General features: G+C 40.0%; 4 protein-coding genes, 1 long non-coding RNA gene and 1 pseudogene across 13 annotated transcripts in view; 5 read left to right on the top strand and 1 right to left on the bottom strand.

Moving 5' to 3' along the window:
* Positions 1 to 10290, top strand: part of LOC138753978 (uncharacterized) — a 21626-nt gene extending 11336 nt beyond the window's left edge. The window contains exons 6-7 of the mRNA XM_069917643.1: positions 9059 to 9168; positions 9672 to 10290. Of these exons, the coding sequence (XP_069773744.1) occupies positions 9059 to 9168; positions 9672 to 9892 (331 nt within the window). The 3' untranslated portion in view covers positions 9893 to 10290. The remainder of the gene's footprint in view (positions 1 to 9058; positions 9169 to 9671) is intronic.
* Positions 10291 to 37941: 27651 nt separating this feature from the next.
* On the top strand, positions 37942 to 38041 carry LOC138752135 (U6 spliceosomal RNA; annotated as a pseudogene).
* A 47572-nt stretch (positions 38042 to 85613) lies between these two features.
* dcp2 (decapping mRNA 2) lies at positions 85614 to 115385 on the top strand. The gene is made up of 11 exons (XM_069930917.1): positions 85614 to 85750; positions 99868 to 100019; positions 100463 to 100590; positions 103985 to 104083; positions 104923 to 105075; positions 106164 to 106276; positions 106597 to 106707; positions 108543 to 108681; positions 110401 to 110508; positions 111278 to 111329; positions 113696 to 115385. The coding sequence occupies exons 1-11, from the start codon at positions 85698 to 85700 to the stop codon at positions 113869 to 113871; spliced, it is 1284 nt and encodes a 427-aa protein (XP_069787018.1). The 5' UTR covers positions 85614 to 85697; the 3' UTR covers positions 113872 to 115385.
* Positions 115386 to 124081: 8696 nt separating this feature from the next.
* mcc (MCC regulator of WNT signaling pathway) lies at positions 124082 to 342536 on the top strand. Of its 6 annotated transcripts, XM_069930960.1 has the most exons (20): positions 124082 to 124261; positions 125857 to 125910; positions 154386 to 154633; positions 157676 to 157887; positions 232635 to 232748; positions 236083 to 236225; positions 271145 to 271287; positions 280929 to 281092; positions 283688 to 283894; positions 294918 to 295064; positions 299494 to 299583; positions 306473 to 306621; positions 317736 to 317876; positions 319443 to 319543; positions 321230 to 321413; positions 322895 to 323129; positions 327087 to 327287; positions 330407 to 330504; positions 335716 to 335838; positions 337920 to 342536. In XM_069930960.1, exons 1-20 carry the CDS (start codon positions 124143 to 124145, stop codon positions 338098 to 338100), a joined length of 3054 nt encoding a protein of 1017 aa, XP_069787061.1. In that variant the 5' UTR covers positions 124082 to 124142; the 3' UTR covers positions 338101 to 342536. The 6 variants fall into 6 exon arrangements, with proteins under 6 accessions (XP_069787061.1, XP_069787077.1, XP_069787082.1 ...); XM_069930976.1 differs by lacking the exon at positions 299494 to 299583; XM_069930981.1 differs by lacking the exon at positions 232635 to 232748.
* On the bottom strand, positions 170158 to 347551 carry LOC138760425 (uncharacterized). Its single transcript, XR_011355595.1, has 3 exons — positions 347392 to 347551; positions 174710 to 174789; positions 170158 to 170236 (listed from the first exon to the last, which is right to left on the bottom strand). It is a non-coding gene; the product is annotated as an uncharacterized lncRNA (long non-coding RNA).
* ythdc2 (YTH domain containing 2) lies at positions 347198 to 430304 on the top strand. 4 transcript variants are annotated; one of them, XM_069930932.1, is made up of 31 exons: positions 347198 to 347304; positions 351830 to 351993; positions 352885 to 352975; positions 353260 to 353456; positions 355545 to 355747; positions 356553 to 356719; positions 356798 to 356900; positions 363342 to 363498; positions 367931 to 368038; positions 369113 to 369267; positions 370054 to 370189; positions 371944 to 372070; positions 374015 to 374080; positions 374535 to 374713; positions 381204 to 381300; positions 385927 to 386014; positions 386101 to 386181; positions 386267 to 386349; positions 387145 to 387250; positions 388104 to 388223; positions 388309 to 388581; positions 390865 to 390991; positions 398172 to 398377; positions 398650 to 398857; positions 404470 to 404579; positions 406622 to 406920; positions 412796 to 412958; positions 419501 to 419704; positions 421399 to 421581; positions 426265 to 426369; positions 428105 to 430304. In XM_069930932.1, exons 2-31 carry the CDS (start codon positions 351837 to 351839, stop codon positions 428108 to 428110), a joined length of 4305 nt encoding a protein of 1434 aa, XP_069787033.1. In that variant the 5' UTR covers positions 347198 to 347304; positions 351830 to 351836; the 3' UTR covers positions 428111 to 430304. The 4 variants fall into 4 exon arrangements, with proteins under 4 accessions (XP_069787033.1, XP_069787043.1, XP_069787051.1 ...); XM_069930942.1 differs by having other exon boundaries at positions 398650 to 398845; XM_069930937.1 differs by having other exon boundaries at positions 347242 to 347394.
* Positions 430305 to 576716: the final 146412 nt, after the last annotated feature.

The raw sequence follows: 576716 nt of genomic DNA on the forward strand, positions 1-576716 counted from the left end.
AAGTGCAGAAAAGAAATGCACTTAAGCCAACTCGCTATCCCATGCTCCCAGAAAATGCACAATCCAGCAAGCTGAAGAAGAGAACACTTTTGATATGATGATACTTTTTAATGCAGATATCCTCCTCCCGGTTGGATGAACTGAGACAGCACACGGCTGAAGATGCAACTTCGAGGGCCCTGGGCACTTTTATCAAGGGCGGCTGGCCAGACAAGCAGTGCAGTCTACCACTTGAAGTCCAACCCTACTTCCCATTCCGGGACAAATGACTCATCGGTGATGGAATCATAATTAAAGGCCTGAGAGCAGTAGTTTCAAGTTCACTGCAAAACCTCGATGTCAGCAATCCTGCACAGAGGATGCCCGGGGGCAGAAGCAACTAAATGCAGGGCTAGGGAAATAGGTTTTTGGACAGGTACGACCGAAGACATAGGCCAGGAAGTACAAGTTTAAAACAGCACCAGGCCACACCAGCAGAAAGAGTCGCTGCAGCTCCACCTGGTGCCAGACCTCCCCCGGTCAACCATGGCAACAGACATCTACGAATTGGCACAGTCAGCAGTATTTGTACTTATCGATTAATTCTCTGGATGGTTTCAGATAGACCTTTTATGTGACGTGAGCCCTTCGGCAATCATTACTAAGTTGAAGAGGCACTTTTCAGTGCATAGGGCCCCCTACACTCTACTATCGGACATGGGATTTCAACCACATCACCAGCAGCCCGGAGTACCCACAGTCAAACGGTTTGGCTGAAAGAGCCATGAGGAGCATGAAACAGCTCATGGAGAAGTCTCACAGGGAGAAGACGGATGTGTTCCTCAACCTGCTGAACCTAAGGAACGTCCCTCGCAATGCCACATTAGGCTCTCCGGTGAAAAGACTCATGTCCAGGCAGATGCTGATGACCCTGCCGGTGGTAAGGAGGCTCCTGGACAAGAAATAAAGTCCCAGCTACTAAACAGGAGACCAACACAGAAAAGGTGCTATGACAGAAACAGCCGACCGCTCAAACCATTACCAGAAGGGCAAGTCATAAGGATGCAGACTCCACATGGTTTCGACCACAGGGGCATAGTCAAAAGGAGCTGCCAAGAGCTTAGGTCATACCTGGTAAAATCAGAATGAAGGGTGCATCGGAGAAACCATCAACATATCCTACTTTGTAAGGGAGTCACGCCCATCCCAAACCATTCCTGATGAGACTATATCGGAGGATCTGGTATGAGAACCTGGGGTAGGTGGAGGACTCTCAGGAACAACCCATGAAATAAATGGCCGCACCCCTGAGACTACGTATGGTGCATCCTCTCAGGCTGAAGCACCCCAAGCATCCACTTGCACCAGTAGCCACTACGTAACATGCACTGGGCGCATTTGTAAGCCCAACTCAAAATATCGGGACTAAACTGGTCTGGCTGTTCATTGCTGAACTGTAACTATTGTGATGGCAGCAACAACGTGGATTGTGGTATGTCGGGGGGGGGGTTGCTCAATAAAGGGGATGTCGCTCCCATCAGCTGCTCTGCACCCGCTGCAATTGCATTGCAGCCACTGTACTTGCCACAGCGCTTCTGCACATACGCGTGTCCCCACGAGGCGCAGCTGTTGAGAGCGGAGCTTGGCTGATACCAGACGCCATTACACAAAGCTCCTATTGTAGATAGTGTTGTTTGAGTTTAACAGTGAAGTGATGACTAAAGTTACCACTTGTGTAGTCTGCTTATTTGGTGCAATAACAAACACCTACCATGTGGGACCAGATCAAAAGCCTTACTAAAGTCCACGTAGAAAATATCCACATTGATTTTCTTCATCAACCTCCTCGAAAAACTATAAAATTGGTTAAAAATGACCTAGCATGCACAATGCTGAGTTGACTATCCCTAATCAGCCCCCTGACTATCGAAATACTTGTACATCCTTATTCTTGGAGTCTTTTTTTAAACAACAGAACAATATGAGCTACCCTCCAATTCTCCAGCACCTCACCCATAGCAAAGGAAATTTTAAATGTATCTGCCAGGGCTGCTTCAATTTCTGATCTAGCCTCCCTCAAAGTCCAAAGGAATACCTTTATTTATCCATCCTTATTTGCTTTAAGATAGCAAGCACTCCACCTCTTTCATCTGTAGTTTCCATGACCTCACTGCTTATTTACCCTACTTCCCTAGGCATTGTGCCAGTTTCCAGAGTAGAGATGCAAAAAAAAAACTCTTGAGATCTCCACCATCTATTCTGGATCCACTCTGATCTTCAAGAGGACCACTTTTGTCCCTTACTGTCCTTTTGCTCTTACTATACCCATAGAAGGCCTGAGTATTTTCTTTACCTAGTCTGCCAAAGAAACCTCATGTCTTTGTTTAGCTTACCTGATTTCCTTACTAAATTTTTCTTGCATTTTTTATACTTCTCATTTACCTATTTGCTCTGTTGCCTATACTTGCTATACACCTCTCTTCTTCTTAACCAGATCCCCAATATCTCTCAAAAAACAAGGTTTGTTGGCTTTAATCCTTACTCAAATATTGAAACACTGTACGCTCAAAATTTCACCTTTGAAGACATTCCACTTACTAAGCACATATGACCATTTACGGAGCGGAAACAGGCCATGTCGGCCTTTCGAGTCCGCACCAGTTCACTAGAACAGCTCCACTAGCTCAAACCCTCCATCACCTCCAGGTATACATCCAACTTTCTCTTAAATGACAGAAGGGACCCTACCGCAACTATTTCATTCAGAAGTTCATTCCATTCTGCCACCACTCGCTGAGTGAAAGAGCCACCTCTAATATTTTTCCTAAAGTGTTGCCCCCTTACCCTTAACTCATGGCTTCTTGTTCCAACCTCCCCTTCCCTCAGGGGAAAGAGTCTGTTTATGTCTAGTCTATCTATTTCTTTCATAATTTTAAATATCTCTATCAAGTCCCCTCTCAGTCATATATGTTCCAATGAATAAAGTCCCAGTCTCCTTAATCTCTCCCTGTAATCCAGATGCTGTAAGCCAGGCAACATCCTTGAAAAGCTTCTCTGCACCCTCTCCACCGTATCTATATCCTTTCTATAATTTGGAGACCAGAACTGAGCTCAGTACTCCAAACCTGGCCTCACCAATGCCTTAAACAGCTGTAGCATCACCTCCCAGCTCCTATACTCTATACTCTGATTTATGAAGGCCAGCATACCATATGCCTTCTTAACTACCCTGTCTACATGGGAATCCACCTTCAGTGAACTCTGTGCTCCTCCGCGTGCCTCAATGCCCTCCCCTTAACTCATTGCCAGAAAACAACCAGCCCCAATCCACACTTTCTAGATCCTTTCTCATTCCCTCAAAATAGGTCTTTCTCCAATTCAGAATCTCAACCCAAGAACCAGACCTATCTTTATTCATAGTTATAGTGAAGCCAATGATGTTATGATCAGTTGACCCAAAGTGTTCGACTGCAAATACTTGTCCTGACTCATTCACTAACAGGAGATCCAGTATTGCACTCTCTTTAGTTGGTGCCTCAATATATTGAATTAGATTTTTAAAATTTAAATTTAGGCATCCAGCACAGTAACAAACCTGTTCGGCCCATGAGTCTGTGCTGCCCGATTAACCCACACCCTTGGCACATTTTGAAGGGTGGGAGGAAAACAGAGCACCTGGAGGAAACCCACACAGACATGGAGAGAACATACAAACTCCTTACAGACAGCACTGGATTCAAACACCAGTCAATGGCCCTGTAACACTGTTGTACTAACTGCTATGCTAACTGTGCTGTCCTCAAAAACTTTCCTTGGCACATTTGACAAACTCTAAGTGATCAATCCCTTTTAAAGTTTGGGAGTCCCCATTAATATGTTGAAAGTTAAAATCACTTACTATCACAATTTTATGTATCCTGCAGGTGTCTACTGTTGTTCCTCCAATTCTTGCTGACTATTGGCTGGTTTATAATATAACCCCTTGAGTGTGGTCATACCTTTCTCATCAGTCAGTTCCACCCATAAAGCCTCAGTAGACAAGCCCTCTGTTCTGACCTGTCTGAGCACAGCTGTGATATTTTCCCTGACTAACAATATCACTCTTCCACCTTTCACCCTCCCGCTCGAATGTGTCTGAAACAACGGAACAATGAGCTGACAGTCCTGCATCCCCACAACCAAGTTTCACGAATGGCCAGAATGTCATAACATTCCCCTCTCTGAGACAAAGTGCTCGGTCCTCAACAGAGGCCTTACATTCGTCCCCCTTCATCCACAACTTAATGAGTTCTGCACACGCCACGAAGCTGAACTCTTCTTCAGTCACCTCCATCTCTGGGCCTACTTCCATGACCATGATTCTCCACCCCCCAACCCAGGACCCCTTCACCCACTTTAAGCCTTCTTCCTCCACCTCATCCTGGCCAGCTGCCCATTCTGGATCTTTTTCCAACTATCTCTGAGGATTCAACCGTCTCAACTTTACCACTCCCCTCTCATATTCTAATCTTACTTCCTCCAAACGCTCTGGCCTCCACTCTCACCGCTGCAATCCCAACCTCACCAAAAAAACCCGCAGACAAGAGTGATGCTGTTGTGGTTTGGCGCACTGATCTCTACGTTGCTGAGGCCAGATGACAGATCTCAGACATTTCCTCCTACCCACCCCTCCCATAGGACCCCACCATGGCTCATCAAGCCACTGTCTCCAACACTATCTCCAACTTCATCACCTCTGGTCACCTCCCTCCCATGGCCACCATTTCTCTCCCACCCCCACACTGCCTGTTTCTACCTTCTACCCAACATATACAAACCCAGCCATCCAGTAGACCCATTATTTCTGCCTGCTACTGCCCCACCAAACTAGTTTCATCTTACATTGACTCTATATTTTCTCCCCAGTCCAATTGCTCCCCACCTACATCCATGATATCTCATCTCCATCTCTTCAATTACTTCAGATTCCATGAACTGGACCACTTCATCTTCACAATGGATGTCCAATCCCTTTATACCTTTATCCCCCACACAGAAGGTCTGAAAGCACTTTGCTTCTTTCTGGATCAGAGACCCGATCAGTCACCTTCTACCACCACCCTCCTCTGCCTGGCAGAACTTGTCCTCACCCTCAATAACTTCTCCTTCAACTCATCCCACTTTCTCCAAATTAAAGCAGTAGCCATGGGTACCCGCATGGATCCCAGGCACACCTGGCAGGTTGTGGGATTTGTGGAGAAATCCATGCTGTAAACCTACACAAGCAAGGCCCTTCAACTCTTCTTCCAGTATATTGATGACTACATCGGGACTGCCTTATGCACCCATGATGAGCTCGTCAACTTTATTCACTTCGCAGCCAACCCAATCTCAAACTCACCTAGTCCATCTCCGACAATACTCACCCCTTCCTGGATCTCTCTGTCTCCATCTCAGGATACAGGCTTTCCACTGACATATATTACAAACCCACTAACTCTCTCAACTACCTTGACTATACTTCCTCAACCCTGTCCCCTTCAAGGATTCTATCCCCTTCTCTCAATTTTTCCATCTCTGCTGCATCTGTTCCCAAGATGAGTTCTTCCAGTCCAGATCTTCCAAAATGCCTGCCTTCTTCCACAAACGTGGCTTTCCCTCCACCATCATCAACTCAGCCCTCACCCACATCTCCTTCATTTCTCTACCTTCCATAGGGGCCGCTCCTTCTGTGACTCCTCATGTATTCATCCCTCCCTACCAACTTCCTCCACCCCCAGCATTTTCTCTGTGACCGCAGGAGGTGCCGTACATGCCCACACCTCCACCCTCACCACAGTCCAGGGCCTCAAATGGGCCTTTCAAGTGAAGCGACATTTCACTTGTGTATCCGCAGGATGGATTTACAGCATCCAGTGCTCCCTTTGTGGCCTTCTCTACAATGGAGAGACTGGGAACAAATTGGGAGATTGCTTAGCTGTGCACCTTCACTCCATCTGCAGTGACAGAGACTTCCCAGTAGCCAATCATTTCAGTTCTGTGTCACACTCTCGTGCTTGCATGTCTGTCCATGGCTTTATGTACTGTCTCACCAAGACCACCCATAAATTGAAGGAACAACACCTGATTTTCCGTCTGGGCACTCTCCAGCCAGATGGCATTAGCATCGACTTTTTCTGTTTCTGCTAACCTGCTCTCCTCTCTCCCACCACCCCCTTCCCCATTCTCTTCCAGCTCTCCTCCCCTTTCCCTCTCTATACACCGAGCCATCCCTCCACCCCTTAATCACTGCTGACCCCTCCCTCCCTTCCCCACCAATAATCTCCTGCCTTTGTGACCACCCCTCCCCCCTATTCTTTTGTTCAGATGCCTACTGACATTTTTCTACACTTTGATGAAGGGCTCAAGGCCGAAACATCAGTTATGTAGTTTTTACCTTTACTATATAAAAGACACTGTTTGACCAACTAAGTTTCTCCAGCAGTGTGCGTTTTTACTTCAACCATGGTGTCTACAGATTTTAATGTTTTACAAATGCCATCAATAGTGGCTTTTCAAATTGCACTGCAATTAATGCTGATGCAACCATTAAAGAGATTCAACACCTACATTTAACCTTGCAATAGCAGTCAAGGTACAAGACGTAGTTAAATTTGAGGCAACCCATCTCTAACACATTGATACTGAAACTATTGCGGGGTGTTGCCACAAATCAAGTCATCAAGTTTATTGTCATCTGATTGTACAAGTACAACCGAACAAAACAGCGTTCTCTGGCATCGGTTAAAAACTTGCGGACACACGACCAAATGTAACACACATACAGACAAATAATACATATACAGGCCAAGTATTTTATCTATAAGAATAAATAAATAAATATTGTTTTGTACAAATTGAGTGTCTCGAATGGTTAGTGAGAGCAGTACCTTTGGTTGTTCAGCATTCTCACTGCCTATGGGAAGAAGCTATTTTGTTAGTCTGGTGGTGATGGCTCTGTTACTCTTGTATATCTTCCCTAACGGGATCAGGTGAAAGATGCTGTGTGCAGGGTGCGTTCCCAGCACACAGCAATGATTTTGTGCATCCTCTTCAGACAATAATCCCAGTAGATCATGTCAATGGGGAGGGGGGGGGAAGAAATTCCAGTGATCCTCTCTGCCACTCTTATGATCCTCTGGACTGACGTCTGATCCATTTCTCTGCAGCACCCGTACTACACTGTGATGCAGTCAGGGTGCTCTCAATAGAGGTCCAATAGAAGGTTGACATAATGGTTGCTGGTAGCCTTGCCCGCTTCAGTCTTCTCAGGAGGAGTGGTCACTGTTGCACCTTCCTGACAAGTGAGGAGATGTTGAATGTCCATCAGTTAAGTGAACTCCAAGAAACCTGGTGCTCTCCACTCTTCACTGCAGAGTTTTTGATGTATAGTGAAGGGTGGCCATCATGGTCCTCTTGAAGTCCACAATCATCTCCTTTGTCTTGTCCACATTGAGACTCAGGTTATTACTCTCGCACCATTTAACGAGTTTTTCCACTTCTTTTCTGTAGTGCGACTCATCATTGTTGGTGATGAGACCAACTATTGTGGTGTCATTTGCAAACTTGATGACATTGTTGGAGGTGGATCTGGCGATGCATTCGTGGGTCAGTAGCGTTAACAGGAGCGAGCTGAGTACATAGCCCTGAGGTGCACCAGTGCTTAGTGTGATGGTGTTTACTATTCTACTACCAACCCGGACAAACTGTGGTCTTTCTGTTAGGAAGTTCAGGATCCAATTACAGAGAAGGGTGTTGAGTCCCAGCAAGGTCAGCTTTCCAGTCCTCATGGAAGCAGAAAGATGGTGGAATGATAAGTGAAATAACAATAATATGGCCTCAGCCCATTGAGTAAATGTCCACTGTGCTTTACACAGCATTGGATATTAGGGTGTCTATGTATGTGGCTGAAGAAACAGTGATTTAACATATTTAAATCATTCACCCATCTCCATGACAGTCATCGCCAATCTCCTGATCATGAATAGCTATTCCCAAGGACCCCCATCTGATGCCTCCAGATGCTGTGCACAAAACCTCTGCCACTTCCACTCGCAAGTCCTGCTGAGATAAATACAAGGTAAACAAGGCCTTGCTATTAAGATTGGTCATTTCTGAATGTTAATACACCTAACTATTCTTTTCTTAAGTCTTCAGCTCAAAATAGATTCAATGTCATTCCCCAAATCTGAAGACCTCTTTCTTGGGACAAATCTGACCAGGATCATCCTCCCCCACTGTTATCCTTGTAGCGTGAATTTCTTGTACATCTGAGCCCAAGGAAGATCCAATGACATTTGAATACATAAAATAGTCTTGAGGCAAATACATCTAACTAGGGCCAAATCCAATCTTCTCACTGAGAACACCCTCCATCATGTTTCTGCAGCAATACTAATGTGCTAAATGAATAAACTCAGAACAGGCCTGTCAGCTCAAAATTCAGTATCAATGAAGTACTGTGGGCCAACAGCAGAAACATGCACCACAACATCTATAACCTAATGGCCTGGCACACCCTTCACCCTCTCCTTACTATCAGGGAGGGGGAGTCAAGCCTGCTACAATGAGGAATGGAATAGGACATGCTGCATCAGACGGGCTGCACCTATTCTCACACTGTACCCCAGCCTTCATGTTGTTTTATTTTAATCCGGTGTTCAATCACAGATGATGTTGTAGGCCCATGATCTTTGTATATGAACCTCATGAACATTTGTTCTTGGAAGAGTAAACATTTTAATGGTCAGAAGGTTACAGGTTGGAGAGAGAGATAGAAATTTAGGGTTTCAAATCATCCCGTACACCATTTCTGTTGAGAAGTTAGGGAGGGAAGAAAGTGAATAGTGATCAGAGACATGGCAATTTGCTTCAAAGGCCTGCAAAACTTACAAGTAGTTGCAAAATACTAGTGTAACATTATTGTGGTTTGCCCAATTTCTTTTACCTACAAAACTAATTGTTCAATTGATTGCAAAATGTTGCTTTGTGGCATTAGGTTGTAATTTAGAATTCATTTTCACCTATTTGTCAGGTTTCAAATTCCAAAATATTTTTACAGATGTCTGGAAGAAGCACAGACTGAACTTTGGGAAGCAGAAATTATAGTGAAAGCACTTGGCAGCATTAGGTCCGGATTTATTAATGAACAATTGGACTCTATTATGGCAGGTGAGACCCTAAATTTCTAAGCTGTAAAATTAAGTTTAAGTTTATTTGCCACAAGGTACCTAGTACAGTGTGAAAGGTTCTTCTGCATACAGATCAAGTGTTTGTTATTGTGTACTTAATAATGAATCGAATCGGCAGGTGAGGTAAACCAAATAAAAGACTTTACTGAACCAAACATGATAAACAGGGTAGGGAGAGAGAGAGCCCACAGCATGGCATCTGCTCCCTGCTCGTTCTCAATTCAACTAACGCACCCTCGCGGTGTATGATGTGCTGTTGTGAGTATGGTGACTGCAATGCAATTGCAACCAATGGCAGCAGCTGTCTACAAACAGCTTATCTTGCTGCCAAATATATATATAGTATTACAATACAAAGGGAAGATCGATTAGCTCCAAGCAAGGTCAGCAGGTGAGCACTGTTAAAGGGTTAAATATCCTGAGTAGTTCATTTCACTCAAGTCTAATTTTAACTTATCCAGTTGTGAATTGTTTGTGACATAGGAGACGAGTGTGGACTTCAGGAGGGCAAAGGTCGAGCATCCTCCACTGCACATCATGGAAAGTGTGAAGAGCGCACCGTTTCTTGGTTTGCATATAAGGGACAAACTATCCTAGGCTCACAACATGTCCTCATTAGTCAGGAAGGCACATTTCCCAAGGAGACTGAGGAGGGCAAGGCTACTGGCCCCCATCTTGACAACCTTTTACAGGGATACAATTGAGAGAGTCTTATCTGGCTCATCATTAGGTGATATGGTGACTGCAAAGCACCAGACCAGAAGTCTATGCACCAAATCATTAAAACAGCCTAAACTAGAGGATCACTGGAGTCTTGCTTTCATTTATAAACAACATTAACTGTAAGTGTTCTCAAAAAGGGTTCAAGAAAATATAAAAGACTCTTTCCATCCAGCACACAGTATCTTCAACCCACTACCATCAAGAAAATAGAGAAGCATTAAAATCAGGACTGTTGCACTGGGAAGTAGTGTCTTCCCACAGGCTGTGAGACAGATGAACAGTTATATATATTTATTTTGATTTTTAATGTGATTGTGTGTACTGTGTATTGTGTTTTTGTCCATGCATCACGGTCTGAAGAGACGATGTTTTATCAAGTTGCTCATGTACAAACAAAAGACAATAAACTTGAACTTGATTTATCACCTTTTCTGCCTTAGAATGGACAGTCAAGATCTTATGTTAACTCTCCAGGAAGATCCAACTGCTCTTCTAAATCACATGTCCAACTCTCTCTCAATTATTCCACTGTTTTTCCTTCATGTACCTCACTCACAAATCTATTAAATTTGCTAAATACAGAATGTACACAGAAATTCTGGACTACAAGGAAGATTACTGCTAAAGACACAGGTTTCTTTATTCCTCTTCTTACCCATACACATACAAAAAGTACATCTGCAATAACAGATAGTCTTCTTCCCATTAAATTGTCATCTCTGTAATTACAAAAATTTATAATCTCTTTTAGTTTACTTCCCTCCCTCAACAACATAATCTGCAATCAAGGATTCAAATTCCATACTTAAGTTGATACCATTCATGACTAACCATCCATCAATATCCCATGACCCTCCATTGTCAGCTTTCTTGTTAAGCATCAAATTCTAGTTGGGGTGCACTGAAGATTGGGGTGCATCATTCTCTCCTTTGGATTGCAATGCTTCAAACTTAGTATAATATTCATGGTTTGGAATGAAGTAAACCTGCTGTTTAACCTGTGGTGCGCTGTTAGACAGAACCAGACACACACAGGTAAAGACTGTACAACAGGCTTTAATCCACAAAGACTTCCACAGAGCCAGGCTGGCTGTTGCTGCAGTAACTCTGAGTGAGACTTCGGAGGCCGGCGCAGGCTTATATCCCGGAGGGTGATTGACACCCGACCGGGTGGGGCTTGATCCATTCAAGTCGACTGATTGACAGCTGGCTAGATATTGTCCTGTCCCTCTTACACTCCTGCAGGTACAGAGGTTACCCCCTGCAGTAGGCCGGTGGTGTACCACCACATTCACCCCCTTCTTTAAAATTGTCCCAGGGGTGGGGGGAGGGGGGGAGGCAGTAACAAAGAATCGTACCAACTATAGAAAAATACAGTATTTACAAATTGAGACGATCCAGCGGCCGCCAGAGTCTCTGTGACCATCGTAGGACTTGCTCCTGGTCACTGGTCAGAAGGGGAAGTGGGGGGACTGGCAGCAGGGGTCCGAGTAACTGGTGTGGTGCCATGCAGAGGGGTGGCCGAGGGGGCCAGGGTCGATGTGTGAGAGTTGTATTGGATGGGTGGGGGGGCAGGTTCGTCCCCCATGGCTGAAGTGGGCCCCTGTTGGTCAAGGAGGTCCTGCATGCCCCATAGCTGCCTGGGGATGGGGATGTATGCCCGGTTGGTGTCATCCTGAGCTGAAGGATGCTGTGGAATGGTGGGTGCTCCTGCTGGTGCCAGGTCCCTTGTTGAGATGGTGTCCTCCCTGCCACTGCCGAACCTAACGTAGGCGTAGTTGTGGTTCGCGTGTCAGAGGAAAACCTGCTCGACCAGGGGTTCAGCCTTGTGTGCCCATACGTGCTTACACAGGAGCACCGGTCCTGGGGACACGAGCCATGCTGGAAGGGACATTCCAGTCGCCGACTTCCTGGGGAATGAGAACAGACGTTCATGAGGGGTCTCGTTGGTAGCCATACACAGAAGTGACCTAATGGCATGGAGCACCTCAGGCAGGTTGTCCTGCCAGTATTCAACGGCCCACCCTTTTGACTTGAGGGCCAGGAGAACCACCTTCCAGTCCACCCCATTTTTGTGTCCCACTTACCCATTGTCTCTCGGGTTGTAACTAGTCGTGCAACTAGTCGCGATGCCCCTCGCCATCACTCATAAAGCTAGACCCCCCAGTCTCTGTGGATGAAAGTGGGGTAGCCAAACATGGTGAAGATCTGCTCCAGGGCCCTGATGACGATGGCCATGGAGGTGTCCAGGCCAGGGATAGCGAAAGGGAAGTGGGGGTACTCATCCACTAGCATGAGTAAGTAGGCGTTTTGGTTCGTGGAAGACAGGGGCCCTTTAAAATACACGCCGAGGCCCTCGAAGCGCCGAGTGGCTTTTACAACATGTGCCTGGGGCGGACGGAAGAAGCAGGGTTTACACTCGGCAGGCCTCAGTCATGTTCCTGACGTCCCTGATGGTATACGGCAGGTTCTGGGACTTAATGAAATGATACAACCTGGTGACGCCCGGATGGCAGAGGGACTCATACAGTGCATGCAGCTTGTCGTCATGTATAGACGCACAGGTCTGAGAGAGGGCATCGGAGGAGTCATTAAACTTTCCCGGGTGGTACTGGTTGTCATAGCTGTAGGTTGCCAGCTCAACTCTCCTGCACAAGATCTTGTCGTTCTTGATCTTGCTCTTGTGGGCGGTGTTAAACATGAATGCAACGGCCTGCTGGTCAGTGAGGAGGGTGAATCGCTTCCACAATCGCCTTGGCCTCATTTTCAATGGCGGAATGCCCTAGCTCGGAACCGTGGAGGGTCCTAGAGAAGAAGGCGATGGGGTTGAGAGTAGCAGCGAGGGCTACATGGGAGGCATCACTCTCCACCTGGAAGGGGGAGTCCTCATCCATGGCCTGCATCGTGACATCTGTGATGTCCTGCCTGATGCGTATGAAGGCTGCCTGTGCCTCGGGTGGGAAGGGAAAAGTTGTAGCTTGGGCCAGTGGGCGGACCTTGTCCGAGAAGTGAGGGACCCACTGCGAGTAATAAGAGAATAAGTCAAGGCACCTGCAGAGGGCCTTTAGCATGGGGGGAAGAGGTAGCTCCATTAATGGGTACATCCACTCTGGATCTAGGCCAATGACCCCATGGGCCACGATGTACCTCAGGATGGTGAGGCGGGCGGTGCTAAACACACACTTCTCCTTGTTATAAGTGAGATTCAGCTCCCCGGCCGTCTGGAGGAATTTCTCCAGATTGGCATCGTGGTCCTGCTGGTTACAGCCGCAGATAGTGACGTTATCCAGACACGGGAATGTCGCCTTCAGCTTGTGCGATCCATCTCCCGCTGGAAGACGGAGACCCCATTCGTAACCCCAAAGGGAACTTGGCGGAACTGGTACAGGCGCCCGTCTGCCTCGAAGATGGTGTATGGCTCGTCCCTCGGGTGGATGGGGATTTGGTGTTAAGCTGACTTCAGGTCAATCGTGGAGAAAATCTGGTAGCGGCCTATCTCATTGACCATGTTGTCTATCCTCGGCAGGGTGTAGGCATCCAGTTGGGTATACCGGTTTATGGTCTGGCTGTAATCCGCGACCATCCTTGGCTTTCTCCCCCCTTTTGACCACCAGGACTTGGGATCTCCAAGGGCTGTTACTGGGCTCTTATGACGCCTTCCGCCAGGAGCCGCCACACCTCCGCCTTGATAAAGTCTCTGTCTGCGGCACAATAGTGCCTACTTCTGGTGGCGATCGGCTTGCAGCCTGGCGTAAGGTGTGCGAAGAGCGCTAGGAGGGTGATGCATAGTGTGGAGAGTCCACAGGTTGGCCGGGGTTGGTAGGTCAGCGTGCTGTGTAGCATGAGTGGAGGTTGGGGCTCCCTCGAAGGCAAGGGTGATGCTCTGCAGGTGGCACTGGAAATTCAGGCCCAGGAGGACTGGGGCGCAGAGTTTGGACATGAACCCCGTGTATGTCTCTCCTCCCACAGTTATATCGGCTGAGCAGCGCCTGAGGGTTCCAACAGTCTTGTCCTTGGTAGCGAGGGCGATCAAGAAGGTGGTGGGATGGACTTTTAGTTTCAGAGAGTGGGTCACGCTCGGGTGAATGAAACTCGCTGCTGCCACTGTCGAACAGACACTTTGTTCCTGTTGCATGTTGGACTTGCACGCCCATCATAGAGTGCTCGAGGTCGTGGGGGATGTTCCTGGTCAGAGTGGTGGCAGCCAGGACCATCTCGGGGTTGGAGTCGTCGCTCTCTGGTTGTGTGCGGTGATTTATGGTGTCCAGAGGCGTGAGGAGTGTCGGTAAGGCGGCTTGGTCATCACCCGTGTTGACCATGTTGTCGTTGGTCGTCGGGAGTGGTGTGCTGCAATTGATGGCATCCGGAGGCATGGGGAGCATTGGTGGGGCAATCTGGTCATGGCCCATGTTGACCACATAGTTCCCGTCGTCGTTGTAGGGCCTCTGTGTCGGCCACTGTCCGGCCCAAGAAGGCGGAACCATGTGGGGGCCCGCGGCATGGCTGGCCTCCTTCCCCAGCTGTGTTCGTCGCGCCGGGGAAAGTGATGTCATTGCAGCCGGCGGAAGTGACGTCGCCCTGTTAGCCGGATGTGACATCACACCATGAGCCGGAAGTGACGTCATTGTAGTTTTCAGCGAGCAGCTGGTCCGGGTGCACGGGGAACACGCTGCGATTGTCGCTGGCAGGGCCGGATGCTGCACCGTCGGAGTCAGGGAAGGCGGAAGTAGTAGCGGGGACAATGGCGTCGCCCGGCACGCGCACGTGGAGAGGGGAGGCCATAGAGGGCCGCTGAGCTGCCGGATGGCTTTGAAAGGCACACTTTAGTAAAGTGGCCTTTCTTGGCACATTGGGAACAGTACCGATTCCTAGGCGGGCATTTTTGGTGCAATTGTCGGTCTGACCCACACCAGGACCTATTTCCTTTCTGAACCACCTATACTAAATGACCACTTATCAATAGAAGGTCAAAGGCCTAATCTGTAACAGGAGAAACTGCATGATTCCTGCTCAGTGTTTGTTCACAGAACACAGTCCTCCATTTTAATGCATTGTTTCAGATACTTTTTGGAAATAACAGGTCAAAAGACCTGAAAACAAAGCATCTGGTGATGTCTTTGGCGTGCAAATCTAACTTGCACTTAATCTAATGTGCAACATTCAAATACTTGAGGTACTTATCTTTTGCTCTATGCACAAAGTTGTTTTGATGGTGAAATTTTAATCAAGCTGTCAGTGCAGAATTAAAGTGTGTCCATTCAACCTCTTTCAATTTAAAATGATGGCTACTGCTCATAATATTGAAGAGTTAGTTCCACTTTTCTGTATTTTGATTGGGTGGAAGTTCTTGAGCTTCATTAATGTTATTTATTAAATGGCAATCATAAAGCTATAAAAATCTTATCACTGATAATGAAAATAAAGGATGTATTTTGGAAGGTTGCAAGAGAACTCATGAGGCAGATCTGTGGCTTAATCTGGGACAGAAGGAAATGAAGGATCTATTTTCTGCTGAGAGCAATATAAGTCAACTGTAAGTTATTTGTATTCATTTTAAACTCCCACCCAATTTTAGATGATATGTGTACATATCCAATGGCATAAAAATCTAAGAATCATTGCACAGGAAACAACCATTCTGTCCATCAATTCTACATGTTTTATATATAAGAATAATGGAACTGGGCCCTTTCTCCAACCTCCTGATAATTCCCAACAAAGCTTTTCCTTCCAAATACTTACCTGGCTCTCTCTGTCTGTCCATCTGTCTCTCTCTCTCCTTGCACAAAACACTGACTCTCGAGCAGGGCTTCAGTTATTCATCATAGTGTAGTGGAAGTGTAGCGGGCCGAGTGGGCGCATAGCACAGTATTGTGAACCGTCGCCAGTGTGGCTCACCAGCAAACGCATGGAGCCGTGGACCAAGCTGCTATGTACTCATCTGGGCAATGGACTGCGTACACGCAATACTGCATGCTGAGTAACGGCACACTGGATTGCTATGCCTTTTTCTAGAGGGCGCAGGGCTCCCACCGTGTTTGGATTGGCGGCAAACACATAGTAATGTTACGCCCCCCGCCCCCATCCCGTGGAGCCTGGGATGGGAGGGATATAAAAGAAATATAGCAAACTCAAATAAAGAGTCTTTGGATGACTAACCCTGTGTGTGTGTGCATTGATTTAGTAGCCCTACTGGAGTAGTGTAAGGTAAAACATCATGAGATGGGAATGTGTAGGGAGTTACCCTGTACAGGGCAGTAACAAGAAGGGGAGGTGTCCTTGTACTCCTGTTAGGTAAAACATCATGAGATGGGACCGGAGAAGGAGTCACCCAGTACTAAGGAGTAACAGAATGCATCCTTGTACTTACAAGATAAGAGAGACATTGATGGATTGAGAGGCAGGAAGCTAGCAGGGAAAGGATAGCAACAGTTTTAGTCATTGGACAAGTAATGATATGATGATGTTCTAAGCATGTATCCAAGGGTATAAAAAAATCACCATTTTGCTGATAACGGCAGAATGCATTCTCCGACTAACTTTGTTAGTCGCAAGTATTACAATCCGGTAATAAAGAACAAAGAACCCTGATTTCGACTCAGTCTGGTGTTTGTCTCACTCATTCATGAACAAAGCAGACCTAACAGTAGTCCCTACAATAGTTCCCTTTTCAGCCTTCCATGACCCAGAATCCTTCCACTCACCCTCAGAAATTGCACTCTCAACTCTTCCCCTCCACAGAACTGCTCTGACAGATGATTTTACATGGAGAAGAATATCTCCATGCAAATTCGCTGGAACTAAATCCTAAATATTCCCAACAGCATGTGAGGGGTGCTTTCAGTGCTTGGACTGCACTGGTTTGAGAATGGGCAATATATGCTGGTTTTGCCAGCAATGTCCACATCCTGTAAGTTTAATACCAAAAAGAAAATGGAGGCAACACCAAATGTGCAAAGCAAATTTCCATGAGCATCAATGAAGTTTGTTGTGAGGTAAATATTGACAAAGAAACAAGGAACAACCTTCCCTTCTCCATGAAGTGGTCCAAAAGCAATTTTTTCAGACCTATCAGTAAGGTCCTGACATAAATTCAAAATAGCAGTCATTATTATTTTCCATATCATAATCATGTTCTCTGTTTGCCATGATAGTCACCAGGTTTAGTGGTAAGGCAACAACGATTAACAAAGGTGTCAACAATAAATAACATACTGTGGTTAGAGTGGAATCAGCAAATACATTTAATTCAGCCTTGGCACTCAAAACTTAACAAATATTGATGGTATTATAATGATGACAACAATTGTTGTAGCTGTTCTCAGATATTTGAAAATAATTTTTGTTCAAGCTCACAGTAGGGAGCAGGTTGTTCCATCAACAGCTCAACTGTTGTTTATCACTTTGCTCAACCATGAGTTGAAATCTAAATTCTTTCCATTAAGGCCACTTACTGTTTGTTAGATGTTGGACTTCATTTACTTATTTTTTCATAGATATAAAGTATTGTTTTTGATCTAGTAACACTTCCCTTTTGTGTTTAATTATCTCCTGTTTGTTCAATTAACCAGTCTTTGTGTTTCCTGACAATTAAAAGCCAAGTATCTCTATATAGGTACTAATTATGGAGGACAGCAGGAAGACGTAATGATTCTCAACAAGCTCTGTGTATCTCCTGTTGATTGGGAGTGGTTCTGGTTAAATAGAGCATTCTTTGTTGAGTCCTTGAAAACGTTATCTTTGGTTTTACTGCAGCAAGGTTATTGTTGCAAATGTTAAAGTTTCCATTGATTTCTTATTAAAAGATCACATTTCAATACTTTAGTTGCATGTTTTTGTTGTAAACCCTACAAAGACGAATACTACAGATTCATGGCTGCAGAGAGGATTGGAGGAAGAGGAGGATTTTGGACACTAATGAAGGCCAGGTAAATTAAGGAGACAAAGCACTTACGAGATATTTCCCATTATTAACCACAGAATTGAATATGATACTAGGGCGGAGATGCTGGAACTATATATAAAATATATGAAGTCTTTGGCCTGAAAGATTAACTATTTTTCTTACTGCAGCTGCTGCCTGACCAGTAAGTTCTATTTTTATATACTGTATATTAAACACTTGCATGGATACAGTCAGAGTACAGTGTTTAATTCTGGTCACGACATTATAGGAGGAAGGACATAAAGTTTTATAGCATGGAAACAGGCCTTTTGACCTACTGAATCTGCAATGATCATCAAACTCCAATTTATATTAATCCAACACATTATACTGAGATGGCATTGGTTATTATTCCTATACATAAGTATGATCTAGAAATGCATTGAAATACCTGCTTGTTGCAGCTACGCAGGTGCGTAAAACACGCTAACAAACAAGTATAAATTAAATTAACATATTGCACCACAAGAAGAAATCCCATCCTACTTTCTGATAAATTCCTCTTTAACTCGCATCTACACACAATTAACTGTGGCAATTAGCCATCTTGCATATATTTGATAGAAAAGGATATGGGCAGGGCTGGAGAATTTTAGCTATGAATGAAGAGAGGAGAATCAGCAATTGTTATCCTTGAAATAAAATAAAGTAAGTGGCGCTTATAAACTGAATAGGATGGACATTTTCCTGAGCAATGAATTTACTAATCAGGAAGCAAAGATTTAAGGTATTTGGTGGGAAAATTGCAAGGAAATTGAGGGAAAAAATTATTGCAACCAGGAGATGGTGGGAGCCTGGAACTCATTGTCTGGCTTCTAAGCTTCTACATGGAGTCATAAAAATGGAGAGAATAGAAAGGCATGAGTCACATGGAAGAAGCAGAGTTTTAGTGTAATTTGGGTATCATGTTAGATGAAAACATAGTGGGTTGATGGGTATATTCCTGAGCTGCTCTGTTCTATGTTTTATGTGGAGAAGAGAGAAATGCTCATGACATTCGAAAAGTACGTGGATATGACGTTGAAGTCAAACAAATGTGGGATAAATGTTGTAAAATGATCTTAGTCTCAAAGGTCCTCCAATTCTATGACATTGGAAGCAGAAGTTGTGACAATCAGAGGTCAAAGATCATGGCAGAATATGGAATTCAGAAATTATCTCTTCTCCTCTGGCAATTTCTCAGGATCAAGGATGATTTACTTTCACTTTGTTTTGTTTAGTGATCTGAGGAGGGTGATGAGGGCTATTTGGATATGGGAACTACAGACCCTTCAATGAATAGGACAGGTGATACCATACTGGATGAGTTGGTAGTTTGTGAGGTGGTCCACACATTCTGCCGCTTATGGCTGGCTTCTGTGCATTTCCAACAATGAACCTGATGTTTACAATGCCATTTCAAATGCTCCACATCCTCACTGAGTGTTTACAAACCCAGGAATATCATTGTGTGTTAATTCTTCATTACAGCAAGCCAAGTATCACAAGGCATTTATTAATTCTGCAGGGCCAGTCACTGACAAGCCAGACGAACATATTTTTGAACTCAAAGGTTTCTCCACAAGGATGATGTACCTCTTCAGGTTTCCCATGCATTAAAAAGGTGATGCCCATTGGCTTGTTCTTTAAAGCAGTGATATTGATATCAAAGTGTCTGATATTCTGAGCTAGAGCATCAATTATCCATCAGTCCTAATATTCCAAGTGTCAAATTTCAAATTGTGGATTAAAACTTGGCTGATCATGGGATTGTTTAACATAAGATAACCATTTCACACCAGACAAACTTCACAGGACAAGATCTGGATCCAATGGCAAGAGGAACCAAGACCAGATATATTGAGCTCCAGCCACCTAAAAAGGGGTAACCTAAAATAGATGAACAGAAGTAAATGATAGAAGTAAATTGAATGAGAAATAACCATTTTGGGGGATTAGCTCGTTCAACAAAAATTCATCTCTCTTTCCATTCTTAGGAACCTTTCCCTCACTGTTATTGCTATGGCTTTGGGCCATCAAATAAGGGAGGTAAAAATAGTATTAAAAGGCTTCAGGTCTGGCAGACAATCAGGACATTTGGGAAATTAACAGTGAAAAGGCCAAAAGAGTGTGGTGTTTTCTTAAATGAAAACTGTGTTATCTAATTCTAGGATGGCTATCCTCTAGAATAAACTCATCTTTGATAGATACTTCTACAATTAGATCGAGATTTACATGCTGTTTATTGTTATGTACTCAAAAATACACAAAAAGGGTTTTTTTCCCCCTGTTTGTCTTGTAAAGGAACACAAAGAGAGGCCACTAAAACAGTGCCACTATCAAGACAAGACTCCCTTCAGAAACATCGAGTACTGCCAATTCCTGAGCTCATGTAATCATCCTGTCCTGTCCAGCGGTGAACCTGAACTCCAGGCATGTAAGTCACCCTCCTCGGTCCCTAATTCCAAATCCTCAAAATGATTAGGAAGCTGTCCACACACAAAATCTTCAGGAGCCCTGCTTATCATTGACAATCTCACAAATCCCAGTCACCAAGCCTAGTTCCAACAACCTGGCAATAGAATGAAAAGGAAATCGAGGCCGATGTATGAAAATACCCTCTCCTGTGAGAACAAAAAAAATTCTTTAGGATAATGTTCTTTTTTGAATAGCTGCATCAATATTTCAAGAAGATGAACAAAAACACTTTCCCCATATTATCTTTTCTGTATAGACAAAAAGTTGAAGTTGGTAAACAAACATCAGGTCAAGAGCTTTAATTCTGAGAGATCTCTGAGAAAAATGTACTATAATATTGTGCAGGACCTGAAAGGTAGGCACGAACATTATGTGCATGATGAACTGCATGCCAGATCTTACAACACTCATCAGGCAAACATACTACAAGCTTTGTTCAGCATTAAGCATTAACAGTGGTCGCAGAAGCTCCTGCGCATAAGTAATTCGTGAGAAGAATCCAAATATTTAACCTAATCAACTCAAGGCCATTTCAGTTGTGAGCTCATTTTTAAGCTACATGGTGCAAATAATTATACATTTTAAAAGTATATCTTTCCTTCAACTCTTATTTCATAATGCGAACATGGGTCACAGCTGTGAACCCTCCATGTTACCTTTAGTAATAATAGCTTTTTTAAACAATAAGGATACTAATTTTTTTAAATGAAAGATACTAAAAGCTTTTTTAAGCATATTAAGAGTAAAAAAGGGGAGAGAGTACATATAGGACCAATAGAAAATTATGATTTTGGGAGACCTATGAGTGGAACTGAATGAGTATTTTGCATTAGTCTTCACCGTCGAAGACATGAGCAGTGTACCTGACTTTCAAGCTTATCAAGGAAGAGAGATGAAGGCAGTCATAATCATCAGAAAGTAGGTTCTTAGGAAGCTGGATGGTCTGAGGGTAGAAGATAAGTCTCCCAGACCAAATGGAATGCACTCGCGAGTTCTGAAAGAAGTGCCTGAGGAGATCGTGAAGCCATTAGTAATAATCTTCTAAGAATCAATAGATTCTAACATTTTTCTGGAGGACTAGAAAATTGTGAAGGTCACTTCGCTATTTAAAAAGGGGGATAGACAGCAGAAAGGAAATTATAGATGAGTTCACCTTATCATAGATGGTCAGGAAGTTGTTGGTGTTGATTGTCAAGGATGAGATTACAAAAGTATGAAAAGTGTAAATGTAAGATATAGGCTGCTACAATATAACTTTATTTGTCAGTTATATTTAACTCCACAAAAAAATTAAATAGACTGAATCATTCTTTATCAGATTTGTATTTTAGATGTGGACAGGAAGTGGGTACATTTTTGTATTCTATTTGGCAGTGTCCTTTTTGGATGAAAGTGGGCAATTTATTGGAACAAATAACAGTTGTATTCCAACAGGATCCAATGCTATTTCTAGTAGGTAATTTTAAAGGAATCAGGCCTAAATTAAAATTGACTATGTATCAAATGGTATTTGTTAAAATTGCTTTAGGAATATCTAGGAAATGCATTGCTATAAATTGGAAATCAGACACAGATTTAGGAATGGAGAGATAGCACGTGGAAGTTTGGAGTTGCATACCACTTGAGAAAATTACATACAATTTAAGGAATAAGGATCACATATTTTGGAAAATATGGTGCCTATATTCACAAAGTGTGAGTATGAATGTTTAATTAAAACCCGACATGGTTCTCTCTTTTGGTGGTCTCTCTTATTGGATGGTATTAAATACTGGAAGTTACTCTACTGACAATCTCTAGCCCTATCTTTCTTTTTCCCTTTCTTTCCTTTCCTTATGGGGTTTAGTGGGGAGAGGGGGTGGGTAAGTGATTTTCTTTTCCTTTTTTCTTACTTTTTTATAAGTGTATTTGAAATTCACTTAAAATTTGTAATGTTTTATTTAAATTTATAAATAAAATATTCAAAAAAGGACGAAGTTACAAAGTATATAGAGGTTTCTGGCAAGATAGGCAAAAGTCAGCATGGTTTCCTCAAGGGAAAATGTGGCCTGACAAACCCACTGCAGTTTTTTGAGGTTGGACAAAGGAGATGCAGTTATATATTTGGATCTTAAAAAGGCCTTTGACAAGGTCCTGCACTTGAAGCTACTTCGCAAGATGAGAACCCATGGAATTACAGGAAAATATACTAGCATTGGCTGATCAGCAGAAATAAAGAGTATGAGAATAAAGGGTTCCTAATTCTGACTGACTACCAATCACTAGTGGTGTTCTGCAGGGATCAGCGTTGGGGGCCACTTCTTTTTATATTGTATATGAATGATCTGGATTGTGGAATAAATGGCTTTGTGACTAAATTTGCAGATGATACCAAGATAGGTGGGTGGGCAGGTAGAGAAGAACAAACAGAGTGGCTGCAGGGAGATTCGGATGGATTAGGAAGATGGGAAAAGAGGTGGCAAATGAAATACAATGTTGGAAAGTGGACAATCATGCACTTTGGGAGAAGGAATAAAAGGACAGACTATTATTTCGATGGGGATAAAATTCAAAATTCAGAGCTGCAGAGGGTCTTGGGAGTCCTCATGCAAGATACCCCAAAGATAACCTTCCAGGTTGAGTTGGTGGTGAAGAAGGCGAATACAATGGTGCCATACATATCTAGAGGAATAGGATAGAAGTTAGGATAGATATTGTGGAATAGGGATGTGATGTTGAGGCTTTGTAAGGCATTGGTAAGGCCTCACTTAGAGTTCGGGGTATGTTTTGAGCTCTTACTTTAAGAAAGCATGTTTTGGCATTGGAGAGGCTTCAGAGAGGATTCATATAATGATACCTGGAATGCAGGGATTAGCATATGGAGAACATATGACAGTTCTTGGACCGCACTTCTTGGAGTTCAAAAGAATGAGGGGGACCTCATAGAAGCATTTTGAATGTTGAAATGTCTAGACAGAGTAGATGTAACAAAGTGTTTATTCCCACGGTAGGGCAGTTTAGGACAAGAGGGCACAATTTCAGGAAGGAAGGGCACCCATTTAAAACAAAGATGCAAAGGAATTTCTTTCAACAGAAAGTGGTGAACCTCTGGAATTTGCTACCATGGGCAGCTGTGGAGGCTAAGTCATTGGGTATATTTAAAGCAGAGATTGATAGGTATCTGAATAGTCAGGGTAACAAGGGTTATGGGAGAAGGCTAAGGGGGAGAATGGATCAGATCATGATGGAATGACAGAGCAGACTTGATGGGCTGAATGACCTACTTTGCTCCTATATCTTATGGTCTTATGTGTTTCTAAAACATAATGGCATTGCACAGAGAGTAGCAGTCATTAGCTGAACTAATTGAGGTCAAATAAAACCAGTGGGCAGTGATAAGTAAAATTTTGAGTTTCGGAAATAATGGTTTGTAGTTTACTCCTACAACATACACATTCTTTGAACATTGATTAAACATATTGTGAGAATTTATATTTTATTCTAACAAGTGTGCAGGGTATATTTTTTCATGACCTGTATTCTGTCAAGTAACTGGGATTGTAGCATGTCCTTTAAATAAAATACTTTCCAGAATCAGAATCAGGTTTATTGTCATGAACACGGATAATGAAATTTGTTGTATGGTGGCAGCAATATTGTTCTTTATAGGTTCAAAAATTACTATAAATATTTCCATAAATACACAATTCTAATTAATTAATTAATTGATGCAAAAGAAAAAAAAGTGAAGTAATGTCTATGGTTCATTGGCCATTCAAAAATATGATGGCAGAGGGGAAGAAGCTGTTTTTGTACTGTTGGGTATTTGTCTTCAGGTTCCTGCACCTCCTTCCTGATAACAGTGAGAAGAAGACATAGCCTTGGTGGATAGGGCTCTCAGAGGCTGCTTTCTTGAGACCTGCCTCTCATAGATGTTCTTAATGGAGTGAAAACTGATGCCCATGTTGTCATTGGCTGAGTTCACAACTGTCGGTATCTTTTTCTGTCCTGTGCATTGGGTCCTCCATACCAGACAGTGATATAACCAGTCAGAATGCTCACATGACACAATGGCTAAGATGGCTACTTAGAACAATGCTCTACACCAATGGTGTATAATTATCCTTTAAAAATTCACTGCTACAGTCTATATTGTTGCAGTAGCAGCTCTAAAGTGTTATCATTTGTGTAAGATGTCAAAACAACTTAAATTGATAGCTTCCAGAGAGTTCAAGAGACATTTTAGGTTGCAGTGCTCTAGGCAGGAGACCTTGGATCAAGATTTTGGAGACCTGTCATCTGAGGGTGTACAGCAGGAGGCAAATCATGACTTGGCTGGTATATACGTGGTTTTGAAAAAAATCTCAGATGATCTGGTAGGCCTTGAAGATATACACTGCTCTATAAAGTGAATGGAGTCAAAGCTGACTTTGCTAATTAATAGGCTTTCAGAGGTCAAAAACAGATCAACAATCTAGAAGTGGCAGAAAGGGAACGAGAAGTTAACCCGTTGGTTACCAAAGTGAATAGTGACCAACTAATAGATAAATTGGAGGACTTGGAGAACCGTAATCAGAGCAACAATCTCCAATTCTTCAGTATTCCAGAGGGAAAGGAGGAGCAGGATGTCATCGCCTGCATAGATAAACTAGTCTCGGAGCTTGAAGGCCATCAGAAGAGAAATTTGGAAATAGAACACACACATAGAGCGCTGGGACCTAGATCCACAACTAGAAATAGACTTCAGCCTATCCTGATAAGATTTCTCAGGTCAACTGATTGAGATTTGATGCTGTGAGTGGTAAGGGTCAACGGCAAGTTTTCCTGGGGCTATAATCGCATTATGATTTTCCTGGACTTCTTCAGACACACAAAAGTAAAATGAAGACAATTTAAAGAATGCAAGAAGATGCTTTAGGGGAGGAATGTGAACTTTGTGCTGTTTTACCCTACCAAGCTAAGAATAGAGAATAAGGATGGTTTTAATTTTTTTGACTGTCCATATAAAGTAAGAAAATTTGTTGAGGAGATGAGGAAGTCTAACGACACTAGTTAATCCAAGCAAGATGTGAGTCAGCTTATGCTTGTATTTTTAAATTTTGTCGAACTGTACTGAAGCTACTTTATCCTCATTAGGGCTGACATGGTCTAAAGCAGGGGTGTCAAACTCAAATTCACGGAGGGCCAAAATTAAAAACTTGGACTAAGTCGTGGGCCAAACTAAATATTTATTGAAAATTTTCAACCACATCTGCATGTTTTCTCTTCTTTCAACATATGTAAATGTTAAACTTTTTCTTATTAAAATAAATGTTTAATAATAGTTTTGGTTAAACTCTTTCCAGAAGAAGCATTAACAAATGAGAAATAAAATATTCAATAAATAATATTTCTCTTTAGCCTTTAAGATCCTTTTAAATGTATTTTTTTTCACAAGCCAACAAGTCAAAAAAAATAACAACTTGCTTCAACGAAAATCCAATCTTTCAACTATGAACAGTCCAAAGTGAACCAAAGAAAATATTAATCCAAGTTTAGCTTGCTACACTTTGATTTACTCTGATGCACCTGGGTCTAAACCAGATACTTAGCATCTCTTCTTAGATGCAAGTTCATCAAACTCTGGGGTCAGAGTTTTCCTCCCACCTGTCTTGAAAGGTCTTGTTTTCTGTCTTTCGTTTGGCCATTTTTCATAAGGGGTTTATTACGTGTGAGTTGGGCGACAGGTCACAGATGCTAATGAAAGTAGAGAGGAGGTGGGGACGATTAGGGGGCTGACGGGCCGGTGCCAATGCATTTGCAAAGCATTCTGGGATTTGTAGTATTAGCTGTCCATGCGCTATACTGGCGCGGCGGCCAGCAGGCCAGCTCTAATACATATTTGATATGATCTTGCGGGCCAAATATAATTATATCACTGGCCAAATTTGGCCCGCGGGCCTGAGTTTGACATGTGTGGTCTTAAGTGTGACATATTGACTTTAAAAATGCACCGGCATCGTTTCTGAGCATTTAACTGGTTGGGGCATTTCATGGACCATAATCATTTGTGGAAGGGATGTTTGGCTGTGTTTTGTGGCCACTGTGGCACATGGAAGAGTTTTATGCGTTATTTTGTTACTTTTCATTTTAAACGAGAATTGATGAGTCAGTGTCAAAATATTGTGATGTATTTGTTTGTCTTAATTATGACTTCTCTTAATTTAGACCAGATATGATTCACCACATGGAATGTTAACGGACTGGGGAATCTTATAAAAAGGAAAAAAAGTAATGAATAAGCTTAAGAAACAAAAATGTGTTTCTACAGGAAACACATTTATCAGCAAAGGAATCAGCAAAGGAATCAGTAAAGATACTGCGTGGTTTTACTGGTCATATTTTTTACAGCGCAGGGTCAACTAAGAGCAGGGGCATTATAACACTTATCAATAGACAGCTGCAGTTTAGAGGTGAGAAACAGATCAAAGATGAAGCAGGAAGAATTCTTATTATTTTGGCAGAAATATAGAAGGAACATTTCTTCTTTGGCTTGGCTTTGCGGACGAAGATTTATGGAGGGGTAAATGTCCACGTCAGCTGCAGGCTCGTTTGTGGCTGACAAGTCCGATGCGGGACAGGCAGACACGGTTGCAGCGGTTGCAGGGGAAAATTGGTTGGTTGGGGTTGGGTGTTGGGTTTTTCCTCTTTTGTCTTTTGTCAGTGAGGTGGGCTCGGCGGTCTTCTTCAAAGGAGGTTGCTGCCCGCCAAACTGTGAGGCGCCAAGATGCACGGTTTGAGGTGATATCAGCCAACTGGCGGTGGTCAATGTGGCAGGCACCAAGAGATTTCTTTAGGCAGTCCTTGTACCTTTTCTTTGGTGCACCTCTGTCACGGTGGCCAGTGGAGAGCTCGCTATATAACACGATCTTGGGAAGGCGATGGTCCTCCATTCTGGAGATGTGACCCACCCAGCGCAGCTGGATCTTCAGCAGTGTGGATTCGATGCTGTCAACCTCTGCCATCTCGAGTACTTCGACATTAGGGATGAAAGCGCTCCAATGAATGTTGAGGATGGAGCGGAGACAACGCTGGTGGAAGCGTTCTAGGAGCCGTAGGTGATGCCGGTAGAGGACCCATGATTCGGAGCCGAACAGGAGTGTGGGTATGACAACGGCTCTGTATACGCTTATCTTTGTGAGGTTTTTCAGTTGGTTGTTTTTCCAGACTCTTTTGTGTAGTCTTCCAAAGGCGCTATTTGCCTTGGCGAGTCTGTTGTCTATCTCATTGTCGATCTTTGCATCTGATGAAATGGTGCAGCCGAGATAGGTAAACTGGTTGACCGTTTTGAGTTTTGTGTGCCCGATGGAGATGTGGGGGGTCTGGTAGTCATGGTGGGGAGCTGGCTGATGGAGGACCTCAGTTTTCTTCAGGCTGACTTCCAGGCCAAACATTTTGGCAGTTTCCGCAAAACAGGACGTCAAGCGCTGAAGAGCTGGCTCTGAATGGGCAACTAAAGCGGCATCGTCTGCAAAGAGTAGTTCACGGACAAGTTGCTCTTGTGTCTTGGTGTGAGCTTGCAGGCGCCTCAGATTGAAGAGACTGCCATCCGTGTGGTACCGGATGTAAACAGCGTCTTCATTGTTGAGGTCTTTCATGGCTTGGTTCAGCATCATGCTGAAGAAGATTGAAAAGAGGGTTGGTGCGAGAACACAGCCTTGCTTCACGCCATTGTTAATGGAGAAGGGTTCAGAGAGCTCATTGCTGTATCTGACCCGACCTTGTTGGTTTTCGTGCAGTTGGATAACCATGTTGAGGAACTTTGGGGGGCATCCGATGCGCTCTAGTATTTGCCAAAGCCCTTTCCTGCTCACGGTGTCGAATGCTTTGGTGAGGTCAACAAAGGTGATGTAGAGTCCTTTGTTTTGTTCTCTGCACTTTTCTTGGAGCTGTCTGAGGGCAAAGACCATGTCAGTAGTTCCTCTGTTTGCGCGAAAGCCGCACTGTGATTCTGGGAGAATATTCTCGGCGACACTAGGTATCATTCTATTTAGGAGAATCCTAGCGAAGATTTTGCCTGCAATGGAGAGCAGCGTGATTCCCCTGTAGTTTGAGCAGTCTGATTTCTCGCCTTTGTTTTTGTACAGGTTGATGATGGTGGCATCATGAAGGTCCTGAGGCAGTTTTATTTTTTATTATTATTTTATTATTTTAGGAAACATATATATTCTACCTAATATAGAAGATGCAGGATTTTTTGTGGATCTTGGAAAAAAAAACACTCTATTGGATCTTATAACATCATGCTTGGGGGAGATTTTAATTTGGTAATATATCCCATGATTGACCATAGTAAGATATTAATGAGAACCTCAAAGCTCACTGCGATGGTACAAAAAATGTGTAAGGCCCTTGGGCTTGTAAATATTTGGCGCCCAGTGGCGGATTACACTTTTTCTCTGCAGTTCGTAAAACATACAAAGATTGATTTCTTTCTAATATCTCAGTCACTTACTCAATATATGTCTCAATGCACAATTGGTTATGTTATAATAACAGATCATGCTTAGCTTTGTCTGGAGAAAATACCTCAGTATAAGATAATGCAGTCACATAGATGTAGATTTAATTCATCCTTGTTACAACATTCAATGTTTAGGCAAACTATGAGACAACAAATCAAGGAGTATTTAGAGTAAAATACACCTACGGCTTCTTTGGCCGGGATTAATTGGGAAGCCCTGAGGGTATTTCTGAGGTATTCAACATACTTCTTAAATATATATATCTATAGATATATATAAACAGAATAATCAGAAAATTACAAATTTAGGAAATAAAATCAAAGACATTGAAACAAAATTGAAGTAGCAGATATCATCCAAAGTCTTGAGAGAATTAACACAGATGAAATATTAATACAATCTAATATTATCCTAGAACGAAGAATTTTGTCTATTTAGGGCAAGACAAAGGCAATTTGTTACAGAAGAGAAAGCCAGCAAGCTTCTGACAAGGTGTATAAAACAGAGAGGATCGATGTCTATCGTCCCAGCTATTAGATCAGTGACTGGCGATATTAATGATGCATTTCAAGAGTTTTATAAGGACCTATATACGTCTACCTCCAACTCTAATGAGAAAGAAATTGATAGTTTTCTGAGACCATTAGGTTTACCTAAGCTGACAAACGAACAATACCTGGATTCTGTTACAATATTGGAATAAATTATATCAGTGATTAAGATGTTACCTACTGGGAAAGCTCCTGGTCTAGATTGATTTACTGCAGAATTTTTTAAATGGCATGCAGAGGAGCTGGCCCCACTACTGTTGAATATGTATAATGAGTTTATAGAACAGGGTAATTTACCCCCTACTCTAACATAAGCACTAATTACATTGATTCTGAAAGAGGGTAAAGACCCATGTGAATGTAAGAATTATAGACTAATTTCTCTAATTCCAATAGATATGAAAATCTTATCAAAGATTCTTACAAAACATTTAGATACAGTAATAATTTGATACATAATGATCAGGTTAGATTTATTAGGGGCCACAGCTCATCTGATAATATCAGATGTGTTATGAATATTATGTGGTCGGAGACCAATAAACAATCACCGATAGCAGCTATTTCACTTGATGCTGAAAAAAAAATTTGATGGGGTGGAATGGAGATATTTGTTTAAGATTCTTCAGTTTTTTTGGATTTGGATCTATCTTTTTTTAAAATGGATTAGATTGTTATATAATAACCCTTAGACACCAGTTCAAACTAGTGGTTACATTTCTCTCTTAGGAGGGGTACCTGACAGGGTTCCCCACTTTCCCCAATATTGTTCTGTCTAGATTTGGAGCCCTTGGCACCAGCTATTAGAGAGAATGTCTGTGGTAGGACAGATTCATAAACTGATGCTTTATGCAAATGATATTTTATTATTTGTGTCGGACCCTGGTCGGTCAATGCCATGTCTTTTGAATATTATAAAGTTTTTTTTCTAGATTCTTAGGTTAGAAGGTTAATTGGGCAAAGCAGAAAGGATACCATTGAGTGCATATTGCCCTGCATCTGCTTCTTACCCTGGGCAATTTCTTTGGCCAAAGAAAGGTATACAATATTTAGCTATTAATTTTTCCCCTCTTGGAGGATTTAGTAAAGGTAAATTTTGATCCATTATTACAGAAAATTTCATGTGATGTAAATAGATGGGGTTATCATTGCACTTGTCAATGTCAGGAAAAATAAATGACCTGAAGGTATTCCAAAGGTATTCCAAAGGTTAATTATCTGCTTCAATCATAACCAGTGCAAATCCAATTAATATATTTTAAGCAATTTGATAAAATAATTAAGGCTTTTATTTGGAATGGTGAACGCCCACTTGATAAATTACAATTGCCAGTTGAAAGGTGGGGCTTAGTTTTGCCAAAGTTAATATACTATTATTATGCTTTTACTCTTAAGCATTTAGCACATTGGTCTCTCCCTCCAGAGAGAGCACCTCCTGGTATCATATTGAGTGTTCGGCTCTTCCGCCTATCCCTCCATTACAATGTTTGTCTATCAAGTTACCTCCTGAGGCAAGATTTTACCCAATTATATCACATATGCATTTGTTCTGGAATAAGTTAGCCAGATTATTTAAATTTAATTCATATTTGAATGAAGCCTTGAGTATTTGGATGAATCCAATATTGTGTATTGGTAAGTCCCCTTTTGTTCTGGTTGGAATGGCAAAGGAAAAGTATATAATTAAATTGGGAGATTTTTACAATGGTGGCAGTTTAAAATCTTTTAATCAATTAATCCAACAGGATGATAACTCTAGGTCATAATTTTGGAGATATATTCAACTACGCCATATAACCATATAACAATTACAGTTCAGAAAAAGGCCCACTCAGCCCCTCTAGTCCGTACCGATCTAAATGAACTCCTCCAGTCCCACCTACCTGCAGTTTGTCCATAACCTTCCAATCCCATCCCATCCATATACCTTTCTTCTTTTTCTTTTTCTTTGGCTTGGCTTCGCGGACGAAGATTTATGGAGGGGGTAAAAAGTCCACGTCAGCTGCAGGCTCGTTTGTGGCTGACCAGTCTGATGCGGGACAGGCAGACACGATTGCAGCGGTTGCAAGGGAAAATTGGTTGGTTGGGGTTGGGTGTTGGGTTTTTCCTCCTTTGCCTTTTGTCAGTGAGGTGGGCTCTGCGGTCTTCTTCAAAGGAGGCTGCTGCCCGCCAAACTGTGAGGCGCCAAGATGCACGGTTTGAGGCGTTATCAGCCCACTGGCGGTGGTCAATGTGGCAGGCACCAAGAGATTTCTTTAGGCAGTCCTTGTACCTTTTCTTTGGTGCACCTCTGTCACGGTGGCCAGTGGAGAGCTCGCCATATAATACGATCTTGGGAAGGCGATGGTCCTCCATTCTGGAGACGTGACCCATCCAGCGCAGCTGGATCTTCAGCAGCGTGGACTCGATGCTGTCGACCTCTGCCATCTCGAGTACCTCGACGTTAGGGGTGTGAGCGCTCCAATGGATGTTGAGGATGGAGCGGAGACAACGCTGGTGGAAGCGTTCTAGGAGCCGTAGGTGGTGCCGGTAGAGGACCCATGATTCGGAGCCGAACAGGAGTGTGGGTATGACAACGGCTCTGTATACGCTTATCTTTGTGAGGTTTTTCAGTTGGTTGTTTTTCCAGACTCTTTTGTGTAGTCTTCCAAAGGCGCTATTTGCCTTGGCGAGTCTGTTGTCTATCTCATTGTCGATCCTTGCATCTGATGAAATGGTGCAGCCGAGATAGGTAAACTGGTTGACCGTTTTGAGTTTTGTGTGCCCGATGGAGATGTGGGGGGGCTGGTAGTCATGGTAGGGAGCTGGCTGATGGAGGACCTCAGTTTTCTTCAGGCTGACTTCCAGGCCAAACATTTTGGCAGTTTCCGCAAAGCAGGACGTCAAGCGCTGAAGAGCTGGCTCTGAATGGGCAACTAAAGCGGCATCATCTGCAAAGAGTAGTTCACGGACAAGTTTCCTTAAATGACAAAATTGACTTTGCTGCGACCACCTCTTCCAGAAGGTCATTCCACTCAGCCACCACTCTCTGAGTGAAGAAATTACTTCTAAACTTTTGCTTCCTGACTCTTAACTCATGACCTCTTGCTTGAATCTCACCTACCCTCAAGGGAAAGAGCTTATTCACATCTACTCTATCCTTCCCTCTCATAATTTTAAATACCTCTATCAAACCCCCCCCCCCAACCTTCTATGTTCTAATGAATAAAGAACTAATCTACTCAACCTTTTTTTGTAATCTAGATTCTGAAATCCAGGCAACATTTTAGTAAATCTCCTCTGCACCCTCTCCAGCTTAATGATATCCTTCCTATAATTTGATGACCAGAACTACACACAGTATTCTAAATTTGGCCTCACCAATGTCTTGAATAGTCTCAACATCACTTCCCAACTCCTATATTCTATGCTTTGATTTATAAAGGCCAGCATACCAAAAGCCTTCTTTACCACTCTATCCACATGAGATTTCACCTTCAAAGAACGATGAACCATTATTGCTAGATCTCTCTGTCCCTCTGCATTCCTCAATGCCCTCCCCTTCACTGCATATGTCCTGTGTTGATTATTCTTCCCAAAATGAAGCACTTCACACTTTTCAGGATTAAACTCCAACTGCCATCTTTCAGCCCACTCTTCTAAGAACCCCAAATCCTTCTGCAATCTCTGAAAATCTTATTCACTATCCACAACTCCACCTATCTTTGTATCATCCACATATTTACTAATCCAGTTTACCACTCCATCATCCAAATCATTAACGTAAATGACAAATAACAAGGGATGCAATACCGATCCCTGAGGCATACTGCTTGTTACCAGCCTTCATCCTGACAAACAGTTATCCATCATGTCACGCACAACTTTTGGTTCTACACAGCAACCCCCACAAGTTGCTATAATACTGTCTACTGTACTGGCTGCATATGGTAAAGGTCACAAAGTCTCATATTGTTATTCAACCTTAAAAGAAATCTCAGGGGATTAACTTTTATTCGATCTTAAAAGAGCATGGGAAATAGTCCTGAGTGTGGTTTTGAGATGAAAGAATGACACAAACTGATAAAAATATCAAAATAATATCAAGAGATCTGAGAGTGCACTTAATTCAGTTTAAGATTCTGCACTGTTTTTAATTGGACTCCAGCAAGGTTATATAGATTAGGTTTAAAAATCCCCAGAATGCTGGTACTGTGAGGCAGATAAAGGGGACTTAATGCATGCGCTTTGGTCTTGTCCAAGAATTCAAGAATGTTGGATTATGGTACATGATTATAATATATTGGTGAAGTTTCAGGAATTCAAATTCCTTTTTGCTTCAGACTCTTTGTCTTGGGAGACACACTCGGTTTATTTGGGAATAAATACTCTCAAAATTTAATTCATAAAAGTATAATGATAGGAAGACAAATTTTGGGGGGGGGGAGACCATCATTTCATGAATGGGCCTCAGAAATAGGTAAAGTGGCAGTGTGTGAATGCATGTTTTACAAACAGTTTGATAAATTGGACATCTATACACAAAAATGGGGCAAATATCTAGGTTTCTGGGGGGGAATAGTGGTAGATGTAGCGGTTATTAGAGGTCTGAATAAACATATGGTTATTATATTGAGATTTTTTCTGCCATGTTTGTTTCTATTTTATGGATAAGTTCATGTTTTTGTAATTTATGGTTTACATAACTTTAAAATGGACTCAAGAGTTTGGGGCAACATTAAAAAAAAATTAAATTTATTTTTTTAAATAACTCAATAAAATCTAAATCTTGAAATGATGACACAAAAAATAAATTTGCGTAAAACTTAAAAAAAATGTTCACCATGATGCATCTGCAAAAATTTGCAAGAATCTTTAGTGACATACCAAATCCCCTCAAACTCCTAACAATATATATCCACTAGCGAGCCTTCGACCTGATTGCATCGACATGAAGGCCCCAGAATAGATCTTCAGAGATATTGACACCCAGTTTGACATTGTTTACCCTTTCCACTGCAGACCCCTTGATAAGAACTGGTTTGTGTTCTCCTGGTCTCCCCTCTTGACGTCTACTATTAGATCCTTGGTTTATCTAACATTAAGTGCAAGGTGGTTGTTGTGCCAGTACTTAACTTGCTGATCTATCTCACTCCTGTACACTTCCTTGTTACCATCTGTGATTCTGCCATCTGTCGTGGTGTCATCAGAAAATTTGTAACTCTTTGCAGGAATAGGATTCCCTCTCCCTATAAATTCTTGCTATTTGAACATCTGAAAAAAAAATTAGGATGAACCACGCTTATTGATTGTCCTCTGTTGACCGGAGAAATCCATGTTTTTCTGTTGAATACAGCCTTTAAGCAAAGCCGCGTTAGCTTGTGGGAGCCAGTGCATCAATACATTTTTATGATCAAAAGTAATCGTGGTGCTAAGGAATAACAGTTTCATAAAGTTTTAAAGAGTTTGACATCTTCAGAGACACAAGCAGGTTCAAACTGCATCAAAAAGTCTAGCCTTTAAATTTTGTTTTTGATTTATATTTCAAGTGATGTTATGTCCCTCTGACAGTTAATTAATGACTGAATGCTGAGTTAATGAAACATGGAGTTGACGAAATGTAGTTCTCTTTTTCATCTGGCCTCCATAATCAATGAAGACTCCTACCACCCCACATGTAGCATCTTCCAGCAATACCTATTGGGACAGATATGCAGAAATATCAGTGTCAGAACCACAAGGCCGAGAAACAGCAGAGAGGTAATGAGACTGCTGAATGTCTGATGAACTGCTCATACAAACCATCAGTGACTCTACTATTTATTTAACAATAAAATTTATTTACTTTAATATTTGTGTGTACGTACTGGGTATGTGTCTGTATATGTGTTATGTCTGTATGTGTGGTTGCAGTGCACACTGTTTTGTCAGGTTGTACTTGTACAATTGGATAATAAAAGAACTTGAAAGACATCACCACACAAAACCAGATTTGAATAATCTGTTTAAAAAATGTTAGTGGTATCTAATGGACTGTTTTCAAATGATTAAATTCTTTTCTCACAGGTACTTAAGGAGTAGATTATTTGACTTGTTCTGAAAAAAATAACTATCAACATTCAATGATGCAAACAGTATGTAGAGACAAATAAGTACTTAAGAATTAGGTTGTTGCCAAAGAGTTTTGAGAAAGGAATAAATAGATCAGTTCCACTACATTAACTTCTGAAGTTCTAATTATCGAAAATATAATCTACAGAGGTTTCTGAAGGTGGCTTATTGCTACCTTCTCTCCAAATCCAGGATTGTCTACCAGATTCCACGTAGCATGTTGGGGTAAGCTTACAGTTGGGTTAAACTCGTAACTTGTGAAAGATAAAGAAAAGGATTATCATCTGTTTCCATTCCTGACAGTCATGCAAGATAAACTGTGACAATCACTGCATGAAGAATAACCGAATGGAAGCTAACCAACATATTAGAAATAGAAACATGGTGGCATGATGTGCCTTCCTTTTGTATGATTTGGGAACTTGCAAATATTTACTTTAGTAACATTATCTTCAAATTCTTTAGTGATTATGCTTTGCACCATAAATTCAGATAAATAAATAAGATAATTGACAGTTTATATTTTCCATCTCGTGCAAAATATGCTTGAAGTATTTATTTACCTGTAATATATTGAATATGTGAAGAACAGGACAAATCAAATTTAGAAAAAGCCTATTGTGATGAGACCAAAATCCTTACGAAGTGCATGGCATCCAAGTACTAATCAGCATCCTTAAATGGGAAGAAGCATCAAATTAGAAAACATTTCTCTTTCTCCGTGTCTTTAGCATCTCACCTATTAGCCTGAATATGCTCAGGATTGTCTGATCTCAGAAGCTAAGCAGACACAGGACTGGAGGGGAGACTGCCTAGGAACATCAAGTGCTGTAGGTTTCTGGAAGGGGCTTGGACAAAGTGGTGACTCGCTGCCTGCCTTATGGTAGACAAAGGTAAAAGAATTTCATGTATGTTACCTTCTAAATGTAGTATTACATGACAATAATGGAACCTTTACCATTACCTTTTATTACACCCTTTCATTATTTAAATGAGTGATCAGTTTACATTTCCTTTGTACACCTGCCTTCCCCACTTTGCCTGGTTTTATTTAAATCACACTTCAGAGTTTTGAAAAATGACGGGAGATTCTTAGTGCAACATATAATATGCTAAGGAGGTATGAAAAGGTATATTTTAGCATGGCGTATAGTCAGACATCTGGAAAAAACATTCACAATGATTGGAGAGAAAGAAAAATAAAACACTCAAACAGTATTCAGTGTTCAAGAGAATAGTAGATTGTGCTAAACCATTTGAGAGTTGTTCTCTATGCAATATTAGTTCCCTTTTCAAGCACTCTTCAGTCATTACTGTAAATAAAAACTTTAACAACCATAGGGTAATTCAATGAGCTCTAGATGACTACAATGTGTGCATCTTTGCATTTGGTCAGATCTGTTCTAGAATGTCTTTTACAATGATTGGAGAGAAGGAAAAATCAAATCCTGGAATAATACACAGAGCAATCAAAAGATTATTTCAAATAGTAGATGAAAACCAAACTAAATTTACATTCAAGATAAGTTTTAAGAAAATAGAATTTCACTTTAAATTATGAGTGCATCCTGTATAGTGTACTGGAATATTTTACCCTTGATATTGATATTTTAAACATGCCTCAATGACAGGTAAGCCATATAATTACATTCTGAATGCTAATGGTACCATGTAACCCAGTACTACCTGTCGCATGGTGGGTGGTCAGCAACTAAACCGGCTCCCCCACCAGGCTTGCCTGGTGCAGAGGGTGGTTAGACACCCTGCAGGATGAAAAACAAGACCTGTCAAAGGGGCGGATGAACCCTCTGGTAGGGTCAACAGCCATCTAGCAAACACATGCCGTGAAGTGCGGAAAGGGCACCCCTTGCATCAAAGCTTGGCCTGGCCATTCACTGCAACTGTACTTCCCCCAGCTGTCTTGGACCTCACTGTGCCGCTGAATCCATGATGGGATGTTGAGAGGGTGGGTCTAGACCTGTGCAACCACTGAGGATTGGGGTACCCTCATATCAAACCCCACAATCTGACTGAAAGGAATCATGATCATTCTTTGGGCTGGATAGCCAGAAGCACAATCTAGAATGCCCATGTCTTTTGTCATGCTAGACTAGCAGATTTTCCAAAATATCAAATGTTCTATTAGCAATACTCCAACACACTTTTAATTCACGTATTTTGAGATATTACATAGTGGAATAGTACATCTTCCATGAACTAAGTAAGTATACAGGAACCCTGAGAACCAGTGTCCCAGACATGGAACAGGGACAGTGGGATGAGAGTGGGCAGGGATTGCAAGAACTTGTGCCCAGATGAGTGGAGGAGGAGGGCAGGAATCAGAGAGATGTTTAACAGAGGGGAGTGCCTAAAATGGGACTCCAGTAACTGACAGGGAGCATGACAAATATCACCTTGGGTCAATGTCTTCTTGATTACTAATAAGCAACCTCTTTGTTATACTCGCTCACTTCTGCTCATGAGTCGCAGCACATATACTAAAATCGCTTTGGCAGCACATATACCAAAATTGGAATGATACAGAGATTAGCATGGCCCCTGTGTAAGGATAACATGCAAATTTTTGAGGCATTCCATATTTTTGATGTGGCACGGTTGGCATAACAATGAGTGCAACATCTTTACAGCGCCAGCGATTGGGACCAGGATTTGAATCTCCCATTATCTGTAAGGAGTTTGTACGTTCTCCCTGTGTCTGGATAGGTTTTCCATAGGGGCTCCAGTTTCCTCCCAATGTTTGAAATGTACCGGGGTATAGGTTAATTGGGTATAAATCGGGCAGCACGGACCCATGGGCTGAATTCTCCAATTATTCCCTGGAAACCGGTTCTCCTTCACTCAATCAATCCCTATGTCTTTGGTCCACCAGGTTGAAACATACCAGATTCATGACAAAAAAAATCTCCTAATTTGTGAAATTCAAGTGAGGTACCCAATTTGCAATTGCTTTTAGTTTTAGTAAAATGAAAACACTGAGCATAGAAAAAGATGACAGATTTATCCATTTTCGTGGCAAATTATATCTAATATGGAGTAAATAGTACATCAGCCAAATGAAGTCCTACAATTGAAAGTCACCTGCGTAGTGCAAATGTTTTGATGGGGATATATGAAAATGTCTAGGGCAAAGCTGGGATTTATTGCCCTCATGACAATTTCCACTATTTTTGTGTTTTTGTTTTAATTTCCTTTCTCTAATTATTCTTCACTTTCTGCTTAATCAAGGGCAGTAAAACCACTAATACTCTTCTCTCCTGGAAATTCAATGCCTTTTATTGTGTTCTGGTTAGAGTAAGCTGATGTGAAAATCAGCACAAATAAGGCTTGTGATCCAAGAATTTTAAAATTATTTAGTTTTTGAATTTCCCAAAAGTAGAGCCAACAGCAGCATGTTAATTGGTAAAAATATTAGTTATAGCACGAGTACTTATTTAATCAAATATATTTACTCATTATTTTTCTCTAATGGGTTAATATGTTCTTCCTCCTTGTTAGCCTACCCTAATGCATCTAATTTTCAAATGAAGTAATGTTTCTCTGAGACAGTATTTCAGCACTTAATATCTGTTCACTATTTACTACAGGTTTTGGCCTACATGTTGGAGTTATATGACTACCAACTTTTGGATATTTTGATAAGCTCTTGTGATAGTTTCACCACAAATGTTGACACAAGGAGGACAAAAAAGTATTCTCTACAACCAGGGACCACAAATAAAGGGGGTCAGCAGTGCATTATACAGAGACACATCCATTCCCACCAGTACTGTACCCCAGTGTTTACAGTGATAGACCTGTCCCCACCAGTATTGAACCCCAGTGTTATGGAGTGACACATCCATTCCGACCAGTACTGTACCCCAGTGTTTACAGTGATAGACCTGTCCCCACCAGAATTGAACCCCTGTGTTATGGAGTGACACATCCATTCCCACCAGTACTGTACCCCAGTGTTTACAGTGATAGACCTGCCCCACCAGTATTGAACCCCAGTGTTATGGAGTGACACATCCATTCCGACCAGTACTGTACCCCAGTGTTTACAGTGATAGACCTGTCCCCACCAGAATTGAACCCCTGTGTTATGGAGTGACACATCCATTCCCACCAGTACTGTACCCCAGTGTTTACAGTGATAGACCTGCCCCACCAGTATTGAACCCCAGGGTTATGGAGTGACACATCCATTCCCAGCAGTACTGTACCCCAGTGTTTACAGTGATAGACCTGTCCCCACCAGTATTGAACCCCAGTGTTATGGAATGACACATCCATTCCCACCAGTACTGTACCCCAGTGTTTACAGTGATAGACCTGTCCTCACCAGTATTGAACCCCAGTGTTATGGAGAGACACATCCATTCCCATCATTACTGTACCCCAGTGTTATACAGCATTATTTGAGCAGGGCTACATAAATCATCACATAGCAGCCACAAGTAAGACTATCATATTCTTCATGAAAAGCTGCTTGTCACACACATATACCAAAACAGACCTGGTTTTGTTTGCTCTATTAAATTTATATTGTATGGCACCAGTATATGTCCAGTTGACCCTAGCCTACACTCCATCCCTCCTGCCTATCCTTGAGCAAAAATGGTCAATGCCACCTAAATTGTGACTGAGTTGACCATATTAAATGAAAGTGTAGGAGGCTGCTTTTTTTTTTAATGACTTTTTGCAATTCCATGAGGTAAATTCTTAAAAGCTGACAGTTTTTTTCCCTTGTCTCTGCGAATAATGTTACTTTTGACTCTGCAATCCTTAGTGCGAGATGCCGTTTATTAGTATTCATTGTTAAAATGCAAATTATGGGAATTGAATATTTTGAATTCATCCAATGCTAAGGAGAAGTGTTGAATGTTGCTCTTCCACTTTCAATAGAAATGTCCAAAAATTGCATCAGCTGACAAAAAATCCAGAAAACAGCTTCCCATTTTATTTTCCTACCCTGTGAATCCAGGCTACATCAGAAAAAAAGAGTAAAATATACCTCTTATTTTTGAACTAATGCTGTGCCATTCTACAACTATGAAAGAGGCAAATACAGTACAGTTGATCAAGAGTACTGACAGTCAGTGACAAAATAAATTTGAAGTGGATCCCAGCTGGGAAGTGCACAATTGTTCAATTCAATTTAGGAGACAATACAAAATAAGTGTAGGGCTTTGGCAATTCCTTCTGTGCTTGGTCTGATTTCAATTTCTATGTGCTGAATAGAGGTATATTTTTTTATCTACAAAGGACAGGCATTAAGAATTTGGTGGAATCTCCCCTCCCTTGACTTGTCTGCAATTCCTGCTGCCTCAGGAATGCAGCCAACATATTAAAGACCCTGACCAACTAGTTCACACTCTCTTCTGCTCCCATGAAGCCAAAGATACAAGGACAGTTTCTTCCCCATTGTTATCAAACTATTATATGGACTTCACTTTAATAAAATTATGCTGCCTTTCATCATTGAACTGAACTTTTCTGTTACAGTATATTCTGCATTTTTCTTTTATCTTCCACTATCTGTTGTAGTCAAGGATAAAAATGACTTGCCCAGATGGCAAATAAACAAAGTTTTTCAATGCATCTCGGTACCTGTGACAATAAAAATGTCGAAGTGGATGTGTGCAGAACTTGTACTGTAAAAATTATTGTTGGATTACTGCAATCCAAGCTGCCTTATAGTTAGAATTCAGCCCAAGCTTTGCAAAGCCAGAACAAGGCTGTTGGAATGCTAGAAGCATGAATTCAATCTTTCTGTTTGTCCAAAGAAATAGAACTCTGTAAAGTACATGGCAGAGATATATATCGATATTAAGGTGAAAGATGAAAGATCTGGTAGGATTTCAAAGCTAAGAGCAGAGAGAAGCTGAAAATCACAAAACAACACATGCTCAAAATCTCAAGTAAAAATAGAAATTGCTGGAAACACTCAGCAGCATCAGTGGAAAGAGAAACAGCATTATTGTTTCAGGTCTCAGATCTAACATCAGAATTGGGAAAGAAGGAACAGAAAGGGCAATTTTAAGATGCAGAGTGGGTAAGAATAAGAATGGTAAGATGCACCATGGCTAAAAAAAGCAGGAGGTGAGTGTATATGGGGGGAGGGGGTTGGAGAGCCTGATTGTCCATTCTTGTTATGTTGTGATGTCACTTCAAGGTGATTCAAAAGGAATGAGTGCTCCAGAGCATAGGAATTTGCCTTCATAGCAAAAATGGGGCAGAAACCTGATCTAAATGGGTTCTATTCCCAATTCTTACTCTATCACTCTCGCTGTTCCAGATTTCTATCTCTTATGTGATATAAATTAACTTTTGTAGAGATGATGGGTTGACAAGGAGTTGCTTTACATTGCAGTCATACGCAGCACATTCAATATCAATTCCCCACTTTGAGGTTATCACTTTCTCTTTCAGAAGTGAACGCTGAAAGCTCACAATCCCATTGCATGGTGGAATAACTGGAAAGCACAAATCTCATCAAAGTACCCATAACTTAAAGAAAGTTCAGTGTGGTTGATTTAGCAGGAATTTTAAGAGCATCAAAAACTGAACAATTGGCAATTAGTAGTGAGTGGTGAGCAGTGTGTCTCAGGGATTGGTGCTGGGCATGTAATTGTTCATGGGGTAAAACATGGAAATCTGCAGACACTGTGATTGTTGTAAAATGCTGGAGGAACTCAGCTGGTCTTATTCCTTGAAGAAGGGCTCATGCCCAAAATTTTGGCAATTCAATATACCTTTGCTTTTTATGGATGCTAAAAAGACCAGCTGAGGTCCTCCAGCATTTTGGTGCGTTTTTACTGCCACTGTTCTCGATATACATTAACAATATGAAAGAGTGGACAGAGTGAAGTGCATCTAAGTTTGTTGATGACAATAAATTGAGTCAAAAAGCAAATTGTGTACAGGATATGGAGAGTCTGCAGAGAGATTTGATAGGTTATGTGAATGGTCAAGGGTCTGGCAGATAAAGTATAATGTTGGCAAATGTGAGGTTATCCACTTTGAAAGTAAAAATGGAAGATCAGGTTATTATTTAAATGGTAAGTGATTGCAGCAAGCTGCTGTGCCGAAGGACAGGGAGTGCTTGTGCATGAATTGCAAGAGATTGGTTTGCAGGTGCAGCAGGCTATCAAGAAGGCAAATTAAACTTTGGCCTTCATTGCTAGAGGAATTGAATTTAGAAGCAGGAAGGTTATGCTGCAATTTTAGAGATTGCATCTGGAGTACTAAATGCAATTCTGGTCTCCCTATGAGAATGGATGTACAGGCTTTGGAGGCAGTGAAGAGGAGGTTCACCAGGTTGATTCCAGAGATGAATGGATTAGCCTATGAGGAGAGATTGAGCCAACTGGGACTGTTTTCATTGGAATTCAGAAGAATAAGTGGAGATCTTATAGAAACATATAAAATTCTGAAAGACATCAATGAGAGAGATAGGTCATTTATTTCCTCTGGCAGATGTGACTACAACTAGGGGACATAGCCTCAAGATTCAAGATGGTAAATTTGAAACAGAGATGAGGAGGAACTGTTTTGCCCATAGGGTGGTGAATCTATGGAATTCTCTGCCCATTGAAACAGTGGAGGCTACCTCAGTAGATATATTTAAGACAAGGTTGGATAGATTTTTTTTTATGTAGTGGGGAATTAAGGGTTGAGGGTAAAAAGGCAGGAAGGTGGAGATGAGCTTATCATCAGATCAGCCATGATCATATCGAATGGCAGAGCTGGCTTTCCAAGCCAGATGGCCAACTCCTGCTCCTATTTCTTAACTGCATTCTTGTTAATTTTCTCTTCCTGATTAGTAATTTTTTATATAATGTAATTCACTCAATAGTGTCAATGATGACCTGCAGGACATTAGATTCCTTGGCTCTTCCTTGGCTACTATTTAAACTAGTCCAGGACCAAGGTTTTGCTGCAAGAAATTATTTATAATAATATTTTTCAACTTGGTTCTGCAAATTAAGCTCCTTGCCGCCATTTTTTAAATTCCAAACTGAAATAAATAACAAGTTTTTTTTTCTTGAGGCCAAGTCAATGGGTGTATTTAAGGCAGAGATTGATAGGTTCTTGATTAGTCAGGACATCAAAGGTTATGAGGAGAAGGTAAAGGAATAGGGTTGAATGGGAGAATGAATCAGCTCATGATTGAATGGTGGGATAGACTCAATGGGCTATTTCTGTTCTTATGTCTTATGGTCAATTGGGGTCATTTTTGAACATGTTGAATGTCTGATCACATATTGTTCCATCATTAATGCCTATTTCAGTCTCTGAAATTTTACCTTTCCCTCACACATCTGATGCTAATAATATCTCCAAGGTTTTGTTACCATTTTATTCTGTCAACCTTCTCTCTATCTTTCATGAACTTAGTATCATTCAAAACCAGCTTCTCTTTCCTCGCCCACATTATACCACTTACTGATCACCCATCTTCTTCATAGCAGGTAATGGATCCCAGTTTGAAACACCTTAATTTTAAATTTTCACATTTTCAGACCCTCCTTGGTTTGACTCTTCAACATCCAGTATCAACTTCACTCTTCTTCTATAAAAAAAAATGAAGCAAATGGAAATGGGAATAAACTTGTACAAGCCACTTAAAAGTTACTAATGAAATAAAAAGATTATATATCCTATTAGCAGAAGGCAATGATCAGAAGCCCTTTCCCAACTAACCATTTGAAGAACCTTGAAGACTTTGTGTCTTAATGCAAGGAGTATTCGTAATAAGGTGGATGATTTGAATGTGCAGATAGCTGTAAATGACTATGATATAGTTGGGATCACAGAGACATGGCTTCAAGGGAACCAAGGTTGGGAGCTTAACATTCATGGATTTTCAATATTCAGGTGGGACAGAAGGAAAGGAAAAGGAGGTGGGGTAGCATTGTTGGTTAGAGAGGAGTTAAAAGCAATAGAAAGGAAGGATGTTAGCTTGAATGATGTGGAATCAATGTGGGTAGAGCTGTAAAATGCAAGGGGGCAGAAGACGATAGTGGGAGTTGTATATAGACCACCTAACAGTAGTAGAGAGGTTGGGGATGGCATTAAACAGGAAATTGGAAATGCGTGCAACAAAGGCAAGGCAGGTATAATGGGTGACTTTAATCTCCATATAGACTGGATGAATCAAATTGGTAAGGGTACTGATGAGGACGATTTCTTAGAAGGTATAAGGGATAATTTTCTAACCCAGTATGTTGAAGAACCAACGAGGGAACAGGCCATTCTAGACTGGGTTCTGAGTAATGAGGAAGGGTTAGTTAACAATCTTGTTGAGCGAAGCCCTTTGGGCAAGAGTGACCACAATATGGTGGAATTTTACATTAGGATGGAAAGTGACAGGGGTAATTCTGTAACTCAGGTTCTGAACTGAAAGAAAGGTGACTTTGAGAGTATGAGGCGCAAATTAATTAAGTTAGATTGGCAAATGTTACTTAAAGGATTAACTGTAGAAAGGCAATGGCAAGCATTTAAGGATCACCTGGATGAAATACAACGTTTGTTCATCCTGGTTTGGAAAAAGAATTCTTCTTGAAATGAATGCCACATAGCATTCGCTTTCTCTACTGCCAATCCAAACTGTTGGTTAACCTTTAGGTTTTGGTGCATGAGGACCCCCAAGTCCCTTTGCACTTCTGAATTTTGAATTTTCTCCCCATCCAAATAATAATCTGCCTGTTTACTTCCTATTCCAAAATGTAGAACTGTACATTTCACAACATTATATTTCATTTGTAATTACTTTGCCAACTCTCCCAAACTCTCCAAGTCTCTCTGTAACCTTTTAGTTTCTTCAATACATCCTACTCTACCACCTATCTTGCTGTTATCTGCAAACTTAGCCACAAAACCATAATCTAAATTATTAATATACATTTTAAAAAGAAGCAAAACACCACTAGTAAATGGAAACCAACCAGAACAGAACATTTTATTCCCACCCTTTGCTTCCTGCCTATCAGCCAATGTTCCACCCAATCTAATATATTTCCTGTAATTCCATGGGCTCTCTCTCATTTTTAGGGGACCACCTCCAGGTCTGTGGCCAAAGATTAACTTGTTGAAGTAGTTTGATGAGTAAACACAAAATAAAGAAAAGACGAGGCATAGAACATAGAACATTAGACCACAGTATAGGCCCTTCATCCCCCAATGTTGTGCCAACCCATATATACCTGCCACACAAAAATGCTAAGCCCTCCCTACCTCATAATTGCTCTATTTTTCTTTCATCCATATGCCTGAGTCTTTAAAATGCCCTTTTTGTTCTAAACTCAATCACTGCCTTTCCTCCCTTCACTTTGTACATATGTCCTCTGGTGTTTGGTATTCCTGCCCTAGGAGAAAGGTGCTGTCTTATCCATGCCTTTCATAATCTTGTATATCTCTATTAAGTCAACTCTCATCCTTCTTTGCTCCAAAGACAAAAGCCCAAGCTTTGATAATGTTACCTCGTAAGACACATTTTCCAAACCAGGCAAAATACTGTTAAATCTCCTCTGCACCCTCTCCATAGCTTCCACAGCTTTCCTTTAATAAGGTGACCAAATAATCTAAATGTGCTCTAACCAGAGGTTTGTAGACCAATAACATCACCTCATGACTCCTGAACTCCATCTCCCGATTAATGAAGCCCAGCAAAGCATAAGCCTTTTTTCAACCTGAAATTGGTCACTGTACTCTTTCATGATAGACTGTTTCACCTTTGCTTTCCACAACAAGGATTAGTTTCTCACAGGCTGTTAAACCTAGTATGGCCTGTACATCCTTTGGTACCATGATGAATGCTAGCAAATTTCTCTGTCCTTTGACCATTGGTCTATCAGTACCTGAATATCCTGTCACTTTCACTTTTGTTCCATACATCTTTGGTCTAGGTCTGATTTTCTTAAAATCAGTCTCTGATATTACATTAATCTGTGATCCAGTATCCAATTGAACTGAAATGATTTTGTCATTCGCTTTTAATCTCAACATCCAGTCTCTTTTTTTCTTTCTTATTTTCAGTCATAATGTCTGCATAGAATTCCTCTATCTCCCTTTCATCCACTCCCTGAACCTTGCTTTGTTGCACTTGGTTCCTACAGCAAAAGCATAATGGTTACTTTTGTTGCACATAGAGCATGTTTTACCATATGTTGGACTATTTTTGGTAGGTGTTGTGTACCGGATCAACAACATGGCTTTTGAATGTCCCTTTCATTTTTGTTCTCTGACCATGCCTTTCTTTCCACTTTGGCACTTTTTGTTAAATGGTTTATGTCTGTTCTTGCTCATTGCATCCACGTTGTAGCTAGTTTCACTGAACAGCTCTTTTGCCTGTGTTTTTACAGTTTCTGTAGCTCTACAGAGTGCTATGGCTTTTTCCAGGTCTAGATTTTGTTCTCTTAGCAGTCTTTTCCTTATACTCTTCTCTGGATTACCACACAGAAGTCTGTCTTTTATCAGCAAGTCTGTCAGTCCACCAAATTCACATGTTTTGCTTCTGTTTTTCAATTCAATCACATACTGATCAATACTTTCTTCCATTTTCTGTACACATGAAAAATCTGTGCCTCTCAAATGTCATGTTACATATGTATTTATGTATTCAGTATGCCTCAAACTGATCCATTATTTTTTCCAGTTTCATTTTGTATCCTTCAGCATGACATATAAGAAAATTGGTGCTTTCACTTTATCACTTTTCCTGTCAGTTCTGACTGCTGATAAATACAATCCAAAATGCTGTTTAAATCTGTTCCAATTTTCAGCTTAAAGTATTCAACTGAAGTTTCACTGGTGGGAGTAATCCTTCCATTTTTCACTATGTTATCTTCTCTTCACTGATCAGTTGCTACCTTTAGATTTTTCCTTTTAAAGTATTTATTTTTAATTTACTTCATCCCACTTCTGACACCACGTTTCATCTTGTATTTGTATGTGTGAGTTCTTAGACCGCACATGGATGAAGGAAAAGGTTCTTTACTTTAAAGTTGTTGTAAGCAGCCCATGAAGCTTGCAAGACTCCCTTACAGATCTTTCATACAGCAGTGTCTCCCTCTGTGTCAGCCCCCTGCTGGCAGCCAAGTACAATCAAACAGGAACTATTATCTTTAAGACATTGCTAGTAGCAATGCGAACATGATCACTATCATTACAGAGCACATGTGGCAGTTCGGCAGCATTTAAAAGGATGTTCTTCAGCCAACATTGGCAGTTTGGAACCAGAAGGAGGGTGAGTTAGGGGTCTATAATTTCTATTGAGCATGTTGAGTATCATTTAATTATCAGTTGAAATATATTTTAGGCCTCATTAAATGTGTTATTATTAAGAATAAAGGATTTAAGGGGGGGGCGTGACAAGATGGCGTAAGGATCAGACGTGCCTTCCAGTCCTCTCCTGACTCTATCTTATTGTTTTGTCTAGAAATGCCCGTTAAAATTCTTTAAAAGTTTAGATAATTTCAGTGCTGTTAATTTAACTTATGATGGTACAATTGGTGGAAAAGAGCAAACAAAAACGACAACAGATCATCAAAAAACTACATTTTCCAAAAGTTCAAGTTTTGGAGCCTACCTACAGGAAAGACACCGGGACTCAGCGTGAAATGGATCCCAGGAGAGAGGTACAGTGTTCGGATGTAGAGCTCTATGTTACATCGGTAGAGCCCCCTAAAGAGGGCGCCAAACCACCTTTAGAACAAAGAGTTACTCAAAGGCATTTGTCAACTGTAGAGGTGGCGCTGCAAACTGCATCTCTTGAGATAGAAAAACCTATACAACTTGATGTACTGGGAGAACTTAATACATTATGGACTGGAGAAAACCCCGGCCAGCGTCCTCCAGTCATTGCTGGAGAGGCTGTGGCTGGGGTTTCCACATGCAGTCATACTACAAGAAAAGCAACCAGAATGAAGGAAGGAACAGAAGATTCTTTGGTTATGCAGAAGAAGCAGGAATCTGTTGAGCCAAAATCTCTTCCAATTGAAAAGATTTTTGTGAATGTTGAATCTAAATTATCTTATACAATGCAGGGATTATCCAAGATTATGACTGAACTTGGTACTAGGTTTAATACTCTGGTGAAAATACATTCTCAACAGATGGCTGAGTTTGGAGCTTTTAAGCTTGAAGTGAGAGATAAATTTAATTCGTGTGAAGAAGATATAGACGAAATACGGGATCAAGTTTTTGATGTGACCAAAATGGTCGAAGACTTACAAACTCAAAATAAAAATTTGGTGAAAAAGATTGATTATTTGGAAAACCAATCCAGACGGAACAATATAAATATTATTGGTTTGCTGGAAGGTATGGAGGGACCAGACCCAAGAAAATTTTTTACTGAATGGATTCCGCAGGTGCTGGGTCAAGAACATTTCCTGGAAGGTATAATACTGGAACGTGCTCACAGAGCCTTGTGTAGAAGACCTATTTCAGGTCAAAGTCCAAGACCTGTTTTGGTTCGTTGCTTGAATTATTACAACAGAGAAATAATTTTACGAGTGGCTATTAGAAATGCACAACAGAGAAAATCACCCTTTATGATTCAAAATAATCGAGTTTTCTTCTATGCGGATTTGAGTCAAGAAGTTATGTTCCAACGACGGGAATTCAATCCTGCTAAAGAGTTGTTGTGGAAGAAAGGTTACAAGGCAACCTTTAGATATCCAGCTGTTTTGAAGGTTTTCCAAGATGGTTACCAACCAAAGTTCTTTGATTCTCCAAAGGAAGCTATAGCATTTGCTCAAGAGCTGCCAATTACTCAGTTTCAACAGAGACATAGTCTGCCGCGATCTCTAAGGAAACAAGAGATGGAAGAAAAGAGCCGTGCTCCAAGAAGGAATGGTTGTAATGGTGACTCGGCAGTTGGAGCTGATTAAAAGAAGAGTTGTCCTTTTTTTTCTAATGTTTTTTTTAAAAAAGGGATATTAAATAATGATGATGTTAGTTTAAGATGAAGTGAGTGTTGGGGGAGAGAACTGGATAGGCACTATTTCCTGAAAGTCATCTGCTACGTGTGAGTTATCTCACACCCATTTTTTTTTTGGGAGTTACCGCATTGCGCGGTTTAGACGGGAGGGGGTATTTTTAACCTCCTACCGTTTTTTTTTCCTTTTTTTGTATTATTAGATTAAAGAGTGGAGGGTTTTTTTTGTTTAAATATTAAAAAAAGCATAAGAAAGTATTTGATTGTTTAAAAATCTAAAAATTGATGTGGTTTTTTTTGTAAAGTTTATTCAGTAGATAAGGAATATCTGAAATTTAAATGTGAAATTTTTTTTAATAATTTTTCTTTAACTTTAAGGTGAAGGAGTGGTAATTCTGGTGTATATTATTTTGCTATTTTAGTTATAGAACGAAGGGAATAATGGTGAAAGTTATAAATTGAATTGTACAATTCTTAATGAGGTTTGAATTTTGTTTGTGGTTTATGTTCCATTTGTTGAAGATATAGATTTCGTTGTAGATGTGTTTTTATTATTTGGATATCTGAATTTTAACGTAATGATTGGGGATATTTAAATGTGGTATTGGAGCTTTTATTGGATAACTATTCAAGAGTAAAAGGGAAAAATGGTGGAAGAGTACTAAAATTGAATTGTACAATGCTTAATGAGGTTTGAATTTTGTTTTAAGATGGTGGTTTATGTGACTAATATGATGATAGATGTGAAGTTAGTTGATAATTGGTGAAGGTTTTTCTCTATAGAGAAAGTTTTTTTTTCATCCTTTTTTTTCATGCTACAATTTTTTTTTAAGAATTGATTATTGTTTAAGAATTTTTGATAGATAATGTTACTAACTTTACTAATTTTTTATATTAAGTTTGAGTTAAATATATGTTTCATCTTAACTCCATTTGTTAAATATATGCATTTAAGTTTGATTTAAATATGTTTTTAAGTCTGATATCTTAGTATTAATTACTTTTCTTTTTGTTAGTATTTTAATCGGTTATGTTTTTGGTTTTTTTTTGTAAGTGGGTTTTTTTCTCACATATATTATTAATTATTAACTTTATTAATTCTTCACTCTTTATTTTGGGGGGGAAAGGGGGGGTTGGACTAATTTGAGTTGGGTTATTAATGTGTAATAATTATTGAGGAGAGTATAGTTTATTTAGATTACTGATATTTATTGTAATTTTATTATTTTATTCTTAATTTTTTTTAATGTAATCCTATATGTTATTCATGTTATAACATCTTAAATAAAGTTTTAAAAAAAAGAATAAAGGATTTAAAATACAATTGAATTTGTGTTAGAAATTATTGGAAATGCATCATGGATAAATGCCTAATTTAGCCTCCAAGAAACTTCAATAAAGTCCCTACTATCTATATCTTCTTGTAACATATGACAATCTTCAACACTATCCACATCATCTCCAAATTTGCATCATCTGCAAACTTACTGACCCAGCCTTCTACTTCTTTGTCCAAGAAATTTATAAAAATCCCAAGGAGCAGGGGTCCCAGAACAGATCCCTGCAAAACTCCACTAGTCATTGACCTCCAGGCAAAATACTTCCCGTCCACTACTACTCTCCGCTTTCTACAGGCAAGTCAATTCTGAATCCATGTATATATGCCTCACTTAAAATGTTTTGTCATTGAAAAAATCTCTATTGAGAGAATATCTGAGTCAGAGTAGAGATTTTAAAATGTAATTGCACTCCACAGAAGATGAGTGTGTTTTGATGTAGCGCTGAGTGTATGTAATTAGGGTGCTGCCCGTTTTCTCTAATGAATCCAAAGTTGCTGTTTCAAGGAACTGAAGGAAAGTCATCACCTGTACCCTAGTGAATCTTTAACCCTGAATTAATATAGATAGGTATTGCTATAAAAAAAGGGTCTGATATTCAGCAGATCCTTATGATCTTGTGTGGCTGTTCGAAAATAGCAACCAAGTTTTGTACATTACAACGCTGAAGGCATTTTAAAAGTACTCAGGTACTTTGCACTTTGAGATACCCTGAGGTAATGAGAAGCACTTTGTAGATCTTGATCATAGAAACAAATCATTTAATTGTTTCTCTTTATGTAATATAATGCAGAAAATCGTAACACGTATCCCTTTAATCATCTGATGATCACAGGAAGCCATTCCATCAACAATTCTGTTCATTGGGTGACTTCTCCTGACATCTAAAATTAGAATATGACCAAGGCAATATCGTTATTAATGAACAATCTCCCAGAGCCCTGCAATGATAGGGATGGAATAATTTATTATTCAACAATGTTGAGTGAGGGACTAGCATTTGGCTAACTCTGCTTGTCTTCAGAATAACGGCATGGAATCTTTTCTATCTACTGGAGACAGCAAAATAGCTGTAGGGTTAAAATCCTATCTGAAGGACAAGACCTCACATTGTTCTGAGCTCCCTCTCTTTTGTACTCAGTCATCTTCCTCGATCAGGGTGCCACAGTTAGCATAATTGCACAATGCTATCAGAGTGCCAGGTGACCAGGGTTCAAATCCAGCTTTGTCTGTAAGCAGTTTTTACGTTCACCCTGTGTCTGTGTGGGTCTCTGGATGCTCTTATTTCTTCCAACCCTCCACAAATGTAAAGGTTTTTAGGTTAATTAGTGTATTTGGGGCTCATGGGCCTGAAGAGCCTGTTAACATGCTGTATCTTTAAATTTAAACAAATTTAATAATAGTCTGTATGCAAAAATCTCTAGATTTAAACTTAAGCTGATTCAGATACAAGAATATGAGCCACTCAGCTATTGGCTGTTAAATTAGGTTCAGTTTGTCAATTTTCTTAAAACTCAATTTAAATAACTCAAATGATAACACTCCTGCAGATGTTCTGATGCTCAAGATGTGACTCAATATTACACCATTATATTATCATAATTCTTTGATAATTTTTTTCCCCTGTGATTGAGAAATGAAACAACTAAGTTCAAAACAAACATTAAACATGCATTGTTATTTGTTTTTAAATCACTGAAGAAGGATGGCAATTAACTTTGTTTAAAGTATTTGAACAAAATGATATCATTTTCACTGAGGTGGATTCAGAAAACCTCTAGCAAACAATAATTCGCTGGAGGAATGCGATAGATCAGACCGCATCCATGGGTTGAAATGATTAGTCAATTTCACAGATCGGGATCTTTTAGCAAGACTTGAGGAAAGGGAGTTATATTACATACATATAGTGGGAAAGAAGTGGGTGAAGAGCCCTGAGACGAGAGGACAGATGTGGAGACACAGATTGAGGGAGAGACCATTGTGAAGAGGTGGTTTCAAAAATTAAAGTGGGGGAAGCAAGTACAGAAGTAGGTGAAGAAAAGATAAAATCTGTGGAATCAGATGGGTGTGGGAACAACCTAAAATTAGAAAAAAAAAATCAGTGTTCATACTATGAGATTTAAAGCTGTCCAGGAGGATTATGACGTGCGGCTTCCCCTCTACCACAACCAACTCTGTGCTCACTCACATATCCTCCATTACCCACACATCTGTCCTGATCCTCTCCCTCCCTTTGTGCTACAAGGACAGGATTCCCCTTGTCTTCACCTACCATCCCACCTCCAACATTTCCACTACCTACTACATGATGCTACCACTAGATACATCTTCTCTGCTCCTGCTCTCCACCTTCCACAAGGACTGCTCCTTTCGTGTCTCCCTTGTCCACTCCTCCAATTTCACCAATCACCCCCTTGGCACCTACCCCTGTGACTGCAGGAAATGCTCCACTTGTGACAACACTTCCTCCCTCAGCACCATTCGGGGCTCCATATAGTCCTTCCATATGAAGAACCCCTTTTTTGTGAATGTGCAGGTGTCATCAACTGCATCCGTCACTCTCATTGTGGTCTCCTCTACATCGGAAAGACTGCACGGAGATTGGGGGATTGCTTCATTGAGCACCTCAGCTCTGTCCACCACAATAGTCAGGATCTCCCAGTGTACAGTGTGAGACCTGTTAAGTTCCTCCAGCATTTCTATATTTTACTAGAATCACAGCATCTGCAGGCTTCCATGTTTCCCATGATGCATTGTTCCTCATGTTTATGTTTGGCCTCCCCCTTACAATGGATGAGGACAAGAACAGCCCTATCAGAGTCAGAATGGTTGGGTGAGTTAAAATAGTTGGCTTTGGGAAGCTCAAATGTAGAACCACAAACAGAGTGCAAGTGTTTGGCACTCCACCAGCTTCTTTCCCCCATTATATACATAGTAATATCAGTTCTAATCTATAGAGTATAGACTCAATTTGGCAGTTTCCGCAAAACAGGACGTCATGCGCTGGAGAGCTGGCTCTGAATGGGCAACTAAAGCGGCATCGTCTGCAAAGAGTAGTTCACGGACAAGTTGCTCTTGTGTCTTAGTGTGAGCTTGCAGGCGCCTCAGATTGAAGAGACTGCCATCCGTGCGGTACTGGATGTAAACAGCATCTTCATTGTTGAGGTCTTTCATGCCGGCATCAACTCCTAGAACGCTTCCATCAGTGCTGTCTCCGCTCCATCCTCAACATCCATTGGAGCGCTTTCATCCCTAACGTCGAAGTACTCAAGATGGAAGAGGTCGACAGCATCGAGTCCACGCTGCTGAAGATCCAACTGCACTGGGTAGGTCACGTCTCCAGAATGGAGGACCATCGCCTTTCCAAGATCATGTTATATGGCGAGCTCTCCACTGGCCACCGAGACAGAAGTGCAAGGACTGCTTAAAGAAATCTCTTGCTGCCTGCCATATTCACCACCGCCAGTGGGCTATCGCCTCCAACCGTGCATCTTGGGGCCTCACAGTTCGGTGGGCTGCAACCTCCTTTGAAGAAGACCGCAGAGCCCACCTCACTAACAAAAGACAAAGGAGGAAAAACTCAACATCCAACCCCAACCAACCAATTTTCCCTTGCAACCGCTGCAACCGTGCCTGCCTGTCCCACATCGGACTTGTCAGTCACCAACGAGCCTGCAGCAGATGTGGACATACCCCTCCATAAATCTTCGTCCACGAAGCCAAGCCAAAGAAGAAGAAGAGACTCAATGCATTGACTGACTATTTCTATCCATGGAAGCTGTCTGACCTGCTGAGCTCCTGCAGCAATTCTTTGTTTCAGTATCTGCAATCTTTGTGTTTCTCAGGAAACCTCCACACTGCAGTACCCTCTGGGGGAAGAGAAATAAATGAAACTGAAATTCATCTATTTGGATATTATTAAGCATTATGTTATAAACAACATTTTGAAAGTGTTGGATTAAGAAAAGCATGCTAAACTTAAACTATATATATTTTGTATTTCAATGAATAGTTAGGCATCTCGTGTAAAGTCAGTAACAAGTGAGACAGAGAAAAATTCTGAAACCAAAGAAACAGCTTGAATGAAACAGGTAATGAGACTTTACAAAAAAAAAGCTCCATCCTTAACCCAGAAAATTAATGGGTTGCATTGGTTGGGAACCCAAAATGTAGATCCCAATCTATCACAAATTCACCTACTTCCGTGCTTAAGAGGGGCATTTGGTGGTGGATGATGCATCTGTATTTCAAGATTAAAGCTCGCAGGGTGCATTTCCCAGGCACCCTGATGCTGGCTGTTAATAAGCAATGAGAACGGTTGTTTGGAACCTTTAAAAGCTGTTCCAACTCTACATACTTGAGAGCAAAAAGGAATAGCTATTCAAGATAAATCCAGTGTAAGCTAACATGGGATCCCCACTTCATCAAAAAGCAAACTATTATTTTCACAGTCTCCACCATCCCATTAATTGAAGACTCTCTGTGAGGCACTGCATCAATAAGGCAGCCAGCATCCTACTTACAAACTGGCTGTTCCCCAATTTGTGCATGCACATAAATACACATAATGTTACCTCATGGACACTAAATAAGAACCATAAGTACCTGTTCTGCCTTTTATGTACAAATGTGCCTTATGGCCAGTCCCAGGCAACAGAACTTGTTCGTAACCAGGCGACTGCCTGTATTTAATATTTTTTATATTTATAATCTCATTCCATTTGATAATTTAATGTTTACTATTGAAGTTTTTCCACAAGGTACCAGTTTGATTGCAGCAAGAAAGATTTTCAGGAATATTCACATTTTACCTATGTCTTTGTCAGTAAAATCTTTCTCACTATCAGCAAAAAATCATCTTAAACTCAGTCAAGCCACTCGATGGGATGTCTAATTTGAGGGAAAAACCAGAGAGGAGAAGCTAATTTTTCATATAATTGATTCAAAATATTGCTCCAGTTTGGGAGAATCACTTGCCTGTGAACGTGACTGAATTATATATATATATATATATATATATATATATATATATAAATATTGTGCAAATTGCTTCCTTATGCAATATGTCAAATGCTAAATTTAGTTAACATAAAAGCATTACAGGTGCACCTACTTTTCAATCATGACATTCATTATCAATTTTTAGAGTATATCTCACTGGTGCACCAATCCATCGCCCTGAGGGGAGGAAGGAAGGAGAGTGAGAAGAGGGTGAGAAGTAAGCCTTAAGTTATTATGATAACCAAGGGTCAAACTGCAGCAACAACTCTTTTGCTACATTTACCAAAACATGTTGAGGACAGTTGTATGGGATCTTTAAAGTACTGTAGTTATTTGGATGTCATAGTCAAAAAGCCTTTGAGTTTATGTAATATCTCAAGGTGTAAAATACGTGGCTAATATTTGTGGGACAGTGACAATATATTTTAAAGCTGCTTGTCTAAAAGGTATACTGTTTAATTTCCAGATTATTGCAAAGATGAGATCTGGAGAATCTGTGGAAGAGGTGTCCTTCAGATTGGTGCTACAGCCTTGAAATTAAGAGTTTGTGATTCAGAGGAAATTCGGTGAAGAACCAAGCTCTGATTCTAAAATCACAGGAGACATACTGATGAAAATTGTAGAGGACATACTTTTGTTAATCAAAGCAGTAATGATCTTTAATCTTTGTCAAACAGCTACTAAACTAGTTAAATGATATAAAATAAGCACAACTCTATTCTCGACCTCCATTCTATTTCACCAAGCACACATACATTTTGCAGGTCCAGTCAACCTCCAGGCCTCATTCTGTTGTCCATAAGCATTAAAGAGGCCCCTCATGGCTCTTACCATCCCATCTTTGAATTGTTCTGATGGAAGTTTAACATCTTGTGCCATCAAAGGCATTTAAACAGTTTCTAAACATCACTGGTGACATTTAAAAATAGCAGAATTACTATCCAAATAATGTTAAAAAGATGATTTTAATGAACAAAATAAAATTACTGAATGTAAATTAATTAAAATTGTTCATTAGGGAAAAACAGACTGCTCAACCTTACTTACCTTTTCCATCCTAGCCAGTGATCCCATTCAAATAAAATTGCTAATGTAAATGTATTGGGCCAGATATGAAGATGTGTCCAGTAGTGAAAAAAATCTCATAGCAGAGGGGCAAGCCTTAGAATAAAAGAATGCTCCTTTAGAACAGAGAGGGGCAGAAATTTCTTCAGGCAGAGGGTGGGCAAGTGTGTGGAATTCATTGTTAGACAGCTATGGAGGCCAAGGCACTGGGTCTATTTCAAGCAGGGGTTGCTAGGTTCTTGACTAGAAAGGGCTTCCAAGGTTATATGGATCTGCTACTTCTTCCAAAGGAATTGTTCTGTTAGTGGGACTGAATGTACTAGGGATTGTGTTGAGGAGTGTTCAACAGCTAATAGATTTGATTCAGTGAGTACAGCTTCCTCCTAGTAAAAACACACCGAAATGCTGGAGGAACTCAGCTGGTCTTTTCAGCATCGAAGGGAGACAAAGATATAATATATTGCCGATATTTCAGGCCTGGGCCTTTCTTCAAGGAATATGCCAAAAGCAGGAAATCTCAAAAGTCTTAGAATTCAGACAATGCTGACTTGGGGAGGAATCCAGACCAACAAAAGGTGTTAATTGGATATAATAAGGGATGAGGTAAGAAATTATCATGCTTGTGCAAAAGGAGATGGAATGGAGACAGAGATAGGGAAAGGTGACGGGGGAAGGGGGTGCTTAAAGAAAGTCAGAAATGTTGATATTAATACTATCTGGTTGGAGGGTGCCCATTTGAAAGATGAGGTGTTGTTCTGGCTCCCACAGCTACCTCGACTAAACCTCTTCCCACCCTGTCCCCCGGTAAAAATTCTGTAAGGATCATCAGAGATGTACTCCTTCTTCAAACAACTCAGCGTACACCCGCATATCCTCCATTACCCAAACATCTGCCCTGGCCCCTCCACCCCCACACACAACAAAGACAGGATTCCTCTTGACTTCAGCTACCACCCCACCAGCCTCTGCATCCAACCCATCCTCCTCCACCATTTCCTCCACTCTCTAAGTGATCCAACCACTAGACACATATTCCCTTTTCCTCCTCTCTCTGCCTTCAGCAGGGACTACTCCCTCAGTGACTCCCTTGTCCACTCCTCCCTCCCCACCCATCATCCTCTTGGGACCCACCACCTGTGACCACAGGAAATGTTCCACTTGCACCCACACCTCTTCCGTCAGCACTATTTGGGGCTCCAAACAGACCTTCCAAGTGAAGCAATATTTCACTTGTGAATCTGCAGGGGTCATCTATTGCATCTGGTGCTCCCGTTGTGGTCTTTTCTTCTTTTGAGAGACTGGACACAAACTGGGAGATCATTTTGTTGAACACCTCAGCTCTGTCCGCTACAATAGCATAGATCTCCCAGTGGCCACCCATTTTAATTCTCCATCCCATTCCCTTGCTGATATGTCTGCACATGGTCTCATGCACTGCCAGAATGAGACCACCCGCAAGCAGGATCAACAGTCCATCTTCTGACTGGGTACCCTCCAACCAGATAGCAGTAATGTGGACTTCTCTGGCTTTCGTTAACTCCCCAACCCATTCTCCCCCATCGCCTTTCCCTATCTCTGTCTCTCCATTCTGTCTTCTTTCGCACAAACATGATAAATTCTTAATTCATCCCTTATCATATCCAATTAATACCTTTTGTTGGTCTGGATAGCTCCCCCAGCCAGCAATTTCTGAATTCGGAGACTTACTGAGATTTCCTGCTTCTGGATTATTCCTTGAAGAAGGGCTCAGGCCCAAAACATCAACAATATATCTTTGTCTCTTATCGACACTGAAAAGACTGGTTGAGTTCCTCTAACGTTTCAGTGTGCTATTACTACAATCACTCCATCTGCAGATTTTTGTGTTTCACACAGTTTCTTCCTGCTGCATTCAAGCCTGCCATTATGTAATATCCACAACATGTGCTCCAGTAAACTAGGATACATTCCATCTGGACCAGTTAGCTAATTTACTGAAAGTGTAGCCAGCTATCTCCTTATCAAACTTTACCTGAGCCATTATCGTTACCAACACAACCACAACTGAGATATTGGAAGTATCATTATGTGATGATTAATACAAAGGACTCGAGACATTCCAGTCTCGTTTTCCGCCTTTATGCACAAAATATATTTTTTAATCAGCCTTTCCTGACTCGGACAAACCACTGGCTAGACATGACAGGTTTTCTGGTTGCATATTAGGATAGCATTCTTTCGATGTTCATGCAATTCATTTCCCTGTCTTATTTTAGTTCCATCTCTCCTCTTGGTTTACTTATTTTCATGTTAATTGAATGTCTGAACTACTGATGAACCATCAATTACTCAAAGACTGAGTGTGAGAAACCAATAGGCTTTTGTTCACTGAAGATCAAAGGCACATCCATACTGTCCTGCACTGAGGAAGGAGCTGTGGAACAGTCAGATTTATACCTTTATACCTGTGGGAGGGACCACAGGTACAGCCAGCTAATGGATGTGCTTGACCAGACAAATACATACGTCAGTGGTTTACCACACCTACATTACACAGCAATCTTCCCCCTCCAAAGAAAAAAATAAAGATCCAAGGACTTTCAAAAGAATTTAATATTTCTTCATTGAAGAATTCAATATGTTTAGTGGTTGAGAATTTGTGCAATTGGGTGTTTGGATGGCAGAAATGCAAAGTATGCTCTTTCATCCTGGGGGCCATATCTGAATCTATCCAAACCAATAGCGATGTTGTCATTGTTTTGCAGCTTCGTTGTTACTCAATAGAGTCATAAACCATGGAAGCAGGCCCTTTGGCCCATCAAATCTGTGCCATCCTGCAGCCACCTATTTACACTAATCTTATATTAATATATTAATATATGCTTTCTGTGTTCTCATCAGCTTTCCACAGATTCTAAGTGGCCAAGATGAGGAGGTAATTTTTTTTTCACAGCGGTGGATTAAACTATCAATCCATGTGTCTTTATGATGTGGTGATCCCAGGGAGTACATGAAAACTCCATGAAAACAATCAAATCAGAACTGATTGTCACGAATATGTGTCATGAAATTTGTTGTTTTGCAGTAGCATATAACATAGCTATAAATTACATTAAAATAAATAAATTAGTCAAAAGAAGAAAAGAAATGAGGTAGTGTCTGTGGTTCATTGACCATACAGAAATCTGATGTTAGAGGGGAAAAAGCAGTTTTTGTACCATTGGGTGCTTGCCTTCAGGTTCCTGTACCTTCTTCCTGATGGTAGTAGTAAGAAGAAGGCATGGCCTGATGGTGAGGGTTGTTGATAATATGGACAGCTTACTTGAGACACTGCCTCTAGTAGATGTCCTTTATGTAATGAAGACTAATGTCCATGATGGTGCTGGCCAAGTTTACAACTCAATATAGCCTTTTCCTGTCTTGTGCATTGGCACTTCCAAACCAGATACAACCTGACAGAATGCTGCCCACAGTACACCTGGAAAATTTGCAAAAATCTTTAGTGACGTACGAAATCTCCTCAAACTCCTAATGAAGTATAGCCACCAGGGAGTCTTCTTAAAGATTGCATTAACATGGAGGCCCCAGGATAGATCTTCAGAAATGTTGACACCCAGGAATTTGAAGTTCCTTACACATTCCACTGCTGACCCCTTATTGAGGACTGGTTTGCGTTCTCCTGATTGCCCTTTCCTGAAGACTGCAATCAGTTCCTTAGTTTTGATAATGTTCAGTGTAAGGTTATTATTGTGGCACCACTCAACTAACTGATCTATCTCACTCCTGTTCTCTTCCTCATTGTTGTCTGTGATTCTGCTGACAACTGTAGTGTCATCGGCAAATTTGTAGATGGCATTGGGATTCTGCCTAGCCACATAGTCATGGGTGCAGAGAGAGCAGAGCAGTGGACTAAGCATGCAACTTTGAAGTGCGCCTATGTTGATTGTCGGTGAGGAAAAGATGTTACTGATTCACATTGACTTTGGTTTTCAATGAAGTCAAGGATCCATTTACAGAGGGAGGTGCAGAGCCCAGGTTTGATGTGTTGTCAGCTGAGATGCAATCATTGAAAAGCAGCGTGATGTACATGTTGCTGCTGTCTCGTGATGCAGGGATGAGTGGAGGGCCAGTGAGATTGTGGTGATAGGGGAATTACACTAGGTCCAGATCTTTACTTCTGTGTGTTAATTCTACCCATGACCAAATTCTCAAAGCATTTCATCACAGTGGATGTGAGTGCTATTTGGCGATAGTCATTGAGGCCGCCTTATGCTATTCTTCTTAAACACTAATGTAGGTGGGAACCTCCGACTACAACAATGAGAGACTGAAAGTGCCCACTTCTGCTAGTTGGTTGGCACAGATTTTCAGTACCCTGTCAGGTACGCCATCAAGGCCTGATGCCTTGCAAGGGTTTGTCCTCTTAAAAGATGTTTTGATGTTGGCTTCAGAAACAGCGATCACAGATTTTCCAGCTTCTGTAGGGATTCTCTTTGGTAGCATTGAATTTTATTTGTAAAAAAGAAGCATCTTAGTCATTTATGGTGTTCAGCTTCACCTTGTAGGATGTAATGTAATGCATGCAATCCCTGCCATAGCTGGCAAGCATCTGACTCAATTTCTAACTTCCTTCGGAATTGACTCTGCTGCTAAAATAGCCTTCCGTAGTTTGTACCTTGGACTTCCTGTAGAAGTGTGGATCGCCGGTCATAAATGCCATCAACCTAGCCTTCCACAGGTTGTGAATCCTTTGATTCATCCATGGCTTTTGGTTGGGGTACTCACAATATGTATGCTTTGGCCTGCACTCATCCACACAGGACTTGATGAAGTCAGTGACAGCTCTGGCCTATCCATTCAAGTTTGAAGATGAGTCCTTGAATATGAGCTGCAGGTGCTTCTCCGCCTCCCTCAACCATTTTTTCACCATCTTCACCTCTAGTGTGCAGTCCTCAGTTTCTGCTTGTACACTAGGAGTAGTACAGCCAGGTGATCAGACTTGCCAAAGTGCGGGTGCGGGTAGGCATTTTTGATGGTGGTTTAGCAGTGGTTTAGCAGTAGTCAAGTATGTTGGCTCCTCTGGTTGCGTAGGTAATATGTTGGTGATAGTTTGTCAGAGAACTCCCCTACAATGATTGAGAAGGCATCAGGGTGGGCTGTCTTGTGGATGCTGATTACAATGTCAGTCTGATGTTAGCCTGGGGCTGAAAGTGCAGCGACCAGGATGATGGCAGAGAATTCCCTCAGCAGGTAAAATTGATGACACTTGATCGCCAGATGTTTCAGATTGGGGGAGCAGGATTGGGTCAAAACCGTCACGTCTGTGCACCACAATGAATCAAATATGAAGCAAATGCAGCCGCCTCTGCTTTTATGTTACATCGGTGTTCAGTCCGCACGGTGTAAGGTGAAGCCCTTGGGCTGTAGTGCAGAATCCACTCATTCAATCACATCTCAGTGAAGCACATCACACAATGATCTCATCTGGTTCTGAGTTCATCCAGTTTATTTTCTAAAGATTGTATGTTGACCTGGAAGATAGTAAGGAGCTGAGGATCTCAGGGCCCGGCATCTTAGTTTAACCCGTAGCACCCCCACCCCCCCTGCCCTCCCCACCCCTGCATCCGCAAGGTTGGGTTTTCCTTAAAGGGCTCATGCAATGGCTGCTTAATCGCCCTGGAAGTCAGGATTGAACTCAAGTCTCTGGTGTTATTAGGCAGTGGTGAGACTAGCTGTCCCACTGTGCCATCCATAAAGACAAATCTCAGGTTAAATGTGGTCAGTGAAACTTTAGTGCTTTAACCAGGTCAGTTTTCCATTCACTATCTTGCCCTCTGCCTTTTACATCCCTTTCATGATATTTTCCTTTAAATTATCGCTGTATCTTAAGCACTCATATTGTTGGCAGATTATTTTGATTTATCATGCAAGGATTATCAACATCAAATTCTATATTACCTAATTTCGAGATTGCTTTTTATTGCAATTCTGTTAAGAAACCTCCCAGTCAGTCAGTGGAGAAAAATCTGCATTATATTTAGTTTTCTTTCAGATCTATGCAGACACAACATTAACTCTGCATAATTAATTTTAAATGTGGATATTTTCTACAAACTTCTGTTCTAAAATATTTTCACAACCTTCTGATAAATGTGACAATTGCAAATGCTTAACATTCCATGAGATTACACATTCATGCAGGAACTATGTGTCTTCACTGATCATCTTCCATCTTGGCAAAAAAATACCATAGGCATAATCACAGAATTGCTCTTGAAATAGTCAAAACATTGTCATGGTAACTCTACAACCAATAACCCTGAAACAAATGTTTCATTATAGAAACATGAAATTCCCTTTCTAACATTAAAAAAACAGGCAATTATATTCCAAGAGTATTTCGATTGTTTCAAATTTCACTTTGCTTTGAAGACAATTACAACTCAGACAATGTGCTATTGAAATAATGGAAAAATACTCATTAAATTTATTACAAATACAGATATTGAATACCATATAATACTTATAAATATAAGTAATATTGGAGTGGAATTGTCAGATACTTTTGATATGAGTGTGGTGGTCTGCTGCGATAAAGGCACCAATGTCAAGATTGAGTCTTGCCAGTATCACTCATCTCCAGATCTATCACAACATTGATCCAAAAGTAGACCAAAGACCTCTACCTTTGGATCGATGTTGTGATTGGATTCTGGACGTGAGGTGAGAATGATTGCCCTGGATATTGAGGTAGCATTCCACCAAGAGCGGCATCAAGAAACCCTGGTAAATGTGAAGTCAGTCAAAGGGAAACCATTCCAGTGACAGGAACCATACCTCACATAGGGGAAGATACAGGCAAATGGTTTTCGGAAGCAATCATTCCAGCCTCAGGACATCACTGCAGGTGTTCCTCAGGCTAGTGTCCGACCATGTAGATCTTCATCTACTTCATCAATAAGACTTCATTGATCAAAAATTCATTCATGCTTATCACTCATTATATGAGCTTGGAATTGGAGTGTAATATGAGTAAAATATCTTGATTTAAGGCCATTATTGTGACATGCCTGATGGAATTTGTGAAGATACCCTGGGAAAATTGCATATCTTGGAATATCAAACTATCTGTGCACAGATGGTTCGTTCCTGTTAATATATGCAGCTCAGAGTGCCATCTTGTGACAGTTCTGCAAATGACATGACTTAATTTTGGATTATTTTTCTTCAAAAGTGTAGTCGTAGGGTGACTGTGATGTCCTCTGATGTCCTCTGATGTCCTGTGATGTCCTGTGATGTCCTCTGATGTCCTCTGATGTCCTGTGATGTCTCTGATGTCCTCGTTGAATCAGAAAGGAGAACAAAACAGAAAGGAAAACTCTAAATTAGGAAAGAGGGTGGAATTAGGAGATAGGAACTGGAAAATACATTGAGTTAGAAATGGGGTGATCTATGATAAATAATGTTGTTGTGGTGCTACCACTATGTGTGTATACTGTATGTGCTGGCCCATCCCCTGAACCTGTGACTCCTCCTTCCCAGATATCCCCATAAAGGCTGTTACACCCAAACCCCTCCCTCATTACCTGCCTTGGAATTGGGCCAGCAACATGCAAGCTGTGCTGACACCTTAAGGTGATTACAGCCTTAAAGAGAATCACAATTCTCTGTCTGATTGTGCTTGATTGGCAGTACAAATGTTTATGATGGGGCTGTATGAGTCGGTGTAGAATTGTAATTATTATTCTGCTATTAAGAATAATTGCAGTATTGTACTTCCTTATTCTTATATTTCTTTTGTAAAATATATTGGTACAATTTTCCCTGTGATATTAGTTTACTATTTGAATGTGCACCCAACATTAAATGGCCTGTTAGAGGAGCTGATGGTGTTTTTAAACTAAAATCCTGCAACCACGGGTCTGTACTTAAGATGGTAATGCCTGTGCTCAGCAGCGGCTACAAGGGGTTTCAGACTCCAGGGAACAGCAGACTGGCACATAGCACAGGAAATGGGAAGAACAACACCCCTACCCCCACTGAGAAGGGAAGACAGAGGAGATGACCCTACAGGGCGGTAATCTTGGCAGTGGACCAGTGAGGGACCCAAGTAAGCTGTGGGCAACTTGTGGTGGGGGAACATGTACAGGCTGAGATCTGCTAAAGACTAGTTCATGGGGACCAGGTATCGATGCCAAGATTCGAGAGGGTGCTGAGGGCAAGAAGGTCTCTGGCGCTGATGGCTTTCTGATCATATCAGAGGTGTGGATCTGGAGCTTGGGTTGCTAATGGATCAAACAGGAATCTGTGCAACTGAAGTGGCTGTAGGAGCACTGGAGATGAAACCATGGACCCTCAGTGACTCTGAAGGAACTACCTTTTACCTCTCTTTCTCTTGTACTCTAAGGAGCATGTGACTGAACAGCCTTACGGGTAGACAGAAGGCAATTTCGTGAAATATTATATTCTGTTCGTAACATTTTTGCAAATGAATTAAAGATTGTTCTGGATGTGTTAAATATATCAAAACATCATCTGCAAACAAATTGATCTTATATTCATCGTCTAATATCCTTAATCCTCTAATATTCTTGTTCTGCTTTATTGCTTGAGCTAAAGGTGCAATGATCAATGCAAATAGAGCAGGTGGCAAAGTACAACCTTGACAAGTTGAACGCGTTAATTTAAATAATGAAGAGGTTTGACTATTTGTTGCCACCTTAGCAACTGGATGCCTTAACCCAAACAATAAAGAAAGGTCCAAACTTAAACTTCTCAATACTTTAAATAAAAAATTCTACTCTACCCTATCAAATGTTTTTCCACATCAAGTGCAACTACCATTGGTAGGTTGGATTGGTGACGAGATGCATTGATCAATGAAATCACTCTAAGAATATTGTCAGAAGCATACCTATTCTTAATAAAACCCAAATTTAAACCAGACAAGAAAGATTCAATAGAACCATCATCTCAAACCCCCTCAAAAGTATATAATTTCTGATAAAATGATAAAAATTGGTCATTAATTTCCTGAGGTTTATAAGTAACTGAAGTACTTTTTCTCACAGCGTTAATAGTTCTCAAAGCTTGTTCTGCTTTCAATTACCAAGCTGAAACTTTATGGGCTCTATCACCTAGCTCATAATAACGTTGTTTGGATCTTTGAATCAAATGCTCATATTGATACATTTGTAATTTTAATTTAGTTAAAGCTGCTTTATTATCTTCCGTACAATTCTTCTGAAACTCTTTTTTCCAAATAATTCTTTATTTGTGTATTATCAAGTTTGAGCATTAGTAAAAGATAATGTTGGAAGAGAAATGAAAATTCCTAAGTTAACAAAATTTGAATTCTTGATTTCTTATTCATTAAATAAGGGTTTTATTTCAGATATGTATACATTGGGGGGGCGTGGCAAGATGGCGTAAGGAACAGACATGCCTTCCAGTCCTCTCCTGACTCTGAGTTATTGTTTTGTTTATAAGTGCCCGTTAAAATTCTTTAAAAAGTTTATAAATAGTAAGAGGTGCTGAATTAATATCTAATGGTACATTTGCTAAAAAAAAAGTAAAAGAAAACACCAACAGATGGTTAAAAAATTAGATTTCCCGAAATTATCTGAGCCTACCTGTTTACAAGAAGCCAGGACTCAGTGTGGAATGGATCCAGGAGAAGAAGTGCAGGATTCGGCATTGGAACTTCGTTCTGTACCGGTAGAGCTCTTTAAAGATGACGCCCTTTGGAACAAAGGGCTGGCCAGGCGCGTGTATTTCAAACAACACCCGCTGTGAGCGCTGTTGCTGAGAGTTTGACAGCTGAATCAGCTGGGACGCCACCAGCTGGAGAGTTAAAGAGCCGACCTCTGATTGATATAGCGGTGGTGCTGCGAAATGCACCACCAGTTATGACGGTTTCCCCAGGTTTAGATATAATGAAGGCTTTTGATGAGATATGGCTTAAAGATAACCCTGACTATCAGCCTCCTGATATTGCTGAGGGAGCTGGGGCAGGGGTTTCTACACGGAGCCATACTGCAAGAAAGGCTGCTAAACCAAGGGAAGGGACAGAAGATCCTTTGGTCTCTCAGAAACAGCAGGATCTTACTATGTCTGAATCTACCTTTGCTGATATGCTTATCAAGACTCTTGAATTTAAGTTATATTCTTCAATGAAACAGCTAGGTAATTCTATGACCCAGGTCTATTCCAAGCTTAATACATTGGTGGATATTAACACTCAACAGATGGCTGACTATGGAGTTTTTAAACTTGAAACTAATGAAAGACTTGATATGTGTGATCAAGGTTTAGTTGAGGTACAAGATCAATTGCAAGATGTAAACAAAACAGTTGAAACATTGCAGATTCAGAATAAAAATTTAGCAAAAAAAGTTGATTATTTGGAGAATCAATCTAGATGGAACAACGTAAAAATTGTTGGTTTGCCAGAAGACATAGAAGGGCCAGATCCAAGAAAATTTTTTACTGAATGGATTCCACGAGTGTTAGGACAAGACAAGTTCCCCGAAGCTTTAATATTGGAATGTGCTCATAGAGCTTTGAGAAGGAAACCTTTTTCAGGACAGAATCCAAGACCTGTTCTGGACCGTTGCTTAAACTACTGTGATAGAGAGACAATTTTACATGTGGCTATTAGAAACGCACAGCAAAATAGATCTCCTTTGATGGTTCAGAATAAGCGTGTCTTTTTTAATCCGGATCTGAGTCAAGAAATTATGTTTCAATGACGTGAATTTTATTCCGTGAAAGAGCTGTTGTGGAAAAAAGGATATAAGGCAACATTTAGGTATCCTGCGGTATTGAAGATTTTTCAGGATGGATATCAACCAAAGTTTTTTGATAATCCTAAAGAAGCTATGGACTTTGCTCAATCTTTGCCGATTACGCAATTTCAGGAACGGCATAGTCCTCCACGGTCTCCAGAGAGAGTGGAGATACAAGATGGAAATCAGATTTCAAGAAGAAATGGAAGCAATGGTGGTCGAAGTGGCAAAGTTGATTAAAAAAAACAAATCTTTTACTTTTTTTTTGAGAAGATTTCAGATAATGATGATAGTTTAATATGAAATGGGAGTTGGGAGAGGGAACTGGGTGGGCATTATTTTCCAGAAGTCATCAGCCATGTGTGAGTTATCTCACACCCAGTATTTTGTGGGAGTTACCACATTGTGTGGTTTAAACAGGAGGAGGTAGTTGACCTCTTGCTTGTTTTTTTTTCTTAATTTTTGGGTTAAGGAGTGAAGTTTTTTTTATTACTTTTTTTTAAATAAATATTTTTTTCTCTTTTCTTTTTTTTGTTTTTGATTGTAGTTTTAAGAGGGAATAGGGGAGGGGTTTTTCCTTTATTTTCTCTTTCTTTTTGGGGGGTTTCTTTTTTTCTCCTTCTCTTTTTCTTTTTTTTCTTTCTTCTTTTTTTTGTTGTTGAGTTGTTGTAAGGAATGTCTAAATTGAAGTTTGCTTCTTTTAATGTCCAGGGTTTAAATAATCCTATTAATTGTAAGAAAGTACTTGCTTACTTAAAAAAATTAAAAGTTGATGTGGCTTTTTTGCAGGAAACTCATTTAACAGATAAGGAACATTTGAAACTCAAACGTGAATGGGTTGGACAAGTTTTTTATTCTTCATTTAATTCAAAGGCAAAAGAAGTGGCAATTTTAGTGCACAAGAATTTACCATTTCAGTTACAGAATGAAGAGAAAAATGGTGGAAGATTATTAAAATTGAACTGTACAATTTTTAATGAAGCTTGGACTTTGCTTGATGTTTATGCTCCGAATGTTGAGGATACAGCTTTTGTTGTGTATATGTCTTTATTACTTGGACAATCAAATTCTAATGTGATGATTGGGGGAGATTTAAACGTGGTATTGGAGCCTTTATTGGACAAGTATCCAAGAGTAATTAAGAAATCTAAGATGGCAGTTCAAGTAACTAATATGATGTCAGATTTGAATTTAGTTGATATTTGGCGAAGATTTAATCCTACAGAAAAAGATTTTTCTTTTTATTCTTCGCACCATAATTCTTTTTCTAGAATTGATTATTTTTTAATTTCAACACATTTGCAGGATAGGGTTGTATCAGTGGGTTATAAGGCAAGATTGGTTTTGGACCATTCTTTATTATTATTAGAATATTAGAGTTCACAAGATGTTCAGAGAGCTCCAAGATAGAGATTTAATACTATGTTATTACAAAAAACAGAATTTATTAGTTATTTAAAACAACAAGTTGAAGTTTTTATTAGTAATAATACTAATTCTGTTTCTAGTCATTTTGTTTTATGGGATGCAATGAAAGCTTTTTTATGAGGTCAAATTATCAGTTATGCTTCTAAAGTAAAGAGAGAGAGACATAAAGAGATTGAAGATTTAGAGAAAAAGATAACTGCTACTGAAAAAGAATTTCAAAAAAGTGCTACTGAAATGCAAAAGAATCTGTTAACTAATTTAAAATTTAAATATAATGAATTAAAAACTTATCGGTTTGAATGTTTAATGAACCGAACTAAACATAAGTTTTATGAATGGGGTGAGAAAGCTCATAAAGTTTTGTCATGGGAGTTAAAAAAGGAACAATTATCTGGGATTATACCAGCAATTAGAAAGAAATCGGGTATTACTTTTAGCCAAAAGGAATTTAATGAGGAATTTTTTAATTTCTATAAAAAATTATATACTTCGGAATGTAAAGATGTAACTGAAGATGTTATAGATTCTTTTTTGAAAAATATTAAATTGCCACAATTGAATCAAGAAGACAGACAAGAGTTAGATAAATCCTTTACAGAAAATGAAATAGAAATGGCGATAAGAGATATGCCAAATGGAAAGGCACCTGGTGAAGATGGGTTTTCTATAGAGTTTTATAAAACTTTTTATGCTGATATATCTCCTATTTATAAGGATGTATTACAACAAATTTATAATACTTTTCAATTATCTGAGTCTTGCTCTAATGCAATAATTACAGTTATACCAAAAAAAGATAAAGATCCTTTACAGGTTTCTTCTTATAGACCAATATCGCTGTTAAATGTGGATTATAAAATTGTAGCTAAATTTATGGCTAATCGATTAGCTCAATATTTGCCTAAAATAATACATAGTGACCAAATGGGATTTATAAAAAATAGATATGCGTCAGATAACATTTTGCGTTTAATAACTTTGATAAACAAATCTAAATCTCAGATGAATTATCCAATAGTGGTTTCACTGGATGCAGAGAAGGCTTTTGATAGAGTTGAATGGAAGTTTTTGTTTAAAGTACTTGAGAAATTTGGTTTTGGTTCTTTATTTATTGGATTGATAAAGGCTTTATATAATAGTCCGAAGGCTAGAATTGCTGTCAATGGGCGGATTTCAGAATCTTTTAATTTAACAAGGTCTACTAGACAAGGATGCCCATTGTCGCCTGCTTTATTTGCTATAGTTATTGAACCTTTGGCACAATTAATACGCCAAAATGAAAATGTTAAAGGTATGAGAGTTTTGAATGAGGAATATAAGATTAATTTATTTGCTGATGATGTTTTATTATATTTGCTGGATCCGGGTATTTCTTTACCAGCAATTCAAAAATGTTTAGAAAACTATGGTCAATTATCTGGTTATAAAATAAATTCAGCTAAAAGTGAAATTCTATCAATTTGTAAAGATGATTATTCAATATATAAAAGTATTACCAATTTGAAGTGGACTACACAAATTAAATATTTAGGAATTAATGTTAATACGGAGTTTCAAGACTTATATTAAATTAATTATCTTCCTTTAATAAAAAGGATTAAATTAGATTTGATTAGGTGGAAGGATTTACCTTTGGGCTTATTAGGGAGGATTAATACTATAAAAATGAATATCTTTCCTCGAATACAATATTTGTTTCAATCAATTCCCTATTTTTTAAACAAAAGTTTTTTTAAGGATTTATATAAAACAATTAGAGACTTCTTATGGAAGGGAAAATTTCCGAGCGTGGCGATGAGAAAGTTGATGTGGGATTTCCAATTTGGAGGTTTAAGATTACCGAATTTTCAGCATTATTATGAAGCAGTTCAATTGAAATTTCTTAGTGCATTAATGAATATGGATGATCCACCCAGTTGGGCAAAGGTAGAAATGGCGGTTATTTTAGAAAAATCTCCTCATGAGTTTTTGTTTCAGTGGAATAAAAATTTATTACAAACTTATGATGTACCAATATTGAAGCATTTATAGAATTTATGGACAAGTAAACTTAACAAATTGGGGCTCAAAAATAAATGGTCTGGACGATTGCCATTATATAATAATCAACTTGTTCCTTTTACAGTCTCCAATATCACCTTGAAACAATGGGAAAGGAAGGGAATAAAACACTTATCTGATTGTTTTTCTGAGGGATGTTTTTGTTCCTTTGATGAATTACAAAGAAAATTTGGTATTAGTGGAAATTCTGTATTTGTGTATTATCAATTAAGATCTTTGGTAAAACAGATATGTGGTCGTCATATGATCTTACTGCCTGATTCTAATTTTGAGGAATATGTACTTTCAATACCAAAAAAGCGATATATATCTGATTTGTATTGTATTTTACAAGAAACTGAAAGTAAAAAAGATTGGGATAAAGATAAATTGAAATGGGAAAAAGATTTAGGTTTTACAATAGCTGAAGAGCCTGGATGAAAATTTGCCAGAATAGTATTCAGAAATTAATTAATGCTAGATTAGCGATGATTAATTATAATTTTATACATCAGTTATATTTAACACTGGAGAAACTAAAAAAGTTTGGCCTTAGTAAGTAGGATTGCTGTTTTCATTGTGACCAGACGGCTAATACTTTTTTGCACACTGTCTGGCTTTGTGATCGATTGCAACAGTTTTGGAAAGGTATTCAGTCTATACTTAATACTTTATATAATATCTGTCTTAGACAATAGACAATAGACAATAGGAGCTAGAGTAGGCCCTTCGGCCCGTCGAGCCAGCACCGCCATTTTACAGATCATGGCTGATCTCTACCATCAGTACCCCTTTCCAGCCTTATCCCCATAACCCTTAACTCCTTTGCCCACTAGAGTCTTATCTAACTCTCTTTTGAACATAATCAGCGAATCTGCCTCTACCACCCTCTGTGGCAGAGCATTCCACAGATTCACACTTCTCTGGGTAAAAAAATGTTTTCTCATCTCCGTCCTAAAGGGCCTACCCTGTATTCTTAAACTATGCCCTCTAGTCCTCGTCTCCCCCATCATTGTGAACAAGTAATCCGACTTCACCCTGTCTATCCCCCTGATAATTTTGTATACCTCAATCATGTCCCCCCTCATCCTTCTAAACTCCATTGGATACAAGTCCAGTTTTTCTAGCCTTTCAGCATATGTCAACCCCGCCATCCCTGGAACTAACCTTGTAAATCTGCGCTGCACACCCTCTATAGCTAGTATGTCCTTCCTCAAAATTGGAGACCAGAACTGGATGCAATACTCCAGGTGGGGTCTCACCAGGGCCCGGTACAACTGCAGAAGGGCGTCTCTGTTCCTATACTCCAATCCCCTCTTGTATTAGATCCTAATATATTTTTATTAGGGAATATGCAATCACTAATTGATTTAGGTTTAAAGGATTATCAGATTTCCTTTATCTATTTAGCTTTAGCTGTGGCCAAGAAATGTATAGCACTTACTTGGAAAGATAGAAATATATTAACTTTATATAGGTGGCATTTGGAGATGAAATCCTGTTTGACCATGGAAAGGATATCTTTTTCAATTCAGGATAGGATGTTTTTTTATAGGTCAAAGTGGACTCCGTTTGTTAAATATATGCATTTAAGTTTGCTTTAAATATGCTTTTAAGTGTGATATTTTAGTATTGATAACTTTTTTTTGTTAGTATCTTTACTTGTTATGTTTTATCTTTTTTTTGTAAGTGGGCTTTTTTTTCTTATATATAATATTGTTCATTTTATTAACTCTTCACTCTATTTTGGGGGGATGTTAGACTAATTTTAAGTTAGGTTATTAATGTTGTGTAATAATCATTGGGGGGGTTAGTTTATTTAGTTTACCGATGTGGTACTGTAATTTTATCATCTTATTTTTATTTTTTTTAAAATGTAATCTTCTATTTTATTCATGTTATAAAATCTTAAATAAAGTTTTTTTAAAAAGATATCCATAGTGTCTTGTGACAATGTATACATAAAGTAAATTTGGATAAATCTAGGATTAAATGGGAAGGAGATTTAATTTGGGACATTGATCAGGATGATTGGGAGATTATGTGTCATGATGGAGTGACTAAATTGCTTAATGAAAGATATAGTATGGTTAATTATAATTTTTTACATCAGTTGTGTCTGACCCCTGATAAATTGAAGAAATGTTGATTTAGTAATTCGGAGTTGTGTTTTAGATGTGGATGTTGTATAGGAACATTTTTACACTCAGTTTGGCTTTGTGATAGGGTTCAATCATTTTGGCGAAAATTGAGAATTTCTTCAAAAACTGTTTAAGATTAAATTTTTATTTGATCAGAAATTTTTTTGTTGGGTTATACTGTTCTATTTAATGATTTGGGGTTGGATAAGTTTCAAATCGCTTTTCTTCATCTAGCATTGGCTGTAGCGCGTAAATGTGTCACAATTTCTTGGAAGGATGACGTAGAAGTGAATATAGCTCATTGGCATAATGAGTTCAGATCTTGTATTTATATGGAAAAAAATAACATATAATTTACATAATAATTATAATTTTTTTTTCAGATGTGGTCACCTTATTTGAAATGTATGGGTTTAGTAATATCTTAAATCCTTACATATTTTTTAACTGTTTTTTTTTATGCTCACCTTGCAGGGTTTATTGAGGGTGGGGGATGAGTGGGTTGGGGTTATTTGTAGTTCTTTTTTTATTTTTATTCTATGTATTTTTTTGATAAGTATTTTGAAAATGTTTAAATAAAATTTGAAAAAAATATATTCATGACAATGAAGGAATCTTAAATCTTGAATTATTTGAAGTACCAAACCTAATTTACTTTACATACAGAGAGCAGGTATGCAGCCAGAAAATAGTGGAGGGCTGACAGGGAAAGTTGAATCTAAAGTTAATTTGTTTCTGGCCTCTCTTTCCAAGCTCATCTATTCAAAGTAATCTGAAGTGCTTTCATTAACTTTCTCAAGAGCTTAGAATTAAGGAAGAATTATTTAAATAAACAAATATTTAAATACTTTGGGAATAGACAGAGAAAATGCAAATAAGCTTTTTCAACTGAGGTTAGCTGAGATACAAATTAGAAGATCAGCATCTTTTGGTGAAAATTCCAATATATTTCTGATTTTAATTAATAACTTGATATGACTGATTTAAAAAAAAAACCCACACAGTGATTAGCAGGTTTGTTTACTCCCATCTTATATCTTTTGATTTCAATAAATTATCAATAACTATATGATGGAGATGGAGATAGAGATGATGGAGAAGGGAGATGGAGACGATGGAGATGACAGAGATGGAGATGATGGAGATGAAGTTCATGGAATGATAGAGATGATGGCGGATAATGGGAATGAAGATTATAGAGATGCAGTTGATAGAGATGATGGAAATGATGGAGATAGAGTTGATGGAGATGATGGAGATAGAGTTGAGGGAGATGGAGATGAGGTAGAGGATGGAGAGAGATGGAGATGATAAAAGTTATGGAGATGATGAAGTTGGAGATGATGGAAATTATAGAGATGATGGAGGATGATGGGAATGGAGATGATGGAGATGATAGAGGTGGAGGTAGAGAATGTTAATGATGCAGATGGAGATGGGCATGGTGGAGATGATGGAGAAGAAAGATGGAGATGAGATGGAGGAGGTGAAGATGACTGAGATGAAGATGGAAATGATAGAGATGATGGATTCTCTCTCTCTTTCTCTTTCTTACTTTCTCACTCTATCTTTTCATTCTCTCACTCTCTTTCATTCCCTCATTGTTTCTCTATGTTTTTTTCTCTTTGTCACTGTTTCTTCCTCTCTTTCTTTCTTTCTCTCTTTATATCTCTCTTTTGTTTTCTCTCTCTATATTTCTCTGTCTTTCTCAATCTCTCACCCTTTCTCTCTTTCTCTCATTCTCTCTCTATCTCTTTCTTTCTCCATCTATCTTTTTCTTTCTCTCCCTCTTTCTTTCTCACTCTCTCATTTTCTCTCTCAACCCTCTCTCTCATTCTCTCTTTCCTTCTCTCTTGCTCCTTCTGCATTTCTCTTTCACTCTTTATTTCTTTTTTCTCTATTTCTTTCTCTCTCTTTCTGTTTGTTTCTTTCTCTCTCTTTCCCAATCTCTTTCTCTCTCTCTTTTCTATTTCTCTCCCTCTCCTTCACTCTTTCTTTCTTGCTCTTCATTTTTCTCCTTCTCTCTTTCCACTTTTTCTCTCTTCTTCTCTATTTCTTTCCCTCTCTCTTTCTTTCTAACTTTCTTGCTTTACTTAACTCTCCTTTTGTTTTCTCTTTCTTTCCTTATCTCTCTCTTTTTATTTTTCTTTCTTTCCTTATCTCTCTTTTCATTTCTCTTTTTTTCTCTTTCATTCTCCCTCTCTTTCTGACTCCCTTTTTTGTCTGTCCCTTCCTCTTTTTCTTTCATCCACTTTCTATTTATCTCTCTCTTTCTTTCTTTCCCTCACTTTTGTTACTGTTTCTCTCACTCTCTTTATCTCTCTCTCTCTCTTTCCCTCTTTCTTTCTGTCTCTACCACTTTTTTCTCTTTTTCTCTCTATTTTTCTCTTTTTCTTTCTTTCATTCTCTTTCACTTTCTTTCTCTCACTTTCTCACACATTTTCTCTCTCTTCCTCTTTTTCCTCTCTCTCTCTTCCTCGTTTCTCTATTACTTTTACTCTCTATCTTTTTTCTTTTTCTCCTTTTCTCTTTTCTTTCTCTTTTCATGATTGGTTTATGATGATTGGATAAAATAGAGCTTCAAGGAGAAAAACCATGGTCCAAAATGTTTTGTAAACTGAACTAAAACTCCAACAACATACCTGACAATAGAATTATCAATTGATTGATATAAAGAGAAGTGAGGATCCAAGAAGAACTGGAATGGAAACGTTTTTAGCAGAAATCAACTCCATTGCTACCCATGCTGGACTGTCCACTCCATTATGAAAATGTATCCAGAACATTAAGTTTAGAATATTGACCGCCCACTAGTAAAATCTGAAATTAGGTTAACCCTTGCCTCCATTCCTTTTAGGTTTTTGAAGATGAACCTTGCTTACCCTTCCATATATAAGAAGATATAATCCAATCAAGTGAATTAAAAAAACAATTATATTTAACTCTGGAGAAATTAAGGAAATATAAATTTATTTCTTCTGATTTATGTTTTAGATGCCATAAGGAAGTGGTGTAGCAGTGCACTTTCTCATGGCGAACCGGCCCCGTGTGTAATGCCACGTGGCGCGGCAGCCATGGGAAGATGGCGGTGTCAGGGTTTTTCCCTGCCTCAGGTTTCCTGTCCAGCACACGCCTGGGGCAGAGATTATGATGTCACAATGCACGAGGTGACTGAGCTCATGTTGCCCTTAAAGGAGCACCCGCTGAATTTGAATAAAAACAGTCATTAACGACTTTCAATGTGGTGGATGAGTCTTTCTTGTCTGTGTCCAGCACCACATTGGTGACCCCCATTGAGTGCAGATGCCTCGCTGGTCTCAAGAACATGCATCCAGCAGAGATCAATGTCGTTGCCATCAAACTGCCTCCCTTCTGGACCCATCGCTCGCGTACACGGTTCGGGTAGGTGGAGGTGCAATTTCAACTGAGAAATACTTCATCAGACGCCACGATGTTCTACTACGTTGTGAGAGTGCTGGACGAAGAAACGGCTGCCAGGGTGGACGATCAACCCACTGGCTGAGGGTAAACATCCTGCCCTCAAGAACCTGCTCCTTGGCACTTTCGGGCTCTCCCCTCAGCAGTGGGTCTCCAGGCTCCTACCTTGATGGGCTTGGGGACCGCACACCATTGGCCCTCATGGATGAGATGCTAGCGCTGGTGGAGGATCACAAACCTTGTTTCCTATTCCGTCAGATCTTCCTCGAGCAGATGCTCGGGGACATCCAACTACTCCTGCCGAATGAGGACTTCACAGATCCACATCGAGTCACAGCCCGAACAGACACCCTCTGGCGTACCAAGAAAGAGAATGAAGCAGCCCTTAGTCAAGTTGCGCGACCAAGAGCCAGCCGGCTGCAACACTTCCCCAACCACAAGCCGGAGGAGCACCATCCCACCTGGTGTTTTATCGTCAGCGCTGGGAAATGTAAGTGCTGACCACCATGTGACTACCGGGGAAATGACCCAGCTAGCCTCCGTTGATGGCTGCGATGGCTGGCCATATATACAGCCTCCTTCACGTTACCGTCAAGTCCACTGCTGGCATTTCCTGGTGGACACAGGAGCGGAGCTGAGTGTCCTGCCCCCCAATGCCCTCGAGACACGCACCTGCTCTTGTGGTTCCACCCTGCGGGCAGCCAACGGTTCCTCCAGAAGTTCGTGTTAGCCTCAGTGGGTACTGCGTTGTTGGGGGGTGACTTCTTGAGGGCACATGGACTGTTTGTTGACATGAAGGGCAAGAGGCTGGTCAATGCTCGCACCTTCTATTTGGTGCACCTGGACACCATGGACGCCTGCAAGCCTGAGATTGCCACCATCGCCACTTCCAGGAACCAGTATACGAGCGTATTCCATGAATTCACCGCCATCCTATAACCACGATTCAGTGCCACCTTACCCCAGCATGGGGTATACCACCATATCTCCATGCAGGGCCCCCCGCTGCACGCCAAGCCCAGACAACTTCCACCCAAGAAGCTGCAGCTGGCAGTGGAGGAGTTTTCCCGACTGCAGGAGTTGGGGATTGTCCGTCGCTCAGACAGCGCCTGGACATCCCCTCTCCGCATGGTCCCTAAATCCTCCAGGGGCTGGAGACCCTGTGGTGATTACCGGCATTTGAACGATGCGACCACACCGGACAGGTACCCGGTTCCCCACATTCAGGACTTCTCGGCCAATCTCCATGGAGCGCAAGTCTTCTCCAAGGTCGATCTGGTGCGGGGGTATCATCAGATCCCAGTCCAACCCGAGGACGGTGGTCATCACCCCCTTTGGCCTCTTTGAATTCCTGCGTATGCCTTTTGGCCTCAAGAATGCGGCCCAGACTTTTCAGCACCTCATGGACTCAGTGGGTAGGGTCTTGGACTTTGTGTTTACCTACCTGGATGATACCCTTATCGCCAGCCACAACCGCGAAGAGAACAAGGCCCACCTCCGTACCCTGTTTGCCCGACTGGCAGAGTTTAGCCTCACGGTCAACGTGACTGAGTGCCAGTTTGGCAAACAGACACTGCAGTTCCTGGGGCTCACCATCTCGGCAGCAGGTGCTGCCCCGATGCCAGAGAAGGTCACGGCCGTCCAGCAGTTCCCCAAGCCAACCACCCTCAAGAGCCTGCAGGAGTTCGTGGGGATGGTGAAATTTTATCATCGGTTCTTCCCCAGCACCGCCCACACCATGCAATCGCTGTTCGCATTGATCTCCACTAAGGAGAATGTCCTGACCTGGACGGAGGAGGCAGAGACCACTTTTGTCGCAACAAAGGAGGCCCTCGCCAACGTAACTCTATTGGTGCACGCAGGCCTGGAGGCACACAAGGCACTCTTAGTGGATGCCTCAGCCACGGCAATAGGGGGCATACTCAAGCAGTGGCACAACGGACAGTGGCACCCGCTGGCCTTCTTTAGCAAACAGCTGCGCCCGCTGGAGCTCAAGAACAGTGCTTTTGACCAGGAGCTCCTGGTGCTGTACCTGGCCATCCGGCACTTTTGATACTTTCTGGAGGGCAGGCCCTTCACGGGTGTTCATGAACCACAAGCCCCTCATACGGGTACTCGCAAGGGCCAAAGATCCGTGGTCGGCTTGCCAGCAACACCACTTCTCCTATGTGTCAGAGTTCACCACCAACATCTGTCACAGGGCGGGCAAAGACAATGTCGTGGCGGATGTGCTCTCTCATCCGGCGATCAACACTCTCGCCCCCAGCCTTGACTACACACAGTTGGCACAGGCCTTGACTACACACAGTTGCCCAGCAGCCCAGACACGCTGCTCTGTGATGTCTCCACTGGCTCACCGCGCCCAGTAGTCCCACCACAGTGGAGGTTGAGGGGTTTCAGCTTAGTCCACGACCTAGCCCATCCCTCAGTGAAGACTTCAGTGCAAATGGTGGCAGAGAGGTTTGTGTGGCACGGGCTGAAAAAGGAGGTGGCCGAGATGGCGAGGCACTGCACCAGGTGCTAGGCCTCCAAGGTCCACCGGCATACGCAGGTCCCAAACCAGCAATTCAACCCGGCGGTGCGGAGATTTCAGCACATCCACGTTGACGTCGTAAGCCTCCTGCCAGTGTCCAGAGAAGCGCCATACCTTCTCACAATAGTCGATCGGAACATGAGATGGCTGGAGGCCGTTTCCATCAAAGAGGCTTCCACAGAGACATGCGCCAGGAATCTAGTCAGTCATTGGATCATTAGGTTTGGAGTCCCGGCGCACATCACCAGAGACAGGGGCACCCAGTTCACCTCCATGCTCTGGGCTCAGCTGGTGAACCTCCTGGAGGTTAAACTCCACCACACCACAGCCTATCGCCTGCAAGCAAATGGTTTGGTGCAGAGGTTTCATTGTCATATGAAATCTGCCCTCATGGCTTGTCTCACCAGCCCAGGCTGGGCAAACGAATTGCCCTGGGTTCTCCTCAGCATCAGAACAGCACCAAAAGAGGACCTAGAGGCATCTTCTGCGGAAATGGTCTATGCCGTGCAGCCCAATGTCACGTCCAAGCACGCGAACCTTTTGGCAGATCTCCATGAGAAATTATTGTCGCTAGACCCCCCCCCCCCTCCTCCTTAGCATCATGGCATCCGGCCGACACATCGTCTCAAAGAACTAAAGTCAGCAGAATTCGTATTTGTTCGGCGCAGCCCACATACGGCTCCTTTACGAAGGTCCATGCAAAGTCCTCCAGCGGTCCAGCAGGACTTTCACTTTAGACATGGGAGTAAAGATGAACTTTTCACCGTGGACCATTTGAAGGCAGCGCACTTAGACCTATCACAGCCGGTGCAGATGGCCATGCCAAAACACCAGGGCCACTCGCCCAAGCGGCGGGACGTGGGGAGCGGTTGTGTGGCAGCCCATTCTCTCATGGCGAACTGGCCCCACGTGTAAAGCCATGTGGTGGGGCAGCCATGAGAAGATGGCGCTGTCGGAGTTTCTCCCTGCTTCAAGTCTCCTGCCCAGCGCACACCTGGGGCAGCGATTATGATGTCACAATGCACGCGGTGACTGAACTCATGCTGCCCTTAATAGGGCGCATGCTGAATTTAAATAAAAAGTCATTAACGACTTTCATTGTGGTGGCTGAGTCTTTCTTGTCTGTGTCCAGCACTACAGTGGATTCTTTTTAACACTGGTTATGTGAGATGGTTAAACCTTTTTGGAATAAAATTAGGGGATTTTTAGAAGTTATGTTTAAATTTTAAATTTCACTTGATCCTATGGTAATTTTATTGGGTTATAGTAAGAAATTGAGCTTAGAATTAAAAGTAGATAAATTTCAAATTGCTTTTCTGAGACTGGTCTTAGCTGTGGCTAGAAAATATCTGGAAATTACTTGGTAAAATGAGACCAATTTGAGCATTCAACTATGGCATTTGGAAATGAGATCTTGTATTCTGTTGGAATACATATAACTGACGTAATAATTATACTTTTTTTGTTAAAACTTGGGGCCTGTTTTCTCCCACACACTGATGGTGGTGTCCCAAACCTTGGCAAATAATTGAAGGGTGCTCTCTTATTTGATCTCCTCTTTTTCTCTCTTCATTCTTTCTTTTGGGAGGGATGGTGGGTTAGGGTTGGAGGGGTAGGGGTTGTGTGGGGTAAAATATCATGTATTTGAGTGTACTTTTATTGCATAATTTATTATGGCTAATTAATAAAATTTACCAAAAAAAAGTGAATTAAAAAAACGATTTAGGAATGAAAATTGGTATAGACCAGGGGTGGCCAAACCAAGGCTCACGAGCCACATGCGGCTCTTTGATCTTTAATATGCAGCTCGTGGAAAATTCGAATGTTCTATAAATTTCAACCCCCCCCCCTCGCCCACCCGACTCACGCTGCCGGTCTCTCACCCGCCTGACTCGCCCTGCCATTCTCTCGCCCGCCTGCCTAATAAAACTAATTTTGTAAGGTGGAAATCTGATTAAAATATCTCTAATATTTTGGTTTACCTTTTTTTTTACATATTTGTGTCTTTGTGATAACTGAAACTAATACAAATTAACAGTTTAAAAACTGCATGCATCAATAAATATTATTGCATTTCTTAAAATTTATATAAAATTTTGGTAACAAAATGTGTATGTAACAATAAAAATGTATGTGTGAATTTTGTTCATGTCCTGCGGCTCTCAAGCATCTGAGCTTTATCATTTGTGGCTCTTACCTTAAGCAAGTTTGGCCACCCCCGGTATAGACTGAAAAAGGTATAACAATTTAGGTAAGATATTAATTTTAATAGAATTAATTTGACCAACCAGGGATTAAGAGAGGGGTGACCATCGTGTTTAAGACCGTTTCACTTGTTTTAATAATGCAAGAAATTTTTCTTTAAAAATTATTTATAATTCTTAGTAACTATAATATAGAGATATTTAAGATGATTTTCCACAATTTTAAAGGGGAAATTGGTATACACTGATGCAGGAATGTTCAAAGGGAAAAAGTCACTTTTAAGCAGATTTAATCTATATCCTGAAAATTTACTAAATTGGGAAAGAATTGACAATGTGGATGGTAAAGAAGTGTCAGGGTTTGATAAGTAGAGCAGAAGATCATTTGCATAAAGGGAAACTTTATGTTCCATTCCCTTTTTACAAATCCCTGAAATGTCACCACACTCTTGCAATGCAATTGCTGATGGCTCTAAGACCGAATCAAACAATAATGGACTTAGAGGACACCCTTGACAGATTCCCCATTGAAGATTGAAAGGTTGTGAATATTGAAAATTAGTGAGAATTGAAGCTATTGGGCATGAATACATTAATCCATGAAATAAAACCTGATCCAACCTTGAAGTTTTATAAAGTCATGAATAACCATTTCCATTCAACTTGTTTGAATGTTTTCTCTGCTTCAAGGGAAAGAACACATTCGGGAATGGCACTCCAAAGTAAATACAAAATAATCAATAAGCGATGTATGTTAAAATATGTGTAAGTGTTTTTAATAAAACTGGTCTGGTCTTCAGAGATGATAGATGTAAAATATTTGTCAATCTACAGGGCAGAAATTTTAGCCAGAATTTTTACATCAACATTTAATAAAGAAATTGGCTTGTGAGAGGAGCACTCTGTTGGATCTTTACCTTTCTTAGCAATCAAAGATATACACGCTTCATTAAATGTTGCCAGAAGATTACACTACCTAAACGAGTTTGATAAAACCAAACTTAATTGAGATTAAAGTAGTTGATAAAAAGATTTGAAAAACTCCACAGGAAATCTATCAGGTCACACAGAGCTCTTCCTGAATGCAACTATTTCCTCATATGAAATAGGCCCATCCAAATAAAGTGTGGGAATATTTAAACAAACCAAGAAATTTTCCATAGAATTACTATCATTTGTAAACTCAGAGGTATAGAGTTGAGGAAAAAAATTCCTGAATGCTTAATTTATCTCATTTATCTCAGAAGGGACTGTAGTGAATCTTTTTAATTTGCCACTTGGCTGCAAAATCTCTCAGCTCATTAGCAAAGAGCTTTCCCAATTTATCACCATGGAACTAAACTGACTTCTACTCCTTAACAATTGGTTTTCAATCGGATACGTTGAAAGAAGATCGAATTTTGTTTGAGGACCAACTCGCTTTTTATATCACTCAGTATTTTTAGTTTGAACATATTGTTGGTCAATTTGTTTCATTTGATTGGCTAATTCGAATCTTTCTTTATTGGTCTTCCTTTTTATATTCACTGTGTAAGAAATAATTTTCCACCTCAGATAAGCTTTCATTCCATCCCAAACAATCTGACAGGGAGTTTTTGATGAACTGTTTATATAAAAGAAAAAGATTATCTCCTTCTCCATAAATTTCACAAAGTCATTATCTTATAGTAGACTGAATTGAAACGCCAATGTCTTTTTATTTGAGGAAAGCCAGGAAAAGACATAGAAAACACAACAGGGGCATGATCTGATATTGCTATAGTTTGATAACTACAGGACCAAGTTCAAGGGATGAGTTGATTATCAATAAGGAAACAATTTTCAAATAAGTTCAATGAACATGTAATAAAAGGAATACTCTCTAATACAGTGGTTCTCAACCTTTTTCTTTCCACTCACATACCACTTTAAGTATTCCCTATGCTATAGGTGTCCCTATGCCTCCGTGATTAGTAAGGGATTGCTTAAGGTGGTATGTGGGTGGAAAGAAAAAGGTTGAAATCCACTGTTTTAATTGTACCTAATTGGTTCATTATGTGCACGGTTTTGTAACTTCTAAAGGAAATGGGCCAATGACAATTTTTCCTCAAGCAAAATATTTCAGTTACATTTGGGTTTAGAGCAGTGATTCTCAACCTTTCCTTCCCACTCACACACCACCTTAAGCAATCACTTACTAATCACAGAGGCATAGGGATCACTTAAAGTGGTATGTGAGTGGAAAGAAAAAGGTTGAGAACCACTGATGTGCTATTTGGATAAAGAAATTGCCAAACATCAGAATGCCATAATCTGATTTTTTTTTTAAAAAGAATAAATTAATGAGGCAGATTTGCTCATTATGGCAGATTAAGGTGAATAACGATTCAAAGCAGGGTCTAATCAACAATTAAAATCCCCACCAAGAACGAGAGAATATAAACTAAAATCCAGTAAGGAAGAAGAGAAACATTTAAAAAACCCATATCATCTCCATTAAGAGCATAGATAATAGCTAAAATTATCATTTTATTATTCAATTTACCTGAAACATGACTTTGTGGTAGACAAAAGGAATATTTTGATCAGTAAGAATTGAAACCCCCAGCTTTAGCCTGGAAGGAGGAATGTCCTCTTCACTTAATCATAAGATGGGAATTATTTCTCCATCTCTCTCTTATTCTCTCTCACACTCACCTTTTCTCCCTCTTTCCTTCTATCTCTCTCCCATTCTTTCTCTCAACTTATTTATTTTTCTTTCTTCCTCTCTTCCACTTTCTCTTTCGTTTTTCCTCTCTATTACTCTCTCACTCTCTCTGCAGAATTAGAATCAAAATTTGTCATGAAAAAATCACAAAATGTATTGTTTTGCAGCAACATATTCAAATAAACCACCTTAAAACAATAAATAAAAACAGTGCACAAAAAAGTCAATGTAAGGCAGTGTTTTTGGTTCATTGATTATTCAGGAATCTGATGGCAGTGGGGAAGAAGCTGCTGAGTGCACGTCTTTAGGCTCCCTGATGGTAAGACAAAGGAGGAAAAACCCAACACTCAACCCCAACCAACCAATTTTCCCTTGCAACCGCTGCAACTGTGTCTGCCTGTCCCGCATCGGACTTGTCAGCCACAAACGAGCCTGCAGCTGACGTGGGCATTACCCCTCCATAAATCTTCGTCCGTGAAGCCAAGCCAAAGAAAAAGAAGTAGATTGAAAAGGGCATGGCCTGGGTGGTAGGATTCCTTAAGGATAGAGGCTGCTTTCTCAAGACATCAGCTCTGCAGGTGTCCTCGATGGAGTGGCATCTGGTGTCCAAGATGCCACAGGGCAAGTTAACAACCCTCTGGAGTTTTTTTCTTGACCTCAGCATTGGCACCTTCATACCAGACAGTGATGCAACCAGCCAGGATGCTTTCCACAGTTCACCTGTAGTAGTTTTCAAGAGTCTTCTGTGACAAACTGAATCTCCACAAAGTATAGCCTTTGGAGAGCCTTCTTCATGATTGCATCAACAACATCACAGTATTCGAACAAATTTGGGAACCGTACATGGAACACAACAGAGAAGACCTCTACCGCCTAAAATGACAGAAGGAGAAGATGACGAAATGAACTGACCCAGTATGTAAAAGTAGAAGACACAAATTTCTTGTTTATTTTCATTGTGTGATGACATTGTTTAATGGGTTTAATGTATCATATAGGTTGAGTGGGTGGGGAGGGGGGGGGTGAAGGAGGGAGGGAAGGGGGGGAAAGGGGAGAAAATGACACTGTGTATATTCAAGAGGGAAATGTTTGTGTGTATTTTGGTCAGTATGGTTCATAGTGTGAAAAATTTTAAAAAATTAAACAAAGAGGCTCCAGGACAAATTCTCGGGACTCTTTCTCTCTCTCTCTCCTTTTCTCTCTCATTCTTTCTCGCTCTCTTTTATCTCTCTCTCCTTTTCTCTCTCTTTCTTTCTCGCTCTCTTTTATCTCTTCCTTTCTCTCATTCTTTCTTTCTCCCTCCTTTCCCTTTCCTTTTGCCCTTTTCACTTTATCTTCCTTTCACTTTTTATTTTTCTCTAACTTTCCTTTTTCTCTCTTTTCCTTCCCTTCTTTCTCTCTCTCTCTCTCTCTCTCAGGACTATCTAACACTTTGGTTCACATGCATCGTAAAATGCGATTCACTTTCTGAAGTGCCACCATGATCAACTTCATTTTATTCTCAGTCAAGGCTCTCCTTCGCTTTGTCCACGTTCTATTTTGGCTCCATGCAGCTGTCAATCAATACTGACGTCACAAACGCGGGGCCGAGCGAAGCTGGAGGCTCTCCTTGAGTTCCCGGAAGAGGAGGTGTGCGTGGAGCAGGGCTGTGTCTGCGTTATGTTTACGGTATGGAGGGTAAGAGAGTGGAGATTCCAACCGGAGTACTGGACGATCTGTGCAGGTAAACGTTAGAAGTAGCAACGTTTATACACTGTGGCCGAGATTCCCGCCCCCCGCCCGGCCGGCGATGTGTGAGGAGGAAGGAAGTGAGGGCCTGGGAAGAGGAAATGCACTCGGATAGAGAGCCCGCCTAATGAGGGCCAAAGTTAGAAATGCTGCCAATTGAATTTGAAGAGTTGGGCACCTTTATTTTGCATAAGATAGAACGCCTTCTTCCTATTGTTGCAAAATGAGAAAACATACTTTAATTGGCTTTCAAATAAATTCATAAATTATTGGATTTCATGTTTAGACCATATTTTTAAAAGACACCACAAGTGATTTTTTTTGGGGGGGTGGGGGAAAGTCCTGAAGAATGAATAATTTTTAGTCTTCATTAGAGAGCGGAGTGGAACTGGGTGACTGCTATCTTTTATCACCTTTTGTGCAGATGTGACAATCTGTTTGCAGTGAAGAGTTTTACTGCACAAAGTAAAACCACCTTATTTAGTAAATAACATTTGAATCAGGATGACTGTGTTACCTTCCATGCATCTATGTATAACTTTACCAGTCTTCAGCTTCTATCTATTCAACTATCTGTGGCATTATCAGAATCAGGAACTACTTGTCATGAAATTCGGTGTTTTCCAGCAGTATCAAACCTACCTATTATAATAATTAAATAACATAATAGGGCATGAAAGGTAAGGCAGTGTCTTTGGTTCATTGATTATTCAGGAATCTGATGGCAGTGGGGAAGAAGCTGTCCTTGTGCAGCTGAGTGCTCGATGTCAGGAGCACTGTATATTTTCCCCAATGGTAGGAGAGTGAGTTGAGGGTCTTTAAAGTTAGAGGCTGCTATTTTTAAGACACCACTTCATGTAGATGTCCTCGATGGAGTGAAGTCTGGTGCCTAAGATTTTGCAGGCTGAGTTAACAATCCTCTGAAGTTTATTCTTGTCCTGAGAGTGATGCAACCAGCCAGAACGCTCTCCATGCTACACCTGTAGAAGTTTATGAGAGTTTTCGGTGACCTACTGAACCACTTCAGACACCTCTCAAAGTATAGTCGCTGGTGAGGCTTCTTTGTGATGGCATCAACGTGAAGACTCCAGGACAGATTCTCGGAGAAGTTGACATCCAGAAATTTGAAGTTCTTGACCCTCTCCACTATTGAGCCCTCAATGAGGACTGGATTGTGTTCCCCTGACTTCCTTCTGAAGTCCACATCATCTTGGCTTTGCTGACATTGAGTGCAATGTTGTTGTTACACCATTCAAGCTGATCTATTTCCCTCCTGGACGCTTCCTCATTGCTGTTTGTGATTCTGCCGACAACTGTTGTGTCATCAACAAACTTGTTGATGACATTGGAATTGTGCTTGGCCACACAGTTGTGGGTATATAACAAGTAGAGCAGTGGGCTATCCTTGGGGTCTGCCTGTATTGATTATCAGTGAGGAGGAGATGTTGTTTCCATTGTATGAATTGTTTCCAATTCATACTGACTATGGTCTTCCAATGAGAAAGTCAAGGATCCAGTTGCAGATGGGGTTCAGAGGTCTAGAGTTTGTAGCTTCTTGACTAGCATTGGGGCAATAATGGTATTGAAGGCTAAGGTCTAGTCGATGAAGAGCAGCCTTGTGCATGAATTGCTGTTTTCGAGGTGATCCAGAGCTGATTGGGGAGCCAGGAATATTGCATCTGCTGTGGAGCGATTGTGACGATAGGTAAATTACAGTGGGACCAGATCTTTACTTAGGTATGTGTTAATTTGGACCATGAACAATCTCTAAAAGCATTTTATCACAATAGAGGTTCATGCTACTGGGCAGTAGTCATTAAGGCAGCCTACTTTACTTTTTGAAGCAGGTGGGAACCTCTGACTGCCACAATGAGAGGTTGAAATGTCCGTGAATACTCTGGCTAGTTGGTTGGCGCAGATTTTCTGCCAGGTAAGCTGTCAGGGCCAGATGCCTTGTGAGGGTTCACCCTCTTGAATGATGTTCTGATGTCACCCTCAGAAACCGATATCACAGGGTCCTCAGCCTTTTCAGGGATTCTAGTAGGCACTGTTTGGTTCTTCTCGAAGCAGAAATAGGTGTTCAGCTCATCAGGTAGTGAAGCATCGCAGCCATCTATAGTGTTTGCCATCGCTTGTAGGCTGTAATGGCCTGCACTCCGTGCCATAGCTGGCCTGTATAGGTCTCTAGTTTCCTCTGGAATTGTCACTTTGCTTCAGAGATGGCCTTCCTCAGGTCGTACCTGGACATCTTGTAAACCTCTCGATCCCCAGCCTTAAATGCCCTTGTTCTTGGCCTCAGCAGGTTGCGGATTCTCTGATTCATCCAGGGCTTCTGGTTGGGGAACACCTGTTATTTGCGTGTGGTCACACACTCATCTACGCAGGCCCTGTTGCATTTTCATTCAAGTCTATGGATGAGTTCTTGACTATGTTCCAGTCCACCCATTCAAAGCAGTCCTGTAGACATTCCTCTGCCTCCCTCGACCATACCTTCACTGTCTTCACCACTGACGCTGTGGTCCTTGGTCTCTGTTTATATGCCAGGTGTAGAGTACAGCCTGGTGATCAGACTTGCTGAAGTGCAGTCGTGGTATAGCTTGGTATGCATTTTTCATGGTGGTGTAGCAGTGGGTCGAGTATGTTGGTTTCCCTTGTCTCACATGTGACGTGTTGGTGGTATTTTGTTAAAATGGCCTGATTAAAGTCTCCCTCAATGACCAGAAAGGCATCCGGATATGCTGTCTCATAGCTGTTTATCACAGTCTCCCCCCACCCCCCCGGTGCGCGGCAGTGCTCTTCCTCTCCTCCACTCAGTCCGCGCAGCGCTCTTCCTCCCGCCCCCGGCAGCACTCTGCCCCTGGTAGCGCTCTCCTCCCTGCTCCCCGAACCGCAGCAGTGCGCTCTCCTCCCCTTCCCCCGGTCCGCTAGCACTCTTCCTTCCCCCCCCAGTCCGCAGCAGCGTGCTCCCCCCCACCCACCCCCATGTGCATCAGCGCGCTCCCCCCAACCACCCTGGTTCGCGTCAGTGCTCAAACCCCCATCCTCCCCCTGGTTACGGCAGCACTCACTTTCCACCACCCCCTGGTTCACGGCAGCGTTTGCTCTCACTCCCCTCAATATATTAATTAAGGAAATTTTCCTGAAAACATTTGACAAACTCCAACCCATCCAGCAATTTTACAGTACAAGATTCCCAAACAATATGTGAAAAGTTAAAAATCCCCTACCATCACACCTTTTGTTTCTTGCAACTATCAACCATCTCAACAAATTTGATTTTACAATTCCTGCTGACTATTGGATAGTCTATAATTCCATTAATATGGTCATCCCTTTCTCATTCCTCAGTTCTATTCCATTGGCCCCAGTTGATGAATCCTCCAATCTGTCCTGTCTTAGCACTGCCATGATATTTTCTCTAACTTGTAAAGTCACCATTCCTCCTTTCATCCCTCCCTCTCTGTCATGTCGAAACTAATGAAACCTCAGAACATTGAGCTGCCAGTCCTTCCCCTCCTGCAACCAAGTCTCTCCAATGGCTACAATGTCATAAAAACACCCAGGAACCCATGCTCTAAGTTTATCCATCTTTTCAACAATAATCCTTGCATTGAAGTAGATGTTACTGAGAACATTATTCTCACCACGCAACCTTTTGATTTCTACTTTTGTCTGCAGACTTAAAAACTTATTTTTCCATATTCAATCCACTATCTGCCCTGTTGCTCTGCTTTCTGACCTCACTAACGCATGGCATGGGTAGCAATCCTGATCATAAACCTGGAGATCCTTTCCATTAACTTGATAATTAACCCCCTGAACTCACTTTGCAGGACCTTGTCGCCCTTCCTTCCCACATCATTGGTCTCTACAACAATCTGGCATCTCACCCTCCTGCATGAGAATGCTGTGGACTCAATCCAGGATGACCCTGGCACCAGGAATCTGTCTCATCCAGAGAAACTCTTAGCTGTTCCACTAGCTTTTGAATCTCTTATTACAAATCTTGCCTGTTCTCCTCCCTTCGATGAATCAAAGGACCAGACTCTGTGTCAGAGGCCTGGACTGCTTTGGCTCTCCCCTGATGGGTTGTCTCCCTCATTGGCTTTCCAGGATGGAAAGCCAGCACCTTTTTCCTGGGGTGAGAGTAGAAAACGCCAAAGGACATCTGCACAAAACAGGGGAGGAAAGTTTAAGGGAGATGTCAGGGGTAAGCTTTTTGCTAACACAGAGTGTAAGGTGTCTAGAATTTGTTTCCGGAGTGTTGTTGGAGGCTTGTCCAATAAGGACATTGAAAGATACATGGATGAAAGAAATCTAGAAAGGGTTATGAGATAGGGAAGGTTTAGTTTTTTTTGAGTAGGTTTACATTTGATTGGCACAACATTGTAGGCCGAAGGGTCTTTACTATGCTGTAACGTTCTGTGTTGAATGGTATCCAGAACAGTTATTGAGGGGAATGGCTATCGGGGGTCGTACTGCACTGACTGTCTATTCCCATTTCGTCTCCTGTTAACTCTCCTAACTACATGGCCTCCTTGGTGGGATTGGTTCCTTGTAGTTCCTGACAGTCAATCCTGAATGATCTGGAGTTCAACCAGCTCCAAATCCTTCGGAGGTCTGAAAGGAGACGCAATTGCAGGCACTTCTTGCATGTGAATTGGTCAGGGACATCCTTATAGGATGTTGGAAACCCCATTTTTCCACATCCTACAAGAGGAGCATCTCATTGCCCCACTGCCATTCCCACTTCTCACTTTTTGCACTAAGAAAAAGGTCTTGCCTTCCCTCACCTGCTCTTATTTGTCCCTTCTTATTGAACGCTTGAAATAACATTTCATCTTTCCACCACTTCTGATGAAGGGTACTTAATCTGAAGTGCAATTCTGGTTCTCTTTCCACAGATGCTGCCAGTTTGGATTAAGTTTCTGGCACTGTTTTTATTTCATATTTCTAATACCTACAGTTTATTTTTCTTCATTTCATGAGTGTTCTTCTGGCCGATGGGATCAGGGAAGTTATTTCAGAAGATTACAAATCCAAATGGATGGATTCTCTTATGGTTCTCTGCTGTACATTTCAGAAGGAAGTGTGGTCAGTGCAGAGCTCACTGATGGAACTTTCTCCAACCAGTTTAGTCCCACTTGGAGTTCACTATCAATATTGTAGAGGATGTTTTCTCCAGATAAGCAAGCTGGTTCTTTGCAGTCCTTCACACACTCAGACTTGCTGTACACGTATGTGTACACCAGATGCCACTCCATCGAGGACACCTGTCTTCCTTGGAGATTAAGGCTTAGACAGTACCTTCTTATCTGATACAATTCTTACAAAACAAAGTTTGTATAAAATCCTGTGTTAACTGACTGAGAGTGCAGAAACAATTTGATCGTGGACCACTTCATTGAGAACAGAGGGAGAAATGAAAGACGTATGCATGAGTAGATTTTTTTTGGTGGGGGGAGGTGGGGGGGAAGGAGATAGGAGTGTAGAAGGACAGGAGAAGATCAGGATAGGAGGGATTTGCACACTGGGAAATGTGTCGATGAGTTTCACCAATGAAGGAGCTCTGAAGCATCAAATTGAAAGGAGATGTAATCCCAGGATGTGCCAAGTACATAAGCCACTGTAGAATGTTTTGAAATGATTGTATCAATTGTGTCGCATTAGACATTAGCTTTTATTCAAAAAGTAAATATTGGTTCGTATGCATTCATCAAAATTCTCGTTTATATTTCAGATTTCCTATGCCTTTTATTGATTGTGTGGCACACAATTGAATTTGGCAACAGATTAGATCAATCTGAGTAATTTGTATAGTTCCTTTAACATAATGAGAGGGCTTTATGCAAAATTTCTCACAGAGTCTTAAAATATTGGGACAAGTAACCGAAAGCTATTTCCAGAAGAGTATCTTTGAAGGAAGGCTAAACAAAGAAAGAGAGCGATTTAGTTATTGGGTTGGGTCCACGGGACCCAGTGCACTGGGAAATGGAATCTAAAATTGATATGGCAATGGTAGTCAAAGGGTAAATGTGCAGAGTTGTTTTTTGTGTTTTGATGCCTGTAATTGCTGTTTTCTTATGGGGATTGGTGCTGCAAACTTAGCTGTTTGTAATGTATGTAAATGATGTGGATGTAGGAGGCATGATCAGTAAATTTTCAGAGGATGTGAATATTTGTGAAGTGTTGTACTTGGGAGTAAAACAAAACACAAACTGTTGAAGGTCTGTTTGGTTGATGTTTTTGGGTTGAGACATTCCACAGGTTGTGCATAAACTTGTCATAAAAGGTTATGGGCCAATTGCTGGAAGATGGAATTAGTCCAGATGGGTCTCCGCTGGTTGGCATGGACATGTTGGATTTGATGAAAGGTCCTGACCCCGCCATGTAAACCAACCCTTTTCCTCCACAAGTGCCTGACCTATTGAGTTCTGTTTTGCTCGTTTATTTTAGCCTTTTTTTTTGTCACTAAACCGTGATGGATTAGTGAGAGTGATTAATGATTTTATGGTCATGTACAGTGTACATATGCAGCAAAATTCTTGCTTGCTGTGGCAGAACATGTACTTCATGGGGGGGGGGGTTAACTAAAATAGGATAATACATTAAATTTAAAAATAGATAATAAATATTCACAGTTACTGCAGGAAAAAAGGTGGCATTACAATAGTGGTGACAGAGCAGTCTGTGATTCGTGTATCAAAGACCGTGATGGTTGTTGGAAAGAAACTATTCTTGAACCTTGAGGTGCTGGTTTTTGTCTTTCTGTACCTTCCACCTGAAGGTAGGAGTGATAAGAAGTGGTGTCTAGGATGATGGGGGTCCTTTATGATGGCTTGGGTTACAGAGTGACATCAACATATTGGTGAAATAGACAGAGAAATGGCAGATGGAGTTTTTTCAGGTGGGGTGATGTGTTTTGGGAGTACTAATGAGGTCACAACATCACCTTAAATAGTTAGGTCCTTCGGGGTATTGACAAACAGAAGGATGCAAGTCAAAAGATCCTTGAAGATGAGAGTTCAGGTAGATAATGAAAAGGTGCATGGGATATTGGTCTTCATTGGTTGGGACAATGAATACAAGAGCAAGGAGGTAGCTTCAACTTTACAAAACATGGGTTAGACCTCAGCTGGAGTACTACATGCAACTCGGATCACCACACTATGGGAAAGATGTGACAACACTGGATGTGTAACCCTGGCCACTCATCTGCCCAGCAATTTTAATTTTACAACCATAAATTCCAGTTTGTAGTATCTGCTTGTAAAAAAAAACATCCACCATCTGCAATCCATGGTTTCACGTGACCGATTGGGAGGCTAAACTACACCTTGCCCAAGGATGACCTGTAGGCTTTTGGATGGAAGGAGTGGCTTTACACCTCCTTTTGCTGAGCAATGCACCTACCCAAAAACCTAAAATGTTGTCGTTGTATCTACCTCTAGCATTTGATCTGGCAGCTCGGTCTGTATTCCCACCACTCCTGATCACTGACAGTTTCTGGCAATTGAACAAAGTTGGTAAAAGCCCTTCAAACTTGTATAACACTTTGGAAATATTGTTACAATCACATTTGGAATTGTTTCTTTTTAGTGGTGAAATCCTCAGGAGATGGGCTTTATTTTCAATCGTATCGTTGCAGAACATGTAGCCGCCTGGCCACATATAGCTAAGAAGATAGTTCTGTCAGATCTGTTCGGAGAACAGCAAGCTGTCCAAGGCCAAACTTGCAGAAGCAACTGCTTGGCCCCTTGTGTGCAAGAGTCTTCCCAGAAATGCTTTGAAACTGTTTAAATAGTACCCTTGACTTGCAAATTGTAAAATTCAAGAAACTTGGAGTGTGTCCAGGCATGAGTAGGGTGCCTGTGACAATCACAAACATTGAGAAATATCAAAAACCTATCAAGACACAAATCTTGAACACACTTAACAATGACAAAATATTTAAATTATCTTAATTTAGTTAAACCAAATAACTCTCTAAATCAGTGGTTCTCAACCTTTTTCTTTCCATTCGCATACCACTTTAAGTATTCCCTATGCCATGGGTGCTCTGTGATTAGTAAAGGATTGCTTAAGGTGGCATGTGGGTGGAAAGAAAAAGTTTGAAAACCACTGTTTTAATCGTACCTCATTGACTCATTATGTGCACGGTTTCGTAACTCCAAAGGAAATGGGCCAATGACAATTTTTCTCAAACCAAATATTTCAATAGCAATTGGGTCTAGAGCAGTGATTCTCATCTTTCCCTCCCCATTCACACACCACCTTAAGCAATCACTTACTAATCACAGAGGCATAGGGATTATTTAAATTGGTATGTGAGTGGAAAGAAAAAGGTTGAAAACCACTACTCTAAATTATTCATCTTCCTTGAAGCTTTTCTCTCCCTTGAAACAAATAGTTGCTCACTTTCTGCCAAACCTAATCTGCGATTCCACTACTCGGATATCCCACGGAAGATGCTGGAACTGAAAGACATTAGTGCTTTGCGAATCCAATGTCAGAGCACATTCTGAATAACAGGCCCAAAGGTGCAGAATGAGTTTGAGAATAAAGGGCAGAAGGTTATCCAGACAGTCATGTGGGTTTAAATCAGGAAACTAAAAGTGACTTTAATTTGATTTTCCTCGTTTACATAAAGATTAACCATAATAGGGTGAAGGATAAGTTCACAGGTTATATAAGATGGTTTTCTCAGTCAATCTGTGGAAGAATCAACAATGGATCGCATTATTTTATATTTTAAATTGTAAAGAGCAATGGTTAATACATAATCTGGTGGTTGATAACCACCAGATAAGTTTTATATAAAAACGGAAAAGCTATGGAATCTAAACCATCAATAAGGAAGGTACAAAGCATAAGTTAGCTATGATAAATTGAGAAACATTTAAAATGTATGATAATAAACAAGCAATGACCAGAATGCAAAGAATTAATGAATAGTCTATACAGGGTATGCCTGCTTATACTTGATATAAGACGGTTAATATGTTCTAAACAAGTTAAGTGTTATAAAAACCGCACTGCTCAAAACATTTATTACAATGTACTTTAAGGTAATACATTCCAATCCTCGGGTAAGGGTTTGCATCAAATCACCCAGTTAGATCGGAACCACCACCAAAACACATCTCTGACAATGTTAAATTGCTGTTTTAATTAAACAACCATGCTTGTCTCAAATTTTCAGGAAATTGCTCCATGATTATTGTTCTGATGGTTGACTAGAAGGGCCTAATGGCCTGTTTCTGTGCTGTAATTGTTATGTTATGTTATATCCAAACTGTTGCCTTGCAACTCTCCCTGAACCTTGTGTTTCACACCAGGTCAGGAGAGGAGGGTGAATCGGTATTTTTAAAAAAATTATCAAAAGGTTCCCCATAAAATTTTGTAAGCCGCTTTTGATCCTCGGCTCGCCATGAAGTCAGCAGCAAACTGTGGACCGGGACTCAATCCTGCCACATCAGAGCAGAAACGAGAAAAAAAATAGATCAGTGTAAGGCAGTGTGCTTCAGGATAGTGCAGGGAGCCCAATCACAGCGGGGACAGCAGGTACTTACAATACAGCCACTAAACTCTCTCCATTCCACAGGTCAGTGCCTATATTTCAAATATTTTAAACTAGCCTTGCAAAGTATTATGAGGTGATTTATATTACAACAACAATGAAACTTTAATTTTTTTAAAACTTTATTTATTTGTTCAAAAATTAAATAGTACATAACATATACAACAATTAACCATAAACATGAACGTTTTTTTTATATATAGAAAAAAAAAGAAAAGACCCCCCCCACCTTCAGCCAACTCTCCTATGGAGAGCCATAAAGAAAGAAAAAAGAAAAAATATGAAAGAAAAATTAAATATACATATTAAGATCTAATCAATGTAAATTGAAATGTAAATATTCTGAATATAACAACCACTTATTAATAAAAAATTATAATTATGCAAAACATATGTAATTTTTTCCATTATTAAACAATATCTCATCTCATTATGCCATCTATTAATATCAATCATATTTGTATCTTTCCACGTACTAGCAATAGATTTTTTCGCTACAGATAAAGCTAAATATACAAAAGCAAGCTGAAACTTATCTAATCCCAAGCCTTTCAGAGGTTGCAAACTACCCAATAAAAATACTGTCGGATCTAAAGGTATTTTAATCTTATACAGGTATTCTAAAAACAATTTAATTTTCTTCCAAAAAAGATTGTCTATGTATACATGACCAAACAGCATGAAAAAAAGTTTCAACCGTATCACCACATCTAAAACACAAATCTGATTCATGAAAACCATACTTTTTAAATTTTTCAGGTGTTAAGTATAATTGATGTAAAAAATTATAGTTAATCATTGCATAACGTGCATTTATCAATCTAGTTACACTATCATAAAAGATATCTAACCAATCATCTTCGGAAAAAATAAAACCAGTATCCGCTTCCCATTTACTTTTAGATCTATCCCAACCCTTTTTTATCCATACTATCCTGTAATATTTGATACATAGATGAAATATAACCCTTCTCTGGTACCTTCATAAGAAAAATCTAACAATGAAACTTTAATGTTGCAAATTTCAAACTGCAGGTCAGAAATTTCAAAGTGTTATATCAAAACCTGTGTTGCTTGAAACCTTGTTGTCCAGGCATAGGTGTATTTGGGGTATGGCACTGTCCTCACCTTACCCGCCCAATATCCGATTTCCCCAGCCCAATAATCATCCCAGGAGAGCTGTGGTGCACGGTCGGCACCTTGCTTAATGCAGGTTGAATGGTCAAAATGGTCGCCTTCATCTTCCTTACCCATAATCCCCTTCTGCCAGGCACTAGTGCCAGAGAAATCCAGAGCGATTCCAGCTGCATGGTGGATTATGGGTAAGGAAGATGAAGTCAGCCATTTTCCCCATTCATCCCACATGGAGTACAACATTTTCTTTTCCAAATAAAGTTCGACCCTCTAATTTTATCTATGCTCTATCGTCTGATTTCTGAAGAGAACCATTGCAGAAGTGGCTGGATAAATTCAAATAAAATGAGAAGTGTGAATGTTTAGGACTGGGGGAATATTAATAAAACCTCGCTCTCTCACATTCTATGACAATCAGACAGCTAGAAATGTACCACTAACCCCGTGGTTTTATAAAGTAAACAGTGAAGAGTTTAATTCGGAGGACATTTTTGTGCGTTTTTTTTAAGATGGGGTGGGGGGGGGCAATGTCAGTGGCAGCCTTAGGGTGCCACTTAACCTAGATACACCATTCTGTACAGGGTATTGTATGCCTGGTATCTCCAACAAATGCAAAACTCTAACAGGAAATGTGGTCTGAACACAGCTCAAAAGGGAAGTTAAATATGAAATGTTTGTTGCCAGAGGATTGGAGAAATTTCCAAATTCAACAGGACAATGAGAGAGAGAGAGAAAAATTAAAATACTGTATTAGTGTAATTTGGTAATCTTTAAACACATGGTAATGGATTGAATAAGTATACAAGAAGAAAAATATTATGAAAAGTTGATGTTAGTCCTCTATAGACTGACTGACACATGAGAATTATATTAAGAAATGTCAAAAAATACATACATCTTTGTGGAAGAAAACACACAAAACTTGCAAGAAATGGTGGGGAACATTAAGTCTGAGTGAAACAAGGAACTCTGAGGGAAAGAAAATGGGGAAGTACAGATCAGTCAGCCAGACAGAAATAGAAGGAAAAATTCTAAAATGTTTTAAACAGGGCATGTTTAAAATAAAATTAGGATGGTATAAGTCAGGGGTCCAAATGGTTTTATCAAAGGGAAATGATTTATGATCAATCTTTTAGTTTCTTGCAAGAGGATTGAAGTGCAAGAGTTAAGTACCTTGTTTTGATCCAGGGTGCTGGTGAAGCATCACCTGGAGTATGTGTTTTGGCCTGGTTCTCTGCATAAATGCAGGACATAATTGCTGTACACAATCTGTGGAGTGCAGCAAAGATTAATAGATTGTTTCCTGGGATGGGGGACTTTCCCTTGTGTTTTTTTGCCAATTTTGATAAAAGAAAATACCTGATTTCAGTCATTTCCTCAATTTAAAAATTCTGGATAATTCACAAAGTTATTTTGTTTTAATGAATTACTATCATAAAGGCAACCTCCCTCACCTCAAACAGTCACTCCAAGTGAAGCACACTGCAGGGGTCAGCTACTGCATCTGGTGCTCCCACTGTGACCTCCTCTAAATCAAAGAGACTGGATACAGACTGACAATGTTTCGTTCAGCACCTTCACTCTGTCGACTGCAATAACAGAGACTTTCCAGTGGCCAACCATTCCAATTCCACACCCCATTCCCATGCTGACATGTTTGTCCTTGGCCTCGTGCACTAACAAACTGAGACCACCCACAAATTGGAGGAAGAACACAATATTCCATCTGGGTATCTGCCAATCAGATGGCATTAATATCAACCTCTCTGGTTTCTGTTGGGCTGTTCTTGTCTGTCTCCTTTTCTCTAGCCCCCCCCCATTCCTGCTTTCCTCTAGTTCGCATCCCCTCTTCTTTCAGAGAGCTACCCCTACTCCCATCATCTTTTATCTCTAATGTTCTCACACCCATATCCACCTATGACCTCTTGCGTGTGCTCCTGCCCCTTCTTCACTCCTCCCACTATCTTCTCATTAAGGTTCCTGTCTACTTTTTGCTCATAGCATGATGAGGGGCTCAGGCCTGAAATGTCAGTTATATATCTTTGTTTCCTATGGATGTGGTGTAAGCTGCTGAATTTCTCCAACACTTTTGCACTGTAAAGTTCTTTTCCGTGGTGTTTGTGCTTTTTCAAAAATTTACTAACCTATAAACAAAATGGGAGCTATCTTAATGTGGTCATCTGCATTGCAATTTCTGTTTAAATTTAGAGTTGTTGATCCCTTCGTTCCTTTTAATGTTACCAGGCGTCCAAACAAAGAAAAGGTTCTAGTTAAGGAGTCAAATGAAACATGATCCATCTTAAGTTCACTAAGTTCTAATGAGTTTTCCATAAGGTCTTTAGTACCAGTTCCAACTTGTATTGCATGTAAACCAACTCAAGCTGTTGTGGTGTAACACTTTGTACAGTATGGTGGAAACTTTTACTTGAGTTGCATATAAAGGGCAGTGACATTAAAAGTTGTGTTACGAACTGTGCATAACGAGCAGAAATAGATAATGAGCCAGGTGGTGTTTAATTTTAAAAGACTAATTTTTTTTCTTACTCTTAAGGTATAGACTTAAGTCTTAAACTACCCTTAACACTAAATCTTTCCCTAGCTCTGCGCAGGTGTCTAGTGGGGGTGGGTTTGTCTAGTGTGTGTGTGTGTGTGTGTGTGTGTGAGTGTGAGTGAGAGATATCCAGGCCAAAATCTACAAAGTTCAGTCTTGTACATTCAGTGTTGAAGCCGAGGCCTTAGAAATTGGATGCCTAGAATTAATGTTTAAATGATGGGAAGACTGGGGTTGTGGGAGCTACAGACTCACGAATTCTCCTTGTGTTGCCTTTGAAGAAATGTCCATTAACAAGAGCTGTGGTCATAACACTCCAGGTCCTTTTGTGGGCAGGGCTCGAACTGGCGGTTTCCACCAAGCTTCCAAGACCCTGGCACCTGTCTCTCCAAGTAACTTCACTGCTAAACACACTCAAAATGAAGCCGTCTCTCCAAGTGACCTCCGCTGTTGGTCACAATCAAAATGAAGCACTTTGTTTCCCAAAAAGACCCTCCTGAACATGGTCAATCCACTGATAAGGCCCAGTCATTCACAGAACATGCTTTGCTCTGAATTCTACAAAATGGCTGGTCACAAGAGCTGCTTCAAAAAGCTACTTTCTCTTCAGCCCTCAGAATGGTTGTCCCCTGCAAAATCACAAGGTCTTTGTAAATGTATCAAATTCTGGAACAGACTGTTACAAGCCTTGCAATGTATTGAATTACGCTTGTGTGAAATGTTAAATGTTAACTGACCATTCAGTCCCTCCTGTCTTTACTATCCCTTACAGCAATAATCCCATTTTACTAAAACAGGATCTCATAATAGTTGACTATTGTAAACATGTCATTTATCTTTTGAACAGCCGATTTATTCTGCATATTCCAAGTGAAGAAAGAGACAATGCGATCAGAGTCTGCTTTCAGATTGAGTTGGCCCATTGGTTTTACTTGGATTTTTACTTGCAGAACACACCAGGATTGCCTCAGTGTGGGATAAGAGATTTTGCTAAATGTGATATCCTTTTCATTTTAATTGATCTTTGTTGTGTTACCATTTGGAGGAAAAAAACTCTTGGATTTTGGAGTGTTTGGAATTGTCTTTTTTCTGTGAAAATGACATTTTGTTTGCATTTTTCTATCCTGTTCATCCTAAACCATCATAACCTTGTCTAAACTTTCTCTACTACACCTCATTAACATTGAGACTGTACTAATACTTTTATTGCATTCTATCCATATTTTTCTTGGAACATCAAAATTGTGGAAATGCCCCTTTCCACATTTCATATCTTTTTGGTCCTGTTGTTAGAATCCAAGTTCGGAATCTTTCAATGTTTGGAGTTTTGCATTGCCTGGATTCAAATTCAGCATAAAAATATGCCAGAAACAAAATCATGCAGAATATGCCAGAAACAAAATCATGCAGCCAAATTTGTTTTGTCTTAACTTCTATCGCACTCTTCAGTCACTGTTCATTTTTACTTCGGAAAGGAGATGATGTGGAAAAGATTTTGGATGAATGGAAGGAGTACAAGATGGGAGTTCCGACGTATGGTGCAATTATACTAGATGAAACACTGGAAAATGTAAGTAGTGACATAGAATAACCACTGGAGTAATGAAGGTTTTGTACAGTTTAATGTTTGGGAAAGTAACATGAGGCATAACCTTTGGTCAAGTACATACAGGTTGCAGACTTCCCTTGTGTCAACCTGGCTGTGACTAGTAGTTCTAAAGTACAGTTGGCCTTTAGCCATTAGTGACAGTTACTAGTGCTGGGTTCAGTGTTGTTCGGTTTGGACAGGAGTGCAGATGATGTGATTAGCGAGTTTGGTGGTGTGGTGGGTAGTGAAAAAGATTATCTAAGGATAGAAAGGATCCAGTTCAACTGGGAAAGTGGGCCAAAGAATTTTTAGCAAAAAGGAACATGACATGCCAAGCAGAATCCATGGAGGGAAATGGAAATTTTGGGTCGAAACTTTGCTTCAGGATTCGTGCAGACGCATGTCGCAGATGGCATTTAACTTGGAAAAGTGCAAGTGATGCCTTTTGGGAAGTTAAACCAGGGCTGAAATGGAGTATTGTAGAACTGAGAGACCTAGGGGTAAAGGTAAATAGTTTCCTGAAAGTGGTGAAGAAGGCACACAGCATGCTTGCCACTGAGTACAAGAGTAGGACATCATGTTATTGCTGCACAGGAAGATGGTGAGATTGCACCTGGACTATTGTGTGCAGTTCTGGTCACCACACTAAAGAGAGTGCAGTGAAAATTCACAAGGATCTTAATGGGAGACTGGATATGCTGGGAAGGAGACTGTGGGGTTACCTTAGAAAGCTGCAAGATCATGCGAGGCATAGATCAGATGGATTGTTACAGACTTATTCCCAATTTGTCAGAGTTCAAAGCTAGAAGACATAGATTTAAGGAGAGAGACAAAAGATTTACAGGGAATATGAGGTGCAGATTCACATGGACTTTCCCGTGGCCTTGCTCTATTCAAAAATTATCAGGGACATCTAAACTGAGACCTTGGATATGTTACTTAGCCGAATCAGCATTGAAGCTTTGTTGTACCCAATTCCTGGATCAAGAGACACGGAGGATAAATTCTCCTTGTAATTCAGAGAAGTGCAGTGTTGTTCATCAGTGTTAAAAGGCTATTACACTGAAACTGCAATGTTTGGAACTTTAATGGAAGACATGCATATCTTCCAGACAGTTGGATGTTATTTGTATCAACTTTCCAATGCTCTTTAATTCACTTTTTAAACTATCTTAGTGAGCCAGGTACTGAACCATTGGTATTTGCAAATACCTGGGATTCTTGAAGGGGTTGCATTTCCAGAAAAAAAAAACATATTGCCATTTTCTCAAAAAGCTGCATTATCTGCACATGCATCAAGAATTCTGTAATGGAAAATTTCTGTTTACTTGACCAGCCATAATGAAGGGTTGCCAATAGTTGGAAAATAAGAAAATCACAGAGTTTTACTATGTCATTTTTTTTAAAAAGAGAGGCCCCACCCTCTTTTGGATTTGAAAAGAAGTGGGTAAAGCAGATTTAATATTGGCTTGTAAGAAACCACTAAGTATTGAGGAGAAAAGAAAGTTGGGCTGCAATGGAAGGAAAGGGACTAAATCGATATCCTAAAATACTAATTAAATCCAAGACCCACACTCCAGACTCCATCTCCAAATATGATGCTACCAAAATATTTGACTTCTCCCCACTCCAGTTCTTTAGATCTTGATCCTGCTAAATGTGCAGATTTGTGAATGGCAATTACAGGTCAAGTACCCCTTATCTGAAATGCTTGGGACCAAAAATATTTCAGATTTTGGATTTTTTCATATTTTGGAATAATGTGTTTAATAATGTTTTGTGCGTACCAAAAAAAAATTGATCTCTGCTTACAAAAGAAGATAAATGCAGCACCAAATACTAGAAATTCTGCTGGATGGCAATGAACACAATGAGTAATGCATGAAGTCTGGTGGTGACAATAATTGGTTAACAAACTGTAGCTCACTTGTGGCATCCTGTTGGCCCTCAAAAAAATTTGGATTTTGGATAAGGGGACTTGACCTGTAATGATGTAATGTACTTCAAATTATATGTGTGGGATGGGGGGAGTGGAGAGAAACAAAGATTACCTTGATCAATAATGCACTTCACTCTTGATGCCAAAGGAAAAATATATGAGCAGCCCTTGTCTTTTGTTCATATTTTTTATTTCATCATGCACTCCATTATAAAACTTTGATAATGGATAAAAATGTTTTTTTAATTGGAATTTCCTCTTAAAAGTTTATAGTTTATTTTATCGGTATTTGCCTTTCAATGGCTGTATATTGATCTAGAGGCCTGTGACAGAGTATATGGATTTTTTTTGGGGGGGGGGAATAAATTGGGAAAGGTAGGTTACATACAAATACTTTAAAACAGATCTTATTTGAAATACTGGAGCTCTGCTAATGCGAGACATATCAGGGCCTCACAGATTTTGCAGTCAATAGGCCACTAATGGATTGTTGTTTACAAAAGGCAACAGATGAGAGTTTGTCAGAGCCACTTCTGTCTGGAGCTGTTGTGTGTGTGTGTGTGTGTGTGAGTGAGAGACACAGAGATCATTTGTACAGTGTTTCAACCAGCAGACAGGACTGGAACAGGCCAAGCTGGCAAGCTTGTGGACAGCCCATCTGGAAGATGGCCTGGTCAAAGCCCTTGTGGTTCATGCAAGAAGAGAGGACTGGCTGCCTAATGTTTCACTTGGAATAAGTGAAACAAAAAGGAACTCTGTGGTGACCTGAAAGAAAGAGGTTATCATCTGGAGAACCCTGAAGTGGCAAGTTTCTTCGGCCAGACACTGAAGTGGCTGATGGAAGTAAATGTACAACAAAACTCTCTCTGAAAACCAACAAGATCCTTCCTGAGTGGTAACCATTTACCTTTCAAGCACCAAAGCCTGATGAACTTTATAAATGTTAAATTCTGTGCACAGTATAAGAATTGCCTGCAACCAGTGAACTTGGAGGAATGAGAAGTGAGATTGGATTGTGAATCAAAGAACTTTTCTGAACTTACACACACATTACATACACATTCATTTAGAATTAGAAGGGGGTTAAGTTAAGTAAGTCAATGGCGATAAGTTAAAAGTTTGATTCTATTTTCATGTTTAAAGATAATTAAAAGCACTTTTTGTTTAAGTAACCATTTGTCTTGGTGAATATCTATTGCTGCTGGGTTTTGGGGTCCACTGAGCTCATAACAGGCCAAAGTAATGGAGAAGTTTGAAAATCTACCTTGTCCATAGAGGACATTTTGAATGCTGTACATTAGTTTGGTTTCATCAAAATGTACATGTTAAGAGCTGAGGATATGAACTTTTTCTTGTCTTTATCTTTCCCAATGCCAGTAAAAAGCTAATAAATCATGCAATGCAGTTTAGTTTTTAATCCTATTCCCATCCACATAGGTACTTCTTGTTCAGGGTTATTTGGCAAAATCTGGATGGGGTTTTCCAAAGGGTAAAGTGAACAAAGAGGAAGCTCCACATGACTGTGCTGTGAGAGAGGTAAGCCATGATTTTTGTTGCATCCTATTTTTTGGTTTCTGCAGAATATTGGGCAGATGTACAGTATTCTGATTTAATTTTAAAATGCAATGCAAGTACAATCCTGAAAGAGGTATCGGTGCCACAAGACTCACACCACTAGGTTCAGGAATAGCTGCTACCCTTCCACCATCAGTAAAGTTATTCTAAAATATTTCTAAAATTTATTTTGGAGACGAGTTGAATGGAAAGTAAATAAATGTAGTGAATCTTTGGTTGTTCTAGCCTCTTGTGAAATATGGGAATCGTGTTTGTAGCGGCGCTATGGTGGCACTAGAACTCATAGAAGGCATCGAACCGGCCATGTGACGTCAGTGCGTGATGACGTCAGGGCGTGATTCTGGCTTTTAAAAGTTTGCGCAGGTTAGGAAGAAAATATCCGTTTGATTTACTCTAGCATCGCCTTGTGTGGTTATTTCATCGTGTCCACTGTGATTTCAGTGGCTGTAAATATTCTAAATGGATGCTTCATTGCTAACTTTCCTCACTGCACTTTGAAATGGTTGAATTGCATTTTCTCTTCTACTCAGTTTGCTGCACATTTAATTTCTGATGCAGGTTGTCGCTCCATCAATATAATTCCTGAGTGCTTTTTAATAGCTTTAAAGCTCTAAAGCTGAAATCTTTGTTTTTCAGAGAACATACTATTGGGGTAGTGAATCAGGGAAAAAAATTCTATTTATTGCTTTCTATTTGAGAGATTTAACTTCAAACTTCAGGAAAAAATGGCAGGATTAAATGTGTGCATTTAATTTCATGGCTGACAATCAGTATTATCAAGTTTTATGTGTTACTTTTAGGTTCTGGAAGAAACAGGATTTGACATAAGAGATCGCATTTGTAAAGATGACTATATTGAACAAAGAATCAATGATCAGTTGGCTCGATTATATATAATACCAGGTGTTCCAAAGGATACAAAATTTAACCCCAAAACAAGAAGAGAAATCCGGGTACTTGTAATGTGAAAATGTGATCATTTGTGTTTATAATTTAATTGCTCGTTATCGATCTTGCAATGCAAATGACAGTTGCATTGTTTGTTTCATAGAAAATAACTGCATATCTTTTGTTGTTTACATCATCTCGAATCCATGTCTTGTGCAATTAGATTATGCTGGTGTAAAATGAACATACAGACCACCTCTAGAGCTTTGAACAAGTTCCATTTTTTTTTCCAGACATCCATAAATTGATTTTGTCCTTCAGTCAGAGAATATACATAATCACTCTGTGGTAGCCATGCTTGTAGAGTATTGTAATGAATAGCGTAGAAGACCAATAAGAAAGAATTTACTAGAAATAAAAAGAGAAAGAAAACCAATTCTGGTGTTCATAAGAATGAATGCACGTGTGCAAATTGAACTTTTGAATATTCGTACATACAAGTGCTTGTAGGTTGGGTGTTCGTAACCTAGGGATGGCCTATACCACAAAGATGATATCTTCAAGAATTGTGAGGCTTGTATTTCATGCTGAGCTTTCTTTGCTACTTCTACTTGTATAGCAAAATCATTTGCTTCTATCCTTGTCCACTATCTTATTATCCAAAGGTTCCAAGCTTTCAAAGGTGTGTGTGTTGCCTTCCCTGTGTGAACCTTGCACACATTTCAATTTATAGTTAATATCCTCATTCACAAATCCCATATCCCCATAAAATCCTTTCCAGTCATGTGCCAATTGTAAATTTCTCATCTACATTTCCATATTTCTCCATATTTTTACTCCCATCCTCTACATTGATCAAACTTCCTTACAGGACTTGCATGTCTTCTCTGCTCATAATTTGGAATTTCTCTTCCTTGACTTTTGCCTTAATTAAAGGTCACCACTAGACATTTGTCATTCAGCCACACTCAATTCATCAATGTCATTAACACAGTGTTTGAAAGCATTTATAAACTATACTCATGGTTCCTATCCCTGCTTCTCTTTTCTGTGCTACCTAAATAATTCTTGTTGTGAAGCAGTAAAATGTCATTCTAAGGTGAGAAGTGCTTTGAGAGTTGAATTTTTCTTTTAAATTCTCCCTTTTTTTTAGAATATTGAATGGTTTTCCATCGAGAAGTTGCCATCCCATAGGAATGACATGACTCCCAAGTCAAAACTGGGCTTAGCACCCAATAAATTTTTCATGGCTATTCCATTTATAAGGTATGATATGTACCACCTTATTTATTCCTTTAAAAGTTAATCTTTGATTTTGTTGCAAGTTGCGGATGAATTTGTCTTTGTGCTCGAGAATGCATGTACAGAATTCAAAATCTGTTATGATCATTGAGTCTGAAATTGATTAAATCTCGCTGTTGTACCAAATTAATGCTACTTGGTTCATTTATAAATATTATTCTGTTGCTATCTGGATTTAAAAAAGATATCTGGTTCCTATAAGCCTACAATTTCCTCTTGCACAACTTTTAGAAATCACTTGTGTCCTATAAAGAATTTTTAAAGCAAACTTGTTACTTCCATAGGCCGCTAAGAGAGTGGATATCCAAAAACTATGCAGATTCATCAGATAGCGATGGACTTGTATCTAACAACACAACACCATCTAAAACTTTATTGGAAAGTATAAATGCAAGGTGAGTGTAAAAGTACTGAACCCAAGTATCTCCCTGCTAACAAGCTGCCAATCAAAAATAAAATGAATCAAGTTGGATAATATTGTGTTGGGATTGTATCAGGTTCAGTGGGTTCACAGAGGGACGTGTCCACACACCAGTTTCACCGCCAAGGATAGCTTTATTGTACACAGAGGGAATTAAACAGGGTAAACAATACTCAAGCTACTAATATAACTAGATATGCATTCACATTGGACCCGGTGGACTCCGATGCCAGTGACCACCTATTCTCTGCACAATATGGAGTTTAAACACTGTAATGATATAAGCAGGCACATAGGGTGTGATGATACCAATGGCTGCTTTATCACTCTCGCTCTCTCACATGCTCCTGACTCCATGTACCAAAGGGGTGCAGCTCACTGCCAGTATTGTTCTCACCCAATGCTACAGCCCAACTAAGTGTAGGGCACACCTTGCCCACTAATCCTCCAACAATGTCCACAGCTAGGACTTGGCGTGGAGCAGTGTTCGTGGCTAGGACCAAAAACAGAAGAGAGCAAACTGTTCCATGTGTTGGACTTTATAGTGTTGTGAGCTGGGTGTCTGGCCAGTGATGATACTGGGTTATCCAAATGAGTCAACAGTAAGGTGTGCACTAATAGGTGGGTGGAGTCCAACCTTGATTGGCAGGTGATGTGACTTCTGACCAGGTTCCAGATGAAGGTCACATGATCCTCCACAATCCACATATAATAGGAAGGAAATCACCTGAACAAAAAGCATGATGACAGCCCCTGATTTTTCTAACAGAACATTTATATTGTTCCTTGGAGTTGACTCCATTAATTTGCCCATCACTGAAATTAACTGCCCTGTAATTAGTCTATTTATTTTTTTTCTTTCTCTTTATAATGTCAGTCCTCCAATGTCCTAGCATTGCTCATGTAGATAGGAGGATTGAAATATTATCGTCAGAGCATCTGCAGTTTCATCCCTTGCTACGTTTAAAAGCCTAAGATACAGTTTATCAGAAGTTGGCAGCCTATCTATTTTCAAAAATGCTACATCTATTAATACTTCTGTTTCACTGTTTATCCAAGTAGATATTTCATATTCACCTTCAATTACAATTTTGGTATCATCCTATTTATGAAGACAGCTGCAATGAAGAATATGGTATTCTTCAGCCCCTAATAGGCATTGCTTCTTTGGATGTAAAATTCATGAGTAATAATGAGACCATGGATGTTTTCTCTTGCATTCTGCAAATCTCTCAGCTTTATTGAAGCACATTTTCTCATTTGGATCTTCTTGTGGAGCCTTCTGCTAATGAACAAATCACCAGCGGTTCCCTGCACTGCAGAACTTGGATTGAATTGTGCAGAACAAAATACAGTTTAAGGGATAAAGGATTTGTTTAATTTCTTTACAAAGTAGTTTGAATGCAGACTTAATAAATTCTCAAAAATAGCAATATCTGCTGTATAAGCAAAGAAGGAAGTAATGAATTGATGCTAAAGATGCCTTGAATCTGAAGTGGCACAGCAAAATTTAATGTTTTTGTGATAGTTGAGAGAGAAATAGTGCCTAGTACACTTTCATAGTGATATTTTTAATCCTCTTCTAAAAGGATTTCCTCTGTTTAATGATTGAAAATGAACTTGATTTTCCACTGAAATGTTAACAATGTTTTTGTGAAATTTTCGTTACGTTCTTATGATCTGTGATGAGATTTTTTATTTCAGTAGGACTTGTATGTTTAAATATATTTTGAAAAGATGCACATGGAAAAAACAATTTTGTATTTATCAAACAGATCTTCCATAAATTCATGTGAATTTGTTTGCTAGATCAAAAGTTCGACAGAATCAACAGTTAGTTGATAGATTTACAGGTGAACAATGGGCATGCACAGTTAAACACAGACTGCACCAGAAGGCATTCAGTCAGACAAATCAGTGTAACCCTTCAGAAACAATGAAGAGTAAGGTAAGGGATAAATATTATCAGAAGAATAACTTCTTGTGGCACAAGTTCACAAAAACAAAAAAAAAACTTTTGGTGAATATACGATGCAAAGTTTAATCCACATTAATCTTGTAGCTGCATTTATTACCTTGGTCTCTGTAATCATTTGCAACTATTCTTAGAACACAAGTAATTTCTTGGTAAATATGTTTTTAAATGAGTACTTTATATTAATTGAATGCAGCTTAAGCACAAAGAATAATTATGTTATTTTGTACAATGTATCCTCTTTCCTGGAATTTTGTTCCTGTTTACCCATCTCGCTGGGAAGTCTGATTTTTCAGCTGCAGCAACTCTACTCTTCCCAGTGTTGGAAATTGGGCAATACATCATGTCTAATCTTATTAGTCCCTTTTTTTTAAAAAAAAATGTGAACTCATTGTTTTAATTGCTTTTTTTTTTGTTCAGTTATATTTGAACAGGACTTGAGTTTTAATGTACATAAATTACAGATCATTAAAGATAATTAAATAATTTTTATGCCACGGAAGAAATCACATGAGGAATATGGAGGTAAAAATTGGAAAACATAATTTGAAATTGAGAGCCACAGATGTGTAAATATTTGAAAGATTAAATGGGTGACTGAATTAGTTTACAAAAGCATTGGTGATATACCATGCATTGACAAATATTTTTTATCCGGTTTCCTTTTCATGTGACAAACAATGACAATTAGGAAAAATTTCTTCTGCTTTCACCAGCATATTCCACATCATTGTAATATCTTGTACGTACATGATACGTACATTCTCCTCTCCACTTCTGATACTGAAAAACATGGATCAATTTAGGAAATTCTTGTACTAATCCAGGTAACTAAAACTAATCTGAGTGTAACAATGGTCTTCATAATTCTGTGCAGTGTTCACCTTCTTTGATGTCAAAGATAAGTTCAGCTCTCAATGGAAAGTATTGGCACCCACTTCGCGTGTTCAAGGTCCTCTTCTCTCAGACAAGAGCTATTTCCTAACATCTGACCTAATGGCCTTCCATTGCTTAATTGCTTGAAAAAAATTATCTATTCAAACCATCTCCAACTGGAATCATCTCATAAACCACAATCATATTATTAATTAAAGGAAATTTCTGAAGTGTAAAATCCCAGAACATTTGGCCCATCTTTATTAGCAATAATGTGTCAATCCATTCCTAATCCTCAATAACAGCCACCACCTGTGATCATCAAAGTTATTTAGTAGGACCAAATAGTATGATGATCAATTATTTTATAAGGCTAACCAGCCTTTCTATTTGTTCCAATTATTACTTCAAGATTACTCTTATAAATGCAAACCCAATATCTTTCTTTCATACCCTTCTAATACCCTCAAGTATTGACTTGTGTTCAACTGAAGGGGAGATTACAGAGTGCAGTGAGCTACATAAATATTATGTTCCAAGTGCTTTCACGGTAACTGTCCAATCTTGATGAAGAATTTTGGATAGATGTCAAATGGCTCAATTATTTAACTATTTCAGGTTTCTAATTCTTTCCAAGGCATCATGTTCATTCAAGTTGATCATGGTTTTACAGTTAACAATATTGTGATATACTACCCAGTGGACAAATTATTTATAGTTGAAGACTACTGTGAAGCACCTATGTTTCCAAGTATTGGGTGTAGGTATGTTGTAATTTTATTAGGTCTATGTTAACTTTCTTAATTTCTATATTAGTTACACATTGTCAGAGGTAATGGCAGAAAACTGCACCAAGATTCCTTAAACCAGAAGAAGAAGCCCAATGGAGTAAACAGTCAGCAAGTCAAGCAGTACCAAATATTGGTGAGATTTTTGATGCATATTAAGTCAAAATTTGGATTTTTTTTTTACAATGAAAATAAAAATTGATGGAAAGGGAGAAATGTGTTTGTAATTTTAATAGGCTTTGAACATAAAGGTATTTTTAGAGAACTATCCAAAACTTTTATTCATGAAATTGAAACTGATTGTTATTCTGTAGTAAATTGGTGGAATATTGCAATTTGGAAAAAAAAAAACTCATTAAATTATGCTATTCAAGATCATGTTCTTCCTGATGAAGGTTCTTTGATCTGGAATGTTAACTCTGGTTTACTTTCCTCAAGTGCTGATTGACCTGCCGACTATTTTCAGCATTTTCTATTCCTATTTCAGATTTTTAGCATCTGCATTTTTAATTTTCATTTGTTGACACTGTTTCTGAAATGGCATGATTAACCATTTCATATACCAGACAGACTGGTACCTACGTTGATATATGCTTACAGGTTGTTTTCTGAAAATATTGTTACTTATTCTGAAATCCAAAACTAGTTGGTAAACATATGTGCAAATGTTATTTGTCCAAATGTTGAAATATTGTTTAGATCATGTGTGTATGAGCTGTTCCATTACTGTAATGAAGACTTGCAGTTCTAGCTAAGTTTCTCCTAATGAGTCACAGCAGAGTTGTAGTGACTTGTAATCTTCCCCCGTCAACTTTTCTAATATATTTCATTTTGAAAAGCTTTGCCCGTAATGCCTTGATGACTATCTGCAAGGGAATTTAAGTTTTATTTTTAATCTTCTTCAGAAATCTGATAAAAAGCTTCAACCAAGACAACTGCAGGACAATTTTGGAATGGGTAAGATCATTGTGTGATTTTTTTTTTGTTGCTGTTGCAGTGTTATACATGTATATGGTAAAGCCCCTTGTATTTGGCACATATGGGGATTGGTAGATTCCTGATGAGTGTATTTTCTGGTTGTTTAAGACTTGCTCTTACAATGCCTAACATACACCTGCATTAAGAATAAACAGTTTAAAAGACAAAAATACAATACTGTACTTGGACTAAACAAACTTCACTTGCATGAATATATAAACCTTAAAACATTTTACCTTATTCTTTGAAAACATTTAACTATCACTGCATCTCCCCCTCCATGGAGGCCACCCAAAAGATGAACAATAACATTATTGAAAATTAATCCCAGTTTTTATTCCAAAATCCTATTTTGACAATATTGACTCTAAAATATCTTCTTATATTTGGAATAAATGGAATGCCAGATTGAGTAAATTCCATTTGCAGATATTAAAGAAAGATGGTGGTATGCCTTTACCTAATTTTAGACTCCATTATTGGGTAGTTAACATTCGTTATTTTCTGGAATATTTGAACGCCTTTATTGGGTAGATTTGGAATTAAATTCTATGCAGAGGTATTCAGTAGCCTCTTTGTTTGGAGCAGCTCTTTTTGCATTTTCTAAGATTACTTGACGTACCTTCAAGCCAATGCTTAAACATATTATGGATTTGGTTTAAATTTCAGAAGATCTTTGACTTGAAAAATTTTATTTTATCTAGCACCATTTCTCTTAATTAATTTTTCAACCAACGATAATGATCAAGCCTTTTCTTTTTGGAAAGTTAAAGAATTGTTTCTTTTGCAGATTTCTTTATAGATGGTAGTTTAATGTCTTTTGAACAATTATCTAATAACTAAAATATACCTAAGTCATTTTTTTTTTAGATACTTTCAAATTAGAATTTTTCTGAATACTTTACTGCCTAATTTTTAAACATCGTACCAATCAGATTTAGTTGATATATTTTTTTCATTTGAACCCTTCTCATAAGGGTTTAATAAGCAACATTTATAATAAGTTATTAAGATTGTAATCAAATTCTAATGTCAAAATTAAAATGGCCTGGGAAGAGGAAATTCAGTTACATTTTTCAGAAGAATCATGCGAAAAGATATTTGGATTGGTTAATACCTCCTCAATATGTGCTCATCATTCTTTGATTCAGTTTAAAGTGGTACATCGGGCTCGTATGTCAAAAGACAAATTGGCCTGTATTTTTTTTTAATGTTAGTCCTATTTGTGATAGATGTAAATCAGAAGTGGCTTCTCTAACTCATGCATTTTGATCATGCCCTATGTTGGAGAGGTATTGGATAGATATTTGTGAGACTTCGTCAGCTAAACTGGATATCAGTTTGAAACCTAACCCAGTGATTGTTCTTTATGGAATTATAGTTCTAGAAGTGGGATGAGTTCCCACTTCGACATGTCAGGCTGGAGCCTTTTCTACACCGTTGTCTAGAAGAGCTATCTTATTTAAATTCTAACCCACCTACTTTGACTCAATGATTCTCTCAAATTATGTCATGTTTAAGTTTAGAGAAAATTAGGAGTTGTACATTTGTTACTTCTGTTAAATTTGAAGAGACTTAGCGATCTTTTATAAATTACTTCCACATGACTTAGTTTAACTATTTTTCCTCCAGGCTCTATGTTCTTTTTGTTGGTGAAGACAAGATAATTAAATTTTATTGATAAATTCTCAGGATAGGCTACCCAGTCTTTTTGTTTTTAGATTAAGTGAGGTTTTATAAATTTTTTAAAATTGTTGAAGATTTCAGTTTGAGGAGATAAGAACATATTTGTTGTGGTGCAATACAATATGCTGTATCATATGATGTCATAAAGTGATATTTTTTTCTCTTTTTGGTTATGTACTCTTATTCTCCTCATGTATTTACCTATAATATGAGTAATAAAATGATTGAAAAAGAAAATAATCAATCCTTCCCCCCCCCCCCCCATCCCTGGGGCAACTCTTACTAAGCAGGGATAAGGAGACACTTTGAGAGTCACCCAAAAGGCAAGTGGGATCAACCAGCTCTTTATTCTTGGCGACGCCATATTATTCAAACACAACTTTATTTAAACACCTGCCTCGATCAAACCACGATCAAGGCACTGCACTAGCTGAATGTTTGCTCCCATCTTCACTGAACTTCAGAGAACCTTTACAATTTTAAACTTGCGTATTTTTTACCTATCATTTTATTCTTTTAAAATTTTTATTATTGGTGGTTGTTCGAATTTTGGATACCAGGGGTTTTACTGTACAACAAAATGCTGTAGTATAGAACTTAACGTTTGAAAGCATTTGTGTTCTAAATATCACTTTCAGTTATATTTTTTTTAAATTTAGGTGCAGTTTGTGAACTTTGCAGCTCAAACCAACTCATGGAATATTCTGGGACATGTAAATCAGGTTCTGATCTTTCTGATTCCTGCAATGGACATTCTGACTTTAATTTTTCATCCAATGCCTTTCTTGGCTTCAAGTTTGATCGAGTTGCAATAATGAAGTGCTTTGACCTATGACTGAATGTTGACCTTTGTGAAAGGATTAGAAGGTTGAATAGAACATGTTTACAAGATCATTGAAACTAGGCTTCTGTCCTTGGTGTAAAAGGGCCCCAAGGATTTTTTTCATTATATATATTAACATGTTTAAAGCAATTTGGCCTTTTTACACGATTACCTTTTCAGTATTTGGAAATGACCATTATGGGAGGTTATTTTAGTAGTGCAGAACTGAAGAACAGTTATTTATTTCATTAATATTCTTTGACCACTCACATTCTTACAACCCTGGCTTCTTTTCTCCCACCCCCTTCTTTCTCTCACCCCCTCCCCCTTCCCCTTTTCTTTTGTACAATTGAAAGATAGCTCACTTTTTCAAGTGAGGCTTCAGGAAGGTGGGATTGTTATGGATAATTTTATTTGTGTAGTTTGATGAATCCCAATTTTGGCCAGAAACACACATGATCCAGATGCTGGTATTTTTATTCCCCAGATGTTCCTATGTGGAATTTCTGTTGCTTTAGTGGACATTTGGAATGGTCTTTATTGTTGGTGCAGTTCTATGGTGTGTGTTTGTTTTCATTTTACTGACTGTTCACTTTTAGCAATTATTCTCACATTCAGTAGTCCAGTGGTATTGAATTATTTTTGTTTATTCAGCATCTATTGATGCTGTTTTAAGAAGGTTCCTAATTTTTCATACATTGAACACTATGGAGATTTGTCATGAGAATGGGACACTGCTGATCTTGAAACACTGGCAGGCCCTTTGAGAATCGAACTTCTTCCTCTCTCTCACTCTAAACTATTAAAAAGATAAACTGAGTAGTGATTTGAAAATTGCTACTTGGAAAATATTATTAGCAACTTGGTTTATTAGAATGTATTGATTCAAGTGGATGTTTAGAACAAATCCTTAGCTAGGTATGATGGTAAGAATATCGATAATATAAATAATGGACTTTTTATAGTTAAAGCCTTGTCAATCTTGATTACTGTTAGACAAGAGAATACAACACAAATTTATCTATCCAAAATTAATTTGGAAATCAGCTTAGATGAAGAATGTGCTTCTAAAAAGCAATTTTAAGTTTTTCTAGATACCACCTTGACTGTCACCAAGCAGAAAAGCGCTCCAGCTGAAAACCATCATGATTTTAACAAAGTCCAGTTGTACACTGCAAAACTAGTGTGTGTTACATAAATGAAGGTTTACTATAAAGTGATTTTGTATGTTAAGTTTTAAGTTGATTCAATTTGTCATAAAAGTAGTCTGAAAGGCATAGCACCTTGATAGTATGGAAGGAACAACCAAATTATGATGATATATTGTTTAATAAAACATGTATCCTTTTTGTTAGCATTTATAACCTGGTGAGCACAGAATTTTAAAACTGATAGTATTGTAGTAATAAAGTATACATTTGTTTATCCCACTTTGACCTTGTGGGAAACTTTCAAAGATGTAGATTTTGGGATTGAGTCTATTTTTTAGTTGTTTTAAAAAAAAATAAAATCTATTTGCATATATATTCCTTGGATTGGAATTTATTTCAAAATTGAGTTTTACATTCTGGTGATCATGTGCTCATGCTATCAGTCATTATTGGGTGCCACCTGCACTTTTATGGTAATTTTCTGTCGCCTGCATAGGACGAAAGGCAGGATGTGCTGTGAATTGTCACTTTTATAATGGTATATTTTAGTTTTAAAAGTGGTAATTTGGAAGATTAATTTTCACAATTGAAAACAGGCTTATTTATTATAAATGACAATGGTATCCAGTTGTTCATAAATCCTGATCTTTCAGCATCTGCCTCATTATTGCACACAAAATACTTGTAATCTGCAGACCTATCATCTGTGTACTTGCAGGCAAAGCCAGGTTTGGAGTTGGGTGTGGGATTGTGACCAAGATCTGGATTAGACTGCAGGCAGGGAGTGGGGGCTGAAGTCAGGGCTCGGGTTGGTTATGTGGCTGTGCCCGGGTTACAAGTTGAAACTCGCTAGGTCTGTTTACCACACTCTTTAAACTCACTGTAAGACTACGTAATAGGTTTTAAAAAAAAATGAAATGGAATCGTTATGTTGGTATAACTAGCATTCAGTAGTGTGGAAAATCTGTCAGAGTGCAAGATTATAGGCCACAAATCTGAGCCTACACTCCAACCCATATCCTCACCATGAACCCTGTTCACCAAACTGCAAAAGATCTCAAAAATTTGATCAATGTACTTTTGTGATAAAATTCTGCAATTTTTGCATCTATTTCACAAATGTTGGCAAGTAGGGGGAGTGGAAGGCAAGTATGAATTTGGGGAAGGGGTGAAAACAATGAAGAAACTCTGATTTGTTGGTTCGGTAAATTGCAACTGGGAAACCTGATTATTTAATCATTACTGATTTTGTTTTATCCTTAAAGATTAATAAATGCAAGCATTTATTTTTTTAAAGTACCTCATTATCAGCAATATCTGAAAAGTTACTCAAATGTGATGGGCAAGAATGAATCTAAAATGTTAGAATTCTGCTTCAGAACTACTGTTCAGAGAATGGGAGAAGGCATCTGTATTAAGAAAAATGATTTTATCTCACTTTTTTTGTGGTGGATATGTCCAATGGTGGACAAATGTCCAATAGCATAGGTATTTTTAGCACAATGTGGCATGATTTAAATAGAATGGATGCTCATCAGATGTGTCACACAGTAATATTTTGAGATGTTTTTGTTGGTTTCTATATTACATGTATTCATGTAATACAGAATGTTTTGGTTAAATCACAAACAACAACTTTGGATTTTGCAGGAAATGTCAAACTGCAGTGGTGCAATGTACATATGTCTTGGTAATATCAACTCTGATAATCATATACTTGGAAGATCTTAGAAATAATGCTGCTTTGGCATTGTTGTTCATAATGGCAATTAAAGTGTCAACCTAATACTGAAAAGCAAATGAAACCTCTTGCTGCAATTCCCCTTTGCTGCTAAGGGTTTACTGCATTACCATGTCTCTCAAACCTGACTGTATTTGATATGCATTTTGATGGCCTTTAAAATTTAAAACTCTATTTCAAATGTCCTTCAATTAAGGCAACACATTGAAAACAGAATGAGACTATTTGCTCTTCTGGGAATATGGAAGACAGTATTAGATGTCAGACTGTCAATCATGGCTCAGGATTTTAGCACAATTACTTAAAAAAGGACAAATATCCCTCTCCTGATCAGATGTAAACTGTCTGTAAATAGATAATGAATTTTAACAAACCATCCAGATTCCACCTTCCCTGGAAGAGAGCCCAATGATCCAGAAATCTAAAGCCAATTATACAGAAATCCATCTGGATTAAACTCCATCTGATAGTCCTCTGCCCATATCTTTAACTAATTTATATCCTGTTTTATTCTTTGTTCACCCTCTACACCATCCACAACTCTACCAATCTTTGTATCATCGGGACACTTACTAATCAACCCTCCTACTTTTCATTCATAATTTATATGTACCATAAGCATCAAGGGTCCCAACACCAATCCCTGCAGAACACCACTGGTCGTGGGGCTCCAGCCAGAATAACACCCTCGTCCACCACCCATTGCCTTCTATGACGAGCTAAAAATAACGTCCCAATGGATCCCATGTATCTGTACCTTCTGAATGAGACTACCATGAGGGAACTTTTAAAATGTCTTACTAAAATCCATACAAATAACATCCACTGTCCTACTCTCATCAACTGTGTTTGTCTCTGCTGCAATCCATGCTACAAGAATACACAGGCAAGGGTGCTCAATTCTTCCTCTGCTTCATTGACGACTACTTTGATGCTGCCTCCCACACCCATGAAGACTTGTCATCTTTATCCACTTTACTGCCAACTTGGTCCATCTCTAACAACACTCTTGCCTTTCTCGATCTCGGTGTCTTAAAAAAGTATCCTCTATCTTTAAAGACCCCCACCACCAGGCCATGCCCTCTTCACTCCGCTACCATTGGGGAAAAAAGTACAGGAGCCTAAAGATGAGCATTCAACAGCACAAGGACAGCTTCTTCCCCACTGCCATCAGATTCCTGAATAATCAATGAACCAAAGACACTGCCTTACTTTTCATGCATTATTATTGTTTATTATTTTATTTTTTATAGTAATGTTGTAAGATGGTTATAATATGAATGTTTGCACTGTGACGCTGCCACAAAACACCGAATTTCATGACTTGTTCATGACAATAAATCCTGATTCTATCTCCATCCCAAGAGACAAAATCTTGACAGACACTTTCTACAAACTCAGAATTCCCACAGTTACTTTGACTACACTTCTTCACACCATGTCCCCTGTAAGGATTCCATTCCTACCTTGCAATTTCTCGGTCTCCACCACAACTGCTTCCAGGATAAAGTCTTCCATGTGAGATCATCCGAGATATTCTCCTTCAAAAAACATGGCTTCCCCTCTATTTCCATCAACTTGGCTCTCACCCATATATCCTCCATTACCTGCACATCTGCCCTAGCCACCTCCATCCCCATGCACAACAAGGACAGGATTCCCCCTTGTCCTCACCCACTCATCCACTAGTGTCCACATTAAACATATTTTCTGCCACCTATTATGTGATCCCATCACCAGACATATCTTCTACTCTCTGCCTTCCATCTGTGAATCTCTCATCCACCCCTCCTTTCCCTCGAATCATTCACAGCACCTACCCCTGCAACCACAGACAATGCTACACTTCCATCCACACCTTCCTTCTCACCACCATTTGGGGCCTTAAACAGTCCTTCCAAGTGAAGCAAAACTTAATTGCAGGGGTCATCTTCTGCATCAGATGGTCCCATTGTAGTCTCCTCTATATCAGAGAGACTGGAGTGGATGCAGACTTGAGATCGCTTCATTCACCACCTTAGCCCTGTCTGCTGAAATAGTAGGGATGTCCCAGTGGCAACCCATTTCATTTCCCTGCCCCATTCCCATGGCAACATTTCTGTCCATTGTCTCATGTAATGGCAAACTGAAACCACTCTCAAATTGGAGGAACACAACATATTTAATCTGGGCATCCACCAACCGGATGGCATTAACATAGACTTCTCCGGTTTCTGTTAGCTCCCCACCCCCATCTCTCGCCTTCCTCTATCCCCATTTCTCCTTTCCCTTTGCTTGGTCATTCTCTTTTGCCCTTCCCCACTGTTTCCTTTCCTCCAACTCTGCATTCACTGAGCCACTCTCCTCCCAATCAATTCTCACATTTTCTCGCTGATCATCTATTGTCTGTTGGCCTGTGCTCCTCCCTCTGTCCTTTTCTTTATTCAGGCACCTGCCTGCTTTTATTGGAAGGGGCACTATGCAAAGTGTGCCACACTGAACCCCCCCCCCCCACCTCTAGCAGTGCTAGCAGATGCCATGTGGGGACCGCGATCTGCATTGCCATCTTGGGCCAACCCACTTCGGGCGTCATTTCCAGTAGCCGAGAACCGAATCGAGAACAGGAGCACAATAACACAGGATAATGTCAAATCCAGCTTCTCTTCTGGACTCCACCACATGCGATCTATGGGAGCAGCCATCTTGGTGGCAGCCATCCCAATGGCATAGCAGCAGTGAGTTGATTTTTGCCTCCATTGTGTTGGACCAGAGCAGGCCACACCAGATGGGCAATCAATGATGGACATTGAGGTAAACGGCCACACCACAGGCTGCCTGTTTGACCCAGGGAGCACAGAGAGTTTCATACACTCAGTCATGGCCCAATGTTATTTCGTGACTGCATCCCTGGCAAAGTGCAAGGTAGTGCTAGCCTCTAAATCCCTCTCTGCGGAGATCCATGGGTGTTGCACCGTGACCCTAACCGTGAGGAGCACAAAATATAAAAACTTCAAACTGCTGGTGATGACCCACCTCTGTGCACCTGTCGTACTGGGTTTGTATTTCCAGTGCCAGGTTAAGGGCGTGCTGATGCAGTTTGACAGACTCCAAACCCACCTCATGGTCAGTAATAACCAATTCCTGGAGGGCTCGTCCATCCTGAACAAGCCCAATCACACACCAGGATTCCATGTAGGGCTCTTGACCTGCGGTTTGGGTACCCTCTGGGTTCCTCTGCCACCTCTCCCCCCCAACCCTGGTTCCAAAACTTGACCCTGGACTGCAAACCAGTCACCACTAAATGCAGCCGATACAGCCCTGGGGACAGGGAATTTATAAAAACTGAAGTGGGGAAACTGCTGGGGAAAGACATCATACAACCCAGTAACAGCCCTTGGAAGGCACAAAGTGGTGGTGGTGGTGAAGAGTGGGGAGAAGCACTGGATGGTCATCGATTATAGCCAGACCATCAACAGGTTCACCTTATGAGACACCTACCCTCTTCCCCATATAGCTGACAATGGTGAATGAGATCACACATTTCAGGGTCTTCTCCATCATTGACCTCAAATCAGTGTACCAACAAATTCTGATTTGCCCGGAAGACCAGGCTTACAAGGCATTTGAGGCAAATGGCCAACTCTATCACTTCCTGTGGGTCCCAGTTGTCCTCAAACAGGGTGTCAGCATTCCAAAAGGAGATGGATCGCATGGTGGATAACAACAAACTAAAAGCTACCTATCCCCTTCTGGAACTGCCTCTGCCCCAGAACCCCAAGGTTTGATAAAGGTGCCTGGGGTTCTTCACATACTATGCCCAGTGGATCCCTAATTATGCAGACAAGGTTGGCATTGGGAACCACACTTCCAGTGTGGCTGATGACCATAGGGGTGATGGTTCTCCGTAAGCATGTTACTACCCACAAGGCAGACCCACTGGTCGAGGAAGTACACCTCCTGCATGCTAACCTACGTATGCCCTGGTACAGTACAGTACCCAGATGGATGGGAAAACATGGACGGGTCCATCCGGGACCTCCCTTGAGTAGGGGCTCCGGCACGGGAGGTACTCCCAGTAGCTCCTGCCAGCAACGTCGGACCCAGGACCACTCCAACAAGCAATGAAGGGCTCTCAGGCTGTCGCCCCCCCTCCCCACCCCGACAAACAAGTCACCCACTCCCCTTGACACACTTTAGCCCTCCAACACTCAGGCAGCCTAACAAACTACTGATGACACAACCAGTGCTGCAGTGAATGCAGTGCCAGATAAAACCACCAGGTTGGCTGAATTTATAAACTTAAGGACTACACGACCAGTGCCAATGGACAGTGCTCCACTTCACCCCGCCGGACTTCATTTATTTAAAAAAAGTGGTAAATGTGGTGGAACACTGTATTGCAGGCATGAACTCGCTGGACTGGGCAAACTGGCCCCCCTTCCATCCCTGTAGCTCCTCCCCAGTAAGATCCCTTTTAAAGACTGATAGCCCTAGTCTCCTCCCTCCATACCTGCCTTGGATGTGAGCCAGCAGCATGTGGAAGCATGTTGAGGTTTTCTGCTTAAAGCCTTTGACTACTTGCTTCATGTCTCCGGGTGGTCATTGATCATGCTACATATACCTTTATCTCCCATAGATGCTGCAAGACCTGCTGAGTTCCTCCAGCAGTTTTGTGTTTTTATTGTAATCAGAGTGCCTACAGACTTTCGTGTTTCATTCAACTTTACAGTCCACATACTTCTCTTAAGTAAACATAGATGCAAAATACCCATTTAGAATCTCTCCCACTTCCTCTCCGATTCCAAATACAAATTCCCTCCTTTGTACTTGAGTGGTTCAAGTTCAAATTTATCATCATCTGATTGTACAAGAACAACTGGACGAAGCAACATTTTCTGGTCCTCAGTGCAAAAACATGTAGACACACAACTAAACGTAATGCACATACAGACAAACCATAGAATATTACACTGTAGAAATATTTTTCAAGTGAATCCAGTGAATTTAACAGAAGCAGGATATACAGTATATGTGCACTGGCTTTGGTGCAGATCAAGCCACATTCCTAACTCCTGTTCCAGACCCTGACTACACAACCTATTTATATGATAGATTCTGGCTTACATTCTGTACTTAATATACAAAAGTGCTGGAAAAACTCAGCAGGATAATAAAACCAACATTTCGGGCCTGAGCCCTTGTCAAGAAATTAATGACTTTTCAAGATGCACCTGTGGCCTCTTGGCTTCTGCTCCTCCTTCCCTTTTTATACAGGCGCGTGCCTGCGTTTTGCTCATTCTTTGAGCAAGGGCTCAGGCCTGAAAATAAGTCTTCGCCTCGGATGGACAATGGAGCACTTGCTGAATTTCTCCATGACTTTGTGAATTTACAACCATCACAGTGTTTACAGACTTTCTTGTTTCACCACATTGTGGAATAATGATTGAGCCAAAGCTGAACCATCAGGATTTCTGAACACTGGGTAATAGAAGGTACAAGGTACCTGAAATAGGCAAGATGTTCGATAAGCAAAAGGTTGAACAGGTTTTGGCTTTGTATCTGTGAGAAACAGAAGTGCCTTCACAGAATTTGCTCGAGACAAAAATTGAGAACAAAGAACATTTATTCTACTATTATAACAATGCAAAGTTGGGTACTTCCCCTTACCCTGGGAATACACACAGATACTGAGGCTGACCCAACTTTTATACATTTCATTTCAGTACAGAGATACCTTCCCCCTAACATTCTTCTGCCTCCTGGATTGGTTTATTCTGCCCAAGTAGATTCTAACTTCTTATCAGTTTATGTGCCTTCCTGCAAACTTGTTAGCCAGGAAATATCATGTCTTTGTTCTTTACTCATTAATCAATCGACTTGCTAAAGCTATCTACTTGCTATCCTGTTTTGAAGATCCTTATTTTATTATACTTTTATAACCCTTCCTCCCATTCCAGCATCCCTTCACCCTGATTTAATCCATAATACTTCATTTCTAATGAGCATTTGCTTGACTCCTCACATTCTAGCATCCCTTACATATCCACTGGTGTTGAGAATAGCACAGGGGATTAAATTGTAACGTATAAGATGCGCTGGATGGGTCACGTCTCCAGAATGGAGGACCATCGCCTTCCCAAGATCGTATTATATGGCGAGCTCTCCACTGGCCACCGTGACAGAGGTGCACCAAAGAAAAGGTACAAGGACTGCCTAAAGAAATCTCTTGGTGCCTGCCACATTGACCACCGCCAGTGGGCTGATAACGCCTCAAACCGTGCATCTTGGCGCCTCACAGTTTGGCGGGCAGCAGCCTCCTTTGAAGAAGACCGCAGAGCCCACCTCACTGACAAAAGGCAAAGGAGGAAAAACCCAACACCAAACCCCAACCAACCAATTTTCCCTTGCAACCGCTGCAATCGTGTCTGCCTGTCCCGCATCGGACTGGTCAGCCACAAACGAGCCTGCAGCTGACGTGGACTTTTTACCCCCTCCATAAATCTTCGTCCGCGAAGCCAAGCCAAAGAGAAAAAAAAAGATAAGAGATCCTGAGGGGTATTGATACATTTGACATAAATATTAAATGCGCATCTCGCATTTATTAAAATAAAAACTGTGGGGAGTGCCTTGATTGCATTGCTAGGGGCGGTGGTGGTGGCTGGAACAATAGGGGCATTTAAGAGATTCTTGAACAGGTACATGCATGACAGAGAAAGAGAGGGTTATGAGGTAGGGAGGGTCTAGTTTTTTTGGGGGGAGGTATATTTAGGTCGGAACGAAAGCTTTTTTTAAATTCTCGCAGGATCATCGTGGGCCTTTTTAATGATCTTCCTCGGTCTTTGAAAAATGTGAACATTTTAGGACAGGGATAGATTCTTTTAAGGGTAAGCAAAATGTGCAAGATCTTGCTGAAATGCGAAGAAAATTTGAGGACCGAACGTCCTTGATCCGCGGGCCGGGGATCTCCTTTACCCAACTTGTCGGGCTCGTTTCTCGATGCAGGTTTACGAAGTTTCGTTAAGGTGTATGATTAGAATTAGGATTCACATCAAGTTGTGAAAGAGTCGCCCATTCTCGCAGAAATAGGTGGTGGGGGGGGGGGGGATACAGAGCATCAGATCTTTTATACAGAGAGGGCGAATTGTCCAAACTCTTCAGAACAGTCAGCCGTAAAAAAAAAGTACAAATATGAAAAAAAACGTTTTAGTTCATGACAGACCTCTGCTTCCAGATCCCCAGCGTCCGAGCAGAAGGGCGCATGCGCAGCCCGCCCCTCGTCCGGCCTCTGAGGGGTCGGGGTGGGCGGAGCCTGTGATGTTGTGGTGTGTGCAGAAGGCAGTTTGGAATTCCGGGCTCGCGCGGGGACGCGCTGGCTGTGACGTTGCGGGTTTCGGGGGCTGGGTGAAGAGAAGATGGCGGCTGTGATGAGCGGGAGTAGTGGAAGTAGTGATACCTCGAGCACTGGGGAGGAGGAGAGGATGAAACGTCTTTTCCGGACTTGTGATGGAGATGGCGATGGCTACATCAGTAGGTAGGGGCACGGATTTTCTCCACCTCTCACATCACCTCCGGGAGAGACCAGAGAGAAACTTTTACATTTAAAGGGACGGATACTTGATAATGGGAATCACTGTAAATAATAGTTTAAAGGCTTGTTGATGGAACCTAGTTATTTAATGGGGAGGCTTAATCATATTTGAGACAATAGTTGGGGTGGGGGGCGGTGAGGAAACTTTTCAGAAGTCGATGCTTTCTGGGAGGCACAAGTCCCCACAATATGAAATTGTAAACTTTACTGCCTTGTGTACAAGTGACAAAAACAAGTGGGTAATTTGTCCAACATTGAAGTCTGTGTATACTTTGGGCCTTTAGGCAAAAATAAGTTCTGTCTGATGTGGCTAACATCAAGCATTTTTTTTACTTGTATGCTTTTAGGCTTCACAATGAAGTATTAAAATTTACAATTTGGTTGAAAAATTCAATTTTACTTTTAATTTAAAGTAGAAATATTGTGAGTTCGAAGATGTAGTACTAAATGAAATAAGTACTCTTGCATGATATTGAACACGGAGCTTCAAGTCCAACCACACCAGAATAAAGTAAAATTTTGAACAACTGAACCACAGTCAAACCTTTACAAAAACCGCGTCAATTTGCATGAGTATAATACCACATATTAAAAAAAACCCCAACTATTTTAAAGCCTTCATTGTAAAACTTCAAAACATATTAAGGTGACTACATTCAGCACACTCGTGGTGGAAAGCAGTGTACGATGTCTTACTCAGCAATTCACCTCTAGGAAACAAAACGAGTTCCCAAAGATGTCTCGTTACTTGCTGAGTCCCTCCAGCATTTCTAGATTTTTACTACGATCAGAACGTCTGCAGACTTTCGTGTTTCACTAATTACCAAGATGTCGATTTGATAGAAAGTAGAAAATGCGTGTAACCAATTTAAATTGTATTAAACGAGAACGTCGGCAGAGGTTCGACCGAATGCATTACACAAAAGGTTGACAAAGGGCTCAGGACCGAAACGTTTACAGTACTTCCTTTAGATGCTGCGTGATCTGCTGAGTTTCTCGAGCACTATCCTCCTGCAGTGAATGTACAATATCAGTTGCATGGGTTACAAGCTGTTAATGTTTCTTTAGACTAAGCAACGACTTGTGCATTAGCAAAGGAAGAAATATGGCATTATTAGTGAAGAGACAATCACAGTTTTGGGAAAGATTATTTAATGAGGCTATCTGGATTGGAGTAAAGATCAAAAATGGAGCAGCTGCATGTGTGTGTATAAAAAGAGTAATAAAAGATGACATTTGTGGACAATTTCTCTTTTGAAAAGCGTAAAAAACGCTGTAATAGTGGGAGGTTTCAGTTACCTTAAATGTAAGTGAGATCCTGGCTATTTAAAATACATTGTCATTGAACAGCACAAAGGATCTCCTCTGCTCAACTCGTTCATGCTGACCAAGTTTGCCCATATTCCCTCTAAAAAAAATCCCAAGTGGAGGTCATGTTTTCAGGAGAAATTTATTAGCCAACATTCAGCAAGTCCTGTACATGGAGAGGAGTGAGGTGTAATTCTGGATTTAATTTTAGGAATTTCTTTTTTGGACAGCATATTGTTGAACTTAAAAGGCGATCTTGGAACTGGTCCTGTGCAACTCAACAGGTAAATTTAATTATCTCGTTAGAGATCCTCTGGGAAAGAGTGAACATGGTATGATTGAATTTCTCATACAAATGGAGGGTGCAATAGTTAGCTGTAAAACCATTGTATTATCCTTAAACAAGGGAGTTTACAGTGGGATGAATGAAGATTTGGCTAGTGTAGATGGGAACACAGGCTAAGGTAGATTGGTTGAGGAACAATGGAGGACTTTCAAAGAGATTTTTCTGTGCGCTCAACAAAAGCATATTCAAGTTCAAACAAGGAGTGAGGACAGAGAGCTAGCTTTGGATAACCAAGGAAATAAAGGAAGACAGGAAGTAAAAAGCTCATGTACAAAGTTAACAAGGACCGTTGGAAACTGGAAGGTTGAGAAAACATTAAAAAGCAACAAAAAACTGCTAAGAAAGCATTAAAAAAACAGAATAAATTATTAAACTAATGCAAAATATAAAAAAACAGTAAAAGTTTTTGTGATTTTATATAAAGTGGAAAAGGGTGGCTACATTGAAAGACGAGGAGGAGGAGGAATAAATATTGGTAACGCAGAAATGGCCGAGGTGCAAACAACTAATTTGTGTTGGTCTTCAGTGAAGGATGCATCTAATGTACCAAAGAGAGATGTTATGAATGCGATGGGACGTGAGGATTTTGATCCATTTGCTTTCAATAGAGGCAGTACTGAACAAACTAGTGGGCCTAAAGGTAGGCAAGTACCTTGATCATGATGAAACATATACTAGTTTACCAAAATAAATGATGGAAGTTATGGTAGAGGTATTTGTGATAATTCACCAAAATTCTCTGGACTGAGTAGGTCCAGTGAATTGGAAGACAACAAATGTGATGCCACTGCTCAAAAACAGATGTAGTCAAGAAGCAGGTAACTTAATGGTGAGTTAGCTTGACGTCTGTATTTGGGAAAATGCTTGAAGCTGTCATTAAGGAAGTAATGGCAAGATATCTTGATGGTTTCATTAGGCATCATGGATTCAGGACAGGCAGCCCATGTTTGACAAATTTACTGGAGTTCTTTGAGGATATATTGAGTGCAGTGGATAGAAGGGAAGAGGTGGATATAAGTACTTGAATTTCCAGAAGGTATTCGACAAGATGCTGCATAAAATGCTTATCCTCAAGATAAGGATGCATAGAGTTTGGAATCAATTCCTAGAGAACTGGTTAACCAATAGAAGGCAAAGAATTGGGATAAATAGGTATTTCATTGGTTAGCAATCAGTGGTGGGCAGAGTGCCACAAGGGTTAGTGCTGGGCCTGCAACTGGAAAAGGTGACTGAGTGTAGTGTATCAAAGTTTGCTGGCAGCACTAAATTGAGTGGAAAAGCAAATTATGTTGAGTCTGCACAAAGTAAATATACTTATGACAGTTTTTGCATAATAGGAGAATATTAGGAGAAGCAAGAGTTAATGGGAGAAAAGGCAGGTTTGGTGGTCTTGAGGCCATGGCCAGATCAAATGGAAGAGCAGGCTCGATAGGCTGGATGGCCTACTGTTATTTTTTATATTCTCGTGTTCTAAACTTGTAGTCTATTACCTAATTGGCACAACAATTTTGTCAAGAACAGACACATTACCCCCTTGTATGACAATGCAGTTTGCATGGTTAGGAAATTGGCAGATCATAGCAGAATTGGTGGTTTAGTGGATAATGAAGTGGGTTTTGTAAGATTCCATCAGAATCTATAAGAACTGGGAAAATCAGACAATGTTTCAGATGAAATTTATCTCTGTCAAGTGTGAAATGTTGAACTTTGGTAGGTTAAACCAGGACAAAATTTTGATGATCCGTGATGAGGCCCTGGCCAGTGGTGTAAAATGAAGAGATGTGTGTGGAGGAAATGTGGCCTCCCTGCCTGTCTGGAATGCATGTATTGTAGGTGATCATGTGTCCTCCCTGTCCAAAACGTATTCAGAAGTCACATCACTTGTCAATCAAGGTTGGACTCCAACCACCCATTCGTGCACAGATTAGCACTGAAAATATCAACACACAGTGTATTTTTTCTCTCTGCTTCATGGTCCAAGGCCTGGGCATTGCTCCATGCAGGTTGCTACTGTGGACATCACTGGAAATGTCACATTTAAGTTATGCACTACACTGAAGCTGAGCCATTAGTACTGTGATAGGTCGGTACTCGCAGAGAGCCGCAACACGCCCAGTTGCGTGTATGAGTCCCTGTTTGAAGTGTGAGTGGGTCAAGTATAGGTTTACCGTTGACAGTCCAACCGAATTCCGAGGTGAATATCTATATTGTTGCTTAAGTGAAATAGTGATTGAGTACCATTTAACGTTCTTCCCTGTTTGTTAAAAGTTGCATGTGATTTCCCATTTTGTCTGTTTTTATCCTTTTCCATAGCTATAGCCCCTTTCACACTTGCAAGTGATCCTAGGAATTAACTGCCAATTGGCCTTTAGTGTGCCAAGTGTGAAGGGAGATCAGCTCAATGCTGGCATCAGATGACATAATCTCAAGCCAGGGATTGACAGCCTCAACCCCTAGTACAATCCCAGGCGTCTACAGATGCTGACGTTGTAATTGCATTGTGGGATTGAAATGACCCAAGTTTTTGCATGAATGCAGGAGCGTGAAGGAAGAAAAGATAAAATGAAGGCATAAACTTTGCTGTGGGGAAACTCGCAGCAGGGGAAGAAGAAGAAATAAATAGCAATTTTTAAACAGTGTGGGAAAGTTGGTAGCGCTATAGTGCACAATTTATAAAGACAGTGTGGTGGGAAGCAATGGTGGACCTCACTTCCCAGAATGCCCTGCGACAGAGAAACCCCTTCGTTGCTGCAGCCAGTCATACAGCCCTTTCTCTGCCGTAGGGCATTCTGGGAAGTGAGGTCTGCCATTGCTTTCCCCCCACTGTCTTAAAATTGTGCACTATAGTGCAATCACTTCTCTTTCCCGCCCCCCCCACTGTATTTAATAATTGTACGTGATAGTGCTACCAACTTTCCCACGCAAGATAAATTGTGCACTATAGCGTTACAAACTTTGCCACACTAGATAAATTGGGGCTAAAGCACTACCAACTTTCCCACTCTGTTTAAAAATTGTCCACTATTGCTATTTATTGCAAGCACTTTACCACGGTCCCTTATAAAGATTTATATAGCTTGGCACAAACAGCAACAGGAGCTAATGAGCTCCAACTGTGCTTACATAAAGCTTAATTATGTTATATTTAGGCATGATTAATTTTGTTCAAATACAAGATCATAATACATTGATCAGGATTTAGGGCAGGTCACTCAATGTGTCATGATGTCACCAGTAGAAGGTAGAACAGTCCTAACCCTGGGGATGGCTCCTTGCAAGTGTGAAAGTGTTCACTGTTCCAGTTAGGAGTGGTTAAGTGTAAAAAGCCAAACCCCTATTCCCATCTCAAGACACTGAACAGCCAATTTAGTGGGATGCAAGAGTGAAAGGGGCTTATGTTAAAGCTAAAGGAGGTCTCATTAAAATGCTCCCTCACTGAGAAGTCTGCCACCTGACCAGGTTCATTACCCAGAACTCTCCTCTCGTTGGCAGTCCACATACTGTGTCAAGAATCCTTCCTGAACATACCTGACAAATTCAGCCCCATCTATCCCTTTTGCAGTCAGGAGGTGCCAGTCAATATTAGGGAAGTTCAAATCACCCATAACTACAACCCTGTATTTCCTGCACCATTCCAATATCTGTCTGCTTATCTGCTCCCTGGTGCCCTCAGGACCCCTCCCAGCACAGAATTAGCTCCCTTCCTATTTCTGACTTCCACCCACACTGACTTAGTGGACACTTCCTCTGCAGCGTCCTGCCTTTCGATAGCTGTGATACTATCCCTGACCAGTATCCCATCCTATTCTTTTTAAAACACCTAAATCCAGGTACCTTCATCAGCCAATCTTTCCCTTCTTCCAGCCAAGTTTCAGTAATGGCCACAAAATCGTAGTTCCACATACTGATCCTTGCTCTAAGTCCATCCCCTTTATTCCTCATACTCCTAGCATTGAAATAGACATTCCAACCACTGACTGGCTACCTTTACATTTTTTCCCCTGACTGTCCTTCATCACCAACTCAGAGCACATAGCATCATGCTTTTGTCCTTCTACCCTAGTCACTGCCCTTACATTCTGATTTTCACCTCTGCCAAAGTAGTTTAAACCCTCCCCAACAACTCTTGCAAACCTGCCTGCCAGGGTATTGGTCCCCTCCAGTTCAGGTGCAGCCCATCCTTTTTGTACAAGACAAACCTTCTGCAGAAGAGATCCCAATGATCTGCAAATCTCAACCCCTGCCCCAACTCTTCAGCCACACATTAATCTGCTACAACTCACTGTTCCTTGCCACTCTGGCATGTGGCACAATCACCAATTCTGAGATTACCACCATGGAGGTCCTGCTTTTTAAACTTTCCTAACTCCCTATATTCCCTCTTCAGGACCTCATCCCCACATTGTCCACAACATCCAGTTGCTCCCCCTCCCCCTCCAGAATGCTCTGAACTCAGAGACATCCCTGGCACCTGGGAGGCAACATACCATCCAGGAGCCTCAATCTTATCAGGAATCCTAACCAAAAAGCCCCCAAGCGGGCAGGTTTAATAGAGCTGTTGGGTATGATTTAAACTAATTTGGCGGGGGGTGGGGGGGGGGGGATAGGAACCTGAGTTTATGGATAGGATAGGAAAGAGAAAATAAGAAAAGCTTGGATAGGCAGTGAAATTAAAAGGGCAGAAGGAGAAGAAAGGGATCAGAGAGTATGGCCAAGTGCATCAGGTAACAAGGTCTGGGGAGTAACAGATTAAAAGGTATTCTACATGGACACACAGAATATAAGAAATAAAATGAATGAGCTTGAGTCTCAACTGCATATTGGAGAGTATGATGTTATCGGAATAACAGAGACATGGCTGCAGGAGGGCCAGGATTGGGAAATTAGTATTCCAGGGTATATGTCCTATTGAAAGGGCTGACAAGTGGGTAGAGGGGTGGGGTGGCTCTGTTGGTGAGGAATGATTTTCAGTCACTTGAAAGGAGTGACATAAAAGCAGATGGAGTAGAGTCTGTTTGGATGTAGTTGAGGAATTGCAAGGGCAAGAGGACCATTATGGGAGTCGTATACAGGCTCCCAAACAGTAGCTCAGATACAGGAGGCAGAATAAATCAGGAGTTAAGGTTGGCAAATCAGAATGATAATGTTATAGTTGTTATGGGGGATTTCAACATGCAGGTAGACTGGGAAAATCTAGCTGGTGCAGGACTACAAGAAAGTGAGTTTATAGACTGTTTCCAGGATACATTCTTAGAGCAGCTCGTGATGGATCCCACCATGTGGAAGACAATTCTGGATTTGGTGTTGTGTAATGATGTGGATTTGATAAGGGACCTTGAAGTAGGGGAGCTATTAGGTAATAGTGACCATAATATGGTGAGTTTTAATTTGCAATTTGAAAGGGAGAAGGAAAGGAAGTCAGAAGTATCAGTATTACAGTTTAATTATGCAGCCATGTTGGAGGAGCTTGCTAAAATACAACAGAAGGATACCCTGGCTGGGAGAAGTGGAATGAAAATGGCAGGTATTTCTGGGCATTTTTCAGAAGGTACAAAAGGAAAAAAAGGCTCTAAGGCGAGTAAAGGGCAACAGTGGGCGACGAAGGAAGTCAAGAACAGTACCAAGACCAAGGAGAGGAAGTATAATATAGCAAAGAGGACTGGAAAACTAGAGGATTGGGAAACCCTCAAAGTGTAACAGAAAGTAACTAAGAAAGCTGCACGGGAGGAAATAATGAGGTACGAGAGTAAACTAGCCAATAATATAAAAGGAGTTAGTAAAAGCTTCTTTAGATATGTAAAGAGGAAAAAATTAGTTAGGATCAAAATTGGGCCCTTAAAAACAGAAACGGACAAAATTATTACAGGAGGCAAAGAAATGACTGATGAGTTTAACAGATACTTTGGATCTGTCTTCACCAGAAAAATACAGGTAAAGGTCAGATAGGGGGTAGAGGTCCTGCAATGTCGAAGAAATTCCAATGGTAATGGAGGAATTGATGGAAATCCAGATTCGGTATGTAATGGATTATAAATATTTGAGAATTTAGTAAGATTGAGAGTAAGTTACATGTCACATTTGTGGCCCGAAATGTGAAGTTAATAAAACATTAAACACTAGTTTTATCAGGTAAACTTCTGAGTGTCTTTATTCTCCCGTTTCCTTTGTTCTCCTGCTTGTGTTCTTATCTCTCTCTCTCATACCACGTGACTTCTGGTACATCTCATACATATTCATTATCATGACATCCCTCCTTTAATCAGAAATAAACTTTACCTTCAATTACCAATATCCCTCGGAAACATACAAACATCGTAACTAATGGTAATACTATAACTCAACTACATAAAATTTACTTCCTACAGCACTCATATATGCACTTTATGATATAAGATTAAATACTGTCCCAAAGTTCTTATTAAAACTATGGCACAAAGTCTTCGTATCGTTTGGGCGCTTTCCGGTTTCGTTTCGGCCTGCCTGCAATATTGTCGTCGCTTCTCGGTTGTTCACTCTCGGCGTCGGAAATACTGCTCGCCACGGCTTCAGGTGTTTCTGGCGCTCTAGTCACTTCATCAGGAGTGCTGGTAACTGCCTCTGGAACATCATCAGGTCTCTCAGTTTCAGCATCTCGTATTGGCCTTTCAACCTCTTTGCTCGATGTATCTCTGGACTGGTACCTTTTTACACCTGAGACATTTCTCTTATACAGGACTCCAGTCGGAGACTTGACTGTCACCATACTGCCACTTCTGGATTCGACAGTATAAGGTTGATGGTAATAAGGTGTATCTAGCTTACCACCAGTTTCATGCCTCACTAGAACATTATCTCCTGGCATGATGTCTGAATACTTGGCTCCACGTTTCGAATCTGTGTACAGCTTTGCTGCACCTTTCTTTTCAGCATCGTGGTCCCTCATCTCCTGGTCGTCTCGGATTTCCTTTATTTCTGGCATTTTTGTGCTTCTGCAGGACTTTTTCCAGTGGTTGCATGAGGTGTTGTTCGATAGACAGCCATATAAGATAGCAATGCTTCTCGCCAATTTTGTCCTGCGTGTGCAATCCTCAATCGTTTTTCAATGGACTGATTTTGTCTCTCTACTTCTCCGTTGGCTTGCGGCCATTTCAGAGTTCATTTATGATGGTGGATACCTGTGGTCCTCATGTATTCCGCAAATGTCTCTGAAATGAATTGTGGACCATTGTCAGAGTATAATGTAACAGGTAATCCATATCTTGCGAATATCTCTGCTAACGCTTGTATTGTTTTTTCAGTGGTTGTGGACTTCAACACCACGTACTCATAGTATCTGCTGTAGTAATCTATCACTACCATAATTGATTCACCCGTCGGTAAAGGTCCAAGAAAATCAACAGCTACGTCGATCCTTGGTCCTGTCGGGAGTTGCGTACTCCGGATCGGTTCTGGCGGATTACTCCTACTTGTGATTTGACATCCGTGACAAGTTTTAACAAATTTCTCTGCGTCTTTATCACAACCTGGCCACCATACCTTGATCCTGAGGTTTTGCTTGGTACCAACAATACCTAGGTGTCCTTCATGCGCTAAGGATACGATCTTCGGTCTCAATCTTTGTGGTATCACCAATCTGCAACCTCTTAATACACACTGTCCGATGCAACAAAGTTCGTCTCTAATGGGAATGTAAGCCTTGTGAGTACACTTGTCCCATTGTCCACTCTGTATGCATTCTCTTACTTCCATGAGTTCTGGATCACGTTCGGATTCTCTCTCGACTTCCTTCGTAGCCACAGCTTTCGGAGTCGCCTGAATAGCTACGAAGCGTACAAAGCTCTCTGTTTCTGTTCCCAATTTGACTTGGATTGTGGACATCCATCCTTCACCAATCTGGACAGCGGATCTGCAATGTTTGTTTTCCCTGCAATGTGGATTACTTTATATTTGTAGGGTTGTAGTCTGAGTACCCATCTCTCTATTCTGGCACATGGTTTTGATCTAGGTGCATAGATCACCTCTAATGGCTTATGATCTGTGATGAGTTCAAATTCAATGCCGTATAAATATGCATGAAACCTCTCACAGGCCCATACAAGTCCGAGTGCTTCTTTCTCTGTCTGACAGTATCTTCTTTCCACATCTGATAACGATCTGCTGGCATAGGCAATGATTCTTGCTCCTCCATCATGCATCTGGACCAACACGGCTCCTAAACCAACCGGGCTGGCATCCGCTATGACTTTGGTTGATGCCGCCGGATCGTAATATCCAAGAGTTTTTGCATCTGTCAGCCTTTGCTTCAGCGCTGTGAACGCTTTCTTCTGCTCAGATCCAAAATGAAATGGAACACCTTTCCTGGTTAGTTTCCTTAGTGGTTCTGCCACTGTAGCGAAATTAGGAATGAACTTTGCACAAAAATTGACCAATCCCAGGAAACTCCTCACCTCTGTTACGTTCTGAGGTGCACGTGCCTCTTCAATAGCTTTCACCTTGGCCTCTGCAGGGTTTAGTCCTTCCCTTGTAAGTCTGTGTCCCATGAAGTCCATTTCTGACACACCGAACTGGCACTTGTTTCCATTCACGGTAAGGCCTGCCTTCTGTAGTCTAGATAGTACACGCCTCAACCGTTTGTCATGCTCTTCCTTCGTTGGTGCATGGACTATGATGTCGTCAGAAATGTTGGCAACTCCAGGAATGCCTTGAATCACTCGATGGATTTCATACTGGTAGATCTCCAAAGCTGCATTAATTCCAAATGATAGTCTCTTGTAACGATACAATCCACAGTGAGTCACAAATGTTGTCACATCTCGGGAACCTGGATCCAGCTCTAATTGATAATAGCCCCATTTCAGATCAATTTTTGAGAATACCTTGCTGGTAGTTAGTTCTTGAAGTATTTCCTCCACTGTTGGTATAGGGTGTCGTTCTCTAATTATAGCTTCATTGGCCATTCTCATGTCAACACATAGTCTTATGTCACCCTTTGGTTTGGGCACAATCACTACTGGGCTGACCCATTGTGTCAAATGTTCCACCGGTTCAATAATGTCTTGTTCGATCAATTCTTTAATTTTGGCTTCGTCTTTCCCACGAAGTCCAAACGGAGTTCTGCGCACTGGTTGCGCCTTGGGTTTGACTGTTTCATCTACCGCTAGCTTCAATTGTCGACCTTTCAGCTTTCCTACTCCTTGGAAGACTGCGGGGAATTCTTGCTTCATATCCTCGTATGACTGAATTGAATTGACACAAGCTCCAATATGAAGTATTGCCAGGTCTTGCGCTGTGCTTCTACTCAGCAATGGTTCTCCCCTCTCTTCTATGACCATAAACTCTGCTTCGGTGTACTTATCTCCAGCTTCAACAGTTGTAGTAAAACATCCAATGGTCTGCAATGGCTTGGTTGCTGTGTATTGATACAGTTTCTTGGAACACTTCTTTGAGGTACAGATGATCTTTTTCCTTTTCAACTTCTCCCATAAATGTCGATCAATCACATTACTGTCACTGCCTGAGTCTACAATGACCTGCACTGTCACTCCACCAATGATCACTGGGACCTTCTCATGATGTACTTCATTCAACGTAAATTGGTAACAACTCTGTTCCTCCTGGGTATCATCATCGTCACCGTCTATCTGGCGAATGGTATCTTTCTTTCCAGGATACTTTCCTTTCCCCCAGGCTTTGCCTTTGGAAGTTGTACTCTTCCTCTTCTGGTCTGCATTGGACTTGCTTTTGCACTTCTTTGCAAAGTGGTCCTTACCTCCACACTTTCTGCAAACTTTGCCTTTGGCCGGGCAATATGGGTCTTTTCCAAAGTGACCTTGGTTTCCACATCGATAACACTCCACATCATGTGTCGGCGTATATCTTGGCTGATTATGGCGATGTGAGAGCCTCTTAATTTGCTGGCTTGAGTTGTCTTTCAGGGTCATGGTATGAAATTGCCCTTCAACAGCCTCTAATGCAGCAGCAATGGTTAAAGCATCGGTGAGTTCCAACTCACTCCCTCTTTCCAGTAGACGTCTTCTGAGTTTATCTGATCTGCAGTGCTGTACAACTTGATCCAATAATTGGTTGTCCAAATCAGCTGGCATGTAATTGCATCCAACAGCTAGGTGGCGTAGTCTCGTCACGTACTGAGCAATTGTCTGGCCATCTTCTTGTCTCGTTCTCCGAAACAAATGGCGTTGAAATGTAGCATTCGGTGTCACTTCATAGTGTGCATTTAATGCATCTACCGCTTTCCGGTATTCATCCTTCCAGTATTCAAAAGTGTCTTAAATGTTTCCCGAACTGCGGGTCCAGCAGTGAAAAGAAGTAACGCCCTCCTCTGCGCTTTTTGTTCAACTGTACTGGTATCTGGAAATAGGCCACGACTGTCGGCATAGGATTCAAATTCTTCCAGCCATGCCTTCCACTTCACACTTACAGTGCTTGCATCACCAGTCGGGTCAAAATGAGCAATTCCACTATGTGTTAGAAAGTCACTGTCTGCACTAGCCATGAGGAAATATTCCAGCCCCAAAAGTACTGAGTCACAGACAAAATTCTTATCACCTTGAAGTTGTCTGTAATCCTCTGTAATCTTGTTTAGTCTTTAATTTTCTTCAAGCTTTTTTCATCCTCGTCGCCAATGTCACATTTGTGGCCCAAAATGTGAAGTTAATAAAACATTAAACACTAATTTTATCAGGTAAACTTCTGAGTGTCTTTATTCTCCCGTTTCCTTTGTTCTCCTGCTTGTGTTCTTATCTCTCTCTCATACCACGTGACTTCCGGTACATCTCATACATATTCATTATCATGACATTACACATTTTAAAACAGATCTTATTTGAAAGACTGAAGAATTCATATTCAATAACATTGCAGGATATCTAGAGAATTTGATGGACATTTCACAAGTAGGTGCTAATTGAACTGATGTCATAAAATGAATGGACTGGAAACACTCTGGCAGTTGGAAGCTCTCTTTAAGGGTTTTGACAAAGTGTACAGAAAGGTCATTCCTAGGTTTTGTTTACCTAAGGCAACATCTTGACCAAGGAGAAGAAGAACTGTTGTTTGCTGAAGAAGGTGGAGGTTTTTGCAAGTAAGAGAGTCACAAGGGCTTTCTGGCAGTTCAGTTGAAAAGAGAGGGAGAGAAAACAAGCCCTTTCAGCTAGTGTGTGTGTGACACTGAAAAGAGACTGTTCAGTCATGACTGAACCAAGCTAGGAAGAGCTGGTTGGAAACAGAAAGTTCTCCAAAGCAGTGGATGGATGGAAAAAACATCTGTCTGATGTTTTTCTTGGAATAAGAGGAACAGAACAAAACTCTGTGGTGGTAGCCTGAAGAAAGAGGTTACCATCTGGAAAACCCTGATGGGGCAAGTTTCATCAGCAAGACCTTGAGGTGACTAGTGGTGGTACCTCAGTTGTATAAATCCTGGAACAACAAATCTCTCTCTGCAAACCCTACAAGAACCTTCCTGAGCAGTAAACATTTACCTTTCGAGCACCAAAGCCTGGTGAACTTTACACATGTTAAATTCTGTGCACAGTATAAGAATTGCCTGCATCCAGAAAACCTGGAAGAAGGAGAAGTGAGATTGAACTGTGAACCAAAGAACTTTTCTTAAATTTACACACACATTACATACACATGTGCTTAGAATTAGAAGGAGGTTAATTTGGGTTAGTTAAGTATAGAGATAAATTAAAGTTTGATACTGATTTCATGTTTAAAGTTGATTAAAAATAACTTTTGTTTTAAAAACTACTTGTCTTGGTGAATGTCTATTGCTGCTGGGCTTTGGGCTCCTTTGGGCTCATAACAGGTAGCATATGGTCTTGAGAAAATTGAATGGACTGAAGACTGATAAGTCCCCAGGGCCTGATGGACTGCATTCCACGGTGCTTAAGGAGGTTGCTCTTGAAATTGTGGATGCATTGGTCTATAGATTCAGGGGGAGGGGGGTGCCTATGGATTGGAGGGTGGCTAATGTGCTGCTTTTTCAAAAAAAAAATCTTTATTTATTCGTTCAAAAAACAAATAATATATGACATATACAACAATTAACCATAAATATGAATGTTATTTTTTATATATAGAAAATAAAAGAAAAGAAAAGAATCCCCCCCACCTTCAGCCAACTCTCCTAAGGAGAGCCATAAAGAAAGAAAAAAGAAAAAATATGAAAGAAAAATTAAATATACATATTAAGATCTAATCAATGTAAATTGAAATGTAAATATTCTGAATATAACAACCACTTATTAATAAAAAAATTATAATTATCATGCAAAACATATGTAATTTTTAAAATTATTAGACAATATCTCTTCTCATTATGCCATCTATTAATATCAATCATATTTGTATCTTTCCACGTACTAGCAATAGATTTTTTCGCTACAGATAAAGCTAAATATACAAAAGCAAGCTGAAACTTATCTAATCCCAAGCCTTTCAGAGGTTGCAAACTACCCAATAAAAATACTGTCGGATCTAAAAGTATTTTAATCTTATACAGGTATTCTAAAAACGATTTAATTTTCTTCCACAAAGATTGTATATGTATACATGACCAAACAGCATGAAAAAAAGTTTCAACCGTATCACCACATCTAAAACACAAATCTGATTCATGAAAACCATACTTTTTAAATTTTTCAGGTGTTAAGTATAATTGATGTAAAAAAATTATAGTTAATCATTGCATAACGTGCATTTATCAATCTAGTTACACTATCATAACAGATATCTAACCAATCATCTTCGGAAAAAATAAAACCATTATCCGCTTCCCATTTACTTTTAGATCTATCCCAACCCTTTTTATCCATACCATCCTGTAATATTTGATACATAGTTGAAAATATAACCCTTCTCTGGTACCTTCATAAGAAGTCTCAAATTTAGTCATTTCAGGTAAAATCATATCTCTACCAAACATACATTTTACCAAAGATCGCATTTGATAATAGAGAAACAGAGTTCTTATCAATACCAAAACTTTCCCTCATCTGATTAAAAGATAAAAATTTACCCTCTTTAAAACAATCTCCCAAATTTTTCACTCCTTTAAATCTCCAATGCAATAAACTTCGATTATGTATTGAAAAAGAAATAAGTTGATTATTATACAACGGAGTCAAAGCCAATAATTTACCCCTAGAGCCTATCATTTTATTTTTATTCATCCATAACTTCATTAAATGTTTTAGTATTGGCACATTATATTGTTATAACAAATTTATATTCCATCTAAACAAAAATTGATGTTCTTCAAATTCAGAAATATTTGCCATCTCAATTTTGGCCCAACTAGTAGGCTGTACCAAATCCATCAATGAACTAATAAATTTAAGTTGGGCTGCTTCATAATAATTTTGAAAATGTGGTAAACGTAATCCCCCTAACTCATATTTCCAAGTTAATTTATTCAAAGCTACTCTCGAAAATTTATCTCTCCATAAAAACTCCCTAACCATTTTATTCAAGTCTCGAAAAAAAAGTGCTGCTTTTTAATAAGGGATGGAAAGGCTGGGCAATTAGACTGGTTAGCCTGACGTCAGTAGTGGGGAAGATATAAGAATCTATTATAAAAGAAGAAATAACAGAACACTCAGTAATAATAGTATTACAAGTCAGCATGGATTTCTGAAGGGAAAAATCATGCTTCACTAATCTTTTGAAATTGAGGATGTGTTGAGGAGGGTGGACATGGGAGAGCCAGTGGATGTGGTGTACTTGTACTTTCAGAAGGCTTTTGATAAGGTCCCACATAGGAGAGTAATAGGCAAAATCAGAGAGCATGGTATTGGGGGTAGGGTGCTGACATGGATAGAAAATTGGAAGACAGACAGGAAACAAAGAGTAAGGATTAACAGGTCACTTTTCGGATGGCAGGATGTGACAAGTGGGGTCAGGCTCAGTTGTTTATCATATATATTAATGATTTAGATAAGGGGAATTATGAATAACATTAGCAAATTTGCAGATGACACGAAACTGGATGGCAGTGTGAAGAGGATGTTAGGAAAATGCAGGGGGACTTGGATCGATTAGGTGAGTAGGGGGATGCATGGAAGATGCAGTTTAATGTGGATAAATGTGAGGATATCCACTTTGGTGGCAGGAAAAGGAAGGCAGATTATTGTTTAAATGGAGTCAAGTTGGGTAGTGGGGAAGTGCAACGTGATCTATGTGTTCTTGTACATCAGTCACAAAAAGCTAGAATGCAGGTTCAACAAGCTGTAAAAAAGGCAAAGGACATGTTCGCCTTCATAAAAAGGGGAATAGAGTATAGGAGTAAAGATGCCCTTCTCCAATTGTACAGGGCCCTGGTGAGATCATACTTGGAGTATTGTGTCCAGTTCTGCTATTGAGCGAGTGCAGTGTAAATTCACAAGGTTAGTTCCCAGGATGGCAGGATTGACATATGTCGAAAGGTTGAATAAACGGGGTTGTATACATTGGAATTTAGAAGGATGAAGGGAGATATGATTGAGGTATATCAGATTATTAAGGGATTGAACATGATAGAAACTGATTACATGTTCTCGATGTTGGAGGAGACTAGGACTAGAACCCATAGTTTAAGAATACAGGGAACACCATTAAAGACAGATGAGAAAATTTTTTTTACCCAGAGAGTTGTTGATCAGTGGAAGCTTTTGCCACAGAGGGTGGTAGAGGTGGGTTCTCTGGATAAGTTCAAGGGAGTTAGATAAGGTTCTTGTGGACAGGGGAATTAAAGGTTTATGGGGAGAAGGAGGGGGGTCAGGCTACTGATAGTGGAAGATCAGCCATGATCTAAAATGAATGGTGGTGCTGGCATGATGGGCTGAATGGCCTACTCCAGCACTATTGTCTATTAATTGCCATAGCTCTCCTCTTCTTCCCTTCCCCCCTTCCTTTCTGAGCCAGGGGGCCAGATCCTCTGTGCAAGAGATGTGACCACCTCGACATCCCTGGTAGGTCATCATTCCCCCCCCCCCCCCCAACAGAATCTAAAGCAGTATACTTGTTGAGGGGAACAGCCACAGGATGTTCTGCATTGTCTGCCTCTTCCCCTTTCTTCTCCTGACAGTCACCCAGTTACCTGTCTCCTGACTTTAAGGGGTGACTGCTTCCCTGAAGCTCCTGTCTATTTCTGCCTCCTTTAAGATTCACAGTTCACCCAACTTCAACTCCAGGCCCTTAACTTGGATTTTCAGGAGCTGGATGCATCTTTAGCAGGTGAAATCATCAGGAATAAATGTGTTTTCCCTGACTTCCCACATCCAACGACCAGAGCTCTGGACTGCCCAAACCTCCATTACTTACTTCAAATTAATTAAAATTTATTTTAAAAAAAACTTGCTGGTCTTGCCTCTCTGGAAGCAAGCTCTTCCTCAGCCCTCCAAAGCCTCAGAGCTTCACTGGCCACTCCTCTTTAGCCACACCTCCCTTTTATCTGTCCTTGTCAATTATCTCAATTTCTCCCTCCCACAAATCAGCACTCTGCTTAACCCTTCAGTTGCCCTTCCTCTGACTCACCTGTCTCCTCTCTTTGATGCTCATGTGATTTAAATGGTGCTCTACCCTGCTTCTGATCCTTTTTAACTCAAACTCTGACTCATCTCTTTCTCTCTCTATCCCATATCTGCCTCTCCTCCTCTCTCTTCGATGCTCCAACGATTTAAATGGCACTAGGCCCTGCTTCTGATCCTTTTTTATACTCAAATTCTCACTCACCTCTATCTCTCTCCGTCGTCTGTCTCCTTTCCTCGACACTCCCACGATTTAAATGGCACTAGGCCCTGGTTCTGACCCTTTTTAAACTAACTTTGGGTCAGCTCTCTCTCTCCCAGCTGTCTCTCTTCCTCTCTCCTTGATGCTCCCGCAATTCAAATGGCACTACTCTAGCTCTACCCCAGGGTCGTGTCCACAGCCCCATTCACTGCCATGAATTAGTAACCCATGATTTGAAAAATATTGCCCCCCCCCCCTTGCCGACATTGATGAAAGCCATGATATCAATGATATTCATATCCAAGGACCCACAGAGTAGACAGTAGCACAGGCAGTGGACTCCACAATCGTGGCTGGGCTATCAACCGAGAGAAGGTACAAGGTCCCAGCCAGATGGTCCTCTTCCTGGGAATCCAATGGCACTCAGGTCAAAGGGACATCCCGGAGACGGCGAGAAATAAAATTTTCAATACATCAGTGCCCACCAACAAAGCTGAAACACAAAGTTTCATTTTCCTTTTGGGCTATTGGTGGCAGCACATTCCACACTTCACCATGCTGCTGTATGCTGTTTCCAGGAAAGAGACCACCTTTCACTGGGGCCCTGAAGAGCAGCTAGCCTTTGAAATGGCAAAACAAGCTGTAAGCCTCCTGACAGACTGAAATCCTCTTCAAACTCCAGGTCTCAGCCTCCACCACAACAACCGAGTGGAGCTTATGGCTGAAAATATATGGGCAGCAGAGTTACACTCAGCTTCTAAACAAAAGCCCTACCTGAACCTGCCTCCCGTTTCACCCCCTTCGAATGCCAGCTCCTGGCATGCTATTTGGCCCTCACCACGGAGCACCAAACTGCCAGCGAAGCCGTTATCCTCCGGCCTTGCCTCCCCATCATGTGATGGATGGAGTCCTCCTTTACCACCTACAAGGAGGGATGTGCACAGCGTTTCTCCATTGTGAAGTGGTGTGGTATATTGCCGACCAGGAAGACACAGGGCCAGAAGGAGTCAGCAGGCTGCATGAACAAATTATATCCCTCCATGAGAGTCATGATCACTTGTTCAAAGTCGTCTCCGTCAGCCCCTCTCCTGTATTCTGGGGTTAGCTGTTTGACTCCCTCACTGGGGAGTAACAGCAACAAGCCTGGCTTGCAGACTGCTCTGATGGAAGAATGGGAAGCAGATATAGTGAGCAGCGGCACAGCAACCAGGCATGGGTAAGACTCTTATCAAAAGTGGGTGGGGGAATTCAGCCAGCTCGGGGAATTGGCTGCAGTAGCCCTGGCAATAAAATCAACGACCGGTCTGGTGCGTATCTATACTGATTCATGGGCTGTTGCGAACGGGATGGCAGTGTGGATGCCTCAATGCACGAGATGGAGTGGGAGATCCATAATTACCCACTATGGGATCAGCAGCACTGGAGATACATCTAGGAGCAGACTGGGCAGAGGGAGCTCATGGTCCACCATGTGGATGCCCACACCAACAGGGCTTCAGTGGAGGCCACCCACAATGCCACTGTGGACCTTGCAGCTCAAATCTGCACAGTCTCCACTTGCTCCAACGAGTTAGACTCCAGTTCCCTGGCAACATGAGACCACAGAAAAAACAGTAACCTGGGGTCTGACGGGGCGCAACAGTGGGCAGAGGACTTTGGGGTGGCCCCAACCCAGGATCATGAGCGGATGGCTAGAGATGATTGCCCCACACGCCAGGAGGTCAAACCGTGGGGCTGGCTGATGGGGTGTACTGGGGCACAGGAGTGAGCCAAGTTTGGCAAGTAGACTATGTTGACCCTCTCCCACAGCAAAAGAAAAATGCCTACATACTGACTGGTGGATACCTATTCTGGTGTTCTATTTGTGGTGCCCTGCTGGCGGGCTGACCACAACAACACCATTGTTGAAATGCCTCTCTTTCATTTATGGAACACCGTAGGGCTCAGGGCTCACAATTTACTGGGGCTAAGGTACATCCCCTACCATCCACAAGCATCAGGGCTAATAGTGCACATGAATGGTCTCCTCAAGCTGACACCTGACAACATGCTCAAAGGGTGGCTCAGCATGCTGCAAGAGGCAGCGGACCATCTCCAATTCATGCCCTGCTGCACGAGAGTGGGGGGGAGGGGGCCTTTTCTAGACATTTGGCCATATTGGCACATCAAAAATTGGAAAATGTTGACCTTCATGATGCAGAGGACTCCAATAGGGTATGGGTGTGGGTGCAGCAGCCACAAAGCCTACCCAGAAAGGGGGAGGTAATTGCTTGGGGACCGGGAAGTACACAGTAGGTTACATACCCAGAAGAAACTGTGTTAATATGCTACCATACGAACAAACTCTCCAAGAAGGAGTGAAAAAAAATTGAGCCAACCTGCAGTTAAGTGCAACATGCAGACTGATGTGATCTCATCACTGATTTCAGCCAGCACCTTTACCACAACCAGCAAGAAACAGTTTGCCACTTATTATGCAAAGTACTTACTGCATGACAGGCAAAAGCTGTTGCCATGGAAACTAAGCATTGGACATTGGACCACATTCTTTGTTATGCACTTTCCAAATACAGTCTTTGTAATGGATTTTTTTTGCACCTGAAGTGTGGGGTTTTTTTTTGCACCTGAAGTGTGGGGTTTTTTTTGCACCTGAAATGTGGGGTTTTTTTTTTGCACCTGAACTGTGGGGTTTTTTTGCACCTGAGCTGTGGGGTTTATTTTGGACCTGAGCTGTGGTATCTGTTCTGCATAAAATCTCTCAGCACACTTAGGAAATTGTAGCTTCAGCTTTTAATGACAATGTTACAGTTCAAATACTAACAGAAAATATTGTATATATTTTGTTACCATTCAGCAATGACAAGAGTCCCCTAACATGGGGTGGGTGCTTCAGGAGCTTTTATTTAAAATCATAAATTGGCTAACTTCAGCCCCTTTTTCACTGGCACCTTGTCCCAGGAATTAACGGGGACGGTTAAGGGTCCAGTGGAAAGGAAAACAATCAGCACACCGGCATCAAATGATGCCGGGGATTGTTGGCCTCTACCCTACTCGAATCCTTGGCATCAGCTGACGCCAGCATGCTGATTAAACCAGTAGAAAAAGTTCAACTTCCATACATTCCATTCCATTTGAAGATAGACTCTCCAATCTCTGGGGATGAGTTGTGTTCAGTGGAAAAGCAGTCAGTGTCCTGGTTAAAGGTGGCCCAGTGTAAAGAGCATAAACACCTTTCTATCCTGGAACACTGCATGGCCAGTTAAGTGGAATGCCAGTGAAAAAAGGGCTTTTCAGTTCAGTCGACTCCTTGCTCTCGTTAAAGAGATCCAACTCAGGCACTTGTGTCACCTGTTTAAAGAGAATGCTAGCAGAATGGCATCCTGGTGTCGAACGCATAAGGCCAAGGCATGGGATGCGCAAGCCAAGAGAGGGCTCAGGCACCTGATGGATGACCTTGCACTGCTTGCTTGCAGACGTTAGTGGTAAAAGTGCTCATATTTGCCAGTCAAGCAGGAGAAACCAGGCACGTGAGTCGATGACCAGACCAATTTCTTTTTCAAGCTTTCCCTCTGACACTTGGGAGCAGCTCCCACAGGACCCTGCTCCATCAGAAACACAGCAACCCTGTTTAGTCAGAGGTGGAGCTGGTGAGGCGTGTAATTGAATTTGATTATGTGACTTGTCCAGCATGTGGAAAGCACTTGTGTATATATTGATCCACTTGATTAATATCATTTTTTTAAACGCATCTTTTTGTTCTTTTATTTTCTTTTGTTTTTTTTTATATATAGTCATGTATATAGAGTCGTTGATAGGCATCATAGTGATTGCAGAGTGATAGTGTTATAACTTCCAAGGGATGGAATGTTTGTGGAAGAAACATGGCCTCCCTGGCTGTCTGGAATATGTTTTTTGCGGGTGGTCATGTGTCCTCCTCGTCTGAAACTTATTCAAAAGTCACATCACCTGTCAATCAGGACATTTATACATACATAGAGCAAGGTAACAGGCTCTTTTGTCCCACGATCCCATACCACCCAACCCCTGATAAGTTTTGAATGGTGGGAGGAAACTGGAGCCCTTGGGGGAAAACCCATGCAGACATGGAGAGAACGTACAAACTCCTTACAGACAGCACAGGATTCGAACTCTGGTCCTGATCGCTGGCACTATAAAGGCATTGCACTTATTGCTATGCCAACTGTGCTGTCCTAAAGGTTGGACTCCGGCCACCCATTAGTGCACACCTTGCTGTTGGCTAATTTAAATCAACCTGGGTTATTATTGTCTATAAGCACAGATTAGCACCGTTTATAACACCAACGCACAGCACATTCTTTCTCTCCACCTTGGACATAACTCCATGCCAGGTTACTACTGTGGACATCACTGGAAGTGTCGCAGTTAAGGTGTGCACTACACTGAAGCTGAGCCGTTAGTACTGTAATAGGTCAGTACCTGCAGAGAACCACAACCCCATTGATCAGGGAAATTGGTGGGTGTGTAAGAGCCCCTGTTTATAGTGTATGAGTGGGTTGAGAATAGGTTTACTGTTGTCAGAGTCCAACCGAAGTCCGAAGTTAATGTCTATATCATTGTTTAAGTGAAATAGTTATCGAGTACAGTTTAATATTCTCCCCTGTTTTCCAGGTGTTAACAAAAGTTGCGTGTGATTGTAACACTTTTGTCCAGACTCTACTCTCTGTGAACCCACCGAACCTGATACACTTCTCAACACGACAAGAGGCTTGATTTGTAGATACATAGTTTTATGAAAGTGGTGACACTGGTAGACAAATGCCTTCATCTGCAGCGTCATTGTGGATAGAAGCAGGGATGTCATGTTACAACTATACAAGACAATAATGAAATAGCACAGAATATTGAGAGCTGTTCTAGTCACCCAGCTTTTGAAGGATATCATAAAGCTGGAAAAAATGCAGAAAAGATTCACAGAATGTCACAGGGAATGATCAGCTTGAATTATGAGGAGAGGCTGGATAGACTGAGATAGGCTTCCAGGAGTGTTGGAGGTGAAGGTGGGATCTTGACAGGTTTATAAGATCAGGATGGTCATAGATAAGGTGAATTGGTAGAATATATAACTAGAAAGTGCATACTTAATTTGAGAAGGGAAAGATTTAAAAGGGATTTGAGATATTAACCCTGTATTTTGGCCAGGGAAGTGAGGGGTGTGCCAAGGATGGCAGGTCCTTTATGACTTGATCTGACTTGTGCTCTTTAGCATTTGTTACTATTTTAGATGTCAGCATCTGCATTATTTTGTTTTTTTTTCTAAGGTTGCTTTGACCAGTTTTATTTCCTATCACAGGATTTGCATTAGATAACTGCTGGTCCTCTAGCTCGATTACTTTTTTGTTGTCCAGCGTTCTGTTTCCCAAATACTTTTAATATAAGCAGTCTGTCCAGGTTACGTATTTATCTTCTCTTCTGGTATAGTTTGGTTTTGTTATTTTATTCCTTTTTGTCTTAAGGATCTTTGGATATTTTAAAATCTTTTCTAATTTGGTGGTAAGTTATGGCAAAATAATTAATCTTTAATTGTTTAAGTTTGTGCATTTTTTTTGTAGTGGGTTTATACCTTTCAATCTCTTAGATGCAATTTATCTTGATGATACCTAATTTAATGTTACAGTTTCTTTCCATTTTTTATTCTTATCATGTCATGGCATTGTCTCATCTGGTTCTCTCCTGAATCATGCAAAGATTGTAAACAAAGAGCTCTTTAAAATTCAGTGCTTTACAGAAGTCCTCAAAGTACTTTTACTAGTTAGCTGTCAGGTCTCTGTGACTAGGCCCTTTCATGCAGTGAAAAAGCCTGACTGTAAAGGTGGAGATACTCTGCCCTTGCATTGGGAGACTTACCTCTGAATGTACTGTGGCTGGCTCCAAGGCGCCGACTACAATTCCTCTCAGGGAAGAATAATCTCTGCCGCCTCACATGAATGTACGGCCACGACAAGCCATTGGTTAAGGTGGGCTAATGACATCGCAAGGACGCTGTCTGTCAGCGACCCATCTTCCCTCTCACCACCCACTCTCCCTCCATGGCCTCCTCAGAGCAGGGGGGCTGTCAGGTCAGTGGGGGCTATCAGGGGTGGCTGGTATGGCTGTGACAGCCTCACCAGCCGCTCCAGCACCTCACCAGGCTGTTCTTCTGTGGATCAAAATGTGGCAGAGCAATGAGCGTCTTCCCTACCCATAATCCCTCATGCAGCTGGAACTGTTCTGGGAAACAGAGCATTTCCAGCTGTGTGAAGGATTATAGGTGGGGAAGACGGCAATTGGTCTGCTACGTATGGAGGGTGGTTGTACGGCCCGCCTCCACCGGCTCCAGTGGGCGCTATGAGGCACCGCTCAACATGAATGCGACGCAGGAGCAGCCTTTTAGGGCTGCTTCATGAAAGGTATGTTTGTTTTTCCCTCAGTGCTTATAGCTGGCCTCCAGGTGCCTGAAATGAAAGGGAGGGAAGGGGAAGAAACATACAGTGCAGAGCACCACTGTGGCCATTCACCTCAACAACAAATATATTGTGGGGGGGGGGAACCATCTACTAGGGATCAGTTGTGGTGGTCATGTCTCTGGCATAAAAGCTGGCCCTTCAGTGCAAAAGCTAATTGGGGACTCATAGGAGGTTTGGTATAGGAGGTTTGGTGAATGAGATCAAGGCTCGCGGATGGTATGTTGCCTCCCAGGTGGCAGGGTCAGGGATGTTTCTGATTGAGTTCATAGGATTCAGGAAGGCTAGGGGGAGCAGCCAGATGTGGTCCACATGGGGACCAATGACATAGATAGGAGATGGAATATAGGGAGTTAGGAAAGAAATTTAAAAAAAAAAACAAGGGTGGTAATCTCAGGATTACTGCCTGTGCAACGTGGCAGAGAATAGGAACAGGAAGTTGTGGGAAAGTGTGGCTGAAGAGTTGGTGCCGAGGGCAGAGGTTCAGATTTGTGGATAATCAGGATCTCTTCTGCGGAAGGGTTGTCTGGTACAAAAAAAATGGGCTGCACCTGACCTGGAAAGGGACCAATATCCTGGTGGGCAGGTTTGCTAGAGTTGTTGGGGAGGGTTTAAGCTAATTTGGCAGGGGGTATGGGAATCAGAAAGCGAGAGCAGAGTTTAGGATAGAAGGACAAAAGCATGATGCTATTTTTCTTAGTTGGTGAGGAAAGACAGGCAGGGGACAAATCATAAATGTAGCTGGAGGGAGGGGTTGAAATTGTGTATTTCAATGCTCGGAGTATTAGGAATAAAGGGGACAAACTTGGAGTATGGATCAGTATGTGGAACTACAATGTTGTGACCATTACTGAAACTTGGCTGGAGGAAGGGCAGGATTGGCTGATGCAGGTGTTTTAAAAGGAATATGAGAGGAGGTAGAAAAAGTTGGGGGGGCAGAGAGGGAGTAGCATTACTGATCAGGGATAGTATCACGGCTATAGAAAGGGAGGACGCTGCAGAGGGAGTGTCTACTGAGTCAGTGTGGTTGGAAGTCAGAAATACGAAGGGAGCTATTACTGTGCTGGGAGTCGTCTATAGGCCCAAATTAGCCCTCAGGACACTGGGGAGCAGATATACAAGCAGATTTTGGAAAGGTGCAGGAAATACAGGGTTGTAGTTATGGGTGATTTCAACTTCTGTAATATTGACTGCCACCTTCTGACTGCAAGAGGGATAGATGGGGCTGAATTTGTCAGGTATGTTCAGGAAAGAATCCTGACACAGTATGTGGACCGGCCAATGAGAGGAGAGGCCAAACTGGATCTAGATCTGAGTAATGAACCTGGTCAGGTGAGGGAGGATTTTAGTGAGAGGGACAACAACTTCTTTAGCTTCAATATAGGTATGGAAAAATATAAAAACAGACCAAATAGGAAACTGGGGAAGGGATAATTATGAAGGGATGAGGCAGGAACTAGTGAGAGTAAACTGGAAACAGACGATTAACGGTGAAAGCACAGAAGTAATGTGGAGGAAGTTTGGGACCACTTGTGTTAGGTTCAGGATAGGTTTGTCCCACAGGAACAAGGAAAAGAGGGTAGGAAAAGAGAACCATGGCTGAAAAAACAGGTGAGGCAATTAGTCAAGAGGAAGAAGGAAGCGTATGTTAGATATAGGAAGCAGGAAACAGGAAGGGCTCATGAGAAGTATATGGTAGCCAGGAAGGAGCTTAAGAAAGAACTGTGGACAGTTCAAAGGGGGTATGAGAAGTCCTTGGCATGAAGAGCAAAAGGATGATGTGAATGAAGGTGGGGCTGCTAAAGGATAAAGGAGGCAACGTGCCTGGAGGTGGAGGACTAAATGAATAGTTTGCCTTAGTATTCACAAGAGAAAAGGATCTTTATCAGGGTGCAATTGAAATAAAACAGACATGCATGCTGCACCTTGTGGAAATTAAGGATGAGGAAGTGTATCTTCTTAAAAACATCAAGATTGATAAGTCCTTGGGGCTGGACATGATACACCCCAGGTTGCTGTGAGAAGAGATAGCTGGGGCAGTATCTATAATCTTTGAATCCTCTTTGGTTGCAGGGGAGGTACCAGAAGATTGGAGAATGGCAAATGTAGTCCCCTTGTTTAAAAAAAAGTAATAGGGAGAATCCTGGAAATTATAGACCAGTGAGTCTTAAGCTGCTTTCAGGTGCATCTTCTGCCTTGAGGACAGCTGCAGGAGCGGATCCCAGCCTGAAGACTCAACTTTCAGGTGGCAGCCCTAAAAGGCTGCTACAGCCCACTTGAAAGGACCTGTTTTTTCCAGAGGCATCTCGTAGCACTTCTACATTTGATGGAGGTGGGGCGACTGGTGCCACCTGTCATAAATATGTGGCATAGCAATGGCCATCTTCCGTACCCATAATCCCCCACGCAGGTGGAACCACTCTGTGTTTCCCACACCGTTTCAGCTGTGTGGGGGGTTTATGGGTAGGGAAGATCGCCATTACTATGCCGCACTTTGAGCAGCAGAGAGCAGCCCCGGTGCAGGAGTGGCCAGCGTGCTGCGACAGCCCGCGTTTGCCGCCCCCCCTGCCCGACAGGCCCCAACAGCCTCCCCCCTCCCTGCTGCCTGGAAGCCCCCCAGCCTGCTGCTTGACAGACCCTGCTTTACTCAGGAGGGGAGATCGGTGATACGTTGGGGCGGGGAAGTCGGGGCAGGGGCAGTGGGGTGGGGGGCTGTCAAGTTGTGTGGCGGGCTGTCAAGCAGCAGGGAGTTGGGTCGCCGGTTGATAGTGTCGTCATCCCTCCCCTTAGCAGCCGCTTTCAGACGGCTGCATTCAGGTGCGTTGGGGGACTTCACCGATCTGCAGATTATCCCTCCCAGAGGAGTGCGCCTCAGAGACGGATCAGGCTCTTTCAGGTAGGTACCCCAACAGCTGCATAGAGGTAGAATATGCAGCTTTACATCGGGGTATTCTGGCCACCTGAAAGAACCTTTAGTTGGTGGTGTGCAAACTATTGGAGAGAATTCTTAAGGATAGGATCTATGAGCATTTGGAGAACTACAGTCAGCTTTGTGAAGGGAAGGTCATTCCTCACGAGTCTAACTGAGTTTTTTGAGGAGATAACAAGAAATTGATGATGGTAGGGTGGTAGATGTGGTCTTCATGGATTTTAACAAGGCATTTGACAAGGTCCCCCACAAGAGACTCATCCAGAAAGTCATGAGGCATGGGTTCAGGAGAACTTTGGCTGTATGGATAAAATAATGGCTTATAGGAAGAAAGGAGAGAGTAGTAGAGAAAGGAAAGTATTCTGACTGGAGGTTGGTGACTAGTGGACTGTTGCAAGGATCTGTTCTGGACTCCTGCTCTTTGTGATTTTTATAAATGACCTGGATGAAGAAACATACAGTTGGTCAGTAGCTGGCAGATGACATGAAGTTTGGAGGAATTGTGGATGGAGCTGATGGTTGTCGAAGGTTACGAGAATATATAAACAGGATGCAGAGTTGGGCAGAAAAGTTGGAGATGGAGTTCAATCCAGATAAGTGTGAGTTGATGTATTTTGGAATGACAAACCAGAAGGCTGAGTACAGGGTTAATGGTTGGTTACTTAACAGTGTGAATGAACAGAGGGACCTTGGGATTCAAATACATACATCCCTCAATGTCGCTGCACAGATTGATAGGGTAGATAAGATGGCCTATGGAATGCTGGGTTTCATTAATAAGGAGGTTGAATTCAGGAGTAGAGAGATCATGTTGAGTATTGTGTTCAATTTTGGTCACATTATAGGAAGGATGTGGAAGCTATGGAGAGGGTGCGGAGGATATTTACAAGGATGCTGCCTGGATTGGTAGACAGATCTTATAAGGCAAGGTTAGTAGAACTGGTACTTTTCTCTTTGGAGCGCAGAAGGATGAGAGGAGACTTGATGGAGGTCTACAAGATTATGAGAGGAATAGATAGAGTGGATGCCCATAACCTGTTTCCCAGAGCAGGAATAGCAAACAGCAGAGGACGTGTACAAAGTTGAGCGATGGAAGTCTAGGGGAGACATAAGGGGTAAGGTTTTTTTTAACCTAAAGTTGTCGTTGCCTGGAATGCCTTACCATGGGTGGTGGTGGAGCCTGAAATATTAGGGGCATTTAAGAGACTCTGGCACATGAATGAAAGAAAAATAGAGGGTTATGGGGTAGGATGGGTTTAATACATTTTTTAAGGAATATATGGGTTGTCACAACATTGAAGACCAAAGGGCCTGAACTGTGTTGTGGTGTTCTATGTCTTAAGCATATAAAATTAATTCTGGGGTTGGTCCCAAACCTAAGATTTGTGAAATTATGCATCCTTAGGTAATGCAAATTGAACCTGCAGACAAAGGTGGTGCTGTTGTGGACTGGCACACTGACCTTACTGAGGCCAGATGACAGCTTTCGGACATCTCCTTTTATTTACCCCTTCGATAAGACCCTGCCAAAGAACATCAAGCCACTGTCTTGTGTACTATCTTTAACCTCGCCATTTCCGGTCATCGGCCTCCAACTTCATTGTTATAACCCCACATTGCCTCTTACCCAAGATCTACAAACCTAATTGTCGCAGTAGACCCATCGTTTCAGCATGGTCATGCTACAGTGAATGGTATCATCTTATCATTTCACCTCGACTCCATTTCCATGACCTCCACCCTCCCCACCCCGGTCCAGTCCCTCCAATCCCTCCCTACCAACATCCGCAATATTTCGCACGCTGTCTATCACTTCTATAGCTTCCAATTTCCTGAACTCGACCACTTCATTTTCACTATTGACATTCAATCTCTATATTCCTCCATTGCCCACACCGAAGGTTACAAAGCCCTTTGTTTCTTTCTCAACAACAGACCCAACCTGCCCCCACCACCACTACCTTCCTCTGCCTGGTAGAACTTGTTCTCTCCCTCAATAACCTCCTTTGACTTATCCCACTTTTTCTGAGTCAAAGGGGTAGCCATGGGTCTCTGCATAGATTCCAACTATGCCTGCCTTTTTGTTGGCTTTGTGTAGTAATCCATGTAACAAACCTAAACAGTCAAGGCTCCTCAACTCTTCTTCTGCTGCAATGACGAACGTTGCCTCCTCATGAACCCATGATGAGTTTGTCAACTTTATGCACTTTACTTCTAACTTTTATCCTGACCTCACACCTTGGTCCACTTCTGATGATACTCTCCCATTTCTTCATCTCTCTGTATCAATCTTGAGAGACAAACTTTCTGCAGATATTTTATACAAGCCCCGCAATTACCTTCATACTCTGTCCCCTGTAAAGATTCCATTCCTTTCTCTCAATTCCTCTGTTTAGTCGGATCTGCTCATAGTATGAGATGTTTCATTCAAGGTCATCCGAGATGTCCTCCTTCTTCAAAAAACATGGCTTCCTCTCCACCACCATCAACTAGGCCTTTACCTGTATTTCCACCATTTCTGCACATCTGTCCTGTCCCCCTTTGCAACTAAGCACAACAAAGAGCCCTAACCCTGGCCCCCTCTGTCCCTATCACTCCATAAACCTGTGTATCCAACATATTCTCCTGCACAATTTCCATTACCACAAGATGATCCTACCACCAGACACATCTTACCCTCTCGTCTTCCGCAGGAATTGCTCCCTCTGTGACTTCATCGTCTATTCATCCTTTCCCACTAATCCAGTAGTTCTCAAGCTTTTTCTTTCCACTGATTCTCATCCCTCTTCCCCTGTTTCCTTTCCTCCAGTTCCCCCTTCAATCTTCATTCAAAGAACTATCCCCTCCCTATCACAGCTTTTTTTTTCTCTTGTGCCCTCTTACTCATATCTACCTGACACCTCTTGTCTGTGGGAATGTGCTCCTCTCCCTGTCCCTACCCCCACCTTTCTATTCAGACACATGCCTGCTTTTTGCTCATACCTTGATGAAGGGCTCAGGCCCAAAACATTGGTTATATATCTTTATCTTTGATACTTAAAAACGGTGTGACTTGCTGAGTTTCTCCAACAATTTCTTGTCAATTATAATAGCAGCGTATGCATACTTTATTTTTTTAAATTAAAATTGAAACATTTTTGGTAAATGTTGTAATATTTGTAAACCAAAATAAAACTCAGTTGAAATTTTACACCATGGGGAAAAATAGCTTTGAAGCATTTGTTAAACATACAATCTTTAATTTTGGATTGTTTTTCCACAATTGCAATGATTATGGTGGTGATCTCTCTTCAGGAACGATTTGCTGATGGTGTGTCGACAACTAAACATGGAGGAATCAGTTGCAGAGATTATGCATCAGTTGGGAGCAGATGAGAATGGGAAGATCTCCTTTGATGATTTTGCACGTTGCCGTATGCAGTTGGTGTCTGAAATAAGAAAAGAAGAAGGGGAGCTTTCAATAAAGTCGGATGAACGATGCAAAAAAAGAAAATTACGAGATCGTATAGCTTCGTGGCCAACCAGCAGTGACAACAGTCTTGGTATGTGAATTGGACAAAAGGAAAAAAACAATTTGCTGTGGTGCAGCATTTGCTGTGATACATCTTAATATTTTGTAGTATTTTGGTAATGGTATATGGGACATGTTATTTTAACAGAATTGAACAGTGAGTTAGGCCATTTTGGATACAGTTAAAAGGCTGAATAAAAATAGAAAATGCTGGCAATACGTAGGTTAGACAGCATATTGTATATTTTGGTGTATAAGTCGAGCCTTGAAACCTTTAAAAATGGGGGGTTGACTTGTACTCCAGATAAACTTTTGAGAGCTTAACTCCAACTCAAAAAAACAGCTCAATGCCAATTTGACATATAAGCCAACCCTTGAAAAAAAACCTGACTACAACAAATTTTCATGCTATCAGTAAATTCGAACAAAATTTTTATTGAAAATGAATTTATTTAGAATCCTTTAAAGTCGCCATCACTATAATTGTCTGAGGCAAGTACATTCATAATCTTACTAATCAAATAGTTATCATACGAGTCCCAAACTGTATCCGATGAGGTGGCTTCAGCTTCGTTGTCAGTGTCTCACAATAAATCATCTTCCGCACTATCCATCGCACAAGAGATCCCACATATTTTAAACAATTTTTTCACTTTATCCCAAGCTTTGAGCACAAAGTCACACAGTGCATCAAGTGATGCAGCACGCATTGCCCCGCCTATTGTGAACGATTTTTCTGCACTCGTCATCCATGCATTTCATTTGTCATGCACATGGTCTTTGAATGGCTTGTTCAAGCAGACTTCTAGAGGTTGCAATAGTGATGTAAAACCACCTGCGATAACTGCCATATAAGAATTATGTAGTGCTAATCTACTTTTAGTGTTCAGTTAAGTGGCTTCGAAGCATATCCCAGACCAGCAAACTCGCTTCCTTACATAAACCAATGCCTGTTCCACGCACTGTCTATCCATAGTTTTACACTATTTTAATCCATCCATCCTTTTTCATGAAAATAAACAAAAAATACCTGCTGGGAATTTTATTTTAGGTTTTAGTTTGCTCTTTGTCCTGTTGGCTATGCACGATAACACCACATTAAACCTGGTCCTTTTGTGGCCTGTACTTCTGGTTTTCACACCTTTCCTTTCCACTGTTCTATTGCCTATCATGAGGGCTTTGTCTATGTTTCCAATAATTGCCAATGCAAACTGGTGCTTCTGCCGATTATGTATACCAAACTGGTGAAAACTTACAACTGTATAATCAAGATTGTTCTGAACAATTTTTGTCTTTTGTCATAATACCAGATTTTACCTGTTCATGAAATGGTTGCACCACCCGACTGTAGCTTCAAAATATTTACTGCGTCCTGGGTACGACTTTGCCCACTTTAGTGCAAATGCTCTTATTTTATTTTGCAATACTATGTAGCAATCACATACCCATTCTACGATATGATTTTTTTTCAACTCTGGCCAATGAAGGAGTCCTCTTCTCATTGAACATTGCCTTTTTGGCATTTTTCTTAAAGTCCCTTCTTTCTCCAATCTCTTACCAACTTCTATATCTCAAATTTTCTTGTAGCAGCACCTTTGCTGGATTTCTTGGCCATTTCTATTACTTTTAAATTAAAACTCGTTTCATGCTTGTGTCACGATAACAACCATCCTCAGCCAATGCCCAACAACCAGTCATCACTATTTTTGGGGTGGGGGGGTCGACTTATACACCCGATATAATAAAACCAAGAAAGTAGGAACCTGACTTACCTGCCGGTTGACTTGTATGCCAAAATATATGGTATGTGGAAAGAGAAACAATTAATGCTTCAGATAGAGGACCTTATTGGAACACAAAAAAGAGATTTAATAAACAAGTTGACTCTGTCTAATGAGTTTGACGCCTCTTATTCAATTTCTTCTCCTTTCCGGAAATCTGGGGTTTTATTTGAAACACTTCAGTCCATGGAATTGATTATAGAATTGGGGAATTTTTTTTAAATTGAAAGGTATTTCTTCAGCTACTGTCTTTTAGACCTCTTCTGTGTAAGACTTGAAATAGAGGGATTTGTCTACTTTTAGTCTTAATTTCTCAATACTGTTTCTTTATTGATGAGAACTACTTTGTTCCTCACTGTCATTGAATCACAAGACTCTCGAAATTATGCTATTCCTTGTGAAATTCATTGTGGTTAAGTGTCACTCTATTCTGAATAGATCTCTGAATAGCAAAGGAACTACTCAGACTAACCATCCAAGACTCTCATTTGTACAAAACTATCTATTTATTGTTCATAGGTATAATACATGTCCTGCATATGTATTATTTGTATGTGTGTTGTGTCTTGTGTGTCTGCATGTTTTTGCACCGAGGACTGGAGAATGCTGTTTCGTTGGGTTGTCCTTATACAATCAGATGACAATAAACTTGACCAAATACCTTGAATTCCTGTTTTGATCGTTGAACCAAAATATGATATTATTGCAAGTACTGGTGTAAATAACTACTTGGATGATCTTGTATGCCTTATGTGGAAGAACTTGTGAAAGTTGAAATGTTTAACCTTCACAAAGAAGTGTCTATGATGCTTGTGCTTCTCTCTGTTTTGTAAGTAATTTTATTTTTAAAACTATCTTTACCTACACAGTGCTTCAATTTTGTTGGTTCCTTAAATGTCCTTGGTAAATTTCAGTCAATTCCTGCCATCCTACTTCTCCCCTCAATTCATGTGAATCCTATTCAAACACTCCAGTGTAATAGATTTGTACCTCTCTTGAGCATTCACTGCCCTTCTATACATATGATCACTTGTACATCAAATCTTTATTATTTTCCTTAATTGCTAATTTTCAAATACAAATCCAGTCCTCAAAGGCTAACCGTCCAGTTTTTTCTCAATTATGAATCCTTTTCTAAATCCTTATAACTGTAACCTGCATTTGTCTGTCTCTTGCAAGTAACTGTTTTTGAACAAAATTCTGAACTTGACAAATACAATAAACTCGACAATGTTGTTAAAGACCTCAGATGCACTTTTAACTCCTAAGTTGCTTTTTTTTCTCCTCTCTAGGTGCAATGTCAGGAGCCAGAGAGAGCTGGGAGTATGATTCTGGAGCTCGAGATCTTCAGAGCCCAGAACTACAAACGCATCCAGCCATTCAGAAGCTATTAGAATATGGAGCTGTTAACCTAGACCAGCAGGTCGTTGTGCAGAAACTCTTGGCGCAGGCTTCAAACTTGAGCCATCCAATGCGTGGCAATTACTTGGAGCTAGCCAACACAGTGAGTGCTCTTGTCTTTATTGTGCCTTTCTCCTTCCTTCTACAAAATAACTTATCCAGATAAATAAAGAGGTTATTTTAGTGAATACCTGTGGATTAAGGTTTGTTCATTAAATAAAACTGGTGATAATTTAGATTATTATAGGGTTTTTTCCTGAATCTTACCACAATGCGAACATTTGCAACTGTGAACATTTCCTGGTGAAAGTTGATGCTTGTTTGGTTGCGCAAGAAATGTTTAATTAATGTTTGTTTTTACCAACAAAAATCACTGACGTTCTTCTCAGTGCTATGATATGTAGTAAACATAGTTTGTATTAAATCAAGGCTTGGAATGGAGAAATTCTGATAATGATTGGAGCTTGGTCTCACTTCGAAATGCTTGTTTGTAACATGTTGTTTGAATTTAAGCTGTGATGTCTACAAAACACAAACTCCACTTGTCATTTGCCTAAAATGAACATAGTAAATATATCCAGAGTGTGGAACCATTTTAAGTCAAAGTTCAGGCTATATGCATGACATCACATACAATCTTGAGATTCTTTTTCCTGCAGGCCAGGCAGAATTTCTACTTATCAGCAGTACAAAGAAACTGTACTCAAAAGGATATATACACAAAAGAGAGAAATATAAACCAAGAAAGAAATGCAAATGAACTGTGCAATACAGAAACAAAATAAATATTCAATAATAATAATCATAATGAGTCTCTGAATTTGTTGTCTAGTTGAAGTGAAGTTTAAGAATGTAAGAGGAGGAATTGGCCAGATGATCCATCAAGCTTACTCTGTGATTCAATGAGATTGTGAATGATTTGATTTTGGTCTTTACTCCACCCTCTTACTCTACTCTAGCTCTTGATTTACCTGCTTCAACTACAACCTCTTCAGTGCTCTTTTTGGTGTTCATGTGGTCCCCTTGATGTCATGAGCTGCTCTTTAAGCTGGGGTTGTGGAGAATCCAAGGGACTGTCGGAAAGTCAATGCTAAGGCTTTCAGACTATAGACCAATGGGGCTGGTGGGTATGGGATGGGCTTGTACATTGTGTGCCATGGGATTATCGTCACTGTTGTTTTCAGTTGTCAAGTTTTTTTATTAATGAAGCCAGTGCCAGTCTTTGATTGTTTTAATGTTGACATTTTTGTTTGGATAATGTATTTTTTTCGCCAAACTTTATTTATTTGAAAAATTATTAGTAATCATACAAAATACAGATAATAACAACATTTTTGTATATATAAAAAAAATAATTAAAAATAAAAAGAAAGAAAATAAAAAAGGAGAGAAAAAGAGGAAAAAAAACCCAACCCCCTCCCACCTTTTCAGCCAGCTCTCTTAAGGAGAGCCAAAAAAATATATCAAGAAAAACTAAAAATAAAATAAATCAAGGTACATCTAAATGCATATAATCCAAATATGGTAACCACTTTTTAAACAAAAAAGAGTAATTATCATGCAAAACATATGTAATTTTTTCCATAAGAATATAAGCTTTCATTTCATTATGCCGCGCATATTATCTTTCCATGTATTTGCTATAGATTTTCGAGCTACGGACAATGCTAAATGTACAAATGTAATTTGAAATTTATCGAACCCCAATCCCTTTAAAGGAATTATATAACCCAATAAAAAAAATGGATGGATCTAATGGTAATTTGTACAATTTTTCCAAAATTAACTTAATTTCTTCCCAAAATGGTTATGCATACATACAGGACCAAACAGCATGTAAAAAAGTTCCAACACATGTACTGCATCTAAAATGGGAATCTGAATTACTAAAGCCACATTTTTTCAATTTCTCAGGAGTTAAATATAACTGATGCAAAAAATTATAATCAATCATTCCATTTTGTGCATTCGTCAATCTAGTAACACTATCGTAACACATACCCGTCCAATATTCTTCAGGGAAAACAAAAGTTAAGTCATTTTCCCATTTAAGCTTCGATTTCTCCCATTCTGGTTTATCCATATTATCTTGTAATACTTGATACATAACAGAAATATAGCCCTTTTTTGGTATAGAAGAACTCTAAGACTCGAATTCCGACAATAAAGGTAAAATCATCTCTCTACCATACATATGTTCTACCAGTGATCAAAGTTGATGGTAAACAAACAAAGAATATTTAGCGATATCAAAACGTTCTTTCAATTGATTAAAAGAAATTGTCTTTCTACAAAGCAATCCTGTAATGTTTTTATACCGTTATAATCCCAATTCTTTAAATTACTATTAAATAATGAAAAAGGAATAAGCTGATTATTATATAATGGTGTTAAAATAGATAATTTACTTTTTGATCCTATAATCTTATTCTTTTTTGTCCATAACATCAATAAATGTTTTAATATTGGCATATTATACTCCCATAATAAATTTATATTCCACTGAAATATAAATTGATGTATTGCAGTTTCAGAAATACATGCCACCTCAACTTCAGCCCAACTTGGAGGCCGATCCAAATCCATCAAACCACTAATAAATTTAAATTGGGCTGTTTCATAATAGTTCTGAAAGTGAGGTAATTGTAATCCACCTAATGCATACTTCCAGGTAAGTTTATTTAATGCTACCCTTGGTAATTTACCTTTCCATAAAAATTCCCTAGTGATTTTATTTAAGTCCTGAAAAAAGTTCTTTGTAAGAAAACATGGTATTGATTGAAACAAATATTGAATACGTGGAAAAATATTAATTTTAATAAAATTAACCCGGCCAATTAAAGTTAACGGAAGGTCCTTCCACTTAATTAAATCTGGTTTAATCTTTTTCAATAATGGAACATAATTTAATTTATATAAAGATTGATACTCATTATTCACAAGTATTCCTAAATATTTAATTTTTTCCGACCATTTCAAATTAGTAACATTTTTATAAACTGAATAATCTTCAACAACTAGTAAAATTTCACTTTTATTCCAATTAACTTTATATCCAGATAATGATCCGTACTGTAATAAACATTCCTATAAGTATGGCAAGGATTGTCCTGGGTTTGTTAAATATATCAAAACATCATCTGCAAATAAATTATTCTTATACTCTTCATCCACAACTCTCATCCTTTGTATCTGTTCATTTTGCCTTATTAATTGAGCTAACAGTTCAATGGCCAATGCAAACAGGGCTGGTGACAATGGACAACCTTGTCGGGTAGAACGTGTCAATTTAAACGACGACGAAACTTGTCCATTTGTCACCACCCTAGCAGTCGGGTTTGTATATAAAGCTTTAACCCAATCAATAAAATAGGGCCAAATTTAAACTTTTCCAAAACCTTAAATAAAAAATCCCATTCGACTCTATAAAAGCTTTTTCCGCATCAAGTGCAACCACCATTGGATGGTTGGGTTGTTGCCGGTATGCATTGACCAAGCTAATTAATCAAAGAATATTATCTGAAATATTATTATTTTTAATAAAACCCATTTGGTTTACATGTATCAATTTAGGGAAATATTTAGCAAGTCAATTTGCTAACATTTTAGCTATTATTTTATAGTCCACATTCAATAAAGAAATAGGTCTATACGATGACACCTTTTAACGGATCTCTATCTTTCTTTGGAATTTCAGTAATTAAAGCACTAGAACAAGATTCTGGTAACTCAGTGTTCAGTCACTTGTAGTACCTCCCCAAACACCGAGGATAAATTCTCATAAAAAACTTCATAAAATTCCACCGAAAACCCATCATCACCTGGTGACTTACCATTTGGCATTTCCAACATAGCAGTGTTAATTTCTAGATCTGTAAATGGAGCTTCCAAATCTATAATATCCTCTTCTTCTAATGCTGATAATGTTAATGTAGATAAAAAAGAATCAATAGAACCATGATCCCGTCTCCCCTCAGAAGTATATAATTTTTTATAAAATGAATAAAACTGGTCATTGATTTCCTGAGGTTTATAGGTAACTGTTGAATTCTTTTTAACAGCATTAATAACCCTTGAGGTCTGTTCCTTCTGTAACTGCCATGCAAGTACTTTGTGCGCCTTCTGATCTTCTGTCACTCTCTTCTGAAATTCCTTCTTCAGTTCATCAATTTGCTTTTCTAATTTAAGATTTTCAGCCATATATCCTTTCCTAACTTTATTTGCAGATGATGTTTTGATATATTTAACAAACCCAGAACAATCCTTGCCATACTTATAGGAATGTTTATTACTAAATATTTGCCCTCTTAAATAAGCTTTTAACGCATCCCATAATACAAAATGACTTTTAACTGAATTAGCATTTTCAATTAAGAAAAAAATCAATCTGTTCTTTAACAAAAGTGACAAACTCAGGTTTTTTCAACAACATTGTATTAAATCTTCATCTATAGGATGAACGTTCTACCTCTGAACTTTCATAAGAAAAAAATAATAAAGAATGATCTGATATAACTCTTATATTCTGCCTGCAATACCTTTCCTTGTAAATGTGTCGATATTAAAAAAAATCTAGTCTAGAAAAGGAATCATGTCGGGAAGAGTGAAAAGAAAAATCTTTCTCTGTAGGATTAATCCTTCTCCAAATATCTACCAAATTTAAATCTTTCATTAAAGCCCCAATTTGTATTGCCATGTTTGATTTTCTAATACATTTTGGGGATTTATCCATCAAAGGATCCAAAACACAATTAAAATCCACCCTCCAACTAAAAGATTTTCATGAGCTTGACTTAACAAAAAAATTGTCTGAAATAAAACATTCATCGTCTACATTAGGTGCATAGATATTAAGTAAAGTCCAAAGTTCATTAAAGATTTTACAGTCCACTTTTAAAACCCTCCCAGCATTCCCCTCTACAGTATGCAACTCAAAAGATAAATTCTTATGAACTAAAATGGTTTTTCCTTTGAGTTAAATGAAGAAGAAAGCACATGACCAACCCAATCTCTTTTTAATTTCAAATGTTCTTTTTCAGTCAATTGTGTTTCTTGTAAAAAAAAAGCAATATCAATTTTCATTTTCTTGATATAAGCTAAAACTCGCTTTCGCTTAGTAGGATTATTTAATTCCTGAACATTAAAAGTTGCAAATTTCAACTAGACATTTTAAGAAACTAACAATATAATCACTTAATTAAAAAAATCGCTCTCCTACTAATAAATTAAATCCACTCTCCCTCCCCTAATATTATAGAAAAAGTTTATATAAAAAGGAATTTCAATTAGTTCCCCAAAAAAAAACACCCAAAGTTAGTAACTCCCTAAAAAACTGGGTGTGGCAAACCCCACCAGTGGCAGATGATTATCAAAGATATCAGTGCCATCCACCTCCCCCCAGCCAGAAATACAAGATATATATAATGTAATTCAACGTCATAGAAATATTCAGCAAAGCGACCCCAGTCTCAATGACTGGTTCGAATCTTCAACATCAATAAGACTGTGTGTCAAAACCTCCTTCTTTCCATCTTTCCCATTCTTTCCATTTCCATTGGCCCTTCTTTTAGGCGATGATGGCGAGTCTCTTCCCTGACCACGTAAATCTGGTAACGAATTAGCAAAAACCAATGCATCGTGATCATTCTCAAAAAATTGAGATTGATAATTGCCTAAAAAAACCTTCAACACAGCAGGGTATCGAAAAGCAAATTTATATCCTTTCCGCCACAACACATCTTTACCCGAATTGAACTCCCGTCGACGTCTAATAATTTCATGACTCAAATCTGCGTTGAAAAAAACTCTGTTGTTCTGACTCATCATTGGAGCTTGACTTTGTCTTGCCTTCTGTACCACCAATCGTAGAATCATTTCTCTATCCTGATAATTCAGGCACCGAATTAAAACTGCTCGTGATGGCTGTCCCGGTAACGGTTTCTTCCTTAGTGCTCTCTGTGCTCTCTCCAATACTAAACCACCCAGAAAGAACTCTTTACCCAACATCTCGGGGATTCAGTCCTTAAAATTTTTTTTTATTGGATCTGCTCCTTCAATATCTTCTGGAAGGCCCACAATTTTTACATTATTTCTCCGACTTTGATTTTCCAATGAATCAATCTTTTTCAATAAATCTCTCTTCTGAATTCCCCAATCCACGAACAAATCTTTCACTTTCTCTATTTTATCCTTATTACATATGACTTGCTTTTTACATTCAGAGAAAGCTGTCTCAAGTTTTTAAAAATTTTCCTGTACTGCATCCTCTGAAGTAAGCCATTTATTAACATCTCTCTTAAGTGTGGATATATCTTCAGACACATTAAACATTGTAGTTTGCATTTGGATCGTTTGGTGAGACATATTATCCATATGGTAGGCAATCCCTTCCAAAACAGTAAAATTAGAGTTCAGTCCAGATTCCAGTACCACATCTTGGGACCCACCTTCTATAATCTCCTCCTCCAGTTGTTTCTGAGAACTGGCCATTAAAGGTAAGTCTTCTTGTTCCACCATTGTCCATCCTTTTCCCGTTTGACTGCGGGTCTGCACACCTGACGACGGCATTCCAACCACATCGGGGCACCGCCGCTTGGCCCCCCCCCCCGCAGACCACACATGTTCCAGTAAGTCACGGACCATGGAGGCACCACCCAGCCCGGCAGGGCCACGGGCCATGCAGGGGCGATCTCCAAAGCCCTGCTGCGTGTCCCCGCCTCTCCCTATGGCAGCGCGGACTCAAGGGCTCCTTGTTCAGTTGGGTTGCCTGCGCGCCTGACATTACAAACGTGCGGGTCAATGTCGGCCGATTTCATCAACAAGCTGGTGCCATCTTGTGGAGATAAGACCGGCGCCATCTTGTGGAGACAAGACCAGCGGCGGCGTAATACTTAACCTAGCCAGAGTTCTCTGTGGTTTGGAGGCAACTCCGTGGTTCCAGCTGGACAGGTAGGCCTCAGTTCTTCAACACTTTTAAAGAGTATTTTTTTCTTCAGTTGAGTTTTAGGTTTTATAATATTTGCCGCCATTATAGACAAATAATGTACTTAGAAGTAGAAATAAAGCATTGATATACTTGGATTAAATTTTTAAAACGGGTGTTTAAAAAAAAAAAAACTGCCTGGGGAGGAGTAGGACCGCACGTCTGTCCTCGAAGCCATCTTGCCATGCCCCCCAGATAACGTATTAATCTTTGGTTTGCTCAGCAGTTTACTTGAAGATGTGTCCCTAAAATGAATTTCCCACTTCTTCTCTATCTTTTCACTCTTTATGATCAGGAAACATGGGGTTTGATTTATTTTCTCTATTGTATATGAAAAGAAAATCAAATTGTCCTTTGGCATGTAATCACATTTGGTTCTTGACTTGGACCATAAAGTTGCCTGCAGTGTAATGATCCTTGAGTAATCACCCTACACTTGTCTCTTGCTGTCAGTTGAAATGGATCCTGTTGATGGTAAATCACACTGAATTCTTGGACTTCAAACCAAGAAAGAAATGTTAATTAGGTAATAATGGAATCATCATGTTTTGTTTCAAGGGGTGTGGAATGTAAAAAGGAACTCTTGTATCATTGTGACAGGGTGAGATGACATCTGGAATATTATGTGGTTTTGGTCTCCATAATTAAGGAATTATATACTTACTGAGGGCATCGGTGTGGGCTCAAGTGAAGCATTTCTTGTGGTTACATGGGGTAGGTGCTGAGGGGCCGATTAGAGGGAAGAGATGAGTAGATGATGGGGTCCCTGCGCAAAGAGAAGGGAGAAGAGGGGAAGATGGTGGTGGGATCACATTATGGGTGGCAGAATTGTGGAAGATAATGTTGTGGTGGATTGCACCTTATGTCTCACTAAGTGCAAAAAAGTCTTTCTGGGTTGGTTCCCTGGATGAAGGGGTCAACATATGACTGGGGAGTGTAATTTAACAGCAGGATCTTGGAGTACAAGTGCGGAGATCCCTGAAAGTGGTGACTCATGTAAACAGTGGTGAAGGTTTATGGTATGCTTGTCTTCATCAACTGAGGCATTGAATATAGGAGTTGAGATGTCATGTTGCAATGGACAAAAGTGCAGGGGTAACTTAGCAGGTCACACAGCATCTATGGGAAATAAAAAGTAATCAACATTTTAGGCCTGAGCCCTTCATCAAGGTATGACCAAAAAGCAGGCAGGTGTTTTAATGAAAAGTTGTTGGGAGGGGGTAGGAGTTCAGGCTAACAGGTAATAGGTTATAGGGGGATATGGTTGGAGGGTAGAAGAGAAAAAAAGCTGAGGTGATGGGGAGGGGGTATCTCTTTGAATGGAGAGGTAAGGGGGTGGGGAGCTTGAGGAAAGGAGAGAGGCATAAGGAAAGAGGGAGACTCAGGGGAGGGGGTGGAAACTGAAGAAGTTGATGTTAATTTTGTCTGGTTGGAGAGTGCCCAGAGGGAATATTGGGTGTTGTTTCACCAAATTGCAGGTGGCCTCTTTTTTTCAGTGCATAAAGCTATGGATATACATGTTGGTGAAGGAATAGGGTGTGGAAATGAAATAGTTGACCATTGAGAGGTCCCTGTTATTGCAGTGGATAATACAGCTGCTCAAGAGAGTGATCTCCCAGTCGGTGTCCAGTCTCTCCAATGTATAGGAGGCCACAATGGGAGCACTGGGTGCAGTAGATGACCCCTGTAGATTCACAAATGAAGGACTGTTACACTTGGAGGGATTTTGCTGAGGGCATCGGTGTGGGCTCAAGTGAAGCATTTCTTGTGGTTACATGGGGTAGGTGCTGAGGAGCTGATTAGAGGGAAGGGATGAGTAGATGATGGGGTCCCTGCACAAAGAGAAGGGAGAAGAGGGGAAGATGGTGGTGGGATCACATTATGGGTGGCAGAATTGTGGAGGATAATGTTGTGGTGGATTGCACCTTATGTCTCACCAAATGACTTAGTTCTTGAACCTCCACCACCCAGGCCATGCCCTCTTTGCTTTGCTACGATTGGGTAAAAGGTACAGGAGCCTAAAGGCATTCAGTGGCACAAGGACAGCTTCATCCCTCCTGCCATCAGATTCTTGAATGATCAATGAACCAAAGGCACTGGCTTACTTTAACCTTTTGTGCTCTATTTTTATTTAGCTTCTGTAAGATGGTTAAATGAATGTTTTCACTGTGATGCTGCTGCAAAACAACAAATTTAGTGACTTCTTCATGAAATCAATTGATTCTGATGTTGGTTGCTGTCTTGAGGAAGTACCTCACATACATTTCAATGGATAGGAGGTCAGAGCCTGAAATGGTCTTGGTTATGTTTGTGGCCTTCTCTGTTCTTGGATATCTGAGTGACCAAACCAGACAGTATAATTTCCACAATGCACCTTTAGAAGTTTGCTGGTGTATTTGATAGGATGCCAAATCTCCTCAGACTTCTTGGAAAGTAGAGGTGTTCACAGTTCTTTACAATTGCTTTGATGTGCTGGCTCCAAGAGAGGTTCTTTGATATGTAAGGAACCTGAAGATAATAATCCTCTTCACCTCCATTAGATTGATGTGGATGGGTGTGGGCCCTTGACCTCACTTTCCCAAAATCTACAATAACTTCCTTGGTCTTGTTGACGATGAGAGCAAGCTTGTTGTTTTGACACCACCGAAGAAGATTCTTGATCTCTATTCTGTATTCTGATTCATAATTTCCAATTACTCATCCAACAATGGGGGTTGGGTGGGGGGGGTGGGGGGGAGACATTTGTAAGGCCTAAGTTGCATTTACAATTTTCTGAAATTTCTTGTGGTCTAGAGAGAATAGTAATATATCCTGGCTGGATACCTTCAGTGGTGCATTTATACAAGTTAAGAGATGCCGGAGACATGAGAAAATTCTACTGCTGAGCAAGAAAAGGCTCTTGTGCGTTTTCATGGCCATTGTGTCAACATGACTGGACCAATGAGAATTGGAAGAATTTGGGGAAGGATGTGAAAATGCATCGATGAGGTGTGCAGAAGGGCCATATCTGATTCACAAGACCTAGATTAGTGAAGTTGTGATTGGGTGTGTGCTAAAATTGGAAGAAGTGCAACAAGATCGGACAAATGGTGTTTTGAAACAGGAGGTTTGAATGATTAAAGAGGCAAGGACATGAATGTATAAAAAGAATGATGAGCAATTTTCACTGAGGGATTAGAGGATTGGATGTCAGCATTAAAAAATGAGTTAATTGTGTAAATTTGAAGTTCTTTCTTCCAATGGGCTATAGATAGATGCTCCAAGAACAAGAATTTTCAAAACTGAGGCAAATCATTTATTAGCATTGTTCAAATCTGGCTGAATGGTTTGCGGTATGGATTGGCTTTGATCTAATGAATGGTTAAATTGGCACAAGGAATTACATTTTTGAAAGGTAAACAAGAGACTGCAGATGTTGGAGAACTGGAGGAACACAAAATGCTGGAGGAACTCAGCGAGTTTTATTGTGATAATCATGCAGTGTTTTTTAAAAAAAAAAGCTTGTCTGCATGCATACTTGGATGGTAAATTGCCAGAATACTGTTTTTGGTTCCTGTTGATGTCAAAGCTATTGTTTAGAATATTCTTTCTCCTTTCAATTTTGGGTGTTTGCAATCAGGAATGTTTCCAAACTTAATAGTGAAGATGAAGGTTCAGCATCCTGGGTTCGGAGATCTATCTAAACTTGCATTTTCATTGAGGACATTTTCTTCCAGGCATGAAATGAATTTTAGATGACAATATAGTGGTTTCTATGTTACTGTTATGGAGACTAACATTTTAAATTCCTGGTTTTACTTGATCTATTTGAGTTCTTCACACATATGGTAGAATTGGAACTCTTGCCCTGGGATCACTTGTTCAGAGGTCTAGCTGCTAATCTAGTCATTTTACTTCTTCTTTACTAGAACTCTTTATGCTGTCTTTTTTCAATTGCCTGTGCCTTCTCTAATGTGAATATTTCTCCAAATCATGCTTTATATTTCTTTGAAAATTATGTGGCATGGATAAATGGAAAATCGTGGATGAATGTACTAAGATTTCCAAATCATATTTGGTTGGAGAAATTCAAGGAGTTTTCAAAGCATTTTAACTTTCTGCCTGAAGGAGAACAATTGCATCTCCACAAAATGTTCCCTGGAGAGAAGCACAGTATCAAGAACAATTTGATCAATTATTTTTCTCAATAAAACCTTTGCATGATTCCTAAGGTGCAGTCAGCAGATCTGGGCACAAAATTCCAGTTGTGGTCATGTACCAAGGTGATGTTTTAGAAAGATGTGGGGAAGTGTTTGGAACAAATCATAAAAATATGTTTTCCATTAACACCTGAACTATTTCTTTTGGGAAATGTATATGATTTGGAACCCCAACTGAAGTTGTCAAAATATCAATTAAAATGTTTCAAAGTCATGTTGGTGGTATAGCAATTACATGGAAATCTGAATCCTGTCTTAAAATTGATTTTTGGAAGAGAGAGATGCAAAATTGTATCCCCTTAGAAAAGGTGACTTAAAATATTAGAAATGGGTATGATACATAAAAATATGGAAACCATATTTGGATATTATGTAATGTTTTCTTTTCTACACCCCACCACCACTTAAAAAAAAATTCTTAATGGTTGAACCTTATCATGTTGGTTTAATTCTATTTTATTAATATCTTGTTTTTCTTTTTTTGGAGGGTGGGGGGTAATTATCACAGTAGCTTTGCACATATATCTACTCTTTTTTTCTTTTATACTTCTTTCTCTCCTCATACTTATGTACTGTACAACTATTATTTTGTTCTATTTTGATTATTGTAAGTATCATTTGGATATGATTTTATATTGTACTGTATATAAAACTCTTGATACATTTTTTAAAATTCCAGTTGTGGCTGAGCTATTCTATTTTCAATGTTTATTGCAACTTTCTTTTGTATTTTTTCTTCTGGACTAAATATACCCAGAATTTTAGGCTGCATGTTCACCATAGCTTCTCTACTTTGAGTGTAATAGCCCTAGAATTATCCCCAGTGCTTTGTTAGTGATGGTTTGTTCAACTGCAGTTGCTTTTAATTGTAGAACCCAGAACTTTAATTCCTTTCATTCTTAGTCAATTTAGTTATTTTCTAAGATGTGATTTTTGAAAGCTTTAGTTTTTTTTGCGTTTCTCAGTTAATATAAACTATTAGACTAAAATCTGGACATGGAAAATATACAAGTTGATATGGAACAAAGTAGCCATTTTGTAATTATAATATTTAGTAGTGCATTGGATTGCTTGTGATCGCTTTGTGAATCTGGGTAACTTAATTTTTATCCATGTTTCCTAACTGCAATCTGAAATGGGCACAGGCCTCATTTATGTTTTAACATTATCCTGTGCTTGTTACAGGGCCTGTTGTACCTCCTTGAGCCTGTGCTGGCCTTCCTTTCACTCTTCAGACTTGCTTGCAGGCTATTGCCAATAAGTCAGTTGGCCTGCATCAAAACAAAATAAAGTGCTGGGCTCATTTTGCAGACTTGACATTCAATGGTATCTATTAAAATAATTCTTGATGAGAATTCGTATTGAAACATAGAAGATAGGAGCAGGAGTAGGTCATTCGACCCTTCGAGCCTGCTCTGCCATTGAACGAGATCATGGCTGATCTTAAAGTTCAGTACCCAGCCCCGCCTTCTCTCCGTAACCTTTAATGCCCTTATACTGAAGAAATATATCTAATTCCCTCTTAAATATATTTAATGAACCTGCCTCTACTGCCTTCTGTGGCAATGAATTCCACAGATTCACCACCCTCTGGGTAAAGAAATTTCTCCTCATCTCGGTACTAAATGGTTTGCCTATTATCCTCAAACCATGGCCCTGGGTTCTGGATTTTCCCATCATTGGAAACATCCCATCTGCATCCATTCTGTCCAGTCCTGCCAGAATTTTATATGTCTCCATGAGATCCCCTCTCAATCTTCTAAACTCCAGCAAGTACAATCCCGATTTGCGCAATCTTTCCTCATAAGTTATTCCTGCCATTCCAGGTATCAGCCTGGTGAATCGCCTCTGCACTCCCTCCATTGCAAGAACATCCTTCCTTAGATAAGGTGACCAAAACTGCACACAGTACTCCAGGTGGGGTCTCACCAAGGCCCTGTACAGCAGCAGTAAGGTATCCTTGTTCCTATACTCAAACCCTCTTGATATGAAGGCCAACATACCATTTGCCTTTTTAACCGCCTGCTGTACCTGCATGCTCGCCTTCAGAGACTGGTGTACAAGTACCCCTAGGTCTCTCTGCACTTCCCCATCTCTTAATTTATTGCCATTCAAATAGTAATCTGCCCTCCGGTTTGTATTACCAAAGTGGATAACCTCACATTTATCCACATTGTAGTGCATTTCCCATGTATCTGCCCAGTCCCTCAATTTATCCAAATCACACTGGAGCTTCCTGACCCCCTCTTCCATGCACACAACCCCTCCTAGCTTAGTGTCATCTGCAAATTCGGAGATATTACATCCAATCCCCTCATCCAGATCATTAATGTAAATTGTGAACAGCTGGGGTCCCAGTACAGATCCCTTTGGCACCCCACTGGTCACCGCCTGCCTCTCAGAAAATGAGCCATTTATCCCAACTCTCAGTCTTCAACCTGCCAGCCAGTTCTCAATCCACATCAATACTTTGCCCCCAATCCCATGAGCCTTGATTTTGTAAGCCAGTCGTTTATGCGGGACCTTATCGAAGGCCTTTTGGAAGTCCAGGTACACCACATCCACTGGCTCTCCCCATCTATTTTATCTGTCACCATCTCAAAGAATTCAATAGATTTGTCAAGCGCGATTTACCTTTTGTAAATCCATGTTGACTCCGTCCGATCACTTCTCTGCTAGTCATATGCTCCGCTATTACATCCTTAATAATGGATTCCATCATTTTGCCCACTACTGATGTAAGGCTCACTGGCCTATAATTCCCCGCTTTTTCTCTACCCCCGTTTTTAAATAGTGGGTAACATTAGCTACCCTCAAATCCATGGGTACTGATCCTGAGTCTATCGAGTTCTGGAAAATAATTCTTAAAGCATCTGCTATCTGAATGGCCACTTCCTTAAGTACCCTAGGATGTAGATTATCAGGCCCTTGGGATTTATCTGCCTTCAATCCCATCAATTTCCCCAAGACCATGTCCTTAGAGATACTGATTTCTTTCAGTTCCTCCCTTGCATTAGTCTCTATGTTTCCCAACATCCTTGGGAGGTTATTTGTATCCTCTCTTGTAAAAACAGAACTAAAGTAAGAATTTAATTGGTCTACCATTTCCTTATTCCCCATTATATATTCCCCTGATTCCGACTGCAAAGGACCTACTCTGGATTTCACCAATCTTTTCCTCTTGACATATTTATAAAAGCTTTTGCAGTCGGTTTTTATATTTGCTGCAAGCTTACTTTCGTAATTTATTTTTATTCTCTTGATTAATCCCTTTGTCCTCCTTTGGTGCATCTTGAGTCTTCGGTCAGTTTTTGGCCAATTGATATGCTCTCTCTTTGGACCTAATGCTGTCTCTAATTTCCCTTGTTATCCACGGTTGAGTCACCTTTTTTGGTTTAAACGATTTTTGCAATTTCTCCATTAGATCTGTGAATGCTTTCCATTGTCTATCCACAGTCAACTCCCCCATAAACACCACCCAATCAATCTTACTCAACTCCCGTCTCATACCATCATAATTCCCTTTATTTAAATTCAGGACCTTAGTCTCAGTTTTAATTTCATCACTCTCCATGTCGAGTGAGAATTCGATCATATTGTGATCGCTCCTACCCAAAGGGCCTCGTACAACAAGATTGTTGATTAGCCCCTTATCATTGCATAGAACCCAATCTAAAATGGCCTGCTCCCGAGTTGGTTCCTCGACATATTGGCCTAGATAACCGTCCCGTAAACATTCAAGGAATTCCTCCTCCTCAGTATTTTTACTAATTTGGCTAGTCCAATCTATATGCAACTTAAAGTCTCCCATGATGACAGCTGTTCCCTTATTGCACGCTTTTCTAATTTCTCTTTTAATGCCTTCCCTCACCTCTACACTACTATTTGGAGGCCTATATACCACCCCCACTAACATTTTCCACCCCTTGCTATTCCTCAGTTCTACCCATATAGATTCCGCATCTTCCGAGTTGATATCCGTTCTGTCAATCATGTCGGTCCCTTCTCTCACCATCAATACTACCTCACCCCCTTTTCTTTCTTGCCGATCCCTCCTAAATATCCTATACCCCGGGATGTTAAGTTCCCAGGCTTGCCCACCCTGCAGCCATGTTTCTGTAATCCCAATCAAATCATATTTGTTTATCTCAACTTCCACAGCTAATTCATCTACCTTGTTCCGAATGCTTCTTGCATTAAGATATAAAGCCTTCAGATTTGCTTTTTTCACCCTCCTTGCTCTTTCTGATTTTTTACTTTCACTGCCTAATCTAACTTTTCCTGTTTTATCTTTTCTGACCTTTGCCCTATCATACAGGTTCCCACCCTCCTGCCAAATTAGTTTAAACCGCACCCGACGGCTGTACCAAACCTAGCTGCCAATATATTTTCTCCTTTTGGGTTTAGGTGTAACCCATCCTTCTTGCCTTCCCCAAAAGAGATCCCAATGATCCAAGAAGCCAAAAACCCTGTCCTTTACACCAGCCCCTCAGCCTCACATTCATTTTTCTTAACCTTCCATTTTTGTCCTCAGTTGCACTTGGCACAGGTAGCAAACCAGAGATCACCACCCTGGCTGTCCTATTTCTTAGTTTCTGTCCTAGCTCTCTGTAATCCTTTTCCAGTACTTCCTCCTTTTTATCTATGTCATTGGTACCCACATGTACCAAGACATCAGGCTGTTCGCCTTCCCCTTTTAGAATGCCCTGGACCCGATTTGAGATATCTCGCACCCTTGCACCAGGGAGGCAGCACACCATGCGGGCATACCTATCTGGCTCACAGAATCTCCTGTCTGTATTTCTGACAATGGAGTCCCCAATGACCACTGCATTCTTCTTTACCTTTTGGTCCACCATGCCAGGCTCAGTCCCAGTGACCTGGTCACTGCTGCCAGCTTCTGTCAGGTCATCTCCCTCAACAGCATCCAACAAAATATACCTGTTACTGAGAGGGATATTCACAGGTGTGCTCTCCATTTTCCTGGTATTTTTCTTCCCTCCCCTGACAGTTACCCACTTACCTGACACATCTGGTCTTGGGGTAACTATGTCCCTGAAAGCTGAATCTATCAACTCCTCACTCTCCCTTACCAGCCGTAGGTCCTCAAGTTGAGAATTTGGCCTCCTGATTTGGAGCACATGTGGCAACCTGCTGTTACACAATTTAGTATCACAGTTTCTTATTTCAATCAATGTGATTGAGCAACCTCTGATTTCTTGATCAAATGCACTTTTCTCTTGAATTCAGATTTTTTTCTGACACTTGTCCAAATCACAGTTCTACTGAAGACTTGGAGACAGTATAGTATTTTTATCTCCTTCATGCTTTAGCTTTGTGATTTTCCACGTGTTTAAATTTTCTTCATTATCAACAATTTTTTTTTCATTTTTATATTTGTCACCTCATCAAATGGCAAGACAGAATCAATGGGCTGAATAGCCTGTTTTTGCTCCTGTGTCATGATGATGGTCTATTTCAGTCCCCTTTACTGATTATTTTGGCCAAAACATTTTTCTTATCACTTTTCACAAAAAAATTAATATAGGAAAAAAAAACATGTACAATATCCCAGTCACCCTAAATTTAGATTCAGAATTGCAATGTCTATGACAAGAAAAAAAATTGAGTGAATAATACAGATCCATAAACTTTCAGCAACATGTATTGCAGTGAAGGTTAGCAAACTGCAGTTGGTGAATTTGGTAATTGCTTCTAACAAAGAATGTACCACTTGTACTCACAATTTGCATGAACATGGTTTAAGAGCACTGATGTTTAAGTATTCTTGGCTGATCAATAAGAACCAAGGCAGCAGCGGAACCTTGAATAAAGTAACAAAGAAGGATGTCAGACAAGCACCAGCCACAAAACTTTCAAGAAAACCTTATGTGGGCTGAAAACATCAGCCATTTGGGCTTGGTATATCAAAGTGTCAGACTTCTGGGGGGATTCCATCCATACCTGCTGCTTTGCCACTTTTCAGTTGTTCGATTGCCTTATATGTCTCATCCAGGGTGGGAACCTCATCCAGCTCTAGCCTTAGGGGCTGTTGAGGGAGCTGGAGCAGGGCGGAATCTTGGACTGAGCGGTTGGTACTGAAAAGAGATTGGAAGTGTTCTGACCATCGGTTGAGGATGGAGATCTTGTCGCTGAGGAGGACTTTGCCGTCTGAGCTGCGCAGCGGGCTTTGGACTTGGGGTGAGGGGCCGTACACAGCCTTTAGAGCCTCGTAGAAACCCCTGAAGTCGCCAATGTCCGCGCTGAGCTGTGTTCGTTTGGCGAGGCTAGTCCACCACTCATTTTGGATCTCCCGGAGTTTGCGCTGAAGATGGCTGCATGCGCGATGGAAGGCTTGTTTCTTCTCTGGACAGGACGGCTTTGTAAGGTGAGCCTGGTGGGCAGCTCGCTTCTTTGCCAGCAGCTCCTGGATTTCCTGGCTGTTTTCGTCAAACCAGTCCTTGTTTTTCCTGGAGGAGAAGCCCAGTACCTCTTCAGTGGATTGCAGTATGGTAGCCTTCAACTGATCCCAGAGGGTTTCAGGGGACGGGTCCGTGAGGCGGGTTGCAACGTCGAGCTTTGCTTTGAGGTTTGCCTGGAAGTTTCCTCTCGCTTCGTCTGACTGCAGTTTTCCAACATTGAACCTCTTTCTGGGGGCTTTATTGTTCCTGGGCTTTGGCTTGAAGTGAAGTTGCCCATTCAGAGCCAGCTCTTCAGCGCTTGACGTCCTGCTTTGCGGAAACTGCCAAAATGTTTGGCCTGGAAGTCAGCCTGAAGAAAACTGAGGTCCTCCATCAGCCAGCTCCCCACCATGACTACCAGCCCCCCCACATCTCCATCGGGCACACAAAACTCAAAACGGTCAACCAGTTTACCTATCTCGGCTGCACCATTTCATCAGATGCAAGGATCGACAATGAGATAGACAACAGACTCGCCAAGGCAAATAGCGCCTTTGGAAGACTACACAAAAGAGTCTGGAAAAACAACCAACTGAAAAACCTCACAAAGATAAGCGTATACAGAGCCGTTGTCATACCCACACTCCTGTTCGGCTCCGAATCATGGGTCCTCTACCGGCACCACCTACGGCTCCTAGAACGCTTCCACCAGCGTTGTCTCCGCTCCATCCTCAACATCCATTGGAGCGCTCACACCCCTAACGTCGAGGTACTCGAGATGGCAGAGGTCGACAGCATCGAGTCCACGCTGCTGAAGATCCAGCTGCGCTGGATGGGTGACGTCTCCAGAATGGAGGACCATCGCCTTCCCAAGATCGTATTATATGGCGAGCTCTCCACTGGCCACCGTGACAGAGGTGCACCAAAGAAAAGGTACAAGGACTGCCTAAAGAAATCTCTTGGTGCCTGCCACATTGACCACCGCCAGTGGGCTGATAACGCCTCAAACCGTGCATCTTGGCGCCTCACAGTTTGGCGGGCAGCAGCCTCCTTTGAAGAAGACCGCAGAGCCCACCTCACTGACAAAAGGCAAAGGAGGAAAAACCCAACACCCAACCCCAACCAACCAATTTTCCCTTGCAACCGCTGCAATCGTGTCTGCCTGTCCCGCATCGGACTGGTCAGCCACAAACGAGCCTGCAGCTGACGTGGACTTTTTACCCCCTCCATAAATCTTCGTCCGCGAAGCCAAGCCAAAGATCAAAGTGTCAACATTTTTGTCATTTTTATATATAAAAATGGTTTTAGATGATATTTTAAAAATCAAACAAGATTACATGCAACTACATAATTAAAATGTGAAATTTAAGAATATCTCTTTTTATTTTATAATTTTTTATTTTTCACACTATGAACCATATCAACCAAAATATGTACAAATGTATCTCATTAAATTTACACAGTGGTCTTTTCTCCCCTCCCCCCCTCCTTTCCCTCCCTCCCCTCTACCCACCCCCCTCCAAAACCTATAAATATTCAACATATACAATAAAACCATAAAACAATACTTTCACACAAAGGAAAATAAACAAGAAAATGCGTCATCTATTTATTACACACTGAATCGAGTCATTTTGTCTTCTTATCATTTTCATTCTCATTTTTGGGGCTGGAGGTCGTAGGAAAGCTCTATGATATGTTCCATGTATGGTTCCCAAATTTGTTCAAACATTGTGACTTTATTTTTTAAATTGTATGTTATTTTTTCCAGTGGAATACATTTATTCATTTCCATGTACCATTGCAGTATACTCATGCTCTCTTCCATTTTCCAAGTTGACATGATACATTTTTTTGCTTTCGCTAAGGCTATCATAATGAATTTTTTTTGCACTTTATCCAATTTCAGGCCTAATTCTCTACTTCTTGTGTTACTTAAAATAAATATCTCTGGTTTTTTTGGTATGTTATTTTTTTGTAATTTTATTTATTATCTGATGTAATTCTTCCCAAAATGTATTTACTTTCATACATGCCCAAGTTGCATGTGATGTTCCCATTTCCTTCTTCTGATAATGTTGAATCCCATTTTTAAAATTTTTGAGGAGTAATATATGCCCTGTGTAACCAATTATACTGTATCATGCATAACCTTGTGTTTATTGTATTCTTCATAGTTCCAGCACATAACTTTTCCCATACTTCATTTTTTATCTTTATGTTTAGATCCTTTTACCACTTCTGCTTAGGTTTATAGTTTATTTCATTTTCCTTATCTTGCAGCTTAATGTACATGTTCGTTATAAATCTTTTAATTATCATTGTGTCTGTAATCACATATTCAAAGCTGCTTCCTTCTGGTCATCTCAATCTGTTTCTCAATTTATCCTTTAAATAAGCTTTCAATTGACGATATGCAAACATTGTACCATGAGTTATTCCATATTTGTACTTCAACTGTTCAAATGTTAATAAATTATTTCCCAAAAAACAATTTTCTATTCTTTTGATTCCTTTTCTCTCCCATTCTCTAAAGGAAAGGTTGTCTATTGTAAAAGGGATTAGCAATTTTGCGTGAATAATAATTTTGGTATTTGATCATTCGTTTTTTTCCTTTCTAAGTGGATCTTCTTCCATGTATTAAGTAAATGATGCAGTACTGGTGAGTTTTTATATTGCACCAGCTTTTCATCCCACTTATAAACTATATGTCCCGGTACCTTTTCCCCTATTTTATCTAGTTCTATCTTAGTCCGGTCTGGTTTTTCCCTTGTCTGGTAAAAATCTGGTAAATACCTTAATTGTCTGGCTCTAATAATTTCTAAAATTTGGTAACTGTAAACCATCTTGATTATACCTCTCTGCTAATTTATCTAATGCTACCCTTGGATTCCTCCCTTTCCACAAGAATTTTCTTATTATTCTCTTTAGTTCCTTAAAGAATTTTTCTGTTAAGGGAATTGGTAATGTTTGAAATAAGTATTGTATCCTTGGGATACAATACTTATCCTGATAAACTTGTGTTTAATGTTTTATTAACTTCACATTTCGGGCCACAAATGTGACACATTATACGATGCTTTAATAGAGTTTACCCTCCCTATCAACATTAGTGGTAATTCTTTCCAATGTTCTAAGTCTTCCTGCAATTTCTTTATTAGTGGCTAATGATTTAATTTGTACAGGTGGCTTAAGTTATTATCTAACCTGATCCCTAGGTATCAGATTGCTTGTGCTTGCCATTTAAATGGTGATTCTTTTTTAAATTCTGTAACGTCTGTGTTACTCATTGGCATTAGTTCACTTTTACTTGCGTTGATCTTGTATCCTGATATTTCTCCATATTCCTTCAATTTTTTATGTAATTTTTTTACTGATACCTCTGGTTCTGTTAGGTATACAAATAAGCTGATTTTATACTCCTTCTCCTTTATTTTTATCCGTTTTATTTTATTTTCTATTCTTATCAGTTCTGCCAAAAGTTCTATTGCTAAGGCGAACAATAAGGGGGATAGTGGACATCCCTGTCTAGTTGACCTACTTAATTTAAAGTGACTCGATACATATCCATTTACTGCTACTTTCGCCAACGGTCCATTATGTCATGATAATGAATATGTATGAGATATACCGGAAGTCACGTGGTATGAGAGAGAGATAAGAACACAAGCAGGAGAACAAAGGAAACGGGAGAATAAAGACACTCAGAAGTTTACCTGATAAACTTGTGTTTAATGTTTTATTAACTTCACATTTCGGGCCACAAATGTGACACATTATACGATGCTTTAATCCAATTTATATATTTTTCTGGTAGATTGAACTTCTGTAATACTTTAAATATGTAATTCCACTTTACTCTGTCAAGGGCTTTTTCTGCATCTAGAGCAACAGCCACTGTTGGTTTCTTATTTCCTTGAACTGCGTGGATTAGATTAATAAGTTTGCAGACATTTCTTAATAAATCCAGTTTGATCTTATTTTACTATTTTAGGTACACAATCGGCCAATCTGTTTGCTAATAATTTTGCTATTATCTTATAGTCTGAGTTAAGTAGAGATATTGGTCTATATCTTTGGCTTGGCTTCGCGGACGAAGATTTATGGAGGGGGTAAAAGTCCACGTCAGCTGCAGGCTCGTTTGTGGCTGACAAGTCCGATGCGGGACAGGCAGACACGGTTGCAGCGGCTGCAGGGGAAAATTGGTTGGTTGGGGTTGGGTGTTGGGTTTTTCCTCCTTTGCCTTTTGTCAGTGAGGTGGGCTCTGCGGACTTCTTCAAAGGAGGTTGCTGCCCGCCAAACTGTGAGGCGCCAAGATGCACGGTTTAAGGCGATATCAGCCCACTGGCGGTGGTCAATGTGGCAGGCACCAAGAGATTTCTTTAGGCAGTCCTTGTACCTTTTCTTTGGTGCACCTCTGTCACGGTGGCCAGTGGAGAGCTCGCCATATAACACGATCTTGGGAAGGCGATGGTCCTCCATTCTGGAGACGTCACCCATCCAGCGCAGCTGGATCTTCAGCAGCGTGGACTCGATGCTGTCGACCTCTGCCATCTCGAGTACTTCGACGTTAGGGATGAAAGCGCTCCAATGGATGTTGAGGATGGAGCGGAGACAACGCTGGTGGAAGCGTTCTAGGAGCCGTAGGTGATGCCGGTAGAGGACCCATGATTCGGAGCCGAACAGGAGTGTGGGTATGACAACGGCTCTGTATACGCTTATCTTTGTGAGGTTTTTCAGTTGGTTGTTTTTCCAGACTCTTTTGTGTAGTCTTCCAAAGGCGCTATTTGCCTTGGCGAGTCTGTTGTCTATCTCATTGTCGATCCTTGCATCTGATGAAATGGTGCAGCCGAGATAGGTAAACTGGTTGACCGTTTTGAGTTTTGTGTGCCCGATGGAGATGTGGGGGGGCTGGTAGTCATGGTGGGGAGCTGGCTGATGGAGGACCTTAGTTTTCTTCAGGCTGACTTCCAGGCCAAACATTTTGGCAGTTTCCGCAAAGCAGGATGTCAAGCGCTGAAGAGCTGGCTCTGAATGGGCAACTAAAGCGGCATCGTCTGCAAAGAGTAGTTCACGGACAAGTTTCTCTTGTGTCTTGGTGTGAGCTTGCAGGCGCCTCAGATTGAAGAGACTGCCATCCGTGCGGTACCGGATGTAAACAGCGTCTTCATTGTTGGGGTCTTTCATGGCTTGGTTCAGCATCATGCTGGTGTTAATGGATCCTTCCCCGTCTTTGGTATTACTGTAATTATTGCTTTCTTACATGAATCTGGCAAGTTTTGTGTTTCTTCTATCTAGTTCATTACTTCCAGGAGAGGAGGAATTAATAACTCTTTAAATGTTTTATAAAATTCTATTGGAAATTCCTCCTCTCCTGGTGTTTTATTGTTCGACAGCTTTTTTAATATATCCTGTACTTCCTCTATTTCAAATAGTTTTATTATTTTGTTTTGTTCCACTTCTTGCAATTTCGGCAGTTCAATTTTAGCTAAAAATTCCTCTACGTTATCATCTTTCCCCTCGTACTCAGTTTGATACATTTGTTCATAAAATTCCTTAAAATTTTCATTAATCTCTGTTGGATTATATGTCATTTGGTTGTCCTTTTTCCTTGATGCCATTATCATTCTTTTAGCTTGTTCTGTTTTAAGTTGCCAGGCTAATATTTTATGTGTTTTTTTTTCCTAGTTCGTAATACTTTTGCTTTGTTTTCATTATGTTCTTTTCCACCTTGAACGTTTGTAATGTTTTGTATTTAATTGTTTTGTCTGCCAATTCTCTCCTTTTTGTTATATCATCCCTTTTTACTAATTCCTTTTCTGTATTTACTATCTCCCTTTCTAACTGCTCTATTTCCCGATTGTAATCCTTTTTCATCTTAGCCACATAACTTATTATCTGCCCTCTAATGAAGGCTTTCATTGCATCCCATAATATAAATTTGTCTTTCATTGATCCTGTGTTTATTTCAAAATATGTTTTAATTTGGTGTTCAATAAACTCCCTAAATTCCTGTATTTCAAGTAGCATGGAGTTTAACCTCCATCTATATGTTCTTGGTGGGATGTCCTCCAGTTCTATTGCTAATAATGGGGGTGAATGATCTGATAGTAGTCTAGCTTTATACTCAGTTTTCCTAACTCTGCCTTGAATGTGGGCTGGCAACAAAAACATATCAATCCTTGAGTAAGTTTTGTGCGTACTCGAATAATATGAAAATTCTTTCTCTCTTGGGTGTTGCCTCCTTCATATATCCATAATTTTCATTTCCTGCATTGATTTAACCATAAATTTGGCTACTTTATCCTTTTTTCTTGTCTTTTGTCAAGTTTTCTCTAATAATAGGACCAAATTAAGGTTAAAATCCCCTCCTATCAATATATTTCCTTGTATGTCTGCAATCTTCAAAAAAATATCCTGTATAAACTTTTGATCCTCCTCATTAGGTGCATATATATTGAGCAAATTCCAAAATTTTGAGTATATCTGACAATTTATCATTGCATACCTCCCTGCCGGATCTATTATTCCCTCCTCTATTTTGATTGGTACATTTTTGTTGACTAGTATGGCTATACCTCTAGCTTTTGAATTATAGGATGCTGCCATTACATGTCCTATCCAGTCTCTCTTTAGTTTATGTTCCACCAGTTAGATGCATTTCCTGCACAAATGTTATATCTATTTTTTTACCTTCTTCAATAAATTTAGTAGCCTCTTCCTTTTAATTTGGTTATATATTCCATTAATGTTCATAGTCATATAGTTCAACATGGCCATCTTAAATCTTGCATGCACCTCTTTTCTACCTTTTTCCCACCTCCATCCCCCTTTTCCCCATTTTGATCTCTTAGTTTTCTCGTATTACACTTTATGTACAACAGTACATTTAAGACATAAAGTACCCCCACAGTTCCCACATCGACTAATACCCAAAAGTCCCCCCCCCTCTCTGAGTTGCCCTATACCCCTTGCCAGGCAACCACAACTCCCCTTTTCATTTGGATTGTGATCTTGTTCGCAGCATCATCTGATTTTGCAGTGGTGGTTATTCCCCCTCTACCCAGCCCTCTCCAGAAAACTTTTTTTAAAAAACATAACAAAGCTCTCTCTCTTTTTTTCCCCCCTTACTCCCTTCCTTCCCCTTTCCTTTAGTTCTTTACATATACATGGTTTTTACATCTTTATATATACTTTATCGCTGTTCTTCATTCTTGTTACATTTCTTCATCTCTTCTCCTGTCCTGCAAATGCTCTGTGAATTCTTGCACTTTCTCTGGATCCGAGAACAGTCCGTTTTGCTCCCTGGGTATAAATATTTTAAGCACGGCTGGATGTCTTAATATGAATTTGTAACCTTTTTTCCATAAAGTTGATTTCGCTGTATTAACTTCCTTCCTCCTCTTTAACAGTTCAAAACTTATGTCTGGGTAAAAAAATATTTTTTGACCCTTGTATTCCAATGGTTTATTATATTCTCTAATTTTATTCCTTTCCCGTTCCAGTATATTTTCTCTTGTCGTGTATCTCAAAAATTTTACTAAGATGGATCTTGGTTTTTGATGTGCCTGTGATTTTGGAGCTAATGCCCTGTGTGCCCTTTCTATTTCCATTTCTTCTGCATTTCTGTCATCCCCAGGACCTTTGGGATCCAACCTTTTATAAATTCCTTCATGTCTGTGCCTTCTTCACCCTCCTTCAGGCCCACTGTTTTTAAGTCGTTTTGCCTACTATAATTTTCCAACATATCAATTTTCTGAGATAATTCTTGTATCTCTTTAATTTTTAAAATAATTTTCTTCCAATTTTTCTCTTAAGTCATTCACTTCCATTTCTACAGCCGTTTCCCACTCTTCCACACTCTCTACTCTTTTCCCTATTTCTGTCATTACCAGTCCTAACCTTTATATTTTATCTTCTGTTCTTTTCATTTTCCTTTTAATTCCATTAAACTCTAATGACAACCATTCTTTTAGTGATCTCATTTGTTCTTCAAAAAAGACTTTATCTCTATTCTGTTAATCAGTTTTACCTCTTTGTCGATCAGTTTTACCCTCTATTTCTCTGTGAAGATCTTGGTCTTCTTCCTCTTCTTCTGTGTCTGTATCTGTGTTTGTGTCTTCTTCTTTGTGTCTGTGTCTCTTTTGTTTTTCCTGATGAGCTGCTTGTATCTCTTTGTCGGGCCTCTTCTTGCTGGGCCTCTTGTTCCTGTTCCTCCCCTCCTGGGCTGCTCGTCTGTTGTGCTTCCTTTTTTTTTTTTTTTAAATTTTTTTTATTTTTCACACCATAAATCACATTAGCCATGATATACACAATTTCGTTTTCACACATATACAGTGACTTTTTCTCCCCCCCCCTTTCCTCCCAAACCACACCCCCACCCCCCCTCTCATCCATTTTAGGTATACAATCTAGGTTGCATTAATCCAGTCAGACAATGTTGTCATTGAACAAAATTACACCAGAAATTCTACTGAGTCCATTCTTTTCTTTCCTTCTCCTTCCATCAACTTAGGTAATGTTTGTCCCCGGTAGGTTTTCGCTATTGTATTTAATGTAAGGCTCCTATACTTGTTCGAATATTTCAATATTATTTCTTAACCAATATGTTATTTTTTCTAATGGAATACATTTATTCATTTAAATTTGGTAGTTTATTCCTTTTAATTTGGTTATGTATTCCATTAATATTTAAAGACATATAGTTCAGCGTAGCCCTTTTATATTTTGTTTATCTTCTCTTTCCGTTTTTCCATCATTACCTTTCCTCCTTTTCCATTTCTGTTTTCTTATTTTCAACTCTTTATAAGACAACATTCCTACAACATCCAACATTTTCCTTATTCTCCTATTTCTATCTTATTTATCCCCAATCTCCCATTCACCTCCTGAGTTGTCCTTTATCCCTTGTCGGACAACCACATCTCCCCTCTCCATTTGGATTTGCGAATCCACTCGCAAGCGTCAACTGATTTTGCAGTGACCGCTATTTCCCCCCACCCCGCCTCCCCCAGAAAAGATTTCACTTTTCATATGTCACAAAGGTCACTCTTTTAATTCCCTCCTTATTCTCTCTATTCCATTACCTTCCCTTATTAATTCTTGTCTATACTATCTATATTTTCCTCTAAGTACAGATACATTCACGTATGCTCCTTGTCTCTATTCACTCTTATACCTCTTTACCTGCATACATATCAATCGTGATCATTTTTACTCTCATTACCCGTCTTCATCCCTCAGTCTATTTTTGTCTTTACCCACATACATATCAATTGTGATCATTTTAACTCTCATTACCCGTCTTCCTCCCTCAGTCTATTTTTGTAATTGTTCTGCAAATTTTCGTGCTTCTTCTGGATCCGAGAATAGTCTGTTTTGTTGTCCTGGAATAAATATTTTCAATACCGCTGGATGCTTTAGTATAAATTTATACCCTTTCTTCCATAAAATCGCCTTTGCTGTATTGAACTCTTTTCTCTTCTTTAGGAGTTCAAAACTTATATCTGGATAAATGAAGATTTTTTGCCCTTTATACTCCAGTGGTTTGTTGCCCTCTCTTACTTTTTCCATTGTCTTCTCCAGTACCTTTTCTCTTGTAGTATATCTTAGGAATTTTACTACAATAGATCTTGGTTTTTGTTGTGGTTGTGGTTTAGAGGCCAATACTCTATGTGCCCTTTCTATTTCCAATTCTTGCTGTAGTTCTGGACATCCTAGGGTCTTAGGGATCCACTCTTTTATAAACTCCCTCATATTCTTGCCTTCTTCATCTTCCTTAAGGCCCACTATCTTTATGTTATTTCTTCTGTTATGGTTTTCCATTGTATCTATTTTTTGAGCTAGTAGTTCTTGTGTCTCTTTAGTTTTTTTATTAGATTTCTCCAATTTCTTTTTTAAGTCTTCTACCTCCATTTCTGCTGCTACTGCCCGCTCTTCCATCTTGTCCATTTTCTTTCCCATTTCTGTTAAGGTCATCTCCATTTTATTTATTTTCTCTTCTGTGTTGTTTATTCTTTTTCTTAAATCCTTAAATTCCTGTGTTTGCCATTCTTTAAATGATTCCATGTATCCTCTAATAAGAGCAAGTATATCCTTTACCTTGCCTTTCTTTTCTTCTTCTATTTCACCATACTCTTCCTCTTCTTCTTCCTCTGGGTTGGCCATCTGTTGTTTCTTTGTTGCCCTTTCCTCCTCTTCTTTCTTGTTTCTATTGTCTTCTGTGGTCTCTTCTTGCTGCAGGTGTTCTGCAGCTGTCGTTGCCGGCTGTGGAGATCGACTCCCCAGCTGGTCCCCCCTCCCATCGGTGTGTTTTTTTTCATTCGCATCGCGCATGCGCGAAACTTCGCGCATGCGCGGTTGCGCACTTTTACTCGGCTCTGCGAGCCATTTTTGTAGTCCATTATTTACCGACCTGAGGGAGCGGGTTTCTCTCTCCGCAGCGGGCCTCTTCGGACAGGTAAGGCCTTCACCTTTTTCCTCCTTTGTCTTCTCTTCCTCTCTTCTTACCGTTGCTTTCGACTTTTCTTTTTTTGTCGCCATCTTCTTTCCACCTTTATACTCACTTTTCTGTAACTTTTATTTCTGTGCCTTTGTGTTTTCTCTTGTTTTTCCCGACTTTTCTGGAGAGGGCTGGAGTTCACCGTCCGGCCACTACTCCATCGCGTGACTCCTCCCCGTCTGTTGTGCTTCCTGATGTTGGTCTTCTTGTTGATCTTCCCTCCGTCTGTCTTCCACGTCTGTTTCGTCGCACCCTCTTCTGCTGTCTTCTTTATCCTCCAGCTGAAAGCCCTGGTATCGGGCATCCCTCAGCTGCTCGCTCTGTGACAGCCCACTCCTCTGCTGAGCCCCCCTCCCACTGGTGTCCTTTGATTGCGCACTGGGCACTTTTGTTTGGCTCCGAGAGCTATTTTTGTAGTGCACCGGCTGGTGGGTCACGACTCTGTAGGGCAGGCACTGACCTCGAGGGTTGGGTGCCCCTCCTCACCACAGCGTCCTGTTCTTTCCTGCAGGTAAGGCCTTCTTCTTTCTTCTCCGGCGACTTTTTAACTTCTTTTCCAGTTGCTCTTACTTTCTCCTTCTTGGAAGCCATCTTCTTTCTCTTCTTTGTATCTTTGTCTTCTATTTCTTGTACTCTATTTTTGTTATGCTTTGCTTTTTCCTAACTTTTTTTCCTATTTTTCTGGAGAGGGCTGGTTTTCCCGACCAGCCACTACACCATCATGTGACTCCTCTAGGATATCTCTTCTTTCCTGATGGTCATACAATCATCATTGACACTTAAGTGTTGGATCCATAAAACAAACTCCTCAACAAAAATGCTGAATGCACTGAGAAACCAATAGGGCAAGTTTTAAATAACTACCATCCTTACATGCAAGTTCTTCTTCCCCCAAACCAAAATCCTCATGATCCAGCATCTAAACACAGATGCTCAGAGTTCAGGACATTAGTCGACCCCTCAGTCTGCTCTGCTATTAATAAAATCATGCCTGATCCCACTGTAAGCTCCATGCTACTTTCCTACTGATCCCTGGTAATTTTTTTCATGCCCTTGCTGATCAATTTAAATTTAAAGTTACAGCCTTCTGCCGTGAACTTGCACTGTCCACATCTTTAGAATGTGGGAGGAAATTGGAGCACCTGAAGGAAACCCACATGGACACAGGGAGAATGTACAAACTCCTTTCAGACAATGGAAGGTTCTAACCTGGGTTGCTGGCACTGTGATAATTTTGTGGTAACGGTTATGCTCATCATGCCTCCTTCTGAGATAAAAATGTTCAAAAACTGGTTTTGCTCCCCTTCAAGGAAGTGAGATCAAATGAATCCAGCCTTTGGGACCTAAGTGGCAACTGCTTATACAGTGACTCTTAATTCAGGATTCATCCATAAGAGGAAACGTCTCCACATACACCCTGACAAGATCCTCAGGTTCTTAGTTTTTCTGAAAAGTCACTTCTCATTCTTCTGCCCACCTGTTGCACTGCCCACCTCGAGTAGCATGAGTAAATTGTACTGCAAGGATATTGATTCCCTTTCAGTTTTGATTCAACCAGTTCTCCTTGTTGGGGTCCCGCCTATCCAGAAGTTATCACAATGATTTTGAGGGAGGGTAACTACTGCACATCCGTAATTCAGTCGTAGATGTAATGATGGCTTAAATCTGTGAGAAGAGAACAGACTACTTGGGTAAAAGCACTGAACTGTTGGAGGAACTCAGCTGGTCTTTTCTTTATCTAAAAGAGACAAAGATCTATTGTCGATGTTTCAGGTCTGAGTCCTTCTTCAAGGAAAAAAATCTGAAAAGGTAGAAGAAGGATATATCAGAAAGCCTCAGAATTCAAACAATGGGGGAGGAATCCAGACCAACAAAAGGTGTTAATTGGACGTGATAAGGGACTGGGTAGAATTGATCATGTTTGTGCAAAAGGAGACGGATTGGAGAAATAATGGGGGAAGCGGGTGGGGGGGGGGGGTTTAAACGAAAGCCAGAGAAGTCAATATTAATGCTATCTGGGTGAGGGTGCCCAGTTAGAAGATGAGGTGTCCTGGGTGGGGGGGGGGAAAACAACTTCACTTTTGAAGTGAGAAAGGTGGAGGTAGGTTTTGTGGGTGTCACATATAAAAATGCTGTACTTGGGCTCAGTCAGCTCTGGGGAATGAAAGGCAGGCTTTTTAGCAGCATCCACTGTTCCTAACAATGACATGGGTGATAATTCTTAGTACCTCTATCTGCAATGTAGTTGTGTGATTTGAAAAGTAAATCAACAAACGTCTAAGCTCCAGATTGCATTGCAAAAGATTGCAAAGTTGTGTAGTGTCTTCTGCAACCCTGTAGATGGAGTGTTATGACAACACAACTGGTTTAAACAGATGGGCTCGTCCAACCAAAATAGATTTTTGACTTGAGTACAGAAAACAAATCTCACGATTAAATCCACCTAAATCATGCAGTGCTCTTCTCTTGCCTCTACCTTCTGCATGTAGACTGTTTCTTGCAAAAAGTCCAGAATATTGGAAGAAGAATATGGAAACAGAACAGAAAGCATCAATGTACTCATTGATTACATTGGGGAACTGTGAAGCCCTTCTTTGATTCTTTATGAAGGTAATGATGGTAAACATCATGAAGCTTTCATCCTTAAAGTATTCAGGAAGTTCAGAAAGAGTGAGAGGGTGACACCACCATCTTCAGGAAAGAAAGTGGCATCTCCTCCTGAGGTCAATAGGAGTAGATGTTGAGTTCCAAGACGTAAAGAGCCAGAAAACCTTCATGATCTTTTTCAGATCTAGAACACATGATATGGAACAAAATAAACTGTTTCTTTGAAAAGATTCACTAAAAGAGCTTTATGACGGCTGGCAGAAGGAAAAGGGTGGATCAATAATGTACTGAAGTGTGACATATTATGTAAATCCTTTAATGTCATACAATGTGCTGTAAATGCCACAGGCAGCAGAGCCTACTGGAAATATTTTCTTCTCTCTTGAAGGTATAAATGACAGCAAGTGTATGAGTCTTGACCAACTGATGACCCTAGAAGAGCTGATAAGGTTAGTCCTTTCCATGAATTTAAGAACAATGACTGAAAACTAATTGAGCTTCACTTTGCTCTTTAAGCTCATTCTGGGTCTGCCATGACATTGAGTTCTTGTTATGTTGTCTCCAGGCCTGCCATGCTGCTGAGCTCTTCTTCAACTGTCTCCAGGTCTGCCTTAATATTGAGTTCTTCTTTCATCATCTCTAGGCCTCCCATGACATTCAGCGTTTCTTCTACCACCATTGAGCACTTCTTTCTTTCAGCCTGCCTGGAGATTGAATTCTTCTTTCGCCATCTCCAGACCCACCTTGATGTTGAGCTCTTTTTCCACTGTCTTTAGGCCCGCTATCGTATTGAACTCTTCCACCATTGTTTCCATGATTTTTTTTTGGTTAAGGAATTCCCACACCCCACTGTTTTTCTTGTCTAACACTTTCCTTCCTCTTAGACTCTCCCTTTCGTCTTTTTACCCTCTCTTGACCACCAACTCCCAACTTGATCAACCTGCAGATAAAGTGGGTGCTGTTGTGGTCTAGTGAACTGGCCTATACTCTGCAAAGGCCAGACTCCAACTCACACATGCTTCCTCATACTTAACCCAGACCACAACCTCACCAATGATTACCAGGCCACTGGTATAGATCCCTCATTGTATTAGATTTCATTTCATCAGGAAGTCTCACCTCCACAGCCTCCAACCTCCCACTTCCTGCTTCTACCTCTTACGCAAGATCTACAAATAGAACTTTCCTGATAGGCTTATTGTTTCTATCTGCTCATGCCCCATCAAACTCTCTTGTATTTTGATTACATCCTCTCTCTCCTTGTCTGCTCCCTTCTCATCTACATCTGGGATATCTTCCAGGCCTGTCACCACTGGCAATTTTTGATTCTCTGGATCCCACTGTCATATCTTCACCATGGATGTTCTGTTCCTTTACACCTCCATTCCCTATCAAGAAGGTCTCAAAGACCTCCGCATCTTCCTGGAATAATGTTCAGACCAGTTTCCCTCCACCCACATTCTTAACTCTCTGGCAGAATTTATTCTCACCATTAAAAATTTCTCTTTCGACACCTCTCATTTCCTTCAAATGGAAGATGCCATCAACATTCATCTTGGTCCAAGCTATGCCTACCATTTTGCTAGCTCCTTTGTCAGCTTTCTGTGATTCCTTTCCCTGTCCATCCTTGCCGACCTATCTCTCTATTACCCCTGGTAATACCCCTCACCACCATCGAGGCACTTAAATTATCCCTCCACAAGGTAAAGATTCACATGCACCTCCTGGTGTAGCCTCCTCTGCATCGGCGAGACCAAACTCAGACTTAGGTACCTTTTTGCAGAGCATCTGCACACTGTCTACAATAGCCATCTGAGCCTCTGGCAGTGTGCCATTCACCACCCCCTTTTCATACCCACACTGACCTCTCTGTTCTGGTGTTCTCCACTGCCAGATTGAGACTCAATGCAAACTTGGGGAACAACACTTTTTAACCATTCTTTTTCTCTTGCTGATGCCACTGAACCTGCTGAGTTCTTCCAGCAGGTTGTGTTTGGGTTCTATCTGACAGCAAGTTGGAAAGTTGAGAATTAAGGCAGCATTACCATCCTAAAACCAGCAATAATTGAGAATGAGGAATCCTTAGACATCCAATATTCTGTACAAAATTTTCACTGAGTCAAATCTGTTCTGGGTCTGATTTCTGTGCTGCTACATGATGCAATCCCCCATGCATAGTAGTTCTGTGGGGTGAACATTTACCAAGACAGCTTAGACCTCTTATTGTCTTGTATTTGTCGATGATTTCGCAGAGTTGAATGTTTTGAACCAGTTATTTGCTCATTAGAGATCTGGTTTAGTGTCTGGTGGAAAAGAAATAGATTCCTCCTGTTAATTAATGGTTGTAACTAAATTTTATGTCCTTGTGGAGAACCAGATATTAGCTCTAAAGTATTTCATAAAATATAAATTTACATGGATACCAATGGGAGACAGATAGTTCACTTTAATCTTTGGAACAATGACAGGAAAGGATGTAGACTGTTAATTAATCCACCCAACTAAATTTTATAAACATTTAGGAGTAATCTAGAAACCCTCATAACTAAGTGTATTGAATACATCATGAAGCTCAGTCAATTTCCATTCTGTCATGTGAACACCAATTCAGGTAATATCTGAGGTTCAACGATTTTTACATTTCATGCAAATTCTCACTGGGGTCAAATAAACATCTTAACAATTTCAGAATTAGCAATTTCAGAACTTGAGAACTTGGTTAAAAAGTCTCTTTTGTTTTATTAGCATTACCCTGATGCTTTATAATTGAAAGCAAGAAATGTAATGATTTGTACTGAGTTTGTAGGAATCCATCCATGTGTGTTTTCCTCATATTTCAAAGGCGATGAAGTTGTCTTATGTGAATTTATCTCTAATTCTTGTTAGAACAGTAAACAATATCTAGCTCACTTGCACCTCTCCAATCTACATTAGTCTACTGAGACAACTTAGTCATGAAAGCTAGCTTTTGATTACAGCTGGCAATGCAACTTATCCAAGGTTTGCAGGTTATGCATTTAGCCCGACATTCAGGATGGAATATATTCCGAGCTATTGATAATCATAAAAATTTGAATCAAAACATTAGAAAACATGTTACTATATATACAATACATATAAATTAACTCCATGCCCCCTCCCATGTAAATTGCTGTAAATCCCATTTCTGTTCATTGAAATTAATAGTCACTGCACTTCCTTCAGGTCAATGAGCAGATTTCCAAGCAAATTCACTGAGAAAGCACGAGGAATACATTGTCAGAACAAAGTTGAAAAGGCAGCAGCAAAGTGCTCTCGATGTTTAATACATTATTTGTCTGAGTGATTCTTGTGTGCACTGGGTTTTCATTTGATCTTTTTGAATCTTCGTTGATGTCATATAAGATCCAGGGAGTTTGTTTCATAAAAAAACTTCATGAATGTTGTCAAACCACTATTCAAGAAAAGTTCTGAACTAATGTGTTGATTAAAATATTGCAGGAAAAGAATTTCCTTGAATATTTACCCTAAATTGGATTATGGTCTTTAATTAGCTTGCAGGGTGACCACCTATCCTTGTTTGTTCAGAGAAAACAGATCTATTGATTATTCCTGTTCTCAGCTGAATGAGCCAAATAAGTTCTCACCTAAACAAGGTAATGTTACTTGGTTTTCATATTAACTGAAAACATCAATACTTTATTGTAAAAAAAATTATTAAGCTTTTATTACATTTTAAAGATATTTTTGGTGCCAATGTTTGATATTTTGGCCTAATTATTAATGTTTCATAATTTGTGACATTCATTGCTGTTACTAGCATTCTATGTGATATTTATTAAGTAATTTTGGTATATTTAATCCAGACTTTTGCTTGTCCTGTTTAATTTTGTTTTGAAACAGGAAGTGCCCTCAGCTTATCCAATGTTCTTCATTGAGTTTTCTTGCCAATTTACCTATGTATGCTGCTGGATCATTATTAAAATACACATTTATTAAGAAAATAGTCATAGAAATTTAAATAACTGTTGACATGAATAGCTAGAATAACCATTCAAAATCAGACATTACAATGATGTTTGGCATTCAGGACAACTGAATGAAATAGCCCTTTTGATGGGATTGTTTAATTTTAACAGTGGAAGAACTGCAGATATGAAAAACTTTTATTAGACACAATTTTCATTTTCAAATGATTGAATTGTTAATTCTTCATAATCGGAAAATCAGGTTTGGAATTAACAATTCAATGAGGACTGCAAATCATTTTATGTTGGGTTTGATACTGGAACGAGACATCAGTATGAGGGAAAACAGCTTGTATTTATACTGGATTAGAATTAATAAATTTGAGGTTCTCTGATGAAGTAACTAAAATATTTATTATAAATAAATAAATAAACAAGATTGTTATAAATTAACAAGATTATGCTTACAAATTACAGTATTATTCAAATAATTTCAAGGTTGAACAAACATTTTCTTATTTCATTGAGATTTTTTTCATAATTTAGCATGGTGATATAACATTTTAATGTTAGTCAAGATAAGTTTTGGAATGGATTGTATCATGAATGGAAAATACTCATACAGTACTCCAAAATTTGCTCCTGTTAGCCCTAGTTCAAAGTTTCTAGTTTTGTTTTCCCTTCACACTCCCAATGCACTACTAAAACCTGTACAGAAAGCTATCTCCTGCTCCCTTGACCCTGAACCACCAACCACCCACCTTCCCTTCTGTTATTAAATTAAAAATGGATTCAATCTTTTCAGCCTCACAAAATGCAAGATATCATCTCTGATCACTTACAAGTTCCAGAGAATGCTACTTCCCAAATTTGTTACTGTCACATGCAACTTAGTTTGATCCCTTTTGATCAGTTTTCTACTTTTGTGATCAAATTCAGTAGTAAAAATATGTGAATGTAACTAATATAATTGAGTCCTTCTTGTCATTCTTGACCTTTGTGTCAGCTGAATGGAATAGCACTTGGTTTAATTCTTATTGATTTGAACAGCTATAGCATCACCAGTAATGGATTACCTTGTATTCATAGTTATTTCTTAATAAATCCCCAGCCCTCAACTACATGGTCTCTGCAGATGGGGGAAAAAAATCATGCCAGAATGCTGATATCACTCAGCTTTACCTCCCTTAACTCCTTCACTGATGCTAAATGGTTATATTGCCTGACATGCAAAAGTGGATAAATTTAATTTTACTCTATTTGGCCCTCAATGAAAACTCTGTCATTCTTTATTGCAGCTCTTTGACTAAATTATACTGTTTGCCATGTTGAGACAAGGTTTGTCTGATTTCATACTTGAGCTGTTTCAAAGGTGAGGGTTTTGGTGATTGATAAATGGCCTTTGTTACCAGATTTGACAGCCAGAAGTGCCTTGCAATAGAAGAAAACAGAAAATGCTGAGAACAGCAGACCCGGAGTCAACTGTAATAGGAAAAACTTTTTTTTAGGTTGCAGATTGTCAGAAATGGGAAAGCGAAGACATTAGCTTAAAGTTGTAGAGTGGTTGTGGGCAAAGTTGAACAGGATAAAGAGAATATCTGTGATGGCTTGAGGCCAGGGCTGTGAGAATACTTTTGTTGATTAGAGCACCATAAAAGTTAAAATGCATCTGAAGGGCGGCAAAAGATGTAATGTGTTGTGGGAAATGCTCTGCATATTGGGGTTTGGTCATGAAAATGAAGCCATTTTTCACACATGGATTGGATCATTTGGAGTAGCAATCATCTGTTCTAATATAGGCAAATGAAGGAAGTTAATTGAAAGTTATAGAATTTGATGAGAATTCAAAGATCCAACATAGTCAAAATGAAATATGACATGCTGTTGCACGAGCTTGTATTTGACCTCCGAATATTCTAGGAGCCATAAATGGATAGGTCAGAGCGGGGCTAAATGGATAGGTCAGAGCAGGGCTAAATGGATAGGTCAGAGTGGGGCTGATGTGTAGAATTGAAATGTTAGGAAACTTGGAATGGCAAACTGAACACAGTGACTCCACAAAGCAGCTACTCAGTATATTTGCTTTCTGATGCAAGAGAGACGATGTGTGGGTACTGAATGCTGTATATTGGAAAAACTATTCAGGAATTTGGATGGTGAAAAGAAATGAAAGAAGAAATGTAACATCTGAGCTCATGCATTTCAAGGGGTGGATGAGTGGAGCAGGAAATTGAAAGAAATAGTCCCTTTAAAATGTTGAGAGGGTAGGGGAAGAGTAACGTGTCTGGTGAAATCTCTTGGAAACTGGTGGAAATTGAGAAGGATGATCAATTGACTAAAATTCGGTAAAGAGGCTCAAAGTCACATTATCAGAGTATATGTAATGAATATGGAGGACCTGGGAGAATGGAAAGGAATGTTTGGAGGGATAATATTCAAGATATCTGTATGGGTTTGGAAGTTTGAGGTAAACATTTTTTTGTTGTAGGAAAATCCAGAAAGGGGCATGAAGTAAAAAGTCACAGTTGAGCCATGTGAAAATGGGGATGGCAGAAAAAATAATGAATATTTTGAGATTTATATTAATGTAGGAAGCAGCACCAAAGCAGTTGTCAGTATACAAGTGCCTTAGAATATAGCTTCAAGTTCAAGTTTATTATCTGACTGTACAAGTACAACCCGACAAAATAGCAGTCTCTGGTCCTTGGTGCAAAAACATGCAAACACAGACACATATGCAGTTTGCATATTCGTATATAAAAATATTTAAATATTGTTAATTAAATAGAGTATATTGTAGGATTTGAATGAGAGGTTTATCAGTCACTCGGCAGACTCAGAGCCCTTGAAGAACCTGTTTCTCAGCCTAGAGGTTCTGGCTCTACTCCTATATCTCTTTCCCAATGGGAAAGGTGCTGCATGCAAGGTTATAGAGGTTCTCAGTGATCTTGTGATACTTCTTGAAACAATGATCCTAATAGAGCACATTGATTGGGCGAGAGTGAAACCCCAGTGATCCTCTCTCCCGCTATTTTGGTCCTGTGGATTGACCTCCAATCCAATGCTCAGCAATAACCATATCATACTGATGCAGACTACCAGAACGCTCTCTATGGAACTCCAGTAGGAAGGTCACAGGATGTTGGCCAGTAGTCTTGCCTGCCTCAGTCTTCTCAGGAAGTGGATTAGCTGTTGCGTCTTCCTGACAAGTGAGTAGATGTGTGTCCAGGATTAAAGGTTTTTTATTATGTAATAAATCAGATGTAATGACATTGCCTTTAGTCTGCCATAAGGCAAAGATTGCTATCAGTGGAAATTGCCTGGCACCCCTTTCAGTCAGCGAAAGAAACGCAAAAGTCCTTTCAGAGATGCTGAGTATGCATGGATTTGCTTTCAATGCTCACACACTTCTGCAGTACAAACCATTGGCAACCTGAGCTCCAGATCCAAACCTCTGACATGATCAGGAAACCTTCAGTGCCCCTGCATCCTCTCTGCACCATCTCATCCATTCAAAACCCTTCCTATAAATGACAGTTCTTCTATTCTCCCATTAGCATTACTTTCCCTGATACTGGCATTCTGGTGCCTTGGGTCTCTCTGTATTTAATTGCTCTATTGGCTGTGATTTATTCTGGCAAGACCCAAGAATTTAGAAATTCTCTCCACGTTTAGACCTTTCTTTTGTCATTTAAGACACTGTACACAGCCTACCTCTCAGATTGGGTATTATAAATCTGTCTCAGTATCCTAAATTATGGTGGAAAGGGTGAAGTTGCCCTCTGCAGTACTGTGGAACAGTTTTGCCATATTTAGGCTGCTATATGAAGTCTGCAGTTGCAGAGGATGCGGAAAAGCTGGTGGTGAATCCATGAACACTCAATGTCTCAGAAGGGACTCTCTTTTGCTTCTCATTTTCCTATTGTAAGGGGCGCCGAACAGTGTTCAAAGCGATTCTTTGTTTGCCTTATGGCAAAACAAAAGTTGAAGTACATTATGTATATTACATTTTTAATTTTTTATTAAATGACAATAAAAGTATCTTTGAGAGAGGCTTAGACTTGCGACCAGTTGCGATATGATGTAGATGCAACTATCAGGTGCTCCTGTCTGTTTTTATCTTTTTCTCTTTTAACCTTTCCATCTTTTAAAACAAGGTTGTACATTTTGCAGCTTCCTTTTTTTTAACTCTTTTTCCTGGTTAGAAGTCAAAATCGATCAAATCTGGTCATTAGTGGAGGAGCACGGCCAGTATTTGTCATCTCTGGAACACGCTTCTGAAAACCTAAGCCAACGTGTTATTGAATTAGAAGATGTCTTCTCCAGCTTACGTGAAAGTAACTCAAAGTTGACGACTAAAGTTGTTGATCTGGATTGCCGGAGCAGATGACATAATCAATGTATCTGGGGCTTGGCAGAATCTACTGAAGAATGGCAATTTACAAAATTCTTCGCTGATTTCTGCTTTGTAATATACTTAAAACAAAATTGACTAAGAAATTCTAAAATAGGTTTTTTTAAATTATATAATGGTTGTATTCCTATCCAACTTGTATGTTGTTTTTGGAGTGCAGAGAGTTGTTTTAATAACCACATTGGAGCCAAGATCTTATTGCATAGGACAGGAAGGTTTTTTTCTGGGTGAGAAATGTTTAATTTGATGAGCTTGCTGCTGGAGTCTTTGGCAGCTGTCTAGTTTTTGGGTGGGGAAGGTGTGTGTGGGTCTTTTCTAGATTGTTGTGTTAGGAGACTACATAAGCTTTGTCCTTGTCCGTTGTTTTTATTTTAATATCTGCTATATGCTCTGTTCTTGCTCCAAGGCCACCACCTGGAGTTCTGTTAACATGTGTGTTTTTCAACCCAATTCTCTAACCATTGACAATGGATAACATTTCAACTAATAAAATTTAATAAGTTAAAGGTTTAAACCATCCTGTTAAGAGAAGGATAATTCTTTCTTATCTTAAACAACTTAAAACAGCAATTGTTTTTTTAAACAAGAAACACCTATTTGTAGCTCTAATAGTTCACGTCTCATGGCATGGTGGAGGGGGCAACATTTTCACTCCACCTTTCAGGCAAATCAGATTTTTATTAATTAAGGTATTCCTATTGTCCATCACAATGTAATATCAGATACTAACAGTCATTTATATTGTTACAGGGAAACTGTATAATGAATTGGTGGTTCTTGCTAACATTTATGCCCCTAATGTCTAATGTGGGTGATGTGGGTTTTTTTAAAAACTATTTTTTTTCCCCCTTACCCAATCTGGACTCGGACTCTCTTGTGCTTGGTTGAGATTTCAATTGTTGGTTTGATCCTGTGATAGATTGATCTTCTCCCAACCCAGCAATAGTGAACAAGTCCACCTCATTTATTCAATCCTTCCTATCAGATGATATTTCTGATGTATGCTGTTTTCTTTATCTAAATAAGAGAGTATTCTTTCTTTTCACATGTTCATACTTTTTCTAGGATTGTTTTTTTCCTTATTGATAATCAGTTAATTCTATTGACTCACTCTTGTGATTACAAGAGTATCTGATATCTGATCTTGCTCCTGTTGTACTATCTATGAACCCTCCTGATCTTCCTGAAATAAATACGCTGGCATTTCAATTCGACTTTACTGTTTGATAGTGATTTTTGTGAGATTTATGGAGGAGTAGACAACTTTTTACTTTAATACAAATACTTTTACAGAAACCTCTGGTATGCATTGAAAGCCTACTTTAGGGCCAAATTATCTTATATACCGTGAATATGAAAAGGGCTATTAAAGAATGTTTGAAATGAGTTAGTCAATCCAATATATTTTGCAAATTAGGGCAAGTCCAAAATGTGTAACAAAGAGGCATTAGATATTTTACATTTGTCACATAGGGAACTAATATTAGACTAAATTTGAGCATGTTTGACTTTGGAGAAATGTACACGATGTAGGACTTGAATTGAATAATACTATGGCTAGCACACAAGGATGAATCATAGATCAGGCCCAAAATTGAAGTCCATTCTTCTGAGAAAGAGATAGTCAGATCATTCTCCCATTCAGTTTTAATTCCACTTAAAGAAATTGTTTCAATAGTTTATAATATAAAACAGATATCATGCCTTTTATGAGTAAATTGTAACTCTAAGAGTTATCAATAAAATTTCGATCAGGAAGAATAGGAAATGAGCGAACAAAATGTCGAATTTGATAGTATCTGAAATAATGTTTATTTGATAGGTTAAATATCATTCCCAATTGTTGAAAAGACACAATGTTGTTGTATAAAAAGTTCTTTAAAATTATTAATATCTAAAAAATATTCCATTCTTGAAAACCAATCTAAAATAGCAGGTTGAAATAAATGATTATATATTATAGGACTTAAACCCCGCAAGTCCAAAAAAAATTCTGAATTGATTCCAGATCTTCGATATGTTTCATTATTAAGTTTAACCTTGATTGCTGTGGGTTTGAGTTTTTTCTTTTCATTTTTTTCTTACCTCTTAGAATATTGGGAGGCATGATAATTTATTTGATTTAGAATTAAATAGTACTGCTACTGTACTATATGCAAAGGTTTCATTGCAATTGATTTACTGCTTTTTTGTTTTTCTAATAAAATTCAATAATAATATTTCTTTGATTGTGTTTGTTTTGTAACTTCATGTTGATTGAAAATTAAATAAATAAAGTGAAAAATTAATTTTAAAAGAAAGGAATTCGTTAATTAAAGAATCAGTACACTCAACTTAGAAATCCAGTTCTAAATAAAAATGGAGTGGAACTTCAAATTAATTTTGATCTCCTTTCAACACATACAATTGAATGACAACTTTTAAAGAATAAGAGTCTGCTTTATATCCACGGTGATAAATCTGGTTAATTGGGCTGTAAGATGAGATCGGAGTGATCGGCGTGGTTTAGCTATATCTGTAGGTTTTTTTTAAAAGTTTTTTTTAAAGTTTTTTTTAATTCAGATTTGTTTTTTCTTCTTTTTTGGGTTTTTTTTCTCTTTTTTCATATATTGTTATTAATTATATCTTTTTTTTAGAGATAGTTCACACCCTAAACTGATCAAAATTTTTTTTTATGATATATTTTTATTCTGTAATATTATTGTTTAATATCTCTGTATTAATTCATTACTTACTATGTATTTTTTTATATCTCTTTGAACTGTATGTGTTTATAAATTATAATAATAATAAAAAGATTGAAAAAGAAAGAAAGATAAATCTGGTAATTTGTTAGTTCATCAGTTGAGAGGATTAGAAGCAAGACAGCAAATTACACAAATTAAAATGGAGGATGGTTATGTTATTTCAGATCACCCCAACATTAATGACGCGTTCAGGTATTTTTATTCCTGACTTTACACTTCTGAATTTCAAAATTATAATACAGTAGTTTGATGGGAATATTTAAACAATTTAAAAAAATTCTCCACACTTTCTCCAGATAACAAAATGAGATTAGATGAACCTATATACAAATAGATATAACTGCAGCAATCTCTTTTGCAATCTAGAAAATCACTGGGTCACAATGTGTTTCCTGTGGATTTTTAAAAATAATTTTCTTCTTTGCTCTCATCTTATTTAAATTTTGTGTCGTCTAATTCGTTTAAGGAAAGTAAGCTTCCAGCATCATTCAATGAAGGTGGTATTGCTCTTATTGCAAAGAAAGGTAAAGATCTTATAGAGTGCTCCTCCTATAGGCCAATTTCTTTATTAAATGGCAATAGTAAAATTTTGGCTGAAGTTTTAGACCGTAGATAAGAGAATATTTTTCCATCAATTATATCCGAGGACCAAACCAGCTTTATTTAAAAACCAGTACTCCTATTTCAATATCGTTCACTTATTTGACATTTTATATTCACCCTCAGTGAGGTTCCTGAATGTGTCCTCTCTTTAGATGGGGAGAAAGCATTAGACCGTGTGGAGTGGAGGCATTTATTTACGAATTAGAAAAAAATAATTTTGGTCCAAGTTTTATTGCATGTACTTTTGGCCTACTACTTCAATTCCCACTAATGTTAAACAGTCAACCTTTTAATCTCCAATGGGGAACCTGTCAAGGGTGTATTCCAAGTTCATTACTTTTCGATTTAGCTATAGAGGCATTAGCAATTGCATTTTGAAGCTGCAAGGACATCTTGGGAATTGGAGGAAAGGAATGCAGCATAAAGTTAGTGAATCGCTCCGGTGATTACAAGAGTATAATGATCATGCCCCTATTTTTCTAAGACCCTTTGTGACCTTCCAAAAATAAAGACATTTAGACTTTACCTTCTGATAGTGGATTTTGTGAATTTTATGGAGGGGAAAATTACCTTTTTGTTTAGTATAAATAATTTCAGAAACCTCTGGGATGACAGGGATGCTCTGTAAATGGTTATATGGTTATATCATGAATATGAAAAGAAATACTAATAAAGAACATTTGTAATTAGTTAATCAAATTTTTTTTTTAAATCATTAATACGCTCAGGTTAGAAATACAGTACCATATAAGTGAGTGGAACTTCCAATTGAATTTGCTCTGCTTTCAGCACACATTTGAATGACAACTTTTAAAGAATAAGAGTCTGCTTTATATCCACGGTGATAAATCTGGTAATTTGTTAGTTCATCAGTTGAGAGGATTTGAAGCAAGACAGCAAATTACACAAATTAAAATGGAGGATGGTTATGTTATTTCAGATCACTCCAACATTAATGACGTGTTCAGGAATTTTTATTCGCGACTTTATACTTCTGAATTTCAAACAGCTAATACAGTAGTTCGATGGGAATATTTAAACAATTTAAAAAGATTTCTCCACACTTTCTATAGATAACAAAATGAGATTAGATGTTCGTACATCACAAATAGATGTAACTGTGGCTATCTCTTTTTTTGCAATCTAGAAAATCATTGGGCACAATGAGTTTACTGTGGAATTTTTTAAATAATTTTCTTCTTTGCTCTCACCTTATTTAAATTTTGTGTTGTCTGATTCGATTAAGGAAAGTAAGCTTCCAGCATCATTCAATGAAGCTAGTATTACTCTTATTGCAAAGAAAGGTAAAGATCCTATAGAGTGCTCCACCTACAGGCCAATTTCTTTATTAAATGGCGATGGTAAAATTTTGGCTGAAGTTTTAGACCACAGATTAGAGAATATTTTACCATCAATTATATCCGAGGACCAAACCAGCTTTATTAAAAACCAGTACTCCTACGTCAATGTAGGTCACTTATTTGACAATTTATATTCACCCTCAGTGAGGTTCCTGAATGTGTCCTTTCTTTAGATGTGGAGAAAGCATTTGACCGTGTGGAGATATTTATTTACAAATTTAGAAAAAAATAAGTTTGGTCCAAGTTTTATTGCATGTACTTTTTTCCTACTGCTTCAATTCCCACTAACGTTCAACAGTCAACCTTTTAATCTCCAATGGGGAACCTGTCAAGGGTGTCCTCCAAGTCCATTACTTTTCGATTTGGCGAGAGACATCAGCAATTGCATTTCAAAGCTGCAAGGACATCTTGGGAATTGGAGGAAGGGAATGCAGCATAAAGTTTCCCTTTATGCAGGTCTTTTGCTTTTCATATCAAGTCCTGAAACCTCCACACCTTCTATGTTGTTGCTACTTACTCAATTTAGTCAGTTTTCAGGGTACAAACTAAATTTGAATAAAAACGAACTGTTTCCTGTGATCACAATTACATCAGTGTATACTAACTTTCCTTTTAAGGTTGTGAAAGATCCATTTACTTACTTAGGTATTACATTTACAAGAAAACACAAGGGTCTTTCTAAAGAAAATTTACTTACCCTGTTAAAACATGAAACAGCATTTATCCACCTCTTTGGTGGGCCACATTAACTCTATCAAAATGAATATTTTGTCTGAATTTTTTATCTTTTTCACACTATACCATCTTTTATTCTTATATGTTTTTTTACCTATTGGACTCTATTATACGTCCTATATCTGGAAGAGTAAACGACCTCGATTAAGTAAAGTTCACCTTCAGAAATCTAAAAGAAATGGGAGGTATGGCACTGCCTAATTTCTGATTTTATTACTGGGTGGCTAATATACACAACCTTATGTTTTGGAATCACTTGCATAAACAACTTGACTGTCCATTGTTGGTAGCAATAGAGTTGCTTATAGTTAAAAATCTCTTCTTTCCACCTTTTCTTGGATTCTCACTTCCTTTTTCATGAGAGAAATCTATTAATAATCCAGTTGTTAGGCACACTATAAAGATATGGGCCCACTTCAGAAAACATTTGGGATTTTATGGTTTTTCTCTTTCAAACCCTATTATATCCAATTATTTTTTCCAACCTTCCTTGCACGATTCTGCATTTCAAAAATGGTATAGACTGGATATTACGTGCTTTAAAGATCTTTTCATTGATAATTGCTTTGTATCATTTGAACAACTTTCTGAAAATACCCATATTTTATAGATACTTGCAAATCCAACATTTTCTCTACTCTCAGATTCATAACTTTCCTGGTGTACCTGATCCAAATATTGTTGATTTTTAAAAAAATTTACAACCCACTCTTAAAGGTTTCACATGCATTATTTATGATAGGATGGCAGGTTTAAGATCTGCCCCTCTTGATAAAATTAAATCTGGATAGGAACAGGTTTTAAGCCTTTCATTGTTGGATGCGGTTTGGGTTATTATCCTTAATTTGGTTAATTCTACATCCCTTTGTTCCTGCTATTGTTAGACAATTCTGTTAATTTCTTTATATTTGACATTTTTTTCAAATTTTCTCTATATATGTTTAGCTATGTGAAATTTAAAATTTTGAATCAAAATTACATTATTGTCATGCATAAGTCATGAAATTCGATGACAATATTTAGAAATAAAAAAAGAGGCACAAAAGCTGGAGATGCTGGAATCTGGAGCAGACAATGAACTGCTGAAAGATCTCGGCAGGTCAGATCCATCCATGGGTAGAAATGGTCAGTCAACATTTTAGGTCTCAATCTTTTGTCAATTCTCTTGGGAAGGGGATAATATTACATTTATAAAGAGGCTGAGAAAGTGATAGGATAATAGGTGTGAGAGGCAGAGAGACAGATTGAGGGTAAGATCAGTAGAAAGTAGGGTGGGTAAGAAAAGATAGAGGGGGGAAATCAATACAAGAATAGGCAAAGAGAACAAAATAGATGGGGCTAGGGTTTAGCTAAAATAAGGCAGTCTTGGAGAAACGTGATGTGGTGGTCCTCAAATTTACATTTGGATTCACCTTGTTAATGGATGAGGCTACGAACAGACCGCTTGTTTTGAGAATGGTTGGGGAAGTTAAATTGGTTGACTTCATAAAGCTCAAGTTCAGACCCAGATAGAGTGTGGGTGTCCACTGAAATGGTTATCCAATCTGTGATTGATCTTACCAATGTAGACGAGGCTCCACAGCGTTCACTGTGAATTAATTTGGATGATGTGCATATAAAACTCTGCCTCAGATGGAATATTAGTTTGTCACCCTGGATGGAGGTGAGGGAGGTAGGGATATTTCCACTTTCTGTGGTAATGGTGGGAAGTGTTTAAGGGGCTGGAAGGATGAATGAGGAGGGAAGAGCAGATGAGTGACTCTTGGAGAGACTTAATCCTGTGGAGAGAGGATGACGTAGCTTAGTGGTTTTCAACCTTTTACTTTTCACTCTCATATCACTTTAAGTATTCCCTATGCCATTGGTGCTCTGTGAGTAGTAAGGGATTGCTTAAGGTGGTATGTGAGTGGGAAGGGAAGGTGAGAATCACTGCTCTAGATCCAATTGTTACTGAACTATTTTGCTTGAGAAAAATTGTCATTGGCCCATTTCCTTTGGATTATGAAACCGTGCACATAATGAGTCAATGAGGTACGTTTAAAAGTGGTTTACAACCTTTTTCTTTCCACCAACCTACCACCTTAAGCAATCCCTTACTAATCATAGAACACATATGGCATAGGGAATACTTAAAGTAGTAGGTGAGTGGAAAGAAAAAAGTTGAGAACCACTGATGCAGCTGTATGTAAGATTATGCTGAACTCAGCAGAAAGGTTGGAGGGTAATGTGCCCAATGGGGAGGCTAGTGGGTGGAAAGTGAAGATTTGAGGGACTCTTTCTTTTTTCTGTCTTGGGGTGGTGAGCTAATGGCAGAAGTACATGAAGCAGAGGGAATGAATGGTGGTGTGGCCTTTATAAATGACAGTAAAGGTTGTGACCCCCTTGCTGTTACTAGTCTTGATAAAGGGTCCAGACGTGAAATGTTGTTTGAGCATTACTACCCATGGATGCTGTCTGGCCTGCTGAGTTTCTTGAGCAATTCTTTGTCTGGAAGTCATTGTAGTTTGATTTATGCACATTTCAGAGAAGGCGCTAAGTCATTTTAGAAATGTTTACCTTTGGCACCCACTATAATGTTGCTTTTAACATGGAATGATGTTCTGTGAACAAAACAAGACTTGTAATGAATGATTTATAAATCTTACTTAAAAAAAATTACTCTCTTGTGAATTTAATAAAGAATGTTTAGATTTGTAGTTTATTGGTTATTTTTAAAGAAAGCTGCATCCATTACTGATGAAGATTCTGCCACACTGTCTGTCTTGTGTGCTCCATAGCTAGATTTAATTTATAAGGCACCTTTATTTGGAATGCTTTCAGTCCTGGATTAAATGCAGCAGAAATCTAATTTCTGAAAATAAACCTTTCCTTCGATAAAGGAGATGGATGGCTTTCTGTTGTACTGCTGAATGCATGACAAACCCACCGGAAAGGCAGTACTTTCATTCCTCTGGGAGGTGCCTTCAATCTAGCTGCTAAAGAGCAGCATAAACTGTGGGGGAGGTACTATTGCACTGACTTGCCTTCTAAGAGAGCATAACAGCAGGGCTGGGCAACTTCTTGTCAAATTTTTAACCAACATAATTAATTGTTCAGCCTATATTAATACATGCTGAGAATGTGCTACTTTACATGAAATTATTTGTTTTAAGTGGAAGATGTTTGGCTTGCAGAGAATGTCAGCAGGCTTACATCATTAATTCAGGCAGCGAGTCCGTTTTGGGCTGAAAATGGCTGGCTTTGCTGGAATGTGGCAGACAGAAGAAGCTGGAAGCATTTGTACTATATATGTGACTTAAATTCCGGGAAATTGCAATTCTGCATGCCAAAAGTCAGCACTATGGACTCCAGAACTGAAGTTAAATGTGGAACAAATTTAACGGCAGAGAAAAATGAGGTGAGAGCTGGATAACTGTGGAAGAGGATTGTGGGGCAGATGAAACTTTAATGGACACTGTGTTTTTGGACTTTTAAGCTTGCAGCATTCATCAGGAAATGATTTGAATACTTTTGTATTGGCACAGTATTTGTTTTAATTTGTCAGGAATATAAATTATTCAGAGAAATGCTCAGATTTAACAGTATTTTGAAAGAAATTTCTTTTGCATAGAATACTTACAGTGGTTAAAGTAAAAATGTATGTCAGTATACAGGATACAAAACTTGCAATTAAAATCTGCAATAAATTACAAATACTGACAACAGTTTTGGTCTTCCTTCTCTCTTCCGTTTGGCAGACAGTGATATTCCAGATGTCAGGATGGATTTGATTGTTTTCTTAACTGGGGGAAGGGTCAGGAAGTAAACTGTAGAAGAGTTTAATATTTTAATGAAAGGCTAACTGGAAGTAATTTTCCTTTTGTTTCAAGCAACCCTCCTCCAAATTCTTGAATTTTGCTGAAGTATGGTATCATATCAAAAACATACCAGGGGAATAGGTTAATTGGGGGTAAATTGGGTGGCACGGAGTCATGGGCCGAAATGGCCTGTTACCGTGCCATATGTATGTCTAAATAAGAACAAAAAAAATGTTTTTTTTGTGTGAATTTAATTTCTATTTTGTTAATTTTTTTCCCAACATGAGGTTTAACCATGCCTTTGTGTGTGTTCCATTTGGGGAACATGATGACTTAATTGCCTCCATATTTTGGTCTAAATGAGTTAAGTTTGATACTAAAAGTATGATATGGTTTCCAATAGGTACCCAATGTAACCTACTGAAGTAAAACACAAAAATCTGCAGACACCGTGGTTGAAGTAAAAACACAAAGCTGGAGAAACTCAGTACATCAGGCAGTCTCCTTTATATAGCAACGATAAAATACATATAACCAATATTTCGTGCTTCACAGTATGGAAAAATGTTGGCAGATATCTGAACAAAGAGTAGGAAGGAGGTGTGGTTGCAAAGACTGGAGGTGATGGACCTTCTAACACACTTGTCTCCTGAATTTTGCAAGAAAAATGCCAGGGTTTCCACATGTGTTTCTTGCTGTTTGCCTGTGCAAGTGTCTCTAATTTTGGGGTTAAGGCACATGCATATGTTAAAGTCCTAAATTTGCTATTAACTGGACAGCAGGTCACTGGTGTTTTTCATCTATGATCTGACTTTTGATTCTCAGAGCATGTCGGTTGCATTGGTGTTATCAATTATGAATGGGCTTATACGCAAAGAAAAGCACTTCTGTAGACTTGTGCAATACACAAAAGTGCTGGAGAAACTCAGAAGGAGTTAGCTCTGTGGCTCCTTCCATGAATGCTGTTTAATCTGAGTTTTTCAAAAAAATTTTGAACAAAAATACAGGGTTAAGCGCACTTAATATTTGCTTCTGATACACCCATCGCAGTTTATGACATCTAAATGTTTCTCTTGTAATCTTTTCTCTAGACACATCAACTGTCCCAGTCACCCAACACAAGCTCTTCCAGGCAGCCACTGCACATCACCTCACTTGTTCACTTCACTCATTACAAACAATGATCAGATCACCATTTTATTTCTGTGGAAGCATCAGCAGAATGCGATGCCCTTACTCAGGTTCCCAGCACGATGTTTCCAAGACTTGCCTTCCTCCTGTTCTCCTTTGGTGAAATAGCACTGCATCAATATTTCAATCCACTTTTACTCATTTTGTCCAAATTCATCTTTTGCAGCTGGATGATTGACAGTACACTACCACCTCCAACTTCCACTTCACCAATTGTGTAGAATCCTACTTAATGGTACTGAGCCAATTTCGGGTGCAGAAGAGCATGGAATTGATTGTTCCTTAGTTTTCACGCAGCTGTTGTGAACAAGCTCACAACATAGATACTTCACTTTCGTAGCCTGTGCCTCTATCTTATGGAAAAACAACTAACTCTTCCTCCTGAAATTGAAGCCTTGATGCTGTGCATGATGTTTCATTGTTTCTCATCTTACTACATCTACATGACCACTGAACTATCAATTTAGTAGACCTCAAGGACCTCGAGTGCCAGCAAAACAAGGCAATTCCCCAAGGAGAAGATGAATAATGAGGATGTGTTATTTGGCATCATTTCTCCTTTATCTCATTAAAGCCTGGCTTAGTCTTTAGTTTTGCCCATTCATAGAGGGCTTCTCAATTCATAATTCTGCGATCAGTTAATACAAGGAGATTCATACTTCTCTCAGCTTTCTCAAATTTTCAGATTATTAACTGAAAATGACATATTGCTTAGGTCATCTCCATAAGTTTGATCAAACTGAAAATGATGCACATCTTCTCTCCTGTGATCTTTTTAAATCCTTTGATCTACCAGTGTTCATTCAATGTATTGATTAAAACAAAATTGTAATACATTGCGGCTCTGCTGTAGAAAAAAAGAGAGATTTATTTCTGCCTACTGTTTTAGCCAACCAATCTTCTATCCATGCCAGCATATTATCTCCCACACCTTTCATTTGACGGAGTACCTTTTAACTTGCCTTCTAGAAATCCAACTTTAGCATACCCACTGGTTTCCTTTATCCAAGCACAATTTTCCTTTCACAAAACCTTACTGACTTTGCCTGATTATCTTGAATTTTTCGCTGTTATTAAAATGTCTTTAATAATAGCTTCTAACATTTCTCCTTGCATCAGATATTAAGCTAACTCGCTTATTGTTTCTTGCTTCATGTCTCCCTCCACTTTAAAAATAAAAAAAATTGCATCCGCAATTTTCTGAGCTAATGAAACCTCCCCAAAGTTTGGAAATTTTTGAAAATTAAAATGAATGCATCAACTTAGTATTGATTTGTTTTAAGACCATAAGATGAAGTCCATCAGAGATTTGGCTGCACAAAGCTAAAATAATTTACTATTACTTCTGTGGTGATTCGAATTTTCCTTGGATCTTCCCTTTTAATTTCCTTATTTAAGCTCTTTCTGTGTTGTTACTTGTAATCTTTATAACTAAGTCCAATGCATCTGCCATCTTCTTGTTATAACTTAAGAAATAGGAGGACTGCTGAACCTGGTCCACCATTCAATAAGATCATAGTTGATCTGATTGTGGTTTCAGCTCCATTTACCTACCTTGTGTTCTACTATTAATTCACCAAATTTGCTTTGTTTTGGACCAATTGTATTTTTAAACTTTTACTGTTTTCACACTTTGGTGTGACTCTATTTTACAGAGAAAGGGTCTTTAGCCTATCAAGTCTGGGGACCATCAAATACTATTTCCTGTCATTCTAACACACTAACAAATCCATTATATTTCTAACAATACTCCCATCAACTCTCCCCAGATTCTATCAGTCATCTATAGAATAGTGGCAATTTACAGTGACCAATTAATCTATCGACCTGCATAATTGGAGCACCCAGAGGAAGCCATACACAGTCATGGAGAATGTACAAACTCCATTGAAGCTTTGGGGCAAATATGTTGCTGGCTCACTGTACCACTTTTTTTTTCTGATTTCTTTGACCCTCCCTTTTAAGTTCTTCAGTTAAGTTTTCCAGTTAGTTAAAATTCAAAATTTTCTTTCTTAAAATTCTGTAGTTTCTCCTTCCATTCTAATCTTTTAGTTAATTTTTGTTTTTATATATAATCTGTCCGACCGTCCACCTATCTTTGCACAATTGTATGTTTTTTTAATGCAAGTTTGATAGTGTCTTTAACTTTTAGTTAACCAAAGACAGTCCACCCTTTGGTATTTTTCTTTCTTGTTGGAATGTAGATACCCTTAGATGCCTCTGACAGTTTCTAAATTGACCAGTCTCTTAACCTAATTTCCCAGCTGACTCTGCAAGCTATGCTTTTTACTCTTATAACTGCCTTTAAGTTTAAAATATAAGTTTACTGGCTAATTGTGCCATCAAATTATTGTGCCCTTATTTACCAATCTAGTAACATTAATTGAAAGCCAATGTAACCAAGTGCACCTTGTTCAAATAGATTTGATTCCTCATGCATTTTCAATTGATGTCCAAGTACCAATATTGATTTGTAGTTTGGATATCAGATATAAATTAAACATCAATCACTCCCAACACTAATATTAATCAAAAGCATTTGCTAAATACCTCATACAAGTCAAAAAATCCAGATGCCAGAAATCTGGACCAACTAAGAATCTGGATTTCACAAACTTTTAAAATTTAGCAGGATTTTGTGTGCGTGCGTGCATGTGTAAGTGTCACAGATGCACAGAAGTCGTGGAAATGAGCAAATAAATATTTATTTGTTTCTTAGTTTATTAACAAAACATTTTTTTCCATATATACCATCAGAATTTACCTGTTCATCTTTCCTTAAATTTGAATTTTAAAATGATCAAGAATCTGGAAAATATAAAAATCCTGACCAACCCAATCTCCGAGCAGTTTGCATTTTTGGACTTTTACTGAATTAATCTCATTACTTCAGTATATCGAGGAGATTAGAATTTATCTGCTCAAACTCATTATCTGAACTGAGATGCAATCCAATATTAATGTTATTTCATCCTGTGGAAAATAAATAAACTATATATTCTGGTAAAATTATATAAGTACTCAGATCAGATAGCATTGTTCATATGAACAATGAATCAGTGTAGACTTTATTGCCAAGAACATGTAACAAAATTATACAATTAAGCCATTGCAAATGCTTGCAAGGAGGGTGTTGCTATAAAACCTTTTATTTTTTTTGTGATGAAACAGGGATCATCCAGATCTTGTGGGTAAAATTTCTTTATACATAAATGGCAAGCAAAATTAAATTTTCATAAAGTATAAAAATATTCTTCAAATATAAAAGCTGGATACAAAAAGACAAAACTACACCCCTATTCCAAACAAGGATGGAACCAAAGGAAAAAGGAAAGAAAATGAGAACATATTACTTTCCCAAAATCTTATGCAATGGCTAGTATGTCATTCTTTCCACTCCCCTGAGTTCAGTTGATTCTTTTTCATCTCCCCTTAAGCAGCCAACTTTCCTTCAGTGGTTCTGCTCGGCTCAAAAGCAGATGGAAATGTTTTCATATCTCACAGAGAAAGAATGTCATTGCAAAATCTTAATTGGAGATCAACTTTCACCAATATTTACTCAGAAATTATGGACAATATTTATTCAAATACCTTGGAGTTCTCTCTTCATACAGTATCAATTTCATGCAGCAGAAACACAAAATACAACATATTTTAGAATTGTTATACTCCACTGAGAATATAAGGTATTAGAGATATAGTCCGAGATATCAAGTTGCATTTACTTGTCAATAATCTGTTCATCAATGTCAGTTTATAATTCTTAATTTTTTGCAATCTTGACCTATATTTATTGCCTAACCTAATTGCCAATTTGGAATTCGACAAAAAATAAAACTGTCCATACTTGCATGCAGCAAGACCTAGACAACACTTGGGCATGGGTGGACACAAGTACCAGACATCTCCAAAAAAAAAAATATTTTAAGCTATCTCTGACATTCAAATTTACTATCAATACTGAGCCACCATAAACTCATCTGGACTAGTAAGATAAGTATTGTCACAAGAGCAAGTTCGAAGCTAACTATGCTCGGTAAGTGATTCACCTCACCTAAAGTTCTGATTTATTGTCAGAGTGCATACATGTTATCACATAAAACCCTGAGATTCTTTTTCCTCTGAGCCAGGCAGAATTTCTACTTATTTGTGGTGCAACAACCTGTATTCAAGAGAAGATATGTAAACAAAAGAAAGAAATGTAAACAAACTGTGCAATATAGAATAAATAATTTGCAAAGTAAGAGTCCAAAAACAAATCTCTGAGTTTGTTGTTTCGGAGTCTGATTGTAGAAACTGTTCCTCAACCTGGTGGTGCGAGTCTTGTGGCACTTGTACCTCTTTCTTGATGGCAGCAGCAAAAACAGAGAAAGTCCTGGGTGGTGTGTATCCTTTCTAAATATTTTATTAAAATTTAGATTTTACGTAAGTGAACAGGTATATACAGAAAATTTGTAAAATACCCAACATAGATGTCAAATTTGAAGAAATTAACAAAATTATCTAATTTATAGAGTACATATGTAAAGTAACAAAACATTTTACAATTTTATTCTAAATATTTTAATTTTCTCCCCCATCGCTTGAGCCCATTACCAAGTTGAAGTTTTATAATTAAAGTTTGCCTTGTGCCTGGAGTAATATAAAGTTTTGGAAGACCAGATTTATAATAAAACTAGAGGTTCTTAAAGTAGCTCAGGAAAGGTCCCCACAGGTTTTAAAACTCGATGTTCAAGTTACAAATAGAGGAATGAATCTTTTCGAGATTTAAACAGGACATAATATCCCTCAACCACTGAGCATGAGTGGTGGGGCAGCATCCCACCAATGTACTAATATCGGATATCTGACCAAAAGAGAGGCAAAAGACAGAACTCAAGATTTAATTAGGGTCAAAAGGACATCATTCTCTCCAGGATAGGAAAGAGGGCAACCAAAGGGTTAGGTTCGATGTTTACATTAAGGATAGGGTTTGAAAAAGACCCCTCCAGTATTTTGAAGGCTAAGGCATTTCCAAAACATGTGAATAAGAGAAGCCTCATTGCTCTTACATTCATCGCAAGGAGGATTTGAATTTGGATAAATAAGAGATAATTTAGCTTTGCTAAACTTCCTATTGCAACAAACAATAACAGGCACAAAGGGATGTGAAATTAACTAATTTAAGGATTAAAACCCAAGCCACATATAACAATGAAAGGCTAAAAACCTGCTCCTATGCAGATTTAATTTAATCAAGAAGGGCAGATCTTAAACCTGCCATTTTATTATAAATAACAGATAAACCTTTAAGAGTGGGTTGTAAATTTAAAAAAAACACATCAATAATATTTGTATCAGGTACACCAGGAAAGTTATGTATCTGAGATGAGATAAAATGTCGGATTTGCCAGTATCCATAAAAAATGGATATTAGGTAGATTGAACTTTTCAGGAAGTTGTTCAAATAATACAAAGCAATTATCAATGAAAAGATCTTTAAAGCATAAATTGATACCATTCTTGAAATGCAGAATCGTGCAAGGAAAGTTGGAAAAAATAATTGGATATAATAGGGTTTGAAAGAGAAAAACCATAAAATCCCAAATGTTTTCTGAAGTGGGCCCATATCTTTATAGTGTGCCTAACAACTGGATTATTAATAGATTTCTCTCATGAAAAAGGAAGTGAGAATCCAAGAAAAGGTGGAAAGAAGAGATTTTTAACTATAAGCAACTCTATTGCTACCAACAATGGACAGTCAAGTTGTTTATGCAAGTGATTCCAAAACATAAGGTTGTGTATATTAGCCACCCAGTAATAAAATCTGAAATTAGGCAGTGCCATACCTCCCATTTCTTTTAGATTTCTGAAGGTGAACTTTACTTAATCGAGGTCGTTTACTCTTCCAGATATAGGACGTATAATAGAGTCCAATAGGTAAAAAAACATATAAGAATAAAAGATGGTATAGTGTGAAAAAGATAAAAAATTCAGACAAAATATTCATTTTGATAGAGTTAATGTGGCCCACCAAAGAGGTGGATAAATGCTGTTTCATGTTTTAACAGGGTAAGTAAATTTTCTTTAGAAAGACCCTTGTGTTTTCTTGTAAATGTAATACCTAAGTAAGTAAATGGATCTTTCACAACCTTAAAAGGAAAGTTAGTATACACTGATGTAATTGTGTTCACAGGAAACAGTTCGTTTTTATTCAAATTTAGTTTGTACCCTGAAAACTGACTAAATTGAGTAAGTAGCAACAACATAGAAGGTATGGAGGTTTCAGGACTTGATATGAAAAGCAAAAGACCTGCATAAAGGGAAACTTTATGCTCCATTCCCTTCCTCCAATTCCCAAGATGTCCTTGCAGCTTTGAAATGCAATTGCTGATGTCTCTCGCCAAATCGAAAAGTAATGGACTTGGAGGACACCCTTGACAGGTTCCCCATTGGAGATTAAAAGGTTGACTGTTGAACGTTAGTGGGAATTGAAGCAGTAGGAAACAAGTACATGCAATAAAACTTGGACCAAACTTATTTTTTTCTAAATTTGTAAATAAATATCTCCACACGGTCAAATGCTTTCTCCACATCTAAAGAAAGGACACATTCAGGAACCTCACTGAGGGTGAATATAAATTGTCAAATAAGTGACCTACATTGAAGTAGGAGTACTGGTTTTTAATAAAGCTGGTTTGGTCCTCGGATATAATTGATGGTAAAATTTTCTCTAATCTGCGGTCTAAAACTTCAGCCAAAATTTTACCATCGCCATTTAATAAAGAAATTGGCCTGTAGGTGGAGCACTCTATAGGATCTTTACCTTTCTTTGCAATAAGAGTAATACTAGCTTCATTGAATGATGCTGGAAGCTTACTTTCCTTAATCGAATCAGACAACACAAAATTTAAATAAGGTGAGAGCAAAGAAGAAAATGATTTAAAAAATTCCACAGTAAACTCATTTTGCCCAATGATTTTCTAGATTGCAAAAAAAGAGATAGCCACAGTTACATCTATTTGTGATGTACGATCATCTAATCTCATTTTGTTATCTATAGAAAGTGTGGAGAAATCTTTTTAAATTGTTTAAATATTCCCATCGAACTACTGTATTAGCTTTTTGAAATTCAGAAGTATAAAGTCGCGAATAAAAATTCCTGAACACGTCATTAATAACCATCCTCCATTTTAATTTGTGTAATTTGCTGTCTTGCTTCAAATCTTCTCAACTGATGAATTAACAAATTACCAGATTTATCACCGTGGATATAAAGCAGACTCTTATTCTTTAAAAGTTGTCATTCAAATGTGTGTTGAAAGCAGAGCAAATTTAATTGGAAGTTCCACTCACTTATATGGTACTGGATTTCTAACTTGAGCATATTAATGATTTAAAAAAAAATTTGATTAACTAATTACAAATGTTCTTTATTAGCACTTGTTTTCATATTCTTTGGCTTGGCTTCGCGGACGAAGATTTATGGAGAGGGTAAAAAGTCCACGTCAGCTGCAGGCTCGTTTGTGGCTGACAAGTCCGATGCGGGACAGGCAGACACGGTTGCAGGGGAAAATTGGTTGGTTGGGGTTGGGTGTTGGGTTTTTCCTCCTTTGCCTTTTGTCAGTGAGGTGGGCTCTGCGGTCTTCTTCAAAGGAGGTTGCTGCCCGCCAAACTGTGAATATTTCATATTCATGATATAACCATATAACCATTTACAGAGCATCCCAATCATCCCAGAGATTTCTGAAATTATTTGTACTAAACAAAAAGGTAATTTTCCCCTCCATAAAACTCACAAAATCCACTATCAGAAGGTAAAGTCTAAATGTCTTTATTTTAGGAAGGTCACGAAGGGTCTAGGATAGTAAAATAAGGGCACGATCATTATACTCTTGTAATCACCGGAGCGATTCAAGAAAATAATCAATTCCATAAAAAGAATGCTTTATATATTAGATATCGTGTATTTGATTCATCGGTGAAATTTGAGGATACCTGGCAATCTTTTGTCTTACTTTCATTTGATGTAAATGTTATTAATGTGCTTACATGTGCTCTCTCTTCCAGATGAGATATAGTCTTAGTTTAGTTTTTTGATTCACAGTATGAATCAAATGCTACAAAATATATGTAACCCTCAGGGTAAGATTCTCAGGTGTTTTTTTTCTTTCAGTTCATTTTTTTTGTTAATAGGTTAGGTCGTGTTTTTATTTTAAAACAGTACAACTCTGATTATCCAAAATGGTCTGGGCCGAGTCCATTTCAGATAAATGATTTTTTTCAGAGAACCGGTTTTTGTTAAAAAACAATCCAGAAGCAACAGCAAATCATTTGTAACAGTGTTTAAACAACAATAAGGTAAGGTTTAAAAGGCATTAAAATAATATTTATTTCTCACCAAAAAAATGCCACTGCCAATCACCAACACCTCCCCATTGAGGCCCCGCTCTTGCCAAGGGTCTCACTCCTGATCGCGAACCTAAGTCCTCTGCTGCTGCTGCCGGGAGCCAGAGGTCCCTGGTCAGTTTGGCTCTGAAAACATTTCAGATAACTGAGGATTTTGGAGAATCTGATTTTGGATAATTGGAGTTGTATTGTGTGTGTGTATGTTTTGTTACGAGCCCAGAGGACCACAAAACCTAGCAGCAATAGATATTCACCAAGACAAATGGTTACTTAAAGAAAAGTTGCTTTTAATTACCTTTAAACATGAAAACAGGATCAAACTTTATCTTATCATTATCAACTTAACTAACCTAAATTAACCCCCTTCTAAATCTAAGCATACATGTATGAAATGTGTGTGTAAGTTTAGAAAAGTTATTTGATTCACAGTCCAATCAAACTTCTCATTCCTCTAAGTTTACTGGTTGCAGGCAATTCTTATACTGTGCCAGAATTTAACATTTATGAATTCACCAGGCTTTGGTGCTCAGGAAGGTTCTTATCGGTTTTCAGAGAGAGATTTGTTGTTCTTGGACACAAACTGATTGCTTTTAATCAGCCACGTCAGTGTCTTGCCGAAGAAAGTTACCCCATCAAGATTTTCCAGACAATGACCTTTCTTTCAGGTCACCACAGAGTTCCTCTTTGTTTCCCTTATTTCAATTGAAACATTATCCAGCCAATCCTCTCCTCTTGTATGGACCACAATGGCTTAGACCAGGCTGAACTAAACACTCACAACCCGTCTTCCAAATGGGTTTTTTCCACAAGCTTTCCAGCTTATCCTCTTCCAATTCCTGCTGCTGCTGACTGTAGCCCTGCAGAACTGATCTCTCTCTCTCTCTCTCTCTCTCTCTCCTCTCTCCTCTCTCCTCTCTCTTTCTTTCTCTCAGAGAAAAGCCTGGTTGTTTTCCTCTCTGCTTGCAAAAAAAAAACATGTCCCTCTTTGAACAGCAAACTGCGCTCCAGTCAGCCTGTGGCTCCAGACCTAATCCTCCGACCTCTGTTCATCTGTTGCTTTTCAAAACAACAATCCATTAGTAAAGTCCCTTGGGAACTCCCTTAAGCTTTTGCAAAAAGGCCTTCGGAGCCAGCCTGTCTAGCTTGAGCAAAGCTCCAGCATTTTAAATGAGAGCTGTATTGAAGTGTTTGTATGTGACCTACACTACAAACATAATCTGTCACAGTGAGTGTGTGTATAAAATCTTTGATGTCTTTTGTTTTCAAGCAGTACAGAAGAGGAGGGACCAAGTTTATGCTGTTTGAAGTTTTATCTTGAGACAGACAGACAGACAGACACACACACACACACACACACACACACACACACACACACACACACACACACACACACACACAATTGTATTTTCAGTTTCATTCACTTTTGTTCATTGTACTGTATTTATAAAATCCAATTAAAAAGATAGCAAAAGAAAGAAAAAGTATGTTGGACATGTCAAAAGAAAGAATACCTTCTACTATTTGAATAAAGAAAATACCATTCTTCAAAAATACCATAATCTGATAGGAAGGATTGAATAAATGAAGCAGACTTATGATTGCAGGGTTGGGAGAGAATCGATCCAACACAGGATTAAACCAACAATTGAAATCTCCACCAACCACAAGAGAGTATGAATCCTGATTAGGTAAGGAAGAAAAAGTTTAAAAAATAATTGTAAAAAAAATCCACATTTTGGGCATAAACATTAGCAAGAACCTCAAATGTATTATAAAATTTCCATTAAACAATAATGTAACGACCATTAGTATCTGATATTATATTGTGATGAACAATAAGAATATCTTGGTTAATAAGAATCGAGTCCCTTCCCCCCACCTCCCCCCCCCCGGGTTTTGCCTGAAAAGTGGAGTGAAAATGCTGCTCCCTCCACCATGTCATGAGACATGAACTAACGGAGCTATTAACGTGTTTCTTGTTTGAAAAAAAATTGCTGTTTTAAGTTGTTTAAGATGAGAAAGAATTATCCTTTTCTTAACCTGACAGTTCAAACCTTTCACATTCGAACTAACAAAATTTAATAAGTTATCCATTGTTGATGGTTAGTTGATAAAACCATGTTACCAGAACTCTAGGTTTTGGCCTTGTAGCAAGAATGGAGCATATAGCAGATATTAAAATAAAAATAATGCACCAAGACAAAGTTTATATAGTCTCCTTACACAATAACAACCTTGAAAAGACCCACTCCCACCTGAAAACCGGACAGCCGCCAAAGACCCCAGCAGCAAGCTCATCAAATTGAACATTTTTTTCCCCCAAAAAAACTTCCTGACCTACGTAATAACATCTTGGCTCCAATATTGTTATCAAAACAAAACTCTGCACTCTGAAAATAACATGCAAGTTGGATAGGAATACAACCATTATATAAAAAAACAACTACTTTTAGAATTTCTTATCAATTTTAAAAAGTATATTACAAAGTCGAAATAAAAGCTGCTTCCAAAAATTCTAAGTATAACTTTCCCCAATATTCTTCCCACAAAGACTCAATAAATCTCACAATTTAATGCAAAAAATATTCTCAAAATAACAGCTCAAATGGGTATATTACCCCATAAAATGTTATCAAAATGGAGAGAACCAGATAATCCTTGGCACTAAATACTGTATGACAAAAGCTAGAAAGCTTAAAAATAATAATAGTCAAATAGCCTCAGTCACCAAGCAGATATGGGTGCAATGTGGAAGGGAGACCATCCAGGCCTCAACAACTGATTGCAACCACTTGTGTCCGCTGTAGTGAGTGATATGGAGTCATGCAGAATACAGCAGGGAAGGGTTAAATCCTCAGTTGTATAATTTTGACATTACTTCTCTGTACTCAGTTCACTGATTCATAACTTAGGGTGTATAATCTTCCACCACTCTAATCTGTTGACCACGATATTCCAGTTTCCCTCTCCACCTGGCCTCTCTGATCACAGTGCCCTTTATCTAATAGCAATGTAAACGAATGGTGATCGAGCACAGTCTCTGACCTGGACCCAGTTTAGGTACTAAAGAGCGGTGTGCTCTATCGATCTCTGGCAGGGATGGGAGCATCTCCTTCCTGAATACCTCAAATAATATATCAGAGAAGAATTTTGTAAGTTACCTTTCTTCAGTAGATTCTGCCAAGCCCAAGATGAGCAGAATCTGTCATCTGCTCCAGCTCTCCAGATCAACAACTTTAGTTGTTAACTCAGAATTACTTTCACGCAAGCTGGAGCAGACATCTTCTAATTCAGTAACATGTTGGCTTAGGTATTCAGAAGCATGATCCAGAAATGATGAACATTGGCCATGCTCCTCCACTAATGACCAAATTTGATTGATTTTGACTTCTAACTGGCAAAAAGAAGCTTTGTAGTCAGTAGGGTAAAAATAACCTATATTGTTAGGTTAGCAGTCACTTTTTTTTTCTGGATATTTCACTTCTTGTAGTCATTTTGAGGCAAAAAAGAGTATTTTAAAAAAAGGGAAAGCTACTAAATATATAACATTTTGGTTGAAGAATAGAAAGGTAGAAAGTGAATAAGATAGAGAGCAGACAGGAGTGCTTGCTAGTTGCGTCTACCCCATATTGCAGCTGGCTGGAAATCCAGTGTGGATCCTTGATGATTGACGCTACTCTCTGACAGAAGTGTTCCCTATAGATTTTCTCGATGGCAGGGAGAGTTTTGCCTGTGATGTACTGGGTGGTGTCCACAACCTTTTACAGGGCTTTCTGCTCAGAGGAATTGATGGCCCCATACCAGACTGTGATGCAATCGGTCAGCACACTTTCCACCCCACATCTGTTGAATTTTGCCTATTTTTTCGATGGCGTACTAAACCTCCGCAAACTCCTGAGGAAGTTGAGGTGCTGATGTACTTTTTTCACAATGATAGAAGTATGTTGGGTCCAGCAAAGGTCGTCCGAGATGGTGACTCCCAGGAATTTAAATTTGCTCATCCTCTCCATCTCTGATTTCCCCCAGTGATCACTGGATCATACACTTCTGGTTTTCCCTTCTTAAAGTCTGCATTCAGCTCATTGGTTTTGGAGTACGAGATTGTTTATACACCATTCAGCCAAGTTTTCAATCTCCCTCCTATATGCTGACTCATTCCCCATTTTTGTACAACCCACTACCCTGGTATTATCAGCAAATTTGTAGATGGCAGTGTTGTTGAACTGAGCCACACAGTCCTGGGTCTAAAGCAAATAGAGCAGGGAACTAAGAATGCAGCTTTGTGGTGCTCCAGTACTGATCGAGATTGTGGAGTCCTCACTGATTGGGGTCTGGAGGTAGACAATGGGGTATTGAGATCCAGATCCAAGAGTTTGCTGATCTGTTTTGAGGATATGATGGTGCTGAATGCCAAACAGTAACTGGTAAAGGGCATCATGATGTCCAGGTGTTCCAGGTCCTTGTGTAGAGCCAATGAAATGGAATCTGCCACCGACCTGTTGCTTCAGTATGTAAATTGGAACAGATCCATGTGACCCTTCAGATAGAAGCTGATAAAGCATATCAGCCTCTCAAAACACGTCATCACTATGGATGTGAGTGCCACTGGTTGGTAGTCATTCAGGCACCAGTACGATTGAGGCCTGTTTGAAACAGGTGAGTACCATGCCCTGCTGGAGTGAGATGTTGAAGATATCCATGAATACATTGGCAAATTGGTCATCACAGATTTTCAGTACTTGGCTGGGTAGTCAGTCTGGAAGACAGTTTTTCTAACATCAGCACAAAAGTCAAAAGCATGATAGAATAATTTCTATTTATCTAAACATCAAGATGCTCAATATCCAGTGCAAAATTTCAACATGCTAATAGACCCATCCATCATCCTAAACATTTATTTGTTCTATCACTGGGGCACTGAAATGACTGTTTATGCCACATACACTGATGTTTCTCATCTTAGCTGATGTATTTGCGAAACACTCAACCTCTGAAGAGGTCAATGGCAGCAATTGAATGGGATCATTGCCAACTGGAAGTTGGACAGCATCCTGACTTGAAAATGTTTTGCTGTTTCTTCATAAATGGGAGTAATCCTGGAACTCTCGACAAAACAACACTGGCTGTACCTTCTCAAGAACTCCATGGTTCAAGACGGTTGCTCAATAAATACTGCCCATCTTGGCAACACCAACAGCTCCTCCACTCCCCCCAAAAAATTAAAAATTACAATACAAAAATTTTTAATCAATTTTTAGGACCAATTTCCTCTTGCAATCATTTAAATTTACTCCATAAAATCTTAAAAGTGGGAATTTGACATTCTATTCTGATAGAATCCTGTGATGATTAGCATTATGAATAAGAACAGAACATGCATTTAATTCTACCAATCAAACTTTAACCTCAGAGTCACTTTCCAGTAATAACCTGATAACTCTTAATTGTCAAAAAACTTAACCATCATTATTTTGGAAATGCTCCACAATGCTCTGGGTACTGAATTCCAAATACTCCCTACCCATTGGTTGAAGAAATTTATTCTCATCTCAGTAATACTGACTGCGGGTCAACATGTACAAAGTCAGCTTTGTAAGATCTCCACGCCTACAGGACATTTCGGGAATAAATACTGTGGCCATTTTTGTAGCCAAATCCCATTTATGAAACAGTTTTAAAAAAACTGACGTTTATCGAAGCATGCCACTGGTTTAATTTTTGAATTCAAGTCCATTTTTGAATGTTTCAAACACTGTGAATGACGGGGTCTTGGGGAGTGTTCTGAACAGACAAGTAGGTACTTCCCTGGAAATGTGACTATAAGATGTTGAGATGACACAGAGGGGAAGTGATGGAAAAATCTCGATCCTCCTCATTAACAAGACTCATTAGGGATTACAAAGGTGAACAAAGGGAAAGAGAGCATGGGTGGACAAACCAAATGTGGTCTGGTTGCCACACAATTGAAATTATGTAATTGTGCAAGAGAGGTTGCAGAAAAGATTCCCAAAGATGTTGCTGGAATTGGAAGGCTTGAGTTACAAGGAGAGATTGAATAAGTTAGGTCTGTTTTCACAGAGGTGAAGGAAACTGTCCTTACTGAGGTTCATAAAATTATGGGGAGAATAGAGAAGATACATTTAAGGTGAGAAGGGAAGACTTAGAGCGGATTTGAGGGCAAGGATTTCACGCAGAGGGTAGTGAGTATATGAAATGAGCTGAAAGAGGTGGTGGAGGCAGGTAAAATTAGTGTTTTTAAAAATCTCATTTTGACACATACATGTATAGGAGGAAATTATGCCAAACACAAGCAAATGGGAGTGGATGAGATAGGCATCTTGGTTGGCATAATTTGAGCTACAAGGCCTGGTTCTGTGCTGTATAATGCAATGAATCTAATCTCAGTGGGTCAAGCAGCATCTGTGCAGGCAAAACTTAGTTAAAGTTTTGGTTCAAGTCCCTGCATTAGGACAATATAGAGTGAAGATGACCAGTTTATGGAAGAGGGAGGAGAGATGAGACAGACTTGATAGGTGAAAACAGGTAAGGGAGGGATGATGGCTGGTGGAAGAGGGAAAAAGAAAGATGACCCAAGGAAGAAGAGAACAAGGTGGTTATTTATGTGCATGATGGGACCAAGTGCAGGAAGATGATGAGTGTTGGTAACGAGAGGGAGAGGAAAGGAAAAAGTGAACAAGGGAAGAACGAATCTGGATGGACTGTTGAGAGTTGGAAAGGAGAACAAGGTGCGAGTGGCCTGAAACTGGAACTTTTAATGTTAATATCATTATATTGTAGGCTACTCAAGTAGAATACGAGGTGGTGTTCTCGGCTCACCTTGGCAGTGGAGAAAGCCAAGGACAGACAGGATGGTGTGGGAATGCAAAGGGGAGTTGAAATAGCATGCAACCCGAATTTTAAGATGGCCTTTGCAGACGGAGCACAAGTCCTTTGCCAAATAGTGGTATGATTTTTTTGGACCAGGATCCCACCTGGTCCTTCCCTTCTTCCCCCTCCCACCCACCCCCCTCCCCCATTTTATGCTTTCCGCTGAGATCATTCTCTCAGATGCTCCCTGGTCCACTCATCCATTCCCTTTCACGACTCCTGGCACTTTACACTGCAAACACAGGACTTGGAGCAGTTGTCCCTTCACCTTAATCAACCCCATCTGGTGATTTGAATAGTCTTTACTGGTGAGACAGAGATTTATGTGTATTTCTTTCAACCTGGTTATTTGTGTACTGTGCTTACAGTGTGTCATCCTCTCTATCGGCGAACCAAAAGTAGACTAGAACATCTGTTTGGTTTGTCCACCCATACTCTCTTTCCCTTTGTTCACCTTTGTAATCCCTAGTGAGTCTTGTTAATGAGGAGGATAGAGATTTTTCCATCACTTTCCCCTCCCCGCTACCAAGACTCCTAATTCATCCCCACCTCATTCCATTTGCCCAAAACCAAAGTACTGATCCATTTGGGATTGTCATCTTGTTTACTTTTCCTATTCCCTTTCAGCCCCTACCTGCCCATGATTCTCCCACCTCCCTCCCTCATCTAGTTCTCCTTTTCACTATTTCGTCTCTGTCTCATCCTGTTCTCTCACTTCTGTCTTCCCTCTACACCCTTGAAACAGGGTCTTGACCCAAAATATTAACCATCCCTTCCCTCCACAGATATAGGTGTTCTGCAGGGTTGATGTTGGGTCCACTACTTTTCATATCATATGCTAATGGTTTAGACAATAGAATTGATAGCTCTGTAGCCAAGTTCACAAATGATACAAAGAAAGATGGAGAGGTGGGTGGTGCTTCAAGGACTTGAAAACAAAGGAAAATATGTAATACTGAGGCTATATAAGGTGTTGTATAGTGCAATACACAAAAATGCTGAAAAAACTCAGCTGGTCATGTAGCATCCATAGAAAGTATTGTGAACAGTTTTGAACCCCATATCCAAGAAGGGTTGTGCTGGCATTGAAGAGGGTCCAGAGGAGATGTATGAAAATTATTTCGGAGGAGAGGATTAATTTGTGAGGAGTGTTCAATGGCTCTGGACCTGAACTTGCGAAAGTTTGGAAGGAGGATCTCATTGAAACATATTGAATATTGAAAGGGTGAGATAGAGTTGGTGTAGAGAAGACGTTTCCAGTAGTGGAAGAATCTACAACCAGAGGACACAGAATAAAAGGATGTTCCTTACAAACAGATGAGGAGAAATTTCTTCAGCCAGAGGGTGGTGAATCTGTGGAATTCATTGTCATAGACGACTATGGAGGCCAAAACAGAATCAGAATTTATTGGCACGATCATGTCACGAAATTCATTGTTTTGCAGCAACAACAGTGCAAACATTTATATAAACAATATTTCAAAATGAATAAAATAGTAGAAGAAAAAGACAAAATGAGATAGTGTCTGAAGTTTATTGTTTATTCAGAAAGGTGATAGCAGAGGGGGCAAAAATGTCTTTTTTGTGCTGTTGAGTGCTTGCCTTTAGGCTCCTGTACCTTTTCCCTGATGGCAGCAAAGTGAAGTGGGTGGTGGGGATCCTTGAAGATAGAAACTGCTTTCTTAAGATACTGTCTCTTCTAGATGTCCTTGATGGATTGAAGACTGGTGCCTGCGATGTCACAGGCCAAGTTAACAATCCTCTGGAGTTTTTTCACGTTCTGAGTGCTGGCACCTCCATACCAGACAGAGATGCAACCAGATACAATGCTCTCCACATTACACATGTAAAGGTTTTCGCTCCTCACGAAGTATAGCTGCTGGCGAGCCTTCTTTTTGATTGCATCAACATGAAGGCTCCAAGAGAGACCCTCAGAGATGTTGATTCCCAGGGTTTTGAAGTTCCTGACCCTCTCCATTGCTGACTGATTTGTGTCCTCCTGACATCTTCCTGTTCACAATCATCTCCTTGGTTTTGCTAATGTTGAGTGCAATGTTGTTGTGCCACCACTCAATTAGCTGATCTATCTCCCTCCTCTTTGCTTCCTCATTTTCGCTTGTGATTCTGCTGAGAATCGTCATGTCACCGCCAAATTTGTAGATAGTATTTGAATTTTGCCTAGCCACACAGTCATGGGCATAGAATGAGTAGAGCAGTGGGCCAAGCACGCATCTTTGAGGCACGCTTGTGTTGATCATCTTTGAGTATATTTAAAGCAGAGGTTGATAGGTGTTTGACAAGTAAGGGGACAAGGCAGGATAATGGGGTTGAAAGGAAAAGTACATCAGCCATGATTTGAATGATGGAGCAAACTTAATGGGCTGAATGGCCCAATTCTACTCCTAAGTCTAATGAACAAGTTAGACCGAAGGGCCTGTTCCATGTTGCATGACTTTAAATTCCACACTTCATGGATACATGTTTCTAATCTTTTGGAGAATGCTTCAATTTTATTTAACAAATCAAATTTCAATTTTTTCTTGAACATTTTTGTTAAAGAAGTATACATTTTCTAAAGTAGTTAGTTTCATTCATGACTAACATTTCATTGGAACTAAGTTTGATCTTTTAAATTTGTGGTTCATAATTTGGTATATATAATTGCCAGTTATGCTTGTAATCAATGCAGTGTGAAAGATGTATTTCCTTACCAAAGCCTGTGTGCTATTGCCAATATTTAACAGAATGGTTGTTAAACTTGGCTACCTGATTTACACACACTGCTCAGTTCTTTATGTAAATGATTTTGTTGTAATTCTATAATTGAAATTTAAAGAGTTTGACTTTTTCATGAATTCAAAATTGCACATGCTATAGCGATTCAACACTATTTACTAATGAATTATCTTTAGGGATTTGTCATACCTTAACTTTGACTGTTTCAACTTTTCCCAGATTCTTGGTCTTGACCTGACTTTTTGACGAATTTTTGTCTGAATTTAGTTTGTAAACTCTTGAGAGATAATGTGCCAAGATGCACAAGTATCATTTAATAAAATGTGTTGATAAAATAAACTGGCAGTTTTAATTATTTGAGAAGAGCTATAGTACTGGAGGTTTTTAAAATAAATTGGCTGCAAGAATACAGTATATAGAGAAAAGACAGATTAGTGACTTCTAATTGGTGCTTGATAAATTTTAAAAGTACATTTTGTTTAGTGATTTTTTTCCCTTACTAGTAAACATTTAAATACTTCTTTCAAAGTTCTTAGTTATTTGTTCAAAATAATAATAATAATAATAAAAATAATAATAAAGTTCTTAGTTATTTGTTCAAAATAATAATAATAATAATAATAATAAAAATAATAATAATAAAAAAAGTTAATTTGGATTTTGGAATTTCCAGTTAAGTGGTTAATGATTATATTTTCACAGCAATGTGAGAAGGAGGGAGAAATAGATACCAGTGACCCATGATAAACAGGAAATATCAAATTATACCCAAGTAAGTTACAAATGCTGATAGGCATGAGGTGGACCTATCCACCAATGTGGTACTGAGCCAAGATTGGCTTTGAACATTTCTGCCAAATTTATGGATGATCCTCCAAGATGATCGTGGATCAGAGAATTTCTGTTCTGTCACCTCTTCTGCTACTCTTCTCTCTGTAATCCACTAAGTGCTTTGCTGTTGAAGTCCCTGAGTTTTACGAATGCTGTAAAAGCCCAGCATTGCTTCCCTTTTTAGGGCTGTCCTCAGAGTAGCCAATACTTTCAAGAATTACTCTGTTCCAGTTTTTTGCTTGGTGGTTGTATCATTTAGGTAACACCCAACTGAGAGTCCATGTAGTAATTTGTCCATTGTTGCTTAGAAAATCGCAGGTGCTGTTGAAATTCTGTAAGACGTGTGTAAAGGTGAATAATCCCAGATGGGTATTGATTGTCACATATTCCCCTGATATTTTTTTTTTGTCCAATTCTCTCTCTTGATATCCTTGGTACAAATCTAGTTTTGTGAATTTTTGCCCTCTGTTTAGTGCTTGGAACAATTCTTCTGCCTTGGGCATTGGGTGTTTGGGTATTTTGAGTGATGGATTGATGGTGACTTTGTAATCGCTGCAAATGTGAATCTCACAGATTGCTTTTCATATGGGTACGATGGATGCTGCCCAATCGCTGTATTGTATTGGTTATAATATGCCTTCTGTTTAATTTAATTTCCCCTTTCATAACAAATAGGACTTCTGTCTTTGAAGAATTTTGGTTCTGGATTATTTTTTAATTGGTTGAACCAATTCTTGTTGGAAAACCACTGTGTGGTTGTTGAAGATTTGGTTAAGTTCTGGCTGGGAGGTGTCCGTGTGGATTACTTTTAGTATTGAATTGATTTCCAGCCAGTCTAGGGGACTGTATTGTCGCCATTTTCTTCTGAAAAATGCTAGACCCTGAGTATCTACGATAGAGAGAGAGTGTTTTTGGTTGCTGTTGTTTGTATTGTACTTGGACCATACATTTTCCAAACACTTTGATTCTGTCTTCTGTAACAGATCTTGGAGTTATTTCAGTTGTTTTTACCATGAGGCGTGGTAGCAAGCGTTCATTTATATGTAACTGCATTAGGGACACTTCTGCCCCTTTGTTTAACTCCATCTTCAGGGAGTGTCCGTTTATTTTTAGCTGTATAAAGATTGCTATGTTTCCTCCATTAATCCTCGGATGTGTAACATCTCAGGAGCTGAAATTTCAGGAGCTTGAAGGTCAGCCGTTGGGCTGATATCATCATCGTTGCTAGGTTGCCCCTCCCTCTTTCTGCAATTGTTTTGACTTTAGCTGCCTGCTTATTTGCAGGCCACTTGTGTATTAGAAGCAGATATTTAGCTTTGATATGTCCTGTTTGCAATGTTTTTTTGATGAAACAGTTTTCTGGTTGGTGGTTGTATTTCCCACAAGTTGGCGGGAAGACCTCCTATCCAGTAGCTCTGGTTGATCCACATCCAAGTTTTTATCGACCATTTCAGAGCTGCAGGCAGTTTTGTATGCAATTTGTAACGTAACATCTTGATCCATTCCTAATAATTTTTGTCTTACTTGGCGATTTGCCAGCTCCATCACTAATCTGTCGTACAGTGCCTGATTTAGAAACTGCTCAGAAATAACAGTGCACCCCCAGTTTCCACAACGATGCCAGGTATTCACTTACTGTTTCTCCTGGTCCTTGTCTTCTTTCATAGAATTGTTGCCTTTCTGCCATAACTGCTGGTTTGGGGCTTAAATTATTCCTTAGAACTGTGCATAATTCATTGAATGTCTTTGTCCCTGGATCCTCCGCAGCCAGGAAGGTCTTAAGGAGGTCGAATGTGGTGCTGCCCATTATACTGAGAAAGAGGGCACGGCTGCGGTTTACTGGACCTTTCACAATATTGTGGGCTACACAGTAGCGGTTAAACTGTTCTACATAGTTATCCCAACTCTCTTCTACTTCTTTGAATTCCCTACACTTTCCCTCCACCACCTTGGCGCACTTTCGCCTTGATCTTTGGGCCGAAACTTTTTGGGTTTGTTAGGTAGTTGTTTTCTACCTTTCTTCTGTTGTTTTCCTTCTCACGGTTGATACATGGAGCATGTGTAGGGTTAGTTTAATTCTTCTTTGCCACTGTTGTGTATGCACTCACACAATTAAGACGTGGTGCTTTCTCATCCTATACTTATATTACTAACATGGCTACTGATACACAGGGTTTATATATATGGAAGGATGACATCATGACATGGGCATCATAATGTCCTGCAGAGGGCGGGCTTACTGTTACTGGTAGAAGTTGACAATGCAAATTACACTATGAAAATAAAATTATTAGTAGTGGGTCAAATATCTCAAAATTCTAACATACTATATTCTGTCCTGGCTCTATGTGTAACTGTGTAGGTGATTCATATTCAAGACACTTTCTGTCCAAAACCAAACAGCATTACTCAAAAAAAATTGGCAGTTACATCAATATTTTTGGACAATCAGTGTTTATATTGATAGTTCTACTTGTCAATATGCTCTGAATGTTAGATATTTCAGTACAGGTAGGTTAATGTGTTGTTGCAGTGTAGCACAACTATAGATAGACTAGAACTCCTAGAAGTCTAGCGAACCGGTACGGGATGTCATAACGTCATGATGTGGTCCGCGTGGTTCAGTGTTTTAAAAGAATATTTGTGTGACTTAAGTAAACGAGTTCTGATTTAACTGCAACTGTGTGTGTCATTATTTTGCGTTCATCAGCCACTATTGTGTTTTCAGTGGCTACAATTTGTGACCTAATGGGTTCAAAACGAGCTTTTGGACCATATGGATTCTGCAGCTGTTGCTGTTAAGCTTCCGCCCTTCTGGATGGGGTTGTGGTTTCGACAGGCTGAGGCACAATTTTACCTCATGAAGATTGAGGTGGATGTGACTCAGTATCATCACCTTATCAGTGCCAGTGGAATCAGACAACATCCCAAAAACAGCAAGAATTTTTATGTATGCCTTTTAGGTTAAAAAATGCAGCTCAGACCTTTCAATGGGTTATGGACGCAGTAGGGTATGGCATGGCCAACGTCTTCATTTATCTCGACGGCATGTTAGTTGCCAGCAAAACTAAAGAAGAGCACATGGAACATGTGTGCATATTCTTTAAACGTCTGCGAGAATTTCGACTGACAACAATCCAGATAAATTTGTTTTCAGACAACAGTCCAAAGAATTCCTGGGGCATACAATCACCGACAAGGGTGTGGTTCCGCTGCCTTCCAAGATCAATCCCATTACTGAATATCCCAGACCAACCACTGTCAAAGGCCTGCAAGAGCTCTAGGGGATGGTTAATTTTTATCGTCGATTCCTTCCAGCAGCAGCTCACGTTATGAAGCCTCTGTTCAATCTGCTGTCTGGTGATGCCACATCTATTCAGCGGACAGATGAAAGTCAAAACGCTTTCATAAAGATAAAGAAACTATTAGCTCAAGCAACCATGCTCAATTATTCAGTCCTAAATGCAGCCTCTGCCCTTTCAAAATATGCATCTGATGTTGCCATAGGAGGCACTCTGCAGCAGTATGTTGACGGACAATGGAAGCCATTGGCATTCTTTAACTGCCACCTCCGTGAGGCCGAGAAAAAATACAGCACCTTTAATAAAGAGCTCCTAACATATATTTGTCCATCTGTCACTTGTTACTTTTTGGAAGGCAGACACTTCACCATGTTCACAGACTATAAACCCCTGACCTTCATGTTTTCAAAGGTGTCGGAACCCTGGTCAGCTCGACAACAGCGGTAGTTGTCCTTCATTTTAGAATTCTCTACCAGAATAATGCATATTTCTGGAAAAGGCAGTGTAGTGGCTGATGCACTTTCCCGCTCAGTTGCGCTCGAGGTATCAGCTGTGGACCATGGTATTGACCACGTGGCTCTCGCTGCCGTCCAATCGCAAGACAGTGAGATGGAGTCGCATCGCACATCGATAATCAACCTGCAATGGAAGGGTGTGCAAATCGATGCCGATGGCAAGCCGCTCTTTTGCAACATGTCAACAGGACATTCACGACCAGTGGTTTGAGCTTTGTGGAGACATTGCATTTTTGATTCTGTCCATGGTCTTTCCCATTCATCCATCAGATTGACCGTTCATCTGATTTCAGACAGATTTGTTTGGCACGGTCTGAAGGAAGATATCACACAAATAGCTAGGTCTTGTGTAGCTTGTCAAAAACTCAAAATACATCAACATAGCACCGCTATGACACTTCCTACTGATAACTCACTTTTTCGACCATGTCTATGTGGACATTATGGGTTCAATTCCAGTTTCATGAGGCTACTGCTATCTCTTCAAGTGATTGATAGATTTATAAGATGGCCTGAGGGAGTCCCCATGTCAGAAGCTTCTACGGACTCTTGTGCACGAGCATTCCTTTATTCCTGGGTGGCTTGCTTTGGCCTACAAGTGCACATCATTTCTGACAGAGGACCTCAATTTTCATCTTCATTATGGATGGCCTTATCTCAGCTGCTCAGCTCTATGTTTCATCATACAAGCGTTTATCACCCGCAGTCCAACGGGATGGTTGAACGATTCCATCATTACCTTAAATCAGCCTTAATGGGCGAACCCAACTTAGCAGACGAATTACCATGGGTGTTGCTTGGCATTAGGACAACTCCAAAAGAAGATCTTCACACTTCGTCTGTGGAGCTTGTAAATAGGGCACCTTTGGTGGTCCCATAGAAATTCGTTCCACACGGATCCAGTAAAGATGAAGATCCGAAAGAGCTGCTGAAAAGTCAAAGGGATACTGTAGGCAATTTATTCCCTGTACCACCATCATTACGTGCTTCTTTTGTACCACATGAACTGGAAGACATGTTCGTATGTAGAGAAATACATGGACAGCCCTTGAAGGTGCCATACGAGGGGAAAACTGCTCCAATTCAACAGCCAACAGTCTGATGTAGGGGTCGACCTCCCAAAATAAATACCAAGCGCCAGTTCTTGGGCGGGGGCAGATGTCTTGCGGTGCTGTAGATAGACTACAACTCCCAGAAGTCTAGTGAACCAGCGTCGAACATTATACCGTCATGACGTGGCGCACATGGTTCAGTGTTTTAAAAGAATAAAAGAATACATGCGTTGACTCGAGTAAATGAGTTACCTGCAACTGTGTGTGTCGTTATTTCTCGTTCATCAGCCACCACTAAGTTTTCAGTGGCTACACCAGCTTTATTAATCATGTTCCATGGTGATTTAAAAAAAAATGAAGCATCCAGACAATGCTATCAGGACAACACCTTCAGTAGTTAAAGGAGAATACCTCAGCAGCTTTGAAGGGCATCTGAGAGAAATTAGTGCAAATATAAAAAAGTAAAGCTCTTTCATTTCACAACGTGAACTATGAAATTATAAATGTGCCTTGGTATTAAAACTGTTTATTTAGTCAATTAAAAATAGAATTTTTCTTTCATTCTCTGACAAAATCCAGTTATGCATGAGTGAGTTTAGAGCAAGTGGAGTCAGCCAAAGTCAAATTTTGTTGGCTAAGATTGCTGAAGATACAAGGCATGAAATTCAGAGCAAAGAATTTTTTCACTCATTGCTGGGCTGTATTCTCGAACATGCTGCCTGAAAGGATGGCAGAGAAGGCAGCGATTCATAACATTTGAAAAGTATCAAGATGAGTGCCTAAATTCCAAGAAATTAAACTACAGGTCCATGGAATTATTGTGGATAGGTATATGAAGATCATCATGGATATGGTAGAATAAAGGGCTGTTTCTCCACTGCTCTGACTCTTGAATCCACCATTTGACAAAATATTAATCATTCATATGTTAAGTGAAGCCTGTAACATCTGTAGATCCATGTTTGTTATTGATTGTGAGCCATGAACAATTGAAAAATGAAAAAGTATTTTTAAAAATTTGATATTACAAACAGTATAAAGCCTTTACAAGAAAGGATGTTAAAGGGAACAATCCATTTGCCAGCAAATAGAATTCTCTGATTTGCAGATTTGACAGTAAAAGCCATTTTGAACAGAATTCTGTTCCCTTTAAATGAAGTTCTTGTTATTGCTGAAATTAAACTAGAAGATGCTGGAAACATTTAGCAGGTCCAGCACCAAATGTGGACAAAGAAACCGTTCATGTTCCTGTTAACTCTTTCTCTTTTTATACACCTTGCCTGGTCTGTTAAGTGTTTACTGCAATTTCTGTTCTTGTCAGATTCCCAGCATCTCAGCTGGTAAAAGAGAAACATTTACTCCTTGTCAAAAGTTGGCTTATTTAAGGATGCATGGTTAATGTAGTGGTTATAGCAATGTTGCAGTAGGACCAGCGGACCAGGTTAAAATCTGTTGCTGTCTGGAAGGGGACTGTACATTTTTCCTGTGTTCACATGGGTTTCTTTCGGGTTTCCAATCACATTCCAAAAACATGGATTAGTAGGTTTGTTTATTGGTCACGTGGTGTACTTGGGCGGCGCAGGCTTGTGGGCCAGAAGGGCCTGTCACTGTGCTGTGTCTCTAAATTAAATTAAAATTAAAATCTTTCACCAGCTACACTTGGCAGCTCTGGCATCATTAAAGACTGATATAGTTGATCTCAATAAAAGACTCCAGCATACAGAACGGGAGAGAGACTTGTTAGAAAAGAAGCTGGCTAAATCCCAGGTAAGCTCAGAGCAATGTTATTGGTTGTATACTGTAATATTGGTCATTAAAAACAGCACATATTATTCAGTAATTTATACAGACAACAGTATAAACATTATATAGTTGTTTGCATAGATGCAAAGATTAATGATAAATGATTTTGAGATGAACATAGCTAATTATAGAATTTCACAGAAATCGTATTTCATCATGGAATAATTTGCACATTTTTAATTTCAAATGCTTTTCTCTTGTCATGAAGGGTATCTCATGAAACTGGACATAATGGTGCATAGTAGTTTATTTTGGGTCCTGCATAAGATAATATTGGTGGGAAATGACACCTGACTTATACATTCAAAGGAAGCAGTGTAAGATACCATGTGTTAGACATTTGTGAATACTTAATAACTGATGGAAATATGCAGAGAAAATAGATGAAGATTCAAAGTAAAATGAGTTGCATTATATTGTACTTTTGTGATTTCATAATTTCCATATACACATGATATAGGAAACCATTTCAGCCCATTTAGTCTATACTTGTTCAGAAAGGAATCTCATTCTCACCCCCTTATTTTCTTTGTAATCTATTTTCCCATATTCCCAATAATTTCCTCCATACACTGGAGGTCATTTACAAAAATTAGGGAGCTGAGGGTGAGATTGATGGACTTTATCCTGATACACTTATCCTCCTGTTATTGCCTGGTATTATGTAGCAAATATCCAGGCCTGGATATTTAATAGTATTACTATTACTAAATTCCACACCCCCCACCCCTGTCAAAATACTAGAGGTTACATTGACCAGAAACTATATCAGAGTAGCCATGTGCATCATGTGGCAACAAGAGCAAGCCTGTGGCTAGTAATCCTACATTGAGTAACTCTCTTTCAAACTCTCCAGAGCATACTACTATCCACAAGGATCATGTCAGGAATATGACGGAATACTCTCCATTTTCCTGGATAAATAGAATTTTAACAACACAAGAACCTTGAAGCTATACAGGACATAGAATCCCACTTGATAGGCACCCCATTCACAATAATTAATTCACTCACCATAGGAGCAGCATTTTGTACCAGCAAAATATACACAATATATCATAATGAACTGTGACAGTATCTAACTGTCCACTGAGGCAGAGGCAGTTGACCAACCCACAATCATTGCCATCTCGAAGAACAGCAAATGAATGGAAATGGCACTGCCTGAAAGTTTCCCCTTAAGCCACATATCATCCTGATTTTGAAATGTACTGCTGTTCTTTTACTTTTACTGGGTCAAAATCCTGAAAAGTATACTTGCATCTCAAAGAATGCAGCAGTTCAAGAAAACAGCTCTCCATAACCTTCTGAAGAGCACTTTGGGATGGGCATTTAAATGCCACCTCAGGCTTGAATAAAAAATAATCATTGGTTCTGTGGAATACCTTTGCACAGATTTAGTGTTCAGATGACTTCCTATTGGTAGAATTTACTTCATTTATCAACACTATAGTCTGGTTTTATGCTTGATATTCATTTTATTAGGCTTCTTGCTTTCAGTAATATTAAAAGCATCAATTATGCTGAGCGACAGGCATTGCTCATTTTACATTCCATGTGCAGTGTTGTTCACAGGTATAGGTTATGTGTACTGCAACCTTTCATGTTATTGGCAATTTTTACCCCATAACATTACAGACAAAGCTTTATTGAAACTTTCTTTGCCAAATGTATCTTGCTTATTGACATGGGCATTGTATAACATCTATGACAATGAATTATGTACACACACCCAAAGGTCTTTCTTGGATGCAGCTAAGCAGGTACTTGTAAAGAAAAACTATAATAGTAAACTTATCAATCAAAAGAGACAAATACACATGAGAGTTAATATTCACAGTACTCCTAGTGTAAAAAAAGTGACGGTGCATGATTAGTGTTCTAAGGGAAGGTTCAAGAGTATGATAGTTTGTTACTGGTAGTTTTCTTCAATTGTCTCTGCTATCTATGCAGAATTTGCAAACTTCATTTTCTTCTATACTTGCTGATAATTTTTTTCAGAAACCAACTGTCTTTTCAACTAAATGTTTTATTGTTTATTGAAGGTTAGCATTTTATAGGCTTTTCTTCACTTGCCAATAATTCACTTATTATAAAGATGTTTAACACCGCACAATTGCCACTAATTGGTAGTACAAAAAAAATCCTGTATGCAGCATAAACATGTCAACAAAGAACTGTAAACAGATAACGAATGAAAGCTGCAATACAGAGAGAACAAAAGAAAATCAATAAAGTGCACAAGTAAGAGTCCTTAAATGAGATTATAGCCCCTTTTCCACAGGCACCTTGACCCAGGAATTAAAAGAAAATTAACCAGTTAAGGGTCCAGTGGAAAAGGAAATCAATCAGCACATGGGTGTCAAATGACGTCAAATCGCACCGGCGATTGTCAGCCTCTATCTCTACTCATATCCTCGGCATCAGCTGATGCCGACATGCTGATCAAATCAGTGAAAAAAGGACATCTTCCATCCATTCCATTCCATTCAAAGGTAGACTTTCTGATCCTCGGGGATGAATTGTGTTAGTGGAAAAGTAGTCAGTGTCCTGGTTAAAGGTTGCCCTGTGGAAACAGCACAAGTAGCTTCCTATCTCAAGACTCTACACAGCCAATTAACTGGGATGCCAGTGAAAAAAGGGCTTCTGATTGAGTTTGTTGTTAAAGAGTCTGATTGTGGAGGGGTAGCAGCTGTTTCTGAACCACATGATTTGAGTCTTGTGGCACCTATACCTCTTTCCTGATGGCAGCAGTGAGAACAAAACATGTGCTGGGTAGCGTGGGTCTTTGATGATTGCTGCTGCTCTCTGACGGCAGCGTTCCCTGTAAATGTACTCAATACTGTGGAGGGTTTTGCCTGTGCTGTCCTGGGCTGTGCCCACTACATTTTGCAGGGCTTTATGCGCAGTGGTATTAGTGTCCCCATGCTAGACCATGATGCAGCCGGTCAGCACACTTTCCACCACACCTCTAGAAATTTGCCAGGGTTTCTGGTGTCATACCAAACCTCCACAAACTCCTCAAGAGGTAGAGGTGCTGATGTGCTTTCTTCACATTACCATTGGTGTATTGGGTCCAGGAAAGATCCTCCGAGATAGTGACTCCCAAGAACTTAAATTTGCTCATCCTCTCCACCTCTGATCCCCCAATGAACAATGAACACTGAATTTGTGGGTTGAAGTAGCTATGATTCAATTAATCAATCTGAAAGTTGGCCTTAAAGGTTTTTTTTATTTAGCATATTAGTAAAGAGCAGCCTTAATACATTTTTTTTCTACATGGTAATTGTCTTTTCAGTGTGAACAATCTCATCTGTTGAGGGAGCATGAAGATTCTCAGGAAAGGACAACACTACGCTATGAAGAACGCATCACTGAACTTCACAGTATAATTGCAGAGCTAAATAAGAAGATTGACATGCTGCAGGGAACAACAATACGGTGAGCTGTACGAGAATATCATATTAATATTACATTTTTAATTTTCAATAGTTTTGTGTGATATTGGTAAGATGATGTTTATTGCTCTTTGATTTTGCTGAGTAGGTGCTGTGGTATTGCTATTATTAAAGAATAATGATGCTTTGCATAACTGCTGTTATATCTGAAATATGTAATGTCGCCCTATTTTGTTTGCATTCCATTGGCTAATTAGGGTGCAGGCACTTTTATGAAATTTACATTGACATAAACAACGTCGTTACTCATTGGAAGCTATGCTCCCTGAGGTGGGAATATCATTACTGTCATTGGCATTTATTCTGAGCTGCCATGCTGCTGAGAGCATTGTCTATTTATGAGTTGTTTTCACATGAAATAAGAACATAAAATGAACAGAAACCCAAGTGGAACCTTAAATCAGCTGCATTATTCATTGTTACGGCTCATTCTTTGACCTTGGGTTCAATTTCCTACTTGATCTCAATAATCTACTGTTGTCCTAAGTTTGTGCATCTCGTCCTTGACTACACCTAATGAGTCAACACCTTGTAGACTTTTCATGAGAAATAGAGCAGGATGTGAGCTCAGTATCACAGGACTGACAAATGCAATAATTTCCAATGTTTATTGGTCATTGCATCTTGTATTTCAAGTATTAGATTAACTGAGTAGTCTTTTAATTTTGCCTCTATTAGTAAATCTGATAATCGGAAGAGCTTTAGAAATGTGACCAAAGAATTGGTAGGGAAAGAAGATGTGATTTGCAAATAAACTAACTTTCTACAACTATGGCAAAAAAAAGGAAAATGGGGTACCAAAAGTAGATGCAGATTCCTTCCAGATACACAAGTGAAATTATAATGGGGAATAAGACAATGGCTGTGATATTAAGTAAACATTGTGTATTGGTCTTCTCTGTAGAAGCTTCAATAAATGTATTAGATCAAGGAACATCTGAGGGAGCAATGGACTGGTTCAGGTCACAAGAAATGGGGAGAACAACCCCTGTTGAATGTGAGAAGCATAGGAGATTAACCTACAAGATGGTGTCCATGGAAGCAAAGCAGCAAAGAACTTGGGATCCTAAAAGGAAGGTGACCACAGCAGCAGACCAGCGAGGGGCTACGCTGATGAGGGACCCACACAGGTTCGGGTGACTTATGATTGGGGGACCTGGATAAGCTGCAGGCTGTTGTAGAATTGCACTTGAGGGACCCATACTGACTGCAGGGTGCTGGACACTGGGTGATGGGAACCAGCCATCAGAACTGGGATTCATGAGCTATGGGTAATGTTACGAGCTCCTGTTTAAGTAAAATGGGATTATCATTATTAACATTTAACATTTCACACAAGGCCCTTTCAGGTGGCCTGAACACTCTCTTGTAAAGCTGCATAATCTCCCCCCTTGTGGCTAAGGACATACTCACTTGAATGTGGCAGAAGCGCCTCCGAGGCACCAACACCAACCCTCAGGGAGAGATAATTGGCGGAGGTCCGTGCTTCGCTGGCGCACCAGCCCATGACCCAACTCCCCACTGCCTGACAACCCCCCGCCATACTACCTGACAGCTCCTGCCCCAATGGGGAGGGGAGGTCAGTAGGGATCGTTGGGGCAGGGGCAGCCATTGTGCAAGGGCAGCTGGCGGGGCCTGTCAGGGCAGGGGCAGCCCGGCTGGCCACTCCTGCACTGGGGCTGCTCTCAAAACACAGCATAGCAATGGCGGACTTCCCTACCCATAATCCCCCTCTCAACTGGAACTGTTGTGGGAAACAGAGCAGTTCTACCTGCTTGGGGGATTATGGGTAGGGAAGATGCCCATTGCTATGCCGCATATTTATGATGGGTGCTGCTATGGCACCCGTTACCCTGCCTCCATCAGATGCAGAGGTATCTCTGGATTTGAATAGGCCCTTTCAGGTGGACCAGGTAATGTTGCAAGCAGCCTTTTAGGGCTGCCACCTGAAAGGTGTGTTTGCAGTTTTAAATCCGCTCCCATTGCCGGCCTCAAGGCGGAGGGTCCACCTGAAAGGGACTACAAGCACCATCACAACACGTCACAGCCCAGTTACAATTCGATACATTGGAAGAACTGAGGGAAGGCTTGTCTCAGTCTGTTCCAGATTCGATACATTTGCAAAGACATTGTGATTTTGCAAGGGAGAACCATCCTGACGACTGAAGAGAAAACAGATTTCTGAAGCAGCTCTTGTGGCCAGCCATTTTTTGTGGAATTCAGAGCAAACCATGTTCTTTTAATGACTGGACCTTTTCAGTGGATTGACCTGTGCCAACAGTGTCTTTTGGGAAGCAGAGCGCTTCATTTTGAGTGTGACTAACAGTGAAGGTCACTTGGAGAGACTGGTGCCAGGGTCTTGGAAGATTTGTGGAGGTCGCCATGTTCGAGTTTTACCTACAAAAGGAACAGGAGTGTTTTGACCACAGCTCATCTGGATGGACATTTCTGCAAGGAGAGTTTGTGAGTCTGTGGCAGCCACAACTCCAGTCTTCCCATCAGTTCATCATTAATTCTGGGCATCAAATTTCAAAGGCCTATGCTTCAACACTGAATGTACAAGACTGAACTTGGAAGTAACTTTCTAGATTTTGACCTGGACTGTAATGGTTTGGGTATATCATGCACACACGTATACTTTTGCATAGTTGAGAATAGATTTAGTGTTAAGGATAGTTTAAAAGTTAAGACTATAGTTTAAGAGTTAGAAGTAAAATTAGTGTTTTAAAATTAAACACTATCTGGTTCATTGCCTATTTCTGCTTGTTATGCATGGTTCGTTACTGCAAGAAGGTCTCCCGAAGAGTCTTGGGTGGTGGAGGGTTCCTCATTGTCTCAGAGGTTTGGATCTTGAGCTCAGGTTGTAGTAGATGGATCAAGCAAGCTGCAGAGGCTGCGGAAGTGTTAAGAAGTGGAATCCACAGACACTGTGTTGCTGAAAGGACTTTCTTTTGCTTCTCTTTCTCTTGTATTGTAAAAGTGGGGGCAATGAAGACAATACTAATGGCGACTCTTTGTCTGGCAAAGGTTAAAATATATGTATGTTTCATTTTTAATGTATTATTAATTATATTGCAACCATTTCCATTTATAATCACTTGAGAATATTTAGTTGGTTGTTTTGACTTATAAATGAATAAATCCATCCAATAGCATTGAGTTTTTCACTGTTTATTTGTAAACTTTACTTAAACAATTAATAAACGAATCTTCTCCTTTCTTCGTTCTTTGGCTTGGCTTCGTGGACGAAGATTTATGGAGGGGTATGTCCATGTCTGCTGCAGGCTCGTTGGTGACTGACAAGTCCAATGCGGGACAGGCAGGCACGGTTGCAGTGGTTGCAAGGGAAAACTGGTTGGTTGGGGTTGGGTGTTGGGTTTTTCCTCCTTTGTCTTTTGTCAGTGAGGTGGGTTCTATGGTCTTCTTCAAAGGAGGTTGCTGCCTGCCGAACTGTGAGGCGCCAAGATGCACGGTTGGAGGCAATATCAGCCCACTGGTGGTGGTCAATGTGGCAGGCACCAAGAGCTTTCTTTAAGCAGACCTTGTACCTCTTCTTTGGTGCACCTCTGTGTCAGTGGCCAGTGGAGAGCTCGCCATATAACACTATCTTGGGAAGGTGATGGTTCTCCATTCTGGAGACGTGACCCACCCAGCGCAGTTGGGTCTTCAGCAGCATGGATTCGATGCTTGCGGACTCTGCCAGCTCGAGTACTTCGATGTTGGTGATGAAGTCATTCCAATGAATGTTGAGGATGGAGCGGAGACAGCGCTGATGGAAACGTTCTAGGAGCCGTAGGTGATGCTGGTAGAGGACCCATGATTCGGAGCCGAACAGGAGTGTGGGTATGACAATGGCTCTGTACACGCTGATCTTTGTATGTTTCTTCAGGTGGTTGTTTTTCCAGACTCTTTTGTGTAGTCTTCCAAAGGCGCTATTTGCCTTGGCGAGTCTGTTGTCTATCTCGTTGTCAATCCTTGCATCAGATGAAATGGTGCAGCCGAGGTAGGTAAACCATTTGACCGTTTTGCGGTTTGTGTGCCCGATGGAGATGTGGGGGGGCTGGTGGTCATGGTGGGGAGCTGGCTGATGGAGGACCTCAGTTTTCTTCAGGCTGACTTCCAGGCCAAACATCTTGGCAGTTTCCGCAGAACAGGACGTCATGGGGAGCTGGCTCTGAATGGGCAACTAAAGCGACATTGTCTGCAAAGAGTAGTTCACGGACAAGTTGCTCTTTTGTCGGTGTGAGCTTGCAGGCACCTCAGATTGAAGAGACTGCCATCCGTACGGTACCGGATGTAAACACCGTCTTCATTGTTGAGGTCTTTATTGGCTTGTTTCAGCATCATGCAGAAGAAGATAGTAAAGAGGGTTGGTGCGAGGACGCAGCCATGCTTCATGCCGTTGTCAATGGAGAAGGGTTCGGAGAGCTCATTGCTGTATCTGACCCGACCTTGTTGGTTTTCGTGCAGTTGAATAACCATGTTGAGGAACTTGGGAGGGCATCCGAGGTGCTCTAGTATTTGCCAAAGCCCTTTCCTGGTCATGGTGTCAAAGGCTTTGGTGAGGTCAACAAAGGTGATGTAGAGTCCTTTGTTTTGTTTTCTGCACTTTTCTTGGAGCTGTCTGAGGGCAAAGACCATGTCAGTAGTTCCTCTGTTTGCACGAAAGCCACACTGTGATTCTGGGAGGACATTTTCAATACACTCAAAATTACATAGTCCGAAAATTGTCTAGACCGGCTTTATATTTTGATTCTAGCAGCACAAAGGCAAATTTAAAACTAACTACAGTGCAACTTCGATTATCCAAAATGGTTGGCACCAGACCTATTTTGGATGACTGAATTTTTCGGATAACTGGTCATTTTTCAAAAACAGCCCAGAAGTAACAGAAAATCACATATCAATTTTTAAACAACAACAAACAACAAGGGAAGGTTTTTTAATCATTAAAATAATGTTTAATTCTCACCCAAAAAAAATGCTGGCTGCTGCCAATCCCCAACATGTTCCCAATGCTGCCGCCATCACTCAGACCTCCCAGCCGCCGATCCCTAGAGAGGCTTCCCGGGCCAGTGCAACGCTCACTGGTGAGTTGCCTGGCTCCTGTCTTCCCGTGAGCTTATTCCGGCAGAGGCTGTTCTGCATTCGAGACCTGGTTCTCGATGTTGGAGCCTGATGCAGACCCAGTCTTCGCCTGCGCACACTCCCCCCTCCTAACTGCCGCTGATCATCACTGACACCTTCCCACTGAGGTCCTGCTCCTGTCGGGAGCCCGAGGTCCCCACTCCTGCATGGGAGACTGCTCTCCTTGATGCCTGGATAAGGGATACTTCCAACCACTTGTGGCTGGGAGACAGTGACATGCAGTTTGAGAGGGAGAATGGGAGAGAAAAGTCGATAGGGGTAGATACAGAAGAAATGGAAAGAGAGAGTGAAGGGAGTTACCTGAAACGAGGACAATCATCATTCTAATTTCGTGTCAGGTGAATTTTTATTTTCAACCTGAGGTCAGTTCAGCTCCCAAAGAAATTTGGATAACTGAGGATTTCTGATTGTTTTGGATATCCTCAGTTATCCAAAATTTTTTGGAGGTAACAGACATCATTTCGAGGTCCAAAATATTTTGGATAAAAGAGAATTTCAGATAATCCAATTTCGGATAATCAGAGTTGTAATTGTACTTTGTTTATCTGGTCAAAAACATAGCTTTTAACTTTTACTGTAAGCTGTTATTATAGAAACACTCAAAGTAACGTCAACAATCTTTTGTAGACTGCTAGAAACTGGCAAAAACATGTTTACAAGTCATTTTAACCATTACAATATCAGCCTTTAATTATTATATCTAAAAATAATAATTACCACTACAAAGAAAATCAAATATAATACAATGCAAGACCCTAACCTTTTATCTGGGATTCTGAACATCGGCAACTTCAAAAACTGCACTTTTTTCGGTAGATGACAACTTCCCATCAAATGTGCTTTTCACACTCCCACTACATAATTTGAATTAATTCCACAACGCTGGCTGTGTGAAAAATTCAGGCGGGAATTGGAAACTAATTTCCATCCAGAATTTTTCCTGCTGCAGCCCTAGACATTTTTGCAGCCAGCTTGCAATCTAAACTGAACTGCAGGCTGTTCACTACAACATGCTAATGAATATGGCCAACCGCCTCACTCCTAACCCTGGCAGTCCTTCGACCCCATCCCTGGCCGTCTGTTCTCCCTCCCACCTACCCCACCCCGAGCCGTCTGTCGCCCCCCCCCCCCCCCCACCCACCTATCTAAGTCCCGCCACGCCTCCAGTGCTGCCAAGCCCAAAATTCATTGAGGCGCCAAACCGACTCGCAGCGATGGCTCAAACCATTACAGCTGGAACCACTCTGCCAGTGCCAGCAATACGCAGAACGGTTCCAGCTGCATGGGGGATTATGGGTAAGGAAGATGGCCATTGATCCCGCATTGAGCCAGCCTTCAGCCGCCACCTGCTTCTCTCCCACCAGGTACTTGGGGCCAAGAGCCACCTTTCCACCGAAGGTAAGGGAGTGTGCTGACGCGGCTGGAGGACTTGGTGGGGGGGGGGGGGAGGAGGGGACTCTCCCTCTGAAAACGGAAAATATTTGCACAACTTTTTAAAAACTCAGTTATATACCCCCACCTCAAATGTCCAGTCTCCGAAATCACTGCAACTCAACCTTATTTAGTGTAAATGCCCTGCCTGGAAGTAAGTATGCCAATTTATTCCGGGAAATAATATTACTTGTGTGTAAAAATCATAAAAGATGGAGTTTGGTGCCAAATATAACCTGACGCAATGTCTGAGCCAGTGTTATTTTAAAATTTTACTTTAAAATAAAAAAACTTTCTAGTGATATGGTCTTTTATGGTCTTTAGCTAAATTCATTTAACACTCTGTGCCCCCTGTTTTGTGCAATTTTGCACGATTTTGAAATATCACATTGCTTAAAGGGTCCGCCATTTTAAAATGATTTTGAAATCTGGAAGATTCTGAATAATGGCAGGTGTCCAGTCACGACAATCCCAGATTAAAGGTTAGGCACCTGTAATACATCGGGTAAATAGTCAAAAGAAAGTGAAAGTCATTCATTAAAGCTTTCTTCTTCTTGTGAAAGACAGATTTTGTTAATCGCTATGTTTAAAAAGCCATCTTTAGTTTCCAAGGTATTCACTTTTTGATGGTCTTCTTTTTCCTTTTCTTTTTCTTCTGTAGTTGGTTAGAGAAAAGGTAGGAATCCAATAACATTGGTTCCTCAAATTCATCAACAACCACTCTGATTTTTCTTGTCCTGTAATTCAGATCAAATTTTGCAACTTTCAATTCAATCTCATTTTCTGATGATTTATCCTGAAGTTTTTCATTTGATTCTCTTCTATTTATTTATTGGGTTTTCAAGAATGTAATTTTACCTTCTTTCTTTCAAGGTATATTCTTGATTGTTTTCCATAGTCAGTTGTCTTGTGTCATTAAACAATGACTTGTTCTCTTATAAAAATGAATCTCCTCTTCCAACCCTTTGCATCTTGATAATTATGAATCCCTTTCTCTTTAAAAAAAAATGGTTTTCAAGCTTATATCAGGCTTACAGCCTTTACATAAATATAGCAAAATAGCCTATATACTATTTGCATATGAAATATAAATCCTCTTTTTAATAAAAATACAACATTCACACATGTTGATAACAAAAGCAAAATAAAATCTCAAAGCAAAAACATTTCAGCCCCCCCATTTTCCCCTTCCCCTTAAATAAGATAAACGCATACAGTCTTTCCTTCCACTCCCGGAGCTCACAGTCTATTTTACTAATAAAATTATAATATAAAATCAAGGGCAGGTCATGAATTTACAGCAGCAATATTATACTTGTGCACCAATATAATTCAAATACAGTTGCCAGGTCTTCAGGAGGTAATAATGTTTATTTCTTAAATTATCTTTTCTATGGGAATACAACTATCCATTTCTGCTTTCCATCTTTTCAAAGAAACTGGCATGTTTGACTTCCTTGTGACTGCGACACATTTCTTGGCTATGGTCAGTGCAATCTTATTAAACGATGTTTGAAACTCATTTAAGTGGTTACTGATATCTATGAACTTCCCCAATAGATATAGTTCTGGATTACTGGGAATGTTGCTTTCAGTAATCTTAGTTAACACTTTCGATACCTCTTGCCAGAAAACATTAACTTTCACGCACACCCTTTACAGTGTGGAAAAATGTTCCTTCTTCTATTCCACATCGGAAGCATCTGTCTGATATCTCTGGCTTTGATTTGTGCAATCTTTGCGGAGTCAAATATAATTGATGGAGAAAATTGTATTGCACCAAACCGTACCTTGCATTATTGATCGAAGTTACCCCGTCCTTACACCATTCGGTCCAAGTTTGTTCTGATACGTTCACTGCTTGATCCGCTTCCCCTCTTTTCCTGGACCTATGAATTCCAAACTTTTCCCATCCATTTGCAGGGCACAATATATTTGGGTAATAAATTTCGGTATATTACCCATCCATAATGTGTGTTCCGGTTGACTCGTCCCTGATGGAGTCATATTATTCCTTCAGCTTTCTCTTTCAGAGGCCCTTAATTGCAGATAGCAAAGAAAGGTGCTATTTGGAACAGCATAATTTTATTTTATTTTGTTTGTAAGGACTCCATCCTTATAACAGCCCACAATGAATCCGATTCCTTTTTGAGACCACATATTTAAAATCCTATTCCCCATTATCATGGGCAACATTGGATTTTTATGTAATGGAGACCTTAAAGAAATTCTAATTTTCCTTCCTATACTATCATTGATATCTTTCCTAATTCTTATCTAATGAATCAGTATAGGTAATACTTCGTCTATCTCAGGTAATGCCATAAGTACCCATTTTGGTATGTATTTTTCAAGAACCTCAACTATGAGGCCAGATAAAATCTGATAGCCTCAGACCTCCTGATTTGTAGTCTTACGTCAATTTATCCAGTGCTATTCTCGGTACTTACATAAAAATCGGTAAATAGATTGGTATTGATTGGAACAAATATTGAATATTCAATATAATTTTCATTTTAACACAATTGACCCTTCCTATTAACATCAGGGACAGGTCTTTCCATTTCTGCAAATCTTTTTCTATTTTTGCCAGCAGAGGAGAATGATTCAGATTGTACAAATTATTCAAATTATTATCAAACATGATTCCCAAGAATTTAATCCCTTCACTTTTCCATTTGAGCAAACTATTTACTTTAAAGTGCTCATAGTCCTGATTTGTTGTTGGTAAAATTTCACTTCTTTTACATGTTTATTTTGTATCCTGATACTCTCCCATATTTTATTAAAATTTCCTGTAAATTTTCCATGGACCCTTCGGGATCAGACATATACAACTGTATATCATTGGAAAAAAGACTAATCTTGTGCTCAATCTACCTGATCTCGAAGCCTTTGATTTCAGGATCACCCCATTTCATTTCTGCTAGAGGTACTATTGCCATAACAAATAATGCTGGAGAGAGGGGGCAGCCCTGCCTACTCGATCAACTCAATGGAAACATTTTTGATATCTGATTATTAGTTATTATTTTTGCCTGTGGATTTTGGTGTTATGCCCTAATCCAGTTTATAAATACTCTTCCTATCCCCAATTCTTCCATTCAAGTCTATCGAATGTCTTTTCTGCATCCAAAGATGCTACTACATTGGGGTCCTTCCATGATTGAGTTAAATGTATTATGTTAAATAATTCCACCAGGTTATTTGATGTTTGTCGTCCCTTAACAAATCCTACTTGATTTGCATGTATTAATTTGGGTAAATACTGTTGTTACGAACCCAAAGAACCCCAAAACCCAGCAGCAATAGACATTCATCAAGACAAGTGGTTTTTAAAACAAAAGTTATTTTTAATCAACTTTAAACATGAAAACAGAATCAAACTTTAACTTAACTCTTCTTAACTAACCCAAATTAACCCCCTTCTAATTCTAAGTGCACGTGTATGATGTGTGTAAATTTAAGAAAAGCTATTTGGTTCATATAGAAATAGCTATTGGCTATTTGAGGCGGCGGCCCCAGTCCAGGCACAGGGTGAGCTGCGGCGGCCTCGGCCCCGGTCCAGGCAGTATGGACCGACCTAGGAGGAGAGGCAGGCCCCTCCAGCCCGGGTAAGAAACCTGCATAGGAGAAGGCCACTCCGATATAAAACCTACGACCCAAGGACCTCGCTGCCACGTCCCAGCTTGCTTGGCCACGGCACACGAACCATGGGTGTAAAGGGTGGGGCCAGTACTGCGCGCACTGCACTCCACCTAAAAGCTCCTTTGCGCAGGCCCGAGGACAGGTCCACGTCCTCCCCCTCCACGTCCTCCCCCTCCACGTCCTCCCCCTCCACGTCCTCCCCCTCCACGTCCTCCCCCTCCACGTCCTCCCCCTCCACGTCCTCCCCCTCCACGTCCTCCCCCTCCACGTCCTCCCCCTCCACGTCCTCCCCCTCCACGTCCTCCCCCTCCACGTCCTCCCCCTCCACGTCCTCTCCCTCCACGCCTTCCCCCTCAAAAGATGCTCACAAACTCAAGCTAGCATGCTGGAACATCAGAACCATGCTAGACAAGGCTGACAGCCACCGACCTGAACGTCGGTCTGCCCTCATTGCACATGAACTCCTCAGACTTGACATCGACATAGCCGCTCTCAGTGAAGTCCGCCTGGCAGATGTAGGCAGCCTCCAAGAACGCGGCGCGGGCTACACACTCTACTGGTCTGGCAAGCCTTCGGATGAACGACGCCTATCTGGTGTAGGCTTCATGGTCAAGAGCTTCATTGCCTCCAAACTCGAAAACCTTCCGACAGGCCTCTCGGACCGAATCATGTCCATGCGACTCCCCCTTCAGAACAAGCGTCACATCACCCTCATCAGTCTATGCTCCAACCCTCCAGGCGGAACCAGCAGAAAAGGACAAGTTCTACACCGACCTGCGCAACCTCATCCAACGCACCCCTACAGCCGACAAGGTTGTCATCCTGGGCGACTTCAACGCTCGTGTCGGCAAAGACTCAGAAACCTGGCCAGGAATCCTGGGCAAGCATGGCGTCGGCAAGTGCAACGACAATGGGCGCCTCCTGTTGGAGCTCTGCGCAGAACAGCGGCTTGTCATTACAAACACCCTTTTTCAGCAGAGGGACAGCCTTAAGACCACCTGGATGCATCCCCGATCCAAACACTGGCACCTCCTGGACTACATCCTGGTGCGAGAAAGTGACAAACGAGATGTGCTCCACACCAGGGTCATGCCTAGCGCGGAATGCCACACTGACCACCGGCTGGTTCGCTGCAAGCTCAACCTTCACCTCAAACCAAAGCCCAGGAACAATAAAGCCCCCAGAAAGAGGTTCAATGTTGGAAACCTGCAGTCAGACGAAGCGAGAAGAAACTTCCAGGCAAACCTCAAAGCAAAGCTCGACGATGCAATCCGCCTCACGGACCCGTCCCCTGAAACCCTCTGGGATCAGTTGAAGACTACCATACTGCAATCCACTGAAGAGGTACTGGGCTTCTCCTCCAGGAAAAACAAGGACTGGTTTGACGAAAACAGCCAGGAAATCCAGGAGCTGCTGGCAAAGAAGCGAGCTGCCCACCAGGCTCACCTTACAAAGCCGTCCTGTCCAGAGAAGAAACAAGCCTTCCGTCGCGCATGCAGCCATCTTCAGCGCAAACTCCGGGAGATCCAAAATGAGTGGTGGACTAGCCTCGCCAAACGAACCCAGCTCAGCGCGGACATTGGCGACTTCAGGGGTTTCTACGAGGCTCTAAAGGCTGTGTACGGCCCCTCACCCCAAGTCCAAAGCCCGCTGCACAGCTCAGACGGCAAAGTCCTCCTCAGCGACAAGATCTCCATCCTCAACCGATGGTCAGAACACTTCCAAGCTCTTTTCAGTGCCAACCGCTCAGTCCAAGATTCCGCCCTGCTCCAGCTCCCTCAACAGCCCCTAAGGCTAGAGCTGGATGAGGTTCCCACCCTGGATGAGACATATAAGGCAATCGAACAACTGAAAAGTGGCAAAGCAGCAGGTATGGATGGAATCCCCCCAGAAGTCTGGAAGGCTGGCGGCAAAACTCTGCATGCCAAACTGCATGAGTTTTTCAAGCTTTGTTGGGACCAAGGTAAACTGCCTCAGGATCTTCGTGATGCCACCATCATCACCCTGTACAAAAACAAAGGCGAGAAATCAGACTGCTCAAACTACAGGGGAATCACGTTGCTCTCCATTGCAGGCAAAATCTTCGCTAGGATTCTACTAAATAGAATAATACCTAGTGTCGCCGAGAATATTCTCCCAGAATCACAGTGCGGCTTTCGCGCAAACAGAGGAACTACTGACATGGTCTTTGCCCTCAGACAGCTCCAAGAAAAATGCAGAGAACAAAACAAAGGACTCTACATCACCTTTGTTGACCTCACCAAAGCCTTCGACACCGTGAGCAGGAAAGGGCTTTGGCAAATACTAGAGCGCATCGGATGTCCCCCAAAGTTCCTCAACATGATTATCCAACTGCACGAAAACCAACAAGGTCGGGTCAGATACAGCAATGAGCTCTCTGAACCCTTCTCCATTAACAATGGCGTGAAGCAAGGCTGTGTTCTGGCACCAACCCTCTTTTCAATCTTCTTCAGCATGATGCTGAACCAAGCCATGAAAGACCCCAACAATGAAGACGCTGTTTACATCCGGTACCGCACGGATGGCAGTCTCTTCAATCTGAGGCGCCTGCAAGCTCACACCAAGACACAAGAGAAACTTGTCCGTGAACTACTCTTTGCAGACGATGCCGCTTTAGTTGCCCATTCAGAGCTAGCTCTTCAGCGCTTGACGTCCTGCTTTGCGGAAACTGCCAAAATGTTTGGCCTGGAAGTCAGCCTGAAGAAAACTGAGGTCCTCCATCAGCCAGCTCCCCACCATGATTACCAGCCCCCCCACATCTCCATCGGGCACACAAAACTCAAAACGGTCAACCAGTTTACCTATCTCGGCTGCACCATTTCATCAGATGCAAGGATCGACAATGAGATAGACAACAGACTCGCCAAGGCAAATAGCGCCTTTGGAAGACTACACAAAAGAGTCTGGAAAAACAACCAACTGAAAAACCTCACAAAGATAAGCGTATACAGAGCCGTTGTCATACCCACACTCCTGTTCGGCTCCGAATCATGGGTCCTCTACCGGCACCACCTACGGCTCCTAGAACGCTTCCACCAGCGTTGTCTCCGCTCCATCCTCAACATCCATTGGAGCGCTTACATCCCTAACGTCGAAGTACTCGAGATGGCAGAGGTCGACAGCATCGAGTCCACGCTGCTGAAGATCCAGCTGCGCTGGATGGGTCACGTCTCCAGAATGGAGGACCATCGCCTTCCCAAGATCGTGTTATATGGCGAGCTCTCCACTGGCCACCGTGACAGAGGTGCACCAAAGAAAAGGTACAAGGACTGCCTAAAGAAATCTCTTGGTGCCTGCCACATTGACCACCGCCAGTGGGCTGATATCGCCTCAAACCGTGCATCTTGGCGCCTCACAGTTTGGCGGGCAGCAACCTCCTTTGAAGAAGACCGCAGAGCCTACCTCACTGACAAAAGGCAAAGGAGGAAAAACCCAACACCCAACCCCAACCCACCAATTTTCCCCTGCAACCGCTGCAATCGTGTCTGCCTGTCCCGCATCGGACTTGTCAGCCACAAACGAGCCTGCAGCTGACGTGGACTTTTTACCCCCTCCATAAATCTTCGTCCGCGAAGCCAAGCCAAAGAAAAGAAAGAAAGAAAGAAAGAAAGAAATTTGGTTCACAGTTCAATCTCACATCTCCTTCTTCCAAGTTCTCTGGATGGAGGCAACTCTTATACTGTGCACAGAATTTAACATGTATAAAGTTCACCAGGCTTTGGTACTCGAAAGGAAAATGTTTAACACTCAGGAAGGTTCGTGTAGGGTTTGCACAGAGAGATTTGTTGTTTCAGGATTTCCACAACTGAGGTACCACCATTAGTCGCCTCAATGTCTCACTGATGAAACTTGCTCCATCAGGATTTTCCAGATGGTAACCTCTTTCTTTCAGGCCATCACAGAGTTCCATTCTGTTCCACTTATTCCAAGAGAAACATTAGACAGATAGAACTTCCAGCCATCTACTTCTCTGGAGCTTTTCATCAGTTCCTGGCTTCCACTGTTCAGCTGCTTTTTAGTGTCTCACACACTAGCTGGGGGAGCTTGTTAACTTCTCTCTCTCTCTCTCTCTCTCTCTCTCTCTCTCTCTCTCTCTCTCTCTCTCTCTCTCTCTCTTTCTCTCTCTCTCCAACTGAGACTGCCAGAAAGCCCATGTGACTCTCTCACTTGTAAAACCCCCACTTTCTTCAGCAAACAACAGGAGTTCTTCTCCTTGGTCAAGATGCTGTCTTAGATAAAAAAAACCCAGGAGTGACCTTTCTGTGAGCACACTGTAAGTACTTTTTAACAGCCAGTTTGTCTCCTACAAACAATGGTCTTTCATTTCATGATGTAATTTGAATTAGCACCTACTTGTGAAATGTGCATCACATTCTCCAGAGATCCTGCAATGTTATTGAATATGAATTCTTCAGTCTTTCAAATAAGATCTGTTCTAAAATGTATGTATGTATGTAACCTACTGTAATCTTACCAAAATCCTCTCAATATTTATCCATTACACTGTCCCAGCCTATTTGCCAGTGCTTTCGCTATTATTTTATAATCTACATTTAAAAGAGATATCTGTTGATAAGATGAGGTCTTCAGAGGATCTCTTTTTTTTTGTCAACACAGTGATTATTGCCATTGAGAAGGAGATCAGTAATGTCTGAATTTTCACTGCTTGCTCTATTACATCTATAAACAAAGGCAATAACAGCACTTTAAATTCTTTATAAAACTCAACTGGAAATCCATCCTCACCTGGGGCTTCATTATTAGCCTGAAGAGTTCCCAGTGTTTTTTTTTCCAGTTTCTTCCCTAATGTATATCTAATTCCAGCCTGTCCTCATCCAACTTTGGGAGTTCCACTCCATCCAAAAATTTCTTTATTTCAACCTCCTCTCTCGGCGAGTCAGATTTATAGAATTTTTTATAATATTGTTGAAATGTTTCATTTATCTCCTTTGATTTTATGTAATTGTATCATTTTCCTTCTCTATAACACTTATGACTTTTGCTGATTCTTCAGCCTTCACTAGCCATAATAGTACTTTATGTGCTCTTTCTCCTAATTTTGTAATTCTGTTTTGTATTTAATTCTTTTGTACTTTGTGTTCATAAAGTATTGCATTGGATCTATTTATTTTCCATTGTTCTATATTTATCCTGGTCTCCCATTCTCTTTTTTAAAAAAAATTATAAAATATTACAAAGAAAGAAAATACAAAGATACAAAAATACAGATATATAAAAAGAAAAAAATACAAAATATGAAAAATAATGGTAATATCCCCCCACCCCACCCCCCATCTCTACTAGCTACAATATCTTAACTCTCTCCCACACCCTTCGGAGCCTTACAAAAAATTATACATTTAAAATTAATTAATCAACGTGCCAACTCTTTACACAGCTTTTACTTAAGATCAATAGCCATGCAATCCAAATATACACTCCACATTTTAACAAAAAAAAGAATAATTATTTCGCAAATTATAAGTTATTTTTTTCCAGATATAAACATGATTGCAGTTCATTATGCCATCTTTGTATATTCAATTCCACATAATTTTTCCAAGTTATTGCTATACATTTTCTTGCAACTGCTAACCCTAACCACAAAAATGCCAATTGTGGCTTATCAGCCAATCCCAAAGTAATAGCATTCATAGAACCCAATAAACTCACCATTAGATCCATTTGCAAATCGATTGTAAATAAATCTCTCAAAAATTTAATATCTTTTTCCCAAAAGGATTTAACTTTCTTACATGCCTATACACAGTGCATAAAAGTACCTGTCTTTTCTCCACATCTAACACACAAATCCATTAAACTAAATCCATATTTCTTCAACTTCTCAGGAGTCAAATATAATTGATGAATAAAATTATAATTAATCATACTATATCTCACATTAATTAATTTTGTAACACTATCAGTGCACATATTTGACCATTCCTCCCAAGACAATTCAACATCTAAATCTTTCTCCCATTTCTCTTTTGTCCTATATAACCCAACTTTATCCATCTTTTCTTGCAATAACCTATACATATCCAATATAAATCAAGCATTAAAATCTCAAACTTGGATTGACTTGGTAAAATTAAATCCTTATCAAATTGTGTTCGCAAAAAATCTTGAACTTGATAATAAGAAAAAATAGAATTTGTAGAAATACCAAATTTCTTTTGTAACCTATTAAATGTAGAAAATTTACCCACCTCAAAACAATCTTGTATAATACTAATTCCTTTCAGTTTCCAATTTTTCAAATAAGGATTATTTAAAGAAAATGAAATTAATTTATTCTGATATAACGGTGATTTAATCAAAATTTTTGCTTTAGAGCCTATAAATTGATCCTGCTTATACCAAATATTCAATATATGTCTTAATACTGGTAATTTATATTTTTGTAACAATAATGGATTCCATTTATAAATAAATTGACTCATTTCTTTTTCAGAAATTAGATCTAATTCAACTTTGTCCCAGACAGGTGGTTGCTGATCATCAAACAACCTATTAATGAATTTCAACTGTGCCGCTTCATATAGTTTTGAAAATGTGGTAATTGAAGTCCTCCCCATTCGTATCACCATGTTAATTTATGCATAGAAACCCTAGACAATTTACCTTAACATAAAAATAACCAAATTACTTTATTTAATTCTTTAAAAAATTTAAGGTCTCCCATTCTCTGATATTCTTTTTCTAATTTCCCTATTTCTGTCTTCAGTTTATTTATTTCTGCATTAAATTCTATTTTAATCTTTTTTGTGTATGAAATAATTTTTCCCCTTAAGTATGCCTTTAATGTGTCCCATATTAAAAAAAAACTATTATCAGTTGAACCCAAGTTAGTTTCGCAGAAAAATTCGATCTGCTGTTTTAAATTGTCTCAAATCCTCCTTTTTCAGTAACATCGTATTTAATCACCATCGGTATTTATTTTCCTGTTACTCCGATATTTGTATTACCAAGGTTAGTGCAAGTGATTCAAGTGCAGTCGAGGTAAATATTTCGTTTTTGCTACTTGGTCTTTCAGACTTGATGATAATAAAAATAAATTTAATCTAGTATGCAAGTCATTTTTTTGAATAAAATGAGTAGTCTCTCTCCTTAGGGATGGACTGCCTCCACATGTCCATCAAATTTAAATCTTTCATATATGAAAGAGTTAACTTAGCTGGTTTCGCTCTTGTTACCATTTTTGCCGATTTATCAAGGATTGGATCCAGACAAATATTAAAGTCTCCTCCAATCAATATATTTTGCCTTCCCTCTGCTGCTTTTAAAAATACATCCTTAATAAAGACTTTATCATCATAATCCAGGGCATAAATATTCATTATCGTCCAAGATTCTGAGTAAAGTATGCCATTTATCATAACATATCCACCTGCTTGGTCCATTGAAATACTTTCCAAGGCAATCAGGACATTTTTATTCATCAGGATTGCCACTCCTGCTGATTTTCAATTCAATGATGAAGAAAAGTCCTGCACCCCCCCTCCCCCCCCACACCACCGCAGTTTATCATATTCCACTTTAGTAAGTTGTGTTTCTTGTAGAAATACCACAACGGCTTTTATCTTTTTAAAATATATGAGTATTCTTTTGCTTCTGACACCCCCATTCAAACCATTAGCATTAAAACATAAACTTCAATGACTTATCCATACCAGCATATTTAAAAATTCTGTGCAAATAAATAGTAGTTATGTGGTTTGTACCCCCACCCTAAGTTACATGCAACCTCCGCTTCAGCAGTGACGTAGTCAAGAAGCTCCCAAGGCCTGCGAAAAAAAATCCTGTGAAAGCCTCCAGGGATAAAGAAGAACTCCACTCTAAAGTGCCATCTTGAAAAGTATACTCCCCTGTTGATGCCATTATCCCCCTTAAACCAAAGTTGTACCATGCTGTACCTTCAGTACCTCTTTCCACTCTCTGAGCTCCCTGAGAACCGTAGATAGGATAAAAATTTGAGTCCACCTTAAAGCAAAAAAAAACTTTGTCCTTAAATATCTTTTTTACACCAGTCTTTTCACAGTCGACTTTCTTGTTCTTCATAACTGTCAAATAAACTCTTCCACCTCCTCCTTAGATTTAAAGTATCTTATGTTACCCTCAGAGACTTCCACTCTCAACATTGCTGAGTACAACATCGTATATTTAAAGTTTTTTTCGCGGAGTTGCCTCTTGACCACGTTGAATTCTCTTCTGAATGACCACATTGCTGAAATCCTGGAAGAAAATAATTGCTGCATTGTCCCATTTATGGGAGAACGAGAGTCCCATGTATTCTCATAAGCAGCTCTCAGGATCATCTCTGTTCTTGTGAAGCGCAGCAGACTCACCAAAACAGGTCGAGGGCAGGCTTCACCCATTTTCCTTGGTCCCAGCATTCGATGAGCACGTTCAATATGCACTCGATCACTGAGTTCCTCAGTGCGAAGGACTTGAGGATCCAAGTCTCAAAGAATTTCACGACATCTCTGCCTTCTGCACCTTCTCTCAGGCCAACTATTCGTACATTGTTCTTCCGACTGAAATTCTCCATGTGATCCAGTTTATCTAGAAGAAGCTGCTTATCTATGACCCATTGTTCAGCCTGTTTTTTAATTCCTCGATTTGCTTATCATGTTTACTGAGATCTCTCTCGGTGCCATCCATTCTTTCAGTTAAGTCATTAATGGCTTCACCCACCTCTCTTACTGAAGTGGTAACCACTTTAATGGTCATCTCCACATTTGTCAATCGTTATCCCAGACCTCCAAATTCTTGCAACAGAGTTTCCACGTCCACTGTACATTGGGAGTAGGAGGTATCTCCACCTGTATTGTCCGTCGAAGCGACTGGTGAAACTGGAGTTTTTTCCATTGCAGATTTTTTTTTTTATCCGTGTGTTCTTTTAGTCATCCTTCAGTTGTTTTACCACTTTTTGGTTATTTTTTAGAGAATTTTCTCGGTGACTTTAGAAAAGCACATCTGCTCGGACACCCAGCATGGCCACACCCACCCTGAATCCCTTTCTCAATAACTGGATTAATTTCCTCAGCAGTTATTCTTTTTTTCTTGTTGGTCTTACCAATTCTTGTCAACTCCTCCTTGAGCTTTTATTTTGGTTACCTTTAAAAATGAAGCATCATCAGATTCAGTTTTGTTTCTAAGTATAAAGTTAAAATCCTTTAAATCACTGTTTTCTGGAATTTCCAATATTTCTTTGTTCCTTTTCAACGTTTTGTGCTCTGATGGCATTTGCACTATATTGTCAGATTTGTTTCCAGACATTTGTTTTATTCCTGCCCCTTATTTAGTTTTGGAGGAATAACCACCAGCAGGATTTGCAGCATTTTCTAATGCATTATTTTCATCCATTTTTGATGAAAACACTTTCTTCTTTACTGATTTATTTTTGTCAGTAAGATTTTCTTAAAAAAAACTTTTTTTTATTCTTTTGAAGGTTCCTTGAGGTTGACAACAGATATATTGAAACATTGTTGACTGTTTCTGAGCAATATCATTCTTTCTTTCTCATGGTTCATTGATTGACCATCCAAGCACAGTTTTAATAGCATAAGCTCTATCCCTCATGCAAGGTATTACTTTTATTGGTTCCAGAACTTTTTGTACATCTAAACTGATTAGCATCTCAGAGCTATCTTCTGGTATACAAACCTTCCTCAGATATGACCACTGATTCACATCACTTTGATAGAGGATGTTTCCTTTATGCACAGTGTATATACGCCTGGAAAATCACAAAAATCATTGCTGTGTTTTGCAGCAACCTCTAAACCTGAAACCATGTTAGTTTCAACTATCATTCTTTATCCCATGGTTTTCAGTCGAATCGGCTTTTTTTCCTTCAAGATTAAGCCTTTTCATAAGCCCCACAGTGCAAAATGACTCAGTGCTTTCTGGGTCAAGAAATACATAAGTACGTACTGTTGCATTCACGTCTTTGGCCTTAATTTGTAGAGGTACAAATCCAAGAATTTGCAGTTATTTGCACTGGCTCCAGAAAGACCAACCCTGAAGCTTCAGCACTGTTTTCAATTGCTTCTTTCCTCTTCTTTTGTTCCTTTTCCGTATCTTTCTTTTCCTTGAAGACTTGTATTCCTGGGTCAAGAAATACGTAAGTACGTACTGTTGCATTCACGTCTTTGGCCTTAATTTGTAGAGGTACAAATGCAAGAATTTGCAGTTATTTGCACCAGCTCCAGAAAGACCAACCCTGAAGCTTCAACACTGTTTTCAATTGATTCTTTCCTCTTCTTTTGTTCCTTTTCCATATCTTTCTTTTCCTTGAAGACTTGTATTCCTGGGTCAAGAAATACATAAGTACGTACTGTTGCATTCACGTCTTTGGCCTTAATTTGTAGAGGTACAAATGCAAGAATTTGCAGTTATTTGCACTGGCTCCAGAAAGACCAACCCTGAAGCTTCAGCACTGTTTTCAATTGCTTCTTTCCTCTTCTTTTGTTCCTTTTCCGTATCTTTCTTCTCCTTGAAGACTTGTAGCATTTTGGGATGCTTTTGATTACATATGTTGCAGCTGAGTCACCTTTTGCAGCCTTGGCTGATGTGTCCTTTACCCAGACAGCCAAAACATACTCCATTTTCTTTCAAAAAAGTGATTTTCTCACTATGCTTCTTCTTATCCATCTGTGCACACTTTCCCATATCATGCTTATTATTGCATAACAGGCATTTTTTTCCTTAACTTCACTGTCCGAGAGGTGGCAAATGTACTCTTCCTCATTTTGGGTTGAGGATACAATTTGAACTTTTCAACTTCTTTACTCATGATTTTCTTCTTTGGCTTGGCTTCGCGGACGAAGATTTATGGAGGGGGTAAAAAGTCCACGTCAGCTGCAGGCTCGTTTGTGGCTGACCAGTCCGATGCGGGACAGGCAGACACGATTGCAGCGGTTGCAAGGGAAAATTGGTTGGTTGGGGTTGGGTGTTGGGTTTTTCCTCCTTTGCCTTTTGTCAGTGAGGTGGGCTCTGCGGTCTTCTTCAAAGGAGGCTGCTGCCCGCCAAACTGTGAGGCGCCAAGATGCACGGTTTGAGGCGTTATCAGCCCACTGGCGGTGGTCAATGTGGCAGGCACCAAGAGATTTCTTTAGGCAGTCCTTGTACCTTTTCTTTGGTGCACCTCTGTCACGGTGGCCAGTGGAGAGCTCGCCATATAATACGATCTTGGGAAGGCGATGGTCCTCCATTCTGGAGACGTGACCCATCCAGCGCAGCTGGATCTTCAGCAGCGTGGACTCGATGCTGTCGACCTCTGCCATATCGAGTACCTCGACGTTAGGGGTGATTCCACGTCCCTCAATAAGCTCCACCAAATCCTTAAAAGTAACGGTTACATTGTATCTTTGATATTCAACAACTTGTCTTCTCCATAATTCTCACATCTGGTTTGGTAATTTATCTTTTAATTTCATAAAAGCTTGAAATTGAAGTGGGTCACCATCAAAAATTGGAATTTTTTATCTTGGGCAGAGAAGAGAGTTAACAATGCAGCCATTTAATCCTGTCTTGTCATGTCTAGGTTTACGTTACTTTGTTCATCCAGATTTCTGATCCTTGCTGGGAGCACCTGGTATGACCCTGTAAGGGACAATATTTGGCTCCTATCGTGGTCCAATGCAGCCATCATTGGGGTTTGATCTCTGACTCCTTGAAACAACCTCGTTAATTCAGAGTCTCTTACATCTCGCCTTCATGGTGCTGGCTCAACCTCTCCTCTGCCTGTTTCAAGATCAAGTCCATATTGTGCTATAGCACTGGCTCAGCACCAAGTTTTAATCTGCTTAGTCCTTGACCAATCGGTTCTTATTGTTCTGGCACTGGCTCAGCTTTTCCAAGTCTAGGCCCATATTATGGTTCAATGCTGGCTCAGCTTTAATATCTAATAGTTTCTTTTCCTGAAGTCCTTCATCAATAATTTACTTTGAGCACTAGATACCACTGAACTTTCTAGTGCCTGTGACCTGGCTTCATTAACTGCAATTTTTTTTGTCCAGTTCCATTCGCTCTTTTTGTTTATTTTTTAAGCTCTGCCTCCTTATTTTCTAAGTCCATTTCAAGTTGAAGTGTTTTCTATGTTAAGAACTGTCGCGTCTGTTTGAATTCTATGCAAAGATTCAGTACTTGAAACTCTGGACCATGCTCTCGAGCTCCTCTTGGAAATATTTTTGAATTTTTAAAAAATTTTTCACACTATGAACCATATTGACCAAAATACACATAAACCTTTCCCTTACACAGTGTCATTTTCTCCCCTTTTTCCCCCTTCCCTTCCCTCCCTCCTTCCCACCCCCCTCCCCACCCACTCAATGTTCAACATAAATGATATATTAAATCCATTAAAACAATCTCATCACACAACGAAAATAAACAAGAAAATTGTGTCATCCACTTTTACACACTGGGTCAGTTCATTTCGTCTTCTTCTCATTCTGTCATTTTAGGTGGTGGAGGTCCGTGGTAGGACTTCTCTTTTGTGTTCCATGTATGGTTCCCAAATTTGTTCGAGTACTGTGATGTTATTTCTTTAATTATATGTAATTTTTTCCAGTGGAATACATTTATTCATTTCTATGTACCGTTGCTGTATTCTCAGGCTATCTTCTGATTTCCAGGTTGACATAATACATTATTTTGCTACAGCTAAGGCTATCATAATAAATCTTTTTTGTGCTCCATCCAAATCGAGTCCAAGTTCTTTACTTCTTATATTACTTAGAAGAAAGATCTCTGGATTTTTTGGTATGTTGCTTTTTGTGATTTTATTTAATACCTGATTTAGATCTTCCCAAAACTTTTCCACTTTCTCACATGCCCAAATTGCATGTACTGTTGTTCCCATTTCCTTCTTACAGCGAAAACATCTATCTGATATTGTTGGGTCCCATTTATTTAACTTTTGGGGCGTGGTGTATAGCCTGTGTAACCAATTATATTGTATCATGCGTAACCTCGTATTGATTGTATTTCTCATAGTTCCAGAGCATAACTTTTCCCATGTTTCATTCTTTATGTTTAGATCTTGTTCCCACTTTTGTTTGGGTTTACAGCTTATTTCCTCGTTCTCTTTCTCGTGCAGTTTGATGTACATGTTTGTTATAAATCTTTTAATTATCATTGTGTCTGTAATTACATATGCAAAATTGCTTCCTTCTGGTAACCTCAGCCTGCTTCCCAATTTGTCCTTCAAATAGGTTTACAGTTGGTGGTATGCAAACATTGTACCGTGAGTTATACCATATTTGCACTTCATTTGTTCAAAAGATAATAATTTATTTCCTGAAAAACAATTTTCTATTCTTTTGATCCCTTTTCTCTCCCATTCTCTGAAGGAAAGGTTATCTATTGTGAAAGGGATTAGTTGATTTTGCGTCAATATTAATTTTGGTAGTTGATAATTTGTTTTTTTCCTTTCTACGTGAATCTTTTTCCAAATGTTGAGCAGATGGTGCAGTACTGGTGAATTCCCATGTTGCATCAGCTTTTCATCCCACTTATATAGTATATGTTCAGGTACCTTCTCCCCTATTTTATCTAGCTCTAATCTGTTTTTTTCCCTTGTTTGATAAAAATCTGATAGGTATCTTGGAAATATTTGACGCACTATTGTGCAATCTTATTTGGTCCTGTAAGTCTGTAAGACAATACTTTAATCTCTAACAATTGCTCCATTTTAGATTGTTCATCCTTCACACCATCACCTTGTGGTAATACTTCAGCCAATACCTTGTGATTAATCTTTGTTCCTATTAATGTGTTTGGCAGTAATTCTGTGTGATCCATATTCCCAGCAGCTGAAACCTTATTCAGATCCTCCCTCAGTCTTGCTTGAAGAGCTGCCTTGTTTCCCTTTGCATCTAATTGCCGTTTTTGTAATTCATCTATAAATTCTGGCTTCTTCGTCTTCTCGACACATAGCTCCCTAGCAGCCATAGCTGCTGTTTCCTCCATAGTGTTGTTCGTCGTAGTCAGATATCAAATATGCATAACACTCTCTCCAAAACCAAAACACTCCACATAGGACAAACAGATTCAATCCCCCAAAGTGTTCTAATCTGTAATAAATGCATCTTACCTCCTTACTCCTTCAAACAATGGTTTTGATTGTTGTTTGTTTCTCCTTATTGAGCTGCTGCAAACAGGACCCAATTGGTCCATTCTTCTTCCAAATTCGATTTCCAATTTTCTATTTCTTCCAATCCGTCCAGGTTTCTTTCACTTAATTGTCTTGCTTGAAGATCTGTCTTCTATTGACTATCAAGTCAATAGTCCAAATTTTCTTTTGACTAGTCTTTTTTATTAATTAATGAGGCAATAATCCATCTTTTTTTAACTTAATTATTGTGACCATTTTCCTTTATAATCGCTTGAGAATATTTAGCTCAGTGTTCTGACTCATTAACGAAGTCCGTTCCACTGTTTATTTGCACTCTAAACAGTAAACTATACCTAAACAATTAATAAATGAATAAGAAGATATTAATACATTAAAAATTACACGGTCAAAAAAAATTGTCTAGCCTGGCTTGATTCTAACAGCACAAAAGGAAATTCAAAATTAACTTCTTTGTTTATCTAAGATGGCTGAAAATGCAGTTTTTAACCTTGACTGTAAGCTGGTATGATAGAAACAACCAAAGGAATGTCAACAATCTTTTGCAGACTGTTAGAAACTGGGAAAACTATGTTTATAAGTCATTTAAACCCTTGTAACTTGAGGATCAGGTCAAAATTTTAAATTCTTTTCCATTTAAACCGCATTAAATTAGCTACACAAACAGTTCAACTGATCTTATTTTAAAAGTATATTTAAACTATTTAAAATTTTATTTTGAAAGACAACCTAGTTCACTTTTCAGAAGGGCTACTGTGTGGAGACTTGCAGTACAATGGTTTACTGCAATACCAAGAGTATCTTCGGAACTGGTGTTGGGATGTGGGCCAGGTTTACCAGTCCATTTTATTCAAGCTTGCTGATAACACAAAATGTATGCGCACATGGTATACTGATTCATGCCATCCCAAGCTTGTGGAAATGCATTAGTTTAATGAAGTTCAAGGTTGTTGAGCAATCATGTCTCCTTTCTCCTCCTACTCAATTTCTTGGCGCTTTTCTTGAATGCCTATCCAGTTTCCTTTTGAAGTCATTAATCATCCACTTCAACTGCACCTGTTGGCAGCTAAATAGTGCCACTGTTTATTGGTATATTGTGTATATTTTTTTAAAAAGGTTCTCACATCTTTCTTTTGTCCATTACTCAAAAACCTTAAATTTTAGTTACCAACGGCTGAAGAATATTTTTTTAAATCTTGGCAAAAATGTGTTATAATTGTGCACCTTTATAAAATTTCTCCTCAATCTCTACTGACAGAGATTTGCCACCTCTCTGACAGTGGTAGATAAATAAATTAAGGAAATTAATTTATACCCAAGTAAAGATCTGAACACACTGTGATTAGCCTACCACCACAATTACTCGACAGCAGACGCAATCTCACTGGCTCTCCATTCGGCCCTGCATCACTCAGGCAACAGCAACATGTACAACAGGCTACTTTTCAGCAAATGCAGATCTGCTTTCAACATCATCATACCCTCAGTACTGGCCAACAAGCTTCAAAACCTGGGCCTCTGCAACTGGATCCTTGACCCTCATTGGAAGACCAAAGTCACTATGAATTGGAAACGACTCCTTACTGACAATTAGCACAGGATGCATACTTAGCCCACTGCTCTACGTGCTCTACACCCATCTGCAAATTTGCTGATGATACCACGGTCATCAGGAAGCAGACAGTAGAGGTAAATCAGCTGGTTGAGTGCTGTCACAACAACAGCCTTGCATTCAATGTTAGCAAAACTAAGGAATTGATTGTGGAATTCAAGAGTACACAAACTAGTCCTCTTCGAAGGGTCGGCAGTGAAAAGGGTTAAGAACTTAAAATTCCTAGATGTCAGCATCTTTGAAGATCTTTTCTGAGGCCTCCGTGTTGATGCAATCACGAAGAAGGCTCACCAGCGGCCCTACTTCGTGAGGAGTTTGAGAGATTTGGTGTGTTACCAAAGACTCTTGTAAATTTCTACAGGTGTACCATGGAGAGCACCCTGTCTGGTTGCATCACTGTAGTATGGACATACTACAGATAGGAAAAAGACTACAAAGAGGTGTGAACTTGGCTAGCACCATCATGGGCAAAAGTCTTCACTCCATTAAGGACATCTATAGGATGCTATTTACATTTAAGGGCCTCAACATCCTCCCCCCTCTCCTCCCCAACCACCACCCATATCTCCAATCTGCTTTCGCCATACTCCGCTCCCAAGCAGCTCATGTTACCTACAACAGGATGCCTGGCTGTTCCACATACTAAATGCTCACAACGTGGATACTGGGCCTTTGCAGTTGTGGCCCACGAGTAACAGCATTCTCCCGACCATTAAACTAGCCACCTCCCTCAACTGCTTTAAATCCAGGTTAAAAACGTACCTTCTGTGTTAGTGTTTAATGGTCTGAAACTCTTTGTACATTCTTAACCTCCAACCGCATTGGACTATTCACTGCAATTGTGGTCTATTTATAACATCTTAATCTATTCTGTAAATAGTTGTACTATTTTCAATTGATTGCCTTGGTTTATACAGCACTTTGGTCAATGCAAGTTGAAAAAATGTGCTGTGTAAATAAAGAACTTGAACATTGTCTCAAGAAAGCAGCCCTCTAACCTACATGATCATCACCACCAAGGCCATGACCTCTTCACATGGCTACCATCAGGAAGGAGGTACGAGAGCCTGAGGATGAACACCCAATGTCACAAAAATAGCTTCTTCCCCTCTGCCATCAGATTTCTGAATGGACAATGAACCACGTATGCTACCTCATTTTTCTCTTCCTTTAGCACTAATGTATTTATTTAAAAATAGGTAATATACAGCAATATTTGCATCTATGAGGCTGTTGCAAAAACAACAAATTTTGTTACATGTTCATGATGATGAATTCTGGTGCTGATTCTATTGCAAAAGCAGAGCTGAAGTCCCATGTATTTGATTTTTTTTTTCTTTGGCTTGGCTTCGCGGACGAAGATTTATGGAGGGGGTAAAAAGTCCACGTCAGCTGCAGGCTCGTTTGTGGCTGACAAGTCCGATGCGGGACAGGCAGACACGATTGCAGCGGTTGCAAGGGAAAATTGGTTGGTTGGGGTTGGGTGTTGGGTTTTTCCTCCTTTGCCTTTTGTCAGTGAGGTGGGCTCTGCGGTCTTCTTCAAAGGAGGTTGCTGCCCGCCAAACTGTGAGGCGCCAAGATGCACGGTTTGAGGCGTTATCAGCCCACTGGTGGTGGTCAATGTGGCAGGCACCAAGAGATTTCTTTAGGCAGTCCTTGTACCTTTTCTTTGGTGCACCTCTGTCACGGTGGCCAGTGGAGAGCTCGCCATATAACACGATCTTGGGAAGGCGATGGTCCTCCATTCTGGAGACGTGACCCATCCAGCGCAGCGTGGACTCGATGCTGTTGACCTTTGCCATCTCGAGTACTTCGACGTTAGGGGTGTAAGCGCTCCAATGGATGTTGAGGATGGAGCGGAGACAACGCTGGTGGAAGCGTTCTAGGAGCCGTAGGTGGTGCCGGTAGAGGACCCATGATTCGGAGCCGAACAGGAGTGTGGGTATGACAACGGCTCTGTATACGCTTATCTTTGTGAGGTTTTTCAGTTGGTTGTTTTTCCAGACTCTTTTGTGTAGTCTTCCAAAGGCGCTATTTGCCTTGGCGAGTCTGTTGTCTATCTCATTGTCGATCCTTGCATCTGATGAAATGGTGCAGCCGAGATAGGTAAACTGGTTGACCGTTTTGAGTTTTGTGTATTTGATAGCTCTGTGGTAAACCACCTGAAAATCCTCAGTAAGAACTCGGTGAAGTAGCTGAAGTCCCTTGTCTTTGATAACTTTGTGGTAAACCACCTGAAAATCCTCAGTAAGAACTTGGTGAAGTAGCTGAAGTTCCTTGATTTGATAGCTCTTTGGTAAACCACCTGAAAATCCTTAGTAAGAACTTGGTAAAGTAGCTGAAGTCCCTTGTCTTTGATAGTTCTGTGGTAAACCACCTGAAAATATTCAGTAAGAACTTGGTGTCCTTTTGAAGATGTGATGATCTTTATTTTAGCTTTATAAACATTCAGTGTTAAGTTGGTACCAGTCATCTTTTATTTACGAAGCCATGTGCATGAACTAACACATCCCTCTGTTCTGGAATACATTCTAATTCTGTGCTTTTAAGTCTTCATCACTTCTCCCCATCTGCCCTTTTTTGGCAACATGCACAAGTCCTGTTGCACTTGATTTAGATTATTTTAAGTGTAATATCAAAGCAGATTTTGACATCTTCCTTGAACAATTTTTTTTATTCCAAGTTGACACTCTCCTTCCTATTCCACAAGCATCAATATTCACAAGCCTTTTATTATGTGATAGTTCAGCAAATTTCTTTAAATCCCTCCATCTTTTAAAAGCATTATATCAACAGCAAATATTGACATATTCAGGACAAAAAAAATCTGATTCTGTAGTAGTTGTCCTCATTGGCAACAATGATTAATCAGTGTACTGACAGAAGGTTGGGATGTTTGTCAAATGGTGCAAGAACAATCTGAGTCTCATTGTGGACAGACAAGCGAGATGATTGAGGACTTGTAGAGGATCAAGGTCAGTGACTCTCCACTACACATCAATGGCTCTGGGTGAGTGTCAAGGGAACAAAGTTCTCTGGTGTGCCATATTAATCAGAAAGGTGCAGCAGTGCCTACACTTTTTCAGGAATTTGAGGAGGACAGAGTTACTGACCTCCATCTTGATGAGTGCAGTTGAGATAATCCTGTCTTACTGCATCATTGTGTGCTATGGTAGCTACAAAGCATTGGACCAGATGTCAATCCAGAGGATTGTGAAAATGGCCGAGAAGATCCCTGGGGGGCTCCCTTTCCTCCATTGATAACATTCATCAGAAGCATTGCTTAAATAGGGTTCAAAGAATTATTGAAGATCCCTACCATCCATTGCACAGTAACTTTGACTTACTACAATTAGGCAGGAACATCAAAATCAGGAGTGACTGGCTTTTATTATTGATGAAAGGTATCCCATAAATTTAAGAATCTTATAAATGAAACTGAATAATTTATTAAGAATTTATTAAGAATTTTTTAAATTTAGAACTACAGCACGGTAACAGGCTCTTCTGGCCCATGAGTCTGTGCCACTCAAATACCCCAATTAAACTACAAACCCCAAATGCTTTGAAAGATGTGAGGAAACCCATGCAGACACAGAGGGAACATATGAACTTCTTATAGACCACACCAGATTCAAGCCCAGGTTGCTGGCATTGTAATAGTGTTATGCCGCTATAAATTTACCGCTATAAATTTACCTATATACTATTTAAATGCTAAAATATATAGTAAATAAGTTAAGTTGCATTGTTGAGACCTTAAACTCAGCTCAAAATCCAATCTATGCTGATCAGGAATACAAGTCGTCCATTGAAAAACCAATTAGGTGTCCAAGTCGGCCCTTACAAAACCCAACTGCGACAGATTTTCATTGAAATTTTTATTGAAAACAACAACACAATTAACACCTTTCAAAATCGCTCTCATTGTCTAAAAACAACACATTTAGAACCCTTCAAAATCACTCTCCCTATCATCATCTGAAGCAAAAATGGCAGCAAGCACTTCCACACTTTCACTGTTTAAACAGTCATTATTTGGGTTCCAGTCTGTATCTGATAAGGTGGTTTCAGCTTCATTGTCAGTGTCCCACAACAAATCATCTTCCATGGCATCAATTGATTCATTAAATGATTAAATCATTTTATCACAGTCTCTACTTTAACTTTGTCCCATACCTTGAGTATGAAATTACACAGCATATCAAGTGATGCAACGTTCATTGCCCCGCCTCTTGTAAACAACTTTCCTGCATTCAACATCTATGTATTCCATTCCTCACTCACATGATCTTTGATGGCTTGTTCAAGCAGACATGGAGAGGTTGCAATATAGATGTCAAACCACCTGGGATAACAGCCTGTAAGTATTATGTAGCACTAATCTACTGTTAGTGTTCTCAGTTAAGTGGCTATGAAATCTATCCAAGACAAGCAAACTCCATTTTTTGCGTAAACTGTCTGTCCCACACATTGTCTATACATAGTTTTATGCCATTTTCATCCATCCATCCTTTTTCATGAAAATGTACAAAAAAATACCTGTAGGGAATTTCATTTTTGGTTTAATTTTGCGTTTGAAGATTACCATGGGTCTTAACTTTGTCCCGCCAGCCATGCACGATAACACCACGGTAAACCTGGTCCTTTTGTTGCCTGTACTTCTGGTTTACACAGTTTTAACATCTTTCCATTCCACTGTTCTATTACCTATCATTGTCAAAATTCATGGGGGTTTCGTCCATGTTTTTGATATTTGCCGGTTCCATATAATAAACTGGTGAAAACTTACAACTGTATGATCAAAATCTTTTGGTAGTTTCCGTGCAATTTTTGTTTTTTTGTGTAATACCAGATTTTTCCTGTTCATGAAATGATTGCAACAGCCTTCTGTTCCCTCAAAATCATTACTGAGTTCTGGGTGTGACTTGACCAACTGCAGTTCAAATGTTCTTATTTTATTTGGGGTGACTGTAGCAATCTTGCCTCTGTTCGCATATCCATTCTGCAATGTGATTTTCCAACTCTGGCCACTGATTGATTCCTTTTCTCAAAGAGCATTGACTTTTTGTTTTTTTTCTTAAAGTTTCTTCTTTCTTACTCTAATCTCTGACTAACTTTTGTGCACATCAAATTTTCTTGCAGCAGTGCAGTTATTAGTTTTCTTGGCCATTTCTATCACTTTCAACTTAAAGCTCGCTTCATATTTTTGTCATGTATTGCATTGTGTCGATGGAGCCTCCATGATAGCCATCACCTCCAGCCAGCACCCAGTAGATCTATGGCAGGACGACGTATATGCCGGTCAAAGGCCTATCTCAGGCATCGTGAACTGTTGAGGTCGACATGTACGCCAGTCAGCGGGGCACCTCAGGCAACCAGAAAAATTGGGTCAACTTCAATGCCAGATATACCATAAAACTCATAAAATGAGGCTGAAAAAGGCGGTTGAACTGTATGCCGAAATATACAGCTATTTGTATTTCTTTGTAGATACAGAATGTGATTATTATGTGCTGTATGAAAAGTGTCTATACACTGTAGTCTGGAGAAATGATATTTCATCTGGCCTTATATGTAATGCCAGATAACCTTGAAATTGATCTCCATTAGCTAATATTGATTGTTAGTCACTGGTAATATTGTAGGTAAGTTCATCTAACATATACGGGATAATATGAATTTTCTTACTAAGCTGGAATTGTGTCGCTGTGAGTGAAGAGTCAGTAGTATAGTATAAAATGAAGATATTCATTTTAGTGAAATTATGTTGGTGCTTTTGAAGATATCCATTTTATCCTACTCCTTGCTCTTACCCAATCAGTTTGTAGTTTTCTGTCTCCTTCATTGTTTATTCATTTTCTTTTAGAAGCCAACAACAGAATCCTTCTCTCACATGAAATCAAAACTAAACATTTGCACAAGATATTTAGGTTATGTAGGACTTTATCTAACTGTTGGAATTGGCCATGCCCAGCCAGGTCTGGCCAAATCAAGAGCATTATTGTAGCAGGAATGAAAAGATGTGAAATTTTACTGTCTTGGAGAAATTCCTGACCTAACACCCAGGCTTCTGGAAGGCACAGAGCATTTCTGATCTCTCTGGTGGCTGATGGAATTGAACCATCCAGTAGAAGTATCTGAAACATCCAAATCATTCATCCCTGTTGTTGTCTAAATTGAATTATTTACTATCATGTGTAATGCAGATAAACCACATTTTTACTCTTGGGTAACTTGCCATGTTGAGGCTGATTTACATGGAAAAGAGTGTGTCAATAAAATAAAAGTATTGTAATAATGTCTCATAATATTAAAGTGCATAATATAATGTCTCATAATATAAAGTGCAATGTATAATGTTAAAGAGAAAAGTACAGTTAAACAGTGCAAGACATCATCATGGACCAATAGGTGGTCCATTCAAGCATCTGATAGAAGAGGGAAAGAAACTGTCCTTGAATCTGGAGGTCCGTGCTTTCAACACGCACATGGAAAGGAGAGAGAAATGAGTGTGTGACCAGGGTGGGATGTGTCCTTTTATATGTTGACTGCTTTGCTGAGGCAATAACAATGTTCAAGTTAATGTTGGGGAGATTGGTCTGCGTGATGGTTGGCGTTACAGTTAGCACAATGCTTTTACAGCGCCAGAGATCGGGACCAGGGTTCGAATCCCGCGCTTGTCTATAAGGAGTTTGTACATTCTCCCCATGTCTGCGTGGCTTTGGATTCCTCCCACTGTTCGAAATGTACCGGGCGTGTTTGTTAATTGGGTGCAATTCGGTGGCATGGACTCATGGGCTGAAATGGCCTGTTATTGTGCTCTTTCTAAATTCAAAATTTAAAGATATGTTCACAACTCTAGTTTCCTGTGGTCTTTGGCAAAGCAGTTCCTTAACCAAGCTGAGAAACATCCAGATAGGATACTTCTTATGCTGCATCTATAAATATTAGTAAGAGACATTGGGTTAAATTTCCTTAGGCTTCTGAGGATGTAGAAGCTTTGGTGTGATTTTTTTTGGCCATTACTTTGAGTGGTTCAAGATTCAAAATTCAATTTATTATTATAGTAATAAAACAGTGTTATATTACATTAAATTTCTCTTTGCCTGCTGCAAGGCAGACAGATTTGCCACCAGCAGGAATTGCCTAAGTGCTTCTTACAGTTAAAGAGAGAAACAAAAGAGAGTCCTTCCAGAGTCATGGAGTATCCGTAGATGCCCTTCCACAGCCCCCGCAGCCGCACATTGTGAAGTCCAAACCATTGGCAACCCAAGCTCTAGATCTGAACCTTCAAGGTCAGGAATCCTTCAGTGCTCTCGGCACCACATTGCGTCCCAGTTCTGATACCTGGTAGCCCTCCAGCCAGTTCAAGCCCGGCTTGAGTCTCCCAACAGCATTCTCCAGCTTCCATGGGTTCTTCGCCTTGAGTCACCAGCAGCTTACCACATGCATTGATCCCTCAGCCGGAGAGCCCCCTCACTGATCTGCAGCTGTGGTCACTGGCCCTGCAGGTGGTCTCCTCTGCTTCTCCTTCCCAGATGTGACATGATCTTCTCATCCTCTGGTGCCTTGATCCAGTCCTCCAGTTCCCTGGAGTCTATAGCCCCTCGTTAATAGGCACTGCCATATTGGGTGCCGACCTGCGGACACGATATTTCAACTAAAACCACCGTTGGCTCCTTCAGCGGGCTGTTCAAAGCCCATGCAGAGTCAACAGGGTGGCTAAACCCTGCAGGAGTGCTTCATCTCTGCTCCCCACGGGTCTGCTCCAGCACCAACGCTGCCACTACAGTGGCTCCGGCATCACAGATTACAGGACATATTGGGGATATTTATTCAGAGCCATACAGTATAGAAACATCTTGTCCTTTTGGCCTATTTGTCCAGACAACTAAGCTAGTCTCATTTCCCTGCATGTCTCACCTTCCTATTCATATACCTGTTTATTTTTGCAATAAATGTCCCCTCTTCTCCCATTTGCACTGGTGCCTCATTCCATGTACCCATCACCTTCTATGTGTAGACTGCCCCTTGTGTTCCTCTTAGATACAGTTCCTCACACCTTAAATCTATGCCCACTAGTTTTAGATTCTGAAAAAAGGCTATAACCATTTATTTTGTCTACGCTCCTTGTGATTGCTCTGTTCAAAAACTTGGCATTCAGAAATATATTAAAACTATTAACAATAACATTTAAAAATTGCAGTCAAAATTAACAAAAACATGAAAAACAAAAAGCACATTTTAAAAAAAGGTATCACTTCTCGAGAAATGGTGTGAGTAACAACTTGAGCCTCATCATGGACAAAGTGAAGGAGATGATCGTGGACTTCAGGAGAACCAGGAACAACCACGCTCCATTACACATCAACAACTATGCAGTAGAGGGAGGGAGAGCACCAACTTCCTTGGTGTTCACTCAACTAGTGATTTATCGTGGACACTCAATATCTCCTCATTTGTCAGGAAGGCGCAACAGCGTCTGCTCTTCCTGAGGAGACTGAAACAGGAAGGCTACCAGCCACCATCGTGTCATATTTCCACAGGAGCACTATCGAGAGCATCCTGCCTGGCTGGCTGCATCACAGTGTGGTAAGGTTGCTGCAGAGAAATGGGTCAGAGGTTAATCCACAGGACCATAAGATAGGCAGAGAGGAACACTGGAGAGCTTTGTAAAAGTAGTTTTTTAAAATTCATGGAAATTAATTGTTGCATAAATTCAACTTCTACAACTACTGAAATTGTACATTGTTTCCATTTACGAACTATATGTAGAAAAATTCTCTTACCTGTTGCATTTTGAATTTTAATTTCAGTATTTCAAGTTTATGTCCAGGGACTAAATTTAACTATTTGCATATTAGTAAGGCTAAATATTTTGTGTTTTTCACAGAGAAGAAGATGAATGTTCGGATATACGATCAGACCTTAGCCATAGCCAACCCGAGGCAAATGAAGATTCTAGAAGTATGGATCAGGATCAGACTTCTGTCTCTGGGCCTGAAAACCAGTCAATGATGGTCTCTGCAGATATAGGTAAGATGATCTCAATACCAAAAAATATTTCATAACAATATGCTCTGTTATGTTAGAATGTTTTAATTACAGATCATATCACAGAACAACATGATCACATCAGAGAAGTTTAAAATATCTTGTATAAGGGAATTTAACATGTAGTTTTTGTATCAATATTATTTTTGGTCATAGTATGAGTTCTGATTTAATTGTTATTGTAATTATAGAATTTGATGTCCTGAACAAAATGTTATGTAACAATTATGGTTATGTTTCTAATTTACAATTGATGTGTGATATATATTTATGTATGATATGATTTGATTTATGTTATCATTAGTATGCCTTGTGTAAAGGGTTTTTGTTAAACTCAATAAAAATATTTTAAAAAGAAAAGAATGTTTTATAATACTGGATGTTGGTAATATAAAATAAAAACAAAATACTTCAAATACTTACTAAGTTAGGCAATTAAACATCATCGAAATGACATAGATATTGTTTGCTTTTTGTGGATGCAGTGTGATCTGCATGGATGCATAACTTCAATTCTCTTTTGTACTGTTAAATTGTATTTTTGTCCTTCTCAACATGATGGCCTATAAACTGAATATTTATATTAAATGTGAAGCTATAAATTCGTAGAGTGAGCTGAAGTACAATTTTGACAGATGCCGGGGGAAGGAGGAGGTAGGATCATGACAAAAACAAAAATAAGTAGCAAGAGTAGGCCATCAGCACGCCTCCCCAAGCATGTCTCACTATTCTCTCAATCGCTATATAATGTTTTTACCCTGCTATTCAGTAGGTTCAAGGCTGATCTCTGCTGTCCTTAACTTCTTTTCTGTCCCCATTCCCTGTAATCCTGGATTCCTCAATATTTCAAATATCTATGTAAAATCAAACTTCAGATTGTCAGAATACATACATGACATCACATACAAACCTGAGATTCTTTTTTCTTGCGAGCCAGGCAGAATTTCTACCTATCGATAATAATAGCTGTCCCTTGCGGGCAGAGAATTCCAAAGATTCACTATCCTCCAAGAGAAGACATTTATACACAACTCATTTTAAAATGACTGGCCCCTTATTTTATAGCAATGTCCCATTGTTTCCGATTATTCCATTATTGAAAACATCTCAACATTATTCTTGCAAGTCCCCTTAGTTTCTTGACCTTGTAAGCAATGTGGTAAACCACCTGAAAATCCTCTTTCGGACCTTAGCATCCTTTTGAAGTTCAGTATTTAAGCTTTGTAAACATTCACTGTTAAGTTTGTACTAGTCATCTTTTATTTAAGACGTCAATTGTCCAGGTCCATGATCTGCCACGTCCCTCTGATCTGGAATACTTTTTAATTCTGTGCTGGTAAGTCTTCAGAACTTCTCTCCATCTCCCCATTTCTGGGAGCATGCCTAAGTCCCGTTGCACTTGTTTTGATCATTTTGTGTAATATCATTGCAGATTTTGACGTATTTCATGAAGAATTTTTTAAAATCCAAGTTGATACTCTCCATGAGCATCAATTTGTTAACAAGTCTTTTTAATGGGGAGACCAAAATTGTCCACACATTCTAGCAACTCTCTTTGACTGCCTCCAATGCTACTTTTTTTTGGGTCAGGGGTCCAAAACTATACATGGTATTTGAAGTGTGACCTCACCAGCACCCTATACAGGGTGTAACTGTAGCAAAATCCCCCTTTCTTAAATTCCTACCCCTTCACAACAAATGTTAACATGCTGCTTGTTGCCTTAACCAGTTGTTGAACTTGCTAGCTAACTTTTTTTGTGATTCAAGCATGACGACACCAGATCCCTCTGAACTTCAGTCATTTGCAGTCTCCATTGAATACATGATCTCACTGTTTCTCTCATTAAATATCTCTCTGCTGTTTCAGAATCAGTGTCCTCATCACAACGTGACCTTCTGTCTATTTTTATATCAATGGCAAACTTGGAGATCTTATTATATTCACTGTCCCATGTTATTATAAACTGTAATCAATTGAGGTCAAAGAATCAATCCCAAGGGTACTCAAGGTTATGTATACCAGGTACTCCCCGACTTACGATCTACGTGACTTATGTCCATCTGCACATGCTATCGAATTTTTTTAAAATTAAGAAATAAATATAAAATTTACTTCTTTTATGTTGTATTTGATAAACTGTTACAGGGATGTAGGGCAAGTAAGAGCCCAAAATGTGCGTACTTACCTTGTTAGTTGATGTTCTGGGATCCATAGGCTGGGCATGGCCTTCTTGAATCCTATATGCATGCATGAGTCTTCGGTTGGCGCATGCGTTGTGGGTTACTGTATTGAAGTTCGGTTGGCACATGAGCAGTGGATTTGCATATTAGAGTTAGGTTGGCGCATGCCTTGACAATTTTGAATTTGCCCCCTTAACTCTTGCGCATGCACCAACCAAACTTCAAAACGCAAACCTACTGCACATGTGCCAACCAAATTCTAATACAGGAACCATTCGTGCATGTGCCAACTGAAGACTCATGCATGCGCACAGGAATCAAGATGTTCACCCCCAGCCTATGGACTCTGGAATGCCAACTAACAAGGTAAATACATACATTTTGGCTTTTATATGCCCTGTATCCCTGTTTGTCAAATATAACAAAAATCTATGTTGAATTAAAAATTTGATTACAAAGTTTGCTTTAAAACCTCGGTACTCCATTCCGAGATATGACTGATCCTTTGGTCCCAATTATGACTGTAAATCGGAGACGACTTGTATGCCTAAATATATTTTCAAACTCTTTGTTTTCTCTGAGATACCCAGTTTTCAATTCTTGCTGACACACTTTGTCCAATACTTTGTATACCAGTACCATGCCAATCTAAAAACACTACATCCTGCATTTCCCCTCTAGCAGCTCCTTAAAGTATTTAAGCAAATTTGTCCAACATGATTAACCTTTCATAAAATTTTGTTGATTGAGTTTAATTACATTTAGCTCTCCAAAGTGAATAGCTATTTCCTATTTGATTATTAACTCTTAACACCTTGCCAACAGTAGATATTAAACTAGTCAATCCATAGTTCTGCATCTTCTGTCTTTCTCCCACTCCTGGTACCTACACAAAATTTTAACAAGTTTTGAAAATTTTGGGTACAGGCCATTGGGTCCTGGCAATTTATCTGCCTCTAGCCATATGAGTTTCTCTGTTATATTATACCTTTTGTGTTATTTGTTCTTCTGTGTTATTTGAAATTAGCCCATCAGTTATCTGAGCAATATTTGCTATGTCCTCCTCAGATGGAAAAAAAATGTTTTACATATCTACCATTTTTTCCCCCTGCTATTACCTCATCTGCCTCATTCTCCAGAGGTCCCACTACTATCTAGTCACTGCCTTCCTATTCATTTAGCCACAGTAGCTCTTATTACTTGTTTTAATATTAGATGCATGTTTTCTATCAAAATCAATTTTATCCTTTCTTAATGTTTTTTAGTTTTTTGTACACCAAAATCTTCAGTTCTTTGAGTTTGCACCAGCTGATATCACTTTCCAAACCTTTTCAAGATAATATTTTTCTTGATCTTTTTTTGTTAACCACAGATTGTGCCTCATGCCCAAGACTTGATAACAGATAAATTTCTGTTGTGTGTCATGGAGAAACTACTTGAATATCTGCCATTATTAATCCACAAACCTATCTCTTATTTTTCCAATTCATCTTGGATAATACCTCGTTATGTACAATTACAATTGACCTTTCAGACTTTTGTTCTTCTGCTGTTCAACTGCAAGCTGCATGTGGAATGCTATCATATTGTGCAAATGGATATGAGTATGTGTGGGGTCTACTCTGTCTTACCTAAAATAATAATTATTTCAGGAAACAGAAGTAGTCAAGTCAAATTTATTGCCATCTGATTTTACAAGTACAACCTGAGTGTTCTTCAGTCCTCGCTGCAAAACATGTAGAGACACAACCAGACAAAATACAGATACAGACAAACAATACATATGAAGGACAAGTACCAGAATTCAAATATACAAATAAACAAACAAATATTGTTTCATGAATGAGTCTCAGATGATGAGTGTGAGCAGTTCCTTCGGTTGTTCAGCATTTTCACTGCATGTGGGAAGAAGCTGTTCCTCAGCCTGGTGGTTCTGGCTCTGATTCTCCTGTATCTCTCCTGACGGGAGTGGCCAAAAGATGCTGTATGCAGGTTGGAAGGGGTTTTGCACACCATCTTCAGACAATGATACCAGTAGATGGTGTCGATTGAGGGGTGGGGGGAGGGGAGGGAGACTCCAGTGTTCCTCTCTGCCACTCTTATGGTCCTGTTAATTCACCTCTGATCCATTTTTTTGCAGTAACTGTACCACACTGTGATGCAGCCAGTCAGGACACTCTCAACAGAACTCCTATAGAAGGCTGATATTATGCTGTTGCACCTTCCTGAGAAGTGAAGAGATGTGTGTCCATGATAGGTCATTAGTTAAGTGAACTCCAAGGAAATTGGTGCTCTCTCCACTACAGAGTTGTTGATATGTGGTGGAGGGTGGTCATTCCTGGTCCTCCTGAAGTCCATGATCATCTCCTTCATCTTGTCCACATTGAGACAGGTTGTTGCTCTTACATGAGATTTTCCACCTCTTTTCTGTAATGCTGATGAGGCAAATTACTGTTGTGTCATCTACAAACCTAATGAGACTGTTGAATGAAGTTGTAGGCCAGTAGTGTCAATAGGAATGGGCTGAGCACACAGACTGAGGTGCTCCACTGCTTAGCGTGATGGTGCTTGAATTCTGCTACCAACCTGTACAGACTGTGGTCTTTCCATTACAAAGTCCAAAATCCACTTGCAGTGAGGACAACTTCTCCACCAGCCTCTGGGTAATGATTGTATTAAACGCCGAGCTAAAGTCAATGTACAGCAGCTTGGCATATGAGGTATTTTTCTCAGGGTGTGTCAGGGCTTAATGGAGGGAGAAGGCTGCAGCATAGTCTGTGGAACTGTTTCTTCCATCGGCGAATTGAAATAGGTCCAGTGTCTTTGGGAGGTGTGCTTTGATACATTCTATCACCAGACTCTCAAAGCATTTCATAATGGTGGAGGTCAGTGCCACAGGACAGTAGTCATTAAGGCCTGTTAATGTTGCCTTCTTGAGTTCTGGAATGATGATGGCTATCTTGAACATGTGGGAATGATGGGATAACTGCAGTGAATTGTTGAAGATGTTCACGAAGATCCCCATCATATGTTGTCTGGTCCCACCACCTTGTTTGGGTTCACCTTGGATAGGGTTCTTTTCAGCTTGGCCGCTGCTATGTGGGGGCCCATTCATCGGAGGACACGATGCTTTCTTCAGCATCGTCCTTTTCTTCTCATCAAACCATGCCTAGAAGATGTTCAGTCTGTCCGGAAGTGAGTTGTCATTGTCCTTAATTCGCACGGTTGACTTCTGATCTGTTATAGTCTTGATCCCTTGCCACATGTGCCTCATGTTGCCAATGTTGCACAGCTGTCTGTGGATCTTCTGTGCGTAGCCCCACCTTGCCTTCTTGGTTGCACGCGAGAGTTCAGCTCTGACTGATCTTAGTGCCATCTTGTCACCTGTCCTGTAGGTATCTTCACGAGCTCTGAGAAGGGCCCGGGCCCCTGCATCTAACCTTGCTTTCTGGTTAGCCCTGTTTGTGAAGCATTTGATCTTGATGACATCTTCAGTGCACTTGCTGATGTAGCCAGTCACTGAGCTTATGTACTTCTCTGTATATACATAACCGTTGTAGGTGGCTGCCTCCCTGAAACCACTGCAGTCTGTGGTCTTAAAACAGACCTGTAGTGGTGCTGTGGCCCACCCCAGGCACACCTTCATCTCCCTGCGAACTGAACCTAGTTTTCAACTTGGAGAGGATTGCTCACCTAAGAATGTACCAGCTTGGATACAAATTTAGCCAAACTTTGAAAGCATATATTCTTTCCCTTCTATTGCTCACAAATATCAGTATCCAAGCACGATGACCTGAGAAAGATTTGAGCTATTTGATTATGGCAATATAGCTTTCTGTCAGTAGTGGTTTGTGCTTGCAGGAGAATTGAAGCATCATTTAGGGGTACCCCGATAAAGTAGAGCATTAGTAGTATGGCAAATCTTAATTACAAAAAATTTTTTGAACTCCTTATGAACAAACGGACTCGGAGTTGTCTTTCAAGCTCTTCACTTGTGATTTGTAGCCGGTCAAAAGACCAGTCATCATACAGGACTTTTGACCTGGTCTGAATCAGTTTTTCTACTTGTCTTGGCCCAGTTCTGGGATTGTTGTTAAAGTAGAACTGAACCATGAAAACATATGCTATCACTTGTATCTCATCTTGGAGAGGATTGCTCACCAAGCATGCATGTTTGTATGTTTATTTTTGTGACAGAAGGATTTGAATACAAGAGCAAGGATGCTTTACTGCAGCTGTACAAGCTCGTGATGAGACCAATGTGTAGTCTTGTGTACAAGCTTGAGGAAGGATGTTCTTGGTGTGGAGGGTCAAAGATTCCTGGGGTACCAGAATTAACTGGGGAGGTATCAAGTCAGCTAAATCTATTGAATTATGGATATGAGTACAGTGAGTGACTGCTTTATCCATACCTATTTATTTCTGTGGCCAAATATGAATTGGCTAAAAAACAGCTGAAACTAAAGCACAGAAAACAGGCCATTTGGCCCTTCTAGTCTGCCCAATCATCATTCCATAACCCTTCTGACCACTCCCATCCAGGTATGTATCCAATTTATATAAGAGTGAGCCCACATTTACAACATCAGATGGTAGCTCATTCCAAACTCTCACCACTCCTGAGTGAAGAAGTTTCCCCAAAACCTTTTACCCTAAAGCCATGTCCTCTAATATTTATCTCTCCCAATCTAAGTGGAAATAGCCTACTAGCATTTACTCTGTCTATACCCCCTCATAATTTTGTAAACCTCTATCAAATCTCCCCTCATTCTTCTACGCTTCATGGAATAAAGTCCCAACCTGTTTAATCTTTCCCTGTAATTTAACTCCTGAAAACCCAGCAACATCCTAATAAATCTTCTCTGCACTCTTTCGATCTTACTGGTATCCTTCCTGTAGTTTGGCAACCAGAACTGCACACAATACTCCATATTTGGTTTCATCAATGTCTTATACAACCTCACCACAACATCCCACTCCTGTACTCAGTACTTTGATTAATGAAAGCCAAGATCCATATCTACATGTGACACCACTTTGAAGGAATTTTGTATCTGTATTTTCAGATCCCTTTGTTTCTCCGCACTCCTCAGTGCTCTATCATTTACTGTGTATGTCCTACCTTGATTCGTCCTTCCAAAATGTTACACCTCTCACTTGTCTGTGTTAAATTCCATCTGCCATTTTCATGCCCATTTTACTATTTGGTCCAGATGCCTCTACAAGCTTCTAAAACCTTCCTCACTGTCCACAACGCCCCCAATCTTAGTGTCATCAGCAAACTTGCTGATCCAATTTACCATATTATCATCTAGATCATTGCGATAGACAACAAACAACAATGGTCCAAACACCAATCCCTGAGGCACACCTCTAATCACAGGCCTTCAGTCTGAGAAGCAATCATCCAATACCACTCTGTCTTCTCCCATTCAGCCAATTTCAAATCCATTGTACAATCTCTCCATGGATACCTAGTGCCTGAACCTTCTGAACTAACCTCCCATGTGGGACCTTGTCAAAGGCCTTACTAAAGTCAATGTAGACAACATCTATAGCCTTTATTTCATCTACTTTCTTGGTAACCTCCTCAAGAAATTCTATAAGATTTGTTTAACATGACCTACCATGTACAAAGCCATGGTGACTATCCTTAATCAGCTCTTGGCTGTCCAAATACTTGTTTATCCTATCTCTCAGAACACCATCCAATAATTTACTCACCTCTGATATAAGGCTCACTGGCCTGTAATTTCTTGATTTGCTTTTGGAGCCTTTTTTAAACAACGGAACAACATGAGCTACCCTCTAATCCTCACCTCACCCGTGGCTTAGAACATTTTAAATATTTTTGCCAGGGTCTGACGTAATATCATGTCAGGCCTGGAGGGATTTATCTACCTTTATTTGCTGTAAGGCAATTAGCACCTCCTCTTCTCTAATCTCTATATGTTCCATACCACTACTGCTTGTTTCCCTTCCTTCCTTATACACCATGCCAGTTTCCTGAATAAATACTGATAGAAAAAAAAACTGTTTAAGATTTCCCACATTTTGTTGGGTCCTATACATAGATGACTAGTCTGATCTTTTAGGAGCCAATTTTGTCCCTTACTATCCTTTTACTCTTAACAGACTTGTAGATACCCATCTGGTTTACCTTCACATTATCTGCCAAAGCAACCTCATGTCTTCTTTTTGTCTTCTTGATTTCCTTCTTAAATATTTTCTTACATTTTCTATACTCTTCTAGCACCTAATTTTCTCCTTGTTGCCTCTACCTCCTATGCTCTTCTCTTCCTCTTTACCATATTGCTAATATCCCTTGAAAACCAAGGTTCCCTATGCCTGTTAACTTCGCCTTTAGTCCTGACAGTAAAATGCAAACTCTACACTTTCAAAATTTTGCCTTTGGGCCTTCCACTTACTGAACACATCCTTGCCAGACAACAACTTGTCCCAATCCATTCTTCCTAGATCCTTTCTAATTCTGCCCCTCCTGCATCCAAGTCTCACTAATAACAATTAAATCCACATCCTAAGCTCGTCTGCATTTCTGACAATACTCCTTGCATTGAAATAAATACACCTGAGAACATTTCATCACATACAAACCTTTGATTTGCTTCTATACATGCTTACGTGACTTTTATCCTTCTCCACCTCACTATCTACTCCAACACACTGGTTCCCACCCCCCGCAAATATTGTTTAAACCTCCTGGAGCAGCACTAGCAAACCTATCCACAAGCCTGTTAGTCCCACTCCAGTTCAGGTGCAAACCGTCCCGTTGGAACAGGTCCCAATTTCCCTGGAGCAGAGCCAATTGTCTAGAAGCATGAAGCCCTCCCTCCTGCACCAACTCTTTAATCACATATTTAGCTGCATTAACTTTCTATTTCTAGCCTCACTTGCACTCCTGAGATTATAACCCTGGAGGTCTTGTCCTTCAACTTTGCACCTAACTCCCTAAACTCTCTTTGCAGGAATTCCTCATCCTTCCTATCTACATCATTGGTCCCTATATGGACCACAGTATCTGACTGCTTTCCTTCTCTCCTGAGAATAACTGAGAACTTGATTGGAGATATCGCAGATCCTGGCACCGAGTTTGTGACTGTTGTTTCTCATTTCCTTATGTTTTTGAAATGATTTAACAATTTGTGCTTATTTTGTAGTTGTTCTCCTTTTCACTTCCAGTAACTGGTAAAAATATTCATTTAACTGCTTTACACATCTGAATTTTTACATCGAATTTCAGTCCATCTTTTGAGTTGATGTTCCACCCAAAATGTTGTATTTGAAAAGGAAATGAATCTGTTATGAATTTTCAATATTTTTAAATGAAATATTGTTTGCATATATTTTGCATCATATTGAATTAATGATATTGCAGCTGGAAGCAATAATGATGAATGAATATAGTTTTTCTTTTGTTTTAGATACTTGTAGTGACCTCAATTCAGAACTCCAGAGGGTGTTGACTGGGCTGGAAAATGTAGTTTGTGGAAGGAAGAAGAGCAGCTGTAATCTGTCAGTTGCTGAAATAGACAGACATTTTGAGCAACTTACTACTGCCAGTGAACACTGTGACCTTGCTATAAAGGTATTCATTCATTTTGAGTTCACAAATCTTTTGACTTTCAGGTTCATCTGTCTCCATTCCAATAATGCACCTCAAAACAAAACTTAGTTGAAGTGCTTTTTGATTTTTTTTTAAAGAAAAACGTTGATAGCAATACCAGAAAATTGTCTGCTTTCTCTCTACTCCTATAACTTAATTTCCAATGAAATTCTCCAACAGCATTTTTAAGTACATGCTGAGCTTTGCCTTATCTTCTCTCTGCATTGTCCTTTGTTGTTCATGGTTCATGTATCAGACCTCTGTGCAAAATATTGGGTGATTGGAATTAGGCTAGGCTATTATTATTACAGCTGTTATCGTGCCAGTGACCAGGATTCGAATCTGGAGCTGTTTGTATGTTCTTCCCATGACCTACTTGGGTTTTTACTGGTGCCTCCGTATCCTCTCGCCCTCCAAAACGTACAGGGTGGGTGAATTAAGTGTAATTGGCCAGAATTGCCTTCTGCTGTGCTGTGCCGTCAAATTTTTAAAAAGTTCAAATATATCAACATCAAAATGGAATGAATCAAAAGTTGTGAAAATTAGTCGTAGAATAATGACGAAGAACAATTAGCTAAGATTATCGCGACAAAATATTCAATTGATGAATAATAGGAGTGGTCGAAGTAAAACTGCTTTGACAATTTAAGCCTGTTCAATTGTGCAAATTCCATTTTTGACCAGCGTGAACATGGCATTCTGCTCTGGGACATCATACAAGTTGTGTTTAGTATTTCCATTCTTATTGTGGATAGACGATGGCATGTAAGTTGATGAAATGTAACTTACTGACAACATCAAGAATGAGACAGCACTGACTTATTCTTGAGCAAAAAATGCCAAGCATCTGCATTCTGTCTACAATAGCCATCTTAAGTGCCCAGTTGCATGCCATTTCAACTATACTTCCCATTCCCACACCTACCTGTCAGTCTTTGACCTTCTGTACTGCCAAGGTAAGGTCAAACACAAATTCATATTCTGCTTGGGCAGTCTCCAATCCAGTGGTATGGATGTTAAATTTTTCAATTCTGGTAATCTGCATTCCTGTATTCCTTTCTATTTCCTTCAAATTCACATCCACCCAGTTTCTCTCATCCCTCACTTCTTTCTAATCCCTTTCTTTCCAAACCTTGTTCCAGCCACACCTCTCCCCGGCACTCCCATTACCTAGTTTCTTTCCCCTCCTCTAATTTGTTTCATCTGTCCATCTGTACTCCAGAATCTGGAGTCCTTTGTTATCTCCACTTTTCAGCTTCCAGCTTCTTTGCACATTCATCCTCCCTTATGTCACCTGACCCCATCTATCTATCATCCTCCCTCCTCAACTGATTTTTCAGTAACCTGCCAGCTTCTGACTCCTCCCTCCCCTCCCCTCTTTATACTGGCTATCTCTCCATGATGCAGGGTCTTGACTTGAAATGTCAAACAGCTTGCTGCCTCCTGACAGATGTTACCTGACCAGCTGAGTTCCTCCAGTAGCATGCTTTTTTTTTTGCTTCAGATTCCAGCACCCATGGTACCTTGTGCCATCACACCCGATTTTTGGTGATTTTCCACCTGTCTTCAGAAAAGTTGTTTCTCCTTTCCAATTTCATATTTTCTTTTGATAGAAGTCTTTTTTTTATTTAACTTATCCAGTACATATCCCTTTTGCAACCCAATTCCAAAGAGTAATAAGCAAGGCATTCTTTACAATTCTAGTAAACATTTATTTTTCAACTCATGCGAGAGAAAGCTTATTAACCAGTGTATCATCCCATTTATTTTTGTGGGTTCCTTCTTACAAAATGGTTTTACATTTGATGTTGCATTTAAACTGAATTCAAATTTTGAAGATTTTGGCATATTAAATGGAAAATAGATTCTTAAACATTTTTTTTTTCCAAAATTGTACCTGTGGGCTTTGTTGATAATAGGGATTTTTCTTCTTAATTTGTTCATGTGTTTATATTGAAATTGGTCACCAACTTAATGACAACTGACTTGCTGGGGTCATCTTTGCTTCAGAATTGGTAGTCAATGAGTTGAGTTTCCTTCCAAGCCTTGAGCATGTAATCCAATCTAATGCATATGTTAATAAGTCAGTGAAACCTTGTCAGAAATCCTGTCATTCAGAACTAAGTAAAATTGACCAAGGATTCCATCTGATTTTTTTTTTGAGGAGAGAGTAAGAATTTTTCTTGGTTGTTTAATTTCCAATCAACCAGAACACATTGCTTGATTTTTTTAACTTGAGATGGAGCTGGGCGATACAGTTGGCATAGCGGTTAGCGCAGCGCCTTTACAACACCAGTGATCAGGTCCAGGATTCCAACCCCACGCTGTCTGTGAGGAGTTTGTACATTCTCCCTGTATCTGTTTGGGTTTTCCCCGGGGACTCTGGTTTCCTTTCACCGTTCGAAACATACCGGGGCTGTAGCTTAATTAGGTGGCACGGGGCCATGGACTGAAATTACCTGTTACAGTCCTGCATGTCTAAATTTTTTTTTAAAATCTGTCTTTTTCCAGTAACTGAAGCTAATTTACTACAACTTGCAATAATTTTGTTTGTACTTCGATGAACATTTTTAATAGACTGTAGAAGAGATTGAAGGAGTGCTGGGGCGTGATTTCTGTCCAACTCTTGCTGAAGAGAGATCTCGATGGGAAAAGGAGCTGTCAACTCTACGAGAAGAAAATGAAAGCCTCACAGCTATGCTGTGTAGCAAAGAAGAAGATCTGAATAGAACAAAGGCCACCATGAATGCTATTCGTGAGGAAAGAGATCGGTTGCGACGGAGGGCAAGTATATGCTCCTCTTAAAATTGTATGTTAGGGAAAAAAGGCCATTTATATACTTGGAGAAGTTGAAATATTTATAATTTGCCAGAAACATTGAACTAGGAACACAGCACTAGACAAGCCCAGTCAGGTTTGCTGGAGCTGTTTAAACTAGTTGGCAGGGGGATGGGAACAGAATGAGAGGGCAGTAAATTGGGCAGAAGATGCACTGTGTTGCGAGATTTTGAGGAAGGATTGACAGTCAATGGGGAAAAAAATTGCAAGCATAAGATGAAGGACTGAATTTGAGGTACTTTGGAAACAAAATTATAAAGGGTAATGAATACAGCACTGAAGGTCTTGCATTTGAATGCCCGCAGCATAAAAAATAAGGTTGATGATCTCATAGTGCAGCTGAACGTTAGCAGGTGTGATGTGGCCTTCACTGAGTCATGGCTAAAGGAAGACCACAGATGGGAACTGTGGTATCCATGGATACACAGTGTTTTGGAAGGACAGGAAAGTGGATAGAGGGGTTGGGTGGTTCTGCTGATTTTAAAAAAACCCTGATAGGAGTTGTATACACGCCTCCAAATGGGCAAACTATCGAGGGAAATAGAGAAGACAGGCAATGTTACAATAGTTATGGGGATTTCAATATAATTGGGAATACCAATTTGGTGCTGATTCCAAAGAGGAACAATTTATCAAATACCTTCAAGTCATCTTCTTTTACTTGCAAGAGACCCATTCAAGAGTCTGATAATAGCAGTAAAAAATTCAATTTTAATCTGGAGGTGCATGCTTTCAAATTTGTGCATCTTCTGCCTGATGGGAGGTGGGAGAAGAGAGTGTGACCAGGGTGACATGTGTCCTTTAATGCAGCCATTCTCAATGAGTGCTGTTTAACCCAGTTTGGGGCCACAGCACCTTTAAGGAAAGGTGGGCATATACTAAAATCATAAAATCTTTTCATGTTTTTTTATGTAGTCAGTTGGAGAGAAGTACAGAAGAAACCAACTAAAAGACTGTTTCACAGAGAAGGGAGCCATAAACTTTGAGTAGAGTCTGAAGGAGGCCATAACCAAAAAAAAAGATTGAGAACGACTGTAATATGTTGGCTGCATACTAAGGTGAAAGTAGAGTTGAGGGATAAGAGGTTGATTTTGTATGGCAGCCTGAGCTTCTTTCACAGGTCGATTCAGTTTCTTGCAGGCTTTGGCAGGTATTACAAGCTCATGTTTCATTTAGCGGCTGTCACTTTAGTGGTTAATACAGGCTGAATGGCACCATTAAGTAGAGACATTACCCAGGGTTGATGCTATGGAAGCAGGCAAAAGAACAATGATTGTTTATCCAGGAAAACAGATGGGACACTTATAGAGAATCATGTGTTGGTACATTTAAAGAAACATGATTCATTAATTGACCACCAGGCACCTAATGAACACAGAGGTGGAGTGAATTTGTGTGAAATGGACAATTCAGATGATTCTCCCTGTGAGGGGGAATTAGTGAACCACCACGACCAAAGGAATGGTCACTTTGATTGGCCCATATCTGGGAAAAGAAAGCAGACAAGTTCCTGCTTTGGATCATGACTATTGTGATGGCCATTGGGATTAACCCATGCCTGGATTTTGGAAGCATTATGTAAGTCACACATTTCATTTCCCCTATGCATGAAAAAAGAGAGTTGTGACAACCATTCGTATGAAAGGACATTTCTGTGGAAGAAACTTGACAAGCATTTGTGAGTTTTCAGCAGTTCAGTCACTCACTCTTTCCCACCACCTTCATAATTACTTATGTTCATCGGTTGTGCCGACTCTCTCTCTCTCTCTCTCTCTCTCTCTCACACACACATATTCATGTATCATTGGGGTTAAGTTTAGCCAAGATCTGAGGCGCCTGCAAGCTCACACCAAGACACAAGAGCAACTTGTCCGTGAACTACTCTTTGCAGACGATGCCGCTTTAGTTGCCCATTCAGAGCCAGCTCTCCAGCACATGACGTCCTGTTTTGCAGAAACTGCCAAAATGTTTGGCCTGGAAGTCAGCCTGAAGAAAACTGAGGTCCTCCATCAGCCAGCCCCCCACCATGACTACCAGCCCCCCCACATCTCCATCGGGCACACAAAACTCAAAACGGTCAACCAGTTTACCTATCTCGGATGCACCATTTCATCCGATGCAAGGATCGACAACGAGATAGACAACAGACTCGCCAAGGCAAATAGCGCCTTTGGAAGACTACACAAAAGAGTCTGGAAAAACAACCAACTGAAAAACCTCACAAAGATAAGCGTATACAGAGCCGTTGTCATACCCACACTCCTGTTCGGCTTCGAATCATGGGTCCTCTACCGGCATCACCTACGGCTCCTAGAACCCTTCCACCAGCATTGTCTCTGCTCCATCCTCAACATTCATTGGAGCAACTTCATCCCTAACATCGAAGTACTTGAGATGGCAGAGGCCAACAGCATCGAGTCCACGCTGCTGAAGATCCAGCTGCGCTGGGTGGGTCACGTCTCCAGAATGGAGGACCATCGCCTTCCCAAGATCGTGTTATATGACGAGCTCGCCACTGGCCACCGTGACAGAGGTGCACCAAAGAAGAGGTACAAGGACTGCCTAAAGAAATCTCTTCGTGCCTGCCACATTGACCATCGCCAGTGGGCTGATATCGCCTCAAACCGTACATCTTGGCGCCTCACAGTTCGGTGGGCAGCAACCTCCTTTGAAGAAGACCGCAGAGCCCACCTCACTGACAAAAGACAAAGGAGGAAAAACCCAACACCCAACCCCAACCAACCAGTTTTCCCCTGCAACCGCTGCAACCGTGTCTGCCTGTCCCGCATCGGACTTGTCAGCCACAAACGAGCCTGCAGCTGACGTGGACATTTACCCCCTCCATAAATCTTCGTCCGCGAAGCCAAACCAAAGAAAAAGAAAATTTGTAAATATTAATAAATATATTGTTTTAAAAGAAAAACTAAAACAGTATTTTGGTGAATTTCTATTGTTGCTAGTCTGTGATGTAACACGGCATTTCCCAGACTAAGCTGTAATGTATCTGGACATTTTACCTTCTGTAGTGCATCTATAGGAATTGGTAAGAGACGATTGGGAAATGCCAAATTTAATTCAGCTTCTGTGGAAGTAGAGGCATGGTGCATATTCTTAATAGTAGACATGCTTCATTTTTTTTTAAAGTATAATAGATCATTTATGATACTATGTTAGTTTATCCTTAATTTCTTATATTTCTACTAATCTTTGACTAATATTTTCTGTTTCCCCATCTGTCAGTAGATCACATACCAGGCATACACCGCCCCAGAACTAATGTTTGAACACAAGATATCTGACACATTCGCTATTTCTGTAGCTATGAAACTTTGAAAAGCAAAACCTATTTTTTTTCCTTTGAAATGCTTAAACCACTAATCATGGTAAATAAAATTTGAGAATTCACTCTGTATATTCAACAAAAAACTAATAACTGATAGCAGGATCCCGCACATTTAACAGGAGTCACACGAGAGACTGCAGATGCTAGGATCTGGAACAAAATTCAAAAAGCAATCTGCTGGAAGAATTCGGCAAGCCGAGCAACAGCTGTGAGAGAAAATAAATGGTTGACATTTTAGATTCAAATCTATCTTTATGAAAGATTTCGACAAAGCATTGACCATTCTTTTTTCTTCCACTGGTGCTGCTCAACTGGTGCTACTGAATTTCTCCAGTAGGTTGTTCTTGCCCCATATTTAACAGCCCATTGCTTCCAATAAATAATCTCACCTAGTTTTTTTTTTGCATTTGTCTGTGCCTGACAATATCAATTCTTGTGTGAACTGCCAAGTTATGCTGGTTATTGCTTCAGACAATATAATTGTGAGCAGGACACAGAATGCTAAGTGATAATTGGGATTGTGAGGTTGTCCACTTTTGTAGAAGATACTAAAATCAGAATACATAAATTGTGTGAAACCAATGAATGGTGATGTTCAGAGAGAGACTGTTTTCTTATTCATGAAATATAACATTTACATGCATATGCAGCAAGTAATTAGGAATAGAATATAAAACTTTACTGTAAGGGCTTCAAATTTCAGATTAATTGTCAGAATACATGACATCACATGCAACCCTAAGATTCCTTTTACCTGTGGATGTGGCACAATTACCGTTAATTGGTAGTGCAAAAATTAAACTGTATTCAGTGTAAACATGTAAACAAATAAAAACTAAACAGTAAATGAAGGTAAACAAACTGTGCAATGCAGAGAAAACAAAAGAAAACCAATAAACTGCACGTCAGAGTCCTTATATGAGTTTCTGATTGAGTTTGTTGTTGAGGAGTCTGATGGTGGAGGGGTAGCAGCTATATCTCTTTCCTGATGGCAGCAGCGAGAACAGAGCATGTGCGGGGTGGTGTGCGTCTTTGATGATTGCTGCTGCCCTCTGACGGCAGCACTCCCTTGTTAAAACTTTTACAAGTGAGCACAATTCTGGTTTCTAGCATTCAGTTTTGACCTCGTTCAGGGAAGAAATACTTGCTTTGGTGGCAGTGTGGGGAAGAGCCACTAGATTTATTTCCATGATAAAAGGCTTGGCAATTAATTAGGTCTACACTGTGAGGATTTTGGAAGAGGCAAAACAATGTTTTGAGGAAGCTTGCTATGAGAATGTTGACTGGTATGTGAATCTAGAGTAGGATAAAGGATCATCCATGAAGTTGAGGCTAGTAATTAGATGAGCCATGGGGGCGTGGCAAGATGGCGTAAGGAACAGACGTGCCTTCCAGTCCTCTCCTGACTCTTTGTTATTGTTTTGTCTATAAGTGCCCATTAAAACTTTTTAAAAGCTTAGAAATAGTTAGAGGTGTTGAATCCGTTTCTAATGGTACAACTGCTGAAAAGAAGTAAAAAAAAACGGCAACAGATCGTTAAGAAACTGCATTTCCCGAGGTTATCTGAGCCTACCTGTTTACAAGAAGCCAGGACTCAGCGTGGAATGGATTCAGCAAGAGAGGTACAAGATTCGGCAACGGAGCTCCGCTCTTTATCGGTAGGTCTCTTTAAAGATGGCGCCCGGCAGCCCTTGGAACAAAGGGCTAGCCAGGCATGTGCGCGTGAATCAACGCCCGCTGTGAGCGCTGTCAGTGAATCTTTGACAGCTAGAACAGCTGGGATGCTGCCAGCTGAAGACACAACTGAAAAGACACTTACCAATTGATGTAGCGGTGGCACTGCGAAATGCACCACCAGTAATGAAGACTTCAACAGACATCGATGTAGTGAAGGCATTTGACATAAGATGGGTTAAGGATAACCCTGGCCATCAGCCTCCAGATACTGCTGAGGAGGTTGTGGCAGGGGTTTCCACACACAGTCATACTGTAAGAAAAGCATTTAAACCAAGGGAAGGAATAGAAGACCCTTTGGCTATACAGGAACAGCAAGATCCTACTGTGCCTGAATCTATTCCAGTAGATATGCTTATTAAGAATCTTGAATCTAAGTTATCCTCTACAATAAAAGAAATAGGTAAGGCTTTAGTTCAAGTTAATACAAAGCTTAATACTTTGGTGGACATTAATACCCAACAGATGGTTGATTATGGAGCTTTTAAGCTTGAAACGAGCGAAAGACTTGATGGTTGTGATCAAGGTATAGTCGAGGTATGAGATCAAATACAAGATGTAAATAAAACAATTGAAATTTTACAAATTCAGAATAAAAATTTAGCGAAAAAGGTTGATTATTTGGAGAATCAATCTAGACGGAATAATATAAAAATTGTTGGTTTGCCAGAAGATATGGAAGGATCAGATCAAAGAAAATTCTTCACTGAATGGATTCCACAAGTGTTAGGACAAGATAAGTTTCCGGAAGGCTTAATATTGGAATGTGCCCATAGAGCTTTGAGAAGAAAGCCTTTTCCAGGACAAAATCCAAGACCTGTTCTGGTTCGTTGTTTAAATTATTATGATAGAGAGACAATTTTGCATGTGGCTATAAGAAATGCACAACAAAGAAGATCTCCCTTGATGATTCAGAACAATCGTGTTTTTTTTTTATCCGGATTTGAGTCAAGAAGTTATGTCTCAACGACGTGAATTTAATCCTGTGAAAGAAGTGTTGTGGAAAAAAGGATATAAAGCAACATTTAGATACCCTGCAGTATTGAAGATTTTTCAAGATGGCTATCAACCAAAATTTTTTCATAATCCTAAGGAAGCTATGGACTTTGCTCAATTATTGCCAATTATGCAATTTCAGGAAAGACGTAGTCCACCACGGTCTCCAAGGAGAGTGGAGATGCAAGATGGGAACCGAATTCCAAGAAGAAATGGAAACAATGGTGGTCGGAGTAATAAAGTTGATTAAAAAAAAAAAAAATTCTCAGAAGATTTCAGATAATGATGATAGTTTAATGTGAAACGGGAGTTGGGAGAGGGAGCTGGGCGGGCATCATTTTCCAGAAATCATCTGCTACGTGTGAGTTATCTCACACCCAATACCTTGTGGGAGTTACCACATTGAGCGATTGAGACAGGAGGAGGTGGTTGCAGCCTCCTACCTTTTTTTTTTCATCAATTTTTGGATTAAGGAGTGAAGTTTTTTTAAATTATTATCTTAAAAAATTTTTTTTCTCTCATTTTGTAGTTTTAGGAGGGGATAAGGGAAGGGGGTGTTTTTCTTTTTTTTTTCTTTTTTTTTTCTTTTTTTTCTCCTCTTTTTCTTTGTGTTATTGTAAGTAATGTCTAAACTTAAGTTTGCCTCTCTTAGTGTTCAGGGTTTAAATAATCCTATTAAGCGTAAGAAAATACTTGCTTAATTAAAAAAAATTAAAAGTTGATGTGCCTTTTTTCAGGAAACTCATTTAACAGATAAGGAACATTTGAAACTTAAACGTGAATGGGTTGGACAAGTTTTTTTATTCTTCATTTAATTCAAAGGCGAAAGGAGTGGCAATTCTGGTGCATAAGAATTTACCATTTCAGTTACAGAATGAAGAGAAAAATGGAGGAAGATTATTAAAACTGAATTGTACAATTCTTAATGAGGCTTGGACTCTGCTTGATGTTTATGCTCCAAATGTTGAAGATACAGCTTTTATTGTAGATGTGTCTTTATTACTTGGACAAACAAATTCTAATGTGATGATTGGGGGAGATTTAAATGTGGTATTGGAGCTTTTATTGGACAAGTATTCAAGAGTAATTAAGAAATCTAAGATGGCAGTACAAATGACTAATATGATGAAAGATTTGAATTTAGTTGATATCTGGCGAAGACTTAATCCTTCAGAGAAAGATTTTTCTTTTTATTCTTCACGTCATAATTCCTTTTCAAGAATTGATTATTTTTAAATTTCAACACATTTGCAGGATAAGGTTATATCTGTGGATTATAAGGCAAGGTTGGTCTCAGATCATTCATTATTATTATTAGAATATCAGAGTTCACAAGATGTTCAGAGAACCCCAAGATGGAGATTTAACACTATGTTATTACACAAACCAGAATTTATTAGTTATTTAAAAAAACAAATTGAGGATTTTATTACTAATAATGTTAACTCTGTTTCTAGTCATTTTGTTTTATGGGACTCAATGAAAGCTTTTTTACGAGGTCAAATTATTAGCTATGCATCTAAAGTAAAGAAAGAGAGAATTAGAGAGATTGAAGATTTAGAGAAAAAGATAACTGTTAGTGAAAAATAATTTCAAAAAAATGCTACTGAAATGCAAAAGAACCAGTTAACTAATTTAAAATTAAAGTATAATGAATTACAAGCATATCGATTTGAATGTTTAATGAATCGAACTAAACATAAGTTTTATGAATGGGGTGAGAAAGCTCATAAAGTTTTATCATGGCAGTTAAAAAAAGAACAATTATCCAGGACTATACCAGTAATTAGAAAAAACTCGGGTATTACTTTTAGACAAAAAGAAATTAATGAGGAATTTTGCAATTTTTATAAAAAATTATATACGTCTGAGTGTAAAGATGTAAGTGAAGATGCAATAGATTCTTTTTTGAAAAATATTAATTTGACACAGTTGAATCAAGAAGATAGACAAGAGTTGGATAAATCTTTTACAGAGAATGAAATTGAAATGGCTATAAGAGATATGCCAAATGGAAAGGCACCCGGTGAAGATGGGTTCTCTATAGAATTTTATAAAACATTTTATGTTGATATATATAAGAATGTAATACAGCAAATTTATAAAACTTTTCAATTACCTGAATCTTGTTCTAATGCAATAATTACGGTTATACCAAAAAAAGATAAAGATCCTTTACAGGTTTCTTCTTATCGACCAATATCATTGTTAAACGTAGATTATAAAATTGTAGCTAAAGTTATGGCTAATAGATTGGCTCAATATTTACCTAAAATAATACATAAAGACCAAACAGGATTTATAAAAAACAGATATGCGTCTGATAATATTTTGCGACTAATTACTTTGATAAATAAATTTAAATTTCAAATGAATTATCCAATAGTGGTTACATTAGATGCAGAAAAGGCTTTTGATAGAGTGGAATGGAAGTTTTTATTTAAAGTACTTGAGAAATTTTGTTTTGGTTCTTCGTTTATTGGATTGATAAAGGCTTTATATAATAGTCCGAAGGCTAGAGTTGCTACTAATGGACAGATCTCAGAATCTTTTGATTTGACAAGGTCTACTAGACAAGGATGTCCATTGTCACCTGCTTTATTTGCTATAGTTATTGAACCTTTGGCACAGTTAATACATCAAAATGAAAATGTTAAGGGTATGAGAGTTTTGAATGAGGAATACAAGATTAATTTATTTGCAGATGATGTTTTATTAAACCTGGTGAACCCTGATATTTCTTTACCAGCAATTCAAGAATCTTTAGAAAATTATGGTCAATTATCTGGCTATAAGGTAAATTGGGCTAAAAGTGAAATTTTGTCAATTTGTAAAGATGATTATTCGATTTATAAAAATATTACGAAATTGAAGTGGACAAAACAAATTAAATATTTGGGAATTAATGTCAATACAGAATATCAAGCTTTATATTCAATTAATTACCTTCCCTTAATAAAAAAAAGATTAAACTAGACTTGATTAGGTGGAATGACTTACCTTTAGGTTTATTGGGAGGATTAATACTATAAAAATGAATATTTTTCCTTGGATGCCATATTTATTTCAATCAATTCCTTATTTAAAAAAAAAAGTTTTTTTAAGGATTTATACAAAGCAGTTAGAGAATTTTTATGGAAGGGAAACTTTCCGAGGGTAGCAATGAAAAAAATTGATGTGGGACTTTCAATTTGGAGGTTTGAGATTACCCAATTTTCAATATTGTTATGAGGCAGCTCAATTTAAATTTCTTAGTGCATTAATGAATATGGAGGATCCGCCCGGTTGGGCAAAGATAGAACTGGCAGTTATTTTAGAAAAATTTCCACATGAATTTTTGTTTCGATGGAATAAAAATTTGTTACGAACTTATGATGTACCAATATTGAAACATTTATTGAATCTATGGATGAGTAAACTTGATAAAATGGGACTTAAAAATAAATGGTCTGGGCGATTGCCATTATATAATAATCAACTTGTTCCTTTTACGGTCTCTAATATCACCTTGAAACAATGGGAAAGGAAAGGAATAAAAAACTTAACTGATTGTTTTTTTTTGAAGGACATTTTTGTTCTTTTGAGGAATTACAAAGGAAATTTGGTATTAGTGGAAATTCTGTGTTTGTGTACTATCAGTTAAGATCATTTGTAAAACAGATATGTAGTCGGCAAATGACTTTATTGCCCAAAACTAGCTTTGAGAAATATGTACTTTCAATACCAGAAAAAGGGTATATATCTAATTTGTATTGTATTTTACAAGAAAATGAAAGTAAGAAAGTTTGGGATAAAGATAAGTTGAAATGGGAAAAAGATTTAGGTTCTACAATAGCTGAAGAAGCTTGGATGGAAATTTGTCAAAACAGTATTCGGAAATTGATTAATGCTAGATTAGCGATGATTAATTATAATTTTATACATCAATTATATTTAACACTAGAAAACTTAAAAAAATTTGGTCTTAGTAAGTCAGATTGTTGTTTTCGTTGTGACCAGACAGCTAGTAGTTTTTTACATACTGTCTGGTCTTGTGACCAATTGCAACAGTTTTGGAAAGGTATTCAATCTATATTTAATAGATTATATAATATTTGTGTTGTATTAGATGCTGATATATTTTTATTAGGGAATATGCAATCATTAATTGATTCAGGATTAAATGATTATCAGATTTCTTTTATCTATTTAGCTTTAGCAGTGGCCAAGAAATGTATAGCGTCTACTTGGAAAGATAGAAATATACTAACTTTGGACAGGTGGTATTTAGAGATGAAGTCATGTTTAATTATAGAAAGGATATCTTTTTCAATTCAAGATAAGGTGTCTTTTTATAAGTTGAAGTGGACTCCATTTGTTAAGTATATGCAATTAAGTTTGATTTAAGTATGTTCTTAGATGTGATATTTTAGATCTGATAAATCTTTTTTATTATTATTTTTATTTGTCATATTTTTCTTTTTTTGTGTGTGTGTTTTTTTAATACATAGTATTATTAATTTTACTAATTCTTCCCTCTTTATTTTGGGGGAGGGGAAGGGTGGGTTTTTTTTATATATAGATTTTTAGTTCTTGTATATGTAGGGGGGTTAGGTTGAATTAAGTTAGGTTATTAATGTTGTATTGTAATTATATTATTTTATTTTATATCTTTTCTTTAAATGTAATTTTTCTTTTTATTCCTGTGATAAAATCTTTAAATAAAGTTTAAAAAAAAGATGAGCCATGATCTCAAATGGGAGAACAGGTTTGAGGGGCCATATAGTATACCTAACACTTAATTCTAATGTGAATTATTTGTATGCTCAAAAACAAAGAATCAAAGTTGCAGATCTGTCTTTATTGCTATTGTGAAATTAATATCACAAATTTATATAGGGTTTGCTTTTAATTCAGGTTCGAGAGCTGCAGACACGTTTACAAAGCTTGCAAGCATCTGGCCCAGCTAGTCCAAGCAGACTGGTTGTTACCAATCGACCAATCAACCCCAGTACTGGTGAACTCAGCACCTGTAGTAGCAGTAATGATATCCCGATAGCAAAGGTGAGCTTTTATGGCCTGTTCTCCTTCACAATATGTCCAACCGCAATTGTTAGTCAGCTACTGTTACATGTGTATAGCATTTAGCTTCTGAAAGGTGAATTGTTTTATCTTGCAAAAGTCTCATATTAACCTTGGAGGATACAAATATTTCTGCTGGAGAAAGGAAATACCGCTGATGTGTTAATTATTGGATAGAATTGAAGGATATAAGTTTTGTTTCTCTGTGAGAGTGGGACTTGGAACAAGAGGAGGAGCATTGAAAAACCAGCAGGAAAGGTAGGTGCTTGTTTGTTTCCCATTGGGAACTGTGAGAGTGGGGACTTGGAATGAGAAGAGGAGCATTTAAAAAGCACCAGGAAAGGTAAATGCTTCTTTGTTTCTAGTCGTAAACTGCGAGAGCGGAACTTGTAATGAGAAGAGTAGCATTTATAAAGCACTGGGAAAGGTAGGTGATTGTTTAAATTTCTCCATTGGCTAATCAGCTATAGCCAATAAATGGAAAGGAAGGTCAAGTGGAGCGGCCATCATATGAGTAGCCCAGAAGTGGAGAGTTGAGGCTTTCACTTAAGAGGATTTGGCAAGAAGAGGCTGAAGCCAAAGAGGCAGGTAAGAAGGGTAAGCGTTTTACTTTCATTATTGCTAATTTGCTCTTGGTTCCCCATACTGCAGTGTATGAGTGACAGCAGATATTGCACTGGAATGCTCCTCCTGTATGATGTGGGAATTTATGGATTCTGAGTTTCCCTGATGACTATAGGTGTGGGAAGTAAAACCAACTTCACTCCTTTAACCGTATTAAAGAGCTGGATGAACTAAGGATCATCTTGAAGGCTGAGAAAGTCATAGATAAAACTTTTGAGCAGGTGGTTACACCCAGATTACAGGATTCAGCTAGTAGATGAGTGAACACTGGGAGGGATGACATATTTGGGCAAGGGATCTGCCAGACCAATAGCACTGTGGTCAGCTGTGAGTTTCAGAAGGGAATGGTGGTCAGTTAGAGCAATAGTCAAGAAAACATATAAGGAGATTCTGCAGATGCAGAAGAGACACCAGGATAGTATGTTGCCTCCTGGGTGATCAGGTCCAGGACGTCTCTGAGCAACTGCAGAATATTCTGAAAGGGGAGCAGAGATAGCCATGGTTGTGGTATATATTAATACCAATAACATAAGCAGGAGTGTTTTGAGATCCTGCAAAGCAAATTTAGGGAGTTCGAGAAGAAGCTGAAAAGCAGGATCTCCAAGGTGGTAATCTCAGGATTACTGCTGGTGCCATGACTTACAGAATGTCGAACACGAAGATAGCGCAGGAAAATGAGTGGCTGAGGAAATGGTGCAGGGAGCAAGGATTCAAGTTCTTGAATCATTGGAACCTTTTCTGGGAAATGGGCGACCTGTACAACCGAGACAGGTCGCATCCAATATCTTGGCATGGAGGTTTGCTCACGGTGTTAGGGGTGGGGGGGGGGGGGGGGGAGGGGGGAAGGTTTTAAAATAGATTTGAAGGGAGGTGGAAGCCAAAGTGAAGAGGCGGTTGGCGCACAAGTAGAGACAGCTGAAAGGGTGTGTGTGTGGAAGGACAAGCAGATAAAGCAAAATTGCAGCCAGTGAGATGTTGCAATGTAACAGGGACACAGTTAAAAAAAAGTTACAAATGCAGGGCTAAATGTTTTATGTTTAAATGCACGCAGCATGAGAAAAATGTGGATGACTGTAGTACAGCTACAGATTGGTAGATATGATGTTGTGGCCATCGCAGAGTTGTAGCTAAAGGATGAATGTCATTGGGAACTGAATAACCAATGATACACAATGTATTGAAAGGATAGGCAGGTAAACAGAGGGGGTGGTGAGGCTCTGTTTGTAAGAAATAACACTAAATCATTAAAAAGTGGTGACATAGGATCAGAAGATATAGAATCACTGTAGGTTGATTGAATAAATGGCAAGGGTAAAAGGACACAGTTGTCAGTTATATATAGACCTCGAAACAGTAACTGGACATGGATTATTACAGCATTTAGAAAAATAGTGTCAATAGAGCAATGTTATGGTAGTCATGGGGGTTTAACAAGCAAGTAGATTGGAAAAGCCAGGTTGGGACTGGATCTCAAGAGAGAGAGTTTGTGGAATGTCCACAAGATGGCTTTTTAGAGCAGCTTGTTGATGAGCCCACTGCGGGATCAGATACAGGAATGGGTGGTGTGTAATGCACCAGAGGTGATTAGAGATCTTAGGGTAAAGGGAGAATTAGGGGACAGTGATCACAATATGATTAAGTTCAATTTAAAATTTAATAAGGAAAAACTAAAGTAAGATTTGTCGGTATTCCAGTGGAATAAAGGGAATTTCAGTGACGTGAGAGAGGAACTAACCATTGGAAGAGGGCACTGGTAAGGAGGAAGGCAGAGCAGCAATGGAAGGAGTTTCTGCGAGAAATGAGGAAGGTACTGGATAGATACATACCAAAAATAGGAAATATTCAAATGGAAAAATATTGTAACAGTAGCTGACAGGGAAGTCAAAGCCAATGCAAAGAGAGTATACAATGAAGCTAAAATTAATGGGAAGATAGAGGATTGAGAATTTTTTTAAAACTCACAGAAAGCAAAAGAAAAAAATGAGCAAATAACATCAGAGGATACAAACTGCTTTATGTATATAGAGTAAAAGAGAGGTGAGAGCAGATATAGGACCACAAGAAAATGACAATGGAGAAATAATGGACTCAAGGAGATGGCAGAGGAGCTAAAAGAGTATTTTAGTTTACTCTTCACTGTGGAAGTTATTATCAATGTGCCAGATGTCCAAAATATCAGGGAGGGAAAGGGAATGCAGTTACTATTTCAAGGGAGAAGGTGGTCAAAAAACTGAATGGTCTAAGGGTAGATAAGTCTTTTGTACAAGTTGGATTGCACCCTCGTATTCTGAAAGAAGTAGTTGAAGGAGGCATTGGGAATGATTTTTCAAGAATCAACAGATTCTGGCATCGTCCCAAGGAAGTGGAAAATTGCAAGTGTTGCCCCCACTATTCAAGAAAGGAGGCAGCAGAAAGCAAATTATTGACTGGTAGGCCTTACCTCAATGGTTGGAAAGATGTTGGAGTCGATTGTCAAGGATGATATTACAGAGCACTTGGAGGCACATGACAATGTAGCCGAAACCAACATGGCTTCCTTAATGAAAAATCTTTGTTGACCAGCCTGTTGGAATTCTTTGAAGAAGTGACAAGCAGGTAGATAAAGGAGAGTAGTGGATGTTATGTATTTGGCTTTCAGAAGGTCTTTGACAAGGTGCTGTACACGAGGCTACTTAACAAGATAAAAACAGGAAACATACGAGCTTGGTTGGAGCATTGGCTGATTGGAAGCAAGCATGTAGTCAGAATATAGAGATCATATTCAGGTAAGCTGCCAGTTGTTAGTGATTTTCCACAGGGCTCAGTGTTGGGGCTATTTCTTTTTATGTTGATTATCATTGATTTAGATTATGGAATGAATGGTTTTGTGGCCACATTTGCAGATGATACAAAGGTAGGTGGAGGAGCAGGTAGTGTTGAAGAAAGAGAGAGGCAGCAGGTGGTGTTGAACAGATTAGGAGAATGGACAGATCAGTGGAAAATGAAATATAATGTCAGAAAGTGTACAATATGCACTTTGGTGGAAAAAAATATAATCTAAATGGGGTGAAAATTGAAAATTTCCAGATGCAAAGGGTCCTGGGAGTCATCGTGCAGGATACCCTGAAGAAGCAAAATGTAATGCTGGCATTCATTTCAAGAGGAATAGAATATAAGAGTAGGGATGTGATGTTGAGATTTTATCAGGTATTGCTGAGACATCACTTGGAGTATTGTGAGCAGTTTTGGGCTCCAAGGGTTCTCATATGAGGAACGTTTGACACCTATTGGCCTGTACTCGTTGGAATTTTGGAGAATGGGGGAGAGAAATCTCATTGAAACATTGTGAATGTTGAAAGGCATGGATGGAGTAGGTGTAAAAAGATTGTTTTCCATGATGAGAGAATCTAAGACAAGAAGGCACAACTTCAGGGTTGAAGGGCATGCACTTGGAACAGAGATGTGGAGGAATTTCCTAAGCCAGAGGGTGGTGAACCTGTGACATTTGTTGCCCCAGGAGGTTGTGGAGGCAAAGTCATGAGGTGTATTTAAGGCAGAGTTTGATAGGTTCTTGATTAGCTGGTGCTTTGAAGGTTATGGGGAGGCTGGGCATTGGGGCTGAATGGGAAAATGGATCAGCTCACGATCGAATGGAAGACAGACCCAATGGGCTGAATAGCCTATTTCTGCTCCTATCTCTTAAGGTCTTAATTTCATGTGTATCGGAGAACTGATTTTGTAATCTGTTCAGTCTTTGCCATATTTAAAGGGCAATTACTAACTCTGACAGTCCTTCCCTAATTGATAGGTTGCTGAACGAGTAAAGTTGTCTAAGACTAGGTCTGAATCATCATCTTCCGATCGACCAGTTCTGGGATCAGAAATCAGTAGTGTTGGAGTAAGTATTTAAAACTTGAGAAATCTAATACTAAATTTTACCTTTTAAATGCAACCATCAGTAAGCTACTAATCAACTGCACATCTTTCTGGCTGCCAGACAATAAAATAAATGCATCTTATACCTTGCTGTGTTCATGATTTGGCATGGCTTGCAGTTGCTAACTTATTGAAGGTACAGATTTGAATATAAATAAAGCTTTAATATAGGCCATCTGTGGATTACCAGTATGTACGAACAAACTTCCGTAATATAATTACATTCAGCAAATATGGTAGAACAGGTTTCCTCTAACTCTCCATTTGTAGTAATTGTTTTTTTCTCATTAGTCTAAATGTGCTTCTGATGTCACTCATTCCCATATTGTGGAGGTACGGTTAGGAGCATTTTTTGTGTATTTTATAACTTATGGACAGTGGGCCAGTACTTTTGAAAATGTGCAAATTTTGAGTTGGATGAAGATAGGTTTGTCAAAACCCGTAAGTCAGTGTAATAAACAAGAAAGGTAAGAAAGAAAAATTTACAAAAGATATCTTGAACTCAGAAGGAAATACATTGGATGATTGCTGATCACAAAATGGTTATTATTAATTGAATGCCTCCCAAACTTATTTTAATAGTTTTGCTATAAATGGCAATATAATAGTATCAGTTTCCTCTTTTATTCATATAAAATGGTTAAAACATTAGTTATATGGGCCAATGCCCACAGTAATTTATATTGTTTAATTATAATCATGAACTTTTAAGTTTATTTCTGAGCTATATTCTGGCAGAAATAAATGTATATTCCTCCAATTTTCTAATGAAGGTGCTGATTACTGTTTATAATTACATAAGATGTAGGAACAGGATTAGACCATTTAGCTTATTGAGTCTGCTCCACCAAATCAAGGCTGATGTATTTTTCTCCTCAACCCTGTTATCTTGCCTTCTTCCCATAACCTTTCTCACTTTTATTAATCAAGAACCAGTCTCTGCTTTAAATATACCCAATGACTTGACCTCCATAAACATTTGTGGCAACTAATTTCACAGTTTCATCACCTTCTGACTGAAGACATTTCTTATATCTGTTACAAATGGATAATCTTTTATCCTGAGGCTGTAACTCATGGCCCTAGGCTCTCCCATTTCTGGAAACCTCTTCTCCACATCAACTCTATCTTACCTTTTAAATATTCAGGTGCTTTAAATGAGATTCTATCCCCCCCCATTCTTCTAAAATCCAGTGAGTACAGGCCCAGAGTCATGAAATGCTCCACATACATTAACTCTCTCATCCCCTTGATCATTCTTGTAAACCTCCTCTGGACCCTCACCAATACCAGCACATTCTTTCTTAGATCTGAACCCAAAACTGTTCAGAATACTCCATATATAGCACAATAGATGAACAAATACATTTTTATTTCAAATGTTGGAAAATTGTTTAAATTGCAAGTAAATAAGTTAGATTTGATGGAATTTTAAAGGTAAGCGTCTGGTGGACACTTTTACAAGATATTCAAAGGATGCTTTTATTCTGCCCCAAACTGCTTTGTTCATCTTCCTTTAAGTTGGATGCAAAGGTTATTAGTGTTGAGATTGACTGTGCAGATTAAGGTTTTATCTGAAATTTACCTTCAGCCTTTAAATACCAGGAAGGAAGGTTGTGGTAGTGTGAAGTTAACTGCAGAGATTCCTCAGAGGGCAGCAGATTATGATGAAATTCCATCACCCCAGTGGTCCAATTCTGACCTTTTTTTTTTGCTTTTTTTGGAGTGTTCACATTCTTCCTCTGATCACATGGGTTTTTCATGATGCTTTCCTACTGAAAATTGTCTCTGGTGTAAGTTGGTGGCAGGACAATCAGAGGGAGTTGATGAGCATAGAGTTGTAAAGCAAGGAAAAAAGCCCTTTGGCCCAGCTCATCCACCCTAACCAAATTGCCTACCTAAGATAGAATGACTTGCCTGTGATTGGCCCATATCCCTCAAACCTGCCTGTTTAGTACTTGTCCAAATGTCTTTAAAATGTTGTAATTGTACCAGCCTCCACTATTTCCTCTGGCAAATCATTCCACATGCTTACCACCGTCAGTGTAGAAAAACCTATTCCTCAGCACCTCTTTCAGCTTAAATCTATTGTCTCTACCTTTAGACTTCCCTTCTGAGAAAAAACTGAACATCTACCTTATCTATACCTTTCATGACTAAATATACCTCAATATCTTGGACTGAGCGGTTGGCACTGAAAAGAGATTGGAAGTGTTCTGACCATCGGTTGAGGATGGAGATCTTGTCGCTGAGGAGGACTTTGCCGTCTGAGCTGCGCAGCGGGCTTTGGACTTGGGGTGAGGGGCCGTACACAGCCTTTAAAGCCTCGTAAAAACCCCTGAAGTCGTCAATGTCCACGCTGAGCTGGGTTCGCTTGGCGAGGCTAGTCCACCACTCATTTTGGATCTCACGGAGTTTGCGCTGAAGATGGCTGCATGCGCGACGGAAGGCTTGTTTCTTCTCTGGTCAGGACGGCTTTGTAAGGTAAGCCTGGTGGGCAGCTCGCTTCTTTGCCAGCAGCTCCTTGATTTCCTGGCTGTTTTCATCGAACCAGTCCTTGTTTTTCCTGGAGGAGAAGCCCAGTACCTCTTCAGTGGATTGCAGTATGGTAGTCTTCAGCTGATCCCAGAGGGTTTCAGGGGACGAGTCCGTGAGGCGGATTGCATCCTCGAGCTTTGCTTTGAGGTTTGCCTGGAAGTCCAAGATTCTGCCTTGCTCCAGCTCCCTCAACAGCCCCTAAGGCTAGAGCTGGATGAGGTCCTCACCCAGGAAGAGACATATAAGGCAATTGAACAACTGAAAAGTGGCAAAGCTGCAGGTATGGATGGAATCCCCCCCAGAGGTCTGGAAGGCTGGCGGCAAAACTCTGCATGTCAAACTGCATGAGTTTTTCAAGCTTTGTTGGGACCAAGGAAAACTGCCTCAGGACTTTCGTGATGCCATCATCATCACCATGTACAAAAACAAAGGCGAGAAATCAGACTGCTCAAACTACAGGGGAATCACGCTGCTCTCCATTGAAGGCAAAATCTTCGCTAGGATTCTCCTAAATAGAATAATACCTAGTGTCGCCGAGAATGTTCTCCCAGAATCACAGTGCGGCTTTCGCGCAAACAGAGGAACTACTGACATGGTCTTTGCCCTCAGACAGCTCCAAGAAAAGTGCAGAGAACAAAACAAATGACTCTTCATCACCTTTGTTGACCTCACCAAAGCCTTCGACACCGTGAGCAGGAACGGGCTTTGGCAAATACTAGAGCGCATCGGATTCCCCCCAAAGTTCCTCAACATGGTTATCCAACTGCACGAAAATCAACAAGGTCGGGTCAGATACGGCAACGAGCTCTCTGAACCCTTCTCCATTAACAATGGCGTGAAGCAAGGCTGCATTCTCGCACCAATCCTCTTTTCAATCTTCTTCAGCATGATGCTGAACCAAGCCATGAAAGACCTCAACAATGAAGACGCTGTTTACATCCGGTACCGCACGGATGGCAATCTCTTCAATCTGAGGCGCCTGCAAGCTCACACCAAGACACAAGAGCAACTTGTCCGTGAACTACTCTTTGCAGACGATGCCGCTTTAGTTGCCCATTCAGAGCCAGCTCTTCAGCGCTTGACGTCCTGTTTTGCGGAAACTGCCAAAATGTTTGGCCTGGAAGTCAGCCTGAAGAAAACTGAGGTCCTCCATCAGCCAGCTCCCCACCATGACTACCAGCCCCCCCCCCCCCCCCCCCCCCACATCTCCATCGGGCACACAAAACTCAAAACGGTCAACCAGTTTACCTATCTCGGCTGCACCATTTCATCAGATGCAAGGATCGACAACGAGATAGACAACTGACTCGCCAAGGCAAATAGCGCCTTTGGAAGACTACACAAAAGAGTCTGGAAAAACAACCAACTGAAAAACCTCACAAAGATAAGCGTATACAGAGCTGTTGTCATACCCACACTCCTGTTCGGCTCCGAATCATGGGTCCTCTACTGACATCACCTACGGCTCCTAGAACGCTTCCACCAGCTTTGTCTCTGCTCCATCCTCAACATTCATTGGAGCGACTTCATCCCTAACATCGAAGTACTCGAGATGGCAGAGGCCGACAGCATCAAATCCACGCTGCTGAAGATCCAACTGCGCTGGGTAGGTCACGTCTCCAGAATGGAGGACCATCGCCTTCCCAAGATCGTGTTATATGGCGAGCTCTCCACTGGCCACCGTGACAGAGGTGCACCAAAGAAGAGGTACAAGGACTGCCTAAGGAAATCTCTTGGTGCCTGCCACATTGACCACCTCCGGTGGGCTGATATCGCCTCAAACCATGCATCTTGGCACCTCACAGTTTGGCGGGCAGCAGCCTCCTTTGAAGAAGACCGCAGAGCCCACCTAACTGACAAAAGACAAAGGAGGAAAAACCCAACACCCAACCCCAACCAACCAATTTTCCCCTGCAACCGCTGCATCCGTGTCTGCCTGTCTCGCATCGGACTTGTCAGCCACAAACGAGCCTGCAGCTGACGTGTACATTTACCCCCTCCATAAATCTTCATCCGTGAAGCCAAGCCAAAGAGATACCTCAATAAGATTCTATACCTCTCAGCCTCTAAAAAATGAGCCTACCATATCTTGTAAATAAAAGCCTCCAGTCCTGGTAATATCCTTGAGAATCTTTTCTGCACCCCATCCAGCTTAATGGAATTATTCCTATAGCAGGGTGAATAGATCTGTACACAATAATCAAGTGTGGTCTTGCCCACATCTTCTACATTTGTAACATAATATTCCAGCTCTGAAACTCAGTGCCCTGATTGACAAAGGCCAACATACCAAATGCTTTGTTTACCAGTGGTGCCATTTTTTGAGGAATATGTACCAGTACAACACTGCCATTTACTGTTTAACTTCACAAAATGCAATGCCATGCACTTTTCCAAGTTAAATTCCATCTGCTGTTCTTGGCCCATTTTCACAATTGATTTAGATCCTGTCATAATCTTAGATAATTACCATCTACTAGACTACCAATTTTGGTGTCATCTTATTGGCCATGCTAACTGCATCCTAATCCAAATAGAGGTGACAAATAGTGGACTCAGCCCTTATCCTTGTGGCGCTCCACTTGTCACAGGTCTCCAGTCTGAAAAACAACCCTCCACTACCAATCTCTGACTCCTTTCAGGCCAATTTTGTATCCAATTCATTAGCTTATCCTGGATTCCAAGTTAGCTAACCTTCCTGGCCAGCCTTCTATGTGATACCATGTTAAAAGTCTGTCTGGAATCCATGCAGACAATATCTACTCCCTTACTTTGAGCAATCATCGTAGTCTCTTTGAATCAACTTCATGCGACACCATTTTCCACACATGAAGCCATGCTGACTATTCCAAATTAGTCCTTTTCCAAATACAGGTAGATCCTGTTACTCAGAATACCCTCCAATAGCTTATTGTCCTGGAGATCCCTGGCTTGTCCTTGTTTCCCTTCTTAAATATAGGCACAACATTATCCACCTTGCAGTCTTCTCATACTTGCAGTGATTTAATATCTGTGCCAGAGCCTCATCAATTTTCCTTGGCTTCCCACAAGGTCTGAAATATGTTTGGTCAGGTGCTGGGGATTCATCCATCTTTATACATATTATAACTGCCAACACTCCTCTTTTGGTATGTGAATATGAATCAGAATTTGTCATGAACATATCTTGAAATTCATTGTTTTGCGACAGCATTACAGTGCAAACACTTCAATAAACCACCTTATAAAATATATATGAGCCACTTTCAAAAATAAATAAAAATACTGCAAGAAAAGTCAAAGTCAGACAGTGTCTTTCTCCCCCCCTCCCTCCAGTTCTGCGCCTCTTTCCCTCTCCATTCAGAGAGCTACCGATAAACTCCTATGACCTCTTGCTGGTTGCACTGTGCTCCTCCCCCTGCCCCTTCTTCCCTCTTTTCTCCACCTTTTTATTCAGGTACCTGCTTGATTTTTGCTCATCCCTTGATGAAAAGCTCAGGCCAAACATTGGTTACGTATATTTGCTTCCTATGGACATGGCGTGACCTGCTGAGTTTCTTCAACATATTTGTGTATTGTACCCAGCCAAGATCACTATGGGAACACCTTCAACAGGTTAAGAGCAGTCGGCTTACTCTCAAAAGAGCTTCACAGTCTCAAATTCTTTTAGAACTTCACAATCAGCCATACTAGACAGGGATGAGGTTTTTTTTTTTGCCTTGATGATAATGCATCTTGGCATTCTTTACCTATAGGACTCTGTAAACTTGGTTGCTGAGTCTATTCAGGACAAGGATCCGGTAGAGTTTTCCCCCAATAGGGAATCAAGGAACGTGGGGCTTAGTATCGGAAAGTAGTACTGAGTTGAAGACCTTATTGAATTGTAGATCTGACTTGGGACCAGAAAGCTTTTGTAATAATGCTGTTAACTCCTCTGCCTTCACATCATTCAATTTCTCTTTTGAGTTCTATCATTGCTCTTGCACTCCTAAATCCATGAGATCAGCCAACAAGACTACAAACACGTAATAAAACATTGTGGACTCATGTTACTGTTTACAGATGTTCAATCTTTTGCAAAGAAGGGATTGAAGCCAGGTTGCTTTCACAATGCAAATGTGTATTTTTTAATCTTCTTTTGTCATATTACAGTCATTGCTATTGCTAAATATTCTATTGGAAGTTAGAATATTGCTGTGAATCTTTTTTTCTGTCTGCTAAATTGTTCTTTAATCAAATTGCTATGCATATAATCTTATATGGAAATATTGTTCATCAGCACATTTTGACACACCACAAATGCCATATAACCTTCATCTCTTTCAACTAAACAGGTGTCCAGTAGTGTGGCAGAGCATCTCGCCCATTCTTTACAAGACTGCTCCAATATTCAAGAAATCTTTCAAACTCTGTATTCTCACGGATCAGCTATTTCTGAAAGCAAGATCCGTGAATTTGAGGTGGAAACAGAAAGGCTAAACAGGTAAAATGCTCATTACAGTATAAATTTTAGGAGGAACAGGGATCTATAAATATATCTGAGTTGTACTAGTAATATGATACGTTATCACTTTGCCACAGCACAAAGAAACAGCATTGACCAAGCCAACCAAAATGTCATAATAATATGGGCAGACTTTCACGATTTCTCCTCAGTGAAGAGAAGAAAGGTTAACTGCTTTTAGCAGATGTTTTAATTTACCATCAGCAAAGTTTGTGACTAGTTAATTCCTGCTACTGTCCTGAGAAGGAGTAGAAGCCAAATGTGTATTGATTTTACACATTGCGTATTGAAATTGAGCATCCTGAAGGTTATCTTTATCATTTAGCATACATATGACAGTTGTAGTTTGATGTGAATAAATGTCATGTTCATAGCAACTATATTTATGAGTAAATTGACAAGAAATAAACTAGTGTGATGCCAAGCTAAATTCCCCTTATGGAGCAAGAGGACAGGTTTGTTCTACCTGAAACTTTTTTAATTTGTTGAAAAAGTGACTGAACTGGAGATAGAAAAATGTCTTTGTGTGTTAATAAAATGTATTTGAAGAAGGCATTTGAAAACAATCCTGAAGTTAAAACTTGTGGAATTGAAGGTAAATTATTGACCTGATCAGAAGTTGGCTTTGTGTCAAGAGACCAAACATGAGAGGAGTGTGGAGGTACAAAATAGTGACTAGCCTTGAGCATACATATGACAGTTGTAGTTTGATGTGAATAAATGTCATGTTCATAGCAACTATATTTATGAGTAAATTGACAAGAAAGAAACTAGTGTGATGCCAAGATTCTTGAGGGTCCGTATAGATCATTAAAATATTATGGACAGAGACAGAAAATAACAAAAAAAAAATGATTAGTTGGTGAGTTTTTAAATAACTTAGAGGATCAAAACAAAATGAGTGATATTTTGTGAGAAGCCTTTATTGGCCCATACCTTAAAGAATTGAGAGTTGTTTTTGGCACTTCACAGGGCAATCATATTGGCCTTTCAGGAAAAGTAGAATAAATTTACCAGAATAATATCCAAACTCCATGGTGAAATTATAAGAATTCACCCAAACTAATGGTTCTCAACTTTTTCTTTCCCTATGCCATAGGTGCTCTGTGATTAGTAAGGGATTGCATAAGGTGGTATGTGGGTGGAAAGTAAAAGTTTGAAAAATCACTGTTTTAATCATACCTAATTTATTTGTTATGTACACGGTTTCATAACTCCAAAGGAAATGGGCCAATGACAATTTTTTCTCAACTAAAATATTTCAGTAACAATTGGGTCTAGGGCAGTGATTCTCAACCTTCCCTTCCCACTCACATACCACCTTAAGCAATCTCTTACTAATCACAGAGCACCAATGGCATAGGGATCACTTAAAGTGGTATGTGAGTGGAAAGAAAGAGGTTGAGAACCACTGACCCAAACTATGATAGTTTTTCCTGAAACTTAGAAAATAGGGGAAAATTTGATCACCATTCTTAAGATGCTAAAGAAAACTCTTGCAAATAAACTATTTGTTGTTGGTTAAAAACCTTCAGTGTCATATTCTTAAAATTAGAACGAACCCTTTCAGGAATGAAGTTAGAAAAACACATCTGTATGCAAGTAAATGTTATGAATTTGGTATTAGAACCATAGAACACTGCAGCAGAGAAATAAGCCCTTTGGCCTTTAGTCTGTGCTGAACTCTTTATTCTACCTTGTCCAGTTGACCTAAACCAAAAACCAAAGCCCTCCATACCCCATCCATACCATTCATATCCAAGTACCTATCCAATATTCTCAAATGTCAAAATCAAACCTGTATCTACCACCACTGCTGTCAGCTCATTCCACACTCTGAATGAAGAAGTTTTCCCCGATGTTTTCCTCAAGCATTTCACCTTTCATGCTAAATCCATGTTCTCCAGTTCTCGTCTCACCCAACCTTTGTGGAAAATACCTGCTTGCATTTACGCCATCTCTACCCCTCATAATTTTGAAAACTTCTATGAAATCTCTCCTCATTCTTTGACACTCCAAGGAATCAAGTCCTAACTTATTTAATTTTTCCCTTAACTTAGCTGTTCAACCCCTGGCAACATCCTTGCAAATTTCCTAGCACACTTTGAATCTTATTGATATCTTTCATGCAGGTAGGTGACCAAAAGTACTCACAATGCTCCAAATCTTATACAGCTTCAACATTCCATCCCAACTCATGCATTCAATACTTTGATTTATGAAGACCAATGTGCCAAAAGCTTGCTTTTTGACTCTATTGACCTGTGATACCACTTTCAAGGAATTATGTATCTGTATTCTAAGATCCTTCTGTTCTGCCTCACTCTGAAATTCCCTACCATTTACTATACAAGTCCTACCCTGGTTCATCCTCATAATATGCAACAACTTACATTTGTCTGCATTAAGTTCCATCTGGCATTTATGGAGCCCATTTCTTCAACTGGTCCAGATCTCGCTGCAATTTTTGAAAGCCTTCCTTGTTGTCCATTACACCCCAATCTTGGTGTCATCAGCAATTTAATGATCCATATTATAATCCAGATTACAGTAATGGAACCAGCACTGATCCCTGAGGCACACCACTAGACACAGGCCTCCAGTCAGAGAAGTAAAAACACAGAAATGCTGGAGAAACTCAACAGGTTTCCAGGATTCATAGGAGGTAAAATTATATAACCAATGTTTCAGGCCTGAGCCCTTCTTTAAAGTATGAATAAAAAGGAAGTAGGTGCCTGAATTAAAAGGATGGGGAGAAGGTAAAAATGGGCAGGGGAGCAGTACAAGGCTGGAGAGAAGGGCTCAGGCCTGAAATGTTGGTCATATATCTTTACCTACATTGGACGCTGCGAGACCTGTTGAGTTTCTCCTGTATTTTTACTAAAATCACAATGTCTGCATACTTTTGTGTTTCACTCCAGTCAAAGATGTACTCGTCCATACCACTCTCTGGCTTCTCACACAAAGCCAATGTTTAATCCAATTAGCTCATCCTGCATGCTAAGCAACTGGACCTTTTTAACTAACCTCCCATGTGGGACCTTGTCAAAGGCCTCCAGTCCATGTCGACAATTCCACTGCCTTTCCTTCATCAACTTTTTGGTAAACTCTTTGAAAATCTCTAAGATTGGTTAGACATGACCTATCACACACAAAGCTATGTTGACTATCTCGAATCAGTTCTTGACTTTTCAAAAACTTGAATATCTGATCTCTTAGAACACTGTCCAATAACTTAGCTACTACTGATGTCAGGCTCACTGGGTTATTCTTGGATCCTTTCTTAAACAACAAAACAACATGAGCTATTCAGCAATCCTTTGACACCTCATTCATGATTAAGGTTGTTTCAGTACCCTGCTAGAACCCTGCAATTTTTGCACTAGATTCCTTTAAGGTTCAAGGAAATGTCTTATCATGTTCTGGGGATTTATCCATTCTTACTTCCCTTAAGACAGCAAGTTTCTCCTCTGTCATCTATGAGGTCCATGACTTCACTATGGTTTTTCTTCACTTCTGTAGACTCTGTGTCCATCTTCCAAGTAAATATAGATGCAAACAAAAAAAAATCATTTTTGATTACCCCATCTCTTTTAGCTCCATAAATAGATGACCACTCTAATCTTCAAGAGGACCAGTTTTGTTTCCTGCTATTCTTTGCCCTTAATATTTCTGTTGAAGCCTTTTAAGAGTTTTCTTCACTTTGTCTACCAGAGCCACCTTTATCCCTCCTGATATCCCTCTTGAGTGTTTTCTTGCCTTTTTTGTACTCCTCAAGTACCTCATTTGTTTCTTTCTTTGTGCCTCATTTTTCTTATTAACCAGTGTTAATATCTCTCGAAAACCAAGGTTCCTTACACCTGTTAGTTTTGCCAATCATTCTGATAAGAACAACATACTAGTTACCAAACACACCTTTGCCAGAGAACAACTTGTCCCTGTCCACACTTGTCAGATCCTTTCTGATTCCATCAAAATTAGCCTTTCATCAATTAATATCCCACCTGAGGTCCAGAACTATCTCTTTCCATAATTATCTTGAACTAATGGCCTAATGAACACTCTGGCTGTACGTTTAGTTCAGTGGTTAGACAACGCTATTGCAGCATTTGCAAACTGAGATCAAACCCAGCATGGTCTGTCAGGAGTTAGTATCTTCTCCCCAAATCTGCATGGGTTTCCTATGGGTGCTCTGGTTTCCTCCCTCATTCCAAAGGCATACCAGGTTAGTAGGTTAATTGATTAAGAAACTTTCCTGAACACTTTTAACAAACCTTACCCATTCAGCTCTTTTATGGGAGTTCCACTTAATGTTTGGAAAGGTAAAATCATCTACATCATACTTTATTTCTTACAACTGTCTGTTTATCTCTCTACAGATCTGCTCCTCCAATTCCCGCTGACAGTTAATATATAATATAATTGAATGTGGTCATTCCTTTGTCATTCCTCAATTTCACCCATAAAGCCTCAGTGGATGAGCCTGATGAAGGATGATCCATCCTGTCTGAACACTGCCATGATATTATCCTTGACATCCCTCCCTTCATCACTCTTTTTATCACGTCCGAAACATACTTCCCTGGAACATTGAAGTGCCAGTCCTGACCCTCACTAATGGCCATAATTTTATACATAACTCCACGTGGTGATCGATATTAGCCTTTCTTACAATACTCTTTGCATTGAAATAGATGCAACTCAGAACAACCTATCTATTTCTGCATTTGCAGGCTAAACAACATTTTTTTCCATGAATAGTCCACCATCTGGCACATTGGTTTGCATCCCCCTGCATCACTAGTTTAAACAGTCTGGAGCAGCACTACCAAATCTTCCTGCAAGGATATTAATTCCCCTCTAATTTAGATGCACACTGTCCTGCATGCCCCACCTTCCCTGGAAGAGAGGCTAATGATCCAAAAATCTAATTCCCCACCCCCTTGCACCGTCTCATTAACCACATATCAAACTGTATTATCCTCCTCTCTCTAGCATCACTAGCACATGGCATGAGTAGTAATCCAGTGATGAAAACCCCAGAAGTCTAATCCATTAACCTAGTACCTAACTCCCAGAACTCATTTTGCAGGACCTTGTCATCCTTCCTACCCATATCATGACCACTGTGGCTTGTCTTTGGTTAGTCATCCTCTTCAGCAGTATCCAAAATAGTATACTTATTATTCATGTGAACTACCACTGTGGTACCCTGCACTGACTGCCACTTCCATTTCCCTCTCCTAATGGTCACCCAGCAACCTGTCTCCTGCTCCTTGGGTGTGACTGCCTCCTGGTAACCCCTATCGATAACCCTCACTGGCTTCCGAATGATCGAGTGTTCATCCAGCTAGAACTCCAGTTCTTTAATGCGGTCTGTACAGAGCTGGAGCTGATTTCCCACATTCTATAAGTGGAGCATACCATTGCCAATCCGTGTTTCTCGCTACTCGCTGGGCAATTAGAAAAATACCTTGATGACCTCATGACCTTACCTGTACTGTCTTACTTAAGCCTTTTTTGCTTATCAGCCTGCTGTCACTGCCAGCACTTGCACCATTTCCTCAGCCTTTGTTGGCCGAATCCTCTGGAGCCAAATAATCTTGGGTCTCCACACTTAACACTGGGAACTCACACAATGACCACTCCACTTGATCGTCGCTTATTTTTATTGGCTGCTAGCTCGACCTCTCTCAGTAATCTGAGTCCTGGCTCCTGTGTTCTGTTTACATTAAAGAGAACTCAACCAAAGCTCCTGGCTCTCACCTTTCTTGAATGTTTTATCTTCATACTTTTATCCTTCTTTTGGAATTGGGAAAATAAGTTATTATGAGAAGTGGAGGAGGCCATATAAAGATGTAAAGAGGTGAATTGAGTTGCAAAGATCTAACGGATGGATAAAAATTGGAAAGATGTGAGATTATCCATTCTGGCAGGAAAAATAGTTTGTTATGTAAGTATTGAGCGCATCGGATGTCCCCCAAAGTTCCTCAACATGATTATCCAACTGCACGAAAACCAACAAGGTCGGGTCAGATACAGCAATGAGCTCTCTGAACCCTTCTCCATTAACAATGGCGTGAAGCAAGGCTGTGTTCTCGCACCAACCCTCTTTTCAATCTTCTTCAGCATGATGCTGAACCAAGCCATGAAAGACCCCAACAATGAAGACGCTGTTTACATCCGGTACCGCACGGATGGCAGTCTCTTCAATCTGAGGCGCCTGCAAGCTCACACCAAGACACAAGAGAAACTTGTCCGTGAACTACTCTTTGCAGATGATGCCGCTTTAGTTGCCCATTCAGAGCCAGCTCTTCAGCGCTTGACGTCCTGCTTTGCGGAAACTGCCAAAATGTTTGGCCTGGAAGTCAGCCTGAAGAAAACTGAGGTCCTCCATCAGCCAGCTCCCCACCATGACTACCAGCCCCCCCACATCTCCATCGGGCACACAAAACTCAAAACGGTCAACCAGTTTACCTATCTCGGCTGCACCATTTCATCAGATGCAAGGATCGACAATGAGATAGACAACAGACTCGCCAAGGCAAATAGCGCCTTTGGAAGACTACACAAAAGAGTCTGGAAAAACAACCAACTGAAAAACCTCACAAAGATAAGCGTATACAGAGCCGTTGTCATACCCACACTCCTGTTCGGCTCCGAATCATGGGTCATCAACCGGCACCACCTACGGCTCCTAGAACGCTTCCACCAGCGTTGTCTCCGCTCCATCCTCAACATCCATTGGAGCGCTTACACCCCTAACGTTGAAGTACTCGAGATGGCAGAGGTCGACAGCATCGAGTCCACGCTGCTGAAGATCCAGCTGCGCTGGATGGGTCACGTCTCCAGAATGGAGGACCATCGCCTTCCCAAGATCCTGTTATATGGCGAGCTCTCCACTGGCCACCGTGACAGAGGTGCACCAAAGAAAAGGTACAAGGACTGCCTAAAGAAATCTCTTGGTGCCTGCCACATTGACCACCGCCAGTGGGCTGATAACGCCTCAAACCGTGCATCTTGGCGCCTCACAGTTTGGCGGGCAGCAACCTCCTTTGAAGAAGACCGCAGAGCCCACCTCACTGACAAAAGGCAAAGGAGGAAAAACCCAACACCCAACCCCAACCAACCAATTTTCCCTTGCAACCGCTGCAATCGTGTCTGCCTGTCCCGCATCGGACTTGTCAGCCACAAACGAGCCTGCAGCTGACGTGGACTTTTTACCCCCTCCATAAATCTTCGTCCACGAAGCCAAGCCAAAGAGAAGATTGAGTGAATGCATTTCTCTGGGTGTCCTGAATAATAAATTGCAGAAGGCTTGTATGCAGTTACATAAGTAATTCTGTAGTGGGCTGTATAAAGGAATGGTCACCATACATCAGTGGTTCTCAACCTTTTGCACTCATACCATTTTAAGTAATCCCTATGCCATTGGTTCTCTATGATTAGTAAGGGATTGTTTAAGTGGTATGTGACTGGGAAGGAAAGGTTGAGAATCTTTGCTCTAGACCCAAATGAAATATTTTGCTAGAGAAAAGTTGTCATTGGCCCATTTCCTTTGGAGTTATGAAACCATGCACATAACCAGAGATGTTGGGTACGATTAAAATAGTGGTTTTCAAACTTTTTCTTTCCACCCACATACCACCTTAAGCAGTCCCTTACTAATCACAGAGCACCTATGGCATAGGGAATACTTAAAGTGGTATGTAAGTGGAAAGAAAAAGTTTGAGAACCACTGCCATACAGGATGGAGATTGAAAACTTGGCTGAACGGTGCACCAACAATAACCTTGCACTCAATGTCACCAAAACTAAGGAGCTGATTGTTGACTTCAGGAAAGAAAGGCTAAAGGTATACAATCCAGTGATCATTGCGGGATCAGAGGTGGAGAGGGTGCGCAAGTTTAAATTCTTGGGAGTCATTATCTTGGAGGATCTTTCCTGGACCCAATACACCAATGGCATTGAGAAGAAAGCTCGTCAGTGCCTCTAATTCTTAAGGAGTTTGCGGAGGTTTGGAATGACACCAGAAACCCTGAAAAATTTCTCCAGACGTATGGTGGAAACTGAGCTGACAGGCTGCATCACGGTCTGGTATAGAAACACCAATACCCCTGAGATTAAAGCCCTCTAAAAGGTAGTGGACACAACCCAGGACATCACAGACAAAACCCTCCCCACTATTGAATATATCTACAGGGAATGTTGCTGTCAGAGAGCAGCAGCAATCATCAATGGTATAAGTTCCATTATTTTCAGATAATACTACATTTAGAATGTAGCATAATGACATTCTTTAACTTTGTCTACCGTAAGGAATACAGAGTCACCACCATGTCAAGCACCCCTCACAGAAATGAGGCCCCAGCAAGGAATGAACTTGCAACCCTGGTTTACAAAACCACTGCTCTAACCACTGAGCTATTGGAGCCTCCCACACCACCCAGCACATGCTGTGTTCTCACTGCTGCCATCAGGAAAAGGGCATAAGTGTCACAAGACTGGCACCACCAGGTTCAGGAACAGTTGCTACCCCTCCACCATTAGACCCCTCAATGACAAACTCAGAGACTCGTTTAAGGACTCTTACTTGTGCACTTTATTGATTTTCTTTTTGTTTTCTCTGTATTGCACAATCACATTGATTATGTTTGTTATCTGTTTACAGTTTTTATTTCTTTACATGTTTACACTGCATACAGTTTAAATTTTGCACTACCAATTAGTGGTAATTGTGTCATGCCTGCAGGAAAAAAAGAATCTCAGGGTTTTATGTGATGTAATTTATGCACTCTGACAATAAATCTGAAAAATTAACAGTTATGTACAATATATATAAAAGAAACAGAGAAAAAAGGAGATTGGGTACTATATTGAATGTAAAAAGAATCTTAAGAAAAAAATTAGAAAAGCTAAAAGAAAGGATGAGGTAGCTATAGCAAGCAGGGTGAAAATAAATCCAAAGGGTTTCTTCAAATATGTAAATAGCAAAAGGAAAGTAAGAGACAAAACTGGTCCAATAGAGAATCAGAAAGGACAAATGTGTGTGGAGCCAAAAGAGATGTAGGAGGTCTTGAACAATTTCTTTTCCTCAGTATTTACTGGGGAGAAAGATATTGAACTGTGCAGGGTAAAGGAAGCAAAGGGGGTAAATATGGAGACTATTTTGATAATGAAAGAGGTAGTACTGGAGCTTTTAAAACATATAAAGGTGGATAAGTCTCCAGGTCCTGACAGAATGTTCCCCAGGACCTTGAAAGAAGTTAGTGAGGAAATAGCAGAGGCTCTGGCAGTGATTTTTCAAATGTCATTAGAGATGGGTATAGTGCCAGAGAATTGGTATGTTCCTTTGTTTTAAAAGGGTTCGAGGAGAAAGCCTAGCAATTATCGGCCTGTAAGTTTGACATCTGTGGTGGGTAAATAGATGGAAAGTGTTCTTAGAGATAGTATATATAAGTATATGGAGGGACAGGGTCTGATCAGGGACACTCCACACGTATTTGTGTGTGGAAGGTCGTTGAATTTTTTGAAGAGGTGACTAGGAATGTTGATGAGGGTAGAGCAGTGGATGTTGTCTATATGGACTTCAGTAAGGCCTTCTATAAGGTTCCACATGGGAGGTTAGTTAGGAAGGCTAAGTCCTTGGGTATTAATTTGGAGATAGTCAAATGGATTCATCAGTGGCTGGAAGGAAGGTGCCAGAGAGTAGTAGCAGATAATTGTTTGTCAGGATGGAGGCCGGTGACAAGCAATGTACCTCAGGGTTCGGTATTGGGTCCGTTGCTGTTTGTCATATATATCAATGATCTGGAGGATGGGGCGGTAAATTGGATTAGTAAATATGCAGATGATACTAAAATAGGGGGAATTGTGGATGATGAAAAGGGTTTTCAAAGATTGCAGAGGGATTTAAACTGCTTAGAGGAGTGGGCAGAAAGATGGCAGATGGAGTTTAATGCTGATAAGTGTGAGGTGCTTCATTTTGGAAAGAATAATCAAAGCAAGACATATGTGGTAAATGGGAGGGCATTGAAGAATGCAGTGGAGCAGAAAGATCTAGGAATAATGGTGCATTGTTCCCTGAAGGTAGGAGCGCATGTGGATAGCGTGGTGAAGAAGGCCTTTAGTATGCTTGCCTATATAAATCAGTGCATAGAATATAGGAGTTGGGAAGTAATGATGAAACTGTACAAGGCATTGGTGAGGCCAAATTTAGAGGACTGTGTGCAGTTCTGGTCACCAATTTATAGGAAGGATATTATCAAGATAGAGAGAGTGCAGAGAAAATTTACAAAATTGTTGCCTGGGTTTCAGCATCTGGAATACAAGGAGAGATTGAGCAAATTAGGTCTTTATTCCTTGGATCGTAGAAGGCTGAGAGGGGATTTGATAGAGATGTTTAAGATAATGAGAAGGATAGATAGAGTTGATGTGGAAAGGCTTTCCCATTGAAAGTAGGAGAGATGGGTATAAGAGATCATGGGTTGGGAGTTGATGGGCAAAGGTTTAGGAGTAAAATGAAGGGGAACTTCTTTACTCAGAGAGTGGTTACTGTGGAATGGGCTTCTGGGAAAGGTGGTGGAGACAGGGTCAATTTTGTCATTTAAGAAAGAGTTAGAAAAGTATATGGATGGGAAGGGGATGGAGGGATATGGGCAGAGTGCTGGTAGTGGGATTAGAGGAGGATACTTGAATCAGTGCGGACTAGAAGGGCCAAATTGGCCTGTTTCCATGCTGTAATTGTTATATGGTTATATGGTTATTTATTGCAAGGGTGTTGAATAGAAAAGAGGTAAAGCTTCAATTATATAGTGCATTACTGCAAAGCCTTTTCAACTTAAAGCTGAATTTGACATTTTTATTTACAAGGTTTGATCTATTATTGGTGTTCACGGGAATGTGGAGTTAAATTTACAGTCAGATTAGCCAGGACTTTGTAAAATGACAAAGCAGGTAGGAAGGGCTATGATCTACTCCTATTCCAAATTCTTAAGATTTATTTAGAGCAACAACCTCAATTTAATTGTTTTGTAACAGATTCTATTAATATTTATTAATTGATACAGTTCATAATGTATTTCTATTTTCAGTCGTATTGAACATTTAAAATCACAAAATGACCTTTTAACCATTACTTTGGAAGAATGCAAGAGCAATGCTGAAAGGATGAGTATGCTGGTTGGTAAATATGAATCGAATAGTACAGCATTAAGACTTGCACTGCAATACAGGTAAATATAACAAAAACAAATAATTTTTTTACCCAATTCTTTTAATTATTTAAAAGTCATAGTGATTTCCTTCCATCCCTTTTCCTGATTTTGTAATGAATATCATGAGACAATATAAACAATATCACAAGTTAATATAAAGAACCAGAAGGACCCCTGCTGCATGCATTCTGACAATTCTTAATTGACCCAGAAAAATGTATATATTTCACTGCTAAAACTATCCAGACTCCAGTCAATAAACTTAAAATAAAAACCCAGCATAATTTAAATAGAGCTGTGAAGAAATTATTATGCAACCACAAGAATGCTACAGGAACATACTATAATATTGAGATCATTCCCCCTTTTCTCTCTCCTTAACCATCCTCACCCAAACTTTGCTTGTTCCTAAGGCCTTGAGTGCAACCTCGCTTCTCAAATTCGGAAATATGCTCGCTCATGGATAATTTAAGGGTTGGACTTGATGTGTCATCTAATTGAATGGCAGAGCAGGCTCGATGGGCCAGATGGCCGACTCTTGCTCCTATTTCTTATCAAGTCTGGTAGTCATATGGCAATATTGTGACAGGCTAAAACTTTGTGGATGAAGCCAGGTCTATTTTCAGCCTCTTACAAAATGATGGCAGGAGGACCAACATTTGCAAGCCTTGAGCACAAAACATTCACAGTAGGCTGAGTCAGGCTGCATGTCCAAATAATCTATCAAAATACTAATATCTATGTCAGAGGACTCCAGTGGGAGATCACCATATTTTATTTAGATTATTCAGTGTAAATGTTGGGGAGTTGCTGAAAATCTCTGTGCTGTTGCTAGAGCTGAAGAGTTTATACACAAAATTAAATGAACAGGTTGTTGGAAGTTTGTGGGTTTTTTAATTCAAGCACATATGCAACAGAACTCTAGATTTTCTGTCATTTACTATAGCTGCATTATTTTGGAACATCGAATAGTGCAACATATTATAGGGCCTTCAGCCTACTCTTCATCAATCTAATCCTTCCCAACTTCCCAGCATAATTTCTTGCATCATCTATTGTACCAACCTCTACTACCACTCCCCAGCAGTGCATTCCAGGCACCCACCATTGATGTCTCCCTAAATGTTCCTCTGCTCATCTTAAACAGGTGACCTCTGATATTTGCTATTGTTGCCCAGCAAAAAGAACGGTGTTGGCTGTCCATCCTATCTATGCCTCTCATTATCTAATTTAATTAAATAAATATTATTTCTTGTATTTAGAAATAAATTTCTGATCATTGAAATTCTGCAGACGCCATGGAGTGATTTTCACTGCACCTCTGAATGTTATATAACATTACGTTAATATATTTTTATTAACAATATATTAACTTATTTCAATATGTTTTGTTAGGCAGACAGGTGTGACAAACATTGCATGACTTATCTTTATCAAATGAAAATAACAGGTGCATGGTTATGAAAACAATTCTGCTTTAATTTATGTATTTATGTTGCAAGTTATTTTGATTTTCAAAATAGAAAATGTTCACATTTCAAGTTAATAAATATAATTTTATTTGTACCAAATTTTCATTCCAAGTGAACAGTGCATAGAAGCCTATGAGTTACTATTGGCACTAGCTGAGAGTGAACAGGGACTTATTCTGGGCCAGTTCAAAGCTGCAGGTGTTGGATCAGTTAGTGAGTATTAAAAATGTATTCATTATTTTCCATTGCATCTTTCATATATAAAAAGTATATCTATAATGCTCACTTTTTGTACTACATACACTATGGACCTAAACAGTATGCCAGCTGCTAAACTGAAAACTGCATTGCAGATGAGACAGTCTTGCTAACCAATCTATTCTGAAATGCTTGCAACATTAAACGATGAAGTGATGGGTTTCTCAGGTATATGATACAAAGGAAACCTGGCTAACGTCTGCTCATCAGTCTATGTAATCATCAGTCTAGTGATGAATTGTATCAATTGGCACTTTCTGACTACTGATACCCAGTTTGTTTTTCACTTGGCTGTACAACTAATTGTCTTGTTTCAAAAATGAACAAAATAAGTGAATTCTAGAAATTTAAAAATGGAGATGCTCGATATCAAGGCAACATTTACTTGAATGTGGTATTGGGACTCCAGTTAAAACTGAGGGTGATGTGTATCAAGAGTAACACATCGTTTGAAGTCATGCACAAAGAAAGATAGTTGTCGTAGTTGGAGGTCAAAGATCTCAGCTCTATGATATAACTGAAGCAGTTCCTTGGAACAGGCCTAACTGTTTTCAGCTGCTTCATTACAGGTCAGCCCTTGGATCAAAGTTTCCAAGCAGAGATCCTTGCTGATAGTATTATGTTCAATTGCATTAGCATCATGCCAGCAATTAAATTTGAAATGCTCTTTAAACACAGATTAAATCAGTGACATTCCAAAAAATGAATAATGGATGTTTGGGGTAGTTGATGAGAGAGAAAATAAAAGGTAAGAAGGTTAAGTGAGCCAAATATCCCATCAAAAATATTGCTAAAGTACAAAGTAGGATTCTCATTTGGCAATTTTTTACTGAACCAAAGGTTCAAAATGATTTTGATCTTTGGGATCAATTGGAATATAGACGTGTTCAAGCAAATGGTCGAAATTTTTTACTCAGTTCTCGACCAACGCAGCAAATATTATGAGTTGGGGTAAGACCCAGACTTTAGCACAACTTAAGTTTTTGAAGTATAGAGTGCTTGATAGGAAGACACAATAAAAGTTATGTGTAAAGGGAAAAAGATGCGAGAAGTAAATAGTGAAGTGATGTGGAAATTAGTGGTCTAATCGTGTCCATCTGGTTCAAGGTTCAAATGGAGCAGATATGATTGCAAGATTGTAAATCCTTTCATTCCTTTTCAAACATTCACTATGAAGAAGATGGGTTTATTACTTAAGGAGTAGAGTTTATTGCAAAGATTGAACATTTTTGCTTTTATTTTCTCTAAGTTTAATCCAAGCATTTTAGTCTTAGGTCTTTATCACAATTATTTGAAATTTTGATGCAGTTCATGAACAGTCAGGATTGATTTTCCCTCTCAAACCACCACACTTTGGGAACTGGTTTGTCTCCACCAACAGCCTGCTAATTTGTGAAATGAAGCTACTGTTCTAAAATATAATACCTGCAGCAAAACATTAAAAGTGGCTGAATTTGTTGTGTTTGTCCAATTATCCTACAATTGGGTATATATATTTTCCTGCAGTATGGTTGGACATAAATGATCATTTAGGTCAGACTATTATTGAATTGATAAAACTGGGAAAATGTCAGTGATTCTGCATAGTAGAACTGCTTTGCCTTGTATAATTATTGTAAGGTAAAAATTATCTCATCACAGGTGATCAAAAAGGTGAAGAAAACAAAACAATGATGTTAAAGAGAGCACATGATTGCAGGAAGACAGCTGAGAATGCTGCAAAAGCACTACTGATGAAACTTGATGGAAGCTGCGGTGGCGCATGCACTGTAGCTGGATGTAATATACAGCCCTGGGAAAGTCTGTCTTCTCACAGTCACACCAGGTGAATAGTTCAATTTTCATACAAGAAAAAAGACGGCAACACTGCCACTGATGTGGACCCAGGAGAGCAGGGAGTGCTGCTCCATAGTCTAGGTTGGATGCTGATGGCTCCATACAGGCTTTAAACAGCCTGTTAAAGGAGCTGACTGTAACCATGGTGGTCTATGCCTGTGCTGAGCAGCATACTATGAGGGAGGAGCAACAGATGGGGGTGGGGCGGTGAGCAACAGATGGGCGGAGAGCACCAGAAACAGGAAGAATATGTCCTGTTGAGAAGGAAAAAGCCTGCGAGCCAACCCTACGGAGAAGGTGACCATGACAGGAGGCCAGCGGGATGCTCAGTGGCTTGCGGTTGTAGGACCCACATTGGCTCATGAAATCCATGTATGGGAACTGAGAATCGAGAGTGCTGAGAGGAAGAAGTGCTCCCGAAGGGCCTCTCGGGCACTGAAGCTTCCTGATTGTATCGGAAGTTTGGACCTGGAGCTTAGGCTGCCAATGGTTTGAAGGAGTCTGTATGACTTCAGAGGCTGCAGGAGCGCTGGAGGTGAATCCACAGATACTCAATGTCTTAAAGAATTCTCTTACTTTTCTTTCTCATAATTTTAGGGCTGCTGGGTAATGCTTATGGCGGACAAAATTTTAAGTATATCATGTAGATTACATTTTTATGTATTATTACGTGACTATAAAAAATGAACCTTAAAAAAGACCTAAAACATTTGCAAAAAAAGACACAACATTGTGGAACAATTTAGATTTAAAAATTCACAGAGAACCATATAATTACAAACCAAGTAACAGGATTAATTATGGCAGTGGTCAATTGGTGTCAGGCATTGTAGCACCACGGGTAGATCAGATTCATTCAAAGTTGTTTCCTGCCATTCCCTTTAGAGTCTCGTGATCAAATGTGGTTGGGAATCTGGTACAAACAATTCCATGTCATAGTTCTCTATAATTCTGTCCTTGTGATGTATGATTTTCCTTGGGTGCTCAGGTTTCTTCCCACCTACCAATGATGTGCTGTTTGCTAGCTTGATTGGCTATTGTAAATTGTCTTTAGTGTAGGCAGCATCATGACAGAAGGGAAGAGAAAAGTGGATGGGGTTATGAGAGGAAAAAAATGGGACTAGTGCAGAACAGTTCTTGGTTGATGAGGACCAAGCATTGCTGAATGACCTGAAGGTAAAGTGATTTTATTCATAGTCGGTGTGGATATGTATTTGAAATTATAAACTTAAAATGTTTAATGCTGAATAGCCAAGCAAGTGGAAAAACTGTTAGAATTGGGGAAAGAACTCGCATTTTAAACAGCACATCTATATTTTTTGTGCACAAAATATTATTTGATTTTGAAGGATAAAATGTTCCCTGTTGTGCAATAATATAGATTTTAATGTTGGTTGAATTATGAAGTCTAAAATATTTTAATTTTAAAATGTTATTGATACATTCCTAATTGTTTTTTTTTCTCTTCAGTACTACAAGTTCAACTGCCAGTAGTTGTGATACAGAGTTTACAAAAGAAGATGAACAGAGATTGAAGGATTATGTCCAGCAGCTTAAGAATGACAAAGCAGCTGTCAAGCTGACCATGTTAGAGCTGGAAAGTGTTCATATTGATCCACTTAGTTATGATGTTAAAACACGGGGTGATGGCCAACGACTTGATTTAGAGAATGCAGTTCTCATGCAAGAACTCATGGCCATGAAGGTGAATAAAAATCACACATTTTTATGAGTTTAGTTTCATTGCCATATAAAGCTGTTGTTGAAATAGAAGTTAGCAAGCTCATATTTCAATGGCCCACATTTTGCTGATTGATGTTTGCCACCGGCACATTGCTTGGATAACCATTTATCCCGTACTTAAATGAATTGGCTCAAACTGCTGGTCAGAAACATGCCGAACATGATTAGCAAAGCCCTCAGTCCCTGTTTGTCACCAGGAACTAATGTAATGCATGTGGGTCATATGGATGAGCCAGGAAACTGCTGAGAAGCCTTCAAAAGAAGGCAAAGGCACTCTCTAAATCTTGTCTGAGAAAGCTATCAAGCTTTTGGAATTCTCTTGAATACTCTGACATGCAACAGCTTTCCTATGATAGTTTACCTTTCTATAGTAAGAACACAAGATTTAAATACTTCACAACAACAACAAAATATTGCCGTGTTTGACATTTTTCTTAGCACTGTAGAAGCTCCATTGAATTGAATGGGTTATCAGGTTCTGTGCTAGTTCTTTTTCATGAACAGATTCTCACTGTAACTGTCTGGGAATCATAATGCTACCATTGGACTCACGCATTGCCCATTTGAAAGGACTAATAGATTTCCCAGTTTAAATTATATTTTTTTCTCCAAAATTTAGATAGGTTCTTCCAACCCACGAGCCTGTGCCACCCAATTAACCTACAACCCCATATGTTTTTGAAGGGTGGGGAGAAACTAGGAGGAAAGCCATGCAGACATGGAAAGTACAATTCAAAATCACTGGTGCTGTAACAGCGTTGTGCTAATCGCTATGATAGGGGTCTCCAAAGTGGTCGATATTAACTCCCAGGGGTCGATGGGACCATCTAGGGAGTCGGCCCTGCTGGGGGAGGGAGGATCGATTTAAAATAGCACCACCACACCACACCCCCACCCCTCTGTCCAGCAAGTGGGGGGTGGGGGGAGAACACCCTTGACTGGTTGTGCATGGCCTGCAAATCCTGAGACCCTACATTTCACAGGTAATTGCCCTTTCTGCCCCTTAATTTATCTGCCATTTGGGGGTGTTGGCCCTACACTCCCTGTTACAAGATCAAACCAGCAACCACAAAGAAGGCATATCACACAGGGGTAAAGATGAACAATTACTTTATTAACAACAAATTCACCTTCAAACTTTAATTCAAAATCCCCCCCTTTTATAACAATGCCCACTGGTTACTATGCAAATTTCTATAACAGTGTAAAACTAATAAATTCCCCAGCCTAAATATAACATATGTAATTAAAGTCTAAGTTGTATTTCCAACCATACCACAGAAAAACTTAGACACAAAACACACAAGACTCTCAAAACTTCGATCTCAGCCGAAGCAAAGATCATCAACAAAATTCAGTTTGTTTGGTAAACTGAAGCCAAAAGATCTTTTGGAGAGAAAGAGAGAGCACAAAATTCGAAGTTGTCTTGTGTTGCTTGCAGAGAGAGGAACTACTGGCTTGGTCCAGATCCTTCTGGCTGCCTTTGGAATATTCGTCTCTTGTTGAAATCCCAACATTCTAAACTGTCCTCCAGACCATGGCTCCTGCTCTGGGCCTTCTTCCACTCCACAGCTCCACCCAGTGGTGGTTTATTGTCCAAGTCCAGAAATTTTTAGATCATTTTCTGCACATGCTCAGTCCGTCTCCCACTCTCTCAGCAGTCCACCTTCACCTTGGCTCTCTAAGGCAAGCTGTCACTTTTTAACATAAAACCACACAACACTTTGGCCAATACACAACACAGAATTCTGTAACACCCCAAATGGAAGACAAATTAACGTTCGGCTCAAGTTGCTGCCGGATGGAGAACAGAGGCTCAAAAGCCAGACTGTCTGGTCTAAACAGACATCTGACCCCTCAACCCCTCCCTGTCCAGCTCTTCCACCACCCTCCACCCCCCCCCCCCCCCCGCCCCATACAGCCACCCACCCACAGTGCTGGGATTCCATGTCTGGGGGTCTCGAAGGGACCACAAAGTCCCTGAATGGGCCGACGGTCTAAAATGTTTGGGGACCCCTGCGTCACACTAACTCTTCCACCAACTTTTGTTCGTAGTTGTTAATAACTATATTAACAAGTTTGGGGCTTTGGTGCTTAGAACATTGCTGGGAAAATTTCTTGACAGACCAGTACCAGCATAGGAGCAACAACTCCATTCATCTCAACCAGGTAAGAGGGAGCAAGTTAAGTGTTAGATAATTAAATCTTTTGAAATAACTTTTTAATTTTGTTTTTATATTTTTAACTGGCTGAGATTTTAACATGTAATCATTTTTAAGTTTTGATTTTTTTAAATAGTTTTGAATGTTTCTGCACATCACAGATATTTAGAAACCGCTTCAGTTGATGTTGGGGTGAGCTTGAGAGAATGGTGTAACCATATGTTGATTTTGATTAGCATTTCATGTATGGGTCTTGTCTAGAAAATCCATATGTCAGTATTGACACCCAGGCTGGCCATTGAGGAGGGAGATGCACAAAAATAAGTTTGTATTTTCCATGTAGAGCTCAGTGAGCTTGTGGTAGCAAGTTTTGTCCCATAGTTTCAATAGAAGAAAAACAAACAAATAGAAAGCTGCACTGTCAGGAACTTTTTTTAGTAAGGCAAAAATGATTGTCTTTCAGAATTTGGCTTCCTCGATGTAGTGGTAATTGTTATATTCTTAATTGGAAGAATATCCAAAATGTTCACAGGCTCGAAACGTAAGAGCCAAATACAATAAACTTAAGATGTTTGAGAGCTGCAAGACATGAAAAAATATTACATACCTGTTTTTATTTAACATGCATATTTTGTTACAAAAGTTTTATGTAAATATTAAGAAATACATATACGTGATAATATTTATTCATGTATGTATTTTTTAAGCTGCGAATTTGTATTAGTTTCAATAATTAAAATATTCATGTATGCATACCAAATGTTTTTAAAATCCTGACTGATTTTCTGTGGAAACCTCTGCCCAAGGAAGCAGTAGATGCTGCCTCATTAAATATATTTAAGATACAGGAAGAGATTTTTGCATCGTAGCAAAGTTGAAGGTTATTGGGAAGGCAGTTGGCCAAATGGTATCATTCTGTGCTGCAAATCTCTGATTCTGGGCAGCCTCAAGTTAGAGCCACAGATTATTTAAATACTTTGATATTGAGTCATTTTATTTATGTACAAATTGCCACTTGGTTCAATTATAGTCTAGGTCTTGGTGTTAAATCCAGATTTCTGTACTTATTTTATCAAATGCAAAATTACCAAATGCCATGACTGATTTGATGCATCAAATCTTTTCTATCTGCAACTAGACCCATCAGTGGCAGGTTCATCATGCTGACAGTCCCCAGCATTCTTGCTGGGAGTTGGCTCTTAGATTCCTTGTAAAGATAGAGTGGATATAGGATCAGAAATCAAATTGAATTCAAGGTGGATTGTAACCTGTGGATGATGTACAGGGGAGAAAAAAAGGTTTAGTTTAATGTCTTGCATGTTTATGTAATTTTATTTTTCTAAGAAATTTACATTTTTAATGTTAATGATTTTTAAAAGAATTTTATGTCAGAAATTCATAGATTATTAGAAATGCTTTATGCTTGGCAAAGATGAGCAAAAGCTTTGGAAGGTGTCAACTTTCACAGGCAGGGTTTCTTTAGTTGGATGCTGCAAGCTAGCAAGGTAGACCTCCATGTTCAGATTAGGCAAGCTTTGGCGTGGAGAGGTCCAGGGTGAAAAGAGTGAACAATAAGATTCAACTCTATCAGTTAGATTGCATTATTTTTATGAACTTCATCATTGATCAAATGGGGTGGAAAAACTCTTGTATTTGAAATAATTGGATTTAAGGTTTGTGAATTTTAACAAATGTATTTTACTACAGCTTATACATTCTTGGATATTTTTGAAACTTAGTATCTCTGTCATTTGAAGGAGGAAATGGCAGAACTCAAGGCCCAGCTTTATTTGATGGAGAAGGAGAAGAAAGCACTTGAATTGAAGCTTAGCACTCGAGAAGCTCAAGAACAAGCTTATTTGGTGCACATTGAACACCTGAAGTCGGAGGTGGAAGAGCAAAAGGAGCAACGGATGCGATCTCTCAGCTCAACTAGCAGTGGAGGAAAGGATAAACAAGTAAAAATACATTTCACCAATACCCGTTAAATTCAGTGCAATTAGCATGATATAACAGACACCATATAAAAATGACGATTTCAATCAATTTAAATTGTATGTACGGAAACAGGGCCTTCTGACCCACAACCCCTTGCTGTCCAAATAGACTAATCAGCCCACAAACCCCATGCATATTTTGAAGAATAGGAAGAAACCGGGGAAAACCTGGAAATAAATCATACTGAGAGCTCAATCTGAATTACTGATGCTAACTTCAATATTTTCCTCAATTATCACCTCTCCTTGTTTCTTAATTATTAATCATAACTCTAAAGTACATTCACTTTCTCTCCTACATGGGCATTAAATTTTCTCATTTGACTTCATTCATTCCTTATCACATAAATAAACACATTAGTGCACAAACTACAGAAAAAAAATGCACAAGGAAGTGATTGATGTTTTAATTGGTGGTCTTTAAATGATTGCAGGTCAAAAGACAATCGCGTTACTCCGTGCTCTCAGATTTTTAATTTATTAAGGATTTCAATGCACTTCAAACTCAAGTGCCTCATACATTGTTCCATTAGTCTCAGTTTTGAGTTTAAGCCTTGCAAAATTTATTTTTTGCTTGCTCAAATTGTTTATCAATCTTTCTGTCCTCTGTTCTTCATAGTAAATTGAACCATTGGATTGTCTCGCATTCTTAGATCCAGTAAAGCTGCTTTATTTACATTATATATATTTACAATACCTTAGTTGAGAATGAAGATACAATGTGCATGAGGCTCCAGGGGTTAAAAGATCTCATCTGTGTATGGCTTAAGTAGCCTGTTTCTTTAACCTCTGCTATGCTATTCATGATCTTATTGTGGATATAAGAAACTAAGTAAGCAGCATCAGTTTCACAAAATTGGTATGGAATAGAAATTGAAATGTTTAGATTTTTTGGGGGATTGGAGGTTGATACATATTGGTATTTCACAAGTGCAGCACCTGGGTCATTGGGGTTTTAGCACCACGTTAAAGCATTAACAATGATTTTGTTGCCCTCATTGACTAAACGCATTCCATTTATCCTGAACTTGCTTGATATAGACCCTCGTTGGCAATCTTGCTGTTGAAAACGATCCTGGATCTGAGTGGCATATACATCTCTATGAAACTGACACACATTGATGGCTAGAACACATGGATCATGGCTGTCAATTGTGAAGCCTGTCATTCAATTGCATAATATTAACATCCAGCATTTTATAACTAAATAACAATTTTTTTTAAAAGATAAAATTGCTCAATATGTGTAGAAACACTTCCAAATAATTAACATATTACTGGAAACATGAAGTTTAAAGGAAAAGGTAATTTTATTGGAGTTTAGAATCAGAATTGGGTTTATTGTCATTAACAAGGGTCATGAATTTGGTTGTATTGCTATAACAGTATTGCGCAAAATTATGATAAATTGCAATTCTGTAAATACAAGATTTGAAATAAAATAACTAGTGCAATAAATAAAGAATAATGAGATAGTGTCCAGAGGTTCATTGTAAGTTGAAAAATCTGATGGTGGAGGGGAAGAAGTTATTTTTGTAATATTGAGTAGCAGTGAGAAAAGGACATGGCCTGGGATGTGAGGCACCACCTCTTAAAGATATCTTTCATGGAGTGAATAATCAATGAACAAAGGGACTGCCTTACTGTTCCTGCCTTGGGCACCTCTATACGAGACAGAGATGCAACAATTCAAAATTTTCTCATCGACAGTAGAAATTTGCAAGTCTTTGGTGACATACCAATTCTTCTCAAACTCCTAACGAAATCAGAATTTATTCTCATGAACAGGTCATGAAAATTCGGTGTTTTGCAGCAGAATCATAGAGCAAACATTCATATAATAACTATCTTAAAACATTACTATAAAAAAAAATTAAGTAATACTGCACAAAAAGTAAGGCAGTGTCTCTAGTTCATTGATTATTCAGGAATCTAATGGCAGTGGGGAAGAAGCTGTCCTTGTGCTGCTGAGCCTGTACCTTTCCCCCAATGGTAGCAGAGTGAAGAGGGTATGACCTTGGTGGTGGGGGTCTTTGAGGATTGAGGATGCTTTTGTAAGACACTGCCTCATACAAATGTCCTTGATAGAGTGAAGTCTGGTGCCTGTGATGTCGCAGGCTGAGTTAACAACCCTCTGGAATTTATTCTTGTTCTGAGAGTTAGCGCCTTCATATCAGACAGTAAGAAACCAGCCAGAATGCTCTTCACGGTGCACCTGAAGAACCTTATGAGAGTCTTCAATGACATACTGAATCTCCTTAGACACCTCACAAAGTAAAGCCACTGGCAAGCCTTTTTTTGTGATTGCATTAACGTGGAGGCTGTAGGACAGAATTAGAAGTTCTTGACCCTGTCTACTACTGAACCCTCAATGAGGACTGGGTAATGTACCCCTGGATTACTCCTGAATTTCACAATCATCTCCTTGTTTTGCTTATGTTGAGTGCAAGGTTGTTGTTGTTACATCATTCAATGAGCTGATCTTTCTCTCTCCTGTGTACTTCCTCATTGCCCTTTGTGATTGACATATAGCTGCTTGTGTGCCTTCTTCATGATCAGCAGGATGGTCCCAGGATAGGACTTCAGAGATGTTGACACCCATAAATTTTCCTACTCTCTCCACTGCTGAACCCTCAATGAAGACTGGTTTGCATCCCCCTGGCTTCCCCTTCCTGAAGTCCACGATCAATTCCTTAGTTTTACTGACATTGAGTGCAAGGTTCTTGAGAAACCACTATCTCACTCCTATATGCTTCCTCATTGCCACCTGTGTTTCTGATGACAACTGTGGTGTCATTGGCTTATTTGTAGATGGCATTTGAATTGTGCCTGGCCACTCAGTCACAGGCGTAGAGAGAGTGGAGCAGTGGACTAAGCATGCATCCTTCAGGTGTGCCTGTTCTTCCTGGAGTCCTTCTCTTTATTATCTGTTAATCTTTTCATGTGGAACAGTTGTTTTCCTTGTTTGTGGATTTGTTACAACAAACTAAAAACATGAATTTGATTCAATAAATGCACAATTTATACTCCAAAGAATGCATGATTTGCGGTTAACTTTTTGTATCTCTTTAATACTTCAGGATTGTGGTGATGAAGTAACACATACTTTATCATTAGTTGAACTAAGAACGTGCAATGATACTGAGCTTGCAGTTGAGATAACAAATGGATTGAGGCGGTGAGTGGTGTTTTCACGTCTTATTTCTAAACAATACGCATTTCATAGCATCAACAAATGAGCCGCATTCCACTTTTATTATGATTTAATTCTGTCACCAAATTTCTTTGCAATATTTGCATTGTAATTTGCATACAACTATTTTAGATGATGTTTAATTTTCTTTTTTTAAATTTGATGCAATAACGTTTGAAAAGGGGAAGATAGTGGTGAAATAATTGAAGTCAAGATTTTGGTCAAAGGTGAAATCCACACTAGATTTTATAATAGCTGAAATTTATTCATGAGCAACATTTTCACGATAGAAAGGTCCTTTTTATTGATATCCATGCCATTATTTTTAAAGCCAAAGATAATGTATTATCATCTTGTGTCACATTAAAAGATGTGTATAAGCACTTCACCGCATTTTCATGTTCCTGCACCCTTTTTTAAAATGATGCTTCTTGTTGATATTGGTAATTCCCATTCATCTACCAAAGTAAATCACTTTATAATTTTATTATTTCATTTTTAACATCTTTTTCGATTTTCACTAATTATGTCCATGCTCTCTTAAACCTTTGTTTCCATTCTCCTCATACTACATTACATTTGTGGGTGTGTTTTATCTATATACATGAAATTATTTATAACCAAGAATAAATATCCAAGTATATACCAAAAAGAGTAGGGACTCATAAATTGACCTCTGTGAAGTTTGGAACAAAGAGATAGTAATTTCAGTACAAAGAATTTGAAGAAACAGAGATCAAGTAGTAAAGGTGTATAAAATGTTTGAAATTTTATGAAGGCAAGATCCTGGAGCATTTGTTAAATCAGATCAAGAGTACAAAGCAGAGGATAAAAAATTTGTGTAAGGCAATTTGAAGTATCATGTCTTGGCTGATTTTTCTTATCCCCAGATAAGGGGCAGCATTTGGAATTGAAAAACCAATGTTAATCTCCTGATGCTAACTGGGACTTGAAGCACTGCATCTAAGAAAAGACCCAAGGTGCCAGCACTGAAGCAAAGTCCAGTTAAATTTAATAGATTTTAAATTAAGTGATTTATTTGGATGAACAGAATAAAATTATTTTCTCTAAGTGAACAGTAGAAATAGTTTTAACATTTTGAAATGTGGAATAGTTTACACAAATAATCTTTGAAAGGATGGATAATTATTTGAAGTAGGAACAGACTTCCAAACAGTAGATTCAAGTTTTTTTTTTGTCTAGAGTACATACATGGCATCATATTCACCCTGACATTCTTTTCCTGCGGGTAAAGTAGTTGGGATATTGACAATAAATTGCAACAACAGGTAAAAAAGGCGTGTTAGAAGAGCAGTGTTATGGTAATCATGGGTATTTTCATTTTCGAAAAACCAGGTTGGGAATGGATCTCAAGAGAGAAATTTTGTAGAAAGCCAACAAAATGGCTTTTTAGATCAGATTGTTGATGAGCCCATGAGGGGATCAGCTGTACTGGATTGGGTGTTGTGTAATGCATCCAAGGAGATTAGAAAGCTTAGAGTAAAGGAACCATGGTTTGGTGGTGGGGAGGGGGGGGTGGGGGGTGAAGTGATCACAATATCATTGAGTTCAATTTGGGATTTAACAAGGAGAAACTGAAATGAGATATAAAAGGAATTACAGTGGCATGAGAGAGGAACAAGCCAAAATAAATTGAAATGGGGCACTAGTAGGGAAGATGGCAGAGCAGCAATGGATGGAGTTTCTGCAAGAAATGGAGAAGGTGTAATATAAATACAGACCAAATAAGAGGCAATATTTGAATGGAAAAATGTCACAACTGTGGCAGACTAGGTAAGTCAAAGCCAACGTGAAAACAAAAGAGGCATACAAAGAATCAAAAATTAGTGGGAAGTTAGAAGATTGGAACATTTTAAAAACTTAAAGAAGGTAACTAAAAGACTCATAACAAGGGAAAAGATGAAAGTAAACTAGCAGTTAATATCAAAGAGGAAACAAAAAGCTTCTTCAAGAATATAAAGAGTAAAAGAGAGGCAAGAGTAGATATAGGACCATTGGAAAATGATGCCAGAGAAATAATAATGGGAGACAATGAAATGGCAGAGGAACTATATGAAAATTTTGCATCACTCTTCACTGTGGAGGACACTAGCAGTATGCCATTTATTGAAGGGTATTGAAGGAAGGGAGAAGAAGCTCAGAAAGCTGAATGGTCTAAGGGTGGATAAGTCTCTGAGACCAGATGGATTGCGTCCTTGGGTCCTGAAAGAGGTAGCAGTGGATATTGTGGAGGCATTGGTAATTATTTTCAGGAATCAATAGACTGGTATAGTCAAGTTTATTGTCATCTGATTGTGCAAGTACAACCTGATGAAACAGCATTGTCTGGTCCTCAGTGCAAAGCACGTAGACATGCAATCTGACATAATTCACTTACAGACAAAACAACACCTATACAGGACAAGTATTTCATCTATACAAATAAATATTGTTTTATGAATGTGAGAGACTTGAATGGTTAGTGTCGGCAGTTCCTTTGGTCCTTCAGCATTCTCACTGCTTTTGGGAAGAAGCTGTTCCTCAGCCTGGTGGTGTTGGCTCTGATACATCTGTATCTCTTCTCCAACAGGAGCAGCTGAAAGATGCTGTGTGTAGGGTAGAAGGGGTCCTCAATGATTTTTGTGTGCCCTCTTCACTCAATGGTCCCAGTAGATCCTGTAGATTGCTGGGTTGGGGATGGGGGAGACTCCAATGATCCTCTCTGCCATGCTTATGGTCCTGTGGATTGACCTCCAATCCATTTCTATGAAGGAGTCGTACCACACTGTGATGTAGCCAGCCAGGAAGCTCTTGATAGAGCTCCTATAGAAGGTTGACATAATGGTGGCTGGTAGCCTTGCCTGCTTAAGTATTCTCAGGAAGTGCATTTGCAGTTGTGCCTTCCTGACAAGTGAGCAATGTTGAGTGTCCATGATAGGCCATTATTTAAGTGAACTCCAAGGAACTTGGAGCTCTCTACACTCTACTACAAAATTATTGATGTGTCGTGGAGGTCCTGGTCATTCCTGGTCCTCCTGAAGTTCATTATCATCTTCTTCATCATGTCCACATTGAGACTTAGGTTGTTACTCTCGCATCATTTCACGAGATTTTCTGCCTCTTCTCGATAGTATAGAGGGCTGGAAAATTGCAAATGCCACTGCACTATTGAAGAAGGGTGTGAGGCAGCAGAAAAGAAATTATAGGCCGGTTAGCCTGACGTCAGTGGTTGGTATATTATTGGAGTTGATTGTAGAGGATGAGGCTACAGCGTACTTGGAGGCACATGACAAGATTGACCTGAGCCATCATGGTTTCCTTAAGGGAAAATTTTGCTTGACAAACCTATTGGAATTTTTTGAGGAAGTGACAAGCAGGCTACATAAGGGAGATGCCGTGGATGTTGTGCATTTGGATGTTAAAGAGGCCTTTGACAAGGTGCCGTACATAAGGCTACTTAACAAGATATGAGCCCATGGTTTACCAGGAAACACACTATCGTGGGTGAAACTTCGGCTGATTGGCAGGAAGCAGAGAGTTGGAATGCAAGGATCATTTTCTGATTAGCTGCCAGTTCCTTGTGATGATCCACAGGGGTCGATGTTGGGGCCATTTCTTATGTTTTATATTAATGATTTGGACGATGAAATGATGACTTTGTGGTCAAGTTTGCAGATGATATGAAACATGGAGGCTACAGAAAGACCTGGACAAATTAGGAGAATGGGCAGAGAAGTGGCAAATGGAATATAAAGTGGAAAGTAGACTTTGGTAGAAAAAGTAAATGAGCAGACATTTTTTAAATGGTTAGAAAATCGAAAATACCCAGATGCAAATGGACCTGGGAGACCTTATGCAGGATAGCCTGAAGGCAAATACAATGCTGATATTCATATCAAGAATATAAGAACAGGGATATGATGTTGAGGCTTTATAAGGCACTAGTGAGACCTCACTTGCGATATTGTAAGCAGATTTGGGCTCCTCATTTGAGAAAAGATGTTCTGACATTGGAGAGGGTTCAAAGGAGGTTCACTTGGATGATTCCAAGACTGAAAGGGTTATCATGATAGGTTGACAGCTTTAGCCTGAATTCGTTCTAATTTCAGAAAATGAGGGGGGGATCTCATTGAAACATCTTGATTGTTAAAAGGTATGGACAGAGTAGATGTAGAAAAGTTTTTTCCTGTGATGGGAGAGTCTAGGACAGTGGTTTTCAAACTGCCCCCTAAACTCGCATTCCACCTTAAGTAATCCCAATGCCATGTGCTCAATAAGGGATTGCTGAGGGATTGCTTAAGCTAGTATATGAGTGGGAAGGGAAAGTTGAGACTCACTGCACTCGACCTAATTGTTACTGAAATATTTTGGTTAAGAAAATTTGGCCTATTTCCTTTGGATTTGTGAAACCATGCACATAACGAGTCAATTAAGTATGATTAAAACAGTGGTTTTCAAACTTTTTTCTTTCCCCTCATATACCACCGTAACCAATCCCTTAGTAATCACAGAGGATTTATGGCATAGGGATTGCTTAAGGTGGAATCTGAGTTTAGGGAGTCAGTTTGAAAGCCATTGATCTAGGACAAGAGGGCACAAATTTCAGGATTGAAGGGTGTCCACTTAGAATAGAAATGAGTAGGAATTTCTTCAGCTAGAGACTGGTAAATCAGTGGAATTTTTTTTGCACAGGTGGTTGTGGAGGCCAGGCCATTGGGTGTATTTAAGGCAGAAATTGATAGATTCTTGATTAGCCAGGGCATCAAAGGTTATGGGGAGAAGGCTGAGCATGTGGATGAATGGGAAAATGATCAGCTCATGATTAAATGGCAGGGCAGACTCAATGTTCTGAATAGCCTATTACTGCTCCTATGTCTTATGGTCTTTGAATATAATATTATACAGAGAAAAAATAGATTCATTTTGGATTGTAATAAAAAATAAACATGCATTTTAACTGCCAGACTGAAAATCTGTAGAATCCTTCACCATCTGTTCTTGAAAATTATACCAGGAGACAGTCTTTAAGAGCATTGTAGATTGGTGTGAGCCAATCTTCAAGAGTTAGAAAAAATAATAGGTATAAGAGGGCATCCTGTTCGGGTATGAGTAATATAGGTATGTTGGATTGAATTTTATTTTTTTCTATTCCAAAATCTCTGCTATTTTATTCTGCTTTGTCTTTGGCAAATACAGAGAGAAAAAATTGAAATCACGTGTGCAGGACCTGGTATCTGCGTTAGAGAGAATGACAAAAAGTAGTGAAGTGCGACATCAACAATCTGCAGAGTTTGTTAATGACCTCAAACGAGCAAACAGGTAAGTAATTTGAAATTACAATATAAAAAATGTAATTTTGCTTTAAGCTACATTGATCAAATCATTGATTTTAAATAATAACCATCTAAATAGGCATATTGCTACTTTCCCCTTATTGGATTTTGATTAGCTTCCTAACAAATGAAAATTAAAGATGATCTTAAATGGCTTAAGGAAGATGTGAAGATGTGAGTAAACAAATTGAGCCAATTTTTTAATATTCTTCATCTCTTTTTGATTTTGGAGGAATCTATTCTACAAACTGATTCTGAAAACTCGTAGTGCTGATTTAGTTGTCATTATTTTTTTAATCATAATTATAGAAATAATAAGGTGGAACAGGGGGTTTTTCTGTCACAGCTGTCCCATTGCAGAGTAGTATACAAGCCCAACTGAACTTCAGACAATAATATTCCGTCTGTGCACTTTCTAGCCAGATAGAATTAACATTAACTAATCCAGTTTCTGCTACACCACTTTCGCTCTCCTCTCTGTCCCTCTGTCTCCTTTCCTCTAGCTCTCCAACCCCTTCTCTATTCACAGCTATTACCCCTCCCACCCCGGCTTTATCTTGTGCCCTCCCTCCCTTATCCAGCTATTACCTTGGGTCTGTGCACTTCCCCCTCATTTTATTAAGGCACCTGACTACATTTTGCTTGTAGCTCGACAGAGGGCTCAAGCATGAAATGTATCTTCAATTTTTGCTGTATAAAGTTCGCTGATTGACCTGCTGAGTTTCTCCCACATTGTACTTTTACTTCAGACAGGATGTCTTGAGGCAGATCATTAGAACCAAAGACCACTACAACAGAGAAACAGGCCACTCAGCCCATCTAGTCCATGCCAAATTATTTTTCCATTGATCTGTATCCAGACCCTAGCCTTCTATACCCCTCCCATCCATGTGCCTATCCAAATTTATCTTAATTATTGAAATCAAGCCTGCATCCAACATTCACACTGGCAGCTTGTTCCACACTCTCACCACCCTCTGAGTGAAGAAGTTCCCTCTCATGTTCCCCTTGAATATTTTACCTTTCACCATTAACCCATGTTCTTATCTTCCCAACCTAAGTGGAAGTAGCATTTACCTATCCATACTCCGTAATCTGTCAAATCTCTCTTCATTATCCAATGTTCCAAGGAATATAGTCCTAACTTATTCAACCTTTCTCTATAACTTGGTTCCTCATGTTCCAGCAGCATCCTTGTAATTCTATTTCTGCACTCTGTCAGTCTTTCTGCTTCTTTTCTGTTGGTAGGTGGCCTAAAACTGCACATAACACTTCAAATCTGACCTCACCAATGACTTGTACAACTTCTACATATCATCACTGCTTCTCTACTTAATACTTTTGCAAAAAAAAACTCTCTTTATAACCCTATGTACACCATTTTCAAGGAATTCTCTATCTATTTCCGGATCGCTCTGTTCTAACACATTCCACAGTGCTCTACTGACCTTGGTTTATCCTGCCAAAGTGCAAAACCTCATAAATTTCATCTGCTACTTTGTACCCCATTTTTCTAGCTGATCCAGATTCTTTTGGTCCAGTTTATATCTGGACTCTGAGCTGAGCTTAATGGCACAGCAGGACATTTGACAGACAGAAATGTCAGGAAAGCTAACTTAACCAGTTGTAACATTTATTTCAGCATTTTTATGGATAGGGCTGCTGCTGTAACTTTTCTCCTTCTCCCCCCCACCATCCCCAAAACCCCTGTAGCTCATGGCCCAGGACCCTCATGAATAAGCTAACACTGAATCATGTATTTATGCTGGGTGAGCTGCATGAAGCAAATAGAAATATTTATTGCAAATTGTGGGCCAATTACAGAGTTTCCCTTGGAGAGGTAGCTTGAGTTTTTTTTCCCTAATAATTTGCTTTTCTACGTACAATATACAGAGAAAAATGTATTGAAAACCATTAGCTACATTTTAAAAAACTAATTACAATAAATATTAATATTTATATCCTAACAATGTGCAAATGCACTGTTGTGAAATCTATGCATAAATCTAAATTTTACAAAGTGATCTAACAACGTTTTGGTCATGTTTGTTCATTGTTGACCTATAGTAATTTAGTAGCAGCATATGAGAAAGCAAAGAAGAAACATCAAAATAAACTTAAGAAACTGGAAGCACAAATGATGGCCATGGTGGAGAGACATGAGACACAAGTGAGAATGCTAAAGCAAAGAATAGCACTGTTGGAGGAAGAAAACTCTAGACCTCAAACAAATGAAACATCGCTTTAAGTCATGGAATCAGTTGGCTGTAAATTATTCAGAGGACTATTTGAAGATGGAAGTAATTTTGGCACCTTTCACATCAATGTGAATTTATCCAGTTGTCACATGTGAAGCACCAGCATAATATTATGGAGAAACCAGATTTTCTATAAAATGTCAGACATGGTACCTGTCACCCACCAATCACTTCTTAGCTGTGCTGGAAACACTTTTTAACCTCATTTGCACCGAAGGAAAACAGGCATATTTTAATAATGCCTGAAATATGGCAAATGGATATTCATAGTTTTATTTGAAAATGTCTTGGTTTATCACTATTTTGTACCAAATAGGCAATTTATTGTATGGTGAGAATTTGAGCATTTAATTGATGCTGTGTCCTCTTTATCTTTTCAGTTATCAAAGTTGCATTCATATTTATGAAAATTGCATGCTGTATTCAAAAATAATTAGCCATCCTTATTAAACTGTAAGGCTTGTGTTGCAACTGTCAAAATTGACATCCTTCCAAATAATTCCTCTCCTGCAGACCTGAATGAACTATTTCACTTGATGAAACTACAAAGCTGCATGCATGGTAAACTGGTTGGAAAAATTACTCTAATCCTTCTGAGACAAATGTATCTAATTTTCAGTGGTTTGTATGAATTTCTTGTACTGCAGTGTATCAGTGCAATATGTAATTAGGCAAATTACAGTACTTACTTAAAGAATGGATTACATTAGTGGTTAAAATGAATTATGGCAGTATCATCCTCAAACCTTTCAACTATTTTAGAGGCAATTGTATTAGTCATAACTTCTCAAATAATCCTTTTACTATATTTAATATTGTTTCAGTTCCATTAGATGACTTAAGATTTAGATATTTAAATTTTGAATCATAACCCAGAAGTGGATCAGAACTGGCCATATTGGTTTGAATGATACATGCAGAACAGATGTAATTAATGTTTTAATTTGATAACTTCATATAAGGCAAGTATGTTTAACTGTACAGATGAGAAAATGTAGTGGGCTCTTTTGCTTTCAGGAACCAGTTGGCATCCCATCAAGATCCTTCTTTCCAAGTTTACAGTATATCATGGATAACTGCAGATAGTGCTTTTTTTATTCCCCTTTACAAGTGGATTAATTGCAAGAAGTTTCTACTCAAACATAGATCATTTATTTACCGAAGATTGTATATTTAGGATTTTTTTTTAATGCAGAATAAGAAGGTACAGTTGAGGCCTGGATTGATTCATCTCCATCTTGCCCTCCTTATGGAATTTCCATTAGACAGATTATTGATTAACCAAACAATCCAGTAGATCTCTGGACTTTCTGATTATTGCACTGGACCAGATAGTCAATGTTCTTATTAATGCATATTCAACACCATGACCTAGACTACGCTTGAATTACTTTTGAATAAAATCTAATTATCTTTTAGAAGTACCTTCCAAAATATTAAAATCCATTCCATTGTATACTATCTTTCCAAATGTATACTCCTCGATGAAATTGCTTCACTTAATAGAGTAAGGAAGGACTTGCATTAAATTTATAACTTTTGACTTTCCAAAGTACATGATAGTCAAACTTATACTTTTGAAGTCTGTGGAATTTTTCAGAAAACATGTGACTCAGTGCATACTTATTAAGATACAGCAAACAGCTATGAAACAAGTAACCTAGAAGCGGTAAATATAATAAAATGTTTTCCATTTCCTTTTTGTATTCCCTTCTGGTTTGAAGATTGTGCCTTTTAATATCAAACACCCAAGATGAAAAAGACTTGTCTAAATGTGAAAATACCTTCTTGATATTTGACTTTGGGATAAGATCATTTTTTTCAGCTTCTTGATCCTGAAATCTTATTCATTCAAATACTGCATTTTTAATGCAAGTTGGGAAAAGTTATGAAATAAATGGTCACAGAATAGTGTGTTGTTCTGTTGAAAAAATATATACATGTTGCAAGTTATGCATATCTACACCCCATTACAGAGTGGTGATCTTGTTACGAGGTGCAGTTTAGAAAAAGTTATCTTTAATAATAAATGCATAAAATATAATTATAAACTCTCATTTAAGCAATAATTTTTTTTAAAGTTAAGATATACTTATGTCATATTCTCTTTGCAAATAAGGTGTTATTCCTTTTGAATGAAACAAAATTAGGTTGCATAATTTGACAAAAAAGATTAAGCGTGTATCTATTGCTAAATTTAAAGCTATCTTCGTATCATTGGTAAGGAAAGCAGAACTTTTTAGTCATATTTCAAAACAGTGTAAAAGATACTTTGTACAGATAGAATTTTTTTTTGAATGGTCCAGGTTGTGAACATGAGACCAAAGGTTTTAGTTGTTTTCCTTCCTGGCCGATCTAAATGATCAGTGTTATATGGACTAGATCAGTGGTTTTCTAACTGCTCCCTTAAGCTCTCATTCCACCTTAAGCAATCCTAATGCCATAAGTGCTCTGTGATTAGGAAGGGATTGCTTAAGGTGGTATGTGAGTGGAAAGAAAAAGTTTGAAAACCACCGTTTTAATCGTACTTAATTGACTTGTTATATGCACAATTTCATAACTCCAAAGGAAATGGGCCAATGACAATTTTTCTCAAGTAAAATATTGGGTCTAGAGCAGTGATTCTCAATCTTCCCTTCCCTCTCACAAACCACTTTAAGCAATCCCTCCCTAATCACAGAAGGGATTGCTTAAGGTGCAATGTGCGTTTAGGAAGGCAGTTTAGAAAAATAAAATCACCAGAAGGTGAGTACATTTAACAAATTTTCTTAGTTTTCACTTTAATGTAATAGTTGTCCAAAATATTTTAATATGTTTGAAAATGGTTTCTTCAGGAAATATTTTAGTTATTTATAAATTACAGCAAAATAAATTTGATTTATTTATACTAAAAATAGAACGTGAATGAACAGCACAGGAAATTATTTACCTGAACAAAATTCATATTTCTCATTTACTTTGTTCCAGTTACATGAGGGCAATTACTGCTAGTATTCAATAATGTTAGATGCATTAAAATGAGGTAGATCAAAATTAATTCCATTTTTGATTTTATCACTTGAATGTATACTATTGTCTTTGATCATGTTTCATTTGAGTGAAATTTCATAATTAACCATCTGTCCCCAGTCTACTTTTCAGACTATAAAATAGAAAAATAAAAGGTAGGGGGATTGTCTTTGATCATGTTTCATTTGAGTGAAATTTCATAATTAACCATCTGTCCCCAGTCTACTTTTCAGACTATAAAATAGAAAAATAAAAGGTAGGGGGATTGAATTTGATCATGTTTCATTTGAGTGAAATTTCATAATTAACCATCTGTTCCCAGTCTACTTTTCAGACTATAAAATAGAAAAATAAAAGGTAGGGGGATTGAGATGTGTATAGATTTGCCAGTGCATCTTCCCAAGTTTAACTTATTATGCATTTAGTATTATGTCAGTTCAGTAGATTACCATCTTTCTTTGTACAGCATTAGTTGTACAATTTGAAGAGGTACTATGTTCAGAGCTAGACACGGGCCACAGTGAAAGGAATGACACAAGTCAGGATGTCAAATATGTATAACAACTTGAATGACTTGACTATACATATTAATTTAAATATGTTTTGTAACAAAATTATTTTGACTGCATTTACATGTAAAATATCCAAATGGCTGGGACCCATTATTCCAAAATGTTTGTTCCAATTCTGATAGAATTAATTTCTGAAAATTTGAGCACCTTTAATCTTTGAAGGTGTTGTGGATTATATGACTCCAATTGTATGTTTATATCTTTAGTTTTCCTAGTCGCTGTAAAATGTAAAACAATTTGTTTTATATATAATTGTACAAACTCCATTTATTTATATGAAGAGACATTTATAATACTTGTAATTTTGCAAAAAAAAATTGTATCTAGAATAAATACTTTTAATAATATCCTTTGTGTTAATGAATTATCAATATTTTGATATTCTCTTCATCTAGATTGTCTTAATTGCCAGTGGATACACTTGCACAATGGAAGTGGCTGGTAAATTATTTGCCGACAATAACAAGTGAATTTCATGAGTTTAAGTTCCTTGAGTTTAGATTCGATTTGGGGAATTTTGTGAAATTGCTTTCACTTATAAATAAAATCTTTTTTTTAAAGTTAGTAATGTTGACCTGTACCTATTGAATTTTTATTTAAAATAAAAGCTGGTTCTGAAATGGAAGGAAATCTTGTATTGTTATCTGGTCCCTTTTCAGGCCCAGGGCAATAAGGTTAACTTCAGAAATTACTGGCAAGGTCTTCAGTCATATCTGAGCTACAAATGTGTATAACTTTTCTTAATTTTGGTCAAATCTATGAAATCCCAGAGTAACTCTGGAGGATCAACTCCAAAGGAAATGGGCCAATGACAATTTTTCTCAAATAAAATATTTCAATAACAATTTGGTCTCGAGCAGTGATTCTCAATCTTCCCTTCCCACTCACATACCACCTTAAGCAAACCCTTACTAATCACAGAACACTAATGGCATAGGGATTGCCATTGTATGTCTGGTTTTGATGGAAGTGATTTTTTTTTCGATCTTCCTTTATAGGGATGATATCAAATGATACGTATCTTTTCCTTTTTGCTTATCTTGAAGCACTCAGTGTTTTTATGTTTCTCACTAGTCTAATCTTATATTCCACACTTTGCTTATCAGTACATTGGTTCTTCTTTGTTTACGAACCCCAGACTTAGTTCTAATGCTGACATCATTATTATTATTTTCCTTTGATTTAATACTATATTTAACTTCTCTGAATTGCAATGGCTGAACCATTTTTCTTGGATTTTTGTTTTAAATGCAAAAAATTATCATAATTTTGTTACTTGATTATTTAAAAAAAATCATTTCTTTATCAGCTTATTTCGTTTGCTTTGTTCAGATTTAAAACTGGTTTCAATTTTCATTTCTTGTATAAAATTCTACAACCTCAAAAGGTTCCTTAACAGTCAGATCTTCAATTAATCTCTGTACTGACAAAAGAATCTACTGTAACTTGTGCCCTCACACTGATCCAGAATTTCATATTTTCAATGCTCTTTGAGTTAATTCTCAACACTTTTGCTGCTAATTTGGTTTCACAGTCTAGAGGTAGATTGATGAGACCTATGATTATTACATTCTTTTTATTACAGGAAGTTGAAATTGTATAAAGAAACGGCATTGCCAGAGCTGCTATAATGGTAGTGCTGATCTGGGAGAGCAGGGACCACAGAAAGAGATGTGCTGTTCCACAGGGACCTGATACCCAATCAGGATCCCAACAGCAAGGTACAGTCTTTAAATGGCCTGTTAAAGGAATCATCAGTGTTTTTTTTTAAATTCTGCAACCATAGAGATCTGCACCCAAGATGGCAGCATTTGTGCTGGGCAGCTTGCCAGTTGGTTTTGCAGACTCTGAGAGAGCTGCAGTCACAAAAATTGGGAGAACAACCTCCCCCCCCCCTCCCCCCTCGCCTGTTGAGAAGCATGGGAGACAACTCTACAGGCCGACAGGTAATGTGACCATGGCAGTGGACTAGCCAGATGCTCAGTAGCAGAAGGAGTCACACAGGCTATGGGCAGTTGGTGCTTTGTGGCTGAAGGGCCCAATCAGACTGCAGGCTGTTGGAGACTGGCTAATGGGAACCAGCAATTGGATCTGGGATTCAAGAGGGTGCTGAGGGCAAGAAGGGCCCCCGAAGGCCCTTGAGCACTGAAGGCTCCCTGATTGGGCCAGGAGCTTGGGCTGTCAATAGATTAACAGGAGTCTGCGGTTGCATAAGCTGCAGGAATGATGGAGGCGAATCCATTGACACTGTCTCTGATGGGACTCTTGCTTTTCTTTCTCTGATTGTTAGGGGCATTGGATAATGTTCATGGTGACTCTTTGCCTTGTGGCAGGCAAAAGTTGAAGTATATCATGTAAATAACATTTTTATGTATTTAACATATGCACTTACACCACAGAGCTGAACTTTCAATTCTCTAGTCTTGTTTACTATCTGGCATTTTGCACATGATTCAAGTAATATTCCAAGCATTATTACATTTGTGTTTCTGCTTTTTAATATGGATTCTTGATATGCTTAGTCCTTTATCAGATTTTGCTCTCTACTCGGAATCATTAATGGATCTTTCTCCTATTCTATTCTGTAACAGACATGAGAAAATGCCTTAAACCTTGGCATCAGGCAGGCAATTTTGTATTTGTACCTGTTATCACTGCATTACTATTCATTCCCAAAACTCAAATGGTTCCTTGTACATTCAGTTTTCTTATTAAAAACTCTGCTGTCATCCATACAGACCGCCAGGACAAGAACCTTGCAAAGCTGTTGTCTGTGTCTCCTGTCCCCCTTGACTGATCAATTCTACTGTGGTTGAGTGAAAGGGGATGTCAAAGTGTCCAAGTAACTACACTCCTTTCCTGTGATTTGCAGAATCTGAACTCCAGGTTCCAGTTGATAAGCTCTCAGCCAAAGTTACTCAAAATGCAGATACTTACAATAGATATGGTCATTGTAGATCAGGTTCAAGTTTATTTTCTTCTGATCGTACATGTACAACCCAACAAAATGTCACCTCTCCGGACCATGGTGCACACACAAAAACATGATACACAATGCGTAATAATCACATAAATAATCAAAATAAAAATATAAATATTTTGGATGATTTATATGGTTACAGGATACTGTTAATCAATACCCCAGCCAATGGAAAGAAGTTATTACTCAGCCTGCTTTTGATGCTCCTTTACCACCTCCTTGATGGTAGTGTGTTAAGGATGTCATGTGTCTAATTTTTTTTATCATTACCAAAGGTTTCCATCAACTCCCTCCTACACCTGCTGCACCATGAAAATTTGAAAATATTTATCTAATCCTGTTGCTCTTACATTTACTTGACTGAAGCCCTTTGTTCACCAAAGTCCACAGTGAGTGATCAGTGCACTCACAGGACAGTGGCTTAAGATATGTCATGGTTTTAACTGACCTGACAGATTTTTATTCGCAGACAATTGCAATGTTTAAATGGCTCCCAGTAACCATTTCCAACTGGTTACCCAATTACTTGGGAGACTTGTTTACTATTTATATGTTAAAGCAATAAAAACTACAAAATTCTACCATAGAACTAAATCACATGCAGCCAATTATTTTCTAGACTGGCTTTTGTATAAATACTGCTTTTTAAAAATTCTGTCCATTTTTCAATCAGAATGTGAACCCTGTTGCTGAGCCAACATTTCTTGTCTATCCCAGAAAGTGGTGGTGAGCTACTTGCTGGTGAAGTTAGTCCAACAAACCAAGATCCATTCTAGTAAAATTCCTGAGATATACGACAAGAGAAAATAGCCATGAGTTAAGAGTCAGGGGGTAAACACTTTAGGAGAAATATTAGAGGTGGCTTTTTCACTCAGAATGGAATGAACTTCTGAATGAGATAGTTGCGTCAGGGTCCCTTCTGTCATTTAAGAGAAGGTTGGATGTGTACATGGAGGTGAGGGGGTTGGAGGTTTATTGGCGGTGAGCGGGAGGTTTGAGCTAGTGGAGTTGTTCTAGTGAACCGGTGCGGACTTGAAAGGCCGACATGGCCTGTTTCCGCTCCGTAAATGGTTATATGCTGGATTCAATGATGATGGAGGGCCAGCAATATATTTTCAAATCAGAATTATGTGGGAAATGAAGGGAAACTTGAAGTTGGTGATTTATCGATTTATCTATTCTTGGTGGCAGAAGTCATGTGTTTGAGGGGTGCAATGGGGCAGCTTTCCTGCAAGAAAGTTAACTTGCCATTTCGGGGTTGGGTATACTTTGGAGGAATTATGATGGAAGGAGTAAATGTTTATGATTGTGAGGGGATGCTAATTGATTTGGTTTTGATATGGCCAAACTTTGTCAATGCAGTTGGAGCTTCAACCTGGAAAGCAGAGAGTAGTATTGCATTACTGTTATCTGCGCATTGTAAGTATTGGACTTTGGGAAGTCTGGAGTTAAGGCCCGCTGCAGGATACCCTGCCTCATGCAAAATCGTGTAATCTTTGTGTTTGACATTGCTCCAATTTGCCTTCTGATTAATGGCAACCGAAGGATATTGATAGAATGGGACTCAACAAAGGAAATGCTACTAAATGTGAAAAGCAGGTGGCTGAATGTGTTCTTGCAGGAGAATCTTGTAGATAATATTTGCACCTGTGTGGTGCATTTATCAGTGTGGCATTGAGCAGTTCATGTCTGAACCTTGTCTTGGATTTGGTGCATGAATGCTTCATTGTTCAGGGAGGTTTGAATAGTGTAAATATCAGCAAATATTTCCATTTCTGATGTGAAAGAGAAAGGAAATTGATTAAGCAACTGAATGTTGTATAATCTGGAGTACTTCCCTGAAGATCTTCTGCAGTGATATCTTGATGACCCGCCTCCAGAAATTACAGGGATTTTCATCTGTGTGAGTCTAGCCAGTAGAATTTCAGTTTAATGGGTTCTTTATTGCCAAACTCAGACAAAGCGACATTGATATCTTCTGTGGAATTTGTGGCTGAACTCTATGTTCAGGTTTAGATGGGCATTTATGCTGACATCTTGCTTAATTATGGTAGATAGATGGAGCATCTATCTATCTATGGGTTAGATTTGTCCTTTTTGTTGACAGGACTTTTTCCATACTCAGCTATGTTTAAGAATTGAAACTGGGGTGGAACTACTGGAACAGAATTTTCAGAGTTAGTCTGAATCTCAAGTCAGCATCACTGCAGAACTGTGATCATCTTTTTGCTGGATCTTGCGCTGTCAGCATTTTCCTGAAAACCCACAAATGAGCCTGACGTTGATGGAAGAAGTCGAGATTGGCCTGTTCCTTTGGTTCCTCTGTTCTCTTACTTTCATTCCATTATTTTGCATAAACGTCCCTTTATGAACATTATCTTTCCTATCCAGGTACCGCTCCCTCTCCATTGCTCCTTGCCCCCTGTTTTGCACAGCAACCGGGTTCGGGCTGCCTGGGGTACCACGTCATCACTCGAGGTGGGCGTTCGCCCAATCCAGAGCACGCGTGGGTGCACGTGACGTTAAGCGCCCGCCCATTTGTGACGTCTCTGGGAGCGGAGTTCACGTCATACAACCAAACATCCGTTCGGCGTCAATGAAAGCGAGAGCCGAGTGTCCGGTTACCGTCGCAGGTGAGGGCCGAGTGATTGCAGCGTAATCTGGCTGAACCCGGACCGGAGCAATGTTCTCACTAAACGGTTGATCCGCTTGCGGCCTACCTGGTAATTGCGTCGACCAATGTTGGGCGTCAATCTCCTCTGCAGGAGCACCCGAGCGGGTGATCTGTTCGCTCCCGAGTTTATTCCTCCAGTGACCTCTGACTTCAGCCCGAGCTTGGGGTATCCGAACACATTGCCTGGTCCCAGTATTAAATGTTGCACAAAGTAGGCTGGCTGGCTTTTTAAAGTGACGGCCGTTTGCTGATTGATGAACATTTGCCTGCTCTGAGAGTGGTTTATAAATCGCTTTAGACCAGGCTTGTCTCGTCCGCCTAAAAGTCCGCCCCCACCCCCCCCCTCGCCCCCCGTTGAGTTGCACAGACGAGGGCCGAAACTCCTTCCACGGTGTGGTTCTGAAATCTTGTAATCAACATAAACACAGGGAAGCAATTTCTGTATGAGCATCCAAGTTCGCATATACTTGCGTCATTCAAATTGGTGGGTTGTACATGAAAGTCCGAAGAACCCCCAGGAATTCCAAGCAGAATGCTATTTTTTTTAGTGTATCATGGTCCAACCACCAATAAATTTGACTCTTTAATTCTATAACTTCACAGCCCCTGCTCCTGCTACTCTATGTGTGAAAAAAATCTTACTCCCCCCACCAAGTAACCTAAGAGCAGCAGAGAGAATCACACAAATACAATGATGTGATCTACCAGGATCATTGAAGAAATACTTGTTCTTCATCCGTGTTGTTTGTGAGTTGTGTCTGTGTGTGTTGCACAGAGGACTGGAAAATGCTGTTTCGTAGGTTTGTACTTCTACAATCAGATGAAAATAAACTTGACTTGACCATGCCAGAAATTCCTGAAAAATTATTACAATGCTTCCACAATCTCTACCACCACCTCTTTCAGGATCCAAGGACACAATCCAGGAGACTGAGCCACCCTTTGACTATTCAATTTTCTGAGCATCTTTTCCCTTGAAATAATAACTGGACTCACTTCCCTTCCCTGATACCTTTCGACATCTGGTATACTGCTAGTGTCATTGGGTTATACTTGTACAATAAATTGTCAATAAACTTGACTTGTAAATAACAGAATTTCTCATTCCATCTTGCATCACTTTCAACCAATTTTGCAACATATCTTCAGATGTTTTTTGACCATTTAAAATGGTGCCCTCTAGCATATTCCCTTCTCATTCTTCCTACCAAAATCTAAGACAAGATTTCTCAGCATTCTTCATAGTTAAATATACCTCCACATATATGTCATCTGCAAGTTTGGAAATTTGCCTGGGATACCATTAGTCAAAGTCATTGATTTCTATTAACTGGAAGGGTAATCTTGGGGCCAACCCCTGGGAATCCATTATTCAATTTACTCTAGTCTGAAAAAAACAGACTCTATTTTGCTTCTAATTAGCTCATCTTCTTGATGGATGTCCATTCCCTCTGCACTACCATTGCTCACCAAGATGACCTTGTTTCTTCTTGGAAGAAAATTGAGGTTTAACTAGTGGTCTTCATAGGTCTGAATATATTGTTATATCTAATGTCTCCTTTAACTCCACTCGTTTTCCAAATCAGAGTATATTTCTGGGAACTTGTCAGTCCAAATTATGCCCATCTCTTGGAAGGATGTATGCAACAGCCCTTTCATCAATTTTGCCCAGGCCCTCTTCCTCAATTTTTTTTTTGTAACATTGATTGTCTTGGTGCTACGTCACGAACTGTTACAGAAATCAAATTTTATTATTTCTGCTGCCAGTTGCCACCTTTATTTTCATGTAGTCCTTCTTTGACTCTTGCCTTCTCTATTTCCATCTTGCAGAATAGACTGGTAACCATGATCCATGGCAAGTCTAGACTGCCAAAATTATGACTCCATCTACTCCCACGCTTCTTCCTGTAAAAAAAATATCCAGTTCATTTTCCTAAATTCTCAATCTTTGTTGCATCTTTCCACACTTGCGTCGAAGGTAGTTTTCTTTACCCTTACCTGTGTCTTCCTCCTAATTTAGTTGGAATGGTATTCCACTGAATCTTCTCTGTTTACTAATCCTATGCCCTCATGTCATCTCTTCACATCCAGAGCAATGTTAAGGTTTTCCTTGTTCTTGTTTTCCACACCATTCTGCCACCTTCAGTGAGATTCCACCACTGGAAGCACATTCCTCTGACTACCTCTTTAAGCTTTTAAAAGGAACCATTTCGTTCACAGCTCCCTAGTCTGCTTTTCATCATCCCCTACACCACTTCGCATGGGATTTCCCATGCAACTGCTAGTGAAGAAAATGTTATTCTTTTACCTCATTCCTCCCCACTACTGAGGGATCCAAACAGTTTGAGGTAGAGCAGCAAGTCATCACTCCTTCCAGTTCAGATTATTACATTTGAGACTCATGATGTAATGATTAGAGAAACCAAATGCAGACTGTTTTGCCAGAACAGTCTTGGCCTTCTACACTGTTCTGGTGAAGTTCAACACAAGCTCAAGGAATAACACCTCAATAGTTTGGAATTCAATCATTGATTTCAGATAACCAGCCTTTCCTGATTGTATCAGAATTAAACAGTTGTAATTTAAGTTTGCAACATTTTCTTAGCTTATCTTTCTTTAGATGCTTGCTGATTAGCTGGTATTGAGAACATTCTCTTTTGTCAGATTTCCAGTACTTCCTGGACCCCTACCATTCACATCATATGTCCTAACCTTGTTAGACCTCCCAAAATGCATTATCTCACACCTATTAGGATTAAATGTCATCTGCCTTGATCACCCTGTTCACGAACCAGTTTATGCCACTTATTTAACTTGCTAGTCCTCTCATGATTAACAAGGCACCAATTTTTAAGTGCTCTGCAAACTTACTGACCATACCTTGTATAGTAACATCAAAGACTGGATGTTCATGTGGTTAATATATAGAGAGGTCCCAGCACTTATCCCTGTGATACATCGCTGCTCCTGGACTTCCAGTGACAGATGTGACCCTCACCCTCTGTCTCCTACTCCCATGCCAATTTTAGATCCAATTTGCCAACTTGCCTTGGATCACATGAGCTCTAATGTTTTAGACTAGTCTTCCATCAATTGCCTTGAAATATTAATTGCTTCACTCTCACAGATGCTGTCTAATCTGCTGTGACTTTCCATCACTTTGTTTTTGTTTTATCTCACTACATCTGTTATCGCTATAAAACAATTTACCAACTGATCCATGATGGTATTTGTTATTAATCCACACTTATTTAAGTGACTGCAAAGTTTATGGCTTATTGTTTCCAGAACATTTCCAACCACCAAAGTTAAATTAACAGGTCTCCAGTTACTGGATTTATCTCTAATCTACACCTTTTAAATTTTTGCCTTTTATCCAGTTTATTTGGGCCAGATCTGTTCTTATTGAAATTGATCCTTTCCCAGTTGACGACTTTTGCTTTGGGTTTATCCTACTCAATTTCTTGTTCAATAACATTACAGATAAGACTGTAGGAGAAACCCCAGAAACTTGTTAAAGCTTGCAAATATATTGTGGCAATATTCACTAAAATTGAAAAGGAGAAATTAATTGTTTAAAAATTGAAATAACTAATTGCAAGAAGTAGTAAGATTTGCACCTGGATGTGTGCTAGGTGACATTGCAGCTATCAAGTCAGAGAATATGCCTGCACTTATAGCTATTACTGATTTGCTTCCCTGTTGTTCTGTTCCCTATTTTTCCTTCCATCCTTTGTCCTGTTCTTTTGGGTTGTACAGTAAAACCCCTGGTATCCAGCACCTATGGGGATTAATGAATTTTCTGGTTGCTAGAGATTGCATGTTTTGTGATTAGTGAACTAGCAGCAAGGTGGATCAATTTTAAACTTCCACATTTTTTACCCCTTTATTTTCCTGATTTTCTTGCTGGTTGCTTGAGGATGCAGGTTGCATGAATTCCGGATAACAGGGGTTTTACTATAGTTGGTGGGATGGTATTCATAATTTAGCTTACAACTGTTGAAGGCTGCATTTAGGGTAAGGCTGCAGAGAATATTTGGCTTGCTTCTTTCCAATATAATTCTCTATATATTTGGGTCTGGTCCACTTAGTAAACAGTACAGGTCATCAACTAGAAACATTAACACTTGTTTTTGTTTCAAGTTTTCAGTACTTGCAGCTTTCTTTCACTTTGATTTGCTACATTATGTATGTACTGCTGAAGATGTTTAATGTCCTAATCAGTAGAAAGCTGTTAGGTTAATTTTTAATTATTGCAATTATTAATGAAGTAAGCAGATTACTTGAATAATGATAAAGATTGCAAGATTCATGAAGTATAACTACAAATTTATGAAATATTTGCATTCACTTTGAACAATGAAACTCAGTCACATTACACTAAAGTAGGAATTTTGTTTAAACATTTTGATTATATTATGTCATATTGTGTAGAATTGATTTCAGATATTCATGAAAATATTACATTATTTTCATATCTTCAGATCAAATATGTCAAGACCTACAAGTGTATCGCCACGGCCAGGCAGTGCCCAGTCGAGCCAAACTGTCTCTAAAGCCAAAGGATTTAAAGATATCCGTATTGATGAAGAAGTTAAAATTGCAGTAAATATTGCCCTAGAGAGATTCCGTTACAGCGATCAAAAAGGTGGATGAAGTAAAAGTGCAATTGTTGCTGAAAATTTCTATGAAATGTGATGGCAAGAAATAATTATTGGTTGCTCATTTTTATATCATCTTAAAAATTAAATCCCATATTCCATTGGAATTATTACTGAAGGAATGAATGTATTCCTTCTCTTACCCTAACATATGTATCGTGGTTTAATTCCTGAGCTTTTGATCCAATCCATTGATCACCCCTTGGCAACTGGAGAAATTTAATTTTGAATAAAGAACGACTTGGCTCACTGAAGACATTCAGTGAAGGAAATTTATTCTTTCACTGTGGGGCATCCCAACATTTTATAATCAGTGGTTTAAGTATGGGACAGGTGGTTTGTGTACTCAAAGATTCCACAAATCATGCAAATGAATAGCTAGTTACTCTGTTCTTATGATGGTGATTGGAGTGAAGGGTGTAAGACAGCATCATCCCACTTGAACACTACCATGGGTTCTTAATGTCTACCAGAGTATCTTTGGTGTCTTCTGTGTTGGTCAGATTATAGGTTAAGATTTAAGTAAATACCTGATGCAGGTCATGGGATTGGAAGAAATTATAGAGAAATTGTGACCACAATTTACCATCTTGTGTATTTTGCATTTTGATATTAGAACTTTCCTTTAGTTCCATATGTTTTTTGAACAGCATATTCCCTGTCTGGAGGTCAATGAACTTAATTATTGTGGTAAGAATTAGGTGAACTACTAAACATAATTGATGAATGTTTGTTTCACCATTGTTTGTGGAGTTGCGGAGTTCTAAAGATACATCTTGAAGTCTTCTGGTAATACAGTAAAGACGCTTGATATTCTGAAAAATACTACAAATATCAGTTACATTATTTCTCTGCAACACATAATTTTTTCTTTCTAGAAATGGAATTTCCATCCTCCTTGACTAGTACAGAAAGAGCATTTATTCATCGTCTTGCCCAGTCTCTTGGCCTGATTTCTAAAAGCAAAGGGTAAGTTCCAAAGGTATTATGCCTGGTGCTGTAATATTCTTTGGTCACTAATGCTAAAAAAAATTGTGCAAAAAAAACACAGTTCACAAATAGCCAGAGGAAATAACATGTATTTGAGATGGTTTTGTATTTAAGTATGCTTAAAGATCCATATTTAATAATTTTCTTTTCCACTTAAATGTAAAAATGATTACCAAATTATTTAAAACAGTTCTTGAGAGCCATATTGTAAATATAGTAACATTCCCTCTTTGAGAGTTATTTATTTTATTTTCCCCTTTCAGGAAAGGGGCACATAGGTTTCTAACACTAAAGAAAAAAGATGGTTCTGAGATGACTCAATCTGTCATGACCTGCACACTGACTCACAGCATGAAGCATGCTATACACAATCTAATTCAGAGGTTTCCTGTGACAAATAAAGAACGCACAGACCTTTTACCCAGAACTGAACGTGGGAATGTATTAACTGTTGAAGCAGGTATGTACAACTGTTTGTTTTGAAGAAGGGAAATAATTGTATTTGGGAAAATAAATGTGTGTTAATAATTCTCTTGAAATTAGTTTGGCCTCTTTTTTAAGAATGGAAACTAGGTTATAAAGGGATTAGGCAGAAAAATGGTTCAGCACAGGAAGGGCCAAAGGGGCCTGTGTTATGTTATATGGTTCTGGAAGGTCAGCTTGTTAGCTTTTTACAAATTATTATTTATTTGAAATAAATGGGTTGTGCCTGATTTTAAAAATATTGCTAATTGAAAAATAATATGCTAAAATTTAAAATTGGACATTTGAAATTTGGAAAAAAAATCTCATGTATTTGAGCTAGTGGCATTTTTAGATTTTAAAAAAAGTAATGGGTAAAAACATCTATTCTTGTGATAAACAGTAATCATTTGAACTCTATTGAAGCACTGTTTCCCAATTACAGTAAAGCTCTTATAAACTGGCATGCTTGGGACTTTGGTGATGCCAGATAACAGAATTTTCAGACTGTTGGATATTGTTCCCAAGATATTTTTAACTTACTTTTAAGATATTGCACAGCTTTATAATTGATTTCCCAGTACACCTGATTCCTGTACCCCTCTTTAAGCTTAACAGGTTTACGGGGAAATTTAAGAAAAACCTGTGTAATATCTTAAAAGGTAACACAAAAATTCTGGAGGAATTCAGCAAGTTTCACAGTGTCCATAGGAGCTAAAGCTATATAAACAACAATTATATATCTTTATAACCAGAGGGGCCTGATCCCTTCTTCAATCAGAATCAGAATTTATTGCCATGTCATGAAATTCATTGTTTTGTGGCAGCATTACAGTGAAAATAATGCTATAAAATTACATTTAAAATGAAAATCCATGTAAAATAAGAGAAAGTGAGGTAATGTGTGTGGTTCATTGTCCATTCAGAAATTTGATGGCAGATAGAAAGAAGCTGTCCTTGTGCCACTGGGTGTTCGTCTTTAGTGTTTTGTACCGTGGTGTCATCAGCAAATTTAAAGATGGCATTTAAATTTTGCCTAGCCGCACAGTCAAGGGTGTAGAGCAGTTAGAGAAGTGGGCTAAGAACGCATCCCTGAGGTGTGCCTGTGCTGAGCATCAGTGAAAGCGAGACATTGTTTCCAATTCGTACTCACTGTGGTCTTCCAATGAGGAAGTCAAGGATCCAGTTGCAGAGGGAGATAAGGAGGCCCAGGTTTGCGAGTTTGTTGACCAGCACAGAGGGTATTATGTTTTTTTTTTGGTTCCGTATAAAATCGCAGAATTCTACGTTTCTTAACAACGATGGATTAAATCTCCATCTATAAGTAGATTCAATTTTTTCCATAGTTGAAGATGACATCAAGGTATTATGGTTTTGAAAACTGAACTGTAGTCGATGATATGCGTTTTGGTGTCCAGGTGATCCATAGCTAAATGGAGAGCCAGTGAGATTACATTAATATATATAACCAATGTTTCAGGCCTGATTCCTTCTTCAAGGTAGGCATACCTTGAAGGGTTTAGACCCAAAATATTGGTTATATGTCTTTTCCTCCTATGGATGCTGCGAGACCTGCTAAGTTCCTCCAGCAATTTTTGTGTTTTTATGACAAGCACAGTGTCTGCAGACTTTCATGTTTCACCCTAATGTTTAAAAAAAAATTAAAACTGTATATTCTCTTGTGTACAAGTTGGAGGAAGCACAACAGCTGAAGCTCTGTTGAGTGAATGGGAAGGTGAGAAATTGAACCCTGTGAAGTGGAAAGGAGATCAGGAGCCACATTCTGATGAGTGGAAGAAAGGATGGTCACTTGGGTCCCCGAGTATGGCAAATACCCAACCATCACCCGTGATGCTGCTGGATGAGTTCTGAATGATCAGCCAGCACCATCATGGTTCTGAGTGGATTATTGGAGTTTTGCTATCCTAATCTGTACTGTGTTTGTGCAAATCCAAAATGTCTGTCTATTTATTTTTACAGGTTCCCTTGTTACAGTCTGTAACTTTTGTGCATTGTATTACTTTGTGTTTTTTGCATTGATGTTCAAGCAATTACTTAGTTGATTTAATTTTCTTTGTCTCTTCAGAAAACAACCGAGAAATGAATAAGACCAGTGGTAGACTCAACAATGGCATTCCTCAAGTTCCACCAAAGCGCGGAGATTCTGATTTAGATGCCTTTAGACAGTCTTTGCCTGTTTTTGAGAAGCGAGATGAAATAGTGAAAACTATAAAAGGGAATAGAGTCATCTTAATAGTTGGAGAAACTGGATGTGGAAAGACTACTCAGGTCTGGTCTCCTTCAATATTAAAAATATAATTTTTCTTTTGCTTTTACCAAAATTCTTCAATTATTTTTCTTTTTTTTTGTGTTTGTTGTATGTGAAAAGTGACTTATTAAAACTTGATGTTTATAAGTTTGAAGTGAAATTTTGTGTAAACTTTGAAAGAATTTTCAGGAGAAACATTTTATTTTGTAGCTTATAGTTGTGTGTTTATTTTTGTTGACATCGACCTTTTATTAATTTATGTTCTCTTCAATCAATTGAGGTTTGTGTCTATTGACAGTGATAAATGCTGGAAATACGGAAAGCAGCATCTGTAGAAAGAGATACAGTTAACATTTGAGTCAAGGACCCTTCATTAGAACTGAGAAGGATTAGAAGCTGAAGAATTTAAATTTTATTCTTATGATATTCATATAATTACCAGCAATTTTTGTTTTTGGGACTTAATCTTGACAAGTATTCACACACTAGTGTAATTAAGGAATAAAATGCCAGGCAAAGATTGAAAAGTTAGATTAGCTATCTACCCCTTTCTTAAAAAAACAAGTTAATATTTGAAAGGGTTTTGAAAACTTGCCTGTTCCTGTGGTTCTGAAAAAGTATAAAAATGGTTTGTTTTTTTTGTTATCTATAATTGTTGATATACAGTGATATGCACATAAATTCTGCCAATCATAACATCAAATTTTTATCATTAATTTGTCTTTTCTAAATATTTCCAAATATATTTTGTTGTGGAGTTGAAAGTTCCTTCCAAGTCTGTGTTTTAATTTGAGTTTGGCTGAATATTCATTTATTATTTTTCAGATCCCTCAGTTCCTTCTGGATGATTGCTACAAGAATGGAATACCTTGTCGGATATTTTGTACTCAGCCCAGGCGACTTGCAGCAATTGCTGTGGCAGAAAGAGTTGCTGCAGAGAGGGGTGAGAAGATTGGGCAGACAATTGGCTACCAAATTAGACTGGAAAGCAGGTACAGTGGAAGAAGTTGTTTAACACAAAGCCATACAAAAAAAATTAAACTTGCTAATGCCAATGTTTTCTGTTACAGAGTTTCTCCAAAGACTCTGCTGACATTTTGTACTAATGGAGTTCTTCTTCGAACTCTAATGGCTGGAGATGGCACTTTGGCAGCTGTTACTCATGTAATAGTAGTAAGTTTATCAGAATTCTACTTTGTATATTTTTCTGAACTGGGGAGTTAATTAAAACAATGAAACAAATTGAGGAAAAATGCCTTAAATATATGCTTTTCAACAATATAAAGAAGTGCCTTATGATTTTGCTCTGTGGTTCGTGGTTTTTCGATATTTTCTTGATTGAAGTTTGCTATGTGCTCCCCAAATGATGTTTAAATCACATCGTAACCATGCTGGTGAGCTTATTAGTATTTGGGCAGCTAAAATCCATTGGAAGCATGCAGTGTAGTCATCTCAAAGCTTTAATTAACATGCAGTGCCAACTGTATGCCAACTTGTAGTGAGCAGAGAGCACACAAACTTATTCAGTTTCTAGAAGAGCAAGGGCGGATGGGAGATAGATTCTCAGCAGGAGCTCCTAGTGTCACACACCAATTCTCCTTGATCTTCATTGAGAATCAGTGTTTATTTGCTCTTCCTTTAGGACATACTTATTAAAGTCTGCCACATCCTGCAGCTTCTCTGGAGGTTGGGAGTAGGAGTTAAAGTTATTAATTTTCAGCGGCATTTGATATCCATTATAATGTGGGAAGCCTTTGATAGTTTGTTTTCAGTCAAAGATGATTATAGGTCAATAGCTGGTGTTGAGGTTGCCAACATTATGTTATGTGGCATATTTTGTGTGATCTGAATTTGTGATTTAATCATAAATGATAAGACCAATGTTAATGACTTGGCTAAGGACTCCAAGCCGACCTAATATAGTAAAGCCAAGTCGTGATAGGTCATGTTTAACTAATCTTATAAACATTTTCGAGGAGGTTATTGGGAAGGTTGATGAAGGAAAGGCTGTGGATATTGTCTGTATGGACTTTAATAAGGCCTTTGACATGGGATGATTAACCTTCCACATGGGAGGTTAATCAGGAAGGTTCATACACTCGGTATTCATAATGGGATAGTAAAGTGGATTCGACATTGGTTATATGGGAGAAGCCAGAGAGTGGTTGTGGATGGTTGCTTCTCAGACTGGAGGCTTGTGCCCAGTGGTGGGACCATTGTTGTCTGTCACCCACATCAATGAACTGAATGATAATGATAATTGGATCAGCAAGTTTGCTGGCGACACAAAGATTGGAGGCCTTGTGGACAGCAAAGAAGGTGTTGAAAGCTTGCAGAGGTATCTGGGCCAGCTGGAAAAATGGTAAATGGAAATTAATGCAAAAAAATGTGAGGTGTTACAATTTGGAAGGGCAAAGCAAGGTCGGATATACATGGTAAATGGTTGGGCTCTGAGGAGAGTCGCCCCAGTGGGGAGTGGTATTGACTGGCCCTTCATCCTCGTATCCTGCTCAGGTCCTTGAATCAACCTAATTCATCTCCACACCAGTGATCTGGTCAGGCCCTCGGCGCAACCCAACTCACCTGCACACCAGTGTCCTGGTCAGGCCCTCGGCTTACCTTCCTTAAATTCAAAATCTGTCACGAGCACTGTAATATCGGTGAACTAGCCACTACATTAATTGTGTCTCTATCATAATTAACCTCCCCCCCCCCCCCAACCAAAGTTTACAGATAAAGCCTTACTAATATACTTAATAATATACAAATAAAGATAAAGACTCTTACCAGGAAGGGATTGGGAGACACTGTGCGAGAGTTGCCTCAGCGATGAGAGGCATCAGCCAACTCTTCATCTTGGGGACTGCCATTTTATTCAAGCATAACTTTATTCAAACAGCTGCTGCAGGCAGGGCATGAGCAGGACACTCCGCTAGCTGATTGTTTGCTCCCATTGGGTTGTGTCTTGCTTCAGAGAACATTCACTTTTACAATTTCAAACTCTTATTTAAAATTTTTTCATTCTTATTTATTTTCTAAATGTTTACAATTTATTTCCTTTTTTTGCTGGTTGTTTGAGTGCCAGATAATGGTGATTTCACTGTATACAGTCTTTGGAGATAGAAGAGACTGCAGATGTTGAAATTTGGAGTACAAACAATCTGCTGGAAGAACTTAGTGGGTCTAGCAGGGGAGGAAAAAGAAATTTTCAACTCTTTGGGTCAGAGCCCTTCATTAGGGTGGAGAATGCAGAGGGGAGATAGCCAGTATAATAAAGAGATGGGAGGGATTAGATAAGGACAAGTTAAGATTGGTACACAAAAATGTGGTGAAGAATGATGGACAGATGAGAGGGTAAGGGGTGGTGTGGAGAGATAGAAGTAATTGTTTGGCAAATGCCATGAAGGGAGGGAGAGGCAAGACAATAAAAATGGAGTCAGGTGGAGGAAGAAAGCTACAAGAATTGAAATCAAGAGGTGAGGGATGGGTTGGACTAGATGGAACAGAAAGAGAAGAAAATTGTGTTGGTGAAAAAAGGATTGAACCCAAGGAGGATGAGAATGGTCAGGGAGGTAGAGTTGAGGATATGTCAGAAAGAGGGCAGAAATGGGGGAGGACAGCACATGCTTGTTACCTGAAATTATAAAATTCAGTGTTCAGACTACCCAGGCAGAGAATGAGATGATATTCCTCTTGACTATGTTGGGCCTATCTCTGGTTGTGAAGAAAGCCTATGATGGACATCTGTGTGGGATTGGAAAGGCCCCAGTGCAACGAAGGAACAAGACCTTTTATTTTGCCTGTACAGTCTATGACCCACTGGTATGAACTTTGGGTATTCCAATTTCAGATGAAGAGTCTCCTCTCTTTCCTCTTGATCAATTTCTTTTCTTTCCTGTTTCCACACCCATTTTCGTTCCTTTTCTGACATACCCCTACTCAACCCCAACACCTGCTCATCCTCCTCGCATTTCTAGTTCCATCCACATTTCACCAACAGGATGTTCTCCTCTTTTGGTTCCATCTGTCCTTTGTCTCTCCCTTAATAATTATGATTATCACCTTTGTGGCTCATTAAATTCTGGTCCTGGTAGCCTTTGTTTCTACTTATTGCCCTTCATCAGCTTCTTCCTCCACCTGACCCCCTTTTGTTCTGTTTCCTCCATCTCACCTTGGCATTGTCCTATCAACTGACTATCTCCCAGCTGCACACCTTACCGTCACTATTTGTTCATCATCCTTAAACATTCACCAATCCCATACTGATGGCCCCTGTCTAATCACTACCACTCTGTCCTCATTTTACTAGCTATTACACACTCCTTCCACTCCCAGTTTCGATGAAGGGTTCCAAAACATTGACAACTTTTCTCCCACTGATGCTACTTTGCCTGTTGAATTCCTCCAGCAGGATGTATTTTGGTTTCTACAGTTTCTTCTTGGGCTAAGCAATTCTCATTCTAAGCAGTGATGCACCTGGACAGAATACTTTCCATGTATTGAAACATTGGTCATTAAGAAGTGACTATTCCCTTTACATCAGTCTTCCATGTGGCTTTGCCTGTACGAGTATTTCTTTGCAGTACTCACCCGGAAATTGCAGCATAACTGATGGATCACTGTTCTATAGAGGATGACTCTGGGCAGTTCTAAGCATCAAAGGCCTGTGTTGACCTGCTCTGTGTTAACATGGGTAACAGCAGTCTGAAACCTACATGAGAATGCTGATACATGATATTCATGATAAAATGTATCATGCTTTTTATGACCTGGATTTGCAAAGTGCAAGACAGGCCACAATTGTTGGTGACAGTAAAATTCCAATAATCTAAATCTCTTGGGACCTTAGTGATGCCAAACTAGTGGATTATCTCAACTATTGGATGCTCTTCCAATGAACAACCCAAAACATTTCTCATTATTTTAAAAAAATATACATTTTATAATACATTTGCTAGTCTAAAGGGGAGCATGGGAACTAGGGCCTCAATCAGTCTAAAGGATACACAAGAAGTGGGGGGGGGGGGGGGGGTGGGGGGTGTGGTGGTGAGTGCCATACTTTTCATGGCCTGGCAGAATGCCTGTTTTGTTAATGATGGGGAAGCCCAGAATTTATTCATTTCCATAATGAAGGCTGCAGTGGAACCTGCCTCCACCACATCTGTGTTTGTAGTTGAACATCTTTTTTTTAAATGTTTTTATTTTTTACACTATGAACCATACTGACCAAAATACACACAAACATTTCCCTCTTGAATATATACAGTGTCATTTTCTCCCCTTTTCCCCCCTCCCTTCCCTCCCTCCTTCAGCCCCCCTCCCTACCCACTCAACGTTCAACATATATGATCCATTAAACCCATTAAACAATGTCATCACACAATGAAAATAAACAAGAAATTTGTGTCATCTACTTTTATATACTGGGTCAGTTCATTTCATCTTCTTCTCCTTCTGTCATTTTAGGTGGTGGAGGTCTGCAGTAGGACTTCTCTGTTGTGTTCCATGTACGGTTCCCAAATTTGTTTGAATACTGTGATGTTATTTCTTAAATTATATGTTATTTTTTCCAATGGAATACATTTATCCATTTCTATGTACCATTTCTGTATTCTCAGGCTATCTTCTAATTTAATAAATTATTATCTTTTGAACAAATGAAGTACAAATATGGTATAACTCACGGTACAGTGTAGTTGAACATCTTGAGGCACTCACCACCACCCCCCCCCCCCCCCCGCCACTTCTTGTGTATCCTTTAGACTGATTGAGGACCTGGTTCCCATGCTCCCCTTTAGACTAGCAAATGTATTATAAAATGTATATTTTTTTTAAATAATGAGAAATGTTTTGGGTTGTTCATTGGAAGAGCATCCAATAGTTGAGATAATCCACTAGTTTGGCATCACTAAGGTCCCAAGAGATTTAGATTATTGGAATTTTACTGTCACCAACAATTGTGGCCTGTCTTGCACTTTGCAAATCCAGGTCATAAAAAGCATGATACATTTTATCATGAAAATTCATTAAACTGTTTTTTGTCATTCCCTATTTACCATATTATATAATTGCAAATCAGTTAGGTACAGAGGGATCCAGCTGTTCTTGTGCATAAATCACAAAGTTAGCATGCAGGTATAGTAAGTACCAGGTATTCCCTGACTTATGACCTATGCGACTTAATGTCCATCTGCTCATTTTCCCCCCCCACCCCCAATAACGATCAACTGGATCCCATCTCTCTTCTGCCAATGGTGGACTTACAGCTTGCAGTCCATCTGTTCAAATTGCAGCTTTTTGCAAACAGCTGCCATTCTGTTCTCTGGGCAGCGATCGTTCCACGACAGTCACTTGCAGCCATGGATGTGTAGCTGAAGTTCAACGCCCGAGCATAGTTTGACCTGGTCAATTTCAACTCATTTCCCTCCACCCCCTCCCCTTCCCTTCCTTCCTCCTATCTACCTCTCTCCACTCGCTTCTGCTGCAACCGAAACTTCTGGAGGGATCCATCAGCTGGTGGGTTGGCTGGCGAGCCCACTGTTCCCCCACGCCTACTCCTGCTGCTTCAATGATGAAATTTGCAACCTCACCTCCAATGCACCACCACACTGAGAGAGTCCAGGCGCTTGGACCCCCGACTTAGAGGGGGCAAAATAAATTTTAAATAAAACACACAATTGCATTGCTGTAAGTATAATCTTTAGAACCTTACCAACATAATGTTGCTTATCATTCCAAGAAAATAAATGGTCTCATAAAGTAAAAGTTGTCCTACTTTGTTTATTGGAGAAAGATAAATAATATTTCATTTTTGCTGTTTTCTTCTTTAATTTTTGAGGACAAACACGAAATAAAAGCAAGTTTATATTGATTCTTAGGAAGATTTATTTCAAGTGTATCTACCTTAATTTCGACAGAAGTAATAGATGAGAAATTGATAATATCCATTTTTAATTTTCTTTACTGCTTGCTCAAAGACCTGACTGCCATCTAATTGCCCTCATTGGTTCATACTGAGATTCTCCAGGTTCTCAGAAATGCTGATTGTATTTTTCCATATGAAATGAAATTTAGACATAATCTGCCCACTAGTCCATGCTGCCCAATTTATACCCAATTAACTTACACCCCTGATACATTTCGAATGGTGGGAGGAAACCAGAGCCCCATGCAGACATAGGGAGAACATACCAACTCCTTACAGACACCCTGAGATTCAAACCCCTGTCCCAATCGCTGGTGCTGTAAAGGAGTTGCGCTAACTGCTACGCCAACCATGCTGCCCCATATTGAAACAAATTAAAAAGATGAAGAGTTGCATATTTAAATGATAAAGACAGGGTATGATTGTTTGAACAACTTAGCTAACAGAATGTGCTTCCTTGCAACTTAGATTAAGAGCTATACAGGAGGAAGTGAACATTTCTTAGTATCCCTCAGTTCACTTGCCCTTTGATTAAATGGATGGAATTAATCTTGTAAGAGAAGGCTGTTCACCACATGACACAAAAAAGCAGATAACTGAATAAAGGAGAAATTGTACAAATTAAAATTTGTATTTTGCTATTTTTAAGAATGAAAACTCATCCCTATTTTCCATTTTTTATATCACAGGATGAAGTACATGAGCGAGATCGATTTAGTGATTTCTTATTAACTAAACTGAGGGATCTGCTGCAAAAACATCCATCTTTAAGACTTATTCTTTCCAGTGCAGCTCTGGATGTTAATCTCTTTGTCAGATACTTTACTGGCTGTCCTGTAATTTACAGTAAGTAAAAATTGGTGTACAATATTTTGTATTCTGAAATGAAATGAACTTCTTAAGAAAAACCTTTTTGTGTTGGTTTATTGTTTTCAATAGACAATAGGTGCTGGAGTAGGCCAATTGGCCCATTGAGCCAGCACCGCCATTGATCCGATCATGGCTGATCTTTCTCTTTCAGTAACCAATCCCAGCCTTATCCCCATAACCCTTAGCTCCCTTGCCCACAAGAGCTTTATCCAACTCTCTCTTAAATCTATCCAGTGAATCCGCCCCCACTACCCTCGGTGGCAATGTATTCCACAGATCCACGACTCTAGGTAAAAAAATTTCTCCTAATTTCTGTTTTAAATGGCCTTCCCTATATTCTTAAACTATGCCCTCTAGTCCTAGTCTCTCCCATCATTGGAAACATGTGCTCTGATTTCACCCTGTCAAGCCCTTTGATAATCCTAAATACCTCAATCATGTCTCCCCTCATCCTTCTAAACTCCATCACATATAATCCAAGTCTTTCTAACCTATCCGCATATGACAATCCTGCCATCCTGGGAACTAACCTCGAAAACCTGCGATGCACTCCCTCTATAACAAGTATGTCCTTTCTTAAATATGGGGACCAGAACTGGATTCAATACTCCAGGTGAGGTCTCACCAGGGCCCTGTATAACTGCAAGAGGGCTTCTCTACTCCTATACTCCAATCTCCTCTTTATGAAAGCCAACATACCGTTTGCCTTCTTCATCGCTTGCTGAACCTGCATGCTAGCTTTCAATGACGTGAACAAGTACACCCAGATCCCTTTGCATTACCCCACTCCCTAGCTTAACTCCATTTAAATAATACTCTGCTCTTTTGTTTCTGCCTCCAAAATGGACAACCTCACATTTACTCACATTAAATTTCATCTGCCATTTCTCCACCCACTCCCCTAAACTGTCCCAAGTCCCCCTGCAATTTCTTGACATCTTCCTCGCACTTCACATTACCACTCAGTTTAGTGTCATCTGCGAATTTGCATATGTAGTTATTAATCCTCTCATCCAAATTATTTACATAAATGATAAACAATTGAGGACCCAACACCGATACCTGCGGGACCCCACTCGTCATATTCTTCCATCCAGAAAATGACCCATTTATCCCACCCTTTTGTTTCCTATTTCTCAACCAACTATCTAACCATAACAGCACCCTACCCCTGATACCATGTTCCTTGATTTTGCTAACTAGCATCCTGTGTGGGACCTTATCAAAGGCTTTCTGGAAGTCCAAAAACACCACATCCACTGGCTCTCCCGAGTCCACCCTCCTTGTTACATCCTCAAAAAATTCCAGATTAGTCAATCAAGATTTTCCTTTTAGGAACCCTTGCTGACCAGCACCGATACTATTAATCCTTCCTAAGTGTTCTTCTATTTCTCCTTTAATGATGGATTCAAATATCTTCCCCACCACCGATGTCAGGCTGACCAGTCTATAATTTCCCATATTCTTTCTCCCTCCCTTTTTAAAAAGTGGTACTACATCAGTCACTCTTCAGTCTGCAAGCACTTCCCCCGAATCTAAAGAACTTTGGAAAATGTTGGCCAGTGCTTCCACAATTTCCAGAGCAACCTCTCTAAGCTCCCTAGGATGTAGCCCATCAGGTCTCAATTCTAACAATTTGCTCACAACCACCTGCTTCTGGATTTGGATATCCATCAGTTTCTCTGTTTCCTGAGGTAATTTCACCAAGTCCCTAGATACTGCTTGACCCCTATCCCTTATCTGATCATAACCTATATCCTCCTTGGTGAAAATAGATGCAAAGTATTTGTTAAATTTCTCAGCCATCTCCATGTTCCCATTGACAATTTCACCTTTCTCCATTTTTAAGAGCCCACTTTTGGCCCTAACCAATTTCTTCCTTTTTACATAACTGATGAAGCTTTTGCTATCCCATGAGTCTACTGTCCTGTCACACACTGCTGTGGTGGGACACAAAGTGAAGGTCCATCGACTGATTCTCCCAGTGTCAGCCCTGGAGCTCAGTGATACCATCTACAAATAAGAGGTCCTCAGTGACGTTCGGTCTAGGTAGGGAGTCAGTATATGGATCTCCCAGCTGCGCGCCACTTGTGTGGCCAATTTACTGTCATACTTCATTTTCCCCTCCAGAATGACTTTCTTAGTTTCTCTCTGTTGTTTTTTTAACCTCCCACTCTGCTTTGTCATCTTATACTTATTTCTTTTGGACCTGATACTGCACTTGATTTCCTTTGTCAACCACAGCTGCCATTTGCTCGTAGAGCCTTTCCTCCTCCTTGGAATGAATACATTCTGAATCCTGTGAAATATGTTTAGAAATACTTGCCATTTTTGCCCAGCTACAATGTCCTTTAATTTTATTTTGGCTTGCTCCTCCCTCATAGCTGTATAGTCACCCTTACTCAGCTGTAGCACTAATTTTTCTGAATTCCTTTTCTTCTCCCTTTCCATTTGCAGATTAAAAGTAATCAGACTATGGTCACTATTACCTAATGGCATCCCTACCTCGAGGTCCCTTATTAACTCCACGCCATTGCACAGTATCAAATCCAGAATCGACTTACCCTGGTAGGTTCCATCACAAGCTGTTCCAAGAATGTATCGCAGAGACATTCTATAAACTCACTCTCTAGTTTTCCCACACCTAATTGATTTTCCCAGTCCACTTGCAAGTTGAAGTCACCCATAACTATTGTATCTCTACCACTCTGACATGCCATTTTTAATTCTTTATACTGATTCCCACATCTGAGCCACTGCTCGGAGGCCTTTGTAATTTCTCAACTCTATCCAAACAGACTCTACTCCACCTGATTCAATGTCTTTCCTTTCCAGCGCCTGAATTTCATTCTTCACCAACAGAGCCACCCGACCTCCTCTACCTAACTTTCTGTTTTTTTGATAGGATGTATACCCTGGAACATTAATTTCCCAGTCCTGTCCCTCTTGCAGCCATGTCTCTGTCACTCCAATAACATCATATCCTCCAATGTCCATTTGCGCCTCAAGCTCATCCATTTTATTCCTTATACTCCATGCATTCATATGCAATACCTTGAAACTGTATCACCCTGCTCTCTCCAATTTGCTGCCTGACACCTTCTCTGAAACGCCCCTATCCCTCTTTGCTCCCTCCGCTTTGAGACTTCACAGTCTTTTGGAGCTACCCCTATGTTCTCCTTCCTATCCATTTCCCTATCAGTCTGGTATGTTGCCATCCAGGAGCAAGAGTGCAGGATATCTCAGACAAGGTTCATGGTATTCTGAGAGGAATGGGTGAGCAGCCGGACATCCTGGTACATGTGGGTACCAATTACATAGATAAATTGAAGGAGGAGATCCTGAAGAGGGAGTACCGTGAGCTAGGTCGGAGATTAAAAAGCAGGACCTCCAGGATCATAATCTCAGGGTTGCTACCTGTGCTGCATGCGGGACGAGGCAAAAATGAAAAAATTAGGAAATTAAATATATGGCTGGAGGAATGGTGCAGGGTGCAAGGTTTCAGGTTTATGGACCATTGGGATCTCTTATGGGGGAGACATGATCTCTACAGGAAGGATGGGTTGCACCTGAATCCAAAGGGGGCCAATATACTTGCAATAAGGTTTAATAATACTGTTGGATATGTTTTAAACTGAAAGGGCAGCTCTCATTCCTCAGAACACCCCAAGTGATTTACAAACAGTGAACTACTTCATAAAATGTTGTTAGTGTGGCAGAAAAGTAGTGAGCAAGTTGTGTCAAGCAATAATGATGATCAGATAATCTGATTTTCAGAGATATTTAATCAGGTATTACTCAAGCCTTTCATATTAATTACCTGTTCTGGGTAGTGAATGCCATAAAGAAGTTTGGTGATATAACCATTGTAAATAAATAAGTCCTCATTAAGAGGTCAGCAATGGAAAAGGTTAAGAATTTCAAATTCTGGGTGTCACCATCTCTGAAGATCTATCCTGGGGCCTTCATGTCAATGCAATCATGAAGAAAGCTCATCAGCAGCTACTCTTTGTGAGGAGTTTGAAGAGATTTGGTACATCACCAAAGGCTCTTGCAAAATTCTGCAGGTGTAGAAATGAAAAAAACAGCCTCCATCCTCAAGGACTTCGCCATCCAGGCCATATCCTCTTCATAGTACAAACATCAGGAAGGAGGTACTGGAGCCTGAAGATGAACTCCCAATGATACAAAAATATTGTCACTTTTTGCACTAATTTATTTTGTTTTTAAATGCAGTTTATAGCAATTTTGTGCCTGTAATGCTGCCACAAAATAATGAAATTCGTGACATATTGATGACAAATTCTGATATTTAGTTAGGATTTGTGTTGGGGTATAATTATTTTGTCAAAAGAAGAGCAAGGCTGATTCACCAATGGATTTTGAAGTTTGGTGCCTTTCTTTCAAGTTCAAGGGAAACCATTTGAAGTAAAGGAACTCTTTTTAGAAGACATCTTGCGTACCACTGGCTATACAAACAAAGAAATGTTGAAATATAAAAAGGAGAAACAACGAGGTAATCTCAACTACATATATTACTTACACTGTCCATCTCTGATTCTGATAAAAATAGATTTATATTGAGCTGCCAGCCATATGTTAATGCAATTTTATAAAATTTTAACCCAACATTATTATGTTGTTATAGTTTCAGTAATATCTTGCATAAAAGGTGATTTAGGAAGGCTGGAGGTGTGGGCTGAGAAATGGCTGATGGAATTTAATACAGATAAATGTGAGGTGCTACATTTTGGAAAGGCAAATTTAAATAGGTCATATACATTGAATGGTAGACAAATGAGGAGTGCAGAGCAACAAAGGGATTTAGGAGTTATGGTAAATAGTACCCTCAAGGCTGATACTCAGGTAGATGGTGTGGTGAAGAAGGCGTTTGGAATGTTGGCCTTCATAAATCGGAGTATTGAATTCAAGAGTAGGGAGGTTATGATGAAATTGTACAAGGCATTGGTGAGGCCAAATTTGGAGTACTGTGTACAGTTTTGGTCACCAAATTATAGGAAAGATATAAACAAAATAGAGAGAGTGCAGAGAAGGTTCACAAGAATGTTGACAGGATTTCAGAGTCTGAGTTACAGGGAAATGTTGTGCAGACTGGGGCTTTTTTCTCGAGCATAGAAGATTGAGAAGGGACTTGATAGAGGTGTTTAAGATTTTAAAAGGGACAGACAGAGTAAATGTGGATAGGCTTTTTCAATTAAAGGGGGAGATTCAAACTAGAGGACATAGTTTAAGATTGAAGGGGGAAAATTATAAGGGGAACATGAGGGGAAATTTCTTTACGCAGAGGGTGGTGGGGATGTGGAATGAGCTTCCGGCAGACGTGGTCGAGGCGGGATCATTAGTTACATTTAAGGAAAGACTGGATCGTTACATGGATAGGAGGGGACTAGAGGGGTATGGACCGGGTGCTGGTCAGTGGGACTAGGAGGGTGGGGATTTGCTACGGCATGGACTAGTAGGGCCGAACTGGCCTGTTCTGTGCTGTAAGTGGTTATATGGTTATATAGAATTAATTTAAAATAATCGTATCAAATGCTAAAAATAATTTAAATAAATTTTACTTTCTCAGAAGAAAAGCAACAAACAAACTTGAGCGAATGGTATAAAGCTAAGGAGGCCATCTGTACCAGCAGATCAGAGCACCAAAGACAAAGATTTATCCCAAGTGTGACAGCAGAAAATGATTTGCTTGATGATGGTGGAGACAGTGTATTTAGTCAGTTGGTAATTTGGCTAATTTTTTAATGATTGTCTTTGATTTTCTTTATCTTCACATTCTACTGTCATGTCAAGTTAATTATGTTATCCACAAGGCCATAAAAGTCAAGTTTATTGTCAATCTTATTGTACAAGTAGAATATGACGAAAGAGCATTCTCTGGTCCTCAATGCAAAAAAAAGCAGATATACAATCAGACAAACAATACATATGAAGGACAAATATATTTACCTATACAAATAAATAAATATTGTTTCATGAATATGAGAGTTTTGGATGGTTCGTGTGAGCAGTTCCTTTGGTCATTCAGCAGTCTTATTGCCCATGGGAAGAAGCTGTTCCTCAGCCTGGTGGTGCTGGCTCTGATCCTCCTGTATCTCTTCCCTGTATCTCAGTTCAATCCATAAGTATTTCAATAGATTCTTGGTCACATATTAATGGTTGATTGCAATAGACATGACTGAAGACCCTCTGTTTTTGAGATAATATACAGTATTTAAAACCAAACGATTTGCACTATGTAGGTGAGTGCAATTCCAATAGTGTTTGTGAAACAGGATTAGATTTTTTGCCCTATTATTCTTGACTGGATCATGAAAACTCTTAAAATAGTTTTCTTTAAATTTATTCATTTGTTTTTTTTTAAATATACCAAATAGAAATTAATGAAACATTTAAAACTTGTTATCAAAGTGACTTTCTGAACCTTTTTATTTGAATTATTTTCTTATGTCGACAATAAGGGTTCCTTCCAGTAGTATCAATTTGTTCCTCATTTTCTCTGTTTTGCAGAATGAAAAAGATTTTAATTCTCTTGAGCCGTGGCTTATAAAGGAAATGGATGCCTGTCTCTCAGATATTTGGTTGCACAAAGATGTTGATGCTTTTGCTCAACTGTTTCATCTTATTTTAAGCGAGAACGTTAGTGGTGAGTTTCTTTGGGAATGTTTTCTGAGTACATTGCCAGCAAAAAGCTATCTTGCCAATCTCTGAGGCATAATAGAACCTTGAAGACTGACTGAAAGATGCATAGTATCATGTGTGAACATTTAGAATTTTGTCCTAATATTCTAGCTTGAGAGATATTCTTGTTTAAAGACTTGAATAAATATCCTCTTTCTGAAATTAAAAGTTTAGATTTAAGAAGTAAGAGATGATTTGGTGTAAGTGCCTCAATGTCATTTGAATTATAGAAACTTTAAAATAGTTAAAATAGTTTCAGTCTCACACAAGATTATCATCATTCAGCATTTGGTTATTCAAAATAGAATTAAGAATTTTCTTGATTGATCTAATCATTCTTTCCCACACACCACCATGATGAGATCCTGTCGGTGGGTTAACTAATAATTTTACTAATTGAAGATGATACATGCTATAGGTGTAAATATATAAGATGCACCTATGCACAATGTATTTCTGATTCTTGTTCTAATTTTTTTAAACTTAACCAAGTTCTGTGCAAGAAATTATTTATTGTATGATGGCAACAAAAAGAGTATCATGTAGGCGCAATTGTATATTAATAATGCACAGAATAATTTAATATATAGATCCAATGTGCACTTTATCTAAAGTAAAATTTAGGTTTGGTTGAAATGTTAGTTTATTGATTTTAAAATCAACTTTGCATAAATGAGCTTCCAATAGTTTCTTTGCATTTGGCCCTGATGGTAGATTTTATAATTTTAAATATCTATTTATTTAATTCTTCCTGTTCAATTTATGCAACCCATCATCTTAATTAAATCCTTCAGAAGTCACTATCATCTGGATAACATCAGGAGAATCTGCATGGACTTATTCCAAGGTTAAAACTAAAGAAGCTATAAAAGGAGAAACACTATAATTTTAAACCATAATATTGTCTTTCATAAATATCACCGAGAACAATATAGAAATCAAAGAATTTCTTAAAACTACTTTGACTGTTCAGTTTTATTTAGACCATTGGTCTACACTTAAATGTAGAAATAAGGAACATGCTGGAGATGTATGTCTCACCCCCTGCTCTGCTACTAGATTCTGCCTCAGGCTTTCTTTCTCTAGCTATGGCTGGCATGTGTGTTCATTTGAATGAGTTTGCCAGCCTGGATTATTGAGAATGTTTTTTTTCCTTCCTTTAACTTTATATTATTTTAAATCAATTAAATGTCTTAAAATACATTTATTCTTCACTTTATTTAATATAATTTATTCCTTTTGAACTGTTGTTAAATATCTCTGATCATAATCTTTTAAAAGGAGTTTAGTGGATGTTAACACCCGTGATATTACATGGGATGGCTGGGGCAGCAAAATCTGGAAAAAGAGGGTGGGATGTTGTGGTGAAGGAGAACAATGCAGACAGATAAGTGGCTTTCATGGCTGCATTTAGAGCAACTTTGAGTCTTTGTTCTGGGGAAATTAATGCTTTTCTTTCCTGTTATTTTGAATTATACTTCTAATAATTGCTTTCACAAGTGCTTCTTTATTTAAACAGCCATTGCCTGTGAATGTAAGATGTTGTGTGAACTGATGCACTTGTGTGTTGAGAAATAAACAACAAACACCAGTAATAGAGACATACTGATAGAAATTACAGCAGAATTTTTTTATGAAGGTATAAAGATAAAATTCAAATGTGTTACAAGTTATTTATGTTGTAATATTATTTCATAGTCATCTCTATCAAAATTTCAGTTGACTATAGGCATAGTGAAACCAGTGCTACTCCATTAATGATAGCTGCAGGCCGGGGCTTTCTCAGTCAAGTGGAACAGCTACTTAGCATGGGAGCAAACGTAAATGTTAAGGCTTCAAATGGCTGGTATGGAATTTTTTAAAAAGTCTTTTCATTGATTTTTTTTTAGTTAAAATGTGTGGTTTACTTTATTAGCTTATCACAATATTGTCTCTGTCAACATAATGTTCAATCATCTCCAATTCAAGAGGAATTTCTTTACACATTATTTTTACAGGCTAGTGAATATAATTATTTTGAACTTGAATTGAATTGAAAGCTAACAGTTCGGCAGCAGAAGTACAATCAAGAAACTGTGAGATTGGGTTTCATGCACTCCAAAATGTTAATTTGCCTAATTTATAAGGTTCATCTGCTGTTACTAGTTAAGATGTGATAAACAGATACTTGTTTTGATTAATTAAATTGTTACTTTGTAAGCAATTTTAAGATGTGATTATTTTGAGAGATTTGGATCTAGTTAGCTGAAAGCTTTGACAATGGCAATGCACTAAAGTACTGGAGAAACTTGGAAGGTCATACAGCATCTGGAGGAAGTAAAAGGAAACTAATGTTTTAGGCCTGAGCTCTTCATCAAGATATGAACAAAAACTGGAAAAAGAGGGTGAATTTTTTTTAAAAATTGGGTTGAGGAGAGATTTTAAAAAGGAAGAACAGAATTGGATAATTGTGTTTTTGGGAGGGTTGTAAGGCTGGAGGTAAGACAATGGAAGAATTGAAAAATGAGGCATTAGGTTGAGTTTTGAAACTTTGGCATTTTCAGATTGGATGTGGGGCAGGCCAATAAACACAAAAAGAAAAAGAATTAGATGAAGAAGACATGGTGTGAATTATGATGTAGGTAATGATGATTTTGAAAGATCTTGTTTGTATTGCATTATAGGTTTTTCTGTTATAAAATTGATGTTAGTACTGCTCTGTAATTTGCAAAAATGTCAGTGAAGCTATTCACTTTCATAACTGAAGGACTCAGTTATTTTGGTGTTTCCATGCATGCATATTTTAATGCAGAAATGTCAAACTAATCATACATTCAGTTTGTGTCTATAAGCTCCATTGCTTGCAGTTTTTGCCAAATCGAATAAGGGAAATTACTTGAATTTGAGCAGTTTATCTACTAATTCCAGTATAAAAGACACTGCAATGCTTATTAGGTGAGCTCTATGTCCTTAACACTTAACTAATTTTTTTGAAACTAAAACATTTGTACTATATTACAAATCTTTCACTTAAACCATTTTGCTGATTATTTCAATTTCTGGACTAGTTTTGAACATGTACAACTATACCTGGTGTCTTTATCAATGGAGTAATTTCCTTCACTGGTTTGAAAGTAGTGTTGATTAAATAGAGACCAAAAAACCACAAATAGACAATAAGCATATTCAGTCATTTAATTAGATTGTAGGTGTTGCACATCTTACCAGGGAGATGTCTTGGTCCATGATAGATAATACCCTTTCTAAGAAACATTTTTTTGTTTTCAACTTGGAAATTTTCTATTGACCAAAATCAGGAGTAGAACGTTTTAGGTTTCCAACACCCTTTGTGTTAAGAAGAGGGTATCTAACAATTTTACCCCCATCTAACTACATCAAATCCCCATCCTCATAATCTTGTACTAATTTTATTATCCCTTGCCTCACCTTTTGTTCTGCCTCAGCTCTCAGGTGAAAAAGATGTCTATTTTATCAACTCTTTTCATGGTGAACATATTGAGATCATGAAGTTAGCTTCCTATTGACTTGTTTAAGATGAAAGTAAATTCTTGTTTTAAAAATTTATGTTTCAAAAAGTTAATATTTTAGTTGGCCTTGCTGCAGGTCCAACATAGTTTGGACTATAATTTTCTGTATTAATGATGCAAAATTGATGATTAGTAATGATGCATATTGTTTATGAAATTGCGTGCAGTAATTTTCCATTTAAATGTGTCACACACTTTAAGATGCATTATGATGGTATTTCCATAGATTATCACCAATTCAGAATTTTTAAAAATATTTTTAGGTTGGCTTTGGACTGGGCGAAACGATTTGTTCAAGTTGAAATTATAGATCTTCTGGAATCTTTCAAGTAAGGACAGAGTGTAATTTAATTTGCTAAGTTTATTAATTACAGTGGGAAAACAATATATAAAAGGAAATTGCATTCAAGTTACCTTTAATCTGTTTTGGAGATTTTGTGCACATCAGATTATTGAAGATGAGGTTTTTCAGAACGTGTCTTAATCATCTGTAATTGAACTCGCTGTAAAGTGCATGGACAAGATATGTTTACTTCCTAGTTTCATTGAAGTATTTTTTTTTTAATTGTGTCGATGTGAGAACATTTTTTGTTCAACCTGAATATATTGCCTCTTATATTAAATAGTCTTGTGCTTTTTAACTTTTTACTCAGTCCTATTGTCAGTATTGAAATAAGCCATTGACCCTGAAATTATTATTGTACTGAATTTCAAATTTATATACTAGTTTAAGCAGGTTTCTAATATTGGACACCATGCTATTTTCTTATTTCTACATACAAGTTCTTCAGTAGAATTGGGGAATTTGGATGAATGTGTCCTGGTGCAATCAGACTGTGGAGCACTAAGTCAAGAAGATAAAGAAATTTTAAGTGTCTACCACCACAGCTTTGATGATGAAAAGGTTGACCTGGATCTAATTATGCACCTTCTTTACAACATTTTTCAGAGTTCTGATGATGGTAAGATATGATTTGACCATCTTGTATTTCCTTTCAAACTGAATGATCACCGGGCAAATGCTTCAATGTTATTTATTTTTACCTTGGTAGTGAATCCTGAATTCTTACTTTGTTAAAATGATATGTCCCAGGGATATCTTGTATTTTTTACTTCTGAATTTTATATTGGATTTATTTTGTTATTCTTGCATTTATTCTTTTACTTTTGGAATATATCTGTTCACCTCATTTATTTTTGAGCAATGTACATAGTTTGTCAATGTTGTATGTTGGCATAAAGAGTTTCCCTACCTTGAATGTAGTAGAATCAATTTGGATGAAGCTAATGAGGCAGAAAACATTGATGGGAACTTGCGATCCATTGGAAAATTCCCAGGCTAAGTTCAGTGGTAATATTGGGCATTGTGTAAACTGGGAAATTAGTTGTCATGTGACAAAGGTAATACAATAATAGCAAGTTCAGTGTAAGAGTGGAGACATATTGCCTGGTCCTAATGCGGGCAACTCAGTACAGGCTTTAAATAGCCTGTTGAAGAAGCCGATGGTGCTGGTAAGTAAAATCCTACAACCGTGGAGATCTGTGCACAAGATGGCAGCACCTGTGCTTAGCAGCAGCAACAGGGGTTTGCAGACTCAGAGGAGCAGTGGACCAGCACTGGGCACCAGAAATGAGAAGGGCACCCTTCATTGAGGAGAAGAAGCAGAGGAGATGTCTCTACAGGACGGTGACCATGGTAGACCAGCAAAGGGCTTAACAGCTGAGGAACACACATACACACACATACAGGCTGCAGATGACTCGGACCCACACTGGCTGCCGGCTGCTGACAATTGGCTCATGGGAACCAGAAATCAAAGCCCAATTCAAAGGGGTGCTGAGGGTAAGAAGGGCTCCTAAATGGCTTTGGGTGCTTAAGGCTTCTTGATCGTGTTGGAGGTTTGGATCTGGGGCTTGGGTTGCCAATGGGTTGAACAGGTGTTTGTGCGGCTGCAGAGTCTGCGGGAGCGCAGGAGATGATCCACAGATACTCAGTGACTGAAGGGACTTTTTTTTTGCTTCTCTTGCTCTCTTACTGTAAGGGGCACCAGATGACACTAATTGCTGCTCTTTGTCATATGGCAGGCAGAAATCAATTTCATGTTCTGTATTATTACATGCCCATGTCTACCATCATTCCTAAATCTTTGATCGCAAAGCTAAGCCATGTCTATTACATCTCAATAAAGGAACCTTGAATTTTGAATGGACTGAACAAGGCAAATTAATAATTGTGTTGAAGATTAATCCAAAGAGAGTTGAGAGATGATTTTCTGGGTCAGTGGATTGACAGGGTAGTCTATATTACATTGAAAGGAATATTACACAGCACTCCCCCTGGGTCCAATTGGTGTCAGCTCTTTACAGGCTTTAAACAGCCCTTTAAAGGAGCCAGCAGTACCGCATTTTCAATCCTGTGACTGCTGGGTATGGGTGCAAGATGGTGGTGCCATGATTGACAGTGGCCATGAAGGGTCACAGACTTTAGGGAAGCAAAGGACTGGAAGACGGCATCAGAAAAAATGGTGACCACCTCCCATTTGTAAAGTAGAAGCAGAGAAGATGACTCATGGGACGGTGACCACAGTGGGAGGGCTCGTGATGGGCTATGAGGCTGAAGAACACAGGCGGCAGGCTGTGGGACGCAAGGCAAGGAACCCATGCATGTGGCTTGCTGCTGGTGACTGCGTTTAAGGGATTCACACCAGGCTGTGGACTGTTGGAGAAGGGCTTGAGACTGAATGAAGGGGTACCAGGAATTGGAACCAGGGTGTGAGAGGGTATTGAGGTTGCTGGAGGCTTCCTGAGTGCGTCAGAGGTTTGCATCGGGTGCTTGGGTCGCTGATGGTTTGGACTAAAGGTTGTGTGACTCCCGAGGCTACGTTAGCATTGGAGGTGAATCTACAGACGCTCAATGACTCTGGGGGCACTGTCTTTTCCTTCTTTCTCTGACTGTAAGGGGCATTGGCTAATTTCTTCTGATAGCAGATTAAAATCATTTTTGTGCAATATCATATTTTCTGTTTTATTACATGACAATAAAATAATCTCAAAAATTTAGTACTATGCATTTAGAAAGAGTTAATTAATACTGTAACAATGTACCCCAACAATGAAGACGCTGTTTACATCCGGTACCGCACGGATGGCAGTCTCTTCAATCTGAGGCGCCTGCAAGCTCACACCAAGACACAAGAGAAACTTGTCCGTGAACTACTCTTTGCAGATGATGCCGCTTTAGTTGCCCATTCAGAGCCAGCTCTTCAGCGCTTGACGTCCTGCTTTGCGGAAACTGCCAAAATGTTTGGCCTGGAAGTCAGCCTGAAGAAAACTGAGGTCCTCCATCAGCCAGCTCCCCACCATGACTACCAGCCCCCCCACATCTCCATCGGGCACACAAAACTCAAAACGGTCAACCAGTTTACCTATCTCGGCTGCACCATTTCATCAGATGCAAGGATCGACAATGAGATAGACAACAGACTCGCCAAGGCAAATAGCGCCTTTGGAAGACTACACAAAAGAGTCTGGAAAAACAACCAACTGAAAAACCTCACAAAGATAAGCGTATACAGAGCCGTTGTCATACCCACACTCCTGTTCGGCTCCGAATCATGGGTCCTCTACCGGCACCACCTACGGCTCCTAGAACGCTTCCACCAGCGTTGTCTCCGCTCCATCCTCAACATCCATTGGAGCGCTCACACCCCTAACGTCGAGGTACTCGAGATGGCAGAGGTCGACAGCATCGAGTCCACGCTGCTGAAGATCCAGCTGTGCTGGATGGGTCACGTCTCCAGAATGGAGGACCATCGCCTTCCCAAGATCGTATTATATGGCGAGCTCTCCACTGGCCACCGTGACAGAGGTGCACCAAAGAAAAGGTACAAGGACTGCCTAAAGAAATCTCTTGGTGCCTGCCACATTGACCACCGCCAGTGGGCTGATAACGCCTCAAACCGTGCATCTTGGCGCCTCACAGTTTGGCGGGCAGCAGCCTCCTTTGAAGAAGACCGCAGAGCCTACCTCACTGACAAAAGGCAAAGGAGGAAAAACCCAACACCCAACCCCAACCAACCAATTTTCCCTTGCAACCGCTGCAATCGTGTCTGCCTGTCCCGCATCGGACTGGTCAGCCACAAACGAGCCTGCAGCTGACGTGGACTTTTTACCCCCTCCATAAATCTTCGTCCGCGAAGCCAAGCCAAAGAAGAAATATTTTGGCGTACAGGTCGAGTCTCGAAACCCTCAAAAATCAAGGGTCGACTTGTACGGCAGATGCAAAAATAAGACCAACTTAAAAAATAAAACACTCGACATAGATTCGGCATATAAAGTGATCCCAGAAGCACCTCCCCACTGCTTGTTCTGCTGAGCCCTGATACCTCCCTACTTCCGGGTGCCACCATAGCCCACCCAGACAATGAGGTTGTCGCTCCTGCTCAGGAACCTGAGGTTGCAGCTCCTGTCCGCAACAACAAGTAATCATGGTTCCTGCGCCGAGCACACTTGGGCAGTGAGGCAACTTCTTCGATGTGGATGGCACCGCACTTGATGTTGAGAATGGAGTCGCCGTCGCCAACTCCAGCTGCAGACAATTCTGAAGATTGGACCCAGCACCATTTGGCATCTTCCTAGCCAGAAGCAAAAGTTTTTTTTTACTTGCTTAATTATAGATTTGTTACTTGGTGATTAGGGTGTTGTAACTAACACTGTTTAGGTTGTTGCTGGGAGGTCTGAACACCAGTTTCCAGCATGTTCCTTGCAGAAAATTGGGGGGGTGGTAGACTTGTATGCCCGATTATATGATAAAACCATGCAAATGAGGCTGAAAATAGGGACCCAGTTTATCTGAAGGTCGTCTTATATGCTGAAATATATAGTAGTCTTGTAGTTAAATGTTTTTTAAAGAGGACTAATGATAATGTTGAATTTTATGTAAATAATACAAGTGATTTAATTCAATCTGAAACCATGGTTTTAAATTGGGAAAAAAAAACTATAAAAATGAAGTGTGAATTGGCTATGGTAGATTGGAAAACAATATTAAACGGATTGATGGTAAATGTAGAATAATTAACATTTGAAAAATTAACTCAAACTTTGCAAGAAACTCACATTTTCTTATGGTACATAAACCTAACAGGAAATATACTCTAGATCTGGCCTAATGAGAGTTAAAGATAAGATTCAATGTCAAAAAAGCATAGTAAATCTGATGATTGGGAAAATATCAATATTTTACATCGGATAGTTAACATTTTGTGGAAAAGGAAAGTAGAATGTGATGATAATTTAACAAGAAATCGACAAATAAAAATGTTTTTAAAAAAAAAAGTCATTTGTGCATTATAAACTGAAACATCAGGAATCCTGAAGGATCTTGACAGACAAAATGTGGAAATGATGTTTTCTCCGATGGGAGAATGTCGAATTAGTGGGATATTTACCCATTCTTATGCCATTGGTAATAATGTCTACGAGCCAATTTAGTTAAAATCAAGTAGATTTTAAATTGTTTTCATTCAATGAATAAATATTTTATTGGTGTTTTACTGATCACCCTGAACTGTGGAGATATTAAGGTATTGAGGGATCTGTAATCATGCAGGCTGATCATTTAGTAACCCAGATTGTTTTTAGAACCATCCTGAAGCTTTATAGTTACTTATGCTGGTAGCAGCTCTTATATTTAAACTTCTGACTTATTTAGCAATTTGAGTTTAAATTCTCCAGCTTCCATGTTTCGGCTTCAGGATGTTACGTGATTGCATTGCTCTTGAACTTTTTATGACGTCATTTCAGACGGCATTTGTAGGCCAGGCATTCTGTTGAGGGAATTGCATATCAGTTGTGAAAGGATAACAGAATTCATTGTGGTAGCCTCATTGTTTTTAATATTGATAATAGCTTATTATTTCCAGTTAATTCATTTTATTACAGAAATACATTCCCCAGGTGCAGTGGTGAGGTTCTAACTAGACTTTGGTTACACTATACATTATGGTGAACAGAACAAATTTGACGATATAATAACAGATACATTTGTTGTTAAGAAATTTATTACTAATATGTATATAAAATTACAAGAGACTGTAAAGAAAAAAGATTTGTATAAATCAAAAATCTGATGGGAGAAAGATTTAAATATACAAATTCAGGAGGAAATTTGGTCAAAATTATGTTATGAATGTGTTATGAATACAGTAAATGTTAGATATCAAATGGTTCAATATAATTTTCTTCATCAATTGTATTATACTCTACATAAGTTAAATGGACTTAATCCTAATTATTCAAGTAAGTGTTTTCAACGTGTGAAAGAAATAGGGACTTTTTTGCATTCAATGTGGTCTTGTGAAAAAGTGGAAAGGTTTTGGAATGAACTGAGTTTATTATTACGGCAAATTATGAAGATAACGGTACCAAGGGATCCAAGAATATTTTTGCTTGGAGATATTTATGAAAAGGATATAAAAATGAAATTGGACAGATATCAAGAAAATTTTAAGTACTGCAATAGCAACTGCAAAGAAATGTCCAGTGATATCATGGAAAGATGATAGAGAAATGTTATTAAGTAGATGGTACAATGAGATGCAAAATTGTCTACCTTTGGGGAAAAATAAAATAGTTTAAGGAATCGAGATGAAAATTTTTATAGTATTTGGAAACCATATATGGATTTTATGGATAATTTTCTGTCCACCTCTTCTATCTTATCCACTCCTCTTAATTAGTAATTTTTAATAACAATTAATGATTGTCTATCCTAATATTATTGTATATTAAATGGTAGGTGTTTCTTTATTTTCTTTTCTTACTTTTGGGTGGGGGGGGGAGTGGGGAGAAAAATTAAAATGTTTTTTTTTGTATCATTGACTATGGATATTTGATGTTTTATTCATTTTTTTTCCTGTAATGATGCAAACAATTAGATATATATTTTTTTTAATGAACAGAGCTCTGAATTACTCATTCAGCAGCTTAATAAATAATAGTTTTATACCCACTAGGAATCCACTTTCACAATATTGTGGGTTTTTTATCCAATCACACAATAAGAAGATGGAGAAATCTGGCTTTTTTTTTAAATTAAAATCAGTTTACCTTGCAAATACATTACAAATAATGAGTTAAACTATGGTGTTTTGTAGGGATTCTGCCAAATGGAACTTGTATTTTTTTGAATGGCTTTTATATTGTGGCTGAAAGAATTGGTACTCTGAGATGTGTACATTGTTTTAAAGGCTAAAGGTGTAATTGTGAGTGATTGGTGATAATTGGAATTGGGGGAAAACCGTGTCAGAAATGGCAATGAAGACTATGTATTGAAGTTTCAAGAATGTGACATATCATCACTCAATCAGGTTTAGTAGTACAGAAATATTTTATCCAGTGCTTTATGAAATACCATAATAAAAGTTGTTATTTTAAATATTATATTTTCAGGTGCAATTTTGATCTTTTTACCAGGATATGATGAAATTGTAGGGCTAAGAGATCGCATTCTCTATGATGATAAAAGGTTTGCAGATAATTCTCACAGGTAAGTTTTCAAGATATTTATTCCAAGTTCATTTGTCATCTGATTGTTTCAGAACAACCCAATGAAACCTCATTCTCTGGTCCTCAGTGCAGAACAGTGCAAAATACACGAACAGACATATCACACAGACAAATGATACATGTACATAGTACATATCTAATATATATTTGTGCATGTATGTCTGTTTGTCTGTCTGTCTGTTTGTTCTCCATGCAAATCAATATGGAGCACTCTAGTAATGTCCACATTGAATTTAACTTTTATGGTCATATGAAGTTTAAAAATGTTTTTTGACCAGCTTGCACTGACTTGCATTACTGTTTATTATAATTGTGGTAAAATTTGATGTTGAATGTCATGACCACAGTGAATTTAACATTTAAGGTCATATGAAGTTCAAAAGAAAAAAAATTAACTTGCATCAGGGTCACCTCAATTAGTTACAATGCTGTGCATCGATATTTCTTTGGCTTGGCTTCGCGGACGAAGATTTATGGAGGGGGTAAAAGTCCACGTCAGCGGCAGGCTCGTTTGTGGCTGACAAGTCCGATGCGGGACAGGCAGACACGGTTGCAGCGGCTGCAGGGGAAAATTGGTTGGTTGGGGTTGGGTGTTGGGGTTTTTCCTCCTTTGCCTTTTGTCAGTGAGGTGGGCTCTGCGGTCTTCTTCAAAGGAGGTTGCTGCCCGCCAAACTGTGAGGTGCCAAGATGCACGGTTTGAGGCGATATCAGCCCACTGGCGGTGGTCAATGTGGCAGGCACCAAGAGATTTCTTTAGGCAGTCCTTGTACCTTTTCTTTGGTGCACCTCTGTCACGGTGGCCAGTGGAGAGCTCGCCATATAACACGATCTTGGGAAGGCGATGGTCCTCCATTCTGGAGACGTGACCCATCCAGCGCAGCTGGATCTTCAGCAGCATGGACTCGATGCTGTCGACCTCTGCCATCTCGAGTACTTCGACGTTAGGGATGAAAGCGCTCCAATGGATGTTGAGGATGGAGCGGAGACAACGCTTTCTAGGAGCTGTAGGTGATGCCGGTAGAGGACCCATGATTCGGAGCCGAACAGGAGTGTGGGTATACTCTGTATACTCTTATCTTTGTGAAGTTTTTCAGTTGGTTGTTTTTCCAGACTCTTTTGTGTAGTCTTCCAAAGGCGCTATTTGCCTTGGCGAGTCTGTTGTCTATCTCATTGTCGATCCTGATGAAATGGTGAAATGAAATGGTGCAGCCGAGATAGGTAAACTGGTTGACCGTTTTGAGTTTTGTGTGCCCGATGGAGATGTGGGGGGGCTGGTAGTCATGGTGGGGAGCTGGCTGATGGAGGACCTCAGTTTTCTTCAGGCTGACTTCCAGGCCAAACATTTTGGCAGTTTCCGCAAAGCAGGACGTCAAGCGCTAAAGAGCTGGCTCTGAATGGGCAACATTCAGAATAAAAGGAAGTGGCCAAAGCCAACACCAGGCCTGGCTCAGTGCTCAGACCTCCAGACAAGCAAGGAGCAGGCAGAAGGAAACTGAGGAACAATGCCAAGCCCGCCTCAGAGCTGATGCCACCAGCCATTCCATGAGCAGACATCAAGAGTCTGCTGAGGAAGAGCAAGCAAGACTCCAAGCAATGCGAGCAAAAGCCACCAGCTAACCTGCTAAATGCTGCATTCAATTAATCAGTTGACATTGAGTATTCTTCAGTTAATGCAGTTGTAATTGGCTTCATGTTAGAGGTATGCCAACATTGTGTAGCAAAGTAATGGAAAGGTGAAAAGCCATCAATATGTTGTTCCAATGGAAAATTTAGCATACCTCGACTGGCTGAGCCTCCACAGCCATTGAAAATTCTACTGCCAGCCACCACAACAGAGTCCATGCATTTCCTAAAGATGAGCAGAACCTACAGCTCAGCACTTCAGATGACATTTTTTTGGAGCCAACAACAACTGAGTGTTTTACTTCCTGTGCAACGCTGGGTGTCCTGCTGGGATTAAAATAAATATTCTAACTAAATAGCAGTCATGGAGAGTTGTTTTAGCAGTCATTCAGCATTCTCACTGCCCTTGGGAAGAAGGTGAGCCTCAGCCTTGTGGTTCTGGCTCAGATACTTCTTTATCGAGAAGATGCTGCGTGGGGGTTGGTAAGGGTCCTCCCTGATTTTTCAAGCTCTCTTTAAACGATGATCGCTGTAAATCCAATCAATGAGGAGAAGGTAGATTCCAGTTATCCTCTCTGCTGTCTTGTGGTACTGTAGATTGACCTCCAATCCATTTCTCTGCAGCAACCATACAACACTGAGATGCAACTGGCCAGGACGCTCTCGATAAGAGCACCTGTAGAAGGTTGACATAATGGTGAATGGTTGCTTGCTTTACTCTTCTCAGGAAGTGCAATCGCTATTGCTCCTTCCTGACAAGTAAGGAGATGTTAAGTGTCCAGGATGGATCGTTTTTTGAGTGGACTCTGAGGAACTTCCTGCTCTTCGCTTTCTTCACTATTTATTAATAATTCCTTATGATTCCATGTGATTTCTAAAAAGAAACTTTTCTCTGTAACCCCAAATTGTTTACATTTACATACTGTATAGAAATTGAACTTGTCATAGAATAGATAGTATTCAGTCGATAGTAGGACAATACATGTAAAAAACGTATTTTATCTTAACAAAAGCTTTTACCTGATAATATGACACTGAGTCTGCTCCACTGGAGGAGGCAGCATGATTCTTGACCACTCAATATCTATTTTTAAAATATTTTTAATAAATTTAACATAATAATCCATATACAAGTTGTTAATACAGTGAAACAATATGATAACGTACACAGCATATAATTAATACGACAAATTTCATTTTGTTAAATGTAATTGTCAAAATGATTATTCATAAATATCAATTAAATAGTCGTAACAAACACCATTATTCCTTAATATATCTTAAAAAAAAATATAATCGGATAATCAGAATTATACCCCATAAATCCTTATCAAAAAGAAAAACTAAAAAAACCTAATATTGATTTAACTCCTCCATCTAATCAAGGTAACAAGAAATATATAAAGATGGATCAAATTGTAACCTCCAGAAGAGAGACAGATCAGCACTAGAACACCCATATCATCAAAAACTGCCATTTATGATAGTATCCTATAAATGGGCCACAAACCTTTTCAAACTGAAACTTTATCTTTAATATTATACCTAATTTTCTCTAAACTTAAATATGTCATTACATCCTGTAGCCATTGTGCATGAGTCATTGAGAGTTCATCTTTCCGTTTCATTAAAACTCCTCATCTGGCTATCAATGTTCTAAAAGCTAAAACTTTCTCTTGAGGTGCAGATAAAAGATTATCCGGTTCACACGATAAGCCAAACAGGACAATTCAAGGGCATGGATCTAATTTAATCTTAAATATATGGGCTAAATTTAGGAAATTTTTTGATTATAATAACCTTTCTCTGGCTAGTTGTATTATAAGATAATCATCTATTCCCGTCTTCAGTATTAGATGAAGGCTTTAAGGAATAGTACAGATCTGGTAGTAAAAATTTTAAAGATTTACTTATTCAGAATAACTGCTTCTTTTGAACAATTGTCAGTTAAATTTAAGCTCTCTCTATAGACTTTTTTAGAGTTAAGGGAAGGTAAAATAATTACTCCATTTAAAAAAAAAGTTTTGTTCAGACTAAATTGAACACTTTCTCGAATCGCACTTGTATTCTTGATATACTTTTTGATCTACAATTTGTTCACAGTGGATTGATATGATGTATTTATATTGATTTATTGGATTTAAGACTAGCTCCAGTGGCTAAGAATAAAAACGATTGGGAGTGTGATCTTAATATAACTTTTTCAGATGAGGATTGGTGTCCACTCTTACTTTGATCAATGAATCTTCATTTTGTGCAAGGCACTGATTATTACAATTTAAGGAGGTACACATGTCTAAAATCAAATTATCCCGTTTATATGCGGATGCTGATCCATTTTGTGAAAAGTAACATTTTTGAAGCCTTGCTTCTTCATGTGTTTTGGGAATGTCCTAAATGAGGAGGATATTAGCAGCATACTTTTCATTCTTTATCACTCAATATCTCTTAAGGGACTTTTTTTTTCCTTTTTTTTTAAGAAGATGGCACTGGAGTGTGGTGATTCTTTGCTCAGCCTTTGAATGGCATGCAAAAGAGAGCTTTGCACTTTATCTCGGTACCTCTGAAAGTCATGTTTTTGTTGATGATTCATCAGCAGAAACAGCTTTTTCTGGTCTCTGGAAAAGAGCTAAAAGTAATTGCCATGTTTCTGCTGCCACCTTCTGGTATATTGGGCTTTCTTCTTTCTTCCATTTGACTCAGATCCACCTTTCTGTGAGAATTAACTAACAGCCCAATCCTTAACGCATTACTCAGTAATGTCAGAGTGCATCATTACTGCTATAAGTGACAAATGTAACACACTGAACCTTAAGGGGTGGCCCCATGCTGGAAGGCCATTTCTGGTACGGAGTATTGTTTTGCTTTAGGCTTTAATTAATGGTAAAATATGTATTGTTTGATCATGTTCTTTTGGTGCAATCTGGAAATTTTCTCATGAATGTAAATGATATACAAGTATAAAGTAAACTTGCCCTCTTAGATTACAGGTTTTCATGCTTCATTCAAACATGCAGACATCTGACCAAAAGAAAGTTTTAAAGAACCTACCTAGTGGCATTCGTAAAATTGTAAGTCCAAACTTATTTAAAACAAAATCGCTAATTTAATATTTCCAATTTTTTCAACTGTGGACAATTGACCTATCCTATTTCAGATTCTTTCGACAAATATCGCAGAGACAAGTATTACTGTTAATGATGTGGTATATGTCATCGATTCTGGGAAAGTAAAAGAGGTAAGTTTTAGACAACACGTCAGCATTTTTATACAATATAAGAACTTCAAATATCTTCATTGTTTCAATTTCACTTTTGTTCCAGAAATCATATGATGCACTCAACTCTGTCACAATGTTAAAAATGGTATGGATTTCCAAGGCCAGTGCTGTCCAGAGAAAGGGAAGGTAAAATAATTACTCCATTTAAAAAAAAAAAAAAAATTCTGATAAGGTTTTCAAAAAAAGATTCAAGCTAATGAGAGACACACTGATATCTAAACAGCAATATGACTAGTTGTCTCGGTTTGTCTTTGTCCTCAAAAAATAGTCCAATTTTAAGCCACCCAATTATTGCCCTTTCAAATTTTCTCTCATCCATAAACAATGTTTGGAAGAAGTGCCATCAACAAAGCCAATTTGCCAGACTATTAATTCTGGATTTTTGACCCTCAAGAACCACTCGTCACCAATGTTACTGGTGCCTTGATCCATTTATGGATGTAGGAACTGATATGGGAACAGCAAGACATTGATGTTAAGGTTGCATTGAAATACATATTGGAAGGTGCCCCAGCAAACTAAAGTTTGAACATCAGGAAGAAACTGATCAGTGGCAGAAGTTTTAGCTGGCATTGGGAGGTGGTGGTTTTCATCAACTAAGTTTGATGGAATCGTTCAACATGGGAGCAGGCCTTTTGGCCCATGCTGACCAAAATGTCCCATCCACAAACCCACACTGCCCAAATATTCCCATGTGACAATTAACCTTCTAACCTATACATCTTTGGAATATGGGAGAAAACTGGAGCACCCTGAGGAAATTGATATTTGGGGATAAAAAATCAATTATTTACAGATAGTGGTAAATTCAAACCAGCATTGTGCTAACTGCCACCCTAATTTAACTTAATAATGTTAAGTTGTTCAAAACATTTCATTGATATTTATTTAACCATACAACATTACTGTGCATTTTTGTAGAGCAGGTCGCTGCCAACCAGGAATTTGTTTTCATCTGTTTAGTCGACTACGATTTCAAAATCTGCTGGAGTTCCAGATTCCTGAGTTACTTCGGATGCCATTGCAGGTGCTAATTCTGATGTATAATGTTCAATTAACCCATGGTGAATTTTTCAATAAGTAATTTACCTCATTTATGTACAGAAGTATCCTTATGCTAGAATAATGCAGATGGGAGTAGATGGGCATTACATAATGCATTTCTTTTCTTTTTAATATATTTTTATTGTTTTACAAAATAGGTGTACATCATAAATGACAATTACATAATGAATCAATTGTATACCAGCAAATACATACTAAAGGGAGAGGAAAAATTGAGAAAGTAATAAAATATGCAGATCTACATTAATAGTTACTTGTAATAACTCCAACTAGTAATAAACATAATGAATGAAAGCATGTCTGATTCATTATTAGTCTGTTATATTAAAATAATAAATATTAAAAAAACAACCTGAACGACTAAACTAATCTAATTGCCTCCCTCTAATCAAGGTTACCTTTTGTTTGAGAAGAAAAAGAAATCAATAATGATGTGGAATCACTGGTGATCCCCAGAGAACAGTCAAAGAATTACTGCAATGTTTTATAGTTATTCTAATTATAAAAAAAATTCTAAGAATATACCCATATCTTCATAAATTAAAACTTTTTATCTTTAATATTATATCTGATTTTATATAAACTTAAATAGGACATTACATCATATAACCACTGCATGTGAGTAGGGGATGCACCTCCTTTCTATTTCAATAAAGCAGCTCATCCAGCTAATAATGCATTTCATATGTGATGAGATTATGTATACAATGAAGTATCAATCTGCCTCAGAAAAGCTTACTCTATGTAAAAGGACATCATAAAATGGACAATTTTAGATTATAATTATGTAATTCAATTAATTTGTTTCTCCACAGGAACTTTGCTTACACACCAAACTGCTAGCTCCAATCAACTGTCCCATTGCTGACTTCCTTGCAAAAGCACCAGAATCCCCACCTTCACTTATTGTTAGAAATGCTGTTCAGATGCTTACGGTATGAAACAATTATCAGAATTAAGATTAAGAAAAAGTAACACACAATATCAGTAACATATTTGTTGAACTGCTTTTTATTCTAGAATATAGATGCTATGGACAGCTGGGAAGATCTAACAGAACTCGGTTACCACTTAGCCGATCTTCCTGTGGAACCTCATCTGGGAAAGATGGTTCTTTGTGCTGTAGTTTTAAAGTGTCTTGATCCTATCCTCACTATTGCCTGTACTTTAGCCTATCGAGATCCATTTGTCCTGCCAGTGCAACCTTCACTGAAGCGTGCTTCAATGTTGTGTAGAAAGCGATTTGCTGCAGGAACATTCAGTGATCACATGGCTCTTTTAAGAGCTTTTCAGGTGAGATTTTCCATTTTATTCTATGGTACCTCTAAAAATTGCAACCTGCTGTTCAAAACTTCATAATAATGCCTATTTTCTGAATAGCAATGATAATTATTTATATGATGTCCTTTTGAAATTGCTATCGTGAACAGTTAAGCTCTGATGATTAGCCATTCCAATTTCTTGAAATCCTGATAGTTTGGTACCTAGATAACCGGGGCCTGTCTCATGCTCTCTGTTAAGCCACTGGGGCCTTGTCTGCTGCACTCCTTGTAAAGCCATTGAGGCCCCATCTGCTGTACTCCTTCCAAAGCTGTGGGGAACCACATCAGCCGCACTTCCTTTAAAGTTACTATATTTGAGACAAGTACTAGTGAATCTTGATAAACTTAGGGGAAGGGATTTAAAGCTATAAAGGTATTTAGAGATTGGGGTTTTGCTCATTGCAACATTGGCTAGCAGCTTGATTTCAAGTTTATCAACATCCGATTGTACAAGTAAAACCTGACTAAACAGCGTTTTCTGGTCCTCAGTGCAAAAAAACATTCAAACACATGACTAGACATGGCATACATACAGACAAAGGATACATTTGCAGAACATATATACATATACAAACATAAATAAAAATTGTTTAATAAATAGTAGAATCACTGAGGGTTAGTTAGAGCAATTCATTCAGTTGTTCAGCAGTCTCACTACCCATGGAAAGAAGCTGTTTCTCAGTCTGGTGATTCTGGCTCTGATACTCCTGTATCTCTTTTCCAGCAGACTTGTTTCCCAATCCTGGTAAATCTCCTCTGCACCCTCTCCATAGCATCCACATCCTTCCTATAATGAAGTGACCAGAACTGAACACAATAATCTAAGTGTGATCTTACCAAAGATTTGTAGAGTTGTAACATGACCTCTCTACCCCTGAATTCAACCCTCCTATAAATGAATCCCAGCATCCCAAAGGCCTTCTTATCTATCTTATCAACCTTTGCGGTGAGATTGAAGGATGTATGGATTTGGACTCCAAGGTCCCTCTTTAGTGGAGGATGGTCGTTCCTGGTCTTCCTGAAGTCCACAATCATCTCCTTCATCTTGTCAACATTGTGACTCGGGTTATTCTTATTCCATAACTCGAAATTTTCCACTTCTTCTTGATAATGTGACTCGTCATTGTTGCTGATGAGGCCGACTGCTGTTGTGTCATCTGCAAACTTGATGACACTGTTGGATCTGGTGAGGCAGTCATGGGTCAGTGGTGTGAACAGGAGTGGGCTAGGCACACAGCCTGAGGTGCTCCAGTGCTGAGCATGAGGGTGCGTAATGTTCTGCTGCTGACCCGGACAAAATGTTGTCTTTCCTTTAGGAAGTCCAGAATCCAGTTACAGAGAGTGGTGTTGAGTCCTAACTCAGGGGAATGGTCATATTAAATGATGAGCTCAAGTCAATGAACAGCAGCCTAGTGTATGAGAGGTCATTCTCCAGATGGGACAGGATAGAGTGGAGGGACAGGGTTATAGTATTTTCAGTGGAACGGATTCATCTATAGGTGAATTGAAATGGGTCCAGAGTCTCTGGGAGGTGTGCTTTGATGCAACCCATCACTAGATGCTTGAATCATTTCATAATGGTGGCGGTTAGTGCCACAGGACTGTAGTTATTGAGGCCTGTTACTGTCACTCTCTTTGGTACTAGGATCATGCTGGCTGTCTTGAAACCTGCAGGGACAGTGGATTGCTTCAGTGATGTGTTAAAGACCTCTGTCAGTTGGTCTGCGCACTAGTTGCTAGGCCATTTCATATAAAAGTTGGTTAAACCGTATCAGTGTGGAAATGCAATATAATTCAGACTGAAGAACCCCAATTATTTACTTGGATTTTGAAATTAGCTAATAACTCTGCGTACAGTTTTTGTTTTTGGTTGCTATTTTTAAAAAAAAATTCAAAATTAATTTTGGGCACTGAATTACAGATCAGTGATATCCACCACACCCTTGTATGCACAATTGCTTCAGTTTCTGTAAAGAACATTGTTAAGCTTCCTGTTATACCAAATATGATAACAATAACATAGTTCATTTTTTTCTGCTTTTGGCTATTTCAGTTGGAAGTTAATGGCAATTGAATTATTTAAGCTTCAAATATTTCACTCCTACAGTGATATTCAGAAAATCCATTAAAAAAAAAAGGTTGCTGAATTGGGAAATAAAAAATGTAAATTAGATTCAGTGTTATAAAAGTTTTGTTATTTTATTTGTGTGCCTGGAAATCCGTTTTGAATTCAAATATAACTTTGTTCTGCTAGGCTTGGCAAAAGGCTCGCAGTGATGGATGGGAGAGAGCTTTCTGTGAAAAGAATTTCCTTTCTCAGGCCACAATGGAAATCATTATTGGCATGAGGACACAATTGTTGGGACAGCTCAGAGCTTCAGGTAAACCCATCTCAGATGGGAGATTAAAGCAAGTTTTATTTTATTAACCAATGGTCTACAACCAGGTGAACAAAGAGCATTTAGGAATACTTTTGTAGCTGTTTGTTGAGTAACGTTGTAGTTTTTAGCTTTTTGGAAGATATTAGTTCTACTCTCTGTTCTAATGGTTCTTCTTTTGCTGCATTTTTATTCCTAAGATCATAAAAAGCAATGTTCCAAAAAAAATAAAAGCAGGTAAATCCAGTGCCCTTCATAATGCTTGGGACAAAAATACATATTTTTTCCTTTTTTCCACAGTTAAAAATTTGTAATCCAGTAATTCACATGCAATTAAAGTGCATATTCCAGATTTTATTCAAGGTTATTTGTATACATTTGGGTTTGATCATGTAGAAATTACAATACTTTTTGTACCTACCTGTAATTCCCTTATTTCAGGGCAACATAATGTTTGGGATATTGGGCTTCACAGGCATTTGTGATTACTCAGGTATGTTGAATTGCTTAATTGGTTCAGGTGTAAGAGAGCAGGGCTTGCTTCAAAACCTTTAATCATCTTTGGAGTCTGTAGTTGCCATTTTTCAACACAAAGACCAGAGCTGTCCCAATGAAAGTCAAAGCCATTATGAGGCTGAAAAACAAGAACAAAACAGTAAGGGACATTGCCCAAATATTAGGATTACAAAAACCAACTGTTTGGAACATCATTAAGTAAAAAGAGCATATGGTGAGCTCAGTCATCTCAAAGGGACTGGTATTCCAAGGAAGACCTTCCACTGCTGATGAGAAAAGAATTCTCATCATAAATGAAAACAAATCACCAAACTTATGTCCAACAGATCAGAAACACTCTTCAGGAGGCAGGTGTGGATATGTCAATAACTATTCACAAACAGAAATACAGATGCTGCACTGCAAGATGCAAACCACTAGTTAGCCACAGAAAGGATGGCCAGATTACAGTATTTAAAAGAGCCTGCAGAATTCTGGAAAAAGGTCTTATGGATAGAAGAGACCAAGATTAACCTCTATCTGAGTGATAGTTGCCCAAGATCCAAAGCATACCACTTTGCCATCTACACTGCATCTTGCAGTGTAGCCTCTAGTTCTTTTCATGAAGCCTCCTGCAGTCGGTCATCATTGCCATACCGTAGCTACTTCCTGAAAAGTGTCTTTGATCTGTTGGTCATATGTTTGGGGATTTTTCTTCATTATGATGAGAATTCTTCTGTCATCTGCAGTGGAGGGTCTTCCTCGCAATATTAGTCCTTTTGCAATTACTGAGCTCACCAGTATGCTTTCTAATGATGTTCCAAACAATTGGTTTTGGTAATCCTAAACTTTGGGTGATTTCTCTTACTGTTTTAATCTTGTTTTTAAACCTCATAATGGCTTCTTTGACTTTCATTGGCACAACTCCAGTCTTTGTGTTGAAAAATGGCAACTAAAGATTCAAAAGGTGATCAAAAGCTTAGAAGCGAGTCTAGTTCTCTTACACCTGCACCAATGAAGCAATTTTACATACATGAGTACTTAAAAGTACTTGTGAAACTAAATGATCCAAACATGGTGCCCTGAAATGAGGGGACTATATATATTTTTTTTTAAAAGTGCTATAATTTCTACATGGTCAAACCAAAATATATACAAGATGACCTTGAATAAACTCTGGGATGTGCACTTTAATTATATGTGAATTGTTTGATTACAAATTTATAACTGTGGAGCAGAGGAGCAAATAAAGGAAAAAAGTGTCTTTGTCCCAAACATTATGGAGAGCACTATAAATGTTGTACCATGAGAGCTACGTGAAGTGTGGAATAAGAGCGACACATGCGCATGCACTCACACATACACACTCTTGAGGTCGAAGACTGCCAGCTCGATGGCGGGAAGGGAGAGTGCATTGACCATAGTGTTGCTCTGCCAGCTCTGTTTATATTCACTCCAAGCCTATGATGACAGGAGTGATGTCATCGCAGCGCCTGCCTCCAACTGGCCGATGTTCCCGCCAGTGCCTCCTGATTCCCATCCTGTGGGAGGTCACGCAGGTCGACGCCCGTTGTCCCTGCGGGGCTGTCGTGTTCACTGGCCATTTTGTGAGCCGGGATGTGACTCGGTTCACAGGCCACTACACAACCCCCCACCCCTGCCCCCAGAGCTGGCGATCGGAGTGTCTGTTGCTTCTTTGGACGGCCTACCTCCGCATTGCGGGGCTGAGTCTTGTCTGGCTGGCTAATGTCTACATGGGCCAGTTTCATTCAACGAGGATGAAGATTTCCTCTTTGCTGGCAATGTCCATTACAAATGTCGACCCATTACGCCTGACAACTCTGTGTGGCCATGCCCAGTGCACTCCCTTTCGCACAAAAACATTTGCAGCTGTGCAAGTCTTTGGGGACAATAGATTTGGCTGGCTGTGAGGCAGGGGCTGTGGAGGGGCTAGGGTACCCAGTCTTTTCCTCAGCTGTTTCAATGTCACCGTGGGGGTTTCCAGATCCTTTGCAGCACCCAAGAACTCCCCTGGGATTAACAAAAGTGCACCATAGACCATTTCTGCTGCAGAACCGTTCAAGTCCTTTCTCGGCGTAGTGCGTATCCCCAGAAGGATGTAAGGCAGTTCATCCGCCCAGTTGGGTCCCTTGGGCCAGGCCATCAGGGCTGCTTTTAAGTGTCTGTGGAACCGCTCCACCAACCTGTTGGCCTGCGGGAGATATGCCGTGATATGGTGGAGTTGGGTTCCCAACAGTTTGGGTAGCACTGCCCAGAGACTCGAGGTAAACTGTGCTCCAAGGACAGAGGTGGGATGTTTCAGGACTCTGAACCTGGACTCCCTGGCGCAGGTCTCTGCAGTCATGTTGGCCATCAGGACTGCCTCCGGCCACCTCATGGAGCGGTCAACCATAGTGAGAAGTTATCTTGCCCCAGGGGAGACCGGTAGTGGCTGAACCAATGCTGTGCTGGCTCAAAAGTCTGGGGAGATGCTTGCACCTTGAGCACCTGGCATTGCGTGCAGTTCTTGCCCATTGACTGAGTGCTTGCGGAGCCCGTGCCAGATGAAACTGCTAGCCACCATCTTTACAGTAGTTCTGATGGCCAGATGCGCTAGGTTGTGCACAGCGTTGAAAACCTATTGTCTCCTTGCTGCCGGCACAATGGGGCTGGGACGATGATGACATTCTCCAGCTGCAGCCCAGAGAACGCCGTCCTGTTTGCCAGGATCTCAGGGTTGTTGTGTTGTGCCCTGACTCGGGCTGAATAATCTATGCCCTGGGATATGTCGTGGATGGACTCAATGGCTGGAAGGGAGAGTGCATTGACCATAGTGTTGCTCTTGCCAGCAATGTGCTGGATGTTTGTGGTGAATTCGGACATGTAGGAAAGGTACCTCTGCTGCCTGGCCAACCATGGGTCAGACACTTTGTGGAAGGCACAAGTCTGTGGTCTGTGAAGACCTTGAATTGCCTGCCTTCCAGAAAGTATTGGAAGTGCTTGACTGCCAGGTACAGCACCAATAGTTCCCAGTTAAAAGCGCTGTATTTAAGTTCAGGTGGCCGGAGATGCCTGATTTAAAAAAAAAAAGCCGAAGGACTGCTATTTCCCGTGATCAGTTGATCGAGGACCCCCTCTAACTGCTGTGCTGGAGGTGTCCACCGTGAGGGCAGTCGGCGCATCTGGCGTAGGGTGAACTGGAAGGGTGGCATTGGCTAGAGCGTCCTTCTTCTTCTGGACTGCCTCCGAGGCCTACCCGTCCCAGGCAACATCTTTATTTTTCCCCGCCATAGCACAAAAAGGGGGTGCATTATCCAAGCTGTTGCCAGTATGAATCGATGGTCGAAGGTAATCATATTTCTGCAGCCCTTTCACAGAGTGAGGGTTTTGAGAACTACCAAATGGCCTCCACCTTCTCTGGCAGTGGTTTCACCCCGTACCTGTCAATACGATGCCCCAAGAAGTCAATTGTGTCCTGCCCGAACTGACACTTGGTGGGGTTGATGGTCTGCCCGAACCCCTGCAGGTGGGTGAATAGTTGTCTTGAGGTGGTCCGTGTGCTCTTAATGGTTGCAGCTGCCAATAAGGATTTCAGGTAGATGAACGCGAATGGGAGGTCCCGGCCCACCACGTCCATCAGCCGCTGAAAAGTCTGAGCAGCATTCCTAAGCCCGAAAAGCATCCTTGTGAATTTGAACAGGCCAAAGGGGGTGATTATGGCTGTTTTGGGTATGTCCTTGGGGTACACTGGGATTTGATGATTAAATCAACCTTTGAAAACACCCATGCCCTTTGTAAGTTGGTGGTAAAGTCTTGGATATGGGGCACAGGGTATCTGTCCAGTATGGAGGCCTCAGTGAGGCTTCGGTAATTACCACACGGCCTCCACCCTCCTGCTACCTTGAGGACCATGAGCAGGGGGGAGGCCCAGGGGCTGTCTGACAATTGCACTATCCCCAACTCTTCCATTTTCTTCCTCTTTGGTGAAGGGGGCGGCGAACCCTGGCGGGCCCTTGTTGAGGATGTGGTGCCTTACCCTGTGCTTTGGTTCCACGGAGGAGAATTGTGGTGCCATTATTGCGGGGAATTCCCCCAGGATGTGTGTATAGGTGTTGTTAGACAGCGTGACGGAGTCAAGGTGGAGGGGCCAGTAGTTTGGCTTCCTTCCAGGGGGCATATTTTGAAAAGTTTTGGCATGCACTAAATGCCGTCCTTTCAAGTCTACCAACAGGCAGTGGGCACGCAGGAAATCACTCAGGAGCGGTTGCGCCACTGCCGCAACAGTAAAAGCCCACTTAAGTTGATGGCCAGCAAATCGTAGGGGAATGGTGCAGGTGCCATAAGTTTGTATAGAGGTGCTGTTCGCTGCCCTCAGTGCTGGGCCCAGCTTGGCATTCCAGGTGTCATAGGCCGTGGGGGGGGAAGGACACTTATTTCAGCACCGGTGTCTACAAGGAACCGGGTGTCCGACAGCAAGTCCAAGACGTGAAGGAGGCTGTCACATTGGCTAACTGCCGCAGCCATTAACGATGCTGGCTATGGAGTTTCCCGGAAACGTGCAGGGTGGACAGCATCGATGGGCCTCCACACCCCATCATTGACGGTAATAACAATATGGCTGTGTGGGGGTCCACGCCTCTCCTTCTGCTGTGGCCTTGTTGCCAGCTGGGGTCGAGGCTTGGCGATCTGTTCCACTAAGGCACCATTTTTTTTTGCTCAACAGAGCATGTCTTCCTGGGCTGCGACTTTCTTCGGGTCGCTGAAGTCCTTGTCGGCGAGCAAGAGTTGGATATCCTTGGGCAGCTGCTCCAGGAAAATCTGCTCAAAGAGTAGGCAAATCTTGTGCCCCTCGGCGAGTGTAAGCATCTTGCTCATGAGGGCAGATGGGGCCCTGTCCCCCAAACTGTCCAAGTACAACAGACAGATGGGACACTCGCGCCATGATAGCCTGAAAGTGCAGGTTAGTAGCTCTTTGAGGCCATCATATTTGCCTTGCTCTGGAGGCTGCGTAGGAAATTGGTGACTGACGCTGCCATGTCCTGGTCAAGCGAGTTCACTATGTAGTAGTAGCAGGTGTTGGTGGCGGCAATCTGTCAAAGGTGGATGGAACTGGGCTTCAGCCTGTTTGAACCACATGTGACTGCGACACCCACAACATTGGTGGCTTGAGCGAGACTACATGGAAAGCTGCTTGGACTATCATCTGTCAGGGTCACCAATGTAGCGTGCATGCTACGCAAAGTGTGGAGTAAGAATGACACGGATATACACAGTCGAGTCGAGGTCGAAGACTGATTTATTGCTCTTCTGGCACTGTTTATATTCACTCACTGCCTCTGACGACAGGAGTGACGTCATTGCAATACCGGCCTCTGACTGGCTGACATTCCCGCACTTGCCTGCTTTATCCCGCCATGTGGGAAGTCATGTGGGACAATGGCCATTGGTCCCTGTGGGATTCTCGCGATCGCCATGTTTGCTGGCCATTTTGTGAGCCGGGTCGAGACTTAGTTCGTGGGCCATTACATTGTCTTAAATACAAAATTAATTTTTATATTGGTAGACATTACTTTGATAATACTTTTCTCTGTATGCATCAACTTCAAAGTAGACTGATTTTCTTTAAACCTGAAAACCAAAGTAATGTTTTTTTTCCTCAACAAATAAATACCAATAATAGTGCAGTGCCAATAGGAATTATTTCCAGTTACTTTGTACGTGCAGACTAAATTAATTCTAGGGAGCTGAAAGAACACAGATCTTTCAAAGAGAGAATTTCTCAGTAACCACATCCCTTCCCTCTCTCTCCACAGTCTCCCTAATTCATCTAAAATATGTTTAGCATAAATATCATTCAAACAATGCCACATCATTTAAAGTATTAATTTGACCATCATGCATTTAACTTATTCATTGCATGCCAGCCAACATAAAAATTGACACAGAAGTTTGAATTTTTTAAAATTTTGATTATCATATAAAATAATTTCTAATCACATGAATATTCAAGTTTGATATATTCTTTTCCTGTGATATACATGTGTAAAGTAAATTTTAATACTCCTTTAAATATTTGACTTTTAATCTTCTGTCCATCACAGTTGACAACACTTGTGGTTTTGCTCACTGGGCATTTGTTCAAAAATAAACTAACATAATTCATATGCATTCAGAATAAAGGACATAAGGAGAGTGAGGCATGGAATGAAAATGTGAAACCTGCATAGGTTACAGGATAAAACATGACCTTAATTCTTAATATTGTTTTCACATTATTTTGACTTTCGCATATACCACAGATTCAATGTGTATTTTCTAAATTTGTGCATTTAACTGCCGTTTTCACATTTATGGCTGACAATCAAGATATTGCATGGCCCAACATTAATTATTATTCATTTCTTACAAAAGGAGGTTTCTCAGTGGCACTAAAAATATGATTTTATCAGACCTTACTGCCTGATATGAGAAAGAAATATAGTTTCTGTCAGGAGATTGATTATTGTGAAGCATGAGAAATGTTTTCAAGTTTTAAATAACTAACTAAAATTTAACATTTATTAAATTTGCCATTTTAGGCCTGGTCAACTTTTGGTGTAATCTTTCATTTGCATATCATTGCACTCTAATTTAATTTGATTATTATCTATTATTATTTTCTTTTAGCTACTTTGATATTATTCCCCAGGTTTTGTAAGGGCAAGAGGAGGAGGTGACATTCGAGATGTGAACACAAATTCTGAGAATTGGGCTGTGGTGAAAGCTGCACTAGTTGCAGGAATGTACCCATATCTCATCCATGTTGACCGAGAGAATTTAATGTTGACTGGATCTAAAGAGAAAAAAGTCCGATTTCACCCTACCTCAGTTCTTAGTCAACCACAATATAAAAAGGTATAGCATATACTATTTACAAGATTTCTATATGAAAAGGATCCTGTGAATTTTAAAATGTAGTTCCATAAATATCAGATGAAAACTTGGGAGAGCTATGTACTGGGGGCAGGGATGGCGGGGGGTGGTGGGTATGGCGAAGAGTCGTGGAAGTGTTGATTTCAAGTTTCGGCATTGCTGTCCAGAAGTACAGAAGCCTGCACAGAGTCTTTGCTCCTCTTTTTGTGATGTATCAAATCTGAATTCAAATTGAATTCTTAATTTTGTATCAGATACCACCAGCAAATGGACAGGCTGTGGCAATTCAAGCCCTGCCCACTGACTGGCTTATTTATGATGAAATGATGAGAGCACACAGAATTGCTAATATACGGTGCTGTTCTGCTGTAACACCAATCTCTGTGGCCTTATTTGGAGGTCCAGCTAGACTATCAAGCAGTGCATTACAAGAGCCTTCTTCTCCTCGAGGTAACACATACAGTGAGTTAAAATACTTTGTAATACATTTAAATGTGCCATTTAAATTTCTGGAATTTTTTTTAGTCTCCAAGAATGATTTAGAGAACTAATAAAATTTGTTAGAAACCAGCTTTATGAGCCCTGTGGAATTATATTTTATAGATTTAAAAATTACAATTAAATGATTTATTTCCTTCTTTAAATTTCTCTGCTTTAAAATTGAGAATTATTGAAGTCAAGAAAGCAACATTAGTTGCAAATGAGTTGAATTTGGTTTGCATTTAGGCAGATCAATGGCAGATAAAAATGAATATGGATAAATGCAAATTACTGCATTCAAGGTGGATAAAGAAGCAATAAAATACTCAATAATGTTGAAGTATCTAGGGAACATCTAGTGGAGTAAATTAATATGAACTGAACGTTTCTCCTCATCTATAAATGCCTCGATTTTTTTTTTTCTCCCCGTCCTAGTTGAATTGTGTTATGATATGACTGATAGCATAGCTAAAAGTAGAAATGTAGTTGAGGAATCAAAAGAACAAAGCTTCTTTGTAATTAAAAAGATAAGCTAAAGAAGAACATATATTTCGGTATTGTAATTCTTTATCAAATTCAAGCTATGATTTAACTTTAGGCAGATATTTACTGAGGATTTTTGCTTTACAAAGTAGTAACAAATGTACACTATGAAATTTGCCATTTCTGTAGTTTTTTGTGAGTTTTAGTCATGGAAGAACTCGTGCTCTTTATAATTCAACAAAAAAAAACACTAAATATATAACCGTAGATGGCTAGACAGAAGATAAAATGTTATTCTGGTTTACATTTGGCCTCACAATGGCACTGGAGGAGAATGCAGAGAGACAGGTTGGAATGGGAGTGGGATTGAAAATTAAAGTGACATGCAACAAGAAGCTTGAGTGCAATTTTCCATAACTGAAGCATGCACTGCAGTTATCTTGTAGGAGCAAATGACAATGTGAAGAGTGGATTACTCCTTCTTTTATAAAGTAAATTCTAAAACCTAACAATAGGACCATAATTTTCAATAATAATAATAAAGGCAGATGGGCTTAGGGCGTGGATTGGCACGTGGAATTATGACATGATTGCTATTAGTGAAACTTGGTTGCAGGAGGACCAGGACTGGCAACTCAAGGTTCCAGGGTTCTGTTGTTTGATATAGGCAAAGGGATGAAAGGGGGAGGAGTAGCATTACTTGTCAGGGAAAATATCATAGCTGTGCTTAGACAGGACAGCCCACAGAGTTCATCTACAGAGGCCATGTGGTTGGACCTGAGGAACGGGAAAAGAGTGACCACACTGATAGGGTTGTATTATAGACCGCCCAATAGAGAGAATTTGAGGAGCAAATCTGCACAGTGATAGCAGACTGATGTTGGAAACATAAAGTTGGGATAGTAGGTAATTTTAACTTTCCACATATTGATTGGGTCTCCCGTACTGTAAAAAGGCTGGATGGCTTTGGAGTTTGTCAAATGTGTTCAGAACATTTTTCTAAATCAATATATAGAGGTACCAACGAGAGAGGATGGAATACTTGATCTCCTGTTAGAGAATCAGACAGATTAGGTGACAGAAGTATGTATAGACAAACATTTTCAGTCTAGTGACAATAATGTCATGAGTTTCAAGTTAATTATGGATAAGGATAGGTCTGGTCCTCAAATTGAGATTCTAAATTGGAGAAAGGCCAATTTTTGGAAATGAGAAGGGATCTCGGAAGAGTAGATTGGATAAGTTGTTTTCTGGCAGTAAGTAGAAGGCCTTCAAAGGCAAAATTTTGAGAGTGCAGAGTTTGCATGGTCCTGTCAGGATTAAAGGTAAAGTTAACAGGCTTTGGGATCCTTGGTTTTCAACAGATATTGGCGATCTAGTTAAGAAGAAGAGAGGTGTTTGATCGTTCAGGTACTTTGCCATCCAGCATGAATGATCATGTAGAGAGAGATGTATAGGAGGTATAGGCAAAAAATTCATAAGAAGGAAATCAGGAGGGCAAAAGGAAGACATGAAGTTGCTTTGGCAGATAATGTGAGGTAAACCCAAAGGTGTTCTACAAGTATATTAAGAGTAAAAGGATAGTAAGAGTCCCCTAGAAAATCAGAGTGGTCGCCTGTGTGTGGAGTCTCATGAGATGGGGAAAAATCTTAAACCGTTTTTTTTTGCATCAGTATTTACTCATGAAACTTGAATAGTGTATAAGGAAGGAAGGAAGGGGAACAAGCAGTAGTGGCATGGAATATATAGAGTTAACAGAGGAGAAGATGCTTGCTTCCTTACAGTGAATAAAGGTAGATAAGTCTCCCAGGTCTGACATAATATTCCCTCAGACCTTGAGGAAGACATGTAGAAATTTCAGGGGCCCTGGCAGAAATATTTAAAATGTCCTTAGCCAGAGGATTGGAGAGTAGCTCATGTTTTTCCAGGGTTTTTTTTTAAAAAAAGCTCCAAAAGTAAACCAGGAAATTACAAGTCAGTGAGCCTGATTTCAGTAGTAGGTAAATTATTGGAGGGTGATCTGACAGATCAATATACAAGTACTTGGACAGCCAAGGGCATGGTAGGTTGTGTTTAACAAATCTTATAGATTTTTTTCGAGCAAGTTGCCAAGAAAATAGATGAAGGAAAGGCTGTAGATGTTGTCTACGTGGTCCTGTGTAAGGCTTTTGACAAGGTCCCACATGGGAGGTTAGTTCAGACACTAGGTATCTATGGAGAGGTTGTAAACTGGATTCAAAATTGGCTCAATGGGAAAAGACAGAGAGTGGTAATGGATGATTGCTTCTCAGATTGGAGGCCTGTGAATAGAGGTGTGCCTCAGGGATCGGTGCTGGGACCATTGTTGTTTGTTGTCTATATCAATGATCTGGATGATAATGTGAGAAATTGGATCAGCAAGTTTGCTGATGACACTAAGATTGGAGGCGTTGTGGACAGCAACAAAGACTTTCAAAGGTTGCGGAGGGATCTGAACTAACTGGAAAAATGGGCATGAAAGTGGAAGATGGAATTTAATGCAGACAAGTGAGAGATGTTACATTTTGGAAGGACAAACCAAGGTCCACAGTAGGGCACTGAGGATTGTGGGGGAAACAAAGGGATGTGGGAATACAGATAGATAATTCCCTGAAAGTGGCATCATAGGTAGACAGGGTTGTAAAGAAAGCTTTTGGTATCTTGGCCTTCATAAATCAAAGTACTGAGTACAGAAGTTGGGTTGTTATGGTGAGATTATATAAGACATTAGTGAAGCCAAGTATGGAGTATTGTGTGCAGTTCTGGTTACTAAACTACAGGAAGGATATCAGTAAGATTGAAAGAATACAGATAAGATTTACTAGGATGCTGCTGTCCCTTCAGGAGTTGAGTTACAGGAAAAGATTAAACAGGTTAGGACTTTATTTGTTGGAGCGTAGAAGAATAAGGGGAGATTTGATAGAGGTTTACAAAATTATGAGGGGCGTAGACAGAGTAAATGCGAGTAGGCTCTTTCCACATAGATTAGGAGAGATAAATACAAGAGGACATGGCTTTAGGGTGAAAGGAGAAGGGTTTAGGGGGAACTTTAGGGGGAGTTTGGAACGAGCTACCATCTGACGTGATAATTGTGGTCTTACTCTTAAGTTTTAAGAATAAATTGGATAGATAAATAGATGGGAAAGGTCTGGTGGATTATGGAATGGGTGCAGGTTAGTGGGACTAGTGGAATGATTTGGCACAGACTAGAAAGGCAGATTGTCCTGTTTCTGTGCTGTCGTATTCATTGATTGGTTCTAATTCATTTTCACAAGATTTAAAAGTAAACAATTAAACATTTAAAAATGCATAAAATATAATGATCAGAAAAATTAAGAAAGTGGAAACGGTCTTCTGATAGTATGTGATGTCAACTATGGTGTGGAAGGAGGACTGGTGAGAAAAATGTGGAAGTGGAGGTGAAGGCTTCAGGCTATTAGGAGCGGTGCAACAGTAAAAGCTGAAACCAACTATGGATGTCCCACAGGAGGTGATCAGGAATGTGTGCTAGACCAAACACTATCTTGTCTGTTGGATGATTTCATGAGCAAGCATAAATTAACTTTTGGACTGAAAGTGCAATTTATCTCAACAGGAGCCATGCGCCCCCCCCCCCCCCCTTGGGGCCACAGCACATTCAGTGGGGGGGGGGGGGCATGGACTGAAATCATTCTTTTTTTAGTTTTTCTTGTAGTTGGTAGGAGAGAAGTACAAAAGAAACCAACTAAACTTGGCTGGTTCACAGGGAAGGAGACCATAAACTTGAGTTGAGTCCTAAGAGGGCCATAACCGAAAGAAAGTTGAGAATGACTGATTTAGAAGCATAATGAAATTTTCTTCACTTGTGGATGAGTGCAGTACCATATACACCAGTTTAACACCATCTAGGATAAAATGGTCTGTGTGATTGACCCTCGATGCACTAACTTTCACTTCGATCACCATTGGCACATTGTGACTTTAGTGATTAACTGTTTGCAAAGTTCACAAAATTGCCATGGCTACTCTAACAGCATTTTATCAAATATGTATTAACCTATGTAAACATTGCGGTTAGTTTGTGGTTAGCCCACCGCTATAATAGTGGCAGCAACCCAGGTCTGAATCCAGCACTGTCTATAAGGCATTTGTATTTTCTCTGCATGTCAGGTGCTCCAGTTCCCTCCTACATACAGGATTAGTTGGTTAATTGGTCACGTGGGTGCATTTGGTGTGGCCTGCGGGCAGGAAGGGTCTGTTTAAAAAAAAAAAAAAAATGACACCATGAAGGATAAAAGCAACTAACAACTGGGAATTGTTACCATTTCCATGCTCCCTTCCAAGCAACACACCATTTTGACTTGGAAATATATCTCAATTCCTTCACAACTGTGTCTAAATCCTGGAGTTCCTTACCTAACAATACTTTGAGTTCCACCACCAGAAAAACTACATGTTCAACAGAAGAATTAGGGATGGTAAATAAATGATGGCTTCAAATTCTGTAAGTAAATAAACAACTAAGATGTGCTTTTTTCATTGCTTGATGATGTACTAGGACACAAGTATTTCAAGATTCCTTTATTGCCATGTAATAAAGACAGTGCAATATTATTTGGAATATGCTTTTGTTTGCTGTTAGGCAGACAGGTTTCTTCATTGGGAGAAATGATCTGAAAGACATCTTACAGTCAGAGAAAGAGAAGCAAAAATGAGTCACCAAGTCAGGACAATTTCAGTCCTGCAGTCATGATTGTAATGCCAGGTCAGACAATTTCTGCATTGGTCAGTCCCACAAACAGGAGAGGGTGGGGGGGGGGGGTAATAGATGATTGAGAAACTTGCACAAGCAAAGGGAATTCCCTATTGACTATTCACATCTGAGAGAGCTGGTGGGACATTGGTTTAAAGTTAGTAGAAAGATGTTACGTGTTATAGCATTCCTTCAATACCTCACTGAATTGTCAATTTAGATACAAGGGGATGAACCCAGAAGGATGCTTTCACTGAATTTAACCTGACATTTTGTTAAAATCTCTTCAAAATTTGAAATGTGCTTATCTTAATTCATGAAGTCAAATCAAAAGACGATTGATTATAAATTTTCTGAGCAGTAGATGGTATTGCCAATGACAGCAGTGACAGTGAAATGGAGGACAGATCCACTTCTAAGATGGCAACTTTGAAGCTGGAAGAATGGCTAAATTTTAGAATAGATCCAGAAGTAAGTAACTTGTGTTTTTGTTGATTTTGCCTGTTGGTTGATTGGAATGCTAACTTGATCAAGATAGGTGCCCTGCCACTCTAGCATCATCTTTCAAGATATTCTGATTTTACTTTTAATGATTGGATGGGCAATCTTAAAGACCCAACCTGCTCAGATTTTTAAACATTAAAATCCTAAAAATTCAAATCATTCCAATGTAAAGGTAGCAGGATGCCAGAGTGATTAAGTTTCAAAACTTAGTAATGCTGAGCAAGTTGTTGGAGTTGTCCGCTGACAAGTCTCAGGCTCTCGTGGACTTCATAAAAGAAGTGATGTTGAGAAGGGTGATGCATAGATTTTAATTTTCCAGAATTCCTTAGGTTTGGGGAAGATTCCATTAATTTGAGGGGGACAAAAAGCAAATGTAACACTTTTTTTTAAAAAAGGGAGGGGTTGGAAAACAGGGAACTAACTCAGTGAGTTTTATGTGTCATTGGAAATCTTGCACACATCAGCTGCAGTGGAAATGACACACACCGATTCCTCCAAAACTTGTTTCTTTTCAAACTCTTGGACATGGTCAGATACCTGAATTGCTTTTATTGTTAAGAAATATGGGAATGCAAGTATATCTGAGGAATATGAGAATAAAAGTACATCAGGGTTAAACAACTCAATCCATCATTTGAAATTATTTACAAATAAAAGCTTTTACCTTTAAATTATTTAATTAGACTTATTGTCTGGTTAAACCAGGGTAGGTACAAGGCTTAAATGCTTAAATTTCTGTTTGGTTTTTTTTGATCATGTGAAATACAACAGAGCAATATATATCCAACTGCATAAAATTTAACCAGGTTCCCAAATGCTAAATTTTCATGAAAAGTGGTAAGATGGTGATTGAAGTGGTATGACACTCTCTATTATGAAGTTATCAAGGGAAGTTGGGCACATGGGGAGATAAATAGAGAGGAGGAAGAAATCAACATGGGCTATTTCTGCTCTCATCACTCATTTGCTACGTTGTTGTGATATTTAGCTGCACATTTAGAAGGACAATGTCACACTAGGGCTGGGCAATATTTGTAGTAACAAAGAACATCCAATAAATGTAATTTTATTGGAGTAATCTGTAAGATTGTCAATGTAGTTGAATGAGCCAAGATGTGAATAAACAGAGCTGAAAATACAAACTACCAATTTTAGCTGTTGCTTATATTATGTTTTACTCTTTTTAAATTCAAGTTGAAGTTGTATTTTTACTCGCAAGCATTTTGAGGGGATTGTTGCCATCTTGTATGTACAATTTGAACCTCGAGTACCTGTTTTATACTGCACTTTCAATAGCTGATTAAGTTCAGATGTAACTTATGATCTGTACATCAGATCGTTGACCAAAGGGTCAACGTGATTTATTTTAAATGTGCTATCTAAATAAACTAAACTAAATATCTTCCCCATACAATTTTTCAGAGGTGAACAAGACAAAGAGCCACAAGAGATTCCTGATACAGAGGAATGTTATTACAGTATACTTTCAGTGAAATTTTATTTTATACCCTTGGTTTCTCGTGAACAAATGGGTGGGACATTTCGGTCGGTGTGGCAATTTAAATGGGAGGGCCTATTTCCATGCTGTTTGATTTTATGACTCTAAATAATATATTTTACTGAATGGCCTTTAAATTAGCATATACAGAAACATATTCTTAAATAAAGCTCATCAATGAAGCCATTCATTCAATAAGTGCAAATAACTACAATAAATCTGGTGTTTATTCTCCCAACATAGAAATGCCTCAAACTGAACCCAAAACCACATGCTTTAGCAGAGTATCGGATGATCTTAGTGCACCTATTAGAGACAAATTCTGGTCTTGTCAACAATGGCTAGGTCACCAGAACAATAATAAAGAAATAGTCAGAAGTCGTATTTCAAGTTGTAAAATGCTGTGAGATCATTGTGGACCAAATAAGTAGGTTGCAAAACAAAAACAAGTGCACTAATTTTCATTGTTTTCTTTTTCTATTAATGGATTGTTACATTTATTTTGTTTTAGGCAGCTAGTCTTATCTTGCAGTTACGACAGAAATGGCATAGTCTGTTCCTGAGACGAATGCGAGCTCCATCAAAACCTTGGACCCAGGTAGATGAAGCAACTATCAGGGCAATCATTGGAGTCCTTAGCAGTGAGGAGCAAGCGGCAGGGCTGCAACAGCCTTCAGGAATAGGACAAAGGCCAAGGCCAATGTCTTCAGACGAGCTTCCAGTCTCCTCATCTTGGAGGTCAAATAGTCGGAAGAGCTCAGCAGAAACAGAATTTTCAGATGATTCTTCCAGTGTGGAATTCAGAGAAAGGTAGAATGTCAGCAATTTAATAAAAAGAGCAATGTTTGATTTGTAAAATATATTGAATCCTAAATGAGCTGAAGCAAAACTACACATTTGTCTGATGACATATTAGACATAATTAGACCAGCTGATGTGATACCCACGTAAACAAATTTTATAAACTAAATGGAGGAACAGTTATATATATTAATGTCACTTGCCTATTGTTTGAACCCTTTGTAATAATATTGAAATGATTCATGATTGTTATCATGCATTTTGTTTTCAATTTAATAAGATTGTTAGTGTCCATTGTCAATTTCATCATCTTGTGAACTGATGATAGCATTTCCAATTTGAAACAAACATGCTGTAAAAAGTAGCTTAAGGAAAGCCCAAGGCAAAATATAAGTTAGGAAGAGAGACCTCAAGTCTGTTATGTCTGCCATTTAATCAAATCTAGGTTGATCTGTTGACTACTTCACTTATGTACTCCTATCTCCCTTCAATAATCTTTCAACTCCTTGCTTATCAAGAACCAATTTATCTCTGCCTTCAAAGAATCTGCTTCCATTGCTTTTGAGGAGGAGCTTCAAAAACACGAAATCTCCAAGAGAAAACAATTCCTCTCATCTCTCTTACATGGCTAACCCCTTTATTTTTAACAGTGATTCCCATATATAGATTTTACAACACAGCTAACATCCTTTTCTCATCCACACTCAATCCTCAGGATTCTGCCAATAACAATGCAATTTCTTTTCAAATGTGAAGGAGCAACATTTTTACTCAGGAGTTTTTAAAGACATTGTATATTATAGGTATTCTCTGTATAACTTTTAAACTTTAGTTAAGAATGTTTCTGTTAAGAAAGTAAAATATAGTTGTAACTTTAAAATGAAGAACAAAATCCAATTCTTCTTCACCTTTAGTTGAACAGTTGAATTTACAGACATTGGTGTTGAAAACTAGGGCTATGCTCAAGGTGTAGCTAAGCATCATAGAAATATGAAATTATCCATTCTAGTTGCAAAATCAAGATTAGATCCTGACCGGTAATAGATTAGGTGAGGGGCAGGTGCAGTGGATGTGAGCATCCTTGTCCACCAGTCAAAGAAGTAATCGAGGTGCATCAGCCAGTGAAGAAAGCAAATGATATGTTGTCCTTTATAGCAAGATGAAATGAGCACAGGACTAGTGAATTCCTTTAGCAATTGTGCAGGGCCTTGGTGAGATGATGCCTTCTCTGCTCCTATTTTCTTTCTGGAGTTTTGTTTCTGTTATTTGAAGAGGGGCGTTCTTCTTGTAGAGGAAATGCTCCAAAGGTTCATCAGACTGATTCATAGCATGAAAAGAGAATTTGTTGATTGTATTTACTGAAGTTTAGAAGTAAAAGCAGGGATTTTCAAAACTTAGATAAGACTTGATAGATCAGGAGCAGGAAATTATTTTGTGATGCTAGGGCAATCCACAACCATGGGTCAAAATCTGAGGATACAGGTAAGCTGATTTGGATTTGATTGAGGAGGAAAAAAACTACCCAAGGCATATTGAATCTGTGGAATTATCCATCACAAACAGTAGTTGAAGCCAAATCATTAAATGTGATCAAAAAGATGTAGTTTTTATGTCTAAGTTCAAAGCACCTATGCATGGGTGCTCTGTGGTCAGTTAGGGTTTCTTAAGATGGTATGTGAGTGAGGGAAAAAAAGGTTGAGAACCACTGATCTAGAGATTCTCCTATTCACCTCCAACAAATCCAAAAGATTTATCAAGAAGTAGAGGGGAGCCTTGGATCTTCATCGCAGAAAAGATATAAAAAGCATATACTGTAATTTGGAGCAATAAACAAACTCCAGGAGAGCCTGACAAAAGAATAGTTAATGTTTCAAGTCAAGACCCTGGATCAGGACTGTTGAGGGTTGGGGTGACAAAATTAATGGAATGTTTATTGGAATGTGATCAGGAAAGAATTACCTCAAGGATCAATTGACAGAACCATTCCCCTCTCTTTCACATACATTATTTCTTTACTGTTCTGATAGCAGTATAACCTTCTACCCAAGATACATAATCCAGGTAAACCCATTGTTTCTGTTTGCTCTTGTCCCACTGAACTAGATTAATCTTAACTTGACTATCTTTTCTCCCCTGGTCTAATCCCTTCCCACCTACATCTGCAATTCATCACATGTCCTCCATCTCTTCAATGACTTCAGATTCCCCAAACTGGACCACCTCATCTTCACGATGGATGTCCAATCCATTTTTACCTCTATCCCCCATACAGAAGGTCTTAAAGCACTTCACTTATTTCTGGACCTGAGACCCAATCAGTCACCCTTTGCCACCACCATCCTCTGCCTGGCAGAACTTGTCCTCACTTTAAACAGCTTCTCCTTCAACTTGTCTCACTTTCTCCGAATCAAAGGACTAGCCATGGGTATCTGCATGGGTCCCAGCCACGCCTGCCTGTTTATGGGCTTTGTGGAGTAATCCATGCTGCAAGCCTAAACAGGCAAGACCCCTCAACTCTTCCTCCGGTATATCGATGACTACATCAGGGCTTCCTCATGCACCCACGATGAGCTTGTCAACTTCATCCACTTTGCAGCCAACTTCCACCCTGATCTAAACTCACCTGTCTCCATCTCAGGAGACAAGCTTTTCACTGACATATATTCCAAACCCATTAACTCCCACAACTACTTGACTACACTTCCTCACACCCTGAACCCTGCAAGGATTCCATCCCCTTCCCAAGATGAGGGCTTCCAGTCCAGATCTTTGAGAATGCCTGCCTTCTTCCACAAACGTGGCTTCCCCTCCACTACCATCAACTCAGCCCTCACCCACATCTCCATTTCCCACCTCTCTGCCCTGGCCCCTTCTGCCCCCAGACACAACAAACCTAGAATCCCCCTTATCCTCACCTACCACCCCACCAGCCTCTGCATCCAATGCATTATCCTCCGGAATTTCCGGCATTTACAATAGGATCCCACTACTAGACACATCTTCCCCTCTCTCTCCGCCCCACCTCTATGCCTTCTGTAGTGACCACTCCCTCTGATTCTCTCGTGCATTCATCCCTCCCCACCACTTGCTCCCACTGGCACCTTCCCCTGTGCCCACAGGAGGTGCCAAGGTTGTGCCCACACCTCCTCCCTCACCATGGTTCAGGGACCCAAATGAGCTTTTCAACCAACACTTCAATTTTGTGTCTGTCAGACTGATTTACTGCATCCAGTGCTCCTTTTGCGGCCTTCTCTACATCATAGAGACTGGGAGCAGATCAGGAGATCACTTCACTGAGAACCTTCGCTCCGTCCACATCAGTAATAGAGACCTCCCAGTTGCCAACCATTTAATTTCTGTGTCACACTCTCATACTCATGACTGTCCATGTCTTTATGTACTATCCCACCAAGACCACTCGCAAATTGGAGGAACAACCCCTGATTTTCTGTCTAGGCACTCTCCAACCAGATGGCATTAACGTCAACTTTTCTGGTTTCTGCTAACCTGCTCTCCTCTTCCCTCTCTCCGCACCCCCCCCTTTTCTTCCTCTTTCCAGTTCTCCTCCCTCCTTTCCCCTTCTATTCACCTAGCCATCCCTTCTCACCCTGATTGCTGCTGTGCTCTCCCTCCCTTCTGCACACATCACCTCCTGCCTTTGAGACCTCTCCTCCCACCTACTCTTTTGTTTGGACATTTTTCCATACCTTGATGAAGGGCTCAAGCCCAAAATGTCGGTTATGTATTTTTATCTTTGCTATAAAAGGGACACTGCTTGAGCTGCTGAGTTTCTCCAGCATTGTGTTTTTACTAACATGCATGTCATCTACTTTTGTGGTTCAAGTGTACTGAGCATTTCTCAGCTGGGTTTAACGTAGCTGCCATCTTTACGAGTGTCTGACTGCCTATGAACCAAATATAAACTAATTGGAATTAAACTTAACTATTGAAATATGTGAATACCAAATTACTCCAACAAGACAGATTTTTATCTATATATAATAATTATACCACATAGCCAACGGCCTCGTGCAAAATTTAGTCAAACTGCAACATGTTATCACATCATTTGTGACAAACACAAACTCTAGTTTACTTCAAGAAAATATATAATTCACAAAAGTAAAATGGCTTCACATTTTTACACTTTCTGACATAACAGTCCAAATATTTGGCACAGTTCACTTAAACCATTTCATATGCAGTATATCCAAACATCCTATCTGATTCTCATTCTTTATGACATTGATTGACCATTGCAAGATAGTGAAAATCTGAATTCCATCTCAAGAAAGGTTTACGGACAGTGTCTGTATTCTTAGAATGAATAGTTTCTTGCCCCAAAAATTCAGATTTTTAATTTTATTTTGCCTGTTAACACATAAGGAACAAAAAAAAATGCAAGTCTGCAGACGCTGTGATTAAAGTAAAAACACAATGTTGAACAGGTTGAGTACCCCTTATCCAAAATGCTTGGGACCTGAAGAATTTGGGGTTTTTTTGGATTTTGGAACAAGCAACAAGCAGGCTTTTTGAGTGTCTACATGACGCCACTGTCCTGCTCCCTCCCAACAGCCTGCCACCAGGCCCCACGCTGATCCCTTTGCCCCACCACCCAACAGCCCACCACCAGTCCCCACACTGATCCTCCCTCCCCAGATAGCCCACCATCAGTCCCCACACCAATCCCACTGCCCTGCTCTTAGGCTTATCAAGGTACTTAAGGTTTAAACAAGTGAGGTCAAGTGTGGAACTTTCCACTTGTAATGTCACATGCCAGCGCTCAAAAACTTTTGGATTTTGGATCTTTTCAGATTTCAGATAAGGGGTACTAGACATGTATTGCAAAGATAAAGATACGTAACCAAAGTTTCAGGCCTGAATCCTTCATCATAAGCATTGAATGTTTCTGGTCTCGTACTTGCTAGAGATTAGAAAGATGAGGGGGATCTCAATGAAATATTCTGAATATTGAAAGGGCTGGATAGAGTGAATGTGGAGAAGATGTTTCCAGTAGTGGGACTGCCTTGGATCAGAGGGAGAGCCTTGTCACAAAAGGACCTTCCTTTAGAGCACAGATGAGGAGTAAGGAGTTTATACGTTCTTCCCGTGTCTGTGTGGGTTTTCTCCAGGGACTCCAGTTTCCTCCCACCATTCAAAACATACCTGGGGTTTAGATTAATGGAGTGAAAATTGGGTGGCATGGACTCATGGGCTGAAATGTCCTGTGACCATGATGGTATGTCTACATTTTTTTTAATTAAAAAATTTAAAATTACTTCAGCCAGATGATGGTGAATCTTTAGAACTCGTTGCCACAGATAACAGTGGCCAAGCATTGGTTATATTTAAAGTAGAGGTTGATAGCTTCTTTATTAGTAAGGGTGTGAAAGGTTATGGGAAGAAGGCAAGGAATGAGGTTGAGAGCTAAAATGATCAGCCACGATTTGAATGGTGGAGCAGACTCAATAGGCCATCTTACTGTCTTAAGTTGATCTCCAGGACTTCATCCATTTATTACATGTGAATATATTCAGGACTAAAGAAGTGTAAAGCCTATTAGTTGGCATTGTCATTTTCCTTCAACCTCCGAGGAAATACCTGCTGCTAAAAATCTCAATGTGTTACCCCTTGCAACAAACTTCGCTTATAAAATATATTATTTATATATATATTTAGATTAAAAAACACAAATCTGCATGTTACTATAACACTATAAAATGGTTGCAATATACTGGATAGCTATAATACAGAAATAAATAAATTACATTTTCAGAGATAATGGACTTAGAATTTGAAAAGCCCGGAATTAGATCACTGGTCCATAGTAACTGTTTTGGATCTCATTATTAAATGAAAATAAACCAACAATTTATTTTTCTAGGGTTCAGCTGAAGTCACAGCAGCAGCAAAGATACAAGGAGAGGGGCTTCCTGCATCCAAAGAGGAGTTCTGAGGACCGGTCAGATCAATCATCTGTTAAATCGACAGACAGCAGTAACTATCCCAGTCCATGTGCCAGTCCATCTCCACCACCCTCAGGCAAGGTAAGAATGTTTTAGGAATATTCCCTTGGAACCATTTAATATGATTGTACAGAATTTTTACTATTTGATGTACATTCTACAAACCCAATTTAAACCTGTTTTCCTGTTTGCTTCCTTTTCCACTTAAGATTTGTTTCTTTCCAACAATTCTTTGTTTTTTTTTTAAATTATACAGATACAGGCTTCAATTTTTAATTTTTTTTGTCATTTTAATTTGTGCCTTTCCACTCAAAATTCGAATGAAAAATGTTTAATCATCACATTATTTCATAATTGACATTTTTAATGGTGACTTGTGGCCCTGTTGACAGCTGAAATTATGAATGACTAAAACATGCCATATAAAATGCATTAATATAAGGTATTTGCATTTATCTTTGAATTATTTGAATTCATAATGTATGTATCTAATCATTATCTATTGTTACTTGATTATTGTGCAAATGGTTTGAGAAATTGCAAGTTCAAGGTGGCCTGAGGTACTTTCAGAGGATTAAATGGTTGTTTTGTGCAGTTTGAATCCTTGGAATTCACAATTGGAATATCATAACCATTGAAGTATTTTTCACAAGAATATCTGTTAATATTTGTTCTTGTGATTTATATGTTAAATTGGATTATTTGTTGGTGAATGTCAAGGATACTTGATAGTTCGATGTTCAGGGCAAACAAAGAAGTTGATGCAGCCTTTTTATCAGTTTTTGTTAGGTGCTTTCCTTCCATTTTGGTTGAATGAGATAATAATAAATAAGGAAATAACTATAAGACCTATTGTAACAAGAACCACAAGTAAAAAGCAAAATCATTGTCTGTAAATGAATAAAATTTAGCTGGTGGTGCAGTATCTTGAACAAGGAATTGGTTAGAATTTTGTAAATAAGAAATTGTGGAATTATTATATTAAATTTCTGCTACAACTTCAGCCCAATGAATATTATTTATTGTCAAAGTTTTATCCAATTTTTGATTATTATCCAGCAAATGTGGTGAGAAGGACAATGTGAATTGGTGGCTGGGGAGCGGGCTGCCACTGAAGACATGCAACCTGCTTTTTGTCAAAAAGGAAATTCAGTTTTGTGTGTAGACAAATCTATGCACCTGCTGAAACCTAAGAGGAACTCAATAATGAGGACAACCTGACATTCCTGGCCAGTAACTTGTGGCACTGATGATGCATTATGGAAAACATTCCTCCTCCACTTCCTCAGACTCATCTAAAGGAATTCTATAATGCACCTAATAATCACTAGTGTGATGCATATTACTGGGCATATTGTGGCTGATGTGAATGGAAAGACACCCCTAGATTTGCCTAGACCCTGAGGCACCTCTTCAAAATGCTCAGCAACAATTTTGTTTTGCATTGCTCCTGATGGGCCCCCCTCAGGTTGCCTTCGTATTCATAGCTATACTTTAAATAGATGTTTTAAAATATATATTTCAAGTCCAGAGAAATACAGGAGGGTAGACTACTGAAGGATGAATATATCATGACAAATCTGCATGAATCCAAAGTGCTCCTTCAGAAACTGTGGTTTTGTTCAACTGTAGATCAGGTATACAGAATAGAAACAAGCCCTTTTGGCCCAGTTTGTTCCTGCCAACTAAGCTGTCTTGGTCTGCATTTGGCCCACATCCCTCTAAACCAGTGGTTCCCAACCTTTTTTTATGCCCCTCACCCCTAAAAAATTTTAATATGTTCTTTCACCCCTTAAAGTAATACTTTATTTAAGAATAAAGGTGAAGGTGACCAAAACAAATTTGTATAATCAATTTTTAATAATATATAAACAAAAATGAAACATATGGAAAAGAAAAAATATTACAACAATTTAAAAGTTGCATAAACCCTACAAAAAAAATTAAATTTTCAACCATGCATGAAATTTCTTTAAAAAAAATTAAAGAACTAATGTTCAAATGTTCATAAGCCAATTTAAATTTAATGACTCTTTGTTCCTGTTTATTGCTTAAGAGTTTTTCAAAACGAGGCACTTTGTTGCTGATACCAATCCGCGCGTCTGCCTCTGCACCCAAGCGATTTCTAGATTTTGTCTTGATTGACAAAAGGGCACTAAATCCAGACTCGCATAAGTATGTCGTCGCGAATGGGATGAGCACAGTTAGTGCTTTTTCACAAAGTCCATTGCCGAACACCAATATTGTTCCAAAGTTTTGCTTTCAAACTGCATTTCAAGAACACGATTTGTGCACAGTTCAATAAGATCTTCCTTCAGCTCTTCATCATCCGACATATTATCCAAATTGAAGGAGTATGGATTTATAAAAAAAATAAATGCTATCTCGCACCCCTGGTTGGGAAACCCTGCTCTAAATCTTTCCTATCCATGTATTTGTACAAATGTAATTTAAATGTTGCAACTCCACCTTCCTCCACCTCTTTCTCTGGCAACTTGTTTCATCAAACCACCCCCACCCCCATCTTCTGTGTGAAAAACAATTGATCGAGTGCAAACCCTTATGACTGACAAGACTGTGGGTAATCAGTGTTTTAATGACCAAATATAAGTGATTAATTTTAGCCAGCTAGAGATGCTTCTTTGGTTGTCCGATAATACTGAAGGCCATCATTGCAGTTTGTGTTGACATAGCAATGCTCCTCTCTGCCACTCTTATAATCCTGTGGAAATCTTGCAGATGTCTCTGGAATAATGTTGCAGCTTCTCTTCAATAATCCCAAAAGAAGGAATATTGAGATCCGTGGTGGTTTTTATCACCATTGGTAAATGGTGACTAACAGTTCTAGTTGGAAATGGATCTAATAGGTTATCAGTGTTTGTCAGCCTTTTGAGATATGGCATAGAATCTTGCCTTATACTCCCTGCAAAATACACAATTTCAATGAATTTGATATGCTGGAGAGGCACCGGATAGTGCCTAATAATGAGGTGCTAATCTAGTGAAGCTTTGATACAGAACTACATGTAGGAACTGCTAAGTAATTCCTTAATCAGCAGAATGGATAAAAACACAACAGTCGTGATACAACTAATTGTAAAAAGTGATGGGCAAAATTCCGATTATCTTGAATTCAAGCAGTCGGCAACCCCAAGCAACTGGGAAAAACAGAAGAAATAAATACATAAATAAAATGAGAATAAATAAAGATATAAATAAAAGTTTAGAATTGAAAAGTAAATGTTCGCCAAAGAAAGACACAAACTATTGGTGAAGATAGGAGCAAAGTGCCCCAATTGTACCTCACCCACAGCAGCTGTTTTAATAAAGTTGTGTTTGAAGAATATGGCAGTGCCCAGGATGGGCAACCCTCCCAAAATGTCTCCCTCTCCCTGTCTAGTAAGAGTCTTTATATTTATTAGTATATTATTAAGTATATTAGTAAGGCTTTATCTGTAAACTTTGAGGAGGGGGAGATTAATTATGATGGTGCCATGGATAGCAAAACACTGTTGAAGCAGCAGCAGCGATTGGGGTTTGAATTTAAATTTTGTAAGTTACCGGAATTACTTAATTAAAGTGAACTTTACAAAATTAAAGACTAAAATAATGTTTTTTTTTCCAAATTAATTTACATTTTGCACTGTCTTTTGTCTTTTAAACTGTTTATTCTTAATGCAGATTTATTATTTCAGTATTGTAAGAGTGAGTCTCAGGAAACTGGAAAGTTCGCATATCCGGTATCCACATTCCCTGTAGGTGCTGGATAGTGGAGGTTTTACTGTATATTACAAATGAAAATGGAGTGTCCAACAGAATCTTTATTCTCAACGATATTGGGGCCCAGCGGATGAATGGAAATCACAAAGCATTTTGTGATTGCATTTGCCACAGTATTCAGCAGCTTCTTCCCAAGATTCTTCAACATTGCAGAATCAAGCCTTTTGGCTAATTTTATTCATGCACACACCACTGAGCAACATGCAGGAACAACAGGAAGTATCACTGGCTCTAACCAGGTTGCAGCCATCGAGGTAGCAAGTGTGACAGAGGCAGCTACGAAGGAGAAGGTGACTTGATCTTCAACCATTTGCTATCTCCAAAGGAACTTTTGTTTCGCAAAATGGTGCCAGAAAATGACAACTCTTTGTTAGCCTTTGAATGGCATGCAAGATAAACCACACTCAACAAGAACAGGATTCCTCTTGTCCTCACCTACCACCCCACCAGCCTCCGCATCCAACATATCCTCCTCCGCCACCTACTATAATCTTCTGCAGGGATTGCTCCCTCTGTGACTCCCTTCTCACCAATCACCCCCTTGGTACCTACCCCTGTATCTGCAGGAGATGCTCCACTTGTGCCCACACTTCCTCCTTCACTACCATTCATGGCCTCAAACATTCCTTCCAAGTGAAGCAACATTTCACTTGTGAATCTGCAGGTATCATCCACTGCATCTGGTAGTCTCCTCTACATCGGGGAGAATGGAAATAGGCTGGGAGATCGTTTTGTTGAGCACCTAAACTCTATCCGCCACGATAGCGTGGATCTCCCAGTGGCCACCTATTTCAATTTTCCAACCCGTTCCCTTGCTGACATGTCTGTCCATGGTTTCATGCACTGCCAAACTGAGACCACCCACAAGTTGGAAGAACAATACCTCATCTTCTGATTGGGCCCCCTCCAACCAGATGACATTAATGTCAACTTCTCTGGCTTTCGTTCAAACCACCCCCTCCCCTTTGTCTCTGTCCTGTTGCCTTTCCCGATCTCTGTCTCTCCATTCCATCTATTTTGCACAAATAGGATGAATTCTTAAGTCATCCCTTATCCAGTTAGCACCTTTTGTTGGTCTGAATTCCTTCCATAGCCACCATTGTCTAAATTCTGAGATTTCCTGCTTCTGGCTTATCCCTTGAAGAGGGCTCAGGCCCGAAATGTTGGCAATATTTTTTTGTCTACTATAGATGGTGACAAGACTGGCTGAGTTCCTCCAGCTTTTCGGTGTGATTTTACTGCATTCAGTGTCTGCAGAATTTCATGTTTCACAAATAAAATCAAAGTCAGCTACCCAATATTCTCAAAAAAATTGTAATTTGCTGCAAAGTGTTGATTTCCAGCATCAACATTTACATCTGTGTTTCCAGTGACAATCAGTTTTCAGTCCTGATGCAATGATGCAAGTGAACAGGATCCCTCATGGATTGCTTTGTATGTGCTGCCAGATCATTAAAGAATAATATAGATGGTGCTTACTGTCGAAATTCAGTTTTATGATATTACTTAGGCAAGTCATGAATATTCTTTTAATATGAATTACAACATGCACTCTGAATAATAAAATGTTTTCATATTTGAAAATGGCAAAGCAATTGCAGTACAGTGAAATTCCCTTTGTCTGGAATTCTATCAACTGGCAAAAACAAACCAGGAAATAAATAAATAAATACCATTGAACTAAATCGGGGTAAATAATAATAATAATGTAAATAAAAGTTTAAAATTGTAAAAGCAAATGTTCTCTGAAGTAACACAAATTTTTAGTGAAGATGAGCAAATAATCAGGCAGAGGAGTGTCTTGGTTGTGCTTTGCTCGTAGCAACTCTTTGAATAAAGTTGTGCGAAACAGCAATGACATTGCCCAGGATGAAGAGCTGGTTGATGCTGCTTGCCGTTCACTTCACACTTTGAAAGTCTCTTCTTATCCCTGCTTAGTAAGAGCCTTTATTCATATATTATTAACTGTATTAGTTGGGCTTTACCTGTAAACTTGGGGGAGAGTGGAGTTATCTATAATATTATTGTTCGGCTTTTGGCCAGCTCCGTGGAGATGCAGTGACAGTTAAATGTTTTCAAAGAATGTGACTGAAAATAAAGTAAATTTTTTAAAGATTTATGTGTTTGTGCAAATGAAGTTTGTTCAGTGTAAGTACAGTAGTTTTGTCTTTTTTATTGTTTATTCGTAATGCCGGTGTATTAGGCGTTATAAGAATGAGTATCAGGCAACCAGTAAATTTGCATATCCAGCATCTACCAATCCCAGTGGATGCCAAATACCAGGGGTTTTACTATATTTGGTCATTTTCTTGTAGAGCCATCTTTTATCTAATGACAATAGTGAGTTTATTGTTACAGGGTATATATGCACTAGAATTCTTTATGATATAGCCAAACAGGTAATTTGTCGAAAAAAACAACTACAATAGTATATATTATTTCATAAATTTCATAGATTATCAGAAATATTTCTTCAATATGCTCAAAATTTAATGTGCTCAAAATATGATCTGCACCGTTTAATTGTAAATATCAATATACTATTTTCATTGCAAACCTATTTATTAGCAGATTGAGTCTAAATAGTTAAAACCATCTGGAAAATTGAAAATTCGTGAGGTTTGCGAGCATAGCTTCTTTCCTCAAACATAGGAATTTCTCTTTTTTGTTATATTGCTGGCCACAGTGGTTTGGCAATACTGAGGGAAAGTTCTAGAATGTGATTCAGATCTTCCCCTGCCACCCATAGAAATAGACTTCTGTGATCAGCAAGTTTTCAGGGCTAGACATTAGTACAAGCTGAAAAAGGTTTAAAAATTAACAAAATATAATTTTGTCCTTAGGGCTCCAAATCTCCATCACCGAGACCAAATGTACCAGTTCGTTTTTTCATCTTGAAAAGCAGCAACCTTCGTAATCTTGAGATTTCACAACAAAAGGGAATTTGGTCTACGACACCCAGCAATGAACGAAAGCTAAACCGTGCATTTTGGGAGAGCAGTGTGGTGTATCTGGTATTTTCTGTGCAAGGATCAGGACATTTTCAGGTAAAGGTTTTGAGATATAGAGTATTCAGTTCCAATAATTTCTCATGAAACTGTTATGAATTGCTTGTGAGATTTTTTTAAAAGTCCTTTTTCAAGTAACCTCTTCAGTCACTTGGTTAACAATATATTTATTTGTTAAATTATCTGTGACATTCATGATTGCTTGGATTAACTTTTTAATCCATTAAATAATTTATCTTTTCCCTTGAAAAAATATCTCTCAATACATTGATAGTTTGTGACTCAACCATAAAATGCAGTAATTGGCTAGGTTACATGAACACTTCATCTTTTTAAAACTTCCTAAAATTAAGCCACTGATTGCTTTGAACTTATGTATACAGATATACCATGCATAACAAGGTTAATGTGTTCCAAGCAAGTTCAATGCTATGGAAAACTGCACTGTTCAAAGCATTATTATAATCCACTTTAATGTAATACGTTCCAATCCTATAAAACGGATATATAAAACTAATCTTTATTGGCAATAGATCTTTATTGGCCATAAGTGAACATCGTTTATTTAAGAAAATATTTGTCTAATGTAGATTTGTGTCAAGTTGGCCACATGAGATTTTCACCAAAGTTAGATGGGTACCACTGCAGGATAGTGCAGAGAGCCCTATCACAGCAGGGACAGCAATAACTTTCAACACAGCCATTTAACTCTCTCTGTTCCACAGCCAATTCCAAAGCTTCCACTCTATACAAACTGACATTGTTCTGTGGTTGGAAACTCGCTGGTCTGCTACTCAGAGCAGAGATGAACAAAAAGATTCCCATCAGTGTAAGGCAGCATGCTGCAGGATAGTGCATAGAGCCCAATCACAGAGTGGAGAGTATTAGCTTTCCATACAGCCACTTTACTCTCTATTCCACAGCTCAGTGCCTATATTTCAAATATTTAAAACTAGAGTTTTGCAAAGTATTATGAGGGAGTTTAAAAAGCATCAACAATAAAACTTTTAACGCTGTAAATTTAAAACTGCGGTCAGAAATGTTATGTCGAAACCCGTGCTTTTCAAAACCATGTTACACAGGGTATTCCTGTATACACAGAATATCTGTTCCTGTAACTTCAGTATTTTTAAATGTAATTATATATTGTCCTTATTTATTCTTGACCAAGGACTCTGATCCAAAATGTTGATTACCCTTTGCAGAATGAAATTAGGATTTGGAGGATTAAATTATAAAAGAATATAAACATAAACTAGGGCTTACAGTAAATGAAACTTAATTGGATAAGGAGTAATCTGATCATACTTCACTAACTGTTGAAGGAAAACAGAGAGCAGTTTGAGAGAAGCTGTTTCCGTTGGTTGGGAAGCCTAAAATGAAGGGCATTTTTCTATCCAAGGCTCAATTAAAGTTTAGCGCACTCTCTCACAAGCAATTGATAATAAATCAATTGTAAATTTTAGATTTGAGAATGATTATTTAAATTGAGTTTGTTGAAGACTGCTTTAGCAGTACACAATATCTGAAATTTCATTTTGGTTAAACCTATCATACTCATCAATGATTAAAGTGAAACCATCAAAATATAAGTTTTGTTCCATTTGTTAAATATATAACCATCTTTTAATATGCCATTTAATTGATAGTTAATGAGGCAGTTATCTAAAGGAAACAAATTATATACTTAAAATCTTTTCGTTCACAATTAAAGATTGCTCTGCTTTCTTCAGGGATTTGCCAGAATGATCTCTGAGATAGGAAGGGAAAGAAGCCAGGAGTGGGGTTCAGCTGGGCTTGGAGGGATCTTCCGAGTTGAATGGATAAGAAAGGAAAGCCTTCCTTTCCAATATGCTCACCATCTCCTCAACCCATGGAATGATAATAAGAAAGTCCAAATAAGCAGAGATGGACAAGTATGACTTCCTTTTATTTACGGATGTGTTTGCAATGTTTTTTTTAACAGAAGTGCACATACAAAATTAAATTTACCCATTTGTATATTTTGATGAGCATTTTGTTCTCTAATTTGTTTTATTTTGAACTTTATTCTCAGTAATATCAAGCAGATGTGTGGAGTGCAAAAATAGCATTTTTTAGATTTTTTAATAATTTATTTGCAATTAAAGATTTTAACATGGACAATTAATGAAATTTGTATTATGTGCTTTAAGAATTATTGGTCATTTGTTTGTATATATTATTTTTAGAGTAATTCAATGCCATAAACTGATGTAAGTTTAAGATGGATTCATTCTTATGGTTAGTAATCTCAACAACACACAAGCATGAAACAATCACATTGCTGTTTTGGGGAAAGCCATCATTCTCCATGATGTGATGTGTTTCAATTGCCCATGTAAAGAATTACATTTATTAATTGTTCCTGATCTGATTAGTTGTTATTTAATGATACCCTTATTCAGTTTTCCCATTTGGTTTCAGCTTATCTGGTGCAATGCACCAGGTCAGATTTCTAGATCTCTGGATTTCTACAGGCCAGATTATCCTTGAAATGTTTCTTATGACCCATACAGTTGAAATCTTGTCATATGGTGTCTAAACAAACACAAGATTGGAGCAGTGGTGGAATGGTTACAGAGCTTCCAATTCCTGGGGGGCCTAGATCTCTGATGATCTCACTTGGTCTTTGAATTCATCAATGTTGGTCAGAAAGGCACAATAACATCTTTATTTTTTGAGCTGTATGAGGAAGTTATACCTCCGCCCTAGAATACTTCTCCTTTGGCTTGGCTTCGCGGACGAAGATTTATGGAGGGGTAATGTCCACGTCAGCTGCAGGCTCGTTTGTGGCTGACAAGTCCGATGCAGGACAGGCAGACACGGTTGCAACGGTTGCAAGGGAAAATTGGTTGGTTGGGGTTGACGTAATACTGAGAGCGTGCTGATATATAGTATTTTGGCATGGTTCAGGAATTGTTCTGCACATGATAGGAAGGCACTCCAGTGGGTAGTGAAAACTGCCCAACGGATTGTTGCCTACCATTGAATCTATCTATAGGGGATGATATTTGGACAAGGCGAGGAATATCATTAAAGACACACCCTAATCATGAATTATTTACTCTCCTACCATTGGGCAGACATTAAAGGAGCCTTCGCTCAAGAACTACCGGGCTTAAAAAGAATTTTATTCATGAAGCCATGATAATGTTAAATATTAATTCAAGGTGTTGAGCGGTGCTTCACTTTTATTTCAGAATCAGTAATTTTTAAAAATATTTTAGAATATTGCAGTCTTTATTGTGTTTATTTATTGTATGTGTTTACTGTATTCTATTTTATATTCTGGTCGATGCTAATCGAGTTTCATTGGCTGGTATACCAGCATAATGACAATAAAGTGGATCACATCACAATTCTAAGGATGTTAATGTATCGCTATTTTTGAAGATTAGCACCTCCCTAATTCTGTTTGGTTAGTCTACAATCCAGTGGATTCTCCAACAGGAAGTAATACTGTCCCCCTCAGCTACTTTCTTTCTCCTTCTCATCCACCAAGGTCCTCTCACAAACCCCTTCCTTTCTAAGCACTCCCCAATTTCCCTTCTCTTGAATAATGGATTTGCATTTGCTACCTTTCAATCCAGAGGATAAATTCTACAATTTACAGAACTTAGGAAGCTAGCTGTCAAAACATAAAGTAGGTTATAGATTAGTTGGAAATTTGGAAAAATAGCAGGTGAAGTTCAATTTGGACAAGTGTGAGGAGATGCATTTGGGGAGATGAAATGCTATGAACCAAGTGCCAGGTGATGTGGTTCATATAGAAAGGTGTCCCTGGTCAGTGTACAACCATTGGGGTAGTTTTCATGCTCAGTAATTGTACAAAATGGGAAGACCCTTAAGGTACAGAGTCATTGTTCTCCTGTTGGGTGGTAAAGAAGGCAAATGATGTGCTTGCCCTCATTGTTTGGGACATTGAGTAGAAATGTTGGTAAATCAAAAATGCATATCTTGAGACATGAAAGATTGCAGATGCTGGATTCTAGGGCAACAAACAGTCTGCTGGAAGAACTCAGTAGGTCGAGCAGCATCAGTGGGAGAAAAAGAATTGCCAACATTTTGGTGGAAACCCTTTATCAAGATGGATAGTGCAGAGGAGAGATAGATGGTATGATGTCAACAGGATGGGAGAGGTTAGACGATGTTCAAAACTTTGTTTGGAACACATTTGGAGTTCTGGTCACTGCACTGTCAGAAGGATATGGAGCCTTTAGAGAGGGTGTAGAAGAGGTTTGCCTGTAATACATGAACTATAAATTTTAATGTAGGTATACAACGAACATAGAACAATAGAGCACAGTACAGACCCTTCGGCCCTTGATTTTGGGCCGACCCATATATCCCTTCCTAATAAAAAGAACAGGTACTAAACCTTCCCTACCCCATAACCCTCTATTTTTCTTTCATCCATGTGTCTGTCTAAGAGTCTCTTAAATGCCCCTAACATTTCAGCTTCCACCATCATCCCCAGCAAGGCATTCTAGGCTCCCACAACTCTGTGTGTTTTTAAAAAAAAAAAAAAAAAAAAAAATTACTCCTGATGTCTCCCCTAAAGTTCCCTCCCTTAACTTTGTTCATATGCCTTCTGGTGTTTGCTGATCCTGCCCTGGGAAGCAGGTGCTGGCTGTCCACCCTATCTATGCCTAACATAATCTTGCAGATCTCTATCAAGTCTCCTCTCATCGTTCTACATTCCAAAGTAAAAAGTCCCAGCTTTGCTCACCTTGCTCCTAAGATTTGTTTCCCAATCCAGACAACATCCTGGTAAATCTCCTCTACACCCTCTCCATAGCTTCCACATCCTTCCTACAATGAGGTGACCAGAACTGAACACAATACTCTAAGAGTGGTCTTTACCAGAGATTGGTAGAGTTGCAACATGACCTCTCTATTCTTGAATTCAATCCCACTATTGATGAATCTCAGCGTCCTATGGGCTTTCTTAATGATCCTATTAACCTTTGCGGTGACCTTGAAGGATATATGGATTTGAACCCCAAGGTCCTTCTGTTCATCTACACTCTTTAAATAATCGACCATTAACCCTATACTTAGCTTTTTGTTTTGTCCTTCCAAAATGCACTACAATACTTTTCTACCCTACTCTGCATCTTGTCTATAACCTCTTGTAACCTTCGACAACCTTCAGCTCCATCTACAAACTCCTCCAACCTTTGTATCCTCCACAAACTTATGCCTCTTCATTCCAAAATCACAAAGAGCAGGGGTATCAGAACAGATCCCTGTGGCACTTCACTAGTCACCGACCTCCAGGCAGAATACTTTTCTTCCACTACTACTCTCTGCTTTCTTTCTACAAGCCATTTTTTAAAATCCATACAGCTTATTTTCATCTGATCCTGTGCCTCATGACCTTCTGGATGAGTCTCTCATGGGGCTTGCCTTTGCTAAAAGTCCATGTAGACCACATCTACTGCCCTACCCTCATCAACTACTTTTGTTACATCCTCAAAAAAAATTAATTAGACTCGTCAGGCGCATTTTCTTCATAAAACCATACAGACTATTCTTGAGTAGACCTCCAAATACTCATAGATCCTATCCTTAAGAATCCTGTCCATTAGTTTACACATCACTGACATAAATATTTACTAGTCCATAATTTCCAGGATTCTGCCTATTAACTTTTTTTAAACAAGAGGACTACATTTGCCATTCTCCAATCCTCTGGCACCTCCCTTGCAGTCAAAGAGGATTCAAAGTTCATAGCTACTGCCCCAACTATCTCTTCTCTCACTTCCCAGGAGAGGTTTGTCAAATTTGTTCAACTTCAAATTTATTGTTAGAGCACATACATGACATCACAAATAATCCTGAGAGCCAGGCAATTATCAGTCGTGTAAACTATTCAAGAAAAAGATACATTTACAAAAGAGAGATCTGTGCAAATACAAAACAGAAGTCATAAATAATCGAGAGGATATTTAAAACTTTTTTCTAAAAGTTCTCTATTCCTTCTTGGTTTGAGAAATTTTCATGTAGTTGGTCTTCCAACATGGAAACATGATGGTTACTGAATGATGTGATGTTTTTGATGCAGCTGATCTTGACAAAAGCAAAGTCTTCACTTAAAAGATTACTAGATCTTCAGTCCAATTGGATAGTACCTAACCACAGAATCCAGTCTATATTTTTTGTAAATTGTGGATCTTAATTATTTTTACTTTTTTTTATCATTTGGATTTATTTCCCTTAGTGGAAGGGTCAGCAGGCACTTGGCTTCAAGCCCTTGGACTGCACCAGAGAAAATTGCAGTTTAATGAAGGGCCAAAGGATTCACGTGAAACAGAGTTTGAGAACTTGGTTTATTCTCATGATTGACTGCTATGTCTCACTACCCTTGCAGACTGTTGGCCTAAGGCTGAATGAGTAATGGGCGGACAATGGGGTAGGGTAGAAAAGCAGGTGAAAGTGGATGAGGCAGTTAAGAAGTAAATTGTTAACCTTTGTATCATGCATAAAATATTTTTTATATGAATCAGTTTCTTCAAAGTGTGTTGATTAGATTAAAGGCATCATAACGCTGAACTTGTTTTTGCATTTTGTCCTAGGAGCTGGAGCCACAGGTTGGAGAACAGTTGCTGCAGCTTTGGGAACGTGTTCCAGTAGGAGGAAAGCTACCACAGACGGATAACAGACTTGGCATCTTTGGGGAGGTAATTTTGTTGATTAGTCAAGTTAATTTCTTATTTTGCTCGAATAGATTATTAATATTATGACAGGGGTTGATAGTACAGTACTATCATTAGTATAATGGTTAGCACAAATAAAGATTATTACACCTTTTAACAATCTGTTATGTTTCCAACCCAACTATGTTACTGGAGAAAAATGAATATTACCTATTGCAATACATTTTATTATGTTCACTGCATATATACTTTCTCTTCAGCTTTATTTGGAAGGCAGGATTTAGCTGAAAATTTTTGTACTGTCACATTGAAATGTTGCAGAATTTTGTACCACACTTATGTGCTATATTACCATGTATTAAATTTAAATTAGGCATACAGTACTATAACAGGTCAAGTTGGCCCTATAAGCCCGTGCTGTCCAAATTACACCCCAGTACGTTTTTGAAGGGGGGGGGGGACAGAGCCCCCAGAGAAAACCCACACAGAGAGTGTACAAACTCTTTACAGACAGCGCGGGATTAGAACACAAGTCCGGTTGTGATCATTGGTACTGTAAAGGTGTTGCACTAACTGCTAGGCCAATTATGTTGCTGCATTGTATTTGTTTGCTGTAAAAAAAAAATTAGCAGTGCAAATAATTTTTGTTACAATCAAGCAAAATAAAGTTGCTGCATAGTTAATGGTTACTGGTAGGATACAGCACACTTGTAGCTCTTTTGTAAATCAAGTGCCATTTCCTTCATCTCTCCGAAAGCTTCTGTTTCTTTGGTTTTGCATCACTGGAGTCTGTGAGTCTTCCTTGAGTGATCATTCTTGATGACCCAGAAACTGAGATTCATTTGATCTAGAGTATTTCCTGGCTGAGTCCAACCTTGACTTTGCATTTGGCCAAGCATGTAATTTATAACAAACGTTAATAAATAGTCCTTATGTGCACAAAGCCCAGCACTGACTGTCACTCATCTGCCTAGTTGGCTGGACCAAATAATATCAATAAAAGTACTGCAGCTTATTTCATACAATCTACTGGTCTTTATTACTTTACTGACTGAAACAATCTTTTCTATTTTTAGAAAAATCTTAAATGATCCTCTGTAGTTTTACTTTTCATTTATATTCAACTCTTTCCTCTTGATCTGAGGCCTGACATTTGAGTCAAATCATTAGTTGCATTTTACTTAACATTTTTAAACACCCAAGAATTAGCACAGGGAACATTGATCTTCGGACATTTTCTAAACACTAATAAATACCTTCATTTATTTCTTCAGTGCTAGGTCATCTTCAACTGGCCTAATTATGCCACCATTTTTAATTGTAACTGATATTCAAAATAGATTATGTAGAAATCTTCAACCAGGCTTCTTACATTATTTTGATTATCTTCTTACATTATTTTGATTATCTTCTGGTAACGTGCATAAATTTAAGGTTTTTTTGCGGTTTAAATCTAGTAATATTCACAGTATTAGATGAAGTCTATATTTGATATAAAATATTTCTCAAGGATTTAAGAAGTAGGCCAGGATTTTTATAATGAACCATTTGGAATTTATTTTTGTTCACTCAATTCAAAGCTTTTCAGTGTAATAAAGGGATGATGAGTTTTAAAATATTTTCTCATCTATTTGCATTCTTTCGGATTTTGTGATTTAGTTCTTGAATTACTCTCAGCTATTCATTGAGGTTTGTATCAGAATACACTTGCATTATCTTTGACAATGAAAGAATTTACTAATGTACTTTTCCCTTTAAGTCCTAGCAATTCCCCTATTCTGTCCTGCTACCTTTACAGTAACACTGGAAACTGCACTTTCTGGCAAGTTTTACTTTTCATCACTGAAGATGTTCAGCAACAAAAAAAAAATCTGATTACTCACAATAGAACTTTGAAAACACAGTGAAGATAAGTAGAACAAAAGTTACATTTTAAAACTGACGAGGAATTGGCAGGGTACAAGATGGAGATGGAAATAAGTGTTGTGTTTAATATTTGTTTGATCTTTAACACTGAGAAAAGCAGTTTAATCTTGTTCCATGGTGTTCTGTGGCTTTCTAAATTGTGCAGAAATTATCTAATTGTGAGAGACTAAATACTTTTTCTTTGACTGCTTTAAGCAAATATTCTTTCATGAATTTTTTGTGTCGCTGGCTCAAATTGGTCACAATGTTTTCTTCTGAAAGTTGAGCTGAACGCTGAGAAATGGTCCTTTTAGATAAGTTCCTGGTTTCATGTTAAAGTGGCAGTTCAATATATCTGGAAAAATACATCTGTCAATCTTACCTAATTAAGTTATTTAATTTAAAGTTTTTGTTAACTTTAAGTTTTCCATATTGAAACAGTCACTCCAATTGCAGGTTAATTTTATTAAAAGTGAATTTTTTATGTACTTGAGACAATACATTTACTTAAAAATATGGTTTAATCTGAGATAACATGATGTGCAAAGTTTGTAACCAAAAGAATTCTTCCTGTTGGTAAAATTTTGAAAGTTATATTACCAACAATATAATTTCAAAATATTGTGTCAAGAAGCAAAACATTTACCATACTTTCCCATGAGCCAAATGTCCATTAGAAAGTGGATGAGAAGTTTTAAATATTGCTGAGATGTATTGATAGAATTTTTTTGTTAGGATGGTGGCCAAATTGATAAATATCAAAAATAATTTTACACATTAAAATAATTATACTTTGTGCAGCTTGTTCTTGATTGTGTTGATTGCCTCAAAAACTTTGGTAAACTTCCAAGAAATTGTAAAAAAAATTGTAATGTTGATTTATTATGTTTGATGTTTATTGTTGACCATAAATGTAATTTAGTTTGAGTTATTGGCCTTATTTTAAAGCATATTCACCTCGTAGATGTTGAACTATTCAGCACTTTGAGACATGAAATTAAAAAAAATTAAATACAAACTAATAATCTAATTGTTGCATAAAATGCAATTTCTTTTGGTGGGAAATGAATGAGCTGATTTTTCATGTAACATTAATCCGAACATTTTTGTGACAAGTGGATGCAAGTTAAATCTCTTAAAATAATCCTCATGATAGATTTATTTTGTGATCACTAGAAGTACCCACCTTATTAAAGATACCCTTTTGCAGAACTTAAATCAATATGGCTTGAATCTGAACAGTCTACCCTCCTTGGAAGGAGTGAACCATTTTGATTTGTTGTTTTATTTAGTCATTTAACATTTGTATAATCACAGTTCAGAAAGAAAATGCTACATTTGACTCTTCATACGAGAACTCTAATTGAAGCATTTATAGAAATATTTTATCATTTGCTTGTAGAATGTAATTTGGCATCAATAAATTTACCACTAAATTCTTCATTTGTTGAATGAAAGTGTGTGCATCCAAATGGAGAAGAGGTAAAAATTTTAACATGGATTTCTTTTCATTACCCTGACACCTCAACTGTTTGAATTTTTAGCTTGGCATTTTAGGAAGACATTTATATAGAAGTGCAATTTAAATTGCAAAAGGAAATATAGATACCTGCATTGCAGCATGAAGCCAAGTTTAACTCAGTCAAGCTTCGTTTTTACGTTACAGCTTCTTTTAAATCTGGCTTAATCTTTGATGTTATTGCATTGTTCAGCAAAATGGTCTTCTATTTAGCCCTGTATGTAACATTCACAAAGTAGTTTTTGTATAAATGCAAAAAATTGTTTTGCAATCACCACGTGCAAAAAGAAGCAAAATTCCCACTAGTTATTGAATGTGCTGACCGAAACACTTTAGGTATCTTGTGCTTATAAACCTAGAGTTGTCATATGCAATATAACTTAAGTTGATGGGCACCTTATAATGAGAGAATAAGTAAAATAAGTGTTCCAATTTAAAAAAAAATGTACATATTACAGTTATGTTTTTATCTGAAGTTTGACAAAGGATTTTTTAAATGAAGGAATATAATTCAAATAAACTAATTTGTTTCTACGTTAGTGTGTGGTGTCTGGTCTCATTGGTCGATGGAAATTGCGTTATGGTACAAGGATAACTTGTATGAACACACAAAATAAAGGATTCCTTTTGGAAAAGGATTTTTGCAGAAACATCTGTGTTAATTTCTTATTTACAAATAAGACCATCCAAATATATTCATTTGCACATCTTTTCTTTGGCTTGGCTTCGCGGACGAAGATTTATGGAGGGGTAAATGTCCATGTCGGCTGCAGGCTCGTTTGTGGCTGACAAGTCCGATGCGGGACAGGCAGACACGGTTGCAGCGGTTGCAGGGGAAAATTTGTTGGTTGGGGTTGGGTGTTGGGTTTTTCCTCCTTTGTCTTTTGTCAGTGAGGTGGGCTCTGTGGTCTTCTTCAAAGGAGGTTGCTGCCCGCCGAACTGTGAGGCGCCAAGATGCACGATTTGAGGCGATATCAGCCCACTGGCGGTGATCAATGTGGCAGGCCACAAGAGATTTCTTTAGGCAGTCCTTGTACTTCTTTGGTGCACCTCTGACACGATGGCCAGTGGAGAGCTCGCACATATATCAACCGTATTAAGTCATATATATAATATTGTCTGAATGTATTTCTTTATAATGATGCATTGTATCAGTAAATCTTAATTTTCTCAAATTCTTCAGTACTCATTTATAATAGATAAAATCTAAATTTGTAAGTGCAGTTATACAAAAACCTTTTTTCAGGGTTTCCTCATCTCTTCCTTCAGACAAACATTAGGAACAATAGGTGAGAAAGCTTCATCAAAGTGTATTAAAAAACAGCTTTTGCTGCTCACATGCACAGTTAACCATAGAAGTCCAGAAAATGGAACCAAAGAAATTCACAAAAACTCTTTTTATTGATACCTGGTGTTAGGGTTGAAGTAAAGTTTCAGCATATTGGTCCTATATTTTCCATATTTTTGAAGAATAAGAGTTAATCTTACTGAAATACTTGATTCTTGAACCTTGCAGGATAGATGCTTGAGGGATCCTTCCTCTTTTGGGCAAATCTAGAAAAGTGGAATATTCTCACAATAAGAGGGTGCCCATTTTAGACCAAGAGGAGATTATTTTGTACATTTGAAGAATCCAAGGTTATGGGGCCCAAATGAGAAAGCTGAGACAACGATCACATTGGCCAGAATGACACAACATTTTCAAGGAGCTATGGAACCTATTCTTTACCCCTAGAAGTGGCCGAAAATGCCATCTTCAACCTTAACTGCTGTTGATTAATCCAGTTTTGCCTCGTGTACAATAACAGAAGGGATTTAAAGTTAATTTGATTTAGCTCCTGTAAATACCAAGAAATGTCTGAATATAATGGAAAAAATGAAGGTTAGAGTCCAGTCAATATGGCAGATGGAGTTCAATCCAGATAAGTGTGAAGTAATGCATTTGGAAGGTCAAACTTGAAGACAGAGTACCTGATTAATGGCAGGATTCTTAACAGCATGGAAGAACAGAGGGACCTTGTGGTCCAAATCCATTGATGTCTTAAGGAGGCTGTGTGGATAGATGGGGTAGTTAAGATGGCTTATGTTATGCTGGCCTTCATTAGTTGGGGGAATTGAGTTCAAGGGTCATGAGGTAATGTTGCAGCTCTAAAGAATTTCTGGTTAGACTACACTTGAAATATTGTATTCAGTTCTGTTTGCCTCATTTTAGAAAGGATGTGGAAGCATTGGAGATTATGTAGAGGAGATTTTCCAGGATGTTTTCTGGATTGAAGAACTTGTCTTATGAGGCAGGATTAGCAGAGCTAGGGTTTTTTTTTTCTTTTGATCGAAGATGATTGAGAGGAGACTTAATGGAAATTACAAGATTATGAGAGCCATATAGATAGGGTGGACAGCCAACACCTCTTTCCTGGGACAAGAGTAGTAAACATCAGGGGGGACATCACTTGATGTAGAGGAGGAAGGAGATGGTCTCCTGAAGCTCCTGGGTGATTATAAATTAAAGGAAAAATAAAATAATTTACAGTAATTCAAATAGAAAGCATTTACATTATGGTAAAGATGTCAAAGGAGGATCAGCCATTGTCAGCGACCTTAAGCTCCCAGTGAGAAGTGGAGTTTTTCAATGCAAAATCCCTATCTGCAGGTTTGTAGCTCATCCTGCCCTCCAAGCAGACAGCCCAACAACTGAGAGGAATGGTGGCGTGTCATCAGCCAAGAGATATTCTGGAAGAGAAAAAAGGGAAACTAAGCATGTGCGATGCCAAGGAGCACTGGCAGAAACAAGAAGGAGCTCTCCCAAAATGGTGACTCAGAGATTGACCAAAGGACAGAGGAAGAGGATGAACTGGTAAATGTTAAACCAGTGAGTGAAGTTATAGTACAAGCTAAAGAAAAATATACTAATGAAGACATACTGAAGTACTCTTATTGCAAGATCAAAATACAAATTAAAAAGTTGTGACCAGGTTAGAGGCAAAATTGGGACCTTAAAGAGGAGAAGGTGGATAAAACTACGCAAAGAGTGGTTAATGTGGAAAAAGAATTAAATGAATGGGCTACAGAGAAAGCAAAAATATGGGAAAAGATGGATTCTTTAGAAAATTTTAGTAGACGTAATGATGTTAAAGTAATGGGACTAAAAGTCATTGGACTATAAAATATTGGAGCAGATATAGAATTTGAGAAAGGCATATAGATCCCCTGTTCACATTCAGGAATGGATCAAAACCACATTCTACATTAATTAGATGCATACAATTTAAGGATCATGAAAAAGTAATAAGAGCTGCAAAGAAAAAGATCAAGGAGAGAAAGGAAAACCACTCGAAATTGAAGGTGAAAAAATATATTTTTATCCAGACAGAAGTGCTGCGCTATTAATGTGCAGGCGGGAATTTAATCCACTGAAGAGCACCTTTTGGGGGGAAAAAAGTTACAAATCTGTGTTGCATCAGCCAGCCAATTTGAAAATTATGATGCCAAATGGACAAAATAAGTTGAAGTAGCAAAGAACTCCGTGAACAAGCTGCCAACTTTTAAGAAAACTGAAAGAGAATGAGAAAACTTCTTTGAACTTGATTTTTTAAATTTTAATAATGATACTTTCTTCCTGTACATTTGTATTTGTTTGATATTAATCCTTTGGGGGACCGGAGAGGAAAAGAGTAAAATTTTCTGAAATTGTTTTGTCTGTGAGTTCGGGAGGTTAGCCTCCAGAATCTATACATGCATGTAGTGGGTTTTTTCACTACCCGGACACTAGAGGGGGGTGGTGTTTCTTCTATTTTACACTAAAGGGAGGTTTTTACCATTTAGTAATGTTTTTTTTCATATCTTTTTCTTGGGAAGTGTCATTGGTACTGGGTCCCATCTTTGGGGGAAGGGAAAATGGTCTCTGAAGGGTGTGGGAAGATATGGAGAGATATGGAACAAGTATAAACAATAATAACAATAAGAAATATAATATTTTTTTCTTTGGAATGTGATCATTAGAGATTTTAAATAATGTAAACTTTAGGCTACTTTCCTATATTTTTGAAACCCACACTGATGCCCCTTAGATCTGGTAAAGTCAAGAAAATTAGATCCCTCTTGTTTGGATGGTAGGTAGTCTTAAGACATTTCCTTCTATTTTCTTGCTTTATTTTTTTTTAGGGATTTTTATTTTACTTTTTTGGAGGGAAGGGGTAAATTAGATTTGGGTTTTAAAGTCAACATGGTTTATATATGATTATTACTGTACAATGTAAGACTTGAAAAATTCAAAATACAATATTTTTTAAAAGTTGTATACATCAGAAGACATCTGTACAAGGTGAAGGGAAGAAAATTTAGGGACGACAATGTTAGGTTATAGAGTACAATATTGAAAGCATTTTGCTGCATTTGATTAAATAACCATTCCTTTGAGGGGATTGTTTCAAGGTGAGATATTACAGTCAGTGTTTGCTTATTTCTAAAGACAGGAAAATGGTTATCATTGAATTGGCTTTCTGTAATTAAAAGATATGGAATCGTGGCAGACATGATAAAAAGGGTCCTTTAAGACAGTGTTAGCCTGGCTCTTGGCACATGTAAATGTTGCTTCCCCAGTGATCTCCATATTAATGATTTTTAACAGGGTTAGATGAACTCCAGACACTGAAGCAAAACCGTTGGCCGTTCTGCAGGCTTTTGATGTTTCCACATTCTGTTTGACAAGCTTGTAGTAGAGGACCAGGAGATAGTTTTATGGAACAGGTGATAATGGATAGTTGTCTGGAATGTTAGTTGCAGGTGACCTGTCTGTGTGAGTGTCCCAATACCCATTTCTTAGTAATTCACAGCAATCATTTAAAATTCTACTCTATCTTTCCATAATACAGTTATGATAACATCTTAACTCTTATACACATCACATTCATTTCATTACATCCAACCACTACCACAATGTCAGGGGTACTTTTTTTTTTACACGGAGAGTAATGGGTGCCTGGAATGCGTTGTCAGGGGTGGTGGTGGAGGCTGGTACAATAGACACTCTTAGACAGGTGCATGGATGCCAGAGGGTTATTGATGTGAGGTTGGGAAGGTTTAGATTATTCAGAGAGGAATAAATCACACAAGTCTACGGATACTGTGATTGAAGTAAAACACAATGCTAGAGAAACTCAGCAGGTCAAGTTGTGTACTTTATCTCGAAAAGATAAAGATACATAACCAATATTTTAGGCTTGAGCCCTTGAAGCTAATACAAATAAAAAGGCAGGTGCCCAAACAAGATGGTGGGAGGGAGGGTTAGGGCTTTCAGATCCTTGGGGCTAAACTTGAAGACCTAGAAACGGAGTTGGAAGCCATGAGCACAAGATGGTGACGGAGACAAGTAGCGAGGAAGGCAACATGGCTGTCGAAGCAAGTCTGGGTGAGTAGGTCAGCTCCACATCATTAGCTAAAGGGCCTGTACTGTACTGTAATGTTTGATGTAATATCCCACTATGCTATAGAACCAACTATGGCTCCGACCTCTTCAACAATGCTATATATTTAATAATATGGAAAATTGTTCTTGGATATCCTACCTTCCAAAAGCAAAAAAAAAAATTCAAATCTAGCTAGGTATCACACCATTAATCTTTTACTTGGGGAAATGATGGAAGGCTTGGTGGCTTGGTTTACAGTGCTAACTGCAGCATAGGGTTCTGCCAGAGCTATTTAGCTGCAGACCCTTAAAACTTTGTAAATTTCAGAAATAGAACTAAACTTTTTTTTTAAACTTTATTTAAGATTTTATAACATGAATAAAATATAAGATTACATTTAAAAAAAATTAAGAATAAGATAATGAAATTACAATACAGCATCAATAATCTAAATAAACTATACCCCCCCAATAATTATTACACAACATTAATAACCCAACTCAAATTAGTCCAACCCCCCCTTCCCCCCAAAATAAAGAGTGAAGAATTAATAAAGTTCGTAATGTATGTAAGAAAAAAACTCACTTACAAAAAAAATAAAAACATAACAGATTAAAATACTAACAAAAAGAAAAGTAATTAATACTAAGATATCACACTTAAAAACATATTTAAATCAAACTTAAATGCATATATTTAACAAATGGAGTCAAGATAAAACATGTATTTAACTCAAACTTAATATAAAAAATTAGTAAAATTAGTAATATCTATCAAAAATTCTTAAACAATAATCAATTCTTTAAAAAAATTGTAGCATGAAAAAAAGATGAAAAAAAACTCTCTATAGAAATAAACCTTCACCAAATATCAACTAACTTCACATCTATCATCATATTAGTCACATAAACCACCATCTTAAAACAAAATTCAAACCTCATTAAGCATTGTATAATTCAATTTTAGTACTCTTCCACCATTTTTCCCTTTTACTGTTGAATACTTATCCAATAAAAGCTCCAATACCACATTTAAATATCCCCAATCATTACATTAAAATTCACATATCCAAATAATAAAAACACATCTACAACAAAAACTATACCTTCAACAAATGGAGCATAAACCACAAACAAAATTCAAGCCTCATTAAGAATTGTACAATTCAATTTATAACTTTCACCATTATTCCCTTCGTTCTAAAACTAAAATAATAAAATAATATACACCAGAATTACCACTCCTTTCACCTTGAAGTTAAAGAAAGAATAAAAAGCTTATCCATCCCATTCACATTTAAATTTCAAATATTCCTTATCTACTAAATGAACTTTACAAAAAAAACCACATCAACTTTTAATTTTTAAAACAATCAAATACTTTCTTATGCTTAATAAAGTTATTAAAACCGTAAATATTTAAAAAAAAAACATTTAAATTTAAACATTACTTAAAAAAACACAAAAAAAAGAGAAGGAAAAAAAAAGGAAAGAAAGAAAAAAACACCCCCTCCCCTTATCCCCTCCTAGAACTACAAAAAAAGAAAAAAATATATTAAAAAATTTTTTTTTAAATAGAAAAAAAACCTTCACTCCTCAATCCAAAAATTAATAAGAAAAAAAAACCAGGCAGGAGGCAACTGCTACCTCCTCCTGGGTCAACTGCTCATTGTGGTAAGTCCCACAAAATATTGGGTGTGAGATAACTCACACGTAGCTGATGACTTCTGGAAAATAGTGCCCACCCAGCTCCCTCTCCCAACTCACGTTTCACTTAAACTATCATCATTATTTAAAATTTTCTCAAAGAAAAAAAAAATTTCTTTTTATTATTATTTTTTTAATCAACTTTATCACTTCGACCACCATTATTTCCATTTCTCCTTGGAATTCGATTCCCATCTTGTGTCTCCACTCTCTTTGGGGACCGTGGAGGACTACATCTTTCCTGAAATTGTGTAATTGGTAACGATTGAGCAAAATTCATGGCTTCCTTAGGATCATCAAAAAATTTTGGTTGGTAACCATCTTGAAAAATCTTCAATACCGCAGGATATCTAAATGTTGCTTTATAACCTTTTTTCCACAACACTTCTTTCACAAAGTTAAATTCACGTCGTTGAGACATAACTTCTTGACTCAAATCCGGATAAAAAAAAACACGATTATTCTGAACCATCAAAGGAGATCTTCTTTGTTGTGCACTTCTTATGGCCACACGCAAAATTGTCTCTCTATCATAATAATTTAAACAACGAACCAAAACAGGTCGTGGCTTTTGTCCAAAAGAAGGCTTTCTTCTCAAAGCTCTATGAGCACGTTCCAGTATTAAGCCTTCCGGGAACTTATCTTGTCCTAATTCTTGTGGAATCCACTCAGTAAAAAAATTTCTTGGATCTGATCCTTCCATATCTTCTAGTAAACCAACAATTTTTATATTATTCCGTCTGGATTGATTCTCCAAATAATCAACCATTTTCACTAAATTTTTATTCTGAATTTGTAAAGTTTCAATTGTTTTATTGACATCTTGTAATTGATCTTCTACCTCAACTAAACCTTGGACACAAAAATCAAGTCTTTCACTCGTTTTAAGCTTAAAAGCTCCATAATCAGCCATCTGTTGAATATTAATATCCACCAAGGTATTAAGTTTAGTATCAAGTTGATCTAAAGTTTTAGCGAATTCTTTCAACGTAACAGCTAACTTAGATTCAAGACACTTAAGAAACTTATCCACTGAAGTAGATTCAAACACAGTAGGGTCCAGTTGTTTCTGAATAGCCAAAGGATCTTGTATTCCCTCCCTTAATTTAACTGCTTTTCTTGCAGTGTGACTTCGTGTAGAAACCCCTGCCAAAACCTCCCCAGTAACATCTGGAGGTTGATGGCGAGGGTTATCCCCAAGCCATATTCTGTCAAGCATCTCCGACACATTAAAGTCTGTGGAAATCTTCATTTCAGGTGGTGCACTTCGCAGCGCCACCGCTACATCAGTCAGTGGACGTCCCTTTAACTGCAAGCCTTCAGCTGGCGGCTTCCCAGCTGTTTCAGCTGTCAAAGGCTCTGTAACAGCGCTCATAGCGGGCGTTGATTGAAATACATGCGCCCGGCTAGCCCTTTGTTCTAAGGGCTGCCGGGCGCCATTTTTAAAGAGCCCTACCGGCAAAGAACGGAGCTCCGCTGCTGATTCCTGTGCTTCTCCTCCTGGATCCATTCCACTCTGAGTCCTGGCTTCTTGTAAACAGGTCGGCTCTGATATCTTCGGAAAATGTAATTTCTTAATGATCTGTTGCCGTTTTTTCTTGCTTTTTTTCAACAATTGTACCATTGGAAACTAGTTTAACAGCTCTAACTATATCTAACCTTTAAAAGATTTTAACGGGCATTTAAAGACAAAACAATACCAAAGAGTCAGGAAAGGGCTGGAAGGCAGGTCTATTCCTTACGCCATCTTGCCACGCCCCCATAGAGCTAAACTCTTGAGATGAGGTTGGGGTTATTGATCTCAACATCAGGGAGGCCCATGAGATGTGAAGTCGATGAGAATCAAAAAGAAAAATACCTATTGGTTAATCATACCTTGCACAAAAGAAAATGGTTGTAATTGTTTTGGCCAATCACCTCAGCTCCAGATCATCAAAAAAAAAAATTCAGATAGTGACAGGCACAATTACCTTCAAAAGCTTCAGCAAATATCCTCTGTCTATGATTAGACCAGAAATGCAGGCTTTAATTGGTGATTGCATAGTGTTCAGTTCCATTCACTTTGTGTCCACATGCAGCAAAGCCTGATTAACACCCAAAGTTGGAAAGGAGTATGAGGAACAATGCACCTGGGGACAGAGATTGAGATGGTTATTACCATCAAGTTCCTTGGAGCCCATATTTCAGAAGACTCCTCTAGGAGTAAGCACATTGAGCCAACTATGATACAATGTCTTAGAAATCTCTCAAAGTTCTGCAGGTCTACTGTGTGAAACAATCTGGCGGCATCACTGCCTGGTTTGGTAATTTGAGTGTCTAGAAATGCAGAAGTCTAAAGAAGGTAGCAAACGTAGCCAAGTCCATCACAGGCTCCGACTCCCATCCATTGAAGACCTCTATATGAAGTGTTGCCTCAGGAAGGCAGCCAACATCATAAATGTCCCCCATCATCCTGACCTTAACCTCTGCTACCTTTGGGAAGAAGGTGCTGAAGTCTAACCCCAAGTGCTTCAAGGTTAAGAACAATTTATTTTTAACATCAAGTAGGCTCCTGAATGTTGCCTTGCTAAACTGATCTTGAAAAGCTTTGATACTACACAAAGGACTGTCTGCATTATTGTAACACCACTTTTCTTGCAGAATAATAGTTGTAAATATTTATTATTATCTATCGTTTGTGTTATCTTTTTAAATTAATTTAATTTACGCTATTGGTTTTTACAAAGTACCTGTTTAGCAGCAACAGTAAGAATTTTTTGGTGCATGGGCATATTGTTTTATATATGCGACAAGCTCATTATGTTTATTAAAGTTAATAAGTTATATTCAAGTCACACATGCCAGCAATGATCATTTAAAACAATAATGTGAATATGGAAGTAATTTCTTTTTTGTAATTATTGTAAAGATACAACCGTGTCTGCCTGTCCCGCATCGGACTTGTCAGCCACAAACGAGCCTGCAGCTGACGTGGACTTTTTACCCCCTCCATAAATCTTCGTCCGCGAAGCCAAGCCAAAGAGAAAGACTACTAAATACATTCAAACATAGATCAAAAACACTTGTTTAAGTCATGTAATGTGAGTCTGTGTGGGAATCCATATTAATTTTTGTGCACTCACCATACAGTTGATATTGATACCAACAGGATTACATCACAAGGTTGCTTCATTATCTAAAAATGCCCCCAAAAGAAATAATCACATCTTTCTTAATTTGCTTGCAGACATACATGTAATACACATATAAAATACAGAAAAGTAGTCAAAAGTCTAATATTTACCTCAAAGCCATAAAACTATTGCTTCAACCATTCAGACATCTGTGACTTGACCTCACTGTTAAATCTCACATTTTGTAGCCCAGTGAATATCATAGTAGCCTTTCTTTACCGACAATCAAACCTGTTCCTTAACAGAAAAATGGGCTCCATCATCAACAATAAAGGGCTCAAAATTTTCTGTGTACCACGGAGAGCATTGTGGCTGGTTGCATCACTGTGTGGTGTGGAAATGGAAGTGCACAGGACAGGAAAAAAAACTCCAAAAAGTTGTTAACTCAGCCAGTGACATCACCAGCCTTCATTCTATTTAGGACATCTACAAAAGCCAGTGTCTTTAGAAAGCAGCCTCTCTCTTCAAGGACCCCACCACCCAGGCCAATCCCTCTTAACACTGGTATTATCGGGAAAAAGATACAGAAGCCTAAAGTCGAGCACTCAGTGGTACAGGGACAGCTTATCCCCCTCTGCCATCAGATTTATAAATGGATAATGAACCACAGAACACTGATTTTTCTCTTATTCCATGAGTTATTTTTGAAATGTAATTTATAGCAATATTTGCACCATGCTGTTGCAAAACAACACATTTTGTGACCTGCTCATGACAATAAATTCTGATCCTGAAAGAGTTTCTCTCCCCACCCCACCCCAGTTTAAAATATTTAATTGACTCCATTAAAGTATGACTTTGGACTGCAATATCTGAAATTACACGTAGCTTCTCTTTGTGTAATAACCTCCTCATGCAACAAAAGTTGCTTTACCTGCTCTCTTAATGTACAGTTATTATTTTGCAGAGTACTTGTTTGCAAAGTGATTAACATTTCTGCATGTTACATATTTTACCTAATGCAGTGCCCAATTCTCTCCCATCATTACAACAGGTCAATAAAAGATGCCATCCTGCTGGTCCTCCACTCACCTAGACCACGAGAACACCTATATCAGTTAATTGATTAAAGCTTGATGTTTAATATTGTCATACGGCAAGTCGAATAATAAAACGGAGTGTTCATCTCTTTGCAAATGGATCCCCAATTTCCTCACTGTCAATCCAGCTTCCCCACCTTCTCGCTTACAATCAACACAGTGGCACTTCAAGACTGCATGCTTAGTCCCTGGCTGTTTTCTTTCCATACCCTTGATTGCTAAGCCAAGTTCACTTACAACACCATCATTGTTAGCTGATGGGTAATAATGAGTTTGAACATGGGATAGAGATTGAAATCTGCTTATGTCATGGCGGAACAACAATCGTATCAACATCGGCAAGACTGAGGAACTTGCTGTGGACATCAGAAATGGGAGGCCGATTGACCATGCACCTGTTTTCATGAGTAGGATTGTGGTGGAGAGGGTTTGTTTTTTAAAGTTCTTGCAAATCCACATTTCAGAAGACCTCTGCTGAAGCCAGCACATTGAGGCAACTGTGAAGAAAACACATGAATGTCTCTACTTCCTAAGAAGTATGAGGAGATTTGGACTGTTGATGAATACTCTTTCAAATTTCTTCAGGTGTACTGTGGAAAATACTATGTACAGTACAACTCCGATTATCCGAAATCGGATTCTCCGAAATCCTCATTTATCTGAATTTTTTTTTAAAATGTGGATAAATGAAGATGTCTGAAACAAATTGGAAATTCTTGTTTATCCAAAATTTTTCCAGAGCCAAACTGACTGGGGACATCAGGCTGCCGGCAGGAACGCAGACCTCGAGATGCCAAGAGGAGTGGGACCCCAGTAGGGAGGTGTTGGTGATTGGTAGCAGCCACCATTTTTTTTGGTGAAGAATAACCATTATTTTAATACTCAAAAAGCCTTCCCTTGTTGTATTTTAAACACTGTTACAAGTGATTTGATGTTGCTACTGGACTTTTTTTTTAAATGACCAATTCTCCAAATTGGTCAATATCTTCCTTGACCATTTCAGATAATTGGAGTTGTACTGTACTGATTGGTTGTGTGAGAGATGGGAAAATTGACCTAAAATTATGAACATGGAAGAAACTAAAGTTCATCAGTAAAATGGCTGAAACCAGTTCAAACAGGATAAGTTTGGGGCTTAGGATGCAGGAAAGCAGAGTCAGCACGATTAACATAAGAATCTTCTAGTCTTTGTGACAAGACCATAGGACTAAGATAAGGAATGGTAAGGTACAATAGAATGTAGGAAGTTGAGGTAGTCTGGATCAGATAAGGGTCTCCTAGCCCTGGACAGAAGTACCAAGTCATACATTTCTAATTAGCTAACCATACACAGATTTATACATATGAAATTAGCCAACCCTAGATAGAATGAGTCAACTCTGCATATCAAGAGACTGTAGCCCCGAGAATCAGGAAGGTGTGAATAAGGACAATGACATGAAGGGACACCGACAGGATACCCCCCCCCTGGTTCTCCAAGTATACTGAAATTGCACGTAGGCAGGCAGGATTGCCTAATGCCAAACCTCTCCAGCAGGAGGCAGAAGAATGTAAGGGGGAGGGTATTCCTACACTGAAATCAACTGTATAAAAGTTGGGTGAGCCCCAGTGTGTGTGTGTATTCCCAGGGTAAGGGGAAGCACCCAACTTTGCATTGTTGTAGTAATAAATGTTCTTTGTTCTCAATTTTTGTCTCGAGCAATTTCTTTAAAGGTACTTTAATTCCTAACAGTTGCATCGTGGTTTGGAAGCTCGAGTGCCCAGGAATGTAGAAGGCTGCAGAAAGTGGCAAACATAGCCAGATCCATTATATGCACTAACCTCCTGTACATTGAAAATATTTATGGTAGGGTGCTGTCTGAAGAAGGTGGCCAACATCATAAAGGGCCCCCATCACTCTGGTCACACTTCTCATTGCTTTTGCTGTTGGTGTGGACCCAGAGCAGGGAGAGGAGGCATAGCCTTTTCCGCCGGATTTTACCACCCAGTCCAACTTTCTATGGCTCCATGCAATCTTTAAATGGCCTCTTAAAAGAGCTATGGTGGCTTATTTTAAAATCTTGCCACTGTGGGACTTGAGCCCAAGTTAATGGCACGTGTCTCCGGCAGCATCCTCGAGGGGTTACATATTCTGGGGAAGTAGGGGACTGGGTCAAGGCATTCCCCCCCCCAGTTTGAAAAGAAACAGTAGAGATGACCCTACACGACGGTGACTACAGCAGCAGACCCGTGAGAGATTTTGCGGCTCAAGAACACACAGGGGGGTGGGTTTTTAGTGGCTTGAGACAAGGAACCATGCAGGCTGTGGACTGCTGGCAACTGTGGTCAAAGGACTCATTCCAGACTGCTAGAAATTGGCTCGAGACTGGCTGAAGGATCGGAACCCAGAATGTGAGAGAGTGCCAAGGGTCTTGAAGGCTTCCTGATCATGATGGAGATTTGGATCTGCTGCTTAGGTGGCTGATGGTTTGGACTGAACTCTGTGGCTGCAGAGGCTGTGGGAGTGCTGGAGGAAATTCCATGGATGCTCAGTGGCCCTGGGGGAGACTCTTTTCCGCATCTCTCTCTCTGCCTGTAAGGGGGTGCCAGGGCAGACTAAAGTCAATTTCATGTATGTTTCATTACATGACAACAAAGAACACATATATCTTTCTTTTACACTCAGTTTGTCCTCCCATTCAAGTTCAACTTATTCAAAGGCCATAGCCAAATGCAGCATGGTGGCACTGAAGACCCGCTCTCATGAGAGGTTGACCACCACTGCCATCGGCACTATTTTACATTGATCTCCCCCTGCTTTCCACCGCAAAAGTTCAATCAACCCCTCCACCCCCACAAACAGCATTATTGACCCCCTGGCATTTATTGACCCCTTAGATAGACCTATCAACACCCAGTAGTAGATATTGACTGGTTTTGGAGACCCCTGTCCTAACCCTAACTATAAATTACAGCCACCAAAAGATCTCTCTGTATCATTGAAATGTCACTTTTTTTCCTTACACTAACTGTGAATATTTATTTATCCATCCTTTTACATTTTCTCTTTTCTGTCTTGGTTTATCATGGTAATTTAATTTATACAATTGCAGTTGGTATATCTTAAGTATCTGTGTGGCTGCACCAAGTAAGAATTTTGGTGCGTTTGTACATTGTACAAACTCTTATCTCTACCACCATTCTACTCCTTGGTGTCCTTGGGTTTTCTTTAGACTTACAGCTTTATTCTCCATCATTCCCAAAAATGTCCTTGGGGGTTAAAAATTGCACTTGCCATCTATACTGTTGACTAACTTGAAGATGAACTTCAATGCTTCCTGCCATAAAACAAATCTCATGTTTTCTCTGAGATTTGGTGAGTCGGTTCAATTAATTCTATCTGTACCCCCAAGTCTGCAGTTCCAAATGCCAGCCTGTCCCAAGTATTCCAGAGTAATCACGCAACATTCACCGCCTTTGACGAGCTCTTGCAATCATATTCTGGAGTTATCATACAATTCACCAGTATGTTCCCCTCTTAAAACCTATTGAAGGATGTGTCTTTCACCGTCATCAGTACTGAGAAAAGGTTCACAATAGAGCTACAATCCTGCATTTATACTGCTCTTTGACCCAGTTTCCCAAGCGGAGACCAGTGGATTCAAAGTTCAAATTTATTGTAGAAGAACATGCTTGATTTCATATACAACCCTGAGATTTTTCCTGTGGGCCAGGCAGAAAATTTCTACTTATTGGTAGTGCAAAAAACTATGATCAAGAAAAGATATGCAAACAAAAGAGAGAAATGTAAACAAAGAAAGAAATGCAAACAAACTGCAATATAGAGAATAAATACTCAATAATAAATAATGTGCAAAGTGAGAGTCCTTAAATGAGTCTCTGAATTAGTTTGTTGTTTGTTGTAGTCTGATGGTGGAAGGGTAGCAACTGTTCTCGAACCTTGTGCTACGAGTTCTGAGGCACCGATACCTCTTTCCTGATGGCAGCAGCAAGAACAGAGCACGTCCTCGGTGGTGTGGATCCTTGATGATTGCTGCAGCACTCCGATGCCAGTGTTCCAATATAGATTTTCTCATTGGTGGGGAGGGTTTTGCTTGTGATGTCATGGCCTGTGTCCATTACCTTTTTCAGGGCTATGAGATGCAACCGGTCAGCACACTTTCCACTATACACATGTTGAAGTTTGCTAAGGTTTTCAATATCATACCAAATCTCCACAATCTCCTTAAAAAGTTGGGTCCAGGAAAAGTCCTCCAAAATAATACCTCCCAGGAATTTAAATTTGTTTGACTCATTTCCCCCTCCCCCCCCTCCACTTTATACAACCCACCACTGAGCTACTGCATCACAGTTCCGGCAGTCTGGGTTTAATCCTGACTTCTGGTCCTGTCAGGGAGGTTTACATGTTCTTCATGTAACTGCATGGGTTTCATCTCTAAGTTTTCATTTTGTATCTGTGATGATATGACCACCAGCCTAATGCAGGGGATGGCCTCAGTACCTGCAGGAACACCACCTTGGGGCTGACTGCACCTGGCCGGCTGTCAATCAGCTGATCCGCATATAGACCTGAGCCAGTCACATGGGAGCCACCAAAACATGAACTTGTGTTCAGATTTTTACCTGAATAAAGCCTGTTGTACAGTCTTTGAGTTTTGTGTTTGTTTGCTGCTACCTCGGTGCACCACAGTATCACAAATCAAAAATGTGCAGGTTGAGAAATTAAATTGGCCACTGTAAATTCTCATTGGTGTGTGTAGGAACAGAACAATAAGGTGGGTGTGGGCATGTGCGAACATTAGGGTTTATGTTAGATTAATGTAAATGGATGCTTGACTAGCAATGGTGGGACAGGGACTGTTTCTGTGCTGAATGTCATGCTTCCACCACGAGCACTGCCAGAGGTCCCTCTGCCTGGACTTGTTTCATCTTTTTCAGTTTCATCACCAGAGGACAGTTCTTCCAAGTACATTCATTATCCTTTCGTTTCCTGCAACATATCGATCATGTGATAGAGAACTTGTTGAAACTTTCAAGGACACAATTACGTTTTCCACTAACTTTCAAACAACATGCCCAGCTCCAAGATTTTCATCCAAAGTTGTGGTCATACTTCACTATGGCATCAGTGAGCTGGCACCAGGGAGGCAGCAAACCATTCCTTGAGTCTATCCCCTGGTACTAAGTCCTCCCTTGCTTTTCTCAACTGATCCCATACTTCTGGCCCTCACTGCGCTCCCTTGAGGAACCAACAACCTCATCAATAGCTAAAAAGGAAAATCTGTTCGTGAGCTGTATTTGCCAAGCAAATACTGTTGCCATGTTCAGAGAGGAATCATGCTTGAGTTTGTTTTCTTAATTGAAGCCGAGTTTTAAGATGTTACTGTGATCAAAGCCTCAAAAACAAAGCACTGTAAAAAGATCTTCCTGAATTTAATGTATCGTTGCTATTTTACTCTGAATAAAAGCCGGTTTCTCTTTTACCACAAATATTTACACCTAGAATTAAAGATGAATCAAACACTGTGTTTACGTGTGCATACAAGTTTAAACATCTGCAATCAAAAGTAGAGGTGGAACTGTGAGAAATGAGGGACAAATGGTGGCAGAGAAAAGCTGAGGTGAAGGAACACTAAGCAAACAGGCCACCAGAGAGATTTTCAGTCCCATAAGTCAGTTTATAGTCCTTCTAAATCAGGATGGTCCCCCTTGCTGTCATCAGATGGGTCGAACCTGATCAAAGAGCAGGAAGGACTGAAAAACCAATGAGTTGAATACTTTTCTGACCTACTCAATAGGCCGTCCACTGTTGGTCCTTATGTCTTACAGCACATCCCTCAGCAGCCAGTCTTGGATGATCGAGACCGTCATCCTCTACTGATGAGATCAATAAAGTGATCTCACAGATGAATTCAAATAAAGCAACAGGGGAGGATGGTATTCCTGCTGAGATCTACAAAGCTCTATGCCCAGCAGCATTACAAACATTCCAAGACACCCTGGAAGACATCTGGATCGCAGAGGAGATGCTTGACAACTTCTGCAAGGCCTTATTGTGGCTCTCTACAAAAATAATGGCAGCGCATCAAACTGTGGAAACAACACGAGTATCTCACTGCTGTCCATTGCAGGCAAGATTTTCACCTGCATCCTCCTGAACAGACTTGTCACTGTCTCTGAAATGAATCTCCTGGAGGCGCAGTGTGGCTTTCGACCACATCAAAGTACAGTGGACAAGATATTTGCTATGAGGTGAGTTCCAGAGAAGTACATCAAACAGAACAAGCCTCTTTATTCTGTCTTCATTACCTGACAAAGGTATTTGACACTGTAAACAGGGAGGCTCTCTGGATCATCCTGAGATGTTATGGATGCCCAAGGAAATTCATAAAGATGATTCAGCTGCTCCATAATGGAATGACAGGACAGGATCTCTGCATGGTGATACATCAGCAGCATTTGGTAAAGCAGGGTTGTTCTTCACTTGCATGTTGTCACGTCCTGTCCAAGGTCTGGAGGAGGGAGTGTACATCAGGTACTGACTGGATGGCTCCGTCTTTGACCTTCGCCGTTTGAATGCACGGATGAAGTGCCTCTGCAGGGTCATTCAAGAAACCCTTTGTGCTGATGATTGTCCGCTCTTGGTGCACAAAGTTAGTGATCTACAGTTAATCTCAGATACTTCTACACTCTTTGCCTGACTGTCAACTTGAACATGACTGAAGTACTCCATCAGTCTGTGCCAAACACTGACACCATAGAACCAACAATCACTGTTGACGACACCCAACTGACAAATGTATACAGCTTCAAATACTTGGGGAGCATCATCTTGAGTGATGGGTCTTTGGAAAAAAAAATTGACTCCAGGATCAACAAGACTAGCCAGGCTCTGTGGAGGCTGTGTAGCAGAGTGCTCAATCAACATAATGTTCGCATCTCCACAAAGCTGGAAGTCTACAGAGCTGTGGTCATCCCTTCTCTCCTATATGGATGTTAGACCTAGACTTGGTACCAGCATCACATCAAACAACTGGAGAAATTCCACTTGCACGCCATCCATTCCATCCTTGGCATGCATTAGCAAGACCCTATCTCCAACCTGGAGGTCTTGGGTCATGCAAAATCCACCAGCATCGAGTCCCTGATCATGAGAGCCCAGACGCGGTGAGTGGGACACATCATCAGAATGGACGGCCACCATATGCCTTAACAACTGCTCTATAGTGAACTGAAGATCAGAATGAGTCCTCAAGGTCCTCCATTCAAGCACTATAAATATGCTGTGAAGGAAACCCTAGGCTACTGTGGCATCCTGCCAAGAGAGCTAGAAGCTGTGGCTGCTGACAGGTTCCATTGACAAGCCCTGTGTGATGAAGCCTACACTAGTTTAGAAGACGGGCACTGCCAAAAACTGGTGGAAGGCCATGAATGGCAGCCACAGTTGTTACAACAATGGACCTCCAATGCCCCCATTGTGCTCGTCTTTGTGCTTCCAGATTGGGACTGCAAAGCCACCTTCGTATCCACAGATGAACTGCACAACAACGTATCTTCTTCGAACTGAAGGACAGCCAATAATCATTTTTTTTTAAACTTATTTTATAGTAATTCTCACTTTTAACAGAATTTGAAATAGCTTGGATCAAGCTAAGAAATAGTCAAGGGCAGAAAACAGCACTGGAGTTATTTATACTGTAGGCCTAAAAACACACCAAAATGCTGGAGGAACTTAGCCGGTGTTTACAGTGTCCATAAAAAGCAAAGATATATATTGCTGATGTTTTGGCCATGAGCTCTTCTTCAAGGAACAAGCAGAATTCATTATTTATAGGCCACCAAATAGCAGTAATACTGGGCATCGCATTACACTGTAAATTAAAGGAGCTAATAATAGGCAGTGCAATAATTCTGGAGTTTGCTCTACCAACAATGGACAAAATCAAATTAGCAATCATAAGACTAATTCATGGAATGTATGCAAGGTGTATTTCAAGTTCAGTACATTGAGGATCTAGCAAGCGAAAATGGAATACCCACACTCCTGTTCGGCTCCGAATCATGGGTCCTCTACCGGCACCACCTACGGCTCCTAGAACGCTTCCACCAGCGTTGTCTCCGCTCCATCCTCAACATCCATTGGAGCGCTTTCATCCCTAACGTCGAAGTACTCGAGATGGCAGAGGTCGACAGCATCGAGTCCACGCTGCTGAAGATCCAGCTGCGCTGGATGGGTCACGTCTCCAGAATGGAGGACCATCGCCTTCCCAAGATCGTGTTATATGGCGAGCTCTCCACTGGCCACCGTGACAGAGGTGCACCAAAGAAAAGGTACAAGGACTGCCTAAAGAAATCTCTTGGTGCCTGCCACATTGACCACCGCCAGTGGGCTGATAACGCCTCAAACCGTGCATCTTGGCGCCTCACAGTTTGGCGGGCAGCAACCTCCTTTGAAGAAGACCGCAGAGCCCACCTCACTGACAAAAGGCAAAGGAGGAAAAACCCAACACCCAACCCCAACCAACCAATTTTCCCCTGCAACCGCTGCAACCGTGTCTGCCTGTCCCGCATCGGACTTGTCAGCCACAAACGAGCCTGCAGCTGACGTGGACTTTTTACCCCCTCCATAAATCTTCGTCCGCGAAGCCAAGCCAAAGAAGAAGAAAAGAAGAAGACATTGAGGATCTAGCAAGCGAAAATGGAATTTCAGTACTTGTGAAATGAGATAGGGCTGATTATTAATATTTTTGTAAAGGAGCCTTTTGAGAAGAGTGACGTGTAATAACTCTTACAATGAAATGAATAAAAATGTTGTTCGATCTGAAACTAAAAGAAGTATAAAGTTATCAGGTTCTTGTGGTTGACTGGAAGAACACATTGAAATATATGAAAGTAGACAGTCTATTATTATTTAAAGAAATAATGCGCAATTTATCCATGGTTGACTAAGAAATATCAAAGATAATATTAAATCAAACGAAGAGGCTAATGGAGTTTCCAGAAGCAGCAGGAGGCCTGAGGATGGGAAAATTTGTACAATGAGGCAAAGGAGGACCAAGAAATTGATTTAAATAAAAAGCAGGTCAGGATATGAAAGTAAACTAACGAGAAACTTAAGAATGGATTGTAAAAAGGAAAAGACAAACAAGGGCAGCTGTAGTGACAAAGACAGGAAAATTTACAACGGAATAGCAAATGGAAGATGAATCAAGCATCTACTTTGTGCCTGTCATTACAGAAGAAGAAACAACTCTCAATAATTGCAGGAAATGATTGACTGGAAAATTCAGAGGTGCTATATTTCATTCTCTTTTGTTTGTTTTTTTTTTAGTTTTTCATATAATACTTTGGCCTGAACATTACATGTGTTATTAAATTAAAAGTCAACTCGTCACAAATATACTGACTTTTGACAGATTTCAGAACTTGATCCACTATTGTTGGCCAAAAGATCTGAAATTTTCCATATATTTCATGTAAAAGTGGACCCTAGTCTCTCACCTTGGCTCCAGCTACCCTTAAGCCGAAGCTCCAGGCCCCTCAATGTCCCACCCCACCCCCAGGGAGGAGCTCCCGACACCTGGGTCACAAACACTTTTCTTGGCCCACAAGCCAGAGCTACAGACTATTCATTCGCAAACTCCCAGCTCTGTCCCAGCCACCTATTGGCCAGAACTCTCAACGCCTTGGTTGCAAGCTCGCACCTCGATCCTGGCCGTCCACAGACCGGAGCTCCCGATGCTTCCAATTTTGCAGATATCTTCCTTGTCCCAACCAGTGTCCCCACCTATTCCGTCACCAGTTCCTACAGGCCCCGCAAACCTGACACCTTGGATTCCCCTGTTACTGAAACCCACAGGTTCATCCCCCCACCATCACTCCTTACCCTTCCCTATCCCCACACCTCTCCCTACTCAACCCCTATTTCCTCCTTTGAACTCCCCCTTTCTCTCCCCCCCACCCCCACCCCTTTGTTTTTACTGAAGACTTTTGAGTTTACCACTTATAGATTTTGTTACTTGGTAAGATGTGTGTTTTGATGCACAGACTCTGTATTATTACTTTAATTTATTGTGTTTTTGTTCTTTATTCATTTAGAGATCATTTGGACCTCTGCTACTGATATCAAGGTTAAAACCTTGTGTTTTTACTTCTTAGTTAATTTTATGACTATCCCTTTAAGAAAACTTTTTATCCGTAGTATCATCACAGTTACCTCAATGTTATTTGTCATACGGGGACTTGCTTTCATTCTTCGAAGAACCATGGTCGAGACGTAAGCATCGAAATACTTAATCATCTTAAATTTGGTTTAACTGTTTAAAGAAGAATATACAGTATGCTTTATTTATGCAAGTTATGAAAATCTTCATACGAAGTTATGCAAAATGTTTATCCATTTATATCAACAAATTCAAGCTATTTACAGCTGCGTCTACAGAGTTTGATTTATTGGAGTAATAAGATAGTAATTCAGAATATTGTCTGTGCCGATGACATGTTTTGAAATTGGGAAATATGAAAGATTGGAAAGTGTCATCTACAACTGAAACGATATTTTGGATTCTAGTGTGAATTTTAGACCCTCAAAAGTAGTATCATTGGAATAGTCAACCACATAAATTTAATATTAAAAATTTGACTTTTACATGAATATTTACAGTAAATAAAATGTAAAACATTACGATCTAATTTTCCCACTTTCCCTATGATTCCTGCAATTGCTCATTTCTTTCACAGGATGTCACTGTGAGATCAATGATTATTTTCCATATTGACAATCTACAGACTGAGATGAATAATTTTGGTTGAAGTAACTATTACAATATTAGGCTTAAATCAGGGGTAATTTCTTTGTCCCTCAGTTAAACAATTGTGGATGTATGCCTTGCGCTAAAGATTCTGCCATCTTTTGCAGAACTGAAATCAAAGGCTTACCCTTTAAATGTTATGTTCAGACTAATTACAGTACTATTGAAGGTAGTACAGGGCAGAACTAACCCTGGTCAATTCTAAACCCAATATGATGTAGAGCTATTCTACTGCCATGCCAGTACCTGATACACGCTCACACTCCTGAAGAAGGCCTCAAGCCCAAATGCCAACTGGATTTTACTTCCTATGAATGCTGCCTGATCTGCTGAGTTTCTCCAGCACTTTTGCACTTGATCCCAGCATCTGCATAGTTTTGGTTTACCATCTTTTCCCTAGACTGAAGATCCTTCTCCTGTGTCCAGAATTCCTTATCCATCTGGCTCCATGCTTGGCATTATCTGGTACAATTCACTCCCAGCAGCTGATGGAGCATTGACCACCTTTCTATTTTTTCCATTCCTCATTCATTCTAACACTTATGAGCTTGTATCACTCTAATCATCAAAGCTGACAAAGGTGGTGTCATTGTGAACTGATCAGCTGTCAGATACATTCTCGTATTCATGATCCAGAACATGAACCCACAACTGAAGATAAGGCCATTGTCTCCCAGATAGACTCTCTGGGAGGTCTTCACCACAGCTTCCTGCCCTGTAATGGCCCAGCTCTGCACAGCCAATTTCTACTTCCTGCTTAAGATTGACAGGACTGTCTAGGCAGACACATTGTTTCAGCCTACTCTTGCTTATCTAAGGTTATATATATTTATACCCTAGTCCAGACAGTTCCCACTTACATTCACGGTTCTTCTGATGCCCTCTGCTACTTTGGCTATTTCCAATTCCCTGATCGCAAAATGGTTCAGCTTCACTTTGGATGTGCAATGCCTCTGCACTGCTATCCCACAGTACAGTAACAGGCCATTTTGGCCTACGAGTCTGTGCTGCCCAATTTACACCCCATTAACTTACACCCCCAGTACATTTTGAAGAGTGGGAGGAAACCGGTGCCACCGGAGAAAACCCACACAGTCACGGGGAGAACATGAGAACTCCTTATAGACAGCATGGGATTCGAACCCCGGTATGGTCCCAATCACTGGTGCTGTAAAGGTGTTGCACTAACCGCTATGTCAACCGTGCTTCCCTCAAAGTCAAATGTCAAAATCCCTCACCACAAGAACTTTGAAATAGGCAGCAAGCCCTTGTTTGTTGATATAGGAGCCTACCCATCTAATCCTTCATGCACATCCAAAGTCTCTGTCCCACTGCATGCTGCCATCAAGATGTTCACCCACCTCTTTCTGAAGTTTGTATTTGCCAAAGAGGCTTGCATTCATCTTTTTGAGGTATGTCAAGCACAGCTGCCTCATACAAGATTCTGTGCTCTAAGTGCTGTTCTATGTAAGTACCCTAAAATAAACAGATTTAAACAGAAAGTCGACAGAAGATGGGTTGTAGTGCAACACATAGAAGTGTATGAGAAACTCAGCAGGTCACACAGCATCTATAGGGCTGTGTTCTTAGTTCCCTGTGCTACTCACTTTACACCTATGGCTGTGTGGCTTGGTTTGACAACACCACAAATTCACTGACAATAACACAGTAGTGGGTTGTATAAAAAGGAGCAATGGGTCAGCATACAGGAGGGAGATTGAAAACTTGGCTGAATGGTGTATTAACCTCGCACTCAATATCACCAAAACCAAGGAGTTGTTTGTAGACTTTAGGAATGGAAGATCAGGGGTGTATGACCCGGTGATCATTGGGGGACCAGAGGTGGAGAGAGTGAGCAGAGGACTGGGATGTTTTTAAAAGTTTACAGAAGGCAAGAAAGGGGTCATTAGAAATAAAAAGACAAACTTTGAAAGGAAGCTAGCAAATAACATCAAAAGGATACTAAAAGCTTTTTTAGGTACATTCTTTGGCTTGGCTTCGCGGACGAAGATTTATGGAGGGGGTAAAAGTCCACGTCAGCTGCAGGCTCGTTTGTGGCTGACAAGTCCGATGCGGGACAGGCAGACACGGTTGCAGCGGCTGCAGGGGAAAAATGGTTGGTTGGGGTTGGGTGTTGGATTTTTCCTCCTTTGCCTTTTGTCAGTGAGGTGGGCTCTGCGGTCTTCTTCAAAGGAGGTTGCTGCCCGCCAAACTGTGAGGCGCCGAGATGCACGGTTTGAGGCGATATCAGCCCACTGGCGGTGGTCAATGTGGCAGGCACCAAGAGATTTCTTTAGGCAGTCCTTGTACCTTTTCTTTGGTGCACCTCTGTCACGGTGGCTAGTGGAGAGCTCGCCATATAACACGATCTTGGGAAGGCGATGGTCCTCCATTCTGGAGACGTGACCCACCCAGCGCAGCTGGATCTTCAGCAGCGTGGACTCGATGCTGTCGACCTCTGCCATCTCGAGTACTTCGACGTTAGGGATGAAAGCGCTCCAATGGATGTTGAGGATGGAGCGGAGACAATGCTGGTGGAAGCGTTCTAGGAGCCGTAGGTGATGCCGGTAGAGGACCCATGATTCGGAGCCGAACAGGAGTGTGGGTATGACAACGGCTCTGTATACGCTTATCTTTGTGAGGTTTTTCAGTTGGTTGTTTTTCCAGACTCTTTTGTGCAGTCTTCCAAAGGCGCTATTTGCCTTGGCGAGTCTGTTGTCTATCTCATTGTCGATCCTTGCATCTGATGAAATGGTGCAGCCGAGATCGGTAAACTGGTACATTAAGAATTTAAAAAAAGGCAAAAGTAGATATAGGATCTGGAAAATGATGCTGATAAATTGTAATAGGAGGTGGAGACAAGGAGATGGCAGAGCAACTAAATTACTATTTTACATCAGTCTTCATCGTGGAAGGCACTCCTCTATGATTCCCAGAATCATCCTTGTGAACCTCCTCTGAACCCTCTCCAACACCAGCACATCCTTTCTTAAATGAGGAGCCCAAATCTGTTCACAGTATTACTGCACTGCAATGTAAGAATGCTTTAAAAGCTCAATCAATTTTACACTGGTTCCGATGGTCCAAAGGGGCTTCCTCGACAACTCAGCAGTCTCCAGATTTAGAGCATTATCCCGGACTTACTCCAGATGGCTCTGTACAACAAGTTTGCAATCTGTGCAGAAGACTTGCTCGTCCTCCTGTTCATCAAAAGGAAATAAAATGTTCCTGCTGTAATTTGTACAGAAAGCATCAGTGACCACTCTCACACATCATTGTCATGTGTGGTATCTCAAGAATCAATCAAAAAGGAGGCAACTGGACGAAAATAGGAGCCACTGTCGCCATGGTAGCTGTGGGAATTGCTGTCCATTGGCAGCTGTTACAGATGCAGCACTCAGAACCTCTCATCTGAATCTTATGTACTGGTCCTACTGGATGAGTTATGTGAGGATAATGAGAACTATTTTGTAACTGCGTAAGAATACATCCTTCTCACTGTAGTAATAGTAATGAACCACTGTGGGGCATATGTGAGAGTGTGAGCAATTCCCTGAAATGGTGGAAGGCATCAGTAAGTAAAGTCTCTTTTGTTATTTGAATCTTGCTTCTCTTAGTTATTTAAGAAGCCTCCAAAGTAACACAGAGACTTAACATGGTGGCAGCGGTGGGATTTCATTTGCGTCCTTGTAGCTTTGAAGGTTCTGGCTGTGTCTATAACTTCGGCCATCTTCAAGCTATCCTTCCCTATAAGTTACACTCCCTCATATTAGTTGATCAACTAATCTTTCCTTTATATCTTTAAATCTGCATTTTGCAGCAACAATGGTTGCAACTCTGTTATTTAAGAAGCCTTTCAAGTGACACAGAGAATAACAAACAACTTATGAATCCTTTCTGAATCCCATTCTGTCAGTTGAAGGGTTTTGCCTTACCTTGCTTGTCTTTGCTTTAATTACTTGGCCTTGTTAATTTTCTAGAGGAAGCCCTCCTAGCCCTCATGTACCGGGAAATAATCTTTTCAGCAAACTATTTTCATTGGTAGTATGTGCTACAGACCATTGCCTGAAGCCAACTGCAGCCAAGATTCAGAAAAGAATTGCAGCTGTGTCAGAAGAAGCCATCCAAAAACAGATCTGTAAATGCTTCACAATCTCTTTAAGTGATGGCTAATGGAATTTAATGTTATGTGAATCAAAGTAATCTGATGCACTTAGGATCAATGTGACCTAATTTCTCCTGAATTAAGAACGATGTAACTCATGTGCTTGGAGAACAGCTCATCCACACCTTATTATGTGGTGCCCTGTCACTGGTTCTGCACTGAAGCAGGGTTGTCACCCTGTTCTGATAGTAATGGTTCGGGAGCAGCTATAATCTCATTGAATAATATGCAAACTTAAATGGGGTTTAGGAAACTGTTTCAGAGTAGCCTTATCTCAATCATCAGCTGTGGGCATGTGAATCCCTTGACCAAGAAAATGTGCAGTCTATTTTCCATTGGAAGTGTTAGCATGCACTGTAGTTTTTTAGAATTGTAGTTGATGGTATAGTGCAGCCATTCGCAACAGGGGCCCTGTGGCAAACATTTAAGTAAGAGCTTGTTTTCCCCTCATGCAACATAAATATCTTTTGTTTTTTTGTGTGTACTCAGTTGGAGAGAAGTACAGAAGAAAACTATAATTTGAATGCTTCACAGGAAAGGGAGGAGTGGGGGGTGGGTTGAAAAACTTTGAGCAGATTCTTAAGGGAGCCATAGCCTAAATAAGGTTGAAAAGAGCTGGTATAGAGCATTCCGTCTACCCCTTCTTTCTCACTAGAGTTAGGGCACCTGAGTTTAAAAAGAAAGTCTATGTTATAAGACCATAAGACAAAGGAGCAGTAATAGGCTATTCAGCCCATTGAGTCTGATCATGAGCTGATCCATTTTCCTACTCAACCCCACTGCCCGGCTTTCTCCCCATGTCCTTTGATCTGTTAAATACATCCAATGACCTAGCCTCCATACCCAACTGTGGTGACAAATTCCATAGATTTACCACTCTCTGGGAAAAGAAAATCCTCTGCTTCTCTGCTCTAAGCAGGTACCCTTCAATCCTGAGGTTGTGCCTTCTTGACTTCGACTCTCCCACCATAGGAAACAATTTTTCTACATCTAATCTATCCATGCATTTCAGCATTTGAAATCTTTCAAGTTCATTACCATCAAATTGTGCAGATACAAGCTGATGAAACAGCATTCTCTGGTCCTCAGTGAAAAAACATACAGACATAACATACATACAGATAAGCGATACATATGCAGTACATACACATACAAATAAATAAATATTGTTCAATAAATAGTAGAGTCTCAGAGGCTTGGTATGAGTAATTCATTAGTCGCTCAGCAGTCTCACTGCCCGTGAAAAATAGCTGTTTCTCAGCCTGGAGATTCTAGTTCTGATATTTTACAATGGGAGTAGCTGGAATATGCTGCATGCAGGGTGGAAGGGGTCCTCAACAATTTTGCACGCCCACGTCAGAAAACAATCCCTGTGGATCATATTAATGGGAGGGAGACACCAGTGATCATCTCTGCCACTCTTATGGTCCTGTGGACTGATCTCCAATCTAATGCCCTACAGCAACTGTTCTACTGTGTGATGCAACCAGCCAGCATGCTCTTGATAAAGCTCCTGTAGAGAGTTAACAGGATGGTGACTGGTTTCCTTGCCCGCCTCAGTCTTCTCAGGAAATGCAGTTGCTGTTGCACTTTCCTGACAAGTGAGGAGATGTGTGTCCAGGATGGGTATTCTTAAAGGGACTCTGAGTAGCTTGGTCCTCTCCATGCTCTCTACTACTGAGCTATTAATGTGTAGTGGAGTGTGGTCAAACCTGGTCCTCCTGAAGACCACAATCATCTCCTTCATCTTACCTACAGGTCATAGGTTGAGAATCAGGTTGTTATTATCAGGTCATAGCATGTGATTTTCTACCTCTTCTCTGTAGTACAACTCATCATTGTTGCTGCTGAGGCCAAATACTGTCAAGTCATCTGCAAACTTGATGTCACTGATGGATCTGGTGACACAGCCGTGGATCAGTTGCATAAACAGGAACGGCTGAACACACAGCTAGTGCTCAGTGTGACAGAGCTCGACTTTCTGCTGCTGACCAGGACAGACTGCCACCTTTCCATTAGGTAGTCAGAATTCAGTTACAGAGAGGAGTATTAAATCCCAGTGAGCACAGCTTCTCCACCAACCTCTGGAGAATGATTGTATTAAACGCCGAGCTGAAGCCAATGAACAACATCCTCACATATGAGGCGGCATTCTCCAGATGGGGTCAGGACGGAGTGGAGGGAAAAGGTTACATCAACCTCAATGGAACAATTCCATCTGTATGTGAATTGAAATGGGTTTAGTGTCTCTTCTGATCCTTTTTCCCTTCAACTCATTGAAATTATTGCAATTTACTTCATTTACTTGCCAGTCTGATCAAATTCTAGCCAATTGTTGTTGCCCAGGGAAGCACTGAAGAGGGGTTGGCATAATGATGGAGTGGAAAGGATTGTTGTAGGAGAGTATGAAGAGGCAGAAGTGAAGCTGAGGTAAAGTGGAGGAGCAAGGGGAAGGATATGGAAAGTGAGTGACCTGGAAGATGAGAAAGTGGTTGGAAGAGTGGATGGGGGCCTGACAAACTCCTATAGAATACTGGGGACTGAGATGTCGGTGACTGTGGAAGTGGAAGTTGGGACAGAGTGTGATGGAAAGGGTAGTGGAGAGCTGAAGCAACAGAGAGTTGGAGAAAAGGGAGAAGAAGAGAATTAATAGAGGTTCTGTGTATTTATATGCTCAATCATTCTCCGGGGAGGAGTGTTATGATAATAAGAATGAGTTTATTGTGTTATACATTGCATAATGTACCTATGCACCAACATCCTTACTTGCTGCAACTGAACAGATATTTGTTCTAAATAACTATAAATAGTAAACAATTTAATTAAAAGGAGACAATAAATATATAATAATAAATATTCACATATTTCAAGTGCAAAATAAAATGACTTGCAAAAGTCCAGGCAGCCCTTTTATGCTGTTGGAACAGTCTATGAATAGGGTCATGGAGATTCCAGAGTCTGATAGCTGTTGGAACGAAACTGGCCAACATTTCCCATGCAACGTGTGGGATGTCATGGAACAAAAAATAGCCACTCACAAAAATGACAAATACTGAAACTCTCCAAATTGGTTCCGAAAGTAAATCATCCAAACCATTGGGGTTTTTAAAAAAAATACAAACTTCAAAGCATTCACATGATTTCACTACTTAAATAGAGTCAAATAAAACTACAACTATCTAACACATTTAAAAACTTTCAGGAAAATCTCATCGACAAAAATCAAATTGATACTTCCCAACATCCCTTTGCTGATCCAGAATCCTCCCCTGAAGTGAGGTGCATTTCTTACCACTCCATAGCACCTCAATGATATTGCCAGCTCTGTGACATTTGCATTCACTGTCAGCTATGCAGGGAGAGAAACTCTGGGCTATTATAAACTCTTTGAGACTTTCTCATTTAGTAATTAAAAAGTAAAATGGTCAGACTGTGAAAGGCTGAGTAAAAGTCAAGGTTAAAGGTTTAATGTTCTATCATGTGGTGCCATGGCTTTGAGCTGTCTTCCAATGAATTTTCATTAAAGTGTTTACCAAATATGAGGACAAAATACAAGACGTCATAATGGAAGATCTTATTGATCCAGGGATTACAGGGCCTATGCTCATTTTAGACCTGTGAGAGCAATGCCAAACAGGCTATTCTTCTACAAAACAGCCCTCATTCAGTGCTCTCAGATAAAGTCATTGCACCATTGCTGCATTTGGGATCCTTTGCCACACTTCAGTTTACTGCTCACCTCCTTGTAGTCAAATGCTTGAGCAGAAGCATTCATCTAGACCCATTTCAACCCTCCATCCCATTCCCTTGCTGACATATCTGTCCTTGATCTCATGCACTGCCAGACTGAGACCACCCGCAAACTGGAGGAACAATACCTCACCTTCTGACTGGGCTCCCTCCAACTGGATGCCATTAATATTGACTTCTCTGACTTTGTTAAAACCCCTCACCCTTTCTTCCCCCATCGCCTTTCCCTATCTCTGTCTCTTCATTCCATCAATGTTCGCACAACATGATGAAATCTTACCTCATCCCTCATCACATCCAATTAACACCTTTTGTTGGTCTGGATTCCTCCCCCAGCCGCATTGTCTGAATTCTGAAACTTTCTGAGATTTCCTGCTTCTGACTTATTCTGCTTATTCCTAGAAGAAGGGTTCAGGCCTGGACTATCAGCAATATATTTTCTATAGACACTGAAAAGACCAGCTTAGCTCCTCCAGCATTTCAGTGTGTTTCTTTATGCACCTATTCACCTGTTTAAGCATCCCAGTTGTGGCCTCACGAGCTGCATGAGATTGAAAGTAGTAAAAACACAGAAGTGCTGGAAGAACTCAGCAGGTCTCGCAATGTGAATGGGAGGTAAAGATATAGAACTGATGATTCAGGCTTCAAGGTATAACAAAAGCAGGCAGACATCTGAATAAAAAGGGTGGGGATGGGGGAAGGAAAGAACTGGGGAGGAGCATAGAACAATAGACAAAAGATGATAATTGGACAGATGCGAGGACAGGAGAGGAAAGGTTAGGCATTGATTGGGGAAGGGAGTGGCTCTGTGAATCCAGAGCTGGAGGAAAGGAGAGGGAGACATAACTAGAGGAAAGGAGAAATAGGGGAAAAGGTTGGGTGGGAGCCCACAGAAAGCAGAGAAGTGAATTTTAATGCCATCCAGTTGGAAGGTGCCTAGTCGGAAGATGAGATGTTATTCCTCTAATTTCTCAGTGTGGCAGTGCATGAGATCATGGACAGACAAGTCTGCATGGGACTGGGGTGGGGAATCGAAATAGGTGGCCACTGGGAAATCCCTGCTTTTGCAGCAGTCAGAGCTGAGATGCTCAATGAAGCGATCTCCCAGTCTCCACCCAGTCTCTCTGATGTTGAGGAGACCACGATGGGAGCATCGGATGCAGTAGATGACCCTAGTATATTCACAAGTGAAATGTTGCTTCACTTGGAAGGACTGTTTGGGATCCCAAATGGTGGTGGTAGAGGAGGTGTGGTTGTAAGTGGAGGATCTCCTGTAATCGCAGGGTTAGATGCCAAGGGGGTGATTGGTGGGAAGGGAGGAGTGGATGAGGGAGTCATGGTGGGAGCAGTCCCTGGGAAGGCAAAAAGAGAAGGAGAGGGGAAGAGGTGTCTGATGATGGGATCATGTACTAGGTGGTTGAAATGGTGGAGAATAATATGTTGGATGCAGACGCTAGTGGGGTGGTAAGTGAGGACAAGGGGAATCCTGTCCTTGTGTGCGTGGAAGCAGAGGGAGCCAGCGGAAATGTGCAGGTAATGGAGGTGTGGGCTGAGTTGATGGTAGTAGAGGGGAAGCCACATTTTTTTTGCAGAAGAGAGACTTCTGAGATGATCTGGCATTGAAGCCCTCAACCTAGGAGCAGATACAGCAGAGATGGAGGAATTGTGAGAAAGGAATGGAATCCTTACAGGAGACAGGGTGTGAAGAGGTGCAGTTGAGGTAGCTGAGGTAGTTGAGGTAGATGGGCTTGCAGAAAATGTTTGTTAAGAGTTTTTCTCCTGAGATGGAGATAGAGAGAGATCAAGAAGGAGAAGATTGTTGCAAGAGATGGACCAAGTGAATTTACGGACTGGGTGGGAATTGGCAGCAAAGTGGATGAAGTCAATGAGCTCATCATGGGTACACGAGGCAGTACCAATGTAGTCATCAATGTAGAGGAGGAAGAGTTTTTTAAAATATTTTTAAAATTTTTCTCACTTTGAACCATGTCAACCAAAATATGTACAAACGTTTCTCATTAAATTTACACAGTGGTCTTTTCTCCCCCTTTTTCCCCCTTTCCCTCACTCCCCTCTACCCACCCCCCTCCAAAACCCATAAATATTCAACATATACAATACAATAAAACCATAGAACAATATTTTCACACAAAGGAAAATAAATAAGAAAAATGCATCATCTATTTATTACACACTGAATCTAGTCATTTTATCTTCTTATCATTTTCATTCTCATTTTAGGGGATGGACATCATAGGCAAGCTCACTCTGATATGTTCCATGTATGGTTCCCAAATTTGCTCAAACATTGTGACTTTATTTTTTAAATTATATGTTATTTTTTCCAATGGAATGCATTTATTCATTTTCATTTCCTTCATTGATTTAACCATAAATTTGGCTACTTTATTCTTTTTACTTGTCTTTTAACCAGTTTTATCCAACATTGGGTCCAAATTAATGTTAAAATCCCCTCCTATCAATATATTGTGTCTGCAATCTTCAAAAAAAAAAATCCTGCATAAACTTTTGATCCTCCTCATTATGCGTATATATATTGAGCAAATTCCAAAATTCTGAGTATATCTGACACTTTATCGTTGCATACCTCACTGCCGAATCTATTATTTCCTCCTCTACTTTGATTGGTACATTTTTGTTAACTAGTATGGCTACACCTCTAGCTTTTGAGTTATAGGATGCTGCCATTATGTGTCCTACCCAGTCCTTCTTTAGTTTGTTATGTTTCGTTTCAGTTAGATGCATTTCCTGCACAAATGCTATATCTATTTTTTCCTTCTTCAATAAATTTAGTAGCCTCTTCCTTTTAATTTGGTTATGTATTCCATTAATGTTTATAGTCATATAGTTCAACATGGCCATTTTATATCTTGCATACACGTCTTTTCCACCTCTTCGCCACCTCCATCCTCCTTTTCCCCATTTTCATTTCTTAGTTTTCTCTTATTATTTCTTTGGCTTGGCTTCGCGGACGAAGATTTATGGAGGGGGTAAAAAGTCCACGTCAGCTGCAGGCTCGTTTGTGGCTCACAAGTCCGATGCGGGACAGGCAGACACGATTGCAGCGGTTACAAGGGAAAATTGGTTGGTTGGGGTTGGGTGTTGGGTTTTTCCTCCTTTGCCTTTTGTCAGTGAGGTGGGCTCTGCGGTCTTCTTCAAAGGAGGTTGCTGCCCGCCAAACTGTGAGGCGCCAAGATGCACGGTTTGAGGCGTTATTAGCCCACTGGTGGTGGTCAATGTGGCAGGCACCAAGAGATTTCTTTAGGCAGTCCTTGTACCTTTTCTTTGGTGCACCTCTGTCACGGTGGCCAGTGGAGAGCTCGCCATATAACACGATCTTGGGAAGGCGATGTCCTCCATTCTGGAGACGTGACCCATCCAGCGCAGCTGGATCTTCAGCAGCGTGGACTCGATGCTGTCGACCTCTGCCATCTCGAGTACTTCGACGTTAGGGGTGTAAGCGCTCCAATGGATGTTGAGGATGGAGCGGAGACAACGCTGGTGGAAGCGTTCTAGGAGCCGTAGGTGGTGCCGGTAGAGGACCCATGATTCGGAGCCGAACAGGAGTGTGGGCATGACAACGGCTCTGTATACGCTTATCTTTGTGAGGTTTTTCAGTTGGTTGTTTTTCCAGACTCTTTTGTGTAGTCTTCCAAAGGCGCTATTTGCCTTGGCGAGTCTGTTGTCTATCTCATTGTCGATCCTTGCATCTGATGAAATGGTGCAGCCGAGATAGGTAAACTGGTTGACCGTTTTGAGTTTTGTGTGCCCGATGGAGATGTGGGGGGGCTGGTAGTCATGGTGGGGAGCTGGCTGATGGAGGACTTCAGTTTTCTTCTGGCTGACTTCCAGGCCAAACATTTTGGCAGTTTCCGCAAAGCAGGACGTCAAGCGCTGAAGAGCTGGCTCTGAATGGGCAACTAAAGCGGCATCATCTGCAAAGAGTAGTTCACGGACAAGTTTCTCTTGTGTCTTGGTGTGAGCTTGCAGGCGCCTCAGATTGAAGAGACTGCCATCCGTGCGGTACCGGATGTAAACAGCGTCTTCATTGTTGGGGTCTTTCATGGCTTGGTTCAGCATCATGCTGAAGAAGATTGAAAAGAGGGTTGGTGCGAGAACACAGCCTTGCTTCACGCCATTGTTAATGGAGAAGGGTTCAGAGAGCTCATTGCTGTATCTGACCCGACCTTGTTGGTTTTCGTGCAGTTGGATAATCATGTTGAGGAACTTTGGGGGACATCCGATGCGCTCTAGTATTTGCCAAAGCCCTTTCCTGCTCACGGTGTCGAAGGCTTTGGTGAGGTCAACAAAGGTGATGTAGAGTCCTTTGTTTTGTTCTCTGCACTTTTCTTGGAGCTGTCTGTGGGCAAAGACCATGTCAGTGGTTCCTCTGTTTGCGCGAAAGCCGCACTGTGATTCTGGGAGAATATTCTCGGCGACACTAGGTATTATTCTATTTAGTAGAATCCTAGCGAAGATTTTGCCTGCAATGGAGAGCAACGTGATTCCCCTGTAGTTTGAGCAGTCTGATTTCTCACCTTTGTTTTTGTACAGGGTGATGATGGTGGCATCACGAAGATCCTGAGGCAGTTTACCTTGGTCCCAACAAAGCTTGAAAAACTCATGCAGTTTGGCATGCAGAGTTTTGCCGCCAGCCTTCCAGACTTCTGGGGGGATTCCATCCATACCTGCTGCTTTGCCACTTTTCAGTTGTTCGATTGCCTTATATGTCTCATCCAGGGTGGGAACCTCATCCAGCTCTAGCCTTAGGGGCTGTTGAGGGAGCTGGAGCAGGGCGGAATCTTGGACTGAGCGGTTGGCACTGAAAAGAGATTGGAAGTGTTCTGACCATCGGTTGAGGATGGAGATCTTGTCGCTGAGGAGGACTTTGCCGTCTGAGCTGCGCAGCGGGCTTTGGACTTGGGGTGAGGGGCCGTACACAGCCTTTAGAGCCTCGTAGAAACCCCTGAAGTCGCCAATGTCCGCGCTGAGCTGTGTTCGTTTGGCGAGGCTAGTCCACCACTCATTTTGGATCTCCCGGAGTTTGCGCTGAAGATGGCTGCATGCGCGACGGAAGGCTTGTTTCTTCTCTGGACAGGACGGCTTTGTAAGGTGAGCCTGGTGGGCAGCTCGCTTCTTTGCCAGCAGCTCCTGGATTTCCTGGCTGTTTTCGTCAAACCAGTCCTTGTTTTTCCTGGAGGAGAAGCCCAGTACCTCTTCAGTGGATTGCAGTATGGTAGTCTTCAACTGATCCCAGAGGGTTTCAGGGGACGGGTCCGTGAGGCGGGTTGCAACGTCGAGCTTTGCTTTGAGGTTTGCCTGGAAGTTTCCTCTCGCTTCGTCTGACTGCAGGCTTCCAACATTGAACCTCTTTCTGGGGGCTTTATTGTTCCTGGGCTTTGGCTTGAAGTGAAGGTTGAGCTTGCAGCGAACCAGCCGGTGGTCAGTGTGGCATTCTGCGCTAGGCATGACCCTGGTGTGGAGCACATCTTGTTTGTCACTTTCTCGCACCAGGATGTAGTCCAGGAGGTGCCAGTGTTTGGATCGGGGATGCATCCAGGTGGTCTTAAGGCTGTCCCTCTGCTGAAAAAGGGTGTTTGTAATGACAAGTTGCTGTTCTGCGCAGAGCTCCAACAGGAGGCGCCCATTGTCGTTGCACTTGCCGACGCCATGCTTGCCCAGGATTCCTGGCCAGGTTTCTGAGTCTTTGCCGACACGAGCGTTGAAGTCGCCCAGGATGACAACCTTGTCGGCTGTAGGGGTACGTTGGATGAAGTTGCGCAGGTCGGTGTAGAACTTGTTCTTTTCTGCTGGTTCCGCCTGGAGGGTTGGAGCATAGACACTGATGAGGGTGATGTGACGCTTGTTTTGAAGTGGGAGTCGCATGGACATGATTCGGTCCGAGAGGCCTGTCGGAAGGTTTTCGAGTTTGGAGGCAATGAAGCTCTTGACCATGAAGCCTACACCAGATAGGCGTCGTTCATCCGAAGGCTTGCCAGACCAGTAGAGTGTGTAGCCCGCGCCGCGTTCTTGGAGGCTGCCTACATCTGCCAGGCGGACTTCACTGAGAGCTGCTATGTCGATGTCAAGTCTGAGGAGTTCATGTGCAATGAGGGCAGACCGACGTTCAGGTCGGTGGCTGTCAGCCTTGTCTAGCATGGTTCTGATGTTCCAGCATGCTAGCTTGAGTTTGTGAGCATCTTTTGAGGGGGAGGACGTGGAGGGGGAGGACGTGGAGGGGGAGGACGTGGAGGGGGAGGACGTGGAGGGGGAGGACGTGGAGGGGGAGGACGTGGAGGGGGAGGACGTGGAGGGGGAGGACGTGGACCTGTCCTCGGGCCTGCGCAAAGGAGCTTTTAGGTGGAGTGCAGTGCGCGCAGTACTGGCCCCACCCTTTACACCCATGGTTCGTGTGCCGTGGCCGAGCAAGCTGGGACGTGGCAGCGAGGTCCTTGGGTCGTAGGTTTTATATCGGAGTGGCCTTCTCCTATGCAGGTTTCTTACCCGGGCTGGAGGGGCCTGCATCCCCTCCTAGGTCGGTCCATACTGCCCGGACCGGGCATACTTAATGTATACTTAATGAACAACAACACATTTAAGACATAAAGTACCCCCGCAGCTCCCACTTCCACTAATACCTTAACCCCAAAAGATACCCCCCTCTCTGAGTTGCCCCATATCCCTTGCCGGGCAACCAGAACTCCGCTTTTCATTTGGATTGTGATCTTGTTCGTAGCAACAACTGATTTTGCAGTGATGATTTTTCCCCTTCCACCCAGCCCTCTCCAGAAAACACTTTTTTTTAAACACATATAACAAAGCTCTCTCTTCTTTTTTCCCTTACTCCTTTCCTTCCCTTCTCTTTTCCCTCTTTAGTTCTTTACATATACATTGTTTTTACATCTTTATATATACTTTATCGCCATTCTTCATTCTTGTTACATCTCTTCATCTCTTCTCCTGTCCTGCAAACGTTCTACGAATTCTTGCGCTTTCTCTGGATCCAAGACAGTCTGTTTTGCTCCCCGGGTATAAATATTTTAAGCATGGCTGGATGTCTTAATATGAATTTGCAACCTTTTTTCCATAAAGTTGATTTTGCTGTATTAAATTCCTTCCTCCTCTTCAAAAGTTCAAAACTTATGTCAAAAAATATTTTTTTACCCCTATATTCCAATGGTTTATTATCTTCTCTAATTTTGTTCCTTGCCCGTTCGAGTATATTTTCTCTTGTCGTGTATCTCAAAAATTTTACTAAGATGGATCTTGGTTTTTGATGTGCCTGTGGTTTCGGAGCTAGTGCTCTGTGTGCCCTTTCTATTTCCATTTCTTCCTGCATTTCTGTCATTCCCAGGACCTTCGGGATCCATCCTTTTATAAATGCCTTCATGTCTGTGCCTTCTTCACCCTCCTTCAGGCCACTATTTTTATGTGTTTCACCTACTATAATTTTCCAACATATCAATTTTCTGAGATAACAACTCTTGTGTCTCTTTAATTTTTTTGTCACTTTCTTTCCATTTTTTTCGTAAGTCATTTACTTCCATTTCTACAGCCGTTCCCGCTCTTCCACATTCTCTACTCTTTTCCCTATTTCTGTCATTACCAGTTCTAACCTTTGCATTTTATCTTCTGTTCTTTTCATTTTCCTTTTAATTACATTAAACTCCAATGATGACCATTCTTTTAATGATCTAATTTGTTCTTCAAAAAAGACGTTATCTATATTTTGTTCATCAATTTTACTTTTTATTTCTCTTTGTCCATCAGTTTTTCCGTTTATTTCTCAGTGAAGATCTTAGTCTTCTTCCTCTTCTTCTGTATCTGTGTTTGTGTCTTCTTCTTCTTCTTTTCTTCTTTGTGTCTGTGTCTCTTCTGTTTTTCCTGATGAGCTGCTTGTATCTCTTTGTTGGGCCTCTTGTTGTTGGTCCTCCCCTCCTGTGCTGCTCGTCTGTTGTTCCTTGCCCTCCAGCTGAGAGCCCTGGTTTTGGGCATCCCTCAGGTGCTCGCTCTGTGACAGCCCGTTCCTCTGCTGAGTCCCCCTCCCGCCGGTGTCCTCTTACTCCTTTGATTGCACACTGCGCACTTTTGTTTGGCTCCGAGAGCCATTTTTGTAGTGCACCGGCTGGTGGGTCACGACTCCTCAGAGCAGGCACTGACCTCGAGGGTCAGGCACTCCTCGTCACCCCAACATCCTGTTCCTTCATGCAGGTAAGGCCTTCTTCTTTCTTCTCCGGCGATTTTTTTACTTCTTTTTTTCTAGCTGTTCTTACTTTCTCCTTCTTGGAAGTCATCTTCTTTCTCTTCTCTGTATCTTTATCTTCTATTTCTTATATTCTATTTTTGTTATGCTTTGCTTTTTCCTAACTTTTTTCTTATTTTTCTGGAGAGGTTTGTAGCATGGATTGCTCCATATAGCGAACAAAAAGGCAGGCATAGGTGGGGCCTATGTGGGTACTATGACTACCCCTTTGATTTGAAAAAGTGGGATGAGTCAAATAAGAGGTTATTGAGGTTGGGGACAAGTTCTCTCAGGCAGAGATGGGTGGCAGTGGTGGAGAGTTGCTGAAGAAGAATCAAGGGACTTTGAGGTCTTCAGAATGGGGGATGGAAGTGTATAGTGATTGGATGTCTATGGTAAAGATGAGACAGTTGAGTTCAGCAACTGGAAGTCATCAAAGTGATGGAAGGCATGTGAAGTATCATAGATTTAGATAGGGAAGGACTCAACCAGGAGAGACAACATAGAGTCAAGGTAAGCAGATACCAGTTTGGTGGGGCATGAACATGTGGAAACGATGGGTCTACCAGGGCAATTGGGTAGGAGGTGGGGTTGGGAAACGTTAAGGTTGGCTATGGAAGGGAGATTTACTGGAAGTGATGAGCTTAGAGATTGTACATGTTTGATGAGTTTTGGTGGGGCCCTGTTGATGGGGTAAGTAAGAAGAGGTGTCTGAGAGTTGCTGTCTGGCTTCAGCCAATTCGAGGTCAGTGCATCAGGCCACAACAGGGCCACTCTTGTGTGCAGGTTTGATTGTGAGGTTGGGATTCAGACAGAGAGAGTGGAGGGCCAGGCATTCCTAAGGGGTGAGATTAGAATGTGAGGGGAGTTGTGAATTTGAGATCGTTGATGTCTTGGCAGCATTTGGAAATATAAAGGTCCAGAGCAGGCAGGAACAAGATGTCTAGGCAGAGCAAGGTTTAAGGTGGGAGTAGGGATCTGCAGTAGAAGAGGGGGTAGAGAATCCTGGTTGAAGAAGTAGGCACGGAAACGGAGCTGACGAAAGAAGATTTTGCATCATAGCGTGTGCGGAACCCATTGAGGTGTGGCTGAAGGGGGATGAAGGTGAGACCTCTACTGAGGACAAAGCATTCCATCTTCAAGAGGGGATGGAAAAGACCAGGCAGGGGTTGGAGTGGGGGTCTATGGGGTGGAAAGTGTTGGCGGGAGGAAGATGAAGTGGATCAAGAGGTGGAGGGTTGGAGAGAACCAAGGGAGGAGGGTTACAGTGGGGAAAGGGAAGGTGAGATGAACCAGGATGGCAGTTCGCAACAGAGGCCTGGTCATGTTGGCTGCCAGGGCCAGGGAGGGAGGCTCAGATCTGTAGGCTGCCAGGGCCAAGGTGAGAGATCGTGTCAGAGGCTTAGTCTTGTGGCCTGCTAAGGCCAGGGTGAGAGTTCACTGGAAAGGAGGTAACAATACTGCTATTTAAGTGATTTAAACAGGATAGTGGAGAGTTTTATCCATTTGAGTATGTCCTTTATGCTATAATTCAAATGAAGCTTTTTATATAACTTTCAAGTGGACTAAAGCAAGAATGCAATTTGTGGGCTGAATTATTTCAAAACCATGCTTTATACTTTTTATGCATTCTAACTCAACAATCCATGGATCTTTTAACAAAAATTTGTGGTCACATAAAAGTCACATAAAAGTCAACAAGCCTTAAAAATCTAAATGAAAACAAACCAGTTAATGAATAACGACTATGCCTGTGAATGTCTTATCAGTCTTTCCAAGCTTCAATGCTAATCTCTTAAGAGGCTTTAATGATATTACCTCCATCATTGTCTGTCTTCCTCAGTGCCAGACATTATTTAAGAGTTCGTTTTCTTTAAAATGAAATAATGATGCAGTGCAAATTCTCAAGAAGTTTTTAAATCCCCAGAGAAATCAAATCCAACCAGGTTGGCAAATGGCCACACGGCTGAATCAGAAAATAAGATGCAAAAAAAAGTTTTGATGAATGGTTTTGATCCAAAACATCAACAATTCCTTTCTCCCACTGATGCTGCTCAGCTTGTTGAATTCATCTAGCAGATTGTGTTTTGAAAATTGAATCACTCATCCACTTTCTAAATCTTGAACTGTTTAAAAATATTGGATACCAACATAAATTGCTGTGAAATAACTAAAAATGAAACATTATTAGCGCCAGTATTTGCTATGATCTGATGTCACAGTAGGTCGTCAGATTTGGCAGGGTTTGGGGGGATGTCGGTTGCAATGGAATATTCACACCGAAGACTGTTTCATTTCTTTCAACCAGAAGTCAATATGACAAGCAGCTGTAGCCTCTTTTCCAGCAGTTCAGAAGGAATATGTTTAAACTCACTCAGCATTTGGGAGGATACAGAAGAAAAGATTTGTGCAGTGATGACTGAGGGATGAGGGGAATCTGTCAAAAAACAAGCAGTGGTATCATTGCAAAGCTTCAGCATGGTTTTATGAAGGGGAAATCATGTCTGATGAATCTAATAGAATGTTTTGAGGATGTAACCAGTAGAGTGTATAGGGGAGAACCAGTGGATGTGGTATATCTGGACTTTAGTAAGGCACTTGATAAGGTTCCGCACAGAAGACTAGTGTATAAACATAAAGAGCACAGTATAGGAGGTATGGTATTAAGATGGATAGAGAATTGTTTGAGGGACAGGAAGCAAAGAGTAGGAATAAATGGGTTCTTTTCAGAATGGCAGCCAGTGACTAATGGGGTACTGCAGGGCTCAGTGCTGGGGCCGCAGTTCTTTATGATTTATATCAATGACTTAGACATCTTAGATAGCAGTATCTCAAAATTTGCAGACGTTACAAAGTTGGGTGGCAGGGTTAGCTGTGTGGAGGATGGTAGGAGAGTGCAGGGTGATTTGGGCCAGGACGTGGCAGATGCAGTATAATGTGGATAAATGCAAGGTTATCCACTTTGGAGGTAAGAACAGGAAAGAGGATTATTATCTAAATGGTATCTGTTTAGGAAAAGGGGAGATGCAGTGAGACCTCGGGTGTTGCTGTGCATCAGTCATTGAAAGTGGGCGTGCAGGTGCAGCAGGTGGTGAGGAGGGCAAATGGTATGTTGGCATTCATAGCGAGAAAATTTGAGTACAGGAGTAGGAATATTCCATTGCAACCGACATCCCCCCAAACCCTGCCAAATCTGACGACCTACTGTGACATCAGATCATAGCAAATACTGGCGCTAATAATGTTTCATTTTTAGTTATTTCACAGCAATTTATGTTGGTATCCAATATTTTTAAACAGTTCAAGATTTAGAAAGTGGATGAGTGATTCAATTTTCAAAACACAATCTGCTAGATGAATTCAACAAGCTGAGCAGCATCAGTGGGAGAAAGGAATTGTTGATGTTTTGGATCAAAACCATTCATCAGCTATACAGGGCATTGGTGAGACCACACCTGGAGTACTGCATGCAATTTTGGTCACCTTATCTGAGGAAGGACATCCTCGCCATAAAGGGGGTGCAGGGAAGCTTCACTAGGCTGATACCGGGGATGGAGGGACTCACATATGAAGAAAGGTTGGATAGACTAGGCTTGTATTCTCTGGAATTTAGAAGATTGAGGGGGGATCTTATAAAATTATTAAGGGTTTAGACAGACTAGATGCAGGAAGGTTGTTTCCAGTGCTGGGAAAAACCAGAACCAGGGGCCATAGTTTAAGAATAAGGGGGAAGTTTTTTAGGACTCAGATGAGGAAAAATTTCTTCTTTCAGAGAGTGGTAAATGTGTGGAATTCTTTGCCACAGGAAGTAGTTGAGGCTGGTTCCCTGTCAATATTTAAGTGTAGGTTAGATTTGGCCCTTGTGGCCAAGGGGATTAGGGGCTATGGGGAGAAAGCAGGAACCAGATACTGATCAACCATGATCATAATGAATGGCGGTGTAGGCTTGAAGGGCCAAATGGCCAACTCCTACACCTATTTTCTATGTTTCTATGTTTCTAAATCACCACTGCACTGCCTGATCCACCAGCATTCTGAAAGACCATTTAGCTCTTTGTTCAGCAATTCTCTCCTTCCAGAGAATGGATGAGTTCCAAAAAGGGGTGCATTCAGATTGGAAATTTGTGAAATATTCACCATTTTTCACTGCTAAAATGGCTTAGCTGGTGAAATAAAACCTCTGGTATTAATTCAGTAGATTTGAAACAGAGAGACGAATTCTGTACAAGATCACACAATGATCATGTTGATATGTGCTTTATCAAAAGGAGCATTTTGCTGTCATTGACAATATGGGGTGCTACTATTTCATGAAGATGCAAACCCTAATGTTTATCTCACCTAGGTAGGAGATGAATTTACAATAACAACTAATTTGTTACGGCATCAGCAGAATGCACTCTTGTAATAACTTGATAAAGGCCTCAAGCCTGAAATTTTGGTTATGTACCTTTTTCTTTGCTATATAAAGGACACTGACCTCCAGCATTGTGTTAATACTGCACTCTCACAATGTTTACTAAACTTAACATTTATTTCATCTCTGAATTTGTAATCCAAAATGTGCTTGAAATCCATGTCACACAGGTGTTTTTTTTTTCAAAAATATATTTATTGAGCATCAAAACAACTTTGTTATACAGATATGCATTATACCCCTTCTTATTTTACAGAAAAACTAACACATATCCATGAATATTCACATAAACCCTCAGATACACACCCAGAACCCCCATCCCCCATCTTAGCACCTTTGCTGACAGTACAGGTATCATCAGAATATTACCAATAAAAATGCTAATACATACACCAGACAGTTCTGTAATCACTGGTAATTCAGAAAAATAATGCAATAAGGGGTTGCCATTTATGAAAAAATTCACAGTGGACCTGACTTAATGTGTATTTGATTTTCTCCAGTTTAATGAAGAAAACGACATCCTTAAACCATTGTGTAATAAGACGGACCCCTATCAGGCCTCCAGTGCAACCAAATGAGATGGTTAATAAAGAAGTAAACGCCATTCTGTCCTTCTGTGGAGAATTTAGGAAGTTGTCAGAGGTTTCAAATATTACAGACAACAGGCAGGGTTGCATATTAACTTTAAATATTTTGGATAATGTGCTAAAGACTCCGCTCCAGAACCCCTGTATGTTGGGGCACTAATAAAACATGTGGGCCTCTGCACCCCACTCTGCAACTGGATCCTTGACTTCCTCATCAGAAGACTGCAGTCCTCACTGATAATCAGCACAGGTACACCTCAAGGATGTGTGCTTGGACCACTACTCTACTCTCTCCACACCCATGACTAGTGTGGCCAGGCACAATTCAAATGCGAGCTACAAATTTGCAGATGACACCACGGTTATCGGTAGAATCACAGACGGCAATGAGGAAACGTACAGGAGGGAGATAGATCAGCTCGTTGCACTCAACACTAGCAAAACCAAGGAGAAGATTGTGGACTTCAGGGGGAAGTCAGGAACAAATAAGGCCTCAGCAGTGGAGAGGGTCAAATTCCTGAGAGTCAGCATCTCCAAGGATCTCTCCTGGAATCACAAGGCTCGCCAGCGCTATACTTTGTGATGAGTTTGAGGAGATTTGGGTTGTCACCAAAGATTCTTGAAAACCCCGCAGGTGCGCTGTGGGGGGAATTCAGGCTTGTTGCATCATTGTCTGGTATGAGGTGCCAACACTCAGAAAAAACTCCAGAGTGTTGTTAACTCAGCCTGTGACATCACGGGCTCTAGTCTTCACTCCATCAAGGACATCTGCAAGAGGCGGTGTCTTAAGAAAGTAGCTTCTGTCCTCAAAGACCCTGACCAATGCCCTCTTCATTGTACTACCATCAGGAAAAAAGGTGCAGGATCCTAATAATGAGAACTCAGTGGCACAAGGACAGCTTCTTTGGCTCTGCCATCAGATTCCTGTATGAAGAATGAACCACATACACTGCCTTATTTTGATTTTCTTGCACTTTTTAAAATGTATTTTGTACGGTGGCTTACATAAATGTTTGCACTGTGAGGCTGCCAGAACACAAGGAATTTTGTGACATATTCATGACAATAAATTCTGATTCTGTTACGACTTAGATCACTAGGGGAGCCATTACACCTATTGCATTTGTCCTCTACTTCTGGATAAATGGCTGATAATTTGGATTTAGAAAAGTGAAGCCGTGCAACACCTTAAAATGACTAAGTCCCAATCGAGTGCGGGAGGTGGCAGAACGAATTCTATCAATAGCCTCTTTCCACTGTTTCTCCTTAAATTTCATCTTCAATTCTTGCTCCCATTGTCTTGATTTTAGAAAGTGAATTTCTTTTGATTGGCAGAATAGAGCCATAAAATTTTGAAATTATCCCTCTTTCTCTCTTGGATTAACCAATACTAGATCTTCCCAGGTTTGTTTGGAAGGTAACTGAGGGAAAATTGATAAAGGCTTTGGAATAAAATGGCAAATTTAGAAGTATCAAAATAAATGTGTTGCAGGTAAGCCATATATGTGGGACAGAGAGATGAAGCAGCTAAACACTCAATCCTCATAGAGGTCTTGAAGATGTTTGGCACCTTTAATTTGCTACACATTAAAAAAGGATCAGGAACTGATGGTGAGATTATTATTTAAGAGTCCCAAATTGTTGCAGCAGACCACTTAAAATGACAACTCATCTGATATCAAATTTTTAACGTATTAAGCACAAATGGATTTTCGCTGTTGTTAGAGGGTTTTATGGGCAATGAAGAACATGCCATGGCAGATAAAGAAGACAATTTGCAAAATGACTCCCCCGGTCTACACCAGGAGAGCTCAAGGGAAAAAACCAAGTAACATAATTTATGTATACAGTATGTGCTGCCCAGTAGTAAAATTGGAAATTGGGAAGAGCGAATCATCCATTAATTGCAATAATGCTTTACAAACCCTTGGAGATTTCCTGTTCCAAATAAAGGAGAAAGTTATTTTATTCAGAGAAGTGAAAAAATGAAATGAAGGAATAGTTTGAAACAAAGAAAGAAGTCTTGGTAATATATTCATTTTAACTACATTCATTCTGCCCATTAGAACCATGGAACATTACAGCATAGAAACAGGCTCTTCGGCACTTCTAGTCAGTGCCGAATAATTTTTCGGCCTAGTTCCACTGGCCTGCACCCAGTCCATACCTTTCCCACCAATGAACCTGTCCAAAATTCTTCATAAATTTTAAAAATGAGCCCGACTTCACCACTTCAACTGGCAGCTCATTCCACACTCCCACCACTCTCTGTGCAAAAACATTTCCCCAATGTTCTCCCTAAACCTTTCCCCTTTCACCCTTAACCCATGTCTTCTGTTTTGTATCTCACCGACCCACAATGACACAAGTCTACCTACATTTATTCTGTCTATCCCCCTCATAATTTTAAATACCTCTATTCAATTTTACCTCATTCTTCTATGTTCCAGGAAAAAAATTCCTAACCTGTTTAACATTTTCCTGTATCTCAGTTCCTGAAATCTGAGCTGTGGTGGTACACCACCAGCCTACTGCAGGGGGTGACCTCTGTACCTGCAGAAGAACACGGGAGGACAGGGCAACACCTGGCCGGCTGTCAATCAGCCAACCTGAATGGACAAGCTCCACCCAGTTGGCTGTCAATCACCCTCTGGGATATAATCTGGGTCCGGCCCTTTCAAATTCAGACCCAGAGCTTGCACTAGCATTCTCACAGCTAGCTCTGTGAAGATTTAAGTTGAATAAAGCCTGTAGAACAGACTTTATGTTTTGTGTGTTTGCTTTTGTTCGATCGCGTACCACATGGGAAACATCCTATTAAATATTCTCTGTACTCTTTCAATTTTATTGATATCTTTCCTGTAGTTAGATGACCAAACTCCACACAATATTCCAAATTTGGACCCACCAATGTCTTATACAATTTTACCATAACATCCATCTCCTATATTCAATACGTTATGAAGTCTAATATACCAAAAGCTTTCTTTACAACCCTATCCACCTGTGATGCCACTTTCAGGGAATTATGTATCTGTGTTCCCAGATCCCTCTGTTCTTCCACACTGCTCAATACCCCACCATTTACCATGCATGTCCTTACTTGGATTGTCCTTCCAAAATGCAACACCTCACACTTGTCTGCATTAAATTCCATTTTCCATTTCTCAGCCCCTTTTTCCAGTTGGTCCAAATCCCTCTGTGAGCTTTGAACACCTTCTTCGCTGTCCACAACATCTCCAATCTTAGTGTTATCTGCAAACTTGCTGACCCAATTTACCACATTATCAACCAGATCATTGATATAGATGACAAACCACAATGGTCCCAGCATCAATCCCTGTTTTATGAGACTGTTCTGCTCTTTGATTATAATCTTTGGTAATACACTTTCAAATGAAATGCTATGACACTTTAATGTCACATTAAGCAAAGAGAAGGAAAATTATTGATACTTGAATTAAAAGTAGTTGGTAAAACCCCACACTCCAGTGCTTCATTACACGCAAATTACAATGGAGACAATTTATCTTTGTTTTTTTATAAAACTCCATTGGAAATCCTTTAGAGTCTACAGTAATTGATCTTGAAACCTCTTCCTGTGTGAGTGGAACATCCAATTCCAAGTTGGGGCCAATGACCAGAGTTGTGAGATTGTTAAGAAACTGTCTCATTTTAGTGTTGTCAGAAGCATATTTGGATTTCTAGAGTAATGAACAAAAAGATTTAAAAATGGCATTTCAAAAAGATTTAAAAATGGCATTAATTTCTGTGGGATGTCATGTTGTTATTAGAGGAGTCACTAACGTGGGGTATCAGCCTTGATGCAGCCCGTCGTTTTAATTGATGGGCCAATAGGCGACTCCATGACACCATGTTTGTAATATGAACCGTGAGTTTGCATTAATAACTGCTCTGCCTGTGTGGTTGCTATAAGATCAAATTCTGTTTGTAAACCAAGTCTCTGCTTGTGTAATTCTGGGGATGGACAAACTGCATAGTGTTGATCCATTTCACTAATAGCGGATGTTAGTTCATTGATCTTGGCAGTGTGTTTCATACTGAAGCTGAGTAGGAAATTATTTGATCCCTCAAATAATAATTAAGTGACTCCTAAGGGAGAAGGAGGTTGACTGATTTTGGTTATAAGAAGGAAATCGTTGATGGAGTTTGATATAAATTCATAACATTTTTCACCTGCTAGAAGGAAAGTCTCCAGTGCAGTGGGTTAATAGGGTGATTCGATCATTGAAGGGTTTGGTAATAATGATGCATCAGAGATTAAAACACTGAAATAATCTGAAAATGGATCGAGAGAATCATCCAGATCTGAAACTGATTTTGAGAAATATGTGCTCTCATTTTCAAAAAAGGGTTATATATCAGGACTGTATCGTATTTTGTTGGAAAGTGAAAGTAAAATAGATTGGGATAAAGATAAAATGAAATGGGAAAAAGATTTAAGTTTAACAATAACTGAAGAAGATTGGCCTGAAATCTGCCGTAATAGTGTTGGAAAATTGATTAATGCTAGATTGGCGATGATTAATTATAGTTTTATACATCAATTATATTTAACACCCGAAAAATTAAAAAAATTTGGTTTTAGTAAGTAAGATCTTTGTTTTCGTTGTGATCAGGTTTCTGGTACTTTTTTACATGCTGTTTGGTTGTGTGATCGATTACAACAATTTTGGAAAGGTATTCAATCTGTATTTAATAATCTATATAATCTTCATATTGTATTAGACCCTGATATATTTTTATTAGGGAATATGCAACCGTTGATTGATTTAGAATTAGATAATTACCAGATCTCTTTTATTTACTTAGCGCTGGCAGTGGCCAAGAAATATATAGCGATTACTTGGAAGAATAGAAATGTATTGTCTTTAGATAGGTGGTATTCAGAGATGAAGTTTTGTTTGGTTATGGAAAGAATATCATTTTCTAAACAAGATAAGATGTCTTTTTATGAGTTAAAGTCGACCCCATTTATTCATTATATACAATTTAAATAAGTTTGAATTAATCAATTTTTTTCTTTAAAAAAAAACTATTTTTAACCCCTAAATCCCCCCTCCCCACCCCCACGATAAAGAGTGAAGAATTAATACTATTAGTATAATAAAAAAAATTATTATATATTTTTTCTATATATATGTTTTCTTTTTTTTCTTTCCTCTTTTTTTCTTTTTTTTATTATTAGTTGTTTTTTTTTTCATTTAAGTTCTTTTTGTTTTTGTTTTTTCATATATAATATATATGAAAAATTTTCTGGATTAATAATTAATACTTAATTAATATATATTTTTTGTTTTTTTTTATATATATCAATCTTTTTTTTAAGATATATATTTTTTATTTTTTTTTTATTATACTAATAGTATTAATTCTTCACTCTTTATTGTGGGGGTGGGGAGGGGGGGGTTAGGGGTTAAAAATAGTTTTTTTTTAGTCTTAGTTTTTAGTTGTTAGGGGGAGATGCCGAGATTGGTATTGTATTAACTATGTTACTTTGTACTTGTATTACTTTATTTGGTATTTTTTCTGTACGTGAATTACTTACTTTCTTCATATGTTAAAATTAATAAATAAAGTTTCGAAAAAAAGAGAGTCATCCAGAGAGAAATAATCAACCCTAGTGTATGAATAACAAACTTTTGAAAAAATTGAGGGGTTGAAACATTCTGTAACATAAAATCAAAAAACAACCTGGCCATGGCTGATTGGGAAGTACCGTGGGGATTAGATCAGTCCAGGACTGGGTCCATAATACAATTTAAATCCCCTCCAAAAATTAACGTCTGGGTATTTAAAAAGAGAAGCCCACTTAATTGTGTATTTTCAAATAAGATGTCATCGAAGTTGGGTTCATAAACATTAATCAGTTGCACATGTTTTCGCAAAAGCTTACCTGCCACTATGACGTAGCTGCCATTTTTGTCTGCTATCACATCAGATGGTACAAATTTTTATTTATTAAAATAGCGAGCCCCTTTCATGATTTAGAAATGAAAATAGAATTGAAAACCAGACTTACCCATGGACCTTGTAGCCTTAATTGGTCTTTAATGCCAAGGTAACCCTTTCAGATGGGAGAATATTTTGATTGGACTTTCCATTCCTCTAATATTCCAACTAAGAAATCTGACAGGTGACACCCCACCAGGAATGGCAGGATTCATTGAGTTAAATATTTAGACATTGTGATCTGTAGCACCCTAATTGAGTTTGAGGACCAAGGTGGTCCCCTGCTCAACACCACCCCAACATTAATAAACGAAACTGGAGACACATCCACATACTTACTACATTTGTCCCCATATTAAAGCTAAGTCATGGGAACAATAGATTACATTTACGTGGTCTAAACATCCTCACACCTAAATGCTAAGGACTTGGAGAGTGAGCTAAACAAAAATGAAACATAAACCTCCCTCCCACGAACTTTGATTTAGATTCACTGGCACATTGCGAAGCACTTCAGTCAACTCAGTGTCATTCAGTCCAATAAATCTAAGTATAAATGTAACAACGATGATGTAATACTATATAAATCTTGAAATTTCACCTTAACAGTTTTAATAATGGCAAGTTAAGATTAAAATGCACCGCAAGCAACTGCAAGCCTTTTCACTCTGACTTTAACCAGTTGCTTTTCATCTTGTCATAAGCTCTGACCTCTTCTGCCAAGTGGAAATTCTTCACCTCACCACCACCAGTGATCCATAATCAAGGTGGGTTCAGTAAGCCGTATCAAATCCCCTCCAGGGTTAGCCATTTCCATCTGATGTCATTGAATGTTGTCTTGGCTTGGGCCAGTTTCACAGTAAGATTGAGGAAAACTGAAATAGTCATCCCCTTCAGTTTGATCTCACACTATTCTCTGGAGTGGTGTAGGACATCCATGCAGTTGCTGTAGTAATGGAATCTGGCCAATATGGCCTGTAGGCACTCACTCGGCCCTGGTATGGGCCATAGAGTGTGGTGTTTCCAGTCCAATAGTGGCTCTTCATCCAGGGCGAGCACCTCCATCAATAAAGCCAATACTACTGGGTCCTTCAGAAACTCCCACAATCTGGATGTTATTGCTCCAAGACTTGATTCCAAGTCTTCGCATCTATTTTCTAGTTTTATCACATTGGTGAAAAGAGTTTAAATTCTATTTTGCATTGAAAAGTTGTTATCAGTACACACAGACAGAGAACACTATCTCACCAACAGTATCTTAAATTTCTTTCAATCTGGTGTCGATGGTCGCTTCATCAATTGCATGTTGTGTTTTTATTGTAGTTCTGACCTGATGGCAGATAAATCCTCTCCGAGACATGTCCATACATCTGTTTTAATAGTCTCTGCAATACCTTTGCGAAGTGCAGCTAACAATTCTAACTTTAACACCTCGATGCCGATTACGAGCTCTTCCTGGTCGTGTGATGAACTGCACAATGAGACAGGATCAAGTAAAGTTAAGGCTTATGTTTGCCCTTCAGCCCTCAATGTTGTGCTGAACCATATATTCCTTTAAAAAAAGGTACTAAACCCTCCCCGTAAGCTTCTATTTTTCTTCCATCCATGTGGCTGTCTAAGAATCTCTTAAATGCCCCTAATGTTTCAGCCTCCACCATCATCCCTGGCAAGGCATTCCAGCCACTGACAACTCTCTTGTTAAAAAAAAACTTACCTGTGGACTCCCCTAAACATTCCCCCCTTCACCTTGTACATATGTCCTCTTTGCTATTCCTGCCCCGGGAAAAAGGAGCTGGCTGTCCACCCTATCTATGCCTCTCATAATCTTGTAGACCTCTATTAAGTCTCCTTTTAAGTCTTTTTCGCTGCAAAGAGAAAAGTCTGCTAACCTTGCCTCATAAGACTTATTTTTTATTCCAGGCAACATCCTGGTGAATTTCCTCTGCACCCTCTCCATAACTTCAACATCCTTCCTGTAATGAGGTGACCAGAACCGAATGCAGTGTGGTCTCATCAGAGATTTGTAGAGTTGCAACATGACCTCTTGACTTTTGAACTTGATCCCCCTATTAATAAAGCCCAATATCCCATATGCCTTCTAAACTATCCTATTAACCTGGGCAGTGACCTTAAGGGATGTATGGATTTGGAACCCAAGATCCCTCTGTTCATCCACCCTCTTAAGTAACTGACCATTAACCCTGTACTCAATCGTTTGTCCTTCCAAAATGCATCACCTCATATTTACCCAAATTGAAATTCATCTGCCACTTTTATGCCCAATTCTGCATCTCAACTCTTCAAAGTTAACACATGCAACTACAGCGCATCGCTGAGTATACACAAACAATGGAATGCTACCAAGAGAGCAGTTTAATTATACTTTATAAATGGAGTTCATGGGAGCTCTGAAAACTACATCCTACTCCATTAACTGTTCACTAGTGCCCCTCCCCCCTCCCCCCACCATGTCACTCAGGTTGATCAAAAGGTAAACTACATACTGTATAATCCAGCTTCTGGGATGAAGAGGAACTAGTTAATTAAAATTCATAGAGTTGATTTTCCTCTTTCTGCACCTGAAGAATCAGGGGGGATTTTTTGCTGGTCTGATAGAGATCCAGTTTGTTGCATTTAATGGTTATTGTAACTGCAGATTAGGCTCCTAACAGGACTCCTATTATCAAGGGGACTTTACAAAGGATGAGATGGAGGAAAAGACTCCCAAAAGACCTTACTCATTTGTAACATTCAGGGAATATGGACCAATCAATCTAGCTCCAAGGGGTGACAGTAGGAGCAGAAGGTGGGACAAAAAAATGGGATGGAAAATTGGTCGTCTTGCGTCATGGCGGTCTTGCATGTGGCAGACAAAAAGGTATGATCAGACAGGAGGGGCTGAGTAAGTCTATCTCATCTTCTGGCTTGTTAAACTACACAAGGAAAATTGAGAGGACTTTGAATTCCTCTCAATCTTCTTCCTTGCATTATTCCTAACCAAAAAAGCCCAATGAGGAAAAAATATTCCATAATTCATTTTTCCAAATGTAATGAACCAAGAGTCAAGTTTTATCAGAAACTTAACTCAGGAAATTATCTAAGAACTTTGATGAATTAAATAGATGTCACAATAGATGGATTGTTGGAGCATGTCATCACTTAGCTTTAGCCGAATCCTGTCAAAATAAGAAATATTAACATTTCAAGTAGAAATTTATGAGAATAAATACAATCTTAAGATTACTCATACTTTTAAATCAGGTGTAATTCTACAGAATCGTAGAAATGTCACAGCCCAGAGGAGACTGTTTGGCCCATTATGTTCATTTCAGCAACTCCTAGTTCCATCATATACAAAACCAAAATAAAGTGGGATTGCAGGAAATCTTAAATAAGAAGAGAAAACTCTGGTATTACTCATCAGTTCACGCTACATTTTGGGTAAGAGAAATGGAGTAAATGATTTAGCGTAAAGGCCCTTCATTGGAAGAAGTGTCTTCAACCTGAATTATTAACTGTTCCTCTTTCCACAGATGGGGCCTGATCTGCTAAGTCGTACCAGTAATTTCTGTTTTTGTTATTATTAATTCTATTCCCGATCCCCTTCTCAATAGTATTGTAAAGTTTTCTTTATAGTTTATTTATCCAAATCTTTCTTTCCCACATTACAATATTCTACATCCAATCTGCAGGAAATGCATTCCAAGTTCTAACTGTTACAATCATTTTGCCTCAAATTGCTATTAATTCTCTTCTTTTTTTTTTCCTGTGACTTCCAGTCCATGACCCTCCGCTAACAGCAACAAACACCCACAGTCCAATTGGTCTAGATGCCTCATCATTTTACGTACATCTAACAAAATTTCCATTGAGTCTTCCATGCAGACAACAGTTCTAGCCTCCTTATCTGTCCTTGTAACTGTGGTTTCTGATTCTCAGAATCAGTTTCATAAATATTTTTATGTCTGTGTTATTGATTCACATCTTTCCTATGTGATGACCAGAAATGAATGCAAATCTCTAGTTGAAGGTGGGCCAGTATTTGGTACAAATTCAACATGACTTCTTGCTTTTATAGTCTCCACCTCTGTTGATGAAGGTGAAAATTGTGTATAGATTGTTAACTGTTTTCTCAGTCTATCCTGTGTGACAGAGTATATAGATAAGTTTTTGGGAGGTAAATTTGGAAAGGTTTGTTAGGGTAGGTCACATACAAACACTTTAAAACAGATCTTATTTGAAATACTGGAGCTCTGCTAATGCTAGACATATCAGCCCCATAGCCTTTGCAGAAGCTTTGGAGAGTGCCCAAGAGACTTCACTAATGGAATGCTGTTTACAAAAAGGCAACAAGTTAAAGAGCTTCTTGGAGCTGCAGATTGTCTGGAGCTGTTCTAAGAGGGTCATGTGGTTATTGAAAGCAGAGAGAGTCAAACAGGTTTTTTCTCAGAGAGGGGGAGAGAGAGAGGGAGCGAGAGGGAGCAAGAGGGAGATCAGTTCTACGGTGTTACAGCCAGCAATAGCAGCTGGGACTGGAATATGACAAGGAGGAAAGCTTGTGGAAAATCCCATTTGGAAGATGGGTTGTGAGTTCTTAATTCAGCCTGGTCAAAGCCCTTGTGGGTCATGTAAGAAGAGAGGACTGGCTGTTTAATGTTTCACTTGGAATAAGAGGAACAGAAAGGAACTCTGTGGTGACTTGAAAGAAAGAGTTAATCATCTGGAAAACCCTGATGGGACAAGTTTTGTCAGCAAGACACTGAAGTGGCTAATTAAAAAGGAATCAGTTGTGGAGGTCCTGGAACAACAAATCTCTCTTTGAAAACCGACAAGAACCTTCCTGAGTGGTAACCATTTACCTTTCAAGCACCAAAGCCTGGTGAACTTTATAAATGTTAAATTCTGTGCACTATATAAGACTTGCCTGCAACCAGTGAACTTGGAGGAATGAGAAGTGACATTGGACTGTGAACCAAAGAACTTTTCTGAACTTACACACACATTATATGCACATGTGCTTAAAATTAGAAGGGGATTAAGTTAGGTTAGTTAAGTCAATAGTGGTAAGTTAAAGTGTGATTCTGTTTTCATGTTTAAAGATAATTAAAAGCAACTTTTGTTTAAGTAACCATATCTATTGCTGCTGGGTTTTGGGGACCCCTGGGCTTGTAACACCTGCTACTTTCTGTGGAATGTGCACCCAAGCCTCCTGGTCCCTATACTTGAGCATTCCTTTAAGAACAACATTCACAAACATATCCTTCCTCTCCCTGAAAACATCACTTTTCATTTTCCACATCAAACATCAGCTACTTTCTGACTGACCATTTCACTCATCTGTTTATATCCTACTGTAATATATAATTTCCCCCCTTTTGAATTTTACAAAGCTGCCAGGTACAAACTTAACAGTCGTGATTTGAGTTCCCTAGTCTATGTCATGAATAGAGAATAAAATAATTGTGGTGAACTGCTGAACTTCTGTATTTCTGATTACTAGGTTCTGCTCCAGGTTCCTGTGACTGTACCTGTGGCCCCACCCTCTAACACCTTGACCCTTCCCCAGAAAGCCCAAGCCATGCAACAGGATGAGGTCCCTGTCCATTGTGAATACAATGACTCAATCTGTGACTCAATCACAGCCTCTCGCGTTATTTACTGTGCATCAATAACAATGGTCCCACCATGGATCCCTGGACACTGCTACTATTCTCCTTTCTCTAGTTTGAAAAATATAAAAAGGAAAAGCTAAAATGATGGAAGTTTCTCAGTGGGTAAACCAACACCTGTGAAGAGAGAATCAATGGCAACAGTTCACTTCTGAGGAAATGCATTGACCTTCCATATTAAATTCACAGAAACTTCCTGCTGAGGCGTTCAAGCATTTTAATTCTTAATTTCTTTTTACATTTAGAGATACAACATGGTAACAGGTCCAAATACACCCACGTGACCAAATAACTTACTATCACAAATTTTATCAAAATAGCCATGTACGAGTGTGTCACCACAAAATTGTACAGAGTTTTCCCCAACCAAAAGCCCTAGGTAAACAATGAAATCTGGAACCTGCTGAGAGCCAGATCACAGCCATTTAATTCCAGAAATCCAGATCAGTACAGGAGGAGATTCTGGACAAAAATGGAAACAAGGGATCAGAACGTACAAGTGGATGTCATTCACTCCCACCCCACCCTCATCTCCCAGCAATTAGACGTTGGTCAACACCCCACTCCCCCCCAGAAGTGACTCCAGTTCTCGAGCCTCGGGCAGTGCCCACCAAAGTTCTGAGGCTGTGCTGGGCCCAAGCTCGTGAGCCGACCTCAAGGTTCACACATGCCCATCGTTATTGAATGAAGATCTACAGGGACCAATGCCTGAAGAGGGCGCACAAAATCAGTGAACCAGTGCGGACTCGAAAGGCCAACATGGCCTGTTTCCGCTCCGTAAATGGTTATATGGTTATATGGTTAACCCTGTATGTCTTTGGAATGTAGTAGGAAACCAGAGCACCCAGAGGAAACCCACACAAACATGGGGAGAACGTACAAACTCCTCACCGACAGCATTGGATTTGATCCCAAGTTGCTGGTGCTATAATGTCGTTGTGGTAACCACTGCAATAACTGTGCTGCTCCTATTTAATTGTCAAGTTTCCAATACATTGGTACCCTTTCAGTGAAACTTATATTTGGCTATAAGTTGAATGTATAAATATAAATGATATGCTGATGTAAACAATTAAAGTAATTGGTTAACTAAAACAAACAGTCTCCTCATGGCCCAAAGACAATGCACAGACTTCACATAAAATGGAAGCTTCTATTCAGCCAAGAAATGGGCAGAACTCAGTGCCCTTGAATTTATTGTTAATTTAAGTGTATTCCTGCCTTTTTAATGAATATTAGTTATGCATTCATCAGTCTCAAAGTAGAGATTACTGCCAGTCTATGACTCACCAGGATGTTGGGCTTAGAAATCAATGACTTAATAAAATAAAAATATTCAGACTATCAAGGGAATTCTTCTTCTTCTTCTTCTTGAATATTGATAGACTAAATAATACTCCAACAGGAGTACATATAATCTATAAAATCTTAATGGATTGCCATAATAATGCTTGCTTCAGAATAAAAGTTGAACAAGTTCTCCCATGTACACATTACCTTAGAAAAGTACAGGTAAGAAATTGACCTGGGCTATTAAAAGTACTAAAAGAACTTTGCCCAGCATACTAATGACTATCTTTTGCGCACGCATTGATGCAAATTTTCCAAAGCCCTCAATGCTACTATTTACCTGTTACAAAAAATTTTTCGTCCACTCCAGACTGTACAAAGAAAAACAGAGTGAGTTTGCAGTAGGGGCCAAGAACTGGGAGTTGAGTGTGAGAGAGAACGTTCAGGGTCTGACCAAAACCTTGGTTTGGGGAGTGATGGGGTGGTGCTTTTAGTTTGGAGGTGACTTGATATTGATGTCTTATCTGACAGCTAAATTCTGATCTGAGAGATAGAATTACACAGCATTGAAACAAGACCTTTGGCCCATCAAGTCTAGACCTATAATTGCCACCCATTTATATATGGGCCTTGATCATAAAATTGGAGTCTGCCAAGGTGGAGTGGTGGCAGTAGATGTCCAGGGATCAGAGCTTGGGAGAAGGGTAGGTAGGAAGCCAGATATCCAGGCTTTAGGCACCAGACTTTGCCAATCTCATTGCTGGAGATATAAAAACACTAATGCTGTAGATGCAGTAATTTTGAGAATATAACAAGAAGCAGGGTGAACTCTGGATCAAACAGTATCCATGGGTAGAAGTTATTAGGCAATATTGTTTTTCTGGAGAGAGGAGTCTAGATCAAGGAGCTGGGGCTGTGGCTTATTTTCTGCAAATTTGAAATGGGCAGTGTTGGAGGATCAGAGGAATTATGATTTTTTGGAGGTTCTGAGGGTTCATTGCAAGATCATGGGGCAGGCTCTGTAATGATAGTGATCATGGTTGCAAGGCAACTAGCAATGCCTTATTGTTTGATTAGACTTGGCTGCCACCAGGAGCTGACACAGAGCAAGAGGCACACAATATGCAGAGCTGTAATGGAGTCTTGCAGCCTCATGGCCTCATGGTGCTGTTCATATCAATTTTAATGTAAAGAACCTTTTCTTTCATCCATGTGTTGTCTAAGAACTCACACATCTGAATACAAGATGAAACATGGTATCAGAAGTGAGATGAAGGAAATTAGAAGGAAATACTTTAAAATGTAAAATCTAAAGACAGCAACTGATCAGTGAAGACAAGCTAACAGAGTGAAAAATTGAAGGATTGCACCCACCAACGAAAGTTCAGCTAACAGGTAATGTGGCTGAAAATTGGAACAGATTTAAATAGCATTTTAGATTGTATTTAGTGGCAGTCAGAGCTGATGAGAAAAGTGATAAAGTTAAAGCATCAGTTTTCTTACATGTCATGGGTGATGAAGCCCTGGAGGTGTATAATAACTTCACATTTGCTGCTGAAGAAGACAAAATGAAATTGGAAAAAATAATGGAACAGTTTGAGGCATACAGCAATCCTAAATGTAACGTGAAGTTTGAGAGGCACAGATTGTTCACGTGCACAGAAAAAGGAAGAAAGTATTGATCAGTATGTGACAGAATTGAGAAACAGAAGCAAAATGTGTGAATTTGGTGGACTGACTGACTCGCTGATAAAAGACAAACTTGTGTGTGGCATTCCAGAGCAAAATCTAGACCTGGAAAAAGTCATAGCACTCTGTAGCGCTGCAGAAACTATAAAATTGCAGGTAAAACAGCTGTTCAGTGAAACTAGCTGCAACGTGGATGCAGTGAGCAAGAATAGACATAAACAGTTTAACAAAAAGTGCTCCAAAGTGGAAAAAGAGATGTGGCCAGAGAACAAAAATGAAAAGGACAATTGAAAGCCATGTCGTCGATGTGGTGCACACACCTATCAAAAAAGAGTCCCGCATATGATAAGACATGCTATATGTACAACAAAATAAACCATTATGCCCATTGCTGTAGGAAACAAGTGCAACAGAGCAAGGTTCATGCAATAGATGAAAGATAGAGGAATTCTATGTAGATGGTGTGACTGAAAACAAGAAAGAAAACAGAGACTGGATGATGAGATTAAAAGTGATTGACATATACATTTCAGTTAAATTGGATACTGGACCACCAATTTATGTAATATCAGAGACTGATTTTAAGAAGATTAGACACAGACCAAAGATGTATGGAACAAAAGTGAAGGTGACAGGATATTCAGGTACTGATAGACCAGTGCAAGGAGAATGCATGGTCAAAGTGAAATACAAGGACAAAGAGCACATGCTAGCATTCATCGTGGTACCAAAGGATATACGGACCATACTCGGTTTATCAGCCTGTGAGAAACTGAACCAGGTAAAAAGAGTCCTGGTTTTGGAAAGTGAAGGAGAGACAGTCTATGATGAACTCATGAAGGAGTACAATTACTTATTTCAAGGTCTAGGCTGCCTTCCAGGAAAACACACGATCAGAGTGGATAAACGTGTGCCACCGATAATGCATCCATGTGGAAAAGTTTCATTTGCACTTCAAAAGCAACTAAAGGCAGAGTTGGACAGAATGGAAAGCCTAAACATGATTCAGAAGATTGATGAGCCAACAGAGTGGGTGAGTTCACTCATCATTGTGGACAAAAAGAATGGAAATCTTAGAATTTGCCTGGATCCAAGAGATCTAAACAGAGCAATAAAGAGAGAACACATGAAGCTTCTGACGCGTGAAGAAATCATGTCACAGTTTGCAAATCCAAAGTTTTTCAGCATTAAGATGCATCATCAGGATTTTGGCAGTTTAAATTGGATGAAGCAAGTTCAAGACTGTGCATGTTCAATAGTCCATTTGGCAGATACAGGTTCCTAAGGTTACCATTCGAAATTGCCTCAGCTCCTGAAGTGTATCACAAAACTCTCCATTTGGTTTATGAGCACCTGGACGGAGTTGATATCTCAATGGATGACATCATAGTATGGGGAACCATGAGAATGGAGCATGATGAGAGACGAAGGAAAGTGCTGGAAGCAACAAGGAAAACAAACCTGAAACCGAATAGAGAAAAATGCCAGATCTGGGTGACAGAACTAACATTTGTAGGAAATATTATTGGCAGATCCCAGAAAGGTGTCCACCATTGGGAACATGCCAAGACCACAATTCAAAAAGGACATACAGAGGTTTAATGGAATGGTCAACAATATGGGTAAATTCATATCCAACCTCTCAGAAAAGATGGTTCCATTGAGAAGACGAACAGAAAAGAACGTTGAATGGGAGTGGGATCATGACCATGAAAAGTCATGGAGGGAATGAAAGAAACTGCTCACAGAAGAACCAGTTCTGAGGTTTAACAACTCAGTGAGACCCATCAAGATATCATCAGATGCATCACATAGTGGGCTCGGTGCAGTTCTTCTGCAAAAATATGATGACTGGCAACCCATTGTGTATGCATCACGCTCAATGACAGACGCGGAGATGCGATACACTCAAATGGAAAAGGAGCTGCTTAGCACCACATATGCCTGTGAAAGATTTCATCAGTTAGTGTCAGGACAAGCATTCAGTGTAGAGACTGACCATAAGCACTTGATTGCATTGTTCCAAAAGCCATTAAAAGAATGTCCACTGAGAATACAGAGAATGATGATTAGGCTGCAACGCTATACACTGAATGTGGTGTGCACTCCGGGTAAGCTAATGTACACAGCAAATAAGTTGTCTAGAACTATTGACATGAGAGACTCTGCAAACACCAAAAGTGGATGAAGATGTTAACGCCTTCGTGGACATGATGACAAATGCACTGCCCAAATAAAATGCAAAAATGGAGCTTGTAAAGTCAGAGACAAACAAAGATGAAACACTGAGACAACTGAGAAAAAACATCTTGGATGGATGGCCCAAGATGAAGCAGGACTGCTCACTTGATATTTCAGAGTACTGGAACTGTGGGGTGGAACTATCAGTGGTTGAAGACATCATCTACATAGGAAGTAAAATCCTTATCCCAAAGAGTCTGAGAAAAGAGATGCTAAAAAGGATCCATGGAGGACATCTCGGAATTGAAAAGTGTAAGAAAAGAGCACGAGAGGTGATGTACTGGCCAAGAATCAACAATGATATAACAAATGAAGTGTCAAACTGTACAATATGCAGGAAATATACATGTAATCCTGCAGAGCCACTAAAGCCACACCCAGCACCATACAGACATTACCAGAAGGTAGGTGCTGACCTATTTGAATGTCAAGGGAAGGACTATTACTCCCTATACCCAGAGGTGTGTAAACTGAACACCACCACTGCAGATGCTGTAATAACAGGTATGAAAGCCATATTCTCCAGACATGGTGATGCAAGCAAGGTCTTCACAGACAATGGACCCCAGTTCCAACAGTTTGTCAAAGAGTGGGACTTTGTACACATCACGTCAAGTCCTCATTTTCCACAGTCCAATGGTCTAGTGGAAAAATCAGTACAGACAGTGAAAAGACTGATGAACAAGGCAAAAGACAGTGGAACAGACTTCTACCAGAGCATGCTAGTATACCACACAATGCTGCTTGAGTGTGGTATGTCACCAGTACAACTCCTTATGGGATGTAGGCTATGATCAAACCTACCCATTTAGGAGAACCTCCTAAAAATAAAAGAGGTTGAGAAAGTGAGGAAGTTCAAAGAACAACTCAGATTCAAGGACAATCAATTAGGAGATCATCAAGACACGTGAATCCTCCTAAGAGACTCATTGAGCAAATTTAAAGACTCCTGTAACAGAACGAAGTAGTGCTATCTTATTTGCTCTTCAATTTTTAGTGTATGTAAATGGGAACACACAAAACAAGTTTTAAAAATGTTAACAATGTTGATAATGTGAGAGATGAGTAAAACTAATATGAAAATATGAGAGATGAAGAAAGCTAGTATGGATATATGTGTAATGAATAAAAGCCAGTATGAATAGGATAAGGGTAATATAATGTAGGAAGTAAAGTTAGTCTGAATAAGATAAGGGTCTTCTAGCCTTAGAGAGAGTCAGCAAGTTCCGCATATGTAATTAGTAAGCCTTAGGGCAGAATTAGCAAGTTCATTAGTAAGCCCTGAGGGTTGGGAAGGTGTGAATAAGGACAAAGGCAGGCTTGTGAATAAGAACAATAAGGACAATGACATGATGGGACACAGACAGGATAACCCCTGGTCCTCCAAGTTCACAGAAACAGCACATAGGCAGCCCTAATGCCAAACTTATCCAGGAGGCAGAAGAATGTAAGGGGGAGGGTACCTCTACACTGAAATGAACTGTATAAAAGTTGTGTGTGTATTCCCAGGGTAAGGGGAAGCACCCAACTTTGCATTGTTGTATAATAAATGTTCTTTGTTCTCAATTTTTGTCTCGAGCTATTTCTGTGAAAGTACTGTTTCTCACAATAATAATGAAAATGTAAGTTCTTGGTGATAAAGTTAAAATCGCAGAGTTATATAAAGAAGACATGTTAGTTAAAAGTAAGCTACTTTTGTTTTAAGAAAGGGAGATGTAATGATAGTCATCATGGTTGCAAAGCAACTAGCAATGCCTTACTGTTTGATTAGACTTGGCTGCGACCAGGAGCGACACAGAGCAAGAGGCACACAGTATGCAGAGCTGTAATGAAGACTTGCAGTCTCATGGCCCTGTTCATATCAACTTTGAAGTAAAGAACCTTTTCCTTCATTCATGTGTGGTCTAAGAACTCACACATACAAATACAAGATGAATCAGGCTCAAGGAGAGATGAATAATTTATTTTTAAAAAATCAAAGTAATCCCACCTAAGTGACTCCCAACATGGGGCTGAAACCTTTTTTTACTCCAAAGGTGGAATCTATGGAAACTACTGTTCATTAAAGCAGTAGAGGCTACCTCAGTAAATATATCTAAGACAAGGCGAGATAGATTTTTTACATAGTAAGGGAATTAAGGGATATGAGCCTATCATTAGATCAGCCATGATCTTATTGAATGATGGAGCGAGTTCGATGAACCGAATGGCCTAAAACTGCTCCTTTCCCCTATGTTCTTGAAAGTTGTTCTTCATGTAATGTCATTGCAGAGGATGTGTCACTCCTGGAGGTTTTTCAGTCTAGATTGGTGTAAATGGCCTCAATGACATTCCTCTTTGAGAAAACATGATTTTCAAATGCATACCACTGTGAAATCCGGTGTAGTGGATCCACATCTTGTTTATTTCCATTGCAGTTCAAACATTCAACATCACAACTGCAATTCAGAAGCCAAGGTAACTACCAAACCAAGACATTTAAAAACAACTTAAATAGATTTAATTATAAAAAGTATAAAACTACAACCTGTAATTAAAGACATCGAATTTGAAATGAAATAAATTGCAGTAAAATAGTTCAAATATTTCCCTGTTCTTTCCCTGGAGGTCACCCTTACTCAAATATCTAGGGTAGTGTGGAATCCAATTCACAGATAATTGCTTCTACAGTTTACAAAACTCTTGCAAATGGGGGAATTTTAATGGAATTAGGGTTACCATAGGGATACAAGTCAAGTCGTGAAACTCTAAAAATTTTCTCAAAAAGGAGGGTCGACTTATACACCGGATATACTTTTGAGACCTTAGATTCACCAAAAAAAAAAACAGATTGACGTCAATTCAGCATATAAGTTGATACTGGAAACACCTCCTCACCACTGGCACCTCTGCTCCCCAACACCTTCCCATCGTTGGGTGACACCATAACTGCTCCTACCTGAGACTCTGAGGTCACCATCACTGCTTCTGCCTAGTAGGCTGAGGTTTCTGCTCCCACCAGGATCACAATGTCGGCACTCCAGCTCCGTGGGCCGTCGCCATTGCTGTCTGGTAGGCTGAGGTTTTTTAAAATTTACTTAATTTACTGCTTTGTTACTTGCGATTGGGGTGTTTTAAAAATTTTTGGGTTGTTTCTGGGAGGCCTGGACAACCTAAAAAAATGGTGGTTGACTTATATGCCAGATACACCATAAAATTCCTAAAATTAGGCTGAAAAATGGGATCTACTTATACACCGCCAACTTATACACTTATATGGTAATTTCATCCAAGAATTTTGTTAGCTTTAGCAGTTAGTGATTAATATTTAATTTTGACATTATAATTTTCTTTTACATTGTGATTCTGTTAAACAACCCTTGCTGGTTGGACAATGCATTAGGTGACTAAACAGAAGTTGTTTCAAGGTAATTACTTCCAGCAAAGAGTTAAACAGGAAAGCCAGTCATGCAGTGTCTGTTGGTTTGTGGATCACTCCCTACCGTTTCTTCCCTCCTCTCCTCCCCCAACCTTTTATTCAGGCACCTGTCTGCTTTTTGCTCATACATTGAGAAAAGTCTCAGGCTTGAAAAGTTGGTTATATTCCCTTTGGTTCCTAGAGATGGTGCGTGACACGCTGAGCTTCTCCAGCACTTTTGTGTATTGTACCACTTCCAGCAAAAGCTCATTCAGGGCTTTAGGTATTTATTTATTATAAAAAGAGGGAGAATTTGTTGACATGTGCAGTGCACAAAATAGTGTGTACTTTACAGAGCAGTACAAAATTTGGAATTTTGTTGAGTGAGGACATTTCAAGGTTTCAGTGATTTCTTTCTAGAACTTATTGAGGATTTCTGCTAGAATTTAATTTAAATTTGGCATTAATTTGTGGTTTATTTAACATGGTTAATCCATGCTAAAGAAACTGCTTTAACATTTGCATAGTTAATTAAATGACTAGTGAGATTCTAGAACCAGGTATCAGGAATTACTTTCATCAGAGTCTGGGACTTCAGCTAATAAAATGTACAATACTGTGTCCAGAGGGTAGGGCACATTCCATTTCCTCTGTTATCAAAATGCAATGTTTCCTACCCTGTGGAATCAGTATTGTCCATTTTTATTCACTGAAGTTCCAAAGATTCAAGTAATGCCCCAATGAAAGTAATTTCTGGTAACATATAACTATGCAACAGCCTCTTGTAGCAATGTTGGTTTGGAAACTGCCTGGATGAGTAGCTGCATTGCATTTTGTGAATGGTGCATACAACAGCTGGGGTATGGCAGTGTTGGGGGGAGGGGGGTGGTGGGGGGATGAATTTTTTAGGCTGGTGGTCTAGGTGAAAAACAAGTGGCCTCTTCTGGAGGTCTCTGTGCTTCTTTAGAGTTGTTTGTGCCGCACTAGTTCAGCCACGTGGAGAGTGCGTCATCATATTCCTGACTTCTGCCTTGAAGATGGTGGAAAGGCTTTGAGATGTTAATAGTTCAGTCACTTGCTGCAGGTTACACAGTCTCTGGCTTGCTCTTCTAGCAGCGGTACTTATGTGACTGGTCCATAGTGATTCCCACGCTCTTGATGATTGGGAACTCTGTGATAATGTCATCTAGGTTAAGGTGGTTAGACTTCCTCATTTTGGAGATGGTCATTATCTAGCATTATAAGACTTATTAATGTTAGTTGCTATTTATTGACCATGCATGTACATGCTCTATGTATTGGTATTTGCAGTCATGGACTGCTTTGTTCACTGAGAAGTAGCGAATTGATTTGAAATTGTGTAAACATCAGCAAGTATTGCCATTTTGACCTGATGATGGAAAGAAGGTCATTGATAAAGTATGTGAAGATTGGTCCTAGGCCTCTGCCCTGAGGAACACCTGAGATGATGCCAGGATGATTAACCTCTAGCACCCAGAACTATCTTTTTTTTGGAGTTTTCCTCTTGATGCCTCATTGACTTCAGTAATTTCACTCTTGATCAAATGCTGCCTTGATATTAAGGGCTGTCATTTATTCTCTACTATTCGGCGTATAGGTCCCTCTTTTGGATAAGGTCTAGAGCAAAAGGTCTCGAAGCAGGAGCAAGTTGCCTGAAAATAATGTTGCTTTTCCCCAACCTGTTTCCTGTAACTTCGTTGTTGACTTTAAATTTTAGTTTAGACATTCAGCACGGTAACAGACGATTTCAGCCCATAAGTCTGTGCCACCCAACTTATATCCAATTAACTTACCCTCCTGCTAGGTTTTGAACAGTGGGAGGAAACCGGAGCCCCTGGGGAAAACCCCCACAGACATGGGAAGAATGTACAAACTCCTTATAGACAGCGCAGGATTCGGACTCTGGTCCCAATCGCTGGCACTGTAGACAATAGACAATAGACAATAGGAGCTGGAGTAGGCCATTTGGCCCGTCGGGCCAGCACCGCCATTTTAGATCATGGCTGATCATTACCATCAGTACCTGGCATCATGCCTGGTTTCCTTGTAAAACTATTTGCCTAGAGATAAATGAAGAGGTCTGCAGATGCTGGGATCGAGTGCAATGCACAAATGTGCTGAAGAAAATCAGCAAGTCATGCAAGATCCATAGGAAGTAAAGAGTAACCAACAATTTGGGTCTGGATCCTTCATCATGTTCCTGATGAAAGGTCCAGGACCAAAACGTTGCTTATACTTTACTTTTTTTCAATGTTGACCTGTTGAGTTTCTCCAGCATCTGTGCATATTGTTTGAAAACAATGAGCCTTTTCTGCCTCACTGTGTTCCCAGGAAGTTTAAGTGTTTCCCCCCGCCCCCCCCCCCCCCCCTTCTCAATGAAGTGTGTGATGAGTGCTCTGGATTCCCTCACAGTTCTCCCGGTTTCAGAGAAAATCCATCTTTTGATACGTGCCACCTCCCATTCCCAACACCATTTTGTTGCTCCTACTTTCTCTTTTCTATTGATTCTAAACCTCTCCCTTCTACAATTTCCCCAATCAGCATACATACTGCAGTGTCTTCTCCACCCTACCTTGATTTCCATTCCATCTATCTTAAACCAAACCTAAGAATTTAATTTGCCATTTTATGGTCTGGCTTTTTGTCATGTCAGTCTTAATAATCTAATACATTAAAATGTTCTTCTAACTACAAGAACCAAATCTAATGTGCCTTCCTTTCCTGTTGTAATAGCAAGGTACTGGGATTGATTCTACATCTCTGATACAAATTCACCACTAATTCGGAATCTAATTTGTAATTATGTCTTGACTTAAGAATTGGGTACCTTCCTGTTTTATTAACTCTAATACAGTGCCAGCGACCCAGGTTTGAATCTGGCGGTGACTGTAAGGAGTTTGCCTGGGTTTGTCTGCATGGGTTTCCTCCAGGTGCTCCAATTCCTCCCACTCTTCAAATTGGGGTTTTTGGGTGGCATGGCTCATGGGCCAGAAGGGCCTGTTACCTTGCTCTGTCTAAACTTAACAAACTTAATAAAAATGTTGAATTTAAATTTTAAAAAAATTGTGCTACTGCTTATTTCAATATCCTTACTTTTAAATTCATATGCTCTGGCATAATTATTTTGCATGGTTTAATGACCTTTGGCCAATATTAGTTTTCAATGAGCAATGTTTTTAATTTCATGGAACTAAGGAAACTCTGATGTCCATTTTGCACCTGACCCCTTGTGGCATCAGTGATACTAATAGCTGGCTACGTAAAGAATGGAGGGCTTCCAGCTGCAGGAAACATCAATAATTGAACTACATGATCTCTTCAAAAAGGATTCACAATTTGATCACCAAAGTGGGATGTTTAAACATTTATTTACACATTTATATTTGGACCAATGAATCTTAATATTTTATTTTCAGTATACTTGGTATGAATCTCATTTGTAATTTTATGTTGAAGAGGCTGATGAATAAATTGTGGATGAATAAATTGTGTAAGGATATGCTCTGGCATTACTTACAGCTAGTCCCTCATTGGAGAAGGAACATTGGCTTGGTCATCATCCAGATTTTTGATTGTCATATTGTTTCCACTGTAATCTTTAGGAAGAAAGATTGATCCTTAGACTGATTTTATTTAAAATCTTGTGCAATGCAATAAAAAAGCACACGGCAATATTACATGTGGGTGTGGGAGAGAACCGTCAGCAGTTTTTGTTGCATTCTTCAAGCTTAGATCCATTTTAAAAGTGAAAATAGAAAAAAAAATCTAATGATGCAGGTCTCATTGGGTGTCTTGCCTCAGGATATGAATATCCTATTGCTGTTTGGTGATTCCTCATAGTTCCATTTCTTTCTACTACCATGTGGGTGGGGGAAAAAAAGAAACAAAACAATAATCTCTGATGTCTGTCCTTTCCAATGAAGCTTCATCATGAGAAACTGGAACACATTGAACAGGGTGCTTGGAACAAGCTTGAATATTGTGTGTTGAAATGTAAATTACTGGTACCCCATTGTCAAAAATCCTTATCATTTTACCACACTAACTAGAAAAGCTCAGGGAACTGCGAATGAATAATCACATCACTGCATTGCATTTCAGTCTGAAGATATTTTGCAGAGGTATGTTGGATCTGCATAGTAAATCTGAATATAATTTGCAGTTCATCAATTGAAATGGAGGTATAGATAACCAGTTCACACAGAACCCTTAATTGTAGTTCTTATGCAAGGCCACATACAAAACTGTGATCAAACATTCTTTTTCAGAATGCTGATCACTCTATTTTCATTATTATTCTGTGTTTTTAATTATTTCCATCTTTCACAGAGTTTAATTTAATCTAAAGCCTTTATTTCTTACTCAGTGAAATATTAATGATATGAAGTGATATGGATAAACATTATTTTTCACTATCTAAACATCAGAATACCTTTGTTCCTTTATTGCTCTTTTACACCTTGACCTCACAATGAAGCAGGCCTCAGGATCGGACTGAATCACCGCAAAAGTTCTTCAACTCCAGGGCAAATAAATTCCTTCACAAATTCACAATCTCATTGTACTCTTGGAGGGGATGATATGCATTGGAAACTCTGGGCCGCTGGGGGGCGTGGCAAGATGGCGTAGGGAACAGACGTGCCTTCCAGACCTCTCCTGACTCTGATTTATTGTTTTGTCTTTAAGTGCCCGTTAAAGTTCTTTTAAAAGTTTATAAATAATAAGAGATGCTGGATTAGTGCCTAATAGTTTATACGCAAAAAAAAGGTAAAAGAAAACATCAACAGACTGTTAAAAAACTACATTTTCTGAAATTGTCTGAGCCTACTTGTTTACAAGAAGCCAGGACTCAACGTAGAATGGATCCAGAAGAAGACATACAGAATTCGGCATTGAAACTCCGTTTTAAACCGGTAAGACTCTGAAGGTCGCACTCAGCAGCTTTCAGAACAAAGAGCTGGCCGGGTGCCAGTATTTCACACAAAGGCCACTGTGAGTGCTGTTACTGAGACTTTGACAGTTGAATCAGCTGGGGCGCCACCAGCTGGAGAGTTAAAGAGCTGTCATTCGACTGCTACAGTGGTGGCGCTGCAAAATGCATCTTCAATTACAACGGTTTTTCCAGACATCGATTCAGTGAAAATGATTAAAGAGATTTGGCTTAAAGATAACCCTGATCTTCAGTCTCCTGGCATTGCTGGGGGGACTTTGAGAGGGATTTTTATACAAAGTCAAACTGCTAGAAAAGATACTAAATTAAGGGAAGTGACAGAAGATCCCGTGGTCTCTAAGGAACAGCAAGACCCCATTATGCCTGAATCTACTTCTGTTGAAATGTTTGTTAAGGATCTTAAAGATAAGATATATTCTGTATGGAGTCACTTAGCTAATTTTGTGAACCCGTTTATTTCCAAGATTAATGCGATGGTGGAAGCCATTAATGGAGCTTTTAAGCTTGAAACCATTGAAAGATTTGAAATGTGTGATCAAGGTTTAGTCGATGTACAGGATCAACTGCAAGATGAAAATAGAATAATTGAAACATTGCAGATCCAAAATAAAAATTTAGCAAAAAAGGTTGATTATTTGGAGAATCAATCTAGACGGAACAACGTGAAAATTGTTGGTTTGCCAGAAGGCATAGAAGGACCAGATCCAAGAAAATTTTTTACTGAATGGATTCCACGAGTGTTAGGATAGGATAAATTCCTTGAAGGTTTAATACTGGAATGTGCTCATAGAGTTTTAAGAAGAAAATCTTTTTTCAGGACAGAATCCAAGACCTGTTCTGATCCGTTGTTTAAACTATTGTGACAGAGAGACAATTTTATGTACGGCTATTAGAAATGCCCAGCAAAATAGATCTTCTTTGATGGTTCAGAATAATCCTGTTTTCTTCTATCAAGATTTGAGTCAAGAAATTATGTTTCAACAACGCGAATTTAATTCTGTGAAAGAACGGTTGTGGAAAAAAGACATAAGGCAACATTCAGGTATCCTGTGGAACTGAAGATTTTTCAGGATGGAAATCAGCCAAAGTTATTTGACAATCCTAAAGAGGTTATGGACTTTGCTCAGTCTTTACCAATCATGCAGTTTCAGGAACGATGTTGTCCTTCAAGGTCTCCAAAGAGAATAGAGATGTAAGGTGGGATCCAGATTTTTAAAAGAAATGGAAGCAATGGTGACTGAAGTGGTAACGTTGATTTAAAAAAATAAATCTTTTATCTTTTTTTTGAGAAAGTTTAAATAGTTTAAATAATGATGATAGTTTAATGAAATGGGAGTTGGGAGAGGGAACTGGGTGGGCACTAGTTTCCAGAAGTCATCAGCTATCTGTGAGTTATCTCAGACCCAATATTTTGGGGGAGTTACCGCTTTGGGCGGTTTAAAGAGGAGGAGGTAGTCGTGACCTCTGACCTGTTTTTTTTTTCTTTTTAATTTTTGGGTTAAGAAGTGAAGGTTTTTTTAATTATTTTTTAAAAATAAATAATTTTTTAAAAAACTCTTTGTTTTGTGATTGTAATTGAGAGGGAATTAGGAGGGTTTTTTTCTCTCCTTTTTTTCTCTCTTTTTTTGGGGGGGTTTCTCTTTTTTCTCTCTTTTTTAAGAGGATGATGTCACAGAAGATAATAAGTCAAAAATTGAGGATGTTGAATTAGATGAAGAGGAAGATGAGGGGAAAGGTGATAAGAAGAAAAAGAAGAAAACCAAGTACAAATACATTGAGGGAGAAGAGTTTAATAAAATTAAGTTAATTTCGATAGAGAATTTTGAAGATGTTATAAATGAAGAATATGGAGAATTTTATAAGAGTTTGAACTTTTTTTCTTTTTTTTTCTTTTTTTTATATAAGGGGAGGGGAAGGGAATAAAAAGTTTATCTGATTGTTTTTCTAAGGGATGTTTTTGTTCTCTCAATGAATTATAAAGGAAACGGTATTAATGGAAATTCTGTATTTATGTATTATTAATTATGATTTTTTGTATAACAGATATGTGGTTGATATATGATTTTAATATTTGAACTTAGTTTTAAAGTGGATTTCATTTGTTAAATACATGTATTATGTTTGATTTAAATATATGTTTAAGGGTATTATTTTAGTATTGATATTTTTTTGTTGTTAGTAATTTTTGTTGTTGTTAAGTTTTATCCTTTTGTTTGTAAGTGGGGTTTTTTTCTATTTTATTTACAACATTGTTAATTAATTCTTCACTCTTTATTTTGGGGGGAGGGTTGGACTAATTTTAAATTAGACGATTAATGTTGTGTTATAATTATTGGGGGGGTTAATTTGTGTAGTTTAATGATGTAGTATTCTAATTTTTATTATCTTATTTTTTATTATTTCTTTAAATGTAATTTTTATTTTATTCATGTCATAAAATTTTAAATAAAGTTTAAAAAAAAGGAAACTCTGGGCCGCTGCAAACCGGAGGATGTGAAATACACTCTAAATTAGACTGCTCACCAAAGTTCATCCTTTTTGTTTATGTTTACCACAGAATCAATCTCATTGAAAGCCAGAGTTAAAAAAGGTGACATTATTTGTGTACGTTCAGAGATTGAGCTCCCAGCAACCAGTGACTTGTTAATTGAAGCATACGAAAGCATTGGTCACACAGTGGACTTCCACAAGTAAAGGTTCTCTACCCCTGGCCCTGACAATAAAACTTTGGAACACAGGGATCCCTTCCCTTATCTTCAAGATTCAATTAATTGTCATTGTAATAAAAGTGTCATTGTGGTGCTACACCACCGGCCTACTGCAGAGGGCAACCTCTGTATCTGCAGGAGTGTACCGTCGGCCTACTGCAGAGGGCAACCTCTGTATCTGCAGGAGTGTACCGTCGGCCTACTGCAGAGGGCAACCTCTGTATCTGCAGGAGTGTACCGTCAGCCTACTGCAGAGGGCAACCTCTGTATCTGCAGGAGTGTACCGTTGGTCTACTGCAGGGGGCAACCTCTGTACCTGCAGGAGTGTACCGTCGGCCTACTGCAGGGGGCAACCTCTGTACCTGCAGGAGTGTAAGGGGACAGGACAACACCTGGCCGGCTTTCAGTCAGTTGGCCTGAATGGATCAACCCCCACCCGGTCGGGTGTCAATCACCCTCCGGGATATAAGCTTGCGCTGGCCTCCCGAGGCCTCACTCATAGTTGCTGCAGCTACAGCCAGCCTGGCTCTGTGGAAGTCTTTGTGGGTTAAAGCCTGTTGTACAGTCTTTACCTTGTGTGTGTCTGATTCTGGCTAACAGCGCACCACAGTCATATTACATGAAATTGCTTTTGCCTGCTATAAGGCAGACAGATTCACCATTGGCAGTAATTGCTTGAAGCTCCTCTTGCAGTCAGAGAAAGAGAAGCAAAAGAAAGTCCCCCCAGAGTCTTTAAGTGTCTATGGATTTGCCTCCAGTGCTTCTTCAGCCACACAAAGTCCAGTCCAAACTGGTAACCCAAACTCCAGATTCGAAGCTTTGACACAGTCAGGAACCCTTCAGAGGCTTCGGCATCCCTTTGCATCCCGGTTCCAATACCTGGTACCCCTTCAGCCAGTTTTGAGCCAGTCTCCAGCAGTCCGCAGCCCAGTAAGAGGCTCCAGACAGCAGTCTCCAGCAGCCCACAGCCTCTGTGGGTTCCTCGCCTTGAGTCACCAAAGCCCCTTCACTGGTCCGCCACCATGGTCACCATCCCATGGGTCGCCTCCAATGCTTCTCCTTCTCAGATGGGGGATGGTCTCCCCATTTTCTAGCGCCATGCCCCAGTCTTCCACTCCCCTGGAATCTGCGACTTCTTGTGGCTCTTGCCAAGCAGAGATGCCGCCATCTTGGGCACTTTGGTGCAGCAAACAACACAAAACCCGAAAGACTGTACAACAGGCCTAATCAGCTTAAAGTAGAAAGCACCGGATATCCTCCAATTCCACATGCCCGACTGGTTTAGGAAAGGACCTGCTTGAGTGTTTAAGTGGGCCAGTGATTGACAGTCGGCAAGGTGGGGCCAGCCTCCCAGGTTACCTACCTGCAGGTACAATGGTTGCCCCCTGGCAGTAGGCCGGTAGGAGTTCAGATATGGTGGTTGTTATATCACCACAGACGCAGACCATGTGGTCGCAGGATTTTAAATAAAACTACTGTTGGCTCCTTTAATGGGCTGTTCAAAACCTGTATGGAGCTGATGGCAGTTGACTGGGTGGTTGGACCTTGCAGCAGTGCTGCCGTTACAGTGGCTCCGGCAGCGCTGCCATTTTTGAGGAACTTTCTCACGGTGAGGGGAGATGTCAAAGATGAAATTCATCGCAACCTTTGATGCGCCAGATCAACCATCTGACAAAGAGGAAAAGGGTGTTTGAAGATCAATACCTCAGAAATGGACCTAAGATCTGGTCCAAAATTTATGATTTTCTGGGCAGCATTGATCTTTGCCCTGAGATACATCTCTGAGACTTGGACTACCAACAGCCACACTGAAAAAATATGATGAAAAATGATGCCTCTGCAATGTCCTAAAGTCACTGAGCTGATAAACACACGAATGCCATTACCTCCACACGGACCAACATCCCTGGCTCCGAGGTTTTAGTTACTCAGTCAACTAATTCACCCGCCCGACAACAGACTCCCAAAATAAACATTGTATTCCAAGATCTGTCGTGGGATGAGAATACAAAATAGACAGGAAACAAATTTCAAGGATCTATTCAATGCCCCTTTGAAGGAATGCAAAGGCCGCTCAGAATGGAGATAGGACATTCCGGATGGTACTGAGAACATTGAGGCCATGCATCGGAACCAGCCATGAGCCCTGTGTAAGTGGTGGAAGGAGCATAAAACTTCACTGTCCCATCCTGTCAGCCCCTCCCCACTCATCAAATATTAAGCTCCTGAAACTCCCCAAACTATCTGAACCATAAACTACTTCAGGACCTGCCTGCACTATAAAACCATCACTTTTGTTTTACACTAACTGCAACTGTGAATAATTATTTATCTGTTTATTACCTCTTTTTCTGTCTCATGGGATATGATGGGAATTTCAATTTATACTACCATTGTTGGTAATATCTTGAATACCTGTTGGGCTGCAGTAAGTAAGAATTTTGGTGCATTTGTACATTGTATTTGTGCAGATGATAATAAACTATCATCTTATTTCACATCATCTGTGAAAGGGTTCCGTGTTTCCACGTTGGCCTCATTAGTCACCTCTGAAGTTTGAAACCTGAAGCGGAAATAATTCATATCAATCCCACTCCAGCAGAATCCATTTTAAATTCTTGAGTTTACTTTGACCATAATATTTTCCGCATTGTTTTTCTTTCATAATGAAAGAAGGCCATTTGGCTAAACATCATAAAGGACTCCTCACACCCCTCAAGTAAACTGTTCTCCCTTCCACCATCTGGCAGAAGGTACTGTAGCACTTGGGCCCTTGTCCAGATTGAGCAAGAGATTGCTCCCCCAAGCCATCAGACTTCTGAACTCCAAGAACATTTGGGGAGAGGGTTCTGTGGATGGTTAATGTATGTCTTAATATTTTAAAGGTGTTGAATTTCTATTCTAACCTATATTTATCTAAATATGCTCCGTGGTCCTGGAGAAATGCTATCTCGTCTTAGAGTGTGAGCATGACTTGAATTAACATTGAGGCAACCATGAAGTAGGGATACCAATGCCTCTACTTTCTAAGGAGTCAAGAGATTTGGCATGTCATCAGATACTCTATTAAACTTCTCCAGGTGCACTGGCTGTCTGCCTCACAGCCTGATTTGGCAATTCAAATGCCAAGGAATGAAGAAAGCAGCCAGATCCATCACAGGCTCTGACCTCTATGTGAGGCACTGCCTCAACAAGACAGTCAGCACCATAAAGGACACCCATTACCCTGGTCACAACCTTTTCTCAATTCTACCTATAGGCAGAAGGCATAGGAACCTGAAAACCAGCACCTCTATATTTAAGAATAGTTTCTTTCCTACAGCTGTCAGACTCCTTGAGCCTCCCTTCGATACAATAAACATGGATGATTCTGAGTATCTGGCACTCTGAGAGAACAATCTGCACTGTCGCAAAGTCACATTTATTTTGCACTAACATTGTTAATTTTAGGAAGGAGATACTGAACAACCACACACCTGTGAACATTTGATGGGAAGGAGGCAGAGAGAACCTTCAGGTTGCTGGGAATCCATATTTCAGAAGATATTTCCTGGATCCTGCACATTATAAATATTTATTATCTATCTATCTATCTATCTATCTATCTATTTCATGTATTTATCTATCTATCTATCTATTTCATGTATTTATCTATCTATCTATCTATTTCATGTATTTATCTATCTATCTATCTATCTATCTATCTATCTATCTATCTATCTATCTATTTCATGTATTTATTGTCCTTTTAAATGGCGTCCGGGGGAGAAAAGCCAGCAGGTGGAACAGTGTCCTGTATTTAGAAACAAAGTTTCGGGCTTGAGTCCTTCTTTAATTGTGAACAATTGTAATGTTTTGAACTCAGGACTGGCTCCTGTATAAATATCCTTCCAAGACAATGTTAGATTCTGTCTTGGGGTCCTTGCTGGGCAAGGCCTTTTCCTGAATTATAGAATCCTTGTGTTCCGCCTGCATCCAGTTGTGCTCCCACGTTCCATCATCACCTTGGTGGAAGAAAGCCAGGTGGGCACACATGAAAGACAACGTCGATTTTTAAATCTCACATTTTCTCTGACTGTCTGCATCAAGCATTTACGAGTTGTTGTTAAAATAGTACAGCCGGGCAGTATGGACCGACCTAGGAGGGGAGGCAGACCCCTCCATCCTGGGTAAGAAACCTGCATAGGAGAAGGCCACTCCGATATAAAACCTACGACCCAAGGACCTCGCTGCCACGTCCCAGCTTGCTTGGCCACGGCACACGAACCATGGGTGTAAAGGGTGGGGCCAGTACTGCGCGCACTGCACTCCACCTAAAAGCTCCTTTGCGCAGGCCCGAGGACAGGTCCACGTCCTCCCCCTCCACGTCCAGCCCCTCAAGTCCTCCCCCTCAAAAGATGCTCACAAACTCAAGCTAGCATGCTGGAACATCAGAACCATGCTAGACAAGGCTGACAGCCACCGACCTGAACGTCGGTCTGCCCTCATTGCACATGAACTCCTCAGTCTTGACATCGACATAGCCGCTCTCAGTGAAGTCCGCCTGGCAGATGTAGGCAGCCTCCAAGAACGCGGCGTGGGCTACACATTCTACTGGTCTGGCAAGCCTTTGGATGAACGACGCCTATCTGGTGTAGGCTTCATGTTCAAGAACTCCATTGCCTCCAAACTCGAAAACCTCCCGACAGGCTACTCGGACCGGATCATGTCCATGCGACTCCACCTTCAAAACAAGCGTCGCATCACCCTCATCAGTGTCTATGCTCCAACCCTCCAGGCGGAACCAACAGAAAAGGACAAGTTCTACACTGACCTGCGCAACCTCATTCAACGCACCCCTACAACCGACAAGGTTGTCATCCTTGGCGACTTCAACGCTCGCGTCGGCAAAGACTCAGAAACCTGGCCAGGAATCCTGGGCAAGCATGGTGTCGGCAAGTGCAACAACAATGGGCGCCTCCTGTTGGAGCTCTGCGCAGAACAGCGGCTTGTCATTACAAACACCCTTTTTCAGCAGAGGGACAGCCTGGAGACTACCTGGATGCATCCCCGATCCAAACACTGGCACCTCCTGGACTACGTCCTGGTGCGAGAAAGAGACAAACGAGATGTGCTCCACACCAGGGTCATGCCCAGTGCAGAATGCCACACTGACCACTGGCTGGTTCGCTGTAAGCTCAACCTTCACTTCAAGCCAAAGCCCAGGAACAGTAAAGCCCCCAGAAAGAGGTTCAATGTTGGAAACCAGCAGTCAAACGAAGTGAGAGGAAACTTCCAGGCAAACCTCAAAGCAAAGCTCGACGATGCAATCCGCCTCACGGACTCGTCCCCTGAAACCCTCTGGGATCAGATGAAGACTACCATACTGCAATCCACTGAAGAGGTACTGGGCTTCTCCTCCAGGAAAAACAAGGACTGGTTCGACGATAACAGCCAGGAAATCCAGGAGCTGCTGGCAAAGAAGCGAGCTGCCCACCAGGCTCACCTTACAAAGCCGTCCTGTCCAGAGAAGAAACAAGCCTTCCGTCGCGCATGCAGTCATCTTCAGCGCAAACTCCGGGAGATCCAAAATGAGTGGTGGACCAGCCTCGCCAAGCGAACCCAGCTCAGCGCGGACATTGGCAACTTCAGGGGTTTTTTACGAGGCTCTAAAGGCTGTGTACGGCTCCTCACCCCAAGTCCAAAGCCCGCTGCGTAGCTCAGACGGCAAAGTCCTCCTCAGCGACAAGATCTCCATCCTCAACCGATGGTCAGAACACTTCCAATCTCTTTTCAGTGCCAACCGCTCAGTCCAAGATTCCGCCCTGCTCCAGCTCCCTCAACAGCCCCTAAGGCTAGAGCTGGATGAGGTCATCACCCGGTATGAGACATACAAGACAATTGAACAACTGAAAAGTGGCAAAGCAGCAGGTATGGATGGAATCCCCCAGAAGTCTGGAAGGCTGACGGCAAAAATCTGCATGTCAAACTGCATGAGTTTTTCAAGCTTTGTTGGGACCAAGGAAAACTGCCTCAGGACCTTCGTGATGCCATCATCATCACCCTGTACAAAAACAAAGGCGAGAAATCTGACTGCTCAAACTACAGGGGAATCACGCTGCTCTCCATTGCAGGCAAAATCTTCGCTAGGATTCTCCTAAATAGAATAATACCTAGTGTCACCGAGAATATTCTCCCAGAATCACAGTGCGGCTTTCGCGCAAACAGAGGAACTACTGACATGGTCTTTGCCTTCAGACAGCTCCAAGAAAAGTGCAGAGAACAAAACAAAGGACTCTACATCACCTTTGTTGACCTCACCAAAGCCTTCGACACCGTGAGCAGGAAAGGGCTTTGGCAAATACTAGAGCACATCGGATGCCCCCCAAAGTTCCTCAACATGGTTATCCAACTGCACGAAAACCAACAAGGTCAGGTCAGATACAGCAATGAGCTCTCTGAACCCTTCTCCATTAACAATGGCGTGAAGCAAGGCTGTGTTCTCGCACCAACCCTCTTTTCAATCTTCTTCAGCATGATGCTGAACCAAGCCATGAAAGACCTCAACAATGAAGACGCTGTTTACATCCAGTACTGCACAGATGGCAGTCTCTTCAATCTGAGGCGCCTGCAAGCTCACACCAAGACACAAGAGAAACTTGCCCGTGAACTACTCTTTGCAGACGATGCCGCTTTAGTTGCCCATTCAGAGCCAGCTCTTCAGCGCTTGACGTCCTGTTTTGCGGAAACTGCCAAAATGTTTGGCCTGGAAGTCAGCCTGAAGAAAACGGAGGTCCTCCATCAGCCAGCTCCCCACCTTGACTACCAGCCCCCCCACATCTCCATCGGGCACACAAAACTCAAAACGGTCAACCAGTTTACCTATCTCAGCTGCACCATTTCATCAGATGCAAGGATCGACAACAAGATAGACAACAGACTCGCCAAGGCAAATAGCGCCTTTGGAAGACCACACAAAAGAGTCTGGAAAAACAACCAACTGAAAAACCTCACAAAGATAAGCGTATACAGAGGCGTTGTCATACCCACACTCCTGTTTGGCTCCGAATCATGGGTCCTCTACCGGCATCACCTACGGCTCCTAGAACGCTTCCACCAGCGTTGTCTCCACTTCATCCTCAACATTCATTGGAGCGACTTCATCCCTAACATTGAAGTACTCGAGATGGCAGAGGCCGACAGCATCGAGTCCATGATGCTGAAGATCCAGCTTCGCTGGGTGGGTCACGTCTCCAGAATGGAGGACCATCGCCTTCCCAAGATCGTGTTATATGGCGAGCTCACCACTGGCCACCGTGACAGAGGTGCACCAAAGAAGAGGTACAAGGACTGCCTAAAGAAATCTCTTGGTGCCTGCCACATTGACCACCGCCAGTGGGCTGATATCGCCTCAAACCGTGCATCTTGGCGCCTCACAGTTGGGCGGGCAGCAACCTCCTTTGAAGAAGACCGCAGAGCCCACCTCACTGACAAAAGACAAAAGAGGAAAAACCCAACACCCAACCCCAACCAACCAATTTTCCCCTGCAACCGCTGCAACCGTGTCTGCCTGTCCCGCATCGGACTTGTCAGCCACAAACGAGCCTGCAGCTGATGTGGGCATTTACCCCCTCCATAAATCTTCGTCCGTGAAGCCAAGCCAAAGAAAATTTAATTCAATTAATATACTGTTATATGTTTTCTTTACAGGTACCTGTTCAGTTGCAGCAACTAAGAATTGCAGTGTATATGGCAATAAACTTATTATCATAATCATCAACCTGAACATCTGGAGGAAAGCCCACACAATCACAGAGAGAATGTGTAAATTGCACACCAGTCTAATGGAACTGTGTGGCAGTAGCAGCACCTGCTGCACCACCATGTCAAGCGCACCTCACTTAAGGCTTGCGGCTTTCAATTTGGAGGGCCTTTTTGCCCATGACCAGCTCCTTAAGGGGTTGCATACCCTGTTTCAGCTGACCACAAATCTAGCACTGCTGTTTTCTGCATCATTTTCATTTTTCTTTTATCTCTGGTCTGCCTGTCTCTGCCCTTGCAAATGCATGGTGTCAATCGGTGTTGCTTCACCTCTCCACTGAATGTGTTGCTTCCAGTGTGAAAATGTCTTAAGACTGCAGGAGGATCAAGACAAAGATTTTCCAACAATCACTAAGGCATCAGTGTCAGATCACTCCCTTACTCTCATTCAGTGCTTCTTTGGTTACAAGCAAATGATTACATTTTGAAAAGGAAAACAAGGAGTACGTTAAACAAAATTTTGGAAAGAAATGTTTCTTGACTTAAAGAAATAAGAAATCTTTTAAAATATGCTAACAGCCCAATGTTCATGCCTTGTTAATGAAGTGGGAGAGAGAAAAAAAATCCTCACATCTTTGCATTTAATATTAGGGCAGCTTTGAGTGATTGGATGATGAGTGAGAAGGAAGAGTGGGAAGAAGAGATAAGGAGGAAAAAGCTTGGGATCATAGGATCTCTTTTTTATGAAACCTCTTTCCCACTCTGCTTTTCCATCCTTGCCCAAGCTCCCTCACTTCATCTCATTCAACCCTTCACTTTCCCGTTCTTTCTCAACCAAAGCCCAGTACCAACCTGATGTTATCTCCACCTTCTCTGCCCTTCTTCTGCTATCCATGCCCACCCCTCTGAAACCACTCTTCACCTGACCCTTCCCCTACATTTCTCCATATGCTCCATTATCCATTCTTCTACCCTTAACAATCTTCCGACTGCCCTGTTCTCCTTCACCCTCTGCTCTCTTCTAAACCTTCCTGTTTCCCCTGAACTGTGCACCATTCCCACTTGCCTCCCTAAAAGGGCTGCAAATTAAGCTGTTATATCTCTTCTCTCTGTCTGTATCCTCTTCTGCTTCTCCCCACCCTGAGGTAAACCATTTGTCTGCCCCCTGTGCCAGCCTCATCCCCATCCTTTTCTCACAACAATGCAAAGCACTTATCGGAGTTCCTCTTCTCAAGCCACACCTTTGATCTCAATTTAACCCCTCCCATTACAATATCTTCCCCTCTTCATCCCAACCAGTCGATGAAGCTCAGTATTCCTCCAGTCCTTCCATCCAGCACTTCCTCCATTCCCTCTTCACCCCAACCCCATTACTTCTGTTTCCGGCAATATTAATGCAGATGATAAGTCACGGAGTGTTTATGAATACCAGACTTTATTTGATTATTGGATTGCTGAATGTCTTGAATGATCTGCAAATTGAGTTGAATTATTTCAGACTGTACTGTATTGCAAGGATTGGCAGTTCAAAAGCCACTAAAAAACTGCTAAAATATAGTACAGTAGGTATGCTGGTCCCAGTCCAATGCCACAATGTCAGTGTCTCAAAATAGTCAGGGTAGAGTTCGGAACCTTGAAAATAATCCAGAAAGGAAAAATATATAATTTTGTCACTTGGATAGGAACCAGAAAAAATAGGAAAGATCTAACTTCCAGAGAGAATTAAAGGAAGAATCCAGATGTGAGGCATTGTGAAAGTAGTGGCAAAGAGCTGGAGAGATGTGTGAAGCAGATTAGAAATTATTATGATTGCATTCTTTGTACCTAATTATGTACCACGTCTGATGGATAATTGTAGTTATTACGATGTTATATTCAATTCTAACAGCTGATGTTTGGACAAGTAATATAATATATTCACAGTTCTGAAGATAGTGAATATAGCTCCAGAAGTCATAATAAGATGGTTAGGACATGTATGTTTGCACTGTATATACTGCCACCAAATATTGAATTTCATGACTTGTTCATGACAATAAATCCTGATTCTGATTCTGAGAGGCCCAATGCACAAAACATGTTCTTGGACCTAGTTCAAGAACAACACTTAGGAAATTTTCAGGTCACGGTCAATCATGGTCTTTCATTTACAAGAGTTCAAGTAACCTAATATTTTATGCACCCATGTTTCTTCAATGAATAGACCTTGGGAAATAAGGCCCATCCCTTCCACACATGACCACTTGCTCTATTGTGTCCCCATACACTGCGGCCAGTATTATGAACATTGTAATCCCGTGTTGCTTAACAGGGACCACTCCTGGTCTCAGAAAAGAGATGTTGTTGTCTGCACTACTGCAGGAACGTTCTCCAGTATTCAGTGGATAGGATCTGCTACCTCATGGCTAACTACTGCTTATTGAGCATGGAGAGAAACATGGATGATGAAACAAGGAATTAAAGGATCAGGAGAAGGGAGATCAGGAGTGCCATCAGCTGCCAATTCAACAAATGCAATAAAAATTGTAAAACATTTAGATACAATCTGGTCATCAAGTCAGAATGTGCTCAGCAGCATCCAGTTTGAATGAGATGTGAAGAATCAATGGATGCAGGCAGACTCTACCAGAACTACAATGACCACACTGGTGACCCAGATATGTTTTGAAGGACCCTGCAGCATTCCTCCTACAGCTGGATTCTTGAGTATCATCTTCTTAAACAACTATATTAAACTGCAGACGGTCGCACCAACTGACTGAAGACATTGCCTTTCTACTTAGATAGCCTTGCTGCTTAATTGAAATTAAGAAATCTAGATATCAGACATAGAATCATAGAATATTACAGCACAGAAACAGGCCCTTCAACACTTCTAGTCTGTGCCAAACTATTTTTATGCTTCATCCCAATGTCCTGCACCCAGCTATAGCCCTCTATACCTCTCCCATCCACATACCTGTCCAAATTATTAAATGTTAAAATTGAGCCCACATTCACCACTTAGGCTGGCAGCTCGTTCCACACTCCCACCATTCTCTGAAGAAATTTCCCCTATTATCCTCCTAAACTCTTCCCCTTTCACTCTTAACCCATGTCCTCTGGTTTGTATCTCACCTGCCCTCTGTGGAAAAATCCTGTCTATATTTACTCTACCTATCCCCCCCCCCATAAATTTAAATACCTCTGTCAAATTTCTCCTCATTCTTCTATGCTCAAGGGAATAAAGTCCTAACCTGTTTAACCTTTCCCTGTAACTCAGTTCCTGAAGTCCAGACAACATCCTAGTAAATCTTCTCTGCACTCTTTCAGTCTTATTGATATCTTTCTTGTTGTTAGGTGTCCAAAATGGCACACAATACTCCAAATTTGGTCTCACCAATGTCTTATACAACTTTATATAACATCCCAGCTCCAACACTCAATACTTTGATTTATGAAGCTCTCTTTACAACCCTATCCACCTGTGATGCCACTTTCAGGGAATTATGCATCTGTATTCCCAGGTCCCTCACTCCTCAGTCCCCTACCATTTATTATGTATGTCCTTTCTTGGTTTTTCCTTCCAAAATGCAACACTTCACATGTGTCTACATTAAATTCCATCTGCCATTTTTCAGCCTATTTTTCCACCTGGTCCAGATCCCTCTGCAAGCTTTAAAAACCTTCTTCACAATCCACAACACCTCCAATCTTTACCGTTATGTCTAAAGACGTACCCTTCTGAATGCACCATGGGTGGCTCTGAGGCGCCAATTCCAACTCTTCTCGGGGAAGGATAATCAGTGGAGCGCTGTGCTCTGCTGCCTGACCTGAATGTACAGCCACTACAAGCAACTGGTTAGGGGCAGCTGTTGATGCCATTAGCCTGCGATCCATCTCCCCACTCACCCCCCTCCCTCTCCCTCCATGACTCCCTCAAGGCAGGGGCAGCGGGCAGGAGCTACAAGACACCTCTGGATATGAATGGGATGCTGGAGCAGACTTTTAGGGCTGCTGTCTGAAAAGTAAGTTTTTAATTTTCAATCTGCTCTTGTAGCCGGCCACCAGGAGGAGGCCTGACATGGATAGCCTGTTGTGTCATCTGTAACCTTGCTGATCCAATTTACCACATTATCATCCAGATCATTGATATAGATGACAAACAACAATGGTCCCAGCACCAATCTTTGGGGTACACCACTAATCACAGGCCTCCAGTCTGAGAAGCAATCATTCACAACTACTCCCTGGCTTTTCCCGACCATCCATCGTCGAATACACTTTACTACTTCACCATGAATAACTAGCATCTGGACCTTCCTGACTAACCTCCTATGTGGGACCTTGTCAAAGGCCATACTAAAATCCATGTAGACAACATCCACAGTCTTTCCTTCATCAACTTTTCTGGGAACCACCTTGAAAAACTCGATAAGATTGGTTAAACATGACTTTCCATGTACAAAGCCATGTTGACTACCCCTAACCAGTCCCTGACTGTCCAAATAACATGATCTCTTAGAAATTTTTCCAATAATTTACCGATTACTTATGTCAGGCTCACTGGTCTATAATTTTCATGGTTATTTTTGGAGCCTTTTATAAACAACAGAACAATAAACAATAGAACAGATACATTCCAATCCTCCAGCACCAAACCTGTAGCTAAGGACCTTAAATATTTCTAGGTTTGAGGAAATATCCTGTTAGGCCCTAGGGATTTATCCACCCTTATTTGCTTTAAGACAGCAAGCACCCTCCTCTTTAATCTGTAAAGGTTTTATGACCTCACTCCTTGTTTTCCTTACTTCCCATGACTCTGTTCCCTTTTCCTGAGTGAGTACTGATGAAACAAAAGCATTTAAGATCTCTCCCATCCCTTTTGGCTCCAGACAAAGCCAACCACTCTGATCTTCAAAGGGACCAATTTTGTCCCTTTTGCTCTTAATATACCTGTAGAAACCCTAAGGATTTTCCTTCACAGTGTGTGTGCCAAAGCAACCTCATGTCTTCTTTTAGCCTTCCTGATTTCTTACGAGGTTTTTCTTGCATTTTTTATACTCAAATACCTCATTTGCTCCATGTTGCCTATACCTGTTATGCACCTCTCTCTTCTTCTGAACCAAATCCCAAATATCCCTCGAAAACCAAGGTTCCCTTGACTTCTAACCTTGTCTTTGATCCTGACAGGAACATACAGACTCTACTCTCAAAATTTCACCTTTGAAGGTCCTCCACTTACCTCGCACATCCTTTCTGGAAAAACAATGTATCCCATCCACGCATTCTTGATCCTTTCTCATTTCCTCAAAATTGTCCTTTCTCCAATTTAGAATCTCAGCCCGAGGCCCAAACCTACCCTTCTCAATAATTAACGAAACTAATGATATTATGATCACTGGCTTCTTTATTCACATCCCTGAATCCTATTTAATAAAACGCTAACATATCATTAGCTCTTTTAATCCCCTTTTAAGTTGTGTAGAAAAGCGCAGATTTATTCCTCTCAATACTATTTCCCAGTGCGGAAAAAAAGTTCTGATTTTCTGCTTTTCCTACCAAATTTTCATTTCTGCATGTACAGTATCTATCAGGTATTTGGTTGCCCTTTTACATTGTGTTCAGTTAGTTGTAATAAGTGCATCCTCTTCCCATCTTTGCCTCATCAAGAACCCAAAAGGCTTTGCATTTTGGACACTCATTAAAGACAATATATTTAAGCCTTCATTAAGCAGACTGCCTGCCCCAAAATCATAACTAATGCTCATATTAGCTAATATTTATTCTTAAGATACTGACCCTAATTTGCAGTAATAACTTATTATACTTGATCAAAAAATGTTGCAAATCTTAATACACTACATGTTCAAATATCCCTTTATCCATCCTTCTTGTTACAATTTCTGTGCCTCTGTCCACATGACTGATAAGATCAACTTCCTAAGTGCCATGTTATTCTATGCCTCATAATGCATTATTTCATTTTTTCTTCTGCTGACATCAATAAAAACTTGTCATAATTTTTCTGGACAAGAAGAATAAGTTTGTTATCTTTCAATCTGTTGATCTATTTGAAAACTTTCGAGAGTTCTGGAAGGTCAAATCCCATTCATCCATTCATCTTGCTTCCGTCTCCTGTAAAACCCATAGGAGAAGGACATGGATGTTTGACCTTCGTTTATTTGGTTGAAGTAAATCATGAAAATCTGTAGACACCCTGGATGAAGTAAAAACACAAAGCTGGAGAAATCAGCGGGTCAAGTAGTGTAATTTATGTGGCAAAGGTAAAAATACATAACTGACGTTTCAGGCTTGAATCCTTCATCAAGGTATGGAAGAGTGTAAGCGGGCGTCCGATCAAAAGAATGGGGGGGGGTGGCAAAGGCAGGAGATGATAGGTGGAGAAGGGAGGGAGGGGACAGCAGCGATCAGGGGAGGAGGGATGGCTGGGTGGGTGGAGGGGAAAGGGAGGGGAGAACTAGAAACACTGGAAAGGGGAGGGGAAAGAAAAAGTGAGCAGGTTAACAGAAAGCAGAGAAGTCGATGTTAATGCCATCTGGCTGGAGAGGGCCCAGAAGGAAAATAATCAGAATCAGGATTTATTGCCATAAACAAGTCATGACATTCAGTGTTTGTGGCAGTATCATAGAGTAAACATTCATATTAATACCATCTTACAACATTACTATAAATAAAAAATAAAAATAATAGTGCACAAAAAGTAAGGCAATGTCTTTGGTTCAGTGTTATTCAGGAATTCAGCAGTGGGGAAGAAGCTGTCCTTGTGCTCTTGAGTGCTCGTCTTTAGGCTCCAGTACTTTTTTCCTGAAGGAAGCAGAGTGAAGAGGGCATGGCCTGGGTGGTGAGGGTCCTTGAGGATAGAGGCTGCTTTTGAAGTCACTGCCTCATGTAGATGTCCTCGATGGAGTGAAGTCTGGCGGCTGTGATGTCGCAGGCCGCATTAACAACCCTCTGGAGTTTATTCTTGTCCTGAGAGTTGACGCCTCCATACCAGACAGTGATGCAACCAGCCAGAATACTCTCCACGGTACACCTGTAGAAGTTTTCAAGAGTTTTTGGTGACATACCAAATCTCCTCAGAAACCTCACGAAGTATAGCCACTGGCGAGCCTTCTTTGTGATTGCATCAACATGGAGGCTCCAGGGCAGATCCTCAGAGATGTTGTCACCCAGGAATTTGAAGTTCTTGACATTCTCCACTACTGAGCCCTTGATGAGGGATGGGTCTCGTTCCCCTGACTTCCTTCTGAAGTTCACAATTATCTCCTTGGTTTTTCTAACATTGAGCACAAGGTTGTTGTTGTGCTCCCTCCTGAACCAATACCAATGTCAATGACCATGGTGTCATTGGCAAACTTGTAGATGGCATTGGAATTGTGCCTGGCCACACAGTTGTGAGTGTATAACGAGTAGAGTAGTGGGTTAGGGTCGGAGAGTACATTTGGAAAGTAGTGGCATTGACTAGCTTCCTTCACTTAATGTCATCTAGCAGGTCATGGGCCTGGAGGAAATCTGCACCCAAATGAAATGCCAATGGAACGCCGCCTCCCCTATCTTAATCGTGATGCATTGCGTGCCAAAACTGGGGATGGAAGTTGCGTTCGCAGCTTGAAGATGGGTCCCTGCTGCTTATGTGTCTTTTTGCAGTATGTGGGTGAATCCAAACTGAGTTCAGCGCCTATGTCTATGAGAAATTTGCGCTCATGTGCATCATTGTGGAGGCCAGTGGTTGTGCCAGCTGCTGAGGCCACTACTGGCGGCTGGCTTTGCTGTTTTCTGATGAATTTTGAGGTTTAGCACCACAGCCATGGTAGGTATATGGGGACACACATCTGTGGGTATTTTTCCCCCACTGGTGGTGGTAAAAACACCACTCTTGATGCCTGTCAGTACACTCATCTCTCTGGATATGGGCGGTGCGCAGGGGATGGGAACTGACTCTGCTGAGAATACGGGCTGTATACAGGCAGACTCTTGCCTTGGTGTAAGATAGAGTTTATCAGCCTTCTGGGCTATATCATGAAGATGTTTGAAATTCATGTTTGCTATCAGTATGGAGACATGACCCAGGGGGTCAAAGACAAAGCAATTGGAATGGCTGTCTGCTAGTGCGAGCATTTCATTCAATAAATTTGATGGATTTCTGTCACTCAGCCCTTCCGTATTAAAGAGCCGCATATCACGCTCATGCCGAGTTAATTCTAGGTTGTCCAGGAAGAACTGCCGGGGGGTGGCCAATAAATTTGCTCACCTTAACTGCTAAAGCAGGGTCCAGCACTCCAACAATGAGCCAAAACTTATTGTTTTCAGCTGTTATGCCTCGGAGGCAGAACTGAGCCATTCATGTGCTGGTGGGCCCAGAAAGGGGCCAGGTGAACCCCTACTGCGTTAACTGCAGCTGTTGCATCCATGTTGACTGTGGATTCAAGCTTCGGCTGAACCTTGCAGTCGGGGTCACCAATTGTGGCGTCTGCTGCAGCAACGCCACTAAATCAATGCAGCAGACACAGTAGTTAGTCAGGAATGATGTTTATTCAAACTAGCCTCTCTTTTTATGTCATTTCCTGCCTGGACACCAGGGACTGGGAGTGGAATTATTACGTCCCTGAGATGCAAGCAAAGAGTTTGGGGCTTTAAAGGGAGACAAAGGGAGCCTTATGTCATCTTATGGTAAAATCCCTAACCGTCCTGCGATTCGGACCGCTTCGCTACATGGCCACTTGACCTGCTATTCATTTAGGACCTCCCTGACCTCCTCTGTCTCCAGGCACATGTTGCTTTACTTATCCTTTAGTGGCCCCACCTTCATTCTCGTCATCCTCTTCTTCACACATGCATAGAATACCTTGGGGTTCGCTTTAATTCTGCATGCCAAGGGCTTCTCAATCCCCCTGTGAAGTCTCCTAAGTCCTTTCTTAAGCTCTTTTCTGCTACCATATACTTCTCATGAGCCCTTCCTGTTCCCTGGTTCCTATATCTAACATATGCTTCCTTCTTCCTCTTGACTAGTTGCCTGACCTGTTTCATCAGCCTTGGTTCTATTTCCCTTGTTCCAGTGGGACAAAGAATCCTGAACCCTGCACAAGTGGTCCCTAAATTTCCTCCACATTACTTCTGTGGTTTCATCCTAAAACATCTGTTTCCAATTTACTCTTGCAAGTTCCTGTCTCATCCCTTTATAATTAGCCCTTCCCCCATTTAAGCACTTTCTCATTTTGACTGTTTATCTTTTTCTATAGCTATGCTGAAGCTAAGGGGATTGTGGTCACTCTCACCAAAATGCTCCCCCACCAAGAGGTTCAGCACCTGACCAGGTTCATTACCCAGAACCAGATCCAGTTTGGCCTCTCCCATCATAGGCCGATCCACATACTGTGTCAGGAACCCTTTTTGAACACACCTGACAAATTCAGCCCAATCTATTCCTCTTACAGGCAGGAGGTGCCAGTCAATACTAATGAAATTGAAATCACCCATAACTACAACCCTGTATTTCCTGCAACATTCCAAAATCAGCCTGCTTATCTGCCCCCCAGTGTCTCAAGGGCTACTTGGGGGTTTATAGACTACTGCCAGCACAGTCATAGGTCTTTTTCCATTTCTGACTTCCACCCATACTGACTCAAAAGACATTCACTCTGCAGCGTCCCTCCTTTCTATTGCCGTGATACTATCCCTGACCATTAATGCTACTCCTCCCCTTTTTTATTTGCCAAATAATTCAGCCTACAACTAGCATTTTCATTATAATGAGCAGGCTTCTTGAAGTTGGTACTACTCTGAACTATGGAGGATAATCACGTATCATAAACCTGCTTTCCCAAACAATCAAATGTAGCTTTAATTGAGACTGGTTGGTTTTTGAAGGTTAGTGAATTATAGAACTCACTATAAACTCCTAAAGCAAACACTTTTGATAAATTACTCAAAATACGCTTTGAATATCTTGTATAAAGGTGGTACACTCTCATGATCTGACAGCTCAAGTGAACAGTTTTATCCTCTCCCATAGAAACTGCCCTTCTCTACAGCATCTCTGTGAAAGAGGCTATTCCACTTCATGCTCCAGTTTTCCGTCTTTAAAGATGATTGACATTTTTTCACCTCTGCTACTGCCAAACATTCTGTCTCATTGCTGAAACTATTATAATGTAGGCGCAATAACAATTCTGTGGGCTTCATACTGGTTCTGATGTACTAAAATAAATCAAACCAATTGTACTCAAAATTATAGATAGCAGACTGATGTTGGAAGATAAAATTCATTGTAAACTTTTTCCATGTGTTGCATGTACCTCTTGAATCAAATAAAGTTGATTTAATATTATAGTCTCACGTGGAGTTCAAACTTAATTCAAATTGCTTGACTAGATATTTTTCACGGCTTGCTGGAAGCTGCATTTTTCCAGCAAAATAAGATGACATTTAATGGATAAAATGTGACATTGATGAATCTACATTGAGCTTGAAGTAAAATTACTTGCTGAATCAGAAAACTCATCACAATGAATATTAATGCGTCTGTACAGTCTCTGTCCATACACAGCATGCACTGTCATGCCAGCAAGTACAGGCATAAAAGAAGAGAGGAGATAGATTTGAGGCTTGAGAGATGAAGACAAGATTGCTGGGGGATTGGGATGTTTTCTGGCAGAGTTAGGACCTCTACAAGCCACATGAGTTGCTTCACAGCAGGAATGGGAGTAATATCCCAGCAGGGGTGTTTTTTGATATTGCAGTAGGGAAAGTTTAAAGCAGCTTGGTAGGGATCATGGGGGTGGAATCAGGAGAAAAGCTAAGCTGAAAGGAAAAGATAAAGAAACACAGAAACTGCAAAGGCCGAAATCTTGAGCAACAAAGTTGGAGGGACTCAATGGGCCAGGTAAAATCCATGTGTAGAAAAGGTCGGTCAATGAGAAGTTAAACAACAAGATTTGCAGATGCTGGGGGTCAAGTGCATTACACAAAAAGTGCTGGAGAAACTCAACAGGTCACACAGCATCCATAAAAAGTAAAAGGTATCCCATTGTTTGGGCCTGATCCCTTCATTAGGAATCTAGAAAAACAGATGGACACCTAAATAAAAATGTGGAGGGAGGGGGAGGGGGAGGGAAGCAGAGGAAGGACCACAGGTTAATAGGCAGTAGGGGGATACAGGTAGGAGGGTAGAAGTAAGGATGGGGAAGAGAGCAGAGGACTGGGAAGTGTAGCTCTCAGGAGAAGGAAGGGAAGGGGATGGGGGTGGAGGAAAGGTGACGGATAGGTAGGAAAAGAGAGATTGGAGTAGGGTTAATGGAAACTGGGAAGTCAATGCCACGTGGTTGGAGATTGCAGAGACAGAATATAAGGTGTTGCTTCTCCAATTTGCAGGTGGCCTCAATTTTGCAGTGATGGGTGGAATTAAAATGGTTGGCCACTGGGCAATAGATAGAGAGAAGGTGCTCAACAAAATGATCTCTTAGTCTGCATTGGCTGCAGTAGATGGCCCCCGCAGATTCAAAGTGAAGTGTTGCTTCACTTGGGAGAACCCTTTGGGGCCCCAATTGGTGGTGAGAGAGAGGAAGTGTAAGTGCAAGTGTAGTATTTCTTGCGGTCATCTTGGGGTAGGTATCAAGGGGGAAATTAGTGGAAGGGTTGAGAAGACAACAGAGTCACAGAGGGAGCAACCCCTATAGAAAGCAGTGAGGGTTGGTGTTGGGGGGTGGGGGGGGGAGAAGACAAAGTGTCATTTTAAGTCAAAACTGAGGTATTCAGCAAATCTCACTCTCATCCATAGAAGGTAAAGATATACCAACGTTTCAGTCCTTAGTCATTCCTCAAGGTATGAGTAAAAAGTAGGCAAACACCTGTATTAAAAGGTTGGTGAAAAGGGAAGAACGGGATGGGCAGGAGTACAGACCAGCAGACAAAAGATGTTAATTGGATGTGATAAAAGTACAGGAGAGAGGAAAGGTGAGAATTGTTTGGCAGGGGGGATTGATTTTGGATCTGTGAAAAGATATAAGGAAAAGTAAAAGAGAGAGAGAGAGAGAGAGGGAGAGAGAGAGAGAGAGAGAGAGAGAGAGATGGAGGAAAAGAGACATAGGGAAAGATGAGGGGGAGGACTGCTAATGGAAGCTGGAAAAGTTGATGTAATGCCATCTATTTGGAGGGGGCCCAAACGGGGTATGTGGGCTGTTCTTCCTATTTGCAGGTGGTCTCAGTCTGATAGTGCACAAGATCATCGATAGGCATGGTGGCAAGGGAATGGGATGGGGAATTGAAATAGATAGCCACTGGGGGATCCGCACTATTGTGGCAGACAGGGCTGACGTGTCCAACAAAGCAATCTCCCAGTCTGCGCCCTATTTCTCTGATGTCGGGGAGACCACAATGGAAGCACCATTGGAATGTCTGTTTGGGTCCTGAATAGTAGTGGAGGAGGAAATGTAGGTGCAAGTGGAGCACCTCCTGCGGTCACAGGGGTAGGTGCCAAGGAGTGGGGAGGTAGGAGTAGATGAGGAAATCATGGAAGGAGCGGTCCCTGCAGAAGGCAAAGAAGGGAGGAAAGGGGAAAATATGTCTAGAGTGGATCACTCTCGTAGGTGGTGGAAATTGTGGAGGATGATATGTTGGATACTGAGGCTGATGCCATGGTAGGTGAAGATCAGGGGAATCCTGTCCTTGTTGTGCATGGGGATGGAGGGGGGTAGGGCAGATGCACGGGTATTGGAGGATACGTGGGTGAGGGCTGAGTTGATGGTGGCAGAGGGAAATCCAAACTATTTAAAGAAGGAGAACATCTCTAATGATCTGGCATGGAAGTCCTTGTCCTGGGAGCAGATGCATTGGTGACGGAATTGAGAGAGAGGAACAGAATCCTTACAGGGAACCAGGTGTGAAGACGTGTAGTCGAGGTAGCTGTGGGAGTTGATGGGTTTGTAGAGAATGTCTGTTGAGAGCTTGTCTCCTGAGATGGAGACAGAGAGATTGAAGAAAAAGAGAATGTAGCTTGAGATGGACCAAGCGAACTTGTGGTCAAGGTAGAAGTTGACAGCTAAGTTGATGAGCTCATCATGGGTGCACTAGGCAGCGCCAAAATAGTTGTTGCTGAAGTGGAGGAAGATTGATGAGTCTTGCGTGTGTAGGCTTCTAGCATAGATTGGTCCATGTAGCCAACAAAAAGGCAGCCATATCTGGGACCCATCCAGTTACCCATGGCTTCCCCCTTGACCTGGTGCAAGTGGGATGAGTCTAAGGAGAAATTATTGAGGGTGAGGATAAGTTCTACCTGCTGGAGGAAGGTGGTGATGGATGCAGGAGGACTACTTGGATCTGTGGTTGAGAAAGAAAAGAGGGGCTCTGAGTCCTTCTGTATGGGAGATGGAGGTGCATAGTAATTGGAAGTCCATGGTAAAGATGAGGCCTGTTAGTCTATTCTTCCCCCTCCCATTCTTCCCTTTTTACCAGCCTTTTAGCATATGTGCCTTCCTACTCCTTTACTCATACCTTGAGGAAGGGCTCCTGCCTGAAACATCAGTAATATATCTTTACCCCCTACCGATACTGCAAAACCTGCTGAGTTATTCTGGCATTTCAGGGTTTTTACTAGAATCACAGCACCTGCAGACTTCGGTGTTTCATCCCATTTTAAGTAGTGTAAATGGTGAAGAATATTATATTGGATGTGAAGGCTGGTAGGGTGCTAGGAGAGGACAACAGGAACCCTGTTCTTGTTACTTCTTGTGGGGGGGGGGGTGGGGAAGGGATCAGGGTAGATGTTCGGGAAATAGAGAAGATGCGTGTCAGGGGTTAGTTAATAGCAGTAGGAGTGGAAGCCACGCTTTCTGAAGAAGAAGGACATCTCAGGTGTCTTGGAATGGAAGGTGTTATCGTGGATCAGATGTGATGGAGTCGGAGGAAGTAAGAGAAAGGAATAGAACCCTTACAGGAGACAGGATAGGAAAGGTATGTTAGTGGGTTTATAAAAGATGTCTGTAGATAGTTTATCTCCCAAGATGGTGACTGAGAAAGGGGAAGGAGTTGTCTGAGATGGACCAAGTGAATTTAAGGTCAGGGTGAATGTTAGCCACAAAGTGGATAAAGGTGATGAGCTTATCATGCGTGCAGAAGGCAGCTGCAATGTAGTCATCGATATAGCAGAGGAAGCATTGAGGAGCCTTTCCTGTGTTGATTTGCAGCATTCTAGAATGGTGCTTTTGGTCAAGACCCTATTGAAGTAGAAAGTGGTGCTATTAAGTATATCAAGGTGAGGGAAAGAGAATAAGAAGAAACAGGGAAGCAGCCAAGAGGTGATAGGGTATTGGACAGAATTGGGAAAGGTGGAGAGATAAAAACCACTGAGGGCAATGGGAATGTAGAGAGAAAAGTAAACACAGGAATAGGTAGATAACCAATGGAATAGTGGAACTAGGTAGAGATGGAGTAACCTAAATCTGGAAAATAAATCAAAATCAGAATTTATTCATGAACAAGTCATGGAATTTGTTGTTTTGCGACAGAATCACAGTACAAACATTTATATAAACCATCTTACAAAAATAAATAAAAATAATGCACAAAAAATGTTTATGCTGTTTTAAGGCTGTCCGGGGGAATATGATGTGCTGTTCCTCAGGTTTATGTTTGGCTTCACCCTGGCATGACTGAGGCTGAAGATAAACATGTTGGAATCATGATAGGAATTAAAATGTTAATCAACCAGTTCTAGTTTGGACCTTCAGACAGAGTGTGTGTTTGGTGCTCAATCTATGTTTGGCCTCACTGATGCAGAGAAGACTTACTGAGTATACTGAATGCAGATGCTATGTGGGTAAAGCTCTGTCTCACCTGGAAGGTCTGTTTCTGGAGAGAAGAGATGTCAAGAGAGGTTTTGCACTTTCTGCAAATTACATTGGGAAGTGCCCTAGGGAGGGGGATGGGTGAGGTCGTGGTGGTAGGGAGGGACCAGGGAGTCTGAACTCGGCCAAAAGTGAATGGGGTGGGGAGGGAAAGATGGATCTGATGGTGGGATTGGGCAGGTTGTGGATGTGTCCATTGTAAGCTTCTGAAATTTCCAGGATTCTGGGGAAAGTCCAAGATGACTGCAAAACTACAACTGTAGAAACACTATTAAACACTATTCAAGAAAGCATAGGGGGCATAAAGCAGGAAACTAGTTCTCTTAAAATCTGACATTGTAAAAATCCTAGAATTTATCGTATACTTTTCATGCTCTGTCACATTTGCTTATGGCAGAGAGGAAAACTATTTAACGCCTTAAGTCTATAATGGGTCTCTATTCATCCACTTAATTCCCTGCAACATCTTCTCCCTGATATGCCCATGAACATGACCCTGATTCTCCTGCCTCCCATCTACCTGAGGGGTAAACAAAGAGAAGCTGGAGGGACTCTGTGGATCAGGTGGCATCCATGGAGAGAAATGGGCAGTTTGTGTCTAGTGTTTGGGGCCTTTATTGGTAATTCTCTACATTTTGGTACACTCGAGGTAATTTACTGTAGCTATTTATTCTTTGCAGCACAAATCAGGAAATTGCAAAGGAACAAGACTATGCTTTTTGAGAAATGGCATCCACAAGTCGAAATGTTCTGGATCCACTCTTCAAACCATTCACTATTACAGAGATCTCTGCAAGTTCCCAAAGAGAAAAGAGACCTATTCTTTTAACCTTTCTCTGACATGTGCACAATGATATTTCTGGGATCAGTCGTGCAGTCTTTGCAGTCCTTTTTGATATCTTTTATGATACGGTAACATGAACTGTACTCAGAGCTCCAAGTGAGGTGCAACTCAGATGTGACACAGGTTTAGCAAACATTTTCAATTTCATCCCTTGAGAAATAAACCCCATTACTATCTGCTTTTTCTAACCTGTAGTGCAACACTTCGTGATAATGAAAAACAACATTTCCTCTTGCAAGTTGTGACATTTGTGAAAAGGGTATGCATCTGGCTCCATTTATAAGTAACATTAACAGAGCAGCTTCATTCAGATAGGAATAGATGGACCCAGGATAGGGAATTTAATATTTGCCTGCAAGTACCATGCTGTCATAGCAACGGGTACTCACTGTTAGGTAATGAAAATTTCCTCAAGAATGTTATTATTTATCATTGACTTTAGTAAAGCTTGGATGTCTCATCTCACAACTTTTAATATGTAGGATGCCTGCAGGCTGGTGGAAACTCCTCTATACCCCCTGAAAGAAGTCTCCTTTGTAAATGTGAATAATGCATCATCTCTCTGAGCGTTCCTAATGCCTGAATATCATAACCTATTGTCTAAGGAGTCACACTTAGCTGTGGCTTCTGCGGTGTGAAGTGGGGTGAACTCTTTTTTTTCTGGCCCATCCCAGAGTCTCAGAGAAGTGAAAGTGAGAGATAGACGGTCATTCACGTGGGGCTTAGTTTGCTGGAAGAAGGAGAAACTCGAAAACTGCAGAAGCTGGAATCATGAACAAACAATGAGCTGCTGGAGTAACTCAGTGGGTCGCACGGCAACATGGATAGAAGTGGGCAGTCAATGTTTCAAGTTGGGACCTTTTTTAGACTAAAGTAAGGGCTGATGGAGGGGGAAAACCTGGGGAGGGCCAAGAGGTGATAACAGGGCTAGAAGGATCTCTCGGGCCTCCCCAATTTCTTTCCTCCTTCATTTGTGTAATATATCCCTTCTTACTTTAGTCTTGATAAAGGGTCCAGAACAAAAATGTTGCCTGACTATTTATGCTCATGGATGCTGCTTGGCCCACTGAGTCCCTTCAGATTCTTCATTGTTTGCCCTTAGATTTCTGGCATGTGAGTGCTGAGTTGCCAAAAGTCCAAGATGAATAAATAGAAGACCAACTGTTCATATTTTTGCAGGTTGACAACTTTCAACAACAGAAAAGCATAGCATTTCTCACAATGAACGAAACCTGTCTACAGTTACCCTGTAATCACCACATCATTACCACCCATTGATTCCATTCAGGTTATTCCAAGCTTTGTGCCTTTCAATGAGTTTGCATTTTGTTGCTCCTCTTGAAATAACCAGCAGGAGTAGATTAAAAGTGATAAACCTTTTGTGCTCCCAGAAAAATTGAAACAATATCAGCCTAATCAGCAATTGTCTGGTGATAGGACATATACTTAGGGAGGAGTTTTGGGGCTGTTCCTGCTCTATGTAGTATGTACAGAAAGGAGCACCATCATAGTAAATGCCCCTTCCCATCCTTTACACCTATATGTTTACAGGGGCTCTGTTTGAATGTAATTAGTTACTTCCTTAGCAACCCTTTGCATAATTGGAGATCCATCATCCAATGAGATTACAAATTGGAATGACAGAGGGGTTAACTTCAGAAAATAATAACCTGTGAACAGATGGGATTAAGGAAGATTTGGTGGATGGCAAAGATGAATAATGAAGTCATGGTACAAACAATGAAAGTTGTCTTTTGTGTTATCTTAATTTGAATTAGCTTTTTAATAATCTACATTAAATTCAATTTAATTTTTAAAACTGGATGTTTGAAAAACCTTGAAATACTTCCTTAAGACAGCCCCATACTGCTTTTTGTAATCCAGGAATACAAAAGCTAAAGATTATTGAGCATTATTATCCAGTGAGCCACGAAAGGAGATAATGGAATAAGCAATGAAAAATTCATCAGAGGTGTTTAAGTGGGATCCTATGGAATGGAAGGAATTTGAGAGGTGGACTGATTCATGGCGCGTCAGCCAAAGGCACAGATTCTAATTAAAACTGGATGTGCCTGAGACCAAACGTGAAGAGGTGCAGAGTGCATTCTGATTCCTCATGTTCAATTGATTTATTGCTGTTCATAACAGCATGCAAGGAATTTGGTGTATGAATGAAGATTCATAGCTCTTGAGAATATTCATGAATAAAGTAGTTGTGAAGGTTAGTGATTTGTTTGAGGAAAATGGACTACAACACACTGCTGATTATCCACATCTTTAAAAAGAAATTAGAGATGAGGCATAATAAAGGGCCTGTTCATCCCACGAGCCCACACGTAACCAATTCATCTCCAAACCCTGTCCATCCTTGGAATGTGCCATTTTTACCCCCTGACCTTGGGTGACAGAAGTCTGAACTTCCACTCGACTACTGTAAGGTAAAACATCATGAGATGGGAATGTGTAGGGAGTTACCCTGTACAGGGCTGTAACAAGAAGGGGAGGTGTCCTTGTACTCCTGTTAGGTAAAACATCATGAGATGGGAATGTACAGGGCTGTAACAAGATGTAAATGCATCCTTGTACTTACAAGATAAGAGAGACATTGATGGATTGAGAGGCAGGAAGCTAGCAGGGAAAGGATAGCAACAGTTTTAGTCATTGGACAAGTAATGATATGATGATGTTCTAAGCACATATCCAAGGGTATAAAAAATCACCATTTTGCTGATAACGGCAGAATGCATTCTCCGACTAACATGTTTAGTCGCAAGTGTTACAATCCGGTAATAAAGAACAAAGAACCCTGATTTCGACTCAGCCTGGTGTTTGTCTCACTCATTCATGAACAAAGCAGACCTAACACTACTTAGATGAGGCTTTTGGTTGTGTTGCAGTGCAAGATGAGAACTCGGTCAGCAAATGCTGCTGCAAGGCTGGTGAGAAAATGCCATTTGAGTGCACCATTGATGACATTCTTCACTGCTTTATCAATAATTGAGAACAGACAGGGGAACTAAAAAGATTGGATTTTTCCTGTATTTTGTGATCAGGACATACCTGAGAAAGTGGTGGCTGAGTGGAATGACCTTCCCGAAGAGGTGATTGCAGCAGGGTCAATTTTGTCATTTAAGAGGAGGTTGCATGTGAGGGGGTTGGAAGAACTAGTGGAGTTCACTTAAATCGGTGCGGACTAGGAGGGTGGATATGGCCTGTTTCTGTACTCTATTTGTTATCTGGTTATATTTTTGTGCAGGTGTTGTAACTGCACTGGAGCAGCTTTGTAGCACAGGTCTTCAATTCTAGATGTTGTGTCCTATTGTTCTTGCTGAATCAAACACTTTCACCTGTTTCTTGGCATCATGTGTTGTGATTTCAGTTAACTAAAGATTGGGGACACATGACTCATTCTTTTTGAATATCTTTGTGCTTTCAAGTATAGCTGTTCATGGTGTGGATTCCTTTCTTAAACCCTTCTAATCTAACACTACCTCATTCCCTGGAAAACTAATTTGAAGATCCAATTGTCAAATAACTGAGCCTTTTAAAACGTCATTAATCTTTGTGTGATTAATATCCTGTGAAGCACCTGGGCAATTTCTTAAATTAAAGCAAGTTGTTGCTGAATAATGAGGTACTACCAAATGAGATAAGTGACACTGAGTACACATGTTTGACTTGCCAAGTTCTATGTTATCACCTCCTTGCCTTTAAGATCTTTAAAGTGTAATGAGGATACATTGGAGGTGAGTAGGGTGGCAGGAGAGATATTAGCCCTTGAAGTCAATGGAACTAAGTGGTGAGAATAACATTCTAACATCAGTAAAGGAGAAGTTGCATTTATTTTTCATGGCTATCAGCTAATGCTGGTTTTGTTTTCTCTGTTCAAAAAATGTCTTTCTTTCTCTGAGATGATCAAAATTTAGAGTTTCAGTTTGATGTAAATGAACAAAATCAAATCAAGTATTTTTTTATCGATCCAAGTGGTCTGGATAAATCCTACATTGTTCTTTTGTGTACACCCAGGAAATCGAGAATGTCACTGTTGGGTGCAATCGGTAGCCCCAATAATAACGCAGACAGAAAGACTGAGGGGAACGATAGGCTTTATTGAACTAGAGACTGCTGGCCCGGGTCCAGGCTAGGAAAATGAATGGAAAGGAGAGGGGACTCGACCTTTATGGCCTGGGGTCACACGGGCAGGACTAAGGGAGGAGCCAAGGCAGGGAGACACCCGGAGGGCGGGCCAGCTAGAGCACACAATCATATCATCACATTCACCCCCTCTTTAAAAAGAATGGAACCCACTGGAAAAACAACAGCAAATCTGTGGGTAATAACAGAAACAATAATAACAATAACAGCAGTATTAACAATTATTATACAAGGGGGCAGGAGAAGCAGATGCTCCTACTAGCTAGAGGTCGAGCTGCACATGTGGCCTCCTCTGTGTGCCAGACTTGTGGGGACCCGATGTGTCCGTACGGCACTCCTCCAGAGAGGGGGCTGGTGGGGGAGCGTCCTCTGCAGGCACTGTCAGGGTTGGGGTGCTGGCAGTGGACTCCTGGAATGCCTGGATGTCTGGTGGCAAGGCAGGCAGCTTGGACTCCAGGGTTGTGCTCTGATGCAGCACCATCGGGTTCGCGGAGTGGTCGGTAGCCAGCAAGGCAGTCGCAGGGTCTCCGGCCCCTGCCAGGTCTTGTATGGGCACAGTGTCCTCTTGGCCATCCGGGTACCTCACAAATGCGTATTGAGGGTTTGCATGTATGAGGTGCACAGCTTCAACCAGTGGGTCCATCTTATGGCCTCTGATGTGCTTCCGAAGCAGAACCGGCCCTGGGGTTGTCACCCAGGGAGGGATGGAGGAACCATTCGCCGACCTCCTAGGGAAAGCAAAGAGGCTTTCATGAGGAGTCGTGTTAGTGGCAGTGCACAGTAACGACCAGATGGTGTGGAGGGCTTTGGGCAAGACGTCCTGCAAGTGGGACACTGGAAAGTTTTTGGACCTAAGGGCCAGGAGCACTGCCTTCCAGACAGTGCCGTTCTCCCTTTCCACCTAGCCATTACCTCTGGGGTTATAGCTGGTGGTCCTGCTGGTGGCTATGCCTCTGGCCAAAAAGTACTGTCGCAGCTCCACACTCATGAAAGAGGTCTCTTTGTCACTATGAATATAGTCAGGGTACCCGAACAGAGTGAAGATGCTGCTCAGGGCCTTGATGACCGTAGCCAAGGTCATATTCGGGCAGGGAATTGCAAAGGGGAACCTGGAAAATTTGTCCACCACTGTCAGGAAGTAGGCGTTGTTATTTGTAGTCAGGAGTGGACCCTTGAAATCGATGCTGAGTTATTTGAAAGGGCAGATGGCCTTGATGAGGTGTGCCTTTTCTGGCCGGTAGAACTGGGATATACACTTGGCACAGATTTGGCAGCGTCTGGTCGTGGACAGGACATCCTCTATGGAGTACAGGAGGTTTCGTGTCTTGACAAAATGGTATAACCTCATGACTCCAGGATGGCACAGATTATCGTGCAGGATCTGGAGATGGTCGAGATGCGCACTGGCACATGTTTCTCGGGATAGGGTATCCATGGGGGTCATTGAGCTCACCCGGCTGGTACAAGATGTCATAGTTGTAGGTGAATAATTCAATCCTCCACCTCAGAATCTTGTTATTCTTGATCTTACCCTGATGTTTAGCACTGAACATGAAGGGCACTGCTCTCTGGTCAGTCAACAGGGTAAATCTCTTACCGTCTATGTAGTGTCGCCGGTGGCAAACCACCTCAATGATTGCTTGTGCCTCCTTCTCGACGGAGGAGTACCAGAGTTCGGGACTGTGCAGGGTGCGGGAGAAAAATGCTACTGGCCTGCCTGCCTGGTTTAATGTGGCAAACAGTGCAAAATTGGAGGCATTGCTTTCCACCTGAAAGGGGAGGGATTCATCCATGGCATGCATCGTAGCCTTAGTGGTGTCTCCTCGAATTTGATTAAAAGTAGCCTGGGCTTCTGCCGATAATGGGAAGGTGGTTGACCGAATTAGGGGGTGGGCCTTATCGGCGTTGTTAGGCACCCATTGTGCATAATACAAGAACAACCCCAGGCACCTTTTTAATGCCTTCAGGGTGTTTGGGACAGGGAGCTCCATAAGTGGATGCATGAGGTCAGGGTCAGGGGCAATGACACAATGTGCCACAGTGCAGCCAAGAAGGGCCAGATGCTCTGTGTTGAACACGCATTTGTCCTCGTTGGACGTCAAGTTGAGGGACTTGGCCATACGCAAGAACTTTGCGAGATTTGCGTCATGGTCCTGCTGGTCATGGCAGCAGATAGTGAAATTGTCGAGGTAGGGGAACGTTGCCATCAGCCCATGTTCCTCCACCATCTGGTCCATTACTCTCTGAAAGGCAGAAACACCATTAGTAACAATGAAGGGTACCCGCAGGAAGAGGAAGAGTTTTCCGTCGGCTTTGAATCTGGCATAAATTCGATCGCTCAAACGGAGTGGAACTTGGTGGTAAGCCGACTTAAGGTCAATGGTCAAAAAAATTCTGTACTTGGTGACCTTGTTGACCAAGTTGGCTATATAGAGGAACGGGTATGCGTCCAATTCGGTGAAGCGGTTGATGGTCTGAATGTAATCAATTACCATCCGGGGCTTGCCCATCCCTCTGACCACAAGGACCTGCACTCTCCAGGGACTGGTGTAGGGGCTATGATCCCCTCCGCCAGGAGTTGCTGAAACTCAATCCAGATAAATTGCATATCTTCCACACTATAGTGCCTACTCTTGGTGGTGATTGGTTTGCAATCTATGCCAAACAACGGGGTAAGATCAAGAATGATAAGATTCTGAGGTGGATAATTGAATTATCCACCTACAACTATGAAACCACAGGACATTGCAGGAGATTGCGTGCTGGGACCACAGGACAGTACTGGGGGCTGGGCATCCGGTTGGGGATGGGCGTCCAAACACTTAGGGTTGTGGATGGTCAGCAGTGGTTGGGGGCCTCCAAACACCATCATCATGCTCCTGAACTGTCTCTGAAAGTCAAGGCCCAGGAGGATTGGCGCACAGAGGCAAGATATGATTAGCAACACAAAGTCATTATAACATTCCCCCCCCCACCATCGTCAGTGATGCTACACAATACCCCCGGATACTCATCTGTTGGTCCCTTGCTGCCATTGATACCATCCCTGTCAAGGGTCAGACTGGGAGGGAGAGTCTCTGGACCTCGTCGGGGTGTATGAAACCTTCCGTACTGCCGTTATTGAAAAGACAGTTCGTTTTATGCCCATTCACCTCGATGTGGATCATTGAGTACAAGATCAGGTGAGGACTGGCTTGGTTCAGTGTCACTGAAGCTAGGACTGGCATTTCTTCATTGTCGTTGTTAGTGGGGAGGCCCAAGATGGCGACCTCCATGTTGACCACGCAGCATCGGATGAAGAAGAAGATAGAATTGGAGTCGTGGCAGTCAGAAGTAATGTCACTGGAGCAGTAGGCCGAGATGCCGAGGCTGGGAGCGGTGGCTGGTAAGATGGCGCTCCCCTACCGTGCACGCGGTCAGTACCAGAAACTCTTCAGAAATGCACGCCACGCTGCTCCCGGACTGCAGTTGGAACCTACAGACTCTTTGGTAATGGCCCTTCTTCCTGCAGCCTGAGCACATTGCTCCTTTTGCGGGGCAGAGGCACCTCGTGTGCCTGGCCTGCCCACAGAGGTTGCATCTCGACGATGCAGACGGCATTATTGCAGCCCCGGTTGGGTCGCCAGCACCCTACGCTGAGTCCCAGGCCGATGGCCCTCGTGGTGGAACATACACAGATGGCCTGCTTCTTCCCGTGATCGACACCATGTGGTGCTGGGCCAAGTCCAGAGTTCTGATCAAGTCGATAGTTCTTTTGAGCGAGAGCAGGTCCTCTTGAGGAGTCTTTGCCAGATGTAGTCCGACCTCAAACCCGACACACAGGCATCTCTGATCAGCTCTTCCATGTACTGGGTCAGCGATATCGTGCCCGAAGGATCCCCCAAACAGTTTTTTTCCCCAGTGTGACCAGGGACCGGACAAACTCTTCAGTGGACTCACCAGGCTGTTGTTTCTGGGATGCCAGCAGGTAATGGGAGTATACCATGTTCACTTTAGGCTTGTTCAGTACCCACAGCTCAGCCATTGCCTCAGTGTAGGTCGCGCTGCCTTGGATGGCCAAATAGGCCCTCCAGCCGATTCGTACCTGAAGGATCTTTAGATCCTTTTTATTCGAGTCGACCATCTCCTCAGCAGCGTCAAGGAAGTTGTCAAAGCAGTTTACCCACTGCTCGAAGAGCACCAATGCACCTGGAACTTGGGGGTCTACTTCCAGTCGTTCAGGGTACAGCAATTTCTCCATAACCGGAGAGTTCCAAAATCTAGTTCAATAAATTGTTGGGCACTATCAGTAGCCCCAATAACAATGCAGACAGAAAGACTGAGGGGCACGATAGGCTTTATTGAACTAGAGACTGCTGGCACGGGTCCAGGCTAGGAAATGAGCAGGAAGGAGAGGGGACTCCACCTTTATGGTCCAGGGTCACATGGGCAGGGCTAAGGGAGGAGCCAAGGCAGAGAGACAACTGGACGGCGCGCCAGCCAGTGCACACAATCATATCATCACATTCACCTTCAATAGCTTTTTTTTTAAAAAAAGAGCAACCAAGTAACTTGTCATTTATCACATTTATCGATGATATTGACCAATCTGCAATGGCAACATGGACAGAGTGCATAGAATTCAATGTGCTATTCAGTCAAATATTATGTGACCATTTAAATAATTTAGACAATATATATATTTTTTTAGCAAGCCATTTTGGCCCATGACCTCATGCTGTTCAATTATACCCAATTTAACCCACAAGTTTTGAACGATGGGAGTAAACCAGAGCCCTGAGGGAAAACATGTAGACGCAGCGAAAACATACAAACTCCTTACAGACAGCAGGGCAATTCAAACTGCGGTCCCAATCTCTGGTACTGTAACGGTGTTGCACTAACCGCTACGTCAACCATGCCACCCCTTAATAAGTAAAAGTACCAATTTTATTCTTTTCTATCTTTTGAAAAGAATCCGATATTCTGTATGCCATCATGATAAACAAGTGAATGACACCACTTCAAATATTTAAAAACTTTGGAGTAAGGATAATATTGGCATGAGTCAAGATTGACTATTAACTGAAAATTGCAATATCGCACATCTTTTGCACAATTAAATATTCTTCGTAATATAAACAAGAGTAAAGAAACTTGATGCATAAATTAACACAGATCCATTAAAAAAAATGTGCCACCAGATTTGGGTCTGAGGATACTGGAAAGAACACGATATTGGCGTGAAGAAGAAGAATCAATGTGAAAATTCTAGGATTAATTGCAAGTTATCATAATGCAATAGATTTCAGTTGACCGAACCAGCCTCAATGCTAGCATAGAACTAAAATTTCTCGTTTGTTACGTTAATTAGTTTGCAGCATATTCACAATCCATTGATGGGATGTATTGTACCCAAGCTGATCCTTTTTATTTTAATAGAGAAGCTTGAGAAGCAGAAAAAGCAGCAACTTGGTGATGTAACTCACATAGTACTTTTGACAAAAATCCGTCACCAGTGAATTAATTTTGTGAAATAGGCAAATTTCGTAGCAATTAAGGAGTTGGCACATCACATTTTTGCTTTTATGATCCACCTGGGAAACTTGTGCAATTGGGATTAATTTCAATGTGGCAGATCAGCCATTTAAAGGATAGATGGGGTACTGAAGAAAAGAAGAATGGAGGAATCTTGGAGCAGGCACGTCAGTTTAGAATGACTATCCACAGAACTTTTGAGTGTAACCGCCCACTTGGTGTTTTAATTTGTGTATTTGTTTTTGCAAAACAGATGTCAAATAACTGAGGAGCAGCAGAGAAAGAAAAGAATGAGCAGTAAATGTAAAATGAAAACTGCAGTTATCTTGTATCCTTTATTTAAACCACATTTATTTTACATTTTGCTTGAGATTAATCCATATGTAGCTTTATGTACCTCATACTTTCAGGATATTACTTCATCAAAGAAATAAATGAAGTTGGCCTCTTGGGATTAATGTGGTTATAAAGCCACATTGATTGGTGCTTAATAGGTTGTTGGTATTATGTAAAGTTCTTAAATGCACCCTTGAAAATTGATTCAATTATTTTACTGGCATTAAAGCCAAATCCCACAGTCACCCTCTATCTGTTTTGCCATGCTGTTTGAAAGTGGAATCAATATCAAACCTCTTTCCCATTATTTTTTAATACCCTGCAAATCTCTTTGCTCATGACCAGTGGTAAAAATATCATATTAACAGTGTGGAGTTGCTTGCTGTAAGTCCTCTCAACTACCTGGGATTGCTAATCTCCCAGATATCAGAGTTCTCTCCTGTGCCTTAATACATTTTTTTGTTCATGTTGTCCTTTGTGTGTATTTCTGATTTTTAGCTCATTGTTTATCTGATTTTCATCTGTTTATATTTTCACCTCTATAGTCCTGTGACTGTTCATGAAATGTTAAGAGTGTGACTTGATGGTGATACAATAAAATACAATGTAGATATGCTGGAAATGATCTACAACAGGGGTGTCGAACTCAAATTCACGGAGGGCCAAAATTAAAAACTTGGACTAAGCCGAGGGCCGAACTAAATATTTATTGAAAATTTTCAACAACATCTGCATGTTTTCTCTTCTTTCAACATATGTAATGTTAAACTTTTTCTTATTAAAATAAATGTTTAATAATAGTTTTGGATAAACTCTTTCCAGAAGCATTAACAAACGAGAAATAAAATATTCAATAAATAATATTTCTCTATAGAGGATTTGTCAAATGTTGCTAGTGTGCTGTCGAATAGTAAAATCTGAGGGCTATTGAGAATGTGGGAGAATAACATGATTCCTGAAACAATCAAATGGGTGACTGATTGTGGGCATGAACTCCAGCAGGGTTATTTGCCATGCCCTTTTTCCATTGGTACAGATATCCTTTGATTTACACACTTTTCAAGTTTTGTGCCTAATGAGCTTGTATCCAGGTGCAGGACCATTTTTAACCAGGAATATATTTATCACTGTGACATGAAACTATTGGAAGATCGTTTTATCCTGAGATTAAAGTTCATAATACTTACTCAGGCCTGTGTGCGGGAGGGCGGGGTTTGCGGGTGATCGGATTGGACAACGACAGTGCGGGGGCATCGGCTCTCGCTTCAGGGCGGCATCTCAGCGGATCAGAGGTCCCATCACCGTGAGTTGCGGGTCAGCCTGCGGCAGGGAGGGGGAGTGGGCAACGGTCCTGGCGAGGTCAGGCCCGAGGCCTCCGGTTCCGGGCGCTGGGAAGCAGCCTTGGCTTCCCCTGAGACCGGCCAGGCCCCAAAACCAGAGTCCACGGTGAGACCCTGCAACGTAAACAGAGGAGGTGGGGGCGATTAGCGGGCTGACGCCAATGCATTCTGGGATTTGTTGTATTACTGTGCATGCGCTATACTGGTGCGGCGGCCAGCGGGCCACCTCTAATACATTTTTGAAATGATCTTGCGGGCCAAATATAATTATATCGCGGGCCAAATTTGGCCCGCGGGCCAGAGTTTGACATGTGTGCCCTATGGCATTGGAACTCTGTAATTAGTAAGGGAATGCTTAAGGTGGGATGTGAGTGGGAAGGAAAGGGTGAGAATCACTGCTCTAGACCCAATTGTTACTGAAATATTTTGCTTGAGAAAAATTGTCATTGGCCCATTTCCTTTAGCGTTCTGAAACCGCGCACATAACGAGTCAATGAGGGATGATTAAAGCAGAGGTCTTCAAACTTTTTCTTCCCACCCACAGACCACCTTAAGCAATCCCTTACTAATCACAGAGCACCAATGGCACAGGGACACGAGTGGAAAGAAAAAGGTTGAGAACTGTTGTATTGTGGTAACTCCACATCTGATTAGGTTAATTGTTAGGCAAGTGGTCAGAGAAGGACCCCCCCCCCCCCCCCAACCTAAGAAAGGCTTAAATCACAGGAACAAAATAAGCTTCCTTCTCACTGCTCCCAATCTTACACACAGTCCTGATGTGGAATGTGGGGTTGCAGCTCCATGTTCACCCGAGTTCAGGTGCTGTCTGAGTGGAGTTTGTACGCTCTCCCCTTGTCTTGGACCAACAGGTCGGTCGCCTGACGAAGGCACCCGAACCCCCCGTTGAAACGCCGGCGTCCAGGGCGGTGGAGGCATTGGCTGAGAAGAGCGCGTTGCTCCCACCCCCCTCCCATGGTAGGAGAGGGATTAAACTGCGATCTCACGGCGCTGGGCTCGTCTCCAACAAAAGGAGCGGGAGGCAGGGTCCGCCGCGCACGGAGCGAGGGGGAAGGCATCGCCAATGAGACGTTCGGTCCGGCGTCGCCGCTGAAGCGCAGACCCAGCGAGGATGGTCCCCAACTCCAGCCGCGTCTGTGTGTCCGGGAGCCGGGCAGGCTGAGTGCGGCGCTCCGATCCCCGGGATTTGGGAATCTGAGATCCCTCCACACCTCCGGCGTCTTCATTTTCACCTTCAGTGTGCATGCGCTATACTGGCGCGGCGGCCAGCGGGCCAACTCTAATATATATTTAATATGATCTTGCGGGCCAGAGTTTGACATGTGTGCTCTACAACATCAACTACAAAAGCATATTGTTACGAATTCAGTGAACCCCATATTACCAGCAGCAATAGAAATACACCAAATCAATGGTTCCTTAAACAAAATTAGTTTAATTCTCTTGAGTATAGAACAACAAGATCAACACTTAAGCTGTTTACACAATCCCTGCCCCCACAATTTAATCTAAGAGCAAGTGTGTGTAAGTGTTGACAAGAAAGTCCTTTTTACTGGCCAATCTTCCACTGTCCACATTTTCAAGGCTACAGTTTCTAGTAATCTCGAATTGTGTGCACGGAATCAAACAGTCACTACATTCAAGCAAACCTCAGTGCTTTACTTAGAATTACCAGGCAGGAAAGTTGTGGAGGGTAACAGAGAGATGGTTGTTGCTTGTTGGACACCCCAAACAGGAGTGTCTTCCGGAAGAAACTTGTCTTCTTTCCAGGTTCTTCTCACAGAGTTCTCCTCTTTGCCACACCGGGAAGACTAGCCGCCACTCCTGATTTCCACACAGAGTACACACAAGCTACCATATTAGAACCCTGCCCAGTCTTGAAGAAGGAAGCCTTTTCAGCAGGCTCCTCTAGTGTCTGGCCTTTTCTCAGACTGCATTCTGCTGACTCCTCTCTCATTCACTGCCCCTCCCCTCCCGATGTTCCAGGTACTATTATATTTTGGCTTCAGTTTGCAAATGTTGCAACTTCCAGGCTTTACAAGAAACAAATTGCCCCAACTCTGCAAATATTTCAATTTCTGGGATATGCTTGCAAATGTTGCTGAAGTCCAGAACCTTCTGTTTGGACCTGCCCTCAAAACTTTGCAAGGCATTGTTCTGCCTGTAAAATTAATGTATACCTAACAGGTAACCCAATTCTAATCCCTTTTATAAGCATATATTTAATTAACCCATTGCATTACAATATACAGTACAACTCCGATTATCCAAATCCTCAGTTATCCAAAATTATTTGGACCTAGAAGTGATATCTGTTTGGCTCCGAATTTTTTTGGATAATTGAGGATTTCAATAAAATCAGAAATCCTCATTTATCTGAAAAATTTCAAAGTCAAAATGATGATATTTTGCCTCAGAAAAATTTTGGATAAATGAGGAAATCCAAGACAATTAGAAATCCTCAATTATCCAAAATTTGTTTGATCCCAGAGGTTGAAAAAAATTTTGGGAAAACCTCTGAGTAGAATTTTGAGCTTTTCTTAGTTTGTTCAGGTTGGTTTTTTTTGTGAGAATTAAAGATTATTTCATGCTTAAAAAGCCTTCCTTTGTTGTTCATTGTTGTTTAAACACTGTTACCAGTGATTTGCTCTTGCCACTGGGCTGTTATCCAAAAATATTGTTTATCTGAAATAGGCCTGGTCCCAACCATTTCAGATAATCGGAGTTGTACTGTCCAAGGTCTTGTTGATATTGAGAGCAAGATTATAGTTCTAGCACCATCCAATCAGGTTCTCCATCACCATTCTGTTTTCTGACTCATCATTTCCAGATATTTAGCCAACAATAGTAGTGTCGTTATAGATTGTGTTGGAGATGAACTTGACTATGCATTCGTGAGTATACAGGGGATAGAGTAGGGGTCTAAACATGAAGCCTTGAAGTGGCCCTATATTGATAATCAGTGAGGAAGACGAAATGCTGACAGTGTGCACACACTGGGGTCTGCTGATTAGGAAGTCAAGGATCCACCTGTAGATGGATGAGTATCTTTGTTTTTGTATCAAAGTTTATTTGTAAAGCTTCAGAAGGGAAGTGTGGTCAGGGAGAGCAATTGTCATAGGGGACTTGAGACGGGAACAGATAGGAGATTTTGTGGCTGCAAAAGAGACTCCAGGATAATGAATTGCCTCCAGAGTGCTTGAGCCCAGGAAGTCTCTGAGCAGAGCAGAATATTCTTAAATTCGAAGGTGAGCAGCCAGATGGGTCATGGTACATATTGGTACCAATGACATAGGGAGGAGTGTGGTAGAGATCCTGCCAAGTAAGTTTAGGAGTTAGAAAAGAGGCTGGAGCAGGACCTCCAAGATGATAATCTCAGGATTGCTCCGGTGTCACAAGCAAAGTAAGGTCATAATAGGAAAATAGTGCAGGAAGCAGGGTTTCAAGTTCTTGGATCATTGGAACCTTTTCTGGGGAAGGGATGACCTGAACAAGTGGGACGGGTTGTACCTGAACTGGAGGGGTGTTTTGTTGGGATGGCAGTTACTAGATTTTCAGCGGGATGGGGGAACCAAAGTGAAGAAGCAGTTGACGCACAGGGAGAGACTGCTCGTAGGGAGTTGGTGTGGAAGGACAGGCAGATTGGGCAAAATTGCAGCCAGTGGGATGAGTTCCAATGTAGCAAGGACACCATCAAAAATATAACAAGTACAAGGCTAAAGGCTTTGTACTTAAATACATGTATCCTTCGAAAAAAAGAGGATGACCTTGTTGTTCAGTTACGCATAGACATGTATGATGTTGTGGCCATCACAGAGTCATGGATGTCATTGGGAGCTGGATGTCCAAAGATACAGAGTGAATTGAAAGGATAGGCAGGTAAGCAAAGAACTGGTGAAGCTCTGTTAGTAGGGTATAACATTAAATCATTAGAAAGAGATGACATGTTTTTAGAATACCTGTATAAGATTAAAATACTTTTAGATCCGACAGTATTTTTATTGGGTAGTTTGCAACCTCTGAAAGGCTTGGGATTAGATAAGTTTCAGCTTGCTTTTGTATATTTAGCTTTATCTGTAGCGAAAAAATGTATTGCTAGTACGTGGAAAGATACAAATATGATTGATATTAATAGATGGCAGAATGAGATGAGATATTGTTTAATAATGGAAAAAATTATGTAAGTTTTGCATGATAATTATAGTTTTTTTTATTAATAAGTGGTTGTTACACTCAGAATATTTACATTTCAATTTACATTGATTAGATCTTAATATGTATATTTAATTTTTCTTTAATTTTTTCTTTTTTCTTTCTTTATGGCTCTCCTTTGGAGAGTTGGCTGAAGGGGGGGTTCTTTTCTTTTTTTTTCTTTTTTTCTATTATAAAAAAATAACGTTCATGTTTATGGTTAATTGTTGTAAATGTCATATACTATTTGTTTTTTGAACGAATAAATAAAGTTTGAAAAAAAAGAAAGAGATGACATAGGATCAGAAAATATCGAATCATTGTGGGTTGAGTTAAGAAATGCAAGGGTAAAATGGCACTGTTGGCAGTTTTATACAGACCTCCAAACAGGAGCTGGGATGTGGACAACAAAGTACAATAGCAAATAGAAAAGGCTTGAAGAAGGGCAATGGTATGGACAAGGGGGATTTTAATATGCAAGTAGATTGGGAAAATCAGGTTGGGACTGGATCTCAAGAGAGAGAATTTGTAGAATGCCTATGACATGGCTTTTTAGAGCTGTTTGTTGATGAGCCCATTAGAGGAGTGGCTGCATTGGTTGGATGTTGTGAATGCACAAGAGGTGATTAGGGGACTTAGAGCAGTGGTTCTCAACCTTTTGCTTTCCACTCACATACCACCTCAAGTAATCTCTTACTAACCACAGAGCAACAATGGCATAGTTCTACAGATGTTGGAGTCGTTTCTTTTTTGTCTTGTAGATCAATGATTTAAATTATGGAATGAATGGCTTGTGGCCAAGTTTGCTGATGAAGCGAAGGTAGGTGTAGTGTTGAAAAAACAGGGAGGCTGGAGAAGGACTTAGACAAATTAGGAGAATGGATAAAGAAGTGGGAAATGAAATATAATGTTGGAAATTGTACAGTTATGCACTTTGATATAAGAAATAAACAGGCAGACAATTTTTTAAATGGGGGATAAAGTGAAAATATCCTGATGCAAAGAAACCTGGGAGTACTCATGGATAGTTTGAAGGTAAACTTGCATGTTTAGTTCGTGGTGAACGCAAATGCAAAAGAAAATCAAAAATCTATGGACATTATGGTTGAAGTAAAAACACAAAATGCTGGGGAAACTCAGCTGGTCAAACTGAAGTAAAAATACAAAAGGCAAATGCAATGCTGGCATTCATTTCCAGAAGAATAGAATATAAGAGCTGGGTTGTGATGTTGAGGCACTTGTGAATCCTCACTTGGAATATTGTGAGCAATTTTGGATTCTTCATTGAAAAAAGGAGGTAATGATGTTAGAGATAGTTTAGAGGAGGTTTACAAGTTGATTCTGGGAATGAAAGAGCATTTGACAGCTCTTGGCTGCACCTATTCAAATTTAGAGGAATTTAGAGGAGGGATCTCAATGAAACATTTTGAATGTTGAAATGTATGGACAGAGAAAATGTGAAAGGTTATTTTCCATGGTTGGAGAGTCAAGGACAAGAATGTGGTAGTACACCACTGGCCTACTGTAGGGGGAAACCTCTGTACCTGTAGGAGTGTAAGGGGACAGGACAACACCTGGCCAGCTGTCAATCAGTCGGCCTGAATGGATCAAGCCCCACCCAGTAGGGTATCAATCACCCTCCGGGATATAAGCCTGCGCCGGCCTCCTGAAGTCTCACTTAGAGTTACTGTAGCTACAGCCAGCCTGGCTCTGTGGAAGTCTTTGTAGATTAAAGTCTGTTGTACAGTCTTTACCTTATGTGTGTCTGATTCTGGCTAATAGCGCACCATAATTTAATCCACAAAGATTTTCCCAGGGCCGCCATGGAAAAACTCCTGAGCGCAGGGAGCCTTGAAATTGACCCATGCCACCTGGAAACCCAGACACGTTTCGAGATCTGGCGGCATGCGGTCGAGGAAATCATCGAGGTGCACACAAAGCGGCATCCTGGACTCAGATCGGAAGAGGCTGGTCCTACTCCAGTCAAAGCTGGATCCCCACGCCTTCCAGGCAACCAAAGGCTGCTCCACATACAAGAGCGCAATGGACACTCTCGAGCCCCCCATGAATGCGGTCTGTGCAAGGTACCTCCTCAATACCTGAACTCAGCAACCCGGTGAGATGGCTGAGTCTTACCTGGGCCACCTGCGAGAGTTGGCCCGACCGTGTCTGGCTGAACCTGGGGTAGGTGCTGAGAAGGACGAGAGGCTGATCTGGGATACTTTCATCTAAGGGCTATGCTCGAGGGCCATCTGGTGGAAGCTGCTGGAAAGTAGCATCTACGCCCTGACCAAGATAGTGGAAGTGGTCCAAACCATGTAAGCTGCAGTCCTGCACATCGAAGCCTTCGATTCCAGGTTCCCCCAGGCTCCCTAAAGGCCCTCTCACACTGCAGCTGCAGCCCCAGACTGAGCTGGGGAGGAGAACATCACTGTAGTGGGTGCCCGGCGCCCCTGTAAGTACTGTGGGTCCTGGTGTGGGTCAGACCGACCATCGCGCCAAAACTGCCCAGCTAGGAACCAGTACTGTTCCCTATGCAGCAAGAAAGGCCACTTTGCTGAAATGTGCCCCTCAAAACCAGCCAGCAGTTCAGCAGTCCTCTATGACCTCCCCACCTCCCCCATGGACCCCTCCACTTGTGTGTGCCCGGTGGCGCCATTATCCCCGCTATGACTTCTGCCTTCCCCAACCTCAACGGTGCAGCAACCGGCCCCGCCAGCGACAATCACAGCGTGTGCCCCAAGCACCTCGACCAGCCCCCGCCCTCGCCAGTGTGGCTCGCTGAGAACTACAGTGATGTCACTTCCAGCTGATGCAATGATGTCACTTCTCCCAGCGCAACAAACATGGCTGGGGAAGGAGGCCAGCCATGCAGCAGGCCCCCTCGTGCCACCGCCATCTTGGGCGAGGCAGTGGCCAACAAGGACGTCCCCTGATGATGATGCGGATGACGTGGTTAACACGGACAATGACTAGGACACCCTACCGACTCTCCCCACACCTCCAGATGCCATAAATCACTGCACAAAACCGGAGAGCAACGAATCCAACCCCGAGATGGTCCTGGCTCCCACCACTCTGATCAGGGACATCCCTCATGACCTCTGATGCTCTATGATGGACGTGCAAGTCAATGGGCAGGTAACAAGGTGCTGGTTCAACAGTGGCAGCTCTGAGACCTTCATTCACCCAAGCATGGCCCACTCCCTGAGGTTAAAAGTCCACCCCACCACCTGCTCGATTGCCCCCGCTGCCAAGGATAAGACTGTTGGTACCCTCGGGCACTACTCGGCCAATATAACTGTGGGAGGGGAGACATACACGGGGTTCAAGCTGCTGGTCATGCCCAAACTCTGCACCCCAGACTTCCTGGGCCTGGATTTCCAGTGCCACCTGCAGAGTGTCACCCTTGCCTTCGGGGGGCCCCAACCTCCACTCACATTACACAGCACGCCAACCTACCAGCCCTGGCCAACTTGCAGCCTCTCCACACTATGTATCACCCACCCGGTGTTCTTCCCACATCTTACGCTAGGCTGCAAGCTGATCGCCACCAGAAGTAGGCGCTACTGTGCCGCATACAGAGATTTCATCAAGGCGGAGGTGCGGTGACTCCTGGCAGAAGGTGTCCAGTAACAGCCCTTGGAGAGCCAAAGTCCTGGTGGTCAAAGGGGGAAGTAAGCCGAGGATGGTCATGGATTACAGCCAGACATTAACCAGAACACCCAAATGAACGCCTACCCACTGCTGAGGATCCCTGACATGGTCAATGAGATAGCCTGTGACCGGGTTTTCTCCACAATTGACCTGAAGTTAGCATATCACCAAATCCCCATCCACCCAAAGGACAAGCCCTACACCACTTTCGAGGCAGACAAGTGCCTGTACCAGTTCCACTGAGTTCCCTTTGGGGTCACGAACGGGATCTCCATCTTCCAGCGGGAAATGGATCGCATGGTAGACCGGCACAAGCTAAAGGCGACGTTCCTGTATCTGTATAACGTCACCGTCTGCGGCCATGATCAGCAGGACCACGATGCTAACCTGGAAAAATTCCTCCAGATGGCTGCGGAGCTGAACCTCACTTACAACAAGGAAAAGTGTGTGTTTAGCACCACCTGCCTTTCCATCCTGGGGTACATCTTGGCCCATGGGGTCGTCGGCCCAGATCCAGAAAGGATGCGTCCATTAATGGAGCTACCTCTTCCCCCACGCTAAAGGCCCTCCACAGATGCCTTGGCCTATTCTTCTAATACTCGCAGTAGGTCCCTCGCTTCTCAGACAAGGTCCGCCCACTGGCCCAAGCTACAGCTTTTCCACTCCCACCCAAGGTACAGGCAGCCTTATCCGCATCAGGCAGGACATCGCGGACGCCATGATGCAGGCCATGGATGAGTACTCCCCCTTCCAGGTGGAGAGCGATGCCTCCGAGGTAGCCCTCACCGCTACCCTCAACCAAGGGGGGGCTGCCCCATCACTTTCTTCTCTAGGACTCCAAGCTAGGGCATTCCGCCATTGAAAATGAGGCCCAGGTGATTGTGGAAGCGGTCCACCACTAGTGCCGCTACCTGGCCAGCAGCAGATTTCCCCTCCTCACAGAGCAGTGGGCTGTGGCATTCATGTTTAACACTACCCACAAGAGCAAGATCAAGAACGACAAGATTCTGTGCTGGAGAGTCGAGCTGGCAACCTACAGCTATGCCATACATTTCTGCCCGGGTAAGTTTAACGACTCCCCCGATGCCCTCCTTGGAGGGCCCTGCGCATCTATGCACTATGACAGGCTGCAGGCACTGCATGACTCCATCTGTCATCTGGGTGTCACCAGGTTGTAAGACTTCATTAAGTCCCAGAACCTGCCACATACCGTCAGGGACACGACCAAGGCCTGCCGGGTCTGCGCGGAGTGTAAACCCCGTTTCTTCCGCCTGCACTCGGCCCTTTGAGTGTCTCGGCATGGATTTCAAAGGGCCCCTGCCTTCCACGAACCGAAGCGTCTACTTCCTCACAGTAGTGGATGAGCACTCACACTTTCCTTTCGCTATCCCTTGCCCGGACACCTCTATGGCCACCGTCACCAGGGCCCTGGAGCAGATCTTCACCATGTTTGACTACCCCGCTTTCATTCACAGCGACTGGAGGTCTAGTTTCATGAGTGACGAGCTGCTTCAGTAGCTGACGGCAAGGGGCATTGTGACTAGCGGCACGACGAGTTATAACCAGAGGAGCAATGGGCAAGTGGAATGCGAAAATGGGGTGGTCTGGAAGGTAGTCCTCCTGGCTCTCAAGTCGAAAGGGTGGGCCATTGAGTACTGGCAGGATGCCCTACCCGAGGCGCTCCATGTCATTCGGTCGCTGCTGTGTATGGCTAACAACGAGACCCCTCATGAATGTCTGTTTTCATTCCCCAGGAAGTCAGCGACTGGAATATGCCTCCCAGCATGGCTCACATCCCCGGGACTGCTGCTCCTGTGTAAGCACGTACAGACACACAAAGCTGAACCCCTGGTCGAGCAGGTCTTCCTCCTACACACGAACCACAACTACGCCTACATTAGGTTTGGCAGTTCAGGGAGGACACCATCTCAACCAGGGACCAGGCACCAGCAGGAGCACCCACCACTCCACGGCATCCTTCAGCCCAGGACGCTGCCGACCGGGCATACATCCCCGTCCCCAGGCAGCTATGGGCGTGCAGGACCTCCTCGACTACCAGGGGCCCATTTCAGCCCTGGGGGACAATGTTGCCCCCCCCACCCATCCAATACAACTCTCACAGGTCGACCCTGGCTCCCTTGGCCACCCCTCCGCGCGGCACCACACCAGTCACACAGACCCCTGCCGCCAGCCACCCCACTTCCCCTCCAACCAGTGACCAGGAGCCAGTCCTATGATGGTCTCAGAGACCCCGGTGGCCGCCGGATCATCTCAATCTGTAAATATTGTATTTTGTCTCTTTCTTTGGCTTGGCTTCGCGGACGAAGATTTATGGAGGGGGTAAAAAGTCCACGTCAGCTGCAGGCCCGTTTGTGGCTGACAAGTCCGATGCGGGACAGGCAGACACGATTGCAGCGGTTGCAAGGGAAAATTGGTTGGTTGGGGTTGGGTGTTGGGTTTTTCCTCCTTTGCCTTTTGTCAGTGAGGTGGGCTCTGCGGTCTTCTTCAAAGGAGGTTGCTGCCCGCCAAACTGTGAGGCGCCAAGATGCACGGTTTGAGGCGTTATCAGCCCACTGGCGGTGGTCAATGTGGCAGGCACCAAGAGATTTCTTTAGGCAGTCCTTGTACCTTTTCTTTGGTGCACCTCTGTCACGGTGGCCAGTGGAGAGCTCGCCATATACCACGATCTTGGGAAAGCGATGGTCCTCCATTCTGGAGACGTGACCCATCCAGCGCAGCTGGATCTTCAGCAGCGTGGACTCGATGCTGTCGACCTCTGCCATCTCGAGTACTTTGACGTTAGGGGTGTAAGCGCTCCAATGGATGTTGAGGATGGAGCGGAGACAACGCTGGTGGAAGCGTTCTAGGAGCCGTAGGTGGTGCCGGTAGAGGACCCATGATTCGGAGCCGAATAGGAGTGTGGGTATGACAACGGCTCTGTATACGCTTATCTTTGTGACGTTTTTCAGTTGGTTGTTTTTCCAGACTCTTTTGTGTAGTCTTCCAAAGGCGCTATTTGCCTTGGCGAGTCTGTTGTCTATCTCATTGTCGATCCTTGCATCTGATGAAATGGTGCAGCCGAGATAGGTAAACTGGTTGACCGTTTTGAGTTTTGTGTGCCCGATGGAGATGTGGGGGGGCTGGTAGTCATGGTGGGGAGCTGGCTGATGGAGGACCTCAGTTTTCTTCAGGCTGACTTCCAGGCCAAACATTTTGGCAGTTTCCGCAAAGCAGGACGTCAAGCGCTGAAGAGCTGGCTCTGAATGGGCAACTAAAGCGGCATCATCTGCAAAGAGTAGTTCACGGACAAGTTTCTCTTGTGTCTTGGTGTGAGCTTGCAGGCGCCTCAGATTGAAGAGACTGCCATCCGTGCGGTACCGGATGTAAACAGCGTCTTCATTGTTGGGGTCTTTCATGGCTTGGTTCAGCATCATGCTGAAGAAGATTGAAAAGAGGGTTGGTGCGAGAACACAGCCTTGCTTCACGCCATTGTTAATGGAGAAGGGTTCAGAGAGCTCATTGCTGTATCTGACCCGACCTTGTTGGTTTTCGTGCAGTTGGATAATCATGTTGAGGAACTTTGGGGGACATCCGATGCGCTCTAGTATTTGCCAAAGCCCTTTCCTGCTCACGGTGTCGAAGGCTTTGGTGAGGTCAACAAAGGTGATGTAGAGTCCTTTGTTTTGTTCTCTGCATTTTGTATAGTGGGTACAATTCCTTGTTACTGATCCCCCAGGACAATTTTAAAGAAGGGGGTGAATGTGGTGGTACACCACCGGCCTACTGCAAGGGGCAACACCTGTACCTGCAGGAGTGTAAGGGAACTGGTCAATACCTGGCTATCTGTCAATCAGTCGGCCTGAATGGATCAAACCCCACCTGGTCGGGTGTCAATTACCCTCGGGGATATAAGCCTGCACTGGCCTCCAGAAGCTCACTCAGTTGCTGCAGCTACAGCCAGCATCGCTCTGTGGAAGTCTTTGTGGATTAAAATCTGTTGTACAGTCTTTACCTTGTGTGTGTCTGATTCAGGCTAACAGTGCACCACAAAGAGGGAAAAACTTCAGTAGTGAAGAGATGCGGAGAGATTTCTTCAGCTAGAGGGTGGTAAATCTGTGGAATGTGTTTGCCCCAATCAATTGTGGAGGCCAAGTCATTGGGTGCATTTAAGACAAAGATTGATAGGTTATTGATTAGCTAGGACATCAAAATTTAGGGGTAGAAGGCTGGGCAGTGTGACTGAGTAGGAAAATGGACCAGCTCATGATTAAATGGTGGAGCAAATTTGATGGGCTGAATGTCTTAGAATCTTGTGTTTTCAGATTTCAGTTTTATTGTCAGAGTATTGTGCAGAGGATATAGATAAGTTTTTGCAAGATAAATTGGGAAAGGTTTGTTAGAGTAGGTCACATACAAACACTATAAAACAGATCTTATTTAAAATACTGGAGCTCTGTCCCATGTTAGACATATCGGCTCCACAGCTTTTGCAAGATCTTTGAAGAGTGCTCAAGAGACTTCACTAATGGATTGTTGTTAACAAAAGACAACAGATGAAAGATCTTGTTGGAGCTGCCTTCTGACTGGAGATGATCTAAGAGGGTCATGTGGTTTTGCAAGCAGAGAGAGTCAAACAGCTTTTCTCTCAGAGAGAGAGAGACACACACACACACACAGAGATCACTTGTACAGTGTTACTGCCAGCAGAAGCAGCCGGGACTAGAACAGGACAAGATGGAAAGCTTGTGGAAAGTCTTTTTGCAAGCCTGATCAAAGCACTTATGGTTCATGCAAGAGGAGAGGACTGGCTGCCTAATGTTTCACTTGGAATAAGTGAAACAAGAAGGAATTCTGTGATGACCTAAATGAAAGAGGTTATCATCTGGAGAACCCTGAAGGGGCAGGTTTTGTCAGCATGACACTGAAGTGGCTGATTAAAAAGGAACAACTAATTTCTCTCTGATATCTGACAAGAACCTTCCTGAGTGGTAACCATTTACCTTTCAAGCACCAAAGCCTGGTGAACTTTATAAATGTTACATTCTGTGCACAGTATAAGAATTGTCTGCAACCAATGAGCTTGGAGGAGTGAGATGTGAGATTGGACTTTGAACCAAATAACTTTTATGAACTTACACACATACATATGTGCCTAGAATTAGAAGAGGGTTGTTAGGTTAAGTAAGTTAATAGTGATAAGTTAATAGTGATAAGTTAAAGTTTGATTCTATTTTCATGTTTAAAGATGATTAAAAGCAACTTTTGTTTAAGTAACCATTTGTCTTGGTGAATATCTGTCATTGCTGGGTTTTGGGGTCCTCTGGGAATGTAACAGTATATACATGACAACCCTGAGATACTTTTAATGCGGTGGATGCAATAATTCTTATTGGTAGTGCAAATAAAATTGTAACAGTGTGAACATGTAAACAAATAAAAGAACTGTAAATAGATAACAAATGTAAACAAACTTTAATACAGGGAATAAAACGAAAATCAATTAAGTGCAAAAGTAAGAGTCCTTAAATGAGTCTCTGAGTTTGTTGTTGAGACGTCTGATGTTGGAGGGGTAGCAGCTGTTCTTAAACATGGTGGTGCAAGTCTTGTGGCATCTAGATCTCCCCGCCCTCCCTCCATGATCACTGGATTGTATACCTCTGGCTTTAGTTTACTACAGAAATATGGTGAAATGTGTCCTGGACTTTTCTATTGGTTCATTGTTGATCATATTTCAATATTATTCCAATTTTGTTGCATTGTATTCTGTTTTTGACTCTCAGGATCTTTAATATTTTTACATATTAGCTGCAGAGGCATCTGTGCAATGTAAATATTGTGTGAACTGGAGAAGTCTGAACCTGAAACCTCGATATTGTGTTGGGGATCTGAATGGGTACAAATATGCCGTGGGCAAATTTTGAGCAGAGGAAGCTGAGCTCCCAATGTTGTTGAATGCAGAGAGTTAAAATATGTATGTGAGGATAGAAGGAGCAATCCTCCTGTAACCTTACAGAAAAATGCAAATATGTTTTCTGTTGGAACATTGGGTATTAGAACTTGTTTTTGTTTGGAAATTGCATTGACTAGGTATAGATTTTCAAAAGAGCAGAATATAATTTTTGTAAACTTTCATCTGGCCTCTTTCTTTCTTATTTTCTTTCTCTGAATATTTTATTTTAAAATTTTCCATACATGTAATTAATAAACATACTGGTTTTACCCCACTCTTGCCCTCCACACCCCTCCCTGTACCTCACTCCCACTCATAAACCATACAAAAAAATATATGTGTGATTTTATAGTTATGAAATATTAAAAAAAAGTTTCCTGGATTGAATAAAGGGTCGGTTCGCACACTAGGATCCTACAGTGTTGGTACAACTGTTATAGGAAGAAGATTAGCATAGGTCATAAGAGGTCAGAAGTATAATTTTTACATAATTATCCCTAAACTTTGTTTAACATGCGGGCTCCAAATTTGTAAAAAGCAGCATATTTATTTCTTAAATTCTATGTTATTTTCTCCAAAGGAATACAACTTTGAATTTCTGTATTCCATCTCTCCATACCATAATATGTATCTGATTTCCAAGTCACTACAATACAATTCCTTGCCACCACATCTTTCTTATTTTCAAGCATTAAAATGGCATTTGTTAATGAAAGTCATTCACCTTTAAAAAAATCATATATATATAATTTTGTTTTAAAATAAATTAGTATTTTTAAAGATTATTTTTGCTTAGTTTTAGCTTGGATTTTCTGTAATGTTCTGCACACCTTTTAAGATCCATCTTTCTTCATATCATGTGTAAACAGCAACATTTTTTGTACAAATCGAGTATCATGTTCTACACAGATGTGGGCTGAAGGGTCTGTTCCTTTGCTGAACCTGCAAGAACATCCTTTTCAGATTTAGAGATTCATAGGGCTGCAGATGGTGGAACCCAGAGCAAAAAGCAAACTGTTGGTGGAATGCAGCAAGTTAGGAAACATCTGTGGTGGTACAGATCATGGGATGAGGGGAGGTGAAAAGAATTGTTGACATTTCAGCTTGAGACCCTGCATGAAGAGTGTGAGAAGATCGCCAAAATAAGGAGGTGAGAAGAATGGACGAGACCAGGCCAGTGGCTGCTGGTCGACTAGAAGGGTAGTTGTGGGAGGTGGAGGACAGTGAAGGTAGGAAACATAGGCATGGGAGGTGATGGGTGAAAGGAGGCAAAGAAAAGAAGAGAGAGAGTGCAGATGGGAGTGGAGATTGAAGGTCGTGTCATTTGGGATGATGTGGGAACACAGAGGAATCTGCTGGAATCTGATATGTGAGAAAGATGATTATGGAAACCACTAGAGGAGAGGTGAAGGACAAATGGGGAAGGGGGTGCAGTGAATTAAATGTGTGGGTGGTAGATGGATGGAAAGAAGGGGGGAGATTTATGGTAAAGGCAGCAAAAATAGGACCAAAAGTGGATGGGGTAGGTGGAGGGAACATAGGAGTAAAGGTTACCTGAGACTGGAAAATTCAATGTCCTGACCATTGGGTTGTGGACTGCCCAGGAAGAGGTTGAGGTGTTATGGGGGAAAGGAATGTATGACATTTTGAAGTTGAAGCCCTTTCTCAAAACATTTTTTATTTTTTCTCCCACGGATGCTGTCAATCTGATGTATTTGCCCAGCAGATTGTGTTTAGCTTCAGAGTCCAGCACTTGCAGTTTCCCATATATCTCCAGACATATCGTTCCTTTATTTAGCCAATTGGGCCCCTGGTCAGTAATACCAACTTAGCACATTTCTGGCCCTTCTGGAATTCAATTAATGTTTTTGCAGTGTTTTCCCGAACATTCATAATGTTCTACATTTTAATCCAAATTCCTTTCTTTTGTTAAACACCAAGTACATTAGTAAAATTAACAATACAAACAATACATCTTCAACCTTTTGAATTTTAAGTCTTTAAGATTGCTAAATTATTTTCCTCCATGTTGTTTATCTGAATATGAAAATAAGAAAAATAACTAGAAATTGAATAGATCAAATGGTATCTGAATAAAGTTGAAATAATATGAAAGACAGTAGGGTTTGGTGCCCAAATTGACAGTTGAATACTATTGATACTGACTGAGTTGCCAACTTTAAAAGCTTATTAGTACCGACCCAGTTACAATATAGTTTTCTCTGTCATCACATGTCAGTCCATCTGAGTTTTATTCTGGCACGGATAGATTAAGCAAAAATGACAGGTTTCATGTTAACTCATGAGATGGAATTCTCAGACCTTTAATTTCACGATCAAATAAAAGCCCTATGGACATAGGGTGGGTTGCGAAAATGCATAATTTATTGACTTTTTCATTGGATTTGTTAATGTCAATTTAAATGCCATTCAGCTAGTTTTCAGGATTCTCTAACAAATGTAACATTGTGAGAAACAGAAGTACCTTCACAGAAATTGCTCGAGACAAAAATTGAGAACAAAGAACATTTATTATACAACAATGCAAAGTTGGGTGCTTCCCCTTACCCTGGGAATACACACATACACTGGGGCTCACCCAACTTTTATACAGTTTATTTCAGTATAGAAGTACCCTCCCCCTTACATTCTTCTGCCTCCTGGATGAGTTTGGCATTAGGCAATCCTGTCTGCCTACGTGCTGTTTCTGTGAACTTGGAGGACCAGGGGGTATCCTGTTGGTGTCCCATCATGTCATTGTCCTTATTCACACCTTCCTGACTCTCAGGGCTTACAAACTTCTTATATGCAGAACTTGCTAATTCTGTCTAAGGCTTTCTAATTACATATACGGAACTTGCTGATTTTGTCTCAAAGGCTAGAAGACCCTTATCTTATTCAGACTAACTTTACCTTCCTACATTCTATTATCTATTATCTATCCTTATCTTATTCATACTGGCTTTATTCATTACACATATATCCATACTAGTTTTCTTCATCTTTCATATTTTCATATTAGTTTTACTCATCTCTCACAATCCTCACTTTTCTTTTAGCTACACTTCGTGAATTCTCAACTGCAATGTATTACTTGTAAACTTGGTCTTTTTCCCAGCGGGTCAGTAAATGAACTGCAGTCTCAGCATCATCAGACAGAATTTTGGAAACATACATCCTTTGGGTTCTGATGAGGGGTCCGTTGAATTAAATACTGCACACAAGTCTTTAGGTAGGGGAGCACCATAATGGCCAGAATAGCGAGTCTAGCTGCTATAAGGGCTGTGGGTATCACACTCTAGTTACCAATAAAAAGTCTAGTCCATCCCACACCGGACCAAGGTTGCCAAGTCTGAACCTGGGCATGGGAAGATTTTCGAACTCCTGAAGAAGTGTCTTTAACCGCCTGACCGTTGTGAGCATTGTCATTAACCAGTCTTTCACAAACGCTGCCTTCAGCAGCCAACGAGTAATCGAGAGCCAGGCGGTTTTGTTGAACTGTGGCTCGTATCTGTTGTCTTTCTTCAGCCCATAAATTCAGGGCCATCACTGTCTGTTCGGTGATGATCTCCAAAGCTGGAGTCTGATTAAACGATTTAAATGCCAAGCAGCTGTGGTGTTCTGGAGCAGCTTACGTCATTTACAACTGGAACTCCCCTTACAGTGGTGGATCTTAACATTCTGAATGTCTGTGTGACCCAAAGGATGATTTACAGGAGACCAAGTTGGGGAGGGGTGTTTCTTGTCACTTAACCTGTGAGTTGCGGCTTGTCTGCGAACATTAGCATAATTATCACTGAACTTGTGAGTTGCACCAGCCTGTCTGTGAACATTAGCATATGTATTCACTATATCTCTGCTACATGTACAATCCTGACTAACATTCTGTCTGTCATTGTCCCACCATCTTCTTTGTGCTATCTCTTTAAAACTCCTCTTTTTAATATCTGTAGAGGCCGGAATACAAACCAAGTCTACTCCCCTAGGGCCGTTCTGTTCCCCTGGTCCATGTTGGGATCCTATATTAACCCATACTAAATAAGGTACCCCACTATGACTATACTCTATACCTGCACCCTGTCTGCATTCTAAAGGTAAATAATTGTCACCTCTGCTGCCTCTATTCCAGGAGGACTTAATACATTGTGAGCAATTTGGTGATTTCCCAAAAATTGGGAACCAACAAGTAAACAAAACAGCAAATGGTAAAAACAACATTACAGCACTTTTTTCCGGCGTAGTGTAACCTTCAGATCAGAAGGATGAAAGACTGCACGCCAGGTGGAGGGTAGATTATCAATGTCTTTAGTCCATGGATCAGCAGCTTGTTTAATTTGTTCTATGTCAGTCCACCCCTTTTCTTTCGTTCACACTGCAGTGTCTGTAATCAAAAGTACACAATATGGGCCGTCCCAGACAGGTTTTAGTTGGTGATCTTGCATACTTTTACATATACGCAATCACCAGATTTAATAAAATGAATAGGATGCTCCAGGGGTGGGTTTTGAGCTAATAAACCCTTCCGTTTTAATTCGTATAGAGAGGCAGAAAGTCCCTTTAAATATTTGGATATGTACTGGTCGTTTGCCTCAGGGGTAGGGGTATTAAAAGGTGACATACAAGGTTCGAGTATACCATCTTTCACCAACTGGTCAATTACTGGCTGCAGCCCCTTTCAGCCAGCCATCGGAATTGGATACTGCTTTTGTCTAATTACTTGCTCAGGATCTTTTAAAGTAACTTGCAAGGGAGGAATATCCAACACTCCTCTATTGCCTCTTTTTGCCCATACTCCAGGATTTATTAGTTCCCGATCCTCCTCGGTTAATACATACAATTGAACCCCGATACCTGATTCCTATGGTCTGGTGCCAATAGCCAATTGGTCCTGTAAATCTCGTCCTAACAAACAAACTCCAGCTTGGGGAACCAGTAGAATGTACTCAGTTACTATCTTCTCTCCCATTTGTATTCTTACATTCCTTAATACAGGGACCGTAAAATCTCTTCCTCCTACTCCCGAAATCATCACTGTCCCCTCCATCTTAACACCCTCGGGTAGTTGTAAAATACTAGACTGGCCTACCCCAGAATCTACTAAAAAGGTAATCTTGTCACTGTGGGGTTCTATGCTTAAATTTACCAATGGTTCTCTGTACAGCCCCACGGTGTGTATTGACTGAGAACCGTGAACCCCCTATTCATAATCTGCTTCCATCTGTCGGACTCTGGCTTTACCCTACCCTTAATTTAGTCTATGTGTCATCTGAGTCCAGCGTGTTCGTTAAATGAAGTGATAGGAGAAGGTATTTTGTTCAACAATCAGTTTATTACACAGCACAAGAATAAAGCTTAACAGAGCTCTGGTTCAGTCGTTAGTTCAGAGGTCACCTGCACAGTGAGCTATTCCCCAAGACTGACCTCTACTGTCCAGTCTCTACAGTTTATATAGGTCAACCTTATCATACAGAACAAAAGTAGGCTTCCTTTGCTAGATTTCATTATCATACAGAACAAAAGTTGGCTTTCTTTGCTAGATTTCTTGCATGAGATTTATCACAAGTAATTTCCTGTTCTGCAATTATGTGAGGTGTAGAGCTCCCACCTTAATCCTCAAGGACAGAATATCCTGTTGTTTTGATCAGAAATCAACATACCCCAGATATTTCTAATTATTTCTTTGTTCTCATCTGGCCATGTTCTTCTGTTCTACTCAACACCTCCTTTTCTCTTTGCCTTTTTACTGATTCCATTCTCTTTGTTTCTGACAGTCTCTGTCAGGATTCTTTTTGTTTGTGCTAATTAACATTCCTATACTAAATTGTTTCATACATATTCTCTCTTTTGTATTTTGCGAGCAGACAATTCTAAACCTACTGTAATCAGCCAACTTTGCTACATACTGTGGCTGCCCCTTACTTACATTACTCTTTCCCTTCACCATGAGGTAAATATTAAATAGTTAAATAATACTGGATTCATGTATACAAACTGAATAGTACATAAGCATATATTCTACATATTTTCTATGATTAATTAACCCCTATATTCCAACATATCAGTGCGTAAGATCGTGTCTCCCTGGCTCGCATTGGGCATTCTCTCTTAAAATGTCCCTCCTTTTTACAATGGTAGCAAACTAATGCTCCTGTTTCCCAATTCCTACCGGGATTACCACGAGGTCCCGGGAACAGTCGTCATCCCCGGAATTCCCCTCTACTCTTGCCCCTGCTCTGGTCTCTACTCTCCCACTCCCAGAGCTCCTCCCAATGTCCAGGAGCTGGCACACAGCCCCTACCCTTTCCTTGGTCTCCCTCCACGACTTCCTTAACTGCCTACATCAAAATCTTAGCCTTTCCTTTCTGTTTATTGGGCATAAAATTACGCACCTCCGTACTAGTCAGGGGCACATTTACAAAACCGAGACCCCCTCCCATGGGAACTTCCCATAAAGGTCTCATCCAGTTAATTTCTGGCTTATCCTCTCCTTTATAATGTCTAGATTCCTGCTCTCCGGGAAATGAATCAAAGAGTTCTGGCCTTCCCTCCAGAAGGGTCTCACACTGTTTTGAATCAAAGTCTCCTCCCTCTCTTGTCAATTGAGGTGGTAATCTACTACTTTGTGAACCCCTACTTTCTTCTCCTTTCTTTAGCTGTGGGGGAGGAGGGGAAGGTGAAGAAGGGTAGAGCATAGGAGAGAGGGGAAAGATAGGAGCCGACATAGGAGGAGCATAAGGTGGAGGAAGGGAATGTAACACATCCCATCCTTGTGTTTCAGGGACAAAAGGTTCCTCATCCTTGTCTTTACATTCTTTTTCATTCAAAACCACTGAGCCAGCTAGAAGGCTAGAAGACCCTTATCTTATTCAGACTAACTTTACTTTCCACATTCTATTATCTATTATCTATCTTTATCTTATTCATACTGGCTTTATTCATTACACATATATCCATACTAGTTTTCTTCATCTTTCATATTTTCATATTAGTTTTACTCATCTTTCACAACATGGTGGAGCAATAAGGTTTTCCAGCACTAGAGTGTGAAAAGAGAGTTTAATAAAGTTATTTAAAATGTAGAAGTCAATAAGAAGTTATGAATTGTGGAGAGAGCTTACAAAATCTTTATATACTTCACACAAATGATGTGTGTCTGTTCCAGGAGAGGATGGATTCCCAATAGAATTCTATAAAACATTTAAAGATTTATTAATTCCTCCCCTCCTGGAAGTAATCACCAGATTGACAAAACACAAAGCTTACCAGATTCATGCAAAGCAGCAATAATTACAGTAATACCAAAGACAGGGAAAGATCCACTCGCACCAGCGTCATATAGACCAATATCATTACTTAACACAGATTATAAGATAATAGCTAAACTATTAGCAAACAGATTAGCAGATTATGTACCTAAAATTGTAAATCTAGACCAAACTGGATTTATTAAAAAAAGATGGACAACAGACAATATTTGTAAATTTATTAACTTAATTCATGCTGTAGAAGGGAGTAAAGCGCCAACAGTAGCAGTTGCTTTAGACGCAGAGAAGGCCTTTGACAGAGTAGAATGGAATTATTTATTCAAAATATTGCAAAAATTCAGTTTACCAGAGAAGTATATTAATTGCATTAAAGCATTATATAAAGGGCCATTGGCGAAAGTGACAGTAAATGGATATATATCAAAGCAATTTAATTTAAGCAGATCAACAAGGCAGGGATGCCCACTATCACCCTTATTGTTTGCGTTAGCTATAGAACCACTAGCAGAATTGATAAGAACAGAAAATAAAATAAAAGGGATAAAAATAAAAGACAAGGAATATAAAATCAGTTTATTTGCAGATGATGTTATAGTATACTTAACAGAACCAGAATTATCAATAAAAGAATTACATAAGAAATTAAATGAATATGGAGAAGTGTCGGGTTACAAGATTAACGCAAATAAAAGTGAAGCAATGCCAATGAATAATGCGAATTTCTCAAAATTTAAGAAGGAATCACCATTCAGATGGCAAATGCAAGCAATAAGATACCTAGGTATACAAATAAATAAAAACCTTGGCCATCTATATAAACTCAATTATTATCCACTAATGAAAAAATTACAGGACGATTTAGAGCATTGGAAAGATTTACCTATAACACTAATAGGAAGGATAAACTGTATTAAAATGAACATTTTCCCAAGGATACAATACCTATTTCAGGCATTGCCAATACACTTGACAGAGAAATTCTTCAAGGAGTTAAAGAAAATAATAAGGAAATTTTTATGGAAAGGGGGGAAACCGAGGATAACACTAGATAATTTAACAGAATGGTATAAACAAGGAGGCTTACAACTGCCAAACTTTAAAAATTATTATAGAGCCGCACAATTAAGATACCTATCAGATTTTTATCAAACAAGGGAAAAGCCAGATTGGACTAGATTAGAACTAGATAAAATAGGGGAGAAGATACCAGAACATATATTATATAAATGGGATGAAAAATTGGTACAACGTAGGAGTTCTCCAGTATTACATCATCTGCTCAATATTTGGAAGAAGATTCATGTAGAAAGGAATAAAACAAATTACCAATTACCAAAACTAATACTGACGCAAAATCAGTTAATCCCTTTTACAATAGATAACCTTTCCTTTAGAGAATGGGAGAAAAAAGGGATCAAAAGAATAGAAAATTGTTTTTCAGGTAATAAATTACTATCCTTTGAACAAATGAAGGATAAATATAATATAACTCAAGATACAGTGTTGGCATACTACCAACTGAGATCCTACTTGAAGGACAAATTGGGAAGCAGTCTGAGGTTACCAGAGGGAAGTAATTTTGAATATGTGATTACAGATACAATGATAATCAAAAAAATTATAACAAATATGTATATTAAACTGCAAGAAAGGAGAATGAGGAAACAAATGGTAAAACTAAACAAAAATGGGAACAAGATTTAAACATAAAGATAAAGAAGGAAACATGGGAGAAGTTATGCTCTGGAACTATGAGAAATACAATAAACATGAGGTTACGTATGATACAATATAACTGGATACACAGGCTATACATTACACCTCAATAGTTAAATAAATGGGACCCAACAGTATCTGACAGATGTTTTTGTTGTAAAAAAGAAGTGGGAACAACAATTCATGCAATCTGGACATGTGAGAAAGTGGAAAAATTGTGGGAAGATCTAAACCAGATATTAAATAAAATTACAGAAAATAATATACCAAAAAACCCAGAGATCTTCCTCCTAAGTAACATAAAAAACAAAGAATTTGGAATTGATTTGGATGATGCACAAAAAAGATTTGTTAAGATAGCTCTAGCCGTAGCAAAAAAATGTATTATGTCAACTTGGAAATTAGAAGATAACTTGAGAATACAACAATGGTATATAGAAATGAATAAATGTATTCCATTAGAAAAAATAACATATAATTTAAGAAATAATATTGGAATATTTGAACAAATATGGGAGCCTTACATGAAACACAATAGAGAAAACCTACCGGGGACATCTACCACCTAAAATAACGAAAGGAGAAGGAAATGAAAAGAATTGACTCAGTGGAATTTCTTGTTTATTTTTATTGAATGACAACATTGTTTGACTGGTTTAATGTATCTTAGATTCTTTAAATGAATGGGTGGGGGAGGTAGGGAGGGTGGGATGGGAGGAGGGAGGGGGGGAGAAAATAACACTGTATATATTTGAAAAGGAAAATGTATGTATCTTGGTCAATGTGGTTTATGGTGTGAAAAATAAAAAAAATTAAAAAAAAGGATGTGTGCCTGTTGTTGCGACGGCTAGCATTTAATGTCTGTTGTAAACTGTCCTTTGTTCTTTGTTCTTTCAGAGAATAGATTGTAGGTGTTTTTATGGTGCCACACCTCCTAGAAGGCAGATCCAATGTTACTTTCAACTCAGCAGCATCTGGAGCTGAGGGCAGCGGGGCAAGTGGTGCAGTAGCTCTGCCCGTTGCCATGACGTCATCCATACGCGCTGGGTAGGGAAAGCAGCCTACACTCGAAATGGCAATTGAAGAGCAGGTAAGAATGCTGGTGGACATCTGTTCAAGGAGGTTTAGGACTCGGGAAGATCTCCTGTGCAACGTAATTAGCTTTATTATGGGTCTCAGGCTAACGAAATCAGCATGGTATCATCCGCCCACCTCTTTGTAGCTGCTTTTAGCGACATTGGTTTCACAGAGGTAACTCTACCCACCAGGCAGATTGGAGTCCACCTCCTGACCCACCCTCAGAGGTTTCAACAAGGTAAGTTAAGCAATGTAAAGGTAGAGAATACCCACCTTTACATTCGCTTTTAAAAAGGCCTTATTATAACAAGAGGTGAGTTTCAGAATTTTGACCTGGTTACATTTCATTTTGTTTTGAGTTTCTCATTGGATCATTATGATTTCAGAAGTGATTAGCAACATTGAGTCTATAATCAAGAAAGAATGTTATGAGGTTTAAAACAAAAGCAAATAAGGTATACTTGAACTTTGTTCCTTTTTGGTGGAGGAGTCTGTAACTCAACTTCTTTTTATCCAACAGGATCTTGAATAACCACACTTGGCCCACAAAATGTGGACTTAAAAAAAGGTTCAATATAGTAGATTAGATCATGATGAATAGGAAATGAGTTGAGCAATGGTTAAATTATCATATTAGAAGTTGGGAGGCTTGGGCGAACAATCCAGGGCCTGGCTGCTCCCTCTATAATTGAGCACTCTTTTGGTGCTGTCCTGTGCTGGCTTGGCTGCTGCCCCTGTATTGATGGTTCCTTATTGTAGACTATAATTGTTTTTTTTTTAAACATCATTTGTAAGAGTGACTGCAAAAGAGTGTTATTGTAAAAATACCAGGCAAATAAAATGCTCTTTATACTAGACAGTGCCATGTCAGATCCTTCTGTGTGAAGACACAAAAAAAAGTGCAACTTTGTTTGCTATCATTTTTGCATGTTTAATTTCTACCCCTGGATTTCCTACTTGGGAAAGATGGGAATGTTATTGAAGAGTCTTAGAATTATCAAGGGGAATAATGCTGAGAAGAGTTGTGTTGGCTGCTGAAGTTAACAGACTCTCCTCAGATCTCAGTGGCAATAAAGGCCATCAACACTTCATTGAGGCTGTGTGCCAGAACAGAGAGTGTTTGTTCAGATGCTTATCACACTGAAGCATATTACCTCCCCTGCTGGCCACCAAACTATCTCCATAACTGAAAAGAAATGAGCAAGAATTGTATTAGGAAAGAAACTGATAAGTGTCCCATTTGACTGGTGGTGTTAGTGAAAGAAAACTTTAAAACAAAAAGTGCCTACATTTTCATCTGAAGCAACTGTATAAAAGCATTCAAATATTCAATCGGATGAATTTTGTCCTGAGTTGGCTCAAATAAAACTCTTCATGGTGATGGATGGAAAATTTTAGGTGATGTGTATTAAGTGAAGCATTTTCAACATTACTAACAAACGATGATATGAATGGATGTCTTTCAGAGTCAACCCAGGAGAGAAATCTCAGAGAAAGCAGCAACTCTACCCTTAATATCATCAGACGTTCGATGCTTTTCGAGACGTGACTATCAGGAAGAAGCAATGGTTGTAGTGAATAATATTTAGTTGATAATTAAGGATGAGAATTGGAAACTGTGAAACACTAAGATACATTGCTTCTAGTCCACACCACATGGTTACCTCCCCTGGTGGCCTCTTTGGTTTCAGAGCAGCTCCTTAAGATTCGGTGCTACTGCCTCGGGCATTTGGCTGGATGACGATATCACAGATGGTGCAGGTAAGCCCATACCTGTGATGGCCTTCTGATATCACCTTTGAAAGAAGCAGAGAAAATAGCCATAGAGCTATAAATTTCTGCGGTGTGGAAATAGGCCATATAACCGTATAACCATACACAGCACAGAACAGGCCAGTTTGGCCCGACTAGTCCATGCCAGAACAAATCCCCACCTTCCTAGTCTTACTGACCAGCACCTGGTCCATACCCCTCCAATCCTCTCCCCTCCATGTAATTATCCAGTCTTTCCTTAAATGTAAATAACGTCCTTGCTTCAACCACCTCTGCCGGAAGCTTATTCCACATCCATTTCCCCTCATGTTCCCCTTATAATTTTCCCCCTGCGATCTCAAACCATGGCCTCTGGTTTGAATATCCCCCACTCTTGATTGAAAAAGCCTATCCACGTTGACTCTCTCTGTCCTTTTTAAAATCTTGAACACCTCCATCAAATACTCCCTCAATCTTCTATGCTCCAGAGAAAAAAGCCCCAGGCTGCTCAACCTTTCTCTGTAACTCAAACCCTGACATCCTGTCAACTTTCTCGTGAACCTTCTCTGCACTCTCTCTATTTTGTTTATATCCTTCCTATAATTCGGTGACCAAAACTGCACACAGTATTCCAAACTTGGCCTCACGAATGCTTTGTACAATTTCATCATAACATTCCAACTCTTGAATTCAATACTCCGATTTATGAAGGTGAACATTCCAAATGCCTTCTTCACCACTCTATCTACCTGAGTATCAACTTTGAGGGTACTATTTACCATAACTCCAAAATCCCTTCGTTGCTCAGCACTCCTCAATTGTCTACCTTTCAATGTATATGACCTATTTAGATTTTCCTTTCCAAAATGCAACACTTCACGCTTATCCGTATTGGCCCTTTGGCCCAACTTATTCATACCGGCCAAGCAAATCCAATGATCCTACACTTGGCCCACAGCCCTCTAAACCTTTCCGATCCATGTACCTGTCTAACTGTCTTTTTGTCCCAGCTTCTATTTCTTCTTATGCCACCTTGTTCTGTGTACTCACCACCCTCACTGTGAAAAAGGTACCCCTCATCTCCCTTATAAATCTATCCACTTTCACCTTCAATCTATGCCTCTTGCTTTGGATTTATCTACTTGTGAAGAAGGTTATAACTAATCACCTGATCTATGTCACTCATGATAAGTCTTGTATAATTCCCCCTCGCCTCCTGCATTCCAGGGGAAATAATTCCTAGCCTATCTAGCCTCTCCTTATAATTCAAGCCCCCTTATCACAGATGCTTTCTCATGAATATTTTCTGCACCCTTACCACAAAATGATTACAAAAGTAAAACTTATTAAATTTATTTTCACATTCCCTCGTAGTTACCTCCAGTTAAAGGAGCCTCCTGCACACAGGGTCAGTAAACACAGCAGTGAGAAGCTTCAGAAACATAGTTGCTGCAGTGCCCTCTCAGTAAAATTAAAGAGCAATTATTCAAATCTCTCCATCCGCCCCTTCCTATTATCCTTTTAGAAGGATAATAATATTGAGGATCTGAGGACAAGATTGCTGCACCAGTGGGACATGAGGGATTGCTCTGCACTCTGCTTCACAGGGATTTGGCTCACCCCCAACTCTCCATACTCAGTCCTTCATCCAAAGGTTTCTCCCTACATCACATGGACTCAGTAGTGTTCTCAGGTAAAGGAAGAGGTGGCAATTTTTGCTGCATCATTAACTCTTCGTGGTGCCCAGATGTGGTGATCCTGTGGCAGGGCTGCTCCCCTCACCTGGAACATTGAGTGCTGAAGTGCCTTCCTAGTTCCCAAGGGAATTCACCTCCAATGTCCTGACTGCAGTTGACATCCCTCTGCAGACAAACATTAAGCTGGTACTGGTAGATCTACACACCATGATCAACAAACATCATGCCACATAATCTAATATCTTCTCAATCATCACCATGGACTTCTACCAGGCCATCTCCCAAATTACCACCATCGTGACCTGCAGCACCAGGGGACTGAACGCTCTCAACCAATGTTACACTGCCATCAAGGATGCTGCCATCAAGAGTGGCTTCATGACTACCTGAAGTCCAAGGACAGGGCATATTCAGGACTTAGCGCCAGATCTGAATATGCGGATAGTTTTCCTACTGAATCTATCCGGGTTTATTCAAATCTGAACCTATGGATGAACCAAGACATCCACAAACTACTGAAGACCAGACCTGAGATTCAGAAATGTACAGCTGCAATACATCTTGCCTGGACAAATTCATTGCCTTCTATGCTCACTTTGAATGAAACACAATTATTAACCCTTATGAGCACCCAGAGCCTGTGGTGATTCTGTGCTCCCAGTCTCTGAAAGCATTCAGCCTAGACAATACCTGCCCATGTTCTTAAAAGCAGAACAAACCAACTGGCTGGAATTGTTGTGGACATTTTCAACCTCTCCCTATAGGGGTCAAAGGTTCCCAACTGCTTCAAGAGGACATCCACTATTTCAGTGCCCAAGAAAAGCAGTGGTGCGCCTCAATGATTATTGGCTGGTGGTATTAGCATCTACCAATGAAGTGCTTGGAGAGGTTGGTTATGAAACAAATAAACTCCTATCTCAGGAAGGACCTGAACCCATTCCAATTTACTACAGGTGAATGGTAGATGAAATCTCACTGTCCCTCCAATCTGCATTAGATCACCTCGACTACAAGAACACCTGTACTGGGTTGTTATTCAGAATTTGGCACCATCAAACCAGCAAGACTCATGACCAAGCTAAAGGACCTGGAAATCTGTCCCTCTGCAGCTGGATCCTCGACTTCCTTCTCAGCAGACCCCAATCAGTGTGTATTGGCAGCATCACCTCTTTCACATTGACCATCAACGCAGGGGCACTCCAAGGCTGTGCTTATATTCTCCTGCCCTATTCCTTGTGAACCCATGACTGTGTAACCGAGTTCATCTCCAACTCCATCTACAAATTTGCTGGCGACACACCACTGTTGTTGGCTGAATAACTGGAAACGATGATTCAGAACACAGAATGGAGATGGAGGGACCAATTGGGTGGTGCTAGAACGACAATCTTGCTCTCACCAAGACCAAGGAAGTTGATTGTTGATTTCAGGAAGGGGAGGGTGAGGAACAACACACCTGTCTGCATTGATGGGAAGAAGGCGGAGAGGGTGAGTTCTTTCAAGTTCCTGCGAGTTCATATTTCAGAAGACCATTCATGAATCCAGCATATCAAAGCAACTGTGAGGAGGTGCACCTCTCCTTTCTCAGAAGTCTCAGGAGATTTGGCATGTTATCAGATATTCTATCAGACTTCCACAGGAGCACTGTGGAAAGTACACTGGCTAGTTATAGCACAGCCTGGTTTGGGAAATCAAGGGCCCAGAGAAACAAGGCTGCAGAAGGTAATAAGTGTAGCCAGGCTCATCACAGGCTCTGACCTACCATCCATTGCAGACACCTATGTGAGGCGATGCCTCAAGAAAGCAGCCAACAATATAAAGCACTCCTATCTCTCTAGTCACAGCCTTTTCTCACTGCTGCCTTCGGGCAAAAGGTACAAAGCCTGAGAAACAGCCCTTCTAGGCTCAAGAACAATTTTTTTTCAACAGCTGTCAGACTCTTGAACCTCCCCTTGGGGATCTTGGCTTGTCTGCTCTATCATAAGTAACGTTCTTGCACTTGCTTCTTTTCATTTAATCCAATTAGTTTACTCTTATAGTTTTTCTTTATAAGTACTGTACCTGCTTGGCTTCATCAAGTAAGAATTTCAGACATGTACATTATTAAATGTGCATGACAATAAACTCATTATTGTGCATTGCACATAGCTATTGTATTTCCAATACACACCTAGTCTTGGCCTGCAAAATGGAACAATCTGTAAATGTTGTTGGCAGGTGGCAGTAACCAAAACCCAGAAGGTATTTTGAGATGTTTTAATGCTAAAATGTTTTTTCATTGTTTCCAGATTTCTCTGTTGATGAATTGCAAATAATTAAAAAAAATTTAGAAAACATTGACAAAAAATAAATTCACTGAAAACCATTTAAATCAATTAAATGAAACAAAATGAATTAAAATAAAACAAACCACTTAACTTGATTTGTCTGTATTATGGTTGGAAAACCCATTCAAATAAAAAGGACTATGCAATAATGCATCAGATGCACAAAGCTAAGGAAGCAGATATGAAAAGTACTCATTACTTGGCTTTGTAATTGATGGAATGATCTTGCTTCCTGGTAAGTCTAGGAGTGGATTGAGAGATTAGGTTCTTTTGAATTTGTCATTCTGTTACAGTGCAGTACAGAAATCTGGAACATTTTGCAGCACTTCTCTATGGAATTGCTACTGATCAGTCTGCGTGAAAAGCGACAGCCTGCTGTTGTATAGAAGGTTCTGGGAGTTGTGAGTTTGCAAGTGTGGCAGGTAATCAAGAAGACAAATGGAATATTGGCCAGTGGCTATACTTCGTGAGGAGTTTGAGGAGGTTTGGAATGTCACCAAAGACTCTTGGAAATCTCTACAGGTGTACTGTGTTGGGCATTCTGACTGTTTGCATTACTGTCTGGTCTGGAGGTGCCAATGCTTGGGACAGGGAAAGACGTCAGAGGGTTATGAACTCAGCCTGCACCATCATGGGCATCAGTCTTCACTCTGTTAAGGACATTTACAAGAGGTGTTGACTCAAGAAAGCAGTCACGATCCTCAAAGACCCTCACCACCCAGGTCATGTCCTCTTCTCACTGCTACCATTAGGAAGGAGATACAGTGCAGGAGCCTGAAGAAACACACCTAATGTTACAAAGACTGTTTCATCCCCTCTGGCATCAGATTACTTTCTAATTTTTTTAAATTTTGTGTCATAATCATTCAAAACTATATGCTTTACATACATAGATTTCATATATATAGTGACATTTTCCATTTTCTCCCCATCCCTCCTCCCTCTCCTCCCCTCAGAATTAAACCCAAATGAAAAAAAGGGGTGTCACCTGGTTATTATCGAATTTTTATTGACTTGATGAATAATATATATAATATATTCTTCTCTTTGGCTTGGCTTCGCGGACGAAGATTTATGGAGGGGTATGTCCACGTCTGCTGCAGGCTCGTTGGTGACTGACAAGTCCGATGCGGGACAGGCAGGCATGGTTGTAGCGGTTGCAAGGGAAAATTGGTTGGTTGGGGTTGGGTGTTGGGTTTTTCCTCCTTTATCTTTTGTCAGTGAGGTGGGCTCTGCGGTCTTTATCAAAGGAGGTTGCTGCCCGCTGAACTGTGAGGCGCCAAGATGCACGGTTGGAGGCGATATCAGCCCACTGGTGATGGTCAATGTGGCAGGCACCAAGAGATTTCTTTAAGCAGTCCTTGAACCTCTTCTTTGGTGCACCTCTGTCTTGGTGGCCAGTGGAGAGCTCACCATAGAACACGATCTTGGGAAGGCGATGGTCCTCCATTCTGGAGACATGACCCACCCAGGGCAGTTGGGTCTTTAGCAGGATGGATTCGATGTTTGCGGACTCTGCCAGCTCGAGTATAATATATTCACTAACATACATTATACTATCCCTTTAAGAGTTGGAGGTTTGAATGTGGCGATCACCAATGAACTTTGTATATGTTTCCAAGATTTTTTAAATTTCCAAAATTATCTCTTAAATCATAGGTATTTTTTTTCTAATGGAATGCAACTATCTATTTCTATATACCAGCACCGTATTTTCAAAGATGTTTCCATTTTCCAATTTGTCGCTCTGCATTTTTTTTGATGCTGTTAAAGCAATCATAATAAATTGTTTTTGAGATCTATCCAATTGTAACTGTAAGTCTTTATCATTCATATTACTTAATTAAACTTTTTTTGGATCTTTAGGTATTTTATTTTTTGTTTTTTTTGTTTAATATTTTTCTTTCTTTCTTTTTCAATCTTTTTATTATTATTATAATTTATAAACACATACAGTTCAAAGAGATATAAAAAAATACATAGTAAGTAATGAATTAATACAGAGATATTAAACAATAATATTACAGAATAAAAATATATCATAAAAAAAAATTTTGATCAGTTTAGGGTGTGAACTATCTCTAAAAAAAAAGATATAATTAATAACAATATATGAAAAAAGAGAAAAAAAATACCCCAAAAAAGAAGAAAAAAACAAATCTGAATTAAAAAAAAACTTAAAAAAAAACCTACAGATATAGCTAAACCATGCCGATCACTCCGATCTCATCTTACAGCCCAATTATCATACATAATCATAGAAAGAAAACATTAAATATTTTTAATAGATGATGTAATATTAGTGTACTTTTATTCCTTACTAATTTCTTCTCATTCCATTTATAAACAAAATGTTCAAAAACATTTTCTTCTAATTTATATAACTCTATCTTGATCCAAGCCGGTTTTTCCCCTAGTTGATAGAAATTTGAGAAAAATTTTAATTAACCTGCCTTATAGTAGTTTTTTTTTAAATTTGATAGCTGTAAACCCCCTTGTTTATATGACCATGTTAACTTGTCCAAAGCCACTCTTGATTTCTTACCCTTCCATAGAAATTTTCTTATTAATTTATTCAGTTTTTGGAAAAAAATTCCTGATAAAGGAATAGGTAATGGTTGGGAAAAAAAAAACCTGTAATCTTGGAAATACATTCAGTTTTATACAGTTTACCCTCCCTATCAGAGATATAGGTAAGTCTTTGCCATCAGATTTCTGAATGGACAATGAAGCAAAGACACTCCCCTTACTTTCTCTTCTTTTGCACTAATTTATTTTTTATGTAATTTATGGCAATTTTTTCCTGTAATGCTACAGGAAAACAATACATTTTGTGACAATAAATTCTGATTAATTAATAGAGGGATCAAATTTAAGAGCAGGAACTGTGTAAGGTACTTGTGAGGCTGCACCTGGAGTACTGTATGCAATTCTGGTATCCATACTTGAGAAAAGATGTACTGGTTTTGGAAGTGGTGCAGAGAAGGTTAACCAGGTTGACTCTGGAAATGAAGGGGTTATCTTATGTTGAGTGGACTGCTGCTGTACGCATTGAAGTTTAGGTATTTGACGGGAAATCTTAGAGAAACATATAAAGTTATGGAAGGAATAGATAAGATCGAAACAGAAAGGTTGTTTCCACTGGCAGGTGAGACTAGAACTAGGGGACATGGCCTAAGATTTGGGGGAGTAAATTTAGAATGATGAGAAGGAACTGCTTCCCTCAGAGAGTAGTGAATCTGACGAATTCTCTGCCCAAGGAAGCAGCAAAGGTTGCCTGAATTGATGTATTTAAGATAGACTGACAGATTACTGAATAATAGGGGATATAAGTCATAGGAAACAGGCAGATAGAGCTGAGTCCACAGCCAGGTCAGTCATGATCTAAAATAGTAGTACAGGCTCAAGGGCCAAATGGCCTAGTTCTATTCCCATTTCTTCTATTCAGAGTACATACATGACATCACATATAACTCTGAAATTCTTTTTTCTGAGGGTGAGGCAGAATTACCGCTAATTGTTAGTGCAAAAAAAACTGTACATTTAATCAAATAGAACTGTAAACAGATAACAAATGTCAACAAACTGCATAATGTTGAGAAAAATAAAAGATCAATAAAGTGCACAAGTAAGAGTCCTTGATAGTGTCCGATTGTGTTTGTCATTGAGGATTCTAATGATGGAGGAGTAGCAGTTGTTTCTGAACCTCGCAGGTCAAGTCTTGTGGCACCAATATCTCTTTCCTGTTCTCTGATGGTAGTGTTCCCTGTAGTGTTCTCGATAGTGGGGAGGGTTTTGCTTGTAATGTCCAGGGGTATTGTTGTCCCATACCAGACCATAATGCACTTCCCACCACATATCAGTAGAAATTTGCCAGGATTTCTGGTGTCACTGGCGTGCTTTCTTCACGATGCCATTGCTGTATTGGGTCCAGTAGAGATCCTCTGAGAACTTACATTTGCTCACCCTCTCCATCTCTGATTTCCCCCAATAATTACTGGATAGTATACCTCTGGCTTTTCCTTCCTGAAGTCAACAATCAGCTCCTTCATTTTGGTTACACTGAGTGCAAGGTTTTTGTTGGTGCACCATTCAGCTAGGGTTTTCAATCTCCCTCCTGTATGCTGACTCAGCACCTTACTTTATTCAATCTATTATCATGGTATTGTCAGCAAATTTGTGGATGGTGTTATTGTTTTACCAAGCCACACAGTCGTAGGTGTAAATTGGGTAGAGAGGGGATTAAGAACACAGCCCTGTAGTGTTCCGGTGCTGATGGAGATTGTGAATGAGATGTTCTTATCAATCCTCACTGATTGTGGTCTTGAGTTGAGGAAATCCAGGATCCAATTACACAGTGGGGTGTTGAGTCCAAGGTTTGGAATTTTCTGATCAATTTTGAGGGGATGATGGTGTTAAATGATGAATTGTAGTCAATATAGATTATCTTGATATATACATGTTTGTAGTTCCAGAGTTCCAGGGCTTTGTCTAGGGGCAATGAGATGGCATCCACCATAGACCTGTTGCTGTGATAGGTGAACTGGAATGAACCCATGTCACTGCTCAGACAAGAGCTGATATGTTTCAATACCAGCCTTTCAAAACACTTCTTCACTGTTGATGTAAGTCCTGCTGGGCAATAGTCAATGAGGCAGGTTAATACAATCTTTTTGGCCACTGGTATGATTGACAACTGTTAGAAACAGAGGGGTACGACACCCTCCCGGAGTGAGATGTTGAAGATATACATGAATACACTGGCAAGTTTGTCAGCACAGATTTTTAATATTCGGCCAGCTACTCCATCTGGGCCGGATGCTTTCCTTGGAATCACACTCCTCAAGGCAGCACACACGTCATCCTCAAATACATACTGGATGGGATAATCAGGGGACATGGGGGAAGCGAAGGGTAGTTCTTACATGATTCATTCTTTTATATGTACCTGGAGAGGTCTCAGAAGTATCAACCTGATTTGGTTTGCTCCAAAGATATCAGAAGTAGGCAGCTTGTTCCATGACTTACTGAAGAATGAATTTACTGGAGGCTGTCACCCTGAGTTGATGAAAAAGATATCAGTCATCTCAGTTTTAAAGCAGTGAAACATCAGTAAGAATGCACTTCTGTGATGTGTCACATTTGAAGGGGATATGCTAATATATTTTGTATTAATAGGTTATCCCAAGTGACTGCAGCAGATGAAAATCTGAAATTGTTAAGGAAGATAATTATCAAAGGTTTTGCATGCACAAGGAAAGCGAGCATTACATTGATGTCTGTATGATTCAACATGAAAGGTGAATAATATTGAAAGAAGATGGATTATTTTTGTCACCCTATGTGAAAGTTAAAGTGAAACATAATGTTCATTTAGGTCACTTCCAAATTTAGTGAAATGAATCTTGTTCCCGTCTTCTGAAGAACCTGATGTAAATATGCCAGGGTTGTCCGGTCATGCATTTGTGAAACACCTTGAAATACTGTGCTATATTAATTAAATAACTTGTATATAAGCAGTTACTTTTGTACAAAGATTGCTTCAAGGGCTGATAACCTGCTCATCATAGAATTTTACTTAAATCCCTCAATTTCCATTGAATATGTTTTTGTTGTCTTTTGGTCTTTCTGTTTCTGAGGATGAAATGTTTTTGGTGTGAGTGGAAAGCTGAAGGTTTCCCGAGGGATATCTAATGTGCTGACTGACCGGTACTTGATTTCACAACTAGCAGTATGTTTGGCTCTTAACTGCCCTTGGATATGTTGTCATAAGTAACTCGATTCAAGGGCAATTAGTGATAGGGCAATGAATGCCAGCCTCACAAATAATTACAATTATCTGAGTTGACAAGGAAGACTTTTTCAATAAATTTTAAAATGTATTAATTTAAATGTAAACTAATCTGCTGGGTTCAAACAGCTGTGTCTGGATAGTTTGAAAATATGCAGTTAGTGATCAAATTCCATTCATTGTGTTCTGCACATCAAAGCGAGTTACGCTAAAATTTCTCATGACACAGTCGTCATTATGACATACTGCTCACCCTTGGCTCTCCTACAGTGTGTCAGGTGGTTGGATTGGTCAGCGCAATCCCTTGGACTCATGGTTATTTTCAAAGTAAGGCTTTTGCACACAGGCGGAAACAACTCTTATCTGAAACCAATTCAAGTACAAGTATTATGAATAGTATTGTGAATATATGTAGGTGAGAGAAGTCAGTTGTGAAGGATTTTATTTTGTTGGTTTCCTTTTAATTTATTGAATATAGAAGTATTTGTAATTTCTATCAGCTGCTTATTCTGCCATTGCATGTTCTCTCCTGTCCACCCACTTGCTCATTATTGCCTTCAATAGGAAGCAGTGAATATTTCTATGATAATGCTAAGTTGAAATTGGCAGCCTACAATGGTTCTTTGCAGAGGGTGAAATATATAAAGTTTTGCAACAATTAACTAGCTGAGCCAAAACTTCATAATACTTGTACTTGAATTGGTTTCAGATAAGAGTTGTTTCCGCCTGTGTGCAAAAGCCTTACTTTGAAAATAACCATGAGTCCAAGGGATTGCTCTGATTACCAATCCAACCACCTGACACACTGTAGGAGAGCCAAGGGTGAGCAGTATGTCATAATGATGACTGTGTCATGAGAAATTTTAGCATAACTTGCAGAACACAATGAATGGAATTTGATCACTAACTACATATTGACAAACTATCCAGACACAGCTGTTTGAACCCAGCAGATTAGTTTACATTTAAATTAATACATTTTAAAGTTTAGACATATGGCATAGTAACAGGCCCTTCCTGCCCACCTAATTAAACTACAACCCCTCATACGTTTTAAAGGGTGGGAGGAAACTGGAGCACCCGGAAGGAACCCACTCAGATACAGGAAGAACATACAAACTTCCTATAGCTCGTGCAGGATTTGAGCCGGTTCATTGGCACAGTAATAGGATTGCACTAACCACCGTGCTGCCCTTATTTTGATTCACTTTTCTGTCTTGTTCCTTGCTGTCTAACTTTAAGCGATGCTCTCTCAAGAAGTTGCTCCACAACAATCAGTCTACATCATCATCTTTGTACTTCCCTGTTGCCTGGTGTAAACAAGTCAGCTATTAGTAATATTTGCATTTTTCCATCTCCCGCCAGTGTTAGATGGTCAGACAGGACAGACTAGAGAGCTCGTCTACTGAGGCTACCTGAGTGGAACAGAAGAATGAGAGAGTGATGATCACATTAATGGAGTTATATTACTGACTGCTCAATAGTAAGCAGGAATTGGAGGAGAAATTTGGAGGGAGAGAAAGAGAGAACAGGTGCAAGAAACAATGTAGGTGATTTTAACTTCCAACATAGTGACTGGGACTCTCTTAAAGAGCTGGATGGGGGATTAGAGTTTGTCTAATGTGTTCAGCAAAATTTCCTTAATTAATATATAGAGGTCCCAAGCAGAAAAAATGCAATACTGGATCTCCTATTGGGGAACAAAACAGAGCAGGTGATGGAAATGCATGTAAGGGAACACTTTGGATCTAGTGAACACAATACCATTAGTTTCAAGATAATTATGGAAAATGATAGGTCTGATCCTTGGGTTGAAATGCTAAGTTGGAGAAAGGCCAATTTTGATGGTATGAGAAAGGATAACGGTACGTAGTGCCGCGGGTCCCAGTGTATCCGCCATATCTCAATGGAGTAGACACAGGAATCCCGCCCACACCCTCATGCCTTAGTAGGATTCGGGGGCTTCCAGGACCACCTGCTACTATTATTCATAAGAGCCTTTTTAACCAATTGTTGTATCTCATCACGGGTAACTGGAGCAAGAGAAGCTGGCTCGATAGGAGCAGCAGTGGGAGCAGAAGGCACAGCTGGGCCAGGAGGACTCAACAGCTGGGGATGATGTTCCCCTGCCTTCCTCTTATAAAGGGCATAAAGGACCGTGGTAGGTTTCCCATCAATATCACTTTTAGGTGTGCCTAACCTTAACAAGGTTAGAAAAAGGTCCTTTCTTGTCGGACCGTTATATTTACTTGGTAAGTGGGAAGCTGATGAAGGTGAAATTTGGTCAGAGTTTACATGTTCCTGTCAGAACTAAAGTTGAGACTAATAGGTGCAGGTAACACTGGATTTTGAGAGATATTGAAGCCCTGGTTAAGAAGATGGAGGTGTATTAAGGTATAGGTAGTGAGAAACAAATGGGGTACTTGAGGATAAATAAGAAATGCCAGAAAACACAGGAAATCAAAAGGGCTGAAGAAGGCATGAGATTGCTCTGGCAACCAAGGTGAAGGAAAATCCTAAGGGCTCCTATAGATATATTAACAGCAGATAGCAAGGGATAAAGCTGATCCTCTTGAAGACCAGAGAGAACATCTATACAAAGAGCCATAAGAGATGGGGGCGATCTTAAATGTTTCTTTTTTTAAACCTGTATTTACTTGGGAGATGGACAAATAATTTATAGAAGTGAGGCAAAGTGATAGTATACACTATGGAGATTACAGAAGAGAGATATTTGCTGTTTGAGCCAAAGAAATGTGGATAAATCACCAGGGCCTGATAAGATATGTGAGGTGGGGGATTGGATGATAGCTCATTTTATTCTATTGTTTAGGAAAGATTCCAAGAATCTGGAAAATAATAGGCCAGTGAGCCTGACATCAGTAGAAGGTAATTTATTAAAAGCTATCTAAATAGACCGCATATATAATTGAATAGACATAGGTTGATTATAGATAGTCAACATGGCTTTGTTTTGTTTAGTTTATGTAGCACATTTAAAATGATTCACGTTGACCAAAATGCTACAGATCATAAATTACATCTTAACATAAGCAGCTATTTAAAGTGCAGTATAAAATGGGTATCCGATGTTTAGAATTGTACACACAACATGGTTACAATCAACAATCACCTCAAAACCTTTATGTATGGGGGGCGTGGCAAAATGGCGTACAAGAAAGACATGTATTCCACCTTTCCCCAGCTAGATTATTAAATACCCAATTTTAAAAAAAAAGTATAAAAGTGGTTAAAAATAATATTTACAGTTTTTTTGAATAACAGTGCTTCATCATGTGAAGAAATCTAAAACTCAACTTCAGAAGAAATTACCATATAAAAATATAGACGATCTGAGGCCTACTTGCACAGCTGAATCTATGGAGTTGTTGCTGGGAGTCTCCAAACCTCAGAGGACTCCTAGCCGTTCAAGCTTGACCTCGGTGCCGATCCTGCAGTCACAAGATGGCGTCTGCACTTTGGTGAGTTCGGTTATAGCCGACCCACGTGCTTGTGAAGCCGTGTGGGCAGCCCAACTGACAAAGGGGCCCATGAACCTGCAACATTGCTGGGTGGCCTGGGGATGCACAGTGTAGTGTTCGAGGATGCCCCTGCGCATCTGGCAGTTCTGCTGGGCATGCGTGGAGCATCCCGGGTCCGTGACCTTTTGGAAAAAGTTTGGGCTGTGGGGGAGCCAGAGCGTCGGCACCCCAACGAGGCCGGGGTGCCGGTGTCGGGTGTCCAAACCCGCAGCCGCACAGTCAAAGGACCTATGGTGACTGAAAGTGAAGAGGAACTTACCTTATTGGAATTTTCTCAGGAGGAGAAGTCTGCAGGTAAAGAAGGTAGACCTCAAAAACTGGCTATGGAATCTGGAATGGACTCAGTGTTCACTGTTTTGGAAGGGATTGCTTTCCAAATGGATAATATGTCAAAAGAAATGTCAACTCAAATGACCCAAGGATTTATGGATGTGAAAACAAAAAATGAATATTTTGTGTGAAGAAATGTGAACTATGAAACAAGAAATGACTGTAGTTAAGAGTGATACTAATAGATGTAAAAAATCTGTTGATAAAATTGAAACAGCTTTATCTGAATGTCAAAATCAGGTGGAACGCAATAAAGAAAAAAATGGAAAAAGTGGAAGGTTCTTTTGTAGATTTGGGGATTCAAAGAAGAGATTTATTGATGAAGATTGATTCATTGGAAAATCAAAGCCTGAGAAATAATGTAAAATAGTTGGTCTTCCAAAGGACTTTGAAGGTTCTGATCCAATAAAATTTTTTAAACATTGGATCCCAGAGGTATTGGGTAAAGAGTTTTTTCCTGAAGGTTTGGAACTGGATTGGGCCCATAGAGCATTGAGAAAAAAAAACAATTCCTGGACAAACAGCAAGGGCGGTCTCGATTTGTTGTTTGAAGTATCAAGATAGAGAAATGATTTTACGAATGACGGTACAGAAAGCGTGGCAGAGTCAATCCCCATTGATGATTCGAAACAATAGAGTGTTTTTTTTATGCCAATTTGAGTCAAGAGGTTATTAGAAGATGACGGGAATTTAATTTGGCTAAAGATGTCTTATTGTGAAAGGGCTATAATTTTGCTTTGCATCATCCTGCAATTTTGAAGGTTTTTTACGGAAATTTTCAATCTCAATTTTTTATGAATGATCACGATGCCTTGGTTTTTGCTAATTCATTGCCAGAATTGTGAAGAAATGGGCAGTCTTCATCATCGTCTCCTAAGAGGAGAGTAAATGGAAATGGGAATGGGAATGGGTTTGGAAAGAATGGAAAGAAAGAAAAGCTGACATGAAGTCTTCTTGACATTGAAGATCCGGAACAACCATTGGGCATGGAATCATTAGGTTGAATATATTTACTATATTTGATTGTTCTTAATTACATAATGAATATGTATCTGGCTGGGGGCGGGGGGGGGGGGTGGAAGAGGATGACACTGAAAGCTTTGACTGTCATCTACCACTAGTGGGTTTACCACACCCAGATTTTTAGGGTGTTACTACCTTTGGGTGGTTTTTATAATTTTGGGGTTTTTTTAAAATTATTATTTTTTGTTTATTCAGGGGTGGGGTGGGTTTTTATTTTGTGTTTTTGAAGGATTATAAAGGGGAGCGTTATTTTGTAGAATGTAAATATATTAGTAGTTAGTAAAAATGTCTACTTTGAATTTTGCAACTTTTAATGTTCAGGGATTAAATAATCCACTTAAGCGAAAGAGGGTATTGGCTCATACAAAAAAAATGAAAATTGATATTGTCTTTTTACAAGAAACACATTTGACTGAAAAGGATCATTGAAAATGAAAAGAGATTGGGTTGGACATGCGTTTTTTTTTCTTCTTTTAATTCTAAGGCAAGAGGGGTGGTGATTTTGATTCATAAAAATTTATCATTTGAATTGGAATCTTCAGAGGGAAATGTAAGTAGAGTTCTATGGGTGAATGTA

The sequence above is a fragment of the Narcine bancroftii genome, chromosome 1 (genome assembly GCF_036971445.1).
Source record: "Narcine bancroftii isolate sNarBan1 chromosome 1, sNarBan1.hap1, whole genome shotgun sequence".
Classification (NCBI taxonomy): Eukaryota; Metazoa; Chordata; class Chondrichthyes; order Torpediniformes; family Narcinidae; genus Narcine; species Narcine bancroftii.

Coding starts and splice junctions, on each gene's coding strand:
- dcp2 (XM_069930917.1), top strand. CDS start 85,698: ATGGAGGGTAAGAGAGTGGAGATTCCAACCGGAGTACTGGACGATCTG. Junction 100,020..100,462: donor AAGAGATTTTGCTAAATGTG/ATATCCTTTTCA, acceptor CTTCTATCGCAC/TCTTCAGTCACTGTTCATTT. Junction 100,591..103,984: donor TAGATGAAACACTGGAAAAT/GTAAGTAGTGAC, acceptor CCATCCACATAG/GTACTTCTTGTTCAGGGTTA.
- ythdc2 (XM_069930932.1), top strand. CDS start 351,837: ATGTCAAGACCTACAAGTGTATCGCCACGGCCAGGCAGTGCCCAGTCG. Junction 370,190..371,943: donor TTTAAGCGAGAACGTTAGTG/GTGAGTTTCTTT, acceptor TCAAAATTTCAG/TTGACTATAGGCATAGTGAA. Junction 372,071..374,014: donor GTTAAGGCTTCAAATGGCTG/GTATGGAATTTT, acceptor AAATATTTTTAG/GTTGGCTTTGGACTGGGCGA.
- mcc (XM_069930960.1), top strand. CDS start 124,143: ATGGCGGCTGTGATGAGCGGGAGTAGTGGAAGTAGTGATACCTCGAGC. Junction 281,093..283,687: donor ACTGTGACCTTGCTATAAAG/GTATTCATTCAT, acceptor CATTTTTAATAG/ACTGTAGAAGAGATTGAAGG. Junction 327,288..330,406: donor GTGGAGGAAAGGATAAACAA/GTAAAAATACAT, acceptor TTAATACTTCAG/GATTGTGGTGATGAAGTAAC.